At 43.8% G+C, this 430,834-nt stretch overlaps 42 protein-coding genes and 3 long non-coding RNA genes across 118 annotated transcripts in view; 26 read left to right on the top strand and 19 right to left on the bottom strand.

Annotated features, from left to right (window-relative positions):
• Positions 1 to 779: 779 nt before the first annotated feature.
• Positions 780 to 2,150, top strand: LOC117590446 (basic salivary proline-rich protein 3-like; the record flags this gene model as incomplete). Its single annotated transcript, XM_034283066.1, has 3 exons — positions 780 to 877; positions 1,012 to 1,952; positions 2,020 to 2,150. Coding segments are annotated over 3 exons (1,170 nt in total), but the record flags the coding sequence as incomplete, so codon positions are not given.
• An 868-nt stretch (positions 2,151 to 3,018) lies between these two features.
• On the top strand, positions 3,019 to 4,798 carry LOC117590248. Its single transcript, XR_004574274.1, has 3 exons — positions 3,019 to 3,839; positions 3,898 to 4,020; positions 4,667 to 4,798. It is a non-coding gene; the product is annotated as an uncharacterized LOC117590248 (long non-coding RNA).
• A 3,877-nt stretch (positions 4,799 to 8,675) lies between these two features.
• LOC117590348 (furin-like protease 2) lies at positions 8,676 to 35,938 on the top strand. Of its 5 annotated transcripts, none has more exons than XM_034282881.1 (18): positions 8,676 to 8,779; positions 10,645 to 11,590; positions 11,691 to 11,795; positions 11,867 to 11,942; positions 12,015 to 12,112; positions 13,012 to 13,146; positions 13,211 to 13,370; positions 13,441 to 14,917; positions 14,996 to 15,183; positions 15,634 to 15,790; positions 15,863 to 16,137; positions 16,206 to 16,488; positions 16,558 to 16,757; positions 16,819 to 17,112; positions 17,173 to 17,405; positions 17,467 to 17,983; positions 23,970 to 23,975; positions 35,926 to 35,938. In XM_034282881.1, the coding sequence occupies exons 2-16, from the start codon at positions 10,829 to 10,831 to the stop codon at positions 17,938 to 17,940; spliced, it is 4,917 nt and encodes a 1,638-aa protein (XP_034138772.1). In that variant the 5' UTR covers positions 8,676 to 8,779; positions 10,645 to 10,828; the 3' UTR covers positions 17,941 to 17,983; positions 23,970 to 23,975; positions 35,926 to 35,938. The 5 variants fall into 5 exon arrangements, with proteins under 5 accessions (XP_034138772.1, XP_034138771.1, XP_034138770.1 ...); XM_034282880.1 differs by having other exon boundaries at positions 12,015 to 12,121; XM_034282879.1 differs by having other exon boundaries at positions 11,867 to 12,112.
• On the bottom strand, positions 19,098 to 21,967 carry LOC117590363. Of its 2 annotated transcripts, XM_034282907.1 has the most exons (5): positions 21,611 to 21,967; positions 20,448 to 20,635; positions 19,962 to 20,223; positions 19,665 to 19,892; positions 19,098 to 19,601 (listed from the first exon to the last, which is right to left on the bottom strand). In XM_034282907.1, exons 2-5 carry the CDS (start codon positions 20,633 to 20,635, stop codon positions 19,308 to 19,310), a joined length of 972 nt encoding a protein of 323 aa, XP_034138798.1. In that variant the 5' UTR covers positions 21,611 to 21,967; the 3' UTR covers positions 19,098 to 19,307. The 2 variants fall into 2 exon arrangements, with proteins under 2 accessions (XP_034138798.1, XP_034138799.1); XM_034282908.1 differs by lacking the exon at positions 20,448 to 20,635.
• On the top strand, positions 22,887 to 25,040 carry LOC117590365 (trimeric intracellular cation channel type 1B.1). Of its 2 annotated transcripts, none has more exons than XM_034282911.1 (4): positions 22,887 to 23,034; positions 23,910 to 24,229; positions 24,295 to 24,567; positions 24,642 to 25,040. In XM_034282911.1, exons 2-4 carry the CDS (start codon positions 23,952 to 23,954, stop codon positions 24,919 to 24,921), a joined length of 831 nt encoding a protein of 276 aa, XP_034138802.1. In that variant the 5' UTR covers positions 22,887 to 23,034; positions 23,910 to 23,951; the 3' UTR covers positions 24,922 to 25,040. The 2 variants fall into 2 exon arrangements, with proteins under 2 accessions (XP_034138802.1, XP_034138803.1); XM_034282912.1 differs by having other exon boundaries at positions 22,955 to 23,038.
• On the bottom strand, positions 26,171 to 28,613 carry LOC117590357 (negative elongation factor D). The gene is made up of 5 exons (XM_034282894.1): positions 28,457 to 28,613; positions 27,596 to 28,308; positions 27,094 to 27,540; positions 26,534 to 27,015; positions 26,171 to 26,470 (listed from the first exon to the last, which is right to left on the bottom strand). Exons 1-5 carry the CDS (start codon positions 28,517 to 28,519, stop codon positions 26,439 to 26,441), a joined length of 1,737 nt encoding a protein of 578 aa, XP_034138785.1. The 5' UTR covers positions 28,520 to 28,613; the 3' UTR covers positions 26,171 to 26,438.
• LOC117590354 (probable phospholipid-transporting ATPase IF) lies at positions 29,115 to 32,710 on the bottom strand. The gene is made up of 6 exons (XM_034282889.1): positions 32,426 to 32,710; positions 32,237 to 32,362; positions 31,232 to 32,166; positions 30,589 to 31,177; positions 29,717 to 30,527; positions 29,115 to 29,651 (listed from the first exon to the last, which is right to left on the bottom strand). The coding sequence occupies exons 1-6, from the start codon at positions 32,628 to 32,630 to the stop codon at positions 29,126 to 29,128; spliced, it is 3,192 nt and encodes a 1,063-aa protein (XP_034138780.1). The 5' UTR covers positions 32,631 to 32,710; the 3' UTR covers positions 29,115 to 29,125.
• On the top strand, positions 34,949 to 44,322 carry LOC117590349 (probable phospholipid-transporting ATPase IF). Of its 3 annotated transcripts, none has more exons than XM_034282884.1 (10): positions 34,949 to 35,026; positions 39,656 to 39,863; positions 39,938 to 40,063; positions 40,122 to 40,668; positions 40,735 to 41,149; positions 41,224 to 42,062; positions 42,133 to 42,635; positions 42,697 to 43,510; positions 43,578 to 43,904; positions 43,968 to 44,322. In XM_034282884.1, exons 1-10 carry the CDS (start codon positions 35,024 to 35,026, stop codon positions 44,179 to 44,181), a joined length of 3,996 nt encoding a protein of 1,331 aa, XP_034138775.1. In that variant the 5' UTR covers positions 34,949 to 35,023; the 3' UTR covers positions 44,182 to 44,322. The 3 variants fall into 3 exon arrangements, with proteins under 3 accessions (XP_034138775.1, XP_034138774.1, XP_034138773.1); XM_034282883.1 differs by lacking the exon at positions 34,949 to 35,026 and adding an exon at positions 36,451 to 36,690; XM_034282882.1 differs by lacking the exon at positions 34,949 to 35,026 and adding an exon at positions 38,890 to 39,076.
• On the bottom strand, positions 44,269 to 44,911 carry LOC117590370. Of its 2 annotated transcripts, none has more exons than XR_004574288.1 (2): positions 44,699 to 44,911; positions 44,269 to 44,646 (listed from the first exon to the last, which is right to left on the bottom strand). It is a non-coding gene; the product is annotated as an uncharacterized LOC117590370 (long non-coding RNA). The 2 variants fall into 2 exon arrangements; XR_004574287.1 differs by having other exon boundaries at positions 44,269 to 44,643; positions 44,699 to 44,908.
• Positions 44,912 to 45,039: 128 nt separating this feature from the next.
• On the top strand, positions 45,040 to 69,864 carry LOC117590361 (TNF receptor-associated factor 3). 2 transcript variants are annotated; one of them, XM_034282902.1, is made up of 9 exons: positions 45,040 to 45,163; positions 45,460 to 45,615; positions 45,685 to 46,107; positions 46,205 to 46,353; positions 46,422 to 46,702; positions 46,761 to 46,876; positions 46,936 to 47,253; positions 62,131 to 62,135; positions 69,854 to 69,864. In XM_034282902.1, exons 1-7 carry the CDS (start codon positions 45,137 to 45,139, stop codon positions 47,242 to 47,244), a joined length of 1,461 nt encoding a protein of 486 aa, XP_034138793.1. In that variant the 5' UTR covers positions 45,040 to 45,136; the 3' UTR covers positions 47,245 to 47,253; positions 62,131 to 62,135; positions 69,854 to 69,864. The 2 variants fall into 2 exon arrangements, with proteins under 2 accessions (XP_034138793.1, XP_034138794.1); XM_034282903.1 differs by lacking the exons at positions 62,131 to 62,135; positions 69,854 to 69,864 and having other exon boundaries at positions 46,936 to 47,418.
• On the bottom strand, positions 47,465 to 52,475 carry LOC117590359 (annexin B11). 4 transcript variants are annotated; one of them, XM_034282900.1, is made up of 9 exons: positions 52,377 to 52,475; positions 50,472 to 50,530; positions 49,388 to 49,925; positions 49,302 to 49,357; positions 48,764 to 49,145; positions 48,472 to 48,701; positions 48,196 to 48,405; positions 48,063 to 48,131; positions 47,465 to 47,988 (listed from the first exon to the last, which is right to left on the bottom strand). In XM_034282900.1, exons 2-9 carry the CDS (start codon positions 50,481 to 50,483, stop codon positions 47,923 to 47,925), a joined length of 1,563 nt encoding a protein of 520 aa, XP_034138791.1. In that variant the 5' UTR covers positions 50,484 to 50,530; positions 52,377 to 52,475; the 3' UTR covers positions 47,465 to 47,922. The 4 variants fall into 4 exon arrangements, with proteins under 4 accessions (XP_034138791.1, XP_034138789.1, XP_034138792.1 ...); XM_034282898.1 differs by having other exon boundaries at positions 49,302 to 49,925; XM_034282901.1 differs by lacking the exons at positions 49,302 to 49,357; positions 49,388 to 49,925.
• LOC117590350 (sushi, von Willebrand factor type A, EGF and pentraxin domain-containing protein 1) lies at positions 52,792 to 74,987 on the top strand. 4 transcript variants are annotated; one of them, XM_034282885.1, is made up of 16 exons: positions 63,795 to 64,019; positions 64,934 to 65,296; positions 65,404 to 65,543; positions 70,296 to 70,558; positions 70,624 to 71,098; positions 71,227 to 71,379; positions 71,439 to 71,588; positions 71,671 to 71,847; positions 71,973 to 72,268; positions 72,331 to 72,739; positions 72,793 to 72,972; positions 73,042 to 73,168; positions 73,236 to 73,348; positions 73,407 to 73,760; positions 73,876 to 74,403; positions 74,468 to 74,986. In XM_034282885.1, the coding sequence occupies exons 3-16, from the start codon at positions 65,459 to 65,461 to the stop codon at positions 74,599 to 74,601; spliced, it is 3,444 nt and encodes a 1,147-aa protein (XP_034138776.1). In that variant the 5' UTR covers positions 63,795 to 64,019; positions 64,934 to 65,296; positions 65,404 to 65,458; the 3' UTR covers positions 74,602 to 74,986. The 4 variants fall into 4 exon arrangements, 2 of the variants coding, with proteins under 2 accessions (XP_034138776.1, XP_034138777.1); XM_034282886.1 differs by lacking the exon at positions 63,795 to 64,019 and having other exon boundaries at positions 65,236 to 65,296; positions 74,468 to 74,987; XR_004574286.1 differs by lacking the exons at positions 63,795 to 64,019; positions 64,934 to 65,296; positions 65,404 to 65,543; ... (10 more) ...; positions 73,876 to 74,403; positions 74,468 to 74,986 and adding exons at positions 52,794 to 53,125; positions 53,195 to 54,177; positions 54,241 to 54,434; positions 54,490 to 55,004; positions 61,060 to 61,164 and having other exon boundaries at positions 70,296 to 70,416.
• LOC117590362 lies at positions 55,784 to 58,827 on the bottom strand. 2 transcript variants are annotated; one of them, XM_034282905.1, is made up of 6 exons: positions 58,668 to 58,827; positions 56,938 to 57,695; positions 56,733 to 56,859; positions 56,474 to 56,640; positions 56,100 to 56,398; positions 55,784 to 56,041 (listed from the first exon to the last, which is right to left on the bottom strand). In XM_034282905.1, exons 2-6 carry the CDS (start codon positions 57,514 to 57,516, stop codon positions 55,873 to 55,875), a joined length of 1,341 nt encoding a protein of 446 aa, XP_034138796.1. In that variant the 5' UTR covers positions 57,517 to 57,695; positions 58,668 to 58,827; the 3' UTR covers positions 55,784 to 55,872. The 2 variants fall into 2 exon arrangements, with proteins under 2 accessions (XP_034138796.1, XP_034138797.1); XM_034282906.1 differs by having other exon boundaries at positions 56,944 to 57,695; positions 58,668 to 58,826.
• Positions 74,988 to 75,180: 193 nt separating the features above from the next.
• Positions 75,181 to 89,287, top strand: LOC117590356 (fibrous sheath CABYR-binding protein). Of its 2 annotated transcripts, XM_034282893.1 has the most exons (8): positions 75,185 to 75,405; positions 75,471 to 75,574; positions 75,634 to 75,705; positions 75,765 to 76,407; positions 76,482 to 77,067; positions 77,130 to 77,328; positions 77,392 to 77,490; positions 89,210 to 89,287. In XM_034282893.1, the coding sequence occupies exons 1-8, from the start codon at positions 75,315 to 75,317 to the stop codon at positions 89,258 to 89,260; spliced, it is 1,845 nt and encodes a 614-aa protein (XP_034138784.1). In that variant the 5' UTR covers positions 75,185 to 75,314; the 3' UTR covers positions 89,261 to 89,287. The 2 variants fall into 2 exon arrangements, with proteins under 2 accessions (XP_034138783.1, XP_034138784.1); XM_034282892.1 differs by lacking the exon at positions 89,210 to 89,287 and having other exon boundaries at positions 75,181 to 75,405; positions 77,392 to 77,848.
• LOC117590358 (serine protease gd) lies at positions 78,429 to 80,643 on the top strand. 3 transcript variants are annotated; one of them, XM_034282896.1, is made up of 5 exons: positions 78,429 to 78,900; positions 78,964 to 79,114; positions 79,168 to 79,315; positions 79,400 to 79,930; positions 79,993 to 80,643. In XM_034282896.1, exons 1-5 carry the CDS (start codon positions 78,598 to 78,600, stop codon positions 80,513 to 80,515), a joined length of 1,656 nt encoding a protein of 551 aa, XP_034138787.1. In that variant the 5' UTR covers positions 78,429 to 78,597; the 3' UTR covers positions 80,516 to 80,643. The 3 variants fall into 3 exon arrangements, with proteins under 3 accessions (XP_034138787.1, XP_034138786.1, XP_034138788.1); XM_034282895.1 differs by having other exon boundaries at positions 78,429 to 79,114; XM_034282897.1 differs by lacking the exon at positions 79,993 to 80,643 and having other exon boundaries at positions 79,168 to 79,333; positions 79,400 to 79,540.
• On the top strand, positions 80,713 to 81,670 carry LOC117590367 (protein twisted gastrulation). Its single transcript, XM_034282914.1, has one exon. It carries the CDS (start codon positions 80,876 to 80,878, stop codon positions 81,626 to 81,628), a length of 753 nt encoding a protein of 250 aa, XP_034138805.1. The 5' UTR covers positions 80,713 to 80,875; the 3' UTR covers positions 81,629 to 81,670.
• On the top strand, positions 82,592 to 138,503 carry LOC117590345 (voltage-dependent calcium channel type A subunit alpha-1). 32 transcript variants are annotated; one of them, XR_004574283.1, is made up of 37 exons: positions 82,594 to 82,702; positions 83,259 to 83,498; positions 89,648 to 89,966; positions 90,065 to 90,204; positions 92,247 to 92,347; positions 92,675 to 92,830; positions 92,923 to 93,143; positions 93,220 to 93,323; positions 95,253 to 95,368; positions 96,220 to 96,279; positions 96,368 to 96,472; positions 98,101 to 98,298; positions 98,371 to 98,884; positions 99,667 to 100,002; positions 101,204 to 101,767; positions 106,588 to 106,731; positions 106,950 to 107,151; positions 108,818 to 108,982; positions 109,374 to 109,484; positions 109,568 to 109,651; positions 111,845 to 111,850; positions 115,479 to 115,481; positions 118,133 to 118,315; positions 120,330 to 120,424; positions 122,501 to 122,782; positions 123,366 to 123,568; positions 123,648 to 123,856; positions 125,824 to 125,883; positions 128,627 to 128,847; positions 129,667 to 129,703; positions 133,155 to 133,276; positions 133,336 to 133,499; positions 134,180 to 134,380; positions 136,612 to 136,763; positions 136,832 to 137,064; positions 137,143 to 137,490; positions 137,547 to 138,503. XR_004574283.1 is itself a non-coding variant. In XM_034282854.1 (36 exons), coding segments are annotated over exons 1-36 (6,174 nt in total). In that variant the 5' UTR covers positions 82,594 to 82,700; the 3' UTR covers positions 137,294 to 138,503. The 32 variants fall into 32 exon arrangements, 30 of the variants coding, with proteins under 30 accessions (XP_034138765.1, XP_034138766.1, XP_034138745.1 ...); XM_034282854.1 differs by having other exon boundaries at positions 98,131 to 98,298; positions 137,143 to 138,503; XM_034282853.1 differs by having other exon boundaries at positions 129,667 to 129,676; positions 137,143 to 138,503.
• On the top strand, positions 133,703 to 147,571 carry LOC117590353 (PDZ domain-containing protein 8). Its single transcript, XM_034282888.1, has 9 exons — positions 133,703 to 133,746; positions 136,156 to 136,157; positions 143,423 to 143,860; positions 143,934 to 144,176; positions 144,240 to 145,759; positions 145,834 to 145,986; positions 146,037 to 146,702; positions 146,767 to 147,022; positions 147,081 to 147,571. The coding sequence occupies exons 3-9, from the start codon at positions 143,696 to 143,698 to the stop codon at positions 147,285 to 147,287; spliced, it is 3,210 nt and encodes a 1,069-aa protein (XP_034138779.1). The 5' UTR covers positions 133,703 to 133,746; positions 136,156 to 136,157; positions 143,423 to 143,695; the 3' UTR covers positions 147,288 to 147,571.
• Positions 137,590 to 140,264, top strand: LOC117590369. Its single transcript, XM_034282916.1, has 2 exons — positions 137,590 to 138,087; positions 138,121 to 140,264. The coding sequence occupies exons 1-2, from the start codon at positions 137,630 to 137,632 to the stop codon at positions 138,167 to 138,169; spliced, it is 507 nt and encodes a 168-aa protein (XP_034138807.1). The 5' UTR covers positions 137,590 to 137,629; the 3' UTR covers positions 138,170 to 140,264.
• A 1,669-nt stretch (positions 147,572 to 149,240) lies between the features above and the next one.
• LOC117590364 (leucine-rich repeat-containing protein 20-like) lies at positions 149,241 to 152,099 on the top strand. Of its 2 annotated transcripts, none has more exons than XM_034282909.1 (4): positions 149,241 to 149,940; positions 151,315 to 151,458; positions 151,534 to 151,701; positions 151,766 to 152,099. In XM_034282909.1, exons 1-4 carry the CDS (start codon positions 149,535 to 149,537, stop codon positions 151,915 to 151,917), a joined length of 870 nt encoding a protein of 289 aa, XP_034138800.1. In that variant the 5' UTR covers positions 149,241 to 149,534; the 3' UTR covers positions 151,918 to 152,099. The 2 variants fall into 2 exon arrangements, with proteins under 2 accessions (XP_034138800.1, XP_034138801.1); XM_034282910.1 differs by lacking the exon at positions 149,241 to 149,940 and adding an exon at positions 150,926 to 151,073.
• A 310-nt stretch (positions 152,100 to 152,409) lies between these two features.
• LOC117590368 (leucine-rich repeat protein soc-2-like) lies at positions 152,410 to 154,009 on the top strand. Its single transcript, XM_034282915.1, has 4 exons — positions 152,410 to 152,684; positions 153,070 to 153,219; positions 153,484 to 153,651; positions 153,720 to 154,009. Exons 1-4 carry the CDS (start codon positions 152,612 to 152,614, stop codon positions 153,869 to 153,871), a joined length of 543 nt encoding a protein of 180 aa, XP_034138806.1. The 5' UTR covers positions 152,410 to 152,611; the 3' UTR covers positions 153,872 to 154,009.
• Positions 154,010 to 154,066: 57 nt separating this feature from the next.
• Positions 154,067 to 157,542, bottom strand: LOC117590352 (importin-4-like). Its single transcript, XM_034282887.1, has 3 exons — positions 155,960 to 157,542; positions 154,802 to 155,900; positions 154,067 to 154,741 (listed from the first exon to the last, which is right to left on the bottom strand). Exons 1-3 carry the CDS (start codon positions 157,456 to 157,458, stop codon positions 154,085 to 154,087), a joined length of 3,255 nt encoding a protein of 1,084 aa, XP_034138778.1. The 5' UTR covers positions 157,459 to 157,542; the 3' UTR covers positions 154,067 to 154,084.
• A 95-nt stretch (positions 157,543 to 157,637) lies between these two features.
• Positions 157,638 to 160,209, bottom strand: LOC117590355 (protein vreteno-like). Its single transcript, XM_034282891.1, has 6 exons — positions 159,804 to 160,209; positions 159,313 to 159,741; positions 158,400 to 159,243; positions 158,142 to 158,326; positions 157,885 to 158,078; positions 157,638 to 157,806 (listed from the first exon to the last, which is right to left on the bottom strand). Exons 1-6 carry the CDS (start codon positions 160,115 to 160,117, stop codon positions 157,655 to 157,657), a joined length of 2,118 nt encoding a protein of 705 aa, XP_034138782.1. The 5' UTR covers positions 160,118 to 160,209; the 3' UTR covers positions 157,638 to 157,654.
• A 2,090-nt stretch (positions 160,210 to 162,299) lies between these two features.
• Positions 162,300 to 173,528, top strand: LOC117590231. The gene is made up of 7 exons (XM_034282700.1): positions 162,300 to 162,510; positions 168,020 to 168,276; positions 169,153 to 169,236; positions 169,317 to 169,454; positions 169,530 to 169,669; positions 169,745 to 172,007; positions 172,065 to 173,528. Exons 2-7 carry the CDS (start codon positions 168,091 to 168,093, stop codon positions 172,203 to 172,205), a joined length of 2,952 nt encoding a protein of 983 aa, XP_034138591.1. The 5' UTR covers positions 162,300 to 162,510; positions 168,020 to 168,090; the 3' UTR covers positions 172,206 to 173,528.
• Positions 173,529 to 182,383: 8,855 nt separating this feature from the next.
• Positions 182,384 to 185,726, top strand: LOC117590404. The gene is made up of 3 exons (XR_004574291.1): positions 182,384 to 185,091; positions 185,148 to 185,259; positions 185,322 to 185,726. It is a non-coding gene; the product is annotated as an uncharacterized LOC117590404 (long non-coding RNA).
• Positions 185,727 to 185,979: 253 nt separating this feature from the next.
• On the bottom strand, positions 185,980 to 208,846 carry LOC117590401 (probable cytochrome P450 28a5). Its single transcript, XM_034282999.1, has 9 exons — positions 208,837 to 208,846; positions 207,461 to 207,466; positions 194,097 to 194,105; positions 187,750 to 187,951; positions 187,447 to 187,693; positions 187,283 to 187,387; positions 186,682 to 187,228; positions 186,351 to 186,617; positions 185,980 to 186,263 (listed from the first exon to the last, which is right to left on the bottom strand). Exons 4-9 carry the CDS (start codon positions 187,935 to 187,937, stop codon positions 186,100 to 186,102), a joined length of 1,518 nt encoding a protein of 505 aa, XP_034138890.1. The 5' UTR covers positions 187,938 to 187,951; positions 194,097 to 194,105; positions 207,461 to 207,466; positions 208,837 to 208,846; the 3' UTR covers positions 185,980 to 186,099.
• On the top strand, positions 190,846 to 196,365 carry LOC117590399 (regulator of nonsense transcripts 1 homolog). Its single transcript, XM_034282994.1, has 3 exons — positions 190,846 to 191,538; positions 191,718 to 195,143; positions 195,235 to 196,365. Exons 1-3 carry the CDS (start codon positions 191,371 to 191,373, stop codon positions 195,274 to 195,276), a joined length of 3,636 nt encoding a protein of 1,211 aa, XP_034138885.1. The 5' UTR covers positions 190,846 to 191,370; the 3' UTR covers positions 195,277 to 196,365.
• LOC117590397 (poly(A) RNA polymerase gld-2 homolog B) lies at positions 197,214 to 202,941 on the bottom strand. 4 transcript variants are annotated; one of them, XM_034282991.1, is made up of 8 exons: positions 201,905 to 202,941; positions 200,410 to 201,848; positions 199,656 to 200,019; positions 199,336 to 199,597; positions 199,139 to 199,282; positions 198,762 to 199,071; positions 198,282 to 198,695; positions 197,214 to 197,661 (listed from the first exon to the last, which is right to left on the bottom strand). In XM_034282991.1, coding segments are annotated over exons 1-8 (3,768 nt in total). In that variant the 5' UTR covers positions 202,739 to 202,941; the 3' UTR covers positions 197,214 to 197,660. The 4 variants fall into 4 exon arrangements, with proteins under 4 accessions (XP_034138882.1, XP_034138881.1, XP_034138883.1 ...); XM_034282990.1 differs by lacking the exon at positions 197,214 to 197,661 and having other exon boundaries at positions 198,044 to 198,695; XM_034282992.1 differs by lacking the exon at positions 197,214 to 197,661 and having other exon boundaries at positions 198,044 to 198,695; positions 200,410 to 201,420; positions 202,347 to 202,941.
• LOC117590402 (NADH dehydrogenase (ubiquinone) complex I, assembly factor 6 homolog) lies at positions 203,725 to 205,089 on the bottom strand. The gene is made up of 4 exons (XM_034283000.1): positions 204,870 to 205,089; positions 204,696 to 204,810; positions 204,006 to 204,631; positions 203,725 to 203,948 (listed from the first exon to the last, which is right to left on the bottom strand). Exons 1-4 carry the CDS (start codon positions 205,034 to 205,036, stop codon positions 203,867 to 203,869), a joined length of 990 nt encoding a protein of 329 aa, XP_034138891.1. The 5' UTR covers positions 205,037 to 205,089; the 3' UTR covers positions 203,725 to 203,866.
• On the bottom strand, positions 205,266 to 206,098 carry LOC117590403 (glycine-rich selenoprotein). The gene is made up of 3 exons (XM_034283001.1): positions 205,955 to 206,098; positions 205,807 to 205,891; positions 205,266 to 205,742 (listed from the first exon to the last, which is right to left on the bottom strand). The coding sequence occupies exons 1-3, from the start codon at positions 205,971 to 205,973 to the stop codon at positions 205,517 to 205,519; spliced, it is 330 nt and encodes a 109-aa protein (XP_034138892.1). The 5' UTR covers positions 205,974 to 206,098; the 3' UTR covers positions 205,266 to 205,516.
• On the top strand, positions 206,175 to 215,284 carry LOC117590400 (anoctamin-6). 3 transcript variants are annotated; one of them, XM_034282997.1, is made up of 9 exons: positions 206,175 to 206,410; positions 209,456 to 209,988; positions 211,370 to 211,942; positions 212,017 to 212,072; positions 212,261 to 212,810; positions 212,873 to 213,494; positions 213,585 to 213,790; positions 213,850 to 214,131; positions 214,197 to 215,284. In XM_034282997.1, exons 2-9 carry the CDS (start codon positions 209,491 to 209,493, stop codon positions 214,443 to 214,445), a joined length of 3,036 nt encoding a protein of 1,011 aa, XP_034138888.1. In that variant the 5' UTR covers positions 206,175 to 206,410; positions 209,456 to 209,490; the 3' UTR covers positions 214,446 to 215,284. The 3 variants fall into 3 exon arrangements, with proteins under 3 accessions (XP_034138888.1, XP_034138889.1, XP_034138886.1); XM_034282998.1 differs by lacking the exon at positions 206,175 to 206,410 and adding an exon at positions 208,037 to 208,284 and having other exon boundaries at positions 209,456 to 209,901; XM_034282995.1 differs by lacking the exon at positions 206,175 to 206,410 and adding an exon at positions 208,037 to 208,284.
• Positions 215,285 to 215,869: 585 nt separating this feature from the next.
• On the bottom strand, positions 215,870 to 219,041 carry LOC117590292 (pyridoxal phosphate phosphatase). Of its 2 annotated transcripts, XM_034282781.1 has the most exons (4): positions 218,886 to 219,041; positions 218,435 to 218,818; positions 217,836 to 218,375; positions 215,870 to 215,899 (listed from the first exon to the last, which is right to left on the bottom strand). In XM_034282781.1, the coding sequence occupies exons 1-3, from the start codon at positions 218,892 to 218,894 to the stop codon at positions 217,836 to 217,838; spliced, it is 933 nt and encodes a 310-aa protein (XP_034138672.1). In that variant the 5' UTR covers positions 218,895 to 219,041; the 3' UTR covers positions 215,870 to 215,899. The 2 variants fall into 2 exon arrangements, with proteins under 2 accessions (XP_034138672.1, XP_034138671.1); XM_034282780.1 differs by lacking the exon at positions 215,870 to 215,899 and having other exon boundaries at positions 217,683 to 218,375.
• Positions 216,281 to 217,747, top strand: LOC117590293 (4-nitrophenylphosphatase). Its single transcript, XM_034282782.1, has 5 exons — positions 216,281 to 216,412; positions 216,497 to 216,578; positions 216,638 to 216,939; positions 217,000 to 217,207; positions 217,264 to 217,747. Exons 1-5 carry the CDS (start codon positions 216,404 to 216,406, stop codon positions 217,569 to 217,571), a joined length of 909 nt encoding a protein of 302 aa, XP_034138673.1. The 5' UTR covers positions 216,281 to 216,403; the 3' UTR covers positions 217,572 to 217,747.
• A 613-nt stretch (positions 219,042 to 219,654) lies between the features above and the next one.
• On the top strand, positions 219,655 to 221,093 carry LOC117590336 (BLOC-1-related complex subunit 5). The gene has a single exon (XM_034282831.1). It carries the CDS (start codon positions 219,902 to 219,904, stop codon positions 220,922 to 220,924), a length of 1,023 nt encoding a protein of 340 aa, XP_034138722.1. The 5' UTR covers positions 219,655 to 219,901; the 3' UTR covers positions 220,925 to 221,093.
• A 513-nt stretch (positions 221,094 to 221,606) lies between these two features.
• On the bottom strand, positions 221,607 to 223,706 carry LOC117590224 (AH receptor-interacting protein). Its single transcript, XM_034282694.1, has 3 exons — positions 223,474 to 223,706; positions 223,138 to 223,314; positions 221,607 to 223,039 (listed from the first exon to the last, which is right to left on the bottom strand). Exons 1-3 carry the CDS (start codon positions 223,564 to 223,566, stop codon positions 222,347 to 222,349), a joined length of 963 nt encoding a protein of 320 aa, XP_034138585.1. The 5' UTR covers positions 223,567 to 223,706; the 3' UTR covers positions 221,607 to 222,346.
• Positions 223,707 to 224,346: 640 nt separating this feature from the next.
• LOC117590223 (SH3 domain-binding protein 5-like) lies at positions 224,347 to 229,122 on the bottom strand. 3 transcript variants are annotated; one of them, XM_034282693.1, is made up of 7 exons: positions 228,782 to 229,120; positions 228,649 to 228,711; positions 228,161 to 228,579; positions 227,537 to 227,611; positions 226,687 to 227,446; positions 226,205 to 226,245; positions 224,347 to 225,077 (listed from the first exon to the last, which is right to left on the bottom strand). In XM_034282693.1, exons 1-7 carry the CDS (start codon positions 228,821 to 228,823, stop codon positions 224,852 to 224,854), a joined length of 1,626 nt encoding a protein of 541 aa, XP_034138584.1. In that variant the 5' UTR covers positions 228,824 to 229,120; the 3' UTR covers positions 224,347 to 224,851. The 3 variants fall into 3 exon arrangements, with proteins under 3 accessions (XP_034138584.1, XP_034138581.1, XP_034138582.1); XM_034282690.1 differs by having other exon boundaries at positions 226,205 to 227,446; positions 228,782 to 229,122; XM_034282691.1 differs by lacking the exon at positions 227,537 to 227,611 and having other exon boundaries at positions 226,205 to 227,446; positions 228,782 to 229,121.
• Positions 229,123 to 229,990: 868 nt separating this feature from the next.
• Positions 229,991 to 268,236, top strand: LOC117590453 (Ca(2+)/calmodulin-responsive adenylate cyclase). 12 transcript variants are annotated; one of them, XM_034283073.1, is made up of 19 exons: positions 229,991 to 230,358; positions 231,282 to 231,412; positions 256,535 to 256,812; positions 256,910 to 257,644; positions 257,841 to 257,968; positions 258,023 to 258,326; positions 258,395 to 258,682; positions 259,023 to 259,028; positions 260,114 to 260,362; positions 261,586 to 262,059; positions 262,126 to 262,307; positions 262,377 to 262,487; positions 262,585 to 262,825; positions 262,905 to 263,271; positions 263,368 to 263,542; positions 263,601 to 264,696; positions 265,551 to 266,716; positions 266,921 to 267,627; positions 267,685 to 268,236. In XM_034283073.1, exons 3-19 carry the CDS (start codon positions 256,612 to 256,614, stop codon positions 268,164 to 268,166), a joined length of 6,912 nt encoding a protein of 2,303 aa, XP_034138964.1. In that variant the 5' UTR covers positions 229,991 to 230,358; positions 231,282 to 231,412; positions 256,535 to 256,611; the 3' UTR covers positions 268,167 to 268,236. The 12 variants fall into 12 exon arrangements, with proteins under 12 accessions (XP_034138964.1, XP_034138972.1, XP_034138966.1 ...); XM_034283081.1 differs by lacking the exons at positions 229,991 to 230,358; positions 231,282 to 231,412 and having other exon boundaries at positions 256,612 to 256,812; positions 265,551 to 265,656; positions 265,702 to 265,712; positions 267,024 to 267,627; XM_034283075.1 differs by lacking the exons at positions 229,991 to 230,358; positions 231,282 to 231,412 and having other exon boundaries at positions 256,612 to 256,812; positions 266,921 to 267,127; positions 267,200 to 267,627.
• A 2,365-nt stretch (positions 268,237 to 270,601) lies between these two features.
• Positions 270,602 to 271,421, bottom strand: LOC117590455 (antigen 5 like allergen Cul n 1-like). The gene has a single exon (XM_034283089.1). The coding sequence runs from the start codon at positions 271,388 to 271,390 to the stop codon at positions 270,617 to 270,619; it is 774 nt and encodes a 257-aa protein (XP_034138980.1). The 5' UTR covers positions 271,391 to 271,421; the 3' UTR covers positions 270,602 to 270,616.
• Positions 271,422 to 272,373: 952 nt separating this feature from the next.
• LOC117590454 (antigen 5 like allergen Cul n 1-like) lies at positions 272,374 to 273,307 on the bottom strand. Its single transcript, XM_034283088.1, has 3 exons — positions 273,162 to 273,307; positions 272,688 to 273,097; positions 272,374 to 272,627 (listed from the first exon to the last, which is right to left on the bottom strand). Exons 1-3 carry the CDS (start codon positions 273,291 to 273,293, stop codon positions 272,393 to 272,395), a joined length of 777 nt encoding a protein of 258 aa, XP_034138979.1. The 5' UTR covers positions 273,294 to 273,307; the 3' UTR covers positions 272,374 to 272,392.
• A 2,372-nt stretch (positions 273,308 to 275,679) lies between these two features.
• Positions 275,680 to 276,623, top strand: LOC117590456 (antigen 5 like allergen Cul n 1-like). Its single transcript, XM_034283090.1, has 2 exons — positions 275,680 to 276,230; positions 276,292 to 276,623. Exons 1-2 carry the CDS (start codon positions 275,713 to 275,715, stop codon positions 276,536 to 276,538), a joined length of 765 nt encoding a protein of 254 aa, XP_034138981.1. The 5' UTR covers positions 275,680 to 275,712; the 3' UTR covers positions 276,539 to 276,623.
• A 10,674-nt stretch (positions 276,624 to 287,297) lies between these two features.
• LOC117590290 (solute carrier family 46 member 3) lies at positions 287,298 to 294,229 on the top strand. The gene is made up of 5 exons (XM_034282777.1): positions 287,298 to 287,577; positions 291,732 to 292,138; positions 292,200 to 292,601; positions 292,666 to 293,406; positions 293,475 to 294,229. Exons 2-5 carry the CDS (start codon positions 291,750 to 291,752, stop codon positions 293,749 to 293,751), a joined length of 1,809 nt encoding a protein of 602 aa, XP_034138668.1. The 5' UTR covers positions 287,298 to 287,577; positions 291,732 to 291,749; the 3' UTR covers positions 293,752 to 294,229.
• A 5,166-nt stretch (positions 294,230 to 299,395) lies between these two features.
• On the top strand, positions 299,396 to 363,531 carry LOC117590218 (netrin-B). Of its 2 annotated transcripts, XM_034282685.1 has the most exons (8): positions 299,396 to 299,416; positions 303,540 to 305,069; positions 361,057 to 361,245; positions 361,513 to 361,662; positions 361,733 to 361,849; positions 361,925 to 361,990; positions 362,048 to 362,279; positions 363,213 to 363,531. In XM_034282685.1, exons 2-8 carry the CDS (start codon positions 303,557 to 303,559, stop codon positions 363,352 to 363,354), a joined length of 2,409 nt encoding a protein of 802 aa, XP_034138576.1. In that variant the 5' UTR covers positions 299,396 to 299,416; positions 303,540 to 303,556; the 3' UTR covers positions 363,355 to 363,531. The 2 variants fall into 2 exon arrangements, with proteins under 2 accessions (XP_034138576.1, XP_034138575.1); XM_034282684.1 differs by lacking the exon at positions 299,396 to 299,416 and having other exon boundaries at positions 302,868 to 305,069.
• Positions 328,278 to 330,943, bottom strand: LOC117590219 (condensin complex subunit 1-like). Its single transcript, XM_034282686.1, has 2 exons — positions 330,624 to 330,943; positions 328,278 to 330,562 (listed from the first exon to the last, which is right to left on the bottom strand). The coding sequence occupies exons 1-2, from the start codon at positions 330,926 to 330,928 to the stop codon at positions 328,801 to 328,803; spliced, it is 2,067 nt and encodes a 688-aa protein (XP_034138577.1). The 5' UTR covers positions 330,929 to 330,943; the 3' UTR covers positions 328,278 to 328,800.
• A 9,540-nt stretch (positions 363,532 to 373,071) lies between the features above and the next one.
• LOC117590220 (gamma-butyrobetaine dioxygenase) lies at positions 373,072 to 375,509 on the bottom strand. Its single transcript, XM_034282687.1, has 3 exons — positions 375,495 to 375,509; positions 373,508 to 374,286; positions 373,072 to 373,445 (listed from the first exon to the last, which is right to left on the bottom strand). Exons 2-3 carry the CDS (start codon positions 374,284 to 374,286, stop codon positions 373,115 to 373,117), a joined length of 1,110 nt encoding a protein of 369 aa, XP_034138578.1. The 5' UTR covers positions 375,495 to 375,509; the 3' UTR covers positions 373,072 to 373,114.
• A 26,600-nt stretch (positions 375,510 to 402,109) lies between these two features.
• Positions 402,110 to 430,834, top strand: part of LOC117590291 (netrin-A) — a 44,718-nt gene continuing 15,993 nt past the window's right edge. For both annotated transcript variants that reach the window (XM_034282778.1, XM_034282779.1), the window contains exons 1-2: positions 402,110 to 403,700; positions 430,205 to 430,393. In XM_034282778.1, the coding sequence (XP_034138669.1) occupies positions 402,497 to 403,700; positions 430,205 to 430,393 (1,393 nt within the window). In that variant the 5' untranslated portion in view covers positions 402,110 to 402,496. The remainder of the gene's footprint in view (positions 403,701 to 430,204; positions 430,394 to 430,834) is intronic.

The raw sequence follows: 430,834 nt of genomic DNA, 5'->3' as shown, positions 1-430,834 counted from the left end.
GGATAGACTCGCTATCATACGACTAGCGCGTTACCCCGCACGAAGCACTTCCGATACAACACCGATATATAAGCCTTCGACGGAATATTCACTGGACTACTCAGGTATACCTCCCACAGTCGCAATATCTGAAGGTTTCATGGAAACCAAAGATAGCCCAGATCGTGCCTCCACTTTTAAGACAGAGCCTACGATGCAATTAACGAAACATCCTACTACCAACTCTTCGGATACAGTGTCGATCTATGAGCCTTCGATGGAATATTTATTGGACTACACAGGCATATCTCCCGCAGACCCAGACGCAATATCTGAACCGTTTGAGGATTTCACAGACAGTCCAGATCGTGCTTCCGTTTTAGAGACACAGCCTATAATAAAGATAACGGGGTACCCGGAAATAAATCCTACGTATACTCCATCTGTATATAAGCCTTGGACGGAAAATTCATTGGACTACTCAGATGTATCTCTCGCAGACTTGGACGCTGACGCAATAGCTAAACCTTTCGAGACCTTCACAAATAGTTCAGATCGTGACTTCGTTTTAGATACACAGCCTACCAGCGAGTCTTCCGAGAAACTGTCGATGTATGAGCCTTCAATGATTAATTCATTGGACTACTCTGGAAGATCTCCCGCAGACGCAGACTCGATATCTGAGATATTATTGGATTCAGCAGAAAGTCCATATCGTGAACCAATGGTGCCGTCGAAAAAATACACTGATATCATTGAAATTACAAACAGGCTATTTGTCATCGATGACTTGTTAATAGCGGACACCACACAAAGCGGATTTCTCACGACCCGTTCAAATATTTATCTCAGTACTTCTGAAGAAAAACGTACGAAACCAGTTTCTTCATTCACTACGATCGCACATCCAAAGGATGGAGAATCTGGACAACCAGATTCAGCGGACGTAGAGCCTGGACAACCACCAGAAGATGGAAAATCTGGAGAGCCATCACCAGGGTCTGAACAACCTGGGGGACAACCACCAGGGTTATTCACTTCAATCAAACCACTAGAGGATGGACAGTCTATAGAACCACTACCAGAAGATGGAATATCTGGAGAACCCCTACCAGAAGATGGACAATCTGGTGTATCTGGTGGGGCCCCACCAGAGGATGGCCAATCTGGAGGCCCACCACCAGGGTCTGGCCAATCTGGTGGACCACCACCAGGGAGTGGCAAGCCTGGAAGACAGCCACCATTAACTAAGATCGATTTTCCAGAGGATTACCAATCTGGAGAACAACCACCAGAGGAGGGACAGTCTGGAGAACCACTTCCAGGAAAAGGACAAACTGGTGGACCTGGTGGGGCACCACCAGAGGATGGACTGCCTGGGGGACAACCACCAGGGTTATTCACTTCAATCAAACAACTAGAGGATGGACAGTCTATAGAACCACTACCAGAAGATGGAATATCTGGAGAACCACTACCAGAAGATGGACAATCTGGTGTATCTGGTGGGGCACCACCAGAGGATGGCCAATCTGGAGGCCCACCACCAGGGTCTGGCCAATCTGGTGGACCACCACCAGGGAGTGGCAAGCCTGGAAGACAGCCACCATTAACTAAGATCGATTTTCCAGAGGATTACCAATCTGGAGAACAACCACCAGAGGAGGGACAGTCTGGAGAACCACTTCCAGGAAAAGGACAAACTGGTGGACCTGGTGGGGCACCACCAGAGGATGGACTGCCTGGGGGACAACCACCAGGGTTATTCACTTCAATCAAACAACTAGAGGATGGACAGTCTATAGAACCACTACCAGAAGATGGAATATCTGGAGAACCACTACCAGAAGATGGACAATCTGGTGTATCACCACCCCGTGGTGGTCTCCTACCGGTTAGACCTCCGGGTGGTGGTCCCAGACCGGTTAGACCACCTGGTGGTGGTCCCTCACCGTTCGGACCTTCTGTCGGTGGTAATTGATTCTAGCTAAAAGGTCTCCTAATGGTTAGACCTCTTGTTGGTGGTCTCCTCCCTGTCAGACCTCTTGGTGAAGGTCCTTTTCCTGTTTCTGGTGGACCTGCTGGAGCACCCCCAGAGCATGGACAGCCTGGAGGACCACCACAGGAATTATTCTCTTCGATCAAACCACCAGGGGATGGACAATCTATAGAACCACTACCAGAGGATGGACCATCTGGTTTACCTGGTGGGGCAGCACCAGAGGATGGACAGCCTGGAGGATCACCACCGGAGTCGTTGTCTACGATCGAACCACCAGAGGATGGACAATCTGGAGGGCAACCACCAGGAAATGGACAATCTGGAGGACCTGGTGGTGCAACACCAGAGGATGGACAGCCAGGAGGATCACCACCGGAGTCGTTCTCTACGATCGAACCACCAGAGGATGGACAATCTGGAGGGCAACCACCAGGAAATGGACAATCTGGTGGACCTGATGGTGCACCATCAGAGGAAGGACAATTTGTAGGACCGCCTCCAGGAAGTGGGCAACCTGGGGAACAACCACCAGGGTTATTCACCACGATCGAACCACCAGCGGATGGAAATTCTGGTGGACCGCCTCCAGGAAGTGAGCAACCTGGGGGACAACCACCAGGGTTATTCACCACGATCGAACCATCAGAGGATGGAAATTCTGGTGGACCGCCTCCAGGAAGTGGGCAACCTGGGGAACAACCACCAGGGTTATTCACCACGATCGAACGACCAGCGGATGGAAATTCGGGTGGACCGCCTCCAGGAAGTGAGCAACCTGGGGGACAACCAACAGGGTTATTCACCACGTTCGAACCACTAGAGGATGGAAATTCTGGTGGACCGCCTCCAGGGAGTGTGCAACCTGGGGGACAATCACCAGGGTTATTCACCACGATCGAACCACCAGAGGATGGAAATTCGGGTGGACCGCCTCCAGGAAGTGAGCAACCTGGGGGACAACCACCAGGGTTATTCACCACGTAGCTTGGTGGTCTCCTACCTTTTTCTGGTGGACCGCCTCCAGGAAGTGAGCAACCTGGGGGACAATCACCAGGGTTATTCACCACGATCGAACCACCAGCGGATGGAAATTCGGGTGGACCGCCTCCAGGAAGTGAGCAACCTGGGGGACAACCACCAGGGTTATTCACCACGATCGAACCACCAGAGGATGGAAATTCTGGTGGACCGCCTCCAGGAAGTGAGCAACCTGGGGGACAACCACCAGGGTTATTCACCACGATCGAACCACCAGAGGATGGAAATTCTGGTGGACCGCCTCCAGGAAGTGAGCAACCTGGGGGACAACCAACAGGGCTATTCACCACGATCGAACCACCAGTGGCTGGCCAAACAGTGGAGTTGCTCCCAGTCTCAGCCGATGCCACAGAAACAGGAATCTTTGTTTCTGATTCAATGAATTTACTCAGTACTTCTGAAGGAAAACATTCAAGGCCGGATTCTTTAGACAAATCATTAACTACGATAGTATCACCAGAGGATGGACAACCTGGATTACCTGGGGGATCCCCATCAATCGCAGTTAATCCTACGGAAAGAGGAATCCATCCGTCCGATGTATTTCAGTTACTCACTACGTCTGAAGAAAGACGTACGACAACGGATTCTTTAGAGTCATCATTCACCACCAACGAACCAACAGAGGATGGGAAAACTGGAGGACATGCACCAGGGGGCGGCCCACCAGGAGGATCACCACTGGAGAAAACAACCGCTGAAATTTCGACAATTTCGCAAATGCAAAGCACAATCAAACCACACAACAATTATGGAACAACAAATAGATATAAACTTAGACCACCACTCAGGATTTGTTATGATGTCAAATATAGACATAGTAAGTAGCTTAATAATCTCTTTGTAAACACTATATTAATGGAATCATTCCTTTTCAGAACGTACGTACATAAACAGCATTAGACTCGATTTTTGCTTAAATGATTATATAATTTCAGCGCAATGTCAAAGAAAAAACAGAAGGTTCACGGTTTCCAAACGTTGCAGTATCTTGTAAAGAAGTACGTTATACTAGTATCTATTCTTAAATGAATTTAAAGTGAAATTTTGAGTTTAAGGCCCAGTGTGCTAAATCAGTTATTATTTTTCCATGCAAACGATAAAAAATCAACATGGATTTTTCTTCGACTGAAAATGTCGCAGTTGAGTGCCATATCAACGGAAAATATACCAAGAAACCAGCCAATAAAAAACCAAAATACCGAAGCGAAAAAATAAATATATCTATCTTCTGTCGACAGAAAGAAGTAACAAGAAACAAAACTTAAATTGTTAACGGATTTCATTTTCTAAACAACACACAAAACAGTGTCACAGAGAGCACTTGGTCATACTGGGCACAGAGCGAAATGTCGCAGGAAAATTTAGATACTGGGCGTAATCATTGAAAATATGGTTTAAGGAGTTGGCATCCCATTCAAATTCTTCGTTAATGTGTAGCCATTTGTGGTAACTTGGAATATAGAAGCTATTTTTTGTTCTCTTATTGCTTAATCCTTTTTTGTATGCAATTTCATAAGGAGGAGTCCTTAATTAATCCGATAAAACTATATGCACAGTGCTGAGAGTCCAATCCCATTCCAATAAGCTGCCTCTTTTGTAGCGGACATCAAACTACACCTTGACTCATCCACTTTATGTTTTCAGGATCACATATGTCATCATCCCTCAGTCGATACCAGAAGGCAGCAACTCGCTTGGGAACTGGATGTAAAGGCGCCTCGTCCATCTTGGAATACATTTGTTCAAAAATGTCAATTGCAGCAACATGTTTTATTATAGAACTGATAAAATACTTGAACTGATAAACAATTGATAGAATTAAGTCTATTAGGTATCCCATCAACTCCAACTAACACGGCTAGACATTGATTATTGACACTTACAAGCGAATTAGATAAAAGAGATTTCATGAGAAGTGCAAAATAAGGGTCAAAAAGTGCTTTATGCAACCAAAAATGCTACAATTGGGACGCTCAAGCGAATGCTGCAAGAGAGAGTGCCCAAGAATAGGCCCAGCACTGGTCCCAATTTAGATACATGTGTATGTGTGTGCTACTTAATTTGTACATCCGTTTTAAGAGGAGCCAATCAAATGACTTTCAATCACTCTGCTGGTTTCCATCTCTTTGGAAACCTAACGACAGTACTTGGAAAGACGACTTTATTTGAGGCCACAGGCGACCGACCATTGATACTCCTGAATAGTTTGTGCAATAGAAGAAATAATATATCTGAAAAGGGTTCAAAAACATTTACCACACCATGCACTTGGACACTGCAGAGTTCTTTCGAATGGAAACAGGTGGATGGACTGGAACGTGGTTCCTGAAAGTGACAAACGATGTTCAAGTTTCAATTATGCACTCAAACGAAACATGATATAATATTATAGCATGATATAATTTTATAAATATTTCTTTGGTTTCTTTGCGCCATAATGGTATCTAGTTTAGTGGGTATCATATATCGGTGAACATTCCAATAAACCAAATATGGTATGAAAAATAAATTCAATTTAATTGCACCACACAATGCACATACTCTCTAAAAAGCATCTTACAGCAACTATATTTAAATAAATAGCATTATTAAAAATAATACAATAAATTAAACACTCTCTCGGTGAACTGATAAAGCTGCTTTTCCACCAAGGTACATATATTAAAATATACATAATATTCAATTGAAACTAAATGAGAAAGCGATTCGCGGCCTTATATACCATATTGTATTGTGTTGAAAATCAACAGTGGTGCCAAAATAATTGATATTCTATCAACGTCTTTTTATTTTGATACTAAGAAACTGTCGTTTTACCACTTTGCCTGTTGTCCAGCTTTTTTTTGTGGGTCTATTTGTCAGTTGGCGACCCGTTTGGCAGGATGACCACGAAGTAGATAGCTGTGATAAGGGGGTTTAGAGCCAATAAATTTGTTGGCACCTTGTTCCGTGTAAAAAAAGTGCAACTGTCATAATAATAACAAAAATCACTGCAGCGACCGGAACCCCTCAAAAGAAATATCCAATAATGGTGTTGTTGCCAAGATTTTAGACTACGCTGCTTACATTAGGAAAAAAGGCTTGGGAAAATAAATAGTGGGAAAAGTGCCAGCAGTCATGAAAGGCAATTAAGGCCGTTGATCCAGATCAAGAATTACCATAAAATGATACTGGGGAAAAAGCTTTCCAGCTCAGCTCTCTCTCTTCCTCTCTCTCTCTCTCTCTACATATTTCTGTTACATACACCTACATGAATACAATATACCCTTGAACTCTACGCCGAGTCTGCAAAGCCGCCTCCCCACTCTGATTATGCACATATGAATGTACATATGTATGTACATACATATCTGTTGATATGTATATGTTTGCTTAAATTAGTTCAGTATGGAAAAGTGGTATATCCAAAATACATACAGGTATGTACAATACATATGTACATACATATGTTCGAGTACTCATAGTAGACCCGGCACAAAAATAGCGCTCTTGGCGTGCTTTGAGCCACTGACCGCACAGGGTAAGCCGGCACCAGACTGCCGACTGCCGATGCATGTAATATGTATGTAATAAGATATGTGTCTGCAAACAGCACCAACAACTAGTGTTGCCCATATAAAATAAAACACGGTTCAGCGATGTGACGTAATATAGCGTAAAAAACGAGCCTGCATTCGCCAATAAAATCACCCATACAATCAATGTATGTATGTATGTACATATTTTTTTATGGATATCCCCGTACATCCGCGGATGCTGTGCTTTTTGTTTTGTGTTTGTGTGCCGCTTGCCTCTCTCCGCCCTCCACCCACCTATGGGGACAGGCGCATGCGCACGCGACCGTGACTGATTGTTGAATATCATAGCAACTGCTGAAGAGTACATGATTAAGCAGCTAGCACTGGTCATTGTGTCGCCTAGGGTGCAGGTGTAAGAACTTTTCCAGAACTAGTTGGGAAATTTCCTGCCATTTAGCCAAGCAATCAAACTTTGGCCAGCCCAGCAATTACGACATTGCTTTTAGGTGTTTCACACTTTTAAATTGTTAGTTTGGCTAATGAAAGATCTACAATATGTGAAAGCTGTGATCTCAAAGGGATAAAAATAGATTGTAGGAACTTTAGCAACTTGTCAGATGATGATATGATTAAAATGAGATGTTTTGTTAACCAGAAAAGAGAGAATTTTTAAACCCAGAATAATCAGCAATAGGACATCATTTACTATTTCATATTACTTCTTTTTGCTGCAGAACGTTTTAGTTATCTTAAGAATGATCTATTTTTGTTGTATAAAATAATCAAAACAAACTCTTCTGGACGACTGTCGATGTTTCGTGCGATTTTTCATGTCTATACATTTATTTTATTTATACAAACGCTCTTAGCTTTGCCTTCTTTCTTGTTTAGATTTTACACATACAAGAACTAATTGCTAACCATTTCTGTTATAAAATAAATAGTTGTGGCCATGACAAATTTTTGGACAAGAGTACTTTAATGGACAAAGCATTTTGGTGTACTTTTAAGGTCCATTGTTACCTTTGAGAACTCAAATGTACATATGTATGTATTCATATGTACATACATTTGTGTGTACGGTTGTGTGCATGGCTTATTCATTCTTATTAAAAGCAAACCATAACCTGTCCTAACTACGAAAGTATGCATATACATACATATGTACGTATGCATGAATGTTCATGTGATGTGAAGCAGCGCTTACCTTCGCGCTTGGAGATGCATACATACATACATATAAACCCATATAAATACCATTGGATTTACCAAAAACTAAACACAGTGGTATAATTATTTCGTGTGCATATGTATATGTACAAAAAGAAAAAAAACTTGCAAATTTAGCTCGCAAACGCTAATCTTCTCTGAAAAACAGAAAAATAACCAAAAAACCTTGCACGGTGTTGGACGCTACCGCTATCTCTTGGTTGAATGTCAGCACACATACAGTTAAACACTTAAAATACATATATGTATTTATGCATAAGTGTTGGCTAAGTATGGACCGCAAGCATACATCTTCATCTGCAAGGTATATTCGATGGAAGGTAGGTCCATCCCGACCACGAATAGTCTATTTTTTGAGCCATCTACATGTAGGTGTCGCACTCATCAAAGCATGTAAACCGCTTTCCTGGACCGTCTTACCTTCTGCTCCATATACCTTGATTAGTCGATTGCATAGGAAAACACGTCTTAAATGTGTATGTACAAATGTATGTGGTGTCTCTTCATCCCCCCCACACATACACATATACATACATTCGTACGTAATACTAATTAGTTTTGTTACAGCACGGTTGCGTGTTATGTTTTGCATTTCATTTTGTTTTGAAAGCTCCTAAAGCTGTGCTTTCGGGGAGAGACACTCATATACATACATATGTGTGTACCAGTGTGTGTGTATGTACGGGCAAGGCGGCAAAGCGAATGTACGAATGTCCATATGTAAGCCAAGACTGAGCGATTGTGTGTTTGTATGTATGTATATGCGGTTAGCACAAAATCCATCGAGAAAGAAAGAAACAACCAACCAACAACACGGGCAGAGCACAACACGGCCAAGCAGGCGTCTCGCGGCAGCGGCTCGGGCTCTGTATGTATGTATGTACATACGTATGTACGAGTATTAACTTCAAAATAAAGTTCAGTTTAAGCTGGAGCGCAGCGCAGTCGTCGTCGTTTGTTCGTAACGGTCGGGTCGGGTCCGTTCGGTTAGTTCCTATATGTACGCATGGTAAGCACGCGTTCTCTCGCAATCAGTGTATCAGCGACTCAGTCTCTCAGTTGTTTCGGATTTTGCTGTGTTGATAAAGCGTAAAGCGCTTCCTATCCGCGCCCTTAGACGTCAACGGTCAACCAGCAGTCCCGTGCCAAAAACTGGCTGTGATTTATGTATTTACCAAAAATGTGACCGAGTAATACTTATAATCCATGATTCCATCCATCCATATGACAAAACGGGCTCAGTTTTTTTTTTGTTGTTTCTGATGCATTTTGATGTATACATAAATTTGAATGTACGTGCATACATATGTATGTCTCACTGTTGTCTATGCATTACGTGCATGCATGTATGTACAAAATGCCAACTCTTACGTACTTGCTGCGACTGTGTATGTGTGTGTGCGTGTTTGAGCCGCCGCCGTCACACACTATCAAATGTACACCCATACTTACATACTTACAAAAAAAAACAAAACAAAAAAAGGTGTCATTGTTGTTGCAGCACACTTAGTGCGAAATCTGTGTGTGAAAAAAGGAAAAATCTGTGTATTATACAAATAATTGATACATACTATGTACGTTCATACATACAAGCATACATACAGAGATGGATGTACAAGCCACCACCACTCTCAAAACTAGAAGTTGAGTTGAATGTTGTATAAAACGCGAAATGGCACAGTGAAACAGAAACCGGAATCAAAGTGGGGAGGGGAGACATTGTTAAAGAGCCTCATCGTCTTCGTGGTTGTTGTCTCTCCTATCCTCTTTTCCATTGGTGCATGCGGATATGCCTGTCTGCACTTGCTACTCCTTCGGCGCCTCCTCCCACGCTCTACATGCATAAACTTTTGGTCACATAAATCTCACTGTACTGTACCACTACATATCTACGTGCCCGCGGTAGTGTACCTATCTACCAAAAATTTACGGTACCACCAATTTATCGGTAATAATTACCGTCCAACCGTCATGTGCATCAGAGGGGCACGTACATATGTACCGTATGTATCAAATCTTTCTCTTTCTGTCTCTCTCTGTGTACACTCCTAAAACAAAAACAAAAACAACAACTGCAAAACCCAAACGGGACGTGCACAATCGCTTAAGGAATGGGGAATGGAAATCAAAATGGTTATGTCAGTTCTTCTTCGTATTTTGATTCCTCGCTACTTCTCCTTTCTCATATGTATGCATCTATGCGCATACATTTGTACATACATATATAATCTACAAGTACTCTCTGTGGCAGTAGCATGCGCAAGCATTGTACCCAGGCCTTTACATGTTGCACATATTCTGAATAATCGAATAGAAGTCCCACACTCGTGCACTCGTAATTTATTCGTCTGACAGGCATAGGGATTGGGGGCTTAAGAGGGAAAGGCTTTAGGGTATAGCTAGCTCCTCTGTATAACAAATGAAAGATTTCCAGGGTAACTCCGTTTCTTTTTTTATACTATTAAATTAATGATATTCAGACATGACTTTGCTTAGTCATTGTTTATAAGACCCCCCCACAGAGTGCTGCTGTTTCTGTTCTGTTGCATCACCACAGACAGAGAGAGAATAAATATATTTACTTATGTACACACATACATATGCATATTCGAGAGCGTCACTCAATGGGAATCACCTTCGTTGTGGAAACTGATAACAAACAAACAAAAAAAAAACAAAAAAACGAAAGAACAAAAAATTGCAACTGAAACGTTTTATCATCACTCCCGGGGGTCATGAATCAGCAGAGATGGGCGCCTCCCACTCAGACAGACGCCCACGTTGCACGTTTCTTACTCTTTTTAAAGCAACAAAAAATAATAAATGGATTAAGAGTAAGGCTCACTCCTGCGTTTATTTATATTCCATCTTTAGATACACCAGATACCAGAGCCCACAAATAGTAGATACATGAGTACGGACACAAGAAAGGAACTCGGACACGGACGACACGCTGCAAAAGGACACTTCAGGAGAATAAAACTACCCTAATAAAAACTAAACAAAGAATACCCCCTCCGCTCCGCTCCGCTCCTTCAGCTGGAACAATAGTTGTATAATGCTTGATATAGGAGGCAGCACAACAACAGGAAACATCCTCCCAATCATAAAGGAGCAGGGCAGAAGACAGAGTCCTGCCAGAGAGCCCGCATATCGAAAGCACTGCAAACAAACGCTACCGAAAGCAACAGCAACAGCAAAGACTAGAAGCAGCAGTAGTGACAGTAGCAACAGCAGCAGAGCTCCTTCTCCTACGCATCCTCCACCAGCAGCAGCATATGCAAAACTCAATAGAGTCTATTTATGTACATTAAATCGAATGGCACAGAGCTGTATATATTTTTTATTAGTTTTAGTAGTCCTAAGCCGAAACACTAGTAGTGCTCATCGATATAGCGAAAGCGTAAGCGTAAACGAAACTCAACAACAGCAACAAATTAATGCCGCACGAAGAATACTCAATAGCAGCAGCAGCAGCAGCAGCAGCGAGAACGAGAGCAATGCGGCGGCTGTTAATTTGTCCACTCAAACCCAAACCACTTACCACAAGGCCAACGCCGCGAGGTTCAACACTCACCCTGACTTTGACTCTGTCTCGGACCTAGCAGAGGAGTTGCAGGTCATACGTAATACTCATTTAAATGCCAGTGAACACGAGCAGCAGCAACAGCAGCATCTCCTCAGCGAGAACGATGTTTTTGGCCCCTACAGTATTCCGGAGGAGGCAATCTACACAAATGAGTTTGCCGTGCACATTCCGGCTGGCAAACATGTGGCCGATGTCATTGCGGACAAGTATGGCTTCGTGAATCGGGGTCAGGTATGTGGACGACTCAAAGGCGCCTGCTAACAGCTATAACCCACATTTTATTATCACGCTCTCTTCCTCTCTCTCTCTCTCTCTCTCTCTCTCTCTGCAGATTGGAGCACTCGACGATTATTATGTCTTCCAGCATCATCGCGTGTCGAAGCGTTCATTGCGTTCCAGTCACAAGCATCAAAGTGATCTAAGATCGGAGAATGAGGTACTTACAAGGATATTCCCTTGCTTAAAGGCCCCAAATATTGAAACACATGTTGGACCATTTTCTTATAGGTAAAATGGCTGCAGCAGCAGCATGAGAAAGTACGACGAAAGCGCGATGGTCCCTATCAGGATCTGCCCACCTACAGTCCGTATAATGTTTTGCGTCCCTCCAGCGACTATGCATCCGACGAATCGCATCTTTCTCCATACTCCCCAGAGTCGCATCTATCCACACATTCGCCACGCTTGGAGTATCGTGATGTGAGCTCACATTCCATATTTCCGGATCCCTTGTTCAAGGAGCAGTGGTATCTGGTGAGTAAAGTATGTAAAATCCATATTCTCTCGCTTCAAAATGCATGCCATGCTTGTTGTTGTTGTTGTTGTTGTTGTTGCTACCTTTACCTTTATCCTCCCTCCGGCTATTGTCGGTACGAGTAGATTGTTCTTTAAATATATGTACATAATATTTATGCGTTCACGTTTCTCTGACCAAAACGTAGATCTATTAGAATCAGGGTTTGACTTCTGTATGCACAATGCAAGTAGCAAAAGTTTCTGGAAGCCCTTCCCCCCACTTTCTCTGAACAACTGCTGCAGCTGAAGCTTATTCCTGAAAAATATCAGCAGCAGACAGCAACAAGAAACCAAAAGCTAAACGACAGCCGCAGTTGTGACTAAAGCTTTTTCTTGTCGCCCTGTTAAGTACCCTACGTTTAAATCTGAAATAAATCTAATAATTTGCACTAAATTCACATATTTGATTTTATTTGTTGCACAAGATTAAAAATATATTTTGTAGGAGTAATAAAATAAGAAATCAGAAAAACCGAATAATGAGTAGGTTTGTTTTTGCGAACTAAAGTCACGAAATAAATAAAGAAGTGTCAACTTAAATACATCTTCAAGTATGGCCGATCAAAAATATAGTGTAATGCCATACACTTCTGTCGGCATTCACTGTTGTTATAAGGAAAACAAATAACACCGAGACTTCTGCCACTTATACGTTTCGAGTTTCTGTCTGCTGTTGCGACTGCTTTTATTTTAAGAAGATTTAAAACATTGATTAGGATAATCCCTGTTGCCATTGTTCAATTTTTCCTATGCATACGAGTATATATCCTAGAGATGTGAGATTGTTTAAACCACTAGCAACATCCACTAACGTAATTCCCGTTATATTTCTGTCTTTTGTTTCCGCTCCCTAACAGAACGGCGGTGCCAAAGATGGCCTGGATATGAATGTGGGACCTGCCTGGCAAAAGGGTTACACCGGCAAAGGTGTTGTCGTCTCCATACTAGACGATGGCATCCAAACAAATCATCCAGATCTGGCCCAGAACTATGTAAATATTCTCAAAATTATGGCATGTGAATATGTTTTAAGTACATGGCATTTGTATAATCTAGGATCCCGATGCATCATTCGATATCAATGGCAATGATTCGGATCCTACGCCGCAGGATAATGGCGACAATAAGCATGGAACACGCTGTGCCGGCGAAGTGGCTGCCGTGGCCTTTAATAATTACTGCGGCGTGGGTGTGGCCTACAATGCGAGCATTGGTGGTAAGTACATCTAGACACATATGAGATCCTTGTGGCTTATAGTGCTCTTTTGTGACGTCCCCCTCTTTAGGAGTACGCATGCTCGATGGCAAAGTCAATGATGTGGTGGAGGCCCAGGCACTGAGTTTGAATCCCTCGCACATTGATATTTACAGTGCCTCGTGGGGTCCCGAGGACGATGGCTCTACGGTGGATGGCCCCGGCCCGCTGGCCCGTCGCGCCTTCATCTATGGCGTGACCAGCGGACGGCAAGGACGTGGCTCCATATTCGTTTGGGCCTCGGGCAACGGTGGCCGCTACACTGATTCGTGCAATTGCGATGGCTACACCAATTCGATCTTCACCCTCTCCATTTCGAGTGCCACGCAGGCGGGCTTCAAACCGTGGTACTTGGAGGAATGCTCCTCAACGCTGGCCACCACCTACAGCTCTGGTACGCCTGGCCATGACAAGAGTGTGGCCACCGTCGATATGGATGGACGTTTGCGACCCGATCATATATGCACAGTGGAGCATACGGGCACTTCGGCTTCGGCCCCTCTGGCAGCTGGGATCTGTGCCCTCGCGTTGGAGGCAAATCCGGATCTCACTTGGCGGGATATGCAGTACCTGGTGGTGTATACGTCTCGACCCTCACCCCTGGAGAAGGAGGGCGGATGGACTCTGAATGGCGTGAAGCGGAAATACAGTCACAAATTTGGCTACGGACTGATGGATGCCGGTGCCATGGTCACATTGGCAGAGCAGTGGACCTCAGTCCCGCCGCAACATATATGCAAGTCGCGAGAGAATAACGAGGATCTGAGAATCGAGGGCTCCTTTGGCTTTACCCTGTCCACCCATATGGATGTGAACGGCTGTGCGGGAACGATCAATGAGGTGCGGTATCTAGAGCATGTCCAGTGTCGTATTACCCTACGCTTCTTTCCGAGAGGAAACTTACGGATTCTTTTGACATCGCCGATGGGCACAACGAGCACTTTGTTGTTTGAGCGACCTCGGGACATTGTCAAGTCGAACTTTGATGACTGGCCTTTTCTTAGCGTGCATTATTGGGGCGAAAAGGCCGAGGGACGTTGGACCCTCCAGGTGATAAATGCTGGCCGTCGAAGGGTCAACCAGCCGGGCATACTATCCAAGTGGCAGCTGATCTTCTATGGCACATCCAATCAGCCCATGCGTCTCAAGTCGGAGCTGCTGAATGGCAATCCACAGATGCGCAGCCCAATTGGGGGCGCCAATCCGTTTCTCTTTCCATCCGCCTCGAATATCGGCCAGCCGGCCAATGAGGGAGGAAACTACAATACCGACAGCTTTGCCGGATATCTCAACTATCAGAATATATTCACCAGTGCCGGATCGGATCCAGAGCCGGCCACCGCTACGCTAGATGGACAGAATGTCACGGCCGCCCAGCTGAAGGAAGCGCCAGCTGGCGATGCCAGCAAGATTGTGCTGTACTCCTGCGATGCCGAATGCGACTCCCTGGGCTGCTATGGCCGTGGACCCACACAGTGTGTGGCGTGCAGTCATTATCGATTGGACAAGTAAGCAAGCAGCAGCAGCAGTAGCAGCGAACCCTGATCGAAAGTAAATTTCATCCAATTACAATTTGTTATTTACAGCACCTGCGTGAGCCGTTGTCCGCCTAGATCTTTTCCAAACCAAGTGGGCATCTGTTGGCCCTGTCACGACTCCTGTGAGACTTGCGCTGGCGCCGGACCCGACAGCTGCCTCACCTGTGCCCCAGCCCATCTGCATGTGATCGATCTGGCTGTCTGTCTGCAAGTCTGCCCAGATGGTTATTTTGAAAGTAAGGAAAAGCCACAGATAAATCAAAAGCTAAGCAAAACAATAGAACATTTTCTAGGTTAAATTGAATTGATCAATTCATTTTGCAGGGGTCTCCCAAAAAAGCGACACTAATTGATATTTAATTCTCTGCCAGAAATCATTTAACTCAAAAGTCAAAAGTGCAATTGAGGCTGTAATTCGTTTATAATTGAATCATTCTAACAATCGAATAACCATTGAGAGAATGCTTAAGTATAGCCATCTCTTTCCTTTTCCTGCTTTAGCATGAAAATGAGTTTGGTTGTATAATCGAAATGGCTATAAATACTAATTGCCCTCTATGCACTCTTCCTGTGTGGCTTAGCAATGAAGGGAGCTCCCATTAGAGATACAAATTAACAGAAAGAATTACTTGAAAACGCTGATCTCATCCTTGTGCGTGTGTGTTCAATTTAATTTTGCCAAACAGATAGCAGAAATCGCACCTGCGCTCCTTGCGAACCAAACTGTGCCTCCTGCCAGGACCATCCAGAGTATTGCACCAGCTGTGACCATCATCTAGTGATGCATGCGAATAAATGCTACTCGGCCTGTCCCCTGGATACATACGAAACGGAAGATAACAAGTGAGTGGCGGGGCGGCAGTGCAGGCGCTCTTTTAACATAAATTTTAACCCTGCCATTTCCTATTTCCATAGATGTGCCTTTTGCCACACGACATGCGGTACATGCAATGGCCCCACGGACCAGCACTGCATCACATGTCGATCAGGTCGTTATGCCTGGCAAAACCAATGCCTTAATAGCTGTCCGGATGCATTTTATGCGGACAAGAAGCGGCTGGAGTGCATGCCCTGCCAGGAGGGCTGCAAAACCTGCACCAGCAACGGCATATGCTCCGAGTGCCTTCCAAATTGGTCGCTGAACAAGAAGGACAAATGCATTGTGGCCGGGAGTGAGGCCTGCAGTGAATGTATGTCAAATTATTTCAACCTTCCCACTCTTTCGTTTTTAATTAATATTCCTCTCGATCCTTTGCAGCCGAGTTCTTTAGTCAGATTGAGGGTCAATGCCGTCCTTGTCATGCCTCCTGCGATAGCTGTAATGGTGCTCTCGATACGAACTGCATGTCGTGCCCAGCAAATCGATTGCTAGAGCTGAGCCGATGCGTGAGCGGCTGTCAGGATGGTTTCTTCATGGAGACGGGCGTCTGTTCGCCCTGCCTGCACACCTGTAGCCAGTGCATATCGCGCACCAATTGCAGCAACTGCTCCAAGGGCCTCGAACTGCAGAATGGCGAATGCCGCACCACCTGTGCCGATGGGTAAATGTTTATCTAATGCATTCCATTTGCTAATAATCTAATATTTATTTTAACTGAAATCTGCTACAGCTACTATAGTGATCGGGGTATCTGTGCCAAGTGCTATCTCAGCTGTCACACATGCAGCGGGCCACGTCGCAACCAGTGTGTCCAGTGCCCTGCCGGCTGGCAGCTGGCAGCCGGCGAATGCCATCCAGAGTGTCCCGAGGGCTTCTACAAGTCGGATTTTGGCTGTCAGAAGTGCCATCATTATTGCAAGACATGCAATGGTATGTGGGGAAAAGTCTGTCCCCCATCAGGTTTTCATCAATTATAAATTGTTTGTTGCAGATGCCGGTCCTTTGGCCTGCTCCTCGTGCCCGCCACACTTTATGCTCGATGGAGGACTGTGCATGGAGTGCCTTAGCTCACAGTACTACGACATAACGACATCCACCTGCAAGAGTTGCCACGACTCGTGCCGCTCCTGCCTGGGACCTGGCCAGTATTCGTGCAAGAACTGCGCACCGCCGCTGCATTTGGATCAGCTGAACAGCCAGTGTGTGCCATGCTGTAAGCAGAATCAAACCAACACCAACGACACCACAATATCAGCAGCATGTTGCCATTGCGACAAGGAAACGGGTAAGAATAACCAACCAGATTACATTCTCATAATTCTAAAGCCCATTCTGTTGTCTGCAGGTGAATGCAAAGCTACCTCTACTGGCGGCAAACGGCGTACTGTCATTGGCAGTGGCAGCATGTACAAAAGTGCCGGCGATGCTGAAGCTGATGCCCAGCTTGGCGGCCGTGAGGGCAATGGCAATGAGTTCGTTGTGCGACTGGACTCTCCTTTGACGGCCATCACGGCCATTGCAGTGGCCATTTGTCTGCTGATTATCACCATATTTTCCATTATTTTTGCTGTTCTACAGGTAAGAAGAAATCTATGAATTCTTTTGAGCTTTTGTTAATGAATGTTTGTTCTTTCTGCAGCGCAACAGCAACCATGTGTCTCGGAATTCCGTAAGATACAGAAAGATAGCCAGCAAGTCCTCGGGAGGCAGTCGTCGCAATAGCAATGCCTCAGCTACAAAGACAAGCAACGAGGCCAGATTTATATTTAATGTGGGCGAGGACGATGACACCGATGAGGAGGATGATGCTGATAATACTGAGGATGATATGTTAGATGTAACGGCAGAGGTGAAGCGGATCGTTTATGACCCCAAAGGCACAAAACATGGGAACGAATTTTACATTGAGAGTACAAAAGATATTGATGCGATTGAGTTTCATTGCAAGGCAGGAGGCGGTGCCACCGCCCCAAAGAGAAGAAGTTGCAATGAATACGGGATTGGAAATGGAAATAGAAATGGAGGAAAACCTGATGATATTATATCCAAGAACACGTACAGAGATCCGGCAGCAGCAACAACTACTAGCTGTAGCAATAATATCCTTAGCTGATTGATTGATTGATTGAACACGCAATTGACAACGCGATTTTCTCCCACTCTTTCTCTCTCTCTCTCTGGACTAGTAAATTTAAAAAAAAAAAAAACAAACCTTACTTTGGAGGTAATATAGCAAAATCGAAATATTTAACATCCCGAAAAACAAAAAAAATGATAAAAATTTATATGTGATTGTGAATTGTTTTTATATATATATTTGTAAATTTAATGTTTGTATTAAATTTTTATGAAAAATGTTATGTCAAGTTGAAAAAACCAATTGTCGTGTCATTGTCCCTATTTCAGCATCTTCAGCCACCCAGCATAATTCTACTTTTTGTTTGGGATCATTCAAAGTCACGTCACCAGAAAAACCTAGACTTTCTCTTTGCCTTACCTTCGCGAATCTTGTTTGTATAGCTCGCACGCACCTAGCACCGTTTTTTTGTTAATTCGAAATAAGATCAATCGAAAAATAATTTTGGCTCTGGCTTTCAAACTGGTTTTTATTACGATTTATACTGGTCATAAAACAAGACCAAAAGTTACCCAACAAATGTTACCAGCAGTCAGTCATGGTTTTGGGATGCTTTGCATCTTCGAATAATTATTAATTGCTGCTTAAATTTGCCATACACGACAGGCCACAATGAACAGACACCAACCAGTCTTTTGCATGGCAAAGAAAAATATTGACAATGAGAGAACGATCTAAAAAGATGTTATTCAAAAATATGTTGAATTACAAATACTGTTCTGAAAATGTGGTTCGGAAAATAAATCCAGTGAGCGAGGTAATGTTTTTAAATTTAGAGATCTACTGCTCCACATAATAGGATGCATTCCAATGTTTCCTACCCCATTTCACAGAATCTACATAGGAGTCGTACCCCCCTGTATTTAATGTCCGAGTATTAGTTATTCAATAATTTAATACTACCTTCGCTTTTAGTTTGTCTGCACGTTTAAATAATAAAAGCAAAGTTCAATATTTTAGGTTGTATTTTGTAAAAAATACTTTATTTACAAAAGTGCAAAATGTAGCTTTAATGTACAAAAACGGAGATTGTTTTCTGAAACACTAACTCGTATTCGTTTATAGAGTACGGGCATTCAATTTGAATGTTGTTTTGTTGTTTGTTAATTATAATGTAACCTTTCATGTAAATCATTATAAATTCGTTAATACTTCAGTTATTTTTCTGTCTGTCGCTGTTCAATGTTTTTTGTTTGTTGTTGCTATGCTAAATGTCTGTTTTGAGGAATTATGATACTTCTAAAAGGTATCGTATCGAAAACGTACATAGTTTATACATAGGTAGTTTAGGAGAGGTATTTTACATGGATATATGTATGTATGTATATGAGCGCTCATTATATTTATGATATAGTACAGTCGCAGCACATGAGCGAATAGTATAGGCATGTGACCATCTTTTCATCCCCATCATCATTATCAATATTGGCCTTTGTTTTGTAGTCGTAAGTCTTGCCATCCAATTGATCCTTTTCGAGACTCTCAATGGCCTTTTTCGAGGCCTTTTTGCGCTTATTCTTGTGCATCAGTTCGCTGCAGTTGCGCTGCTGCACCATCTCATCGATCCACTCAAAATCAGCGGTATTCCCCTGAAAGCGGGGAAAACTGGAGATGCTCTCAATTGAATTGATATCCTCCTGTGAAGTAACACGAAAGAATGTTCATTGAGAGTAATCTGTAAGCTACTTTATGCTGCATACCTGATTGTTATTGTTATTCTTGTATTTGGCCTTTTGGGGTGAGGTTTGCTGTGAATGCGATGTTGCTGGCATTTGCTGGGGTTCCGCCTTGCGGTTTGCCTCTGGTGAGGATGTTGTTGCTATCGAAGCTGTCGTTCCTGCCGAGCTGTTAAGAGCCAATTCAGCCTCTGCTGTGGCTGCAAGATGCCCTGGCACCTTGGGCAGATCATCCGGACTCATAAAGTTGTGCTACAAACATAAAACAGATCGAAAATTACAATTAATGAGTGGCCATTCCCATCTTGAACGTTAGCTTACCAGGTTCTGCACTTCTGCTGTTGTTATAACATTGGGCGAGGTCATGGCTTTTGTGGACGGTGTCGATGGTGCCTCAGAGAGTGGACTGTGTGGCGGTGTATCTGCAGCTCCTGGCACAGCGGGCAATGTGGCAGTCTCGGAAAGTCCGACTATATCATCAATGGAATTGTGATGATCGTGTTTCACGCTTTGAACCAACGAGCAAGTGGCCACAATGCTCAGGGACGATGATGGTGTTGCAGTGAGACCCTCCGACATTGGGCTGAAAGATTACGAATACATACGATCAGAGAATCTATTATTGATGAAACAATTGCGAGTGCGTATGCCGTGTGTGCAATGATTAGAGACAATGTGTCAGGTATGGGTAGGTAAAATTGTTATTATTAGTTCAGAAATCGAAGCTGTATGGGGGGGAGGGCATGGCATGCATTTGCATTATACTTTGGATAGCTTCCTCCAAAAAAAAAACCTCCTCTTACTTACAAGTCAATCAGCTCGGTCTGTGCCTTGCTGCCTCCCAAGGACCACACCTCGCTTTTCTTTTGCGGACCCGAATACGAGACGTGCTTACTGGTGGTGCTTAGGCGGCCCTTGGGATGGTGAGATTTTCTGCCTGGTATCCACAATATGCGCATACCAGAGGATTTTTTCTTCGAAGCGTTGGACGCCATCTGAAAGTCGGTCACGAAATTCAGAAAAATGTTTTGTTTTTATTACAATTTTGAAATCTAAATCTAGCGCACTCGGACGGCAAAAATGAAAGTTGTGTGTGGCGGGAGTGGGGGGTTGAGTGGAGTTGGGGGTAGATAAAACGCATACAAATAAACACACATGAAATATGATTCAAGATATCTTTGCTTATCAGTGAATGAACCCACGAATCTGAGATCTTCTTTGGGCCTCTTTTTTTGTGGAGTTTGCATAATTTGTTGTGGTTTGAAAAACATCTTGCTAGACATTTCATGCCATGTGCGGCTCGGACTCGGTTACGGGTGGGTTTATTTGAAATATATCTCCTTACTTATGAGAGGTGCTGCTCACGCTTTTGATATGCACATACAAGTATCTGGTTTCAAAATGACTGGACTGGGGCTTGCCAATATTAGTTGGATAGAAGTTATGGCTGGACATACGATAAAATACATACAGATATGGTATTATATGTAAACAGCGTACAGTACGACGTAAGTAAATGTACATAAGCTAGGGTGGTTGGTATTATACAAAAACAAACAGTCATTTCCCAATCAGAACACGTACTTTAGCCTTGTTACGAGTTCCATTTTACATTTTCCACCAAAGTGGGTCGAAAGTGAAATTGAGATAAAACTCACAGATCTTTTTAACATTTTAACAACATTTTGGCACTTTGGGAAATTTAATATTGAGTGGTCGGCTAGCATTAGTAAGTTACTCTAATGGGAATTAAGGCCCGGACCGTATTGACCTTTAAATTATTTAAATGGCTTTTTGGTTTTTTTTTCCAAATCAAAGCCAAGATTCACGCATCACACACACACACACGCACGATGGAACACACAAAAGCTACATGCCTGTGTGTGCGTGTGCTACAAGGCAAATTGCTTTTAGAGGGGATTACAAACAAAATTAGATAAAACACACAAAACTATACTCAAATAGCATACCTTTATACCACCCAGATTTCAAACAGAATATCACTTTAGTTACAACTCAAACATGCACTAGTTTTTGTGCATGTGCCTTTCAAAATATATGAGACAGTGTCCGTGAGAGAGTGGGTCCGTGCTGCGATTTTATGGGAGATTCGGTGCCTTCGAAAAATGGCAGAGATTCGTCTTGATTACAATTTTGTCGTACTGCCGAGAATTTCTCACAATTACTGGTATTGATGGGGTGAATGAATGGAGAATATCTGTAGCACAACGTTTACATTATTCGTATTTCTTTTATGACCCGAGCGCCGATTGTGCGTGAACGAATAAACAACAAACCCGAACTCGAAAACGACACCAGTGGTGGACAATTCACGACTTACACAGTCGATAGACAATGGAGACGAGAGGAACTTTAACGATAAGTTGAAGATACTTTGAGCTCGAATTTAATGCAATTAATTAAATAGCTTAGAAGACCTAAGTCTTCAGATTATTGTTAAATTGACAGGATATATACTCATTGTCCTGGAAAATAAGATCCTTCAACCTACTTTCCCGATATCGCTTAAAATGTGTGAGTACTTTCATCGATATTTCAGCAATCGATGAGTACCCAATGTTGTACTCTTTTGCGCTTATTTTCTACAAACCTTTAAATTTATGCATCATTATCACCAATCAATCATATGCGATTGCCAATCACTGATGCTAATCAAGTAGTCCTGGTGCACGCGTTCCCATTCGGTTCCAATAGATGGTCATGTAATCGATAATTCAGCTTATCGTGTTTGTTTACGTTTATCTGCAACAAAACACACAAATATTTATGTAATTAATTGACAATCCTGCCCATCAATTTAACAACAAAAGAACATGTGAGTGGCTAGTGGTAGATGATTAAGACGGTTTCAACAAATCTCGATGTTATTTGCTATTGGTGACAAATAGTTTTCTTCTCACACGTCCCATGCATTTACATGCAACAAAAAGAGACACAAAGCATCATGCAAATGTCCGTTGCGTTTGAAATGCGCTCTCACGGGAATGAAAAGCAATGAATGCCGGAGAATGGCTTATGGGCGCTCTTTCTATATGAAACACTAAGCTCTGGGTCTCCCCAATGGATCTGGCTGGTCCCCGCCATCTGTAAGAAACATACAAACAAGTGCGCCGCTCGTACATTTCGTGTATGGGATGCATATACTTATGCACATATGTGTGTGTGTATTGATAGCAGGCATATTGCGAGAGATTGCTGCTTCTCCGAAAACTCGAAAAATTCTAAATATATAACATTTTGGCTAAGAGAGCGAGAGAGCAACAAATAGCCACCAAACAACGAGCATGTAACACACGGGACCTGGCGGCCCAGTCTCCCCGTGTTCGTGCTGCACTCTGCTATCCGTTTATCCGTTCGCTCGCGTGTGTTAGACGTAGGTACCACCAATATTTTTGTTAGTTATTTTTATTTATTTTCTTCGCATGTGCCCGGTAAAAAAATCCGTAAGATCTGCGTACGGCTGCGTATGGGTTTGGGATATTTTGATGGTAGTTTTGCTGGCTGGAATCTGGCATGGGGGCGTTAAAAGTGCGAGTACATATACTTTTTTTTTGTATACTACGTAGCCTCTCCAAGTGTACGCCGCTCGAAAATAGCCAGGAGGCACAGGCACAGGCACCATTCCCGTGTATCCGTATCCGTACATGTGCCTGATGCACACTGCCACATACGTTACGGTGCCTGTGTGTGTTCGTACGGTCTCGTATCCGACCCGGTGCGGTGCGGTTCGCCGTAGCCTCTTCTTCTAACAGCCCTCACCGATTCATTAGCGAAATTTATTTTTGGAGCTGCTGTGGCCAAACAGCGACAATTTTCAGTTTGAATTTTTGTGTTTTATGTTTTGTGTCTAAATGAACATACAATTCGACAACACTGCTACATGCCATGCCATGCCATGCCATGGCATGCCCGGCGGGCGCGTGTAGAGTGCAGTTCAAAGAGTCGTTCTGCTTGCTGTCTTCAATTGCGGGAGGAATCCGTCAACAGACTGTCCGCCTCTCTCTCTGTCTCTCTCTCATGTACTATTCTATCTGCAATCTAAAGAGGAGCTGTAAGAAAATACAATAAAGCAGCTGTTGCATGGGACAGATATAAGGGACACACATAAGCTTGTAGAAATATGACATACAAAAAAGTTTGACCCTTAGCAATTTTTGATTTTTAATCAAACATTATGTAACATATTTTGAATAATATACTGAACACAGAAATTGAAAGAAATTATCAGTCCCTCTTCGCTTTTGGCAGATTTATCATCCGTGAAGGCAGGATACAAGATCAGCCGTGATCATGGACCCGGAAGCATTTTTGGATGTGGCCAATCAGGTCATCAAGCTGAAAATGTTTCCGTTTTTCGATATTGCTCACAGTTTACTTGCCGCGCTGGCCGTGCGCGAGGACTTGGGCGCCAATGCACAGGCCTTCTCCCGTAAGCATCCATTGGCCTGTTGGCTATCGACCATGCTGGTCATCTTTGCCGGCGGCATGGTGGCCAATGGCCTGCTCGGTGAACCCATCTTGGCACCATTGAAAAATACCGGCCAACTTTTGGTGGGCACAGCCGTGTGGTAAGTATATTCCAGCAGAAAAATCAACCAAAATCGTATCTATGTATGTATGTATATTTTTGTAGGTACGTTGTGTTCTATACGCCATTCGATATTGGTTACAAGGTGGCCAAATTCCTGCCCGTTAAAATTGTGGCCAGTGCCATGAAGGAGATATATAGGGCAAAAAAGGTCTACGACGGTGTGGGACATGCGGCCAAGCTGTATCCGAACGCCTGGATAATCATGATCATCATTGGCACACTGAAGGGCAATGGCGCTGGATTTACAAAGCTGATTGAACGCCTCATTCGTGGCGCATGGACACCAACGGCCATGGAATTCATGCAGCCAAGCTTGTACGTTTGTTATTTATCAATTTGAATGATAGTGATAGTCGACAGTTGACTGTTTCCTTAAATTGTTTCTGCAGCTACACCAAAGCTTCGCTGCTGGCCTCGATCATCTTTGTGTTGGACAAAAAGACGGACTGGATCTCAGCACCGCATGCACTGGTGTACTTTGGCATTGTTATATTCTTGGTCTACTTTAAGCTCTCGTCTATTTTGCTGGGCATACATGATCCCTTCCTGCCACTGGAGAATCTGGGCTGTGCCATCTTCTTTGGCGGCATTTGGGATAGCTTGGCCAAGATCTTGGGCCGCGGCCAGGCCAAGGATGGCGACAGTAAAGATGTTAAGAAGAACAACTAAAACATTATTTTGTAGTTAGACCAAAACACGTAATCAATCATCGCTGCCAAACCAAACGCACAGACATTTTAGCATAGACCACCCCACATCCTATACATCGATCGATTTCGAGAGCCAAAGACATTTGTTTTCTTTTTTGCGTGAGGTGGAGTATCACTCTCGATGACCAGCACCCAGGGGGTGTGTGTGTGTGTGTGAGTTGCTGGCCATCGATTTGTGATTTTTTGTATGTAATGTATTACAAATTGGTAGGATTAATTATGGGACAGAACTACAGACTAACAACAGACTTACTTAGATGCCATATAATACTAATGCACACTTTATTATCAACGACTCGACGACTGACGATGCCCATGCCGCAAAACGAGGCAGAAAGGGGGTGCGCTTGAGCAACGAACGAAAAATGTGTACATAAATATATTTGCAGCAGCAGAGTGGATCAGCAGGAGAAAGTCTCCGTATTTCTTCTCGCTTCTATTTATTCTATTTTATTTATATATTTTTTTCCTTAATACATTTTAAGAGTGTTTTTTTTTAGGACCAACTTTGAACACGCATTCAAAAGCTGATTTTGAAGGCTTAATTTTTTTTTTTTGTAAGAGGTATGAATGTTTATTGGTTGCAATAAAAAAAATATGTAAACTATTTGTGTTTGTGTTTTGGTTTTCTTTTTATACCCGGTACTCGAAGAGTAAATAGCGTATATTTTATTTTTATTACAGAAGGAAACGTTTCCGACCCCATAAAGTATATATATATGCTTGATGAGCATCAATAGCCGAGTCGATTGAGCCATGTCTGTCTGTCCGTCCTGATGAGCGCCTAGTACTCAGAGACTATAAGAGCTAGAGCCACCAAATTGTGCAACCAGACTGCTGTATGCTCACATTGTTACAAGTGTATTTTGATGATAAAAGACAACTAAAAGCGCCATTCCGTAGGGAATGACCATAAACATATATCAGATAAATTTGATACAAATAAAAAATATAAAAATTGGATCCCGATTGGATCATTATTATAGTCACAATGAAGAAATTAATTAGCAGTGGGTAAACCCACCCTGTCCCGCAGCTTATATTTGTTTTTTGTAGAATTTCTAGATGACAGATGAAGAAAAAAATCTAAAATTTTACAATTAACCGCTAAGGTACACAGGTAGTACTGAGTGCCGGGTATAAAAGTTGTGACGCGTAAGAAGCGTCTAACACGTCCCTTCTCGTCGAATATATGAAGATGAATTATCTATGCGTGTTTAAAGAATTTAATTATTATTGGAAGAATTCTAAGGCTAAAAAGGCCCACTAGAGATGCTATGAGGAGAAAAACTTCACTCTATACTATATATATCTCTGATTCTTGGTTTCTTCCACTAAAGCGAGGAAGACAGAAGTCTGGACTTAAAAAATAGACCTCGCTCTCTCTGCTTCCTCTTATTGCCCCTAAATCTGTTAGTGTAATTTGTTAGTGTAATAATGTAGCTTTTAGAAAAGCTGACACACCCTGAGCAAGTGTTATACAGTGGTGTAATGCGCCTTGCAATGAACTGAAACGAAAGAAATACATGAGCAGATATTCCGACAGCAGCGATCAGAATCTCTTCACTTACCAATAAACTCGGAAACTGGATCGTTGTCACCCTCTCCGCGCATTGTACCCGTTATCTCCTCATTCTCCACCATTGGCAGAAAGAGCTGCACAAATTCTGGGGAATACGGATGCGTTATTGTCTCCAGAACTTCGGTGACAAAGTAACGGATCAGCGAGACATCTGTGTCCTCGATGGCGCAACATTGCTTCACATATCGCAGCACGGGCACCACACAGCCGCGTGTCAGCAGATTGACCATCCGATCCAAAATCATCTTTTTCATCTCAAGCTGAACGAGTATCTCAAGTTCGTCTTGCTTCGATTCGAACAGGCGTATGAGCAGGAAGAGAATTTGCTGCTGCAGTGTGGGATGCACAGCGGCCACTTCGTCCAGAACGGCCAGATGGGTGGGGCAGCTGTCGGTGGAGAGCTTAAAGAACGATGGCTCCATCACAACGTTCTCAATCCATCGTATCACGCCCACGCCAACAACTGGATACCTAAGGGACACACACACACACACAAATCATTTAATAGCTGCTCATGCATATGGCATTTGGCAGATGGTTGATACATACTTGATGCAGTTGTAAAGCGTCTGGAGTTCGGCAATTAGTTCCGAAGTACCTTGACCCACATTGCAAATCGCATGAGCCTTCTCGATAGCCTGAATTGTACTCTTCAGCTCGTCCTTGTTCAGTGTGCGTTCGGTTAGGGGTCGCTTCTTGGCCGGCTGATCTATGACGGCCGACGCATAGGCCAGCAGAAACATGTACTTGGGCTTGTGTTCGGGATTGATTTTGACGCCAGAGCGGAATAAGGCATCAACCAGTAGCTCAAGAAACTGTGGGTTACGTATGAGGTCAATTGGCGGTGGATCAGATCCCGAGTAGTTGCGAAACAGAACTGTGATGTCGGCAGGATTAAGGGTATTCCGGGTCAGCATTGATGTGAGTGCCTGACAGGCCTGTGGGTAAACCGCTGACCCATTTAGGGCCATCGTTATGGGTGTCACATTCTGATTGCTGAGCGGACACATTAAGAGAGGTGAATAAGCGGTTAATGATCGATCGGACTTACTTTTGTAAGGCATATTTAATGATTTCCTGAGAGAGTCGCTTCATATTGAAGCCGCCCTTTTGCTCCTGGCTGAGCACTTGGATCAACACCTGCGAGTAGACGTACGTGTGCTGCCCATGGCAGACCATGCGGGCGCACTCCTGTATGGCGCCATGCACATCGTCCGGGTTGTTGAGAAACTTCACAATGGAGGTCTTGAGAACGCGCGAAAACACTTCAATTTGCTGAGCAGCTGTCGATATGGAGGTGATTTCACTTTGAAATCCCGCATCCGATATCAATTTGATGGTGAAGTTCAGCATCAGGCAGTCCGGATACTCCTCGGCCAGGCGGTAGATCAGCGAACGCCACGTATAATGATCTATCATCTCGGTGAGCCAGTCTGGCGTCTCGCCCTCTTCCGTGAATATGGTGTCGGCTTTCTTTGGGTCGAACGACTTGAGAATCATCTCTTTTAAATGATTCTCGACCATGGCCTGGACATCCGTCACCTTGACGCCGGCCAGAATGAGCCACTCCGCCAGCAAGTTGGCCATTTGGGCCACCGCCTTGTAGTTCTCCGACAGCATTGAAATCACTTCCTCCGGGGAGCCGCCGGACTGGAAGTACCGCTTCAGCTGTGTGAATATCCCCGGCTCCATGATGTAGTCCGGTGTTAGGAATTTCTCCAGGCATTCTTGTATGGTCTTCTGTGGGTTGTCCTCGTGCACTTCCTACAAATTCGAAACATTTTCGTCAGCAAAATGTATATCCATATTGTTATTGCCTCTACAGCCACAGCCACTGCCACTGCCACTGCCACCTCCACTTCCAGGCGGCATCAACGCTTCTGACAAAGCAATTGGAGGAGTCTTTCCTTACTTCGGAGTTGGACTGGGCTTTGGCACGGCCTTGCCAGCCAGAGTCCTCATATTCCACTTCCATTTTCCGGAAAATCTAATGCACATTAACAAATATTCACTTTTTACTTATTTTGTTTAGCAAATGTTTTTTTTTTTTGGTGTGACCTTATATTAAATATATATATATTATTTTTTAATTTAATTGCTACAGCGAATTTGGTTGGTCGCAGACGATGAGACCGCATTGACCAGATACAAATGTTACTAAAAATTTTGAACTCAAAAAAGAGTTGTTTGCCGAACGAACACTAAAAATATATGTATATTAAATATAGTGATGTGCATTTTTCGTTATCTCAATATATCGATATATTTATATTTGCACCTTTCTACAGCGGGACAACATTTTTTCCTTGTTAAAAGGAATATCACATATCGTCATAGCTGTAAGAAAAAAGAAAGATTTATCGATCCAAAAAAACGCATCTCTAGGCAGGCTACGATGTGTGTAAACTAGAGTGATGCCACATTTCGAAAATTTTGATTTAACATTATAATTACTTGATTATTAATTGATTAGTATGGATTAATTTATAAGCTATGGCAAAACTGTTGTACTGTAAAGATTCCTAAAACAGCAGTCAAATGTAAATGCAGCACATTTTATTAATCTTTTAATAAACATTTCTTAGACATTTCCAACTTTCGGATTTCCTTCTTCATATAGTGCGCGCTTTTGGGTGTCGAGTGGAGGCGGTTGCCTGAGCATATCCTTAACGACCTTCATGGTGAAATCGGGCAGCAGACAGGCCACCGAACATATGATCGTATAAAGCCACAGGGGCAGGGAGCCCAGCAGCAGATTGTAGACCATGTAGAGCTCCGACCCTGTCAGCAGATTGTACAGATACGTTGTCAGCATAAAGGCGCCAATGGAGCCCACAATAATGGCAAAGTTTAGGTAGGTCAGGTAGTGGGCCACCAGCAGCAGCTTCAGGTTGCCCACAATCACAATGATGGTTATGAGCATGCAGCCAAAGGTCTGAAAGCCCGCAGTTTGTCCCACATTGTACACGACATTGTCGTCGTTGAGCACGGCATAGGCAAAGTAGAATATAATCAGACACTGGATGGCACCATTCAGTATCCACATGCTGAACCTGCTCCAAGACGTCTGCTTGTTGTGGGCCAGTCGCTTGTACAGTTCGGGATGTCTAAAAGAGAGAGGGGAATATTGATTCCAGCACTCCAATCTCTTATCGAGGGGATGTGGACTCACCTAAGCAGCGTCTCCTCGCTGTATGGCTTATCGGATATGGCCAAAATGGTAAAACTAAACGAGATGTAGACAATGTCAAAGAGCCAAAGGAACAGCGAGTTGTAGACATTTGTGGCCGAGTACAGATCGTAGACCTGAAACAGGGCCATGCAGCCCGTGATGATGATGTTCTTGTAGCAGTAGAACAGCACCAGAAAGGCCAAGCGCTGCGAGTTGTAGTGGCCATGGACGAGGAGGAGTCGCTGCAGCATCTCGAACTTGGCTATCGCATAGTCTGCACAGCGTGCCGCCTGTTTGCCCTCACGCCCCGTGATGCCAATGCCAATGTGTGCCTCCTGTATCATGGACACATCGTTCGCGCCATCCCCAATGGCCGCTGTGATGTGGTTCTTCTTCCGCCGCTTGATCAGTGTCACAATTTCGCTCTTCTGCAGCGGACTGAGGCGACAACACAGCACGGCACGACATTTGAGGGCCACATCGGCAAACTGTTTGGGCGCGTGTGCCAGCAGCGAGGCCACTGTGACGCCATCGATCACCAGCGCTTCCTGCGAGGAGTCCTTGCCAATGGCCGCTTCAATCTCTTTGAGTCGCAGGAGCAGCTCCGTGCGTTCCGTCACATTCACCATGTAGTGTACTGTGGCGCCCGGTGGTATGTGCTGGCAGGCGAGGCCAATGTTGAAGGCCGTCTCCACCTTGTCGCCCGTGAGCACCCAGATCTTTAGGCCAGCCGTCCGCAAGGCAACCAACGTCTCGCCCACATTATCCTGCAGGGCATCCTCCAAGGCAGTGGCACCCAGCAGATCGAGTCCTAGAGTAAACGTTAAGCATAAATGGAACCGTGGGAGGTGTGTGTGTATGAGATGTACTACCAGTTTCCACAGTTTCGTAGCACTCTGCGATTAGATTTGTTCTGTCCGTCAGCTGGGTGTTTGCATGCCTGTACTGAGCCATGAAGCTGGTGTATGCCTCCGCGGTGAGGCGGCGCCTGGCCACGGCCAGCGTGCGCAAACCCTGCCGTGCATATTCCGTGATCTGTGCATCGGTGCGACTCAGCTCCGGACTCTGGTGGCAGCGCGGGAAGATGATGCTTTCGGCACCCTTGCTATACAGCCAAATGGCGCCCTGGCCATCGCGCACTATGACACTCATGCGCTTGCGTTCCGAGCTGAATTCGAGCACATGAAGACGCTCGTAGTGCAGCGCCTCGCCAGCGGGATAGCGACGGATGCGCAGCTGATTGCTGTGGCAGCCCTCGTACACCAGGCCCAAGTTGGCACAGCCCTCCAGCAGGGCCTTCTCGTCGGGACTGGAGGCCTGGTAGCGGCCCACAACATTGCCAGTGGACATTAGGCTGCTCCTCTCCGTCAAGGCTGCCTCGGACGAGACAGCCTCGCCTGCCGCCTGCAGCTCCACCGTGTGGCAAATGGTCAAAGCCTCAAAGAACTTGCTGGCCTGCGTCTGTGAACGAAGCGAAGCGTTAGGTGCGAACAGCGATCCAATCTGGGGGCCTACCTCCAGCGTGGCCAGCTCAAGCTTCTCATCCGTGGCGGGCGAGTAGAGCTGTGCGCCCTGCAGATGGTAGTCCCTGCCATCCACGTAGCATTTGAGAAAGTTCATGAGGTTCTTGGTCAGAGTGCCGGTCTTATCCGAGAACAGAATATTGACCTGTCCCAGCTCCTCGTTCAGGTTGGAGGCATTCGCCTGGCAGGGCTGATCGGTCTCCTCGTCGTAGAGCTGCAGATCGGATTGCATGAAATGGGCACCGGCTATGCGATAGAGTTCGATGTTCATGTAGGCGGATATCGGCACCATGTAGTTGAACAGCAGCAGAAAGGAGAGGAAGTCCTCGAAGATTTGCCAGAACGAATTGAAGTCCGAGGGTGGTCCCAGGTAGGGCATGGTGGCCACCACATGGGCCTCCTTGTGCCGCTCAATCATGTAGAGCCCCACCACAACGACAATCATGCCGAGAATGAGGGCCACCATGAACCTGTTGATGTACTTCTCGCTGGAGGCGGACTTGTTGCCCGTGTAGCGGCTGTTCAGCTGCAGCTTGGTGTGCATGCCCGTGTAGATGGCACAGCCCACAATCCTTGCGGTGTCCTTGACGCGTACACCGCGCAGCAGCAGATTCTCCAGCGTCAGGGGTAGCGTGTCACCCTCCAGCTCCAGTCGCCCATTGAAGCTGTACAGATCCGGCCTGGGGGCCTCGCACACAATGCAGCCCTCCATGGCGAGTGTGTAGTTGGTGGGTGCAAAGACGGTCTTCAGATTCGACTCCCCATCCAGATTGGCGGTGGTAACGAAGCATTTGTTGTCCATGCCCGACGACTGCAGGAGCACCAGATCGCAGGGTATGTCGCCATTGCTGCTGACAACCACCAGATCGCCGGGCACAACAAACTGCGACTCGATGCACTGCTCCTGGCCATTGCGAATGACGGTGACTGCAAGCATATCCCCAGATTGGTTTCACTCCCATTACATGACCTATGTTTATACGTATGCACGCTGTACCTCTGGCTGTGTTGACAATTGTGTCACTCCTTGAACGCGCCAGATCCTCCAGGCCCTCCTTCAGGGCCGTTATGACCATCACAAACAGCAAGGGAATCAACGAAACCATCGGGGAGATGGTGTCATCTGGTGTATGGAAGTACATTTAAAATGCGTTTGGGCAAAGCCCAAAATGTCCTCAAAACTTACTCACGAAGAACGAGATAATGGTGATGATCAGAAAGTAAAAGTACACGGCCCGGCGAAACTGTTCGTACAAGTTGAGGGGCAGAAATGTCAGCCAATTGTACTTGGTGGTTGTCACACGATTGAGGGCCTGCTTCCCCCCACTGAGGCCACCACCGCCGATTTGTATACGCAGGGGATCGGCCAGCTGCTTCCTGGATGCGCCCATATCTGCGCAATTATTTATCAATATCTTCTGTGTGGAGTTGTATTGAGTTTAGCTCAATTTATAATCGTTGCACTTCTGGCGCTCTCCACCTTCTGGGGCAAGCGAAAGACTGAATTTCGTTTCTGAATTAGCGACAAAATTGCCAACGAAATTTGACAGCGTCTGATAAGGACCCCAGAATGGTACGTACTTATAATGTATACACTCGAGCATGATTACTGGAACTGTAAGTGGTCTGTCCGAAGAGCGTATCCAATCCATTTGTCTTCCTTTTTTGTTATTTCCGCTGACAACAAATAGATTAGCTGCACGCCCGTGGAGTCAAGTGTTAGCCCACTACTTGTGGAGTATCTGTTCATCTTTCGATTAGATTTGACTGGATTTGACTTCATTTGCTATGGGAATCAGAGCATTTGTTCATTTACATACATTTCTTGTACGAAAGATTCGGTTTGTATTGTAAATCCTGAACAAATCTTACACGAAACTCCCCCCCACAAACGCTATCGGCCCTTGGTAGCATTTGAAAATTGATTAGAATTATCTAGCGGCTATTTAAGATTCGCATATCAAATCCGCTTGATATCTGGCCTAATCAGTGGCAGTAGCAGCGTTATACTACCACCCCGATTACCACCCGATTACCAAATAAACGAAGGTCGTCGCTGCCACTACTAATTTATATCAACTCATTTTCTTGTCCTTTGTACAAATATTTATTATACTTTTATCATTTTGGCTCTAATGAGTACACAAATACATCTGGCATTTGGTTTAATTATTTTCTATATTTGTTGTTGTTTGTTTAACAATTTGTTGTACCACCATTTTTGTATCCACCTTAAAATATGCTACGAATTGTTCATGCACTTTGGCAACAGTAATTCTTATTTGAAATACTTCAAGAAAATGCTTTTTCCTAAATACTTTTATCCTTGGGTTTTGATCTTTGGCTGAGCAATACTTAGGTCCACTTGGTATTCATTTAGATGTCTAAAGGTCTAAAGCTTGGCATATTCTTTGGTCTATAAATTGTAGTTCCAAGCTGCACAATGTTGCTGCTCTTGCTAATAAAACCACCGAATAAACACCGAAACTTTGGGCATCACACACTGCCAGACAATGGGGTAGTTGGTCCCCAAAACTAATGTGGTAATCGCACCCACTAAATCTTGGCAGTGACTAAGCGACTAAGTTGGGAAATGTTCGCATGGATGGTGACACACCTTTTCCAGTTCGAAGTCCTATGTCCGATCTGTACATTTGTATAATAATAATGAAATGATTTCAAAGCTTTGCCCGCAATCTTGCGGCATTAGGACTACATACATACATAGATATTTAGCTCTACAATTGCGGATCTCCAAGTTTCTTAAGCGCTGATTTCAAGTGCAAAAGGATCAGCGGAACACAAATCCAAACATGGAGGGAAGACTCCAAACCAATTAATGCCTGATCGATCAAAACCCAAGTTGTGAGCATGAATCACACTGGTCATATGCATGCTCGTGGTGGCATGGTTAACATGGGTGCGTATCTCTGGCCATCCATAGATAGTTGGCTTTTTCTTCCCATTTGCCTGGAAACACTGTCACAGCTGTGTGTGTGTGTGTGTGTGTGTGTGTATGGTATTAGCCAGAGAATATTGTTTAGCCATCGACACTATCAATCGGCAGTGAGTGAGTCAAGTCTCAGGCCCCACACAGTTGCTCAAATGTCAGAGTATACGATATAGTAGTAGGAGGAGTGTGTGTGGTGTGTCTGTTTGATTCAATGCTATACACGATAAGATATTGTTATCGACTTTATCTCTCTTTGGGCTAACGGCAAATCGCGCACGAACCCAAGGCAGACTGCCGGGTTAAGAGAGCCTCCAGAGAGGCGATCGTTCCCAGGGCCGTTGCCTGCCCAATATGTATGCTGGCCGAGAGCTCTCTGTGCGATTTGTTTATGAGTGCCGCCTCATATGCAACAGCTCCCTGTCCCTCCTGTGCTCGGTATTTGCACGCATTGAACAATAACAATATCTATAAGTAGGTATAAGTCGCCTGGTCTGAGTCCGGGTCTGGGTCTGGGTCTGGGTATGCGTACGCCGTATATGTACATGCAGGGCAGGCGGGCGGGCGGGCGCACATTGCTGTATATGTATATCATTGTTAGTGGGGAATCGCAATGAACGATTCTTCGACAGTTTGCCGATAGATCAGTTTGCGCGTGGAAGGCTTCCCTTTCCATCTGGAACTTGTACATCAAAAACAACACACACACACGGCCGCCACTGCATTATTTGTGAAAAATATAATTGAATATATTTGACTTGTTGCGGAATTTGCTGATTCAGTCAGGACCTCGGAGCACACTTGAAACAGCAGCAACACACACACACAATCAAAATGGTAGGTTTACCCCAGGATCGAGCCACAGAGCAAAAAATGTTCATTAACAGTCGAAATATTCATATTTTCATACGTGAAGTGGTGGCCAAAATGTGAAATGCCCACAATAATCCTTATGGATTGTGTGTCATTTTTTGTAACTCTTAATAACCGCTCCACAATCTCAAATATATTACAAACAATATCGAGAACTAGTTATATCATGCCCTAAGATTAGATTAAGTGCAGACGATCCTTGTGTGTGTGTGTGTGTGTCTCTTGAGACATTATATCTCTTCGCATCGAACCACTTTAGAGTATTTGAAAGTTCGGCAATCGGAAAACACTCCGTCTACGCGGCATTAGAAATTTGTTTTGTTCTATGACTCAAGCAAGCATAACAATTGTGAAATCCAATGTTGTAAAACTGTGGACCCCAAGTAACCCGCCTGAAATGCCAACTGATATCGAAGCAATGTTTATGGATTGCAATATGACGACTAAAGATGTAGCAGAGGCAAAGGCAGTGCCAAAAAGTGCCTCAATCATGGTGACGAAAGGCTAGAGCTGTCACATATCACTTCAATTAAAACACCAGGCAGAAGGAGTACGAGCATATGTACTCGTATTACGAAGTACCATCCAGAGCTCGTCGCTCCGGGGCTCTTCAGTGGCGGCTACACTTTTGATAGGTTTCGCTCTTCAGCTGAGGTTAGTCAGCTGAGGTGCTGGTGCTCGGGCACTTGGGTATTATTATTATAATCTTATCAGTTGTCAGTTAACGTTGTTCTTTTTTTTGTTTTTTTTTTTTGGCAGTATGTGTTTAGATATGGGCAGGGGTCTGGCGTCAAGAGAGCGCCGCTTCAAAAGAGAAACGGCAATAGCGGATTACACTCGTATCACTCGTAGTGCCGCCAAAGTTCTCTTGCACGGATGTCTGACGGAGGAGGAATTGCGCCTCTCTCGCTGGGACAATCTAACGGCTCTCGTGATCGCTTACAGAACCTACAATCGAATTCTTTGAAGGTTCCTTTTGTGTGTGTGTGTGTGTGGATTGATATTAATCGTTTCTGTGCTTTTGAGAGCCAAAGTTTTTGGAAATGGAACTTGTGTGGCAGATAAGCAAGCTGTAACCTATAAACATAACGTCCGTGCACTTTGATGACGTCTCTCTGGCCGAAACGATTGGCATTCGAGCCTGATTCGAATACGGGAAACCGGCAAATACTCTGCCACATACAAACGAGTACCTGTTCTGTACGATTTTGTGCAACTGTTAACGTAGCACCAAAAGCAGTCTCGGCATTCGGCAGATAAGATTGGTTTATCTCTGGGCACAGAGTGTGTGAGCTTCGGTTAGTCGGCGGTGGCCAATCCTTCGCTCAAATCGACAAACCCACACCGACAGAGAGAGAGAGAGAGAGAAACCTATTGGTTTATATTCCCCCCGATAAGCAATACGACCAATTCGAGTTAGACGGGAGAGATACAGAAATCGGTCAGTAGTAGTTATGCTATTGTTTCGCGTCGGTGCCGTGCCACATTGTACCCAAAAGTGTAAATATATGAGCCCAAAGGGAACGGCAGCAGCTCGAATACTCGTACCGCCGCCGCCTACTCGTGGTTAAGTCACGGACTAAAACTCAAACATGGACAAGATGTTCGAAAAAGTTCTTCGCAAAAGGGTGAGTTACGACTGCAACACAAATTCCAATGGGTCACCGATAAAGCAAGCAAAGAACAAAAACAAAAGTAACACCAGCACCGTGCCTATTTCCGGAGTATTAGATCATACCAACATACAGCCATCAATTTTGTAATTTTTTTTTTTATCGTGCGAGTGGTTGTGCGTGTGTATTTTATCTGTCCAGTAAGCTCCAAGCAGCGACAAACTTGCGATGTGCCCAAGTGTCCTTACGGAAGATATTCAGATTACAAGAAACTGGAAGCACTTGCATTGGAATGGTAATATGTACAAACATATATGTATATGTATATGTATATGTATATGTATATGTATGTATTGGAATTGTTGTTAGTTATTGTTTAACAATGCATACGAATGTTTGTTGCTTTGTAAGACTTGCATTATTTGTGGAATCTTCTTAGAATGCACGAGAACCTCAGAAGCAAACTCTTACATGTGTATGTTTGTATTTATGTCCATTCAAACACTCTTAAACACTCACCTCGAGATTCCGAAAGCAGTTCGTGGTCGTGGTCGTGTGATGCCGATGACGATGCCGATGCCGTTAGTGCCGTGCCCCGCATCCCAAATCCACGTAGGGTGGCTCGCGTGCTCTTTTTTATGAATACTAATGGCTTCCATTCGTATCTAGAAACATTTTCTACAAAACTTTGTAGGAGAGATGATTTACAATTTTATTTTACAGTGCGGGAAAAACGACATCTTTGGTATGCAACAAAATCCAAAATTTCTGTTTACTTAGCTTTTATTTTTCAAAATATAATGATTGGCGTAAATGTTTGCTTCTGGGGATCACTCACATCCAATTGGAACATAAATCGAATATATACCTAAACTCTTGGAGTACCGCGTTGAACCAGAAGGCGCATGCCGAAGCGACTTGGTTGCGCCTGTTCAAGGAGATCTCTACTAGATCGGAGATCGAACTAAAATAAGCGAACTTTATATGTCTTGTACATTCTTAGTACATTTGTACCTCCAAAAACAAAGCAATTAACGGGTTCAATAGAACCCAAGAAGAAGCACCCAAAAAAAAGGCACCCACCGATGGGAGGAAGCTCAAGCAATAAATTTTCATGTGATTTTTGTATTTGACTGGGAACGTCATCATTGATGCACTTTGAACCCACCCCATCAACTACGTGAGAGCAATTAGTGTGTGTGTGAATGTGTGTGTGTGAATGTGTCTACTACTCATACAGACACAGCAATGCGGAGTAGATCGCAAAACTTCGTCTGACGTAGCGGCGTCAATAAGTTTCGAGCGTTTTATTGGTTCCGCCAGCTGTGTGGCTGGCTGTGTGCCCCCCGAAGCTGAGAATTTTAGCTGAGTTCGGGCTGAGGCTGTGGCTGTGGCTGTGGCTGAGACGACCTGTAGCTGCTGTGAATGGAAATGGGAATGGGAATGGAAATGCAGATCTAATTCTCAGTATGAGAACGGCTTTTAAGTGGCGCACAACACACAATCACGCGGCGGGCATCTCGCGAGTGCGCGCTATGTGTTTTACTTTACCTCTCACCTACCTCTGGTTTATTTTTGTTGTGCTGAGTGGGCATGGAAATATCCATGGATACTCTGTTGATCTGAAAGGACTATAATGTGATGCTTTCGTGCACATCTGTAAAGCATTTTAATTGCGGCATTTCCATTACGTGAAATATGTACGTGAAATCTTGTGTGCCTATGGATTTGGAGTCATGTAAACACGAAAGGCAAATATGTACCACGCACAGATCCACCACACGGTACTCTGGCACATACAGATCTAAAGCTGATATTGTACATAGTCTGTATGTAAATACGAGTACGAGAGACATGTGCTACAATGGACGTGGACGTGCATCATAGAACCTTTCAATTGAAGTGTTAAAATTATCCACTTAACATCGTTTTAAGGTTATACATTTAAATGTGTGTTTTGAGAAAAAGTCAATACAAATGGAATAACAATAACAATAACAATAACAATACGAGTGTCCGTATCCGTATCCCTCCCCCCCCCTGCCCACAAACTAAACAAAAGCAAACCAACCAACAACCAGCTGTTTGTTTGGATACACAGCACCAATAACGGCAGAAACGAAATCCCGCAAATATTCCCATTACACGAAGAGAGAGAGAGAGGGAGGGAGAGAGAAATGATCTTGCACGCGAACAGCTACCAAATGCTCGTTGCTCCCGGTGTGCAAGTTAGACAATGAATTTCTTTGGCCATGAGCAATTGAGCGGATTTCGACGCATCGATCGCATTGGCTCCTATCCACAGACGCCGGCCGGTGGTGTCTGGCCGGGAGACTTCCAGGACTCTCATCATCATCATCACTATCATCTCAAGGAGACATTCCAATGGCACAGACGGAAGGTGTGTGTGTGTGTCTGTGTGTCTGTGTGTCTCTTTCCTAAACTTAAGTACATATTGCACATAGAGCCAACCGAGTGTCTATATATTTATTAACCCCATTAACCTTTACCCAAACAAATTCATATTGATAGTTGTGAAAAAAAACAAAAAAAAAAAACGTCAGTCAGGCATTGCTTTATACAAATTGCGGAGCAGCGAGCACATGTACTACCCTTCTGGAAAAAACGTATTCCTTTAGCACATACTGGGCCGTAGATAATGAAGCTGATTCACATTGGAACAAATAGAACCGCTGAGATAATACCAATTCCATGGAAATGGCATTTGTTATCGATCTGGGTTGTGATTAAGCGATCGTTTCTTTAGCCCTATATCCACCCTGTGCGGTGACAGGACTTGAGAGTTGGTAGAACTAATTATCGGCTATACAAATCTGGCATTGTGTCTCTCTCATGCTGTAACTCTCTTAGCATCAATGTCTAGTGTCATGGCACCATAATGTCGCCTCCAAAGCGACTTGTTATCGAATTAAGATTGGTATTTTTTTATCGCCTGCTTCAACACTGTTTCTGTTTCCAGGGCTCCAGAGTTAGTACAGCAAATGATTGGCTTCAAATCCAAATTGGCGGCCCCGATTTGGGCAAAAAGAAGAAGCCAACCAATCAGAATCGCATCAAATCGACTAAATATACACTGATCACATTTCTGCCACAAAATCTATTGGAACAGTTTCGACGCATCGCCAATTTCTACTTCCTGGTGATGACAATAATATCGCTTTTAATTGGTAAATATTCAGCGCACGTAATGCATTTTCATGCAAGCATTTTCCCATTCTCAATTCTCTATTCTGTTTTGTAGATAGTCCTGTGTCCCCAATGACCTCACTGCTGCCCTTGGTGTTCGTGATTGCCGTCACTGCCGCCAAGCAGGGCTATGAAGATATTCTTCGCTTTAGAACAGACAACGTTGTGAATGCCTCACCAGGTGCGTGCTTGCTGCAAGATCTGTGCTCTGTTTAGTTTGCTAAACCATAATTATTTAGTGACTATTATCAGGGATGGTGTCGAGGCTATCATTAAATCGCAGGATGTGGCTCCCGGGGACCTGGTGGTGGTGGAGAAGGACTGTGATGTGCCCTGCGACTTGGTTCTGTTGCGCACCACAGATCCGCATGGCAAGTGCTTCATAACCACCGCCAATCTGGATGGTGAGTCGAATCTAAAGACACTGATGGTGCCCCGAGAGCTGCCCACCGTCGACCTGAAGGACATGCACAAGCTGGGCATGATCGAGTGCGAGACCCCCACCACAGATCTGTACAGCTTCAATGGCAAAATCGAGCTGAAGGGCGGCGAGGGCCGTGTGCTGCCCCTGTCCGCTGAGAATGTCCTGCTGCGCGGCTCGCGCGTCAAGAACACAGAGTGTGTCATTGGCTGTGCCGTGTACACGGGCATGATCACCAAGCTGCAGCTCAACAGTCGCCTCACGCGCAACAAGAACTCCTCCAGCGAGACGTACATCAATCGCTTTCTGATTGTCATCTTGGTCACCCTGATAGCCATAGTCACGCTGCTGTATTTCCTCAAGCGGTGAGCGTGTGTCCAAATCCATATCCTTATGCTGCTGTATCTAAATTCTTGCATATTTACTTGCAGCTACAATGAGCTCTTTGTGATACCGAAGCTCACCTATCTGGGCGATGCCACAGACAGTTACAGCGTGAAGCAGTTCCTGCAGGACTATCTGTCCTTCTTGATACTGTTCAACTACCTGATTCCCATATCGCTGTATGTCACCATCGAGCTACAGCGCGTCATTGGTGGCTTCTTCATGGAGTGGGACACGGAGCTGTACGAGAACGAAACCGATCAGCAGTGTGTCGTGAACACCTCGAACCTCAACGAGGAGCTCGGCCAGATCAACATACTCTTCTCGGACAAGACGGGCACTCTGACCAAGAACGAGATGAACTTCCAGCAATGCTCGATAGCGGGTCGAAAGTTTCACTTCAAGAAGACCCGCCTGGAGGAAGAGGACACCCACGCCCTGCTGGACATAAACAAGTTCAATGCAAGTCCCAAACAAAAACTCTCTCTCCAACACATTTCGAATGGAATTTTAATTGAATTAAGTTGCATCCCCAGGCGGACCAGCGTGTATTCTTCCAAGCTTTGACCATCTGCCACACCGTCCAGGTGGCTGCTGGCTCGCTGGAGGAGGCCGATGCCAGCAGCACCACCAAGAAAGAGCCGCCAGTGGCCACAGGCAAGAAGTCGGGACCACCGGAAATGTACTCCATATCGGACATTACCGAGGAGAGCCACAATTCTAGTCAACAGAGCGAACTGAATGTCAGCCACAACATTGAGAACTCGGTCTCGGAGCATCCGAATGGAGTGAATGGTGGTGGTGGTGGTGGCGGTGGCGGTGGTGGAGCCACCATAACCTCCTCCTCCGATGTGAATCCCCTGCTGGTCAGCAACGACAGCTACAGCGTGGAGCGACGCAAGCGGCCGCAGGTGGTCAAACGCAGTCCGAACTTTGCCCGTCCCGCCAATCGGGTGCACATCGCCCCCACACCCGGCGACACACAGATCAATCAGACTGAGCTGAATGGAGGCAACTCCTCCTCGCCCTCCACCAACGGAGCTGGGGCACTGCACTCGCCCATCCATTCGCCACATATACGTCCAATTTCATTGCAATTCCAACGCTCTACCTCAGAGAGGGACCTGCCGCAGTTCGGCGAGGCCCACAACAGTGCGGCACTCGGCCATCGCCGTGCCCATTCCTACGGGGCGCCGAATGCCTATCTCTCGAACCCCATGGGCAGCAGCAGCACACCGTCCACCAGTGCAATCTTCCGCTCTCCCAGCACCCACTCGCGCGAGTCGTATGCGGCGCCCACCTTCACGCGTCAGCCGACCATCCTGGTGCGTGCCGAATCGCAGCGCAGAAAGAACGAGATACGTGATTTTATATTGTAAGTGTTCTTACTTGGGTTCCTCATTTCACATTTCACATTTCACATTTCACATTTGTTTGCGCTGCAGCACACTCGACTACCAAGCCTCGAGTCCCGATGAGAAGGCTTTGGTGGAGGCCTGTGCCAATCTGGGGCTCGTGTACACCGGCGACGATGACGAGATACTCAGCGTACGCATTGTGCCCCCGCATTTGGACTACAAGCGACCCTTCACCATGGGCAAGCCCAAGGAGGAGAAGTTCCATCGGCTGCATGTACTGGAATTCACCTCGGACCGCAAGCGGATGAGTGTGATAGTGCGCGACGCGGAGGGCAAGAAGTGGATCTATACCAAGGGAGCCGAGAGCTATGTGTTTCCGCTGTGTGCCAACAGCTCGGGGCACTTGGTGACCAAAACGGATCATCATATCAGCGATTTTGCACGCCTGGGACTGCGCACGCTGGCCATAGCACGCCGCATGATTGGCGAGGAGGAGTACAGAGATTTTCTGCAGGAGCTGGCGCAGGCCAACAGCTCACTCGAGAACCGAAAGCAGCTGAGCGAAGAGTGCTACGCGAAGATTGAGAGCAGTGAGTGGGCATTGAATCAATCCTGAACTGAGCAGAAACATCCTCCTTTTGTGCTTTACAGATCTCGATCTGCTGGGTGCCACGGCTGTGGAGGATGCCCTGCAGGACGATGTGGCCGATACGCTGGTCTCGCTGCAAGCAGCGGGCATCAAGATCTGGGTTCTGACCGGCGACAAGGTGGAGACGGCCCTGAACATAGCCCTATCCTGTGGCCACATACCGCCCGATGCCAAAAAGTACTTCATCATCGAGTGCAAGAACCGCGAGGACATGCTGCTCCACTTGAATGCGCTGGATCGTGAGATCATATTCGGCATTGGCCAGGAGTGTGCTCTGCTCATCGATGGCAAGAGCCTGGCCGTTGCCCTGTCCGAGGTGGCCAAGGAGTTCCGGGATGTGGCCGTCAAGTGCACGGCCGTGCTCTGCTGCCGCCTGAGCCCGCTGCAGAAGAGCGAGGTGGTGGCCCTGATCAAGTCATCGAATGAGAACTACAACACGGCCTCCATTGGGGATGGGGCCAACGATGTGTCCATGATACAGGAGGCACATGTGGGCATCGGCATTATGGGACGCGAGGGCAGGCAGGCGGCACGCTGTGCGGACTTTGCCTTTGCCAAGTTTTGCATGCTGAAGCGACTCCTCCTCGTCCATGGACACTATCACAGTGTCCGCTTGTCGCTGCTGGTGCTGTACTTTTTCTACAAGAACATTGTGTTTATGGGTATTATGTTTCTGTTCCAATTCCATACGCTCTTCTCCTCGTCCTCCGTCTACGACTCCCTCTTCCTGACACTGTACAATGTGATTTACACATCGCTGCCCATCCTGTTCATTGCCATCACCGAGAAGCCCTACACCGAAGAGAAGCTAATGAGGTGAGACAACCAAAGCACAAGCAGCCAGGGCAAACATCATTCATCTTGTACCCCCCTTGTTATGCAGCACCCCGCAGTTGTACAAGAAGAACACGGACAACAAGCAGCTGCACTGGCCCTACTTCCTGATGTGGGTGCTCTTCGCCATGTACCATGCAGTGATCATCTTTTACTTTGCCTTCTGCATGTTCTCCTTCAACAACGTGATCCTGAGTGTTGGCCAGACGGCGGCCTTCTCCTGCTTTGGCACGCTGCTCATTTGGGGCGTGGTGATTGTCGTGAACCTCAAGCTCTGGCTGGAGTCGATGTACCTCTCGTATTGGTACATCTTTACGCTGGTTATCTCCATTCTAGGCTTTATGGTCACAACGGTTATCTATAATGTTATCAATCTGTAAGTGCATCTTCTGCCTGCCACACAAAGCCAGTCGCCTGCTTACTCTCTGCTCTTTTTTAGGGACTACGACACCGACATATACTGGGCGTACAACAATCTGTTGGCCTCCCTGCCAGTCTGGCTGTGGGTCCTGCTCGTTTCTGTGGCCTGCCTGGTGCCGGACTTCACCATCCGCATGCTTCAGCGCGGTCTCAACATCAAGCACTTCAGCATCTTTCCCGGCAAGCAGCGAAAGCTCAAAATGCGCGAGAAGTTCGAGTCCACCTACCTGTAATCTACCATCCTAGGCCATAGTTTTTTTTTCTACTCTTTATTTATTTATTTGCCCCCTTACGTGTACATAACTTCTTCTTTGTTTTTTTTTGCTAAGAAAACAACAACAAAAAAACACTATTGTTTTGTTGACAAATCGAAATGCTGTCTTTATCTGGCACTACGGCAGCACCGACCCTGATGGTATTCTGCTGTGCCGTGCGTATCTCTGCCAGGGCACCGCAACCAGTTCGGGGGGCGTACTGGAAGCTAATTAGCTCTCTGCTCTTAATGTAATTGCGTATCGGAATGCCGGGGCAGAGACGGTGGCGGAGGCGGAGGCGGAGATTGCGCTACAGTTTCGGGAGGCATTGCCGTTCTGTTATCCATGGACACAGAAAAGCCCTTGGATTGAGTTTGGTTCGTTTCCATAGAAGGGTACACCTTTGTGCGCAGAATTGGCAGAATTTCCTTCTCAATCATGCTGCTGAAGTGAGAATTTGTTGGCACTAACAATCTCGTTTCTCTCAGCTACTCACAAATGTATCACTTGTATTTGTTGACTTCCTTTTTGCAGCCATTATCTGTAATTGTTGTCACTTGCTGTCGAAGACTCCACAGTCCCCTGTCGCTGTCCGAGCGAAGCGCTGCCTTGCGTAGGGGCGCACCTGTCGGGTCGGCGTGGCCCCACTCCAGCGAGGAGTGTTCCGTTATGTTATCTTTTGGGTTGGCATTTCGCTGAGGCAATACCGAAACCCCTGATTGTGAAGCCATTTTCATTGATAATGATATCTCTCGCAGACTGGTACACACACACACACAGACGTTACAGGTGCGACAATGAAGATACTGAGAAATTCATGCCATATACACAATGGGGGGGCATAGCTGGCTCATTCGCCACAACATGTTGGCCGCTGGAGTACGTTGCTAAAGAGTGAGAGCGAGATCACCGATTGGTTGGTTAGCAGCGTTTTATGGAGAGCAGGCGGAGAGTTCGCTGGGTTAGTCCATGCAATGGTCAATAAATATATATATATAATTCGATTGTATTCCCAAATCAAATGTTCTCATGTGGTGCTATCAGTAGTGTTTCACGGCCTATACACACACTTGCATATATCTGTGTGTCTGTGTGTCTGTGTGTGTGTGTCATAGTCATACTTTGGGGCAAAAGAAATTCATAATCACATATTTTTTTGAACACGGAATTTAGTTTAGTTTAGGGCGGTTTCTCGTCGCACAGCGCATTAATTTATTCTTTAACATATTCGGATTTCATATTATGTCGCTGAACAAGGCATTGGCGAGGGAAGAAGACCATCTAGCGGGCAACCAGACACAGAATCAGAGCCAGAGCCAGAGCCAGAACCAACCCAAATCCACAACAATTGTCAAGTATGAGAAATCCTCGTGCCTGTTCTGCAATGAATGGTTCGATGCACAGACATTTACGGTGAGTACTTAGCATTAGCCTTGATCTCCGATCTATGGCTGACCATCCCTCGGTTTCTGTCTGTCACAGGAACATCTAATACACTGCGGTCAGGTGTTGGAGGAGTGCCCGAATAGCTGTCAGGTGTTCATACCGCGCATTCGCATGCGCTCACATTTGAAGGAGTGCCCGCGGTCCAAGAATCTGCACAACCAGCGCCTGAGCGTCAGCATGGATAGGCTGGACCAGCAGTCCGATCATCGGCTGCAGGTGCTCGAGCAGGACATCAGCACCATACGCTCGGTGCTCAATGAGGAGATACGCCAGCGCTTGCATCTGATCACCGATGTGGGCAACATACGCAAGCAGAACCAAGTGGTCGAGGACTGGACCCGTGGCACCGACGACACCCTGGGCGGTCTGCGTCGGCAGCTGGAGGAGGAGGCCTCCCAGCGGGCCTATGCCGCAGAGCAAAATCAAATTGACTTTCAATACTGCTGCAACATCACTCAGGTGGGTCGCCCTTTCTCTCTCTCTCTCTCTCGCCCATCGATCCACCATTGTCGATAGATTTTGATGTGCTAAGTGTTCTCTCTCATCGGTGGTGTAGTCTTTGAAGGACCAAGTCGAGATCAAATTGGATGAGGCGCAGAAGCTGGTGAATCAGCTGTCCATCGATGTGACCTTCCACCAGAACCAGCTGAACGACAACATCCTCAAGCTCGAAGAGCTGATCTTCGAAAACGAAAGACTGAATCGGTGAGTGCTGGCGAACCATTCACGAGAGTCTCTCAACATCAAGCTTAAGGTATCTCTATCTGCCTTAGGGACAAGTTCTTTCGCATTGAGGAGTTCCTGCAGCAAATCAATGAGGATATCAAAACCAAGCTGGGCACCAGCGACTATGCCACCAATAAGCAGGCCACCCTGGACTACGAGGTGAAGAATGTCAAGAACATTGTCTGCGAAACGGAGGAGCGTTGCGATAAGCTGCAGACTGTGGTGCAGGATCTGGATCGATCCCTGCATCAGACCATGCAGAATCTGTCCGATCTGGAGAACCAAATGGCCATGCAACAGCGCATCGCCAGCGTACAGAATATAAGAGGTAACTACAGCGCAACCAGCGGCACAAATATGTATACCGAATGTTTGCTTGCTTGCAGGTCATCTGATCTTTCGCATTAAGGACTACTCCAAGAAGCTGGACGAGGCCAAGCAGTATGATACCATACTGCACTCCGCCATGTTCTCCAATAAGGCATTTGGCTATGCCCTAAGAGTGAGTCTCATTTTTGGATACGTGAGATGTGAGATTTATTTTGCCTTTTGCACTCACAGCTGGATATCTATCTGAATGGCAAGGGCACATGGAAGGGTCGTAATCTGATTGCATGTCTCAATGTTCTATCCGGAGAATACGATCCATTGCTGGCGTGGCCCTGCCGCCTGCAGGCCGAGGTCGTCATCCGGGATCAATGCTCGAATCTGCTGGAGGCCCAGGACTATGTAAAGACAATTTTCGTGCGCAAGAAGAGCGACGACTTCATCCAGAGCAATCAGTACTTTCACATACCCCACAAGGTCATCACCAGTCGCAATTATTTGCGCAACGATTCCATGTTTATCGAGGTTCGCATCATGAAATAAAAAGTATTCGGCTTGCCAAGCGATACTGAAAGAGATTTCGATTTTGATCACTCGACACCCAACTTCATGGAGAGAGAACAACATCTGTAATAATTTATTAATTTGAGAGCCTTTGTTTGTTGTTGTAAACCATTTTCAAATACAATAAATGTACGTATGGTGGGTGTGTATTTATACAGTTTTAACGATTCAAAATGCACTTCTTTAATCTAGAATCTAGAATCTAGAATATTTCGGTGTATGTTTTCGAAAGGGTTTTAAATGCTTCAGGCATAGGCAATTGAGTTACACTTTTGAGGCACAGTTCGATAAAGTAAATCTAATCTATGTACTTCCACTGGGTAGTTTCTTGTTTGTTGATTGTACAATTTAAGGAGCAATATGTGGCTCTTGAATGTATGCATTTATGTATGCAGTGTGTTGTGAGTGGATTGGAGAACCAATAAAATATTTGTCTTCTTAAGAAAGTGTTTATAACAAATTGACAATTCAGGTAATATCTGTGAGCACTTAGAGTCTACAAAACATTGGTCTTCATCATTGTCCATCTCCCTGGGCGTGTGTGTTCGTTACGTATGAATGTGTTTATGCAAGTTATTGTAAAATACATAGGAAAAAGAGATTACATATTCGAATAAGATTGAATCCTTTTTTAATTAATTATTAATAGGAATAAGCTTAAGATGAGCGCTGCTCCCCAACCAGGGCATAAAGGGCATGCTTATAATGGCCAGAAGTGTCGCCCTGTAACATAAAAACAAAAAACAAAAAACATTTTGGGTTCCATTTAACACACAAATGACTTAATAGTCGCTTACCTTGATCCAGCTCTTCAGAGACTTGCCATACAAGCGCTCAAATGCCACTTTAATGTCTGCCATATCGATCTGAAATAAAAGGACTTCCTTTAGACAAGTTCTAAAATATGAAACACACCCATTTGCTGTCTACCTCGCAGCGCGTAATGATGACACGAATCAGCTGGGTATCGTTGGTCCCGATGCCAGCCATTGCCTTGTGCAAACGTGAGGCAAAGTACTCGGCCTTGTTGGTCACACAGCGATAGATGGCGATGAGTCCTTCCATAATGTCACCAGAGAACTCCTTCTTGATGGCCTTCTCCAGCGAGTGGCCGGTCATGCCCTCATACTCTTGGAATATCTACAAAGAATAAAACGCTATTCAATGACTATTCGGAACTATTCGAATTGCCCGGCCAGGCCTTACCATTTTCAATTGTCCGTAGTTCCTTTGGCACAGTATCATGTTGAACATGCTCTCGTCGGTGCCCACGCGCAGTTCGCCGGCTTTAAGCAGCTCCCTGGCATCATCCTTGGCCTGATTGGGATCAATGCGACCGCTCTCATCGCGTGCCGCCGTGCAGAGGGACGTAAGCAGACGCTTGAAGTTGCCCGATGTCTCCGACTTCAGTTCGGACTCCAGATGTGCGCCGTACACTGGAATGCCAAGGGAGATGTGTTTTTATATTCTATCAGTTGATTGCATGCTGCTAACTTACAGCGTAAGTACTGGTTTTTGATGGTGTATATCTCCATGTTGGATAGCGTGCAGAGGATCTCGATGAGCACCTCTTCGTCCGTGCCGATGCCAGCCATGGCATCGTTTAGCTCTGCACAGTAATAGTCGACAATTGGCCGGAGCAGGCCCACGAGAAGCTTCTCAAAGTTTCCGCTCGTCTCCGACTTGATGTCCTCGATCAGATCCTTTCCAAAATGGGTCTTATACTGGCGCTCGATCTCCTGGCGCTGTTCGTTTGTGCGCCGGCAAATGATATTGATGAGCACATTCTCATCCGTGCCAAAGCCCTTCATGGCCTTGCGCAAGTCGTGGGCATCCTTCACAGGATCAAAGCCTTGTGCAGGGAATAAAGTTGGGGTTCCCTGCAAGAGCGTTTAGAAAGGATAATCATCAAATAAACTCTTAAGCTTTATGCTCCTATGAATGAATGTGAATGGAAATGCAAGTAGAACGAGAAGAAAGGGAATGCAGTTTTTGGATGGTGCTTTGGTGGTGGATCAGCTTGATTGATGACAAACCTCTTTGTGAGCTGTGGGTGACCGATGCGCGTGCACCTGACCATGCCCATGCCCATTCGCATGCTCATGCCCATGCCCATGCCCATGCCCATGCCCCTGCCATTGACCCTGCCATTGGCCATGACCATGACCATGCCCAGCATCGTATCCGGCTGTCATGGCTGGAGTGAATCCACTGCCAGTGGGATAGGGGGAATTGGTGGCTGGTTGAGCACCTGGATACGGAGCAGCAGCAGCAGCAGCAGCCCCCCCATGCGGGTGATGAATGTTATGGGATTGGGAAGGATGCGATTGTGTCATTGGATAGGGGTTTTGGGGTGGATACGGTGAGGCTGTCGATGCTGACGGATAGGGTGCTGACATCGATGGATAGGGTGGATAGCCACCAGGCTGACTGGGTGGATAACCCTGCTGCGGCGGTGGCTGTGCATGGGGATGGTGCTGGTGCTGGTGCTGGTGCTGGTGCTGGTGGTGGTGGTGGCTTGGCTGTGGTGGGTATGGCGAGGAGGAGTATGGTGAATTCTGCTGCATCGGTGGCACCCAACCAGCTCCAAAGGGTGGCGCATTTGTTGGTGGCTCATTAGTGGTAGTAGTAGGATGCGATGAATAAGGCATTCCGGAACCCTAAAAAGGCCAAAATATTCACAATTGATAATTAACCACAGCAGCAAAACGCTCACCAAAGACATTTTCAAATTTCAAACCAGTTTCTGCAGATTTTGTACCAATCTATTTTTTGGTTTCGAGATCTTATCAATAATTTGGAATAATGAAAGTGTTTGGGTTCTCACACTCCGTGTGTGCTTTAGGCTGAGAAAACTAATTATTATAATAAATAATATTTAACGACAGTAATCAAGTCAAGGCATGCTCTAAGCGGACGTTAAACGATTTTAAAATGTCCCATAAGCGAAATGATACCTGTGTGAGTGCGAATCATCTATAAAGCATAAAGGAACTTTCTCCATATGCAAATTATATGCAAATTTAATTTATATTATATTTAGTTTGTTCGAATTACATGGGAAAAAACTTGTATTTACAATGTGCGTTTATAAAGTGTTCAAAAATGTTAGCTTGACGTGCCAAAACTTGTGTGTTACAGTAAAGCTAAGATGATAATAAAACAAAGTTTAACTTCTAATAGGTAAAAGGGATTTTGCTACTTACAAAGGGATACATTATGAGGGAGATTTCTAGATGATGTTCCTGTGTGTGAGATTCAAGTACTGGAAAAAGGTAAAATGCAAAAAGCTCTAGGGTTTATTTCAATGTGGAAAATATTTAACTAACAGAGCAAATAAGCAGAGGCAGAATTCGTTAAAGTTTTGTTCTCCTATTTGTACAGTTGTCACGGGGGGAAGCATACGCAACTGGGAGCATATATTACTGTTTACTATATACCACATACTTATGTACAGCTATCTACACATATTCGGCATCTTTACAGCTTGAAAGTATAAGAACCTTGTGGCTTCAAATGTTTTTTGTATTGTATTGTATGTATTTGATAAAGGCAGCGAAATTACTTAATTGTAAACCACAACTAAACATTGATTAGGGGCATTTGAAGTCGCGATTAAGAGTCGCAAATAATAATTTAAAAAAAAATTTACAATTTGTCTAATGCCAAAAGCAGCATAACTATTACTCTATTAATTATACTTCTGAAAGCGATACGATCGATGAATCTGCTAAATTAAATTCACTTTCAGTTTTGTTTACTCCGCAAAAACACTCTCAATTTGTTTTGTTTATGTGCAATATACATAATATAAATAATCAGCAGCTTTTTTGGGTCAGCAAGGGTCACCGATTGGCGAATGAACTTCCCGGTTTAACTTAACAGAGTGATATCGTGGTTAACCAATTAAATCCACAATTAATTGTGTTTGTTAAGCGAACAATGTGGAGAGAGCAGCCCTCATAAAATCACATTTAAATATTGTTGTATATCAAGAGCTGACGTCACTCACAGAATGAACCACATGATTAGTCATAGTTTAATCATAATTAACATTCTTCTCGTACTCCAAATCTTTTGCTCTTTGCTTTGGAAGTGACGCATGTGATTTCCCCGCTTGTTGTAAAGTTTCTGTCATTGATGCTTGCGTTTGGGTTTGGGTTTGGGTTTCACATGTGATTCCCCTCATTAGGACCAACTGCAAAGCTTTGCAAGCAAATATTCCCAAGCCATGTATAGGGGGAGCCTTATTTACGGCTCATGCGTATTGGCGACACGTAAACACCTCTCAGACACTTACAGGGGAATGCAAGCAAATGGCCAAAGTGAAAGTTTCATAGAAATGTGCACTGGACACGTGTACCTCTCCATACAGGTGGTTTTCGTGGGCATACCTTGGCATTTACCTGTAATGGCTGGAAATACTTAGCTACAATTTGCATGAGTAATCCCATTATCAAGGCAAGAATGTGTTTCATGTGTTCTATTTCGCAATAGTAAGAACGGGAGAGTGGGGAGGGAGATGTGCCCTACCACACACACACACTCAAGATGAATCATCTTACATTCTAAGCGACTTGCTCAGCACTATTTCACCCACATCTCGTGCATGGTGTACATACTCGGTAGGCAGATGTCTAGTCAGCGGTAGAGAGAGCTACTATTATCAAATGGGAATCGCATTGGTACTATCACAACATTTTAAATAGTAATTATTTCGTTGCAAGGTCGCAAATCAACAGATGGGTGGGTGTACATGTGTGCATTGGGAGGAGGCAAAGATAAAGACACAAACGAATGCCGCCCTCTTCAAGTCGTCGTACGATATGTCTTTCTTAGTACATTTGTACATATGTATGCACATATGTACATAAATATGTATGCATGGGATGGTGGCGGGGGGATTATAAGGTGTGCACGATCTTTGAGTTTGTTTAAAACATTTACAGACCACCGACTGACTGCTCTCTCTCTTTCTCTTTTTTTCTCACTCTCCCCATTCGGATACAGCACAACTTATATATTAGGGAAACCACACAACAACTGAGCTTAGCTGGCAGAAGAAAACCGTACAAAATCAGCTTTTTTAATATGCAAACCGTTTTAATTACTTTAAGTATCTGTATACCCGACGTCCGACGCGGCACGTTGCGTGTACTTAATGTGTCGAGGCGATATATATATTTTATCAGCCAACTACTTGTTGCCTCAGCAACGATTGTACTATCGGGTTGCTACTATCGATGTTTGCATTGCAGCCCGTTTGAAACAGCTGACTCAAAAAACATCGAAGTTGAATTCAAATTAATTGAGAAAAAACGAGGTTATTACTCCCAGTGGAGAGCGGATATGTATTTAGTCTGCTTATTTAAGTCTTCGTTCTTGGATTTTTTTATCTGATTTTGTTTCACATTTTGGTTCATGAGGGCAGATCGAACCTAACATCGAACCTAAAATATCGATACCAATCAGATATGACACCCTCTCTAGGTTACACACCATGCGCTTGATGGCGAAGATGGACAAACCTCCTTGTGCCCAGACACCTGGTTTTGAATTGCAAGGATAATATCATATTACACCCTGGCCGTGTTCGGTATATTATATACTCCTTGGGATATTTTGAGGTCGTAAATTGAGTTCAATGTTTACTTACGGTGCATCGGTATATCTCTTAGGGTCAGGCCGAATATTTGATCGATAAGTTCGCGGTCACTTGGAAAAGGATGCGGGATAATATTACAAGGAACTAAAACCGAATAATTGGAAATGTATATAAGCATATCAGTCGGCAGCTTCATATCTCTGATAGTAGGTATCCTGATTGCAATATATCTGTACAGGCTTCTGGAGAAGGATGGTGAGTTGTCCAGTGACACTACTTGCATTCAATATGTGACAATTCTCGCTTATACTTTCGCCCACGCAGCTCCACAAAAAGTAAACAGAAAGCCACAGAATCCAGAGTATCCTCTGCCGCCCTCCCATTCACCGCTGCACGAGTTCCCGCGGGCTGGCATCTGCACCGACAACGATGTCTGCGGCCTCATGGCCAGAAAGGCCCTGGAAGATGGCGGTAGCGTTGTGGATGCCGCACTCTCTGCTCTGCTCTGCAATGGTCTCATCGGCATGCAAAGCATGGGCCTTGGCGGTGGCATGTTGATGAAAATTTATATACACGAAGAGCGAAAATCCTACAGCATTTGTGCCCGCGAAATATCTCCAATGTCCCTACGTGCCGAGAACTTCTCCATCTTCCGGAATGAACAGGAGTTCAAGCAGTCCAGCTGGTCGATTGCGGTGCCCACCGAGCTGGCTGGCTATGCCCTGGCCCATCAGCGATTCGGCAGGCTGCCCTGGTCGGAGCTGGTGCAGCCAACGCTGGGACTGTGCCACAGCGGATATCGCCTGTACAAGCATCAATATGATGCCCTTGCCCTCAACCGAGAAATGATCAAAGGAGATCGTCTGCTGCGGCAAATGTTCATCGATTCCAAAACTGATGACTTTTGGCCCATTGGCCATTTCATTCAGCCTCCTGCCCAATTGTGCCGCACCTATGAGCGCCTAGCCGCGGAGGGGCCCTACAGCTTCTACAACGGATCACTGTCCGAGGATCTACTGGCCGACTTGAAGGACATGGGCAGTGTTATAAGCAAGGAGGACCTGAATCGCGCCGATGCTAAAATAACCGAGTCGCTGGTGATGCCTCTGGACGAGTACGATTTGCATTTGACTCCCTTGCCAGGCAGTGGACACGTCCTGGGTCTTATAATGAGCATATTGCGAAATTTTCGCAGGGATTTTGCACGCACCAACGAAATGGGGCCCCTGGAGGTGCATCGAATGATTGAGGCCATGAAATTTGGCTTTGTCAAGCGATGGCAACTAGACGAGGAGGCCGATGAGCAGGTGAGTCTCTCGCCCACTAGCTGTCTCTTTCGAATCCATTCATTCCATTCCTCTCTGTTGCAGCTACTGCAAAGCATGACCAGCTCCAAGGTGTCCGCCAACATGGCGGAAGAAATCGATGATTCGATGACGTTCAACAGCCCCCGGTCGTACGGGGCGCCGGCGGAGATACGTGTGCGAGAGGAGCACGGTACGGCCCACACATCGGTGCTGCATGACAACGATGCCGTTTCGGTTACCAGCACCATCAATTTCTAGTAAGTCTACGTGGCTTTTGGCGTACTCCTAAATAATGCATGTCCATCGATTCAGCTTCGGCAGCGGACGCACAGGACAGCGTACTGGTGTGCTTTTCAACAATGAAATGTCCGACTTCTCCATCAAGCAGCTGCGGAACTACTTTGAGCTACCCTTTGTCCCTGGCAAGAACAGGGTGACACCCTCCACCCGGCCCATGTCCTCCATGAGCCCGCTCATTGTCACGGAGCGGTCGACGGGGAAGGTGCGACTGGTTGTGGGTGCCGCCGGTGGCACGAAAATCATTTCATCTCTAGTTCCGCTTCTTGTGCGGATACTATGGCAGCAGACGAGCATTAAATATGCCATTGATGCCAGTCGCATCCACCACCAGATGCTGCCCAATGTCCTGTTGTACGAGTACGGGCTGCTGGATGGCTATGTAAAGAGCCTGGAATCAAGGGGACATGTTTGTGAACGCTATCTGAATCGTGGCTCTGTGATATGCGGCATAACCCAAAAGAATGGCACCATTATGGTAAACTCGGACTTTCGCAAACCCGGTGGAGTCACTGGATTCTAAGTTGAGGGTATGTAGTGTCCTTTTCTTATCTTCTTTTTATTTAGAATGACATTTTACATGATCTATTGGATCCATCTATTGGAGTGTTCTCTCTGTTCTATCTGTGACAAATTGTGAGCACTGACCACTGAAATTATTATGTTTATAAATCCCACAAAACACCATTGACAATCAATCATATTCTACGATTATCTGTCCGCATGCCACACACCACATGGCAATTAGGTCGTGTACTATAATCTTCCAATGCCACAGCAAAAGTATTATTATAGTAATTTCAATCGAAATGCCTGGCTTCAAAATACATTGCATGACCAGATAATTGAGCAAAAATGAAAGCCATACAATTAACTTCACGCGAATATGAAGCGAAAAGGTGTTCTAAATGTTGTAACAAAAAATTCATAGGTCAAGAAGTATGTTGCCTATGATGTAACGTTTGTGGATGAGCTTCAAAAGTTTGCCTACAAATATTCTACCCATGTCATGCACACGAAATGCATCTCGTTCTTGCAATCTTCTGGCATTCGCTATTGCAGAATCCTTATGTGGGTCTCAGGTCGCTCATTATATTACATTCATTAATTTACTTTTACAAAATTCACGACACGTTCTATGCCCTCAAGCATAGGGGAAGTTCGATATTGAAAGTTCTATAACGAAAGTGAAAGCGGGAAGTGGCCTCAAAAACCAAACACGCAGGCAGTGCATTATTCGTAATCCACGCGTATGGAAATGACTTTCTCCTACATCTGTACCTTCTCCGTTGCACGTGACGATTTGCTCTTTTGCTTTGTTTGTAAATAATTTATTTTTAATTTAAAAGCAAGAATTCAAGTAATGCAAGTAATGGACTGGAGGAACCTGGCCCTCCTTTAGACAGACGTGTAAAAGTGCTTCCTGTTGCGGTGGCAACAAATAAATAGCGTTATGTATAAGAATGTTGCAACAATGCCCAGGGCATTGAGAGCCATGGAGAAGGCCAGCAGATACTTCCATTCACCGCGAAATGCACTGCATTCCTCGAAGCTGCTGCTGCTGTTGCTGCAAAGGTGGATTCCCATACAAATCGCCATTTCCGTAGAGATCGGAGTGTACTTACTCGTTCGGGGAACTGCTGCCATCAGCGACCACATCATCGCCAGACGTCAGGCAGGTGCAATTGTGATAGCTTAAAAGAGAACTGGTGGCCGGTCCGCAGGCACCGTCCACAGCTGATGCCAGCTCAGCAAACTCAATGGCCGCACAGACCAGCGCCAGGCAGCAAAAGACCAAAGCCAAGGCGGAGAACACGTAGGATTCGGCCAGCAGAACTTTGTAGCAGCTATTGGGCGCCCTATGCCCCTGTGTCCGGTGATCCCGTCTCAGTAGTATCAGGCCCGCAATACTGGCCAGCAACAGCTAATCGAATAGGAAAATGGGCAACACCAGCTTAATGGAGAAGCCTAAAGTGATCAGTGGATTTGGAAGACTTACAGATAGGCCACTCAGATACGGATTGATCAGAATGGAAGCGTTTGGCTCCAGCAGCAGTATCCAAATGGCCAGTCCGACTATCAGCAATCCCACAGCTAATTGCATTATCAAAAGCTGCCGAGAAATATTCAGATTTCGAATGTGCTTGGAATATGCCGCCTGTAGACCTGCAGATACATAAAAAAAAGAAAAACAACAGCACGCCCACACATTGTCAAATAAAAGTATTTAAAGCCAGAGATGGTGATCGGGTACATACTGTCATGGTTCTTGTGATTCACAACTATCATGCGGCTGTGTCTCAGACTATTTCGGGTCGGCGTATGTCGTCCAGCGATCTTCATGCCTTTTATATTCTGCGGCACCGTAGTGCTCATGTAGACAGCCTGTAAAGAGACACCAGAGAGCAAATATATTAGAGACATCAGCGATCTATGAGAGAGATGGCAAAAGGGGATACTAACACTCACCTGCGACGGCTGCGGGGCATCCAAGTCACTCAGGGGTATTTGTTCATAGGTTGTGGCATAACGCAGGGATCTGTCCACCGGACTGCTGACTGACACTGGTGGCATTGCCACTGGCTCGATGATTGTAGCCGGAAGCTCATTGGGTTGTGGCTTCGGGCGCTGTGGGACGTTCTGATACTTTGGTTCCGGCTTAATGGTCGGCTGTTGTGAATGGGCTTTGACTACTGGCATTGGCATCTGTGTTGGCTGGACGGCTGACTCATATTCATCGTAGTTGTTGATGCCAAAGAATTTCGATTTGGCATCGTTGAGGGCCGCCTTAACGGCGGCTATGCTGTGGCTGGTACCGCTGCCATTCAGCTCCTCCTCGGGCTCCAGCTCCGTCTGCGGCTGCGACATGCCGTTGGACAGCAGCTGTTCACTCACACCTCTGGTGGTGGCTCTCTCCGGCTGCTTGGGACTTTCTCCAGCTCTGTGGAGCTGCTGCTGGTGCTGCTTGTTGCTTGGTGCCACATGGGCAGCGGCACCCAGATTGTCATAGGTGCTTATTGGACGGACTTGTTGCGATTGCATTGCTAGAATTAAGCTTAAGCTGGTTGGATGGACGGGGCTATAGACTCTTCCTTCTAGGCGTTCATATTCTTCGTTTTTATCTGCAGCGCGAATGCTTCAAGCGATTCGGGACGACTCCGCAGCCAGTGGCAGTGTAAGGTGTACTATGTACTAGGCCAGCCATATCTTGGCTGCATTCCCTGCAGCGATCAGAGAGATATATATATATATATATATATAGAGAGAGAGAAAGAGAGAGATAGAGAGAGAGAGTGAGTCCATGGTTAATTGTTATTCCAAGCCCTAGTCCATGAAATCGCCTCAACTGTGAACTTTTTCCCCTGCCGCCGCTTACAGAGGCCTCGACAGGGCCCAAAGCCCGTTTCTAAACTTGTTGATGCCTCACACACACACACACACACGCAAACACACAGATGCACATGCACCCATACCTATACGTGTTAGCCACAACACGGTCATGCATCTAAGCGAATACAAAAAGCAAACGTCCAAGAGAGAGAGAGAGAGAGACAAGACAATTACTATTCACAAATTCCAGAGAACGGGCCTACTGTCGGGGGGACTCTGGTGGGACTGTGGGACTTGTGATGTTTGTCAAGCTGAAAGAATTTCAAAATTATAGAGTCGGTTCTGGGCCGCTGAACATGCTTCCGTTTCTCGACCAGCGACTGATATACGATTATTACCCCTACCCTAACCCATCCCATTCGTATTTTTACAATCAAAATGTCTGTGATTGCCAAACTTTGCTTTTTGATCTATTTAAAGGTCGTTGCTGGTTTTTAGAGAAGTTTATATGCAAATTTGTATACTGTTTAAAGAAGAATTCCAGTGTAGAATTTCTTTGTAATTATAACTATTGTTTATTATTATTGTGGTCCACTTGATTACTTTATTTACTAAACAAAATACGACTGGGAGACGATTGATTACAACACGAAAAGTAAACACTTTTTATAAATATACTTTTAATCACAAACAAAAACAGAAATAGCAATTGAAGTGTTACTCTGGGGAATCCTGTAAACTTAAAGGTTCTACTCTCAGAGCAATCACCGCATAACCACCAATACACACATAAATATGTACATGCTACAATGTAATGCAAAAACAACAACAAAAATTCAAAACTTTAAAAGAGCAATTCGTACCCGATTGACAACAAACGAATGCCGAACTATCTCAGTGCGCGTTTTCTTTTAGGCCAGAAAGTAGAGGCCCAAAACGAGCAGAAGCCGAAAGAGAACACAAACAAAACAAAAATACTTGTGAATCGGCTGAATGATCGGTTGCAACTGTACGCAGCAAATGTTGAAAATAGACTAAAAATAATTCTCACTACCACGCCGTCTCGGTCCGATCGAGCGCTTAAAGAAAGAGCGAGACGAAACCCCCTCACTCCGCCCATTTAAAAAACGTTTATTCAGGGTGTATTCTCATACAGGTGTGGGCAACTTTAACATGTTTTTTCCTCTTCCTTCAATTGAATTGCAATTTTAGAATTGATTAGATCAATTTCGAGTGTTTGTTTCACTGGCTGTATTAATTTTTGCAATTCACTTTTGAGATAGAATTGGGATAGAGTTAGCGTTGAAAAATGGAGCTATCGAGTTATCTTATAAATATGAGTTTTTTTTTATTTATTAATACAGTGAGGCATTCCTGGTATTTTATCAAAAGAGGCCAAGTTTAACCGCCTTCTCCAGGAGAGACATGCCCATCTGCCTCACCTTATCTGAGTACACCTTGAATTTGCTTACCTGTACACTCACACACACATGCATGCACAAGCACGCTCAGACTCCGCTCACAGACACAGCTCCCTCCCGCTCTCTCCATTTCGCAGCAGCAGAGAGGCTGAGAGACGGTGAGTAGGTGCTGCGCATAGTTTTCATTGTTGTTTTTGTTATTTCTGCATTCGTGGACGTGGCCAACACATTATTTTCTCTGCCAAAACGACCCCACGACTGTGAGAGAGGGAGTGAGCAAGGTAGAGAGTGAGTGAGGGACCGAGGCCATTATCACTTTTCCCTGTACGAAATCTCCACTGTAAACTTTATGCTCTCGATAACATCTCTCTTGGACCAGAATCCGAGCTTTCCACAGAGAGTAGGTACATTGAGAGAGAGTAAAAGCTCTGATTAAACAAGTATGATCTTGCGCGACCATGCGCCGTTGGTAGTTGAGGATGCAGTTAGACGTAGTTCGACTTTGAGGAATTGTTTCTGGAATTCAAATTGAATTTGCAAAGAGTTTCTAAGAAAAATAGCTTTTAGCCTTAAAGTATGAGGGTCTCTGTAGAATTGAATGGTTATACAGGTGGAGCACGGCTAGCTTATAAATGATCCAAAAAGGCATTTAAAATGTAAAACAAAATCGATCGGGAAAATACGTTTTCCCAAGAACGCATACATATGTATGTAATTTGACTGCACAAATTGATTTTCGATTTGCTTGTAGTTTTTTTTTTACAAAAATATGCGTGCAAATTCACTGACGAAAACATCTGACCGAATTCAATGACATTTACGCCAAAAAAAAAAGGCACACGTTGTGTGTGTTGTGTTGCAATTGTGAAAGACAAAATAAACATACTGATACGGGTACGAGGTACACAGTGACAAAACCCACGAAAGAGGGCCAGATGGCAGGAAGATACGTTCGAGTACTATTTGACATATGGAGCTCTGCACGTACCAAATTGGGTTTCTTGGAGTAACCTGTGCTGGTGGGGTCTTTCTTGTTGTAAAAGATAAATAGTACAGCTGATTTTCAATTTATCCTCTGTTATTTTTTGATTTGATTTTTTTCCGTTTCGTGGATTACTATTTGAATGTATGAATGCTCCTTTTTGTCGTTCCTTGGATTATTATTAAATTATATTATTTAATAAATTTATGTTTTCATCATCTGTAATGTGTCCTGAAAATTAAGAGTGTTAGTCTGTGTGCGGAATATGTATTTTGGATGTGCCACGCTTATTTGTTCAGTTTGTTGTTCTACTTCATCATTATATGCATGTATACATACAGTACATATATCCTCGGATGTTACGCAATGAGGTATCAATGCAGTCCCTTGCTTGCACCGAATCCATGCAGCTATTTTTTTATATTTTCTTCATATAGATTACGAAGTCTCGTCATGCGTACCATGGTCTTACAAGGGGCTTCCTTGCATTTGAATCGATTTTATTATGCTCCTTTATGAAGGCGGGGATGGTGATGTTGGTTGTCCACGCGCTAGAGCGTCCTCCCAGAGATTTTCAGTTTTAATAGTTTGTCCACTTTTACGTAGTAATGTCGCTAACCGATCTTGCTAAGAAAAAATTAATTGATTGAGGAAAAGTGAAAGATTAGTTGGCGCCACATCAGGCGGAAGTTGACCGGCCGCTCGGCCACAAATGATCGATCTCCCGGTTGTTTGTGTTTCAAAACATCGACAAATATAATATGCAGCTTTAAATACACAATGTTTCATCGATTCCACTTGAATGTAGTTTCATCACATTACAAAGGCAACTAAAATTCTTTCTTTTGATAGTGCTGCGCCGCGTTCCTACACTACACAGAGTGTGTAGAGCAAATACGAAGTCGTAGTGTACCATGGCCCATCTACACCACATTACATGCTAGATATGTAGAACAAGTAAGTGTACCTGTACCTAACACATAGAGCTACCCGCTCAAGCAGCAGTATTTATGTACCATAAATATAAGTCTTTAAAACTAACGCTTCTATCTATCGATGATATCTATGTAACTCACTTGATATATCATCATACAAAAATGTATTTATTATTCTTATAGATCTTTCGTTTATTAAAGGGGGAAAAAAAAACATGAAAAAAAAGTAGCTCTAACCAAAAATCGGCGTTGGAGCTTTTTAGTTTATTTTGAGCGGACTCTTGCCCAAGTGGCGAAGACAGCTTAACTAAAATGTTTTTTATATGCCACATATATTTTTTAGTAGCTCTTTTCATGTTATTTTATTTTATTTTGTTTTTTTGTTTCTTTGTATTTCTGCTTCTGTGCTTCTCTTCTGTTGGCCCTCGAGTTGCAAGACCATTGGATTGCTTTTTGTTCAGCAGTTAATTCAGTTATTTCATTAGTAAAAATGTTAAATAATATTTGCCAACTGAAGCATTACAAACGTTAGTTCAAATACCCATAACTGACAACAGTTTCATGGGAAGAAGACGACGACGACGACAAAACTGGGCAACGGACGAATGCATTTTTTTTTTGCGAAATGGCAAATCGACTTCAGATTACCCGCATTTGCACAAACACATATGTAAGTATGAATTGATTGCAAAATATAATGAATGCCCAGGCCTGAGTAGTTATTCAGAAAGAATCACCAAGCGAGACCTAAAGCTATTCGATTCCATTACCATCATGGAAAAAAAAACCACCCACGGTTCTCATGAGGTCGCTGATCTTATCGGATACGATGCGATCCAATCCGACTGCTTCCCACATCCACATGGCGAAAAACTTTCATTTGAGTCGCATAATCAAACGCTCATCTGGCTTCCCTCTTCCGGTTGGTGGTGACTGAGCCACCTGAGCCCGCCACAGCCACCGGGGATGAGGCTGATCTTCATGGGGGTTTTCGTAATGCTGCTGCAGACGACGACGACGACGACGACGACGACCCCGACCATTGACGAAATCTCCGGCGTTGCGAATGGCGAACCATTACGGTATCAGGGCTCTGAGTCCACTCCAATCGTTCATTGGACCGCTGGTCCGCTCTCGTCTCTCGTTTCTGATCGCTGGACCGCCACTGGTCACTGGAATTAGGACAAGTATGGGAACATAATCAGAAAGTCTCAAGCGAGCAGTACTTGTACATAGACTATTTGCCACAGTTGACGGCTTAGGTTGCTGCCAGCCATGCTGCCAATTAATAGAATTAAAACAGAACACAGAGCACACAGCTCTTACTGTACTCCAGTTTTAGTACGGGTTTTTTGTCGTCTTATTTCCATTGCTGAATTGTGTAGTAGTACTCAGGTTTGGGTCGGGTACTCTGTTGTCTGCTGTGACCGAACTAGCCAGCAAAATTACAGCCAAAACCAACAACAACAAATTAAAGAAAGAAACAGCGAAATATATATGTATGTATGTATACAAAAACCAAGCTATTTTACGTCAACAGTTGCACCGCGAGGTTTCATCGAAGAGTTATACGGTATAACTTATACCAAAGAAACTCACTCTGCATTTGTTATGTTTTTTTTATCGTGTCAAAGATTAATTCAACACTATTGCTTGTATTTATGGATGTGTTAAATAAGTTTATTGAATACACCAATTAAGATGGTCATAAAAACAAAAAATGTGTTGCCCGAAACTCAACAATTATAAATGCTCAAATTTAACCTACAAAACAGGAAGACAAATGGAAGCGTGTGTTTTTTTTTTGCTCTTGTTACTAATTAAACTAAAAGTAGTCTTAAGAGAAACATATACTCACAAATCATTGAAGTGATAACGAACATGAATGTTTCAACATGCGTAAAGTTTATACATAAATAAATAAAAAACACAAATATCTATATTTTTAATGGTAGATAAAAGAGTAAAAAAATCATTTTAAAAAATTGCACAGTTAATTAGTTGAATTCTGGCCAAGGGATGTCACAGTTCAATGCCAAAGAAATGTTTTTTTTTTTTAGTGGTTATAAAAATAATTGTTTAGATAGAAAATGTTTGTTGTTTTTGTTAATAAATTGAATGTAGTTGCCTAAATGAAAATAAATAAAAACTTCTTAGCGCAAATATTGTTACAAATGCACATAACCGTTGAGTTTAATAACTAAATAAATCAAATTTAAATAAAAATTTAATTCCATTGTAAAGGGAAGTAAAGGGCAGTGGCAAAAACGTTTTAACCTTGTCGCGGAGTCTGGGATGTAGCCTGGCCGAACCCATGGATCCCCCCTCGCCGCCATTGTGCAAAGCTTTACGATTGCGCAGCTTGTGTTTCGCGTCGGCAACAATGCCACACAATGACAAACGTAGCCCAGCAACGACCAGCGGGCTGCAAAACCGAGCGAGAGGCTGAAAACCCGACCACCGAAGCGATCAACCAGGCAACCGACCGACCGACCAACCAATCAACCTTATGGTGACGGTGCCGAGTCGGCTCGGACTCGGACTCGGACTCGTCGGAGTCAGAGTCGGCATCGGGATCGGTGTTGCACACGCGCAGTACTCGCACTAGCAGTCTGTGTTGGGGCAAAACTTCTGCGAGCCAGGCGCCAGATGGAAACCAGTTATAAGTCAACTTTCATTCCAAGCAGACGTGTCAGGCGTACGGTTTGCGCTCGCGTCGGTTTTATTCGCTTTTCAGCGTACTCTTGGCAGGCAGGCAGCCAGTAGTGTTAACTCCGTTAATAATAACCAATATATATGTGGTACAAGCCCCGCGACCGACACACATGCACATGCAGGCCGAGCCACATAAACGAATAATAAGGTTCACGTTCATAGGTAGCCATTCATTTTTTGTATAAGTATCTTGTCTTTGTTTTTCTATGTTTTCCATGTGTTTTTTCAATGTGGAGCTAAGGTGCATTCCAAAACGGGGTTTCAGTTGCTGTTTTGTTTTTGTTTTTGTTTTTGCTTTGTTTTCCTGTGTAGAAGTGAAGTGAATATGGCCAGAGACTCCCGAAAGAAATATGCTAAAATTTCTGGCCATAAATAATAAAATAAATCGGGAACAATTCGGATTATACAAGTCTTTCGTGACGGAGATTCTGTGGTGTCTGTGGTGTCTGTGTGTTGTGTGTGTGTTTGTACTTTCTCATATGGTTCCAATTAGCACCTACGGATATCTGACAAAATTAGAGCTAAAATCTAAAGCTGAAACTGAAGCTGAAACTTTCCTAACTCTTCCAGCCAGCAGCCTGCAGCCAGCAGCCAATTTTGATAATTAGTGAGCGAAACACACTCTAATGAAAGTTTCTTGCGATAGCCAATGGATCCTCCGGGCGTAGTGAAAACAACTCCACCAACAAAAGAAATTGGCTTCTGTTAGTTAGCCAGTGATCCGTATATTCATTACTGTGTTTGTCTCAACCTTGAAAGTTATACATACACCCTCAGGGCAACAGTCTCTATTGGCTGTATTTTTGCTTGCTTATTCTTTTGAATATTCCGACCCGTAAAAGGGAAGCCATTCAAAGTTTACTTTTACTTTTCCAATCGAGTGGATCGGATCGAACGTTGGAATCGACTCGAAGCGAGGGCAAACGCAAAGAGCTGCAAAGGAAAGCTTGTGATTCGGTTTCGGTGAAAAGACATAAGACATGGGCGGTGGGGGAATGTTTGCATGGGCTTGAGTAGGTGGAGTCAATGACCCACACTTGTGATTTTGACGATTTTCATGATTATCACAAATGTAGTGTGCAGTAATATACATTATCATCATCATCGTACGGAGTAACTACCATAATTATGCGGTGGAAAATTCAATGTGAATGCAAAGTGAAAATCTAATGAACGCTGAAGTCGCTGCCCCACGGGCCTCACTCACGCTATATGTTCACATGGTATGCTGCTCCATGCATACACCTCATCTCGTATATATGCATAGATAGTGTGTGAGAGAGATACAGATACGTATCTGTATAAATATATAAATATTCGCCGAGTGTATGCATAAATTAATCGCTGACGATGCTACAGCAGCAAAGCTAATCAACGACCAACGGCAAACGGCATCCATGCATCAACCCCAAACATACTACTACTAGCCGTAACTCCAGGTAAAAACCGCCTCAGCCGCAGTAACATTTAAAAACCGCCAACAGCAGTCAATGTTTTGCTGCAACATTGTACCAGCACCACCACTAAGACCACAACTGCTATTAAGATCGTCATCGCTGTCGCTGGGTCGCTGCCTCGAGGTGGACGCTTTCAAAAGAGCCATGACTTTTTCATCGTACCCAATGTCCTCCATTATGCTGCTGCTACTTATGCTGATGATGCTATGCACAGCCGGAAATTGCCAAAGTAAGTTCTCTCATCCACCATCCACCATACACAATCCACACTCAGTTAAATATTCACAAAAGTATTCGCAGTAGTATTGACCCTAATTCATCACCACACGATCCTCCATGCGATCCTCCTTCATCGTTCTTCTCATTCATGCACTCGATTCACCAATTAGCAAGTGGTTAAAGAAATGGGGTCAATCCACCATCACTGAGAACACGATCTCTGATCTGATCAGTTCACAAAAGCGTTAGAGTTGGTTTTTCTGTATCACAGATGTTGTTTTCTTGGGGGATAAATGTTTCCGTTTAAACCGGGATGTGGGACGATTTGGTCTCGATTTGAACGTGCTATAAAGTTCTTTACAAGTCTATATTTGATTTGTTTGAGGAACATTTAACGTGTGTGTTTGTGTTTTCCCCTTAAAATGTTTTGAGTTTTTTAAGGTGTGAATTTTGGTTTATTTTTGCTGACTAAAAATGTGGATATAATTGAAAATTAATTATTTCTATTAGCCCTAATTTTAAAAGGCTGAATTGATTGAAGGCCCTCAATGCCTTCAAATAATAATCTTTTTGAATTCATTTATTTTATGGATGGTCGCGAGTTGCATGTTTTTTTTTTGTTTCTCTTGCATTCTCGTGCATTACCAGTGGTTGCGAAAACGGACACCGGTTTCATTTTGAAGAACTATCTTCATTGGTAACCGAAAAACTTCTATGGAATATTCCATGATCAAAAAGCAATTAAAGTTATTCTTCAACAGTTTGCTATAATAGTAATTTTGAAATCAATGTTTATGATCATGAAAGTACCCGGGTTTCATTTACTGAACATTTTTATCCGCTCATTCATCATTTAGCTCTGCATATGTTCAAGAAGTTTTGGGCAATCGTTCCATAAATACCAATCATGAACACAGGAACAGATGCAAGGGCGGGCTCTTCATGTCTTTCTTTCTCTGTCTCCGCAGTCATTTTTGGAAAACAAGTTTATTCTGAAGCCATAAGCAATCAAAGACTGAGAGGTACATACAAACGTTGGGAGAGGAAAGCGGGGACAGAGAACAAACTGTGGGTCTCTCCAGTGGAGCAGTGAAAGTTTTCCCCCGTTTGGTCAGCGTGTTTTGTGAGTGAGACTTCAGCTCGAACCATCTATTGGGGCACCGCAAATGGCTTGGGGCCCCAGGCCAGGCCACTTTTTGGTTGCTTTTAGCCGCTTTTGCTCTGGGGCTTGTGACATTCTTACTTCACAAGTTTCACAAGTTCATGTCTGGCGGTGGTGTATGGTGCTTGTGTGCTGGTGGGGGATCGGGCGGCTGATACGTGATTGAGTTTGAACATTTCACTGGATGTTACGGCCCTCGAGCATTGCGCCTTCCTACGTGCAGCACATCTAAAGTCCCCGCTCCGTTCGGTTATTTGCTATTGGCGGCCCGATGTTGTCATAACGGCACTCGGTCGGTCGGTCGGCCAGGCCACCTTTCTATCGCACAAATTCGATCGCTGCCTACCTGTACCTATGTACCTATCGCCCGCCTGCCCGACTGTCTGTCTGATCTGCCCTATTTACCCATATTGTACCTACACAGATTCCCCAATACCCAATCCCATCCATAATATTTGCATTCTGCGATCAGTTCGCATACAAATGTTGTGCTTTATGGGCACCTTCTCCCAATCGAGGGTGGGAGATGTGGTGGCGGTGGTGTTGGATAGATGAGTGTGTATCATAAACACCGGTAAAACCGGATGAATGCGATTTGAGGCTCATAACAATAACAGCTTTTTGGCTGTCGGTGGGGGCATAAATAACATCATCGTCGCAGCGAGCGCAGCTTTTCTTATACCCTAGTGAAGAAGTATTCTTGAATTTATCAGCCATATGTACATAAATGATTCTTTTCAGAAAACCATAAGCTGATCTCTTCTTAAAACTCTTTAATATAGATAATATTGAGGATTACATTGGTACTGGATACATCGTACATAAAGGAACCATCTGATATGTGTCCCATGATGTTTGACAAAAAAAAAAAGGGATCATAAGTAGTTTAAATGGAAAATGTTAAAGATATCTCTTCAAAATTATCTCTTCTTCACATTTTCTAAACAATCCCCTAAAGCTTTACTTAAAAAAACGAAGTACTCGCTATAGCAAGGATCGATTCCCTAGGGTCACCCAATTCTGGAAATGCTAAAATGTGGTAAAAATCGTACCTATCCGTAAGGGTATTCAAAACGCTTTGCAACAGCCAACCTCCAGGGCTTTCTTTGCTGTTGTGTTATTTGTTTGTCAGAGAGAGAAACCTGACGTCAAGCCTCAACAGCTGCAGCCAGCAAACATCGCCCAAGCCCAAACCCAAACCGCTGCCTGGTTTCAGCCTCAGACCCAAGGAACATATGCAAAATTCCAGCGCAGAGAGCGTTGGCTTCACCAGCTTTTGCAGATCGGATCATAGGCCAAAAGAAAAGGAAAAACGACAAAAGCCACAAAAGCAGTAAAGACACAAAAATACAAAAAAACGAGGCCACCAATGACAGCACACAGCCCTGGCTGTGCTCTACCTTTTAATAGTACTACGGTACTTGTACACACAATATATGTACATATGTATGTGCATACATACTTGTGTAAAAATGTATGCAAGCCCCTGTGTTGTTTCCTAGCTCTTTGGTGGCTCTCCTTGGAATCTGCCTGTCTGTCTTTTGCTCTCCTTGAAGACTGTCTCTCCCTCGCTCTCCTTTAAGTTTGTTTTTCTGTCTCTTGTTCTCATTACGATTCCTTGAATAAGTACTGTAAACTGTGTTGTCTGCCTCTTGCTCTCCTTCTCGCGTTCCCATTGAAGAATAGCGGTGCCTGCTCTCTCGGTCTCTCTTTAAATAGCGGTTGTTCCTCTCTCCTTGTAGACAGATGGCGTTACTTCCTGCCCTTTTGCTTGCTGCTTAAACGTGTTTTCACATGGGGAGTGAGTTTAACCGTTTCCCTCGTGCTTATTTTGCTTATTTATTCTTTTTTCCCCTCTACCTAATTGGCTCTTTATTCTTGTCGAAAATTTCAGCAGTTGAGAAGCTAACCATGTAGACTTTTTTCTCTACACGTCTTATGCTTACAAATATTTATGGATACAATGTACAATTGTGAGAAAGTTGTATTCTTGAAATTGTGCAAAATCTGCATAGATGGCTGGTAGGACAGGCGCGAGGCCTATTCCATATTTATGGTGGGAAAAATGCAAACAACAATTCTTAAAACGAATTCTAAATTCAAATTGTTCGTTTTGAGAATGGGAATTTCTTTTGGGGGCTGAGAAATTCGTGGTTCAAAAGGTGAAAGATAAAAAAAAAAAAATTTCAAAAATCAGACAAAAAATCAAAAGCCCACGCAGTAACCAGGTCTTGGCGTCAACGCGACTATATAAGGTAGTGCTGCTGGTCAGCCACAACAAGCACCAACCCAAGCACTGATCTGACATTTCAACTGGTTTCTCAAATTGGCCAACGTGTTCTAAATCATTTTTTGTATTTTTTTTTGTATTATATTATTATTATTATTTTTCGAGAGCGAGAGAGTACCACTTGTTTACTTACTTTAATCGCAAATCTCGAGTTTATGCATTTATTTGTACACAATGGCTTGGGTCATATAATAGCCTAGTCGTCGCTTTGCCTTCTCTGGGGTGCACACAAATTTCGACTCAGTTTACATTTGCATAATTGCCTCCAAGTACATATCAAATGAATGTTTGCTTCATTCAGAATTATTACCACTCCCCTGCCATTGTATCTACATAATTACTAGGCATTCTATTTTTATGGCATGTTTAATTATCCTGAGTTTAGTATGCCCGCAGCTGTTATTTTTTATTCACTTTCATTATGTGTTGCATTTTTGTTGTTTCTTTTGTGCATTTGTATCCCTTGCTCCTTGCTGTCCCGCTCGTTATGCCACCTTTCGTGTTCTTCTGCTTTCAATTTTTGCAATACGCTACATTCCCAGACAGGTTTTTGCTACAAGGTCATGGAGGAGAAGTTTCACTTTTTTTTGGCCAAGCGAGGGTTCGGGTTCGCGCCAGACCACATTTCACGAATATCATTCCAGCCTATGATTCATACATATGTCTAGAACCAAACATGTATCAATAATTCATTTTACTCTACTTACGTCTTCAATTTAACTGTTAGTACAGCTGCGGTTAACTAAATAGTAGCGCCAAAAACTATTTTTACGCTGAATTTGAATTGACTTTAACAATTTACAAAATTTCGACAAAATTATTGAGCAGAAAAAAATGATATTTTGTTGAAATTTTGTATGCCACAGAGGTTGTGGCACTTTTTATAAATGAAATCAAAAACCTCTGGAAAAATGGTCTTTAAAAAAAGGTGCTGTTCGAAATTCTTAAACGAAAAATGGGTAATGGGACTTAAATTTTTAATTAAATTTTTTGGAAATCCCTGGAAACAAAAATCTTCTGCACAGATATGATTTATTAAAATATTAACAAAAGCTTATTCCTGATCATTTTGCAATATTTGAAAGTAACTCTTCTGGGATTCTTAACTAAATGAATATTTATATTAAATATGGGTATATAAAATAAACAAATTTATATTCTATGGAGCGTAATTGTGCATAACTTTGGCAATATGCGAGTATGTATGTGTAAAGTAGATTGTAATTAGTCTTTGCATGGGCATGGGCGTGGAACCGCGCTCGATGGTGGCAACGATCTCAAGATTTTTGGTGTGTTTTTGTTACTTGCAGTTTGCGGTCCCCCGGCGGTGCCGCTGAATGCCAAAGTGCGAACCGTTGCCGGTGAGACCGGAATATCGGAGGCGCACTACGAATGCGATGCGGGATACGAGCTCTTTGGATCGCCATCGATTAAGTGCGATTCACGGAGTGGCTGGGACCGTGAGCTGCCGTTTTGCGGTGTGAATGTGGCATACCGCAAGCCGGTCAATCAGAGTTCCTATACCCGCAGCGGTCCCGCCAGCTATGCCAATGACGGCAAGCCAGGGAATAAGGTGAGCAGTGAACCCCTTCTTGTTTGTGCCTTGGCGGAAGCTTAATGTCTGTTCTCCGCTCTTAGAATCCCGATGGACAGGAGTGCTCGGAGACACAGAAGGAGCCGTCGCCCTGGTGGCGCGTAGATCTGCTCACGCCGCAGGCGGTGCATGTGGTGCGGATTACAACACGAGGCTGCTGTGGCCACCAGCCGTTGCAGGATCTCGAGATACGAGTGGGCAACAGCAGTGCGGATCTGCAGCGCAATCCGCTGTGCGCCTGGTACCCCGGCACCCTCGACGAGGGTGTGGTCAAGACATTCACCTGCGCTCGCCCCCTGGTGGGGCAATATGTGGCCATCCAGCTGGTGGGTGTCGAGGGCAGCCTGAGTCTCTGCGAGGTGGAGACATTCACCAATGACGAGTTCTCCGTGGATCGCTGCCTCAGTCCCAAGCTTGGGGTGGACACCGTGGTGACGACATTTTCCAAAACCTGCTACGACTTTCATATCACCAAAGGAGAAAGCTTCGATAAGGCACAAACCATTTGCCAACAGACAGGTGAGTGGTGGTCCACCAGACTGTGGGCAGCAGCAACAATGAACGCTCTACAAATAATTGCCTTTCCTCCATCTCCATCTCTATCTATATCTGTATCTGTATCTGTATCGGTGGCATGGCATTCCCAGGCGGCGATTTGGTGCACGATTTTCGGGGCGCCACCAGCTCATACATTCTGTCAGAGCTGGAACGCCGCAAGACCGAACTGAAGCCACAACTCGTCTGGATCGGGGCACAAAAGGAACCGGGCATTACCTCACGCACCTGGAAATGGGTGAATGGTATGCACCCATAGAAAAATATATTCCATCTGCATCCTCCTAAAAGTAACTTCTTCCAGGTGAGGTTGTGCTGAAACCCACTTGGGGCAAGGATCAGCCCAATAACTACAATGGCGAACAGAACTGTGTGGTTCTAGATGGAGGCCGCAATTGGCTATGGAACGATGTGGGCTGCAATCTGGACTATCTGCACTTTATCTGCCAGCATAGTAGGTTCCATCACAGAGAGAGAGCAGAGCGTCCGTACGTACGTCCACACGATATTCAACCTTCGTTGCTTGTCTTTTGCAGCACCATTGTCTTGCGGCTCGCCGGATGCTCAACAGAACACCACTGTCATGGGCAAGAAGTTCACATTGGGCGAGAAAATTCAATACGATTGCCCCAAGGGTCATTCACTGCTCGGTCAGGCGGCACGAGACTGCCAACTCGATGGCACTTGGAGTGGCTCGGCGCCAACCTGCAAATGTAAGCGATACTTGGATGTGGGACGTGTGGACTGACAGACCAAGTCTCAGGACAGCCACCCTTCATAGTTTCTGTATCTTATTGTGGCGCTGTTAAAACTCTTTTTACTCCCTGCTTCTTCACAGATGTCGATTGTGGCAGCTTGCCTGAGCTGAAATTCGGCTCCATTCACCTTTCCGAAGAGCGCACCAGCTTCGGCGTGGTGGCCACATACAGCTGCCACGAGAACTACACGCTGATTGGCAACGAGAATCGCACCTGTGCAGTGGATGGCTGGAGCGGGAAGCAGCCAGAGTGTTTGGTGGACTGGTGTCCGGATCCACAACGCATCACTGGGGGAAATGTACGCTTCAGCGATAAGCGGGCCGGTTCCACGGCCACGTATACGTGCGAGCCGGGCTATGTGCTCGTTGGCGAGGCAGTAAGTGGAAGATGCAAGTGGATTAGCCAGATGGATCAGCTGTAAATTGATGTATTTTCCAGATTATTTCCTGCGGCCTGGGCGGTGAATGGTCCAGCAAGACACCCTCATGCCGCTTCGTGGACTGTGGTGCACCCGCACGACCCGATCGGGGGATATCCATACTCCTAAACGGCACCACCACTGTCGACTCGGTGGTGAAGTACGAGTGCGACGAGGATCACTGGCTGGATGGACCCACTGAGCTCTATTGCACCCGGGATGGCAAGTGGTCGGGCGAGGCACCTGTCTGCGAGTTGGTCACCTGCGAGACGCCCCAAGTGCCCGCTGGCTCCTTTGTTATTGGTTACGATTACAATGTCCACTCAAAGATCCAATATAACTGCGATCCTGGCCACATAATGCACGGTAATCCAGTGCTAGAGTGCCTAGACAGCGGCGATTGGAGCTCCGATGCGCCCGACTGTGAATGTAAGTGAACAGAGACAACAGAAGAACTCGGCCAAAACTTGACTTCTTTTCAGACATTGATTGTGGACAGATACTGCCTATTCCGTATGGCAGTCACAAGTATGTGACTAACACTACCTATGTGGGCTCCGAGGTGGTCTTCAGCTGCTCGCAGTCACACAAGCTCAGCGGAGTGGTGAAGCGTCAGTGTCTGGAATCTGCCGTCTGGAGTGATGTCTCCCCGAAATGCGAGGGTAACACAAATATAAGCCGAAGGAATATCATCTTGCTGAAACTATAATTGAAATGTATCAATTCCTTAGAGATACGCTGCACAGAGCCAAGATTGGCCACTCATAGCCTGCTGTCTGTCACAGGAAACGATCGCATGTACGGAAGGACACTGATACGCACCGCAGACTCCACACAGAACACTGCGCAGACCTACAAGTAAATAAGAGAATTATTTATATATTTGTTAGTATTTATAAAACAATCAAAATGCGTTCTATTTTAGAATTGGAGCACTGGCCAAATATCGCTGCGAGCGTGGCTATAAAATGGTGGGCGAGGCTTTGGCAACTTGCACGGACAGCGGCCAATGGAGCGGCATCATTCCAGACTGTGTCTGTGAGTAAACGAATAACTTGCATGAAGAACATTTTAGAGCATTTATACTCCTCCTCAGATGTCGAATGCGGCGCACCCGAGAACATTACCAATGGCAAGGTTACCCTGGCCACAAATGCCACATATTATGGAGCCGCTGTGCTCTACGAATGCAATGTTAACTTCAAGCTGAACGGTGTCTCCCGGCGACTCTGCACAGAGCATGGCAACTGGAGCCACGAGGCGCCCGAGTGTGTGGAGGTTGTCTGTGATACACCGAATATCAACGAAAACCTAATTGTCGAAGCTGGCACTCGCGCGGTGGGCTCTGTGGCCACCTTTAAGTGCCTCAAGGGACGCACCATGATTGGCAATGATACGCGCGTCTGTCAAAAGAATGGCAAATGGGCGGGCAAGACTCCAACCTGCAGGCGTAAGTATTATTTTGACTCGCTCCAACGATATGAAAACAAATGCCAATACATTTAGTATTATAGAATGAATGTCTTAAAGTAATAAAATATTTATTTAATTTCCCTATTCTACAGCCGTCGACTGTGGGCGACCGCTGGCTATTGAGAACGGTCGTGTAATTGTGGTAAACGATTCCACGCTGTATGGCGGCTCGGCCGAGTATCACTGCATTCCCAACTACAATCGTATTGGACAGTATCTTCGCAAGTGCACCGAGGATGGGGCCTGGAGTGGCAAGCAGCCACACTGTGAACTGGCCGCCGTGGAGGGGCCAGAGACCTCGGAGCTGGGCACTGGCGTGGGCATAGGCGCGACCATAATTGTGGCCTTGCTGGTGGTCTTTGGTTTGATTTTTCTATACCGCAACAAGGCGCGACCCGTAAAGAATACGGAAAATGTGCAGGCAGCCGAGACGAAGGATGAGCGTAATGCGGCAGTCATGTCGTACTCAACGCTGGAGGCCAACAATCGCATGCACATGGACAACAATCCATCGGCGGCCACCTTCAACACATTCCAAGGCGGTGTCGGGCGCAATAATCCAGGTGGTGGTGGGGCCGCTGGAGCCGCAAATGGCGAAAGACTCCCCAACAATCGCTCGGGTAAGTGAATGGTGTGGGCATCATTACAAAGGTTCGATGTGACACTGATCTGATTTATCCACAGAGAACATTTATGATCAAATACCAAATGAGCAGTTCTATGATGCTCCGTACGAGATGCGCAGCAACGACGAGGTATACGAACCCGAGCCAGTGGCCAGCAATGTGATCACCATCAATGGCATCTCTGTGAGATAAGTTACCCAACGGATGGGATCAATACATCGAAGAACGATCGACGTGGACGTGGAGGACTAACCTTTAGTTTTGTGTTAATATCTGTATATAGTAATTGTTTAAGCAGAAAGGTCTTGATCGCTTTTGTATGTACTTGTATACTATCCATACCATACCATACCATATATATACATATATATTATCTATATACAAACCATATAACTGTTGAATATGAAACTTTTGTAGAGCGGCAACCCATACTTCGGATATATTATTGTATTTTTTGTGTGTTTGTTTAAATTATTTTAACTATTTTATGTTAACTATGTTAAAACAGAGTGTAAAATGTGTTTTTTTTTTTTGTTATATTTTATGTGTGTAAAAAGCGTTTAGTTTTAATGGACAAAACAAAATAATTAAAACAACATGAGCGTGTGGCTAACTAATTAATGTCGATTAGAATGGCCACGCAACACAACCCAAGCCCAGCCCCAGTCCCAGTCCCAGTGCCAACCCCAGCCCCGGAATCTGTTTCCGTTTCTGGGCAACAGTTTTGTTTGATCAATAACTCAAATTTGAATTCTCAAAAACCTCAGTTGAAAATTATACATATTCGGGCACTACGACATGGTAGCAGAATGCTCAATTTTTAGGCCTCAGTTTTATAAAACAAAATTGTACAACTCATTTGGCTAGAGGCTAGAGGCTAGCAGCTAGCGGCTAGCGGGCAGAGCATGGCAAAGAAGGGAGGAGTGCAACAGTTGCAGGCGGATCTACAGAATGATGTGGATTTTAAAAAGTTCCTCGAACGTCCCGGACTCTTGGGTAGCTATATGCTGGTCTATATGGTGAGCCCTAACCCCGTTCATTCCCCGTCTCTCTGCGAGCAGTTCTGGATGTGTACTCCGAGTGGTGTGGCCCCTGTCTGGGCATGGTGGGCGGCCTGCGTAAGATCAAACTGGAAATGGGTGGCGACAATCTTCAATTGGCCATTGTAGGTAGAGGCTGCGCTTCATTAGCGTACTTAACTAATCGTCCTGATTACCCTGGCAGTGCAAATCGGATACCATAACAGCCCTTAAGCGCTTCAACAAGAGGAGCGAGCCCACGTGGCTATTCGTGACCGTAAGTTATGGATTGGAAGACACCTAAAAAGGTTCCAATTAATCACTATTGGCTTACAGGGTGGCAGGGCAGTGAACATTATGTTTGGCACAGATGTGCCAAAGCTGATGGCCATGCTCAACAAGGAGCTGGAAAAGACCCTACAAAAGGCACCTCGGCCTGTCACCTATGCGGTCAACGAACTGCAACCCATCGAGGTGGAGCAATTGCGCGTCAAAACCGAAATCAAGGAGCGTGTGCAGCGCATAGAGCGCGAGGCCAAGCATAAGAAGCAAACGGATTATCTCACCTTTGTGACGGATGCCATTCTCGCGAATTTACCGGACATTGGGGTCACTGTCTTTGGGCCGCATGTCAATCGTGATATGTTCAAGAAGCTCCAAGAGCCCGCCGAAGCACTCAAGATGCAGTGCAAGGATCGAAAGGTCATCCAAGTGACGGCCGAACAATTTGAGAGTGTGAATTTTGCATGCAAGAATCCATTGCCGCCCGATGTCATCGAGCAGCTAGATGGCAAGGAGCTGCTGATGTGCTTCTGGAAGATCGATGAGGGTGCCGGCCCTGTGCCCAATGTCCTGACAGCCTATGCCAAAGAGCTGACCAAGGAGCGGGTGGGGCCACCAAATGAAGAGTTCAACAAGGAGCATCCCATTCCGCCCATTATAGCTCCAATGAAAATCAAGTTCGAGGTGGAGCTTGCAGGTAAACATTGGCTGCAGTCCGGGCGTGCGGGCAGAGCTAACCCCCCATACTCTCCCCGCTCTCTTTTTCCACAGAGGGCGAAGAGTGGTTCGAGGAGATCAGCTCCGAAGAGGAGGCCAAGAAGAAAAAGCAAGCAAAGATCAAGTCCATCATCAATGTCCAACAGGAGGCACCCGCAGCGGACGACAACGCCGATCTGGATGGCGAGGAGGAGGGCAGTGAAGAGGAGACTCCAGAGCAGGATGTGAGGCAATCACTGGCCAATCTTGGCATAGACCTGGATTTGGACCTGGACTTAAACGACCTGGTCGAAGAGGAGGAGCAGGTGGTCGAGGAGGTGATTGTCAAGCCAAGGTTTCGCACCAAAACAGTGAAAATGCCACCGATTTGGGTGCCCAACAACAGGCGGACACATGCCGCTCTCGTTTATATGTTCTTCCGGAGCCAAACGACTGGCTTCCTGCCTCCCGATCCCACGCCGGAACCCCCACATGTCATTATGGCCTTTGAAGCCTCCAAGCGGGAGGAGGTTATGAATGCCGTCGATCGCCAAAAGTCGGATGTGCCTTCCTATGGATACTTTACCACCGATGATCCTGCTGAGACAACACTGCTAGCCAGCTCAACAGATCGTTACAATAGAAGCGTTGAACAGTCTCCGTAAGTATTTGTTCCTCTTCCAGTCCCGTTCATTGTTCTTTCAATTTTGTGTGTGTTTTCAGGAGCGACAAGATCGTACTGAAGGTCTCCAAGGTGCAATCGAACATGATGCTCTCTCTGGTTGTGTTTGCACCCACCTATGTCAGTCCCAATGTCACTGCCGGGCGGGAGGAGGCCCTCAAGTTCTTCCCGGAGGACTACAAGCAGCAGCCGGAGGTTCCGGAAAAAGAAGAGGAGGACAAGACGAAGAAGAAAAAGAAGGTATTATTCGGGCTAAAAAATGTCGACATCATTTCCTTTTCTAAATCCCTTTCGCTTACGCAGAGCAAGAAGACTGAAAACACCAGAGAGTCGCATGATGTCCCAGAACCACCTCCAGAGAAAGTGGAGGCAGCGGCACCACCGCCACCGCCACAGCCACAGGCAGAAGCACCACCACCCGAAGCTCAAGCACCCGCAGGCGAAGCCCCAGCTCCTGCTGCAGCGCCTGCCGAAGGTGAGGCTGCAGCGCCAGCAGAAGGCGGAACTGCAGCGCCAGCAGAAGGCGGGACTGCTGCTGCTGCACCGGCGGATGGGGCAGAACCAGGTCCAGAATCAGCAGAAGGCCCAGCACCAACTGAAGCGGCAGAAGAGGCGCCACCACTTGCAGCTGAAGAGGTCCCCCAGGCGCCTACGGAAGAAACAGCACCGGCCCCAGCCACGGAGGCGGCACCAGAAGTTGCAGCAGCTGAATAACAAATGTTTATTAAACTTCTGGATTAAAATGTACTGCTAAACTTGATGGCATTTGAGTTATTAACGGCTAACACTTAACATATCTGAGTGCAGCCGATAGGCTAAGTTGCGGCTATATCGATAGTAGTGTTGGCAACTCTTCGGGTCATTAAAGAGCTAAACTACCTTTGAAAAAAGCTAGAAATAGCCAGACAATTTTGATAGAAGCTAAAAAAAAACGCTTAAGTATTAAAACGTTATTTAAACAGCATAAGTTTGCAAATTATAGCCACTTTGTTCCTGGTGTGATTCTAATTTCTAAAAAGTTATAATTTCCGGAATAAAAAACAATGCTACAAAGTACTTGAAGCCTAAAAATACCTGAATATGGCAGATGGTTTAGAAAAGCTAAAATACCGCAAAAATAACTTAGAAGATAGCTATAATGCCAACCTGGGGTTTTAAAAAATATCTCGCGTATGACAATTTAAAATTCGCTAGATCTTGTGGGAAAATAGCTAAATTGGCAACACCGACCTAGGCAGAGCCTTGTTTTCGCCTAAAAACCATAGATATATCGCCAAAATTAACAAACATCGATAGTTTTGCAGAGATACCTGCGATGATTGCACACTACATATTTGTGACACCCTGGTCGTGGGTTATGAGCTCTGAGGCGCGATTTTCGTTTTGGAGTAGCCAAAACAGTCCGAAGATATTTTTAAATGTGGCATCAAAGATTTAAGATCATTTTAAACGTTCAATCACTGCATTTCATTGTGAACAGGTCTTCTAAACGGCTACATACTAAAAGTAATGACCGCATGCATTTGCATATCTCATGTCCGTTTGCATATGTGCACGTGTGTGTGTGTGTGTGTGAGTAAAAGACTCGCGAAAATTGAAATGAAATTGCATTTCACCACAATACTGCTGATCTGCTTCGAGCACGTGTCCAAGGTGATTGCCCAGGGCATGCCCATCAGTCCCTGCCCAAAGATCTTTCAGTATCGATTCGATGGCAATGAATGGTTCGGTTTGATCGCCGTGCGAAATCCAGACATGAGGCAGCCACTCCAGCTGCGCGTCACGCTCTCCATGAGGGGAAAGCCAACAACGGTGAGGGCTAACCGGCAAACAATACACATGCAATATAATACACTAATACCTTCCATTTTGCAGAACTATCTGGGCGAAATAGAACTACTGACCCGTGGACAGTTCACAAAAAATGCGCCAGTCCTCTACAAGATACGCTTTCCAAAGCATCACTTCCCACCCAAGCTGCTGCTGATTTCGGCCAACAATCATGTAATTTGCTTTGGATCTGGCGGTCTGTATACGCGTCTGTTCACAAAGCACCCTGCTAATCCCTCGCCCTTCCAGATCACAGCATATTTATGACCCAAATCCAGCTGGAGCACACCAGAAAACTAACCTTTATACCGGACAAGAAGACTTCGCTTCTACTGGACGAAGTGGAGGCCCTGCCGAAGTCGCCGCCGCCAGTGCCGCCGCGCAGCCAGTTCAAGAAGTATGCATACGGATTGTGGTCGGTTCAAGCAAGCGCCTTCTCAATGCCATTCATTCGTTATCGTTAATGCCCGTTTCCGTATAGAAAACCCTTTCATTCGCCCAAGGAGATTTGTGGAAAGATAGACAGCAGTCTCGACTTTCGGCTGCCTCTCAGTTCGAGGCGTTCGGATGCCATCACATCGCCCGTGTTTGCCGACAACGAAGACCCTGATGATGAAGAATTTGAGCACTTGTCGGAGGAAGAGCTGCAGGAGCAGGATACTGTGGATGGCAGCGCCGTGGGCAGCAGCCTGCCATCGATTACGCGCGGCTCGTGGCCCTGGCTGGCGGCCATTTATGTGAACAATCTCACATCGTTGGATTTCCAATGCGGCGGCACACTCGTCTCGTCACGCGTGGTCATCAGCTCGGGCCACTGCTTCAGGATGTTCAACAAGCGTTACACGGCCAACGAGGTGCTGGTCTTTTTGGGGCGCCACAATCTGAAGAACTGGAACGAGGAGGGCTCTCTGGCAGCACCCGTGGATGGTATCTATATACATCCGGACTTTAACAGTCAGTTGAGCAGCTACGATGCGGACATAGCAGTCATCCTACTCAAGGACGAAGTGCGGTGAGCACAACCAAATGCAATTGAGTCCTCTTCCATATCACTGACCGCTCCATTGCCCCCAGGTTCAATACGTTCATACGTCCCGCCTGTCTGTGGTCGGGCTCCAGCAAATCGGAGTATATTGTGGGGGAGCATGGCATTGTCATTGGCTGGAGCTTCGACAGATCGAATGCGACACAGCAGCAGCAGCAGCAGCATTCCCAGCAGCATCTGGGAGAAGGCAAAAAGGCAACCGATACCAGTATACCCAAAGTGGTAAAGGCACCCATCGTTGCGAATGGAGTGTGCTTCAAGGCGAATTCACATTTTCGTAGTCTCTCCTCGAACCGCACCTTCTGCGCAGGCATACAGCTGGAGTCCAGGGAGCCACAGAGCAGCAGCAGCAGGCTTTACACAGGCATATCGGGGGCTGGATTGATGATACTGAAAAACAGTCGCTGGATGCTGCGTGGCACTGTCTCAGCGGCACTGCCACCCGCCCTAGAGTTGGGTCCTGCTGGTTCCACGAACTGTTGTAGCAATCAATATATAATATATGCAGATGTGGCAAAGTTTATTGATTGGATCACGGCCTTCATTATTTAACAGTCGACCATGTTGTGTACAGGATGAAAAATGTTCGAAAATAAATGCTGTGATAGCCGTCAGTGGCCTCTGCTCTTGCCTGTGCCCGTGCCCTCAACGGTGATCAGGGTTAACGCGTAATTATTGTATTTGTTGTGGATTTATTTTATGTCCCAGGCCTATTTTTAAGCCTTAACTTCTTTTAAATTGCCCGCGAAACCCGCCTACCTACCCCGCCGCTGACATCACCGCGGGGATTAGTGGGATTGCGGTAGCCCTCTGGCTACCTGTCACCGACTCCTGGCACCTCTGTAACACACATAAAGTCATACGAAATGATGCCTGACGCATCATTGTGCTCCCAGGCTTCGTTGTGTAAGAATGCTGCTGCTGCTGCTGCCTCTGGTTTACTCATGCCTCCTGCTTCTGTCGCCGCCTTTTGCGGCCGCCAACAACGATGATGGCTGCAATGAGGTGGTCTGCGGCTCAGTGGTGTCGAAGTGCTTGCTCACGCAGAGCTGTCAGTGCAAGCTGAACGACTGCCATTGCTGCAAGGACTGTCTGAACTGCCTGGGGGAGCTGTACACGGAATGTTGCGGCTGCCTGGACATGTGCCCCAAGCACACCGATGCCCTGCCCTCGCTGACACCGCGCTCGGAGATTGGTGATGTGGAAGGTGTTCCCGAACTGTTTGACACCCTCACCGCTGAGGACGACGACCAGTGGTCCACCATGCGGTTTCCCATGCGTGCCGGCATCAAGCACCGCCTCGAGGGCACAGACAATGTACTGGGTGACCGACCCAAGCCCGGAGCCACCCTCAACTGCACTGTGATCTATGTGAACTCTTGCATTCGGTCGAACAAGTGCAAACAGCAGTGCGAAAGCATGGGCGCTAATAGCTATCGTTGGTTCCACGACGGCTGCTGCGAGTGCGTGGGCGCCAATTGCCTCAATTACGGCATCAATGAAAGTCGCTGCACGGCCTGCCCCGAGGACCAGGATCTACTAACCTCAGATGCCATTCATGCCGAGACCGAACAGGATCTGGAGCGTATTTTTGGCGTCGAGGATGATGCATTTGCCGACGACATGTGGGACGATTATGGCGATGATGATGACCAGTTGAATTGATTCTTAATGTACACCCTAAACTAAGCATTTCCTAAAATTATAATTTGAAATCCATTTATTTATTTGATCTCAGCTATAAATCTTTAAAAAATCAGCAAAAACAAAATTATAAATTCAATTTTTGCACTTGGCCTCTAAAGCCCTGTGTAAACGGGAGAGCAGCAGCCTGGTGTGGTTGAATCGGGTGGCTGCTGCACGCAACATGCAGCATCAACAATTAAAATCCAGTTTGATCTATGACACAATATGGCTTTGTGACTATCTTGTTACTAAACACTTGGCAACAAGCTGCTGCAGACCGTTTTTAACGGAAAGATTAATAAAAACAAAAGCCAGGGATTAGGGATCGTCCCAGCTGCAGAGGTGTGTATATCGATAGTTGCAAAAAGCAAACCAGTTCATTTAATCATTGATTTTATAATTCAAACCAATACGAATAGAAACATATTTAAAAGCATAACAGATTTGTTTTTTTTTTATTATTAAGTACATATATAGATATCTTTTTTTTTGTATTTAATCGCTACAGCGAAAGTTGGTGTGACCCAATATATCGATATGCCGTTCGTATCGATACACGTGGACAAGCAGCACTGGCAAGGCGCATATTCGAGTCAATCCCGCCATAGTGCCACAGTCTGATCATAACAATAAAAAGTGGAATAATAAGTAAAATTGCCAATCAAACTGCAGCCATTTTTGGCCAATAATTGTGTTTGCATATGTTTTGTAGGAGAGTACATTGAAACGCTTGAGTATTCCACATATATATGTGCATATTTACATATTGCAAGATCCGCGTGGACAGGCAAAAATATATTTTTCTGCACAAATTCCCAACCACTTGCACGAAATTACAAAAAGGAATGTATTTATGGTAAAATGAAGCAGTTATTAAAATGTAAGGTCATACGCGCGCACTCCATATTTGAATGATTATTGAATACCATTGTTATTAACAGAAAGTAAATCAATGTGCACATGCTGTTAGCGGCTGTCTTTGAGGCCTCCTTTGGGATGTGCAACTACTATTCACCTTATCTTAGGCGCCGCCGGACGCTGTTGAAACACAATGTAAGCCGTATGAATGTGTGTGTGGGGGGCCCTGCCGCCTGCTAATTACTAACGGTAACTTGTAGTGCGCACATGCCAGGCGCTATCAAGCACGTCATCAACCACTATCAGAATCATCGGCATCGTCGGCATCTGTGTGTTTGTGTGTGTGTGTGTGTGTGTGTATGGCATTTATCTACCTTTTCTGGAACAGAATACACAGCAGGGAATCCACACAGCCCACGCGCCATCGGCCATACCCTGCCAATGGCATTTTATCAGTTTTGCCCGAGCGGTGCCAGCTGGTGCATCTTACTCACGGTTCCAGGAATATCGTAACGCGGCAACAGATGCAGATCTCGAATCTCGTATATCTATCTCTAGTGATTTGAATTCATTGCGCTCTAAACAACCAATATGATATATGTATGATTACAGCCCCGAAAGTGTGTGTGTGTGTGTGTAGTAATAGAATATAGTTTTTAACGACTACCTTGTGGGTTCTGTGATCTGTGCTTCCTGACTGGCCATATCCACTAACCACTAACCAGAGCTATTCCGTTTCCATCGTTGATAGGATGCTGGGCGGTGTGGGAGCTCGTCGCAGAAGGGGCTCTTCACCGATGGCGCGTTTGACCAACAGCCACATCAATAGCCTAGATGACAGCATAGCCATCATCGGAGATGGCGTCATCCGCAGGAGTGCACACTATGGCTCACAGGCCTCCAATAAACGGCGACGAGCCGTTCCAGGACCTGGAAATGACCAGGAGAGCTTTGCCCTTGTCCAGTCTCGTCCCAATCTAGGCGATATCATGTGAGTATACTCCAATGGTTACGGTATGGTTATGGCTTATGGTAGCTAAATCTACTTGGACTGTAATGCTTCTCTGATTAGCCTTAAATTTGAATCGGAATGGGGAAAGACTAAAAATCCAACTAGACATTTAGGCAGTCATAAGTATGTACAATGTGAAATGGTTATTGCATTTTCCAGTTGGACAACTTGATGGAAGATGTACTTACTGTTATGATTAGAATTGAAACAGAAAAAAATGTAATTGATGTATATTACCCAAGGAGGTTTCGGAGGAGACAATAGTGTTCTGGTATTCCCCACGTTTATGGGAAAGAAATTCAGGGGCTTTGGGTGTATCTAAGCTGCTTTTGCTGCTGCTTTTTCTAACGTTTCCGAGCTGGTTTTCGATAGTTAAAAATGTATTATTGAACATCTAAGCAGTGGCAACTGAAGATTTATCAGCTCAACTTGGCTATAAAAATGATCCGATTACAAGCATATGATATGCCCAAACTCTCAGTGACTTAGATGCTCGAAATGGCGGCACTCTTTGCGCTATCTTCTTTCGCTGTATCGAGATGCCTTTTTGCATGAATAAATGTGTAACCGCACTTCAATGTCTAGCTTTTTTATCGAGAGATCTAATCGCAAGTATGCATTTTTAAATGCCCGTTAATTGTGTGGGCGAACACCAGGGTTGTCTTCGAACATATCCTTGAGTGCTTCTGCGCAGCTAACAAATCGATGTACGATTATTTCTTTCCCTAATTATTACAAGCAGGGTTTCAGTATTAATAATAAATGCTGATACCTGCGGAAAAAACATATGGCGACTCAAACTGGAAGTCTGGAATCTAGATGTTTGCCTGCCAAAACAAACAAACTATAATTGAAATTGTAATTTCTATGTCTTCCCGCAGAGCATGATTGGGTGTTTATGTGGGCGGAGGAGAGTGGTGTGGGCGAAGCTTCGAAAGCTCTTGCGGAAAACAACGGCTTCCTTGCGCTCTGTGTCTGCTCTGCTGCCAGATGTGTGTATGGTCGTCTCTGTTGCTCTCACATCCAACCCGGCTAAGCTGCCGAATATCTTATGAGCGAGGGGTGTACTTTCCATGCGCCAATGCAGCTCTGGTGTCAGTCCCTCCAAGAAGAGCTTGAGCTTTTGTTTTTCGATCCAGAGCGCAGGGCTGATTCTGGGACTGGCGCTGGCTCTTCTGCGGCTGATTCCGATGGTTACCGCTTCGCTACTGCCATGTGCTCTGGTGTATGTGTGCCCCCCCGCTCCGTTCCCGTTACTCGTTACCCGTTTTGGGTCTCTGTGTCGCCTTCTCCGTGTCCATGTCTCTCTTCGTGTCAGTGTTGTAGTTGTAGTCTGTAATACAAAGTCGCCGAGTTGAAGTCTTGCGTTTGTTGAGTTTTTCGTCCAACTGGTGAGGCAATGTCGGTTGTAGCTCTCGCGCAAAGCGGTTTTTGTTTTTTATTTTTAAAGCTGCGACTTTTCTCATAATCTGGATCAAGAAAAATCCAAACCCTCCACCCCGCCCACCACTAGTGCTTCTCTATAGTGTGTGTATCGAATTAATTGCAGTTTTTGGAACACGGGCACCGCAGGCTCTGGCTTGAAAAAAATATTGAAGAAAAAATACCACATCTCAAGAGTTGTGTGTGTGTGTGTGTGTGTGTGTTCGTGCAAGTGTTTATGTGTTGGTGCGCTGGCATCCGAAATTCGGGTCGAGTGGTGAAAATAAAGCTAAAGGAAAAAATACAATTTCAGATCAAAAGAATAACGAATAGAGAGTATTGTGTATTCGGTTCGTTTTCGGCTAATAATGAAAGTTTATCCAAGGAAACTGGGCTGGGAATTATAGTGACAGGGCCTCTAGTCCAGACGGCATTTGCACCTGCACCTGCACTGTATGTGTGTGTGTGTGTATGGGACACTGTCCAGTGCAAGAGAGAGAGAGAGAGAGAGAGAGAGAGAGAGAGAATGCCACATCTACAGGGCTTTGTAAGCCGTCTTCCACATGTTTTTGTCGCGCTTCAACGTCGCTAGTAGATCCCGTTCCCCTGTGACAGTTGTAATTGTTGAACCGTTTCTTTACAGAGCTAACAAGCCCCAAAGAACAACGCTCTACATATACAATATACACGCACACACACACGCCGATATTGCTTTGCATTTGTGTGCGTGTGTTGGGATTGGGTCAGCGGGTCGGTCGGTGGTGGTGGCGGTAGCAGCACAACGGGTGGAATGTTGCGTTGGTGGGTTTACGGGGCGGTGTGGTGGTGTGTGGCCGTGTGGCAGGGTATTCCTGTCTCGGTTTCGGTTACAGCGCAGCGCGACTTGGTATCGGTGCTGTGTGACGTATTCACGCGTGTATACCGTTTGGAAGGTGAATGAATGGCTGTCGGCTACCTCGGCAGGCATTCACACACGCAAAATCACATACACCACAGCATGCGATGCGATGTGTCCCCCCTCCATGCCTTTTCTTCTCTCTCCTCTCTTTTTTCTTCACCCGATTAAAAAATATAAAATTTTAACGCACGCTAATAAGGGGGAGTAAGGGGGAGATTATGGGGTGTACGACGACGAGTGGGTATATGCCCTTCTCCACGGAAGTGAAAAAATAATTGTACAGCGCGTGTGGACTTATGAGCAACTTTTTCTTGTATTTTGTATTATGTGTACATATGTACTATGTATGTGTGTGCTTGTGCTTGTGTGTGTGACAGATGAACAAACATTTGCTGAATGTCCCCCGCGTGGGCCGTGACACCTTCAGTGTGGGTTAATATGATATTAGACCATGTGGTGGCTTTGTGGAATACGCGACCAGTTTTACCCAAGTAAAATTCAAATTCCAAAATTCCCATAGACTGTGACGGTGTCTTTGAGTGTGTGCTGTGTAGAAGTGGCTCAATTTAAACCGTACAGAAAGTAAAGTAGAAAGTGGAACAGGCTCCAGAAAGTAGGCAACCCTTTATAACAATTTCGTTAATGCGTCAAGAAGTATGTGTATGGGTAGGGAAGGCATGGCGCAGAGGGGGTGCGCACATGAATGCAGAACAGAGCCAGAGATACGACGGGAGAGAGAGAATAAGAGAACAAGTGTGTCATTGTTGCTGTTTATTTTTGGCAATTAGAAGTTCGTTGGTCCGTCTGTCGCCCTCTAGTGGCAGCAAACCGCAACTATATTTACAAGAGCGTGTGTATAGACCGTGTGTGGCGTTTGTGTGTGTGCGTGAATAATCCCGTTCCAGAGAAACGACAAAAATATGTGTATGAAAGAAAATAAAAACAACCGAAAACAAAAAGTCAGACAACATCGCATGGAATGACGTCATTACCCAAAAAGAAAGAAGAAAATATACCGCCCACTCACACTCCCACTCCCACACCCACCCACGCCGTAATACTCTTGACTGCCATTAAAGTTATTCATAAACTAAGGCGATATAACGAGGGGCTGAGAAGGGGTTTTGGGTTAACACAGGAATTCATTTACAGTAGAGGGAAAAATATCAAGTGTAAACATAATTGTTGGTAGGAACGACGTCGTCATCGATATATGCAACCCAGGCACAAGGATTGCTTCGATATAAACCAGGGAATGCTTCGATATAAACCCACATAGAGTGAGTGTGTGTGAGTGAGTGTTGGCTTACAGCCGGTTCGAGAGTGCATTTCTATGTGGGAGAGAGAGAGAGAGAGAGAGTGAGAGATAAAGAGAGAGCGAGTGTGCAAAAATATCATCGTTATCAGGAGAACCCACAAAAAACCGAAAAACATTAATCAGTGCAGTGGGGCAACAACAACTGTAAACATTTCCCATGAACGACCCCACATTTCAATGGAAGATACAAACATTTTGAGAATACGAGCAGAAGGGAAACAGTAAACACCAATTCGAATGAGATTGCTTGTGCTGCTTCGCTGGATGATTATAAGCGGAGCGAAGAGCGAGAAGACACACACGGACACGGGCACGGGCACGGGCACGTGTACTCGTCTAACATCCTTTCCAGTGTGATGATTCTCTCATCGTTTCCATATTCACCACGAAACGGCGGTACAACACGGTGGCCTCTCCGCTCCGCTCCCAGAGTGTGTATTTTCTTTGAGCTTTTTTCGGTGGGCTGATAGGGGGTGGGCTATGTTTTTCTCGTTTGCCATTGCTCTTCCTTTTTTGGTGTGTGAGTGATTCTCTTTCGGTTTTATGCTCTTCTCTTGTCACACAGCAGGTTTCATCCCCTAAATTTTTCATTCATAGCGTGTTCCAGTAATGGAATGTTATACCAATAAACGAAATGAAACCGAAACAACATACATATATGTACATACATACATAAATATGTACATATATGTATACCATGCATCCCTTTATCCATCCATCCTTCCATCCAACAAACAAACAAACCAAGAAACCATCAAACCAACCATTTATCCATAAATACTTATGTATGTGTGTACATTTAGCACACTTCTTGTGTGGGGTAAATTGAAAATGAAAACGAAAAGCCAATGCATTTTGTATGCATGATGTATGCATGATCCTTCGTTTTTTTCGAGTGCATTCGAGTAGTATCATAAAAACAGCCGCGTTCACACGTACGGGTACGACGGGTGCACGTGTACACACATGTGAGTGAGTGACTGAGAGCCAGCAACTGATTGTGTGTGTGTGTGTGTGTGTGTGTGTGTGTTCTCTCTATAGGTCATGAACTGAATTGACCCGGTGCGAGCATCATAATTATCGTGTGGCAAAAACAAGAATCTTCTCCTCCGGGCTAAACACCTACGGCCACGGGTACGGCTAAGGCTACGGCTACGGCTCCTGCTGCTGCTGCTGCTCAAAGGCGCACACAATACTGCCGCACACACCTGCCACCCACTCAAGTGCAACCGGAGTCCGGGAATAAGTATGGCACGGCATTCTGTCTAATTGTACACGGGTCATACGGGTCGTATATACATATGTAGGTGAATGTGTGTACGTGTGAATATCCTTAAATACGCAGTGCATAAATAATGTTTGTGCATGTGAATGTGTGTGTAAGCGGGGGAGGGGGGAGGGGGAAGGGTGGTATTACAAGTAAAAACGAACCGAATGCCAATCTGCATAAGTGATGGGGGCCAAGTGGTTGTGTGGGGGCGTGCAATGACAAGTGACTCGGTGGGCGATCCCAAGGCAAATTAATCCATCAATTTTAAATGCAATCTAATTGCACATTCTGGTACCCCCGTTCGCGGCATATAGTGCAAAATAGAATACAATAATACAACCCAACTGCAAAACAGAAAGGACCACAAAAAGGCAGTTCAAAAATATACAAAAAAAAATAAATCAAAAAGCATAAAACATACAAATATAAACATAAAAAACGTCACAGCCAGCTGCATAATATAACAATAACAATACAAAAAAAAAAAAACAAACAAAAAACAAGCAGAAATCAACGGAAAGCTGGAAAGGAGGAGGAGTGCCAGAGCGCGCGAGAGTTGGCGGGGCTGAGACCTTTGAGCCCGGGAGAGAGTGTTGCGCCGAGTGGTGGATCTGGATCCAGAGTAGACAGCATTATCCATTGTATATAGTTACACACAGTCTCACGGAAGTCGCAAGTCCCCCTGTACCCACTCAATCCTTTCTCCTCGATAAAAAACCCTTCCAAAACGAAAACCACGTTTGCCACCTCTGCCAAAAAATTAATCGGTGGGGCACAGCCAGCCAGCTGCTCCGTGCTCCATGCTCCCAAATGCCCCCGAGCTTCTCGCGTAATTGGCCTCTCGAGTTAAATGTCCAGTTGCTGCCGCTATCGTGCCATGCGGACGGCGTGTCACTCCCGACAAATGCGTATTGTGGTTCACCTTGTGTAAAATAATTATGGCCGAGCGGTCGTTACAAAAGTATCAGATATTGGATATAGTGACGGTATGTTCATGTCCTTGTTTCTAATATGTATTTATCTACATTTTTTTTTATTTTCTGTTTTTTAATTGTGCAACAATTAACATAAAAACAAACAAACAAATAAGTATTTCATTGCTTGTCTGCGGAAATAAAATTTAAATTAATTATTTTTACCATACAATTAGTCAAATTTGTTGGCATCTATTATCTCTATTATTTTATTACCCAATCATCATATATATTCCATGTGTACAGGTTGGAAGCGGCTCAGGAAGCAGTGCTAGCAGGGCATCAACAGGACTCCTTAGGCGGGGGGCACTTGGGTCGAAAGGGAGCCCATCGCTTAGCTGATAGAATGGGTGGCCCGAAAAAAGAGGAAAACCCACCAGGTGGTGGTCCGACGTCATTGTTTATCCTAACCGAGGATAACCCAATTAGAAAGTACACACGATTCATCATTGAATGGCCGCCCTTTGAATACGCTGTGTTATTGACAATCATAGCCAACTGTGTTGTGTTGGCGCTGGAGGAGCACTTGCCGGGTGGCGACAAGACAGTATTGGCTCAAAAATTGGTAAGACTAATACCAAGACCCCCTCCCTCCCTCATCCATCATCCCTGATCCATCATCTCATTTATAAATAATAATCTGCTGTCTCTTTTATAAATTAGGAAAAAACGGAGGCCTATTTTTTATGCATTTTCTGTGTAGAAGCATCGCTCAAGATCCTCGCCCTAGGGCTTGTTCTGCATAAACACTCCTATCTCAGGAATATTTGGAACATCATGGATTTTTTCGTTGTAGTGACGGGGTAAATAAATATCCAGAACAGGATTAACCTTTATCAAAATACACCCGAACACACATACCAACGTTTTGTTTTTAATGGAAAATAAGTATTTTAGACACCCGCAATGAAAGCTTTTATTTCGCTTTTATTATATACTATATTCTTAAGAAGATTCAATCCGTGAAGAACGAAATTTAAATTTCTTACGGAATCATTAGGATTAAAGATCTATTGTAATTTCTAAGAATCGTTCGTTTTTATAGTTTTAAGAAACTGTTAAACATATAAAAGCAAATGAGGAAGTCTCTTCATACATTAGTTACATGTAAATATGTGTTTATAAGCAACAAATTTTAATATTATTAATAACTTCCCGCCCCTTGCGATCGTAAACCGAACGTAAACAGAGCCATGACGATATTTGCTGAGGCCAATATAGATGTTGACCTGCGTATGTTGAGGTCTTTTCGTGTCTTACGACCGCTGAAGCTCGTATCCCGAATTCCAAGTAAGACTCCGAGCCAACGAAAACAACATTAGATATAGAAACTATCTTAGGCCAGAGAGAGATAATACATTTAATATCCTATTCAATATTTATCTTGGCTAGCTAGCCTCATTTCATAAATTGTAATTGAACATCCGAAATTGCATTATAGAACAAGCTATAGCTACGATGTGTGTGTCGTCTTAGTGAGTGATCAAGTAGATATTATAATGGGTTTCAAATTTGATGGGCTAGTCAAAAGGGAATGGCCATAGGCAGCATCGATAGGATGCCGCCCATAAATCAGATTCAAACTAGATCGGATATAGTTATTTTAATTTCATATAATACATATGTACATATCGAGCTCTTTTTTGCTTTCGTATATTAATGGATAGTTTATTAAAGACTGAGCAACGATGTTGCCATTAAAAAGTTTCTAAAGAAGAGTTCGATATTTACTTGAGATAATAGATTATCTTTAGATTATATGTATGTGAAACTGTTTATTATATATTTTATTCGGACCACATATCGTAACAAAACATTTAATATTAGTTCATAATCCATTATTAATTAGTTTAGAAATTAATATTCCATTCAGTCAACGTGGGATTTGGATGCCAAACCATGGATCTATGTAAAAGCAATAGCAATCACAAACTTTAGAGGTTTTACTACTCTTAAATACGATGCAGTGGCGATTTTAGATCGTTTGTGCATAGCGCCAAACCCAAAAGATCATATAATACATATAATTTAGATTTAAGATTGTGATTGGCTCATGGAATATACATTTTATGTTTATATCATGAATTAATGTATTAGTACTAAAATGTACAACATTCGAATATATTCAATACCAGGCAGGTGGCGACTAGGACAATTTATTTTAGATTTAGCTTTATATTTGGCTCATAGAAGATACATTTTATAGCTAACAACTTAATGATTTACTGGTAAATGCTATATCTAACCAAAAGAGAGTTACAAATAACATAAATTGTAGTATTTTGTTATGCCCTTAGGCATTTTATAAGATATATATTAATCCTTCTTAACACGTATTTTATTTTGCTTTTTCTCTCAAATGATATCTTAGTTCTTTTTCTTTGAAACTATATATGCTAGATATTTTCTTAATGGAACATTTTTATACACATATGTATACTAAAAGTAGCTTGGATTTGCTCTCCAGATGAATGTGTGCATCCCCCCAGAGGGGATCAGCGAGGATTAGAGCAGATACAAACTATTGAAAGTTTTCGCTTGGGTCTCCCATTGTGTGTGCGAAATATATGAACTAGCCGCCGCGCGTTAAACGTTAATGTATCATTTAATGTATATTTTTTAATTCGACATTATTTGAAACCCTTTCGTTGCTATTTGATTTTATTTCGATTTAAGGTTCGATTTAAGATGCACCCTTTTTGGAATCATTTTTCTTTACGTACATACATACATACCTATATATTGATTTTGTATTCATATTTGGAACTGTTTTTGGATATTCATTGAGTATCGCTAATCAACTAATTTCAACTACTCGTTTCGATCGCTTAACGTCTGCAAACAGATTCATGACACAGTACCCACAAATAGGGCCCGAGGTAGACCTAAGAACACTTAGAGCCATTCGTGTGCTACGGCCCTTAAAATTAGTGTCTGGAATTCCTAGTGAGTAGTTTCTCGTGTTTCAAGTTATTAATCTCTTCTACTCTTTCCATTACTTTCTGTATTTTTCATTTGAGTATCTTTGGGTACTCTATCCTTAGAATTTGAATGTAGTTACTATTTGGTGGTCATTCCATCAATTAGTTTTGTCTGTACTAGAGCTTGTGGTAGGGGCTCCGTGAGCCCATTGTAAATATGAATGTACATCTACCAACAGCTACATTGCAAATCTTTACTAATACAAACCATTCATTCCATCTCTTCAATTGACACACAACCTGCCGTGGAAACTGAAACTGGATGGGATCTACACCTGCATCGTCTATATAGGTTTACAAGTAGTTTTAAAATCTATAATCAAGGCGATGGCACCTTTACTGCAAATCGGTCTCTTGGTGTTGTTTGCAATCGTAATATTTGCAATCATTGGACTCGAGTTTTATTCGGGCGCACTGCATAAGACTTGTTATAGCTTAGAAGATCCAAGTAAACTAAATTCTATAGCACAATGAGCACATAGAACTGCTTCGAACTCACACTCTCTTCTCTCTTTCCTTCCGCCTCTGGATGTATCACAGATAAACTAGTGAAGGAGGGCGAATCAGAGACACCCTGCAACACGGACAACAGCACAGAGAAGGCAGGCGGCTCCTTTGTATGCAACAACACCACAAGCATGTGTCTGGAAAAATGGGATGGACCAAATTCAGGCATAACGAGTTTCGATAATATTGGATTCGCCATGTTGACCGTATTCCAATGCATCACAATGGAGGGCTGGACGTCAATACTCTATTGGGTATACCCTTTGCATAACATTACACATTAAGTAAATCGTGTAATACTTATTTATTTTGTTTTTTGTTTATCCATAGACCAACGACGCATTAGGTTCAACATTTAATTGGATATATTTCGTGCCTCTTATAGTTATAGGCTCATTTTTTATGCTCAACTTAGTTCTTGGTGTCTTGAGTGGGTAAGTTGATTCTCTCTCTCTCTCTCTCTCTCTCTCTCTGTCTCTGTCTCTCTTGCTGATCGGATGCTCTCACAATCTATCCGATCTTTTATACACCGTAACACAATCTACTGTTTCTACCGCTATATTATATTGATTATTGGTTTTGAATTGATCTGATTTGGGTGGGAGAGCTTGAATTCGCAACAAGATTATTTGGGGGGAATTTGCAAATTGAATACTCCCCAGATTATACATATGTTTCGTGTGTGTATATATGCATAGATGCTTCGCAAACAGACACCCATTTGATGTAAAGTATTGCAAAATTGTACAACTAATTTGTGCTGGGTTTAATTCGTGAGGGTTGGGTTGTCGTGATGTTCAGACTGCTCCTGTTTATACATATGTACATATGAGTTTGAAAATATGATTTCTTTTTCTAATTTCTGTTCAACTTTGTTTTTTTGGGTCTTTATGTTCAATGAATTAAATGAAACGTATTCCTCGAATATTCAGAGAGTTTTCAAACGAACGTAACCGCGTCGAGCGTCGCATGGAGTTTCAAAAATGCCGCTTTCGTGCCATGTTTCAGACAGCAATGGTCTCGTACCTTGACTGGATCACACAAGCAGGTTTATACAAATAGTTCTAAGCCCCACCCCCCGTTCCAGTACCCCATCCTCGAATGCAACCAAAAAGTAAACCAGCCATTGACTATTTAGAGCTTCCAAGCAATTCGAAACAGAGCTATACAATATAGTATGTACCCAAGGAAAAACCCTTTTAGTACTATGAATATCTCAGCAGACATCCATCTATAAAACAAACCAAAAACAGAACCAAAAGTACTTCCAAACAACATACTATAATCGTTATACGGAAATTATTTGAATTTGACTGCTAGTTATGTACGTACTACTAATCCCAATATGCTAACTACTTAGAACGCAAGAAATTCCAAATAATAATCCAACATAAACCACAGCCACAAAGAGTTGCTAAATAATATTTACTACTCTCCAAAATCAATTGATTAGCCAACAAAGTACCATGTGAAATGCTGTTCGTTCACCCCTCAAAAAAAACCAATCCACACTTCACCTTAATCGTTCTGTTTTCGCCCCCACCCCGAACAGTACGTATTCTATGCATTTTGCTATACTTATACCTAACTTTAGTTGAATTTAAACTAACATAGAGACAACGTTTTCCCTCTTACCCAGAAACTAAACTAAATAGCTAGTTCAATTATCTAGCCAAAAATATATAGTACAAGTTCTATTACTTGCGGAAATGAAAGCGATGCCAGTTCCTGATCAGCCTACCAGTGGAGTAGGAATCAGGAATCAGTTATATATCTACTATATACTATCTACACACCACTGACCATACACAAGTGCACCCCGAATAAAAAATAAAACGCATAAAAACCCACATCCCATGCCACATTACCGATGATGCCATCAGCACATCATGGGTACGAGGAGTACTCCACGCTGGCTCTTGCCCTATAAATCATCCTGCATACTGCCCATACATATACTCGTATGTATGTGTACTCTAGGCATATAATATTCATTCAAAAATGGTTCCCTTGACTGCTGACCTGATTCCAAGGGTCTGGTCCCGCTGGGGAGCAAACCGATGCCAAGAAATATATAATCAAAATGTGTTATTATTATCGTTTTAGTTGCCACTAAATATTTTCCACTATCTCTATCTCTGTCTGAATTTTTGATTTTATTTGAATTTCCATTTGGAACGAATTATGACTTAAATTTCCTTCTTAGTTTTATTTGTGGAACACTATTCTCCTACAAAGATGTGAAGTGATTTTGCTGTTGTATTGCTAATGCTGCATACATATTTACATCTGATTAAACAAATCGAAATCGAATCAAATCCTATTTTTGGTTTATCACATTCTATTTTGATTATTTTTTGTAGTGAATTCGCAAAAGAACGAGAAAAAGTAGAAAATAGACAAGAGTTTCTTAAACTTAGAAGGCAGCAGCAACTAGAAAGAGAGTTAAACGGCTATGTTGAATGGATTTGTAAAGCTGGTATAGTATTTAACCCCTATTTCTTGTTTGTAAAATCTATCTACAATATACTCCCATAATACACTCCACACCACACCTAATACTACATCCCAAACAACACAAATACTCCAAGAAATACTTTTCAATACACATTACAGACCAAACAAAATGCACAAAAAACTTTGCCCGCAAACATATCTATGAAATGTTATATAATTGTTCATGAATTTTCAACAAGTATTTCTCAATATATACCAACAAAACTCAAGCACAACTCTCACTTGTCAAGATCTTCATCCAAAGAACATCAAACAAATCCGAGACTCCAATGGTTCTTTATCATTCCTAAGAATTAATTGATTGTTACACAAGTTTGTGCATGCGTTAATGGGCCGGATTTCACCAAGGATTTTACTTCGCTAGAAATCCCTAAAAGAGTTGTGTAATCAAGTCAATTTGAGATCATCTCTCTATCTATCTAAAGTTTGAGGTTCCAATCATATTAATCATCTCGTTTGGCACAAACCAACCACATTATATACATCTAAATATACATATATATATTTACCAGTTGTACTCAGATAAGTTATATATAGCCAGCACCTGTGGCACATTCGTAGCGTACCTACTCCTTATAGAACCAGAAACAAATAAAAGCTCCTATGCATTGCCAAGTGTAAAGTAAAAATCCCAACACAAAGGTGGACATATCGTATAAATATATATGTATAGACCAATCATGATTCCCCATTATACAAAAGACATATCCCCACATATACTATACTCCTTTTGTGCTAAATTTTGTTGATCAAATCGATATTCTTTATGTGATATCAAATACCAATTAATGCATTGCAATGATGTTATTTCAGAGGAAGTGATACTAGCCGAAGAGCGAACAACAGAGGAGGAGAAAATGCACATAATGGAGGGTGATTGTCATATAAATACCAAATCTGCTATCATATATTTATTCTGATATTAATCACGGATCTTTTGTTTTTTTTTTTTTAATTATAGCACGAAGACGTAACGCAGCCAAGCGGAAAAAGCTGAAAAGTTTGGGCAAATCTAAATCTACAGACACTGAAGAGGAGGAGGCCGAGGAGGACTATGGCGATGATGGTAAGAAAGATATTTAAAAACTAAATTGAAGACACACAATTTTGGATGTTAGACATGATGAAAAAGGTTCGGAAGAAACAGCTCAAGTGTAATAGTGTCAAGTTAGGTCATAGCTAACATCGTCTATGAAGAGTGTCCTTCATTCGTTGGGAAGAGGGAAAAGCATGGACCTTTGTACTATATTGCAAATTCTTTACACAAAAAAACACACGAAATGCTAAAACTTTTGAATTGCGTTGAGTTGCATTTGAATGCCTAGATTTTCTTGTTCTTCGAATGTCTTTAATACAAACAAATACTTATAAATAATACAAGTTTTGTCTTAGCCTAAACAAAAATTGAAAACCGAAATGCAATTAATTTTGATATTTCGTTTCTTCATTTGAACCTTACAATATTCTCAAACAACAAAACGAATTTGTAAATCTATTACATTGAATATCGTTTCGAAATGTGTAAGTAAATTATAATTTACTTTATTCACGGCACACACACACACACACACACACACACACACACACAAATCGGCGAAGCAATTATCCAAAATAAACACTGTACACACAAAAACATATATTGTACAAGTCATGAATCGTAAAGCATTTCTGCATCTTTCTTGTACTTACTCGTACTTGTATGTAAAAATCAGCGTTTTGAATAAAGAAAAAGTAGCCCATATACATATGTACTTAGTTGTACTGCCTGAAAACATTCTACCGGGCTAGTTCTAGATTGCATCACAAATAGGTCTTTGAGTAAATTGCACCAATTGTATACAGAAATGTTACAGATGTATGATCTGATTTGTATGTAAAATAATGTTTCATGTAGTGATGCTTTATGCTTGCTTGCGCAATCGAGTGGGCATTATGGGAATCGGTTAATGGATTTTAGAATCAGTTAGAATCTTTTTTTCCAACAAGATACAAAATATAAATAAACGTCCAACACGAACTTATAAGATAATACTAGGTATCTAAAAATACCATCTAAGTAGATTATCTAAGTAGATTTTCAGCTCAAAAACAAATTGGAAAATCCAATCGAATGATAATCAGAGTAAATATAATTTAAAATCGGACTTCAATTCCTTCCACGAAGTACAGCTTAGACAGGAAAGCAAAGAAGAAGTTTTAATTAAACCTAAAAAATTAATTTAAATTAATATTAAAAAAAGAAAACATGCGTTTTAAGTAGAACATGATATTTAAACAGATATCTGATAAGCATGAATGCAGATGTCCAAGCTCGGCACACAAAAGAAATCTCTGTCTAGTGCTAGTCCAGTGGATGCATCACACCTGTGTAACGTACATCTCGTAATCATATCAATTAGATCTGTCTGTCTAAACGTATTCAGTGCTAACAATTATAATTATAGAGTAACCAAGTCAACAACCACTGTGTCTAATTATTACAAGTCTCTCTGTCACATTGTATTTGAGTAAATTAATATAAGATAGCAGTGGGATTTAGAGCTATAAGAACTGACAGACTGTTAAACGTTTAGTTCTGAAACGCACTGTAGTAATTGGGTTTGCGCTATAGGTGGAGATTATATAACTGTTCACACACGCTGCCGCCATCTATTGAATCCTACTAACAATGCGTGTTCGCTCTCCATCCCGTAGGTTATCTGAAAACTCGCTCGAAACCTCAAGGCAGTTGTACGGGATTCTGGAGAGCGGAGAAAAGATTTCGCTTCTGGATTCGTCACACAGTGAAGACGCAGTGGTTCTACTGGTTCGTGATCGTACTCGTCTTTCTGAACACAGTGTGCGTGGCCGTTGAGCACTATGGCCAGCCCTCGTTCCTCACAGAATTTCTGTGTAAGTATATGTACATAGATCAGATCTGTAGATCAACGATCAATTAATTCTTTGTTTGATTGGGACTTTCAGACTATGCGGAATTCATATTCCTTGGACTCTTCATGTCGGAGATGTTCATCAAGATGTACGCGCTGGGGCCCCGCATTTACTTTGAGTCGTCGTTCAACCGTTTTGATTGTGTTGTCATTAGTGGTTCGATATTCGAGGTGATCTGGTCCGAGGTCAAGGGCGGCTCGTTCGGTCTGTCCGTGCTGCGTGCATTGCGACTTCTGCGCATCTTCAAAGTAACCAAATACTGGTCATCGCTGCGCAATTTAGTCATCTCACTGCTGAACTCAATGAGATCGATTATCTCGCTGCTGTTCCTGCTCTTCTTGTTCATACTGATATTTGCACTGCTTGGCATGCAACTATTTGGCGGCCAGTTCAATCTGCCCGGAGGCACGCCCGAGACCAATTTTAATACATTCCCGATAGCCCTGTTGACCGTATTCCAAATTCTCACTGGCGAGGATTGGAACGAAGTCATGTACCAGGGCATCATATCGCAAGGTGGTGCACAGAAAGGAATGATTTACTCTATGTAAGTTTTTTCGGTTTAATCTTGTTCACTCTCTCACTGTCTCTCTATCTCTATTGATCATATGCATTGTACGCTATTTGCATTCAATATTTTGGAATTCAATATGTACCGAGCTAACTAAAATCAGAAAATCCCCAACTCCCATATCCCGTCCGGGATCTCCTAGCTAATTCTAGAAAATATTCCTCACTCATTTAAATGTATATCGATCGTACTTGTACGTTAGCTTAGTATTTCGTATTCGTATTTATGTGTCCTGTAACTTCCTAAAATCTAAAGAGGAGTCCTAGTCATTGAACGTCGAACCATTAATCTGTGCAATCGAGCACAAAAAAAAAACCAGAGAGACTTTGGAGCTTGAAGAATTTAATTGAAATTCTGCAAGCCCAAGTCCCACAAGTTCCACGTTTCATCAGCAAGAGCCAACCTGCGCCACCCCCTATAACAGCGGTCACCAAATTCGTAAGTGTAGACATGATTGATATTTGAAAGTTTGAACGTATGCTAATGCCTCACCTTCTCCATTGCCATGTCTATTTGCAGCTTTTCCACGACTTGTGTTGGCCCTGACTCTGTGTGACACTGTAGTAGTAACCGTAGTACTCCTAGTTCCTTCCACTCCCCCTACTACCAACTCCAAGATCTTGGTTGGAATACTTGATTGATTGCCTGCTCTTACATACATATATACATACACCTCTCATAGAACTTAAATTAAGAAACACTTTGGTATAATCTTATGTTAATTGTCATTGTGTTCTTGATATTATCCCCTAAAACAGATACTTTATCGTTTTGGTACTCTTCGGTAATTACACGCTCTTAAATGTTTTCTTGGCTATCGCCGTTGATAATTTGGCGAATGCACAAGAGTTAACAGCAGCCGAAGAGGAACAAGTCGAAGAGGATAAAGAGAAACAACTGCAAGAACTTGAAAAGGAAATGGAGGCCCTTCAGGGCGATGGTGTCCACGTAGAGAACGGCGATGGCACAGTGGCCGTAACGAAAGGAAAGAGCAAAAAGAAGGAGGAGGAGAAAAAGGAGGAGGAGGAAGTGACGGAGGGACCGAAGCCAATGTTGCCATACTCATCGATGTTTATACTCTCACCAACAAATCCGTAAATATTCTTCCATCCACTCAATCATTCTTCCAATCTATCCGTCATAAGGCTCTCTTTCCGTTTTTCTGTGAGAGCTTCGTGCTGGGGGTTTTCTCATTCTACTTGTAGACGTAAGATAATCCAGATCTCTTCCAGGAACTACTCATATATGTATATCTCATAAGAACGCATCGTCCGGTCGATACCAAGTCGGCCAACCTAAAACTGGGGGAAAGACAGATGCCTGACTTACCGCGAATAATTTAAGATAAAAAAACTCGCCTCGTAGATTCCATTTTCACTTAGTCTTTGGTGCCGATCCAAGGCTTTTTTTCCAGGTATTATACCGGGCATTGCTTAGATATCGTTAATTGTTGCTCTATATATATTTTACTGCATATATATTTAATCGTTACATCAAATAGCCCTATCAATGACATTATTCTAATCTAATTATGATATAATCAACGACAGCAAACTGAGTATAACAAAATAACTAACTATTTTCAATATTTTTTTTCTTTTTACCTTTTACCTTTTTGGATTCGTTACATTTTTTTGTTGCACACAACCAACAAAAACCAAAAATAATAAACAATCAATCGATTGATTGTATGAATCGACATTATATTTTGAAATATATTCAATAATATCTGAATACAATCACCAATCACCATCAAAAAAATCACAAAAATCACCATAAAAACAAACACCGCCACTATAAACGGCAATCATCATCTATCTACTCATCATCTATCTACTCAACTACAAACACCTTCAACAACAACAACAACATCTCCAACAAATTCAACCACAACGAACAACGACGAACGAATTTCAAAATTAAATCAACCACAAAAACAAATACTCAAATTAAAAAAAATCCATTTGAAACGACCACAAAAATATGCAAAATCTATCAACCAAAAAATATGAAAACCAAATAAACGGGTGACGAAATAAAAAAATCGCAATCGGAAAATGAACAAAAAAAACATCACAAATATATGATAAATTTTTACAAAAATCAAAACCAAACTCTAAACCGAATTTGATGCCATTCCAAATGAAAAACAAAAAAATATGATCATGACGATTACATATAAAAAACTTCATCTAAATATGATTACCGATTACCGATACCACCCATAAAAAACAACCCACATTCGATGTCTGATATATATTCGATAAACGATAAACGAACGACTTTTATATACAGCATACGACGCGGCGCCCATTGGGTTGTTAATTTGCCATATTTTGATTTCTTCATTATGGTCGTCATCTCAATGTCATCAATAGCATTAGCAGCCGAAGATCCCGTTCGTGAGAACTCGAGGCGAAACAAGATATTGAATTACTTTGATTATGCATTTACCGGCGTATTCACGATAGAAATGTTGCTGAAAATTGTAGACTTGGGTGTGATACTGCACCCTGGCAGCTATTTAAGAGAATTCTGGAATATTATGGATGCTGTGGTCGTTATATGCGCTGCTGTTAGTTTCGGTTTCGATATGAGCGGTAGCAGCGCTGGACAAAATTTATCGACTATTAAATCGCTACGTGTATTGCGTGTACTCCGGCCATTGAAGACCATTAAGCGTGTACCAAAATTGAAAGCCGTCTTCGATTGCGTCGTGAACTCATTGAAAAATGTTGTTAACATTCTAATCGTGTACATATTGTTTCAATTTATATTTTCTGTTATTGGAGTACAATTGTTCAATGGAAAATTTTTTTATTGTACGGACGAAAGTAAACATACTTCCGCAGAGTGCCAGTAAGTAAAATTTTTACTCAAGTTTCAAATTTGTTCCGTTTGGTTTGTTCGCTATATTTTTTGACTCTTCTGTTTCAGTTTTACTTTCTTATTATCTTCCTCATTCCGTACCCTATTTTTTGTTTTAAATTACATTTAATAATATATTACGCAAGCCTCATTATTTGATTCTTGATTAAATGTATGTATATGTGTGTTTCGTATCGTTTTTGGATCATTTTGTGTGCCATAGGACTCTTGACCATAATGATACGTTTGTTCGATCCTTCTGTAGTACTTATCTCAATGTTTTAGGTTTGATCATTTAAATATCCTCCATATAATGGCGCTATAGCTGTCTAGCTCTCCCACTCTCCAACACACAAACACACGATCTCTACGACTGTAACTCTCTCTCCTCTCGCTATATATCTATCTGTCTGTTACTCTGTTGCTAACTCTCTGTCTTTCTGTTGTATGTTTCTCTGTCGAAGATCCAAGTAACCAAGTAGTCAGTACTCTGTATCCATACAAAATAGAACTCTGAATACTTAGACACACAACTCGAACGAACATTGCGTAGCTGCTAGAGCTAGAAAGAACAACAACAAAGTCATTCCACTCACTCGTACGGAGAGGTCTAATATTAGGCTACAAAAACTTACATTGTACATACATATCTACAAACAACAAATACAATAGAATCATTAGGGGACATGCCTCCGCCATCTTATAATCCTCTACCCCACACATTGATGTCTAGCTGTATAGTATTGGTTTTTAGCTATATGTATATCTCAATATATATATCCGACATTTAAATATATATACATATATGTATGTATGTATGTATGTCTGTACAAACATACACGCCTATGTCTGATCTGTGTTCCTATCCACTCGTACATATGTATGTACATATAAATGTTTCGTAAGTTTAAAGCATCCAGAGAGAGAATATAGTCTGTGGATCTGTTACCCTTGATCCGATTATGGGGATTTCGTATACTGGAATCAGTAATACTACCAAAAAGTGACCAGAAGAGAAATGGGATCCCGTTCCTTGTATATAAATCTATATCTGTATATAGTGTGGTTCGATTGGGAAGCATTTCAAGACATTAGTTTTCCCCCGTCCCGTCCCGCCCTGGCCCTCTTTTGTATGTGTGTTGTATGATCGTTTTGTTCAACTTTTAACATGTCTTAACAAATATTATGTTTGTTTCCTTTCGTTACGTTTATCATCTTTCGTTATCGAGTAAACAAAAAAGGTGCACTGATTTAACAGAATGTAAGAGTAGCATTTTAAAGTTTCTTGCCCAGTTTTTCTTGCCTGACTTGTCTAATCAACACGTCATGCTCGTAAACGGGCCAAAAACCGAAAAAAAAAACTAAAAAAAAAAACCATATATCCGACATTTAAATATATATACATATATGTATGTATGTATGTATGTCTGTACAAACATACACGCCTATGTCTGATCTGTGTTCCTATCCACTCGTACATATGTATGTACATATAAATGTTTCGTAAGTTTAAAGCATCCAGAGAGAGAATATAGTCTGTGGATCTGTTACCCTTGATCCGATTATGGGGATTTCGTATACTGGAATCAGTAATACTACCAAAAAGTGACCAGAAGAGAAATGGGATCCCGTTCCTTGTATATAAATCTATATCTGTATATAGTGTGGTTCGATTGGGAAGCATTTCAAGACATTAGTTTTCCCCCGTCCCGTCCCGCCCTGGCCCTCTTTTGTATGTGTGTTGTATGATCGTTTTGTTCAACTTTTAACATGTCTTAACAAATATTATGTTTGTTTCCTTTCGTTACGTTTATCATCTTTCGTTATCGAGTAAACAAAAAAGGTGCACTGATTTAACAGAATGTAAGAGTAGCATTTTAAAGTTTCTTGCCCAGTTTTTCTTGCCTGACTTGTCTAATCAACACGTCATGCTCGTAAACGGGCCAAAAACCGAAAAAAAAAACTAAAAAAAAAAACCATATATCCGACATTTAAATATATATACATATATGTATGTATGTATGTATGTCTGTACAAACATACACGCCTATGTCTGATCTGTGTTCCTATCCACTCGTACATATGTATGTACATATAAATGTTTCGTAAGTTTAAAGCATCCAGAGAGAGAATATAGTCTGTGGATCTGTTACCCTTGATCCGATTATGGGGATTTCGTATACTGGAATCAGTAATACTACCAAAAAGTGACCAGAAGAGAAATGGGATCCCGTTCCTTGTATATAAATCTATATCTGTATATAGTGTGGTTCGATTGGGAAGCATTTCAAGACATTAGTTTTCCCCCGTCCCGTCCCGCCCTGGCCCTCTTTTGTATGTGTGTTGTATGATCGTTTTGTTCAACTTTTAACATGTCTTAACAAATATTATGTTTGTTTCCTTTCGTTACGTTTATCATCTTTCGTTATCGAGTAAACAAAAAAGGTGCACTGATTTAACAGAATGTAAGAGTAGCATTTTAAAGTTTCTTGCCCAGTTTTTCTTGCCTGACTTGTCTAATCAACACGTCATGCTCGTAAACGGGCCAAAAACCGAAAAAAAAAACTAAAAAAAAAAACCATATATCCGACATTTAAATATATATACATATATGTATGTATGTATGTATGTCTGTACAAACATACACGCCTATGTCTGATCTGTGTTCCTATCCACTCGTACATATGTATGTACATATAAATGTTTCGTAAGTTTAAAGCATCCAGAGAGAGAATATAGTCTGTGGATCTGTTACCCTTGATCCGATTATGGGGATTTCGTATACTGGAATCAGTAATACTACCAAAAAGTGACCAGAAGAGAAATGGGATCCCGTTCCTTGTATATAAATCTATATCTGTATATAGTGTGGTTCGATTGGGAAGCATTTCAAGACATTAGTTTTCCCCCGTCCCGTCCCGCCCTGGCCCTCTTTTGTATGTGTGTTGTATGATCGTTTTGTTCAACTTTTAACATGTCTTAACAAATATTATGTTTGTTTCCTTTCGTTACGTTTATCATCTTTCGTTATCGAGTAAACAAAAAAGGTGCACTGATTTAACAGAATGTAAGAGTAGCATTTTAAAGTTTCTTGCCCAGTTTTTCTTGCCTGACTTGTCTAATCAACACGTCATGCTCGTANGCCCCCCCCCCCCCCCCCCCCGTTCTAAAGCATTGTCTCATCCCTAAACCAAAATTTGTACTTATCGAGGTCGAAATATGTGTGAGTTTCTGTATAGAAAAGAAGCGATACTGCCTTTGATTTGGATTGCCTATAAACTTGTTTAAAGACTAGTGTATGAATAGATCTGATCTGCCGTAATTGTAGGAATCGCAAACACCATTCTCGTAGACACCATAGACACCAAACCAACTAGATGACGAGCTCTTTCCCCATATTTATGTGTGTGCATTAGAGTTTCATTATGTATTATATATTATTACCACAAATTATCCCACAAATTGAATTGAAACTGTCGTCACTCCGCCAAACTACTCACACAACGTGCACTCGCGAGACGTGGGTCGAGTCGAGTGTAACGACCTTACACTCGCCGCCCCGTCGCAGTTGAGAAGTGAAAAACAAAAGCAGATACTTATGCCACCAATGAAATAATGAGAGTATCGGTTTGTTTTATCTGTTTGGCTTCGTATGCAATAACTGGGGGCCCCAGCCAACCTATCCAATTGATCAATCAAAACAAATCAAAATCAAGTTTACACAAAAAAAAAAAACAAAAATTAAAACCAAAAACAAGTTACATATGTACACGTACATACTTCGTACCTAAGCATACTCGTACATGCATTGAAAAACCATTCAAGCCCAAAAAATAACAAGAACAACAACAACGACATCTGAGAAGACACAAATCGCCACTCGCTACTCGCTACCCCCTCGCTACACACGCTATTCGGTAGAGTAGAGTAGAGTGAAAATATTCGCTTGAGAGCGCTGCTTTTTGTTACACATCACCGAACAAACAACTGGCCGAACCACGCACGAAGCCGATGACTGCGAGACAACGATAAAATAACGAGAGAAAAGGACTCGCTCGCTCACTCGCTCTTTCGTTTATTTTTTTTGGGTGTTTGAGGGACAAAGTATACATATTTCGTTGATTTTCGAGCATTTCTTTATTTGTACGCCTTTCTCTTCAGACTGTTACGAGTGTTGATTTGACTATTAGTTAGTTTCAAATTTTCATACTCGTACAATGTCAATATGCAGTAGGACAACCAGTAACGAACCGCTTTATACTCATACTCCTCTCATCAATAACAACAACACCGCCCGACACACATGATCAAACAGACATCATGCAGAACTTGCAATACAAATGTGCTTTGGTCGAATCTATTTCGAGTCTCAATAGATCTATATCTTAAAACTGTAAATTCTCTTCAATTAGATTTCGATTTCTGCATTTTTTTCATACTTCTCCACCCATCGTCGAAAAAAGCTAAACAAAAACATAAAGGAAACCTGAAATGAAGTCATTAAGATTCGATTTTTTTAACCGTTCAGTTGTAGATATATTTTGCAATATTTTAGTTTCCGATCCATTGCGTTTTTCTGTTACCCACCATAGTGAGTTCTGTTGTGCCTAAATATTGTATAATTTTGTAACGTTCTCTCCACTGAGCCTGAAATGAAAATTACTAATTAAAACCACTACCAATAATTGCCATTGCCAAATGGCTTAAATCACGACCAACCAAACAACAACCACAACAACGCCCAAAAAAACATCATAAATTAAATACATGAAAACCCTAAACCAAAAACCATGTAAAAACGCAATCTGAAGGGGTTCGTACTTTAAGTACGAGGAGGATGAATTGCTGCCTAGACAGGAGCTGAGGGTCTGGAAGCCACGGGCCTTCCACTACGACAACGTTGCGGCCGCGATGCTGACACTATTCGCTGTCCAGACCGGCGAGGGATGGCCACAGTAAGCCCCCACCCCCTAATTGTTGTTGTAAACCACTTTATTTGCTATCTACGTATATCTATCTCTTGACCTGTCTTTATCACTATCTATCTCTTAATTGAATATTTGCATAATGAATACCGAATAATAACTGAATGATATCTTGTATTCGTTTCTCTTCATCCATCCATATACAACCCATACGTCCATCGTTCCATCGAATTCAACTACGACTATAGGGTCTTGCAACACTCAATGGCTGCCACTTATGAAGATAGGGGTCCAATCCAAAATTTCCGGATCGAAATGTCCATATTTTATATTGTCTATTTTATTGTATTTCCATTCTTCTTCGTCAACATATTCGTGGCCTTGATTATTATCACATTTCAAGAGCAAGGCGAAGCTGAGTTACAAGATGGTGAAATTGACAAGAACCAGGTGAGCCAGACCCAAACCAAATCCGAAAATCCTTACCATGCGAGACCTCCCCTGCCACCACCTCAAACTCTATCTGTCTATCTGTCTCTCTATCTCTCTGTCAATAAATCTGCTTATATATGTGTTTCGTGTAATGTACCGCTAGTTGTAAACATTAAAAAAAAAAACAAAAATCTAACCAAACCAAAGATAATAAAAAAATTAATACATTAACTAAATTGATTAATATGCACGTACATGTCACTAACTCGTAAATACTTGCTACCCAAAAAATAAAACATATACACATTGTGCTCTGCTCCGGGGCTCATTTAACATGTACACACTGTACCAGACACACACAGATACCAGATACCAGAAACCCGATGCTCGTGCATTGCAATTATATGTATAAATGTATACCCTAGAGATAGCTACAAAGAAATGTGTGTGCCTTGCCTTGCCTTTTCGCCTTTCGTTTTTTAGTGGGTGCTCACTGCGTGTCGTCCCCCAGCCATACCAGCCATACCATCCACACAAAAGCACACTCTCTAAACTCTATAGTAACGCTCCATCTATATATATTTCTGTATAGTCAATGTGCCATCCATTCTAGAGTGAGCAGATCCCTACTCCTAAACTACTTAGTTTAGTACTCACCAAAATAAAACCAAAAATAAAAACTAAAGACTCATGCCATAGAATATACATAGGATCCTGCAATTGTGCTACATCTTAGCATTAGCCATTTCCCTTTTTTTGATATATAAATAGTGAACATTTACCGGAAAGTAGAGATATCTTATTGTACTCACGATGGTCATTAAATATTCCGAATTTGTACGAGAATATTTAACGATCGATATCGTTCAGTAGTCGCCAGTCGAAAGAGTTTGCCAATCAAAAATACGCCATAACCCCAAACAACCAACCAACAACCTCCCACGAAACAGGGACTGTAAGATTGTAAGTATACATCCAAATGCTGCAGAGAACAACTCTTCGCAAATATAGAAATACTAACTGTTTCTGTATTCACTGTAAGACCACATATGTATACATTAATTCTTTGTTTTAGATATGGGAAATGAAACGAAAATACCTGTTGAATTTCTTCATTTTGGGCTTAGGCTGGAAAGAAAGAAGTCTCTTGTTGTATGAGCAAATATTTAGATCAGTAAATCAGTAAATCCAAATCCCAAGTACAAGTCTAAGACACATCCTATTATATAGAGAAGATAAACAAACTCCATCCAAACAAAATTATGTGTTGAGACCATTGTGGTAGACAAGCGCTTTTACTTACCCTCTGTACATATACGTAAATTGACAAAAATCAATCCCCCTTTTTATGTTTGCTTTCATTAAGCATCGGAATATATAGACTGCAGTCCAAACAACATGTAGTAGCCCTACCCTGTCCCCCATTTATGTGTATAAACATATGTACATATATACAATTAGACGCCCAATTAGCATTACCAAAATTGTATTAATGTGTATTATGTGAATGAAATGTTTGTATCGTAATTGATGTTGAAAACACCTTTAGTTGTACTCGTATTTTGACAAAAATTGTATTAAGTGTTGTGAATGAATAACTTCGTCCCGCCTACGAAATGCCACATATGTTCGTTACAAAGGACATCAAAATATTTCTACATAATCGCTCTTCTCTTCACTCCAGAAATCCTGCATTGATTTTACAATCGGGGCACGACCACTCGAGCGTTATATGCCCAAAAATCGGAACACATTCAAGTACAAAGTGTGGCGCATAGTTGTCTCAACGCCATTTGAGTACTTTATAATGATGCTGATCGTGTTCAATACGCTCCTGCTGATGATGAAGGTAATTTAAGCGATTTTAATACATTTAGTTTGCAACCTACAGCGGGGTCTCTACATCATCCGAACCGCTCTCCCAACGCTCTGCTCTGAATATCTTTTTCCATGTATCCTATTATTTTTGTTTACGAAGGGATTTCAACTGATCTTTAATATCTTTCCACTATGTAAATAATTTAATTTGCGAATGGAATAATACTTCCTGAGTTTTCCTTTCATATAATAATATTTATGGAGAATATATTGTGCTCCCTCTTTGCGGGAGGAAGAATGCTTAATCCAACTACTGCTAAATGCAAGCTTTCTTTACCCCAAAAACGGATTGATGTCGACGCTGAACTCTATATATTTGTTAAATAAACATAAACTAAATTGAAAATTGTAAATCTCAACAGTATCATAATCAGGGTGAAATGTATGAAAAGTCACTCAAGTACATCAACATGGGATTCACTGGCATGTTTAGCGTTGAAACTGTGCTCAAGATCATTGGATTCGGTGTCAAGGTAAGTTTTAAAAATTGATCCAACATACATGGATGCTGAATATAGAGAGGTGAATAATATTTTATTTGTATCGCTTTTTGTAGAACTTTTTCAAGGATCCGTGGAACATCTTCGATCTGATTACCGTGCTGGGCAGCATTGTGGATGCTTTGTGGATGGAATTTGGGGTAATTATCAGTTGCTTGCCACAAAAACCGACTCAGAGCATACATATTATTGTTGTGTTCGATTTCTGTAGGCCGTTTTTATGCAAGACAAGAAAACAATGTAATTCATAACTAAATAACAAATGTATCTAGCTTCATTATTTTGCCAAGATACAAAAACACAAACACACACACATAGAACACACATCCACAAAACATTCACACAGCAAAAAGAAACCCAGAGAACACCAAGAACCCAGAAAATATATTATAAGTATTTACTATATAACTATCCACACACAACAGACCTGATGGCGTATCTCTCTAAACGCCTCACATTTAAGTACAATATATATATATGTTCGTTCTATATGTTATCATAAATGCAATTTTTCTAGATGAGGATAGAGGATTAAGGTTTTTTACTGCAAATTTGTGAGGAGGGATTTGTCCGACTTATAGTCAATTCATGTATGGAATAGGGATACGGAACTTCAATGGAGTTCCTTCTAAAGTAAAGTGTATTATTTTTCAACAAGAGATAGATATAGAGTTTTAAATCGATATATAATGGATTAAAGTTGAATGATGCTAAGCTTTTGATAGTTCGTGTTTAAGTTAGCAGATATATTGAATCTTTTTTTTTAGTACGATTTTCTTCTACTGAGTGATAGTTACAGAAGTTACAGTATTTTAGGTTTTAATAAAATGATAGTTTGTATAGCGTAGCTATAAACTGTACATTAAAGTGTACATCGATAAAAGATTGCAAGATACAGGGCTTTAGGAATTTAGGTATTGAGGATTTGGCACTTTTGCACAGATCGCAAGTCGAAAAAAAATACAGCTACACCCGATATTCAAACATTTTTTTATTCTTCATATTATTTTTGACATACATACATACAAACATGTCTATCTATATATATTTATCTTGATTTCCGATAGCATATATATAAATTTCTTATATACACACATACAGAACAAAAAAAAAAAAAACTCAAAATGCAAAAACATACAAAGTCCCACGAAATACAGAAATTAATAATCATATTTCTTTTTTAATTTCCTTTTCCATATTTATTTGTGTACGAAAAAACAAAAAAAAAAACCAAAATGTGGTATCAAAATCGGGAAAACCCAATCCGAAATCAACCCAAAAAAATATCGATGAATGCAAAAAAAAATATATATAAAATACATAAAATATATAACAAACACTCACGCAATGATATATATATATACCTACACGACAAAAACAAAACAACTACAAAAACAATCCACGCACACATCTAAAAAAATGTTTAATATGTCTGCAAATCTACATATTTATATATATGTATATATGCAACGCTACATCCTATATATATCCCAACAATTGGCCCCCGAACATCATCGATCGGGAATCGATGCCACAACACTCTCCAACAAAATCAACTCTAACTCTAACAACAAACAAACACAAACAATTCAACAACAAATACAATCTCTACAATGATATACATATAACATCTGTGTAATTCTCGAATACCAATACCAAAAAAATACCCAAAAATGCAATGAATGTGCAATGATACAACTCGCTCCATATATACGTATATTTCTCTTGCTCCACCACCGCCACCAAAAACCACAACCACCACCACCTAAACCACAACTCCACAACCACTGCCACCGAATCACCAAAAACCACAATTGTTGTATCCCAAAAACAATATATATATATATATAAATTCACTGAATCAATCGAAAAACAAAAATACTTTTACCATACCAAAATGTTAAATCGAATTAACCAATATCAATGAAATCGAAATCAAATCAAAACAAATACCGAAATCTCAATTCAAAACAATAACCAACCAAACCCACCAATCGATTCATCGATTTATCGATCAATTAATCAACAAATGAAACAAATTCTAAAACGCAAAACCATTCCAACAACCTGTCCATTCAACAATCGAACAAAATCAAATCCTATGCATGTGTATGTCCTGCAAACACACACATGTACACATGCATACGCATACGCATCCAAAAAAAAATATACATACATACATACATGTATTTCCACGACAAACAAAAAATCAAAACAAATCTTGTATCCCACATGTATGTGTATATATATATCCCCTCCAAATCAATCAATCATCTCAACAACTATATACATCGACTTCTACTACATGTACAACAACCGACACAACCAAGCAGCACGATGTAAGTACGAAACACGATCTACACTGATTTTGCATTTATCCAAAGAATTCCAATTCCAAACATTTTTCGATGTGTACCAATTCAATGAAACCTTAGACTTCCGCTTAAAACTTAAAGCTAATTAATTGCCTACCACTAAATAAGCTTATTAATTCCGAATCCTCTTTACAAAATCATTTAGCTTGATTTTCTTTACGAAAGATCAAAATAAATCACATGATTAGTCATTTGTTTTCACATACCAAATACTTATTATGTTTCTGTCTTAGTTGAACTCATTTTCTAAGTTTTAATTTCGATTTCGATTTCCATTTCCATGTATTTTCATGTATATTTCGTATTCAGTATTATTCAGTTTTCTGTTGCCTAGCACACAACATTGCGATTTGTAATTAATTACTGTGTCTCTAAATCTCTTTCTATATATATCTATCTGTATCTGTGACTATCTCTCACTGCCTATATCTGTCTGTCTCTGTCTCTTGTATTAAAGTTGCGTGCATATAAGCTTTTGTAGTCAAGAAATGTTAGAACTTGCAGCGAGAGGGTGGCAATATATAACGATTAAAAATAAAGAAAGTTCTTTATAAAGTAGCATTCGTTGTGATATCGGTTGCGCCACAATATCATCAGTGGCTCTCTGTGTATAACGATCATATACCTAAACTCTCATCAAGTTATAAATACATATATATTTTTGTGTCTGTCTAATCTTTAAAAGATTATCGAATTTTGATATTAAAAAGATCAAGTGCTTTTCGTGTCCTAAATGAGTATGGTTTTTACTCATAATCCCTTTCGTTTGTCGCTATATTGATGCCACGTTTCATGACGTGCAGATATCTTGAATCATTTTAAGATGATCGATTCATGCATCCGTGGAATCATCGCTCTTTCGGAGCCCCTGCAACTGCAATGCGAGTTGTTTTCCAGTTAATTGTTTCTCTTGGTTTTACTTTGCGCATGGATTGCTTTGGTTTGATCGGTCTCGCAAATTTGACTGTTTGATGGTAACCCAATCGAACATCCCACCAACACACACACACACACACACACACACATGCCTATCCCCTGACATTATTTTCCGATTCATCATCATTCACTGCGGTTGATATACAGAACAGACATTGGCATCCATGCAGACACAGACACCATAAATATATGAATACGCGTACACCAAATAAATACTTACTTACGAGTACACCAAAGAGCAATCAATATATATTCACGAAAGACAAGACCCCAAATATATCTGAATACTGTCACAATGTGTACACACACGAATAACTATGATCAATCGATAACGAGAAAGCAAGGTGAAAGCATCATGGCATCATTATCGAAACGAATCAAAACGAATCGAATTGTACATCGGATGAGAGGTATTCAAAGTGCTGCCCCAAGAGCTGTCGAATGTAAGTAGTCCTTCCCGGCATACGATCTCTGCCCAACTGCCCAACGTCATCAGTGAAGTGAGAGGTACATACAAAACTCGTTGGATCCAGATGCTGGATGACTTTCTATATAAACATAACTCTAACGATATCTGTTGAGCTTTAAACAAAGTATACAAAAACAAAAAAATCTTCAAAAGCATGACTTCAAAATATTGTCTGGTCTTTCTTTCGAGAACCCACAACAAAAAAGAACCCCAACCCACTCCGATCCGCTCTCCCGCTAACTTTTCTCTCTCTCTCTTTGTCTGGGTTGTCTCATGTTTTTTTTGGCAGTCTCTGCTTTAGTACGATAGTTTCTCTCTATCCTAGGTCACCTGGATGACTTTTGAGCTTTGTTAACAACCACTACACCCTTCACCCAACCACCCAACCACCCCCTGCCCCCTGACACTCAGTTTTTTGCGATGCTCACACCATCTTTCACTCAACTACCACCCATTATTGTACGCAACTAAGTAGTGTGCCCCAGCTAATGATCTGGGCTTGGATTGGCTTTCGTTTCTCAGCTACAGCTGCTGCATGTCACACACACTCCCAACCACACATTGACACACAACCGAACACACACAATCACAAAAACTACTTACATACATCTGAATACCTACACACACTCACTTTAAATGCGAGTATGTGCGTTGAATGCACTTGGATATAAATATATAATTTTGATTCAGTTCAGTTCGGCTTTGTACATGCACAAACACACTCACCAAATGTTTTGAACCGTTTTGTACTGTGAGAACTGTTTTGTTGCTTGAGAACAATTAAACAAAAAATGCTGCAAGTGCTGTGCAATCTATATCCATAACCAATCAATACCCCAAAATACCATTAAGAGTATCAGTGGAGCATCGATCTACAGATCCCTCCGAAAACTGGTTGTTTCTTTCCCATTGGTGGTGTGTCGTATAGGTAAGATTCTCTCCGTAACAATCTCTCGACTCTCGAATTGGATCCTGTGTATCGCGGTCAATCGTTCGGTAATCTTCGATCTTTACTTCGTCTTTTATTTCGTCAAACAATGCTTTATTATCAGAGTTATGTTTTGAGTTGAAAAATTTTTGAGTTTTGTAAAAATACATTTCCCAATAATACTACTACTATTTGTATAGTCCAGCCAACCAATGTACAACCTGCATAGTATTCCACATTTATAGCCAAGAGCCAAAGTTGAACTGCGCGAATAATTGCATAGAAACCAACAATAACCCGATTAGAGCCAGAACCCTGTTGTAAACACATCGAAGATCTCCTAAAAAGCATAACAGCCATTAGATACAATTACAGATGCATACATAGATACTACAACAACACATACATCCACATAGTACACTAAACACATTCCAACAACATATAGAGAACCAAAATGTAACTGAAAAACTCTGCTTACTGATATTTGTGATCTTGATCTACTACTATCTTTGTATACCACCCTTTGATAGAGCTGCTGCAGTCTCGTGCAGTTGCAATTGCAATACTACTAATCTTCAACTCTACTTTACCTATTTCTATTTATTTTTTTCTAAAACAAAATATCTCTCTCTCTCTCTGAATCTCTGAATACGAAATAATACGAAACATATGAATAACCAACCACAAAAAATCAACAACGATATCGCCGCCCTACGAACTCTATCGAATTATCTATCGTTTGACTAAAAACCGATACCGATACCGATAACGAAACCGAAACCGACCTGTGATCGATTGTTAAAACATGCATCGTCTGTACATGCTATGCATATGATATGATATGATATGATATATTTGAAAATCTCAATCAATAAATGAACATCTAAATCAAATCGAAAAAACTAATCAAATGAATACAATCATCAATCAAAAACTACATTTCATTATATGTTTGTTATATTCCGTCTCGTAAATTGTGACGATTTTGAACTGAATCTGAATCTGAATATGAATCTGAAAACTGCTGAAAAAAAAAACACCAATCACTACCACCAACTACTACAACTACCAACAACAACAACTTTAACTAATACCAACAATTGAAAAAACAAAAACAAAAACAATTGTGTGTGTCAATCATCAATCAATGTAATCAATGAAAAACAATATTAAAAATCAAATCAAAATCATTGATTTGTCTCAAAAACAAATCCACAAATTCAAATTTCAATTGAAAATGGTTTCTGACTATCCAACAGGATGTAAGTAAACAAAATCTATCCTAACAAGTTTTCTACTTTCAAAAAACAACAACAACAAAACAACAACTACTACAGCCAACAACAAAAAGAACTACAATTACAACAACCACACGCTCTACAAATACAAAAACTAAACTTACAAAAACCAAATTTTTTGACTAATTAGCCTTTTTAGCTAAACGTTTTACTACTTACCTACCATACAACATAACAAAAAAAATATCCTTTAAAATGTTTCTCCTACTATATTCAAATCCGTATTCAGATCACATCGATTGATCTCGTTTTGTGTACGTACATCATCTGTAGAAACAGTTTTCTCCTTTGATATCTCGCTCTCGCTCGCTCTCTCTCTCTCTCTCTCTCTCTCTCTCTCTCGCTAGTCCCCCACTTTCTCTTGAGTACTGGTAGTTAGATCTCCTAGATCTGATCTGATCTGGGACTGTATCCCCGATAACATCATGTGTATATCTTCTCATATATATTGTTGGGCTTTAGAATTGTCAACCAGCGACCCACCCAAAACTCCCCTTCGAGATCTACTCTATGAAACAAAAATATAGCGACTACAGCGTGGGATCATGCTCCATTATTCCCATCCTTCCACACACATATTCCCTGCATAACCCATAGAATCCACCATACATAATATACAAGTATATGCATACGTGTAGAGCTACGCCCCGAATAGAGATAGCCGCCACACTCAGACTCTCTAGCTCGTAACTTCATTTCCTGTGTACATATTGTATTTTCCGATGATCGACAAGAATCTGTACAGCTACTCTGTACACCATGTGAGGAGTAATACGATTCGGTTCGATTCAATGTGTGTTTCAGTGTACTGCTGCGAGTACTGTGTATGTTTTCTTTTCAGTTACAGTCCACAAAAAAAGCACTGGGCCACACACAGCAAATTTTGTCTCACACCTCTCGAACAAATGTTTTTTGATATCCGTTGCTTCACCTCTAACAAAATACATACATACATATATGTAATATTGTACCATAATATGTAACCAACCAAAACCATCTGCTACCATCTACTATCTGCTCTAGTCTCTGTAGTCCATACACAAAAACATAACTTTAAGTGCTACATACTACTATACTACTATAAAATATTCAATAGTTGTTAACTCCAACGATATACATATGTATATACGATTTTGCACAGTGTATAAATGAAGCAATTAAACGAAGCCCGCGGCGAGGCGGTAAACGTCTTCAAGTCAGCAGTTGCCAGAGGCACATCATTCAGAGCACAACACCCGTACGTGTGGGTGCATGCAAAATTTGAACAAACAAATTGTATGTATGCGCCCTCATGTATGAAAAGTGTTTATACTGTTGCAACAGCTGATGGGTAAAATATTTTGGCCAAATCGGTGACGATTACAAATACGGTTAACAGAGCCCCACTCCCCACTCCCTCCACCCAAAACACCAACTCTGACGATACTCTCTGCTCTCTTGTTCCCACGACTTGCCACTTGCACCATGATGCAAAACTGTACATAGCAAATTTAACCATACAACTGTTCTACTGGCATACTGTTATACATTGATTAAACGTTTTCTTTCGCTTACAAAAACCACCCAACAAATACACCAAATTAGAACCAATAAAAAATAAGTCACACGATTAGTTTTGCTTAGTAAGAACCAACAAAAAAAAAACCACCACACACGCCTTCAGTGCGCTTTTCCAAAGAAACATTTTAGCAAATTTGATATACCAGTTCCTATTACTAAGCGAATATCTTTATTCGATTACGTACTAATTTTTTAATTTCAATAAATTGTTGTTATAAATTATGTGTAGTTGAAAATTCGGAAGACGCACAAAAATTAATCTGAATCAAGGAAAAAAAAACTAGAAACATCACACAAACACACAGAAACAACAGAAACGCTTCCACCAAATAACAAAATAGTTTTTTTTTATTCCAAAACGAAAATCAAGTAAAAACTCTGTAAATTTGCATTTCATTCAATGGTAAAAAATGTGTTTAAGAAATCCAAATTTTTGTTTAGCATTTTGTTCCATCTATACATAATACTATTATGTATTGTATATGCCCCATATACATATACATATATACTATATCAATGAGTACAATTTTATTTGGAACGATATTAATTTGACAATTATTTGGTTGGAAAATAGTTTTATTAGCTAATGATATTTAATGATTTTCAATCGAAAACCTACCTTAACTACCACCAAGTACTATGTATGTAACTACTCTACCTAATACTAACTAATAACTGCGCCTAACTACCTACTACTACTACTACTACTACTGCACTGCTACCAACTACTACCTAGTACTAACGGAACGATCTACTACTAACCGATAGTTTAGATTGGAATGCATATCGAGAATGCATCATCCATCAAGTATGATGATGATGATGATACGAACACACGCATTCGAGGAGTTCGAACGAGTTCCCCTTCAAAAAGGGATTCGGACGAATTCACGAACTATACCAAAAAAAAATAAAAAATAAAATAACAGGACAAACCACTCTAATACCAATCTCCTTTTCCGTTCTGTTTTCTCTCTTCTTTTTGTTTGTTTCTTCGAATCTGCTCTACCAAAACAAAACAACAAAAAAACCTTTTGGCCAATAATATTTTACAGTCGAACTCAATCAACGTCGGCTTCCTGCGTTTGTTTCGTGCGGCGCGTCTTATCAAACTACTCCGTCAAGGATACACAATACGAATTCTCCTGTGGACATTTGTACAATCATTTAAAGCTCTTCCATATGTCTGTTTGCTTATAGCCATGCTATTCTTTATATACGCCATTATTGGCATGCAGGTAAGTTTTCAAAAGTTCCTCCACTACCATAAAACCCGAAAACCAACGCGCCAAAAAAAAAAGAGGAAAGAAAAAGAAAAAAAATTAATGTATATCTCGTATGATAAGTGGATAAAAACTGTTGGTTGCTGATTTCTGCTAGGTCGTTTTTGGTAACGCTTAACTTCCGCTGGGTGTGGGAGCTTATAATTCATTTAAGATGGGGCAGCAGTAAAATGTTCGCAGCAGTAGAGCCAGAAACATAATTTTCTTTTTACATTTGTTACTTTTAATTATAGCTCTTAAATCTGTGGGTTAGTGATCATCATATAACTCGTACTTATTAAATAGTTAAAATAGATTATAGACTATGTCTTGACATGGAATTAAAAAAAAAAATCAGTTTGATAGATTCATAAAAATGTTGGTCGAAATTTAATGCCTACTATTCAAACAAATTATAATGTTTATACATCAAACCAAAAGGTTTTCGGCAACATAAAGTATGATCCGGACACGCAACTGAATCGCCACAATAACTTCCAATCGTTCTCCGGTGGAATCATGCTGCTCTTTCGGTAAACGAGAAACATAATCCTAGTTTAAACCATAGTAAAACTCCATAGCGATTACCCAAAAAGATGGCACTAAAAAACAGTCATGCATATACAAAATACATTACAATGTAGATTCGCTATATTCGCAGTTTTTAACAAAATTTTGACACAAGAGTGAGCTTATGGGGCTTATAGTACGCCTTGTAAGCCAACTCTACATCATCGACGATAGATCCATCTACCGTTGTTGATTGATCTCCTCGCCCCCTTGCAATTTGGAAACATATTTCGATCATCAAGTATCCATAGTTCGTTCGTTGAATCTTATGTATAATCGCATCCCAAAAAAACCAAAGAAAACAAACAAAAATATATAAATGGAATCAATGTATGCGTTTGACAGTTGCCAGTTGTTGAATTTGAAAAATTGTAATTAAATGTATTTGTTTAACATTAGGATCGTGTATTTGTTTGTGGTATATTCCTCGTTTTGGTTCACTAAATGTTTCAATGGTTGCACACAACCACCGATCATATCAGATCACATCAGATTATAAGCCTTTCTGTTTTGAACGCTGTACATACATAGATGCCTTTTTTCATTTTGATGTTCCTTTTTGGGATATGTCGGTTATCATAGAACTATTAAGGGTACTTATTTACTACTTACCACACTCTCTATATAGTGCGTTTCAAGATATTTGAATATTGAAATTGATATGATTCCTTTTTACCGCTCCTAAAAATTGAACTATCTTTTTGTTGCTGATTTGATTAGGATGAAACGCACTGCATTAGCACTCCCCTGTAACTGAATGAGTTTTCAAATTGGCTAAATATCATAGAGTATATTTTATATATTTTCTGTATATTTTTTGTATCAATGGTAACCGATGAGAATACATTTTATCGTTTTGTTTCGTTACGCTTGCTTTTATTTTTTTTTCCCCAACCTCCCATTTTTTGATACCGAGAGCTGTTCCTAAATGTTAAGAAACAAGTTTTTTGAGAGTGCTTTAGCTCGGATGTTGACATGTCATTGAGTTGAAGCATTGCAATAGTCGTACACCAATCCACCTACACTGCCACTGCATATATCGACATGTGTGTAAATCGAGAGAACTCCTCACCACATTTAATCCATCCATTCTACCCATTCTGCCCCTGTTCAGACTGTTCTGACAGCTAACAAATCAGATGATTATGTGTATGAAATTCCTGCTCGCCCTGGCCCACTCAAACATATGGATTTGCCGTGTCGAAAAAGGGGCCGCGTCGGGTTCAATAGGGTCGCGGCTCTAGTATATTGTGAAAAAATGCCAGCCAGCGTTGAGGATTGTTGTAAGGAAGAGGAATCTCGAGTGTGTGTGATGTGCCGTATGATTTAAGTCTTTCAATATAACAAAACAACAACAACAACAAAAAACCATAAATCAATAATCCATTGAATTCTTTACCGATATTTGAATCGTGCCTAGGTGTTCGGAAATATCAAACTAGGTACAGTGGAAAATTCCATTACTAGGCACAACAACTTCCAATCATTTATTCAAGGCGTCATGTTGCTCTTCAGGTATGTAATCCCAAACTAGATCCTAGATCTCCAAGCCCCTAAAATACTACTTATTACTACTACTATACCCACAAAAAAAAAACAAAAAAAAAGTTCTCGATTCTCAGTAATTAAGTTACTAACTAGCTATAGATAATATAAAATATCAAATACAAGTTAGCAATAATTTTAATCTAGTATACAACTAGACTCGTCTCTCTCTCTCTCTCTCTCTCTATCTCTCATACGCGTCGCTCCTCCCAATACTACTACTACTATATGTATCATAAATATACTACTACTACTACTATTCGTACTATAACTAGTCTAGGGGTGGATAGCACCTTGAAACAGAAGAAGGGAGGATGGTTATTTATAGATTAGCCTTAGAGCCGCCAAAATGGCTTAGCATTTCATTTTGGGATGTTTTGGGGTGGGCTTCTAGGATAGTTTTAAGTTCCAACAACAACCTAGATTTCATTTTTTACCCAAAAACTCTAGAGTCCTAGACTTAGACTATAGTACAACATATATGTATAATCTGTGTATTGGTTTCTCTAGTCACATGAAAGAAAATGAGCACTTCGTTCGGATATATGTGGCAGGCAGCCCTACAGTAGAGAACGGTGGTAAATCCATAAACAAAATCAAAATAATAATCAGCTCAGTTCTCTCGCTCTCGTCTCGCTCTCTCTCTCTTTCTCTCTCACTCTCTCTCTCTCTCTCACTGTCTCTCTCCTGATTCCAAAATCCAATTCCAAACAAATCAGATTCAAGCATTACCTTACATACATTCGTTTTGCTTAAACAATTACAATTTTTTGATTGATACCTGTGTATGTAGCTTGGTTTCTAGAGTTATGTATACCACAAAAAAACAAAAAAAAAACAACAGCAACAATATATATCCGTATATCAATCAATCAAACTAAAACTAACAAACAACAAAAACTACAACTAAAACTAAAAAACAAAAAACTAATAGCTCAAAATCGACATTTGCGACATATGTATGCCACGTACGTATGCCGCATAGTGCGATATAGTATATTTATGTATGTATTACCTATGTATGTACAAAAAACAAAAACAAAAGAACAAAAACCAAAAACCTGTAGAACTAACTATTAAATATTTTGAAAGCGGAGCTTGATTTTGCCAAAGTTTTGCACTTTTCGTTGTTGCAGTGTTTTAAACCGTTGAGAATTTAAATGAGAGTTGAAATCATTTTTGCAGTATTATTACTGGTAATTTATGCTCTAGTTATATACTACATAAACAAATATATAGCTGTTATACATATACGACCCCCTCGAACAACTTACCACCTATATTTCTCTCTCTCTCTCTATATATATATACTATATGCTACATTATATACTATATCTAATGATAATTAAGTTAATAGAACTGCCAGTTGATGTATGTCTGTATGTAATTCCACTCTGTGATCGATCATCACTACTGCCATTAATCAGTCCATTCACCAGCCCATTCAAACTATATACTCAAAGTACATACATATTATCTCTCATATTAATAAATCGAAAATTCAATCAAAAGTACCTACTAATATGTATGCCGTCATAGTCGTATATCCAATTGGCTTTAGTCTCTCTCGCTCTCTATATACCTTTGTCGTGTCTGTCCGAAAAGTAACTGCCCTAAGTATTTGCCAAGCTGTAGTAGTTTTAGTGTGTATGTAATTCTATATACATTAAAGGAGTTACTTTGACTATAAATCATTCATATGTATGTAAATCCTGCCGCCTACTGCAATCTCCTTATATGTATATACACTTATGTACACACGTCGTATTTACATATATACTAGAATATATATCTGCGTATCAAATTGATTTCCTAAACGAGTGCTACTATATGTAAATACACACACACACACACACACACACACCCCCAAGACACATAGCATACCCTACCCACGCCCCAAATCGAACCGATCGTATTTAAAATTAGTTAATTAAAATATATAATATCTTACAAATAGTTTGTTTCTTTTTTGAGTGCGGGTAACTGCCCGCCCTCACAAAAACCAATTTCGTATTAATTTTTGGTGTATTATTCCCGGATATTCAGATGTGCAACGGGCGAGGCATGGCCAAACATAATGCTGGCCTGCCTCAAGGGCAAAGCCTGTGACGAGGACGCCGAGAAGGCCCCGGGCGAGTACTGCGGATCAACGCTGGCCTATGCCTACTTCGTATCGTTTATATTCTTTTGTTCGTTTCTAATGTTGAATCTGTTCGTCGCCGTCATCATGGATAATTTTGATTATCTCACAAGGGACTCCAGTATATTGGGTGCTCATCACTTAGACGAATTTGTGCGCATATGGGCGGAATATGATCCAAATGCGACGTAATTATCTGTTTAATATATACAACAAAAGACATACACACGAAACACATATGCACATATCCACAACCACCACACACTTTACTCTCAAAATTCACAATTTATTTTGTTCTTACCACAAAGTTGTAGTTAAAATATTTTGGCTTTAAGTTATTCCTGACCATTTCCAGTTTATTTTCCTGCCATTCGATCAAGCGTGCACTTTTATATTAAACGATTGTTATTTGGTCGTATTTGATTCATATATCAAATGTTCGAGACACGGACTCTACTCTTTAAGGCTCTCCCAAGTAGGAGCCGACTGTGTGCACAAGTTGAGCTTGAACCCTTCCTTGAACACCCCACCTTTGAGTTTATCTATTTTCAGTTTTAAGTTTCTTTACCATGCATATGGAGAGTCCGATCGATGACAAGTACACACTACGATTGTGTAGATATATGCATGTCTTCGGCTTGAACCGAAGATCCACACACTGTTTTGTGTTTTATTTTTGGATTGAGAGTTTACACGCAGCAGCAGAAGCACAGAGCAGCACCAGAACTAATTATCCTCCATCTCCTACTCGTTGTTGTTCGTATGAATTAGTGGTAAAATACACTACACGGAAATGTACGACATGCTTAAGAATATGGATCCACCGCTGGGATTTGGTAACAAGTGTCCCAATCGGCTGGCCTACAAGAAACTGATCAGAATGAATATGCCGCTGGACGATGAGCTGAGAGTCCAGTTTACCACAACGTTGTTCGCTTTGATTCGGGAGAATCTAAGCATTAAAATGCGAGCGCGTATGTTGATTGATTCGATTGATTTTTCATGTTGCTTGTCATATAACACCCATAAATTTCCTGTACCACCTTCGTTTAGCTGAGGAAATGGACCAGGCGGACATGGAACTCAGGGAAACCATTACGAACATTTGGCCACTGCAGGCGAAGAAGATGCTGAATCTGCTGGTGCCACCGCTCGATCAGCTGAATAAGGGGAAGCTTTCAGTTGGTAAAATCTACGCTGGGTTCCTCATACTGGAGTCCTGGCGTAACACGAGGTTCGGCCAGATTGATTCGGGCATGCCGGTAAGTCAACTTTAGCACATAATTCTACAATCGGCCCTACTCTCCCCCCTCCCACCACCCCAACGTCCACACACAAAATGTTCAACTCCAGTCGAAATTAAATGGAATGAATAGGAAGTCCTAACCTATCCACCACCCCCTAGCTCTGGTCAGAGAACCGCATAATCCTCAAGAATACTCATATGTTAAGTGCCAAAACAAAACAAAAAAAAAACAAAGAAAAATCAAAGTGTCGTTAGGAGCTGCTCTGGAGTACGTATCCAGGGGTCCATCAACAATCACCCAGTTAGGAATAAACTCAGGAAAATTTTGGATATGATTTTGTTTAATTTTTAGTTGTTCGATTCGTTGTTTTGGTTCAAATGCACCACCGAAGAACGAAAGTGGTTAATACTACTATATATTGATGCTATTATTCATGTAATGATATAAGTCTATCATAAGTCTAAGTCCTAGACATTGTGCTGTCCCGCCACAGTCACAGATTGTACATAAGCAAACCATCTATCTATGAACTATTTAGCTGTCGATCTAACTACCAGATACTCTAACTATCTTCAAAGCACAAACTAACTACTACTAAACAAAAAAAAAAAGACGTAGCCAGAACAGAATTTGCATTGGCGGGGAGGATTGGAAAACGTTCCAATTCCCTAATATCAACACAACACACCGATACATACTACTGAAACAAATGGAAGTTAAACAAAAGAACACACAACAAAACTTTTTAATGAAAATGTATATGACTTGGAATAAATATGTAATATTATGATTTCTCTTCTCATACGATTGACAATGAACCTCTCTAACTCTCATTGAAAAAACCGTAAAACAAAAACCTGCAACAAAAAAAATACCTATGAAAAAAAAAACCGAAACGAAACAAAAAATACACGCAGAACTGGAAGGAGGTATATAATTAATTTTATATGCAACCTCATGTTTTATCACATTTGTATATACAATGCTACCTACCATATATTCTGTATGTTGCACACATACCTTGTATGTGAAAACTAGTGAAAACTCCAAAGAATAAATAGTCAATACACCAAATACTACATATATCCACAAGAAGCTGCCTATAATTGTGCCACCTATCCGTTCAGATCACCAGATCACCAGATCAAACACTCAAATTCCAAATTCCGTGTTTACAATTACTATTATTATGGGCAGACATGGGCTGCATAGTTTTCTTCGTTCGAAATCAAAAATAAAATACGCATTTAATACACAACAAATCGGAAAAATTGACACAGAAAATGTTGCAACCCATTTGGGATGAAAAGAAGTAAACTCGTATTTCAGTAACTCCTACAGAACGTTATATGTTGAAAGCAATGAGTACTGTAATCGTAGAAAGTCGATCTATCCTTAAGTATCAAATGCATACATAACTAAAACATAATCTATATACTCGTATTCGGTAGAAATTGAAGAGTTTACGTAATTTACTTTACTACTACTCGAGTGTTTGCGATTGTATTGTTCGTTCGTTAGTATCAGAATTTAATACCATATTTCGTACAAACAAGTTTTTAGATCTGTAAGTAAACTTTCCTATTGATATTCCTAGATATATTTCTAGAGGTTTGCCATTTGATTAAAACAAACACAAAGTCATCCACTCGAATCTGGCGATAATTAAAAGGTTTCTAGTTTTTAGAGGCGGGTTCTCCGCTGTATATAGGCGGAGGGCACATCCAAAAACACACCCACTAAACACATAAACATATGATCACACACACACGTGTCGAAATAATTAATGAAATTGTGTTTTATCTGTTATCCTGTTATCCTGTGCACAAAACAAACACAAACTAAAACGAAATCTGAATCTGAAACAATCTGAATCTGAAATCATGAATCTCTCAATTTTAACATTGTAATTGGACCCCACAAAAATCCATTTGCAAATACAAATGGCAATACAATATTCTAATGGCAAATGGCAATGATAGCGGAAGAAGCCGGAAGACGACGACGAGCGTAAATATAGCCCAACGGCCGTCCAGGAGCCGGTATATACTCTATATATTTTCATAGATATATGCCTATGCCTATGCAATAATTCGCTTGTTTTTGTTTTCGCCTTTTTTGAAGCTCCTCCCACTCCACTTAAACTACTCTCTTGTACTGCTCTTACCACCAACCAACCACTCTCTCTCTCTCTCTCTCAATCAAACTGACTTATCGGCTAGAGGCATGTGAACATACATACTCGCCTAGGAATGTGCATACATATAACTAGGAAAACCAGCATATAAGCCTGCCCCACAATGTATACTACAAGTCCTTATACAACATAAACTTTATAATATATCAAACTGTAGAGCAACACCCAACTGCAATGCTATGGTCCTGTTTCGCTTTACACACCAAACTAAATCCTACACTCTAGACCCGATCCCTGTCTCCTTTCGGGGACTGTGCCGTCCATAGTGAAAGGAATATGCGCCCCTATAAACGATGCTTGCTTCTGGATCCCCTCCGGCACATCTTAGATGCTGCTTGCCCGCCCATTGATACTCCCGCAAACTCAAGACACCCATCGCCATTCAAGCGATCGAAGCCATCTCCAAAAAGATTTTCCCCTCTTTCGATTGCGAATTTGTGTATTCTTGTGAGAGTAAAATATTGCAGAGACCTAAAACATATCTAAAAATGTATATGTATAAATAGCTTAAGACAAATTGAGCTCAAAGAGAAGTAGGTACATGAATGCCTTTGCAAACGCTATTAAGTCGTTGATACTCTTTCACCCTTGGAAAGGTGTTGATTTAGAGTAGTTTGTCTACTAAATGAATATCCACAAATGTCTAATAGATTAAACGAATATTTAATGATTTCGATTGAGGCTTCCCCAGATGTAATCCTTTTCAAAAGGAATTACAAAGTTTTAAACATAAAAGTAGGGTTTTTTGTATTACCCCCACGCGATTCTGAAAGACTACACATGTGTTTGCTGCTGCATTTGCGCCTGAAAAAAATAAAACAAATACGGATGAGTTGTTGTCTTTGATTTAAAATAGTTCCACACACTTTTGTTCATCATGTATCGAAACTAGTGCACCTATTTTCAAAGTTTGAATCGACTCTTGCACTTAAAAACAAAATAAACCACACACATAACTTGCATACCTATAGAGAACAGAGGTCACAACGGGTACACTCTATCAATGCAATACAATAACTAGTCCCCAGTAGTCACAAACCGATTTAGAGCTCAAAAATACCTTAAACAACACGAATTTGACTTTAGATAATGATATCCATGCCGATTGTTATTGTAATAAAAATCGTAAAAAAATGAATGGGACCAATTGAATCAAAGTATAACCTGTATGTAAAAGTTTAACAAAAAGATGAATCTGAAAAAGAGAAAACAAGTAAATGGAAATAGAAACAAAGAGAAATCTGTAGAATGCGTTGACCAGAACAATGTCCTATATTTAATATGTTTTGTTCAGTTGTCGATCTGCCTTTGAGTTTTCTTGTAGCATTTTGGCGCTCATTTTGGAATGCTTACATTAAGGCAATCCAATAAATCAAACAATCATCAAACTAAAGGCTGAAACTAAATCAAAAATCGAAAGCATGCAAAAAACAAACATCAAACTCAAAATATGAGTTATTTAAAATGACGCTGAATCTCCATTGAATACTTAGAAACGCTAGTACTACTTATAAAGAACTCAAAACGATGTTTTTTTTTGCTATTTTTTTTACAATCGATTTTCTTTTATTTATCAAACGGAACAGATTCAGTTCGAGTTTCACCTGTTCCGTGGGTCCACCATTCTCTATAAATTGGCACACATAAAACAGTTTACGATCAATTATCAATCTAAAAAATTACAATAATAACAATTCTCATAATAATAGTGGTACTACTTAGATTTTCTTCAAATCCTAGTGAGTTGTACAAAAGTTTGCGCATGTTTTAAATGTAACCAGCAAGTCTCTCTCTTTTAAGATACTTAACTTACTTAAATAAACATTTAATGCGAAAGCATCCAAGCATACACTACCACAATAATTACAAACCTTAACTTTTAACCTTAAAACAACAAAAACATTTCTCTACTCTACATCCTATCGACACATTTCGCATAGAGCTTGACACATCTCGAAATGCTATGCCATATACATATATACCACAAACCAAAACAACCAAAACCCTATATATAATTTACCAATATAAAGGAATCCAATATATTCAGCAAAAGCTCTATTTGCCCTTATATATTATATTATATGCGTGCATATGTATATAACTATATACTATACATATGTATATGAAAAGTTACCATCTAATTCTTTTCCGATTATGATTTATGTTTAATGATATTTTTTGTTCTGTACTAAAACCAAAACTCTTACTTACATCTTTACAATTATTCTATAATAATTCTTACATTCCATTTTTAATGCTTATGAAAATACAAAAAAAAAAAACAAATACAAAAACAAAAACAAAAACCAATCCTAATGCGTTGCAATGTTACCATAAATATCAATATCAAAAAATACTATCACCACTCACCCAACTTCAACAACAAAAATACTACAACTGTTTCTACAAAATAACTTCTACCGATAAACCATTGCAACCAATGAAACAATCAATCAAATTTGAAATCTGCAACAAATCCTAAAAATAAAAAAAAACCACACTGAACGAACCAAACGAAACACAACGAAACGGAAACGAAAACATTTACGAATGGCAATTTGAATATCGATATCGAAAAAAAAACATAGAAACAATCATTCTTTAACTGCCTGCTCGATATGGCCGCCCTCGACAAAGGAGGATCGCGTCAGAATTCCATAAGCTTCGAGGCGAATGGGGAAGGAGCCGCCAACTCACAGACACATTTGTTAGCGAGCACGCACCATCACCACCACGCAAACGGTGATGCCGAACACAACAGTTTGGCAACACTAGCACGGCGGAGTACGATCAGAAAGCGGTCAGTTAGGTAATTTACAAACAAGCTTCAAATCTTAACTATAATCCGTAAAAGTGCCAAACGCCATCATCCATCAAACATCATCTGTCAGCCAATCATCATCATTAATCATCAAAAATCATCCATCAAAAAATCCACCTAGAAATCCACCTTCAAACTCAAATGTAGGATCCACATTTACATGTGTGCATTTAAACTGATATGAAATCCTTTCACATATTGTGCATTTCATTTAGATAAAAACGCTAAGTTGTAATTCGAAGACTCTAAAATTAAGTGCTTGTTTAAGCATTAACTAATACTGCTCTTGCACTTCTCAGACGTAATATGCTTTCCCATTCCATCCTAAAGAGTCCCAGCAATCCTATAGGATGAGGATCCAAGTCCATACTTCAAATACAGCACAGTATTTTTGAAATATTTTGTCTTCAAATCAATGATAATATATCTTTAAATGATTTAAATAATACATTCAACTTGCATAGCAAGAGAGTATTTGCTTCAATTCCATGGAGCATTTATCATTATGAGAGAGCAAATCGCTGCGGAATTTGATCATATCAGAAACCATGCGCATAAATGCATAAACACAACATTCTAGACATACTTATGTAAATGTGTATGGGTATTTAAGGATTTGACAAAGAAACATTAAAAATACGCTTCACAACACTACAAATACTACTAACACTACTACCAACACTACCATCAAGCAACCAACCAAAACCAAACAAAACTAACCACAAGAACTACCTTTCTTTGTGATTTTTGTACATTCCTACATTGACATAAGTAAATTGTTTTTCTTCTAATTTTTAAATATTTCAGAAACAAAAAGGTGAATAAGTTTGATAAACTCCAAGCGGTAAACCAATCTATGAACATTTATCGAACATTTTACTAAAACAAAAACCCAGACTAATAACTAATTGTGTATATTAATATGAACATATATATGTGAATACTTTTTGTGTCCATAATCCGTTTCCGAATATAAATGTTGTTCACAAAACCAAATTAAGTCGAAAAGTAAAACACTAGTACTTACAAAAACCACTTACTACTACTACTACTACTACTACCTTTTAATACAAACACGCACACGCACTCCACTCTCCACTCACAGGTACCAGTCGTATCCTACTACGATGTAAGGAGACCATGTACGTATCATGGCATCGTATAATATCCTGCGGTGCATGCATTATCAGGCGGGCTCCGGTTTTCACTATCTCTAAAAATGTACTTTTAATTCACTTTTCAAAGCGGCCAGCGACCCAATCTTTTAATTGTATCTGAAAAAAGTGTTGCAGGGCAAGAACATTTTCCGTTTTTGGGCTAAATGCTGTCGCTCCCTGTCTCTGTTACTTACAACAGAGGCCATTTGTAACGTGTACGCTTAACTTAACATTACTAAATTATGCTCTTAGCAGGACATGAGAAAATAAACCATATCGTTCAGAACCATAGCGCCTGAAAAAGTAAAACGCAAAAGGATGTGAAAACCGGAACCGGGCTGCATGTATACTGGGTGTGAGTTTGAGTGTAAGTGTGTGTGTGAGTGTCGTGTGTACCCCCAAACTTACTATACAAATAAGTCTTCAATTTGCGTTTACTAAAATAGTACTGCATACTACTACAAAAAATACTAATCGTACATACATAAATGTTGCATAGCAATTATTTGAAAACCGTTAGAAACGCAATCTTCGCTTAGTACTCGTACTCAATGTTGTAATTTTTGGTCGTTGATCTCGTATTGTATAACCAAATACTTTCGTACTCATACTCGTACATGTACAATGTACTCGTAAGCGTACTCGTTCGTTCGTTCTCGTTCCTTGGGCAAAACGTGTTGAAGAAAAAAAAAACTGTGGACCGAACCGAGGGCTCCACTCAACGATAGCCCACTCCCCACCCTCCCAACCGTTCCAACCCTCATCCTGCTAGTCGTATGATATATTTATAAACCACTTCCCATGGTTACAAAATTATTATCTCTCATCGAGTCGTTGAGTGGGTTTGGTTGAAAATTAATGAATAGCTGGACTACTAGTCGACTAGCGGACTTGTAACCGTATAGATACTATTTTCCTAACGAGTGTGCGACCACCTTTTCACCGATTTACAGACTAGTTGACAAGCAATATCCTACTCACTTGAAGCAAAAATAGTGGTAATAATAGCCTTATATGTATAAGAACTTTCGGTTTTCATGTACAATACACACCTGTCTGCAACACAAGATGTCTGTAAGAATTGATTCACCAAAAATCCCCCTCATTCATTTCACAAACAAAATCGAATATCGGTCAAATAGTACTTTTTTTGAGTCTTTCCTCAAACTCAATCTCAAGCGACATAATATCATCGGTAAAAGTTGGCGGTTCTAACTCTTCTTGTCTCATCATTCCGACAACAATCATCCGACTTCCAACAGACAAAAAATCAATCAATCCAATTGCTATATAGACTATTCTACGTACACATAAAGCCAAGAGTATTTACTCGTGAATTGGTATTGAAAATACTACTTTGAGATACTATGCTGAGAATGCTATTGCCAGGAAAAAAGGATATGCCAGGCCCAAGGGAACCAAACCCCATGTTCATTTTCTTTGATAAAACAATGTATTCCTTTTATAGTTGGTATATAAAAAGTTGCTAGTACTTCTTACTAAATTAAATAGCTTAATAATAGCTAAAACTATGATTTGTATTTTTGCTAGAGGTTCAGCGAACCACAGATAATTCAGTTCGATTCAGATACAGATATAGAGTTTCTGGCCATAATATTATCCTAGATTAATACATATGGCGATGGTGGCTTTATGTGTACATAGTATTTGTTTTTTTTTTTTTTTTCGATTTGAGCTTAATATTATGTACACTTTGACACTATCGAAAGTCACACGAACTCACACGAGTGGGTACCCCCTCCGAACAATCCTCGATTGTTGTGGTAAGTAAAGCTCGAATATTGGAAAAGGATACAGGACTTGACCTATACTAACTCACACGAACACATCTTTATAGAATCGGAATATACATACATAAATCCTATGAATTCACACACTTTTAGTCTGCATGCTTTTATATAATATACCCACTATGTAGTGTAAAATATGGCTTAGATTTTTGTATTTGTTCGGTCTTGGCTTTGCTTCAAATGGCTTGCGCCGCTTTCGCACTGCTTAAACACCATAAGATACGGAATGCAAACGACAGTCACTCCACCTCCACCATCACGGCCATGTAGATAGCCTCTCTTTAGAGTGTAGATAGCGGTATCCACCAATCGATTTATGTTTAGTTTGGATTTATATTGAGTTATCAATTTATTTGTATGAGACCATATTATAAATATAGGACAAACTATTCCAAATGATGTAGATCAATCTGGGTAACAAAACAAACAATCAAATTGGCAAATTAAGTGAAACGAAACGAAACTCAACTCAACGAGAACGAGATAGTGTCCAGATCATCTGGCTAACGAAACAAAACGATTTAACAAATAACTACGATTAGCAACATTACTATGATAAACCCTAAAGAAATGAATCGAAATGTGTTCCAGTATATATATGTATGTATATGTATACTCTCCGCCCTTCCCAAAGTAGTGTATGGAATTGTTTAAATGTTACACACGCCCTATAAATAGGTTAATCCAAATCTCTACATAATAAATACTTAAACCGTAATTATAATTATCCTGCATTTGAGAACCTTTTGAATACTTCAATGTAGTACAATTAAAACCGCATTTGGATATGTATTTTTGTTGCAGTGAAAGTATTTAATATTTGCTTAATATTTGTTTTGATTATACTACTACCCACCCATATATACGTATCCCCCCTTATACTCTACCAATATAGTACTCAGCAAAGTAAGCATACATGTGTCAATGTATATTTATTTTGTAGCTTTTTTATCCAAAGCATATCTACAAATACAATATATACTTATTTATAGTATATATATATATTGAATTCCTATAAGCTCCTATAAGGAGCACAGGAGAAGAATCCGTAGTTCTTAATGTATACTCCAGATATATACACAGATATACTCCTCTGTATGCTGGCAACCCGACCAATGAATGACATCCACGAGAAATCGGTCAACAATAGGAATTTCAAAACAAAATTCGTATTAAAATTGTTCGTATTCCCCGTAGACTCCCTGATCTCAAAAGGAACTCGAAAACACAAAAAGAAGAAATTAAATAAATAGACTGATTTCAAGTGGTCATTCATGGTTTTTGCAACTGATTTATCACATTGCCTCTGTAAAATTCTTTCGAACAGATGCTGGAGCTACAAGATGCGTCTAGACGTCCATCGCAGGAGTCGCTTACCGGTGCCGATGCTGGCCATTTACATCCTGGACATTCGTACATGAACGGCCATAGGCGATCTCCTAGTTTGAGGTAAGTAATTCTATGCTTATCACTAGATTGTTTTATAATTTATTTGTATCCTTTTGCAGGCACAATGGCTCACCTCTTGCCAGATCTCCAAGTCCTCGACGACGTGGCCATCAATATATACATCATGATATCGGGTTCTCCGATACCGTATCTAATGTTGTAGAGATGGTCAAGGAGACTCGTCATCCTAGGCATGGCAACAGCCACCCGCGGTATCCAAGAGGTATTTATTGTTTTGAAATGAACTGCATCTATTATATAAAGCTAAATGATACCGTATGTGTGCTTGTTGTAAGCGCAGCGCATAAATAAATAAAAAAAAATTAAATCAAAACGAAAATATATAGTACTTGGAAAACTATACAGAAAATTCATAATTGTCTGTCCGTATTTGATGTTTTTGGCCTAACCTATTTTAATTCGAGAACTACACACTTCAGTTATTCGTGCTTACAATGGGTACACACAGAGTGACCAAGCAATGACTCGGCATTTGCCGGGGCATCTTTTTTATCTATTTTGTAGTATCTTAGTTATATGCAGATATATATGTCTACAATTCCAATAGCCTTAAACGAAAATCTTTTTGAAACCAAATACAACATATATATTCCAAATAAATAAATATTTACCTTCCGTTTTGGTTCTGTCCTCAGTTTGTTCGATTATTAATCGATATCGTTTTCATTTTCCTATTTCAAACAAAAACTAATCGGAGAAAGAGAAAACAAAAATGATACAAACATTACTATACAAATTAATGCAATTTCTTGAACAAAAAACCTAACAAAAATACAAAAAAAAACCAAAAAAATTAAACAAAAATACGTAATCTGTTGTGCCCCGACATCCTTAATTATTACGTTCTTTTTCTTTATTATTGTTGTTATATGTACAATATAGGTTCATGGTCAGCATCGACAAGTCCGGCCCGTTCGCCTTCGCCTTCTCGTTATGGTGGTCATTTGTCTCGCAGTAAACGCACTCAACTGCCTTATCCCACATATGGGACAACAAGTCTATGTCAAAGGTCACGATCGCCGAGTCCCGCTCGACTTCAGGAGATGCGTGAACGAGACAGACTTGGTTATGGGATTGATATGGGTACATCTTTAGCACTTGTTATCTAAAGTCCAAAAAAAAATCAAATCAAAAATCAAGCTACAAATCAAATCGAAATCAAATCAAAAATCAAAAATTTGTTTCTATATATGCTAGTACTACTTTCTCCTACACAAATTTCTTCAATCATATTTCTACTTTTAACAAAAACATCAAATCAGATCTCAGACATGCTTACTCGTAACTAACTAATTCGTATTCGTACATAGTTGCCAAATACATGCTTAACATGTACATGTAATTGTCATGCCAAGACGTTCAATTAATCAATCAGTCAAACAATCAGTCAATCAATCAGTCAATCAATCATAAGCTTTAAACAACAGAATAGTTTGTTTAACACATAAACCACACCACAACAGACTCTCGCTCTCAGAGCTGAGAGCTTAGAGAGTTTACCATCTCGAACAAACAACAACCAAAAACCCATCAATCAATCAATCAATCAATCAAATATGTACTCAACAATTCGTACTCGTACTCTTGTTACTACTCCTAGCGTTACGCAGCAGTTCATCGTTTTCCATTTCATTTTCTCTCTAGATGACCATATACTACCACCCAACCACCTACTACTCTTATACTTATTATACTCTACTCGTAAACTCACAACTCGTACTATGTATGGTTCTACTCGTGCCATGTACATACAGACCTACCTCATCCATCGCCATACTCATACTCAAAATGAACTCAAACCACACACAGAATATCTCTGGCAAATAACGTGTTTTTTATTTATTTATTAATTTTTTATTTAATTTTATTAACGCGTTGTAAGATATTTGAAATGTGTTAGATTACCAACAAGTCTGGTTAGATACGACTGCAATTGTTCTACTTATTCCTTCCGTATTCCACGGAGACAGACGCTCGACTAACTTAGGGAAGGACATTGTGGGGGATTGGGATTTAACGTAAAGCCTTGTCTTATACAACACCAGTATCTTTGGTCCGCAAGAAACGTTTCCATTGCCGGAGAAATGACCTTCGTTAGTAGTAGTTACAAGCGTATCCCAGGGCCGTATCCTCCTACTGACCAAGAATCTCTATTTTAGCTTGCTTCTTGTTTCTTTGCCCTACTACTACTCGTACTACACACCCGTAAAAGTGTCAGGGCTTCATTCTCGAGCATTTCTCTACTATAAACAAATATAATGTATATTCATAAAATATTTGGGTGGTCAAAAGACTGTCATTAGCCTTTATACTAAGTACAACTAGAGAAATACTTAATTTGGGATGCAGTTTTCTTTCTGTGTTTTTTTTTTTTTGGGTGTTTTCAGTATCTAGACTTGTGTGTGTATATCTATCTCTATCTTGACTATCTGTGAATGTTTGTCCTTAGCATTTTGCACTCGTACTATTCCGTTGATATCTTGAATCTCTGATTTTCATCTGTTTTCGTCGCTCTCTCTCTCTCTCTCTCTCTTACTCTTACTCGTTCGTACCCACCACAGTCATGCATGTTTACTAGCTATCGATCGACCACCACAGCCCTGAATCATCCAAAAAAAAACTGATGTACCATATATATTATACATATATTCTAATCTCTAGCACACTTGTTACTGTTATTGTTCGCCTATATCGCATATATTCAAGGTCGTCTGTCTGGCGCTGAAAACGATTTCAAGATAGTTCCAGCAAAAAAATCACTTCCTCGACAAACATTTTGCATAACATATGATATAGTGAATACATTCATTTAATTCCTTTTCAAAACTGCTTAGCGTTCTTACATTTAAATATGTTAGGCGTAAAACAAGTTTGTTGAAACATGAAGGGGCTTTAAAGACCTGGGAGCATGTTCGGTTTTTGGAAAATTCTCAAAACTAAATGGAATTTAAGTTATAAATGAATACGTTTGTCCGTCTGTGAACTTTTTTCGTTTTGTGTACACGTTACTGCCACAAAGATCATACAAAATCCGAATATGCTCCAATCGAATCAGTTCGAAATTTGTTTGTTTTCTATTGTATATACTCGTGTTTTATTTCCTTGTTTTATGAGTCTGCCCCATGTTGATAGCGCAATAAAGAACAATGTAGGCACTCACCGTTCAATGTCATTTCTATACTATATATACATAATATTACTAGTAACTTATTTGCATCGATTTATGCTACACATACATTGCGTTTGGTTAATCGAAGCGACAGTTGAACGGAAAAGTAATCTAATCGTTTGTCTGAATTGTGTTACCCTGACAGGTGGCACGCATGTGCAGCATAGCTACCCAACGCTAGCCTCCCGTCGTGCTGGAATTGGACGACGCCTACCACCGACTCCAAGCAAACCGTCAACACTGCAGCTCAAGCCAACCAACATTAACTTCCCCAAGCTGAATGCGAGTCCAACTCACGTAAGTGCAATCTCTGAAATAATTCCATACCAAATGGAGCCCAGCTAATGATTTGCTTCCTTCTTCAGACGCACCACTCAACGCCCCACAGTGTTCACTCTCTGCCGCATCATCGTGACCTGCTGCGGGACCCTCGAGATATGTATTATAGTAGTAGAGACCGCGAGCGTGATCGCGAACGCCTTAGGGATCGGAATCGGGATCGCCTGCACGAGTATGACCTGCGCTTCGAGTACAGAGATCGGGAGCGTGAGTTGTATGAGCGGGAGCGTGATCGCGAAAGGGAGGTGGAAAGAGAAAGGTAAATTGAGTGCTCATAACTGGCATGTTGTGACCTAAACCAAAATTCTAAAACTAAATATTATATATTTTGTTGTAGACTGGAATATATAGCACCGCTGTCGTTTGAGCAGGCGTTGGCTATGGGCCGAACAGGTCGTGTACTGCCATCTCCAGTTCTAAATGGTTTTAAGCCAAAGAGCGGACTTAATACACGACATTCCGATTCCGACGAGGAGGACTGGTGCTAGCAAAGGCTTTGATTGCGATCGCGTAATCGAAAGGATCAGATCTGGGTATAACATCAGGCCATATGCTCATCGTATTCAGCACCAAATTTAGATCACAATTTTGATACGATACGACGCATAAATCAACAACACCAAAACCAACACTTACACCAACACTTGAACCAACAACTACTCCGACAAACACCAATCAATCATCGGTATGTAGATGTACCAAGATCCACTTTAACACTAACCCACACCACACTAACACCAGATGTCAAGAAATTGGCTGAAGACGTAGAAAGCTTACACAAAGAATCAACAAACCCAAATCGACAACCGCAATCGCAACGAGCAATGGATGAACAGAAAATGCAACAACTATTAGTATCACAACAACAACCACAACAACAACAACATCAGCAACATGAATGGCTACCATGCTGCCACAAGCCGTACGAATCCTCACTGATGGCAATCTCATTGCCGGAAACAAGAACAACCTCGCCCCACTTTGAGTATGAAGAATTCATAGGAAATATACCAAGGACTAGGCCTAGAACAACAACAGCAATCGACAACACTGCAACAACAACGCCAAGAACAACAAGGCAACATGAAAATGAAGCAATGATATTAAGTGTACCAATTATAATAACAACACCAGTAGCTATTAAAAAGATCTATTCGGATAATGACATTAATTATAATGCTATATTCGATGTACATGATGATTGGATAGAAACAGCAGGAGCAGCATCTGCTGTCCATCATTATCACACGCCAGAAGAACAGCCACAGCAATCACAGCAGCAGCAGCAGCAGCCGCAGCAGTCGCATTCGCATTCGCAGCAACATCACCCGCACCATCCGCTGTATTCGTATCACACGCTATAAGGAAAAGGGGTTGTTGATGATGATGATGATGATGATGATGAACAGGAGCCAGAACCAGAAACCGCTGAAAGTGTAACTTTAATTGTAACTGAAACTGAAATGAGATGTAAAAAGTACGAGAGATCAAGGAATATGAAAATAGGAGATCGCTAAGAGGAGTAAGAGGAGGTTAGGGAAGATGAATAAGAGTATATAAATAGGTATAGGAATAGCAAAAAACTCAATGTCAGATATGAATGATAATGATATGATGATATGATATGATAGAGTGTATTTTATTGTACTAAATTGCCTAAGAGAAAAACAACCAGCAAAAGGGAACTATATTTCAAAAGCAGCAGAACATACTTAGATTGTAGGTCTACAACATACATACATAGGTAGTAAATATTGTAGGATACTCGTCGCATACATTATACATTGTAGGTTTATCTAGGACTTAGCTCGATGAATCTGTAATCTGCAAGCGTTTTTGTCTTGTTTGTATTTAAAGTTAGTAATTCAATTATGTACATTTATGCAGAATGCAAAAATTATATATTTATTCTCCCTGTACATACAAGTAAAATGTAGATATCCAATTTTTTTGTATGTAATGTATTTACCTACGACTACGATTATACAACACACACACACATACTTACAAACTTTTGACCGAGACGGACACAGGAAACGTAAACGAAAGCCCAGAAAAGAAAACCAAATACTTCAACTTTAATAGCAAACAACTACAAATGAATGCGCATTTTGAATACCTAAGGATTTTCTCATTCATTCGTGTATATTCTCTCTCTATCCCTCTTTTGATTAATCGAACATAAACCTTAAAACTAAAAAGCTAAAATAATAACGAGTACTAATAGTAATGCAAGATCAAAACCCAATACAATACCAATATACAATATAGACAGCCTCTCAATCATACGACCAGCTGCATGCATACGTATCTATGTAAATTATAGTCTGTGTCTGTACAGACTTTGAGGACGGTAGCGGAACTATTAAAACACCTGAAACAACAATCAACATCATTTTCATTTTCATTTGCATTCAGAAAACTTACTTTAAATTAAGGAAGCTTTAAACTGTTTCCGATTCGTTCTAAGAACAAAGTCTGTACATGATGATGCGAGGTGTAAGCTATAGTGTAAATGATGAATCATACCTGATAGATATTCTCATTTAAATATACATACGATATCGCCTATCTAATCTTGCCTTTTATGAGCAAAAAGCCTTAATACATTGCCATTTTATTATTCGAAAAATATGAATCTGCTTTCAATTTGTTTCGGATTATATCAGGAGCGACATTAACGTTCATATGTAGATACCAGTATCCGTATACCTCTCCAGCTCTCATGCAAAAATGAAATGTGAATCTCATGCACACACACAAACACTTCATCACTCCCTTCTTACTCACTCGGAATCGAAATCGAAATCGAAATCGGAATCACATGAACGCAGACACAGCAGATCGTTTATCAAGGCATAAGACATCAAATGATTGACTAATAAGATCCTAAATCAAAAAAAAAACCAGTTAGTGTTTAGATAGACGACGAATCATGGGGTTATATTAGGAACATGACGACGGGATATCGAAGAGCGCACAAATATTGTAATTAATAAAAACAAAAGTGAATCCATAACTTAAGTAAATAATTATAACCGCTGAGCAGTTATGCGAATTTACACAGCAAAATGTACTTACGATAACGAATACGAATACGATTATGATGTATGATTATGATTATGATTATGATTATGATTACGATTAATGGAGAGTAGTAGGGTTTTAGGAGAGCGGCATACAGAGCAGCGCAGAGGGTGACATTAAAGACGAGACAACCAAGCAAGAAGCAAACACCAAACCGAAACCAACTTAGCCATGTTCACTACAGCAATGTACTATAAAATAATTATACATATTTACGAGTAATAAAACTTAGCAATACGGAAAATACCGACAAAACCAAACAAAAAACTGGAAAACCGAATACAGCAAAACTGACAAATAGAAGTGCATACATTTTTAATAATTATATTATCTTACGGATACATACAACAACAACAACAACAACAACAAAACGTACATACCAAGCGCGATTTATATATACACACACTCACAAGCATACATACATGAATAATTATACAATTTACAATACAATAGTCTATAAACTAGTGTCAAATGAAAAAACAAAAAACAAAAAACAAAACCAAAAACCAAAAGAAACCATAGCTAAAACAATGGGGAAAAATGAAACAAAAACAAAAACAAAAATAATATCTGATAGAAACTTCGTTCGCTCGCCAATTTTGCTTGCCTTGCATATAACACAGTACAGTACAGTACAGTACACGAATATATGTATGTACTTGTATTTTTCCAAGGTGCCACCCTTAGACTACTTCCACAGGAACAACAACAACAACAATAATAGAATTCCTTTTAATTATTCTGTTGTTCATTCATTCAGTTAATATGTGTATTTAACACGAATATATTTCTTTTCGAATCCTTTATCGTAAGCTAAGATCGTAAACACATACGCACTGCTTGCTTAGGCCATCCATTCGAAAATCCTCATGGGTATGTAGTGAAGGGCAGCGTAGAGTTCACGGAGTGTCAGCTATTGGCTTCCTTTCGCTTTCAATGCCAACCAAAAAATACAACAAAGAGAAAAATAAAAAGAAAAATACTGATAGACTACAAAATGGAACATCAAAAAGTGGAAATGAGTACAAAATGTGAGAGTTAGATTAATAATAAGAGATTATGTTGATATCGTACATGTGTACATACACATACATGTATCCAATCCATTATGCCTCTAGAGGAACCATTTAGTTTTAGCAAATGATTGGCATCTAGTTCAATTTGGCCTAAGCCCCTAAGCCCTAAGCAAAAACTTCGCTTCTCCCATTTGGGCCCATAGCTGGCCGACTGCGAACTCTACCCAAGTGCTCTCAACCTCACACAGCCACACTCGCCACAGATGCTTAGCCACAAAAGTAATTACCACATATAACCACAAATATGTTTATTGATTAGGAGCCATGTGCAGGCAGGGATTAGATCATTATTAGATCATGAACAGGAGAGATCGGATGATAGACGATATTTCGGGGAAGAACAATTAGGGGGCCAGCAGGCAAAACCACGTCCCTCCATCTACCAAACTAGATGCCAAACAAAAACTGAAGAAGTATCCTATAAATATAATTAAATATATTTATATATACTACTAACATGCGCTGCCCAGCGTTGCGAGTTCGAATTGTTCTTCCAGGTTCTTGAATTGATGGATTTTCTTCATACATAGAACTACTGTACAGATATTGCCGAAAACTCCACTGCGATCCCGATATCCGATGCCCCGTTCCATTCGACTTTCAACCCGTTTGAGAGATATAGCTGAAGGAGATGTGGTGGAATACTGGAAGTACTATACTTGTGTGTATGTATGAGTAGCCCATGGCCCAATGAGCACCGGGTACGGCATGCGGTGGCTGCTGTCGTGCCAGGTCCTATGTCCCAGGTCCAACCCCAAAACGGTCCACCACATCGCACTGTGCTCACTGTGCTCATGCCCAGTGCCGGTATGCTTCTTATTTTCTTTACCTTAACCGCAACCTTAACTTTGACGTTGACGTTGACGTTGACGTTTAACCTTAACTTGAACTTGAAACTTGAGCCCTAACTTAACGATTCGCGATATTCGGTATATTTTTGTTAATTGTTTACTGTCTGTCTGGTTTGAAAAGGTCACATGAGAAATCTTAAAAGTAAAAGTAGCTCGGAGTTTTATACAAAGCAAAACGAGAAGGAAAACAAGAAATCGCATATGATATGATGATGATATAGTGGTAGTTGGGGGATAGTATGTGGTCTCTCTGGGGAGTAGACGGACGGGAAGAGCGACGTAATACCAGTTTATATATATATATATACTATATATATATATATTAATTTAAATTAGAACAATTTAATGGTAAAGGCTACAATGTAATGATAATTGCGCATATACATTATACATATATATTGTATATACATATATACACAAACACATATGTATACATATACATATATGTATGTATATACTTATACATATATTGAATAACTGAATACACTAAGTAAATGAAGACGCAGTTTAACTAATGGATAAGACGACGCTAGAGATAATTGAACTATATTTAATAATACGTTTAATTATGTATAATTATAAAAAAAGATGACTTGTAATTATACACAAGATATACATACATAAAACATATAATAATAACATAAATACCTGCCTTCAACAAATTTGTTAATAAAAAACTATTAATACTTTCTTATTTTACATAAAGTAAAGGAATTACATAATAATACAAAAAAAAAAAAAAACAAAAAACAAAACCAAAAAAAAAACTAAAACAAAAAACAATAAAACCAAATGAATGCCAGAAAAAATGACAAACCCAAGTGACTTGAAGTTTTTTTCTAGTTAGCTATTTAAAATTGAATTAAAAATTAAGACGTTTATTATTTATATTATTATTATAGATAAATATTATTTATTATAATGAGGTTTTTAGAGGCTTACTCTATTAGCCATGTCAATTTATTATTTATTCTATTTATATTATTATGTTACTCCTTCGAAATTTACGGAGGTTTCATCTGTGGATGGATAACTACGTGGGTCTGCCATCCTGCTCACATTCATGTCTTTCGCGGTGCATTTCCTGCAACAGTTAAATTAGTTTGAGTTCCATTCCCGTATAATGAACAACATTCTACGATGAATCATAATCAATGTTTTGGTGTAGATACATGTACATAGGTCCTTCAAGTGGTTCAACCCCTTGTCTGGGCCTGCAGTTTTTCTCAAGTGTTTGTCGTCGTGCAACCCCCTGTGGCTACTGTGGCTACTGTGACTACACTCCCACCATTTTATGGGGTTGCATGATTCCTGTGAGCCACAGCTGGATGCATGGAGTGTGAAGAGGCAGCCCAACAGCTGGGCACAGCTCTGCATATACACTGGGCAAAATCCAACCAACCCCCTAGGAAGCCAAGTCAGCTGGTCCAGGGGGCATGCGCAGGGAAGGCCAAAAGCAAACTAAGGCGCAGTCACAACTACGAATGGGTACATATTGATTTTGGGCCACAGCGCATACAGTAGTTACAACAAATTGGAAGCAGTTAGCAGCGGTGCCGCACCGAGAGAATCCACCTTAGACAGAGGAAAGCCACCTCCACAGAGCACTAGAGCACATAGAATCCAATGGATGGAGTTATTAGCTAGCACTGCAAGACAGACAAACAGACAGACATATTGCTAGCTGGCAATGCAAACAATACAAACAATGTGCAATGGGCGAGACATCTAGAAATTAATTGAGAAGACTGAAATTCGGATTTGTGTGGCATGCAAGAAGTTTCGGGCCCGTGAGCAGAGGCCCTTCGCATATCCTACTAGAGTCAACTAGAAATTCCCAACCCTGTAAGACCCCCCCGGCACCACCAACCACAACATGGAGATACCCATTTCGAATATACTGCTGCTGTGCCTGATCTTTTTGCTGATTGGCGGTGTCATCATGATACTGTTACAGTATCTGATATTTATAAAGTTCTCCAATCTGCCTGACGAGAGCGAGGAGCAAAAGCGAATGAATGCCAAGTATACCCTTCCTGTGGTAAGTCCTTCACACAAGTATGTCCCTGCTTGCCATCCATCTATCCCATTAATTTTTAATAAACTATTGACAGAACATCAAACAGACAGCAAGGAATCTCAAGGCCCCGCCCAATCCCATCAACAGCTGCGAGAACCATCAGGAGAGTCTCCAGGGTGCCTCAGCTTTGATTTCCCTCAACTTTGTGATGCAGTTTTTATTCCATGAGTTCAAAAACTCGAATCGAGTGCGTAAGTGGTTCTATCGGAAGCTCTCCATAGAACTGGACGAGTTGATAACGAAGACAACCACCGGCAAGCTACTGGACAAGCTAACGGTAAGTGCTTCACCTCAGAGAACTTCTTGCACAAGGTACTACTGTTGCCGGGACCAATTTCAGATCAAAGAACTGGAGCTGGGAGATCAGTTTCCGGACATCAAATCTCTCTCCGTGCACAATGTGGAGCTGGATGAGCGTGAGCAGCGCATCGAGAATCTGGATCTGCTGCTGGACATCAACTATGTGGGCAACTTCTCAACGTCCATCGATGCGGACATGGTGCTGGGCAAGAAGGGTTCCATCACGCTGAAGGTCAAGCAACTGTCGGGCATGGCGCGTCTGCAGTTCACGCGAAAGCCGTATACCCACTGGTCCCTGAGCTTCCTGGGCGATCCGGAGCTGATTCTTGATATCGAATCAAAGTACCAGGGTCGTCAGATGCAATCGAACATCACCAATCTCATCTCCAATCAGATACGCAAGGCGGTGAGGCGGAAACACACCCTGCCCAACTACAAGCTGCGCTACAAGCCCTTCTTCCACTGGACGGCCGAGGAGGAGGTCGTCGACTGTGACATTCAGCCGAATGGTCTACTCAGTGTGAAGGTGGCCGAGCTGTCCCGCCTGATGCCCTGGACATCGCCGGGCAATGGCGATACCTACTGCACCATTACCCTGGCGCCGGTGCCCTTCATCGAAGCGCATCAGAAGGACCACCGGCATGTGCTCATCTCCCTGGACGTGTTCATCCACAAGGCGAAGAACCAGCAGATTGGCATCGTCTTCAAGCAGAGCACCAGCCAGCTGGTGCGGATTGAGTCCGTGCTGCCGAATACACCGGCATGCAAGTCCAATCTCATTGCCGGCGATGCACTGGTGGCCATTGAGGGCAAGCAGGTGACGACCATCCAGCAGATAGCCAAGGTCGTGAAGACCCTTCAGGCGACCGTCTTTTGTCTGCGCATCGAGCGTGTCATTCCCGGCATCATACGCAACGATGCCATCCTGGAGGATCTGGAGAAGTACGATGAACTTTGCGACATGCCCTCCGCTTCCGTCTCCAAGGCAGACCCCGAGGCAACGGAGTCCACCACCACGGAGACGGTAACCAAGCATCTGGCGGTAAAGCCCAGCCTTAGCCTTAGCCGCCAAACGGCAGAGTCTGGTCTCACGGGCCAGACGCCCACCAACTCCCCCAAGAAGTCGAATCTGATTGCCAAGGCCATAAAGAAGACCATGAGCCGTGAGAGCAGTGACAAGGATAAGGATAAAGATAAAGAAAAGGAGAAGGAGAAGGAGAAGGAAAAAGACAAGGACAAGGATAAGGATAAGGACAAAAATAAACCAGATGACACTTCCATGGAGCGAGGCACCGATGAGCCGGTCAACTACTTCTATCAGCACGCGACGATCGATTGCCCCTTCAGTCCCCTTATACACATGGACGATGTGTGCAGCTTCCAGCTGGATGCGAACAGTCGCTTCCTCAATGTCTGTGTGTTTGGCAAGTGTGCCGGAGAGAGTGTCCTGCTGGGCTACAACAATGTCCAGATTGGCCAGATACTCGTCGAGTGCTCGGAGACGAGTCTGAATCAGTGCCTGCGGCAGATAGCACTCAATCCGGCCTCCCTGCAGGCAGGGTAAGCATTGCAGTCACCCTAACCATTGCTTCTACAGGAAGGAGTAATTGAAATCTGCCCTTTTGTATCCACAGAAAGATGCACGACCTCGCTAATCAGTCTGGCTTCAATCCCAATCTCTGCTTTGGCGACATTCTTTTCGGCTTCTCCTGGATGGGCAATCCGAATGTTAGCCTAGGCGATCCACCCACCACCAAGAGCGGCTCCAAGTCGCATTCCCCAGCCAGGTAAGCACTGAGCATTGCTTGCAATTTTGAATAACAACTCCTCTCTGCAGAACCCAATTCGAACGTGGTGGACAGGACGAGCCCTCATCCGAAACAGTCTCCTCGAAGTCATCAAGCACATTCGCGGACAGTGCCATTTCCAGTGGTGGCTCCTCCAGTGCGTCTCCCCCGCGTGCCCACAGCTTTGTGCGCACGCACTTCCATCGGGCCACACAGTGCGATTTCTGTGGCAAGAAGATCTGGCTGAAGGACGCCATGCAGTGCCAGGAGTGTTCCATGTGCTGTCACAAGAAGTGCATTGCCAAGTGCCAGAATGCCACTGTCTGTGGGCCCGTAGACTGTTCGGGCTCGGTGCCGCCGCAGCCACCAACTGCCGCAGCCTCCACTCCCTCGGGTGTGACCAGACCGGAGTTCACCATCACGCAGGCGGAGAACCTTGAGCTGTTTGAGCCTAAATTGGGCTCTGCGCCACTGGAGGAGGCAGCCGCGATGGCAGGCGAACAGGGACAGGCACAGGCACAGCCACAGGCACAGGTGCAAGTGCAGGCTGCTGGCCTGGATGTGCACAGGTCCAGTCTGACGGGCATGCTGGCGCAGGGGATCAAGCGTCAGGCAAGCAACCTGGACATACCTGGCATTGTCTCGTCGCTGACTGGCAGCGGGCAGCAAATGAACTCGAAGAGCCTACCGCCGAGCCCTCAGCACACGCCCTCGCGGTGAGTCCACCCTGAAGGGTCCATCACAGTCTCTTTTCTGAACATCTCTTTTTGCTGGCCCCAGCAAATCATCAATTGTGGAGGAGGTGCCGGTGCCGGCAACAATGGGGCACCAGAATCCCTTCGAGCGTGTCACCCAGCACCTTGAGGCACTGCCTGCGGAGTGCACAGTCCTCAGTTTCGAGCAGGTTATCGTCATCACCGAGCCAATCATACGTCACACCCGCAACGAGGATCTGATGAACCTGGCCAAGAGCTCCAGCAAGCATTTGTACTCCAGTGCGCCGCCAGACGAGCGAGTGGCCAAAATCAATGAGCTGGTAATTCCCGAAACATTACACACCATACGCTCTGATATCGAAATTGTACTTTTTGCAGCTAACAAAGCTAAAGATAGCCTTGGATGCGGAGACAGAGGGCTATACTATGATGAACGATGCCGAAAAAGCCACAGAATCATCGGCCTGGAAATCATCAACGATCAGTGTGGAGAACAGATCCGACGAGCGGGTGCAGGCCCTCAGTATTATCATGCTCTATTTGTGCACGGGCCTACAGCATGCCCAGGGCGTCGTTCTGCAGTAGAATATAATTCATAGTCCCTACCCTACCCACATACAATACCCAGCTATACACATACTTACCCGTATGTACTCGTAGTCGATTCGTATACTTAATTTTAAAGATCGTAGACTGGAAATGTGTTAGTGAAGAAACCTATGGGGCATTTTTAATCCGTGTTGTGGCATACTCTTACCTAAAAAGTATTTCATTTTTAGCCCGATTATTCCAATCAAATGTTCCGTTGACCTTTATGCTTTACTTGTTTATTGGTTCGGTATTAAGATTTATCAGATTTGTATATAATATTTAAACGTTGGATGCATCAAAATTCAATATCAAATGAATATCTCTAGTGTTTCAGTTTTGTTTTATGATGAATAAAAGTTTTAAACCTAAAATGCAAGTTATTCTATTCTGCTTATCCAAAGGCTAATTCCCAAGAGAATGCTGATATTAATTTAATTTAAATATTACTTGTTCCCATTTAGGTTTATTTTCATATTTGGTTTTACTTATAAACACCCATATTATTGTGGATAACTTTGAAGCTTGTAAATTATCTTTATGTGGTGTTGGTCCGAGCTGCGGCGGCAGCGATCGGGTTTCCGTGGCCCGCTCTTGTAGCGGTGGACGGTGGTTGCCGTGAGCCAACTAGGTCTTCTACCGAAGAGTATGTTGAGAGGGTAACTGCCCTCTATTTCGTTGGCCCTTAAGCCTCAACAATATAATTATACGAATAAAGGTTTTACGACTCGTGTCGGAGTTAATATGAACGCTCCGTCCAATCTTAAACTGAAGCTTACTTCTAAACCTAACCGAAACTTAGCCGCGCACAAAAGATATAAGAGCCGCCCGCGCACAAAACAGTAAAGTGTGTGTAGGTACCTTGTGGACGAGGAGCTTTTGAGAACAAGCTTTTAGGGCTTTTGCGTCTTCTTTGGTACCGTACCTATCGAATGTAAAAATTCACTTTAGATTCATGATAAATCAAGCAAGACAATGACTGGAATGGCCTTACGTATACATGTCCTTGTCAGACATTTCTTTGTCGAGTTGATAACACGCAACAACGCCATTAATTAGTGAACAATTATATATATATATATATATATGATTGTATGTTAATATATGCGCTAGATGGAAATGTCTTGGCTCTTGTCAATTTGTTTTGACTCGCAAGTGTGCGGAAAATTTCGTCTATATGTGCAGTTCCGGTACATCTCAGCAGAGAAGATGCGTAAAAGTCGGTTCTATAAGTATACCATACCCCCAACCCCTCACTCGGCTGCCCACATGCACACATATACGACTCGGTACAAGTGTTCTAAGCGTTTCGCACTGATAATGTGCTCTCTCACTCTCAAGCTGCGCTCTCTTTTTGCATTGAACTTTTACTCTTTTCTGTTGGGCAGAACAAGAGACATTGGGCCAAGAGAAAGAATACTGTTTATATCAGAGGCTATTGCTCTTACGATGACAAGACATTTTCGTTCGATGCAACGCTACTCTAATCGATGGAGTCTTATGGGTCTTTGGACCGTATTGCCAATCACATTTTCATATTAACTATCAAGATACTATTATTACATTACTAAATATAATTGTTTGAAAATTAACGAAATACTCCTCCATTTTATGCCTTATCTATTAAAGATCCCATTGTGATTGCTTCTCTTATGGATTATCCTAGAGATATTATTCCTTCTGCCGGAGAGCTTAGAAGAGATAGAAGTTACGCCAATTTATCTTATCAAAAAAGCTCCTAATGTAAGAATCTTCCATATCTCCACTTATTTACATATGTATATGAATCAGTAAGAGTATCCTGTGTTCGAATAGCCATAAGAAAATGCCAATTTGTGTGTTATTATTTGCCTTTTCCTGGCATTTTATTTTGTTCATGTGTTTTTGTTGTGCGCAGTTTTCTTTCTTCTTCCGTGCTATAAAAACCGAAAGTAAAAAGCATTTTCAATATTTCAATGCGCAAGAGACACACGTTCAGTTCGCACCGGATCAGTAGGACGTTCGAAATAAGTCAAATTGTAAAAGCGAGACTTTATACCTTTTGTTAGATCCGATCCCATGCTCATTCAGTAAATTCAACTCGAAAAGGCAACACAAAAATCCGGCTGTGAAATAAATACCATTTTTTTTCGAGTGAAGTTCACAGTGAAGCTTTCAACAAGCGACTTCTGTATATTAATAAAAGCAGGGGATAAGAATTAAAAAAATAGATACGAAACAGATAACGAATATAACGATATTAAGATGCGGCCTTTTGGTAACGATATTACAAACTTTGCGTCCAATAACAGTGGCGGCGGCAATGGTGGTGCCAACGGTGGCAATCGCGGAGGACATGGACCCAACGGCGGCAACAACGGTCGTGGAGGCAACGGAGCAAACAATACGCCCAATAATGCGACCAACAACGGAACCAACACTGACGGCACAGCTGATGGCACCTCCAGTGACGGTGAGGATCTTAATGCTGGCGATGAGAACACACCCGTGGACAGTTTGAACGACAGTTCCACCGAGCAAACAGACGATCCCAGACTGCCAGCACACATCGCCCGCATAGGTGGCATTGCAACATTCTCTCCAATTGCTGGGCGTGGGGTCATCCGGGTGGTGAATCGCTGTGACGATGCGAAGGATAATAAACATTTGGGTAAGTGTACACCCCATCTGCTCGGGGTGCGAGGGGTTCCGACAGTCCAACGCACAACGCAGTTTGTTCCCATTGCAGATATATTTACATATACATTGTAGTTTTCTGTATGCTCCAGGGTCCCCTTATCCAAGGTCTGATAGGGAGACCTTACATACATATACATATGGACATATAAATGAATATATTTGTTTGTTCCGTCTTTTCGATATGTTTCTTTCATATGTAAGTCGTAATACCCATATGGAATTCTCTCAAAACAAAACAGAAATTGGCCAAGAGCCAATTTCAGTTATTGCGCACTGACTTCCCTATACGCGAGTGAGTGCAACAAAATTGTTTATAATTGAGTGTGCCTCTACAAATCCAATCCATATCCCCCATCCTTACCGACAGACGGTGAACACGCAAAGTGCGTCGCTATCACATTTGATGGTGCAGGTGGATGTGTGCACATATGTACATAAGTACAGAGGCAAATACATATGTATAAAGTTATCAAAGAAAGGTAATTTGTCGCCCCATCAATTCAATGATAAGTGGCAACACACACAAAACACAAATTGTTTATCTTTCTTTTTTCAAGATTAGTGATCGAGTCAAGTTGATTTGATTTGAAACGTTCAGAAATGACGCATCGATACACTTGCTACCTACATACATACACATGTACATATATGTATGTATAAAGTCTTACCGCATTGTTGTTGCATGCAAAGCAAAAGTATGCCTCTGGACAGCTGACTGTAGAAGACTATCCAACTGTTACACTTTTACCAAATTCAGCTCGTCACTCTTATACCCGCACGTTTCCAACTTTTTCGATCGCTGAAAGAGAGAGAAAGAGAGAGAGCGAGAGCTAATGCTTATGCTGATGCTCCCTGCGTGTGGTAGCGGGAAAGCCGCATTTATATTTTTAGTTGTCCGCCCCCCACGAGTGCTGATCAGTGTTGGCCAACATTCGCGTCGCGTTGGTAGTTGGGTTTTTATCGAGGGGCCCAAACAGAGAGCTAAACAGAACAGAACCCGCTGATAAGACGTACAAACCGATCAGCTGTGAGAATATAGGATGGCGCACCTGGTGGTGAAGGTGATTCAACAGTGCGAGACGGCAGAAGAAAGTGCACACCTGGGTAAAAAATCGCGTAGATCGTAAACACATATTCATACATACATGTATGAACACATAAATACATACATATCCACTGAAGCTTTTTCAAACTTTTTTGTTACAAAAGCGCCATCCATTGTTCGCTTTTGGCGTATGCTTTTGCTCTGAATTTCTTATACTGGTATTAATATCACGTCTCGACTCTTATACCTCGGCCACAATGCATAATTTAACATAATTGCAATCAACATTTTCATTTGCAGATCTTTCCGAATGTCAACTGATGACATTGCCGGACGCTGTGTACCATTTGATGCGTAACACAGTGCTGCAGAGTTGTAATCTGAGTGGCAATGATCTCAAATCAATCACACCTAAATTTACGCAGAAATTCAGCGCCATAACAGGTAAGCCCTTGCATATATCCATTTGGCGCTGCATTCTAAGAATTCTAACAATCTATGACCTATCGACAACTGCAGATCTCAATCTCTCGTCAAACAATCTGTCGAGACTGCCCGACGAACTTGCCAATATGACGGGCCTGGCAAAGCTGAACATATCCAAAAATTCGTTTATCGTTTTACCTCAAGTTATCTTTATGTTGGAGAGTCTGACACACTTGGATGCTCAGGACAACAAGATTTTTGGTAAGTAAAATCTAGAGCTGCCAAGGTACAGCCTCTAAAGCGATTGTCGTCAATGCATTTGCAGAAATTGATACCGATGAGGCTATAGTGAGCAAATCGCTCGTCCTTGTTGACCTGCGAAACAATCCGCTGGGCCGCCTGTGCCGTCGCAAGCTCCGGGATTTGGAGACTCCTTTCCGCCTAGAGATTAGCCAGGACGATGAGGATGACTGGTAGATACTCGCCAGACTACACACACAGTCATGTACACACCCACGCACTCGCGTACGCCCAAAGAACACATCTCGCTTCATCTCGGGAAGGATACGGTGCCTCACTCAATCTGAGCTCCACTTCCACGTATTTATTCTTTTTATAGTTGTAAATTTAACACTCAAAGAAAAACACACACACACACACACACACACACAAAAGAAAACATCTAAATCAATTATTATAAAATTATGAATTAACGTTGGTAAGCCCAACCATTTGGCTATTAAAGAAATGCATACACAATGCAGACAATAAACCATCCACTGTTTCATTCTCCCAAGAAACAATTAAGGTTGTGAATTTACGACGTCAGAAGCTTCAACCGATTGACCGACTACGGCAATATTGTTATCGACTACATTCTAATTATTAATGAATGTCAGTCAATAACAGTCAAGTCTTCAAATTCTCAAAAAAAATATTATTTTTCGTTTGAAATTGCATATCAAACAATAATTAGAGTCAATTTTACGATTACCCTTCGATAAAAATACTATTGCTTTGAGCGATTAAAATACTTATTCAAATAAGATAGCCAGCACGAAATTCTATCGATGACAACTCTTTTACTGTTGGCAACGCTTGAATAACAAGCGGCACAATTGCAAAACGACCGTACCTACTGCTAACAATATTATTGAAATAAAGTTTAATTATGGATCAAAATCAACAAGAATTGCATCCGCTGTACCCGAAGTGCGAGGAGGCTAGATCCACTGGAATTTTAGGTAAGATTTTGCAACAGCCACACACATTCAGACACACTTTTTTTTTTGTGACAAAACTTATATTTTCTTCGAATTCTCTTCGTTTAGTAGTGCAATTTATGGGAACAAGCTGTTCCTGCTCACTTAAAAAGTGGGTCTTCCCCAATCCACATTCAGTTTCGTTCAATGCAGGGATTTGAATCCTATGCAAGTCCATCGCGCTGCCTTTTTCAACGTGTGCGCACACATTTTTACCGACTGTCCGTCCTGGGTGTCAGGCAGCGTCCCTTCTACGTCCCTGCTTATCCCCCAAAGCATTTCATGTGTAACTCAGAGAACTTAGTCTCCCAGATACATACATATGTACACATAAATAATTAACTCTATTGCAATTTTTTTCCTTCAGATCTAAAAATGAAAGAACTAACTGCAATTCCCCAGGCTGTATTCAGATTTATGGCTTGTGCTGAGGCTGACGTCAAGGAGTGCGACATCAGCGACAATAAATTGATATGCTTACAGCCACAATTGCCCCTAACATTCCATAATCTTACATGTAAGAATCAATCCAGGTTACCTTAGAGCAGGGCTCGGCACCCATACAATTAACGAGCCGTTTTTGCGTTGGCAACATTTAACTATATTGGTATTGGTACGAATCACTGTAATACGCGTGTACGTGAGCGGCAGCGCAGCAGCAGCGCCTTGTCCTAAACCCTTTGAAAAGGGCCGTGCCGAGCCCTGCCTTAGAGATATGTATACACATACATACGTACACACATACATATTTACATACATACTAATTATCCAATCATATCAGTTCTCAACTTGGCTCACAATTGGTTGTCGTCACTACCAGCTGAGATTGGCGATCTGAGAGCCCTAGAAGTCCTCGACTTTTCACACAACCTATTTTATACAATGCCCGGTATAGTTTACCAGTTGCCGCATTTGACAGTTTTGTATGCTCATTGCAACTGCATTAGTGGTAAGTTTATTGCAGAGCAGCTCCCGAGCCAAGCACTGATTCACATGGTCATTCCCCGTTTCTTGCAGAATTTGATTTAACAAAGCCAATAGCGACCGACCGCTTGGATTTGGTAGACTTGCGTAACAATCGTCTCAGTCACTCATTTATTCGTAAGCTATTGAAGACTAAAAGAACTTTCCGTTTGGAATTGGACGACGACGAAAGTGATTCGAATTAACTAGCGCTAAAACAGTACCCTTCCAAAGACGTTTGCCAAGAACAATGAGTAAAATGTATAATTTCATTTCATTTCTTGTGCGAATGGTATGGCACAAGGTAAACATATATGCTTGAGAACAAACCTTTAAGAGGACAATTACAATTTTACACTTTTATTGTATGTTTTTATCAAAATAAATACAATATACACATTCGCAAAATTTGTATCTGCTTAGCTGAAAACACTCTGAACGAATTCCAAGAAATTCGCGCTCGTACACGAGTTGACCACATTGTTGAATTGGTCGGGATATTCACTTTGAATTTCTATCATGAAGGTGAGGGCACTGACATGGGACTCGCAATCGTCAAACTGCCCATTGAACAGCACATGTAGAGTGATGGAAACCATTTGGCAAATGAAATCGACAACACTGGGACGCGCATTCACGTAGAGCACACGGAAGGCCTTGAGCACCATAGCATTCTCTACTATGTCAGTGCGAATGGGCAGAACGGAGACGAACACAGGCAGTACATTAGCCAGAGGCACCAGATTGAAATTGGTTATAATCAGGCGCGCCAGGGCACCACAGATATTGTCCAGTACTGAGGCATCCGTCTCGCTGGCGATCGCATTGGAGAGGGCTTGCAGAATCACAGAAAACGAGCCAAAGGACTTGTATTCAGCATTATATACCAGTTCGCCCAGACCGAAGAAGCAACACAGGCGCGCCTCTGGTTTGCTGTCGTTGGTGCCATCAAGGAACACGGGACAGAGGGCATCGAAATAGGTGATGACACGGATTCCCAGTGGTTGAATGCATTCGGACAAGACGCCGTAGACAAGGAAACGACGATCTGGATTATCGTTTCGCTTAGCGTTTCCCTGAAAAAACGATGGAAGGGTATTTGCAACTGCGAAGTCTCATCAAATTGATATACATACCAGTTTCGCCAATAATAAATGGTACAGTCGGCCAAAGCACATCGAGAATGTGTCCCGATCGAGAGCTTGTCCAATTGTGGCCACCAAATTGCAAGCACTCTCAACGAGCACCTCATTGCACTCGCTTTCCTCATTGTCCACCTCACCAGCGTCAACATCGCCACTGTGCACACTGTACTGACAGGCCGTATTATTCTGTAGCACACCTGCAATAGCACCAACAACAATCTCTACATCTTCAGGAGTAGGAAAAGCCGCAGACTTAACGGCTCGGATGAGATCATCAAGCTCATTAAGTAAATTACGAACCACAGACGGTTCTTTGTCAGTCTTAATGAGTTTGGAAAACTTTGGCATGAGAATGGCACAGGCTCGCAAAACGCCTTCTGTGTCCAGCACATTATCGAGGGCAATCACAAAGGCGCAGAGCGCATCGACGGATGCCTTGCGAATGACCTCCTGACCATGATCAATGTTCTTGTAGACTGCTTCGAGTGAACTTGTGAGGTAGGGCGAGAAGGATTTATACGAATTGACAGCGAATTCCTTCAAGGTTAATATGGCCTCTGCCTTCTCAAAGAGATAGTCATTTTGAACCTGCAGCTCATCATCGTCAGAGTCATCTTTATCATCATCCTCAACATCATCATCCTGTTCGTTTTTAGTCCTGCAGTCATTCTCTGTGGTGGCCACCGTCTGTAGAATCCGTTCCATGATCTTCGGAAGCACGGTGGCCATATTCTCAGTCACCACAATAGCTAGCCCTCCAATCAGACTATAGATGGCACGCCTCATATCCGGATCATCGGGACCCTGCTCCAGCATGGTCAGCGTAAACTGCGTTGTATCTTGGGCGAGATGCATGAAATTCTCCTTGCCCACCGTGCGGGAGATCGAGGACAGTGTATCGATGGCCTGAATGCGTAGCGGATTCAGCGACTCTGAGCACTCATACACCAGACACTGCTTCAGGGCGTCCATAATCGTAGGAAAGTACGGTAAGAAATGCTCTTTGGATGCGATGGCCACCGCAGAGATGCTGGACAGGGCCAGCTGTCGAATTTGTACGATCTTCCGTTGCTCCATGCAACCTAACAGACTGAGAATATAATCGGGGATTACTCTAAGAACAGATTAGACAATGTAAATTATAGTTACCGCTCCATCAGCACTGGCAAGTATGGCACAATTTTGTCTTCGAGGTTCTCGCAGAACACCTCCAGAGCATAGAACATTCGACGATACGTCATGTAGCAGGGCCCCTCCGATTGGTCCAGCGCCTTCTCCAGCACCAGAGTATGCAGGAAATCTAAGAGCACGGGCAGAATGTGTATTGCAAATGCAGATACCTGGGGCTGCATATACTCCGAGAACTGACCCAGGGCATAGTAGGCTACGCTACGTACGCCAGGATCTTTATCGACAACGCCTCTCTTAATAATAATGCTCAAGATTGTTTCCAGATTATTGCGCTTGATGGCCTCCGAGCACCCCTCCAAGATGAGGGCCAGGCAGATGTAGCCGCCGCGACGGTACAGTGGATCCCCACTCCGCATAACCGGATCGATAATGGGCAGTAGTGTGTTAAGAAGCTTCTCAGACGATATGTGAACAGACATTATTTCGAGGGCTTGTGTGGCCGAAGCACCAGGAGTGTTGCCTGCACCCGAGAAGTAGTTATCCAGTGCATCCGCTTCATCGCTTTCAGATTCAGATTCAGTGCAAATCATCTCCACGACAACGACCAGTATGGGTTCCAGAAGTTTATGTTTGACGATCACCCGCTTCTCCACGCAGGCAATGCATCCTACGAAGCTCACTACCTGCACACGAATGGCATCAGCGAGCAGCTTGCTGGCCATCGTCTCCAGGCAGAAATGCACGACGCTCTTTATATGCGGAGTCAGTAATTTTGGTGCATGCTCGGCCATGGCATCGAGGATGTCAAAGCCGGAGGACAATTCGGACTCAGCACCAATTCGGGCAAATGTCTGCAGGGCCGAGAGCATCAGGGGTACAACGTTGGCCAGCGTCTGCTCTGCAGCTGTGTGGCCGCCAACTAATGGAATAAGCGCGGTGATACCCTCCATCATATTGGTAACAGTGGGTGTGGCCATATTGCCATAGGACTGGGCTGACATCAGCACAAACGAGAAGAGTTCAAAAGACTCCGTCATTTGGTTGTTAAACTGACCGGGTGCGGCGTCGGCCAGCGTGGAAAATAGAAGTGCTCCGAGCACACTCTCCTTTGGATCGGCCATTCTGCAACGTTGATTTACATATGCCAGCAAGTCGGCCAACCACAGGTCGTTCTTGGCCGCCTCGTGACGCACCAAAGTCCCAATGAGCTGGCCAATCGCATTCCTCACCGTCTTGTGCTGCTCCCCAATAAATGCCTGCAGCATGCCGCTCTTGATGGCTGCCTGGTGTTCGGGCGGCAACAACTGCCAGTGGTGCAGCTTCTTGAGTCGCTGATTTATCAGTGTTGCCGCCAACTGGCGCACTTGAGGCTCGCGAGGTGACACCAGTATCTGGCAGAGCCTTGACAGTGTTAGCGGATTTTCAAACGCCAGTTCCAATGCGGCGGTGCACTCGCGAATGCGACTGCTATCAGTGCACATAATCCCGCTGATTATTTCGTCCAGTTGCTCATCCATGCTTAACTAAAATTTTCTTGTTAATTGTTAGCCAAATCGACTTATATACTTTCGTGATTTAATCTACTCGCTAAGTTTGTGTATTTTGTGTATTAAGACTTATATACTTTCTTGATTGAATCTACTCGCCAACTTTGTGTATTTTGTGTATTAAGTCTAACGAAAAAAAGTTAACTCAAATGATAGAGTTATACTTTTATCGCAGAACAAGTTGTTGGATATCTTTAAAAAGTAGCGAGTATTTGTTGTTCTCGTCCTTCACGATTTCATCGCAGGTGACAATGGCGCCCAGGGCCAGACGTCTCTCGAGACGTTCCACCTGCACATCGCTGAGGTTCTCAGGCAAGCCTAAGCACGAGAGGATGAAGAGAAATTATAAAATTAGATATGGCTTTGCAATGCATTGAAGCATTCCGCTCAAGTTACCCATCAAAACATATTCGGTAGTCAATACAGGATATGTGAACTGTGGCGGGTATGCACGGATATCAGTCACATGGACTGGTACGATATTTCCATAGTCCAGAAACAAGATGCTGGGATAGCCATCGCCCACAAGCTCCATGGAAACGCCGCGACTCCATTTCCCCATATACTTGGCAATGCACAATTGCCCTTTCCTGTACATAGAATTTATTTTGATTAATGAATTCTATTTCTCTATCTCTTAGTTGTGCACTTACGGAGCGGCATAGGCGTCAGCTTTGGCAATATTCTCCCCATAGTCTTGGAATGCCCGTTGCATTTTCGTGATCTCTACTGCCAATATTGTCGGTGTGCAATAGATAATGCCGTACTTTAGAAACGAATTGTCAGTGATAATCAAATCAGTGTTCTTCCCCGTTGGCGCAGCCACATGCGGCAGAATCTGTTTTGTGAGACAATCAAATCAAACCCATCATATTAATAACAAAATTCTGATGGAACAACATTTTACTTACATCTTCAGTGAGTCCGGGATCACTCAAATCGGGCTCGATGGGTGTTATCACATGCTTGAGCAGACTGTTTATCGTTCTATTGTTCTCCAGAAAGATGAGCACTGCCCTCTGCATGTGGTTGTCATTGTCGTACTCACGTGTGTGGTACCTTAGCTGAAAAGTCATCGAACAGCCTTGCATTCCGTACATAACTTCCCGCAGATTAGGTGTTACGGCGCGCCTGGGCACACCGCGAAGCTTCACAGGTGTAGCGTAGCGCGGCAAATCGCTCACATAGGAGCTGCACTGATACAGGTTACCCGGATCGGTGTATTCAACGCTTCCGTAATCAATGGAGACCACGCATATATCCCTCGGATTGTCCACATTCAGCACCATGGCCCGCACAACGTGTTCCCCGAACTTGTAGATTACAATCTGGCCACAAACGGGCAGCTGGTCAAGCTTGGCAACAGTTTGGCCATGCTTCCAGACCTCAGCGAGCACATGGTTGTAGGCCACATCAGAAAGGGTATCAGCCGGGCGCACATATACGACGTTCGATTGCTCGAAGGCTGTAATCTTCACCAGGGTACGTTTTGGCGGCAAACCACACTTGGGTACCAATTTTTCAAAACTTTCATCATTTATATCCACTTCCTGACCCGTGCCACATTTCTTATCGTGCTGCATGGATACAATGCTCCAGCAGAATGCATCGCAAAAGGGCATTTCGCAAATTTTGCACACAGTGGATGTGTAACCGTTGCAGACTGCGCATTTCTTGTATCCAGACATATCCAGCTCCTCGCTGTCATCGTCCGCCACATTCACATCCCTTTGCACATCATCCAAGTCCGAACTCCTGCAAAATGGAATATTCATATAATCGTACGGGGCATCGGCCGACTTTCAGTTTTTTATTTTTACTTACCTGATGTATAATTTTCTGCCGCATCGTAGCTGCATCGTCAGCGGCTTCGTTGACGATTCATCTTCATATTCTCTTTCAAGTACATAGGCACCGTAGCGCTCCAAATTATACTCGAACTTCACACTCAGAAAGCGCTTCTCAGCATCTCGAATTGCCAGATGAGAGCTGCCTTTATAGGACGTTGCGTCCACGATTGGCACAACCAGGAACTCCGGATGCCTATTTCCGCTGGTCGATACATGTATTGTGCGCGAGCTCAAATCAATATTTCCACGAGCAGTTGGCACCAGTGCTGGAAGTTTAACTGGATCGGCTGAATCGCTTACCTTGGACTTGGGCTTGGGCTTCTCCTCACCGCCAAATTGTCTTCGATGCAACTGCATTAGTTGTGGAAATGCTTCCAGTTGGGAGTGTGCAGCCTCCAAGGAACTGCAACGAGAGAGAGATGCTCTTTTAGCAAAGGTGCAAAGACGCAAGTCCGTCCTACTTACCCCAAGTCATTGAAGAACACTTTGAATATGTCCGATTTGGCCTGCATATCGATGCTGCGCACATGGCTTTGGTCAAAGAAATTTAGTACCGCACATTTGGTGACGAAACTAACTTTTTTCTTTAGAACCAAGAACGGATATTCCGCGTCTGCTTTGGCCGCCTCTTTCTGAAGCATGTCGCTCGGCTTCAAGGGCACTCGTGCCTTCTCAACCACATTATGGCCACACTCCTCTGCGTAATTATTAAGGTGCTCGTTGTTAAAATCCAAGACCATGGGATTCCACTGTGACCAATCCTCCAGAAGTTTGTCCATGTTTCGCGGAAATTGCTCACAATTAAAAAAAAAAGTAAACAGCGTGCACTGACGCGCTAAATTCGAAACCGCTTGATTCGAACATTTACCGTTTTTGACATTCACATTTGATTACGCCATTCTTGTGTTGGCGATATTTTTCACGATATGCACATACTAGCCGAGTGGATAACAAAAGCAAAATGGACTAATAGGAAGACTTATAGACAACGTCACAATAAATCCAATATCTACAAAAATATATTCTTACACCCGTCGCGACGAAATCGACCAAACATAAAGGCGCCTACCCATCAAGCCCAGTACTCAGATGCACAACATTTTCTTGCGACAGAATCAGAGACGATTTTTCCATACAAACGATAGAAAATCAACCTTTTTTTTTGTTCGACAGAAAGTTTTGACGCAAGACGTTTGCAGCTGAGTACTCAGATCAGCAGATTAAATACTTCCATCTCAGGCACTTTGGGCATACTGGGCACATAGCGAAATATGCATATGACACTTTCTGTCGCAAGTAAATTGCGCGTCTGAGTCTGGGCTTTATTTAGCCATTCACATTTGTGCTGGCTATACGAGATGGTCACACTGTAACCACCCGGGAAATTCAAAAAAGATCGGCACCGACTCTGCCGCCTCGAGCATGTCCATCAGCACAATTTGTGGGTAGGTTGGCTGGCGTCCATCAAGTAATTGATGTGTACATTATGCCCGAACGTCGTCACTGATATTTGCTAAATTAACACCAAATACTGCTAAAAATATATAAAATACTTCAAAATCAGAAAAATATAAAAAGGCATAAATGCGACGAATTTGGACTTTCATTTAATTTTCCACAAAATTTTCCGTAATTTTTCAGGAAGCGTTTTAAGAAGGCTTGGGCTTGTGCGACTTTAGACGCGCCTAACAACGTTTCTCCTTAATGTATTTGCAATTTTATGCACTGTTTTTAAGATAAGTTTTAATTGCAACATTTCATATGGCATGTCCAGTTCTTAAAAACTTGGCTTAATTTTTCTTGAAATTCAATCAAGATTACCTTATAAATATAACTACTAATAACCTTATAGTTTCAGATCTAATTATATGGACAATGCCAATGGAGTTTACCAATTAGCGAGCATTGGAGACACTAGAAATTGCGTTTAATTTGTTTTACACATTTCTCAGAAAAACTTCTGAATCTTCTTGACTTGTGTTACAACCCTCTAAGTTCATCCTTTTTTAGCCAGCTAGAAATGTAAGAAATTAAAAAAAAGAACCAAGGGGATACATTTATTTCGACTTTTCCTGAGTTTTTAAAGTGAAAATTGCATAAAAAATAAGCTTAATATTTCGCAGACGTCAAGCTAAGGCCACAGAGAGTTTTTCAGAAGCTTTTCAGAATCCCAAAGACCTTTACAACCTTAACCTTTATAATAGTAATACAAAAAATAATAATAATAGTTTAAAAAAAAAGAATTGAAGAATGCTTAAAAAAAAAGAACAAGTAAATCTATCAGAAAAAGTCGGTTTGATTCCTTGGGGGAAGATAAGTTTGATATTGTCGGGTAGTGTTATTAGTCAAGGGACTAATAGTCCTCCGTAAAAATAAATCACAAACAAAATAAAACAAGCTGAAGACTAGATAACTCTTGTGATTTATTGGTTCAAAATGTTTGCTCTTTAGAAGTCTCACTGTATGGCAAATAATTCGCGATTTAAAACGAGAGACGGACGGACGGCTTTCTGTGCATCGATTGTTTGTTTCTCGTTGCTTGAAGAGTGTTTGGACTACGTGGCGCTCTCCCACCTGAGAAGAGAGAGGAGACATAAAGAGAGTAAAAGGGGGGACTTAGGCAAACTCTCAGTTTTTCTAATGGACAACAAACAACAGAGAGAAAATGGGAAGTAACGAACGTAACAGGTTTGGCAACACACGACGAGAGATACTTTGGGCCAGAGCTAGAGATACCGATCGTGGTGAGCTCTCCGAGCTGGGCTTTCGTTTGTCGAGGTTTCGTGGGTAGAGGGCCAGCCTCAGCTCCAACTGACGGCGGTGTATCCGATGCGCATCGTTGGGCTTTCAAAGAGAGAGAGAGAGAGACATCGACTCTGGTAATGTTGGCTGAGAGAGATTGATGAATGCACAGAATCAGCCGCAGCTGTGGAGCCACCGTACGGAATGGAATGACAGTCGAGCCAGTCAGTCGCTAGCAGGTAATCCACTAGAGCGCGTTCGGGCTTCGGACAAGTGTTACCAACAAGACACGGCACAGACCCGCAGCAGTAAAGCGACATTAGTAGTTCGCACAGAATCGGCATTGAATAATCCCATACACAACGAGGCATCGAGGCCCAGAGCGCGGCTAGAGCTAAAGCGTCAGAGCGCGACCCGAAACAAACAAAAAGTAAAGAAAAAAAAAAACCCAAGTTTTCTGTGTATATTTTTTGTTGTTGTTCGAAATTTTATTTTTTTTTTTGGTACAGCAAAACCAAGTCCCGTAATACCGTTGCGAAATCTCTCTGTATCTCTCTCGCTTTTGAAGAATAACCAAAAAAAGCAAACAAAAAAAGTTGAACAAAAAATACCAACAAAAGTGCAGTGTTCATGTTAGTAGTTTACTGGTAAAATGCTACATTTGTTGCCATTGTTTCCTTTTTCTTTTGCTTTTGCTTTACCTTTCTTTTCTTCTCTTTTTGGCTTACAAATTATTAAAACAAACAATTAGAGTGCAGCCCTCGCACTCGCATGTCCAACGAAGTAACCTTCGAAAACCAAAGGAAATATGTACATCCCATAACCATATATTTAAGACTTTTGTTTTAAGCTATTTGTACAGCTTTATTGTCTTTAGCTGCGCCTATGGCTTGAAACAACAAATGCAGCGCACTATGCACACGAACATGAAGAAAAAACAGTCTCCGTCTAATTAGTATTGGACGCCACACAGCCTATCGATTGGCACAAACTTCTGGGAATTGGATATACATCATCATCGGCCGGGGTCCGCATACGAGATCAGCGATTGAACGATCGCCAGGAATTTGTATTACTCATACGCCTCTCTGTCCGCCTTTTCCCACAATTGTTTGATAGTTGACAATGCCAGTAGTCCCCAATACCCAATACCCAATACCCAATCCCCATTCCACAATCCGCACAATAGAACAGAGAATAGAATAGAATAGACTCGATCGGGAGCCTGCTTTCCCCCAAACAGAACAAAACAAAAAAAGTACAGTAATCCCCCGACGAAACAAATTGCCACTGATCCGAGAGAATGCCACACAATTGTGTCCGAGTATCGAGTGGTGTGGTGTGGAGTGGAGTGGAGTTGGAGTTGGAGTAGACTCGAGAATGGGAGAGAAGCAGCAACAGTTCTCCTCATCCTCATGGCATCGCAGTTGATGTGTTCATTAAATTCTATTGTTCCGCCGCATCACTTTAAAATCATTTCCGATGGCGTCTGCCTTCGGTGTACAATCATTTCTGATGCTACCGATTCTGGCGCTGCACTTCACCAAGTTCTTACGCTCCACTCGAATTAATTATGTTCGGGGAGAGGGGGCATAGCGAGGAACCGAGGGTTCTTTGAGTACTACGCTTACTAACTCGCATTTGTATGTGGCAGATTTTTGGTTGAACAATGCGAGTATTCTCGTAGATGTGTACCTTCCTTTGAGTGTATCTACCTTTTTGCCATTGGACGCAAATTGAAAGCGCATAGACATAACTTTACTTAGTTTTGTTTTGACTAAATGATAGTGAAAACTGTGGGACTTTGAACGAAACAAAAAAATGCAGCTGTTTATAAATTTCCAATTTAATCAGGCTCTATATACAGTCAGCTGTTTCTTTGGCTTTCACGCAAACGAATTCAATGAAATATATGATATGAATCAGTTAAGACTGATTAAAAATGAACAAACAACAATTTATTCAAAGAAAAATTTGATTTCAATTAAAAGCGTTAAAAAAATAGAGTTATGATATGTGTTACGTTTTTAAGAAACTTTCAATTCCAACGCATAGAGATTAGTTCTTAGTGGTTAGTGATGGTTATGCTCAGCGTTGTGATCCCTTCTAGTCAGAACTGTAGCTTCTGCCCTCGTTCATAATCCCATCCAGCTTATACACACAAACCTCAGCTCAATTCAGCTCTGTGCCATGGGTGTACTTGTGGTTAATGCGTGGGCATCGGCACTGTTGGAATGTTGCCCAAAACGCCGCCATACTAAGAAGCCACCACCGCTCCGCACCGCTTGCGCTGTTAATGGTAAAGCTGCTGCTGCTGCTGTTGCTTCTGATGGTGGTGCCTGAGCTTAGTACCCACTGTAACTTGGGCTTACGCATGAGGCTTACTCCCTCCGCCGATTAGGCAAACGGCTTTTGGGAGAGGGTAAAGCGAGAGAGAGAGAAAGAGAGAGAGAAAAAGAGAGTGAGTGAGAGACTGGGCGCATGCGCAGCGTTACATACTTGACGCTGTACTCCAGCACTCAGGGCGCCTTTCCGTCAACTTTGGAGCAGCAGCAACAGCAGCAACAGCAGCGACCGCGTCGCGTAATCATTAAACCAGAGCTCACATCGTGGGTAGGGGGGAGGGTGCCAGTGGGCAGTGGAATGGGGCAAGGCAGCAGCAACAAGTTAAAAAAATACCAGTTTTGTTCGTTATTCGACGGAGCGACAAAGCAAAACCTATGTACCGATGTATGGGTGTACACCTCTGTGTATCTTTTATACCTACAAAATTACCTGTACATACATATGAATGTGCATCATTCTTGGGCATCGTGTTTATGTGTGTGTAACCGAAATTTCCATACACCTGAAATAACTCTAATCCCCTAATTAAATGCCAACTCTCTGGAACTCTTAGGCTAATTCTGCGTGACTTGAGATAATTGAAGGATACAAAAATCATACATACATTCATGTGGTACTTATCTCTCTTTGTATGTATGTGATTTTATGCCTTTCTATAAAGTTTAACGCATGATCGCATCTGCACAGAATTGCATAATGTCTGTTGTGAGCTTAAGCAACAGAAAAAACTATAGTTAGGAACAGAGTTAGACATGCACAAAAAACCATTAACTGAAATACCAGATAAATGACACAAGATTTCGATGGGGTGATGATAGTGTATGACAGGCGACACGATCGGTAGCCCATAATGTCTCAAGGTGTCACGTATTTCTGAAACTACATACTCGTATGCGAAATGTTACACAGAATCACTCAATATAAAGGAGAATGAACATATGATTGATGTTTCCTCCTATAAGGAAGTAACTATCTTTGTATTATATATTGATTGTAGAACCCCTTGCCCCTTGCTAGTAAATCACTATTTTGTTTCTTTCAAGAAGTGATGACATATTGACTCATGTCCCACGAGTGTTTCTACCTTTCTCTGTCTGCGAGTGTTGTCATCCAATTTTGTGACATGACTCATAGTTGCCTGTCACGTCAGTCTTTCGAGTGCTCTTTTAATCAAAGTTCATAATTCTATTTTCTTATAGCTGCACACACATCCCAGGCAGGGATTCGCCAAACCACTTTCTTATTATCATAAACGATACCATATGCCATTTGCCTTTCAGAATGTCATACTCCAAATGAATTGTCCAATCGTTTCGCTGATCATTTTGCTGATCAAAACAAGTTCTTCTAATATGAAGCCAGGCTTCTGTGAGATACCTTTATGGCCATGACTCATTGGCAAATGATAACGAAAATATGTACATATGTTTTTGGCCTGGCTTGGCCTGGACTGGACTGGACTGGCCTGGCCTGGCCTGGTGGATACGTGACAACAACCTTGACAAATCTTAGGTATTTCTCTCTCATACTCTCTGTCTCTGGCTCTGTCTCATAGTCTCTGCCATATCTTTGTGGCAGTTGCACTTTCTGCAGTCGCAGCCAGAGAAGGAGGCACTGTCATTAGCCCCACTCTTTGGTTACCCACCTGGCTGGCCCTGTTGGTCGTCTTACCTTTTTGCTGGGGCTGGCTGTCTAAATTGCTCTCCTACGTACATTCAAAGATTCGCCCCGTATATCTGTGTCCCTGTGTGTGTGTGCGGGTTTGTGCTTATGTGTGCATCTGTGTGTTGGCTGAAAAACTTGTTTGGCGAAAAATGGTTAACTCAAATCAAGTAGAATTTAAGCCACAAAGCAAAGAGCCATGTCTGCGCTGCTGGCTTTGCTTTACTTTTTGCTGCTGTCTTTGCTTTTTGCCTCGACTCGACTCGATTCGACTTGGCTTTTGTGCGAGAGTGAGTATCGTGTCTTGTGGCAAATGCAGTCAAACGGACAGCGGACCGAGGAGGGGTAGGTGGAGATCCGCTTCAAGGCAACTCTACCTGACAAATATGGCAAAATTGTCGTAGGTGTTGTCTCGCTTTATTGGTCTGCGAGCAACGACATCGACAACGACAACGACTTCGACATCGATATGTATATCTATCCGTCTGTCTGCCTCGTTTCGCCAAGTCTTTCGTATTGCGTATGACAAAGATTGCTCTGCCTTTATGCAATACTTACTTACGTTCAGCACCATAACCAGCATCCAATGATCCATCGATCCGTCGCCTGTGTAAGTGGATGCCCCACTCCATCCCATACATATCTGTATAAATTTGCGACAGCCTCCGCTCGAAGAGCTACAGTCGTCAGTCTTCAATCTTTGGTCTTCTGCTTGGGCGACCTATCAATCTCTTGACATTGACATTGGAACATCTGTTGTTGGTTCGCCTCTTCATCGAACGGAGCCCCCAAGTCTTGAGCTTCAACTTCAGCTCCAAGCTATCGACACTCCTCGGAGAGAAAGCTCTCTGAACCAAATTCAAAGGGAAAATTGGTTCTAACCTACACACATGTACATATCTGTGTATCTTTGTATCTTCTGTATCTCATTGTTGTTGTTGCTGTTTAAACGCAAAAATATTTGGCACGAAGGTCGTTGACAGAAGGCCGCTGCTCTGGGCGAGGCAGGCCGCGGCCGCTGACGGAGAGATGCTCGCAGATACGACCTAACGGCATACCTGTGCTCATAGATACTCTCACACACACACACACACACACACACACACATGCATATGTTTTTACATGCATACATCATTGTATACCCCACATCCGCTAGGAAATTGCAACTTTTCTGGTTGATCTAAATTCGGGGGCCAGCCAAAAAGACAGCAGCTGCGTGCGGGCCATTTGCCAGCAGATAAATCAAACATCGACGACCAGAGACCCCATTTTTGGCCATTATTCAGTGGGTTCAATTCGGCCTGCAACCGAACCACAATTGTGCACAGCTGCACCACACACAGCTGCAGCTGCAACTGCAACTGCAACTGCGGCCTACTCTGCTGTCTCCATCTGCGTCACGATCGCCTAGCCCTATCCATAGCTCAAAACAAACTACAGTGAACACTATGGAGAGGTGGACCGTAACCGGACAGCAAATATTTCAAGCTTCTGAGGGCGGGAAACACTGATATTTCTGAGCTTTTTAATGAAACGAGTCGAACCGAGTGAAGGAGTCAAAAGATTGAACAATTATTTGCCTCAACTAAAGGCAGAAAAACAGGGAAACTATTTTATGTCACCAGGGTTTAACAATTATTTACCTGATTTCACTTGGTACCCAAAGCATTCCATATAATTAGAATAAGAATTTCTCATTGTTATCATCTTTAGAGCCATTCAAATGTTTGTACCACCTTCCACCACACTGAGAGAACAAAATATGCAAAGTATTTCCATTAAATATATTTCAATAAAATTCTCTAGGAATGCACTCTCGTTTTTACAAAATATATAGTGTATTTATATTGTATGTCCAGTCTGTTGCGATTTCCATTGCTTCTTGCTAATTGTTTATGCATTTTCTTTGTTTGTGGTCTCTTCTGTTGCAGTTGCAGTGTCCAGTCTCCAGTCTCCAGTCTCTGGTTCTCTCTGTTAGCCACGCGGATACCACGTTACCAAAATGAACTCGGACCTGGGGCCATTGTGGGCCAGCAGCAGCAGCAGCAATCGTTGCTGCTTAATGGCGGCTCTGCTGCTGCTTATCTGCAGCGGACAGGCTGCGGCCCAATCCAATTACGTGCAACACGGCGATAGCGGCAACTACACCACAAACGGTCTGCCCGAGGAGGCGACATTGGACGGCAAGGTAAGCCTAAGCCTCAGTCTAAGCCAGTCTAAGACCCCATAAATGAATAGGGTTAATCTATACGTAAGAAGCCCTTGTCGGCTAATCGGAGGCTAAGCAGCTTCCTAGCTCCAAGAAAGTCAAACCAAAAGAAAGAGTTATCTTAGGGGAGGCTTCATTAAAGTGTCTTTGTGTGCAACATGAGTCTAGATTCAAAGAAGTCAAAGACTTAATGGTAGCTTCAATGGGGGGTATTGAGAGCTCTCTGTAAGAATTTATCTTGGTGTGCGTTTTGGTTTCTGTTCATAATTAAACCTAAGAGCTCTTTTAATTGTAAACTGTTTAAAATATCTCAGGGAAGCATACCCAATTGCACCTCCTCGAGTATTCTGACAACCTACTGTAGGGCTCCACAATGTATGCACATACTCGTATTTAGGTGTGTAGGTCCATCTACATACGTGGTTGTTGTGTGGCCTGCTGTCACGCTCTCTTGTGCCACATTGGCCCCAAAAACAAAACAAAAAAACAAACAAAACAATGGAGAGTCTCGAGGCCCTGGGAGTTTCCCCTGAAGCAGCCACAGATTCAGATTCGAGACAAACATCCCATCCCATCCCATCCCATCCCATCCGTATAAGGTATTATAATGGCGTGCAAAAATAGGAAGCGCAGTCATGGGGAGTACGACTAGCTTACATAATATGCTAATCAGTGAATGTGGAGTGTGTGTGTGTGTGGGTGTGGGTGTGGGTGTGGGTGGGAGAGCATCGCTTGACACTCTCTTCCCACGCTTTTACACATTGCGAATCCTGGGGTGCTGGGTGCTGGGTCATGGCACCATCCAAAATGATTAATTTGTCTTGCGGCTTCTCTGTCTTTGTCCGTTTTGTGTAGGTAACCAAACTGGACGACATCAGCCCATTGATATTTCTGAACCGCACCAAAGCAGCGCTTAATTGCGCCGCTGGCTCCATGCAGGTAAGTCCCGACCTAACCCAAGCCCTCCGACTCTGGCACTGACACTGACACTGACACTGATATGGCATTTTGTATTGCAGGTTGATCTCAAGTTTAACGATCCATTCCATGGCATCATTCAGGCTGATTATGATCGCAGCAGTGCGTGCCGCGTCAGTGGCAAGGGGGCGCTTAGCTATCGCCTCGAGCTGCCCCTCAAGGGCTGTGGCACTATACAGGTAAGCCTCATCCCTCCCTCCCCTCTCCATAAAGGAGGAATGTTCCCGAATGAAGGTGTCTTTTGCCGCCCACAGAATCCCACACGTGTGTTTACCAACAACATCATTGTGCGCTTCCATGCAAATCTGGAGATGGATGGGGACGAGATCATCACAATTGTCTGCCGCTATCCACCGCCAGTGCCCTCGCTGCCACCCGCACTGCCAGCACCAATGTGAGTAGCCCTTAAACAGCGCATCCTTGGAGCTTTCGTGACCCTTAATGTGTCTCCTCCTTCGTCCTTTGGCAGCCTCAATCCCATTGCCACCAGCTCTGTGCTGCAGCCGCCGCTGAAGAGCATCCAAATACTGATGATCATCTGTGCCATTATGTTCCTGACACTCCTCCTGCTGGGGCTGGCCGTCTCCTACTACTGCCTGCGCAGCCGACCCATACCGGTGGTGCGACGCCTGCCCATGAGCATGGGCAGTGGCTCCGAGATCACGAAACTGAGTGGCAGCAGCGTGGGCAACATCAGCGTCTTCGAGGGCGTCAAGATACCGCGTGCCCATGCCGCCCTGCAGGCCGTCTACTCATCATCGGGCAGCGAGGGTGCGCTCATACCCTCGGACTATCCCAGCGAGTCGCACTCGGAGATCGAGGAGATTGACACGAGGTCGCTGCCGTTCAGCTCGGCGGGCAGCTTCGAGAACCGTGCCTTTGTCCAGGAGACCTCCAGCATCTACAGCGATCATTATGCGCCGGCCCAGGAGATGCCCGTGGCCAATGCTGTGGTCACAACGGCGGCCATCACCACCCGGCATGCCATACCCCTGCAGGAGGGCTCTCCCAAGTTCGATGTTCAGGTGCGGGTGAAGAAGTCACCGCCGCCAGTACCCTCGCCCGTGACTTCGGACACGGAGAGCGTGGCCACGCTGCGACCCGATCGGAACAATCTCTCGACCATTATGGAGGCCTACGAGGATCGGGAGAGCATCATGACCATGGACTCGCTGCCGCCGCAGGTGGAGACAATGCAGTCGCAGTTCACGTATGTGCCCGAGCTGCACCCGGCCCCACAGCAGCCGCCGCCGGCAGAGCCCAAGTTCTCCGTGTACACGCGCACCCATCACGAGGTGGTGGACGGACGCCCGGAGACCTGGTCCGACTACACCGACGGCACACGGGCGCCCAGCGAGATCACCGATCTGTCCTCGGAGGCGCCCGACAGGACCGTGGACTCGATGCACTACTACGAGGATGAGTATGTGCCCATTGAGCCGCTGCCGCACTCGATGGCAGTGGCCGCTGTGCCAGTGCCACCCAAGCCCCAGCCCCAGGCCCAGCCCCAGCCCCAGCCCCTGCCGCATGTCACCTCGCACACGGTGGACGATGTCTATCTGCGCACCGTCACCGAGAAGAAGACCATCGAGGACATTGAGAGCCACAAGCGCAGGGTCACCGAGTACAAGAGCAAGCCGAAGGCCCCACTGCCACCGGTGGCACCGCCAGCACCGCCCGTGGATCCCAAGTTCGATGTGAAGGTCCGCAACTATCCCAGCGAGCGGGAGCAGCAGTTGTGGGAGAATTTCTCGGACATCTCCAGCGCCTCGGGCCTGACACTTACGCCCAAAATGGAGCGCAGTGAGCTGTCGCTGCCGCCCGCGGAGCCCCCATCGCAGATCCACGACAACAAGCTGAAGCTGACCAGCCCCGAGCTGGTGGGCAACATGAAGCCCATTGAGGTGCCGCCCCAGGACATGGATGTGCCCAACTGGGATGTGCTCATACGCATACTCGAGGAGCCCGAAATGTCCGAGATGTCGGCCGGCGGCGATGACACCAGCTCTGTGCACAACAACAACTACAACATCAGCTACGACGACAGGGCCAAGTGGAAGGAGATCATCACCACACAGTCGACGCTGCGCTCAATGCTCACGGAGGCTGTGGTGCGCGAGGACTTCGAGCGCATTCGCCAGGATACGCGCTACGAGCGCATGTTCGAGCCGCAGACATGGGACGTCATCATTCGCATCCTGGCCCCACCCAGCGACGATGACACCGATGTGGAGATGCGCCTGCCCAGGCGCGGCGGCAAGAAGGCTCCACCACAGCCCTGGGACACACGCTCCCGTCGCAGCTCCCTGCCGACGCTCTACGAATACGACAGCGATGGTGGCTCCAGTGTGCGCACCATACGCAACGACCCCGGCCTGCCGTTACAGGCGCACTCCGGCCAGCCGGTGGGACCCTTCAATATGCAGCGATCGCGGCGCAGTTCGCGCACCTCCTACCAGACGGACCACAACGATTTCCGTTCCATGTCGGAGGTGACGGTGGACTTTGGCCGTCCACAGGCGGACCAGCTGGACAATGTGAGCGATGCGAGCAGCTACTACCGCATGCAGTACTATGACGACGAGGACCGACGGTCCTTCCATCGTTCGCTCAGTCATCCCTCGCTGGCACGATCCGCCAGCGAGTTCACCGAGCACTGGACCGCTCCCGATGACCTCGAGATTGAGATCTCCTCGCCAGAGGGCACACCACATGCTCGTCGAGCACGTCAGGTTGGATCCACTCTACTCCCTTGATTACCCTTAGCTAATTCTGTGATTATCTTGCAGCCCCTAGCCATAGCCTCGGCACGTGCAGCCGGCGAGCAGCGAGTTGTGGCCCAGACCCAATCCCAGAGGGAATATGTGGAGACCCATCGCAGTGTCTATCATGCCGAGAAGGAGCTGCCCATGCCGCCGCGCAAGTGGTAGACCACTGACGAGCAGAGCCTTCCTTCGAGTAGTCACTTCTATTAACAACACCAGCGTACCGGTTAGACGGTAGGGTAAAGCCCCTGCGCGGGAGCTTCAGCAGGAAGGCGTAGGACGCGTCCACATCACACTGGGTGGGGGGTGTCTGGGCCCTTCTGCTCGAGCTCCGCTGCAAGCCAATCCATGGTTCACACATTCCATAGGTCGTAGACGACTTTATTCTTACACTAATTAACAAACAAACAAACAAACAAACAAAACGTGCCAATTACAATTGCCTGACATTCAAAATAAATAGCTCGCAACACAGAGACCCCCACAAAATGTCAGTTCAAAGCGGAACAGGATCGAGACTCGAGACTCTAGGATAGAGCTTCAATTAATTGATTTCTAAGCCGTGGAAATGCTTTAATTGAAAACACTGCGAAAATCAAACGAAACTTTTGTGTTCTGAAACACCCAGCTCCAGCGACGAAAGAGAGTCAGAGAGTGAGAGAGAGAGAGAGAGAGAGAGAGAGAGAGAGAGAGCATGGGGTAAATTTCCAATTTAGATAATAGTTCGTATAAGATCTGAAATACTTTGTCACAATGCGAATAGAGAGAGACAGAGGAGTAGGAGGAGGAAGTATGTTGCTGCCTTTTTTTTTATATTTGTATTAGAATATTATGTCCTGCCCCCTGTGGAGTACTCTAGTACTTTCTAGTTACTAATGTATATATACAAAATGTGGTGTATATACAGAGTCCAGAAATCCAGCAACTGCCACATGCACAAAAGAGAAAAGAAATGATCTACGTACACTTTTGATACTATGACATAAGTATATGACAGCCCATAGAGTAGGGTTTTCACAGGTTTGAAATAAAAGTATTACTACAGAATAGAGCTAGAAGATGCAGACATGTGTGGGGCACTTGCAACTGCAACACTTTCCTAATTGAACACACAAGACGACAGCGGCAGAAGGTCAGAAGAATCACAGCAAATATGATATGCGGGCTTCCAATGGTCAACCCTTCAGAGGGGGTACCAATTAATACTTTTCACGATTATCCTCCCTATCCTTAATCATATACATATACATATACATATGTATATATATTATATTATTATTCTAATTTTTTTTTGCTCCTAACGAAATACTAATCCGTCCAAGACACACTCACCGGAAATGTACTTAATCCTTAGCGTAGGCAATCCAGTAATAAAAATATAAAACAAAACGTAGAAGTCTCTCAATCACAATCCACAAGATACAAGATACTTATTATCAAATAAGCTTATTGCGTGTAATCGAAATTAAACGATAAATAAATCAAATACAAATAAATATATCTACTAACAAAGTTTAGCGTGTTTTATTTTTATTTGACACTATAACTGAAGCGAACGAGGTCCAAGGAATTTCAAGAAGTTAAACAAATAATCGCACCATTCAATGGAAAATTCTGCGAAACGATTTGTATTTTCCATTGGTGTGGGGTTACCGTCTCCATTACTCGTAAACATCCGCTGATACTCGCAAAAGGGGAAACTGTTGCCTACTTGCAACCTGATATTCATGTCTATACCCCCGGTACTCAGAAACCCAATCTATCGTAGAAAGCAGCAGATAAAGGATTAAGGAATATTCGCTGGCTTATCTATAGAGTATTGATGGGAAACTATTGAACTTGGCCAGGACAGATTGAGTAATCTCAATATCAATAGAGCAATCAACAGCGCATAACTTTACAGAGAAACGTAATATTTATGAGATTAAAATTAAGTTTGCAGACATTATCATCTTACTTTATTATTAAGAATCCCTTAACTAAGTTTAGTATTCAAACAGTTAGATTGATTCTTCCTTACCACATCATGTTATACTGCTGAGCCAAGTGTTTCCCTCTCAAAAATACATACGAATATTCATATCTCAGGCACTGCCATGCATCAGCCATTGCTGACACACTGTTCGTGTGTCCCATGCAGTTGATTTCTTTGTACCAGCATCGCCTGGTCTTTGACTAGACTCTACTACAGCGTGACTAGACAGGAGACAGCACCGGAGCTGGTATTGAATCCTCAAGTTTACCGAGTATCTTTCAGGGTCAACCTATCAGCAAATGAGCTACTCAGATAGATTCTTACATGTATTATCTGTAGCACAGTTTGAAGTGAGTTGCAAAGAGCACTACGTGACATACATTAGGCCATTTGCATATTTTGTTGTAATCGAAGATCTAAGCAGCTCAAACCTCAAACCAAACCAAAACCAAACCAGTCAGTAAAGAAAAGCAAGCACAGAAAACTGAACTTATTATTGAAATATTATTTTGGAATATAATAAATTACACACACACGGAGCTAAAAGAAAAAAAGAGAGTAAACGTTTACATTAGAAGTAAGATATAGCGACGATCTGCGAAGTCGAGTCAACAGATTCTTTGATTTGATTGGAACACGAAATATTAAAGGAAAAGTCTTTCCATATTACTACTCATCATGTCGACCAATGACAACGATGTAAGTGTGCAAAAACTTTGAGCCTCCAATGATAATCCATTTATGATCCATCAAAAACAGAAAGATGCCCAGAAGCAGGCACAGCCAGAGTATGAGGTGGTGGCTCTAGAATCTGGGGAGGAAAAGTCAGAGAAAGTTATGCCAGAACGTAAACTGACTCTCAGCGAGCGTATTCAGAAAGCCGAAGAAGAAGCTTCTCAGCAGAAAAGGCGGCGGGAGGATATGTTAATTGCCGTGGCCGAGTACAAACGTACGTTTGAAGACATACGCGCCAGAATAAAGGCTGCCAGAGAACTAAGGAAGTAAAAGAAAGTTCTTGCAGCTACACATACACACAAAGACAATAAAAGTAAGTACACAGATGCAGATACACAAACACAATACACTGACACACTGTCAATTCCAACAGAAATGTCAATTGATTAATCAAATCATTAATTAAATTTATCCTGCAGCAATGTCTTCCTATTTGGATGTCAACGGAATCTCCTTACACATTTAATATTTCAACTGATTAGCGGACTTTCAGTCTCATGTAACTATATTTTTTCCCGGTACCCATTTGATACCGAATCTTTAGAAGAAAGCTGCCGATGAAGCCTTAGGAGGGAAGTTTTTTCTGATTTGTAGTCTGGCGTCATGGCTCCGATTCACACACTTGGTTTTCCGCTGAATGGTACCAGACCCCTGAATAGCACCACCATTCGTTTCTCAATTGAAGTTGTTTATTCTCAAGTGAGTTTGTTTATTTGGAGTCGTACTTGACTCCCCTCAAACATAGCAGGAAGGGAAAGCTTCGGATCACCATAAATCACGAAATACGAGCAAATCCGCAAGTGCATTCCCCGAAATGATTCATGACTGATTCATCAGTGTGGTGAGGTCAATCATCAGCATCAATCCTCAACCGTGGCCCCTAGATACATTTTGAGTGTCAATAGATGCACCTCCATTGTCAATTGTGATATTGAGCGAAGCTTCTCCAGGCTGCGGAGTTCTTTACTCTGCACAGGAATGTTTTGGAACCCATAAAGATACCCACGGCCAGCAGGAACAGACACCTGTAGATAAAGAAACATCGATCACACATACCCTATGCGAATGCCCCTGCACGTTAAAGAAAACTATCTCTACTTGTGTTATCACGTCATTAAATTCAATATAAATTTGCTTGCCAAACAGAGTTTAATTCTGAAAAACAATTTTGATTATTCATTGGGATGGGGTCTTTTTTCGGTTACCGAATCTATAAACATCCGATGATGGAAGTCTCGAAAGGGGGCATTTTTGCTGACTTGTAGTCTGATGCTCAAGTATTTTTTTTCCTGGTACCCATTTGGAAACCGAATCTTTTGTGGAAAGCAACCGATAAACAGAGGCAGTAAGCCTTAGGGAGATACACTTTCGCTGACTTTTATTCTGGCGCCATGGCACTCAGTTTGCACTGCGGATACATTAACGAAGAAATGCAGACACACATAAATATATACAGAGATACTCGAGGATGGGGTTGTACAACAAATAATCTCACAATTGTATATTTTTACAGACATCATGCCAGTTATTTCCTTCCCTCTATACAATTCCCTTTTGTATTTTCTAGAACATCAAATGTATATTCACATAATCTTGATGAATAAGTCATTAAGTCATGTAAATGTATATGTTTAATACTGTGATCCTGAAAGAACCAAAGAACCAATCTAAGTAGCTCAGATCCTCCTTATGGGAAGTTCCCCTTATGCTGCGATGGGAAAAATCAGTCGAAAAGCTCAATTTTTCATATGTCAGCAATTTATATTATAGGAATACTATTGGGAAGAGTTCGACAAATCATTTGTGCGTTAAAAAAATAAAGAACCATGCGAAGTTTGTGCGAAGTTACATTGATGTATTTATGTACATATGTTCTGATAGATTTCGGGCCTTCATTTTTGTTATAGTTTTTTCTTTAGACAAAACCTATTTTAAATAATTTTTAAAGGTTTATTTTTAAAGTTTTTTCACATAGCTTAAATATATTAGATGTGCTTTTAAAGAACTTTGTTTGTCTGAAAAGCCGATTGATCCAGCTAAAAAGTGGACCCAAGCACTTTGTGGTTTGAGCTTCCTGTCTGGGAAATATTAAGCTTTGAAACACAAAAATGAGGATTTTGAAGAACTCAGGAAAAGTCGGAAAATTATATTTATGTAGCTTAAAATATGTTATATGCCCATTTTCCTAATGGCAGTGGGCATGAAAGCTATAAAGATTCTAAGGGTACATATAAAAATATGTATGTACGTTTTTCTGTACATTCCCTCTTGTGTATAACACATTTGGATCAGCGTATAACACTTCCACAAAGGTCTGACCAATCAGAGGGTCATTGAAACGATGCTCTCTCGGAGTATCCCAAGAGCCCATACACAGACATGTATGTACACACCAATACCAATGTAAATGCCTATGCAGATCGATCTCCCACGCCCATTCCCGCATACAATCATAGAGATTCGCCTGAGCACCTGTTCGCCCTCACATATGCAATCACAGAGAGCCTTAGCGCCCAGGGCGGGACTTACACATATGTCACATATGTGCAAATGTACATAAGAAGAAGCGCACACATGCCTCGACACTTGGATACCTGGTACTCAGTTTCTATTAATTCACTGAAGAATCTCTATAGAGTCGGAGCAGGCTTATTCAAAGAGCTATGGTAGGAAGGAGTGGTGTCATGTTTACTACTTAGCTACTCTGTGAGAGAAGGTAAAAGAGATCTCGCAAAACCAGGACTCCAGGCTAACAATGTCTTAATGATTTGATGTACATCTGGCTATAAGCTATCGAGTAGTGCTGCCCAAAAATACGCTAACATACACTTTATTAGATCGAACATGCCTAATTTCCACGAATCTAACACACCCCAGTACTTGTGAGTACAGGGTATAATCATAGAGATATCGTCTGAGCGCTCAGTGAGAGAGAGAGAGAGTTTTGGAGTTATACATAAGACCGTACGCAACGCGTCATCACATTAGCGCCTCTTTTTGCTCTTCAATTCTTTTGCCCAAGGATACTTAATAACACAACTTAAAAGATATGAAAAACTACTACAAATTTATATTTTCATTCATTTTTTAGAACTTTGAATCAAAAAACGATTAAAACTTCTCTTTATACTTTTCATCATTATAGTCCTCAAATATCAAAAGTGTTAAAGGGCAGCGCTATTTTGATGGCGCACACTGTATAGTCTCTGTAGAACTCTTTTCACATAGGCCGCTGCTTGGCCAAAGCCGAGGTTTCAACTATGCAAAAGGCTACGAATAAATTCAATTCAGTTCCGAGCTTCAACCAAAGTTAAACTTCCTTGACTGTGAAAATATCGTGTTTAATAATAGAAAAGTGAAACATAAATGATGAATAAAATACTTGAAAAAATCCAAAAATATCCTTCAAACATATTTCAAAAAAATATATTCAAACAGCAAAATTCAACTCTAAAAAAAAATTAAACAGAGAAAAATTCCAAAAATATTTTAATTTACCAAGAAACTAGTTTTGAAAATTCAGTGACCAAATGATCAAAAGGATCAAAAGGATCAAAAGGATCATGGTCATAAGGAGCATAAATAAATAAAATCAGAACATTAAATATAAAATGTTGTGCTATAAATAAAAATAATTAAACCAGATCCAACTACGGATAAAAAATTCGAAATCGATACAAGCAAATGGCTGATTACGATTACTTAAATCCTTTTTGTTTTTTTTTTGATTATTTTATTATCCATCATTCGGAGTTCAGAATAAAGAGATTTTATTTAAGTGACTTCATTGCTTAAAGTTAAACCAATGAATTTATTAACTCCTTAATATTCATAAGCTTAAACAATAAAATGTGGTTTCTATTCAATTTGAAATTATATAAACTAAACCCAATCTTTTCTCATAACATTGAAATAATTAAAATTTTGTTAATTAAAAACTCCATCAAACAACTGTGATCGGAATAAGTTGAAAAACTCAAATTTAAACTACTTAAATCTTAGTTTAATTATGATTAATTTTTATACATTTATTTCCCTTCTTTTCTTTCAAAGCCCAAACCACAATCCCTACGAAAAATTGTATATTCCAAACGCGTTACGCGGCACAATTATAACACATTCAAGAAGTGCAGCGCCAGCTTTTTGGGCACACCCCGCACCCAGTGCCCCCTGCTCCCCGAACTCTGTACCGAGCGCGAAATTTGATTCTGTTATTAGGCGTTTGCGTTAGATGCGTCGACGTCGTCGTCGTATACATACACACATATGGACACACACATTTGTATGAATATGGAGAATCAGAATCACCATACATATAGAAAAGAGTAATACTGTAATACTCTCTGTGCGGGCGAAGGCCCCAGGGCCAGCCTTCATTCAGATGCAGAGTCTCGAGGAAAGCAGAGCTTTTCACCTCTTTTTCGCCGTGAACAACGAACAATTTTAACGGTTACCGAAACTTGAAACGAAGCTTTTATCTGTGCGGCGGAAATGTAAAATCTCACCATAATGGCCAATGAAGTTCCATTAATGTAATATTCAAAGTAAAGCTCTTGCATAACAAACAACACGTGGTTTCAGAAAGATTGCAGTCCCAAAAATGCATCACGCAATAAATCCCCAATGAAAAATAGATGAAATCAAGTGAATTCGATCAAAAAATTAAAAAAGGACACATTTCAACAACTGTCCAAGCGTAGTGCGTATGAGGTGCAATTAAACTTTTTTAAATGCGAATGTGCAACAAGTGAACAAATGAAGAACAAAAGTCAGAGTTCTGCCGAAGCGAAAATTCTTCACCAGTGAGTGTCCGTCCTGTGCAAATGAATGTAGACCCGATCACATTTAAAAAAATTCAAGACAATACATACGAAATTTTAAAATATTCCGACAAAATTTCCAACGATGGAAGTTTTCGTTCACGAGCCCTACTCGGTATATGTAAATTCCTATGAGCACACCAAGAAATCAAAACGTAAGTATTATTCGTCTAGTCCTATGTACATATGTACAAATGTTAATGTACCTGTCACCAAAGACTGACGTAAAATACTTACAGACCACATATTTGATCCCATGTTAACAAAACATTTCAAATGGAAACTCTACAAGTTGTGCATTAAAAAAATAAAAAAGTGAGTGTCACAATATAATAAAATATGTATACATTAATTAGCTTAAGACAATTTTGCAGACTATTTTAGGAAGCTAAAAGTTTCCCCCAATCCACATTCAAACCCACATCACCACTTATCACCCAATTCTCAGCTACTGAAACCACAATCCGAAATTACAGACAACAGCAGCAGTAGAAACAGAAACGCCAAACAGCAAAAGGGGTGAGGGGAAGGTAGGGGGGTCCTCCCACATGCTGCAAAATTGCGGAGCATTGGATGACCCCCCGGTATGTGTCGACGTGGGATTTGTGTCCATAGATACTGCAAGTACACAGTGCACGCGGGCCTAAACGCATTATGAAATTCAATTTATTCAAAATTTAAGTCATATTAATCTAGGGTGCATACGCGTGTATAAATGTAAATTTGACATATTTTAAGGATTTCATAGAAATTATTACATCTTTATACTATGTGTAATCATAGGGATTTTGGCTATATTTCCACATATTTCTTGCAAGAGCTCTGGTGAATGTTGATACTAGTTGATACAAGCACTATAAAATTCGCATATTTGTAAGCCAACAGGTGCCATAGTGTATAGTCTATTATTTCTACTATAGTTAAGTAATATTACATTTTTTTTGTAAGTATTCGATAATTGTTAATTTTGTGTTCAATTTGAACCAGCCTGTTCGTGTATACTCAAGCATTTAAGCCATCAAATATGAATACCTGAGCTTTCATGGCGTTCGGATGGTTTGTGCTATTATATTATAGGTGCTCGTATTTTTAAATTCTCTTTAGGTCAGTTTCCTCCTTCTCAATCAACACTACACCAGCACTACAAAATCGCACATACATACATGCATATATATCCGCACGGTACACTTTTTTGTTTGATTTTTTTCCTTCAAATATTTTTTTGTAAATAAAGTATTTAACATCCTGTTACTTCATAATCATTTAATAACTTCAAGCATTTTTCTTCATGTTCTTTAAGCAAAAGCATTTCTACATTTTTGGCTTACAGCCTCAATAGTTTATAATTCCATTTAATCAACAATTTAGCTATAATTCTTTCTTTTGCACATTTTGCACTTAATATTAATACCATAATTAAGAAGCATTTGCATACATATGTATGTACAGATATCCATATACATATATACTACCCGACACGATTTTTCCTCAAGGAACCAAACCAACATCTGAAATGATTTTTTTTTTTCTTTAGGCAGATCTGTTTTAATTTTAGATGTAGCAAATGTTTTTCACACAATTTAAGTCTCTTGCATCTGGTTTTAATGAACTTTACCATTCAGAAAAGTTGTAAGTTATGTGAAAAAAGGAACCGCTACCTCTGAAAAAAGTATTAATAAAAGTAACCCTTTTTTCAAATTCTTAAAACAGAAGTTCTGCCATAGAAAAAAAGTATCATTAAAAATAGTTAATGCTTTGGTTCCTTTAAGAAAAAAAGAGCTAGGTTTTGTCGAGTAGTGTTGTATATGTAAATATATATTTTATTATATACATATAAAGTCTACACAGCACATTTCAATTTTTTCACAAGATATTTACATTAATACATATTTTTTATTTAATTATAAGCATTTCTTTTAATACTATATATATTTTATAAATTACTTAAGTGCACAAAAAGTATCAAACTAACATATTTATACAATAATTATATACAAAAAAATCTTGCTCTAAGAAAACACGATTAAATGGGTATACTTATACTTATTCCACATATATGCAATGTATGTACATGTTTATCTAATTTAACGAGCATCGAAACTATAAAGTCTACACTGCACATTTCAATTTTTGCACAATATATTTACATTAATACATTTTTTTAAATTTAATTATAAGCATTTCTTTTAATACTATATATATTTTATAAATTACTTAAGTGCACAAAAAGTATCATAGTAACATATTTATACAAAAAATCTTGCTCTAAGAAAACACAATTAAATGTGTATGAGAATAAGTACTACATATATGCAATGTATGTACATATTTATCTAATTTAACGAGCATCTAAACTAGTCCGTTCTAGAAACGTACTCAACAATTTGCACACTTGAATTACTATTCCATAGCACATATGTACATACATACAAATGTATGTGCATGAAAAGGGTGAATTTTACGCTTAACATTTTAAATATGTATGTAGATACGAACGACTCTCATATTACACATTTCACATTTGAGAACCACATTCCATCACACACATTTTCTTTAAAACCCAATACTCTATACTTTGAAATTTCTGCAAATTTTAAAGCACAGAATATCTTCTCTATTCCTTTTTTAATCTTATTCTGCAAAGAGCAATATCCGGAATACTCTTTATTCCCTCTAAGCCGCATTCCACAACACAAACTAAAAGTTATGTATATTTGGCTTAATTTGAGTTTCAATAACTGCATTACATTTTTCTTTATTACATTTCTGCCCTTTCAAAATAGTTCAAAATTTAAATTCTTCGACACAATTTTGTGGACAATTTTTGTCACTAATATACATCGAGAATTTCTGATAAATAGATGGCCAAAAATGTTTCGGATTTTAGTTTACAATAAAACGATTGGGGTCCAGTTGCCTAAGGTGTGATGACAGAACTATTGGTCGGTTATCATGGTCCTCGATAAGATCGAATGGTCCAAGCACAGCGATGACCGCAAAAGCGAGGGAACAATAAGATTTTATTCCAATCTTTATGCGATGCAAAATGCGCTCCACCATGTAGTGGGAGGCTCCTATGTACAAAATTCGCAATGCAGAGCGAGTTAGCTGGAGAGCCATTTTTGTGTGCTTGAGGGGCCTGTCTATAGTTTCTTCTTGTGTGGTTCCTTCTTGGCTTCCGTGTCCTTCAATTTCCTTCTTTGTCTCTCCTTCGTCTTCGAAGTAGAAGAAAATTTTGTGCACGAGTATTTCAGAAATACAATAACTACATATGCCCCGAAAATGATTAATAGTTAACTGGGTTTGACATTAAATTCCAGAGCTTCTTTTCAATATTTGAACTTTTAAGATACGTAATTCATTTTGGGAATAGCTGGTTTCCAAACTTTTTTTTTAAATACTCTACAAAATTGTACAGACTTTCATTTGGATTACAGGTCTTGAGGCAGTTGGATTCTGAGGGACAATGACAGTTAGTGTTCTGGTTTGAGATGGAGTGTAGAATAGCAGCGTTCAACTAAAGTAGAGCTTTCGTTGACTGCTGTCATTATACTCAAAGATGGAGCTCTGACTTGAACCTGTCAGTGTGGCCCAGTGTTCAACTGCCTGCAGGACCTGTGATCTTTACATATATAACAATGGTTGACAAAATGTTCTTCTGATTTTTTTCTGCCATCAAACCAAACTCTTCCTAACAAGATTTTTTGATTAATTCTGTTTTTCATCTTGAAAAATTCAAGACAAAAAAACTGTATTTTTTTAATGTTTATTTTTCGTTTTCCCATATGACTTGGGTATACTACACCTTGTGTTGCAGCACTTTGAAGTTCTGAAAAGCTTATGAATGCAGCTATCGATTGGTTTCTAAAAACTGTATAGCTGATGCTTACCGTCTTTGAAATATGAAGATTTCAAATGGAGACAGCAGGCTTCATCTATAAAGTTTTTAAAGCCCATTGATAGCTGCGTTTCTTGGCTTTTCAGAACTACAAGGCGCTTCAAAACAAGGTGTATTACTCTCAAGTAATATGGGAAAATGCAAGCTTATCTCTGATAAATTCAATTGGTTTTCAATTCTTCAAAAGAGTAACTTTAACTTTAAATGGAATGGCATTTTATTTCCTCAACGATTGTATTGTATCAGCTGTGGGAATATGTTAGCATAAAGTCTTAGGAGCATTTACAGTTGGTGTTGGAGTAAAAGATGGAGAGAAAAATCTCAGCACGCACCCAAAGACAATGCTTTGGTTTTCAGTTGGAGTTTTACTCTCTACAGCTAACAGCAACACTGACTGTCAGTGCTCTACTGCTTCTATGCGTTTCCAAGACCGGTACTCCATCCCCATTTATGGGTAGTCATTCTACTCGATGGCTGTAACCTTAACAATATGAGTATTGGTGTTGGCTCAAGTAATGGAAACTCTTGGGGTGGAGTCGATGGTATTTGAACAGTAAGTGTTGGCGTCGGAGTTGGAGAGAAGAATCGCACTGAGTAATTAAAACGAAAACGTTTTCCATTGCTTGGGGCCATTTTACTCTCCACCTTTGACTGCACCGCTAACTGTTCATCTACCATAAACTCCCACTTCCTTCTCTGGACTTGAGTCCTTCATGCATACAAGCGCACTCCTATATTGAGTTGGTAGCACAGGCCTTGGGGCAGTCAAGATTCTAGGTACCACCGATAGATAGTGTTTGAGTTTGAGGTGGAGAGAGGAGTTTCACCATGCAACAGAAGCGCGTGCACGCTTTGGTTGCTTGATGAAGCTCATCTATCCATCTTTGACTTGAACACTAGCTATCCGTGTTGCTCAGAATCTTGACTCCTCTAAGGACTTATGTATGCTTCCAATCAATGTCAGACGTTTTGGTTCATTTGTATTGGTTCGGTCATAAGTCGATGCCTATATTTTCATAATTGACTACGAGTATTTATCAGACTCTATAGTCCTTAGTCCAACCAATACCACCCCACCACCATTTTCGAATCCGCTGGATAAGGTTCAAGAGGGCACCAAAGAGACCACAGACAGACCTCTCTGCGCAAGGGCTCGTTGCTCGGGCGCTCAGCTGCCACGAAAAAATGCCAAGGAGAAGGGCGTAATGCAGCAAAACTCGTCAAAGTCAAATTGAATAAACCAGTATACAAACTCCTCTATTCTGTTCGATTCTATTCTTTACTTCATATATTTTATTTTTGATAATAAAAGTGTCCAAAATTAAGTCTCCGCACTGTTGGCTACAACGTTTTTCTTAAGATTTATTTAAATATATAAAATAGAGCTTACAAAAGATGTAATATCTAAGGTATATATTAAGTTTAGAAATAATGAAATGATCCTGCAAATAGCCACAGCAAATATGCAGAGAGCGAGAGAGGGAGAGAGAGAGAGAGACAGAGAGAGAGTAAGTAATAAGTTATTTACGGGCAGTACGGATACCATTCTGGATAATATCTATACAGAGAAATGCCCAAAGCACTCAAATCTTTAAGCAGAAAAGTCATCACACAGCTACAGAAGTAAGTAAATAAGCTTTTAGCCTAAGCCATTTGTTTTTTATGCAATTTTTTGTAAGGTAGTGGTGCTGCATGAGAAGATGGGTTGATGTCTGTGGTGCAACTCGCTTGGGAATAGAGAACAACAGAATGGTATGCCAAAAGGATGCACTTGCGATGTAACTTATATTGGTAAATATGAAATGTTTCAAATGATTCCGACATTTAATCTTGCACTTTCTTCACGATTACAGCTCTCTTTGACAGTTCTCTTCGCTACCGATGATATTTAGCTCACCAATCACGGCTCTGAATACTATTAAATGCTTCTATTGGATCGACCATGCCCACTGTAACAGATAAAGCTCAATTACATTTATGCTGTAAAGTTTATGTTATATGCAGAAGAACCATATATTTATGTATATATTACATTACTATGTAGAGTATACCGGTTTACCAGTTCCTTATTGGGGGCTGATCGATCCTTTTGAAAGTCCTTTTCGACCAACATTCATTGATCAGCCCCATAGACCTATAACTTATATAGCTATAAACTTAATGTGAAAATTTGATTGTGAATGAATACCATAGGGTAATGGTGAAAAGAAAAAACTATATTTACCTACAAGTATATTAAATGTTTTATGTGGAAACTGAATAAATCTGTTTGTAATCTTTCAAAGTCACAATCTTACTTATCAAGTCTCTTCAATGCCTAATCTTTAGTTGATTATTTGAACATATTCGGATGTCAGATGTTGTGTCGGTACGACACGAGGTACGAGGAATACACATACAAATGAATGCACTATTAATGGCTGGCAAATCTACATAAAATAAATCAACAGCAACACCAATTACTCGCATAAACGTTTGCCCCTCTCATTAAATTGTATCAGCACTCAGCAATTTCCCTAATTGACACTCATTATATTTATTCAAACAAAAATACGCACACAAATATATTAATAGATACAGAGCGAAAAGCGGTTGACCATCGGTGGTTTGGGTGGGTGGGGCTTGCGACATTCAAAGCGCCTCGAGGTCTAACCAGATGCCACCTTGCAAGCTAGTAATAAAGCTCACGGGATCATAGAGGTTGTCTTTGCGAGTCTTCGGGTTCACCTTGACATTGTACTTTGTTATTAGCTCAACGGCAGCCGCCTTGATCTGAGCCATGGCAAAGCGCATTCCTATATACAGATGCACGTACATTTTAGGGAATAATATGCATTAGGTATTCATTTTATTCCTCAAGTGATCCTCTGAGCTTTACTCACCAATACAGACGCGTGGACCATCACCGAATCCCATGAAGGTGCCACTTTCGCGGAACTTCTTGGCCGCATCGGGCTCCATAAAACGATCGGGCTGGAAGGACTGCGCTTCGGGGAAATAGTCCTCGTCTAGCATGAAGCAGTAGTGGGGTACCACAACGCTGGTGCCCACATCCACAGTGAAATTGGGGCCATCCTTGTTGGGCAGCTCAATGGCCTCGGTGCAGAGTTTGATGGACATGAAGGCGGGTGGGAAGATGCGAATCGTTTCTGGAGATGGGAAGTACAAGAAATTCACACGCATATAAAACCATAGGGCAGAAGGTGCTCTCACCTTGCACACAAGCATCGAGGAAGGGCAATTCATTTAGCTTCTCGAAAGTGACAATGCCATCCTTGACATGAGCACGGATCTCCTCTCGCAAGCGCTGCTGCGCTTCAGGATTGCGTCCCAGCAGCAACAGCATGTGGGCGAGCACTGAGGCCGTCGTCTCAAACCCATCCAGCAGGAAGGTCATGGTGTGCGTCAACAGCTGGCGTGTGTTCAGGTGCCGCTTCTCGGCCAGCTGCAGCATATAGTCGAGGAAGTCCGTGCGCTCAAATTGCTTCCCACCAGCCAATTGGGCACGCCGTGTCTGCACAGCGTTCTCCATGAGCCCGACAAAGAACTGTTCCACCTTGGGCGGCACAAAGCGCAGCTTGATCAGGCGGCTCAGGCAGGGGAAAGTGCTGACGGCCACAAAATATAGGAGGAAGGTCCACGGCTGGTTGAACAGATCCTTGATGTGGCCCATAATGGGTGTGGGATTATCCGAGAAGCTCTCGGCACTGAGCCCCAGCACACAGTCGGTGACCATCTCAGAGGTGAAGCAGAGACTCATCTGCAGATGGACATAAACTTAATGGTACTGTGAATTGGGTGCGGGAGTACTTACATCCTTGGCATTGATGCCCTCGGGTGCACCCAGGCGTATCTGCTTGTCCACCCACTGACTCAGCTTCTGGCACACCTTGTTCGTCACTGGATAGACCGTTTTAATCTAACATTGGAATATGTTGAGAGTACTGGCAGGAGGCGGACTATGCTGATTCAACTCACTCGACTCATGGTCAGACCTGGGGTTACATCGGCGCGACGCTGCTTCCAATTCTCGCCGGTCAGCGAGAATGGATTATTGGCAAAGATGAAGTCGGTCTTCTCGTCGATCATTTTGGACACCTCGTTGTCGTGGAAGTGCTTAAAGTCCGAGACAAACACACGACGTCCCAGTTCCGGATTAACCACCAGCAGCTGTGGCACACGTCCACCGAATACACCCACAGCATCGTATTTGTTCTTGTACTTCCTGCAGGACCATAGAGCGGTAACCATAGATACAAATGGGTAGGATCTGCCACTTACACATAGATGTCATTGATGTCGTAGATTGCATTTCGCTTCATGGTGTACATGTTGGGATAATTGCCAGTTGGAACCTTTGGCTTGGGTCCCGGCACCCTACGCTTGCGCCAGTGGTCAAAGTTCCAGGTCATCAGCAAGTACAGCAGACCGACCGTCGCCAGCCCCAGGGCCAAAGTAATCAGAATCATTATTAATATACCTTCTGTTGTAAATGGTGTCCGCGCGCACTGAAGTCTACAAAGCGTTTGTGCGGCTCCCCCGTTTATTGAGCGCTACTTGTAGCCTACCCGTGAAATATCCACTTCCCGGGAGAGCTGGTCTAGTGTGTGAGAGCGCCACTCAGCAACAAACAAACAATAAGAGTACCCGTAGAGCACCAGTGGCAGCGATGGCAGCGGTGGCAGCAGTGCCCGTTCCGCCCCAATGGACGGGCAGTGCATGATAGCGTTCTTATCGCAAATCGCAGGCGGCAGATATCCGATTCAATCGATTTATTTACAATCCTTTTCCACAATACTCGTAAAATGTTTGCTGTTGCAAAGCCTAAAGAAATGTTGAAATAGTTAAATCAACCCACCTAAAACCGAACCATGGATTACTTTTCGTTGTTTTTAGTATACTTACTTACATATAGTGGGGAGCGAGAGTGAGAGAATAAAGCTTAATTGATGCCTCAAAAAACAAACTGCGCAGATCGTGTGGGCAGGCCAGAAGATAATCATGAGTGGCTGTGGGGGGGGACCGATTTGTGATTACTTTGGCTAATTTCAATATCAGGTTTTTGTGCATGGAGAGACTCTCAAGTGTTCTCATTCGAAGCTGGCACACCCATGCCAAACGTTTGGATACAATTTCACAATTAAGTAAAAAATGTACCGCATAATTAGCGTATCGTTCAATAATGTTTATCTACTAAAACACGCACATCTCTTTGATAAACAGTATACCATAAAAACTATATAGAATATACAATTATCAATTTCAGTACCCCAACTGGACAATATGCGTTCAAGCATGAGGTTTGTCATATACGAACAAAAATATTTATAAAGATACAAATTTGTATATTTCGCTGGTCCCGGCTGTCCCGCATTTCGCGCTCGATTCGCTGCAGAGCTGCCAGACGATCATAAACAATTAGGTATAGTATATATAAGTATCGATATTTTTCTTGAAGCCACCCTGAGCACCGATGAACGTGCAAGTAGAATCAAAGGTGCAGGTGATTCTGATGTAACGATGAGAAATAACCAATAAAATAACTGTGTTTATCATTTTTCGTTTTTCCACCAGTCCGCAAAAGTATCCCCAAGAAATATGCAGCCAATCTTGTGAAAGATTGTTTCTACAACCGGAATTTCAGGGCTGAGAGTCTTCGCGTGCCAGTAAATAAGTTAACAACTAAAATCAATATCGAGGAACATAATTTCCGATCAACAAACAAGAACAGTTTTACACAACCGTTTAGAGCCGTTTAGGGAAAAACCTATGGTGATATAATTTTGTTAACTGAAAGCACGCAGATTAGATACATTTTTGTCTAACAAGTCAGGGATGCTATTCGTATTCATTGATTCGATTCATTAATTAATTAATTATTTTATACTCGTTACTCGTTATATTAATTTATAAGCGGATAAAAACATGTTGATTGCATCTTCACACCGCTGGATCGGATATATCCGTTTTAAGCCCAGTACAGACGCGCAAAATTTCTTGGGACAGAAACTGCCTGTACATGTATTTCGCTCTGTACCTAGTATGATCCAGGGGCATGCTGAATTACACTTTTTGTATGAAAGCAAGAGGAGTGTGTTATTTTAGTTTGGATATTGAGCTTGGAGGACATCAATCCATGGAGTATGCACCACATTATGTGATAAATCCGGGATAAGTGGGCCTTAAGTTCGTTTTTCCTCGGTATTTTTGTGGTATATTTAGTCAATTCTTCGGTATATTCGGTATATTTTTGAGGGTCAGGTTATATATTTGATCGATAAACCCGCTGTCACACTGTTTCATTCTGAAATGGCCTTATTTTGCCCGCATCAAATGCTTTCGCGAGAGCGAATACTTTCTGAAGAGACTTGAATAAAAATCAACTTAAAAAAGAGATTTACGAACAATAGTGGTTGAGAACATTTCGAGCCCGAAACAAATTATTATTCCTTATCCAAAGGAAATTAAAGGGGATGACGGTAGCGAATAGGGTGAATATGAAGGGAATAAGGTCTACATAGAAAGGAAAGAAATGATCCCTTTAACTTAAGTGACATGTCTGCTGTTCTCAATAGGGGCAGAAACACTGCGGGAGGAATAGATAGAATTACATATGACATGATAAGAGCCCTCAGGAGCCAAGCACTGAATAATCTTTTACAAGAATACAACAGGTTATTTACAGAATGTCGAGTCCCTGATCAATGGCATACAATCAGAGTCATTCGCATCCCAAAGAGGGGTAAGGATACCCATATCTATCAAAACTATCGACCTATCTCCCTCATCTCGGTATTGGCTAAAACTCTCAATCTTATGATCGAGAGTCGCCTAGATATGTTCTTAGAAAAAAGAAACACCATGCCCAGACGATCTTATGCCTACCAAAAGGGTAAATCAGCTGCCATGTGCATAAATGAAAAGGAGCGAAATCCGTTAGTAAAGAAATCAATGAATTAGAGAATTGGCCGAATTTGTTCGGACCGAACATAAAAACATTCACTGGATTTTATTTAGGTCGGGTTAACTCGGTGCCAACGGAAGTCACCTTGAGGAGCAACCTTCTGTTGTTCCTACTTTCTTAGGCAACCTTCTGTTGCAATACACATCTACACCTAACATACACATCAATCCATTTCACTACTATATGTTTTTTTAAACTCTTACACACGACCACACTTTAAACTAAGCAGCATATTGTATAAATTATAAGAATATACCAATGCAACACCAGAATGGTCTCACTAACAACCATCGATAGTCAAGAAAATATCGACAGCCCCATCATCGAACTGAAGTACCTGGTCAATGCGGACTCATCGTCGTGCGACCATCCAATTTCGCGGCAGCGATTAAATACTAAAAAAAAAAAAAACATTTATTTCATTTTTAACAGGGCATGCAACTGGGAAATAGTTTCTTTTTATTTTCATTACGTACGTCAGATCGCTTTCGTTTCGGAAACAAAAAGTTCAGAGATTGTTGTGCATTGATATACTTGTTTGGCCCTTGAGAGGCGCTGGCGTGTTGCATGCTGAACGCGCCGCGAGTAGAGCATTATTTCACGCGCAAAATCCTTGTCCATCACCTTAAAATCTTTCCGCGCTATTCCTTATTTTTTTTGTTTGTTTTATTTTTGGTTGTGCCTCAGCGCGTGGGCAGCACAGAAGCAAAAAGAAAACTGCCAACAAAACAAAAACCCCACACTCCACGCCGAAGCACCGCGCAAGCCCTACCGAGTGGCCCCGTCGTCGTCGGTGCGTGCGAGGGTAAGAAGAACAAGCAGCAGCAGAAGAAGAAGCGTAAGCAGTAAGCAGCAGCAGCAAAAACACGACAATAACACCGTGTCCGCCGCCACAATTACAAATTTGGCAGAGCAGCAGCAGCCACTGTGACCGCGTCATGAGCGTGGACACGTATGCGCCCAGCTCGGCGCTGTCGTTCCTGGACATGGACGACAACGAGCTGATGCCCGGTGCTGACACTCAGCCGACCCAGTACGACTACCGTGACTTCACCATGCCCTCGAACTCCCAGAGTCAGACGCAGGGCGAGCTGATGGAAATAAGTGTGAGTATCTGCGTGTGTGTGGCTGTGCGTGTGTGCATGGTTGTATTGCGCGTGTTACAGTGTGTGCTCGGCAGCAGCAGCAGCTGTCAGCCACAATGCTGGCTTTGACATTTGCCTAACACTTGAATTAAGTAAACTTACCATAAATATATTTAACACAAACACAAATATATTTACAGCGTCGTCGCTCGGTGGGTGAAATGCATCCACGTTTGGCCAGCATCACAAACGATCTCGGAGACTTGCAGTTCGAGGAGGAGGACGATGAGCATGGCGGTTCGTATGTGAAGGAGCTGCCGCCGCATGCCTGCAAGTACTGTGGCATCCATGATCCGTCCACTGTGGTCATGTGCAACAACTGCAAGAAATGGTTCTGCAATGGTCGTGGCAGCACCTCTGGGTCCCACATCATCAATCATCTGGTGCGCGCCAAGCATCGCGAGGTGACGCTACATGCCGACGGTCCCCTCGGCGAGACCGTGCTCGAGTGCTACTCGTGCGGCGTACGCAACGTCTTCGTGCTAGGTTTTATACCAGCCAAGGCCGATTCCGTGGTGGTGCTGCTCTGCCGCCAGCCATGTGCGGCCCAGAACTCGCTGAAGGACATGAACTGGGATCAGGACCAGTGGAAGCCACTGATAGCCGATCGCTGCTTTCTGCCCTGGCTGGTGAAGCAGCCCAGCGAGCAGGGCCAGCTGCGTGCACGCCAAATCTCGGCGGCGCAGATCAACAAGCTGGAGGAGCTCTGGAAGGACAACATCGATGCCACGTTCCAGGATCTGGAGAAGCCAGGCATCGACTCGGAGCCCTCTCAGGTGCTGCTGCGCTACGAGGATGGCTATCAGTACGAGAAGACATTCGGCCCCTTGGTGCGCCTCGAGGCTGACTACGACAAGAAGCTGAAGGAGTCGGCCACCCAGGAGAACATCGAGGTGCGCTGGGATGTGGGCCTCAACAAGAAGACCATCGCCTACTTCACCCTGGCCAAGACCGACTCTGACATGAAGCTGATGCACGGCGACGAGCTGCGTTTGCGCTACGTGGGCGAGATGTACAGTCCGTGGAACGAGATCGGACATGTGATTAAAGTGCCTGACAATTTTGGGGACGACATCGGCCTGGAGCTGAAGTCCTCCACCAATGCCCCGGTCAAGTGTTCCAGCAACTTTTCGGTGGACTTCATCTGGAAGTGCACCTCCTTTGACCGCATGACACGCGCCCTACTCATCTTTGCCATGGATCGCACTTCGGTGTCGAATTTCATTTACTCGCGTCTGCTGGGCCACGGCCGACCCGATGCGAATGATGATGTGCTCTTCCGCGGCGTCCAGCCCAAGCTGTTCAGTGCCCCCAACTTGCCGGACCTCAATCGCAGTCAGGTCTACGCCGTCAAGCATGCCCTGCAGCGCCCTCTGAGCCTTATCCAGGGCCCCCCGGGCACTGGCAAGACCGTGACCTCTGCCACCATTGTGTACCAGCTGGTGAAGCAGCACGGGGGCACTGTGCTGGTGTGTGCCCCCAGTAACACGGCCGTCGATCAGCTCACAGAGAAGATCCATCGCACCAACCTGAAGGTTGTGCGCGTCTGCGCCAAGAGCCGCGAGGCCATTGACAGTCCGGTCAGCTTTCTGGCTCTGCACAATCAGATCCGCAGCATGGAGACCAACACGGAGCTAAAGAAGCTGCAGCAGCTCAAGGACGAAACTGGAGAGCTCAGCTCGGCGGATGAGAAGCGCTACCGCAATCTGAAGCGCGGCACCGAGAACCAACTGCTGGAGGCTGCCGATGTCATTTGCTGCACCTGCGTGGGCGCCGGCGATGGCCGTTTGTCGCGCATCAAATTCACTTCCATTTTGATTGACGAATCCATGCAGTCCACAGAGCCCGAGTGCATGGTGCCCGTGGTGCTGGGAGCAAAGCAACTGATTCTCGTCGGCGATCACTGCCAACTGGGACCAGTGGTCATGTGCAAGAAGGCCGCTCGCGCGGGCCTCTCGCAGAGTCTGTTCGAACGTCTGGTGGTGCTGGGCATACGCCCCTTCCGCCTCGAAGTGCAGTATCGCATGCACCCAGAGCTGTCGCAGTTTCCCTCAAACTTCTTCTACGAGGGATCACTTCAGAATGGCGTCTGTGCGGAGGATCGACGCCTCAAGCTGGACTTTCCCTGGCCACAGCCAGAGAGGCCAATGTTCTTCCTTGTCACTCAGGGCCAGGAGGAGATTGCCGGCTCGGGCACATCGTTCCTCAATCGCACTGAGGCTGCGAATGTGGAGAAGATAACAACGCGCTTCCTAAAGGCGGGCATCAAGCCCGAACAGATTGGCATAATCACCCCCTACGAGGGACAGCGGGCGTATCTTGTGCAGTATATGCAGTATCAGGGCAGCCTGCACTCGCGCCTCTACCAGGAGATTGAGATTGCCAGCGTGGATGCGTTCCAGGGCCGCGAGAAGGACATCATCATTATGTCGTGTGTGCGCTCCAATGAGCGCCAGGGCATTGGCTTCCTCAACGATCCGCGACGCCTGAATGTGGCCTTGACCCGTGCCAAATATGGCATTATTATTGTCGGCAATCCCAAGGTCCTGGCCAAGCAGCAGCTCTGGAATCATCTGCTCAACTTTTACAAGGATCGCAAGGTGCTCGTGGAGGGCTCACTGAACAATCTCAAGGAGTCGCTGATCCACTTCCAGAAGCCCAAGAAGCTCATCAACACCATGAACATGGGCGCCCATTTCATGTCCACCATGATGGCCGACGCCAAGGAGGTGATGGTTCCGGGCTCTATCTACGACCGCAGCGGCGCCTACAATCAGAACCGTCCCATTGCCAGCTCCAATCAGATGCATCAGCAGAACGGCGGCAACTTTGGGAGTCCCTATCATAGCTCGCCTCTGGGCTATGGGGCACCCTGCGGCAACAGTGCCGGCGCCATGCTCAATGCTGCCCCAGGCGGTGGAGGAGGCAATGGCAATGGCGGTGCAGGTGGAAATGGCAACAACAACTACGGCAACAGCGGCACTTCGGGTGGCAATGGAGGCGGCTCCGGAGGAGGCAGTTGGGCCACTGCACAGCAGCCACTCATGCAGCACGATTCGATCAGCTACATATCGAACGAGCATGGTGCGGCGGCCCTCAGCAATATGCCAGTGCCAGTTGGGATGTTCATGAATATGAGTAACCTGCCACCGCGGTTCTACAATCAGCATCAGCAGGCCATTTCGGCGGCCAAGCAGAACCGTGGCCTGCCGCCGCCATCGACCTCGTCATCGTCGTCGACGGGTGGCAATTATAACATCGCTGTGGGTCCAGGCAATGGACCAAATCCTGGGCCAAATGTTGGCAATGGTTCAGCCAACAGCAGCAGCAACAACCACTTGGTGAGTGGCGGGGTCAGCAAGAAGAAGTTCGCAAAGAATCGTGGAGGTGGGGAACAGACCGGCAGTGGCATTGGGACACCCTTTAGTCAGCAGCCGGCCACGATGTCCCTGCAGATGACCCAACCGGGTGGATATACGCTGTCCCAACAGCCAGAAATGTCTCAGGATTATGGACAGATCTCGCAAATGGATGGACTGCTCTCCCAAGATGTGTCCCTCAGTGTGGTGAGTAGATTGATTGACTCTGTTGGTCCTGTTCTGTTTATTGATGTTCCCTTTTGTTTTTGCTTTTGCTTTGGCTGGTTCTTCGTTGCAGTCGGGCGAACGCAGTTTGAATCAGTTCTCACAGCCTTATTGAGAATCCGGCAAGAGGAGCAACAAGATCCACTGACGAATGAATACCAGAAATTACCAGCGAAACAAATACGAAACAACCAACAGAAATAACAAAAAACAGCTTTTTGGAAGACAACAAACAAATGGAAAGGCAGGAGGCAGCAGCTGCAGGCAGCAGAAAGCGGAAAGCAGGAGAATCAGATGAATGGAATATGATAACCGGATACTTAGAACACCATTTTTGGGAACACGCTTGATTCAGAGTGGGAAGCCAAGAGGCCAGCGACCACACACACGCGATTGGGGGAAAGAAAGCAGCGCAGACACAGCGGCCGCCGCAGCTACTCAATATTTATTGGAGTGAAATGCAACGGAGACGGACCTGAAACTGCGGCGACGTTTCCAGCTATAAACGCGCCAAAAACTTGCAGTTGGGGGCAGGCCACAAACACACATAAAAGTGGGCCACAAAGGACCTTGCCAACCCCCCCACCACCCGTACAGTTTGCGTACACAAAACGATGAAGGATGTCGACGATGATGCCCTGTCGACAATGATAGGTTTTTTTTCAACACTGCTCCACGGGCGGACTGTTTTGCATGGAACAACCAAACCACCCCCCAACCCGCCTTAAGGACACGAATTGCAACACGAATTATTTGTTGCGGCTCACCTTCAGTACAATTCTTCAGCTCCTTCTGATCCTAAACTGTGGGATTTATTTACACACCCAACAGAAACACACCACACAAACACAACCAAATTCATGCCTTTCTGTTGTACTTTGTAGATCTTAAAATTCTGAATTAATTTCTGTATGCATTCGTTGCCACAAAACAAAACAACAAAACAACAAAAACACACACACTCACACATACACAACACACACAAAAAACGAAATGAAGAAAAAAAGAAAAAACCAACCATAAAGAAACGTTTTTATACAATAGAAAAGCATAGAGGAAAAAGAAAGAAATAATTTCAAACGAAAAGCAATAACAAATCAGGAAAAACACCTAGATAGTCGATGGTTAAGCAAACAACAATTTTCAATCACATGGGAACGCTGGCGGCCCCAAAAAAAAACAAAATCAAAGGCTGCCAAAAAAACAAACAAGGAAAAACACCATTGTCAGACGGTACAGAAACGGAGATGATGATGAATGTTTTACACTATAGACATCCTATAGACTCTATAGGATAAGCGTGTGTGATCTTCAACCCTCCTTCCCCCCCAAAAAAAAAAAAAGAAACCCCCGAACCGAATCAACCCACACAATCACCGCATAAGGATGGTTAGGAATAGAACAGACAGAACGGACCGACGACCACATCGGATCTGTATGGATGACAATTAAAGTTTTGCAAAAAATTAAAATGAAAATATGCAAAATGCCTGTTGCGATTGTTTTTAAAACGATATAAATGAAAATGGTATATTTTTTCTACTACGCAAAGAAGACGGTGGAGAGTTGATTCGTTCCCCCCAAGAGACAAAAAGAAAACAACAATTATGTAACGCACCCAGAAGAAAGCACACAATAAAATGGTTATTTTTCTTAATACATTTTATTCTGTTGTTTTCTACGGGGAAAACATTTTAATAAATAATTACAATTTTTATTTGCGACAAAACCACAACGAAATGTTCTAATTTACATTGGATTTGGCTGGGTTGGTGACTATTTTATGAGGTCTGAAGAGAAGAAATACACAACAAACACTTGAAAAGCATTAACATATTTTTCTTTGGTTCAAGCCACGCTCACAATGGAACCTGTAAAAACTAAAATAATAATAGGACTAGGCTTTAAAACGATCGAAAACCCCCAATCATAAAAGCGAGCTGCTATGATTACATCATTCGTTGGTGTGGGCTTATCTGTGCACCTTTCTCATCAGGCATCCCATCCCTGTGGGCTGGGGGCCAATAATCAAGACTCGTGCAAAAGTTTACATTTGTTTGGGAGTTGGGTGTTGTGTATATTTGGATTGGAACAGTTTGGATAGTTTTGGATGACATTCTTGAATAAAAAGTAGAGAGAGAGAGACATGCCCGCGGAGCGCGGGTTTCTGGCTCCGCGTGGATTGTTTACAATAATTGGAGTTTGAATTATTTTGTATAAATAATGAAAGAAAGGAAGGAAAAAAAGGAAGAGGAATGGTAAATAACATTTAACGAAATATGAGCGATTAAAATTCAAAGAACACTCAGGGCCCACACAGAGGCATAATTCTTTCAGATCGCTTTGCGTTGCTTGCGGGGTCTCGGTAATCTTTGAATATTAATTTACAAAATTGTTTTAAATACATTTTTTTTTGTTTTTTGATTGTTTTTTTTTTGTTTGTTGTTTTTGTTTTCCAAGCACGGAGAGTTCTTTAAGTGTTTAGATTCGTTTGTTTTATCTGCAAAAAAGATGAGGTTTATGTGTTTAAAAAATGTAATGTAATCTAGTCACACGTCGAGACAATAAAAACAAAGCAAAACATAAAACTAGATGCTCAGTCATCAGTCGTGTCTTTGCTGGATAAATATGTATATTATTTGCTTGGCTAATTTTAATTTTGCTAATTTGTCTTTCCTTTTTGTTGCAAGTTTGTATGGGTTATAGACTCGAGATCTCGAGACAGTGTGAATCTTTTTGCAACTAAAATATAAATTAAATATAGTTGCCTCACTATTATGTAGGTTTAAAGTACTTAGAGCATTCTTTCAAAGGGTTCCCTGAATTCAATTTCTAAAAAAAAGCTCTAGTAATACCTATAAATAGAAACCATATTGCATTAATTCGCATTTACACGTACTAGTATCATCCAAGTATATATAATTGTAAAGTCGTTTGATTTGCTCAGTTCCACCCACGATATCTCAACTCCTCAACTCTGCTATAAAATATCTCCCTCCTCCCAATTCGTTCTATAGAATCATTAACTATTGAACGGTTGTTCTAACTTGATTGCAAATCCCAAACTGCACAACATGGCAAACAAACACTGGACGTATCACACTATGATTAAGAGCCCACCAAGATGCCGGCGACATGTTCTTGTTTTTGTTGCTGGCAGCAACAGTGGCAGCAAAGGTGGATCCGACGCGTGACTGGCCGTGGTAGTTGTTCTGGCTGTGGCTGTGGCTGTGGCCGTTGACGCTGCCATGCTGTTGCTGATTTCTAAATACGTTTACCCCAAAAATGGGACTAAACACTGAGCTGATATCCAGCGAATGCTCCAACGCACGGGCAGAGGCCACAAAGGTGGTCTTAATGCGCTCAAAAGTTGCACCGTCGTAAACGGAGCGTGCCGTGTTGGATAGATCGAATGGCTCCTCAATATTAAGCTCCTTCCACTGGTAGGCATCATTTTTATAGCTCTTGGCCAGGCGACAGGCAGCCACTGGCAGTACACCACCGGTGCGCACCGAAATGGCAAGGTTACGAAAACTAAAAGAAAGACAACGATAAATATACGTATAATAGTATATAACGCAATGAAGATGCAGTACTCACTCAAAGTTGCTGTAATATTTGAAGAATCCAAGGAAGAGCTCACCGAGTGCCTGTTGATTTTGTGTGGGATATGGGTCGATGGTTTCTATCAGATTCAAATCGAAGCAATCCTGCTGCCCGAGCTGAAACTTTTCTGGGTAAAGGGTGTGCAGGCATGGTAGGATATGCGGTGTGCAGCCATGCTGTAGATAGTGCAAGACCATCAAGACCAGCGAATAGCTGGAAATGGTCATGCGTTTGGCATCATTTATATCATGGTATTGGGCCCATAGCTTCACTACAACCACCAAGGGACGTGTGCGCCAATCAACTAAAGGATCAGAGAGGCGTGTCAGAGGTGTACCAATTCAAGGCAGAATATTTTGTATATGACTTACGCTGTGCATAAAGTTGAAGCAAGTAGGTGTTCATGATTCCCACACAATTGTTAAAATTCAAATCAACTTCAATCGAATTGATGATGTCCTCGAATCGTAATATTGGAACACGCGCCTCAATCAAATTGAAATCACGAAAGATACCTGCAACAGAGGATAACAGAGAGACTTAAATTGCCCTTTACCTTCCTTCTCACCTGTCTCCTTGAGCACTGACTGAAATAAAGTCAAAATCATCAATGCCTCGGAACGCTTCTCACTCTGCATGTTGTGTGAATGTTGATAGGGCTGTGGATGCAGTTGCTGCACCGGATGATGGTTGTGTTGATAATGATGCAGGTGATGTGCAAGCAAATGTGGTGGCCCGCCCACGAGGCACATATCAATATCGGATGAGTCAGTGCCAAAGCCAGTGATGGTCGAGCCCACCAACCAAATACGATACTTGGAGAACATGGGCTACAAAATGATACGAGACTCTTTACGATCTGTACTTTCGCGTGTGCTGTGTACTCACATTCATCCAGATCAACAGAAAGCGCCACAGACGCATCTTTAACTTGAATTTCTTTGTGGTCTGCTGGGCTCCACGGAAGCGGTTCCACATCTGCAACGACAACTTGTCGTATTTGGACATGCAAATCAATTTCTCTGGCTGCACGGTCAGCTCCATGTTGCGCGCTTGGGTCAGGTAACGATCTGGCGGTAGTATAACATCATACCAGGGCACACTATTGGCTATGGGCGATGCTCCACGATGCGGTAGTGGCCCATAAGCTGCGGCTGCGGCTGCAGCCAAGCCGTGTGGATGTCCGTGCATATGTGTATGGTGTACGCCTGCTCCTCCACCGTTCAACGGTGATCGAGCGGGACCTGCCAATCTAAACATTTAACGCAATTTAAATCTATGCCACGGACTCGAAATTTTACTAGTATATGTATGTATTTCGTTTTACAATATTTGTAATATAACTTTCCCTTCTCTAGACTAGCGCACTGTTCAACGAATACGGAGAAACTGAGAAAATGATTTGTTGTGTCTGACGAATTTTAGTCTTGGCTTCGTCTAAGCCTACTCTACTCTCAAGGATATTTCAATTTTTCGTCTGTCAGTGGCTGGCTGGTGGCTTGCTCTGATCGGATAGGGTTTTGTTTTGTGTCGGTTCGTAATAGCTTATAAATATTTTAAAGGCGAAAAGTGATAGTTCACACTAATTATATTTCCTTTTTGCTACCAGGAATAGAGCGTTTAAGACCCCCTGCAGACTCACCGACTGTTGTTGCTGTTGCCACTCCAGTGGGACTCACTGCCGTGAGAGGAAGAGTTCGAGGACAGGGCGGGCGAAATAGAGCGATGTCCAGGCACGCTGTGGGGCGATACCGTTGTTGGATAGCAGGGAGAGCTTGGATGTGGCCAAACGCCAGCCGGTGGTGGCGGCTGAGGTGCCGGTTGGGCATACGCCTCGCCAAAGTGAAAGAAAAGCTGCTGCTGTGGCTGCTGTGGTCCCTTGAGACTGTGGGGCGGCTGCTGCTGCTGCTGCTGGATGAGGAATGGCACACCTGAAGGAAAATTGTTGGGGCTGTTGCTTGGCGCCTGCCGCTGCTGCTGCTCGCCAGTGTCCGCTGTTCCGCTGGCCGCCGCCGCTGTGATTGCCTCGTCCAGTTGCGCGCAGCTGATCATATTTGCGGGCGTTGTGCCAGGGGAATGACTGTGGCCACTGCTGGCCACCGGCGAGAGCAGGGCCAGAGGCAGTGGTGGTGGTGGCACAAACATATTACCAGCCACAGGAATAGCCACAGGAATAGCCACTGGTGCGCTGGTGCCCAACGCAGGCGACGACGTGGCCGTTGTTAGGGTGATGCTGGGCTTTGCCAGCAGCGACAGTTTCCCAACGGCCGGTGAGCCAACAGGTGTTGTGGTGGTTGCTGTTAATGCTGCTTTGCTTCCAGCTGCTTCGGTCACTCCTTCGCTGCAGGCATCCGCATCCACATTGACGTAGGTGAGATTATACAGATTCTGATGCTCTGAACTGGTCGGCGTGGCTGCTGCCCCACCACCCTCGATCACCGCATGGTAATGATGCTGATAGTAGCCACTCTTTCCGCCATTTCCACCCTGTGCGCGTCGATGCATTGAATTAAAATTGCTGATGGGCAATATCTCAATGGACTTTTGTGGCCCAATGATGCCTTCGGGGCTGTAGTGCATCTTCTTGCTGTTACTGTTCCCATGATTGTCGCTGTGCTTACGCCGAAAGTGCTGCTGCTGCTGCTGCTGCTGTGGCGTCTGTTGCTGCTGCTGGGCATGCTGCTGTTGGTAATGCTGATAGACACATTGAGCATTCCTATAGCGCTGCTGTTGGTAGCCACCGCTGGCTGCTGCCCCTGTTGTTTGATGCCTGCCAAAGCTATTGCTGTTGCTGCTGGTTTTCTCGCTGCTGTTGCTGTTGCTGCTGCTGATGTGGGCCTCTGGCAGTAGTTCCTTTTGCAGAAACGATGCTATTGTCAGCTGCTTGGGCTGTGGATAATAATATTGATAATAATTTTGCTGATGCTGCTGATAGGTAGCCCCAGAGTTGCGCCTCTGCTCGTAGGACAGTGCTTGTAGCTGATGCTGCTGCTGCTGTTGCTGCTGTTGTTGTTGCTGATTTTGTTGTTGCTGCTCCACAGCCAATGCCTCCTTCTGGCTGGCCACAGTCATTCCCACTTGCTATATGTGAAAATGTAATTAATATAAACAAAATCAAAACTTGGTGTTTAGCTCACATTCTTCATTTGATTGGTGGGCTGCTGTGGATAGTTGGTCTTCCAGAAGCTCAATGGCTGCTGTCGCGGTGGTCTCGCCGCCTTCAGGCTCTCCCCAGCTCCTGCTGCTGCCGGCTGCTGCTTTACTCTCGCCGTTTCTTCGATCTCTGCATTCTCAGTGGGACTGTTGCTGGAGCTATTGCTGCACACACTGGTGGCTGCTGCTGTGCTTGAGGTATCCGTTGAGGAATCGGGACTGCTCCGATAATACGATGATGTGGACTCTATGGATGTGGAGGGTGAACTGCGTTTCTTGCTGCTGCTCAGCCATTTGCTTGATGTTTTCTGGCTATTATTAACGTTATTATTATTGCCATCACTTAGCTTGCAGTCGGACATTTGTTGCTGCATTATATTTTGATTTTTCATTAACAAATTGTTGTTGTTAAGATAGGAGGATTGATGCTGCTGCTGTAGATTGCTATTACTCCCAAAGTATTTCTTTCTGGCCAATGAATGACTGTGATTCGTATAGAGCATCTGTGGCTGCTGCTGCTGTTGTTGGCTCTTAGTGTTGTTGGCGGCCTCGTTGAGGCCATTGATGCTGGTGATGCTGCTGTGGTAGCTCGGCACCTGCCTCAGCATATTCGACGTCTTGCTGCTGTATTTGCCGTTGTACTTCAGATTGCTGCCAGGCGATGATACGGCCGTTACTTTGGACCTGAATTCCCGCTGCTGCTGCATGGGCAGCACTCCAGAGGTTGTGGTAGCTCCCCCTCCCGTGCTCGTGGCAGAGTCGGCGGCAACTTCTGCGGCTACAAAGATCTTCATGTCGTCTCTTTGGATGGCATACATTAGGGGATTCCCTTGTGTTTCGTGGGGGACTGGATGCAGTTGTTTTCTTTTCGTTTCGTGGTTTTTTGTTGGGTATAATAATAAGATACCAGCCGAACTGCTTTTATTTTCTTTGTGTTGGCTTAAGACTATGTTTTTTTTAAGTTAAGTGTAAAATAGTTTGGTTTTTTTTCTTGTTTTTGTTTTAAATAAATATATTAATATTTTTTCCGTTCTTTTTTGTGATTTTTTTAAGTGGTGTCTATTGAATATTTTTTGGTTTTTATTTTTTTAGTTTTTTTTTTGTTTGTTTTACAATTGCTTTTTTATTATAATTAATTTCATTTCAGATTTGTTTGATTTCTTGGAGGAAAACTTAACTTTTACTTTCTATTGACCGTCACTTTATAAGCCCGCCAGTGTACCGAGTACCGTTAGATTTCAAGTGCACTGCAAAAGGCAAATGGCAAATGGCACATACACACATACACACGCACTGTTTTCGTTTTTGTCTGTCCTCCTCTCCGTCTTCTTCTATCCTTCTATCACATTCGAAGATCTGTTTTGTGTGCAAAGACGCGACACCACAAAGTGCCGTTACATACAAAGCGAGGAAGCCGCTAAGAGGTAATTCAGCAGTGAAGCAAGGCGAATGAGCAAACACAAGAGCGCGGGGGCTGGGGCGAACGGGCTCCTTTTTCTTTTTTTCCCAAAAAATATGTATTTTATAAATTAGAATTTACACGGGGCGGGCCTGGCCAAAACGGTGCTATTTCTTGTTGTGCGTCGTCCTCTGGTTCACACTGCTCCGTTTTTTTAATTTTAATGGGACTGGGATACTTCTAATACACAAATCAAACATTTATAAAATCTAAAATTTTTCGCACCGACCGCTTTAAAAAGCGGTAAAGCAACTAGTTATCGAATATCTATGCGAACCCTAGTCGATATTGTTATCGTCTCATCATTTGGCCGTGCTGGCGCCCCCACAGCAAAATTCAATTTCGTTTATTAAAATATTATTTATTAGTACTTTAAGTACCTTCTCCTTGCAAATTGAATTAGTTTCCATTTTAATAGTTTAACAATATGGCTTTAGGCTTATCTGGAACTATAACTAACTCCTGCCACGAGGCTGAGGGATGCTCCTCAGTACCGATTGAGCAGAGACTTCCAGAAGAGGCGGGCCGGCAGCATGGTGTCACGTCCCACGCAGCTTTTGTGAGTGAGCCTGGAAAGGAATGTGAGCTGGGGACGGTACAAATGGTACAGGCTGGACTGAACTTACAGGAAGTCGGCGCGTCGTAGTCGCTCCAGGTAACCTTCTGTGGCCACGGCGGACAGAAAGATCTTGCGCACCGGACGCGGTACTTGATCGTGCAGCTGTTGGGCCAGTTTAAGATGTGTGTTGGCCGCACTGGCCACCTCAAAGATACACTCCTCGACGCCCTTGTCATCGCTCTTGCTGCGCAATATGCGCTCCTGACTGACCCCGTGCCGCACCAGCACTTCGAGGGGCACACAGACCGCTTGCTGGCGTCCCGCATGTGGTATGGCCCTCAACAGTGTGGCTATGCCCTGAGCCTTGCCCAGATGAGAGGCTGCGTGGTCCACTTGCAGGTCCTTGGCGCCGCTCACCTCCACCAGCAGATGCAGCAGCGAGGAGAAAGTCTGCTCGGCGTATTCCTCGAGTTCACGCAGTGACTCGAACCCCTGATTGGGAGGACGCTCGCGCGCTGTGACCAGGCGACGCAGATAGATTTTGTTTAGCTTGCGGGTTCCCACGGCGTACTTCAATTCCCGCAGAACTGGCTGATCCTTCACATACGACTGCTGGGACTCCCGCTCGAAGCATTTGTCTATGGAGTCGTACCAGAACTTGAGGCGGAGCTTCGCAATTTGCGGCTCTACTTGCTGTGGGGAGATATGTAGGTTAAGAACCCTTTCCTTTACCCACGAAATGGCAATCGCAACTCACGTGTCCGCTGACTGACCGGGATACCTCCACGTTGAAGGCACGTAGCGCAAAGGCGGCTCGTCGCAGCTCCCGCGGCAGCAGCAGCGTGCTCAAATAGTTTTCATAGTCATACTTCCTAAGGAATGTATAGTTTAAGCATAATAATACTCGGGTGGCCTCGTAACTCCAACTTACTCTACCAGGCCCATGCAGTACTTGGAGCCGAATCCATTGTTATCTGGGTCAACGGCCTCTGCCTTAGCCGGCTGGCCACTTGCGCCTCTGCTGGCGAGACATTGTCCTTTTCCAGTAGTTGCATTAAGTAACAATTGGTTATTCCAATTTCGTACCAGGCGCCTCATCTGTTACCGCTCTTCTTCTTCGATGAAACAGCTGATTTCAGGTTTACATTGAGGCTGTTCGCAGTGAGCTGCACAGTTCCAGGCAGAAAATACCAATAAACTCAAGAAAATACCGATTGCGGCATTATATTATTTAGAATGATTGTTAAGTTTAATATTGCAAAACCTGTAATATTAGTTTCTTGAGTACATTTCATAGAGCCAGAACCAAAAACTACCTTTCTTGGTATTCGATTAGTATAGAAAATTTAATGGATAAAATCGAGCTAGTTTATAATGGTCAAACTTCACAGCGACCCCGATATCAGATGTTCAATCGCATCCGCAGCAATCCTCTCAAGTTTGAGTTGAAGAATGCTGCCTCATAAGCGCCACCTTGGGCGAGATATGAACCTGGTATCGGAGTCTTGTAAGGTGCTGCTTCATCCGACTCATCTAGGGATATGCGCGACATCCGTCCGTTGGATGCCGCTACTATCCTCATCCGCCGCCACCAGCAGGTGTATTGCAGGACATGGAGTTTTGAATCCGGCCAATTCGTCGGTTCGGCCTTAATCCTCCTCCTCCTCCTCCTCCGCCGCCACCACTGCTGCCACCTCCTCCGCCACCACCACCGCCTCCTCCACCACCTCCCCAACCATTGCCACCGCCCCGTCGATTATCGTTGTTGGTGCCTCCGTTGAAGGGGGCTAGGAACGTCTGGAATCTGCAAGGAACTCCGCTTAGTACTGGGACCATGGGACAGCCACAAACACACACACTGTACTTACAATTGCTTAATGATGAACCAGATCCCCACAAATATTTCCACTATTCGCTGCCAGTCCCAAGGACGCTTCTCGCAGACGCGACCATCTGCAAGCATAAATAAGGACAGAACTCTAGGGAACAAAGGGCGAGACAGTTAATTGCACTCACTGCGGTCGATGTACACCATGCTGCGGCCCTGCGAACATGCAGGATGCTCTTAATTCCACTGAATATTTCACAATTTAGACACGAAAATCATAACAAAAAACGACGTGGTGTCAATTGGTTAGAGACGATAATAATTTCGATAAGTTTATGTTAGCCCTGTATCTTTACGGTATATTTTGGTATATTATTGGGGGTCTGACGGTATATCTTATCGTTAATTCCGCGGTCACACGGGACTCGTGCAAATGAACAAAAAACAAAACAAAAACTGGTGCCCGAGATCTAACAGATATTTGCACCTTTATTATTAGTGAGTGTGAAAGTGCGGGGGTGGGAAACAGCAGCAGCAACAGTAGCAGCAGGTGGAAATGGGCCCTGGCTGGTAGAGGCTGAAAATCGTAAATACTAAGACGCGTTGTAACTGCACACAACCAGAAATCGGCCAAGCTGACCAAGGTGAGTACCCTAGGCAGATGACTGCTAGTAAAATCCACATGCCTGCTAACGTACTAATATCGCATTGTTTCTAACCAAGTTGCAGTCCTCGTCCTCCTCCCCCACAAGCCCACACACCAGAGACCATTTCTGTATGCAATCTGCTAAATATAGAGACACGCTCATGCCCAAAAGAAGATGTAGTTGCCGCCAGTGGTGGCGGTGGTGCATCATCATCACTCGAGCGTACCCATTCCCCAGCAAGCAGTGTAGCTTCCAATGTGTTGAATGGCTCTCAAATTAAGAATTCCTTCTTGAATGTCTTTTGACGGCCACCGCCTCTATTTCCACGCACAAAATTTGCGTGTTTTGGACTATTTTCCGGCTTTACATCTGCTCGACTCTCTCTCTCTCTCTCTCTGTGTGTGTTTGTGTCTGTCTGTCGGCCTGTCTGGCAGCGAGTGTGAAACAGGTTTCAAATTGTTAGACAAGCTAGAGATAAACACGAAAATTATTTTTGTACTTTGCTTTTGTCAACAATATGCGCTTCAACTTGACCTTTGCCGTTCCCCAGTCTTCCATGCTAATTTTTCACCCCAACAACTCGTTCTGGTTCATGCGGCCGGCCTCTACATTCGTCTGGGGAGCGTTGCACAGAATCACATTTTGGAGTCACTCATCGTCCCAGTATTCCCACCGAATTTTGGATGTTCTGTCAAGGTCAATGATTTCTCTACACACTCTCTATGTGGCGTTTACCCTATCACGAGGGACTGTATTAGCTGAACGCCCATACATACTGCTCTCGTGGCTATCTATGAACTCGAATTGTGTGAGGAAATGGCCGAAGATAATTTATGGATTTTCTATTGAAAGAACGAGAGAATCTGTAATAATCAATGTAACACCACAGTCGAAACTTATAGGAATCCACATTAAGAACCGAATGAGTGATCATTAACATTCAACAAGAGTACCTCCGGTAAAGGATTACTGGAGGGAACAAAATCCTTAATTTTTGGATAAGCATTCCCTGCTGGACTCCCTGCCAGATTTGAAGGATTTATGTATCCGTATCTCCCAGTTTATAAATTAAGAATAACTCTCAATTTAGCGATTTTGTTTGAAACCCATTTGCCGTATCATTCCCCGAGCACTGTGCAACGTCACATCTGGCTGCACGCCTGCCTGCCTGCCTCTATTTGGGCAATCAGTTGATTGTTCTTGTTGTTTTATGTATGTCTCTTGCCTGTGTGTGTGTGTTTGGTTTTATATTATTTTTTTTTGGTGCTGTTTCTAGTTCGAGTTCTGGGGCGCTGCTGGGTCTGGCTGGCTACTGAGTTTGGTTAACCCCCTCGCAGCAGAGCAAAATGTTTCTGCTACGAGCGTGTATTTTGTTTCGAATTTGGTTTTTTTCAGTAATCGGCAAACAACGCGAGTGAGCGTACGCATATTATTGGGGGCCTTCTAATATTTTCCGTAACCCCCCGTCTGACATCATTCCTTCTGTTTTTTTTTTGCGGCGGCTTTCGTGTGCGTGCGATATTTTGTTGTTGCTGTTTCTGGTTTTTGTTTAAGTGTTCACATTTCTTCTGCGTCACCTGTGTGTGGTCTCTCTTTTTACCCGCCTGCGCTACTCTCTCTCAGTCGTCGTCGTAGTCGTGTAATACCGTTATGCCCGGGCCTAGGCGTGTCTGCGCAGCCGCCACCCGTTCGTATGTGGAAACGACGTGGATCGCCAGGAATCGATAACCAGAGAGAGGAGAGGAAGGACGAAGCCCGAAGCCCTGCACACAAAAGGATCTAACGATCATCGAAACAAACAAGAAAATAAAACTGCCATTCTCCACGCTATTCTCTCTCTACCTCTCTGCCATTCACCATGTATTCGGCGGGTAAATAAATTTAATACAAAAAAATATAAAAAATTCTCAAACAAATTCCATCATTTGATCATTGCGCCTGAGCCCCAACCCACCCTCACCCCAACCGCTCTAAGTACATATGTATGTATTTTGCATCTTTTTTATTGAGTTTGTATTGTAATTGTGTTTGGATCGTATGCTTTTTGTTGAACGAACACACCTTTTTGTATTGGGGTTCGATTTTGGTTCTCATTCTGTGTATAAACTGTGCGCCGGAAACGGATCATCAAACCCACATCACCCCCGAACCAAACATTCAAACACCATCCATCGAAGCTCTTACATCACTCGTGTGTGTGGGCAGCCATATCGTAAACGGGGGCATCAATTATATAATTGACCGCATTTAAATGACCCCGTCTACCGTGTTGGTATCAGCAAAACAGCAGCAGCAGCTGGGGCTATGACTGTGGCTGTGGCTGTGGCTTTGGCTCTCTGATAAGTTTTGCCACCAAATTAGCAGCAGGCGGCAAAATGGGATCGTATGCCATCATCCTCCTCTTTCCTACACATTATCTGCACTCCATGTCTGGGCACTATCGAAGCACCAAGCGAAGCTTATCAGTAATTAATATGTGGAAAGACTTGATTATTTATACCAATAAAATGGGGGCCCTCGTTAATTTGAATATAGAATTTATTTATTTGTACCGGTAATCAAAGTGGAAAATGGAATATTTGTGGGTGTACACTTTTACATCCCTTTTTTTTTTAACAAATTCCCTACAAGCTCCAAAATGTAGACTTACAATTTAGCTGAAGTCAGATATCCATTAGAACAGCAACGTAGATATTTGCTTTGTAGAATGAAACCCTAAATCAATGGATAAGAAACAATTTTGTACAGGACTTTATGAACAGGGACCAGATGGACATATTATTAGGATGTTAATATAAAGCGACACCAAGGAAAGCATATTAAAGTCAGAGTCCAGTCATAAACCGATGGGCGCTGCTGACAGACGCGTGATCTCTGCAATAGGTATTCCGAAAATATATTCAGGTGTAATAAGGGGTTAATTTCAGTTTTCATAATGTCATCTCATCATCCACTTCCTCGTAATACACGTACTAAAAAACTTACCTTATTGCCTAGTCCAGACATTCCCGATTAATCCCTCAAATGCCCAACTCGTTGCAGTCCGCACCCACGACTACGACTATCCCGAATCGGAGATGGACGAGCGCGAGAGCCTGTACTTTGACACCATTTCGCTGGCGGATTCGGAGGCGGCTGCGGCGGCGGCCGCCCACCGCAAATCGATATCCCAGTCGCGCAACACCATCTACCATTCGGCCGTGGATCTAGCCAACGATGAGACGCGCAATAGCCTGCGCCTAGGTAGTGGCGCCGCCGCCGAGCATGCGGCTCTGGCGTGGCAGCCCGGCTATCGGCAGTCGACGGCACTGGAGCACCTGAACGGTGGAGGTGGCGGTGGCGATCAAACGGATGCAGTGATTGCCGCACAAATGCTGGCCCTGCACAACGGACGCAATCATTTGCCCACGGGGATTGGTGTTGGCGGCCATACAGGAACTCAAGGAGGAGCTCTAGGAGGAGCAGGAGCAGGAGGTGGTGACGATGAGGTCTCTAGACGTCTGTTAAGAAATAGTAGCACAGTTTCTAATAAAGATAAGAAATTGCCAATTACATACTCCCAGTGGAAATTGAGGGTAAACAACAACAATAACAAATACGATCCAACAAAAAAAAAAACAAATTACGAACCACAACGAATTTCCGCACGAAACGCTTAAAAAAAAAACAACCGCCTCGCTCTGCCGCTCTGCTCGTCGCCTCTTTTTTTTAGTCCTTCGCACTCACTCACTCTCGCTCGCTCTCATCAAATTTACCTGACCAATCAACCAAATCAAACCACCCACACACCTGCCTGCTCGCTCTCGCTCTCCCTGTCTCGATCTCTTAGTCTCACCGTTTGTTGCGGCAGTTGTTGTTGTTTCCGTCTCATCCACATTTGCATATTCCGTACCGTACCATCAATCTCCCATCACCATTATCTTAGAGCGTGCTCTCTCGCAAGCTTTCGCACTCTATAAACGTTCTCTTTTGCTACACACGCACACTCACAGCCACACACACACATGCATTCTAGACGCCTCTTCTTTCACACACTTCATGGTTTATTTGCTTCTGAGTGCTGATACCCTTTTGCAGAAAGAGTAAATAAATATAATTAAATGTTTTCTTATGCATTAGGCATCCGTTTGTCTGCATTTAATAGGCATCTCTAGCCAAATACGTTTCCAGTAAAAATACCAAATGAGCAATCGGTAGAATTTTAGATATACAGATATTCCACCTACCGATTTGTCATAAGATAATTTCTTTGATTGAAACCCCGTTTCAATTGCAATCTAAATTGATTAACAATCTACATAAATCAATGAATATTTCAAAGAAAAATAGAAATATCTATACATATCCAGCTAACAATCTGCAAAGGGTATCCAATACTTCGGTACACCGAAAGCTTTCATAATTTCCGCACAAGTTTGCTTTACGGAACTTTTGTTTTTGGGTAAATGAAAAACCGTTTTAAATATTTTGTGTATTTTATTGTAATTAAATACATATAGTCTGTACGTTACTGCTACGCAGCTGTTGCACGGAGAAAAGTGTCTGTATATATGTGAATTTTAATAAATATATAAAGAAACATCTCCAATCTGTGCCGGCGCCTCTCGCCTCGTAAAGAGAGTGTGAGAAAGAGAAGTGGCGACATCAAATCCATTTTGCTTTTCGGACGCAACGGTCGGGTGTTCTTTCGTTCCGTCTCTTCAAAAATGCCCGCCTGCTGTGGCTTTCTGGCCTGGCTGGGCAACCAGGAGCCCCAGGAGGAGTCTCGCACGGTGATGGGGTGGGGTCCGGGGAAGTGTAGGCATTCGCACCCACACGCTTTGTTGTGTTCAACCTTATAGATAACCAACCAGATGTATTTTTAAGATCTGTCGTCTTTACGTCTCAGCGTGATTCATATACGGATTTTCTAAAGCTCTTTCGTTGTTTCTCTCTTTTATTTTTTGGTTTCTACAGACCTATAGACGCTTTGATGATGGAAAACGTAGTGTGGACTTTGTGCTGGCCTACAATGGCGAGGATCAGGTGGAGGATCATCGACACAAGCGAGAGATCTTCGAGGCGAATCTGCAGCGTGAGGGCCTGCAGCTGGAGCACAACAAAGTGCAGCGCGTGCACTTTATCAAGATTCATGCCCCCTTCGAGGTGCTCTATCGCTATGCAGAGATACTGAAGATCAAGGTGCCACTGAAGCCGATACCCGGCCAGGATCAGATTTTCGATGAGGCGGCGCCCGCCTTCAAGTCCTGCTTCACCCGCATGTGCCGCAGTCTCTTCAGTTCCGTGCAGCTAAACACGGAGCTCTTTCCCGAACGCGAACCGCGCATCCACCTGGAGTTCTCGCGCAACTATCTGGAGCTGTACGACACAGAGCATCCGAACTACTTCGATGACAGCACTCGGTACTCCATCATTAACTTTATATTGCAGCGGCAGCATTTTCTCGAGGGCGAGGAAACAGCCGACAATCTAGGCATCGAGAAGCTCGTCCAAGATGGCATCTATACATGCGCCTACACCCTGCATGATGTGAGTTTTGCATCACATACATATTTCCCATGCGTATATACTTATTTTGTTTTTGTGTTTCTTTTTTATTGCAGAAAGCGGACAGGGATCGTCTCCTCAAGGAGTGGGCCAACATAACCAAGTGGAAGAAGTAAGAGTGGGAGGCCTGGGGAAATGATTCATGTGTGTTAAGATGGGAAAAGTTTGAGTTTGAGTTTACGTTTGCTGTACATAGAGATTTTTTAAATGTTGAAATTAGTTGCCAAAATTGACACTAGACTGTACTTTCCCATATAAATATAAGTACTGGTATTAATCCTTTGTATCTATTCTGTACAGCCTCCAGCCACTGGACCAAATCAAAGACTACTTCGGTGCCAAGGTGGCATTGTACTTTGCCTGGCTGGGATTCTACACACAAATGCTGATACCCATTAGCATATTTGGTTTGCTCTGCTTCCTCTACGGCTTTGTGACGTGGAGCAGTGATCCGATCAGTCGCGATATCTGCGAGGACAGTGGGACCATCATGTGTCCGCAGTGCGATCGCAGCTGCGACTATTGGCGTCTGAACGAGACGTGCACGTCTTCCAAGTTTAATTATCTAATAGACAACAATATGACGGTGGTATTCGCCCTGGCCATGGCAATTTGGTCGGTGACCTATTTGGAGTTCTGGAAACGCTATTCGGCGGGGCTGGTGCATCGCTGGGGACTGACGGGATTCACGCATCATGTGGAGCATCCGCGTCCACAGTATCTGGCCAAGATATCGCACTCGCGGAAGCTGGCTGGCAAGACGCAGGGCACCACTCTGGATCCGGACGTGCCCTTTTGGAGCATCAAGTTCTTGCCCAATTTTACCAGTTACAGCATCATGGTGTTGTTTGTGAGTACATCAGAGATTTTTTCGTTTGTTCGCCTAGTCCTTTATCCTGTTTCATTTGACAGATTTGCATATCAGTGATTGCCATTGCGGGCATCATCATCTATCGAATGGCACAGCGTGCCTCACACAGCATCCTCGGCAGCGAGAACTCCATGACCTTCAAGGTGATGATACTGCCCATGACGGCGGGCATCATAGATCTGATTGTCATCTCGCTGTTGGACCTGGTCTACTCCAATTTGGCCATACGTCTGACCAACTACGAGTACTGTCGCACCCAGACGGAGTACGACGAGAGTCTAACCATCAAGAACTATGTGTTCCAGTTTGTCAACTACTATTCCTCGCTCTTCTACATTGCCTTTCTCAAGGGCAAGTTTGTTGGCTATCCGGCCAAATATAATCGCGTGCTGGGCTTCCGTCAGGAGGAGTGCAATCCGGGCGGCTGTCTCATGGAGCTCTGCATGCAGCTGGTGATTATAATGGCCGGCAAGCAGGCAGTGAATGCCATTGTCGAGATGCTCATACCTTATTTGATGCGCACTGTCAAGGAGATGATCTACCGCCATGGCTGGTACAAGAGCCACAAGGAGCAGCGACTGGTGCCCTACAATCAGTTTACCGAGGACTACAATCTACTGCCCGCCGAGAATAATTCACTTTACGTGGAGTACCTGGAAATGGGTAGGTCTCGGGTTGTTGTCCCAAAGCACCCATCTTAACCCATCTCTCAAATCTTTCTTCCATCTCCCTCTTTATGGCGCTGCTGTGCAGTTGTGCAATTCGGTTTTATCACATTATTCAGCCTGGCCTTTCCGCTGGCACCGCTGCTGGCGCTGCTCAATAATGTAATCGAAGTTCGTTTGGATGCCATCAAAATGTTGCGCTTCCTGCGACGCCCCGTGGGCATGCGAGCCCGGGATATTGGCGTGTGGCACAACATCATGACTGTGGTCACACGCATAGCTGTGGCCTCCAGCGTGAGTCTGATGCAAAACAGAAATCAATGTAGAAATCTCTCTAAGCTGTCAATTTGTAGGCCATGATAATTGCATTTAGCACCAACCTCATACCGAAAATCGTGTACGCAGCCTCAACGGACGACCGGGAGCTCAATGGTTATCTGAACTTTACTCTGGCGTACTTCAACACGAAGGACTTTCAGGTTCAGCCACTGCTGGGCGGCAGTCAGTATGTTAACGAGACAGAGTGTCGCTACACAGAGTTCCGGAATCCGCCCACAGATGATCATCCATACAAGCGGCCCATGATCTACTGGAAAATACTTACGGGTCGCCTCGCCTTCATAGTCATCTATCAGGTATGTCCATTCTCATGGAGGAACATAACTGAATTCAGCTAATATTTTGTTGTGGCTTCCCTCAGAACATCATCAATATGCTGCAGGGTGTGCTGCGCTGGGCCGTGCCCGATGTCTCTGGCCGTCTGCTGAAGCGCATCAAGCGCGAGAATTTCCTGCTGCGCGAACACATCATTGAGTATGAGAAGCAGCATGCCATGCTGCAGGCCCAGACCGCAGTGCAGAACCAGTTGCACCAGACCAAGAGCCAGGAGTCGTCGGTGCTGCGCCAGCGACATGGAGGAGGCAATGAGGATGCAACCTCATTTGTTTGAAAGCCTGAAACGCCTGCCTGCCTGCCTGCCTGCCTATATATACATACATATATATATTTATGTATATAAGTTCATTCCTTGATTTTTCGTTGAATTCTTTGTATTTACACGCGGACACACGTCCAGCAGTTGTTGTGCTTTGTACTTAAGATGATTTTTGATAATGTGTGTGAGTGTGTTTTTTGCATCGAAAATGCTCAAGAAAGTGCATTTTGATATACTTAGGGTATACCGCAACACTTTATAAACATTATTGTTGGAATGAGATTACAGTTGGAATCAGATGTAGTTAATTTATGTAAAGAATCATCTTTACTTTGGCCAGCGCCAGCACACATCAACCATACACAGATTAAACATAATGGATAGATAGATAGAAAGATATATATAGTTATATTTGTACTTTGTAGAGAAGGGGTATTCAATGTCCAATGTCCAAAATGTGTGCACTATTTGTTTATTTTGTATTGTATTATTTATTGTTTTGCCCTGCAAAGGAATGTATAGGAGGATCATGAAAGAACAAACAAACAAAACGAATTATACACCATAGTACATACATATTTACGTACATATGTACATGCATGTGTGCTATGTATCTACTGAAACACTAAGAAACAATCCAATGTACCTTACCATACATACATATACTTGCTCTACCTACAACAAAACGAACACAAACATATGACACAAATATGTATCGGTCCGCTATCCCACACACTCCCTTCCCCGCATTGTTTATTGATTGTTGAATCCGTTGCGGAGTAAGCTAGGAGGTATCTTTTGTATGTACAATCTCTAAAAGATGATCCCCCAAAATATATATAGTATAAAGTGAATTGTTGTTTTGATAAACATATTTATGCATACGATTGCAACGATTGCGTTTGCTATTTACAGCAACAAAAATAATAACAATAATGTTAACAAATTACGAATACGACTATGAAAGGGATATAAACAAAACAAAACGCCCCGAATAAAGAATGATTCAAACAGCAGTCAACAAATCAAAAGAGAATAATAGCTTTAATTGTTATTTATTTATAGATCTTTAAAGATTGAGCACATTTTTTTAAACATTCATTCATTCCACTCGAAACCAAAAAAAAACGACATGGAAAATGTTTTCAAATTTAAAGAAAAATATTTCTTTCAGCATTTCAGTTCCTTTAAGGGTGTTGATAAATAGGGAAGGGATAATACATATCTCAGCAAAGCTCAATACCACCTTAATTTTTACATTTATGTAAACTTTTTAGACATGTTTTCGATCGTAAATGCTGTTCTCAGTCAGAAAAGAGTCTTGATGCCCAGAGACTTTATTCCACATAAATGGAATTTAAGTCAAAAAATAGTTACATATATGATATGCTCCACGTTCCAGCGCATATCCAAAGCAGATAAGAAACAAATTTGTATACAGAGAGAGAGAGAGAGAGAGCGAGAGAGTGTATCATTTGAGCGCTTAATTAAGACAAAAACAGAACCGGATAGCATTATAAAACGAATCGAGAGGCGATGAAAGCAAATCAATTGTAACGGAGTGGCTTAGCACGACAGCATTCAATTGAAAGTGACACCCAGCAGTGACAAGCCAGCGAGGAGGCCTCAATTGAGGCGTATCCAAGTGACACACTTGCAGCCACCCACCCAAGCCAGAGGCAGATGCCGATGCAGCGAGCCATGGAAAAAAACAAAAAAGCAGCAGCATGGGGCGACTAATGCAATTTGTAAAAACTATCATAATGCAACCGGTTCTTGGGAGGGGAGAGCATTCTAGAGCCGGCATTCTAAATTATCTTTTGAAGGTGTCTTCCAGCGCTGGGTTGTTGAGCCGCTGAGCTTAGTCACAAATCTGTTGCGACTGGTAACGCTTGAATGGGATTCTGAGCTCTCTCTCTCTCGCTCTCTCCTCCATTTGGGATCTGTTATCTGGATTTGTGTCAGCTTTCGTAATGAGTTTGGTGGGTGCGAACCCCAGAGACTAGAGGGCACCACCACAGTGTGTTGGGTTCCAGCTAATCCCTCATTATTTCTGTTTCCGGCAGTCGAAGCATCTCAAGGAGCTGCATGGAGCAGAGCGTCAGCAATTTTTGGACTCCTTTGATCTGGTCTTTTGCGATTGTGATGGTGAGAAATTAACTCCCACAAGAACCCTTCAGCTTTCCTTTTACTCTGCGTCGTTCCAGGTGTGGTCTGGTATCCGCTTCGCGACTTCATACCCGGCTCCGCACGGGCTCTGGCCCATCTGCAGCAACTGGGCAAGCGGCTGACATTTGTGACCAACAACAGCATCAGTTCTCCGGAGGAGCACATCGAGAAGTTTGCCCGTCAGGGCAACCTGAAGATAGAGAAGGAGCAAATCGTGCATCCGGCCCAGACCATTTGCGATCATCTAAAGTCTATAGCGTTCCAGGGACTCATCTACTGTCTGGCTACGGCACCCTTCAAGCAGCTGCTCCGCGATGCAGGCTTCCACTTGGCCCAAGAGGTGAGTCGATAGCCGGAGCAATGCCGGAACCTTGGTGACCTGTTTGTGGTCCACCCTTAGACCGGACCGACTGTCATCACGAGCCTGAAGGATCTTCATGAGGCCATTTTTGACGGCGAGCCTGTACAGGCCGTTGTCATCGATGTGGACTTCAATATGTCGGCGGCCAAGCTGATGCGTGCACAGGTCGAGCTGCAGAATCCTCAGTGCCTGTTCCTGGCTGGTGCCTCGGATGCGCTCATACCCTTTGGCCAGGGCGAGATTATAGGTAAGTGCATACCCATGACTCCTGCTTCTACGCTTTAGTCTCTCTTTAATGTTCAGGTCCTGGAGCCTTTGTCAACGTAGTGACCGAATCGGTGGGCCGCCAGCCCTTGGTGCTGGGCAAGCCGGGCGATGCTTTGCGCCAGCTACTGCTGCAACGCCATCCGGACATACCGCCGCAACGTGTCCTCTTTGTGGGCGACAGTCTGGCCAGCGATATTGGGTTTGCCCGCGCCAATGGCTACCAGACGCTGCTCGTTCTCACTGGCGGCACCAAGGCCTCGGATGTGACACGCCTGCCAGCGAGTCATCCACAGCTGCCCGACTTTGTTGCCGATTGCCTAGGGGATCTGGTCGATATCGATTGACGCTTGAGCTTCAGCCTTTACCTAAAGGTAAAAGAACATTTAAAGGGTATCTAGTGGTCGTATCACAGCGCAGCGCGTCCCATTCCATGTGTAGCCATAGCCGTCATAGTGTATTGTTTGAAGTGCCAACTGTATTTCAGATAACGATTAAAATATGATGTTGTGCTGATTAGCAATCACCCATTAGTAATTACCCATTACCCCCGACTGGAAAAACAACTTTGTTAAACTAGGAAAAACAAGTAAAAAGATATAGAAAGAGTGCTAGACATGAGACTTTGGTTCCTCGCCCAGCAGCTGAGCCACATCGGCCACAGTATCCGCATAGTAGTCAGGCACCAGGTCGGGCGAGGTCTCCGCCTGGAGCTGTTCCAGCGAACAGCCACCGCTGAGGACGAGCAGCGTCTGGAAGCCACACTGTCGTCCAAAGCGTATGTCTTGGGCCAGCATATCGCCCACCATGAGCACACGGTGCGGTTCGCTGATCTTCAGGCGCTTGATCAGCAGTTCGCCCAATTCGCGTCCGGGTTTGCCCAGCGTGAGAGCCTGCTGGCCGCTGGCCTCAACCAGGATGGAGGCAAAGGGCCCCGGACCGATGATGTTGACACCCTTTGCCACGGGCAACAGGCGGTCGGTGGCGCCGCCAATGAGCAGGCACTCCGGGTGCCGCAAATACATGTGAGCGCGCAGCAGCTTCGGCGATGTCAGATTGAAGTCCACATCGATTATGACGGCGCGCACGGGCTGGCGATCAAAGATGGTCTTGGCCAGGCTGTCGTAGCTCTCCTCGATGAACTCGTTGGGCTGTCAAGGATATACATATATAGAGGATAAGGAATATCGATTGATGGAGGATTACTCACGCCATCGAGAAGCTGGTAGCCCGCCTCCCGCAGCACAGCCTTGAACGGCGCACTGGCAATGACGTAGATCAGACCCTCGAACTGAATGTCGCGCAAATAGAGGACAATCGACTGGGCAGGATGCCAAACCTGTTGGGGGGCCACATGGAGGCCCAGCTTCTCGAAACGCCTGACGCACTGGTCGACGGTGCGCACACTGTTGTTGGTCACAAAGACTACGTCCTTGCCGGCACGCTGCAGTGCCGCATAGCCGTCCACGGCCCGCGGCACACTGGACTCCACGTTCCATACAACGCCATCGATGTCGCTCAGCACCCGATCAAAGGAGTCCACGAAACGGCGTCTCTGCTCCTCGCTCAGCTGCAGAATATGCTGGGGCTTGCCCTGCGAAATAAGTGTATGGAGATCTTAGACTGTTTTTCCAGACTACAAATCGCGAGTCGGGACTCACTCTCTCCATGATGTGTGTGGTTTGCCGGCGGGTTCGTCTCTGGTTCTGACATCACGGAAATCGACACCAGTAAGCAAACCCCAACGAATTAGCACCTCAAAAGCACAGCGTCCCCCCGATACCCCTGACAGCAAACGCGATAAAAATGCTGGAAATCCTAATTTAGCAAAGACAAAGAACGAATGCCCTTTGTTGTTTAGCCCTACGCCGGACCCTGCCAAAGATCTCAACAAATTCGTAGTACTCTGTGTGCTCAGAGTGTGTCACCCACAGAGAGAGAGAGAGAGAGAGAGCGAGAGGAAAGCTAGAATCAAAACATAAGAAAGATAGGCACGAATACAAACACTGGAGAGAGAACGAAGAACACTTCCTACATGGCTTATCTCTCGCGCTCTCAGCCACGCTGCTACTGATCTTATGAATGCAGCGGAGCATTAAAATGCACGAACTGCTATTTCTCTCCCTTTCTCTCTCCTGCAAAACCAGAAAGTGAGGCTCCCGTGCAGCTCTTCCATGGACGCGTAAGCATTTGTAAATTACTTGGAACCGTATGACATGTACTTACTACAAATAATTTCTATACAATCTCCTATAGCGGAGAGTGTTGTAATCAAGTTTCGTGGAAATTAATAGCAATAAATATATAATATAAATAAATGTTTTTTAAAACCGTTATAAAAACAGTTTAAAAAGAGTATATTCTGGTATTTCCAAGGCTTCGACTACTGCCATTTATCGGTATTTTCGATATGTTGGTGTTCTGCCCAATCAGAAGGACGCGCTAGTGCATTTCTGTGAACGCGTATCGCAGAATCCGAGTTTCCATTGTTATTTTGTTTGGCTATTTTCACAGTGTTTGCAAGAGCGTAGATTGTACTGGAATGATGCAACAAGTAAACAAACTAATGCACGGATCACTACCTGCAGCAGAGTAAAACAGCCGCGGGCCGGGCTCAATCGGTTCAAACAGGAGACTGGGAGTGCCTCAAGAGCCCTAACCACTAATCAATCGATAAATGGGGGCCGAGCACTCCCAGCAGCGGGCCGAGGCCGACGGCCACGAGATCTTCGAAGGCAAACATATGCCCGGTGGCGATGGCCTACCCGATGGCAGCTCCATGGCCCTGGCAGCGGCAGCCGGAACGGCGGCGGCCAACAAGCGGCGCGGCGCTGGTCTGAACAGACAACATACGGTGCCGGGCACTGGACCGGCCAGCATTGTGATAGCCAGCAAGCAGATTATAGCGGATGCCTCATCGCCGGCTAGCTCGGAGCTGAGTCGGCCGCCATCGCCGCCGCTGAGTGTATGCTCCGACTTGCCATATGTCTCCTACACAGACCGACCCATCGGGGACTCACCCAAGATTCGTTCCAAGCCCGCCCACCTGCTGCAGCAGAGCAGCGCGAGTCGGGCGGCCAACAGGAAGTCGCACCCGGGCGGCTTCACAACCACCAGCAAGCCGAAGCGGCCCCAGTCGACGGTGTCCAGCCACAGCATTGTGATTGTGAAGCCCGGTGCAAGGGACACCAACGATGACATCGATCCGGATCTGGCCAGGCTTCGCAGCATTCCACAATTCCTGCCCGTTCTGCGGGAGTCCATCAGCTCGGCCACATACACGCGAGATGCTGAGATCCTGGAGCGTCTGCACTCGCAGCATCTCATCAACATTTGCACGCGCATGCAGACGCATCTCAATCTGTGTGCCTGCTATGTGTCCAGCGAGCAGAACCACCTGGTAGAGCGCACAAAGGTCGTCAGCAACTCCATCACCACACTCTTTGCCAGCTTCGTGGACATGCAGAAGACCTATGCCTCGTATGCCGAACAGTTTGCCAAGATCCGGAGCGTCTCCCATCAGTTGAGTCGCTGCAACTCGCTGCTGCACGAGAATATTGCCAGTCTGGAGGCCATTAACAATTTTCTGGACGATGAGGACCGCCTGGAGCCGTTCGTGTGGCGCACCGATGACAACAAGCTGCGCGGCGAGGCAGAGGGGGCCACCGGTGGCAACAGCAGTCGTCTGTGGCGACTGTAGAGGGTCACCTGTGGAGTCTCTCTCTGTGCAGGACCAAACCAATCGCCCCCCAAAGATTTTCTTAGTACGTAATTAACGTGTATTTACTGTGTATATTAATCGTTAACTAATGCCACACTTAATCGTGATTTTAAATTAGTAAATGCAAATCAAAATGATTTATCCAAAAGTCAACTGTTCTTCTCCTTTCACACACCCCTTGCGCACACCTTTGGAATCTATTTTTAAATCTAGGTCATCCTCCAGGCTCTCTCTCTCTCTCTCGTTGCAGCCTCTACTCAGGTGTGTCCCTGGAAAGTGGGCCACCAAATGGCGAAAATCTGTATTTAGCCTGATTTCAGTTTTCTTTATTTTTTCGGTTATCTCCTACGTCATTTGCTGTTGCAGGCAAAGGATCTATAAATATTTGGACGGGGAACAAGAGAGGGTCTAATATCACCTCAAATATAATCTGACAAATAAATAAATTTTGCTACATGGGAAGTATTATTTATATGCATTTTTCTATGCTTAATTTTGCCCAGAAAATGCAACAAATGATGTCCAAAAGACTTCCCATCTTAAACAATCTGTAAATAGTTGCAGTTTACCTTTCAAATGTTGTTAAATATTACGAATAATAATCCAAAATCCTGTGCCGTTTTCAAGACGATTTTTAATATTTTTTCACAATCAAAATTTCATACAACAATTACAAACAAATTACAGCCAATACATGTATGGAATACACATGCTTACACATATACATATAGTATTTCTAGTCTTAGGATAGTTACATAGTTTCTAGATCGATGTACAAATCGAATACATAGGGATTACAACATTGGACATTGGGGGAAACTTTTCTGGTTGTGTTTTTTGTTTTGTTTTCATCTCGGTAAACGCTACGAAGAGCAACAACTTATAAACTATTCGTAATATACACAGACACATATAATAATATATTATAATATACAGAGTATAACTTGTTGCTTAATATTGGATGTAAGTATAGGGAGAAGGATTGAAATTTAGCCCTCTTGGGGATTAAAACATTCTTGTAGTTACTTTAAAGTCCAGAGATGAATGACTGGCTTGCTTCATGTGGTGCATTGTGCTGTGCTGTGGAAACCGAAATTCCGATTTTGCCGAAATGCAATGCTCACAGAATGATACGACAGATAGATAGATCACACCAAGCACCCTCCACACTGGGCCTTTTGGCCCTCACCAAATCGCCCGTATGCGTCTCTGCCTCATCGTCCGCATTAACTTGTAAAGAGCCCAGCAGGTGAGCAACAGGTTGGCCAGCGAGAATAAAGGTATAAAGCGTCTGCTTCCTAGAATGCTGAAAATGGAGGGTTCGGCTAACTGTTAGCAGCAGGTCTCATAGTTACTCCAATAGACCAGGAGCATTAGCAGGAGGTTCGCAACACTTATATTCTAGAAGAGCTTCTGCATGTGTATTCGGTCCTGAACGTTGCGAGCCTGCTGCTGCTCCTCAATCGATTTCAGCTCCTTGGCCACAGTCGACTTGAGGCTGCTATCCAGAGCCAGAGCATCAATGAAATCACGACGTGCCTGCATCGGATTCCAAGCACCAGCATGTGCCTTGGCCCGCCTGAACAGAGCCTTTACATTTCCTGGATCCAGATTCAGCACCTCGTTGCAGTGCTCGATGACGGCATAAAAGTCCCCGGCAATGAGACGACACTGGGCATAGTTCAGCAGCAATGGTGTCTTGATCGCAGCCAGCTCCATCCATTCACCATCGTGTGGCTTCTCCTTGAGCATGAGCTGCTCAACAATGCCCACGGCCTCGCGATAGCAGGTCTCAGCATCGGTATATCGATTCGATTTGTAGAACCCATTTCCCCGCTCCCTCAGTGTGTTGGTGGCCAGCATTTTCTCGTCGTCGGACATTTGCCAGCGCTCCTTTTCGTACTGCTCAGGCAGCTCAATCGAGGTCAGCTCTATGATGAATTCCAGGTCCACAGGATGCTGCAACAGAGCATCCAAATCTGGATAGCCAATGCCCTCGTTTTGTAGTGTCATTCCACAGCAGCGGCGTCGTTCCTCGGGCTTCTTTCCAATGTCCCTCAATGTCTTTGATATGAAAGGATACTGGGGACATAGCTGCCCGGGCGAATATAATGGAAATTGGGTCAGTGAGATCGTGTTGCAGACCTCGCTCTCTCTCTCTCTCTCTGACATACTCTCCGGTGTATACATACCGATTTGTGCACCGTGAATTTGGCCACCTCGTTGAGGGACATCTGCTGCACAATCACCTCCCAGACCTCCAGTTTGAATTTCTTGCCCAGGACCAGTTCCATGGGTTTGCCCATCTTCCTGCTGTCATCCACAGTGCGTCCGTCATGGGCTGTGCGCGTCAGGAAGTGGAACTTCACCTGTAAACAGGAGCAACAAGGGGAGGGAGGGGTTATTGCATGAACTTTCCAGGGCCTTGGCCTAATTTCACTTGTTACTATGGGGGTGGGCAGCAGGGGCAGCTGTTGCTGCTTGTTTGATTTTTTTTGTATTTCGTGCTTCTTGGATTTAAATCCTACCCGTGTGCCTGGCGTAAGCTCAATGTAAGCGTTTCCCGGATTGATAATCTCCTTGCGAATGGGCTTGTTCTCGACATTCTTCTTCTGCTCCATGGCGATGTGGTTTCCAGCGAATGTGGTTTCTGATTAAGTAGCACAAGTGTCCGCACTCCGAACTGCTCTTTGTCTGCACTGAACGGGTCCGTAAACAACGTCCTATTGTTGTCCAGCTTGGAAATAAATGCAAATCTTTTCTAGAACTGACCAAAACAAGAAGCGTTGCCAGCTGACTAGGGCTGGGAGAAAAATCGATAGTGGCATCGATACTATCGATGGTTGGAAAATAAGCCGACATCGCTGGTAAAACGATGGTTAGGCGCACTGCAGGCCCATCACTATACGCACAGTTTTGTTAGAAAGTAATTTATTTGAGATGCATTTGTAAATACCCTGTACATTTCTAAATTTTCCCTAACCAAAATATAAAACAAATTTCGTTAAAGAATACTATATCATATGTATTTGTAATTTGTATGCAGGTATCAATCACTGTTATTTTTAAAGGTAATTTCAAATAACCGTCACCAATTTGAATGAAACACACCGATCTTTCGAATACTATTCATATAATTGTAATGCAGGTATCAATAAATGTATCTATGTATGTAACATTCAGTGGCGTAGGCAGAAAATGAATGGAATAGATATTAGAAGCAGATACTAGAATATACATAGCAAACATACATACATTATGAATGTTATTTCTAACATTTAATGTTTCTATAAAAGAAAATTCGAATGTATAGTCGCTACCAGTTCGCTTCCTGCGTACGCCACAAATAGCATTATTTTGTACAATTATTAGTTGTAAGTATTACTGGGTTTCTCTGTTCTTATGCTTCTGCTGAATGTATAGCTAATACACACTAAAAACATTGTAACTGATTTCGTTTTTGTTTTGTTTTGACTAGCGTTTTAGTTATTTGCTTATTGTAAACAGCATAAAATGTAACCATCTTATTTTTCGTATGCCTCTAAGTAAACACAAAAATTATTGCACATTTGTTTTGTTAGGATTAGAACATAGTTTGTGTCTGTGTGAGTGTGTGTATACTATGAGTGTAAAAAGGTACCTGCATGGGGTTTGGTTGGTTCCTCTACACACTATATTTGGTTTTGGGATTGATGATATGTACTACTTTTTGACTAATTGTTTTTTCGTTTCTTTTCAGGTCGATGCAATGCCCACCAAAATACTCATAGAGTAAAAATTTTGCCATAATTTTATAAATGTTTGTGTTCGTGGGTTTGTGTGTGTGTTTGTGTGTGTGTGTGTGTGAGTGTGTGTTTTAGTAACGGTATCTCGTTGTCTGCGAGACTCACTAACTTCATTTCATTTTTAGAACAACAAAGCTCCCACCACATTTAGCGATTGATGATGTTGTTTCTGCTGTTGTTGTTGTTGTTGCTGTTGTTGGTGTGTGTGATGCATGCTTGTTGTAGTAGTTGTAGTTGTTGGCGATTTAAGTTCTTCCACTATTATAGCACCGTGCTCGTCCACCGTATGATTTAATAGTAAATTCTCAACCTGCTCATCGGATAGTAACTCTTTAGGCTCTGACGATCTGCAAAGTTAGGGTATTAAGTTTTCATTGCTGTGTACGACAAAATATTTCGAGAAAAACAGCTACACAACAACCAAGGAAGAATAGAGTCTGAGGCGAGCGAGAGAGAGAGTGAGAACGATAGAGTGTTGTGTAATGAAGAGTAATGTGGGTGAGAGAACGCCATAGAGCGAACATGAAGAGCGAGTGTGAAAGCAGGATAACAGGTAAATACAGAGAGGTAGAGTGTAGTTCCAAGCTTAAGCACTTCCTAAACGAGTACAAGTCAATCTAATGAGAATTGTTTGCATGGTTTAGGGAGTACTTTAAACAGCAGGCATAGTGGTGACAGCGATTACATTTACAGCAAACAAACTTAGGATCAAGACAATGAGAGAGAGTAAGTGAGAGCAAGTAAAGCCTTTTCCAAGTACTTCCTAAACTAGAAATGCCTACATGCCGTTAGGAGTGCCTGCCCCTGCCTGCCTAGTTTAGTCAGTACTTACAAACGGGCGGGTGATGTGATGACGGTGAGAGGTGAAACTGAACAATAACGGGGCAAAACACAACACATACAAATAATTTGTCTCTCTTTTACGTTTATGAGTACATACAGAACATTATTACTTTTGCTTTTGCTGTTGTTGCTGCTGTTGCAATTGTTGTTGGGAGGATTTTTTATATATTTATTTAAGCGTGTGTGCGTTCGTGCTGTTGTTGTAGTTGTACTTTATTGTTGGTAGTTGCGGTTAATTTTGTTCTTGGGAGAATGTGTTTTTTGTTGTTGTTGTTCAAATTTAGCAAAAAGCAGAGAGCGTGAGAGAGAGAGAGAGATCAAAGCAGCCAATTTATCGTTTCATTAATTAATTTTGTTGTTGCTAATTGCTGTACTTTTGTTGTTGTTGGTTGGTTTACTGTTGTTACTGTTTTTTTTTTGTAACTTGTTTTTCGGTGGATAAGATGGGTGCATAAAAATCATCGATGGATTATTTCATGGATCATCTCGGATTTGTTCTGATTATTTGAGATTAATATTTCAAATGAGCTTCGTCAGGCGGCTCTGCAGCGAGTTTAGCAGGCCACGTCCAGCACCGCCAACGCCACTCCCACTGGCACTGCCGCCCGACGTCCCTCCACCATCTACTGACCTGCTAAAGAGGAAAAAGTCACCGGCTCCACCGCCTCCTCCACTAGTGATGCCGCTGCCGCCTCCCGCACTGCCCAGGGATGACATTGCCGTCGCCGTCGTTGTTGTACCCAGCAGTGCCTCAGCTTCGGCCCCGCCGGCTTCGCTGGCGGCCATCTCCGATTCGCTGTTGCGTCTCTCCAGACTGCGGCCCACCTTCTGAAAACCGTAGCTAAACACATCCTTCACCTTGTCCCCCGCATCGATCAACAGATCCAGGCTCTGCCTCCGACCACTGCTCTTGAAGCTGTTCGAGCGGGACAGCCATTGGCTGAGGCTCTGCTTGCGGCTCATCTGCTGGCCGCCGCTGGCGGAGTGGCTGCTGTCGTCCTGGAATATCGTGGTGCAGGTCACCTTTCGCTTTGGCTCGTCCGAGGACGAACCCGAGTGCTGCGACAGGACATCCGGATCGAAGCCGCCGCCACGGCCCAGACCAAATCCTAGGCCGCCGCCACCTCCACCGCCGCAGCCACTGGAACCCTCAAGTCCGTGCTGATCCAGCAGTGATTGATTCGAGTAGCTGGAACTGGTGCTGTCCGAGTGGGACAACCGGATCTCCGTCCACTGCTCAATGTCGTTGTCGCCCGGTGCTCCCGAGACCGATGCTGAGGCCGATGCCGACGCCGAACCGCCCAGCGAACCGCTGCCTGACTCCGAGCGCTGCTTCACCTCGTAGGGGGCATGGAGTCCCTGGGCCTGCACCGAGAACAGATTGGTGTCTCCGTCCGTGGCGCTGGTGCTGGCGGATTTGTGCATACCGCCCGCGAGCTTCTGGGGGAACGTTAGCACCGCCTCAAAGTCTGTCAGCAGATGGGGACAGTCGTGCGGGTCGCTCAGACACTGACGCGGTGGACTGCCCGCACTGCCCAGGCGATCGGGCATACGCAGGTAGTCCTCCTCCTCCAGATCCACCTCATCCGCTTCATCGTTATCGCCATCGTCCCTGTCTCTGCCTCTGGCATTCTGCACTCCACCGCCAGAGAGAGCATCCACTGCGTCCACCTGCCGCAGCATGGCCTCGTAGTTGCGGAGATTATTGCGCTGCTGTCGTTGTCGGTGGATGTCCTCGGAGATCTGTTCGAGATTCTTCAGGGCCTCGTTGTAGGTGAGCTTGGCGGCGCTGACCTTTGCCTCCAGCTCGTTGACCCGCAGCTTCTGCGCCTTCAGCAGTCCGTTGTAGTTTGCACGCGTCTCGTAATAGGGCCTGCGGGATGCGGGAGGAACAAGAACGAGTAGCGTTTGGGGAGGGGGCGTGCCCCGCATTAGTGCTTGTGGGCGGGTGAGGCATACTCACGAACACAAGGTACAGTGCAGAGCGTGCATAATGCTAAAGTATCTCAACAAAAGTAAATTGCGCTTGAGCTGCAATCTAAAAGGAAACGGAAAAACGTATAGGAAAAGCATAGGAGAAATCCAAAAAAATTAAAAACAGAAAACGAAAAGGAAACATAAAGTCATAGAGTACCAAACAAATAAGGTTACATTCAAATAGCCAAAAGGGAAATCAAGAAAAACCAAATAGGAAACCCTTAAAAGATTAAGATTAGTTTCAATAGATCTAGAGATCCATTTCCATACAAATTACACCTACATTTCCATGTATTTGTCTTTAGTCGACCATTATCGAACACTAACTCTTTCCCAATCACACTTATATTTGTAAAAATTAATTGTTATATGGCTCTCTTATCACTTAAAACAGACCACAGACAAGGAGGAACGCTCTCAGTACCCAATAAGTCCATATTATGCTCGTAAAACTAAGAAAACTCAAGGTTTCCCATACAAAATCTTTGGAATATACTCGTGTAAAAATCATTAAAAATATTAACCAATCAAATAAAGCTCGAAAAATTCGTATAGTGGCATCCCATGGATTCCTGTGTATCCTGCACCATATATAAAGCCAGAAATGTACCTGGATGCTCGTAGCGCCTGCTTGAGTTGTCCCTGCAGCTTGTTCACCCGATTGTTGGCCACCTCCAGCTTCAGCTGGCACATTTTCAAGGCATTGCGTGTGTCGGTGACCTCCAGCTGGGACTGATTCACTTTGCTGGCCGCATGGCTGAGCATCTCCTGGCAGGCTGTGTCCAGCGTGGACTTCTCGCCGAGTCCCTGCTCGGCCAAGTACACCATTTCCTTGGCGGCGGCATGAATGGACTTGGCCTTCTCGTGATTAACCGCCGACTGTTGCGTCTCCTTGGCCAGCTGTGCGGCATAGATGCGCGACTCGTAGTACGGTTTGGCGGCATCGATGGAGTTTCCCAGCTTGTGGGCGGCCGCCTTGATGCGCACCACGCTCTCCGCAAGCAGACGCTTGAACTCGCACTTGGACTCCTTTCGCGGGACATCAGAAAAATGGAGTGAATGGGTGAAAAATCAATAGGCCAAAAAAAAAACACTCACATCGAGCTCCACTTCGAATCGATTGATGTTGTCCGTTGCAGAATTCAATTTCTCCAGCTCAATCTGTGGACAAAGGGGAGGGTTTTCGCCTCGTAAGTGCTTTTGGAACAGTGCTCCCATCCCAGCCACATACCTGGACACGCGGATCCACGGGCGTATTGCTTTCTGTTGACATTGCACGGGCTGTGTCTTTTCTGCTTTGCGATTTTCACGCTGCTTTTCCGGAACGTTTTCACTTTTGAGAGCTCTACCTCGCTCTCTCTCTCCGTCACTATTTAACACTATATGTCACTGGCAGCGCTGTGGCATGACGGAGACAGTGCAGCGGTTGGGTGCAGCTGCGTTTCCACTTAAGTTGTGTGTCAATAGCTGCCGCAAATTCGTTTCATTTCCACATAAAAAAAAAACAATCAAAAATTAAGAGCAAATACACATAACGTTAAGAGGGGAGGAAAACGGCAGGCGGAAAAGCTTTCCTCTCCCAAGACAGCTGACAGTGTTGCACAAGAACAGTACAGTGGAATTTCGAAATAGTTAAATATGTATATCTTACACTCCGCAAAAACAGCTATATTTGAGAAAGGAAATGGCGATCCCATCGAGAAATTCAGCATCTCTTCACATAGACGCCTCGTAAATATCTTTTTGGCAGACAAGACCAGAATAAAGCTCTGTGTTTGAAATTACAACTTTTTGCCTCTCTCCCATATAGTGTTGCGAAGAAACAAAAAGCCTGCAGCCGATAGTTTTGATACTTAATTCCTATCTGAATCTGATTCATAAATCAAAAGTTTTGCCCATGCCAATTTAATTTTTACATTATTTGTGGTTTCACAAAATAATCTTTAGATGATTTTTCGTCTCTAATATTGTTATATAAAAACCGATGAGTTTGTAATGCTTATCGCACAAAAATATCGACGTTTTGGGTAACATCACTAGTTTTTTGGTTTTGTTTGCGAGCGCTGACGGAATGTTTTGTGACGTATTTGCCTGTTGTCGACACCTTATTTTTTGATACAAATTTCGCACCATGAAAGCTCTTTTGCTTGACAATATAAGGGTTTTAGTAATTATTTATATATTTAATTATATAAGTTAATTTTTATTTAATTATTTAATTAATTCCACAATATTTGCACATTAATTTGTTGAATTTAAGACATAATTAAGGAAAGAAAACTATTTGAAAATTGATCAAGGGTATTTCTGTTTGTAAGGTGGCTTATTTCGCGCACCTTTTATGCGCACGTTCACAATAAGGCAATATTCCCCATTCACGATATGACAACAAAACCAAGCCAGTATGGTTTCTACCGCCACATTGAATCCATTGAATAAAATTAATAACTTTTTGAACCGAGCGTGAATGAAAATGTCGACCGCGTCGGACACACCAGAAAAATAGTCAAGAATTTGTGGTCGTTATTGGTCGTTAAGAACAAAAAACTCTCGAATATTGCTGAAAGCACCAAGAGTGGATAGAAGCAAAGCCTCTTACTTTTATTGAAGATATATTCGTCAACGCGACTTACTCGAAACTCACGACTCTTGCATTATTTTTTTTCGGTGTTTTCCCCCTTGCATTTGCCAAGAAAAGTGTGTGTGGAAACGGTTTTATTTGACTGTTTAAGGAAACAAAAAAAATTGCGCGCGCGCCTTTGAGGAAGGCAAATCAGCAACAACAGAAAGAGCAGCTCTAAGTAAAAAGTAATTAAACCCAAAAAAAAAAAGCCATCCAAATATGTTGGGCATGAAAATGCAGTCGGATAGGAAAATGTTGGCTGCGGCGTTTATCTGCTGCTTGCTGCTGGACGCATTGTCTTTGAATTGTCTGCGTCTTAACTCGTTTTTTTTGCTTTTGGCTTTTGGTTTTACTTTTGTCGTTTTTGGTTCTTCTTGTGCTCTTCGTCTCTGTCTCTCTTGTGTGTGCCGCATGTCGTCTGCGTTTGTGATTGTGCATGTGTGTGTGTGTGTGTTTGTTGTCTATGGGATGCGCTTAGCCGTTGCGTTGACTCTTGCCACACGCCTTTTTTTGGGCTTACGACAGCAGAAGCAGGAAGAGAGGGAGAAGAAGCAGAAACACCAAAAGAAGGTAGCGAGACAGAAGAAGCAGACTATCAGGAATAGGGCGAGAAGAGGAGCGAGAAGGAAGATTCAGAAACAGAAGCAGCAGCAGTAGGAAGATAAGAAGAATAAGGAGACGCAGAAGCCGGATGAGAAGGAGAAGCAGCAGCAAATAAATTAGAGGCAACAAAGGAACCACCAGAAGAAGCATTAGAACGCACACGCACACATGCAAAAACGGGAATTAAAAGCGAAACAAAAACAGAAGCCGCAAAAAAAACACACAAAAAAAATCAATAACGTTATTGGCAGGGCAGGCAGAAACCAGCCGTTGAGTGGCAACACCGTTGTGCTTCCGCTTCCTCGCATTCACCATCTCTCTCATTCGGCCGCTAGCAGAAAAATTGTCAACCGGCAGCCTTTTTGGGGCCCGGCCCAAAGGGTTAGATAACCAAACTTGAGGGAAATCCAAAGAAAAGCCTGCAACTACCGACCCTGCATTTCGGTTTTATTTTGTACTCATCTTTTTTGCTTTCTTTTTCTTCCCCGCGCCGCCACTGTTGCAGCAGCATCATCAGGAAGCAGCCAAAAGGGAAGGAAAAACCCAAAAAAGGAAAAGGAAATTCCGGAAACGCCGAAACTTTCATTGCAGCATTTTCGGTAGCACATTTGTTGCTCGTCTTTTGCCGTTGCACGGGTAAGTTTTTCCATTTCATGAGGAAATATTTCCCCCCACAGCTTCCCAAACTTTGGGAGCGAATGGGTGAAATAAAAATGAATTTTTAGTTCTTGCAATATTCCAGAGGGGAGGGTGGGACAGGAAGCCACATGTGTTCCTGCTTTTTTTTTTAACTAACAAAAAAGCTCTTATACCGATGAATATTATTAGTTGCTTATCAAATTAAGGAAATATAAGGGTAAACTTAAGACTACTGGGTATATACTACAAACAAATACCCTGGAAATACTTAAGTTTAAGCCTAAAGTAAATTTATTGTTACATTTTTTATTTTTAATAGGTTAATCTTTGTAGCTGAAGTATTAATATTTAAGGAAGAAACGAATGAAACCTGCTACAATTCTTTGAGAAAGACTAACTTTTTAGTTGTAAAGAAACTATCAAAGAAATAATATCTGTTGCAGGAACATTGCTAAAAATTGTAGCCCTCCGAATTGCTGCTGTGTGCCCCTTCTTCTGTGTCTGTCTGACTTCATGTCTCTGTACCCTCTGCCTGTACTTATTCTCTGTTCCCCAAGGGCTGCCCTCTGTCCTTGACGGCTGCTTGGGAAGCTTTTTGCCGTCTCGACTGCGATTCGAATTGAATCGAACAACATTATGCGGGCCCTGTTTTTTTGCAATTACTAGAATTGTTTTGAATGGGGGAAGAGAAACGCACTGTCTGTGCCGCAGGTTCTCTTGTTTTGATGCTTCTTTCTCTCTGTCTCTCCCTGTGTTTGACAGCTGCCACTGAATTGTGGCACAAATTTAGGTGTACGAAAATACTGAGGATCGGGCATCCCATTGCCCGAAATACTTAAAATCTATGAGCTAACTTTTGGACCTAAAGAGAGGACGGTGTCCTTTCGTTTAGGGGAATTTGTGGATCGCACTCATTCTCTATTGCCATTTTTTGTTCTCCTTGTATCGTACGGATCCCTGAGTATAAATATGTAAGTAGATAATCCTCCCCTCCAAAAAAAACAAATAGTATCTTGAGGTTGGTGCATTGGCCTTCTGCCTACTCTTTGGCCTTCTTTTTCACACTCGAAACAATGTGCTTGCCTCCCCCCTCCTACTGCTGCTGCATCTTTCCACTTGGTTTCTGAAGCATGTGGCATTGCCTCTTCTCGGTTGCATTTTCTCTCTGTTTCTCTCTGGTGCTTTCATGCTTTTATGGCTATTATATTAGTATTATTGCTGTTGTTGTTGTGTGGCTCTTAAGTGCATAAATATTTCATTTATTCCATTTTATTGTTTACACTAAAAACGTCGCCCCCGAGAGCGTTTTCACTCTTGTCGAGTTCAAGGATATTCATAGGGGGCCATCACGTGATGTGAGTGGCACACATAGCGAGAGTGCCACATGCAACGAGTGTGGTATATGCATAATGAGTGGTATGAACATAACATAGGTAGCACCTATAAAAGAAAGGAGAACGAGTGTAACGAGTCGGCGTACAAGTAACGATCAGTATGTAAGGAATTGGTACGTAATGAGAGGGGTACAAGTGGCATGTAACGAGTGAGTGACATGTGAACGCAACGAGCTGACATGTGAAGAGTGGACGATCAAAAATCTTCTTACTGCCGAACATATGTTCATATTTGTCGTGCTAAATTTGGTTTTTTCTTACATTTGTATTTAAATGTAATCTATTTTCTTCAAAGTACAACTTTTTTGAAGACTTTTCTACACTCTCTGTGAGAGAGAAAGATCTATAAAACATGAACAAAATATGATATTTGCTCTCCCTCTTTGCGGAGAGGGAGCACAAATGCAGCATTGTGTTAATTTGCGATGTGCGTGCAACATCATGAGGAGGAAAGGCAGTGAAGGAGGAGCAGCACATGAGCGAACAGAATGAGAATTGTGTGGTTCACAGTTCATTGAACTTTCATTAGAATGCACTTTGCCACCTCATCCTCCTCCTTCTCGCAGTTCCAACGCAATGATGCAACGCGATGATGATGAAGATGCAGCAGATGATACGAATGGATGGATGGATGGGATGCTCTTGGGTTCAGAGACGACACTCTAGAGCATGTCAACAACGGCACCGGCACCACCGCAGCAGCATCGGGAGAGCAGCATCAGCAGAGGCATCCCACCGCCCCAAGGCACAATGTCTCGCTTTGTAAGCAGGAAGGGTGGTCACTGCCACAGTCTGTAGTCTATTACAATGATATTTAAGGAATGATATGGAATGGTATTTTAGCTGGGGAAAACTGTAGCTAAATTGTAGGAGAAAACTTTGCTTAAAAGACCACCTACATTTGGTAGTGGAAGTGTCCTAAAACTTGATTGAAACCTGTGCTTAAACGTCCCAGATTGTCAGCAGATGATCCATTAATTTCATGAATTCATGAATGTATTTGCATAATTCCATGGTATTTATAAATAATTGCTATTGCTTTGGAAAAAACCAAGCGATTGTCCTCTTTGTGGCCGAAACTCAAGGGAAAATTGAATCCGCTTAAGCTATTCTGTGTTGTTTTATTCGCAGAATTTCATTCACAATTTTGAAAAAAGTATCGCTATCGGTTGCAAAGCACAAGGTGCGAACGGGGTGTTGGGCATGTGCATAATGCATTTGCATGCATGTCACGTACGTTACTTCTGCTGCGGCTGCAGCAGAAACGCGTCACATGTATTTTTATGTCACCCTTCAGCCCCAAACGCATATTTAATCGCTCGCAACAAAAGAATTTGTTCATTTGTTAAAAATAATACAAATAACACCACACAAGGTGTAAAATAACATAAACGGAAAAGGTAATGGGAAAGACGAACGGTAGTTACTCTACCCCGTTTATGGAATAATATGAAGCGCTTTAATCTCTTTTGGAGGTGTAAAAGAGTTGGCAGAATATTCACCTCTACTCCTGTGCAAATTTTTTATATCACACTGCCCTATCCCACTGCTCTGTCTAGTACTTACGTTTGCTCTTTTTAATTGTGTTTCTCCTCTTTTCTCCTAGCCACTAATTAAGGGTCAACTATTAAGCAAAGTTTTTAACGCTCTTCCAATAGTTTTTCCATCCATTTGCATAGCTTTCAATTACCATTTATTTATGTGCATGCATGTGGAATTTGACATACAAATGTGGTAGGGTAAACGCCTAAACCTCTTTACACAGTCGTTGAAAACTTGTAAATTTGCTTTTTAAACGAACTTCGACGATCTTTAAATGATGAATTGAATGATGTTTCTCACACCCAAGTGGCAGTTTTCTCTCTACAAACGAATGAGCCATATATAGGGGAAGATTTGAAGCTACTCTTAGCCATATGTCTAGGGTTCCTCTATTTCTCTATTCCTCTCGAAAATCTTCCAGCATTTATCTAGATCTTTATATCGTTTTGCTGCCGCTTGCCGCTGGCTAGTTAGCTGAGTTGTGTGCCACATTTGGCGGCAAACAAATTCATTGTAGCGCCTACATGCCACTAATTGGCGCTTGAAAGAACCATATGGGGGCGTGTGCGATTCCTCATTCGATTGACGGATATGTGGGACAAGCGTTTAATAATCCAAAAGCTGAAAAACTGATGGAAAAATGATACTCGATTTTGAGGCACCCCCACCAGTCTATGCTCGATAATCAGGGCAACCCCGAGGAGAAGGAGGGTGCCACCACGAACCACCCACAGCAGAAAAAAAGGCCAACAGAGAAGAAAAAGACGTTAACGCAAATGTCACTCTTGACCCACAAATGGCTAACGAGAGATACGAGGCATGAGCCATGCAAATAGAAACAACACACAAAAGGTGACACAGATCTTGGGAGGGGCATGCCAGGGGACACCACACGTGTGAGAATATTTGCACATGCAAAATGTTTTTTAATTTTAATTAGAAATCAATTCTCCCTGAGAGAATTGCCATTTGCGACCCAAATAAACACGTCGATGTATCTGCCACCGACTGCAACGTCTGTGTGTGCACTGCGGCAGGTAAACTGCGGCTAGATAACCAGTTCTGCGATGCTCAAACATACAAAATGTGGCAGCAAAACACTTGAGAAAATTCTTGAATTGGATCTCGGAATGCAGAACCAAATGCAGGGTTTATTTTGGACGGGTTAACAGAGGGAGAATCGTTGTAAAATGCCTTGGAGAATCCGTGTGCTTTTTTAGGATACTGTTTTGAGATTACAATTAGTCGATACCGATCTAGAAGAGATGAGACACTCACTCGCTGTTTCCCTTGGAGCGGGGATTAGGCCTTGGATCCTGCGTCTCCCACTCCTCCTACTGCCCCTTAGTTTTGCTTTTACCGGTATTTGTCCAACTGAAAAGCCTTCGGATGGGGTGGGGTTTAACGTGCGCGTCAAGGCAACGTTCAGAAGCTGCGCCCAGGAAGCAAGAGTAGAAGCATTAATCCAGTGTAGAACGTGCAGTTCTCAACTAGGAGTGTTCTCTGTAGATATTTATTTATATGTAGTTGTTGTGTACCGATTTGTGTGCAGTGTGCGTAATGGTCTGTGCATTCTCAGGTTGACCCGAAGCTTCTGGGAAGCCATTGTTTTTAAATTTCTTATGCATGTCAATTTAGAAATTTGTATACATGAATGTGCATACTTAATCCTTTGAGATTGCCCTGGATAAGCCATATCCCACACATAGTAACAATCAAAGAAAAGTTGATTGAACTTTTCAGTCAAAAGAGTTTTGAGGTGGGCCCTCCTTTTATGGGATTTTGAGGAGTATTTAACTAGTAGAGTTTTGCAGTCAATCAAATCTATTGCCAGGAATTTCAATTCTAACAACCCCCCCCCCGCAATGATTGCAGCCAAGCTCCTTTTACATGAAGTTGCAGCCTCTGTGGTGGTGCCACTGCTGTGACTCGCTCGTAATCGTACTTCTATCTGTGTATCCGTCTGTCTGTTTGTCTGTTTGTTTGCCTCTGTGTCGCGTCTCGTCCGTCGGACTACTGTGGAATGTGTGCTGCTGCTGCTGCCGCTGCTTGCAATTAAAATGAACTCACGCTGGCAACCCTGACAAAAACGTGCCGGCCGCCCCGCCAGACGGGGCGAATGGGACAGACAGAAAGACGGACAAATGGACAGCAACAACTGTGTAAATGGCTCAAACAGCAGCTTGACGCCGTTGAAACTAAAAGTGAGATACTCCGTTGATACAACATAGATCGTATTCGAAGCTCCAACAAATAGCAACAAACTAAAATAAAGCTACTTACACCAAAAGCGCGCGCATTGATTTAATTTAAAATGTTTCTGTGAGTTTCAGAGAGGGGGAGACGGTGAGAAGTAGACCAGCTTGGTGAGGAGAGTAGTGGCACTCCCAGAAGAGTAGAAGAGTGCGTGTAGAGAGGGGGATTGGGTAAAGCAGTGTATGCATGTTTGCAGAGCAACGCAGTGTCTGGGCAACCAGAGGAGTGGGAGAGTCGATAGATGAAAACTAGAGTCCCGTGGTACAGTCAATCACATAAGATAACACGAACAGGAGAGGACAGGGGCTAAGTTTAAAGAGGATAGAGAATAGAGCTGGGGACAGCGCCGAAGCATAACAAAAGCTGAGCAGCAACAGCAGACGACGCTGCGCACGCGTCTCAAATTTGTTCGAAATTCGAAGCCAAATCGTTGCGACGCCTCCATTTCGTGTGTGTTGTGTGATGGTTTGCTTTGGAGCTAAAAAATGTCTCAACATGTTGAACATTTACAAAGAAAAAATGTATGGGCAAACATTGAACCATTGATGCTCTATCGAGCTAAGAGAACTAAAGAGATGGAAGCATAGGAGCAATAGAAAATAATTAAGAAAGGATACAAAGGAAAGTATGAAATATCAAGATATTTTTCTACTGAGTGATGTTTCGTTTAGGAATGTAAGAAATTAACTTTTTAAATCAATGAAATATCCCATCTTTTTTCAATGGAAAAGCAGCAGAAAATTATAACGTGGATGCCAAGAAGAAACTTTAAAATAAAGTTAACTCACAAATTGTCAATTTGTACATCAAATAGATTAGTAAATGGATATAAATTATACCATCATCGGTTAGGGTACCCAAAAAACATTGTTTACTTGTGTGTTTACCCCTCGCTCTTGTTGTTAAACAATTTAATTATAACTTTTATTTGCAATTTGATTTCATAACAAAGTCATAAAGCGGTCGGGTAGCTAGAGCGTTATAGGCTCTGGATCTGTCTCTGTATTTATTCATTGTTTCGAATGTTTTTCTAATTGCTAATTTGATCGACATGCCAATGATCAGGCTTTGCTTTGCGCCATTCAGCAGCAGCAGCAGCAGCATCGATCAATCAATGCCATCAATCATGCATGCAACGAACGATAGAGAGATGTGGAGAGCACATCACACACACACACACACGCAGAGAGAGAGATGGAGGAGTGACAGGCAGCAGGCTTTTGACAGTAGAATAGACACACAAACACTTTATTCAATGAGTTTGAGGAGACCTGCAATTAGTTGGCTCAAAGTGTGGCAAAGTGTCTTCATCCGCCTCTTTATTCACATTTGATGGACAGACTGAGGACTGACCAAACAATTATCACACACTTTTTTACCCCATGAATGAATGGAATCGTAGTGCCTCTCCACTCCCCACTCCCGACTGCCCCGCCACCACTTGAGTGAGGCCTGCCCTCCGCTGCTCACGCTCTTCAACTCTTTTGCCTCTAGCCTGTTCATTGGCCATTCTGCCCCTTGGGGCAACACTCGAACCTGTCAGCCATTCCCCTTGAGTTCTGCTTCTGCCTCCTGTTGGCGTCTCCTTCAGTGTTTGGCCAACACTTTGGGGGGGGGGGGCATAAATGAAATTAGTTTTGCCAAATGTCAGCAGTGGATATAAGGCTTCTGGTGTTACTCCAACAAAATTTTAATTGACTTAACTGGCAGTTAAACCCATTGGAATAAGAACAACTGACTTTTATACAGTTCCAATAAATGGGTGAGCGAAAGGCCAAAGCGAAAGGAATTACAAAAGGAAAAGTGGATATCACATTTTAACCATTTAAAACCAAGAAGAAAATACCACTAAATATAAGAGATATGCTCGTACCATGTTTGGTATAATTTTCAAATAATTTACATAATTTAAAATGTTCTAATTTCCTATAATACCCCCCACACTTTTCAAGCGATGACTCATCCATTCCAAAGTCTGTTTATAGCTATCATCCCCAGCCATTTCCTCCCTCAATGCCCCTCCCTGTGCCACAACCCATAATCCAATTTGATTTAAAAATTTGTTGATATCTCTTTTTTCTGCAAAGATAACGAATATTCCAAACAAAAATAATTCAAGTGAAGCAAGCCAGAACAAAACGTGCGGTGGAGGGAGAAAGAATTGTATGGAGGGGGCAGAAAAGGAGGCGGCAAAGTAGGTGGGAAGATCATATGATAATCCCCCGGGCTTTATATAGAGCCATTTAACGATCCATCCAAAACGATTCGTTTATGGGAAGCAATTAAGTGGAAGAATCATTGCGCGTTGACGGACAAGACAACATTTGACGACACATACAAATTGATTGATTAACAAATACGTTTTGATTCCTGAGATTCGATTCGATTCGATTCGATTCGATTCCACCGGTTCCAATCCCTCGATCCACAAGGGGCGCACGTTCCATCGTTCCACACAAAAAGCAAACAATATTTTTCCATAGCACGCAGATCTATTAATAGTAGGTACATATATTTTCATTATTTTTCTTGAGGCCTTTTTGGTGGGGTCTCGTAAGTACCGGGGGTCTCTTTATTCGATTCCCCCTTTTTTTTTTATTTTCTTGTATTGTTTTCGTATTGCTCTCATTATTAGTGTGACAGACAAGCGTGAAAGTCGGGCCCGTGCGGTGTCCTCAGATGTTGCACACATGTGCTGTTTGGGTATCCAAAGAGATGAAAGATGAAAGACGCGATGAATTTTGTGTTCTGTAATCGAAAACAAATTGAGTTTTGTTAGCTTGTTAAATGATGATTAAGTTATGATACATACATGTACATATGTAGATACATGCTGCTAAGGAAGCTCCCTTAAGAATCATAGTGTTTGCTTTTCTTTTGACATTTTCATGCCTAAAACTATAATTAATATTTTGCTGCACTCGTTCACTATGTGCTTCTTCTCCACCATAATAATAATTCGTTTAATAAATTTCATCAAAAAGGGTAAACAATCGGAACGAGTATTTTTCTACACTTCAACGAAAAAAAAGATAACTTAATTCCGAACTTAATTTCTTTCGATTGTGTGTGGCGCCCCCCTCGCCCAACCCTCGCACACGAAATGATAATTGACTTCCACTTGAAAATAAGCTAAAAGATAATTTATTTATTGTTTACTCTTCGAATCAGATTTGTTTATGCGTTTATGAATGGTTTAAAACCCAACGGTTTGCAAGTAAAGTAAAATCCAATATTCGGGAAATAAAGGATTGAAAACAATTCTGTCCTCTCGGGGTATGCAACTTTTATGAGAAATAGTGAGCGTTGGGGAGAGGCCTCCTCTGCAGAGGTCTCGGACTTCTGTCTGGTGCAATTTCTTTGATCGATTGGGTGCTGAGGTCAGTGAACTCTTTGACCCCTTGGAACCGCTAAAGAAATTTCCATGTGCCCCTTGGAACCTACAGGAACTGCAATTTGACCCCTGGAATGGGCACTCCCTTTTGCTTGTTGGAACACCCTCTGGTACCTTTCCTTTTGACCGTTTGGAACAGGAACTGCGACGGAAATTATAATGTCTCTACCTACCTTCCGATGTGGCATGAAAATGTCTAGCCGCAGGATGAGCAGAAGGCACCTCCGTCAATGACAGTGGACCCTAAGGAATGCATCGAATGCATCGAAAAAAATGGCATATCCCCTCACAGTTTTCGCTGAAAAGCGAATCAAAATCACTGCATTTTCTATTGACTTATATTCGAGTGGTGGTTGGTTGTGTGGACACTCGCGGGGTGCCCAAGGGGCGCATGTGGGGTACACTTTATAATCAGCTTTCGAGTGGGGCCGCTGCTGATAAAACAAGAAAATATAAACAAAATCTGAAGTGATGAGGCCCGAACAGCAGAGAATTCACATGCAATCGTTTTATAGCAGTATAGAGATATAGGCAATAGCTATAGCTACAGCGTTCCATAAATGGGTCTATATAGGTTATATACTTATTCTCTATAAGTGTCCCGCTTAGTTCAAGATAGAGAGAGAGAGAACAGTTTGCAAAGGGCATGTTTAAATCGTATGCCATTTGGTGACGGTTGAATGAAATGATTATTGTGGTGTGACGTTTTACAGATTTCGATTCAATTAAACTAGGATGTCTCCACAATCTAAAACTCACAATTATAGGGTATAGAAACAGAAGATAGACCAACCAAATTCGAACTAATACAAAATAAATGCCAGGAAACACAAAATAACCACTCTAAAAATATCAAACAATTACCAGAGAATTCTAACAAAAAGTAAAAGATACAAAAATATACAACAATGTAGGAACTTACAAAGAACTTACACCTGTCTTCCCTGTCTAGACATCAATCGATTACTTACCGAGCATCTTCCTTTCGTGGAACTCCTTAATAAAGGATCTTTTTCCCCTTCTTATAATAGTGTGTCTCATCCGCTAGTGATAGCAGGAAACCTTTTCCTATAGAGATTCCCGATTGCAGGGCCCTAAAATTTATAATTGTACAATTTTTGTGTTCTTATTTGTGTTTGTTGTTGTTTTTTTTTGCGGGGGGTCAGGAAACTCTTCTCGCTCTACTACACTGAATCGCTTAGAGATAAGACGAGAGACGTAGAAAGTACATAGATAAGGAGCGGAATCAGCAAGAGGTGCTGCAGCAGAGCTGGGTGTATACGGAGGGGGACGGGTTGTGACCGAGTCTTGTCGTTGTTTGATCTGATAATGAAGGGAAACGCGGAAAACAGGGGGCTCAACTTATTATAATTATCATTGATGTCTCTCTTCCGCGACGGCCTGTCGTTTGTCGACTGCCGATTTTCGTCTATCGTCTGTCATCTGTCGTCTGCTGTTTTTTTGAAGAGGAAACCTTTTATCGATTTCGCCATAATATTCGTGGGGAGTGATGTCATGACAGGGGGAGAATAAGTAGACACTAGAGGCAGCAATGAAAGGGAAGGGGGGAAGAAGCGGAATATCTCGATGGGGAAGCAGCCCACTCTCTGGATGTGGGAAGGCGGAGCCGTCAAGGTCAAGTGGAAATTGCGTGCCGCATGATGCAACGCTAAAGGCAAAACCCATAAAAGCCCCCCAAAAGCCCAAAGCCAAAGAGTTCTCGCGCGTTAAGCCCCGTCAAAGGCCAGGGGTTGGTTTGGCATTCGGTGATTGGTTCTCGGGGGTGGTAGTGGGTGAGGGGTAGCGGCAACATCACACTTTAATATGTATCTAGAGCAGAGTGCTTCTATTTATGGATACGTCTGTGTACTTCGTACTCGTACATTTTAAAAAGGCTGAATATTTGAGTAGAAAAACAGAAGAACTATTTCGCGATAAGGCGAGGTACTTCTTTAAATAATTGTAGAACAACCAAAAACCTTAAAGTTCTACTAAAAACGATAATAACAGTAAATACCAGAAGAAATTAGAAATGTACTGGGAAAATAAAAAATGGATTTGCAAATTGTATGATGGGTAAAGTTTCCCATCAGCTTCGAATGGTCCCACCCATTGTTCTGTGGCATAAATTACTTTATTGACAGGATTTTCAGATATTCATTTGATGAACTTTTCATTGGTTTGCAAAATGTGGAGCCACAAATCCCTCAGAGGGAGCAAAGAAGGCGTCAATAAAACAACTTCTTTCGCAATCTGAAATGAAATTGTGTCCTGGCTTACAGGGCTTTCTATGTCCTACCGTAAGCAAGGACTGCAAAGCCGCCACGAAAGGGTCATCAGCACCGCTTATAAAGTGCTTCAAGTGGTGTGCTCCTCCTCTGTGTGGCAGGTGGGGCACGTGTCCGTGTTTGTCCGTGCTGTTTAGAATGTTTCCAAGAGGAAAGGACACTTTGCCGCATAACTGGCGGCTGTTTCCTGCTGCTGCTGCCGCTGCGGGTCGCTGCACTCCCAGAGACAACTGCAATTCATGTGGCATGTGGCAAAGACTCGGCTTAAACTGGTTCAACAACCCATAACAGTTTGCTCTGTATGTGTTGGCTGTGGCATAGAGCATGTGGCGGCTTTTGAGTGGCCCTTTTCAGATAAGAACCATTCCGGAGTATTCCAAATTGGTGGCAGGACATTCCGTTTGGGCTGGACTATTGCGGCATGTCCCTGGACACTCTCTGTCACTCTGCGGCTTCCCTTTTCTCTGCCGGAATCCTGCGGAGGAGCCCTGTAATTCTCAAGTTCAAGGACCACAACCTGAAAACAGTCTAAATGTCAACAGTGGAGAAACTTGTTCACTGCAAACACCCCCGCATTCCTACTTTCCTTCCAAAACGAAAGAAACCTTAACTTTGGCTCCTCTTAACACCCAGTACTCAAAGACTTTAGGGCATTATTAGTTTTGTGGTCCGCTTCAGACTCCATAGAGTATAAGTATCAATGATCAGCATCAACAGCCAAGTCGATATGCCTGTATAAGATCCAAACAACTTATAAAAATTACCATATGTATATAATTACCATACCATTCCATCGTAATAATAAAATACAAAAATAAAAGAATATAATAAAATATCAGAACAATTTCCTAAGCATTAAATAGATTCTATAAATATCATTGTAAGAACATACAATTTGTGACGAATTTCAGAGCATCTCACAACGTTCCCCCTCGTTTTTACAATTTTTGGTTTTCTCTTTGGTTTTGTTTTCTTTTTGTTCCTCTGTTTATTTTTATTATTTCTGTCTTCCCTTTTATTTGCATTCTCTTGTGTTCATATTTGTCTTTTGTTTTTGCTGAAAAATGTGTGAACAGAAGGGGGAAACAGAAGTCCACAGATGGGTGTCCTCTGGACACAAGATGTTCCATGAAAAGCTCTCGAATGAGATGGATGGGGCTCTGGCGACAGTTCTCGAAGAGACAGTCCGTCCCTACATTGCGGGAACTCAATCTGCTGATGATGGAAACGGATGTCCAATCAATCGACTGTCCGCTTGTATCATTTTGCTGAACCATGACGCGAATTCTGATGAATCGCTTAATTATTTTCCAAGAACGTCTCTTTTAAATTGTCTTTGCTTTGATTTTGTGGGCTTTGGCTCTAATTTGTTACTTTTGTTGTCAAGCCAGCGTCTTAATAACGGTCATGTTTGCTTATTAATGGAATGGTTCTTAGTTGCTTGCTTACTTTACTTGATTTTGAAACCACATATTTTATTTTGAGTAATGGATAGAAATGAAAGAATAGAAGGTACACCAGTCGAGGCGGGGATGGAAATATATTTGAAAATTATCTTTAATAGGGTATATTTTCTCTGCTTGCATCTCGATATTTAATGGTTATATTCCATGGAATTTGTTGTGTATAAAATTCCATTGAATTAGCGTTTGTTTCTGGTTTGGGTTTTTTTTCAGGTTTGTTTTAAGTTTTGTTTTCTGTTTTCGTTTTTTCAGTGGAAATAGCAAATATTTAAAAATCATAATGGGCCCTCCACTGACCCCCACAGAGAGTGTGGGCAGCAAGACCTACACTTTGCATCAGGTATCCAGATGGTGGTGGAATGGGCAGGGCTTCGGTTTTCCAGTCTTTTGTTTGCGTGCCCTGTATTGCAGAGGGGAACAGAGGAAGGGTAGCTACAGAGAGGCAAACAGATGGTAGCAAAGATGAACAGTGCATTTGGATCCATAATCCTACTCGTAAGAATATGCATCCAATGTGCCCTCTCCTGCTCTAATTTCTCCTCCACTGATTTTTTGTATACAACACCACAAATACACCTTACAAATGGCAGAAAAATATTTAAAAACGACAGAAGATATGTGTAAAAACAAAAAGGATAAGAGAAATAAAATAATTTGACTTATTTCGAAGTTTCTTAGATATGGAAACACTGAAAGTTCATCCCGTCAGTGTTACGACTCACGACTTACGACTTACGACTCTGTCTCTTGTGTCCAATACATCGGCACGTTTAAGTTTTATCTAATAAGTATCATGGATTACTACTAATACTAATTACTAATAATAACTGTTTGCCCATTTTTTAATGCGATGCCACATGGCGTCGTACATTTTAATGGGATGCCACATCGCTCACATCTGACTCTCGCTCGGCACTCGCTCGGGGGGTTATGACATCGTTTAGGCAAAGAGTAGGAGGGGAAGAGTAGGGACACGGGTACGAAGGGTACGACTACTCCGTGTTGTCGTCAGCAGAAAAATACACGTCTTTAAGAGACTCACAAATTACAGTTGTTTGCAATTGTCGTTGCGATTATCGTTTAGCAGACAGCAGACAGCACTCCAATGATTATAGGGAACACACGATACGAGAGTGCGCGAGTGCCATTAGGTTTTCAAAGTGGTTTTCTTGATATTACCGCATCGATGATAGATCGTGCAACTTCCGTTTATAATATTATCTACATATGAATGTGCATTTACATATATTGTGGAATAATGATAGGAAACAATTCAGATTAAACGATCTTTAAATTGAGGCTAAAGTTCTTTCTGTTAAAGGTCTTTATAACGATCTTTGAAACCATTTAAGCACGTTTAAAGGTCTTTTGGTAGAAAAATCTTGTTTTTCCCTTCAAATTCGTAGTTTGTGATGGTTTTATACACTTTTATGGAAATATTTAAATGCACCATTGCAACTAGTTAGAAATAAAATATATATTTTGAGGGTAATAACCTGTTGAAAGCAGTAAGTGCAGTTGAAATAAATTCTCGGGTGTTAACTATTAAATTTTATTGATGGAAAAAATGTTCTTTTATGTTCCTTAATGACGAATTGTTAACCCCAATGATCTCTATCGATTGTGCATCATATATTTCAAGATTAAATCGTATTTTTAGAGAGAAAAAACCCACACAATCTGGTATTTATTTCCACAAATGAATATTATAAATGTTTGTATGGCGTCGTGGCCTTTAGTTGATAATTCCTTAAGACAACGAAGGTGTTTCAACCGATCTAAAGATCCGAGGGAGTGATCATGCATGCATTCCCGGGCTCCCCCACTTATAGTGGAGGCGTTGTGCGGGACAGAAGGACAGACAGACATTTAGTTCCTCTCTACCCCCTCAACCAGCATGCATCGAATGAGAGTGCCTGTCCAAACTGTCATTTACAAGGCGTGGCGATTGCCTTGAGAATCATTGGCTGTCATGCGTGTCTCGTGTAAATCGCCGAGACTATATCTCAGATATTCTCAATGTATAAATGCATTCATACATATGTACATACATAGATGTGTATAAGATAAATCAGACATATAGAGACAAGGAAAATAATTCAATCGCTTGTATTTTAATAAGAGGAATTTAAGGAATTGAGAGCTCAAGATTGACATACAGACACAGTTACTATGCCCTTTAGCTCCCTCGTTTCATTTCATCCATTTCTACATCAATCTATACAGGACCCTAACTTAAGGTACCACAGTCCGACACTCTCTATTTCTGTGCAAATGATGATCCATTTGATGATCTACTGCTAGAACTGGAACTAGAGGGCAATATTAACCTTGTTTCGGCCATGTACATTGCCTTGCTGACTGCCTGAAGAAATATTTAGCAGCCAGCAGATCAGATCAGCTCCAAAAGCAGATATCCAATGTATTCTCCGTCTGTCGATCTCTTCTGCTCTTCGCTTCCGCTTCTCTATGGGTGTAGCGGAGGGGAACGAGAGTGCATCCTCTTTGCCATCTGCCTGCTATATGAGAGAACCAGCAACACTTTTGCATCAACATATGTCCATGCAATCCACTCTCCAAAGAAGATTACTCCATCGCATTTTATTTCTACAATTTTTTTGTTCCGAAAAAAAAGATGTTTCTGAATATCAACGTTTAATTTTCAAGCATTCAGTCCTCCTGTAGTCTGGTGAGTTTCAGCAGCGTCTCCTGGGGCTGGAAGAACCCGTAGATCAGCTCCCCCAGCCGATCGTAAAGGGACCGGGCGTGTATCAGGTTCGAGACGACCTTCAGAAAGGAGAAGAGCCTCAAGGGCGCGGGCGCCAGCTGGAAGATATCTTCCACGAAGTGGCCGTTGTCCACCGTCTGGGGGTAGATGTCGACGAGCTCGCGGAACAGGACGCAGGGTATTGTGACGTGTGCCATGAAGTCGCGACGGTCCTCGAGGACATAGCAGAGGACGAAGTAGCGGCGATGCTTTGGCTGGTGCCACAGGTACATGTGGAACTGCAGAACGGCGGCGAACCAGAAGAACACTCGCAGATCCTCCATCCGCGGGATGGCTCTACTGTTAATCCGATCCACCAGTTCCCCAAAATGGTAGAACGCCTCCCTCGCTCTCACCCCCTTCAGATTCTGCTCCAGTTGGGCGCGAGCGGCCATCGAGAACTCGGGCGGTATCGGCAGGGGGCCCATTAAGCGGGCGAGAGTCGTCGAGGATTTCTGGTGCATGTTCCTTGCTTCCTCCTCCTCCTCTTCGAGTATCCTTTGATGACGGATAATTTCCTCCTCGTCGAGCTTCTCGCGGATTCGGCGTCGGACCTCCATCATGGTGGCATTCAGCAGGGATCTGGTCCCGTCCTCTGCCTTCCTCCGATGTTGACTACACGCTCGTGTGGCTGCGTGCCCTGCCTTGATCTTCAGCTCCTCGCTCCTCCCGCGCCGTATATTATGTGTAGTGCGGAGTAGGGTGTGGGGGGAGCGCGACTCTCGCACCAGCTGCAAGCATCCCGGGGAACTGTCGCGGGGGCACTTGGGACTCACTATCTCCAGATTGTTCAGAGAGGAGTCTGATTTTGTTAAAGAAGACATTCTTTTAAATTCAATTACTGTGAATCGACTAAAATGGTTTTAATATTTTGACATAAAATACTTTTCGAGGCCTGAAAGATAATACAGTAGTTGTGGATTGCTGTTTAAAGGGTTCGTACCTAAGATGATACAAAATAATACAAAATTCGAAGGAGAAGCATTTGCAAATTTATTTTCACGCGATCTTTTTTACGACTGGATTATTATTTTAATGCATTTTCCCATTTAACCACTTTTTGCATCACATTACGAAGGCATCTGAAAATGCAGCCCGTGGAAGAGATTTTCTTTCTAAGGAGAGAACTCTCTCAATTTCACGCCATCGATCGTTGTTTTCTGTATTTTTATGCCCTCCAGAAAAGGAAAATCATTCACGCACGATTAACAAATTGATGGGCCACCAACCCATCATTTTGGGGCATTAGCGTACAGAGGAGGAATGTGTTAAAAATAAAATTTGTATTGATTTTATTTTGTGTGTGTGTGCGATGGCCTTTCGGGGTAATTTGCATGCCCCATGGCCCTTGCCTTCAGCTGCTTTCGGTGCCCCTCAATCGCATCGCGTTCAATCAGCAGCCGAAGACCCTCAAAACCCTCTTCCTCCATTCCATATGCGCCCCGTTCCATCCATGCCCCCATGCCCTCATAGTTCCCCCATTCAGTCATTCATTGATTGCGGATGCAGAGCCACACGTTCGTATTCGTTTCATTCGATAGGCGATACGCGCCACTTGTCCTACGATTTTTACATATTCCCAATGCGTTTTGCATTGGATACGGATTTGGACTTTTCGCAGTACTGTGTTGAGTATTTTTGTGCGTTTAATTAGCCACGAAAAAAATGCCATAAAAATAGCAAATCGCAAAAACACAAAACTGGAAAAATCGGTCTTTCCACCATTAGGAATTTCCATACACAACCACTATCGGCCGACCTCCTTCTGGGCTTTAGAATTGTATGGAACGATCAGTGGATCATCGCTCAATGGCTATGAGGTACTTGGACACTGAACGAAAATTATGTGTTTGGATGAAAAAAGATAAGAGCTTGAAGATAAGATTGAAACTTAGAAAAATGGGTCTCCAAAAACCCACATACAATTAATTTTTCTTTCGTATTCTTAAACCGAATTGATATTTTATTGTTAATCATTAATTACGTACTTATTTCTATTTAATGACTTAAATATGTCAAATCAATCATTTTTTGGTAAACAAACGCGAAACAAACATTAGACTAAATAATTTTAAGAATCATCCTGTGATTATATTGTTTTTTGGTCTCCAAAGAGTCGTTTTTGTTTTTGTTTTTAGTAAGACAATGTGAAATTAAAAAATAAAAGGTCTCAACATTCAACAAACTCTTTTCTTCTCAACTTTCGGTTTTTAATCAGTAGTTTTCTGTGAGTGTAAATGGAAATCAAGCGGTTTATGAGAGGAAGTCAGGGAGTGCAGAGGGAGTGTAAGAGTGCAAAAGCATGTGGAGTGGAATGGTGTGCATTGTGTATATATACTTATTGTATCAGGTGTGCAGGTGCATTGCACTGGAAAAGAAATTGTAGAGGCACAAGCAAAAGTCTGAGACACAGTCATAGCCCCGGTGGCCGTGTAATAGAAGCCTGGAACCTACCTGCAATTCGCTGGCAGCTGGAGATAACGCGACGACGCTGCAGACACTTGCAACACCACCATCCCCGCTATAGACATCCCGTCTCCCAAAGAAAAAGAAGCTCCTAAAGTATTTTCATTGTCTGATAACAGCGGTAAAATAGCGATGGAGGGGTGGGGAGTGAGTGAGAGAGAATAAAACAAAGACAGAGATTATGGAATAATAACCTGGAGATAGTCGTATATTCCACACCTATATGAAATCAGTAAAGAAAGAAGCTTAAGGTTTATGTTGGGGATCTTATTCACACGGAAGATAAATCCATTCGACGCCTATTTACCTGCCATATGTCTGTTTGTTGTTTCTTTAGTATTTATTCGTAAATATAGAGAAAGTCCGTTTCCTCCCATCTGCACTTGCACCTCCACTTCTCCAGGTGAGCAATGAAATGCGAGAGCCGAGCCACTGACTGACATCATGGTCCCACCTGCACCCAGCAACCTGCATGTACCCTGCTTATACTGTAGAAAGCTGGGCGGATAAATGATAAAAGGTTACGGGTAGAAACTGCATGGACGGTATAGGTTTAAGGTTTAAAACTTAAGAATGTGGATATTGTATTTTTAAGGAAATTTATGAAATTAAGTCAACTGATTATCTTAGCTTATTGCTTTTAATTGTTATACCCGGTTCTCGAATAGTAAAAGGTAAAAGTGCATGTGCATATGTAACGTACAGAAGGATATATTTTTGATCAGTACCAATAGCCGAGTCGAAATGTATAACTACGTCTGTCTGTCCGTCCCTATGAGACTATCAATAGACGAGCCTATGTCTGTCTGTTCGTCTGTCCGTCCGTATTGATAAGCGCCTGGATATCAAAAAGGGCCATCAAAAAGGGCGAAAATCTGATGAAGATAAGAGAAAATGCAATATGCAATTCCGTAGAGACTGACTATATTAATCAGATCACCGAATTGGGATTAGACTGGGTTATAATTGTAGCCAAAATAAAGAAGTTCATATCCAGTGGCTACCCCCTCCCCGTCCAGCAGCTTTGCTCATGCTTGCTTATTGTTGTCATTCTTTCTCGCTCTCGCAATCTGCCTTATGCAGTGTGCGTCACTGGGGGAGTGTGGTGAGCTATAAGGGCGTGTTGGCGGGAGAAGTGATGTAGATGTACATAGTTGAAAGATGTAGAAAGAATTTAAAAAGTCAAAGGTAAAGCTTGAATAAAAAAAACAGGTACAGAGGTACAAAGTTACGTTACTACTGAGTACCAGGTATACAAGTTGAGACGCGTAAGAAGCGTCTCACACGTTCCTCCTCGTTTTGGTGGTGTTTTTTGTGTGTACATACATACATACATATGGTACATATGTATATAACGATTTTTTGAATGTACATTTATTGTTTTATTAGTATTTGATTTGTTATGTATTAATTTTGACTCGTTTTTTGAAACTATTTTATTTTAACTTTATTTATTTATGTACATACATATGTACATCTTTGTTATATTTTACCATACTTTTTTGTTTAATTTTTAATGGTTTAATTTCTTGTTTTATAGAGATAAATAAATCTTATTTTGAGATTTACTACTGATAGTAAACAAAAGAAATATCAAGCGTACGGAAGAGAATTTTTTGGTCAGATTCAGGATGGCTATAGTCGAGGCACCCATTACCATTGACACTGCCGTCCTTAAAATGGCACAGATATTAGAAATGTTGGAAGTCAAGCTTCCGGCTGCGCAGACTGTTGAGGCCATAGAAGCACTCGTTGAAGAAGCGAATGAATTAAACTTGGAGTTTGAGCAGATAATGGCCATTCTGTTGGCTCAATTTGAAAGTGAAGAGCTCCAATAAGTAGATACATGACACAGTCATCACAAAAAAATATCATCGCGATGCAAATGTCACACGAACGCAAAGAAAAAAAGAGATGTCATTCATTTAAATGTAAACGAAGAAAAAATAAATGAAAATTTGCTTTGCGGGGATGGAGTACCTATAAAGGCTGCGTATTTCGTGTGGGCTTTCCGGGCATTTTCCTCTATATTGATATCTTTATGGTAGACATGCTTTGTAGATTTCTTCTATATTCTCTATCTGTACTGCTTAAAGCTGGGGCATTCTATTAGATTCTACCTCCTTCTAGATATAAATATCTTGTAGATCTTTGTAGCTTAGATCCCTTTGTAGTATATATTCCTGTATCTAGATATTCCTACAAATATATCCATCCTATGTTCATCCCTTTCCTTTGCCTTTTGTCCTTCCACTTTCCCTCAAAAAACATTCACCATATTAACATACCATTCATAAACAATCTACATACACATTTAATAAGCCAAAAACCCTAAATCCAATTTCCATCCACATACGATCACTCTCAATCCACACATACACATGTAATCAACATCTTTCGGAAATCCTTTTGCAACCATCCCAGTTTATGCTGTAAACTCCGCACCCGCAATGTATTAGTTAATATATCAATACAGTACAAATAAAAAATTCTACAGTAAGTATTCGACAGGGCAATTGGCACGTTCATGCCACCCGCCTGCACATCCATCCATATTCCCACATTGGAGCTTTATTTTCACACACACATGCTAATAAACATGCCACCCCCACCGAAAGCCCCAACAAATAATGGTAAGGGGGGTGGAATGAGAATGGGCGGCTACAGGGAGAGAGAGCTGTCCCTCACACATGTGAGAATTCCTTTGTCGCGACAAAACATTTTATGTGGCGCCAGTCTCCAAAAGCCTCTCATCAAGCCTCCATTTTCGAGGGTCAATTTTGTTGCAGGACACAATATTCTGTGATAACGAAATTGATGTCCTACATTAAATGGCTATAAAAATGGGTCGGAAAAAGGGGAAAATCCCAAAGGGAAAATGAGGAAAACATTTTCGAAGACTGAGCGAGATACTCGGTAATCAAATTATTTGTAGACTCTTTTTGAAGTGGATGGCAAAATATCAGCAACGGACCCGCTAATTGATTTTGTCTTTCCCCCACCTCTCCCCATCGCTGACACAAAAAGGGGCAAATTGTGGGCGATTGCTGTCTGCTCTGGTATATATGAAGACACATACATATGTACATAGATGGATGGCTGTGGATACATGTGTATATCATGTACAGATACAAAATATAATTAGTTTTTGGACCGCTGCACAGAATATTCTGTTGGCTTCTGAAGCTTCCGATGGACAGAGATTGAAAAAAAAAAAAAATGTAATAATGTAGAAAGGAAAGGAATACGCTGTTGCGGAAACTACATTTTCCTCTTAATAGAATTTTCGTGCAGAGAAAATTTGGTTAACGGCCGCGAAACGAAATGTGCACGAGAATTTTGACTGTACAAATACTCGCAGGTTTTTCGGACTGCTGCTGTGAATTTGTATGATTGATCGAAGAAGTGGGTGGATGAGAATGATCAATGGATTGGAGAGTGGAATCCATTAAGGAATATTTTAAATAGCTTGAGCGAATTTTGTAATTATGTATTTAATATATATACCTCGTAGCCTTTATTTATATTTCGACCTGGCTTTATTCTTTAGACAATTATTTTGTTTTCATTTCAGGTAATTTTTTGCATTTTCTTGCGAGAAAGATTGTATTTCGTCTCACTTCGTATAAGAGAATCTAAATGCCTTATTGTGAAGGCCTTCTTAGAACCTCAGCATTCCACAGCTTATACCACTGGCTGCAAGGACTTGATTTTGTTTTGTAAATTGTTGCTGTTTGGATAACGATAGTAACAGATCAGAACACAGAGCACGTAGTAAGAACCCTACTGATTGAAATGCATCAAAAAAATTGGATCAGTTAATCGTATTTTTCAATTTGCGAGATACGTAAAACAGTAATAAAATTGGTAATTTTTTTTAACACAAGTGGCCAAGGTGATGGTCAATTTGTTTTCAAATGCAGAATGCTAAAAACCGCGTTTTTGTTTTAATTTTTATAAAATAGGTTTTTGGCAACAAAAGCTGTCGTTGGGACCGTAGTGCGATGTCAAGACTCCTCTTGAAAAAACTAAGATATTAGCCACCGTTCTAACGTAAATATGTACATACATAGATGTACATACATACATCCATATTCATTCATGCATTTAATAATCTTCGATCAATCTTTAGTTTTGCAGAGCTAATAGTTTGTAAAATACTTTATATGGCTTCATTTGAAGAAACACTTATATAGAATGGATTTCCCACATTTCTTCATTTAAGAACCTTGGTCATGAATGAAGTTAATTTACTTTTTGTAAACACCTCCATAAAAATAGCAATTTCCCAAAAGGTTTTTTTTTCTCAAACTTTGTGCTACTTAGAACAACTTGAAATGAAGCCCCAAATCCCGTCGCAATCCCGCCATTCATTTAGCGGGGGCCCATAAAAACCTTTTCAAATGGTTGTCGTTTCTATACATACTAATACATAATAATGTACATACATATGTACATATGTTTACCCATTTTTCTGCTCCTTTTTTTTGCTAAATATTTTCTGTTTGCGTCATTTTCCACAACTGTTTTGTTGCTTCTACTTTTTGCATTAGTTTTTCTATGGCTTTTCCCTAATTTGTTTGTCGGCGCCAGACGAACGACGACGAAAGCGAAAATTGGAAATGGAAAATTTGATTGATTATATGGGAAGATGATGATGAATGAGCCAGAAGAGTATGATGCTCTGTCAATGATGATCATGATGTTGATGATGATGAGGCTCTGATGATCATGATGATGATGATGATTAAATGCAAAATCCATCAGAAGTGTTGCAAACTTAATTGCCGCCAATTGATGGAGAGAATCGATGGAAAATTGAGAATTTATGAAAAAATCATTTAACGAGCAAACATTCTATAACGAGAAATCACTGAAAATTCGACTTGTAAATGCAGTTTATATTTTGGTTACCCTGCATTTGTAGGTTTAAGGGGTATTATGTAGCCAAAGGAAAAGGGAAGGGAACTTACCGAAAGGTGGAAAATAATTCAAAGACCACGCATGAAAAGAAAAACAGAGAAATAGATACCAGAGGGAAAATAAAGGTAAATAAATTAACGATAGAAAAGTGAAATATAGTTAAATGATTAAATACAGAAAAGGTGATAAATATAGACAGGTCATTAATTGAAAGCAAATCAATAAAAGAAAGACTAATGATGGAAAATATAGACACGCTCCCAAAGAATTGCACTGAAATCTGCTCAGTGGGCATCCACTGGTCGAAAGACGATGCTGTTGGAGCTCTTTTCAGTTCCCATTGATTGACACTGAACTTAACCGCTGCCCCGCCCTTTTGGTGAGAGGGCGCTGTCTCGTATATTTGGCAGTGAACATCTTTGGACTCTGAACTCTTTCAAGTGGACCTGTCGTCGTTTTCTAAGAGGAGAATGCGGTGAATGATTCGGTGACTGTCCATCTGGCGGATAAAATCAAGCGGAAAACACAAGACAAATGTCATGTTTTTGCACCCAAAAAGAACATTTTGACAGAGACGCTGTGGGTGATGATCCCCAAGATGATGAACACAAGACAGCCAAGAGGCGGTGGATTGTGTGCTCCTCCTACGACTGCAATATCTTCATTTGATTCAATCATCAATCATTTCGCATGCATACAAAGTGCTTGTTCTGCGAAACAGCAGTAAATATTCACTCTAACAATTTATTGAGGTAAAAGAAAATTTCGCAATTGGGTTTTCCTGCTTGCATAACTCACTGAAAAACTGTGTGTGCCGCAAATAGAATTGGTTTTTTCTATTTTTTGTTTGTTTTGGAACAAACATATATGAACATACACACAAAACATTGGAGCCATGGACTCTCGACAATATTTTTGAAAATATTCACGTCTCATTATATTTGTAATTGTCTCTGCGAGAAATGCAAATTCGATAATTTCGCACACATCAGAGACACCAGCATTGAACAAATATTAAATGATTCGCCTCCAAAAACAAACAAGCGGCTCCCCCAAACAAATACACAACGAAAATAATCCAACGATTCTCCGGACATTTGACACTCACATGGAGGAGTGACTGAGTGAATGACTGACTGACTGACTGACTGACTGACTGAATGAAAGAATGAAAGATCAGAAAATTAAAACAAAAGATCTACAACCATCCATATACATATGTTGACATCTAATTGTCGGGCCTGGATCTTCGGCAACTGTTCAAATACCCATGTTTCCACATATTTCGAACACATTTATTGTATTCATGCTCGTGTTATTCGTATGATCGTTGAGTACTCAAGTGTTGGGTGAGTTTTTGGGGAAGCAAACACAAGCCACAAATGAATGCGCGGGGATCAATAATCCTCTGAAGACAGTTCGTTGTACCTATGAGATCATCTGTTGACATTCAGTAGATCATCTAAAGATAATGAGCAGCACAAAGATCACTGGGAGATTCATGTGTCAGTAAATCTTCATTAGATCTCCAATAGATCATGTATACGCCATGTTGTTTTTGTTTGGACTATAATTATAAATATTTTTGCTGTGTATTTATTTGTTTGGGGAGCCGCTTGTTTGTTTTTTTAGAGGCGAGTCACTTAATACTTTTTCAATGCTGGCTGGTGTCTCTGATGTGTGTGCATTTTTCGTATGTCCAATATTCGCTTGTGCGTCTTCCTGGAGTAGTAACTTGTAAATACAAAAGGAAATCGTAAAAGAATCAAACATAAGAAGTGTTTCCGTTTTGGTCATTCATTCTGCGAGCCGTGGTAAAGGAAGCAATCGGAAAGAATTGGAAAGGAATTGCAAGTGGGTTAAATAATATGTGTGAAAAGGATGAATGCACGAAAGAACTTTAGTAGCGACTGGAATTAAGGAAACGGGATAAAGGGCTTTCATGGAAAAACACATCATGGCACCTTTTATCGGTCTACACCTAATTCCACATCCATCCCACACCATACCACGCCATACCACACCCAATGCTAGAGTCACTGCCGCTGCTGCCGTTTCAGACGAATGTCTATAAATGTTTTCATGCCTAATTGATTTAACGTCTCTCGCTCTCGGACATCGAACGTTGGACATCGGACATTGCGTCCGAATATAGACATCGATCCATACTGTTGCTGCTGCAGCAGCAGCACTCGTTAAAGCTCGACTAATTACGGATTTCTAATTTCGAAATGAATTTGTGCATAATATTTTAATGATTTCAACGGATTGCCGGCATATAAATCGTCATTAATCTTCCATTGAAAATGAAAGAAAGACGCGCGCGAATACTATTCTCAGATTCTCGGACACCGAAGTGCGTTGGTTGGGCTGTTGGGTTTTTTGTTCCTCTTCTTTCGGGGTTCTTTGGTGCTCTGAACATTGATTGATTTCACACGCCTCAGCTTTTCTCTGATTATTTTTAGCATGTATTTTCAGCGTGTGAAATGTGGAAGGGAAATTGTTATTTTTAAGGCGCGGGGAGGACGACGAAGCGCCACGACACGACACGACACGACACATTTTCCTCTCCAATGAACAATACACTTTCAAGGTCACTCATGGACTCTCTTCCTCTCTTTTGCAGATCAATCTTGTGCCCGAAGGGTGGAGGAGGAGGAGCTGTGCAGGCTGCCGCATTAGCGGCGGCGGCAGCGGTGCCGCATGGACCATGCCGTGAAGGCAACGCGTGGCCGCCCGCTCAACACGCTCCGCTTCGAGAACGATGAGCTCGAGTGCCTCTACCAGCGGTACACGCTCAAGCTGCAGCGCTTCTCGGTGCTCGGCGTCGTTGCACTCGTTGTGGTGCTATGCGGAGTGATGGCGGCCCTCTCGCTGGCCTTCAACAATGCGGCCACCTTTCATGTAAATACTGACAAACAAAACTGATTTCGAATATACATAGTTTCCATCATGCATTAAACGGTTTAAACTATTCCCTGAAATCCCATGTCACACACAGAACATCTTCAATTCGATCGTTTGCTTGCTATTCGCCGTGGTGCTGATCCTTTTGCAATGTTCGGTGATCAAGGATCACCATTTGCCGACACTGTGCTACGGGATTCTACTCTTTACGGCCAGCATTTGTGTGGTGTCCATGCCGACGCTGGGCAGCGTCTTCCCGGTGGACACCAAGGAGGTTATGGCCGAGGGCGTCTGGCAGATTGTATTCGTCGTATTTTTGGCCTACGCCATGATGCCGCTGCAGATCTGGGAGGCTGTAGCCTTCGGCATCACCCTGCCCTCGGTGCACATCAGCCTCACAGTCTATAAAATTTTCACGGATGCCCTGCGATATCTGGAGTACAACCAGCTGATTGCGAATATTGTCATATTCATTGGCGTAAATGTGGCAGGGCTTGTGGTCAACATTATGATGGAGCGTGCCCAGCGAAGGACCTTCCTGGACACGCGCAACTGCATCGCATCTCGTCTGGAGATCCAGGACGAGAATGAGAAGCTCGAGCGGCTATTGCTTTCTGTCCTGCCCCAGCATGTGGCCATGCAGATGAAGAACGACATCCTCTCGCCGGTGGCCGGACAATTCCATCGCATCTACATCCAGAAGCATGAGAATGTCAGCATTCTCTTTGCGGATATTGTGGGCTTCACAGTACTCTCGTCGCAGTGCAGTGCCCAGGAGCTGGTGCGGCTGCTCAATGAGCTATTTGGGCGATTCGACCAGTTGGCACATGTAAGTAGATGTCTGCCCGCACTCACACGTTAACTTAAAGAGAGCATAAATCAATCACAAGTATCAGTTATTCCATTGGGTAACGAGTGCCGAATAATTTGTATGCAATTAGTAATGGGAGATTTATAGAATTAAAACTTACCCTTCCTCTATTGTTTCTAATCTTTTTGTATGTATATTCGCTGGCCCACCTTAGGATAATCATTGTCTGCGCATTAAGATCTTGGGCGATTGCTATTATTGTGTATCGGGTTTGCCAGAGCCCCGGAAGGATCATGCAAAATGTGCAGTGGAAATGGGACTCGATATGATCGATGCCATTGCGTATGTACTTTTCGAATAAGCTTATAAGATTGTGGGATAACCCTTTCCTTCCAGCACTGTGGTTGAGGCAACCGATGTTATACTCAATATGCGCGTGGGCATCCACACGGGCCGGGTGCTATGCGGCGTCTTGGGTCTCCGTAAGTGGCAGTTCGATGTGTGGTCGAACGATGTGACCCTGGCAAATCATATGGAATCGGGCGGTGAACCGGGACGAGTGCATGTCACACGCGCCACCCTGGATTCGCTTTCGGGCGAGTACGAAGTGGAGGCCGGACATGGCGATGAGCGATCCTCGTATCTGCGCGATCATGGAGTGGATACGTTTTTTATAGTGCCACCACCGCATCGTCGCAAGGTAGTTGGAGTGTCTTTTCTTTCCCTTAAGTATGGATATCACTCCTCGTTTTTGTCTGACTTTTGCAGCCCCTCATGCTCAACACTCTGGGTGTGCGCTCGGCGATTGGCAGCAGGCGCAAGCTGTCCTTCCGGAATGTCTCGAATGTGGTCATGCAACTGCTGCACACGATTAAGTTCTCGGAGCCAGTGCCGTTCTCGAATATTGCAACCGGATCGTTTCCGTCGGCGGCCAATGCTTTGGTTGGCGGTGCCGGTGTGGGTCTGGGCGTTGGTCTGAGCGTGGCACGTGGCAGCACCTGTGAGGCAAGCAGCGGAGGCAGTGTGCAGGCCGTCTCGGAGAAGGGTTCACGCAAGGTAGGTTTCACCTTCTTTCGGATGGAGTGGATTGAATCGTTGAGAAGTTCCAGTAGATCGATTTTATGTTTCGGTTGAATTTCTGTTTCTGTTGCCGTAGCTCCTGCATGTCCGTGGGTCGTGGGATCGTGGGATCGTGGGGTTGGGGTCTTATGATTTTCCTGTGGCTTGATGTACAATTTTTCATTTCTGTACCGAGTGTCCTGTTGTTCCTCCTTCTCCCCCCGAAAAGAGTTGTCGATTCAAGTCGATGGGTAGTGTCCGAAGGTCGCTTGCTGTGTAAAACTGCGATTCCTTTTGATTTTCGTTCTTTGATTTCTTTCCTTTCGTTTACTTTCAGGATGCGGTAAGTTTTGCCTTTCGCCCAAAACAAAAGAAAATATAGTTTAAAGTAGTATTCGCCCTCTCTGTAAGGATCTCCTCGCCCGTTGAACCCTCCATTGATTTCCTTCTCCTTCCTTATTTCTCCGAGTAACTTTTCCGTTTGTTCCGTTTGTGTGTGGGCTCTTTTTTGTTTGTTTTGGTTTCTCGTAGTGGCATTATATTATCCATTCAATTGTATATCTGATGTAAATCTATCGTATATCGTATAACAAAACAATTAGATAAATAATTAATAGTGATGTGGATGCTGGTGTCTACTACTAACAACAATTGTGTGGCATACATATGAAGTGTATATTTTGTATTGTACTTATATTTGAGCAAAACGATTCGTTGCTTCGATGTTGTGTGTAGTTTTGATTGTAGAATATTAAATATAACATGTACATTTGTGGGACATCAAAATTGGTTAGATATTTCTTCATTGAATACACACACAAATACAGACACACACACTACACGCACTACTCCGGAGCTGAAATCAGAAAAGAGATCTCCACCCGAGGGGATCTTCAGGGAATTATTATTTCTTTTAGTTTTTCAGATCCTTCAAGAGTTTTCTAAGCTTTGTGCTATCAAAGATTATAGTAAATAGAGGTAGAAAAACACCTTACTCCCTCGTTGTCTTCGTTAGATTTAGTTGATGCGACAATTCCAATTTGTCCATAATTTCTTTTATAATCTTTGTGGAAAATCATACATCATACGTTTAGCTCTGAGTTTTCTATAATCTTTGATACTATACTGTATTCTATGCTCACTCTACATCTTACTGCTAATTAATCTATCATCAGCGTTTCTTATGTTTCGTTAAGATAATGTTTTCCTTATACTTTGCGCCTCTTCCCCTTTCGTACTCTTTTTCCACCTATTTATCATTCTCTTAATCTATTAATCTGTATTTCTGGCTATAATTTATGCTTAAAAACTACTCCTATGATAAGCAATATTATCTATCTTTTTGTATCAATTATATACATAAATATTTTAGATGTATTACGAATCTATTTTGAATATTCCTGTGTACTTCTCTGATCTCTGATTTAGGTAATCCGTCTGCAGAAAATCTTGCATGCCACCCCGCCACCGCACGCTCATGGCATGTCACCCATGGGTTATGGTAGCGTTGTCGGCAGTGGTGGTGTCGGTATTGACGGTGGCAGTGTCGGCTGTGGCAATGGCAATGGCAGTGGCTGCGGTGGGGGTGGCAGTGTCCAAGTGACCGTAGGCACAGATCCCAACTCAACAGCGAGTACGATTAGTCGCATTCATAGGCACAATCACAAGAACAATAAAGTGAGCAGAGCAGCAGCCAAAAACAAAACAATCTATAATTTTTGTTCATTCGTTCAGTCGTTCGTTCAACCGTTCAATCGTTCAATCGTTCAATCGTTCGTTCAACATTCCGATTCATGTTTCGTTCAGTTGTGCTGTTCCACGTTTCGTTCATTCTACGTCTACGTCTTCGTTCCTTCGAATATGTGTGTCGTTTCATGTTGCAACCACTCATTTCAGTACAGTTGTGGTCCGAATTCTCAAAGTTATGTGTATGTTATCGATGTGCATGACAATTAATACTAAAAGTTAACAGAAATAAAATATTTAAAAAAGAATAAAAAACAGTTGGGTTTTTAAAATGTTCTTAAAAGCAAAACTACTCAAAAAAATTCAAAAACTCATAAAAACCACTCTTCGTTAAGTTATTTTTGAATCCAAAAATTGTTTAATACTTTTAAAATTTTTAAAAACGAATTATTCTTCAAAAATACTAAAAAAATGCTCTTTGTTAAGTTTTTGATATTTAGAAATACTTAGGAAATTGAAATGTTATTAAAAACTCTACAACTCTGGCCACAACTGTATGCAAGTGTCGTTTGTGCATTCGTTAAGTTATTGCTTTTGCGTTCGTTAAGTTGTGTGCATCTGCGCGGGCGGGGCGTGGGGCCTTCATGCAACGCTTGTTTCGTTCAGCATCGCTCAGTTTCGTTTCGTCAAGCCTCTGATCATTCGACATTCAGCGTGCATGTTATTAGCTATTTTTCTTGACGTTCATTCAGTCTCGTAAAGCTCTCTGCCTCTCACTCTCACTCACACTCATACTCTATGTCTCTGTCATACATGGAGCATGCTTACTACAATCGTTCGTGTCGTGTGGTTCCCAGTAGCCTGACCAGTAATCCAGTATCAAAAATCGGCTCGCAGTAAACCTCCTACCCGGAACCGCATGCCGTAGCATCTCTAGCATCTAGCATTTAGCATTTAGCATTTAGCATTTAGCCGCCCCATTTCGTAGCATTTAGCATAGTACATAAGTAGAACAAAAATCTATTTATCTCTCTAAAAATTCAGCCAGCAATCAGCAGTCAGCCAGCGACCAGAAAACGAAAACCCATCCGGGAACAGTAACTACAACTAACCGAAATACCATTTTCTTCCTTCCTTCTTCCCATTTGCTCCTGCCTGTTGCATACAAAAAACAAAACAAAAAAAACAAAAAACCAATTTACAAACACACACAGTCACAGTCCAAGGTGGCCGACAAGTTCAAGCGACCTTTCCGCAAACGGCATTCCGTGGCAGCCCATCATCAGCCCACGAATCGAGTGAATCGCTTCCTCTCGCAGGCGATCAACGCCAGGTCCGTGGACTGCGACAAGTCGGAGCATGTGGATCGATTGACGTTGCGATTCCGCCAGAGCGACATGGAGCGCGAGTATCACAAGGATTTCGATTTGGGTTTTACCACCGCCATGGGATGTTCCCTGCTGTTGCTGATACTCGGTGCGGCGCTACAGGTGACAGCCCTGCCACGGACACTCATACTGCTGCTGCTCTTTCTCACGGCCTTCATTTGGGTGAGTGCCATTCTGATGTTGCTGCTGGCAGTGCGCCTCAAGTGGATCATATGGGATATTTCGGAGAGCTTCAGTCTGCGTATGGCCATTACCATATTTACAATCATTTTGATTTATTCGGTTGGACAAGTGAATGTGGTAAGTATTTGAAATACTACTTTTATCGCTGAAATGTACTTAAAATGTATGTTGTTTTTTTTATAGTTCACTTGCGTCACGGATCATCCCTGCTCGGGCAATACCACGGCCAATGCCTGGTCGTCGAGTCGCCAATTGGATCCGCATTTTTTCTCATATCCCAGCGATGCCCATCGCAAGTGCTCGCTGCCACAGTACGTGTCATTGTCAGCGGCATTTGCCTTCCTCTCAGTCTCAGTGTTCCTCAGGTAAGAGGCAAAATGGAGGCACCAAAGGCGAGCACCTAAATGTTGACACACTTCTCTATTGCCACACAGATTGCCCATCATATTCAAGTCGCTGCTGGTACTGGGTATGGGCACCATTTATGGTTTGTTCATTGAACTGTCGCACCAGAACATCTTCGAGTGCTACGACCATCGGGTGAAGTAGGTCACTTTATTTTTGGTCACTAATCGAATTGATCCACACACACATACACACACACACACACACACACATAACACACACGCTCTGTGCTTGCAGCGCCTCGATTCCGCTTCATTTGATCTCATTGGCGCGCATTGTCATCTTTATGATTGCCATTTTGGTGCATGGCCGCCTGGTTGAGGGCACCGCCCGTCTGGATTTTCTCTGGCAACTGCAGGCCTCACAGGAAAAGAAGGAAATGGATGTGCTGCAGGAGTCGAACAAGCGCATTCTGCACAATTTGCTGCCCGCTCATGTGGCTGCACATTTTCTCGATGCACAATTTCGAAACAATATGGTAAGCGTTGCCCACCTATTGACCCACTCGTTGAAGCACTCTCTTTTAACCACTGTTTATGTCACATTTTCTTCCGCAGGAGCTTTACCATCAGAGCTACGCCAAGGTGGGCGTCATATTTGCCAGTGTTCCGAACTTTAACGAATTCTACACCGAAATGGACGGCTCCGATCAGGGGCTAGAGTGTCTGCGTTTGCTCAACGAAATCATTGCCGACTTTGATGAGCTGCTGAAGGAGGATCGCTTCCGTGGCATCGATAAGATCAAGACCGTTGGCAGCACCTACATGGCCGTGGTGGGTCTTATACCAGAGTACAAGATTCAGCCCAACGACCCCAATTCGGTGCGTCGCCACATGACCGCCTTGACGGAATACGTGAAGGCCATGCGGCTGTCGCTACAGGAGATCAACAGTCACTCGTACAATAATTTCATGCTTCGAGTGGGTGAGTAGTCATGGCTACAGAGAGAGAGAGAGACCTCTTTTAACGAATTATAATTATCCAATCTCTTTTCTCTTTTCTGACTTTCTTCCTTGATAGGCATCAATATAGGGCCCGTGGTGGCGGGTGTAATTGGTGCCCGAAAGCCGCAATATGACATCTGGGGCAATACGGTGAATGTGGCCAGCCGCATGGACTCCACGGGTGTCCCCGGTTATTCCCAGGTCACCCAGGAGGTGGTCGACAGTCTGGTGGGATCACACTTTGAGTTTCGGTAAGAGAATTGAGATAAAACCAAGTGCAGCCTCTTCCTAATCTCTCGTTCAACCTAGATGTCGTGGGACCATTAAAGTGAAGGGCAAGGGCGACATGGTCACATATTTTCTATGCGACAACAGTAGTAAATCTCTGAATGGTGAGGTACGCAATGCCATGTCCCTGCCGCAGAGCATGCACGGTCCCGACTACTACATGAAGGCCTCACAATTCCCGGATAATCGCGTCAATACGGACACCTACAGCAAAAAGGAGAACGGCCATTTATACACTGCGGTGGGCGGCGGCGAGGAGCAGCAACTGCTGTTGCAGCATCAGCACAAGCAGCTGGATCCAGTGCCGCTGCCAATGCCAATGCCAATGCCACTGGCCCTGCCCGCTCCACCACCGCCGCACCATCTGCACCAGCAGCAGCAGCAGCGTCTCAACAGTAAGCTGCAAAAGCAGCCAAACTTTATGGCCAATGGGGGACTGCCGAATATTCGCGAGAACGGCCACAATGGGGAGCACCAACATTACATGGTGGGGGCCTCAACGACGGCGACGACTACGACAACAACACCGTCATCTGCTGCTGTCCCTCTACCCCTGGCTGTGGCAGCCCAGAACCAGAACCAGAACCAGCACCAGATCCTACTCCAGCACCAGATCCATCACCAGCACCAGCTACAGCTCCAGCACCAGCCCATTCCTTCGGTAATGTTGCGCGAATTTAATATCATTGAGAATCCGAATCCCGGTGGCAGGCATCCGCATCCCCAGCATCAGCAGCAGCTGATGGAGCAGCTACCGCCGCAGCTGCTTGCCCAGCGGCCACAGCATCATGGCAGCCTGACCATGGATGTGGCTGGAGTGCTCGGTGGTGGCGGTGGCGGTGGCGGTGGCGGTGGCGGCGACTGCTTCATGATGCCGCGGCGTGATCGTGATCGTGAACGAGATCGTGATCAGCTTCAGCTACGCACATATGCGCCGCCGCCCAGCATGGCGTTGCCCTTTAACCAGCATGGCCATCATCCAATGCATCATCTCCATTCGAATCCGCATCAGAATCAGAATCAGCATCAGCCATCGTCAGCCACCAGCCTGGGGTATGGCCACTGCCGTGAAAGCGAGCCGCTATTGCATGCCAGCAGCATCGCGCCGGTAGCCAAGGTGAGTGATGAAGATGAAGACGATGACGATGATGACGTTGACGTTCACATCGATGTTGTTGAAATGGAGAGGCTCTGGGGCAAGGAGATTTTGCTATGAATAAACCAGAGCTAACCTCCAGTGTAGACTAAAGATGTAGCCTCCAAGTACCTGCCCATCCCCATACCCATACCCATCCTCCATTTGTAACTAACTTTTAAACGGAACAAATTTGTATATGCATATGGGACAAAAACTAAATGTCGTAGAGCAATTCTGTGAAAGATTCAGTTGAGATTTCAATATGTAGCTTTAAGGTTTAAGCTTCAGCTTATAGGCCCTTTGATACCTTGCTTTGATAATTGCAAGGAAATCAAAGCAAAGAAGATTAGTTTGTATTTTGTTAAAGCAATTGTAGATAAAATATCCCTTCTTATGTTTTAATGCACACAATTCTTTCAATTGTCGAGCACTTATGCTTTTTTTATTTTGCTTAAGGGGCACAGAAGGAAATAATTCAGAGAAGTATAAAAACGTACTATAGTCCATGGGTAATCCCATTTGTGGTACCTTTATCCGATCAATATCTATCTATATACCTGTGGTTTGCTGGTGATACTTGTATCTCCTGTGCACCTCCCCCTTACTCCCTCCATTGCACTCAATTCTAATGCTCTCAATGTGATATCTGATGAATCTCTCTCTCTCTCTCCAAATGTGTGTCTAACTCTCTTTCTCTCTGTGTTCCACTCTTCGCATGCCACACACACACACACACATACACACGCACATCTCTGTCTCGCTCGCTCATCTCTCCGCTTGCCACATTCACCACAAAAACACACACACACACACATACCGACTAATCCCATTAGATCATGCCCATGCAGCATGCGCCAAAGTACGAGCCACCACGTTACACTTCTCCCAACACCGTGTTGTCACAGCATCCGCATCAGCAACAGCAGCAGCAGCAGCAGTCGCTTCCTGCGCCCCAGCAGCAGCAGTTGTACGGACACCAAATGATGCAACAGCAGCAGCAGTATGCCATGTACTCGCAACAGTTGCCCATGGCGGTGCCAGTGCCGCTGCCACCGAAGCCAACGCTGCGGACATACATGAAGCCGCTGCCCAAGCTGCCGCCAGAGTTGGATGAAAGCCGTGACATGTCCTCAACGGATGACCTAAGCTCTCGGCCGCACTCCCCGTCTATGAGCAGCTCCGATGAGAGCTACTCGAAAACAACGGAGGGCGAAGGCGAGGGCGATGAGGACTCGCCCAGGATCAATGGCAGCCATCACCATCAACAGCTGAATCGGAACGGCCATCCCGTGGGCTACAATCTGCCAGGCGGAGGAGTGGGAGGAGGACTCGTGAATCCTCTACAGTGGCTGTACCCATGCGAAATTCAAGTGGATCCCACCTCGCCGGTCGTGGACATGACCCAGCTGCAGGACTTTGAGCTTAGCTCCACCACCGAGAGCCAGGGCCAGCACACGACCAGCAATGCGACGAGCAATACCCAGAACAAGGGCGACAGTTGCAACAGTTTCGATTACCAAAAAGCAGGAGGATCCACCCAGGTGGGGCACACTACAGCAGCAGCTGCAGCAGCCACAACCAAATCCCCCTTCGAAAGAGAGCTGCAGCGATTGCTCAATGAATCCTCAAGGGCACGCTGCCTGGCAGCAGCCAACGCAACAGAGCTGTCCACCAATGGAAAGCAAATTAGCTATTCCGTGAGCAACAGCAAGCTGGCTGGAACGCAGGGAGGAGCGGGAGCGGGAGCGTTAGCCGGCACAGCAGGCAATGGCAGCAGCGGTGGCAGTGGCAGCAGCAATGGTAATCTCAGCGGTGGCAGCAACTCGAATGGCAGCGGCAACAACAATCATCAGAACAATCGCGATCGCGAGCAGCAGGAGCACGAACTGATGGGCAGACTGCCGGCCAGCAGCAGCTTCATGATCGCCAAGCATCCGGTGGGCCTGGAGGCCATCAAGGAGATAACGCGCAACAAGAATCCCTCGGAATCGAGTCAAATGTGAGTGTTCCATAACCCCACCACCACCACCACCACCACCACCACCACCACCCAAAACACTCATTTCCATGTCCATAAGAGAGGTATGCGGTGTGCGGTAAAATACTTTCATTTGGTTGCTGGTTTATTTGTCTGTTTTATTCATTCGATTTACTTCAGTTTGAGAATTGTTTAAATTTATTTATTTGCCAATCATTTGTGCAGGCAAACTTCGGACACGGAATCCTGCGAGATTCTACACGAGAATCGCAATCAATTGCATGCCCTGTCGCATCCCAATCAGATGATGGAGCAGCAGCAGTCGCAACAGCAGCAGCGGGCACATCGCCAACGGCCACGCTCCAAGGAGCTGCAATACAGCCACGAGAGTCTGGATGGTCTGCAGGAGCAACAGCAGCAGCAGCAGCAGAGGCACCCGCGCTACCACCACCATCACCATCATCACCACCATCATCATCATCAGCAGAGACAGCAACTCCAGCAGCAGCAGCAGCGGTACAACCATGTGCAGGAGCAGGAGGAGCGTGACGATACAGAGGATAACCTGGCCGACGAGGAGTTCGAAGACGATGAAGTGGGTCGGGATGTGCGACAAAAGCGCCTGCTCCAAGCCCCAGGAGAGAAGCAAAAGCAAACAAATGGGGATAGCGACGACGATGATGATGATGACGATGAGGATCGTGAGGATCATGAGCATGAGCATGAGCAGAAGGAGCAAAACAATATGCCACCGATGACAAATGGCGGTGGTGGCTGTTCTGGTGGCCTGCGCACCGGCGGCCTGGAGTCGAATGTGATAAACGATGAGCTGAAATATGGGGCAGCACATCTCAACCATCAGTCGATGGACTCCAATCCATTGGAGAGCCAATCGGAATGGTCCGACGATGATTGCCGCGAAGAGGCCACAGGTAAACAGGTTTTTCCATAGGTTTTTAAATATGTCTAAGATCTTATTTCTGTTGTAGGTGGTGCCGAGTCCACTGGCTATATTACGGATGAGCCTGGACTGGAGAACATCTCGCTGTTGAATGAGGCCGGTCTCACCGACGCAGAGGGAGCACTCTCGGATGTCAATTCGCTGTACAATGCCCCCGATGTGGATGACACCTCAGTGTCGAGTCGCGCCAGCTCAAGGTTGCTCAGCCTGGATTCGCTGAGTGGCCTGTACGATTGTGATCTAGACTCGAAGCATGAGCTGGCCATAGTAAATGCCTCGCACAAGATAACCAGCAAATTTGGACCTCCACCATCACCGGCACAACACCAACAGTCGCAGCAGCAGCAGAATCAGCAATTGCAGTCTCAGTCTCAGTCTCAGTCTCAGTCTTTGGTTACGGCTTCGTCTTTGGTTTCGGTTCAGGTTCCAACTACTCAGGCGCAGGCACAGGCACAGGCACAAGCCCATTCAAAATCGCAATCGCAATCAGCGGAAGAGCTAAGGGAATAGAATGGAATGAAGGAGGAACAGCACTCAGAACGTTGTTATTGCTATAAAATGCAAAAAGGTGTCTATTAAAACTTAAACAATAAGCGACAGAAAACACCCAAAACTAAAGATAAACATAAACCTATATGTAGAACTAGAGGACACAAAAGAACAGATAAAGTTAAAGATATATATTTATGTACGGTAGAAGACGGAGGAGAACGAGAGGAGTCAATTCTCTACCCTTTTGGCACACAAGCACCCACACCCAAACTAGATATTATATATAGTATATACAGGAAATATCTATATTACAATTATTATTCGACAATTAAGATGCATATAGTCATGCGGCCCCAGTTAAAAAAGAGTTCCAGTTACTATGCTCCTTCGAAACAAAAATGAACTTGAAAAAACAAAACTTGATATTCACTTGGAATCAAAAAATTATATAAATACACATACATATATACTCTGATATATACCATGATATGATATGCATTCATTTAGTGCGCTTAGAAAACACAATCCCTATCCCCCTGCCACCCCATTTGTTATTTATGTAAGCAGATAAGCATACTATTTATGTATTTGTATTACCCCCGAGAAAAATTGCATGCATGACACACATACATCCGCGTAAATGTTGTATATAAAAGAAGAACGCAAGAAATGATATATGTTATATATAGTATATATATATAAATATAAATTTTAAATGATATTAAGAGGGCTACAATGTCTATAGACTGCGGCACACCACACATTGAACTGAATGAAAAATTGAATTAAGTCGAAGAAATTAAATTTAATAATATCTAAAACCCATATTATATGCAATATGTATATTGAAAGGAAGCTTATGTATGTCTCCCTAAACTCTTCGAGAACAGGGCATACAAAAATCATACGTAAAAAAGTGCTTTGATTTGATTTGATTTGATTTTGAATTAATTGACTTTGGTCTTCTCCCCTACCATCCGTCGCAAAGCGTAGGGTCCTGTGCCATCATCTCTATTGTGTATATGTTCTACCCGTTGCTTAATGATCCTTAGTTTGTAAGTGCTGGAAAGTGGAGGCGACTAAAAGTCGGTTTTCCCCCCATTCCACCCTGCACAATTGTCAGAATTTCATTTGCTACAAAAAATAACATATAAAATAAAAACTACATGCGTTAATCGTCTTAGGATCTGATCTGTATATAGTATATGATGAAATATATATTCAATTAAAATTATTACTAGAACTCTAAGAGAACAAAATGTAGGTACTTGAAAATAAAATCTCGTACAACTGTGCAAACGATAAATACGAAGAAAAACAAAACAAAACAAAACAAAACAACAAATATTAAAGCAAATAAATCAATATTTTGTGTGTGAAATTTATAGAGTGCTATCTTTAGGAGCGCCAACAAAACAAATTATAGACAGAGAAGGAAAACAATAGCCACAGCAAAAGCGAAAACAAGAAATAAAAACAGAACTTTGAAGAACAATTGCAAACAGCCCACAGAGAAATAATTTGTCTTACGCAAATATTAAACACATAAAACATAAAGTCAAAAATGGAAAACTCAAATGAATATCTATATATATATATATACACACATATGTATGTGCCCCCAGAGAGAGAGAGAGAGATCCACATGCAAGGAAGAGCTGAAGGATATGCAAGTACTATATTTATTTTTGTGTACCAAAATAAAATGAATGAGGACGGACATTCTACATTCGAAATAAAACAAATACTATATCTACACAAAATAGAGAAGAGAGAGATCTGCAAATGGTAACCGTATGTAATACTATATGGGGCTGACACATAGACAACCTAACTTTTAAGGAGAACACAAACAGAGAACAAACAGCAACAGAATGAACCCTACTAACAAATAAATAAAAATGGCAGCATATCAAATATGTCAACAACAAAATATATATATTATACAAAAACAATAAGTGCAGAAAAAGAAACGTTTTACTGGGAATATTCAGAGGGTTCCAAATAAATATTTTCCAGGCCATAACTTAAAGGTACTTACCTGCTTATCATCATCGTATTTTTTCTAGAATTCCTACAGCTAATGGAAAAATTCTTGAACTGGAATTGTATTTGCCAGGCCTAGAGCAGTAAAAGGCTAAGTTTCAATCAGCCAGACAATTTGGATAATTTATTTAATGAGTAAAGGCATCAGCTCTGAATAACTAAGGCCTAACATTAGTACATTTTTGGGTTCCAGTACCCTAGTGACACACCTTTCAACTGTGTGGAACAGAGCGCAATTATTATTTAACCATCAAGTAAAACCAACAAAATGCCAACTAAAAAAGCAAGATAATATTATGTATTTAGAGAGGCTGATAGGCTGATACGGAGATAATTATCAGCATCAGAAAGATTTAAATTCCAAGAATTCCAAGATTATTCCATTTTATTTTTGTATATCCAATTTTGTGTGCTGATTTCTTTTAGTAAAAAAGATTATTCACATCGTAGACCTCATTGGCGCTGCACAGGTTCTTGTATTGGGGATTGGTGCCAGTGGTACATTTGGAGGCAGGTGCGTTGGGGCACGAACTGTACATCTTGATGCCGATTACATTGGTGGCCGCATAGTTGCAGGCCATGAGGAAGGCCTTGTACGACTCTCCCTCCACAGCGTAGGTGGACACGGCACATCCCACCTCCGTATTGCGATCGGCCACAAGGACGGTGAAGTGACCAATGGCCGGTCCCTGGTAGTTCGTGGGATAGGCATTGATGTAGGCCTGCTTCGTGTTCACAGCCTCACCGTACCACATGTCCACGCCCCACTCCACATAGTGCTTGATGTCCAGCGGCTCGTACCAGCCCATCCAGGCGAGGTTCTGGCCGGACCAGTCGAAGGCATCGGTATTGTGGCAGCCATCGTGCTTCATCTGGCAGCTCTTGACGTTGAGGGAGGCCAGGTAGGCCAGTTCGTCGTTCCACTTGATGGTAGCCATCCGACAGGCGGCGCTTAGATTGGCATTCAAACCCCCAGCAATGTCGTTGCGGTACGTATTCGTCCTGGCCACAATGGCGGCCTTCTGGTCATCGGTGAGGGTCAACAGGGTGGCGTCCTTGGGGCAACTAGAGTCCCAGGCCCCATTATTGTCGCAGCCAAGATTCTTTGTGCCGCCGCAGCTTTTCTTGCAGTAGTCCGTGGCCGAGGCAATGTCCAGGGCCAGGGCCAAAAACACAATGATCAGGATGTTGCGCATTTCTATTCCCACACTTGAGTGCTGGAGTTTCTGAGCGGGTTCCGGGCTTTTATGGGGAAACTGTTTAGTGCCAAGTTTTGTTATCAACATTTGACTAAATATTTACCAGCAGAGGATACTCGTAAAAGTACGTATACGTATCACTCAGCACCCACAATGTTGGTGACAAAATACATCGAGATAAAAAAAAAACCCACAGAGAAAACAAAGTATAAACATTGACAAGAGACGCGCTCTCCAGTTCTTCAAATGTGATTGCTTTCGATTGGAAATTATGTGGAAAACTCCTTCAATAATTCCATGGAACAATGGAATTATCGTTCACAAAGGTATATTATCTGTTCATATTGGTTAATGACAAGAAACATTAAATATTATTGCATCATCTGAAGCTGTTTGCTGCTTCCTTTCTATGGAAATAATTGCTTTAATCTGTTAAAAATTCTATTACACATATTAATCATATGGTAGGTCCATGGATTTCTCCACGTAAGTATATGGCTCTGAGGTGGTATATGTGCAGTAAATATAATTATTACACTCATAAAAATATCGATAGAACAACGTGTTTCTGGCCAAACAAAAGAAGAATCACCAGGTGCACCGATGACACCTGTTTGTCTAGCTCAAATGATTGTCCAACTTACAGACAAATGTTTAGAATTGAAACCATTACTATTACAATAATTAATAGTCTAAGTATTACTAGTTTTGCATTAAAACCATACTCTCCTGCGAATATTGTATCGAGCAACAAAAGCACAGACAGAGAAATCAATATTTGTACAGCTGTCGGCTGATGGTAATCACTCCGACTTTCGAGAGCACTACTAAAATCTAAAACTTCTTGAAGAACTAACATTTTATAAGATATCGGATATAAGTCCTAAGATTTATTACTTCAAGCATACAAGAACTTTTAACATCTTAGACTTTTGAGAAACCTCTCAAGACTATTTTAGCATCAAAGGAAATAAATATAATATGTAAACAGAAAATATTTTACACATCATATACCTCTGCTACCCTACACAAGCCTGGATAGTTGGGATTTGTGCCCGTTTTGCAGCCGGAGCCCTTGACACCACGCTGATAGACGGGACTGCCTACCCAATTGGTGGTGGCATAATTGCAGGCCATTAGGAAATTGTTCATGCCATTCTCCGTATAAAAGGCAGCCGCACAGCCGCAATGTGTGTTCTTCTCCTGGGCCATGGCAGTGAAGTGTCCAATTTGCCTAAAAGAAAAGCAAATCTAAGCAAGAGTCCAAGCTAAGTGGCTTAAATGAACCACTTACGGCCCACTCCAATCGCTTGGGTACTTGTTGATGATCGCCATTGAGGCATCCTTCTGCTCGCCCCACCACATATTCACGGAGGCGGTGATCAGCTGCGGTATGGTCATGCCCGATCGGGGTCCCGAGTAGCCATACATGGCCAGATTCTGGCCACTGGCCTTGAACGTCTGCGTGTTGTGGCAGGCATCGTGATTCATTTTGCACTGCTTGACATTTAGGGCCGCCAATTTGGCCAGCTCTGGGTTCCATCGCATGGTGGCCATTCGTTTGGCTGGCTTGTATTTTGCCATCAGTCCGCTGGCGATTCTATTTCGCCTGACGTTGTGCATCTTTAGGATTTGCTTTCGCTGGACCAGATCAAAAGTCACAGCAGATGGGGCGGGACTTGTGGGACAGGTCGAGGCCCAGGCCTGGAAAGTGTTTGTTGCAAAATCCAATCAGATCCTTTGCAGATTTATTGAGCTATCCACTTACACCATTATTGTTGCAGGCAATGTGCGTGGAGCTGCCACACAGCGCGGGGTCACAGTAGTTCGGTGTCTGTGCCTCGGCCAGAGCCAAAAGCACACCGATGATCGAAAACAGAGCCACAACCGGTCGCAACATCTCCACAAAGGTATATCAGATGTTCATCCGCCAGCTGGATATTCTTATATAGTGAGCCCCCAAAAGAGACACCATTGTTCGTGTTGTGGAGCGTGTCTCGATGTTTAATTTTACTTATTGTTCAGCTAATTTCAATATTTGTCTGCAAAGGCCCCGCAACTGTATTTGCATGGGAGATATCTGCAGTGTGTACAAGTGCCAATCCAGGGAGTGGAACCCGGCCACCAATCTCTGCCCAGGCATTTACGAAACGCAGAGAAAAATACCTCTAAGGATGTGATTGACATCTGGAAGGGTGTCTTGTTACATATTCCCAAAAACAGACTTAAATACCATTAAGGAAAGGCTAACATTTATCCATGGATCGTAATTTTTTTGTCTTTCAGAACATCCAAAATGTAGTTTTCTTTTCCACCCTGTTTAGGGTATTTGCCACATCGTTGGAGGGGAGTCACAACAATCTTAATATTGTTTTCATTCTTAAACACAACAAACCTAATTAAACAGTATTTAAAAGAAAATAAAAATAAATGAGTAAAACATTTCTGAAACAGTCCTATACAGTTCTGGTATTTGGCTTTAGAGCTATTCTTAGATGTTTCATCCGCTTCCGTTTGATCTTTCAATATAACTTGAATAAATAGAGGAAACATATGAGTACCAAAAGTGTTCATAACATTTTTTAAACGGCAGTAATTTTAATGATTCATTGGGAAAATATTCATTATAAAAGAATGCAGTAATATCAATAACAATAACACGACAAAATCAAATTTTTCCTCAAGGAACGAAACCGAAATATTCTGATCGATTTGCCTTTTGCTAATCAGGTTACCAATGATTCTTTTTTCACATATCTTAAGTATCTTACATCTGGTTGTAAAGAACTTTGCCATTCTGAAAAGGTAATTGATGCAGCTAGAAATTTGACCCAAGCACTTTGTGGTATGACCTGTTTAAATAATAATTCAGACGTAAACAAAACTCAGTAGTTCTCGGAATAATAATTTTTCAAATGTTTATAGATCGATTATTCCTTATGTTTTGACGAATAGATATGAAGGTATCAGCTGTTTTATTTTGGGTACAAAACCTTTAAACAGCAATCCCCAATAACTGTATTATCTTTCAGGAATCCTCGACGACTCTCGCCTGCTTAATGGGCCCCCTGCCGATACCGCCCGAGTTCTCGATGGCCGCTCGCGCCCAACTGGAGCAGAATCTGAAGGGGGTGAGAGCGAGGGAGGCGTTCTACCATTTTGGGGAACTGGTGGATCGGACTAACAGTAGAGCCATCCCGCGGATGGAGGATCTGCGAGTGTTCTTCTGGTTCGCCGCCGTTCTGCAGTTCCACATGTAATCTTCTTTGGAGAATGGCGTGCACGTGTAGCGGAAAGCATGGACAAAATTAGAATATAGAATATTGGAATATAGACATATGCCTGTTTGATTGTTAATCTTTCATCGATTAATAATAATATAGGTTTGGGAATTGTTTTTAAAACTGTTGGTCGAAGATCTCTGAAGTATCCCATAAGTTGATCCTCAAGCTGCCACGATTGGGGTTCCCCGGTCGTGGCTGCTAAATGTTTCAGCAGACAGAAAAGCAGTGCAGTTAATCGACCCCAAATTCGGTATTTCCCACTCGTTCTAGCTCCACCAGTAGATAAAATCAGAGAGAGAAGAGCTCTTTCCACATTGCTGACGGTAGGAATTAGGTAACATAATTTCACGGAGAGTAACATAGTCTGTAGAGTCAGGGAGAGAGAGTGAGCAACAGAGAGAAAGAGATTAGCAGCGACCGTCAATTCTAACAGAGAGAGGAGAGAACCAAACCACAACGATAAACGCCAAACATTCGGAGCAAAATTCTCACTCAGGTCACACGCATTTTCGGAGTGCAATTATTTGTACCTAATTACGCTACATAAAACTTTGTACACAAGCCACAGCTAAGATTTGTGATCAAAATAGTACAATAAACAAAAGGTAATCCTGGAGTACAAGTCTTGACTCATTTGTATGAGTATTTCACGTGTTTCTTGTTTATTTTTTGTATGGGAATTGTTATGCCTAAACTCTTGCTCAGAGAACTCTGAATAGAGGAAGTATCCCATAAATTGATCCTCAATCTGCCACGATAAGGGAATCGGTCTGCTACTGTGTCTGCGTTTGGCGAGGCGATGCTCTCTCTCTCTCCCTGTCTATCTGTGTATTTCGAATAAGAATTTTGAATTGGTAATCGTAAATTGATTGATTAGATTAGACGAATGTGCGGACGGAGAGCTCCACTAAATGGTTGCCATGATTTATGGCTCGGCTGCAACTGCACTTTGGCGATAGGTCTTTTATAATTCCATATATAAGCAGAATGCTCCGACAACCGACTTCATAGTACCTTTCTGTACTTCAAATCGCCATGAAGTTCGCTCTGTTCGCTCTCCTCGCATTAGCAGTGGGTCTGGCCCAGGGCACGGACTACTGCTCGTGGGACATCTGCAATGGGGGATCGCACATCGCGTGCGGTCACAGCAACTGGTGGGATGGTCGGTGTCCCGGGGATGCGGAGATGATTGATATTAACGACGACTACAAGTGGGTCTTTGTCCACTCGCACAACGACAAGAGGAACTACATTGCTGGCGGATATGATCCCAATCACAATGCTGCCTGCCGCATGGCCACCATGGAGTGGGACGACGAGCTGGCCTACCTGGCCTCCCTGAATGTCCGCCAGTGTGAGATGAGCCACGATGGCTGCCACAACACCGACAACTTCAAGTACTCCGGACAGAACCTCGCCTGGCAGGCCTACTCCGGCGATCTGCCCGACATGGGCTACATCCTCGATAACAGCGTCCAGATGTGGTTCGATGAGGTGCACAATTCCAACAGAGGCATCATCGATGGCGGTTATCCCAACGGCTACTCCGGACCGTAAGTCTTCAATGGACCCTCCTCTGGATAGTCATCCACCTAATCAACCTTTCCCTTGCAGGGCCATTGGCCACTTCACGGTGATGATGTCGGAGAGGAATACTCGTGTGGGTTGCGCCGCCTCCAGGTACCATCGCGATGGCTGGAACCAGGTCCTAGTGGCCTGCAACTATGCCACCACCAACATGATCGGACGACAGATCTACTCCAGCTGCGACTGGGGCGCACAAGGCTGCGGTTCCGGCACCAATGGAGAATTCGGTAACCTGTGCTCCCCCTCTGAGTGGTACGATGTGAATAGCTGGTAAAAAAAATCAAAAGCCAAGCACCTGTGAAACCTTTTAATTTCTTCAAATCGGAGAATAATTAAAGGGCCATTCAGCATTTTCGATATATGCATAGATGTTGGTTTTACTTATCTAATGGAAGTTTAGGAATGAATCGAACATTTAACTTTATTTTAGCCAGATTAATTGTTAAGAAATATTCAGACCATCTGGAAGATAGACATAGTTTTGTATCTTGTATTTTGGTATGAAGTGCGATCATGTTGAAACCAATACAAGAGGCAGCATGTGGCACTCCACGATTTGGCTGTGTGGCTCCATGGCTGTTATCTTCTTGTTGAAGTAACGATTGTAATTGTTTTATGAATATAGTGTTTATATTGTAGATGGAGCACACACTACTTTCATTGAGTACTCTTTTGATTTATTATTCTACAGGTTTGGTGGAAAAGTACTTTGAATGTTTCAATTAAATTCAAGCAATAAATAAATAACATTTTGTAGATCTATAATGCACAGTCTGTTGCTAGAATATTTAAGCAGGCTTTTAGTGATTGAACTTAATCTCTTTCTGGGACACACTTTAATTCAGTCTCTAGAAATCGAGTCCCTGGGCAAATCCTCCATCCTTGGCTGGGCTCAACAGTTGTCGCATTTGAATTGTGCCTCCTCCAATCGGTTTTTGGATGGATGGAGCAACTGTTTTGCTTACAGAGATTTTCGGCTTCTATTGTGCCATTGCCATTGCCATTGACAGTGCCACATCTCTATATATTGCTTCCGGCGACTGTTGTCTATGGGCTCCTACGATAAGCATTCTCGGGAATGCGGGGGATTCCATGGGGGCTGTTGTGCCGTGTCATTGTTGTTACATCTCGAACTTGTCGTGAAATGTCTTTGGTAATCAATTTATATGTTCCGTTCGTCGGCATCGTCGAGCTTCTCGTTTAGTTTTTTTGGTGGTTTAAGCGCCGCGAAATGGGGCAGCAATCGACAGATGCTACAGCCAGGCCGCAAGCCGCAAGTCGCAAGGTTTTACCTGCAAAAATTCTCAATAGTAACACGTTGTCTCGTCTGTCCGCCTGTCAGTCTGTCTATCCGTCTCGTACTCATTTCTGGCATCCGCCATATACCTTGAGGCCATCAACTTTCTGTCTCTCTGTCTGGCTGTCTATTCCACTGTCAGTGGCTGTGGCTGTGCCTGGGCTGGTGCTGGTGCTGGTGCTGGAGCTGTCTGTCTATCAGGCTGGGAACACTGGGAGCCCGTGTCTCTTCCTGTGGGTCCTGTTGCTGCGTTGGCGTACGTGAAAATGAAGCATTTTCCATTTGATGATAACAAAACATGTTTGGCATATTGATGAATGCCTCCAGAGAATTGTTGTCCTTTCTCTCTCTGTGTCTCTCTGTGCGTGTATGCCGCCGCCGGGTGCTACTACCACTGCCACTCCCACTCCCACTCCCACTCCTGCCCAACGTCACATTTCAGCACATCTTGAGGCAAGGATTCGAATTAGGCAGCAGCCGGGACTGCTCAGTGCTCGATTTTAATGATGTGACTGATGGACGAGACCAACGAAAAATGTTGTATGTACTTTCGCCAGCCGCTTCAGTGTTTCTTTGGTTGTGGTTTTTCCCTTTGGCTTTTCCTTACATTTCCCCATAATTCTCCACCTTCTGCTGCTCCCCTGCTCTACTGCTTATTCACTGCCTGTTTATTTATGCGTGCTTCGGCGTTTGTTTGCTTTTGTGAATACGTGATTCGCTCGCCCCACGCGTTGCTGTAGAGCCGGGGTGTGGGCAGGGTGGACTGCTTGCCATTCCAATTGGTTATGGCTGGCATCCGTAATAAAAATATAAATAATAATAATAATAATTTCTCACTTCATTTGTTGCACAAATCGAAAATAAGCCATCAGTCTGGCGCAGGTTCGTTTCGTTACTCGGAACGGCAGTGGCAGTGCCAGTGCCAGTGGCAGTGGAGAATGTTAATGCGGTCCATGCGTCGTATGCGTAATTTGCAGAGTTTCAGTGGCTCGAAAGGAGTGGGTGAGTGATTGAATGAATACCCATAACTGCTCGCAAGAATGGACCTTTAAAGGTACGAATGATGCAAGTTTGGCTCATTCTGTAATCAAATAAATGGCTCCATTTTGGGTCCTGATAACATGTGCATGTGCTGACCGAATTTTTGTTCCTTTTTCATGGGTTTTCTATATATACATATGTGCTTAGATCTATCAGAATTAATCCACAATTGAGCTGAATTTTGCTCAGAGCATCCTCGAGCATTTCCAATTCCTTTTTCACTCCTAACACCTTAATCATTTCTTATTTGAGCAAAGCCCTACATTCAGTTGATTCCCCTCCCATAATGGGACATACTCGTATAAATAATAAAATAAAAGTGATTGCCACATGGGAGAACGACTACGTCTCTGCTGCAAAAAAAAATCATTTAAATTCAATTACAGCAAATTATGGTGCAGCCAGCCATGAATCGGAATCGCAAGCCGAATCAGGCGCAATTTAAATTACCAACAAGGTGTGGATATACATATGTATACGGATTTACCATGTGCTATGTGTGTGTGTGTGTGTGTGTGTGTTTGTGAGATATATATCTTGTATCTATTTAAGCGCAGCACACAGGAAGCCATAAAAATTGTTGCTGCCAGGAAGCCAAGCGGCGGGCGGCGCCATCTTTTCCACACGATACAAATTTCGTTGAGCTTTTGGCGTTCGAAGAGTGTGGATGATAGGATGGCAGGATTGGTGGCTACTTTGGGGATGAGTGGTTGAATCCGGCTCTGCCCATGGCTGGTGGCTGGTGGCTGGTGAAAAACCGTTTAAAGTTGGCCGATGTGCTCGTATTAGCATTTCACTTGAGCAAAGTTTATCGAAAGGCAATCATAAACCAATTTATTAAAACGGACATGCAAAAAGTTTTCTGCCCCACAAGTTTTACCTAATGGCAGAAGTGGGATAAGTCCACCCGCCTGCTGGGGCAGTGCAGTCAGCAAATTGATATGAAATTACTTTGAAGGGATTGAAGGGAGGAAAAGCGATAGAAATTCTAGTATGGAAATTTGAATATTTAATTTTTTACCATTATATTAATCAAATTTCAAGAAATGGATGGGAAATTCGATTTAAATGCAAGCCAACAGAAATTTAATAGATCTGCAAGCGATGGTTGATGGATGGAGGATAGTTTTTGATTGGATAGAGAGATGTTGGAGGTTATAGTAGGAGGTAAAATAATGTAGTTTGGGGCAAGCAGTTCTTGTGCGTCCTAACAGAAAGGATTTAATATTATTATAAATATAATGAGAAATAATTTCGTTTTCCCCGAGTTGTGAGGCATTTAAAATGTAAAGGCCAAAAGTATGCAACTAAAATGCAACTTCCTGCTCTTGTGATTTCATACTTTATGGCATTTTTATTTGCTCAAACTTTTGGCATCTTTTAGAATTTAATTAAATCAAAGACAAGCCGAACTCTAGCAACTAATGCTCAAATTAAATAAGCTCTCTAAACACCTGCTCATGGCATCATGCGTTTTGTTTCTTCGCTAAGAGTTCCCTGCAGCGCAATGTCTAATAATTTCGTTTCCGTATTCATAATTCTTTGTTGTTTTTATTGTCGAGTGGCACAACTTCCGGGATTCTGTAAGGATTATGCTGCTTTTGAATGGCAACACAAAAAAGGAAATCCTGTTACTGCAGAAAGGAACTTGAAATTTGTTTTGTGCTCGCTGCTCTGCACCCCCGTGTGCAGCCTGTTTATGCCTCTCCGGATAAACATTTTCCTGAAATGTGTTCTTGAATGCTTATGCTCGTGTCTGTGACAATTATAAGTATAAAACACACACATGTGGGGTCCGTGTCGGAGTCGGGTTTCTTCTTCTCGGAGGGAAAATATTAAATTAGCTGCCAAGTTGTGAGCCAATTTCAATTTGTGCTTCGCGTGGCAAACAATTTTTAAGCCATGTCGGGACTGGGACTGGGACTGGGACTGAGGCTCAGGACTCACTCGCGACTTTTCTCTTTTTCTCGTGTCGTTGACATGTCGAGTGACTGTGCATGTGTGTGTGAGTGTGTGAGTGTGTATGTGTGCATGCGGGGTGCTTTTTTTGTTGTAACTATGAGTGTGCGAGGGCATGCCATAGCATACTTTAGAGCGTTGCCATTCATTAATCAAGTTCAGGGCACTTTAAAGTGCTGCCCAGAAAGTGGGTGGCAGTGTAAGGAGTGGCAGGAACTACAGCCCACAAATGTGTGTACATGCAGGCATATGTGTGGAAGAAGTAAGAGTTCCCCTATATCTCGAAAATGAATTGCCATGCGAATGTAAGTTACCTCCTAAAACGGGTAAGCTCTACGAAAACGTTCTTTTCAAAGGCAAAAGTTGACTGCAAAACCAATAAAGTTAAGCAATCAGTATTTGTTCTGCAGAACTTATAGTTTCCCCGAGACTGGTGATTATAAAGACAGATTGAAATGCCTTTCAAAAGGATTCCATCTGCCACGCACGCTCATCTTCAAGACTACGAGGGGTACACAAAAAAAATATATAAAGGAAATGTTATAATGATGAAATAATAAAGCCGCACAGCACAAGCTAAACAAATCCTCAGGGGAGACCCCAACTCCAACTCCAACTCCAACCCCACACACACACCCACTTGCCACATCCTGGCCGCCATAAACGTTGATAGTCATAATAAAAAAATGCCAAAAGAATGAATGCCGCAATCCCATGGCCAGGGAACCACTGTACAGCCTCCTCCTGTCACTTACCCACATAGAGCCTCCTGCCACCATTCTGGACAGCCTCCTGCCGCCAATCTGGGCAGCATCTTGGCGGATGCCAAAGACAAACAAAGGGGAGACACCATAGCAACAACAGCAGCTTCTTATCGCCACCACCCACCAGTATGGTCTGTGTGGGTGTGGGGATATGTATGTATGTACAACCCCTTAGGGACGGCTCTGCCCTACCAGCTGTCCGGCCATTTGAGCTTTGTTAAATTGACCGCTCACATGCAACTTGGGGCCATATAGAACAATAAATATTTATATGTAAATGCCTGTGCCATATTGCGAGCGACCTAAGCTGCACTGCCGCACCCAGGGGTACAGTTCACACCGGGATTAGTGGGCCCGAAGGTAGCACCAAAGTAAGCCATAAACTGTTCCAGTTGATATCGCTTACCCACGGCATGAGCGGCTAAAGCAATGTGAAATATCGGGCACTGGCGAAGATTAAAGAGCCAACCAACAAATCGATTAGCAAATGGAAAAGTAACTCCGTTGGAGAACATTCTCACCAGATATTCCTGGGACATCTATTCGTACAGATGCAACAATAATGGAGAGCTTGCATCGCATGTGAGACCCTATCCTACCCTCCAAGGGTCTCCAGCCGAGTGGGTTGACTGGGATGGGTTTGTGACAATCGCATTCAAATGGGGTTTTCGATTGCAGAGACAGGAGCAGAAGCCATCGGCGCGTCAGGGGGTCCGGGGCAGCTCTCTGTTGCATGCCATGCCATCCCAGGCCCTGAATTTGGCTCCCGTCTCGACTTTGAGCTTCAATTTCCTCTGACGATGCAGCGCAATCCATCAATCGAACTGCAGGAAGTATTTGTGGCAGCTGGAGCGAAAGAGAGATGCTGTGGTGGAAAGCTGCAGTGATTTTGCAGTACTTTTGCAGCTACTTTATTATAATTTATCTGCCCATCGCTTGACGGACATTAAATGCTTGATTACGAGGCTTATATATACTCGTACATACATATGTGTTCACGTGTATTCTCCCGCTGCAGCTCGTTTTCCCTGGTATATTGTTGTTTGTTCTCATCCTGTTTCTGCTTGGAACTTTGTAGTTGCAAATTGTGTGCGGTTTTGCTAGCAAATTAATGAACTGCAAACACAGCAGGCTTCAGCTTCTGCCATTGCTGGAATTGCTGCAACGAACGAGCAATAAGGTAACCCACTGGGCGCACGGACACTGCAAACAGAAATTCATCTTGTTGCTTGTACTTGTGGCACTTTATCTATAGTCTCATTCATATACTCACAATAAAAATACAAGCAGCTCTGATTTCTGCCACCAGCACTTCATTATGTACATGTAAATTCCTACCAGTTAGCTCCCTAAAATCGCACAAAATCGATGCAGAGACAGTTCAATAGAATGAGGAATAATTGTAAGTACATTTGAATGGCAAGATGTGTGAGCAAGACTTCTTCGTACAACGAAAAGAGAGAGCGTGCAAAACTGGCGATCTTAGATGAAATTTATGAAATATCTTCTTATTCGAAAAGCCGGTTCCTACCATCTGAGCTGTCTTTGATTGCACTTCTTCTAGGTATTGGTTAAGATTTGGTGATAAATATAAAATAACTGAAGAAATATTTAATTGTTACAGTTCTGAGCAAGGCCCACAGGCCCGTGGGGCAAGCATCAGGGGCAGGCTGTCGTGCGGCCTACAACAGACAATGACGGAGTGTCAGAGAGCAGAGTCGACTTAACTACAGCTGCCGCTGCCGATACCATATTAATGAGTATACTATATGTACAGAGGTATGTAATATAACTAAATTGCATACTCATAGCTTATAATTTGTTTATCCAACAAATTTCTGCCACAACAATCGTCTGTCATGGGCGCTGCCATTCTGATTGTTGTCGTGAGCGTCCGAACGTTCAGGCTGTGATTTTGCTTAACGTATTTGCTTGTTGTCTTCATTGTTGTTGCTAATTGTACCCTGCACTCGAAGAGTTAAGGGAAATATTAGTTTTGTTGTAGTCAGACACCGGAGTCAACGTTATCAGAATGCTTACATAATGGTCAAAAGGGAAGTTCATTCATTTTTGTACCCGCTACTCGAAGAGCAAAGGGGCAAAAAGTGATGTAAATTAAGAGTCAGGATGGGGCGAGGAAAAGTTTATAAGTTAACTTAAATCATAAATACAGTTCTGAGGTATTTTGAAGTCGAAACAACCATTCGTTTTGCCACTTTTTCTTTGGCCAAGTCACCCACAGACCGACCCAGCGGAGGAGAAGGCGAAACAAATTGCCATCAAAACTCGAACAGAATTAGATACAACTTGTTATTTCTTGTTATGTCCATTGTCATGGATGCCTCGGACCATGGACCACGTACCACGGACGTCATTGCTGCTGTCCTCGGACCATCTTCCGTTGCGCTGGACAAACTTTTGACACCTGCCCCGTGGCAGCTAGTTCGCCAGTTTAGCCAAAAGTTAACAAAAAAAAACCAGATATAACATGTATACTTTTATGGATGTATACATAATGGAAATTGGCGATGTCGCGGGCTGCTGCGGAGCTGCTTAGCTCATTTGGTGGCACGTGATTTGTCCCATTGCTCTGACGAAAGAGAGAGTTGTATGATAATTTGATCCAAAATAATAAGTCTTAATACATATTGGGACCCTAATAGATAAAGCAACTTTACTTTAGAACTGCTTGTAATGCGTCTTGAACTTGTTTCTATCAATATTTCAAACTCCCAAATAATCTACAGCTGTGCCATGGCCAAATATTGATTTATTTTTATTTGAAAATATATTGATACAGCCAAGTTCATACATTTGTGCTTGCATTGAATTATATTATCAAACGTGTTTCAAATTATGTGTAGTGCCTTCTATCAACATCCCATGCCATTTGAATACTGACTTCACAGGTTCTGATTGTGATGCGATGAGATGCTCTAATTGCCACAAGAGCTCTAGAAAGACAGTCGCCGCTACAATCGTTGGGGATCAATGCCTCTTAAGCAGACGAGTAAGCATTTAAAGATTGCATTTCGTTCAGAGATAACCCAACAAACGACGAGAAAGTACAATTCAATCTAATGTAATGCAAAGATGACACACATTATGGAGCTTCTTACTTATTGTTGTTTTCCAAAAGAAAGGAAGGCTAACAGTGGCGTTCTTGGAAGATATATTTCTAAATAGATCTTGAAAAGTCGTTTGGGTGCATCATTAGGAGCTGCAAATAAGATCTGCTTGTTGACTTTTTAAATGACATTAGAACTAATTACTAAACCTGCTCATATTCATGGTATTTGCATATGGCAGCACAAGCAGCGAGAAATGATCAAACTGTTTAAACAAAAGTGTGTTTATTTTGCTGTAATGCACGATATTCCGTGGATCATTCAGGTTTCAAGCAGGTTTGTACGGAAAGCAGTAGGTGAGGGTATTTGAAACATTTGAAACTCTTTTATCGTTTCTTTTGAATTTTGTTTGGTGGAGCTGTTGCTTCTGTGTGGCTTGTTTGCCTTTCGCTTTGCTGTTTCTGCTGTTTATTTTGCGATCTAACGAGCGCCACGAAAAAGAATTGATAACCAACAATCAGCAAAAAATTATGCAAAATCCAATCAATCCAATGTCATGATATTTTGTTAATTAACCAAATAACAACAATTAATCAACAGTCGTCGATCGAGTGAAAGTGTCGCCGCAATGGCAGTTTGATGTCTGTACTTAATGCTCAATCGGTGAATTGGTTGAAAATTATTTATCTATATATCATTCATTGCTGATGATGTCACCAAAAAATACATATCCTATGCAACGCATCTTCATACATACATACATGCATATGTATCTTCCTAAAAGATCTTCTTGCGTTTGCAAACAGGTTTCCAATAGTTAAGTATGTCATAGATATATAGTGTTTCAGGTAAGTCGAGTCGCTGCTCAGGGCCTGCTCGAAAGACACTTCGGGTAGACCGACCAGACACAGAGAGGGCTCAGAGATCAGCATATTCGATTGTTGTGCCAAGTCGTTGCTTGATTTATCGATCGATACACCGAGAAGCGGTAATTGCAACACAATCCACTCCACCTGCCGTTGGCCGTTGGCCGCTTGCCGCTTGCCGCTTAATTCCCTGACAGTTGTCGCTGGCGTTGCAGCATTGGGTTGCATTGTCTGTTTTCGATCTAAGGTTTCCATTAATTATGCTAAAACAAAACTGCAAGTTCACAAAGAAACAATTAGCATACAACAAAAGAGACACAGAAACAGTTGCCAATGGAAGAAGCTGTGCACTGGCGGAAAAATACTGAGACTATGGTACGATAAGTAACAGGCAGGAATACTTAGTGGTCTTCCATTGAGAGGTTTCAAATGTTTATATGATAGCTCTGTCAGTTCTGTCTCTATGTCATCTCTGTTGCTTCATAGATCATTTGACTATTTTCTCTCAGTGGGCCATCTAATTGTAAATCTATTAGCAAACTCCCTAGCAGCAGCAAAGACATAAACTCAGTAGCTATTAAGCGTGGCAAGTGGCAGCTGCATAAGCCCAGTAGTTGCCATCAGTGGCAGTACGAGGCGCAGCAGTGTAACCGGGGCTTTTCATTCCCCCAGAACAATGAGCACATTTATTTATTATCGTGCATTAATTTACCAAATAACTAAATATTATTGCATTATTATAGATACTCGTCGCTGGAGAGGACTGGGGGGACTGACTGGGTGATGACAGCCACTATGCTGCACCGCTAATCGGCCTCTCGTTACACTCCAGCAATAACGCGGGACGGAGAGACCAGAGCCGAGATCCACCTCTCCCTGCCTCTCCCCATCTAACAGTCGATGGGCAAGTCTCCGGTTTGCGGTCTCTACGGTCTCTCATTTGCGGCGTTGTAAGTCAGGGCCCTTTGGAGGCGTTCAACTCAAATCCATGCCATGCCATGCCATGCCATGCAACAAGCAAAACCAGCATCGACCTCACTGGCTGTGATTATGTTTGTGCTTTGAATTTCGAATTGAATTAAGAACTTCATACCGATGGTCTCTTCAATTACGAAATCACAACTGAATTATGAATCTCTAAATTACTGGGGATATACATAAGTGGGTGGATAAGCAATCTGTACAAACTTCCATTGAAACAGGATGGAGTCCTGATTCACTGATGATGGGCAAAGTGTCAGTCGATTTCCTTGCACGTTTTGGGATATCGAGAGACCATTGTGTATGGTGCTCGATTCCATTAATTGCTTATCGCATTACCTATGCAGTTCCGAGTAGTTTTATAATGGGAACTCCATCTCCGATGCCAAACAGGATCTTCCATGACTTTTGGGCATGATGTGGGATGGGCACACAATTATCCATTTCCATTCAATTATTTTACATTTCGTTTGAACATTTGTCTTAATTATATTCGCTAATGATAGTGGAGAGAGCTTTAATTTTGTTGGCTAATTGAGGCTTTCGCGACACATCACACACCAACACACAGAAGCGTAGATACATCTACACAAGAAACAGATACAATGGAAACCTTTTTTGTGCCCTATTGTCAACAAATGGATTGATCGAGTAGCGGCTGTATGAATGTACTCGTACGTGGAGTTACATTTGTGCCAATCTGCTAGTGGTGATGAAGGTGTACGCAAATGGATAAAAATGTTTCAAAATCTAAATTAGATCTGTGGCTGCAGCTTGGGGCCTTTTTGCCATAGATTCCTGCATGTGTATCTTTTATTTTGTTTTGTTTTTATTTTACTGTTTTGTTGCTGTTGTTCACAGCTGCTTCCAGCGCTTATCGCTGGCGGCGCACCGATCGTGGCACACAGATACACGAAAACGACGACACCTCTGTGGAAGCAATGCTCACAGAGTCAGTAGTAGTCGCTGCGGCAGAGGCAGAGGCAGAGGCAGAGGCAGTGGAAGAGGCAGCAGAGTATTTACCGTGCTGTGGGCTGTGTGGCACTCATCAAATCCAATGCGAGTGCGAGCATTTTTAGTCGCCGAGTTCAGCTCAACGCCGCTGGTTTAGACACTTCCCAAAGCTCAGCAACGCTCGAAACAGAGGCTGGAACTACAAACTACAAACTACAAACTACAAACCCTCGGCCCCACAAGCACAACCCATAGATATCGGTGGTGATATCCCTGATATCCACAGCCAGCAGTCATGCTGAACTAGAAGGAAACCAAACAAGTACACAAAAAGTTCACTCAGGAAAGCCTTTAGCAGGATATTCCAGAAAATAGAGTCACAGGTAAAACTAAACGAGGATTAATCCCAGTAAAAAGTGCAGAGTATCTCCAGTGACTGTGCGTGTGCGTGTGTGTGTGGTCTCTTTTTTTTTTGCTGCTAATTTTATTAACGACATGTAAATTAAATGAAAATCGCACGAATCGCAGCGTCTGGTCCCCGTTTGGTCGGTCCCACACTCTCTCTCTCTCTCTCTCTCTCTCTCTCTCTCTCTTTCGCTGTACTCGTTTATGAGTGGATTTTTGTGGGATACAAAATTCCGAAATTCCAAGCCATTTGTCAAGCCGAATTAATTATAATTATTATTTAAATCAATTTAGTTTACTATTTTGATTGTCTTTTGCGTGTTGCTTTGGCTTGTTAGATTCAGCTCTCACTTTTTTGTTTTGTTTTGCTGTTTTAGCAGTTAATTTTACCATTGAATTGTGCATAAGTAAATCCCCGAAAAAAAAAGAAAATAAGAGAGAAAGATAAAAGTTACGCCAGGCTAATTGTATTTAATTATTCTCAATTTAGTCAGGGAATAAGGCAAAACTTTTGGCTCGATGTCACACACGTGTATCTATGTATCTTTGCATCTTTGTATCTCTGTGTATGTACACACTCTTATATCTTTTTGTATCTGCCATAGACATGCAATTAATAACGTAAATGGGTAATTTGGAGCGCCGTCGTTGGTTCGATTCGTTTTTGTGTGTGAAAAGTTTTGTACTGCGACCGCAGCCGGAAATGAAACGATTCCGAATTGTCTAAAACAAAAAACCAAATAAAAAAAACGCAACCAAATTAGTTAATTAAATAATATTGCAAAATGCCACTACAGTAGGGAAATCATGGGGAGTGGGATGGAGTGGAGTGGAGTGAGATGGTGTGAGCTTCCCAATTGTTTTTGACATGAAATATTTGTATGCCTTCTGCTGGTGCTGCCAAATGCGATGGAAATTTGATTATATATAAATGCTTCCTGGAGTTGTATGTATACTCGTTCTCGAACTATCAATAAAATTATATCCGTTTTCAGCGGTAAAGTTAGTTAATATGCCAAACAGATAGAGGAGAGACCGCAAACCACCGATCACCGAATCGGGTGGGTGGCTGTTTGAGTGAGTGACGTGACCGTTTGTTGTGTTGTGGCTTTGGGGGGAGGGCGCTTGAACGACCTCAATAGCTCTTCTTCCCCATACCCATGCCCATATCCATATTGTGCATTGTTTGCGGTACGCTTTTGAGTTCAACGCACGTCTGCCGCATGCTCGTGTGGCATTGACGGCCAAGCCGCCGTTCTGCATTCAGCTGCAAGTGCAAGCAGAATCGCGAGACAAGCTCAAGATCTGCGCGATCTTCGCATAGATATCAATGTCAAGAGTACCCCACAATCTCAAGACTGATGATTCAGTGTTAACAAGAGTCTGCCTCAAGTTGCACTTCAGATTAGACGTCAGCCACAAATTAAGAGGCCTGCCATCGATGCTACACTGAAATTGTTATCCAAGGTACACATTTTTACATTAATGATTTGATTTGATTTCGAAATTCAACAAATGGGCTTAATTGTTTGGAAATTCATTTCAGTTTTTTTCCGCAAATTGTTTGCTTTAATTTTATACGATTGGTTTGTTTTATGTATGCTCTACCGTTTGCAATTTAAACTAATCTATTATCATCAAAGGTATAATTGTAGATGTGTTTCAGATAGATTTTTCAAAGATTGAACTTTGTAAAATGAGTTAATAAATTAATGTACGAACAGGGAGACAGTGACATGAAATTTGTCTTACAATTACAAATATTAAACAGATATTACGGATTCTTTCAATGCTGACTAACCTCTGGCCACGATAACAGTATTCGCAATGCCCAGTGAAAATTAAAACTCTAATACAATCCCTCTGCACTAAATGCCGCTTCAGCGCTGGCAATTTTATTTAGCAATTTGGGCACTGCTTTTTTATTATTGTCTTGATTCTAAAAAGCATATCATTTAGTTTGAAACACTGGTGGTGTCTTAAATGTTTTCGCCGGCAGCAATTAAAGGCAATTGAAGCCAAAAGCAAAGGCAAACGAGATTTGCCAGTTGTGTTGACCTGAACAATGCCCTGAGATAATGAAAAATGTATCTTTATATGCACATATGAACGGAATACAGTGACGACAAACTCTAGAGATCTTTGAAAGTTCGTAGTTGTCTCTGTGTCCGTTCTTTAGGGGGTACTACTGTAGATCAAACTACCAAATGCAAAGACTGCGTCATCGCTAGACGGAAGTTGAAGATTAAAACGGTCAGTGATGCACTTTATGGGTCGCCCGACCTATGTATCTCTATAGAGTGGCATAGACAGACAGAGGTGTGTGTGTGTGTGTGTGTGAGCATACATTTGTCAAGGTCAATTAGCTTTTTCCTAATTTTTGGGTAATTTTCAGAGCACGAGTACTGATTAAATTAAAGCCATTGTCAATGGCATTTACATTTTGCATAAAAAAAGAGAGAGACGCCATTCAAAATTAGCAACCAAATTCAGGTGGAGGAGCTCGTCATCTGAGTCATACGTATAACTGAGATAAAATCGCATACAAAACATTCAGAGGATTGTAATGGACCAGAAGGAGTCGTAAGGCAAAGCGTTCAGCACTGAGTTTACGCTGAATAATACAAATTGTAATTGGTTGACAATTTGATCAACTGTTCAATGAAATAACTGAAATATAAAAAATCGAGGTACCTTTTTCTAGTGCACTAGAAAGCGCACAAAATTCCTTTTGTTTGGCAAAATCGGTGCCTAATAGATGCGATTAGCCAAAGCAAAAGCAAAAGTATTTCTAGGTCTGAAAAATCCATTCCAAAAAGTCACCTTAATGCACACAAAGTAAGCGTCCCAAGCTGAAATAATTCGTCTAACAATTAACATTCAAAATCATCTTTTAAACTCAACCAACAAACAACTGAGCCATGGTAAAGGGTTAATGCGCTGTTTACACGTGATTGACTGAGTTGTAATGGGTTTTTGTACAGCAGAAAACGGAGGAGGGTATACGAAGGAGGAGGGAGCCAAAGCTGCCTGCCGCAACAATTGTGCAAACACTTTCGTCGAATGGCAGCCAATGCACTTGACAAAACAATTAAATGCGATATCGAAACAAAAACAAAAACAAAAACACAGCAATACAAAATGGGAATGGGAATGGGAATGGGAAAAATGGAATTTCCAAAGTCCCAGTCAGTCCCTAAAGAACTCGGAGAGAATCGACAGATATCTCTCTGAGAATAAACATCGAGTGAGAGAGAATGAGAGAGAGAGACTTTCACTAATTACATTTCAAAATTTAAGCTATCAAGACACACGCGAGACACAGCGGGGCCCCAGCAGCGTCTGATCAGTAGTTTTCCACTACATGTCGTACAATTATATTCTAGTGATATTCTTCTACATATCAGTAATGAAGGTGCAGAGGTAACAAGCATCATTAGCGAGTGTCAAAGCGGATGCTGGGAGCAGTACGGAGTGGGAGAACCCCACAGGGGAACGCGGACGAGGCGCGCTACAAATGATAACAAGTAAAAGAGAGAGTGATTAGTGCGATATCAACCGTTACCCATGCGTATCATACCCCCTACATACGAGTACGTACATATATGTACATAGTTTACCCGAGGTTGAGGTCGCACTTTGATTGCTCTCCGAATCGGTGGGGGAATGGTTGCGGGAGAGGTAACAACAAAGTACACAACAAACAGTAACCAAATAAAGGTGAATGAAAACGAAATGATGATACAGTACTCATAGTCATACCATTTGGCTGATCACGACAAAACGATCCAATTAAAGCCCCACAAATGCTACACCACATTTTGGTTTGGTGCCGAAGTAGCGAGTACCCTATTAAAGAAGGGAAAAGAGTTCTACAAGCCACAAGCAGAAAACATTGTAAAACCCTAAGACTTTACTCTCAAGAAACATGAAGAAACCAAAGCGTATGCACAGAGTCTGGAGTATGCTTTTGCAGGGCAGAATATTTCGTTTTATTTTAATGTTTTCTGTAAAGGTATATAAATATACGGCAAAGGTTCAAAGACCAGTGAAAGGTTATTCTAGTCTATTTAAAGATGCGAACAAAGGGTCTTCCAATTGTAGTACACCTCTCCCGTTTGTGTCCCCTTAGAGATCATCAGCCAGAGTCATGTCCCCCAAAGACGGTAGCTTGGACGATGCCACATATGCCAAATACACTGTCAATCATTCGCCACCTTCCTCGCCAGCGGCTGGAACGCGACCAACACCGCCGCAACAGGCCTCTTCCGATGCGGGTCAGGAAAAGATGACACTGAAATCGACTGCAGCGACAACGACGAGCACTGCGGCTGTGAAGCGAACATGGCGCGAAAAGTTTCGCCTGATATCGAACAATATTACCGTGGAGCCCATTCTGGCGGCGTACATTATGCCCAGCGTGCTGTCAAATTTGGCCACACAGAATCTCAATCTGGAGAAGGCCTGCCGCGTGAACATGGCCTACGGGGATGTGGTGTGCGATGCTCTAACTCGCCGCCAGACAGCCAATTATACCATGTAAGCACAGGGCTGGGTTTGCTCCTATGGACAGGCATCTAATAGGCCTCTCTACTTTCAGGGAAGAGGAAACGGTGCAGCAGATGGTGGCTCGCATGGCTGCCTGGAAGACAGTGATCCAATCGCTTTTCCCCTGCCTGTTGATCCTCTTCTGGGGCTCGTGGAGCGATCGCCATCGACGTCGCAAGCCCTGCATGCTCATCCCAGTGGTGGGGGAGTTTCTCGGTGTAGTGGGTCTCATGCTGTGCGTTTACTTTGAGGACACACCCATGGAGGTGGCCGCCCTGACGGAGGCCATCTTTCCATCCCTCAGTGGGGGATGGTTCACCATGCTGATGGGCGTCTTCAGTTACATTGCGGACATCACCACCGAGGAGGAGCGCACTCTAAGGATTGGCATACTCAACGTTTGCTTCTCTGTGGGTGTGCCCATTGGCATGGCCTTCAGTGGGGTGCTACTCAAGTGAGTGACGAAATAAGGGTCTCGATTCCTTCGATTGCCATTTAATTGATCTGTAACTTCTCAGGCAAATCGGTTTCTATGGCGTCTTCTCCATCTCGGCCTTCTTCTATGTGGTGGCATTTGTGTATGGCTTCTTTTTCCTGGAGGAGCCGGTGGCCAGGCCCGAGAAGAGTCCTACGCAAAAAGGCCTGCTGGCCGACTTCTTTGACAAGGAGCACGTGGTGCAGACCTTCCGAGTGGCCTTCAAAAAGGGCGAGAATCAGCGCCGCAAACGCGTCATTCTGCTCATGATTGTCGTGATGGTGATCATTGGTCCTCTGCACGGAGAGATGGCGGTGACGTATCTATTCACGAGGTTCCGCTTTAACTGGTCGGAGGTGGAGTTCAGTTTCTTCTCCACCTATGCCATGTTCACGGGTCTCATCGGTGTCATCTTCTGCGTGGGCATTCTGTCGCACAAGCTGGGCATTGACGATGCCCTGGTGGGTGTCCTCTCGAGCACCTCGAAGATCCTGTCCGGCTTTGTCTATGCCTTTGCCACGGTGCCGTGGCACATGTACCTGGGCGGGCTGGTGGAGATCTTCAACGGCACGGCCTTCATTGCCATGCGCTCGATAGCCACCAAGCTCGTGTCCAAGGACGAACTGGGCAAAGTGAACTCTCTGTTTGGTGTGGCAGAGGCACTTATGCCCATGGTCTTTGCACCGATGTACACGACGCTCTATGCGGCCACACTGCGGGTGCTGCCGGGCGCCTTCTTTCTGCTTGGCGGTGGCCTAACCATGTTCTCTGTTGTCATCTTTCTGTAAGTGTAATCAGCTCTCCTACGTTAGCCAGTAATCCTTACCAAGCTTTCTTTATTCTCCTGTCCAGCTGGATGTACCGCTTCCAGGTGAAACAACGTCGCCTTCTGGTGCGCACCGATGCGGAGCGCGCTTCGATCAAGGATCCTAATGGCAACATCAACACCATCGAAGCACTGGCCCTGGCCAGCGAGGCCAAGGGTCAAATGAATGGCATCATTTCCAATGTGATACACGAATCGCTCGAATCATCGCATGCGGGGGAAACACCACCACCTCCGCCTGTCGTCGGCATTGAGAATCGGTCCTATGTGCCGGAGGACGAGGGCAAGGCCAAGGAGGCCTGAAGCGTGTGATGCATGGGAATTTGTCTGTGTAACATACATATGCGTATTATCCTTTTTTCCTATTGTACATACACATATTCTGCTGCGGGGAAAGACAAGCATGTAGGGAATGTGGAGACGTTTTTAAAAAGGGTTTGCGGTTGGTTCTCCCCTTAGATCTATCGATTGAGATACGTTTCAAGAACTTCTAGTGAATCTTATATCCTTATCGAAGTTGATTCCAAAGCTGATATTCTTTATGCAAGACGAAAGATCCTTTTGATCGTTTTGGCATCCGATAAAAGTTCCTTTCAAGCGCATTTTTACCTGCACTCTCCTGCTTCCCCCAGCTATATCCGTACTTTATTATTGTCTTTAATTAGTCTTAAGCTTTTGAAGTATTCACATATGTATTTTTGTTTCCATTGTAACTATAATTTTCCACTTTGCTATTATTTTACACATACTTTTTTTTTGATTAGCTCTAAGGACCGTGTAGAAGTATTGAATAAATTTAACAATGTCCCAAAAATAGCCAACACTAAGGGAAGAATGGAGCAATGGGTGCATGGTTAGTGGGGTATAGCCAGGGGGCGTGACCCGGACATGATGCCGTGAATTTCGACTATTATTGAACACCGTAATCAGTGTAGACTGGCAAACAATTACACACACAAATGAACCCGCTCTGGAGTGGACTCTGCACTGGAGTGGCGGTGTGGAGTGTGTAGATGTGCGGTCAATGGAGCCCGGGTCCTGGCTCCAGGCCTATCGCTCTCTTCCTGCACGGACACACACAGGCACAGGATAACCATGTCGCCATGGACAATGGAAAATGGAGTGCCCCTGGACAAGGGGGAACTGAACAATTGGTTTGCTCATGTCGCTGATAATTGTCGTTTGGGTTGCACAAAACGGATGCGTTCTGTTGTCGTTATTGTTGTTCTTTTTGGTTGCTGCCAGAGCGTGAGACAGAGATAGAGAGGGAGAGTGTATCCACTCTCTGATAAGGTCAGTGGCATCACATGTGGTTCAGGCTAATGTGCGGTACATCCGTGACCGAAATTGAGGTGGTCCATCCATGGGGAAAGAGCTTTTCAATGGAGAATGTAGTGGGGACAGGAACTTAGATCTGTTAAACATTGATTATAAATATATGTATATTATTTATTACTCAAATAATGAAAAATTCAACAGATTTTTCATGTTCATTTGGTAAGGGCATCTCTCTGTTCGTTGCATTGTCGAAGCAGTGACCAGACCCTTCATTTGCCATTTTCTTGTTGCAGGTTTGCCTTTTTCAGTGACCGCATGTGGCACGTATTGCACTTGACAGCCAAGTGCTGGGCGATATCGACTGAGCGCCCACCTGAGGGACACGCCCTGCCCCAGGCCCTACCCAACCGAAACCGAAAAGCAAAAGAGGTATTGCCCCAGCGCCCACTCGATCGCCAAAACCAATTCCTTTGGCCCGCGCCATGTCTCGCCCTCGCGACCACAACAACCTGCTGGCAACATGTGGCGAGAGAAACTCACCATTCGGCTGCCTGGCAACATGCTGCGATGCGAATAAACCCGTTTTGCTTGGCCTTAAATTGGTTTAGGAATAAAATGAATAAAAATAAAAAAAGGATGCCTTGATACATACAATATATCATTGAATTAACGATTATACCAAGGAACGAACCATGCTTTTGGGCATTTTTGTTGTTTAGAAATTTACGATGTTAATTGAAATTTGTTCGATAGTTATCATCGAGTTGCATTCGAGGAGGAGCAGTCATTGATTGCTCTTCTTGGACTTGTTGTTGTTTCAATAATTATGCCATCAAATAAATCCTTAATAAAAGACCTTAGCATATTGCTATGTGACTAACTGCAAAAACAGAGATATGTATCCTTATTGGAGAAGCAGGGAGTGCGCTTGGCTTTCCAGCTGAGCTGGAAGCTCAATATACATAATTAATTTCAATAGTAGAGGTCTTCGTCTTGGAGCTCTTAAGATTTGGCTCACTTCCGGTTTAGGCAATTTGAAGCATCAGTTGAAAAATAAAAGGACTTTGTTTCTAAAATTGGTATTTAATGGCCTTTGATACTACTTTTTATAGTTATTTAATCTTTGGATCTATAATACCAATCAGCCACAACATGTGGCAAGTGAAACTCACCATTGTAGTACAGCCTAGAAACATGAAGCAGTGCCACATGCTGCGGGGGCAACATGAAGGCAACACTGAAATTTGATAGCCTGCCCTTCTTTACTTCTTCTTGTCGCATTTTTGACCCATAAATAATTGGAGTCAACAATGGGAGCGAAACGAATTCGTATTTGAATCAGGGGGGATCAGTGGAGTGGACCTTTCTGGCAGAATGTGTGGGGAGCGGAAACATTGGGGCAAGGGCTGACATGGTGGCTAGTGGCAGCGGGCAAATAAATCAACAATTAAATGCATTTAATCTTGCTTAAACACGCATTTTCTTGACAATTTCACAGTAAACCATTCGCTTGACCCATGTTCCAGAGGGGAAAATCACAAAAATTTTAAAATTTTCAGGGGAAAATTAATGGAGCACCATGCCGACGGATTGTATTACCACCGCCACCTCTCTTGGATTTGAGCCAGCTTTCGAGACGCCTCATCATTCAGAGTCGAAACCCTGCTGCCAAATAAAAGGCTTATAATCGCAATCCTATGTATGTACAAATGTATGTATGTATCCTACGGTGTACATATGCATGTGTGAATGAGAGCGAGGTAAATCAATTCCGACTGGAGAAGAACGACACTGCCACACAAAAACTTAAATGAACGTATTTCCTATTATAATTCAAATTAAAAATAGTTAAAAATAATCAAATGAGAGAAATATGCAACGTTGAACAGGAAACAACTGAACAATTTCAGCTTACGCGCTGAAGTGACACAACGGAAAAGCAAATCTTATCGATACCATTAAAGACGAATAATTCTGATTTCTTTAAAGCTATAAAACTGTTCATTTGAGCTAAAAATATATGTAATACATACTTATATGTACATATATGTATTTATTTATGCGTGGAAATGTCAAATATATCCGCACTAGTAAAAAGAAAGCCCCATGAGCTGAAGAAAGCCCCCAAAAGAGCCTCAAGGAATTTGCTCTTTAGACAGGAAAAAGTCAAGCGATTTGACCGTTAAATTCCCGCAAAAGGGACTACATGGAAATAGGAAGGAGGAGGCTAAGTGGGCTAACAGAGAGACAGACAAAACAGACAGAGAGACAGAAAGACTGAGACACACATGTCAGTAAGCCTATTTTGTGTCTTGACCTCATTCCCCGGTCTGGGCTTTCGCTTTTTGCCATTTTCATTTTTCCTTCTGCTTTTGCTTTCCGTTTGTGCTTCTGTTGCTTTTCCTTTTGCTTTCCCTTTGTTTCCGCTACCGTTTCCGTCACCGCCGTCGCCTTCGCCTTCGCCTTTTGGGCATCAACTTCAACTCTGGGAGTCCAGACTCCGTCTGAGTCTCTGAGTTCCACTTTTGCCAGCAGAAGTTGGATGGCGGCAAATGCTAAGTAGTTTCGCTTTTAGTGCAAAACACTTGCCACCTTCCATGTGGCCCCTGACCGGAGAGGAGTTGTTGCCCCACTTCTGCCACACACACTTCACATTTGTTTGACTTTGATATTTGCCACACTCGACGACGACGACGACGAGGACGAGGACGACGGGGCATGCCTCAGGGTCTTTTTGCACTGTGCTGGCAATTTCCCCCCAAGAGGATTATTGCTCCATCCTCGTACCAAATCGCCATGCTGCCAGCCATAATCAATGGAACTGTTGTGGCCCTTTGACCGGGGATCAGTCCATCATTGCCCAACCGAAATCAGCTGTTAAGGCCAGCGGGACCTGCGGGTGGTCCTCAAAGAAATGCTCTCCGGTGCGTGTACACGGGCAACACACTGGGCACCGTGCCGCATCGTGTGGAATGCAGAGTTCTTCCCGTCCCCCCGTTCTCACTTTGTTTGCAGTTTCAGTGCGCTGGCAATTAAGTCAAACAATTGCAGCAGGAAGTCATTGTCTACTCCAGCGACTTCTCGACTCCTCGACTCCTTCACGCTTCCTTTGTTGCCACACCAGCAGCAGTAGCAGTGGCAATAGCAGCGGCAGCTCTCCTCACTTGTCAAGTCAATTGGTTTGCCACGAAGAACATTAAGGTGGGAAACCACCTCCATCCACCATCAGACTGAGCAAACTGAGCAGACTCCCTCCCATTCCGGCTGGGGCTTAAGTAAATATTTGGCCTACGTGCCCATTACGTGATTTCCCGATAGTCTTCGTCTCCCATCGATGACGATGCCGCCAGCGACGACGACGTCGATGAGGATGATGATGAGGCTGATGCACTTGAGATATGACCATACAACGCCTGGGTCTCTCTCTGCCTGCCACTTGAGCAGACGTTGCAGGCCCTGCGGCACAGTAGAGGAACGTTGCAGCTCCGAAGAAAATTTTAGGAGCGCTGCAGTTGCAAAGGAAAGGAAAGATATGCCTCAATGCCGAACCAAAATGTGAACAGAAATGCTAGTTTCGATTCGAAATCCTATGTTGAAATTTCCCTCTTCTTTTTGGTTCATTTGATTTGGTAATCCCGCCAGCAATTGGTTTTGGATTGGATCGATGGGAACTGCAAAGAAAGAAAGATCTCCACACATGGGAAAGCCACAAAAGAAAGCATCAGAGGAGAGTTGTGTATGTGCTGAGTAGACAAAGAAACAAACCAATCCATCCAACAGACACTGAAGACAGTTACAAACCTATTACATATGGACATATGTGTGTACATATTTGCAAAGCTATTCAGCTGGACCGTGATAAAGGATAATGGCCGGCACTGTTCTGCAGTTTTTGTCAATGAATCTCAGTCAAATTATGAATTAAAAGTCAGTGGCAAAACATCAAAATAGAAATATTCATTGTTTCTATAATTAAATGTAACTACCAGGCTAAGGCTAAAGCAACTGTTTATACCACACGATTATGTTGTTAAAAAGCTGCAAAATATTTATATGAGACCGCTTTATTTTATGAAATTAATTGAGCGTTCATGTCTTATGTTTTAAGGCACTTAATACCCAGCTTAAAAAGTGATTTTCGTTTAGTATTTGTATACATTTTGTGAGATTGTTCGATTTGATGGACAAGCCTCATGGGATACAAACAAGGATACAACACAAAGTCTTTGCTTTTTCAGCAAATAACAAAATCGGAAAGGAAGCGAAAGCCCTAACAAAATACACAATGTATTCTTACTGCCTTCCTTCCCACGTTCAATTCCATTAGGCATTGACTCTCTTTTCGCTCCTCTCTTCTTCCACCATTCTGTATTGTAATTTTCTAATTTGTTGATTTAATATTTCCTGCAAACGAAAATGCCTATTTAATATCCTGTCAGGAGCTGAAATAAATACACGTACGAGTATGTGTATATTTGGGGGAGAGTCAAACAGCAATGTACAGTGAGGACTATCCTTGGAGGAAGTGGGGGAGTTGCTTATTTACCCTATACAATAGTATAGTGAGGCTTCGGAGCTCATGGGGTCCTTTAAGTGCAGTTTTTACTGTATACCACATCTGCATGCCACGTTTTTGCGTTCATTAACTGATTGTAGGATAAAACAAAAATAGAGAGAGAGAGAGAGAGAGAGAGAGCTACGGAGTGAATGAGAAGCAAACAGCATCCGAGTCAAGAGCTACAACAATGAGGATATGTTTTGTGTCTGTCCATTGCCATGTCCTTCCGTTCCAGAACCGTCACCGCTCTCTGCCACTCTGCCCCTTTATATATGGGAAACCGTATGCTTCGTTAAAAATGATGTTCAAATCAAATGCCAGAAGCAATTTCCCCCGCATACAAAAACAAGAACAGAACCAAACTCTGACCAGAAACATTGCGCCGCTGGCCCCCAAGATATGGGAAGGGCATGAAAACTCCTGCAAAAGCTAATGGGTAATGGCACGGGCATGCCAGCTCCTACAAAAGTCAGAGATTGTTTTCATGCGTCTGCATTGCATGCCGAAAGCTTTGCGAATGAGCAAAAATAAATAAATCATTTAAATGAAACAAATTGCACACACACATGAGAGGCAGGGGTCCAGTCCGGGACCGGGAGTCGTCTCCAGTCACCCGTAAGGCTCATTAGAAATACATAGAAGCCGCAAGAACAACTCCCCCGGAACTGTGAGCCAGCCAAAAAACATTGGGGGGTGATGGCGGAAATAACAAATATTCTAGCAAACATTTTGCAAAGCAGTAAAGCGAGAAATTTTTCCGGAAAATGAATTGAAAATTTAATACAAATGCAAATAAATAAATACGAGTATGCCATGGGACAGAGAACCAAATGGCAACCAGTGGGAAGCCAGAGGGGAGTTATGTGGTCTACATCGGTTTTATGTCTGTGTATGACCGAAAAACTATATGCCATGGATACACGGCATAAATAACTTTGCTTCAACGGAGTAGAAGAGAAATGGGGGAAAACTCTGATTGGGTTGCCATGTTGAGAAGGTGACGCAAAGCGGAGATGCTTCATCTTGCGGCATCAGAGGTTGATGCTAAGCCACACTAGGAGAGAGAGAGCGAGTAATCATATTTTTTAGCATACAATTTTAGAGCAATATTTCACCATTAAACTCATGTTGACATGTGCATTTAATACTAACCTTAAATGACCATTTCAAGTTTTTCCCAAAGGTACTTTTGTTTGATAATATGTTCAAAAATCAATGGGAAAACAGTGCGCCACCCTACTACTGTGCATCCTGGCCTTGTGTTGCATCAGAACCTCAAAGAGACCCACCAGAGAGTGAAGTGAAAATAGTTTGATTTGTGTTTTGTTGGTCATTTGCCTGGCCTGTCTGCCATTTTATGATTTTGGAATTTGTACAAGAAAAGCCATTTCCCAGCGCACACTGCCCACTGCTAATGCTTGGAAGCTCTTGCTACCCAGCCCGGCTGGATATGACTGTGTGTACCATAATTATTCTTAGCAATTTATGGCATCGAATTGAAGATTCAGAAAGCGTTGATAAGCTTGATTTAAGTGAAAATGGTTCAAAAATGGCATTGAAGCGAATCATTTAATGCATTTTAAAAGAATTTCAATTCATTTCAGTGAGGAATGATCAAAGATTCGTGGAAAAGAGTTTCCGCAGAGGGAAAACATTGCAGGAATAAACGTGTTAGTGTAAGAGCGTTTCTCTTACTCTTTTCTTTTTGATCTTTCGGAACCATCAACGCGTTTTTGGGGTTACTCCTTCAATGCCACAGCTCCATCAGCGTCATGAGATGCTGCTGCAGCTGCTGCTGCCGGTAGAGGCCCCATCATAATGATCATAATGATCAGGTGGTGGTCATGGCCATTTAGCAGCACTCCACCAAGTGGCCCCGGCGTCATAATTACACCTTTCCGCTCCACTGAACACCACGAACCCCGGAGCCATTCCATCCTCCAACGGAGGAGTAGAGGAGTCAATCGCTGAAAATATTCGGATCTGGAACTGAAGCTCCAGCTCTGGAGTTGAGTGGAGTGCTGCGCTTTGGGGCTGATTTCACTCGAAAAGAAAAAGAAATCGCCTGGCACTTTCCTAGGAGCTGCGGAATGTAAGCAAATAAAATTAAAATTCCATTACGGAAAGCACGAAATATTGTATCCAAAATGGACCCAAATCAAAATAACAAAAAATAAGCAAAGTCAACAGAAGGTTGAAAAAGTAAGCAAAAAAGGAATCATAAAGGGAGAACCATCATCCATCTCTCCTTCGCCCTGCTCTCCTCTGTCTTTGTCTCTTTCCCACTTACCCATAAATATTTATAAACAATGGACGACGAAAGGCCCAAATCCGTTATAAATAAAACATAACGACGGGGATTTCATTTCGTTGTGGTAGCGGGATGGAGGGAACCACTTGAAGAGCAGCGTCGACTGCGGCTGCGACTTCGAATTGGACTCGAAAGCCGAAGAAATGTCACAAGCAATAAATCAAAGAGAAATACACACATAAGTAACAGCGGTCTGGTGATCGAATCATTAAGTACCCTTTATTATTAAGGTATCAACAAATCGAATTTTAAGAATGTTAAGACTTGGATAATGGTTTAGAAATTTATAATTATAATACACATGCAAATATGTACAATATAAAGAGACATTCCATTCAAGTCCACATATACTTAAAATAGGTCTATGATCATTAGAGCTCACTGCGTGGGTCAGTATTCAATCGTGATAAAGTACTGTCTGTCCGAGTTCCCTTCAATTAACTACGTTCTAAATATTTCCGCAACTTCCATGCACGCATTACTGTATGTACAAAGGGTATCAGAATCAACAAAGCAGTGTCAGAGCAGAGGCAGAGCAGTTTCTGTGAGTGTGTGTGTGAGAGGGGGGCGAAGAAAACAACAAAGGTATCACGGAAGCTCAGCGAAGATCTCCCACGGCACGTTCCCCTTCGTGGCACTGCGTGAGCATGAGGGAGAGAGAGCGAGTGTGCGGGTGTGTGGGTCACAGGTAATGCGCTCTTTACAAATTGCTAAGCACTGCAGGGGGTGTGGGCGGTGGTGTGATGTGGAGGGGGGAAGCATGTCGTGGGTTAAACTCTGAGCATTAAAATCCATTTGCAGGAAGCTCTGCTTAAGTGGGAGAGGGAGCGACAAACGAAACACATGCTGAGAACGTTGCGCAGGCGTCGCTCTGTCTATGCTGCTCGCTCTCAATCTTTCTCTGTCTGCTGTTCTTTGTGGACGACGGATGCTGCGAGCTTTTGCTTTCATTCTGCCTGCGGGATTTTCAATTGAAAAAGTGTTAATGATTTTTCTTGCCAAAAAAATATATTTGCAGATCTAAGAAAGACTATTCCCATAAATATGGTCTAGATCTCTTTTACATATGCATGAATACAAAGAACCAGCAGCAGTTGTTGCTAAACATTATACAAACACAAGCGAGTTTCAACACGCCAGCAACAAATGTTGCTCAGCAACACCTCGAACACTGGCAGCATCATCGTTTGGCAACACTCCAGCATCAGCATCATGTTCTCTCGCCCTGCATTCATGCGTTCATTCATTTATTCATTCATTCAAAACCGTTAGCCAGGTGAACAACGTGAAGCGGCGCAAGCGAGAGAGACACACAAAGCGAAGCGAACCGAAGTGAAGCATTAGCCGAATCGTAAAGCCGAAACGTAACCTCCGTCGGGTCCAACGCATTTTTGTTGTTATCTTTTTTTTCGTGTGCGAGTTCGTCGTGTTAGTGTTTGTGTGTGTATGTATGTCTGTGCAGCCTCCGCAACATGCGTCCGGCCCCCAGCCGCCCCCTGTGGTGAGTTTTTCCACGCAGCGCAGCAGCAGAGCAGCAGCAGAACAGCAGCAGCAGCAGGATACTGCCGCCAAGGAAGCGACAGCAGAGAACAGAGCAGCGCCGAAGGTTGACCGAGTTGGAAGAGAGCCCCGGCTGTTGTACAAAAAACTGAACGAAAGAGAGCGAGGAGCGTAAGTGGTGCTGGCTGGCTGGTGGCTGCCCCAATAAGAGACATTTCGTAGAGCGCGCGGGCAGCTGTTGCATGTTGCATGCAGCCGCCGCTGCTGCCAGACTCAGTGACGCCTGCCGATCCAAACCGATCAATCGCGTGTGCCGCGCTATAACTGTTGTATTTTTTTTTCTGTTTGTGTGTGTGTACTGATCCTCGCGAGTGACGAAGAGAAACACAACTGAACGAAGAGCCTTTGAGCCGTAGCAAGAGAGATTAAGCGTGAGAGAGAGATAGTGAAACGAACACGAAATGGAGCTTTTGGTGCTCTTCCTGGCCTTGGCGCCCCTCTGCATCTCCGGCGGGATTGCCCCTAACGATCCGTGCTACTTCGAGGGGAAACCCCGCAAGTGTCTGCCAAGCTTCGTGAATGCCGCCTACGGAAATCCCGTTCAGGCCTCCAGCATCTGCGGCGGCCAGCGGCCGGAGCGCTACTGCGAACTTCAGCGTGATGGTTCGCTGGGGGAATGCCGGGTGTGCGACAGGCATACCGCAGGTATTGGCGCCTCCGCTCTGACGGACTTGAACAACCCCAGCAACGTGACCTGCTGGCGTTCGGCGGGCGTCAATGTGCCCCACGATCCGGACACAGCGCCACCGGACAATGTGACCTTGACCCTGTCGCTGGGCAAGAAATACGAGCTCACGTACATCTCCCTGTCATTCTGCCCCCGTGCGGCACGACCAGACTCACTGGCGATCTTTAAGAGCTCCGACTTCGGCCAGACCTGGCAGCCCTTCCAGTTCTACAGCTCCCAGTGCCAGAAGTTCTACGGGCGACCGGATCGCGCCAAAATCTCCAAGTTCAACGAACAGGAGGCACGTTGCATCAACTCGCAGCATGACATTGGTGGCGCCGCCCAGAGGTTCGCCTTCAATACGCTAGAGGGCAGGCCGTCGGCCAACGACTTGGACTCGTCCCTGGTACTGCAGGATTGGGTGACGGCCACCGACATTCGCGTGGTGTTCCACCGCCTAGAACTGCCGCCGCAGCTGCTGCTGCAGAAGGAGCGAAATGCGAATAGCTTCAGCGACGAGATGAGCGCCAGCCAGGAGGCCGAACTAGAGCTGGATGAGCACGAGGACGACTACGACTATAATCTGCAGGACAACGACAGCGCCGGCTATGATGAGGAGTACGAGGAGCCCAAGAAACATCTCGAGTTGGACGATGATCTGCATTTGGACTATGCTGCTGACAGTGGCAGCGATGGCCCAAGCGGCAAGCGGCACTCGAAGCAGCACAAGGGAGGCAGCAGCGCCTACGAGAAGCATTACCAAACGAAACTTGCCACAGCGGCGGCCGCCGCGTCTGCTACAACCCCCAGTCCCCAGGTGAAGGCTGCTGCCGCAGCCTCAGCGACTGGCACAGCGCCACCGCCAGCGGAACTGCCACTGCCACCCATCACGCAGCACTATGCTGTGTCGGACTTTGCCGTCGGTGGTCGTTGCAAGTGCAACGGTCATGCCTCCGAGTGTGTGGCAACCATTGGTTCTTCGGTCTCCACCGCCGATACGGATGATGGCCAGGACGATGATGCCCCATCGGCAGGAGCATCAGCAGGAGGTGCACTCTCCCACGGACACTTTGGACGCACTGCCTCCGGACTGCAGCTGCAATTGCAGGGGCACATGAGCTCCAAGCTGACGATGACATGCGCCTGTAAGCACAACACCGCCGGCGATGAGTGCGAGCGTTGCAAGCCCTTCTACTTTGATCGCCCCTGGGGCCGTGCCACCGACAATGATGCCAACGAATGTAAAAGTGAGTACAACACTTTCTTCGACTTATTCTTCGACTGCCCCCGCACCTATAATATCCATCTCATTGAAGACACCAAAATCTCTGATTAAAAAGACCCATTAAGGAGGAATCCAATAGATTTATTACGTTTTGCTTTCCTCGTTTTTACTTCAATTAAAGGAGATCTTCCATCCATAGTTGATGGAGCGCATTTACCCTCTGATATCCTAAATATAATGACCAAAAACTCCCATGAAATTCCATAGATAAAGATGAGGTTAAAAAAAAAAAAAAAATCAGAATCTCTCAATGCATTCTACAACTTGAGCTGTGGGGATGAAAAACAAACTCAAGCTGTAATTCTATGTACATGTTTTATCTCCGCTCTGTTCTTATCGGTGTCTCAAAAAATAAAATATTCACGAATCTTATCTGTTGATGCGGTGTAGTGGCTGTTGAAAGAAGGTTCATTCTTTACAGATTCATTTACAGATTCATTCATTAAATCTCTTATTTGTGTCACCGCTTTCATCCCTCTTGCCTCATGCCACTTATTCCTCTTGGCTCTTGCAACCCTCGTTTGCAGCCTCAAGTTCAAAGTTCTTTTCATGGTTATTCGCATTATATTGGACACTGCTGCAAATCAAGTGCATCATCGCTGGGGCATCATCGAGTGCCGTTTTCAATTGCAGCCATTGTGTATCTGCCCCTCACGATTGGGGGCACTATCCTACACGGCCCCAAGGTCCCTCTGGTCTGGCAATTGTGCGTCGATTCCAAAATTGCCATCAACATTCTTTCCCTCTTTTGGGATTTTTTAGTGTTTTATTTGAACACTTGGCATGGCAATGGCACTGCCCTGTGGCAGTGGCTTATACTTCTGGCACTGCTTTACGCCTCTGCTTATGTCTATATCCCATACTCGACCTTCGTTTCCATGTGGCAGATGTTGAAGAAGATTGGAGACTGAAGATCGGCATTAGGTTTTCGTTATTTATTTTCCGTATTAAGGATTCTTCTGTGAGCTGTAAACTCTACAAATTCATTTCCCTGCAATATCTTTGTTTTGGTGTTCCCAATTGTCATGGAACTTTTCCGTCAGTGCAGAACAGTGCCTTACTTTTTTGATTGCCACGCCCCCTATACCGCCCTAAGCCGCCTCTAGAGAGCCATAAATTACAAGCGATTAACTTTTTGTAGGCCATCGATGTCGTCTTTGTCGTCGCTGTCGCTGTCGCTGGCGTTGTCCTCCATCCAAATATTAATCAAAAAGTCAGGACTCAGTGTTGGTGGTGTGGGTGTGTTGAAGGTGGATCTGTGGGTGGGTGTGGGAGTGTCATTCAGGCGGTGGTTGGAAGGTCAGCGGCTTAAAGACTCAACCGGTGAAACGTCAGTGAAAGAGCTAATTTATGGCTCTCAGGCGACATCCCATGACAATTGCAAGGGACAGTCTAAAGAGAGAGAGAGAGAGAAAAAAGAGGGAAAAGAAAGAGAGAGAAGTGCGATTACAAGATTAACTCTACTAATTACAGGAAAAGCTCTCTCTTGGACGAACACTCCCTTAGAAAAGGCAGAGAGAGAGAGAGATATTTCCCAGCAATATCTCTTTTATGTTTTCTTAAGGAAGAGCAAGAAGAAAACTTAAAGAAAACGAGAGAGTCGAGGGGGTATTAATATTTTAATAATTGCTGGGAAGACTAATTTTATGGGAAAATATAGAGAGTTATTTCATTGGTATTCTTAACTGGAATATTCTGGAATATTCTTATGGAACTCTGACCTTGAACCGGAAAGTAGTCCCCCAGAAATCTTGTTTGCGCTTGTCCCTTCTTTTTCCCTTGGCTTTCCATCATCGTCCTACCCCCGTATCCTTTCCGGAAGGCGAGAGGTGGGTGGGTGTTGTATCCGGGAAAATATTAATTTTCTATGGCTTAAATTTGCATTAGTCTACGGCGGAGCACACCAGGATAGTCCACAGGACTTCATTACAAATGCAACGAAACAGGAAGTAAGCCCAGGATAAAAGCGAAACTGAGACAAAAAAAGAGAGAGAGAGAAATGGGGATGGCAAGTGATAAAAAATATTTATGTCTAAAGCGAAAGAAATTTCCAGCCGATTGTCCGTCCACTGGCTGTTTTCGCTGGTGTCCGTTTTGTGTCCCATTTCCATATTTTATCTTCTCCTCTGTCTCTCTTGTGGCATGCAGCAGGCAGGCAGCCTCCCGTCCAAAGAGTAAATATTGAAAAAGGAACGCGAAACAAAACTGAGTTTCGCTACCTGCCGCCTGCTGCCGCATCGCATGGCTTATCTCGTGGGGCACCTCCAGGCTCTGCTTTGCGCTCTCTGTCTCTCTTGTAGCGTTCGCCTCCCCCTCCTTGTGGCAGCTCGTTTCCGACTCATTGAGTCGCACATTAATATTTAGATTTGCTTTATTCGTTGACGATTTGTTTCGATTTCGTTTGCTTTGTTGCTCGTCGAGTAAATTGCTCCGATGTCCGATGGATGTCCATGTCCCCTCGCACCCGCACCCGCACCCGCACCCTACAGTGGCACAAAAGTGATTAAAAGTGAATTGAATTTGAGCATTTTTAAAATCTTCACTTATGTGTGTATGTACATATTTCCCTCAGGCAACATATTTTAGTTGTATTTTATTGGAATACTTTTTTGAGACATTTAACCAAATCTATGGTCGGATTTCAGCAGCAAAACAAATATTCTCTGGTATATAATATTAAAAATATCGACTGAATATTACAACAAAAATATTTGTTGCTTAAAATAATCTTCGAATAAAATAATCATATATCTTTACATACATATTTATGTGCACATATAAAATTATGGCGAATAAAAACATAAATTTTATTTTGAGATTCGGATTTTCATTCCGTTTTTTACGAATAAGTTGTCTTTTTCCATTCAGAACAGAAATCATTCATACCCAGTATTTTGATTGCTTTATATTTGTATTATTTTCACACTCGATAATTAGCCTGCTCGTGCCACAGTGCTGTGGCATGGCTCACCGCTCGCTGGTCCGCTCGCGGGTCTCTGGGGTCGAGTGAGGCGCATCTAATGCGAGACATCTGTTAAATTTTTGGCTGCAATCGCTACGAGTGTGGGGGAGTGGGTTTTCAGGAGTGGTAAATGTGGGAAATGGAAATGGAAACCGAGAAGCCAAAGGGCATTGTTATACGAGAGAGTCTGCTGCCCATTCGACTGGACTCTCATTGAGATGCTGCCTGCCTGCCTGCCTGCCTGCCGTCTGCCTGCCGTCTGCCTGCCTGTCTGCCATTTCTATAAAACATTTATTTTTGTGTGTGATTTTCATATGTTTCCTCCACCCCCCCCCTGCCTCTTTCCACACTGGTGTATGCGAGGGTGTGTCCTGTTCTGCTCTCCGAACTGTGTTCCATGTGGCAAGGGCTGCAAGGGCAAGGGCCAGAGTCGCCTGCTCTCGGGGGGCTCGCGCGACTAATTCGCTGCGTTTACATTTGCAAATTCCGCCCGGTAATCCCGGCAGCTGTGCGCATTTAACACACTGGTGGTGGAAGGGAAAGAGAGGAGTGCCATAGAGCCATAAATATACAGATAGATCCACAAACACTGACTTGCAACAAATTGCAGAAGCTTAAGTATGGCTTTCCGCGGCCAAGAACGCAGCAGGAACTGTGGCAGGCAAACATGTGGCTGGAGGAAGAAAGTGATAGAACTTGTGGGTGGAAGAGTAAACTTTGGAGTGAGTTTCGAAAAAGAAACTCTTGCAGATATACAGAAAGAAACAGTTCTAAGAAACACCACTTGGCTAAGCGTTTCTAGAAACAATAAGTACTCCAAGAAGGACAGCTGGAGCAATCGAATAATCAGTGTTTTGTAGGAACAGAGAGTAACAGAGCTGAGTGTAAAGAAAAGCTTTAATAATAGCTCGAGCAATTGAAGGCCTCGTTTTGGTCGGAACATATGGCGCGTGGCACTTAGAGGAGTACCAGTTGCAGGTGCAGCAGCAGCAGCAACACCACCAGTGAGAGTTATCTAGTGGTTGTGGCACAGTCAAGCTTGTTACAAACACACACAAGCAACAAGAAGGATTCTTCGGGGGCAGTGCAGGGCAGGGCAGGGAAGACAGTGCCATTGCCAGTCTGTGGCAATGTATGCAAGCCGAAAGCAAAATGCAACATTTTATTGCATAACCGCAACACTGTGGTTCCAGTGGCAAGAGGGGCAAGAGGCTGTGAGAGGCAGCAGAGGCAGGAAGAGGAGGCGTGTCAATGTGATAAAATGTGCTGGCAGAGGCTGCCTCCACTTGGTTCCGTTTCGGTTTTGTTTGCATTTCGCCTGATTCCGCTTTTGCCTGCTTCTGTGCTTCTAATGGAGGTGCAAGAGTATTCCTTTTTCGAATGAGCTGTTATGCGAAAGAATGAGAGCGCTCTTCGACTGTGGGATATCTATGGAATTGCAATTGCTATAGTTATGGGTATATTCCAGTTATGGAGTGAATCGAATAAATATTTAAAAATGAACTGAAAGACCTCCTAAGTGATGCGATCTCTGGAGTAATGGGTATCCTTGAGCGGGCATCCTTTTTGGTTGGAGCATAAACTACAGAGTTTTTGTATAGTCTCCGTTTTGGCTGGCAACGCGACTGGCACAAAAAAATGTTGGTTATTTAAAATAATGCATGGGAAAAAAAGAAACTCCTGGCAAAGGCACAGGCAGAGAGAAAAGGGAGAAAGCAGAAGAAAAAGTGGATTGTGGAGATGGTTGGTGGGCGGCAAGCGGAGCGCGGAAGTGCATAATGAGTGTCCTTTGTGCACTGGCAGGACTCGAGACTGTACTTAATTTGCATGCAACCGGGCATCGAGGCAGTTTAAAGTCGACAGTCGGCAGGCAGCCAGTAGCCGTGCCAACGGGTTATGTGATGTGATTTTGCTGCCCCACAGAGAATCTCACGCAGAGCCTGGTATAGAATCACAGAGAAATGCAAGCGGAATTCACTGGCGAATAGCGCAAGAAATGCGCAATGGGAATCTTAATAAGGTTGAATTACACTTTCCGTATCCCGAGCGGGGCTGTACTTATATACAGTGCCACTGTGTGGAATGTGTGCTGTGAGAGCGAGAGAAGGCCAGCTCAAAAAAAAGCAAATAATCAGTGGGAGTCCTTCTAGTACTCTTACTGGAATGCACACAAACGGATTCATTTAAGCCTTCGCCTCAAAAGCATTCCACAGAGTCGTTCTCTGTGCAACGAACAACTAAAATTAAAAGGCTGCACGTGGCATGTGGCAGGACGCTTGCAATTGAATAATTTGATAATCAGAAAACCGCACATTGCGATAGAAAATCAGTGGAATGTCAGACATTCAGAATGAGATAGAGCGATGTACACATATATTTTGGAGAGGAGAATAACAATATTTCCATGCTATTCCAATTTGCACTAAAATGTGCAGAACTGGCAGAGGATCAAACAATTGTACATGGAAAAATGATCGCAAAGTATGCTGACTGTACTTTATTGGAAGTGCAAGCCAAGAAAAGTGTTTAACAGGGTTTAAAAATGGTTATGGAAACTATTCAAATGTTTCTAATGCCTTATGACTGCTTTCAATGAACTCCTGCTGATCGTGTGGACTGAGCTTCAAATGCAATGCAAATGCGTAGAAATGGTTGAGGCAACCTTTAAACGAGTTTAGCTATACAAATAAATCAAAAAGGTAATTATTGGCACACTCAAGGCATTTCTCGACTCTAAGTTGTGCTCTGCAGCAACTGCACTTCATTTGCCTGCTGGGAAAACAAATACCCTGGCAGCAGATTCGTGGACCAGGAGACAATGCAATTGTTCCGACTAATGGCACCTCCAGTAGAAGCAGCAACAGAGCTGTGCTCTTGCCTCTCGTGCGTCACTTTTTGATTCATCACTTTCGACTTCTATTTAATTGCTCCCCAGAGCAAATGCGTTTCTTGGCCATCAGTTTTTTTTAGTTGTTCCACACCTCCCCGTACCCCAATTCCATGCAACACTTGGAAAAACATTGGCAGATTGCTTTTGCCAGAGCCACAGATCCACAGATCCACAGACGGGGGCAACCCCCGAACTCTACCACATGGACAGACGGTCCATGGCCTTGCCGTTGCGCGTTCCATTGTTCGTTCGATGGAGGGAGCCTGGAGACGGGAGCCGGGCACCGAAAAACAACGATAAGTTGATGACTTGTTGGCTTCTAGCTGGCAACTTGAAACCTTTCAACTCGCAGCAAACGAAACATTCCGCAGACTTCTGTGCTGCAGCCTCCTGCCTCCTGCCTCCTGCTGTTTGTTGCATATTTTCTGTTTCTGACTTTTTCTCAAGCAATTACTTTTTAATTTGCGCAAGCATTTTGCGCCACAGCAACAACGACACCATCCGTGTGGCAGCATTCAGCAACAGCAACTGCAACAGCAACGCATCACGACGGTACGGTAGTCATCGTTCACGCCCCCTTAAGAGGCATGGCTACTTGTCTTACGTTCAACTTTTAGCGGATTTGCAGTACCCTGTACCCTGTTATTATACGATTTCAATGGGGCATATAACCTCCAGATTAATGGCAAAGTTCAAAAGAGGAATTACATCAACAAATGGCTGTCTGGGTATCTCACTTTTGGTCTGTCGATAGAAGGAAGGATTTTAAGAGTTTGGAAGAGTTTAAAGAAAAGACTTTAAACAAATTAGAACTGAGTTTCTTATATTTATTTCACACCCGCATCGAAACCCTGACTACCAGAAGGTATTGCTAGGGTCGTTATATCGACCCTCCATATCGTTTTTATTTTGGGAGGTAGGTAGCCACTTTTGGCTATTCTATTTGGAGCGATTTTTCGTGATTTTTTGTGTTGATTTTTTCGGATGTCGGGCAGAAGGGTGGGGGTCGACCGCAAGCTGCTTAAGCCAACAAAAGCCTCTCCGCCCACACGGTGCCCCAACGGAATGGAACGGAATGGTTGCGCGAGCACAAGTATCGTTTCTTCGTTTCGGCGTTGGTTCTCTTCTCTTCTCTTTTCTGTTTTTTTTTTTGTGTGTGCTTTAGCCCATATGGAAGTGGTTGACCGCCGCCCCTCCTGGTCGCATCAGCATCAGCTTTTTTATGACTCTTTTGGCTGACTCTGTTTTTGGCCAGGTCCACATCCACATCCAGCAGCAGCAGCTGTTGGAGCTCTCTGTGGCTAGAAGCACTTCAAAGAGCTGCTGTTGCTGTTGCTGTTGCTGATGTCGTCATCGTCGTCGTCTTTTTTGTTGTTGATGTTGCTCCAATTAGTTTTCGTTATAAAATTTAAATTGTAATTTATGATTTCGAAACAACTGACCAAAAAATGTAGCCACTGAAAACACTCGTCCCTGGCTCTGCCGTTGCCGTTGCCGTTGCCTCTCCTTTTGGACTGCCAAATGGTTGATGGCTTCTTCTGTTGGCTCTTTCGAGGCTTATTTATTACTTAACCCGACAGCATTTCACAGATTTACATACTATGTATGGATCGGTCGTTCGGGGACTCGCGGGACTCGCTGCGAAAGAAACATATTTCAATTAATTTGTTTGCTTTTCATTCGCCAACAATAGAAGAGAAATTTCCTTGGCTTTCATTTCGCCGGGAATGGAATCCTTGCTCCGCTTGCGTTCTTGTTTCCTTTCAATGTTTTCAGTATTTTCAGTGGAATCTTGAACTGCGAATCGTTTGATTTTGGTATGTTTTACTGAATGGGTTCAGAGTGTACTTATGCTGTAACTTTTTCCATATTTGTACACTGTATGTAGATGAGTTTATTCAAGGTTTGTTCAGCTCGAGAAAAATCCATTCGTATGTACATATGCGTGCATTTTGTTCTGGCTTTCCACTTTGTTGCCAATGAAAATGCACTTTCCAGCAACTAAATTTCCCCACTGCTTGTTGACCTTCTTCTTCATTTGTTTATTGCGGCTTTTCATTCACTGGCGGCACTCGGGAAAACCTGTGGCCACCTGTCTGTCCAGCGGTATTTTAATTGCCAAATGCTTTTGTTCCAAGCCGCACAAACAACTGTGGAAAACCAACCAACAAACAACTGCGATTACATTCGGTACAAAAAAGAGCAGAACGGAACGGAACGGAAATAATGTGTGGGGCCAGTGGGCAGGGCAGGGCAGAGGTTTTCCTGAGTTTAATTTGGCCCAGAAGCCGCCCCCACTGCCGACGCCGCACAGAACTTCATTTAAAAGCAATTTTCATTGCAATCTAAATGCTTTTTCTAGATGGGGCAGATGGAGGGGAAATCGAATGGCGTTTTGTCTCCATGGCCTCCACATCCATTTTCCACTTCCACTTCTACTTCCCATTTACCCATCTACATTTTCCACCTCAACTCCTCGTTAGCTGACTTGAAAATTCACATAAATTAAAGGCACGGAAAAACTATTAAAGCATTTTGTCGTGCCCATAGGTTGCTGTGTGTGTTCATGAGGGTTTGTTGTTTCGGGGTGTATCTCTGTGGTTTCTGTCTCTGGGTTAATGAAGAAAATTAGACGTTTGGAGCAGCCAGCGACACGGTGCAAAATGCCTGCTTACAGTAGCCAGAAGAAGAGCAGCAAACAAATTTTTCTTCCCAGCATTTAAATGGTTCTCTTAGGGATGAAACTTAGGAACAGAAAAAGGTGTACATACACGTCTGTGCGATACGTGAGGGCTTTGTCGTGAGAGTTTCGATGGAAGTTGTGCTGTGAAATAGTTGAGGTTGAGGTTCGCGGCTATGTATTTATTTGGAATTTTTTTTTGGTAATCTAAGCTACATTAATGGTACTTTTTCCTAGCATAATATCACTGTTCAATTGCTGGTTATTGTGTATATGTTCTGGATTGAAATCAAATGTAAACGAAAAGTATTTCTGGAAGCTGCCACAAAAGCAAAAAGTTGTCCATCGCTCACGGCTCTCTAATGGCCTCTAGTGCTGTGCCCCCACATAACCCATCTCTAGAGCCATGATTCGATCAAAGTGCGGGGGTTAAGGGACGCGTGTGTGTGTGTGTGTGTGTTCAACACAACGGGGAGTCCCCCCTGCACGCACACAAATTAATTTTCAAGCAGCATTTTGGATGGCCTTTTCCTCTCCTCTCGCCTGGAAAATGTGTGGCAATGGGAGGAGGGGATAGTAGTCGGTCGTCGGTCGTCGGTCGTCGGTCGTCGATGGGGGAGTTGTTAATAAGTTGCAGCGATTTGTTGCCTGTCTGTGGATACTGCCCCTCCTCTTCTCTGACACCCTTGCAGCATGCCATTGGGCCGCCCCTTTTGAGGGGCACCTCATTCAAGTGTTAATTACTTCCAATTCGAATTTGTTTTTGTGTATATAATTTGGGTTCCCCTTCTGTGTGTTTTGGGTATGTTTTGTTGTTGTTTTGAGGGGAAATATTAATGTAGACTTTTAACACAAAACACTTAAGGCTGTAGCAGGCGTTCGTCGCATGCACCATGGGGCAGAAGTAGGCGTCGCTTTTTATGGCAACTTCTGTTTGGAGTTCCATTTGCAGTCTCTTCGTTTTTGGCTCTATGGATCTGTGACTGCCAGCAGAGGAGGGTCACTCCCAGAGAGCGAGAGAGTTGCAGCGTGGCAGAGTGGTAAAAGGCAGTTAAAAACTGCGGCACGTAGTCGCCGCAGTTGCATGTTGAAAGCGCGTTCACTGCGTTCACTGAAAAGCCAGTCCAAAGGCAAATAAAAGCCGGCCAAAGGGTCTTCCACTGATGATGTGAAACGGCATGGTGGGGCATGTGCGGCAGAGGGATTCGATTACACACTGACCCACGCGTGCAACAGAGACAGAGACAGAGTGACCGAGAGGGGGAGCAGCGGGGAGTCATTCACAGTGCAACCGCAGAATCAAGCGGCTTCGGCCTTCGGTTTGAAATCGTTTTCTCTCCTTTTTGCAAAAAGCATTCACAGATTCCCATTTCTTTCCCCATGCAAAAAACCCCCTCATTCCACCCCCACACGTTCTCCCCCTGTTGCCTTTGCCTTTGACTTGCCTCTAAAAGGGGGCATGCAGGAGGTTGCAGCGGGGATGGCTGGGTTAGTTGAGTGCGTCTCGTTGCACTTCATTGAGCCGTGCAAGTGTTAAAAGTGTAGCAAATTGCGTGGTTTTTATCCCACCTCCCCCATCCCCTCTCTCGCATTTCCCTTGAACCCTTGGCCCACAGAAAGAGAGAGTGAGAGAGAGAGATAGCAGTGCATGGATGTGGCATGCCTCGTATAGGTAAATGCCCCATGAAGTGAGTGTCATAATGATGCACACATGGGCCTGGGATTGGGATCAACTGTGAGATTTTGTGAGATTTTGCCAACCTAGATTATGTACGGATCTTCTATATTTACATACATCAAAAAGTGAGATTTATCTTCAAGCAAGAAGTTTTTCAGTGCCACACTGAACACAGACGGCTGCAGGCCTGAATGGATTCATGGATGCGTTTATGATTCCATTTTGGTAATGAATTTCTGCTTCATAAATCAGTGTAGCCGATAAACTATTTATTAGGCTATTCTGTAGAAATTGTAGCACTTGTTCTGCCATTTTCTGGTATTACTTATTCACACACTATTTTGTGTTGTATTTCATCATCCTATAAGAGAGACTATAAGAGATGGTCACAAAAATCATTGAGGATCTCTTTTTTGTGCTGATAGTCCACCATTTTTATTTCCATTTATATTAATTGCACAATTAAAATACTTGTGTTTCCATACGTACACTTGTTCATCTTTATCTCTGAATTTCTATTAGTTCTTTCCCAAAAAAACACTCGAGGCAGCAATCAATTTCGTCTACAAAAACGTTGCAACGAAAACAAACTCAAAGGTTAATTTCTGGCGACTAACGGGTCTCGTGTGGATCTGGACATGATTTAAATTCCTTTTGCCCCATGCCCCATCTGCGGCTGCTGCGTCTGGCTGCATGGGTGGGAGGGCATATTAATATTGAATTATTTGTCATTTTGCCCGGCGGCTGCTCAAACAATGGAAAATTAATTGACGAGTTCATTAACTTTCAAATGAATATGCTAACAAGAGAGAAAAGCAGCAACATCAGCGACAGCAACAACAACAACAACAACAACATGCATAGATTTAAACATTAACAACAAAAAAAGTGAATATATAAAAACATTCAAGAGGAAATTTAATTTTAAACTGTCGCTAATAACTTTTTTTCCAACCAACCAGTTGCCGAATGAATGGCCGATAAACTAATGAATGCCTTAAATGATGTATTGTTTGCGGCATGCCACCGGTCCATGCCACTGCCACTGCCACTGCCACTGCCGCTGCAGCCGCCACTGGCTAATGAGTTGGAAGTTGCGGAAGAGGGCAGGGCCTGCCCTGCAGGGGGCAATAAAATGCAGGCTAATTAAAAACCAAAAATAAAATATAAAATAAAAATGGAAATGTGTGTTGAGTGCTTTTTACATTATATTTTAATAATCCGCCTGTTCGTCGAAAAGCTGATGGAGCATTAAGTCGCCCAGCATTAACTGGCAAACAATTTTGCAGACAGTTTAAATAGGTGTTAAAATTGTGAGTATTTTACTGATTACACTACCGTTTGTGTTTTTTGTTGCAAAGAGATACAACTTTAAGAGAATACTTTAATCACTAAATGAAATAACTTTAATTCGGCAAATAATAACTTCGATAACAAACAACAGCTAATAAAAAGTCATAGAAATAATAACAGAAACATTATAGAAATCATTAATAAGCTTTTTTGGATAATTCTTGATCCATTTCTTGGCATCATCAACCTTCATTGACAGCACCTTTTATTCTAGGGTATCGGCCGCTGCTGCTGCTGCTGCTGGTTCGCAAAAAGCAAGCGAGCTGCTTAACAATGTGATTTAGTTTCCACTCCACTCCACTGCACTGTATTCCCTGTTTTCACGTGTTCATTACGCATTATTTATGGCCGCAAAAGGCAGAGGAAACAAGAGCGAGAAAAAACAATCCATCGACAGACCCATCCATCCATTCTCGCACCAACCCACGCACATCGTTGATAAACAATAAAATACACTAATAAAATCTCACATATTTTTGACTTCATTAAAATGTTGCATGCATCATTTTTTTTTGTTGCTGCTGTGTCAGCGCTCACATAAAGTTATTCTTGGCATAACTGAGGAGAGCCAGAGCCATCTCCATGGAATTTATCTTTTATTCAATCATTCAAACAGAAAAGTTCTCTTGCGGAAAATGCCATTTAGATCTCATTTGGTCAATGCGGCGCGGCGTATGCTTTATATTTGAAAGGCATTAATTGTCCAATGATTTTCCCAGCACACAAGCGGTGAGCAACAGAGTTGGGGAAAAATCGAAAAGCCACAATGCCAAAAACGTGTCTATGCATCAAACTTTTCGTAATTTTATTTTGTGGTAATTTTCGGAACGAAAAAACGTGCAGCGGAATGAGGCCTTAAATTTAGATTGAAGAAAATAATTAAGCTATGAAAATTTGAAATGCTTGACATTTTGAGTTTGGAAAGCAAAACTCCCCATATTAGCTTCATTTCACCTGCAATTTCCGTACATTTTCCCCTCGTCTTGCGCGCTTCCCCAGTAAATACTCGTAGAGACGTTCATTGTTGGAACAATCCTCAGTGGGAGCATTAAATTCGTTGAACAATCACTTAATACTCGTACGAATTTACTCGTATTCGGATTCGTATATGCGAGCATTTTCGTACACTCGTTGGATGTGCTTGCCACAAAAAGCCGCACAATTAACTGCAGCATCGCATCGCGTGGACTCTGCTGCTGCTGCTGCTGATGCTGATGCTGATTGGATTGGATTTCAGAGAGTAGTTGTGCTGCGGCAGGGGGCAGAGCTCGTGCCTGAAATTTATACGCGATAATTAAATCGAATGCATTTTTAAGCTTCGCACAAATGAGTGCAATCAATTTTCGGTTGGTTTAACCAGCAGTTAACGATACGTCTCGTACCAGCACGTCTGTGTATGTTTTGTGGCACACCTGGCGTATGAGTGATGTTCACGGAATCGCCCTTAAATCACCGCTGACTGAAGCATTCCTAAAGTAGTTGTGCCAGGGGTCTCTTGATTGATTTCTCATTTGTTTTGCTTTCTTTTGTTTGGGATGAATCAGTTGTTGCCTTAGAAGTGTGTCTGTTTTTGGATGGAATGCAATAATTAAATGCAGTAAAGAAGTAATTGGAGTTGTGGCTCACACAATTATCAAATCCATTGTTGTTTATCCTTCAAATGGCAATCATTAATTGAATTATCCTCTCATGTCACAACGCAGTCAGGGGAATTTTGCATTGAATGCCATTAATGTATTTATACAACAAATGCCAAGTATTCGTCACATGGAATAGGAAATCATAATCAATCGACTCTAAAACGATTTGTTGCTATTAAGCAATTAAATGTGCCATCAAATGGATAATGTCGTTTGCATTTTTCCATGATTATATTAAAGGAATTTCGTGGATAAGGCATATTCCTGAAACTCTAAAACAATGTGTCCACCCAGCCAAAGAAAAATATTCTTTACATAAACTCAAATTTTCATATTGCCAATTGATGCAAAAATTCGTTTACATTTGCCGCTCAGTGCACAGCCAACCAACCTCTCAAGCAGATGATGATGACAGCGATGAGAATGGAATAGGGATGATGGTGCCGAGGCGATGACATCAATAGCTGGGCTTTGATTACAGTTCAGTTTCAATTTGCCTCCCTTACCACTTGTTTTTTGGGGGAGCTTTCCTCAGGCAAAACAAAGAAAATGAAAATGAATTTGCGGTTTACAAAAAAAGAGGAAGAGCAGCACCAAACAACGGAAAAACGAACAACGAACAACGAACCAAGAAAAATCATCAACAGGAAGGCCCTCGATAGAGACGGCCAGAGGAGTGGTATGGGCACGGTAAAAACCGGAAGAAGAGAGAAGGGAGAGTTCTCGCTTTTCGCCGGAAATGAATAAATTATTTTTTTAAATTAAATATTTGAAATGGCAAAGTTATACATAAAAAAAAGCCGAAGCGAAACGAATTATGCGAGTGAACAAACCAAAAAATAAGACGAAATAATAAGAAGAAAAAAATTAAACGAAAATATGGAGAGACAGAAAGAGACAGTGGTATGTGTGATGCCCCAAACGGCAGCTCCCAGCGGCGGATGTGGCCGGCCGTTAAAACACTCGAAATGAACTGTCGGAAACACATCCCCAGAAAACGCAGAAGAAGTAAAATAAGTCGAAGAAAAAGATGAGGCCATGAAGGCTGGAGATTTCTTTGTGTGTGGAGTCGTCGGCCACCGCCATATTAATTTTATGCAAAGTGTGGAGCATTCAAATGATTGTCCGTCGTACGTCTGTCCCCTTCGTCAAGTCAGTCGTCTGGACATAATGCGATACCTTCTCTCGCGCAAAGAGAGACTAGAGAGACGCGTAGGTCAAGCAGCAGTTGTGTTACCCATTAAGAGGTAGCAAATGAGGGTATATACATATGCATGTATGCAACAGGCAGAAAAAGGAAATTGTCCAGCCAATACCTACCTGTCTAGTCTATAGTTTATGGCACTAGTTTGTTTTCGATTTGAGGATTATTATTGTGGGGTAAGAATAGAGAAAAAATATCTTTCACCATAGGAATCTACCTGTATTGGCAAGAAGGAGCTTCCTTGCAATGGGTATTCCTCAGTCGATTGTGTGTGGCAGCACGACATGGGCTTGGTTTTTCAGTTGAATATGAAAAGTGGAAGTTGGAAGATGAGTTGCTGACAAGCTGTCTAGGCCTTGGCATAGACACGAAGCCCAAAGGGCAATCGTGGCTGCAACCAGCAAATGAAACACAGCGGCAGGAACTTCATGTCGAGTCTTTTGGCCACTGGCAGAAGCAGCAGGGAGTAGCCCAGCAAGATCCCAAGGCCTCCATGCTGAAGAGGTACCAAGGTACCAAGCGTTTGGGGGAGTGAGTGTGTGGGGAGCTTTGGGGCACGACTCGAGTGACAAGTACGTGCAAATGATACTACAGCGTACGATGTACTTGACTTTGCCCCGACTTTGTTGCTGTTGTTTTGACTTCAATGTTGCCACTGCATGTTGCATGTTGCTGCGGTGCGTTGTATTTATTACACTTTTAATGACAGCGACGGCGACAGCGACCGACGACAACGACGGCCGTTCGGGCCGTAACTTCAGGGCCGGAATAACCTTGTACTAATCTGTGACATCTATTACTTAGCTCCGCTCCTGAGAAAGCGAAGGAGATGGCTGTATGCAATAAGAGAAAGATTGAGAGAGACAGAGAGAGAGAGAGAGAGAGAGAGGCTTATAGCGAAAGATAAAGAAATGTTTTATACCCTTTCGTAAGAGCAGTTCTTGAATGATATGCCTTTGCTTTTGTGTACTGCAATATTTACATAGCTAGCTTGTATCTATACAAAATTAGTACTGAAGTTTCAGTCAAAATCGAAACACTAAAACACACTTAGTGGACATACATAAGTAACATCAAAGAAAAACTCTAAAAGCGGTTCCTCTTAAAGGGTATTTTCCTCTGCGACTTCCTTTATAAGTATTTGGCGAGGCGCCTCTCTGTATTTACCTTTGACTGCGTTTTTGGGCCAAACACAACACTGAGTGAAAGGTGGTTTCCACAGGCGAATGAGGGATGTAGGGGAGGCAAAGGCCAAGGCAGTGCCTCTTGTTGGGGCACGCGCGTTGTATTCGATGTTGTTGTAGCTGTTGTTGTTGTCTGCGCATTTCCGGCTATGACTGGCGTCGTAGTCGCTACGAGTGGGGGATTGTCTCCTGCTCCCTTTTCTTTTCTTTTCTTTTTTTTTGTTTTATACCAGCTTTTGCTGTATCGGCATGCAGATAGAGTGAGAAAGATACCCCACAATCACAAGAATACGAGAAAATACTCGTACTCTCGCAGTCACAGTCATTGTTGGAGCAGTGTGGAGGGCAGGGGGCACATTTTTATGCGCTTTAATGAAAATCCTCTTATGCTCCCGTCGACTGCCGCCTGCCGCCTGCCGACTGCCGACTGCCGCCAGGGAGAGGCCGAATTCTCGCAGTGAAGTCACGAGCCGACACTGTGATTGTTATTATAACGTGATTTGTGAAAGCAAATCGGCTTAAAAGTAGGCGAATATTCTCTTATTTTTCGGTATTCACGAATGCAGAGAGCAGAGGGCCCGGATGTGACTATGTGAAAAGAGTGACAAGACATGGCATATGGACATATGGATGTCCACGTGGATGTCACTGCTTTATGTAGTGCTTAAAGCGGACTAAAGTCACTGCACTAAGTCACTAGTTTTCTTCATACGATGGTTTTGATGGTTAATTAATTTTGTTTGTAGAATGTTGACTGAAAATTCACAGAAATGCCGCAATCTAGCAGATTCAAATGCGATTCGATGCCCCAGAGTCACATTTGAGCTGCTCATCTCTGTGCAACAAATAGCTTGCAACAAATAATACCAACAACCAAGGCAGGGAGCTGCAGCAGAAGGCAGCAGCAGCAAACAGCAAACAGCAAGCAGCAGCTTTGTGCCAAGTTTTGTTTAAAGTTTACTTGGGTTTTTTGCATGACGACGATGACGATGTGGCATCCACATCCACATCCACATCCACTTCCACGACCGCATCCAGACAGCAGAGAGGAAAGTTGCAGCAACAACAAGGACAACAACAACAATCTGAAGAGTTGTCGACGCTTGACGATGTCGTTGCGGCTGTTTGGATGCTGCAACATCAGACGCTGACGTTGTCTATTTACCTTTGAGTTAGTTAAACCCGCTGCCAATGCCCCAAACGTTGCTGCCCCTCTTCCGTTGATGCCACCTGTCACCCCTGTCCCACTGTCGCTGTCGCTGTCGCTGCGTGTATATTTTACTAATTTAGATTAACCTGCAGCGAGAGCAGAAAAAAAACTCAAAAAGAATATAAAGACTGGAGGCTTCTGGAAAAGCGAAGTAACATATACCCTGCATTAAAGGGGTCAATTTGTATCCCCATAGAGGCTTCGATTTCCTTGAAATTTCACTCTAAAATATATATATATATATATTTAATGGATTACAAATTGTAATCCTGCACCTCTTGTAATAAAAAAGATCATTTATAACGCAGCTCCTGCAACAGACACCTCGAGACTGTGGAAAGAGATCTCAGGATCGTCGATGCATTCCTCTGCGCAAATGCCACTCTGCATGCAGGGTACAAGGAATTATGAGAAGGAAAAAATTGAATTCTATCGCATTGCACACATGAGCACATATGTACGTGGCTGGGTTCCAAACCAACCAACCAACCAACCAGCCAACCAGCCAACCAGCCAACCATCGCAGCCCAAACAACTAGCCCAACCTCACCGAAACCCTCATCGAGCCTGCGACTGGGGTCTGGGTCTGGGCCTCTCGCAAATTAAGATTATGAACCACAACGCAGACAACGGGCTACATTGCGACAGCGGCAGAAAGATAGGGAGAAATTACATAAGCGAAGAGAAGGAGAGCGGAGTGTAAGAGTGGAAGAGTGGAAGAGCCAGTGTAGGCCTAGAGGCATGGTCTAGGCCTTGGCATATGCTTTGGCTATGGCTTTGGCGCATGGCCAAGAGCTGGAACAGGTGCAGGTTTTTTTTTCTCCATCTCTCCAGCTCCGTTGTCGCCTGGGAGGTCTCTGGTGGTATGTGGGTCTGGGTCTCTGCTGCTCCCGATTGCCTTGCCAGCAAATTGTAATTGTGGGAATTAGCAGTCCCCACACACACACACACACACACACACACACACACTCTTACACACATACTACACTCCCCTCGTTGGAGGCACGCCTTCGTGCGGGTCTGCCCCAGCCACTTCATTGCATATTGTAATTGAAAAGTTTAATCAAATTATAAGCTGAAATTTCATGTAATTGCAATTGAGTTGAGCATTTTGCTGAAGCAACACCCACCGTTACGTGCCTTGCTAAATTGAAGGCGGCATGCATGGGTGGCATTCATTGGTGGTGCGCGGCTCGCACAGGTGTAGTGGTGCAGGTGCTTGCTGCCTTTGGGGCAACGTGTGCCAAGGCATGTGGGTGGTCGGTCAATGAATATGCATGCCACAGCATTCTGATGACGAGAGGGTGATGATGATGCAAACGGTTTGATCGCGAGAGAGCGCCGAAGAAAATGGGGTTTTGGGGTGGACGTTTTTTGACATTTACCGATCAAAAGTGATGGATGTGTTCATGGTAATGCATTCTCTGGCATTCAATTAAACTTCACTGCCTATATTCCAAGCGGTTTTGTTGCATTTTTCTATAAAGAATTGATATATTCTTGATAAGTACACTTGATCAGCGTTTTAGAGGCACATATTTATGGATCAGATTTTGAGAAATGGCTGATCCAATCGCCACAAAGGAAAGATTTAATTAAAATCAAAACCTGTACACACCGGCTTCCTCCACACCAAACGCACACCTCCCGCCTCGCTCCATCCGACACCAACCTGCACTCCCTGCACATCACCAGGTGGGATGTTCTCTGCAAAACTGAATGCAGAGCTTCAACAAAACTGACAGATGACTGAATGCTAGATTGCAGTTTGACATTTGCTCTGTGACCCCGACTAACCCCCACACCTTATACGCCCTTAACCACCACCTGCCACGCGCCCTCCCCGAACTGCTTGACTTGCCTCCCCACCACCGTGGTATCAGCTAGTACATGCCCGTAGACAACTTCTATCTGCCGTGCTCTCGTCATCCCGTCAGCTCGTCAGAGTTCTGTGTAATGAAACATTAAACACTTTGGATGTGAAGTGATGTATCCCAAAGTTTTGGTTGCTTGCTTCGTTGGCTTGTCTGCACAGTAGTAGTGGCAAGGGGTTGTGACAGGGGCAGTGGGCATGCGGCATGCGGCAGGCGGTTTCAAAACATTAACAGACATTAATTTTGCTTTTGCATGTGTCGGCGGAGATTCCGTCGCTCAGTTTTCGCTTCTGGGGCGCATTGTTATCGCTGGCACACATCGGATCGGTGGCCACAGACCAGCGAGCGCGACAGAGCCAGAGACCCAGACGGCGCGGTACAAATTCAAGCATAGACCAGAGACTGCAGACTGCAGACTGCAGACTGTATACCAAAGCACCCAAACAGTAGCATCGAAGAGCAGTCGGAGGCTGCAACACGCACACAAAATGTTTGCCGACATCTAAGATTGCCAAAACGTAGCCCCCGGGTTGCACAGGCAACGCTCAAAAACGATGATGATGATGAAGTGGGGGCACACACTGGCTCTAGCGGTGGCCTGGTGGCCCTGTGGCTGTGCTGCTGTGCTGCTGGAGTTGGGGCACGTAGCACGGGCCAACTGACAAACGTTGTTAATTGTTATCTCTGTAACTGCCGCTGTTGTCCTTCGTTTTTGTTTCAACGCCCACACAACAGCCTCCAACGTTCTATGGCATCACAAGAGCAGCGGTCGGGGGTATGAGGTTCAGGTTTTGGGGCCACAGTCGCAGAAGAATACAGCGAAAGGTAGGAGCTGGAGGCTTACCATAGTTTAGTCGGTATATGTGTGCTTGTTTTAATTCATTTTGATAATTGATAGTATAAGATGGGTTGTCATCCCATGTATCTGTTGCCTCGAAAGTGTACAATTGAGTGCTTGCCCAAAAACTATTTGCAATAGCCTCAATGACAGAACCGGAATTTCCGCTGTCCCCAAATTTACAATGACAATTGAACCCTGGCGTGGAGATGGTGCCTGGCATGGGACCATTAGCCTCGTCCCAAATGGGCACTAGAATGCTCCATTTTTGCTACATCTACTTTCCGGGATCTGTTTTACCGCTTACCTCCGCTTACCTCTGAGTCCCCTCTTTCTCGGTCACTTTATGTTTCTTCAGGTTTCCAGGGAATATCATCCCTGATTCGCTTCAGCCTTTAATTTATTAATTGTATTAGAAATAGTCGAACTTTATCGATAGGTATTCATTTTCGTGCACTGTTGTCCTCCCCACTTTCGCTGGCTGCAAGAATTCTTCTTACCACCAGTGGCAATTGTCGCCACTGTGGCACCATCCTTTTATGGCCAACCCATGCCGATTATGCCCACCTCTCTGCCATTCCTCACGCGCTCTCCCTCTCTCTTTCCTGCAAATCAGAGTCAACAGAGGGAACGCTGCGCTGCCACTGTCGCCGCCCAGGCCGTGTCCCATGGCAATGGCTATGACGATGAGAGGATAAAGATGAAGATGAGAATGAGAATGAGAATGGCCTGGCCTATGCCCTGGCTCTGTGCCAGTGTCTACCACTCCGCACTCCTCAGGCCCATCAATGTGGCCATCGTCGCCATCGCCATCGCAGGGAACGTCTGCTCGGTGTGTGTGTGTGTGGGTGTGTTGTGCGCCTTTTGAGTTAATTGCGTTTTGCTCAATTTAATATTGAATTTAATTAGGGGCGCATTTTCGCTGAGGTAAGGAAGAGGCAGGGCAGTGGGGTGTGGCGAAATTCCGCCGAATGCTGACAGTAGGGACGCAGGGCCACCCAAGACACATTAAGGAGCTTTTAGGGCAAATGAGCAAATTAAATTTGATATGCGATGCGACCGCCCTCCTGCCTGTGGCGCAGGAGCAAGTACCCAGTATCCGTGGCCAAGGCAGGACCAAATGGAGGACACAGAACGTGCCCCATCGCTTCCATCTACTACTGGCATAATCCCATAAAATTAATGCGTTTAATTGAAAGTGTTAAGCATTTCTTCTGCCCTCGGGCCATTCGACAGCGCGAGACAGAAACAGAGACAGGGACAGGGACAGGGACAGGGAAAGCGAGACAGCAAAGCATTTGTTTAATTGCGGCAGGCAGCACTCACATTTTTCGCTTGCCGATGCTGCCGCTCCTGCTGCTGCTGCCCCGCGGGAAAAGTGGTGGAGCCAGGAAAAGTGTTGCCAACACAATTGACAAACTAATTGACAAATTGTCGCTGGAAAGTAGGCATTGCCTGGGGTGTGTGGGGGTGGTGGCGTGGAGTCCTTGGCAATCAATTGCTCATTAAAATGCTGCAGATCCTGCGAATGGTGTGGGCAAAAAGGACACGCAAAACATCAACGGATAGGAAGTCCAGACATGGGAACACTGGAAAACGGGAACACGGAGTTCTGGGCAACGCATTTGCAACTCGTTTCGCCATGTTGCATGCCACAAAATCATCAACACGTTAATTGAATTGTTGACTGACACACACATAGACGGTTCAGGGAGGCCGAGAGAGAGAGCGAGAGACAGAGAGCTGGGGCCACTGTCGGACAGGCTTCGTGCGAATGCGGTTCACCGCTTTTGCCTTTCGAAGAGTGAGAGGCAGAGAGGCAAAGAGGCGTGTGCCCCTTGTTGCAGGGGAATGCGTTTGCTTTCATGGTTCGCTTCGCTGGTGGCATGCAGCAGCAGCAGCACAGGCACCCTGGGTCCGTCCTGGGAGTCACGTCAGCGCCATTTTCAAAAGCCTCCCAACTATAAAATGGCTGCAAGTGGCAGCAGGCAGCGGAGGCAACATCAGAGCCATGTCTGCCACGTCTGCCACTGTCTATGGAGTGTGTGCCTCTGTGTTGCCTGTGTGTTGCCCGTGAGTGACTGGTAATTAATGAAATTGCAACGCATTTGAATTTTAATTAAAACAAAGCGCGCAAATTACGACAGTTGCAAAAGTGATAGAGAAAAGGGATAATGGAGAAAGGGAGCGGCAAACGAAGTCTTAGAGAAATAGCAGAAGACAAGGAGCAGGTGGAAAAGAGAGTAAGCGAAAGAGCAAAGTCATTGAAACATTACACGAACGATACACGAGCAAGCGATTTAGAACCACTTAAGTAGTAACTCGAAGGACACTGAACCAAATTCAATAGACACTAGAGATGTGATGGCATGAACATTATTAATTAAGCAGCAGTTGCAGATCCACGTCTAAATCTAGATCTATCATCTACATATGTATGTATATAATCGAAATTCAATCAGAAATGACATCAATGGGATTTTTGCAAGGGTAAATCACTCCGCTTTAAAATATACAAGAGGCAAATCCTTGCCCATCCTTACGGTTAAGTGATTTTTCAATCGCTGCTCGATAGACTCCCAGCAGCGGTGGTCTCTGGCTCCCCATCTTGCTAGCTCCCAGCTCCCCGATCGACGCTCCCAACTCTCAGCGGTGCCATTGCCAATTCCTTGGCCTCGGCCTTTTTAGCAGCTAAATTGCTTGCTTCCGTTAACTTGCCCAGAGGGCAGGGCCCACACACAACCAACCACCTACGAGTATAAAAAAAAAAGTAGAAATAAAACAAAACAAAACAAAAAAAAGAACAAACAAACTTCTTCAGCTACCTGAATACCTGGTTGAGCGGTGGAGCGGTGGAGCAGTGGAGCAGTGGAGCGTTTGAGCGGTTGAGGTTCAGAGACAAAAGCTCGAGTCAGTCCAAGTGCCTGCCTATTATGCTAGTAAGTGTGTGTCTCTCTATCTCCCTCTCTCCCTCTCCCTTCCTCTGTGAAGGATGCACTGAAAGAAAAAACCTGCTTATTAGTGGGGAATATTTGGAGTCAGGAGTGTCTGTATTGACTGCTTCTAACGTTACCCAAACACGAAGCAACCGAGTTGCCCTACCTGCTGCATAACGAGCGACACGAAGCCTCAGGGAACTCTACAGAATTAGTTGATTAAAAGTGAACAGAGAATGGAAAATAAAGTAATATTTTGGCAGAATATATCTGAAAGTAAATTTTCTTTAAAGATTGAACGTGCCAGAAAGATGAAAGATTAAACGACTTTAAACGACTCTTATAAGTATTTGCTTCGGCATAAGCTAAAAGATTATTTCGCGATACTTTATTAATTGAATCAATTACAATTATTTGAAAGAATGTCCTCTCTTCTCTCAGTGCATGAGTCGTCTATTGAATGCTCCACGATGTCCAATAAACCCTTGGGGAACGAAGGAGCAGCGGGGAGTACAGTCTGGCCTCGCCCGACGGGCAATTGCTTTTGTTTCGTTAGAACCCCCCGCCACCTCCGCCACCGCCTACGCCTCAGAAATATGCACGTATAGAGAGACCCGTAGTCCTCCTCCAATGTCCCCCGTAGTCCGAGTGAGAGAGTCCGTGTAATTGCGTTTGTGATATTAGCCTGAAGTCCACTTTGCTGCTGCGGATTTTTTGTTTGTGTTGTTTCCCTGCTGCTGTTGCGGCTGCTGATTTTTTTCTGCCACCGCTCCATTTGAAGTTGCTGCCCCTGTTGCAGTTTTCAATGGGGCATATGGCCCCAACCAACCATCCATCCATTCATCCATCCATCCACTGCCATCCGATCCATTGGTCCTCCCTTTAGACCATGTTTAATTTGAATTGTTTTCATTTACAGTTGCCATTTATTCATTGACCAAACGACAACGGACGTGGAGGTTGGGGCAGCAGTGCCACTTGATTGGCAAAACTCAAACAAAAAAAATACGAGAAAGAGTTTTCCAGTGGCAGAGGGGTGTTGGCTACATGTTTTGGCTTTGCTTCTTGGCTTTAGCTTTTTATATAAATTGATTTTCATATGTGTATGCATTGCACCACACTGTCGAAATACTCGCATGGGCTGTGATGTTTGCCTGGTCTTGGTTGGTCATTTTGTTAACTGAGATGCACCCGATGCCACAGAAGGTGGTAACGGGAGAAGTGTTTTGTAGTTAAGGGGAGTATTATATTGTGAAGTTTCGTGTGGAGGGCAGCTTAGAAGAAGCATTCAAGCTGTAAGTAAGAAGGGATGCCCTGAGGCGCTTCTTGAACTCGGCGATGGTGGCGTTCATCTCAGGTGTTGCCTGTCGTTGGGAGTTGCGGATGATCTGGAAGAACTGCTGGTAGATGTCCTCCTGCTGCAGGTTTACGTGGTAGAGATGCATTTTTTCCATCAAGTTTGTGAGCAAAGACACGTTGTAGTTGATATGGCTGAGGCTGAGGGCAATGTCGCTACACTGGCGCCCGTCGAAGGAATCGCCTAAGCTGCAGATGAGCTTATTCAATAGCTTCTCGATATTGCCATCCCTCGGGATGAGCCCCATTAGGAACGATATAACTTCAATTCGGTTGTAAAGCATCTTAGTCTCGCGCAGAGAGCTTTCGCCCAGCTGCATGATAATGCCTGGCAGAAATTTGTAAAAGAGGTTCAAGTTCTTGTTGGCGAACATCTGGAAGAATTGCTTGGCGGTTTCCTGTATCTCCTCTTCTGAGGCCATTATGCAGCGTGCTAAGCCCGATAAATGTTCCTTCACGGGTATCATATCGTTGACCATGAGGTGCGACATTATCTTAGCTGCCGTGAGGCGCAGCTCCGCATTCGTCGACCTCACCTGCCAGTACAGGTGACAGGACCACATTTCAATTACGTTCGGGAAGCGCATGGTAAGATCCGGGCCGCACTTGATCTTCATTTTGCTGGTCAATTGGAGGAGGTCCATGAGAAAGGGTATTTTGAGTGGGCAAAAGCTCGACGAGATGCACATCAGGCGCCCCAATGTGGTGACTACCGCCCGCTGCAGCAACGGATCTCGGCTTACGCTCGGCTTCATGCTAATAGCGTGGATAATGGCCTTCAGACGGTGGACTAGGCCTACCGGATTGAGCTTCAGCATATCCTCGCAGAGAACGTTCATTTGATCGGCGGTGATAATCGTGCCATCCTCGTACGGCTCCTGCATCGCCACGCCATTAATTAAGAGTCTCGCCAGTTTGGGGGGCTTCGGCTGGTCCGTCTGCTCATCGCTTGGGCACTGCTCGTTAGTATCGAAATCTATTTCGAGACGTATCGACTTCTGGATGATCATGTAACCAATGCAAAACAAAAATCGGGTCACCATAAAGGGGAGAATCTCACTGGGCCCCGTGCTTTCACGTAGGTATTTGTTGTTGTCGAATAGCTCAAGGAGCTCCTTGAGTAGTGAGCGGGCCACCACCTTGGGGAAAAGGTACATGCGCTCGATGTAGTCGAACACGCACATGGCTATGCCATCAAAATTCGTGAGCTTCTGGTGATAGAAGCAGTCGAAGAAAAGGCGCCTCGGATCCTTCCGGGACTGGCCAATGACGCCATTACGCGTGAAGCGACGGACACCGTCTTTAGCGAAGCTCGAGAACTTGGCGAGGAAGGCGGAGAAGGGCTCGGACACTGTCGTGAGCGTGTCCTCGGCCTTCAGCTTCATTTCCTCCACAATTATTTTCAGCAGAGTGTAGAAGATTGAGATGACTCCGTGGATGTCGTGCATCGTCAGGATGCCTCTGGCCACCGAACTGGCGGCGTGTGTGGTGTCCCGTAGAATCTGCAGTATGCGCTCCTTGAAGACATTGTCATGGTTGAAGCGTTTAATGCAGATGCCCAAAATCATGAAGACAAGATCAAACATAGTTTGGTTCCCGTCGTCCATCGGTGTGCGAATTATTGTATCGTAGCATATATTGCATATCAGACTGTAAGGGCAGAAAGTAGGTGAAACAATGGATCGTAGTTTCTCAGTTGGTCCATGCTCACGCTATAAAGTCATCACCCACCACGGGCGGATTCCACAGGCGCTGCAATGGCAGCAGCAGAATTTTGAAGAGCTGCAAGAGGAATTTGAAGCGCTGCTCTTCCCACTCAGGGTACTCTGCCCACGGATGTTGGGCCATGCCGTCGATCTGCTTTACCATAGTCACCTGCAGATAGAGCGTCATCTGGGTGACATTCAAATAGGCGAGGCGCATCTGATCTGTGAGCGGCTCAATCTGGTCGAGTACTTTGGTCAGCCGCTGGACCAGATACTCAACACTCGAAAACATCATGTTGAAGGCTTGCATCGTGATCCGAATGGAGACGCCATCCCTTTCGTTCCACTCGATCAGTGAGTAGAACGTTTTGAAGGTCTCGTACACGTGGAAGACAGAACGAGTCTGGCTTAACTTCGCCTTGCACTCTGCAGCACATGGGCGCAGGGGAAGAAAAAACAATTTATCCCATGTGACTTCATTTTGCGGCGGCCGACTTACCCTCCAGTTTCTTTGGCAACTCCTGGTAACGGAAAATTCTGCGAACGTTATACTGATTTGGGCCCGGGGTGAGCAAAATGCTATGCTTTCGTGGCAAAACAAACATTACCCGGTAAGCCATTTCGCAAAGACTTTTGGGGGAAACTTTTAAGCACACTTTTTCACTGCAAAACTAAATGCCAGGGCTGCTTCGTTTTTATTTGTCGATAGAACAAGCCGACTATCGATATCGCTCGCCTACTTCACACTGAATCACGAGCACAACCTTAAATATTTGTTGAATATATCGAATAATATTGCTTGCGATATTTTTTTTTTTTTTTCTCTCTCTCTTTATATTTACAATCTGTTTTTAAACAATAAGTAAATTGTATAATTAATATTCAATTAACAGAAATAGCAGTTTTCCAATGAGCCCTGCTATTAATATAACATCTTTTTAGTTTGTTAAATTTATCTATCAGGGATATCGAGAATGTGGTATCTTTTCAGTCTTCTTACTGTTAGGCTATTGTCTAATAGACTTAAGGCTAAATTATTTTCGTGGTTGTGGAGTCTGTCGATGTATTTCTTACTAGTTTTTTTTATTTCTTCTTTAATGGTTGGAATATTCAGATCTTTGTGGATGTTTGCATTAGATACGTAAAACGGAGCATTGACAATTTGTCGCAAAGTTTTTGATTGGTAACGCGATATTTTGAAAGGGGTATCTATGGATATTCTGCAGCTGATGGCTTCAGCTGAAGCTGCATTTTCTACGAAAGTCCCATAATAAGTAAGGTAAGGTGGTAAGAGAATAATGAGCCTAATGGCTGCGTTTCAAGCAGCCAAAGGGTTATTCCCAAAACTGAATTCAGAAGAAAGTCCATCGTTCATGATTCGTGAGTCACGTGGCAGTTTCGTCGCGATATTCGTATTTGCACTGCGCAAGCGACACGTTGACCTAGTTTTGGTGCATACCACTCCCCCCCTGGCTGTCTACCCGCTGCTTTGCTAAAAGGGGTTGGGGGGCATATAAATTATAATTTCTCTTTGTTGATGACGTAAATGTAAACGACAAATTCGTTGTTAAGCGTATTTTTGGCTAATTAAAAAAGAGCGACAGGCGAATAAAGCAGAAACGACGACAACGCCAACTTAGACGACGACGAAGACGAAAATGGGGAGAAACCGAAGAAGAATGCAAATTAAATGAAGAAAAATGCGTCCAACGGATGAGGTGAAGATGGAGATGGGAGATGGGAGATGGGAGATGTGGAGAAGCAACAAAACACAAGCAAAGCTAAATTGAAAAGAAAAGTAAAATAAAAAAGGTTTACAAAATTATATAAAAATGATATGAAAATGGAAAAGCGGCACGAGATGGAATGGGATGGGATGGGATGGGATGGGATGGCAGGCAGCAAACAAGAACAAAGCAACGTCAAACAAATTTCATGCTGACAAATTATGATTTATTCTACAGCCGAATGCTGCCTCCCCTGCCTCCCCTGCCTCCTCTGCCTGCCACCGCCAGCCAGGCTGCCGTTCGTGGTTGTTTTTTGTTCGGTGCTTGTCGTGCGGTTGACACTGCCTTTGACGTGGGCGCCGATGGGCGATGCGATGGGGTAAACGCAGCTGCAAAACCAACTTGTGGCTGTCCAAAAATGTTCCGATGAAACAAAGGCCCAGCATGATTTGAATGCGTGATTCACGCGTGACACGTTGACACAGCATGCTGTGTCCCGAAAGCTGAAGGGTCCTCTGCAGTGTAAGAAGTATATTTTGACAGAAATACTATGCTTTTGAGTTTGAGAGTTTTAGGAGCAGAAGTTTCGTTTCCCTTCAATTGCAGAGAGGGAAAAAAGGAAAGTGCCTGCATAAAGTTATAAACATGAGACTCATTACAAAGTGAATACGTATTTGATTCCTTGAATGGTTTCATTAACAAGACACATGCGAAAAACATAAAAGAAGAGAATTGAATCGAGTGCGTGCTCCCCTTGTTAGAGCTCTCTGCCTTCGGAGAATGCTCAAACATCGATGAATGATTGCTCGTGGTACAATATACTTGAACGAGTACTCGTAAATGCATTTGCCAGCTGTTTTACTTGGACATTCCGGCAGGCCAGAACACATCCATGCCCCTGGGGCATATGGTAAAAGGCTTGACGCTTCAATTATACACAGACACACACCAAAGGAGAGGGAGAAAGATATGGGGTGTGGGAGAAGAGAGATGGAGCTCCGATGCCCATCGGCGATCGTTAAACTCCAGAAAGCAGAAAAACCCGAATGTCTGGACTTTTGGTACTACAGATACTACTCCTCGGGCGCTACTCCTGCGACGACTGCCACAACTACTTTGTACAACTACGCTTGCAGCTGCCACAAACTACTGCCTGCCACACAGCTACATACATACATCTGTACGGAGCTGCTACTGCTGTTGGTGCTCTTTCAACTTGTGCCTTCTGTTTCTGCCGCCTGTTGAGAGTTGACAACTGTGCACTTTCATGGCCTATGGCTATGGCTATGGCTATGGCTAGAGCCATGAAATATCTTTGCAACGATTGCATGCCTCATGCCGCATGCCTCCTGCAGGTTGTCATGGAAATCAGCAGTTGCAGGAAGTAAGGGGGGATTGGGGATGGGGCCGCCCAGACGGAGTGCTGGCATGCGATTTGGCCAAACATTTCTCAGTTGCTCCTCCAGGCAGGAGGCATTTACATTTACTCGACCATTTCTCATGCTCATCGACAGAACGGACAGTGGCATGGGACTGCAGCAGTGGCAATGGAAGTAGCAGAAGCAGTGGTCCAGCCAGGAGGAGTTGGAGGGGCAGTGTTTAGGGCAGTGCGTTAGTGACAGTAGCATTATATGGAAGCAGTATGGGTAACAGTTTGAACAGTGATTGGAGTTGGAATTTGTAATGAAAAAGGTAACTGTGATTGAAGTATAAATAGGAATGGCACCAGCACTTGTTGTGGCAGCGGATTGTCATCAAATTGGGTGGAACAAAAACTGAAAGAGGAAAACCACTGCAAAATTGTTTCAAAGGGAAATAACTATTTACATTACATCTAATTGGCATTAGAAGCAAAATGCTTTATATTAGCCGTCAGAGTACCAATGGTGATGCTAAGCCACACTGGGAGAGAGAGAGAAGAGCACAAAAAGCCGTAACAGTAATTTTTAGCAGAAGCGGCGACCGCGATAGATAAACGGATGTGCTCCCTGTGTGCGTATGTCAGACAAAAAAAAAACACATTTAACTGCTAAGCCACACTGGAAGAGGCAAAACAGTGACAGTAACAGTTGCAGTCACAGTAGCAGTCACCGTGTGCCATGATATCGCTCAGCTCTGTCGACCACTCAATGCGATGGCCTCTCGTTTTGTTCGGTATCATCTCTCCTTCAGGTCCTCCTTCCTTTTTACCTCCTCTGGGGACGATGCCGTTTAACTCGAAATTCAAACACACTTTTCGGTCTAGCGCTGATTGTGAAATCTTGTTTGTTTGTTGCCCCATCCATGCTGCATGCACCACTGCCACTGGTTAAGCCACTGCTCCCTCTCTCTCTCTCTCTCTCCCTCTATATCTGGCAGTGCCACCCACTCAATCATCGAACATTGGCCATTGTCCAGTTTTCGAGTGGAAGTTCCTTTTGGGCATCAGGCATCGGGCATCCTCTTTTGAACTCTCCTGCGGAGAACAAGTTTATAGACGAAGGAGAAGGCACAGCCCACAGCCCACAGCACACATTTCCATTGGCAAATTGAGTCATGGAGCACAAAAATTGAAATTCAATCAGCGTTCAAGCGTTCGGTGGCTTCCGTGATACAAGGTGTCGCTAGACAACGCACACACATCCACAAGCGATCTCCAATCTGATCCAGAGGCGATGCGATCAATTTCACAGAGAGAAACAGGGAGAGAGAGAGAGAGAGTAGGGGGATCGCGTGTCGACCTTAAAGAATGTTGTGGAAACAAAGAGGGGGGGAAAAGTATCGCGTCAAAACTAATTAAATAACTCGTTCCTTACGACCAAGCGGTGCGGTGCCCCCACAGATGTTAACGAAGCTGCAGATGAAGGAGGTGGAAGCTGAAATCTGAAGATGAAGTTGAAGTTGAAGTTGAAGCTCTCCCCGGCTCATGTTCAGCTGTCGAAAGCAATTAATTTTCAATTATCTCTTGGAAATTACACAAAAAGCCCAGAAACGGACTCCGATAGAAGTTGGAAGCTGAAGTTGGACGTTGGACGTTGGACGTTGGAAGAACGGAGAATGGGTGTCAAAGCAAACAAATAGCAGGCGGGAACGTATTTTCATAAAAGTCGGCCAGGCAAATTGGCCAATTAAAGGGCCACAAAAGTGTTTGATCAAATCAAAACTCTTGAGAGAAAAAAAAAGGGAAAACGCTGGCCACCATAAACCATAATTATTATAATTCCATGTTTGGTTTCTGGAAGTTTTTCCCAAGTTTCCCCATTGTCCCATGAGAATAATAGGGAGGTGGAAATGTAGTTCTCGGGGAGTTGGTAATGTTTGATTTACAAATAAAAATACTTGGGAGTCTGTTAAGACAAAAAACAAACAAGAGATGTCTGATCATAAAAAAAGAGTTAACCTCACCCCTTGCTGCTAAGCCACGCTGTAAAAGAGTTTGAGTAAAAACAGTACCCATTTTAGAGAACTGCTTAAAGATAATACAAAATCAAGAGAAAACCTAGAATATTATCAGAGCTTGAGATTTGAAGTGTCAGTGTCCCCGAATCAACATCAGTGTCCATTACAATAATTATTAACTCTCTTTCTTTTGCCACTTCTCCTTGCAGGTAAGTTGAAGATCCGTTTTAATCTGTAATCGTAAAGCATGCAATTGGGCTTTTCACGGGTAAGCCAGCGTAAGTTTACTGACAAAAAATTAGTATAAATATCCATTTAAGTAACGATTTATCTGCTGCGTTTGTTGTGAAAAATCAAAAGAGAATATCAACCTGCAGAATAACCAAGTACATACACCCAAAACATTTTTGTTTTCGAATAGTTTTTACCATCCATAAGACAAAATGTGGAAATGGTAATGGCTTTTAGCTGAGATTCGAGCGAATGTCTACAGAATGCAATTCAATTAAATTCAAATGGAAATGCAAATGCAATTTCAATTGGAGATGCAACCAAAGATGGAAGCCGACACTCAGCGCCTCATTTTGACCGCAGCTTTTTGGCCAGACTGCGGCTGTGGCTGTGACTCTCTCTCCTCTCTCTCTCTCTATCTCTGGTTATGGCCGTGGCCCATAGGTGGATCTACTGGAAACAGCCTTTCTGCTGCTTGTGCTTCTGGCCCCCCTGCGGAAGCGTCTTGTGTCTGCGCCGTTTTGTCTGCATCTGCAACTGCATCTGTTTTATCCCTGCCCCAGAGACAGAGACAGAGGCAGAGACAGAGGCGAAGGCAGAGACAGAGGCCAGAGTGAACAGAGCCCTGCCCCTGCGGCCTGTCCCGTGCCTCTCGATTTTGTCGTCATTTAAAAATAGTTTTGCGTGTGGCTTCAGAAACGGCAGGAGGGTCGCCGCGAGCAGGTTGAGCTAAAAATATGACAGCAGCGGCCAGCCGCTTTTGTACACTGAGAGGAAAGTTAAATATGAAAAGGAATCCTGTTAATTTCCCCTAGAGTTCGATGAAGATGTAAGAATATCTCGGTTCATTTTCTTTAGCCTATTTAAAGGTTTTAGAGCCAGTCAAGGTCGCAACTCTTACCTTTGTCGGATTTCCATCCACTATCTTTCCCATTTGCTGTCGAACAGATATCGTAAGTTTTTGTAGTAACATAAAACTGTCTCCATTTCGAAGAGGGTCATCAATTTGAGGCTTCCATAAATTGATTCTTGTGTCTGCCAAAGTACTGCGTACACACAGAGATATTCTCTACTTTTATCTGTTGTTATCCGGTTTCTGACCACCATTCCGCCAGTGCTGTCCGTTTGGGGTCATGCACCTTCATCACCGTCGCCCCTTTTGGTGAATCCACAATGTCCATTGTCACATTGGCAGAGCGATTAACTTATTTGAGTAGGAGACAGCTCTACAGACTCCTCTCGTACACCTCTCCCGATGCCTGATGTCAATCCTGTCCCGGCATCATCGTCATCATCATCATCATCATCATCATCATCATCATTATCATCATCTGGTGGCTGCTTCTCTGGGTGTTTGGGATGTCCCTCCGTTGCGTTTCTGTGCTGGCTGTTTGCGTTGCGTCTTTTGCTTAAAGTGTAAATATTATTTCAAGATACTTAACCATGTTGTTGGCATCGTTCTTTTGGATACCCAGAAGTTCCAGCAGTCCCAGAAGTGCCAGCAGAGTGCCATGGCATGGCATGGGGAGGGGATTAGCTTATTCCGCTGGAGAAACGTCCTTGTCCCTAATACGGCTCCTGTTCCTGTTACAGTGTTTGCTGTTTGCTGTTTGAGTTGTCATCGCGTGAATGAATGATGGATTGACTGACTGACTGACTGTTAGCTTGTTTGATTGTTTGCTTGTTTGCTTGTTTGCCTGTTGAACGATGCTCCACTTGTTTGTGTGCACCACTGACAGGCAAACGGATATAAAAGTCAGAAAACGTCTGGCAGTCTGGCCAATTAATAAGCCGCACTAATGGCATTGCCCGCTGACGGATATGATGCAGCGTCGACTTCCAAAGAAGACGCCACGCCGCGTTTGCTCATTTGATGGGGCATGCCCCTGCCACTCTCATGTGCTCTCTTTGACTACGTATTTAGGCAACATCATCATCAGAAGCGGCAGCGGCAGCAGCAGCAGCAGCCTCCGACGAATATGTATATCGCATCGTATTGTGTATATACATATATTCTTATATCTGGTATCTGGAGGTAGGAGGGAGCGACAAACGCGTTGCATAGACGGAAACTCATTAGCGAAACTGTGTCTTGCCGATGCCGCCGTACCGTACCCTTTATCAACCGTACTGCCGGTTCCTGCCTCACAGGCCGAGACCGTGCCACATTTCGTTCCCTTTTTGCATGGCAGTCACCTGGCAACATCGTTATGACGCGCCCGGAATTTCTTTTTCGCACAGGTTCTGCCAGCACCACATACGTACGTACGTACAAAATATCCTAGAAAAAACCAAAAGGAACATCGGCTATTGCTTGGAATTTGTCACCCGATTGGGTGGGCAACGGAGATCCATCCACAATTTGTTGACATCTTTGATAAATGTTCAACACACATTTCTGTGGTTTCAACGCTGAGAGATTCGTGTGTCTTCTTTTTTTTGTTGATATTTATAGCCCATCTGAGAAATTAAATATAGAGGATGGCAGCAGAAGAGTGGCATATTTATGAGGTGTGTCTGTGATTTGTGGTATTTTAATGATTTACAAATAATATTAAATCTATTTACTTTATTTGATTAGTTTTAAGCAAGAGATTAGTTGTGGCAAGGGTACAGGTGGATCGATTCTCAACCGATCTATTAAGGAATTTGTCAAATCTGTTTGAATCAGAAAAAAACCCATTTAAAGGACGTTTTTTAATGGTTTCAAAAAGCTTACCCCATGATAAGGGTATGCCCCAAGTGCTGTCATTCTGGCACTGCTACCATTTGATGTTCTCGTGGTCTTCTTCCTGCATTTCGCCCTGCCCCACGACCCCCGCTCTCCTGTACACACATAGCTTTAGTGGCGACACATTATTCTGCTTATTTTTTTTTACCCGCGTTTTGTTCGCGTTTGTGAGCGTGTGTATACAAAATTTTTATGACGACAGGTTGGTTGGTTGCTTGCTTGTGGTACTGGAATGGGGTGGGGGGATGTGGCATGTGGATGCCTCGCCGACTGGCAGCCCTGGCAAAGCGATTTCACGCTTCATGTTGCACTGTGCACCCAGTGGCGCCAGCTATCGGGGGTATAGCCGGCCGATGGGGCAGCCTCTTCTGTTGCCTCTCGCTGCTCTGCTCTGCTCTGCTCTGCTCCGCCGATGAATGGCTGGAAAACGAGCAGTCAACAGCCAGAGAAGGCCTTGGCGCGCGTTTCGAGGTGCCACTCGGAGATGGAGATGGAGATGGAGCTGGAGAGCACGAAATCCGGGCAGGAGATTCAGTTGAAACTCCGGGCTGGAGATGGTGATAGAGCCCGAGCCACTGCCACTGCCACTGCCACTGCCCCTCTGCTCTGGAGGTGGCTCGCTGCAGCCGAGTGAGATGAGTGGTTGACATGTAGCCGCCATTAGCGGTAAGATGACAAGCGTTGAAAGCGCGCCCCGGGAATTAAAACGCGCAAAAAATGGAAATGAAAGAAGGAAAAAAGAGAACCGGGAAAAATAGCAAAAATACCCCAAGAGAGGGGGGGAAAAAGGTACAAAAAGTGAGAGAGAGACAGAATTGGATGCGATAGTTTTTTCCTTTTCCTCATTTTATGACAGCAACCGCAGGCGGAAGAAGGGATGGTGGGGAACGGTGAGCGGTGAGCGGTGAGCGAGAGGGGGCATGTGGCATAAAAAAGAGGTGCAAAAATCATCAGCATGCTGTCAGTGGCAGACAGCAGCATCCTCTCCTCCAGAACCCTTCCTCTGCCGCCAGACAGAGATCTCTTTCTATGGTGGCAGCCGCCTGTCACATTAAAGTATCATTTACAGTCACTTCGTGCCACCCCCTTCAGCCCCTCTGCACCACAAACCCTGCCACGTACCACTTACCGATTAAAGTCAATGGGGTTCAGAGGCACTATATACATACATATATCCCCCCTGCATTCAACCACCAGTCGTCGTATATTGATTTCAGACATAATTTATGGCCTCGCGATTTGTGTGCGTTTTCCATGCGATTTGCGCGCGATTTGGCACTGCGTTTTTTGCCGCCCTCTTGAGTACCACACACACACACACACACACACACAGGCAGACAAGTGGGCGTCTGGCAGAGAGTTGGGGGTGTAACAACGGAAGCGATTCGTAATGAATAACATTAAAATTCATAATTACCCAATGGTCCAATGACTTTTTGGCTTTGAATTGCAATTTTGGCAGATTTGGTAACTGTCCAACAGCCAACGGGTTGTGTGTGGATGAGGCGAGAGCGTGGAGGCGTGTTGTAACTTAAGAGGCTACGCCATGGAATGACACTCTGAATGAATAATGCATATCGTCGGAGACCGTGGTACATTATGCCAACTCGAAATGATAAGTGAAAGGCGATTTTGGGATTAACCGATTCAGAGAAGATTTCTGGTTAATTTACAAAACCCTTCTTACCGTTCAGAGTCTCACCGTTTTATAGTATTTTCCATACATTATTGAATATAAATTAATTGCCATAAGGCAGTTCGGAACCGTTTATTGAACATTCTTAGCACCATTCATGGTCCCTCAACATTACCAATTATCTGACGATTTATAACCGATCCGCTATGTTTTTATAGCCCCATCCGGTAATGCCTCGAAGTTGCACTAAAGCGGAAGCCATAACTAGTTTGCGAGACACAGGCCATATATCAATTCGATTTATAGTTGCAGAAATTCCAGAACTACGCGAAATACGAGACGACGGAAAAAGTTTAAGGCCCGATTGCCAGAGGCTTTTGTTTGGGGAGGCGGCACACAGGCACAGAAAAAGTCAGAAATTATGTGGCAACAGGATGCGCTGACATTTGTCACCTGCATGGATGATGATGGCCGCATAGTTTGTGTCAGGTCTCCCTACCACATGAACTTCCCTTTGCCCTTGGCACTTAACCCGCATTCGTGTGGGGCATTTAAAGGCAACGTTTTTTCAAAGTGCAAAAGTGGCAGATACATTTCGTAGCCACTATTTGTAGGAGACACAGAGCATACCCTCTTAAATTATCTGATGTATAATTCAGTGTCAGTTCATCTGGATTTTATCCACAGTTATGCCGAGTCTCATCCGTATCGGTTACACTTTTCATTGAGCATGATGATGGACAGCATGGGACGGGAGTTTCCAGCCGATTAACGGATATCCCCATAGCCGATATTTCATCATCATCCATGGGGTTCTGGTTCTGGTTCTGTTGCTGGTTCTGCCTTCTGCTGATTATAGAGAGAACAGCAACCAGGAACCAGCAGGAGCAGCACCCGTTGCAGAGGCAGGGGAACATTAGCATTAGCATAAATTTCGAGAGCTAGAGCTCGACACAACATCGGCATGAATATATAATACTTATGTGCCGTGCCGGGTTTGTGCGTTCGTTATTTATGAGTGACTGTGTGCGGTGTATGCGGTGTGTGTGTTCCACAGAACTTAGGGGCAACTTTTCGACTGGAAACATGGCTGGAATGGCTAGGAGGGGGGCGACGGACAGGAACTGTGTGGCAGGATAATCGCTGCTTAATGCAGTCGCGCATATAACGCGACCCATCCGTTGTTCCTGCAGCCATTTGTCTTCCAATCCTACTCTGCCATTGATAGCATCCCCCAGAATCGGCTCCTCCTGCTCTTGCTTCTGCCCCTTTGGGGAGCATTGCAGAGCATTCAAATTTAATTTGCATGCAGGCACAGAGCAAACGAAGCAAACTTTTGTTTGCTTTTGCGGTAGCGAAATCAAATTTGAATCCCCGCTGTCGAGCACCCGCACCCTTATGTCATGTGCCACAACGCGGAACGCCACCCCGCAGAATAATTATATCAAAGGGATCGCTTATCAAAGTCGACGCTGGATTTTTGTAGAGCGTGCGACTAACTAGACCAGCGCTGCCGCGTCTAAGCCCGAAAATCGGTTAAGTTTTTTGACCAAAGCCAGCATGGCTTCTCCCACTTTCCACACACACACACTGCCCCACACCGCTCACACACAGGTGGCACAGGCGGCAGGCATAAACTGTTTGAAGTTCTCCATCAGAGAGCCAAGGGTTCGGCTTGGGGGATGGGTTTTTCGGGCTTGGATGTAAACGATGCCAAATTATTTGTATTTATTCGTGCGTTCAAAGAGATTAGCGCTCTCTCGTTTTTCGGTTAATATGCAAAAGGTTCCCCCTCTCCGCAGCCCTTAGGATTTCTTTGAGACGAAATATACCTGCAGAAAGATTTAAAGAAAAAGGTGGAGAAGATCTTAAGAATGCACTGCGATAAAAAGAGAGTAATTTAGCGAGTGAAATACACTTGGGAAATTGAGAAATATCAAAAATAGGTAAGCAGCTAAAGTAGATGGGGAAGATCGAAGAAGAGAGCTCTAATCATGCTAATCATATTTGCATCCACCAATCATTCAACCATCAAGAGTATCCCTTACGCCATGGAGGAAGAGATTTTCTCGCTGTGCACTTTGGAAAGCCTCTTAAGGGGTTAAGAGGTCGTACGCATTCAGGGTGGCACTCCGATAATCTTAAATTCCATCGATTACACGATTACTGCTATTAAGGCAGTGGCAGTGCCTGCCACCTCTTTGTTGGAATTTATGCTCCTATTGCCAGTATTTCTTATACTTTCGCTGTGCAACACACATATTTTATTGATGTTTGGATGGCTGGCTGCCGCTCTAGATGCCCTTTCCATTCGGCTGTTTGCTGTTGCTGCTGCTGCTGCTGCTGCTGTTGGCAAGCTCTTTGGCAGCTCATAAAACCAGCAAAATGCGGCAATTGGCGGCACCGAGGCCACCATTGAGCCGCCCATTAACCTCAACGTGTTACCTGGCACATGAATAAATCAAAGTGTGATTCACAACCAGCCCCGACAATCCTCCACTCGCTGTGCTCCACGGCATCCCGCGTCGCATCCACCGTTGAATCGGCAGCAGCAGCCCACTCGTTCAACTGCCAGATGATAAATGTGCCTCCCTCGGCTTCGTTGGCTTTTGGCTTCGTATACATACGTATTCGTATTTGTATTCGCATTCGTTTTTGGGCTTTCGTCTTCGATTTGCTTAACAAATTTGTAAGATTCTTAACACATTTGCATATTGCGTTAGCGGAATGAAACCTGCCACTGGCACTGGCACTGGCGCTGGCTTCAGAGCCCCACAAGCAATTGCATGGCTTGGGTGTCAAGTGTGGAGAATGTTGAGCATTCCTTGCGTAGTCTATTCTATTTATTTTTCTGTATTTTTTTATGCGTTGAAAGGAGAATATTATCATCCTTGCCCTCTTTCGAGGGATAACCAATGGGGACACCCCCATATGTGAGAGTGGAAAAGGTGCTGCTCTCGGCGAAGCCCTTCCTTTTATTTGCAATCCCTCCACTTATTTAATCCAGGGTATCCAGTGTTTCGATCAGTAATTTCTTCAAGGCTGCTGCTGTTGCTTCTGGCCCTCGTACTCGGGTGTACGAGTACTCTCTGCCCAATAAGTTTCACAGTACTCGTAATGACGACATTTCCTTCCGACATCCGAAAGACGGTTGACATGGCGGGGGGGGGGGACCTACACAGAGGGCTGTCGCTGTCATTTGCGCTTTTTATTGTCGTTGTTCTCCCAGTGAGAGATCCCATTTAAAAAAAGTACTGGAGTTTATTTAGCTTCTTCACACGGAATACACGGAATCGAAGACAAGTATTGAGCTCTGTAGCTGGCGAGGGTTTTGTAGCGACAGGGCAGGGCAGGGCAGCCTAGGGCAGGGCAGGGGACATCGCTCAATCGAAGTTCTTCAATAAAAAATGTGCTGGAATGTGCCTTGACATTTTCGCCAACATTGACGCCATTCACCCCCGCCATACCCCCGTTCCGGATGTCAGCCATTCCTTCGACTCCTACCCCACTCCTATTCCTGCCATTTTCCAATGACTGTCGACAGTTTTTTGTTTTTGTTTTGCTATTTGCTGTTGTCGTAAAACGTTTGGAATTTCGTGCGATTTTCATCGCTACTCCTCTGTCTCCCCATCTCTCTGGCTCTACCGTTTTGTCCCTGTGGTGGATTGACCTGCATTTGAGGAATGCCAGCAGAAGGTACGAGTATTCTTCCACAATCATTTGCATGAAGTAAACGGTTAAAAGAACTGGTCTATGGTCAGGGGTCAAGGGACCTGCACTAGCGAGTGCTTGATCCTACGCTGCTACGCCTACGCTTCATTAGGCGTCAGGTTCATTCATTCTTTATTGGTTGAATCCTGGATGGAAACGCGAAGGAAAGTGCGGACAGTAATTGAGCGCTTTTAGGGAAAGAGAGAGAATACCAGGACTTAATTTTGAAAGATCTATTTCTTGTTTATATTTTGAAATGATTCCTGACCAGATATTTAATGTAGCATCTCGGAGAGGTACTATGTTTTGGCCTGCACCTAAAAATATGTTCTTCTATTTTCAATCATGTGGTTTTTCACAATCTTATCACGTTTTTCTAGTAGCAGCTTTCATTCCTTGAGCTGTGTCTCTCTCGTACAGTGTCGTTGAGCAGTAAGGAATGAGCTTTATTTTGGGACTTCCTCAAATATTCCTGCAGTTCATAAAAAAATTCCATTAAAACCCTTCAAGGAAATGGCCTTTCGGAGGTTTATCCTCGCAGGAGCTCGTTCTCTTCTGCATTTTTGTAGCCAAAAAAAAAAAATGTAAATTCAAATTCGACTTTTATATCTTTTTTCTATTCCCCTCCCAGAGGGAGAACCGATGGGTAAACAAGCCTATTAAGTCCACTCCGCCACCTTCTCCCCTCACATGGCCCACAAGCAACTGAGATATACAGGACATTTCCTAACCCCACAGGACACCTCATAAATTGCAGAAAGAAAAAGGAGAAAAACAAATTATTTTTTTGCTGCTTTGGCTAAAAGTTTTTTCTCTCTCTCTGGCAGGCGACCTTCGACCTTGCTTGTGAAACGGGCGGGCGGGCGGCCACTGACCAACTGTGGGGGAGGAGAGAGAGAGAGAGAGAAACTTTTCACAAGGGGAAATCCTTTTCTCTCCCTCTCTCGCTGTCTCTGGGTTTTCTTAGCTTTTCTCTGCCTTTCCCTCTCGCTTGGGAGGATGGGGCACATAAAATTTAATTAAGTGCAACATCGGGCCACCCTGGCAGGAGAAGCAACAGCAACAGCAACAGAAACAGCAACGGCAGCGACAGTGGCAGCAACGTTTATAAAATTCCCATAATAACAATAAATTGTAGAATGCGTCTGCCACACCAGAAACCGCCCCACCAAGCCTCTCCCTGAGTCCCCTGTCCTCGAGTCCTGCTCTAGGTATTAAAATTTATCGCCAGTCTTGTGTAGCACGCGCGTAAAACGCGTGGAAATTTGCGTAACACTGTGGCAGGCAGTTTGTTGCAAGCAGAGAGGAGCAGGCGGCAAAAGTGTTGCAGGAAGCAGCAGCAGAGCTTAGTGTCCCCCGGAGGCATCAGTTGAGCTTCCGCTCTTCTGCTCTCTGAATATATATCTGTATAGACTTATGCACCTATATATGTTTATTCCCGATCAGCTTTAAGAAGCTGCATGGATGGGCAGTCACATATGCTGCCTGCCTGTCAGTCTGCCCCCCCCCCCTTGTGAATCATTTGTCTATTCGTTTGCTCATTCATTTGACTCGCATTAATTACATGACACGCACACGAAGCAGAGTCTTGCCTTTTCCCGCGCGGGGGCGAATAATTTATGAAAAAAGACCAAAAGGAAAACTCCTCTCTCTTCCTTTGGGAGCACACATCACTCCAGGCGTCGCATATTCCATTCTACATCCTCCATCCTCCATCCTCCATCCTCAATCTTCCATCCTTCCATCTCCATTCGCATCATCATCTGCTTGGGGTTTTTAGGTCCTTCTCGTCAACCCAAATGACTGTCTCATGTTATCTGCTAAGCCGCCTTAGGATTTTGGGGGTCGGGCGCTCCTTCCTGCTCCAGCTCCATCTCTAGGGTACAACACCAGTGCTCCATAAGTCCAACGCTCTACTGGCTCTGGTAGATGCCTCATTCTATGATTCCGGTTGCTTCCTCCTTTCCGGAGCTTATTTCTCGTATGATTTCGGAAGCTTTCTCCCTCTATGATTTTGAGGGTTTCAGCATCAGTGCTCTTCCTTTGATTCGAAGGGGGTTCCAGCTTTAACATCTCCAACGATTTTCGGGGTCCCAACACTGTCTTGACGTTCGGGACTGCCATTCCCCGGTCCCTGTCTTGATTTTCGGTGACTGCCATCCACCATCTCTGCTTTCGACTTTGGGCCCCAGGTCCCAATCTGCAGCCTCCATTCAAGTCCCAGCTGTATGCCTCCTCCCGTTTTTGTTACTTATTTAATTTGTTGCTTATTTGTGCTCGTGGAGCAACAAGCAACAGCAGCAGCAGCAGCAGCAGTCGACAAACAACAACAGCATCAGCAGTAGCATCAGCAGCGTCAGTTAGAGACGGAGATGGAGACGCCACCAGGTCCAAGTCCAAGTCAAAGTCTCTCCCAATCCGAGACGACAAATGTCGGGCTCCATTCACTTGTTTGCATATGTTTAACATGGATTCTCTGGCTCTGGCACTCCTGCCGCATGCTTCAAGCCTCCTACCTCATCCCTCTTGCCATCTGCCTTCTGCCCCCTGCCTTCTGGTTCATTGTTTGTTTGTTTCCGACTGTTTGCCCTGTTTTCGGAGGGTGGGGAGCATCTGCCAAGAGAGTGCTGGTATGGGTATTGTGTCCCGAACTTCGGCCCCCGTTTTACTTGTGTGTTTGCTAATGATTTTGCCAGGGTGCTAATCAAATTGGCCTGCCCTGTAGCAGGGAGTAATGTCATTACCAAAAGGTGACGACCAGACAGACAACGACGACATCGACAGATACAAATGTAGATACAAATGAAGAGCGATCCATAGCGATACAGTAGGTAGGAGTTACAGATACCCAGGGAGTTAGAGGCAGAGCTACAGACGGACAGCTATTAGTATGAGCACAAAGCCAGAGGAAGGGGAAAATACTTACAGCCTAGACATTAAGCTTCACGAAGATAAAATGAAACTTGTTTTGCACGATATACAAATCTGTATAAAATGCATTCATAAATAAGTAGTTGCTTAGCTCTATCCTCACCTCTCACACTCTCTTCCACTCACTCTGGCCAGCTTTAAGCTTTTCTTTTATCAGAAACAATTCCTATGAAAACGTTTTCGTACCATTACCCACAATTTTTAGCAGTCAACGTTTGGCTCAACGTTTTGTTAAACGTTTTACAAAACATCTAAATGTTTTATAAGCATTTTTATGATACCATTCTGTGACATGTAACCCTTTGAGAACCCTTTTAAATAGCTATAACACGCACACATGAGCGACTTTAAGTGCTGGTATAAATTCACAAGTGATTGAAAAGCATTTAGCAAACGATTGACAAGGAAATTCCAGCTGAAAAACTTAGTACTCAATGGAAATATCTCTCGCCTGCAATCCTATTCCATCATTTATTTTATTTAATCGATGGATGCAAGTAAATGCAGTGATTTTATTTGAAATCTTAAACTCTATACAGTGACGCCAAATTGATTGTTTTTCCAGCGAAGCCAGGGTCTTGCCTATCCTTCCTCTTTCTCGGCTCGGAAATTTGAATCAAGTTTCTCTCTCCTGCCACTCCGAGCCGTTTCACTTGAGGGCTGTCTGCGCGTGTCGCCACCCTACCATCACACCCCGAAGGAACTTTGCAGCTGCAGTAGGTCTTGTGGCAAGTTGCTGCAAGGAGCAGGAGGCAGGAGGCAGGATCCTCTGCTGGGGCTTCCTTTTGGGTCGCTTGCCTGGTTATTGCTTTGGCGCATTTTTCGATTAAAATTTATTTGCACAACTTATGAAAACTTAAATGCCCATAAAGGCTGCGTCCCAGAGAAGGACGCAGGGTGGCCGGACCCAGAGCGAAAGGACTTTCCTTGCCGTCTGCTTGGCCCGCTTTTATGTGCTGGCCAAATGGCGCCCTGGCGCCTGCCGCATTTACTTGGCTAAAAAGTTTCAAATATTTCATAATTTGCAACATATTTTATGGGCTGGAGGCATATTGCACTTTTCCTGCCACGCCCACACACACACACACACACACACAGCGATGAAACAAGAAGTCTGCAGGCTGCTCTTCCTTTCTTTTCTTTTGTGGCAATTTCTGGACAATTTCTTTTGGTGGATTCTGCCCCTCCCACAACATTACTCATACGCCGCATGTTCTCGCTTTGGCTCATGGAGTGAAGGAAAATTAGATTCTTCCTTGTGGCATGACCTCGTTTCGGCTTCTCATTTCTCTGCTAAATAATTCAAATGACTTCCGACTCAGACGTTGACATTTTCGGGCTGGCGCTTTGCCTTCATTGGCAAAGCAAATGAAGCGCAGCGTTTGCCTGTCCGCGCCACCCGCCCCATCCCTCCACAGGTACGCAGCGCACTTAAAAAGTAATTTTATTATACAGCTACTTAGAGGCAGCAGAAAGAGACAGTCTTAGAGACCCCAGAAAGTGGCAGAGAACCGTCAGAAAGGAAGAAGCTGGAAAAAGGAAACTCTCAAAGACATCACCTCAAGAAAGGGGGGCGAAACGGAAGAGAGATTTCCAGCTCTGATGGTCGGACAAATGAATACCTTTGAAAAGTGTCGCTTTTTCCCCATACACCGACAGCTCGCAGACCCAAATTTATCAAGAGTTTTAACATAGAAACGCACACAGTAAGAAAGTCGGTCTTGCTCTTTTAAAAGTGTATTTAAAAGTGTATTTTAAGTTGTTCTTGCTGCCAAGCCTTCACCAGTGGCAGGACTCCCTTTGAACGCTAAATTGTCACACTATTGCCAGAAGTTTTATTTAACCTTGCCGCCGCGACGACATCTTGCCCCTTGCTGGCAAATGTCGTCTGCCGCTTTTGTTGCCTGCTGATTGTTTTTGTACTGTATTTTTTCATCTTTTTCCATCAGGGCTTACAAATTTTTCTCATTACACTTTTACCTTCAGTTCCTCTTTGGCTCCTCATGACTTTACGCTGCAGCTTCAGAGGAAAGAAGAGCAGAAGAGCTTGGAACTTTTCCACTACTTTCTGGCAAGGTTTTCCATGGCTTTCTTTCAATTTTTTCCTGCCCTCAAAGTTGAGGGCTGCAGTCCCCCCAAAGTCTCACTCCTGCCTCCATCATCCTTTTGGCCTATTTGGCTTCTCTTGGAAGGTAATTTAATGACTCGACGACTCCTGGTGGCTCCTTCGACCCGGGCATCTCTTGCTGGGTAGAGTGCGTGGCTCCATAATGAGCATCCAATGGGGTTTGACAACACAAAGAGAACTCTCTCTAATTTGGCCCCAAACCCAAGAGGAAACTTTCAGCAAAAAGGACAGTCAGTTGGGGCTTTTTTTGTGGAAGATCTTATCAATAAACAGTGCCAACAATGAAGGAATCATTAGTCCAGATTTGATTTTAGTTTTCTCTGTCGGTCTCACAGATGGAAATTTACTAGAAAAAGTTCATAAATTGATTCTTTGTTTAGAGGTTAGACTTTGCTTCTACATGCCCCATTTGTATCCTCTGCAATAACAGCTCGATGTCCGTTCTACAAGAACTTCTAGATCCAAATTGCGTTTTATGAGTTCTTCAAAGATTTAGGTGGAGGTTGAGGCTACATTTTAAATCATTTGCAGAACTAGTTTTTACACATCTTTTCACCTTCACAATACATTTGAATTATGTTAGGGCTCTTGGCTTAGAGCTCTTGCCTTTTCCCTATTCACTTTAGTGTGTGACCGGCTATGTATCTACATATCCGCATAACCCCAAACCTTGCCTGCTGCTGTTTCTGTTGCTGGCATTTCATTTAATTACTTTTGACATCAGGTAGAAATTTTCGCTGCCTTTCGCCTTTTCAACCCTTTTTTTGCCATTTCCCCCAACCCCAGCCGCCAGCCACTGCCTTGAAGAGGGTTGAGCTTGTGATGGTTTTGAGGATGGGTCTTTTTTGGGTGGAGAGGGGAGAAAAGTGTGCCAAATATTTGTTTAGGCCAATATTTGCCAATGGCCAATGGTGTTCTCATATCCTGGAAGCTCTTTGCAGCCTCCGCACATCCGCAGTCTCCTGCCATACGCATCCTTCATATTGTAAAATTTTCATATTTGCATTTTGCTTTTTCACCTCTTGCTTTCATGTGTGCATGTGTATCTATGTTTGTCTGTGTGAGTGCTCTTCCCTTTTGGCATTTATTTTGATGTATTTCCGTTTTTGCCACGCAAATAACAAGAGGGAAAATGGAGGGAATGTGAAACGAGGACTTTTCCCTCTTGTGAGAGTTTTCATTAGCTGATAGTTTTAGGGTTTTTGTGGCGTGGAGGGTCCAAGCAAATATGCGTTGCTCTTCTACAAGTTTTTCCTTTTGTCTTCTTCTCTCATTGGACGCTCTGGGGCGAATGAATTATCTTTGGCACTGGAAATACTAGAGCAACTTTTGCGCTCTGCTGCACTATCCTCTTAATCAGTTAATCAGATAATCTCCATATGTGGAATATTAATGAATTTTCCCCCAAAAAGTACACACCAGGGACGTGCCACCAGGTTGCAGCAACGCCAAAAGCAACATTCCCTTTATCCAGTTTCCCCTTTCGTTGGTTTTTCCTGCCACTCCATTTCGCACTTTGTTTTCTTTTGTTTTTTGTTTTTTGTGTGTTTTACGGCAACGAAAAGTTTTTTTTGTTTATTTTTTGTTTGAGTTTTGGTTTCGCTTCGTTTTTCCTCTTTTCTCTGGCCATTCTCTTTGTTTTTCCTGCCTTTCTCTTTGGTTTTGCCTCAGTGTTTGCTCTGCTACTTTTAAAAGCTTTTTTAAGTAACTCGAACTAAATTAAGTTAAATACATTTCACGTTCTGCATAAAGATGAACCAACGACAAAGTTCTGGTTGCATGCCACACACACGCACGCACGTACACGGAGAGACACGATACACACACGGGTCGTATGCGTAACGTGACACAAAATAAAAATATAAGAAGGGATCCTGCATATGGGGTTTCTTCTTTCTAATGGATTTCCTTGTTGCTGCCATCTGGAGGATGGAGTGGAGGATCAATTCAATTAACTCTGACACACATACAAATCCTTGAACTCTGACCCCAAGTAACAACAAGTGTCTCTGTGTCTCGCTCTCTACCTCCACCACTGCTTCTCTCGCTCTCGCTCTCGCTCTCGCTTTCTCTCTCTCTGGGGAACCACTTTGTGTGTCATATATAATGAGCATTCAATAAGGAGCCCTCTGCTGCCACATGCCACATGGCACTCTCTCTCCCTCTCTCTTTCTCTCTCTCTCTCTTGCGCTCTTCCTGTGAAAAGCTTTTAGCTGCTCAGAATGCGTGGATACGTGGATACGTGGGGGAATTTCCTCGTATGCACTTTGCAATCGAGTTGGCAGCCCCATAAGCAGCATACGCCACTCTCTCCTTTCTCTTTTCCTTCTCCTTCTCCTTCTCCTGGCGCTTTTGCTCCTTTGAGCTCTCGATATTTATGTGTTTCTGGGTTAAAAAACTGCAGTGTGACAATTTAAAGACCCCACAGCAGCAACAAAGGGTTTAAGGATGATGCATTCTAAGCGAGAAGAGAAATGGGTGGTGCATGTGTGGTGTGTGGCGTGTGGCGTGTGGGTGGTGGTGCTTTCTGCTGCTTTCTTTTGTATTTTCCTGCTTATTTTGCACAATTTTTCTGCTTTGTCAATACGCAGATGCTGCTCCTCAGATCTCCAGCCGCACAGAGAGAAAACAGCAAAGAGAAAACCTGTTACGTTTAATTAATGTCAATCGTTTTTGACTCGCTCTTAAATCATCCAGCAAATCCAGCATCAAAAATGATCAAGCATCGAACTGAGTCTTTTGTTAAGAGTTACCCTAAAATAATCCAGTCGTGAATCGACTAAGCAATCTTTCCAGTCTAACGTTTTTCCTCAGTGCATTTGAATGTTCCTTATGGCCGTATGTGGTTGTCGTTTCTCTCAGTGTCTGCTGCTCTGCTAACCTCTGGCGTTGCTGCTGTTGCAGCTCTGCAGCTGCACTTTGTTTCGCAAAAGGATTTTCTATGTTTTCCAACAGCTTTTGTTTGCCGCTTAGCAAACACACACACACACACACACACGAGCACGCAATGAGAGCAAAGGAGATGCCTGGTGAGTGCGGGAGAGAGAGGGCGAACATTGAGAGAGCTTTTAGTTTTGCATTTTAAGCATTTTGGCTTTGCATTTTTCCCCGTTTTCCACCCGTTATCCACCTTCGTTCAACAATACGCAAAAATCATTCGACAAAAAATACAAATACGAAAAATTCTCATGCATATTTGCTATCTGCATGAGAATGTGGATGCATTGGTGTGTGTCTGTGTGTAAATATAGAGGGAAAAATGGTGAAGCTTTTCCCCGGCCAGATTAGAAAACTATGCAAACAGCTGCGGGTGTGTGTAGGGGGGAGGGCTCTTCCCTGAAAGCCACTACAAAAGTTCCATTGAGTGGCAATCAAAGTTGTAAGCCCTTCAATTAGGTGCAAAATGTTAAAAGGGAAACTGGGGAATTTCCCCCATCTGCAACAACGAGAGGCCATGGATTAACAGACTTCACATGCCACAACTCCCAATGGCTGGAGAGTGGAGAGGCTAAACCTGGCTTAGGCCGTGCTCTAAATTGGCCAACATTATGGGTACCAAGACACCTCTTGGATGCCACTTATTGTGTTCGTTTACCAAACGAAAGTTTACTCTCAGATTTTTATATTTCATTTCTGCTCTTTAAAGTGGTACAAAGATTCTTTTACAGAATTGTAAGACATTACAAACGAGAAATTAGCTAGTTTGTTTGCCATTTTTCAAGACATTTAATGACCCCCAACTCTTAAATGCAATGCAATAAATCCTCTGCCATATTTCACACATTTTTCACTTTGGTGTTTTCTGTATTTTATGTTTTTCTTAATCCTTTACCATTATTTATTGGCTTTTCTCGAAGGCAGCTGCTTCAACAATTTCAAGGAGTATATTGCTTCTCTCAACAGTCATGCAATATAATTGTTTTGGGGCAACGTCTAACAAGGGATAGATGACGACATGAGTGGCAAAAGGAAAGCCAGAGACAGAGAGCAGAGGACACAGAGTCTTTTAAGAGCCAAGATAGTTATGGAAACGCCATAGAGTATTCCCGATTCGTGAGTCTCATCTGGCTTGGTTCTAACCGGCTTTCGACGATGATGGGGCCAACTCGTTTGACACTTGCAGCTAGATGTGGCACGATATCCATCGATTGGCAATAGAGCGCCAGAGCGCCAGAGACAATTTAACAATTTACCCGCTGTGTCAGTGGCCGATCGTCTGCTTTTAATTGCAATTTGATTTCAGACCAAGACCCGAGATTCCGACAAGAGACACACCGTCCTATGTGCGGTTCGATGATATCGAAATCGAATGGCAAGACCGGCTTTTGGTGCCACAATCGTAATCGAGGCTTCGATTCAATTCGAGTGCAGCGAAGTGGAGTGGAGAGCAGCCTCATAAATCGTTCCATCATCGCATTGGCACATTGACAACGGCCAAATGGTCGTATGTCATCTGCTGGAAACCAGTCTGCTTCTCTCTTCTCGCTGCACTTCGCCTCCATTTCTCTCAATGCATTTTCTTTTTATTGCATTTCGTTTTGTTTTTTTTGTTTGGGTGCGCGCCTAAGTTGGGAAATTAATGCAATTTACTTACAAAATGTCCCATTAAAAGCGCTTAACCAGGCACTGTAGAGGGGATCTGGAGATGGGGCGGAGACACATAAAGCAATATGAGCTTGTCGCAGAGTCACAGAGTCACAGAGTCGCCTTGTCTGGCTCTCCTCTGGGCCTTCTCCAGCCTCCATCCCCCCGCCCTGTCTGTCTGTCTATCTGTCTGTCCGTCTGTCCGTCTGCCAGTTTGTCCGACAGTTTCCTTGTCTGCCAGCGTCGGCTGTGGCTCTGGCTCTGGCTGTGGCTGTGGCCACGGCTCCATCTCCTTCGTCTTCGGCTGGGTTGTAGCCCATGTGAGAGCGTAATTTAATGCTGCTGCAGTTTTTCTTTTTCTTTCTTTTCTCTTTGCATAGCAGCAGCCAGCAGTTTGTCTGTCCTTCGTGTACGAGTACGAGTACGAGTACGACCCTGGGTATGCCACAAATTACCCAGCCATGGGTCCGTAGAGCGCATTTAGCTAAATCGCAAAATTTATGTCTTATGAAAATGCTCGCGTCTCGAAACAGAAACAGAAACACAAACTGAAACCAAAACCAAAACCAAAGACCAAAGACTCTGGGCAGCAGCCAGAGGCTAAAGCTGGAGGCCAAAGCCAAAGGCAATGCTAATGTACGAGCTCAGAAAAACCCGGGGACCAACACAAGTTTTGCCTGAGGAAAACGATATGGTACGAGTTTACTTATATACCCTAAAGAAGGGTCTTAACATTTAGCTTAACGTTTGTCTTGGGAGAAAGCAATTTGGGGACAGGTTAGTGGGGATACGAGATGATATTGGGAATAATTTCTCGTAGGAGAAATCTCTCTCTCTCAAACAGTGGCTGACCAGTTAAGGGTTGAGTTGTAGTGTCTGGCATATAATCAAGGAGAGCGTTTCCAATGAGGCAAATTTAATCATTCTTCATGCATTTGCTGCTGCATTTCGCTTCCTTTGTTTCTTTATTTGCAGTTGCATTTTCCTTTTGATTTTATCTCTCTCCTCCTTCCTTCATTTGGTTGCTGCATTTTGCTCAATTTCCATGTTCCATTTACCATTTACCATTAACCATTTACCCATTATCCGCCGCCTTCGCAGCATGTGCCACTCTATCCTTCCTTCGGAAATGCAGACCTAAAAGTAGCACCGAGTCCCGGCAAATTATGGCCGTCTCAATGGATTTACCACTGATTGTGCGCTATTCCCATCGAAATAAGTGCGAGGCGCACACAAAACTTTTCAATTCAATTATCAAACGCCCAGGCAATTTTTATCCAATGAAAGAGAGTGGGATATGGTGGGGCTAGATAGAGAGTGCCTCGATTTGGCTCTGATTTGGGTCTGCAGTTTTGTGTGTGTGTCCCAATGCACAATTTTTGGCATAATTTGTTTGCCAAATTCGCGTGTTGGCGTCATCATCATCGTCAGCAACATCATTATCATCGTTGTCGTAGTTGTCACTCCATCGGTGGTTGCCAGTTTTGTGTGGTTGTGTGGGGGTGTCGATGGCACCACATTAATGCAGTTCTCCACCCACCCACAGGGCCATAAATAATTTTTGGATGCCCAAAAGCCAATTTCGCGATTCGAAATTTTTGGTGGGAGAATCTCATTTCTCTGAGCATTGCGAAGGCGTTGAAAGTACATTCATTCGAAAGGAAATTAATGAGGGAAAATAAACCTAAGAGTTGAAACTTGCAACATCCCATGTGCAGACTGTTAAGTGATCCATGTTTTCGAAGGAATAATAATAGTGCCCGAATGTACAGCAAACACAGAGTCCATACTGTATCTCTCTCTCTCTCTCTCTCTCTGTATTTACTCCACTGAGAATGAGAATGAGAATGAAGACAAATGCACTCGATGTCTAAATATACGAATCGGTTGTCAGTCGAGCGACAAATATTTTGGCAAAAACCAAATTTCTGAAATAGATCCAAAAATATGCATTAGTCTGTAGGAGGCAGAAAGAGAGAAACGGAGTTTCTGTGTCAACAGGATTTGAGTGGAGTGGAAAAGTAACAGTAAGAGTTGGAGGCTGGTTCATGGATATCATAACAGACTTAGACCATAAGCATGCAAAGTGCTTAAGGATGTAGACAACTCACTGAACACCCAGCCCAAAGAGCCAAAGAGACAGAATTGAGGGGGGGGAAAAAAAAGGAAAAACATAAAAGTAAGAGGCTGAAAAATTGAAAAATAAATAAAATTATGCGTGGCAGCACATTTGAAATCATACAGAAGCTTCTTCATAGAAAGAAATATCAACAGATGGAAGGAGACAGTCACTAGAGAGAGAGCGGAATTCCATTTGGGGAAAAGATTGGTTAATGGTAAATATATGAGAGGCGTAGACAAGAGTCTCTGCCTGCGCCTATCTCTCCATCTTTATCTGTGTCTGGCTCTGTTTTCGTTCATGCATCACTTGATTTCCCCTCACAATTTCCAATGAACAAATTTTCCCCCATTTTTGGCATCCACTCGTGGGAAAGGGAGTCCCCCGAAAGAGGTGGGAGCAGCCCTCAGAGAAATGGCCATCTCATTGAGAATTCAAATCACACCAAAATTCTAAAACACACAAACCACCGAAATCGCCGTTGAGACGTCGAATAAAAATGCGAGTACATAAAAATAATAATAAAAATAAAATCACACACACAAAAGGGACACAAAAAGCCGACCAAGAAGGCACTGAAAAAGCGGGCAAAAGGGACAGAAATAGCAAGCAAAAGGGAAGGAAAGTGAGACAGAAATAGAGTGAGAAAATTGCAAAAATGAAAGCGAAAATGAACCAAATGCGAGAAATGAGGGAAACTTTCTTGTGAACGGGCGCGAAAATTTCACACACACACGCAAAAAAAAACAACGAAACAAAAACTCCACCCACCAAAAAAGAAAAGCTGAAAAATATTCGAGGTCCTTGGAGTGGTTCACGGGTCCATGGACAAGGACACGGGACTCGAACAACATTTTCTGCAGGCAAAGCAAATTTCAGCTCTGATGAGGCAAATTTACGAGTACATATTTGTATGTGTGTTTGTCAGAGGAGCGTCCATGTGGCATGTGTGGCAGACACGTAAATTATACGCCACACAGAAAGTTATGAAAACGAAAGAGCAATTGCCGCTTCATTTCTTGGCTCTAAATCATTAGCCAAAAGCCATTTTATTGAAATAAAACAAGCAGAAAAGGTTAGGTGGCCTGTGGAAGCTGTGATAGGGGTGAAGCGAATTAAAAGGCAAGGAAGCATCGTATAAATAAAATAACTAAATAATGAAATTAAAACAAGAATTATTTCCAATTAAAATATTTCCAAAACTGTTCAAGAAATAACTCTTTTGGGCCTCAGGGAATATATGTACAACTACAGATGCACCCAAGACACAGACCGTCAAATCCGAACTTGAATGTGAATTTATCATTTTAGAGCTATATTCTTGGCCATATCCATGGGAATACTAGACCGTATTTGACCTCTCCATTGCAGTACACTTCCTGGCACACAGCAAATGCCTTGTACATGTAATTTATAGGAACTCTTCTTGTGGCTCATTTCCATTTGCTAACATTGTGCCACTCATTCTCTCGCGAGACAAGGCGAGGCGCCTCTTCCTCGCCTCGAATACGTATACGAAGACTTGTACTCATACTCAAGATCATATCATATCGGATTGAGGTCCCAGACGCTCCCCAAAAAACAAAAAAAGAAAAAAAAAACAAAACACTGGCCGGCCAGAGTCTTTCTTTTTTATTTTTCTTTCAAAAATTTTGTTGCAGTTCCTCCCACTTTTCTCTTTCCTTTTCTTTTGCAGGCAGAAATTTAGACATTTTGTAGCCAGTTTATATGGATGGGGGGGGGGCTGTCAGGCGGCTCCACCGTCCCAGCCTCTAAGGCCCCTCCCTCTGGCTCCCCTCTCCATGTGTTCACAATTTCCGAGGCCTGTTTGGTTTTCGCCCATAATTTCTGTGCCGTTTTACAACAAACGGGCACATAACTCCCAGAGAGACTCGTCGACCGAAGAACCTCCTCTCTGGGGTCCAGTCCCGTCTGATTGTCGGCCCGTTGCCCGGCTTATCTGTCGGCGCCAAATGCCCCATTGCCCCCATCCTCCTGCGGCCTGTGGCCTGGGCATGGTGCAAAATGATTTTCACATGTTTTCCTTTATTTCTGTGTTGGTGTTTTTTTCGCACTTTTCGTTGGCTTTTTGCATGTGTTTTCACCCGTCGTCGATTCCCATTCTTTCATTGGCATTTCCATTCCCCAAAAAAGCAACAAAAATACAAAACAAGAAGAAGCGGAGAGAAGCTTCGTTCCTACGAAGTGTTTGGCTTTTAATTAAAATTGCAGCTAAATTATGAACTTTTCTTTTCTCGACCGCCTGCAAATTTTCTTTCGCTGTGGGTCTGGGTCTCGGGCCATCGTCTGGGCTCCGATCTCTGGTCATATATCAAATGAGCATTCTCTTGCCATGCGATGTGCAAATTGGGGTTTCGAGTGAGAGAAACATTGGGGGGCTAATGTTAATGCTAACGTACGAGTATGTGTGTTTTCCACAAATCAAATGAACTGTAAAGAAAATTCGCGTAAAAATGCGTTTTATTGCTTCCCCCCAAATTATGTTGATTGAGTGCAACCTCCTCTTCCCCTTCCGCGAATACCGGTCCGCTCCGTTCTATTCTACAACATTTCGACATGCCTCAGTAGGTCCCTCACTATATATGGGGGGGATTATACATGCTGGCTCCATAGACACACCGGAGATTTCCAGCGATTTCACTAAAAACCAAATGTGTATGTTCCACTTTTGTGGCTAATTTTGTGGCTGGCTTTTTGTTCTGTTCGAGGTTTTTGAGGCTCTTTTCTAATTGTCTGCCAATGGAATTTATGTGCGGGGGCCCATCCATCCATTCATTTCGATGGGGCGTGCGACTCATTTACAAAGCGTGTCAATGGCAACAATGGGAAGAGACAGACAACGGGCCCCCAGGGTCACACAGTGCGAGAACGAGAGAGTGGCGATTGGCGATCTGGAGGGGGTAGATGGGAGATGGGAGAGCAGCATCTTATTATTATTATCATTATTGTTATCATTAAAAGTGATATGAGCAAACAGCGAGAGGACAGCACAACAGGACAACAGGCAGCACTCTGCCGCTTGACAAAAGGTTCTCTTCATAAGACTCATATTGATGCGAACGGACAATGGCAATGACAATGGGATTGCAGATGAGAGCTGAGAGCTGAGCGTTGAGAGATGCGAAATGCGAAATGCGAAATGGAGATGAGGATGAGGATAATAATGCCACTGCCAATGCGAATAAGATGGAATTCTTGAGTGAAGCACAAGCAGAAACAGTAAAAGAACGAACTGAAAATACTCTAAGAAAGTAATGATTGGGAGAGATTGAACCATTTAGCGAAGCTCAAAGTGAGTGGAAGAACATAAATGTGATGAGCGAATGTTGACTCCAACTATCGAAAACAAGATTCAACAACTCCCTAGCCTCAGTCACTTCTGCCTTGCAATATTCTATAAAATATATTACCACATGATCGTTTATGAAAACCACTTTGCTTCAGCCCCATAATTCCATTTGGCCAATTCCAATGCCAATGCCAATGCCAATGCCAGACCTAAAAGTCGTTATGCTCGAAGGTTTTCCTGGTCTGCCTGTCTGCACTCCACCTCCTCTCATCCATGTCCATTGCTTGCTGGCTGGAGGGACTCCAGAAGAAGTCGAGTGTCAAGTAAAAATAAAATTCATTTTAATTTGTGCAACGACCACAACGAGAGAGCAACGACGATGAGGATGAGGATGACAACGATGATGACAATATGTATAGGTCTCTCTGTGTGTGTGTGCGTTTGTTTGTGTGTGCGGGGGTAGCACATGTTGTGCGCCTGCTGCAAGGATAAGGTTCGTCGATAAGTATTCCAGGGATCGTCCGGGTCTGTGTCCTGGTCCTGGTCCTGGTCCTGGCTCTAGCTCCTGTCTCAGTATCTGCTCTTGGTGTCCATTGTTGCTGCTACTGTGCTGCTGCTGTTATTATTTGCCAAATAAACGGACAAACGGACGACCATTCGCGTTGTCATAGCCGGGAAGTTGCCTGTTCCCTGTTCGCCCCTCTCCCAGACATCTCCTTTGTTGTCAGACTCTGGTACGTCGTCGTCGTCGTCGTCGTCGTCGATGATGCAGACATAAGATATGAAAAATATGAGGCAACAGCAATCACAATAGTAGCACCAGTCCACCAGCCACCAGGGCGCTCCCCAAGGGCTCCACACAGAATACAGAACACAGCACAGGCGCTCATGCGTGCGCCCTGCGTGGGCATCGATGGACAATCCCCCAATGCCATGCCAATGTGTGGGTGTGTGTCTGTGTGTGTGTTGGTTTGGTATAAATCACGCTTAATGCCTTCTGCCAGTGGATAGAAGGAGGAGAAGAATGCGAAAGGAAACTCCAGGGAGGACCATAAATTGCAGTCAAGTGCTGCCAATTAGTTGCTAAAATTATTTTATGATATTGTCCAACTAATTAAATGGACATTAAAGGCACATTCGAGGGCCCGTTGTGGAAATTCTTGCCAAAAATCAATACCAAAAACAAAAGCAACAACAACCCATAAATAAACATCAAACGAAAGGTAGCCCCATCGGTCACCATCCATCGCATCATTTCTGCTTTTGCATTAAGAAATCCCCCCTGCTTCCTGATGGCTCAGGCCAACATTTTTCATCAATCAAGGGCACAGAAACAGCCACAATAATCAATCATAGCCACCCCCACACCTGTCCAGAAAATAGAACACGTAACAATTTCCTATAATTATTAATTATTAATGACAAAACGAAGTAAGGATAAGTGGGGAGGACGTGGACTGCCATTAAATGATTAGGTTTCTTCAGCTTTACTGACCAGACTCCGAACGCCATGCCACAGAGGCAGCTCGCTGCTTCTGATGGGGTTATCCTTATGGATGGCATCTCTCCTGCTGCTCTAATGGCAGTTGGGACTTAAGCTCGTTAGCCAATAACTATAATTTGGGAAAAGCGATGGAGACTATCACAGCGTGATGGCACACTTAATTGAGCCCAGTTGTGCTCGAAAATAGGTCAGCTCTGGAGGGAAAATGTATATAGTAATTAAAAAATGTAACAAGAAAACTATAAACAATCTTCGTGTAACATTTGAAAACCTAACAAGGGCCTTGTGTTGCTTGAAGCTCCAATTAATGTAACTTAACCTTTATTTATGCCATTTCGCATATGCACTTATGCGTTTATATAATACAATTTCTATTCATATTCTAACCGATTGTTTTCCCCCACTTTTCTTTGCTTTCTTTCTTGTGTGGCGCTTGTGTCTTCGTTAGTGTGTCAGTGCAATGGACACGCCCGTCGCTGTCGCTTCAATCTGGAGCTCTACAAGCTGTCCGGTCGGGTGTCCGGAGGCGTGTGCTACAACTGTCAACATGATACGACAGGACGGTATTGTCACTATTGCCGCGAGGGTTACTATCGGGATGCCACCAAGCCGCCAAATCATCGCAAAGTCTGCAAGCGTAAGTCCTTCCATCACCCCATCCCCATTTCATATAAACAGATTGAATTAGACAGCTGAGACATCGAAGTGGGCGGCACTCCTGTTGTGTGGAATTTTAGTATTCCTTGATATTGATAATAAGCTGTCATCAATCAGTGGTCTGTCAGATGGCAGATGGCAGATGGCAGATGCCGCCTGGCAGATGGATACTCATCTATGTATACACGAGGTGGCAAGGCAAAGACTCTACGCTAATGAGGATGTTTTCAATGTCGTTGGTGTTTAGGTTGCGACTGCCATCCGGTGGGATCCACGGGCAAGACCTGCAATCATCTGAGTGGACAGTGCCCCTGCAAGGAGGGTGTCACCGGTCTGACCTGCAACCGCTGTGCACGCGGCTACCAACAGACGCGCTCCCATGTGGCGCCCTGCATCAGTGAGTACCACCAGATCCTCCCAGATCCTTCCTTTTCAACTCATGTTTTCTTCTTTTGTGCAATTAACAGAAGTGCCCACCAACGCGAACATGATTCAGGCCGAGAGTGCTGGCGGAGGCGGTGGCGGTGCTGGCAATGGCGAGTACAAGGAGGGCGGCGGCTCCCAGGCCGAGGAAATGAAGAAGTGTGAGTACACTCTAAGAAAAACGCCTCGATTATCCACAGAAAATATCCCCCACTATCCCCATATCTAATCCACAGACTGTGGCAAGTGCAAGGCCAGTCCCAAGAAGCTCAATCTAAACAAGTTTTGTATGGAAGATTATGGTAAGCGGCGCCCTCGTTTTCTCTTTCTTTCTATTCATTGTTTTGCGTTCCTTGCAGCCATTTTGGCCAAGGTCATTGGCCACGATCGCGCATCGCAGGACATTAGCACTGAAAAGTTCTCGATCGAGCGACAGAATGAAATCTACAAATACGAAATCAATATACAGACGATCTTCAAGCGGAATCCCATGTCTGGCACGACCAGCTCCCTGCTCGGTCGTGGCAATATGATGCTGCTGGTGCCGCGCAAGAGCATCGAGTGCCAGTGTCCCAAAATCAAACTGAATAAGTAAGTACATACTAGTGTGGGCATCTATGCATTTCTTTTCTAAGAGAAATGTGAAAGGTATTCGCACATGAGAGGGTGATAAGTGCCAAGGTAAGAGATGAACCCGATCTGCCCAGTGCCCAGTGGTGGAAACTTATAAAGAGTTGAGGGGAGAAGGCAGAAACTCAGCGCTGTTCCCATTTATATGTACAGCAGATGTTCCTCTGTTAACTGTTAATTCCGTTGTTAATCCATTTGCCCTTGTAGCGATCCTCTCTTCTGTTTCTTACTCTCTCTCTCTCTCTCTCTGCTTGTGCTGCTCTCTTGCAAAGTATTGCTGCGCTGTTCCCATTTATATGTACAGCAGATGCTCCTCTGTTAACTGTTAATTCCGTTGTTAATCCATTTGCCCTTGTAGCGATCCTCTCTTCTGTTTCTTACTCTCTCTCTCTCTCTCTGCCTGTGCTGCTCTCTTGCAAAGTATTTGCTGAACGAGGCTGTGCAGGGGAGCTTAACCATACGCTGCTGCGGTGCAGCTGCTGCTTCGTTTAGCCGGTGCTTTGATTGCGCTCACACTTTGCGCTCTCATTTAGTCGCTCTCGCATGCTCTTGCAAATCTAACTGTTCTTTCTCACATATCGACAATGCTAAGAAAATAAAATTGCTTCGCAGGGTAAGGCAGATCTCCGAGTTGATAAGCTTGGCGGTTCGTTCTCTCTAGACCTGCCTTGTTTCTAGCTCATAGCTCATGCACGTAGCCCTTTTCATATACTAACCTCTGGTCCCAAGCTAGTTTCTCTATGAGAAATTATTCATAATTTTTAGAAATCTTGGTTGCAACTATTTCCCCTTCCTTTTGGGCATATTGTGTGGAATTTGAATCTTCTTTTATGGTTTTATAATTATGTATTATTATTATAAACTGTCTACCATCTGCTCTATTTGTATTTGCAGATCATATCTTATACTTGGACGTGACTCGGAGGCAGCGCCTGGATATCTGGCCATCGGTCCCAGCTCTGTGGTCTTGGAGTGGAAGGACGAGTGGTCGCTGCGCATGAAGCGCTTCCAGCGGCGGGCCCGCAAATGCAGTTGAATCGAACCGGAAACGGAATATGTCAGAGCGGATTTCAATTTCATACACTTGGCTAGGTATCGGTTTTTGTATAAATTGTACAGTTTACTAAAGTTTCTGACCTTCTTCGGCATCATGCTATAAATTAATCAAAACTCAAAACTTAAAACTCAAACTCAAATCTGCCCCCAAGAAATACACATAAATACACACAGAGAGAAAAGCTCCTAAAACATCCTCAATAGAATCTTTGGGGATCAGCCAATGATTAATAATCTCAACATAATCTTCCTTTCTGGGGGCATTCTCTAGTCTATAAAATGATTTTACAAAACATAAACTAATACCCCCTCTTAATCCAACAAAATACCAAAATGCTAATTACAGTTACGTGACATCGAAAGTGGTGGATTGGGGCAAGTGTCCATAACAGTGGCCTGGCATGGTGGAATGCAGGCCATAAAAAACAGTTATAAATTGAGAGAGAAAACAAAAACAAACAAGTGCGAAAAACGCTGAACGTCGCGTGTCGCGAGGCCACCATCAGAGCAGACTTACAAACATACGGACACCGGACATCCAATGGACAACTGGGGAACGGACGGGACTGTGGGCACTGTTGGGGGATAGACAAACAGACCATAGTCAACACATAAGTGCAGTCGTAAACCAACAACATGAGCCTTGACCAGCGTTACCAGATGGCGGCAGGCTTTCACGTACACGCGAACACACATCACACAGAGTATATTAGGGGCACTCGACCGAATGGGGCCCAATGGGGACACGGAGCGAAGCGAGACAAAAGTTGGTCAAGGAAATGTAGGGAATTTATGCGAATGTACTAACTGCGGGGACTGTTACCATCGTGGGGTGCGAGATATGTATGATAGTGATTGGAATACGAATTGGAGTGGAACACTTTACAAAGAGATCTTAATCTTCTGCTAATGATGCTAAATAAAATGGAACACTTAAAGCAGATCTCAAGCTCGTTTGATGATCTGTTTAAGGCTTGAAATAAAATATTGCGTAAACAACAGCTCAAACATCAATGCGAATGGGAGAACTGAAGCAAAACGCAAAACGCAAAAAACAAAACAATCAATATCCATGTTAATTATTTTGAACTTCAATCGAAAACATTTCCACAGCAAATTGAATAGTCATCGTAAAACTTTGATCCATTAAGATTATCCCCAATGTTTCAATGTCATGGAGCGGACTAACCCTAACCCTCTTCATTTTCCCCTCAGTTTTTTATTTGGCATATGCCGTTCAGTCTCTAAACCAAACATTGATTCCAACATTTTTCGTTATTTGCCAAATTGTTTTTTACTATTTAAAATTTGTTGCTGGCCCCCCTCCACGACATTGCTCTTCTTTTTGTTTGTTTGGAACGTTTTAACGTTATCAATTCCGGTTATGCCATTATTTGGTTGGCTGATTGAAAAACGCCTTTCAAGAATTTATGCAAACATAGTTTTCGCTGTTAATTATGCACATGTTTATTGACAATTTACTAGTTGATTTTTCACGCGCCTTTGCATAACAATTTGTTTGATGAATGCATCAATAAAATGTCAGTTCAAACGCCGTTTCACAATCAAACACCATAGAAAAAAGCTCATTTAAAATGCATTTATTTTAATTTAATATTCAATTTGAATTATGCATGCAAATTGCCTCGCTCTGTCCCTTTCTCTCTCTCTCTCAAGCTCATTCGACCTGAGTGTGTATTTTTCTAAAATTAAAGACTGAGAACGAGTGGCTGAGAGGGGAAAGATTGATCGTTGTAAAGGGATTGGGAGGAGAGGGAATATCAACTTTGTAACTTGTTTTCCAGCATGTGTGTAGGCCATGGAGCACTTGAAGCGTCCGAAAACTCATTTGTGTGGGGAACCTATTCATACAGTGTTACCTCATTATATTTTCGATTGACTCGGTTTCATCATGCAACATCGGAGTGCTACAGGCGCAGATTAAGGTAAGGGTTTTGCCCTCTATTCACCAAGAGCTCCGGCATTCCCTCTTTGCTGGTTCCCACTGTGGCGCAGCGATATGCATCAACGAAACAACAACAGACAACATGGTTCCACACGTTACACAAATTAAGAAAAAAGCAAAAGCAAAAGCAAACAGAGAGCTGAGCGTGATATGGGGAATGAACTTCGTGGGCTGAGGCCTGAGCGAGCCCCAGCTACCCTCGAACGATTGCAGTTACATTTTTTCCCCTGGCTGGCACGCGGATTAAACATGTTTCGAACTCAAAATGTAACATGATATATGACAGCCAAGTGTCGAACTTGATAAATGTTTTAATGAATTTATTTTCATGTTTATGTTCTGCCTGCCTGTCCGATGTCCGCTCTCCAGTGTCCACTGTCCGCTGTCCGCTGTGTCCGCCATTCCCTGTCCAGTGTGACTGAATCGAGATCTTTGGGACACACCGTCAGAGGTGCGAGACACCTACTCTGGGCAGCCGATGGCTGGTTGGGGCCTTTTGTTGCCATTGCCAGTATGATGTGTCTGATGGCTGTCGCCTCATTCCCATTCCCGTATGCTCCCCTCTAGAGCCATTTACCATTCACAAGTTATTCAGGTCCGACCATGACCATGATGTATGATAAATCAAAATGGGGCCAACATATGCAGGGACTGTCGGACAGTGGGTACATTCCGGCCAGTGGGACAGTTAACATGCTGCGGCATTTAAGCCGAGATTTGTGTGTTGGCATTCTCTCTCCGCCCAGGGACGCATAATTAGCCCTGGCTCTGCCCCTGGCTTTTGGCCTGTTCTCTGGTAATGGCATCTGCATCTGCATCTGGACCTGTAACTGGCTCTCCGCTGACCAACATGGCGTATGAGTCATAAACACACGTGTGTCCACCACAGACACGGACGTAAACACAGATGGGGACATGGACATGAACACACGTACCCTGACATGGGAAACTCTTTCGGGGAGGGAGCGTGTGTCCTCGAGCAAGATAAATGCAAAATTGTCAACTGCAAACTGTATAAATTTAAACAACAACATTTTTATGTGCGTTAACCCCATAACCATAAGAAACGGGGAACGGTTTGCAAGCGTTCTATGGAGAAGAAAGAGTGAATTAAGCGTTCTGCCATCCACTCCAGCAGATCTACTTGCTATATTTTTTCGTATGCAACTAATTGGTTCGAAAAGTTGAGACTTTAAAAATCTAAAAATCTCTTAACTTTCCACTTTCAACTCATGCAACATTCTGATATTTTTCCGAATCCAGAACACACACCCCAACAGAGCAGCAAACGTCAATTTGTTGCCTTCATTAATAGATCTTGTCACATCTGGCCGGGAATAACTCGTAAACCCTTTTACCTGGACAGAACGAGGCATTAAATAAAAAGTTGCAAAAAGTGCCATTCAGTGGGAAATCAACGCCAAAAAAAGAAAGGAAGCGGATAAATGATAAAATGGGAAAATGGGGGAAATTCAATTGCGGGTTCCATCACGTGGCGCCGCCGACTGTGGCCGGCTGTGGCTGCTGCCTGCCGCCTGCCGCCTGCTGCCTTCATGCATATTTAAATGAGATTTTGTGTTAACTGAATTTTGTCAACGTACGGGAGGCAGGTAGGGGGGCGTGGCCAGTCGGATATGAGTGTGTGTGTGTGTGTGGGCGTGTGGCCATGAAAAAGCATATTAATTTATGTATCTATGTACACGTATGAGGATACACGCGCGTAAAACATTTATACATATATATATATATATTTCAATAAATTGGGGATTCTTCTGGACTTTTTTTCCATTATTTTATTTCGCTGTTCATTAAACGAGCGATGGCTGGGAGGGGGATGGCACGGGACAACGGTAGGCGTGGCAAATAGGCGTGTTGTCGCATATGTATTTTAAATAGGGATGCCAGAGCTCCATTAGCATATAAATTGACGCGACGATGATGGCAGTTCACCCACCATTCTCTTCTCTTAACCGCATTGCATGGGGATATGGTGGACAGGGCGCCCGCCCTGTATTTTCATACTGGTGGTGGTTGGGGTGTATTACGTAACTGTATAACTAGCATTCTGGTAACAAAAGATTTTCAATATGCCCACCAAAAGAACCTAAGAAAAAAACAATAAAAGAAACAGTATATAGAACCCAAAAATCGACTGCAAGAACAACAACAGCCCCAAGCTGACAAATTGACTTCCGTTTCCGCAACAACAAAAAAAAAATGATAAAAAAAATGAAAAAAAAATAAATACTCTTTGAGAGCAAGAAAGAGCGAAAGAAGGAGAGAAAGTACTTAAAAAATACTAAAAAAAAAACACAAGAAAACAAAACACGTAAAGAGAGTGGCAGGTGGAGACGCAAAAACATAACCAAATTAGTCATTAGTCGATATGTCAAGCAGTTTATTTATTTAAACCACATTTTTTTCCTAATCTTAATGATAAATGAATATATAAAAGATAAACGTAAACGGATAAAGGATATATGAAAAAAAGGATATATACACTGTATTTATATATATGTTACGGAAAGAGAAGATCGGAGATCGGAGATCGAAGTTTCGGTAGTGCATTCTTAGAGAACATTTCCCCCCATTCGTTTCCCCCTTAGTGTATGCCTTAAGCATACTCTGTACTAATCACACATATCCTCTAGCACACACAAGCTAATTATAACAGAACGTTTTTTTTTTTGATCGTCTAACTAATACGAATATGCCGTGTGTGTGTTTGTCCAGCAGAATTCATTTGATAAGCTATACATATACATATGTATATGTATCTATAGAGTGCATACTTACGCCGATACATACATACATATAATCAAGAAACAAAACAAAAACACACAAACACACGAAAAGAGAAAGCCTTTTTTCTTAGATTTTTTGTAAATACTCAAAAACAGACGAAGGAAGCAGTTGAAAGGGAGAAAAAAGGTATTTCAGAAATGATATCCATTTTCCTTATTGCTAAATATTTTGTTGAGCCACGAAACGCAAAGAAAATACTTACTGCAAAAGAAAAGCGAAATGAAAAGGAAGAATTCACATTGTCTGATATTAAAGTATTGTAGTTGGTACTTATATAATATATAAAAATCTATATATATATATATACATATACATTAATATATGATTAATCATAATTATACACACCCACACACACACACACACACATCACAGTAAAAACATATGTATGCAATTTTTGTGTGTCAAGCGGAAAACAAGAACTACATAAATATATCAAAGACAAGCAGTTGGAGCCAACGACTCCAAGTTATATATACAAAAACAAAAGAAAAAATATATATATATCATTTATGTGTACTTGAAAAAGTAAAAAACCGAAAAACAAGCAAAACCAAGCATGAAAGTTTAATCGAATTAAGTGGACAAATTGCTAATAATAATACAATAATAATAAAAATAATAACAAAATCAAATCCGAACGAATATTTTTATTGGTGGGATTTGACACACTCGTAAGTCTGTCGCTGAAAGGGTAAGTATTGAATAATAATTGTATTCCATTGTATTACAATTAAATGGAAAGAGAAGGAATTGGAAACGGTTTTTAGTTGTTCAAAATATGCTCTGAGAAGTACCAAAACGCATTTATTTGTGTACATTTTTCGGTTTCAGAAATAAGTAGCACGCTTTTCGGCTGCACGATGAAATTAATGTTTATTGAGCTGCACGAACGGACAGGCAGGGCCATCCAGGAATAGACTGGAAATTAAGCTCAGCTGTTCTATCAGCTTCATTGCTATCTGCAAATGAATTCCCAATTACAATTATGCAGCGTTCAACAAAACTGCTTCGACCACGAGCCTTCCTGCTGGGAGTCACACGATACGGGCCATGGTGTCCTTTCGGTTCTATCAGGGCGAGTAGAGGCGCATCATCATCATCATCAACTCTTCTTATTGATTTTGCATTTGCATAAGCAGTTTATTGTGCCAGACACCAACCCAACTCGGTCTGCCTCTCTGTCTGTCGTCTGCACTTCGCCCAAGTCCAAGCTCTAGTCGTGGTCCTGGTCCTAAGTGTAGTCCTGCAGTAGTGCTGCATAATCGCACTTTTGGGGGTTCGGGAATCTCGGCACGGTACTCGACACCACTCATCGCGTAGAATGGCCTCGCCAGAGTTGTGGCGCTCGTCCTTGGCCCGGAGAAAATTAATTTAAAGCGCAATTTAAGTAAAATTTCCGCCCGGGGGCCGTTTTTTAGTTTGGCTCTCATCTCTTGCCCATCCGTGGGTCTTGCGAGCCGGCAACTGAAACTAATATGTACGCATATTTATCAAATTTCATCGCCCCGGGCATTGGGACTGGGCTGAGACTAGGGAGTGACTGCTGTTGCTGCTGCTGTTGCATCCGTGCCGGGGTCCAAGTCCAAGTCCGGGTGTGGGTCTGGGTCTGGGTCTGGGTCTGGGTCTCTGCCAAAATGTACATTCATTGTAGTTGCCCAAAAAATGCCTTGCAGCGTTCGAGTTTTGGCTGGCGGGGGGGTGGAATGGAAAATGGGACTCAGAATGGAAATGGGCATGAGGAGGGAGAGGATGGTGTTGCGAAGAGTCGGAAGTCGACCGCAATGCAAAGCTGCGGACCAAGTTTTTGGTCTGGCAAACTTAACAAAGAAATAAAAACGATGAGAAGTAAGTGCCAGAGCACGTCACTGAATGGATGATAGGCAGGCAAATACCCTGCCAAATGGAATCCTCTTGAAATTCGGAACAATTAAATCTGATTGCCATGAAAATCAGCGGGAAAATAGCGTAGAAACACGCCAGGAAAATTCTGTGATCTCTGATGATCTGGCATCTACTTTCAAAGATGTTTCTATGTCCACAGGGTATCTGCCTTCACGAAAAAATCATTCAAGCTTCGCGGGGTGGTGGCTCATAGGCCAAGGACCGGAACCCTGTCTCGTCGTCGCCCTGGCAATGCGCATGGGAAGGGACAGAGCAGCAAAACGCGACGCGTCCCGTCTGTCAGCGGCAGACAGTGGTACAACAAAATCCCCCTTTTTGCCATGCCACGACCGCCTGTACGCTTCATAAGCGCAACGAATGAATTTTAATTTGATTAAAGTGAAAAATTGAAAAATGCTTCCCCTGGCTTTCCCAAAGCTTTCACTCTCACTTTCCGCCAGGACTTTATTAAACGCGCTGTGTGGTGTGTGGAGTGTGGTGTGTGGGCGAGGAGACCCTGTGCAAAGATATGACGGGATTAGTTGGCCAATCAGCGAAGGCAGGCAACTGGGATTTTGTGGCCTGCTGCACAACCTCATCAGCGCTTTGAGTTTGGGCTTGGGTTTGCGTTGCCATGGCTAGCAATGCCAAATGCCAAATGCCGATTGACGACCAACCCATACAGCACCACTGCCACCACCACCACCACCAACAGGAAGAGATATCCTTCCGAGGGCAGAAGACTCACTCACACAGAAAGAGGAAGTCGGAGATGGAGATGGAGATGGAGACGGAGAGCTTAGGCCGCATTAAACCTTTTTCCTCAATAATGTTGTTTTTGTCCTCTCCCCACCCGCCTTTTCCCCTATCCCCCTGACAACATCGCCATGCTCTACGCTCAAAGGCTCTTTTATTTTGGTGAGTCGTGGGCTGGGTCGGTTTCCCCCTAGGAGAGATGCTTAGCCTCGGCTAAGAAGCATTCTCGTTCTGGTCGTCTGCTGGAATTACGCCGCTTGGATTTCAAGTGCTGCCTGCCACTTGTTGTTGCAGCAAATGTTACACAAAAGTTACAGCAGCAGCCAGTCGGAGGTCTCCCCTCGTTGGATCCCAGGCACCAAAGATCCAGAACAGAACTGCGGTTCCATAGTTGCAAGTTGCCTGAGGCCGAGAGCCGTAGACGCCAGTCGAGTATAACAGAATTTTTGCACTGAACCCTAAACGAGGGGTGGTTCGGGGTGCCAGGTGGGGGGTGTGGGCTGCGCGAATCCACATCGGGTGGGGGGGGGCGAGCATTGTGAAGTGCAAAAAGGCGCATTTTACAAGATTTTTATTACATATAAATGCGAAAAGTATTAAAAAAGTAAACTTTTTATAGACTTTACATTTTCTCTCGCTTTTCCAAGCGTCAGCGGTGGGTGTGGCTAGGGGAAGGGGGTTGGGATTGGGGTTGGGGTTTGGGTTTTGCCGAGTGCGGAACGAAAAAGAAGTTGTACGCTTTTCGTCTGGGCGTCATGATGCGTGTTAAGGGAATACACACACTCCACTTCGCCCTCAAACATTTGCACAGTGAACGGAACGGCTCCATGTGGCATAGGCCACAACATCGGTACATATCAGCCCCCCACCAGCCCCTAGTCCTCGCTGTTCGTAGCACTTTCCCATGGAAATGTCTTTGCTGAGGCCACAAGCAGCACATATGTAGAATGTACATAGATGGCATGCGCTGCGCTACCTACATTCAGCGAGGAAGATCAATTGAATTATCCGAGAGATCCTCAGCCCAGAAGTAGTCAGCACTTTTCACCGTTTTCATAGCCTACTTTTGGGCTGAGGCAATTACTTGGTGCACCCAAAACTGGAATATTTAAAGTTCTGCCTTAATCCTATTTACAGTGAGATCTCCTCTGAGAAGTGCAGATCCTATTGTCGAATGCAGATGGACCCTCCAGTTTGGCTACTCGAATTACCACTGTACCACAGCTGTTGTCCGACGGCAAGGCGGAACCGCAATTACAGCGACTTCCAGGGCCGCTCCAGCCGAATGGCAGCCGCAAAGAATCTTTTCTACAACTCCTCCGCCCTTGGGGCTTTCCTTTTTTTTTTCTCGCCTTTTCCCCTCACTTCTTTAGGGTTTTTTTCCCCATTTCTCCGCTCGTTGCTGCTGCTGCTGCTGTTATTGTTGCCAGCGGCTGAGCGGGGATTGGGTATGTGAGGACGTAGCTGAAGCCGCTGCTGTAGCCATGTCGAAGTCGAGCTGCTCTGGCTGTTGTAACTGTTGTTCAAAATGTTTTCCAGTTGTGCAGGCAGCAGAGTCGCTGCTGTCGCTTTTTGTTACCACAGACTTTTCATATTTTTCTTAACAATTTTCCTTCCTCACTTCAGCAAACACTTTTGAAATTTTATTTTATTACTATAACAAGACATAAGTAGGCATAATGGAGCCCCATAAAATATTCAAAAGGAAATTGGCATAGAAAGTTTTCGCTTCTTTTTTTGTTCGCAGCCTAAGGCAGATTTCGGGGTTTTGCCCAAGGACCCAGCCAAGCGCCCCAAGGAGCTGGAGCGCGTGTTAAGCGATTAACGGTGCTTCAGAGCAGCCACCCCACCGCTCCCCTGCCCACCAGAGGGTTAATGCACTCAACAACAAAAACTCCGATTACCAGGTGAGTGGATAGAGGTGTTGGCATTTGTCTGGAATGCTCACCCCTACCCTATCCTCTCGTCCCGCAGGGGCCAATTTTGTCAGCCCACCCACACCCCACAACCCACTACCCACTACCCACTCCCCATTGCCCCGCTGGCTGTCAATCATTTTCACAAACGATTTGTCAGGCAATGCCGCGATGCAAATAAGCAACGACTTCCCCAGCCCAGTGCCATCCCATGATTTTTTACAACTTTTCATTTTTGCACTTGAGCGGCTTTAACTGCCGAAAATCTCAGCGCCTTAAGCCAAACCCGGATTAGGGGCTGACGCCGCAGCATATGTGGCGGGGAGCACGGTTTAAATCGGAGCAAAGCTCGCCCATTAAATTGCTTGGAAAATATGTTTCTTTCTCGTATCAGGCAGGGGTAGGCCTTTTCCCCACTAGCTTTTATTGGCCGGCGGAGGGGCGTGCTTCTTGAGCACCCGCAGACGCGAGTAGATGATGTCCCAGTCGAGATAGGCGCCCACAATGTAGCGTGAGTTCTGCTCAGTGTCGTCGTAGCCAGTGCGTCCGTGAAGCAGGCGAATGTTGTTGAAGGTCAGCACATCGCCGGGTCGCGTCTTGAAGGCGTGGGCATCGTCGCGTGCGAGGCGCACAAAGCGGGCGTAGGACTCGTACCAGGGCTCCACCTCCTCGAGGGGCACACTAAAGTGGCTGTCCCGCTGCGGCACGCTGTGATTGATGCGCGCGTACTTGCCCTCGGCGTCCAGGCTGCAAGAGCGAAAAGTTAGCCGCGATCGGAAAGGATTTGGAAAGGAGTGTGTGTCGCTCACCAGATGACGGGGGCACGCCAAATATTGTGGAACTCCCGACCATCCTCGCTGCCAATGTCGTTCCAGTCCACGGGTATGCGGCAGAGTCGCTCGAAGTCCTCGGGATGCTGGCTGCGCAGGCGATCGGCAATGTGGAAGGCATCCACCAAGAGGTTGCTGCCGCCGCGAGACTTCGTCTGGACGACGCAGTGAAGGATATTGACGCTGGGCTTGTACTCGTAGTAGGGCAGGTCCGTGTGCAGGGGCAGCGGCAACGAGAGGTAGGCAAAGTTCTGGGCCCCCGGCTTGGCCTGCACTATGAACTCCTCCCCGTAGGTGGTGCGCCGTATGAAGCCCACGCGCTCCGCCAGACGCCGCACCACGCCCTCGTCCAGCGGTGCACCGCGCAGCAGCGCCACCCCGTAGACGGCCAGCGCCTGGAGCCACTGCTTCAGGGAAGCATCCTCTGCCATTACCTGCTCGTAGTCAAAGTGCTGGGCAATCTGCTCGAACTCGGCGCCCGCCCAGTGCCGCGTGCTTGGGCGGTAAAAGTCCTCGAGGTATGACCGCTGCCGCTGCGTATCGAAGCTACGCTGCCGCAGCCAGGCCAGCGTGTAGCTGCTCTCGTGGGCATCGCTCCAGCTGACGTGCACCTGCCCGGCGGCCTTGTCCGAGCGAACGCTGAGTGGCCGCACCCGCGTGTCGAAGGCGTCCCAGTCCAGCCGTCGCGACTTTGAGCTGCCATGGAAGCACACCGCGCAGCGACAGTTGTCCCGCAGCCACACGCCCGGAAAGGTCATCGTCGCGGCGGATTCACCATCTTCTGGCTGCACCTCGATGCTCGTTCCCTTGACAATCTTCGCGCTGAGGTGTCGCCTGCCCTGCCCCAGGCTGCGGCCTACTCTTTGAAGCCACATTTAAGCAAAAGCCACAACCAATATCTACAGATTCACAAATCCACACAGCTGCTTGTCCGTTGCGTTCGACTCGCGGACAGTCTCTGACTGCGGCAATCGGAGAGTGAGAGCAGCCATCCGAGCTGTGAGCTGTGAGCTGTGAGATGCGAGAAAGTGAAATCAGAAATCAGAAATCAGAAATCCGCTTTTTTTGTAATCAGCAGATGGATTGGGGCTTTGGACTTTGCCTGCCAGCTCATCGAAAGCATTGAGGCGGGGGTAACAAGTTCCCATGGAATGCAAATGGCTCCCCAGCAGATGTGACACTTAATCGGTCGATGGTTGCGACAAGTTGCTCCGATTGTGATTGACCTGCGACCTCAATCATACGATTGTCTCAGCTGATGTTCCAGCAGCACCTTTTGTTCTCTGATATACCTAGTATCTAAATCTGTAGTGAGTGGGATTTGGATTTCATATTTGTACAATTTGTAAAAATCTTAACAGTTTTTGAATGGTTTGTGGACTGTAGAGTTTATCTGTGTCTCGATTTTCATGAGCTTGTTGTCGCCCAACTCCAGCATCGTGCTCCAGCACGGAGATGCGATTGGCAACCAGAAACCGCTTCGCCAGACGCACCAGCCTCTCCGCATTCGTGAAGATTTAAGCTCACATCGAGAACCTGCAGATTTGTGAGCGCTTCGGGTTCTCGATTGTCGCAATCTGGTTGTCGTACAGCTAGAGCTCCACCAGGGTCTTCAGACCTACAGGCTGTCCAGTTTTATTTCAGTTTGTTTGGAACATAGTCCCAAGCCTGCTGGGGCACAGTTTTCTCATAGTTTAATAGCCTCTTCCGAGGTCTGGGGTGGTATGGACTTGGCATTCGCACGTGGAACGAGATTTGCTTGACGTCACTTTTCGCAGTCCCCAAATGCTGATAAGAGCTCGAGCCCGAGGAGATGTAACCTTATTCGTTGTATGCTGTTGTAGCAAAGCTTCTTTAGCAAAGCGGTCAATCAATCAATCAATCAATCAATTGAATCATCTTCGTACAGGCTGCGGGCTCTGCGCGCACTGTGGGCTCTGCGCTGTGGCATTTCAGCCCTTTAAAGGGCTTCTCCCTCCGCCTCCGAATTGGTTCTCGTGAAAGCAATAAAAATTGCAGCGCCTTCTTCAATGTGAACCTGACCTGTTGCACAATTGAATATGGAGCGGGGGCAGCCACAGCGGCAGCAGTGGGAGGCAGGTACGAGTACCCTGTTGCAGCTGAATCGAGTGGCAGGCAGTGGCAGCCAGTGGCCAGTGGCCAGTCGAATGCCCAAATGTCTGCCTGCTCTGACCATTTACAGAGCGGACAATAAATTCTTCATGCAAGGCTGCCACTGCCACTCTGTCCCTGTGCCCCTTTCCCGTTTCTCCTATTGCTGTTGCTGTTTCTGTTTCTGTTTCTTTTTCTGTTTTGCTGCCGCTGGAGGCTTTTGGAAATGTTGCAGAAATTCCCAAGCCGGCGGCCATAAAAATGCGGCTCACATGTGACAACGATTTGTACTTTAGCCCCTTTTATGGCACTCGACTGTTGTTGTTGCTGCTGTTGTTGCCACTGCCGCTTCCTCGTCCTTCCTCCGTCTTCTGTTGCATTTTCAACAACTCGAAAAGAAGTGGCAAAGTATCAAGACACAAGGAATACCTCCACAATAAACTGATTTCCGTTGTGGAAACACTAATAGAAAAGTGAGGGTAATGCTTTCAGAGATTTATACTCGATGCACGTTTAGTTTTCACTGTGTTTTGGTAAGGATTTTTGGCTAACCAGAAGCTCACAGATCTTTCCACCACAATTTAGATAGAAAATAAATATTTTTCTTCACATCTTATACCCAATATACCCCACACTTAGTTCTGCCATTTGCGAGGTATTCAAAAATCCACTCAGGTCCACTGCCTCCTTCTCCTCCTCCTGTGTGTATGTGCCGCATCCTCCGCCGCCCGATTCCGATTCCGATTCCGTTTGCGATGGTTCGCTTTACAAATCTCAAAATCGCATCAGATTATACGAAGTTATGCGAGGGGGCAAGGAGCGAAGGCAGGAGCAGGAGCAGGAGAGGCTACCATTATTGGTCATATGCCGTTTTGTGTTTTTTGTAGGTCAACGCCTCCTCCACCGTTGGAGCGACAGCAGGCTGCATCCTGAAATCCTCACACCCCAACACCATAGCATAAGCATAACCATAGCCCACCTCCCACTCGTCACAATTGGGTCAATTAACACTGACGACCCTTGAGGTTGATATCGCCTATCGCCAGAGAGTGTGGCTGTGGCTATGAGTTCCGCAGTGTCCTTCAGTTTTATGAACCGCTTTGATATGGTGAGTGATTCGTGAGAGACCCATTCCCATTCGCCTCGTTCCGATGATTATCATGTCACATGCCATCCAAACAATGGGGTGACCACTTAAGAGAGTGCCTCAGAGAGCGCCAAACCCACACCCAAGCCTCCCCTTGTTTCACGTCCGGAATGTTAACAGTTTTCGTTTCATGTAATTAAGTGCTGCGCTGATCCACTAGTTTTTATCTTTAAGACCGCTCTGAAAACGACGCGAAAGGAAAGGAAAGGAACCGGACCGGACCGGACCGGGCAGGATGAAAGGATGCCCGAAGACAGAGGGGGAGACAGGACAGTGAAAGCTTTTCGGCTTCCCTTCTCATCATTCTCCATGCGAAGGCGAAACAATAGGAGGGGCTGCAACTGAGATTGGGATTGGGTGGGGTTGGGTTGGGCTGGGTTGGGTTGGGGAACTTGTGTTTGCAAACTGTCTGGGCGAGACAACGTTGTACGTGCCGATGATGTCCGTTGTCCCAGTCCCCGCCCCTGTCCCCAAAATTTCCTCATCTGCGTCGAGCGTCCGAGCGAGCAAGCGCTGAGCTTCGCTTCCTTCTGCTGATTGCACTTCAGCGGGGTCGGTCTTTGGCTATCCAAAAAATGTGTTAAGAGTCTAAACACGAACGTGCCGCTCAAAGGCCACTCGTTAACAGGCGCCGGGCAAGAGTTGAGAGGCGACAGCCAAGAGCCGAGAGCCGCCAGCCGACAGCCAAGAGCCGAGAGGTTCGATCCGTGTGGGAGGACAGGACAGGGCTGTACTAGGACGCCTCCAAAGTCGAGTCAGCACACAGTCCACAGCTCTACATACATCGGTATGGACAGCATCTATTGGTAAATATTTTTACTATTTGCGACAGGCCAAAAGATGAAGAAAAAGATGCAGCCAACCCCATCCAACAGAGTCCTTGGGGGTCTCCTTGAGGGAACCGAGAGCCAACCGAGCGCAACTAGCTTCATATATCCTTTAATACCCGGTTATTGGGCAAAAAACGGGCATATTATCTACGTGAAAAAACATTTTGTAAAGAGAGGAAAGAGCTTGCTGCAATACTCGCAGCAGCTGGCTGGCATATTGTCAGAAATCGTAAAACTAATTTAAACGCTGACATTTTTCAGTCGAAACAGGGATATCTTTACCTGCAAAGTATCCCTGCAAAAAGTATCACTAAATAGTGGATATCTCTTAGTTGAAAGGTTTGCCCAAACTCTCACTTATTGTAATTTTTTTTCCTTCTTTTTTCTTGGGGGTTTTGAGCCTTTTTGCAGGTGGCAGTGCCGCTGCAACATCCTTGAAGGCGACACCCCGACATATCCAAGATGGCAATGTCTGCAGCCATTTCATTTCGTTGCTTACTTTATTGCCTGGTCCTGGTCCTGGTCCTGGTCCTGGTCCTGGCTACCGGGAACCCAACGCCCCAGACAACGACAGACAGTTGGCAAACAAACAAACAAACAAACAAACAGGGACAGCAGCCAAGGACTACAACGGTGACTGGGTTAGGCCATATCCTCCGCTTAGACATGTCTATATATATGTACATACCTACTCGTATATGTATTTTATATATCTGTTCCTTTTTTTGGGGGTCTTCATTACGAATGCGGCAGAAAAAAAACAGCGAAATGCAATTCATTGCACAAGACATTCTCTCCCGCTCCCGCTCTTCTTTCTGTCTCTCTGGTTGCAGCAGGACTACTATGTTTCGGCGATGTGTTGCTAGGACGGTGGGGGATCCACTTCTTCTGGGTTCTAGGAGCTGCTGCAGGTGTTGCTGAGGCACGGCATTCCTTGGCAGGAGCTCATGTCAAGGGCGCACCTGGATCTTGGTGCTGCGTTAGCAGTTTCCTTAAAGAGGTGACAGATTAGAGCACAAACCAGAGAAATAAATGCACAGGATACATATTTAAGGAATGTTCGAAAAAACGTGCAAAAATAGCTGAGAATAATTGTAAATTTGGACACAGGAGATAAGTGAGCTTGTGTATTTCACACCATAACCTTATTCTTGTTATATCCACACAATTTAACCGAATCTGAATCAGAATGCAGCCATCAACTTAGCCACTTTAATGGGCTTCTCTCTCTCTCTCTCTCTCTCTCTGGCACTATCTCCCGTTCTGTTTGATTGACTTCTATTCCCCGTTTGCAGCGCGAGATGAAGTCTGTGCCCGGGATCTGTGCATATATTTATGTGTATAGCCAGCATAGTTTACACATTGTCTGCCATCAGGCAGCAGGCAGCAGGCAGCAGCAGCTATCCCTCCAGACGCTGTCTCTGTTTACCCCTCCCCAGAAGGACTAACCGTACCTACAATATGCACTATGCGAGTGTGAATATATCCCATCCCTCCCCCCGAGCACCACTTTTGGGTGGTAGTGTCTGCTGCATGTTATCCTTGTTTTCCTTGGCTGAGCTTTCGGTAAGCCGCGTCTAAATATCCTCTTTCTTTTCTGCCATTTTTACAGCTCATTCCGGGCGACACTCCTTGAGGAGTTGTTTGCGCATTGTTTACAGCTTTGTCTTTCTCTAAAAAGACAAGGGGCTGCGGTGCCTGAGGGGTAGACGGGGCGGGGGCTATTGCAAGTCCTGAGCTTAATGCAGTCTGCAGTCTATTCTTCAGTTCACTCGGTCTCCCGGCTGCTGCTGCTGCTGCTCCTCTGTTTACAGTTGGCCTGGCAAGTGGCAGGAATACAAATCAAATTAACCTCTTAATTTTCCCTCTCTTTCTCTTTCTATGCCACACTTTCTGTCTGTCTGTCTGTCTGTCTCTATTTCTCTCTCTCTCTCTCTCTCTATTTCCGATTCTCACTTAATTAGTGGGCAACGAGGCGTGGCAGCTTGAGCATTTGCCAAAGTTTTTGGGACAATGCAATTCCAATTCTACTTCTCCCATCGAAGCAAAGTGCTCGCAGCGGATGTCAAAGTGCGGATATGGCGGATAAACCACTGATTGGGTGGCACACACACACACACACACACACACACACACACCCCCATCCTTCTTCCAATTAAACTGCTAATGACGTGTGTGCGTTTCTGTGTGATTTTTCAATGGAAACTATTTCCAACTTTGCTTTGGCTTTGGCTCCAAAATCAACAAACACTCGCGCTCCACTCCTTTTTTTTCACCCTCTTTCTCACTCTCTGGGAAGCTGCTGGAAGCGTGTTTCGGCATATATTAATTTTTATTTTCAAACCGCCTGCCTGCCTGGCCACACATTAACGTGCAATGCTGGGGCTCTGCTTCTGCTTTTGCTTTTGCTTTTGCTTATTCTGTTCTGCCGCTCTGATTCTCTGATTTTCCGTTGAGCCCTGTTGCTACTGCTACTGCACTGCTTTTGTTTGTTTAGCCACTGAATGATGGATCACACTCACACACACACGCATTCTAAACAATCGCACTGAAATGCATCTTACTCTTTCGAAACATCCGACATACACTCGCTTGAAAGAGTTTCAAAAACAACTTTCCAGGGATTTCAATGGCATTTTTCTCCGCGAAACAATCACTTTATACCCTTCAGATAGGGTATTCCAAATGTAATTAGGTTTTGGTATTGGAATCCAAAAGTTAATCGTGTGGTAGGTGCAGACAATATAAAAAGAGATTTGGTTATATTTTCATTTCCATTTAATTGACTTTGTTCCCTACCTCTTTCTGGTGCACTGCATGTTCTTACTGTACTAGTTTGATTTAATTGATACATAATTTATTAGGTTACTTATTCAAGTTATTAGCCATACAATTTATATAATCTTCTAGTACAAATACATTGATTTTTGATTGATGCACACATTGATGCACATATTTAATGTTCATATTTTTATTGAATTTAATTTTATTTGATTAATTTAAATTTGTAATTAAACAGATTTACTAGATAGTATTTTGGTTTTCTATTTATTTATTTATTTTGGATTGGCTTACATTCTTATCTCATATCTAAAGCTGGACCAAAATTGAACGTTCTCTTCAGAGTATCTATAGAGTCGATCCCATGGATGGTCTTACTTTTGATTTTTTCTTCTTGTGTTCTTTTTTTTGTCTAACAGTTTTGTTTGTATTTCGAGAGTATCTCTCCCCGCCCCTCCCTGCAGCATCCACCCCTGGGGCCTTTGTGTTCAGCATGCCTGCCTCATTATTTTCACACGTTGCCTGGCACGCTCTGGTGGTTCTCGAATCGTATTGTTTATGTTTTAAGGTAATTTTCTGGACCGCCACCGCCTCATTACTTGCGACTGTTGCGTCCAATGAACCTACATACATATGTACATATGTAAGCCGTACAGCAGCACGTATACCCCGTGCTAAGGGACCCCCGAAACCCCCAACTACTGCTGGCCATAAAAGGTCAATGATACTTACAGTTTGAACAGCTACAGGGACAGAATATAAAAGGGGAAAAGAGAGAAAACTGCGATGAGGGCGAACACCCTGGAACGAAGTGTTCAAGTGTCTTGAGGAAATTGAGAAAGTAGAAGAAGGATGATTATGCACTGCAAAAAAAAAAGGAGTGGCAAAATAATTGAATACATCTAGGAGCCAGATAGGAACTTTCGCTGTTTATTTTAAAGGTTTAATTGGATGAAATCCCTTTTTATACTCAGGAAAGAACATAAGCAATAAGATTCGCTGTCCCAATTATAGTTTAGGGATTTTCCCTCAGTGCCTGAGGCGAAAGAAGTAAAAACTTGGCAAACCTCAAGGGTTGAGCGGGGTTGTAGTCCTTGTGGGTCGAAGGAGGATGCTGATAGCTGGCGGAGGGCCCAAACGGCGAATGTGGTCAAGCTGCATGAAATTGAAATGGTCAAAACCATAAACTTGGCCATTTGTACTCTCTGGTGCGGTTATGAGCAGAGAGAGTAACACAAAAAACAATAAAAAAAAAGAAAGAGGAAAAGGAAAAGGCAAAGGCAAAGGCAAAGGAAAAGGAATATGAAATGAAGAAGAAGCCCAGGAAATGGACAAATGGAATAGAAAATTGCCGCAAAAGTATAAAATATGAAATACGCGCAGAGCCTTGAAAGTAACCAAAAGGATATGGCTCCTTATGTGTGCGAGTATGTGTGTCAGGGGGAGAAAGTGTGACTGACTGAATGAGCACTTAAGTGGACAAACTACAAGTGGGGTCACTCCTGGCGTCGTGGAAGCTGATGGGATGCGAGTGATCCCGGCTACCCCATAAATGCTGAGTGAATTGAGGTAACAAAGTGTTTCTCCCTCTCCACTCTGTTATATAATATTTCGAATATAAAATGTTCACAGAGCACCAGTTACCAGTCGTTTGTGGGGGCGGGGGCCGTGCTCGATTATGGCAGCTCCTGCAACTGTGCAGATAGTGGACAAATATGGAAGACCATCCTCAATTGAGTTGTGCAAAATACACACCGGTTGCAAGGGGAAATTTAAACCTTTAAGACACAGAACCCCCACCCGCCCTATTAACAATGCCTTAAATAATGAAATAACCCGATTATGATAATAATTCCAGCACAATTAATGATGGGTAGCAGCCCGAAAAAGTTTCACCAATAATTGCCTACAATTAAAATTGATTTATGTAAAGAGAGGGCGGGAAATTCGGAATGGAATTCAATTAAAAAAGGGAGTAGGAGCTGGGACAGGAGGAAAGGACCAACAATTGTGCAATGGCCAATCAATTAATAAGAAAATGTCGCTGGACTGAGGGCTCAACGCACTGATGTATTGGCCAATAAAAGGGATGAGCCGCCCACTAAAGGACACTCCGTGAAGGAGTGGAGTGGAGCTTCGATCCGTGGATCGTTATGCAATTACGCGTCTCTACGGCTACGTCCATCGGTCGACTCTTGTCCCCTCCTAACATGAAAGCCCACCCAAAGGATAATTAACGGACGCACACGCATACGACGGACGCTGGACGCTGGATAAATGCGTTTATTTAACAAATTAATTGGCGCAAAGCGAGGAGAAGAGGGACAGAGCCAGGCAGAGGAGAGGAGGCCAAGTGGCAGTGTGTGTGTGTGAGTGAAAGAGATGGACACATCTTGAATTGTCTCTCGCTCTCTGAGGTGAGAGCCGCTCGTCTCTCTGTCCTCCATGGCTGACAATTACTTACACATTGTTGAACCTCTTGCAAAACAATTTTTTGCCACTGCCAGTGCCAGTGTCAGTGCCAGTGCCAGTGCCAGTGCTTTTGGCTACTGTGCGATTTCCGGGTGCCCCAGAATGTAATTAATAAACGTATTAAAAACGCATGCAAGTGAGCAACCGTATGGAACGTGGACGTGGACAGGACAGGAGAGGACATTGGAAATGCCTGTGGTCTACGGGCTGCTGCCGAACGTGACTTTGCCAGTACGTAATCGCCATTCGCCATTCGCCATTCCCCATTCAGTGGCATGAAAACCAATTAATCAGCTGCTGGCTCACCGTTCCCTACCCTGCTCAATGGTCTATGAAATGGTGGCAAAGCCAGGAGGAGATGCTGCTCAAAACCAACCCCCCGGAACAACAGCCAACCCCCTGCCGAGCTGTACCAATATTTGTTGTACTAAGCGCCCCAACCCCTCAAAGCAGAACAATAAAAAGCTGCACGAATGAAATGGATGAGTAGATGGGCGCGAAGAAGAATGCCAGATAATAGACAATTTTTATATTACAGATTTTGATGGTAGCGACAAATTATGAACCGTTATTTATCAGCCAAGGGGGCCCACCCACCTTCCCACCTCCCCGACTACTCAACTTCAAGATTTAGCAACTCCAAACTGGGGCATAATGAACTGATGATGAAGTTGGCCACAGAAGAAAACATAAATTTGAAGGAATTCTCCGAAGTGGAAATGAAATTTTATTGTGTTTAAGGTACGAGTACGAGTATAGGAACGAGGAGAAACTTAACATCCAATTGGGCAGATTTCAGATATGTTTAAATTATCTTTTAAGAAAGTGTATCTCAGAACCATCTCTTGGGAGGTACGTTAGTCTGCATCAGATACATCTTGGCTGCCAGTGTGCGAATTGTTCCTAAATGGCTGGCTTTTCCCTGACTTTTCAGATACTCCAAGGGCATCAAAGCTTCGTTGAGTCTCCATCGTAGATGGAATTCCTTTACAGATCAACAAACCTGGCAAACAAAAAAAAAACAGCCCACATCCATTAGGGTACGGGATGTCTACTTCGAGTGTATCTGTATCTGTTTCTGTATCTGTTTCTGTTTCTACTTGCTAACCTTTGGAACTGACTTTGCCTACTTTGTCTTCAGAAGTGCAGATGCTTATTTACGGGGGCTAGACGAGTGAGTGGGAGGATGACAAATCACTGCTGCCAGGACTGTTTTGCTTGGTGACTCTCTGGGATTTGTGGTATAAGGGCGATGGGTGCCTCTGCAGGCAATGTAATCACATTTATTCGCGACACTCGAGACACTCGAGAGCATTGCTCGGGGAGCTACAGGACACGAGCCTCGTGCCACAATAATTGTCTTGTAACGCACACGCCCCTCGCAGCCCACAAAAAATGGGAATCGGTATGAGAATGAAACATTTTCCTCCTGCATCACCCCACCACCCCGCAAGAGAACACTTTATACAAATCCCTACCACAGAATCCGCAGAAATCTGTCTGCCTTGCAGACGCTGTAGGAGAGAGTCCTGAAGTCCCTGAGTGATGGCATTTTTGTCTTATCATTTTTACGTTTTTGTGATAATTCATGTTTATAAATTGTTTATGTATTTCATTTGCCATTACATTGCAGAAAGTTTCGGCTGAGAGACAGGCACACCCCCGTACGGTGTACGGAACATAATGCCGACTGATGAAAAATTCATACCGTGAGCAGAAAAAGAAAACTGAATTTGCGAATTGGATTACACAGTCCGGACAGGAGCAAGGAGCACCAACAAAGGAAAGAATCTAATAAAATCAAAAATCATTGTCAAGTCATCTAAGTGAGTCGTAATCTGGAAAACAACTTTGAAATCACCAAGCGACTTAAATAAACCCATTGGGGGATGTTTCGAAACTCAATTTTCCTCATGATTTACAGGAGATACCGAAACATTCCATTTTGTTTGTTCGATGTTCCCCGTTGAACGTTGCCCGTTGCCCGTTTGAACAACATCAGTTTTCAATCAAACTTTGCATATCCCATCCATCAGCACGGAATCACACATCAAAGCCGCATGCATGTCAAAAAAAGAAGTGATGCTGATGCTGATGCTGGCAAAGAGCAAAAGAACTGCCATGCGAGACATGGCCAGACCCCAGACTCCACTTCCTCCCAAATCCCACTCCAAGCAATCACCCAATCACCCCATTCCAGGCATAGGGAATGGCTCTGTGGAGGCGCAACAAATTAGGCTAAACACCGACAAGCACTCCTGATACTCTCCTCTACCTTCTACACTCCACTCCACTCCATGCATCGAGATAAATCCATCCATTGTTGGGGGCCCTCTCGAAGGCGATGGCGATGGCGATGCTGCGATGCGAGACTTCTAGTGGTAAATAGCAATAGAAACAGGAACGGAACCCAAATGTGAGTCAACGCTGACAGTGCTCAGCTACTCCCTGGAGAACACTGCAAGAAAATCTATATGAAACTTTCCAATTTAAGTCTGCAGAAAATTCATTTCATTTGAGGAAGAGCCTTTATAGAAAATATCCACAGATGAATGCTTGTGATCATCACTGACAGCTGAGTTTGCAGTCACTTAACCATTGGACATCTTTTCTCTCAGTGCACCTCAAACAAAAGGCAATGGAGCGAGCCCCAAAGAGAGAGCACAGCCATAGACATAAATCATACATAAGTCTAAGTAATTGTGTGCCCACAGCGACTGCCACTGCGAGTGCCAGTGGCTGGCCATTGAATGCCCCAACGCCATGCCATGCACAAATCTCTACACCTTTGTGTACGTACATACCTCTTGCCACACATTTGACACCTTGCCCCGTTCCTTCAGTCCATTCAAATGCTGACGCAGCGGCGTCTGTCGAAGTTCGCAAACACACTGACTGCGCATATCCGCAGCAAATTAAAATTTCATTAAGAGCAACAAAAGCGGATGCATGATTGGTGGGCGGATGGGGCTCCATGCTCCATGCTCCATGCTCCATGCTCTGCTCTACTCTACTCCAATTTTTTCGGGTCTGAGCTCCGAGTCGAAGCTGCGAACATAATCGCCGGGCCACAATGAAGGACTGGGAGCAGCAGCTGTCACAAAGCCACGGCTAGTTTTACACTTTGTGCAACAACCCATCGCATAAACGGAATGGTGGCAGAATGGTGCCGGTGGCTGGGGCACACAGTTTTTGAGGGGCGCCCAAGATTCTGCCCTCCTGCGGCAATTGAGCTTCAAGCCAGCGGTAGCTTTGGCCAAAAGGAAAGAGCTGAAGCTATCTAAACACTCGTATTCACATTCACACTCACACAGTCCTGGGCCATGGCTCGTGGCACATTAAGCCGCTTAAACAGGTTACTATGATTAAGTAATAGCTGTGGCCCCTTGCTTAACACTTGCTCTGGATTTTGTGGAGCAGCAGCAACTACATGAAGACAAAAGCCACGAAACAGCAGAGGCAGCAAATACAATGGGGGTGATGTGAATCACCGCACACTACAGTGAGTATTGGCGACAGGAAGAACAGACTCCTCGGTGGACATTTTTTTGGTTCCACATAGCGAGTACCACCTGTTTGGGTGCCCCATCTCTCTCTCTCTCTCTCTCTCTCTCTGTGTGTGTGTGTGCATACATCCTCAAGCGAGAGCCCCACCATTAAGAGGACACTAACAAAGTCTTTTGTGCCGTTTTGAAGACTTTACTTGTAGTTGAATACGTATACGCCCCATATACTTGCACACAAACAAACACATGCTAATGTTCCATGCTAATGCGTGTTCGTGCCACAGAGCCTGCGTATGTATGTGTAGAGGCCAGAGAAGAGCGCTTTGTTGTACAAACATACCTAATTAGTGTCAACTATTAACATAAAGAGTGCACTTCACATAAGAACTTGAGACGACAACGACAAACGACAGCATCAGCATCAGCAACAGCAACAGCAACACCGCAGCAACAGCAGTGAGGCATGCAACAACCAACCAACTGGCGAGACAGGGATGAGCTGCTGCTGCTGCTGCTGCTGCTGCTGCTGGCCATAAACTAACTCTCGACTTGGAGTTGACTAAGCTGCCACAACAATGCCACTGGAGCAGCACCGGAGCCGGCTCGTAGTCGGATGGCGTGTGTCCTTAATGCTGTACACTAAAAACACAACAAAGTTGCGGCTGTTGCTGCCACTGCGGCGGGAGGCGGGAGGCGGAGGTGGCAGCAACATAATATGCGTGCATTATCAGCGCTCTTCAAGTGGCAAATGGAGTGCGAGCATGCAACCGAGGGTAGCCGGCTTCAAGTATCATTGCGGCAGTCATGAGATGCTGCAACACTTTGTTTTACAATGAAAGTAACAGCTGAGGCAGCCTGCAGCCAGTAGTGGCCAGTGTCGTCACCACCCACGTGCTTATGCCACATCCTTGGACACATCCTGCAACAGGAAATCAGCAACATGCTGGACACGCACGGAGGCCACAGGACAAACGACAAACGACAAACGACAAACGCAGGACCTGAACCTTGCTGCTCCAACAATAAAGCTTGAAACAATATTTAAATAGTTGCCCCACACAGAGGCGCCCTTCAGCACGGACACTGACGAGGCGAGTTGCCCTTCCACCTCCCCCCTAATGTGTTGCTGCTGGGACGGGCACATCAGCAACAGCAACAGCAACAGGAACTGCAGCAGCATCAAATGATTTTTGGAGATGAAACTTTTGCCACTCATGAGCCAGCCCTTGCATCTCCCCTCTGGCCCCGTACTCTTTGCTTTTCTCCCTCTTTGCCACGTTTTCTTTTACCCCTCTTTGAGGTTAGTTTTTATGCAGAAATTTGAAGTATTTTTCAGAGATCTTTCAGCAAAAGTTGAACGATTGTTCTGCCCTTGGCCCACCCCCCCACTGCACTCAGAGATGAGGAAACTTAGGATCCTTCGGATGAAGAGGGTTCTCTGAGCAGAGAGCGAGCGCGAGAGTGGGATTCCGAGCAAAGTTTAGGTGGTCGACAGCTTGGGCGACGAAAACTATGCAAAAATTATGTGAGGCAGCAAAAAAAGGAACGAACCAAAAGGGGGCAGGAGACAAACGCAGTGTAGACTCTTTAATACAGTCATAAATTTGGCGCCTGCCAAGAGAGGCTGTCAAAACGGGGAGCCAGGGGAGAGAGGCTGCTCTTTGGTTCTGGGTGTTGGATGGTGTCAGGGGGGATGGTTGGTGATGTCCAACGTGGAGTTGGTACAACTTCTGGCCTGCAACTATTTAAAAGCCATAAAAGCCGAAAGCTGTTGCCAAACGGATGTGCCAGCCGGATGCATTTGATAGGCATGAGTTACACACACACACACACACACAGACTCACACAAACAAGCAAAGCCAGCGACAGGACACTACAGGATATATCGGACAGCATGCCCCACAGAGCGTGTTAGAAAGAGAGTTTGAGCCAGCTCCCAAAGGCCGAAACACTTTCCGGCACATTTGGGCCACACAAAAGCTCACCGCAAACAACAGGCTGGGGCAGGGCGGGGGTTGCCCAAAAAGTGTCGCCAAAGCTACAAGGGACTTTGGCTGCAGAGAGCGCACTAATTGCAACTCATGTAAATCGACAAGGACAACCCACTCAGGGACACACGGGCACACGGGGGCATACGAGTGTGTGGCAGAGACTCTCCTAAGTATTGGGGACACGCACACAAAGTCGTAATGACACAACGGCAAGGACAGGCTGCAAACGATGCCGACAAACGACCAAACTGGTTGTTGCCAAATGCTTAAGACTCGAATACGATTGCAGGGATACCCTTGCCAGAGATTCTGGCATCTGGAAATAAGAGAATCAGGAGTTCCCTTTTAAGATTTGTTTCCATTGATACTCGCATCCGAGAAGGTAAGTCTCTGAGCATCTGTTTCTGTCTTCAATCGATTCCCCCTTCATAGCTGAAATACCCTCCGGATAGCGAAGAGAATTCGTCTGACTGTCTCTGTCAGAGGAGGAAAGTCACTCTGTCAGATGCCTGGGAGGGACTGAGGGCTAGGAGTTGGGGGGAGCGAGGAACGAGGGCGAGTACATGCATATATCCTGTGTAAAACTTCAAGTAGTGCTTAATAGTTAGTTAAGTCGAGTTGAATGCGTTTTTCGACTAGTGGCAAGACGCAAGAGCCAGAGCCGGGACGGAGCCAGAGACAGAGACATAGACATAGACAACGAGAGAGAGCTGCATTCTCTGGGCTGCTTTTGAATATTGAGTGAAATATTGCTAAGCTCTCGCTAAGGGTAGAACACAGAGAGAATAAGAGAGAGAGAGAGGGGAAGCGGGCTGCACAGAGGAAGGAAGGAGGAGCCACTGCTGGTGATGAGCTGCTGCTGTTGCTGCTGGTGCTGCAAGTGTCGGCTGTAATTTATTTACATTGCAATTAGTTCTCAGCTCCGTAAAAGATTATAAACTTTCGCCATCATCTACCCATACCATCCACCCATCCACCATCCACCCTCTAGCCTGTCTCCGTCTCCATCTCTCTGTGTGTGTGTGTGCTTCATGTGGCAAAGTGAGGCAGAGTTGCAGTGAGGGAACTTGCATCAAAATGCAAGAACAAAAAGCAAGCAAGCAACCCAAAGGAACGAAACTGAAACTTATGCGCTTAACAAATTGACAAATGCATAAAGTCCTCCCAGCCGAAACTTTTGCTCTCCCCTTTAAGTGCATTTGCCTGACAAAGGGTGGCCCTGAATGGCAAATGCAGGGCAGTAGTCGGGAAAGAGAGTGGTGGAAAAACCCCAATTGAGAAAGGAAATTATGATGTCATTCGTTGATAGGGAATGATGAGGCCACATTCTGCTCGATTGATCGATTACTCCACAAGACTTCATTTGAACAAAACAGATAGATAGATGTGGGCAGGGGCAGAGGGATACTTGTGGCTATCTTCTTTGGCGTTTATGACTTAGCGGAGTGCTGCCTGTGTGAGGCATCATGTTGGCTTCATTTTGTGGACAGAACTTTAGTGGAGCCATTAAGGCTACACCTTTATTTCTTTTTAATAATTCTTTAACATTGAAAACTGTTTGGAAATTGTGTTTCTTGGGGTAGCGACAGTCTTGAGCATAATTTTAGATTTTTCTTTAGTTTATTTCCTCTGCCAAGTTTCTTGCATTCTCTTTACTGCAGGAATCCTTAGGTAAATTCTTTCACATTTCCAGCGATATTCCCTGAAAAATAAGTACATATTTCCAGCTTCACGCCAAGTAGTTTGTTGTTGAAGTCTGGCGACCCCACTCGAAGTTTTAAATTGAAAATTGAAAATTGAAATTGAATTTGTTCTGCCCAAAGAGCCCAAAAATCATCAGAATCCATTGGAAAATCCCATGTACTACCACAAAAGCTTCCTTGTTTAATCCTTAAAGCGTGGCTTTCTTTTCCCCACTCCCCTCTCTACCCCTCTCTATCTCTCTCTCTCCCTGTTTCCTTTTTGGCCATAACTTTGCTAATCTCTTGGCTAGTTCCGGGGGTCTAAGCGGCGAAATCGCTTTTCACCAAAAGCCCAGCCCCGTGGCACGCCCTACGTTGCAGTATCGAACACTGTCAGCCGTTTGCAACTCTGTGTGGCACCTTTCTCGCTGTCCGTCTGTGTGTGTGTGGCACATTTTACGCTGCTTGCAACTTGCACAATGGGAATATAAATAAATAAATAGAAACCACTTTTCGCACCCCGCTCGGAAATCGCAAACAAAAAGGAATGGCCAGAGAAGGGGACGGTGGAAGGAGCCATGAAGCAGCAGCAGCAGAAACAGCCATTGAGGCAAGACACAAAAGACGAAGCGTAAGCGAAATCAGAGAAACGAAACACTTAAAAAAAAGAGCACCGAAACAGAGAGCGACAGAGAGAGAGAGAGAGGAGAGAATCCGTTTGGCGCAATGTTCATTTTTCTTTTCCGTCCGCATCCCTTTCCGGCCCTCTGCTCCTGCTGCCGAAGCGGAAACGGAAGTGCCACGTCTTGAGATGGCGTCTGCCTCGGACCGACTGCCTGACTGACTGATTGAGTGATTGACTGGGCCCCGGCACTCCGGCATTCAGTTACTTGCGCTGGCAACTGCAGTTCCAGTTTCTCTCTCTTAAAACTTAAACTCCCATCCCACCCACTCAACCACTCTCCCTCTCTCTCTCTCCTTCTGCCTCTTTTAGCCACCAGTGCACTGGTGTCTCTGCTCTGTCTTGGCCATCACTTAATGAAGTCGTTAAGCGGTTTTCCTCTCTCCACCTCTCTGTGTCTTTCTGTCGCCGCTGGCCAGAAGGCCAGTGCCCAGTGTCAGTGCCCATGGCCCTCAGCGGGGGCGTTCAGCGAGAGTCGCCTTTTGGGCTTTTAATAGCTTTTGGCTCAACTTTTTATTCCTCGCAGCTTTCTCCTCCGTTTCTGCTTATCGGCTTTGGCTTACAGCGTGGACTGTCTGTCCAAAAAGCGCGGAGACTTATTACTTAATGACGCCCCATTTGATGATGATGATGCGGCCAAAACAGCGTCGTTGCCGCTTCATTAGACGCGCCCCTCGCGAATGCCACAGCATCAGCAGCTGGAGCTGGCAGAGTGGCGGCGTGGCGGCGTGGCGTTCACGGCCCATTGCGAATGACTTTTAATTGTGAAACGATAAAATGTTTTTCTTTGTTCGGCGGAGAAAAATTCGCGCCCACCGAACCGTTGGAGTGTATTGGCAAGCGATTGGAAACTCCACACCGGAACCAAGGAGCCACAACACAGCGAATAAATCACTCAAAATGCGAATCAAATCAGGGCAAAGGGCGAGGAAATCCTAGGAATAAGCACAATAAGGGAATACTTTAATAGACTCGAATCACATCAGAGTGGGGAGGCTTGCACTGGGAAGGGGAAGAGAACATACAAGACTATAAAAATCCCAGCTTTAAATCATTCAATTGGAATACCAATACCAATCCATCCATTTATCCAGTGCGAGATCCTTACGTAGTTCACTTTCATACAAAACACTCTGAAAATGGTGAAAACTCTTGCCACTGAATGCCATTCGTTAAAGCAGATTATTCACATTCAAAACTGATGCAATTATCCATCAGAAACTATCATACTTTTTGTTCATATTGAAAGCCGAAACCACTCATCGATTAGCCTTCACCTGATGTTTCATTAATAAGCGAAGCACTTCCCATTGGAATACATATTCAGAATTTAAACATAAATTATTTTGAGCCCCAACCCAGCATTATGCAGCCAACTATGCCGGAAAACCCTGCTTAATCGGCTCTACCATGGAGCAAATGCACTTCAAGCTCCGTAATTAATGGTGGGCTGCAGTGGGGGGGCCTTAAAGTTATTCCAGTTATCATATTGTTTTTGCTATTCTGGTGCTATCCATGACGCCAATGCAAACAGCGCGCCACAGCGCCAGAGAGCGTCGACGTCTACATAAGGTCTGCATAATCTCCATCAACGTCAATTACCCAAACCAGAGAGCCACAGAGCAACCAGAGAACCAGAGAACCAGGGAACCAGAGTTGCCCACCAAAGCAACACGCAGAATTGGCATTGGAGAGCGTTTCAACTTATGGGCAGACCCCATTTTTGAGAGGCATGAAGCGTTGGTAAGCGGCTTAAATCAGTTTTGCCGCAGCGCAAAAGTCAAAAAGTACAACAGCAAAAAAAGAAAACACAAGTGGGAAATGGGCATAAATAATGATTTCGGAGGCAGAGTTACCCTTTACAGATTTAAGAGCACATTGAAGGTGCTTTTTGCTGAACAGAAGGACACTTGCTGTAGGAATCGCTGCTTTAAATTGTGAATAATAAAAACCAAAAGCTATTTTGTTGCAATAGAAACCGGCATTGAAACTGTTGATCGGAACCAAGTAAATATTCGTAAATATTCTGCGGGTCTAACTGAACATATACCCTTTGGAATTCACGTTTAAAAGGTATATAAATACACATAAAGAAATGAATGGCCACAACGGCAAAGGGAGAGCAACAAATGGCAATTGAATGAAGAGACACCAAAGAGACACACTCGTAGGGGGGAGAGAGGGCGGCCCATATGTGTTGCTGTTGTTGTTGTTACTCTCGTATGTCCCTAACGAGTTGAGAAATCGGCGCCTAGACAGAGTTTTCTAGACAAAAGCCAGCTGCTGAACGTCACCATCATCAGCCTCCACATAAGTGGGGGGGAGGGAGTCTACTCTTCTGCCACCCCTTCATCAGTGTGGAGTCATCATCATCATCATCATCATCATGATGATGTAGAGGTACCTGGACCAGTCGCAATGAACAATTTAAAATGTGAAACACGTCTAATCCTTTGAGAGCTGTCACAGTAAATGTGAATGCTTCTGCCTTCTGCCATGGAAAATCCCGTACCGTCGTGTCCTGTCCGGCGTCGCCGTCTATGGCCAATGGTCAGACATTTATGAAAAATGATTATAAATGCACAAAGCATGCGACCCAGACAAGAAATGGCAGAGTCGGTGCAGACCCATTGAGTCCGGGGCGGGGCACTCCTCTCCTGCGGGACAACCATTTCAATGGTGGACTCCCTTCCGCCCCCTGTGCTACGGAAAATGGCAAATAATTAAACAATCAACGATGGATGGTGGCGGAGATGGCAACGGAAAGGGAGCAAAGTGCCAAAAGGCAAGGCTTAAGCCAGAAATGTAACAAAAATCATAAATAAAATAAATAAAACACAATGCGTTACGAAATCATAAAGCAGAACTAAGCGGAAGACATTAAAAGTGTCAGAATGTGGAAAATGTTGAAAGTAATTGTTATTTGTAAGAGCTGCAAGAAGGGTCCCTGCCACTACCCGATCGAAAATATGTCATCAATTTGTAAAAGATGCTAGAAACAATTGGATGACTAACTTATAACCCAGAGAAGAGATTAGCCACAACTTTTACTTAAAACTTTTACACAGTTGCATTGCAATCGGCGGCTTGAATAATCTCTGTAATCACAGACTATTTGAACACCTGGTCACCTGGTGCACCAGCACAGAGCACGCCTAATGTCCTGCACCGCACTGTACCTGTGATTCACAGCCAGCGCCAGCAACAGCTCTCTGAACCGTTCCTGCCAAAAAAAGAGGCAGGAAAAAAGGTGATGAAGCGTGCGGCCGGGTGGGAGATGATTGCATGAGTGGTGCAGAGTGGAACAGGAGTTGGACAGGAGACCAGCAGAACGAGGGGTAAGTGGATAAGGTCAGACATTGGCCGCAGACCGCAAACTGCAAGCGCTGCTAATGAGTGGCCACCAGGGTGGCAGGCAGGATGGCAGGATGGATCCACCTGCCCTGCACCGCCCCAGCACCGGAATCACTAATTGAAACAATGCCGGACACCTAAGCAGAAAGCACAGAGAGAGACAGAGAGAGAGAGAGAGACAGAGAGAGAGAGAGAGACAGTGGCAGTCGCAAGAGATAGCCAAAAGCCAACAAAAGCAGACGCAAAGTGGCCATCGGCTGCTGGGAGTCGACTCGGGTGTCCGGGAGTCGTCATTTGATGAGCTCCCGACTTGGCCCAGGCCCCCCGCTCACCGCTCTCATGTCCAATGTCCATTCAAATGAATGCAGCGGCAGCAGCTGGCGGCAAGTGTTTGCCAAAGCCATTGAAATGGCCAACAGACGGTAAGGAGTGGGGCAGGATAAAGCGACAGAGAGAGATAGAGAGAGAGAGAGTGAGGGTGAGATGAGGCAGTCGATGCAGGGAAATGACTTTAAGTGCATCAGCAGAAGGAGCATCAGGAGCATCAGGAGCATCAGGACCATCTGAAGCAGCAGCAGCTGATTATGCTCAAGGACTGTCTCTCTTTCTCTTACTCTTTCTCCGGCTGCGAACAGCAGCAGGTAAATGGATTTTCAGCAGCAAGCCACTCCAGCGAAGGGGGTGTAGGAGTTGAAGGGGCAGTTGGAGAGAGCATCTTAAATCAATTAGCTGATGGTTGGCCTTAGCTGCCAGCCAAATCCGTTGCCAGCGGCGTAGGAGGAGTAAGCATTAACCAATGATGTGATGAAAGGATGCTACTTGGCGGTGGTTTGGGTTTTGGTTTCTGTTTTTGGGACCGTAGCAGCTTAAGACAAGGCACCGAATTGAAAAACACTTTGCGGCTGTGAGAAAACTAACTCAAATGGTGAGGGAATAATTTCTCCAGTATCGATTCCTTTTCCCTCATCGACATAATATCAACCCTAGCCCAAAGTCCCTGCAATTTAGATTAATTCCCTTTATTGGTCACATCGTGTAATCATTTTTAAGCATTTTCCTTCCTATTTAAAGATGAAAGTTCTACAGTTTTCATTCTGACTGCTCCTTTACCTTGTGGCCCTGTCGCTGCTCCACTGGGCTGGTATAATCTGTTTATACAAGCAACGACTCCAATTCACTGTGATTCCCCATTGATTCCCTTTGATTCCATTACCAAGCGCCAAGTTCTGCTTTCTCCCACCCATTGCATTCCTGTGGGCTTACACAAACACACACACAGAAAGAGAAGGGGAGATGAGAGATGGTGGAGAGATGAGAAATATGAAATCCAGAACTTGCTCAGATTGAATAAAAGTAAAAATGATTTGTATGAATGAATGATTCGTGTTGGCTGAGCGGTTCAGGGGATTAGCCTGTTGACAAGTTATTTCGAGCTGGCCCTGAACCCACACTCCCACCACAACTCTCCTGCGGACTTTTCCCGACTTTCCCAACTCTGCTCTGCTGTTGGCCAAGTTCGGATTGTAATTTGTGCTTAGCCGGATTATGCGGTCGCTGCGGTTGGGCCTTGTTGTTTCTGGCTGTTGTTTCGGGGCTTCCCTGACTCTGACTCTGACTCTGACTCTGTATCTGGTTCTGGCTTTAACATCAATAATTTATCATGCACAAATTAGCGTTGAGGCTTTGTTCCTGACAGACACACACACACACACGCACGCACACATACCGACTCGACTCCTTCATATGTGTATGATGAGTGATGGCTGACACATTAGTTCTGGCCACCATGTCCACCCCCTCATACCCTTCAGCCCCGTTGGGTCTCCCTCGACATTGACAAAGTTTTTTGTTTACTTTCGATGTACGTTTTTCCCCTGCATTTTTTGTGGCACTCTTTAAGAGGGTAAAACGAATTGCAGCCGATGTCTGAGACGCTCCAAGGGAAGAGTCTTTTTTTGGACTTAAATGGAATATTCATAAATATTCTGTGTCATCTTTTAGAGATATTATATCGATATGGAACTTATTTGCATCTTTTTAAAACTCTCTATCTGCCAGATACTTGGCGTAGACTTCGAATTTTTACTGTATCGGTACTCTTGAGTGGAGATGGAAACATAGATACAAAAATCAGGTATTTGTGAGAAATCTATACTAGATCCACCTTGAAACGCTTAAACATATGTACATGTAGTGTCAAATCCATCGAAAATCAAGTAAACCATTCAGACAGTTGAATTTATTCTATTATTTATCCACTTCTTTATTCATTTATTATGTAAATTGTATTACTCTGCCAAAAATGCTGCCAAAAGTCAAATAATTTACTACTTTGGGGGCCAAACTCTTTTGTTTCTAAAGATACAACAAACAAAATAACTTCCAATTCCATTCTACACAATTTATTAGCGTAAATATTCGATTATTCTCTTAGATTTATGTTTATCTTAGAGCATCCAATGCTTCGGCTTCTGGAGCTTTCAGGTTCCCTGGGTTTTTTCATGAATGCAAAATAATTTTGGTCAACCGCAACAATTTTTGGGGCATGAACGTGACAGAAAAAAGGCCCAGTGCTGGAGCAACAGCAGCAGCAAAAAAAAGGATAAATTATGAACCAGTAACCAGGACAACATCAGAGTGGGGAGAGCGAAAGGAGTCTCGCCCAAGTTGGCCGCAACTTTCCCGGGCATGACAACAACAGCGGTGGCAACAACGTGTGGTGCTGGTTGGGGGGGAGAAAATGCTTGAAATTCTCCCGACTCCCATGGCTGGCGGGAGAGAGCACGCTTCAATCCTTCCCAGCATCCTAGTTCAGCTGCTGGTCTTGCTGCTCCTGCTCCTGCTCCTGCTCCTGTTTGGCCTGCACTTCTAATGTAATCAACATCTTGTAGTTTTAATTGCATTTAGCGTTGCGAGCGGCGCCTAATTCGATTGTAACGGTCAGCCAACGGCACGGTCCGGTAGCCCTTTCGGGAGGCAGCACCACACCAACCAAACCCCACCCCACCCGTGCACCCGTGCACCCGTGGAAGCAAACCGCCATGGAACAGTACCACCCACTGGATGGGGCGGTAGGGGGGAGGCCATCGCTTGTAGCACTTAATGAGTCTTGAAGGTAATTGGCTGGTTTTAATGGCCCACGAGTTGACTTCGCTTCGACATTGAATTCTTTTGCCAGCCACCGAAGCATCCTTCCTGCTTCCTGCCACCAACCGCTGGGGGGGCAGCTGTAGCGCTTCCTGTGGCAGTCCACCCATCCGCTGGCGGCGACCCACTGAGCGTGGGGCAAAGCTAATTACAAAATCAATGTAAGTAGGTGCATGTTCTGGCCGTATGTAGGCGAGCGCCCAGTGCTGCTGCGCCATCAACTGAAGGAATAGGACTGGGAGTGGGTGCCCCGAGTGCAATCAGCAGGAGGAGGAGCTGCAGCATCAGTCGATGAAGCAATGGGTGGCGTGGTGGCGCAGCAGCCGTGCCCAAGACACGACGCATATTGCACAAGACATGAGACAAAGCGCGCAAACAAACAGACAGGCCAGACACACGCAGACAGAGAGACCCAAAGAGAACGATAGACATAGAGAGACAGAGAGAGAACGAGAGAGAGAGAGACAGGCGGGAACAGACTAGGAGACACTAAGAAAATGAGACTGGGATGAACAAGTGGGAGAGGGAGACCCGGTAGAGTTGAAAAGACACAGGCAATGGCAATAGATACTCGAAAAAAACTTTTTCAATATGAGCAAAACCCCGGGAAAAGCGCAACGACAGCAGCAGCAGCAGAGCAGTGGAGCAGCAGCTGATGGGAATGCCGCCGGGGCAGGCAAACTTACTTTGGGACACAGTGGAAAGAATAACTAAACTTGGGCTACATCAACTTAGTTGCTATTTCAAAGCATTAAGACAGGAATGTTGACTACATAAATTATTATAGTCTGTTCAGCCTGATGCTTGATGGATAGTGCTTCAATGTGGAGGTAATTGAAACATTCAAGTACTTGTGAATCAAATTTTGGCGCTTATAATCCATTCCAAAACTGACCTTTACATCTCCCGCAAAAGTAATTTGTAATTCCATCAATGACTTTTCCCAACTTGAAATCCATTTAACGTGCAAGTAAAAGTTGTCAAAGACACATCTCCGGACATATACCTTATATTGTGTCCACTTTTCCGCCTTTTTTGTCCCACTGTTAGGCTCTCCTGTAACTGCGGCGTTTCCAGCCTCCCGCTATTAGTCCTCACAGTCGCCTCCGCTCCGCTGCTCTGTGACAACAGGGAGACACATATTTATTTTCTTGTTCCATTTAAAAACTTTATTTATTGACGCTGATAGGAATCTAGTCATCTATCTGTGCGTTTTAGTTGCACCACCGCCACACTCCAATCCCAATCCCAATCCCCATTTCGCTCCTACTACGGATTTCCAGGTCGTGGTCTGGGAGCCGATGGTGGCGTGTGGCGTGTGGCGATGCCCGATGCTCCTTTTTATTACGAGTATTGCTCTGCTCTGTTGCTCTTTCTGTTTCTGTTTCTGTTTCTGTTGCATGTTTGCAGCTCTGGCAATAAAATCAAGATACAACTACAAAAACAGCAACGGCAAAGAGCCAGAAAGAGCCGAAGAGCCACAGACGAACGCTTTGTAAAAGACAAACAAACCCGTTAAGATAAATATTGGCCAAAAAAGTGACCACAAAATGGAGGAAGGAGGAGTGTGGCACACCACCACCTGAATGGTGGGCTGCACTGGCAGGCGTGTGAATCTACAAATCCTCGATGGGCGTTCACATTCACTGATGTCGCCAATAAAGTGAAAGAGAGGCTCCCCGCCCAACTGCTACCAAAAACAAATACATGCCAACAAATGCTGCAAACACTGAGAGAATGTTGGGTGTACGAAAATGCGAACACTGGATGGTGTATTTACTTGCATTTGAAGTGCTCTTGGCTTTACCTTGGGAACACTTACATATGCATATCTACAGAGAATGAGCTCTACTTCAACTAAAATGGTAAATCTTAAATCTTGGACACAAAACAGACATAATATTGGTACAAAAAAAAGTTAAGTAAGCAGCAGCTTTATCTACTTCCAAAATATCTCTTGACTAATCTAAAAACAATCTCTAAATTCATTTGAAATATCCACAAATATTAATGCAACAAATTTCTTTGAATGTACACACTTCTAGCAGTGTGTGGACTACAATTGAAGTGTAGTGTTGGGAGGGGGTACGTGACATCCAATGGCTGTGGGGAGGGGATTGCAGAGCCGTCATAATCTAAAAATCTTGCCGCCGGGCGGGCAAACAAACAAACAAACCAACAGAAAAGCCCGTTTGGACTTCGACACACAGATAGAGAGAGATGAAGGGAGGGAAAATGACAAAAGGCTGGACCCAAAAGCAGGCCTCAGACCATATGAGGGATCCGCTCCACCTCCACCTCAGCCTCAGCCTCTCTCTCTCTCAATACTCCGCACAAAAACCCGATCCCCCGATGTCCCCGGAACCACTCACTGAAAACGACAATGCAATTTTCATTACGCACTTGCCAATATTAAGCCAAAGTTTGGCACTGTCTGGCACACAAGCAAACACAAACACCACACCGCACACACACACACACACACACACACAGATACAGATACTAGCAGGATGGATACTTGCTCACAGATACTCCTCAGTCCTCACAAATACACTAACCATCCATGTTGCGGTCGTGGGCTTTGCGGCTGTTGCAGCTGCCACGCCTACTGCCAAGGTAATAAAGCAAAAGTTCTGATCCGGCCCAGGGCCCGGGGCCATGAAGCCAGCCCGCTGTGTTCCTTCTTCCCTCGATAAGCCGTGGGTGCAGAGGCGGCGGCAAGGCAAGGCAAGGCAGGCTTTGAGTCCTGCCCCCAGGAAGTGGCATCCGCCTCCCAACAAAGGAAGCGGAAATGAGCCGGCCAGCTGTCTTTCCTTGAGAGTGTGGTGAGGATGGGCGAGATATGTACATAGGTGTGTGGGAGGGAGGATGTATCCTACCAGTATTCTCCCATGGAAATGGAGTGGCTCAAAGGTGAGCAGACATCTAATCTCTGGCCACAATTAAAGTTGATTGGCTCGATAGAAGCATTGCGTGTGTGGGAGTGTGAGTGTTTGGATATATAGATTAAAGACAAACAACAGCTGGCAGATCGGCAAAGTGATAAGGTAAATAAATTAAGCAACATTAATTAAGACAGAGAAAAGTAAAGGTTAAATCTGAGTGCAAAGCAGCAACAAAAAAGGCACTAATGGGAGTAAGAGGTTTTAAGCATTGCAGGAAATGTATTTTACGATTGGAAATGACTCAAGGAAACTATACCTATCTGAGATGGCAATTCAGTTGTTGAAGCTTTCAATGGATTGCACAATGCAACACCTTAAGCCATTCAAGCCATTATAAAGATATTGATTTACCTTTCTTTTCTCGTATTGTTTCCTCCTCCCTGGTCAAGCGAAAGCTTTTCCCTACCGATGGCAATTCCATTTACTGATTGAAGTGGAAGTGGAAACCCTCCCGCCTAAGCCCTGCATAACGAATAATAATTAACACCGATTTTGATTCGGTTTCGGCCACGGACACTGCAACTGCCACGCCCCCACACCCACACACATGCCCCCACATGCTGGCCCCACCATCACCACCACCATCAGCCGAGCTAATTATATGCGCCTTCAAAACAAAAACAAACAAAAGCGCGTGGAAGCCAATTATGATACCAGGGGCATGGGGCGGGCATCAAGAGAGTGTCTGCCTGTGTGGCAGAGAGAACAGAAAGTGAAACGGTCTTATCAGCAAGGTGCAGGCAACAGAATGCAGCAAATATTGTAGGAGGCGCCGCATGTGAAACACACCAAGTGGAGAGGGGGATGACAGACTTTAATGAAGCCATCGTCAAGTGGGAACGCCAGCGCCATTCGACTTGGCAGTAATTACGCGCCCCTCTTCGAAAATTGATGATTTTCATTAACGACAACTTAATAACTTGGCCAAAGACAGGGCTCTGGGCTGGGCCTGGGATTGGGCCTGGGCCTCCAGACCAGACCAGATCGAAACCGAAAACAAAACCGAGCGCCCAGCGCCGAGAGCCGAGACCCGTCCGTCGCATTCATTATCGATAGCCATCGGAAGAGCAAACAAGCAGCGCCAAGCAGACCTCAGCCTCAGTCACAGCCAAAGCCAAAGCCAAAGCAATAGAAAAGATCAAAGAGAGAGAGAGAGAGAGAGAGAGAAGCTCAAGACGAAAGCGAAATTGAAGAAAGAAAAAAGAGATAAAGTAAGTGCATTGGAAGAGGTGTGGAAAATGTTGATTATGGTTTGCAGTTGCTAAGATTATCTGCAATATGTGGGTTGGCTTTGGATAAATGTACATGAATGTGTAAATATGTGTGTGCATTTTGGCAGAGAAAAATATCAAGGAATAGATCCAAATATGCACATAGAACAGATTGTGGAAAAAGGATGGATGGGCATAGAAAAATAAATATTGAATACATACAATTACATTTGTACTCGTCTGTCTGCCGTTTAAATTATCATCATATCTGTTTATCCAAATTATATTAAATACAGCTATAAATTATTTCGGTTTTACCCATTTAGCCTAAAAACTTTGAGGCATTCTAAGGAACGGTGGCAGCCGCGATTTATTCGTGCCTGTCTGCATATAGCACTTTGCTTGGGCTCAAAATGCTGCCACCATCTGTGGATGCAACAAATCGAAAAGGCCATAAAACTCATTGCCAAAGCAACATACTGCCAGCCACATGCTGCCAGCAGCAACTTGATGCTCAGCAGCATCAATTGCTCGTCAACATGTTGGCCGGGCCCAGCAACAAATGTATCCAACACAGTGCGCAGCACGCAAAAGCCGCTGCTGCACGGCTAGTGCGAGCGAGAGAGCGAGTTGACTTTGGTGAATTGCTGGTTTGGCAGCATGCTAGCAGCATGTTGAGATGAGATGATGCTGCGGCAGCATTTCGTGCTGTCGGCACTAAACGAAGACGCCAGCGACGACGACGACGTTCAAAACCACCGAAGCTCTGCCCGACGACAACGACGACGCCGAAGAGTCGCACGCGATTTAAAACGCCCCCGAAGGCGCGAGTGAGTGCCCACAGTGAAAAAACGCCTGCGCATACGGCTCTGAATAGGCTCTGAATATCCCGAAGCGAATCTTAACCCGTAGCCAATATCCATCCGTGTACCGGACACTACTCTCCTCCTGTACTAGTACTAGTATATATTTTGTTTGGTGATGCAATTTTTTTGTTAAAAGTGAAGCAACCATCGAACCAAGCAGTGCAAAGAAAAACTCGTATTACGTATAACGTATCTCGAATCCCATATTGGCAAAAGAAAAGAACATTCGCTGCCCCGCAAAAATGTGTCACTGGAGCTGCTGGCAGGTGCTACTCCTGGCCACCGTGTGGACCGGGTGGATGGCTGTGGAGGCCATACCCAATGACGTTTACTTGAAGATGTTCCCCATGCGGGAGACGCCGGTGGTGGAGGATCCCTGCTACGACACAGCGCGCCAGCCGCGCATCTGCATCCCCGATTTTGTGAACGCCGCCTACGATGCCCCCGTGACAGCCAGCAGCACCTGCGGGGCCGAGCAGCCGCAGCGCTACTGCGAGCACGGCTCGGACACCAGGGAGATGCAGTGCCACACGTGCGATGCCGCTAACTCGCAACGCAGCTTCCCGCCGCGCGCCCTCACCGATCTGAACAACTCCAACAATGTGACCTGCTGGCGATCGGCTCCTGTGCTGCCCGGAGGGGGCGGCAGTGGCTCTGGCTCTGGCTCCGGCTCTGGTGGCGGCGACAATGTGACCTTGACCCTGTCGCTGGGCAAGCGGTACGAGCTGACCTACGTGAGCCTGCAGTTCTGCCCGCGTGCGCCACGCCCTGACTCCCTGGTGATTTACAAGAGCTCCGACTATGGCCGCAGCTGGAAGCCGTTCCAGTATTACAGCTCTCAGTGCCGGCGCTTCTTCGGGCGCCCCAGCCGCATGGCCGTGAGCAAGCACAATGAGCAGGAGGTGCGCTGCAGCGATCCCCATCGCCTGGGGCAGGGGCAGGGCCGCAACGAGGGTCTCGCCTCGCGGATCGCCTTCAGCACGCTGGAGGGTCGCCCCTCTGCCCGCGACCTCGACTCGTCGACGGTGCTGCAGGACTGGGTGACGGCCACCGACATACGCATCGTGTTCCACCGCCTGCAGCAGCCCGATCCCCAGGCCCTCATCTCCATCGACTCCCCCCCGCCGGATCTGCGCAGCGCCAAGTACAGCGTGCAACTCAACAGTCCAGCGGGCAACAACATTGACTCCCCGCCCGCCACCGTTGCCGTGTCGGGATCAGCCGCAGCCGTTGCCACGGGCCTCCACTATGCCGTCTCCGACTTCTCCGTGGGCGGGCGTTGCAAGTGCAACGGTCATGCCTCCAAATGCTCGCCGGATGACGCCGGGCAACTGAGCTGCGAGTGCAGCCACAATACCGCAGGCAGGGACTGTGAGCACTGCAAACCCTTCTACTACGACCGCCCCTGGGGCAGGGCCACGGCACGCGATCCCAACGAATGCAAAAGTAAGTCAACCCCGAACTATTATGCAAATAAAAATTAAGCTTCATAGTTCTCAAGCATAGTTCTCAGATAACATAAAGATCCGAATCATACCCTTAAATATTCCTTTTGTCTATCAGATCTTCAATTTGCAAAAGAAATATGCTCAGAAAACGCAAAGATTTCAATAGGAAATTCTTGCAATATTTATCTAAAAAAATCCTAATCTTATCTTAAAAAACTCCCTGCACATCTGTCAGGATTAGCATGGGCTTAGCAATTATGGTAACAGTCTTTCCATTACCTGAAGCATTGTGGATGACTTTACCTGAATTTGAAGACAGTTTTTCTGGCTAGGGATTCCCCAAAGAAACTGGTAATTTTGGGAGTGAGAAAACCGCCCCCAAGGCGCATCGATGGCCCAGTCTCAGTACCAATGCCAATCCGTTGTGCAAACATATCGCCAGGCACAGAGTTAAAATAAAGAAATTCCAAAAGAGTGGAAGTGGGAGGACCAGGGGCAAGCGACAACTCAATCTGGATTCAATTTCCAGGGCGACTTGCGCGTTTGTTTAGTTTTCATCTTAAATGGGCCGCCACTCGCCAGGACACACGGGGCACACAGGACTCCCGACTCCCGGGCGAGGGTTGCATCAGGCCCAAAGGCGGAGGCAGAGGCGGAGGCGGACTTTCTGGCTTTGCTCTTTTTTTGGTCGTTTCCTTAACGAAAGGCAGAAACTGTTTGTGCTGCGGATTTGGGCTTAGCCATAATTGAACAACTCGATGGACACGTGTAGAGCATCAGCGGAGGCATGTGCCATGTGGCAGGGGGCAGTGGCAGTGACAGTGGCAGGAGTAGGTAAACGCAACCGTTTCACAATCAATTTGCAAGTCTTGAGCCAACCCTCGGAGCTCTCGCGAGGGTACTCCCGCCTGACCTTTCGAGTTGGAGATGAAAACTGAAATCGAAACCGAAGGTAAAGTCTTTCGAACGGGATGGGACGCAACGGGACGGGGGCTAAAAAAAGCAAACAAACATTCAATCACTAAACAATGGCAACCCTGCCCAGGGAGTATGGAGTAGTGGGAGGGGGAAGAGTATCCAGAGAGGATAAACCCTCGCAATTAACCCTCTAAAAACCCGCTGAGCCCGAACAATAAGCGCGAATTTAAGCGAAATTAATTTGATAAGCATTTTCAACAGCCACGAAAATAATTCCAGAATCGGAACGAAATGCGAAACGAGTGCAGGGATCAGGGAAGGTTTCTACAAAAAACATACAAATATGTATTTGTCAATAGAACATGCCATAATAAATGTGAGGGTTCTCCAGCGGCAGGAGAGAAAAACACAAATACATACATATATGAGGAGGAGGGATAAGTCGCCCTTTTCTATACCCTTGAAGCAGGGAATTTGACGAAAGGTAAACGAATACAGTTGTTTGTCAAATATGTAATAATAAATATTTTGCCAATGCCAGCATATCTTAGCTAACATTCGAATCACTAGAAGTCCAAGCCTGTCTCTCTCTTACTCTGCTAAAAATTGTCTTTAAATGTTTGACTTCATATTTCTTAAGATATAATGTTACACCTCTTGTGATCTTGAAAGCATTTAACCGAAATGAACTGCCAGAGCATCTGAGATCCTGTATTTATTATATTTATCAATAAAGGCATTACAATTATGGGGGTTCTCTGTGTGCGCAGATGATAAGAAATGCCAGATACGAACGAGGATGTTCATCGCTGTAAAGGGACTCCAGAATGTAGCTCTGCTTGGCGGAGCATCTATTATTCATCTGTGGATCAAACATCAGTCAATGTTTTGGTGTATGTATGTGTTTGCAAGGCACTTGATGAAAGTGTCCTTCGTGGTCATCATGGGCCATAACATTGCATTTTTTGTGTGCTGTAGATACAGCGGCAGGGGGAGGCGGACATGCAGGCAGGCGGTGGCGGCGGCAGAGATCCTTTAGTATTGTTTAGTGCATAAATCACAGTCACACCAGAAGGACGAACACACCGACACACGGGCACAGACACAGACACGCAGGAGAGGCACGAGTGGCACAGACGGGTAGGGAAAATAACGGAAAAGAGTGGGCTGCTATCAGGGGCAGGCAAGGGCACGGGCACGGGCACGTGTGCGCCTGGACCAAACGCCTCGCCGCGCTTTATTAGGGTTGCAAAATGCATTCCTGGATCGACCCTTGTCCGCGCGCTCACAACCCTCCCCTCACGCCTTCTCTCGCCAGTGGGCCTGGCCCTCGCTATGTCCCTGCCACACATATGTTGCATGTTTATGGGCAAACGAAATTAACGTTGCCATTGCCGCTTTGACGTTCAATGTGACCTCAACAACAGCAACAAAAACGACAGGGACAGGGACAGGGACAACGGGCGGGCAATTACAACCGAGAACGAAATCGAGAACAAAACAATGAACGGGGTTGGCGGGGAAAGGGAAACAGGGAAACAGGAAAATGTCCAGGCTGGAAAATATTTCCGATGAGGCGGCGGCGCGAATGACAAAACCGCAGCAAAATATTGGGAAAAACGAGCATATGCAGCAGGAGCAGGGGAAAAACTCGAACCAAAATTGCCGATTGCAATGGAATCAAATGAAATGGAAATGAAACTGAGAATCGAATGAAATCGAATGCCATTCGAGGTCGAATCACCACTGAATCCCAAATATCTCGCATTTTCGGGCACTAATGAGAGGCCAACATTTGCATAAGAAAATTAGGGCTATCCGAGTATTACACACCATACAGGGATCAAGGTGAATGGGCAAAAGGAGCTCCTAATAACAGGCACATGTGAGTTTTCCCAAAGCGGGAAAGTATAAGTTGGCAATGGACATTTTCACAGATTTATGGGGTGTACTACTAGGCAATTAACTACAAATATTTGGTTGATTTCTATAGGAAATACATACATAGACATCTGCCCAAAAACGATGAAGAAATGCCCCTAATAAATTTGTATAAACTATGAGCATGCACAGCTCTATTATTCTTGCCAAAGCCGCAGCGCACCAATTTCCAAATATGCAAACATAAATTCCATTAGATTTATAAGAAAACATCAACCAGGGCCACCTCTGACCGCCATGCAGGTATGCATGCATTCTGTTTGCCTAAGCATCCACCCCCAAAAGAAATCCATCCATCCTTCACGAATGTCTAAGATCTGGAATCAGATCCAAATATGTGCTACATAGGTGCTGCAAGCAGTACAATATATACCGGCAATAAAAGATCTGAAATTAATGGAAACGAAAACAAACAAACAAACAACCGATTCGAGGAGAGGTGGCTAAATTTAACGCCAAGCGTCGAGCGTTGAGCGTCGGGCGGCACACAATAAATACATTTTAAATCCGTTAAAACGTTTGGCGAATCAAGACATTACTCATACGCCGCATTGCCTGTGTGTGCTGCCAAAAATAGTTTCTATGCAGACGCAGAGGCAGACGACGACAGCGACAGCGACGACGACGACGCATCTGATGGACGGGTCGAAAAAATGCTGCTTAAGCATCATGATAAATGTGCCGGGGGCTTAGGCAAATGCCGAGCAAATTAGCCAAACAATTTGTCCAAACGAAATCGAATGGAATGGCAGAAAGGGGCTCCTAATGCCGCTGTATCTGGGGATGATGATAATGATGATGACTATGTGTCATCGGGTTGGAAGAATCACTGAGTATATCACAAGGTTAACCCAACAAACACCACTCAGTGTTGGCTTTCAGCAGGGGGTCTTGAGATTTAAGACATTTTTCCTGCAATTATTTGAAACCTTAGCATTCATTAGTTAACGAATTGATTTAAGTATTTAAGACCTTGTCCCTTCCATTGGTAAATGTTTCCTGTGTGTTTTAACTCTGCCAAATATTTCCTCTAGTTGTTTTTTTCTAGAACTTCCTTTAATTGGAATGATGTTTTTGATTCTTCAAATGCCTTTCTGCAATCCCAAACGAATCTCAGTTTTTGTAGAAAACCCCCAGCCCTCCAGAATAGTGTCCATCTGTGACGAGAACATGCCCCGTGGATGCGTTTTTCCATCAGTTCAGTTCAGTTCAGCTTTCCTTTTTAGTTTGTTTTCTCTCAGTTTGTCTTCCGGGTCCCAGTTGGTCCTGGAACCTGGAACATTGATTCGAAATTGCATTGGCATGTCCTCAAGTTATTTGCCTCTGCAGAGTGCCGGATGAGAATGGCATTGTGTGGCAGTGATTTCGCTGCTTTTGTGTGTGAATGTCCTGTGGCTATAATTTAGGACAGCAGACCCTGCACCGTGCACCGTGCACCGTGCCGCGTGCCTGATGTCAGTTTTCATCAGTTACATTCGAGGCATCACTCCTTTTTTTTTTCGACAGAAGAGACAGGAGAAGAAAGCACGAGACCCTGCAGATATCCTTTCGCCTTTCCATCTCCTCCGTTGTCATTTTAATTGTTGTTTACTGGGCTTGTCAAATGCGCACTTGAAAAAAGACACAGCAGAGGGAGAGGGAAAAAAAAGAGAAAAGCGAAAAGCGACAACGGGAAAAATAGAAACCCCCTCAGGTGCTGGGGATTTCGGTGGGGATTGCAGCTGGGGTTAGAGTTGGGCTAGCGGATGCCGAGACCATTCGTTATGATGGGCCGGCTGTCTGTGACGAGGCTGTCATTGCCATACGCTCTCTGATTTACTGGCCAGCACATACACATACCAATCTCCAGCCACGGACATCCACTGACATCCCCCCTTTCACGTGCGACACCCGAACGACCACCTCACCTGCCTTAACATTTGCCTTTCAGCATTTATGAATTTTAAACACTCGCCAATTCATCACTTGCCACGCTAGTGGAGTCCCTCCCGTTCATTAAATTCAATTAACAATACTCCTACTCGCAGCTTGTATTTTGTAATAAGCCCCGGAAAACGTGGCACAAACCAGAAATGGGAAAAGCGAAAATCACTTGCCCGATCCATGATTTTTGTGCAGAAATTTATGTTTTATTTATTTTTCCAAAGAGCCAAAGTGCTCAAAACGCTTCCAGCCAAAAAGGAGAATCCTTTACTTTGCTGTTGAGCTGCGGATTTTGGCTTTCTGTTTCGGTTCGGTTTTGTGATTGGGTTTTGGGCTCTGGGCTCTGGGCTCTGGGCTCTGGGTTCTGGTTCGGGGTTTTTGGCTTGGCTTTCAAGTGATTATGATTATTTTTTATGCACATAACGTTACACATGCAACCCCAAAAGCCAAGGACCGAACGACTGGCTCATCAGGCAGACGCACGTCAAAAGCAAAAGGCAATAGCAGCCCAGGACACACAGAAAGAGAGAGAGAGAGTGAGAGAGGGGGACGGGGAAGGAGTGCGGGAGCTGCAAAACAAAACAAAACGGAAATGTTAAGTCAGCAGCTTTGAGGCAGATCAGCACGGTGCAGCAGTTGACAGCCACAAAACGAATGGTAAATACTCTTTTATACCTCTACAGGCGCAACTCTCTACAGACTTTCCTTAATTTAGCGCTTTACATATTTGGAAGCTTGTTATTTATTGTTGTTGTTGTCTATTGGAATGGGCTATATCTGTCCATAAATTTTCGTGTTGTTTCTTATTGTTTCCCACAACTTCAGACAGACGCTTCAAACAATCTGCAGAAGTCCAATAAAATCTACTGCCTCCAGATGGATCTTGCTTATTATGTGTACATATGTAGCTCTTATTTTTCTGAAGATCTTTGATGCACGCTTCGGAAATGAAATATCAATAGATCAAATGTTGCACTACAATGCGTATATTTCACGTTAAAGCAAAAGTTTTCGTGTCAAGACAGAGCAAATTACAAATAATGGTTCGTGAAGCTTTTACAGCATCTGCCACACAAATGATTCAGGCGGTTTCTTGGTTAAGTTTCTTACCTTGAATATATGTAGATACATATTTAAATTTCCAACTTGTCAGTAAAACAAAATATCCACAAAAAGATGCCTCACAAGAGTCAGAAACGATTCACATTGTTCTTCTGCCGCGTGCTGTGCTTTCCCTCTTTCAAAATGTGTCCAAGTCCACAAAAAAGTTGATGTTCTTCCCCCGGGGTGTGTGGTGGGGAAACGGCATCTATGCCACAGCATCAAAAGGTAAAAAGCTGGGCAAAAAACCCGGGAGATGAGATGAGCCTTTGCCGCTGTCCTTTCTCTTTCTCTTTCACTTCACTTCAATTCTGTTCTCTGGAGTGTGTGTGTGTGTGTGTGTGTCTGCTGGAGAATAGCCAAGGGCCAGCGTTCAGGAGGACGTCAGGACGAATGCTGTGCGTTGATTTTTACTGTTATTACTAGGGGATAGAATGGGGTTTGTGCCACAGGAAGATGTGCCCACACATACATTTGTACGTACATATGTCCATGAATGCCTGTGTCCAGCCAGAGTAGACCATCGTCATCTCCATCTCCATCTCCGTCTCGTATTTGTCTGGCCATTTGAGTTTTGTGTAAGCAGTTAATTGGATCAGGGGCTTGGTTGCTCCTCCATCCACCCTAGGCTGCGTCCAATCCTTGCCTCATGCCTCTCTGGCTGTGCTTGCAATCCTCTGGTACTGGTTTCCCCAATCCTTTCTGGCTAACCCTCTCCCCTCTTCCGTGCCAAGCCCCGTTCCAAGTGCCAAAAGAAACGGCATAAGAGATTGTTGCATACTTCATGGCACCGGAACATACATTTTTAATAAGCTGTGAATGCCATCCATGCCCCTTGGAAAATGTCAAACCAAAATAAAGCAACTAAAAAAAATCACAAGAGGAATGCCTTGAGAAGGGAGGGAGTGGCTCGGGGCACGGGGCACGGGCGAGGTTGTTTCTCTGTGCCTGTGTATGTTCGTGGAATCTATTAAATCAGTTTCTGTTGCAAATACATTTGTACATAAAAATATAGCCAGCACATGTGCCACTCCCCCTTGTGGCATATGCCTGACTGCCTGCCTGCCTGCCTGCCTGCCTGCCTGCCTGCCTGCCTGCTGCACTTGCGCCTTTTGCCCCACGACAGTGAATTCCTTTGAATTTGAATGTTCGAATAAGTAGCATTCCCTTTGGAGCTGTCAATATGGGAAATGGGGGAATGGCAATTGTTACTTGGGGCAGCCAGCTGCTGCTCATGCGCAACAACAGCATCAACACACGTTACCCATAACCATACGAGTATGTACATACTTTCTGCAACAATAGACCTAGGTGTAGGTTGCATGGAAGGGTGCTGCATGGGTCGATACACGAGTTCTCGATGGGCAGGAGAAACATTGCACAGATAGTTTTGCAGATGGTTTAGCATGAGGATAAGACTTTCAAGTCGCAAGAAAGTTTACAGCCAACCCTCGTCTGTCCTGGCTTATGGCTAATGATATGTATGGCATATCGGACAAAGAAAAAACTAGCAAAAGCAAAAGCAACAGCAGCCGCAGCAGCAGCAGCAGCATTGCCGACATAAATCAAAATGTGTGCTGTGGTAGGATTGCGCCGTGCCTCATCTTGTGTGCCACCGCCACTCTGCCGCTAAAGAGGCTGCCCCCAAAGAGGTGCTGCTGGGCGCATAAGTTGCTTGGTTGGTGGCTGCTTGTTTTTTTTCGGGGGAGCCGCCGAGCCGCCACAGCCAAGTGCCGCTAAACGTAATGTAAATAAGCATTTAACAGCAACATCCACATCCACATCCACATCCACACAGGAATAGCCACAACTACTCGGACAAGCAGGCAACATGCCACTGCCACATCCACATCCACATCCACATCGAGAGGCAATAAATGGCATTACAAACAACGGGCAAATAAATCGCATTGAAGCGCAAATGCGCCAAAGATGCAGCTCAGATGAAATACGTCGACGCCGCCAAACGTTGCTGCCGCGCTTAACATTTACAACATGCAACAGATTTATGCATGCAGCATCAGCAGCAACAACAGCAACATGGTGTTGCTGTAGACATGTTGACTTATGCCGCAGCAGCAGCAGCAGCAGCAACAGCAGCAGCAGCTTCTTCCCAGACCTCCTCTCCGGTCTCCCTCCTACCCTGTGCACGCTTCAAAACACTTGGACATGCGATTCGAGATTCGCCAAGTGACGGCAACAACTAAAACTGCAACTGCAACTGCAACAACAGGCCACAACTGCCATGGCCACGGCGGCTTCATCTCTCGCTTTTTATTATTGCCGCTACCGCTGCTGCCACCGCTGCACCTTGCCACCTTACCACCTTGCCACCTTACCCGTTGCAGCAACAGAAGCTGCCGAGCAGAAGTTGCAATTGTGGGCGCCATAAAATGACCAGAAATGAACACACACACAACCAACACAACCAAAGCGGTGGACAGGCAGCGAGGGGGGGTCTTGAGCCCCTGATGAAGTCGGGGATCTGCACTTAACAAATTGTCGGCTCTATGGTTGACAGTAACTGGAAGGGCGACAAGCAAAAGCCATGTCCTGACTCTGGGACTCTGGGACTCTGGGAAGGGGGCGAATTTCATTTCATTTGCATATGGGATATGGGTTATGGGATATGGAATGTGTGGGATACGTCTGCCACATTGGATTCAGTCTTTAATCAACTGCGAGTATGAGCTTAAAATATTTTCTACTTTCACTTGGATTAAGATTCAATCAAGGCAGGCAAATTATAGCTTTAATTACTACTTAAATCTGATCATTTACCCAACGTAAAACTATTTGATTTGTGTGAGACATCATTAAATATGTCTTTTATTGCCACTTTCATTATGACATACGATCCCAAATTGCATTTGAATCATTGTATATGGATATTGTATTGTATATGTCGCTAAATCTAGCTTTAACCATCAGATTTTGCTCTTAGCCCCACTTTGAAATTGGTATTTGTTTCCTACTTCGAGTTAGATCACGATATTACTATCCAAATTGCAAACTTTAATGCTTAGATTCAACTTCTAAGCCAACAAAATAGTCCTAAAATTATAATCAAATATGGAATAAGTCCACGAAACTGTCTCGTTAGTAGCTCTCTCTTTCCTCTTGTATATTTTGGGAAAGCCTTTTTCTGCTCCTCCATTCCATTCCATTCGTTTGGTCTTTAAATCTCCTGCACTTTACTGCAAACTACAATTTTTTCGGATGGATCCCCCAACCATCCATTGGCCGCCTGCCGCCTGCGCCTGCCGCCTGCGCCTGCCGCCTGCTCATCAGAGATAAACGAAGTTGCCATAAAATTTGCTCCCAATACACGTAATTATCGGCTAAAGTACACCACTCACCTGCTCTCTGCTCTACTCCTCTTCTCACCTTTTTGCCTGTCAGCGAGCAAATTTATCCGAAAATCCCAGAATGAGTGGAAAAAATACGAGTGCGATGTTGGTATCGTAGAGAGAGAGAGAGAGAGAGAGAACGATTTAGAGAGGCTGGGAGAGGTGCCTGCTTCGGCGAAGAGTAGATGTTGCGCAACGACAACGCTGACGCCTCTCGGTCGGGGCAGTGCTTTGGGGCATAGGTGTGAAGTGCAATCAAAATGCACAAGAAGGTGCCACAAAGGGGGGAGAGTGCAAAGCGGAGGTAGGAGCGGTAGCATGGGGGCTCCGGGGCAGGTGCCAAAGTTGTTTAATCACAAGACTTTAACACACAATTTGTGTTGTTCGGAATTGAGGGGAATCGAGGCTACATTTGGGTTGGGCCCTCGCAGCCCATCCAGCTCTACCTCCCGAGTGCCCCACCCACTACACAGCCCCTCCAGCACATTTTACATATTCTCTCAAAGAGAAAAACAGAGTTTTTTTGTTGTGTTTTAGTCAAATAAAAAGCTCATTAGGCGAGTTGACCAAATTGCAACGTGTTTTTTAGAGTCTCTTGACTCTTTTTTTGCTTTTGTTGTTGTTTTTCTTTGTTTGGGTGCAGAGCCTCGGTACAAGTACAAATCCAAATATTAACCCCTCAAACAAGCAGGGGGTGAGGAAAAATAAGATAAAATAAATGAAAAGCAAATTTCAGGTTGGGCAAAAGCCCCGAAACCCCGAAAGCCCGAAAGCCCGAAAAGACCTCCCCAAAAATCAGACGAGAAACGTTAAAAGCAATTAAAATTGAAACTGTCGAATGGATGGCTGCTGCTCCACTGATACTGATACTGATGATGATACTGATGCGGATGATACAATGATGTTGCACGAGTGGGTGGGAGTGGCCGGCCTCTTCTGCCTCTGGGTCAGACAAATAATTAACTCGAGGCTGAGCTGCAAAAGTTACCGCAAAAGTGGACCTCATAGGTCCAAGGTATTTTTTGGCTGAACTTTCAAACGCAAAGATCGATCGATCACTAATAAAACGATCGTTTTTGATGGGGGGAACTTTTTCGAGGGTTGTTCTGTCTGCCACATAAATGTATCTCCTCTTTGCAGCTCTTTTAATATTCGTTAAAGCTCGTTCTCCATCCACCTGTCCATCCACATCCCCCCAGTCATTCAACTTAGTTTCCATTTAGTTTGTTTATTGCTTTGAGCAGCCCTCCAGCCATCTATCCATCCATCCATCCCAACCATCCATCGATGTTATTTTGGGTATTTTTACTTTAATTAAATTTTACACAAATATTTTGCTGTGTAAAAGTATTTTCCCAAATTGAAGTTCTATGCCGTTCATTCCGGCAATGTCCTATCCATCCAACCCTCTTCCAGCCGAATGCCGCTCGAGGGGGATGTTCGGGCGTTCTCTGACAAATGGTCACCTGTTTGAAAGGTAAAGCCCTTCTCTCCTCTCCATGCCTAAAAGGGTTTCCATCAGCCCCAGGGCAGGGCAGGGCAGGGCTCAAAGGGGAGGACTATCTTGTCGGGATTTCTCGACAGGCGCCAAAAGACGACGAGATTAAGTCATCGAAGCGGCAACACGGGCCAAAGGAAAATGTGGAAAGAGCAAGGGAAAACCAACAACAATAATCTAGCTTTCATTGTGTTCCACTGATTGGGGGGGAGATGCAGTCGATGTGGGCTGTGGGTGGCACTCATCGTTTTCCTTTTTCCCAAACATTTTCATTTGACAAATTTTGAAGATTTTTTTAAAATTGTATTTATATTTTGTTCGGTTTGCTGTATTTTGGTGGTTGGTTGCCCGCTTGATACCCAGCATTTGAAGGGTACTCCAGGGGTATTTCTTTGTGTCACGAGTACAATTTCTTAGAGACACCTAAAGCAGGAAAAATCATAGTCTAACACAGTCTTTTTTATGGAGATAATACTGAACATTGGTTTGTGTAGCTTGAGTGTTTATATCATTGCTATGCGATGATTGAATTGTATTTCACTCAAGGATATCCCTTATTCGTTATGGAACCCTCAGTGTCTTGTCTGTTCCGGAAAGTGGAGTATTTTATTTTGCTGTTTATTTGCCCAGGGGCCCATTGCTTCCTCCCCTTTATCCAAGGGCAGGGCTCACTTTAATTTGGTTTCTTCTTTTTTATTTGCGGATTGTATGTTGTGATGCTCGAGCACGTAATTATCCTTTTTTGGAATGCTTATCCCACTCCCTTCACTTTTCTGGGCTTTTGCATTCGCTTATTTACTTATTCATTTACTTTCGGCTTTACTTTCTTCCTGCACAGCCTTTTGGCCATTTCCCCGTTTTATGACATCTTGTTATTTTTATTGTTATTGAGTTGGCCTTTTGTTGACGACAGACGGCGGGCCACAGACGGTGTGTTCCAAGTCGTAGACTTTTCCCCCATTGTTGAATCGAGGTTATTAATTTTTGTTTATTTTTTTGGAGCTTATTAGGCGGCATGTTACGATACGCTTGCCCCTGCCCCAACCCTACCCCAACCATTCCAAGAACATTGACAACTTCATTTCTGAGGGGGGAAAGGGAAATCTCTCACCGTCTCGAAACGAATAAAAAACGGATCAAGTATCATAAGACCCGTGTCAAAGGAAATGTCCGCCAGTCCGTCTCTCACACCGGTAATCTTCGGTTCTACAAGATCCAATGGCTTTGATTAGAAATCAAAGCCTTTTGCCGGAACCAACAATTTTCGCTGTAATCAAATGCAAATTATCAACAGCAACAACACGTTTGGGAGGCAAGGGGCGTGTCCCACCGCCAGCAGGAACAACAACAACCACAACATCATCATCATCATAGTCATCATGCACAAAAGAAAAAGTTTCGATTTGGTTTATTTGTATTTGTGTTTTATTTTTGTTCATTTTCCTCTTTTCTTGACCACAAAATTTATGTAGATTTTGCCGTGGGTTGTTGTTCTTGTTGTTGTTGCTGTTGCTGTTGCTGTTGGGTCTCATCTCAGATCGAGATTGAGACATTTCCAAGTGCGACTTCTTGGCCATCGTCAATTAAAACGAATCGGAATTGGATACGAGACATAGAGAGAAACATAGAGAGAAGCGTGTGAGAGCTGTTCCAAAGATGAATGGGCTTATGCGTGTCTCGAATAGGGGATATCCCCTACAGCGTGTGGTAATTGATTTATCTAGAACATATTTTGGGATGACAGAAATATTGCGAACCCATTACTTTGCTTTACCATTTAGAGGTTGATTGAGACTTGGGATTGTCTTCCCAATATTCACAAATATCTTGTCAGCAGTAGGAAAAAAGCAGTCTCCTGTCTCCTTCAAACTTGCAACGTATACACCTGCTTTTGATAGGGTATCCAATGTACAGCCGCTGGCCAGAAGAGCGGCACGCCTATCGATTTCCACCGATCCACAGATCAAACACGCCAAAGCGCAATCAAAAAGCGTTTTTAATAATGCGCTAAGTGATTGTTAAGCGCGAGAGTTGAGAGCGGAGAGACCCGTGATGGCTTGCCCAATCCAACAGATAGGCCAAGACTTGAAGGCTTTAATGAGTTTGCCGGTCCGACAACTTGCAGCCTACGCGACCTTCATGCGACACCCGCACCCACACCCGCGCCCGCATCCGCGTCATGGAGGTGCTGGGGCGCACTCTGCGATGCCTATTAAAACTCAATTACATTTAATTAATCAAACCAGACGAGGGGGCGGCCAGGCAGCAGAGAGATGCGAAGATTGTCGGAGGCTCCAGCTCCCTTCAGAGGCAACGGACACCTCCGATGACGTTGCACAATCCGAAAAGGCGCCGTTGCACGACCGGAATGCCAACGATGGAGCTGTTACTGGCTGCCACTAGATGATGGAACCCAATTGACATTGGCTTCATTAGCGATAGAAACACAGAGACAGAGAGGGAGAGAGACAAAGATCAAATTATCAGCTCAAACAAATTGAAGTGGCTCGACTGTATGCATAAACAAATCGGTCAAGTTCCGCCACAGCACAACACTCCACTCCACAGATTCGAGGCGACAAATATTTCGAAATTGATTTCGGGGCATTGGCATTCCACAGCGCCCACAGAGAGGATGATGATGCTGCTGCTGGTGCTGCTGCCTGCTGCCTGCTGGCCCCTTGAGGAAGTGAAAGGTGAAAAGATGACAGTCAGCAAGATGGGAAAACGATGAGTCGAACGAGTGTTCAGTCGGATTGACTGACTGGCTAACTGATGAATGAGTTTGAGTTTTACTTTGAGTTCTCGAGTGCATGAATGAATGAATGTCCAGCGAGTTGTCATGGAACAATGGGCACTGGTCGTGGCTCTTGCACTTTGATATGCAGGCAACGTGAAAGATTTTACAAAAGGATTCAGTCACCTTTCGATGGCTCTCCGGACACTTTGACCTTCACTCAGCGCTCAGCAGTGGAGAAGGCACCTATTATGTGTCGACTCTCTAAGTTCATTCATTTTATTCCCCCTGACAAACAAGGCAGGCAAAAGTCAAACGCCAAAGCAGGCACCACCTGCCCTCCTGTAATAATATTTGGACACCTACTCCCACTACACAAGGGGGCAAAAATTACTTCATTAAAAGTTCAAAATAAATAAGAAGTGTCTCCCCAAAAAGGTTGCAAGTACACAGAAAGATGAAGAGAGCAAGGGAGATGGAGAGCGAGAATGAATGAATAGAGGTAAGGTGTCCAGCTGCTGTCCCGATAAGAAACTCATAATTGGTGTCATTAAAAAAGCCATTTCGGAAGTTGTTAATCTTCCGCCGCGTCGCATCGGACCCGGGGATGGAACACTGGCGCTGGGACTAGATGGGCGATGGGTCTTCAGATGGTGGGGCACAACAATTATGCCAACTAGCGGGAGACAACGGGAGACAGCAAAAAAGAAACACCAAGCCAAGCTAAAGATACATAAATATGTAATTTATTAAGAGGAGAGGCAGCACAAAAGAAACAGCAACAGAAACAGTGGAGAAACCGTTTACAACAATGCCATGACTTTTCTTTATTGTTATCATTATTTAGCCAACTGATAAGACGACAGCACAGCACAGCAGCCACATGGAGTTGTAGGAGTCGGCGGGTTAGGGGGCTATTCATGGAAAGGGCAATCGGACTTCCACTGCCACAGCAGCTTGAATCTGGGATTGGGTTCCATTCCCCATAGCTTCGCTTCGCGTTATTCATATATTCTCGCGTCGCCTTTTATTTTGTATTTTTGTATTACTATCTTTGTCGTATTTTTTGTCCTCTTTTAATTATAAAGTGCGATAAATGTGACAACAACACAAATTGTGAAAGATAGTCAACAGGAGCAGCGAGAGAGCAGAGAAAACTAGGCAGAAAATAACAAAATGCAACAAATCGAAGATGGAACACACTAAGAAAACTAAACAGAGATGGAGTTTTATTTCTACTCTTTTGCTAAACATATCCATCAAAATCTTCTTATCGATCTTTGTATTTGTTTGCCAATATTTCGGAGAGCATTGGGTCCTCAGTTTCTTACTAGTATGAGACATATTTAATAAACATAATGCCAAAGAAAGGTGTCAAGAGTGCTCTGAATGATGTGCCAACTCACACAGGAAATGCAAAGAAACTTTGCACTTTATTTAGTTTTAGTTGAATTTGGAAATAAAGTTTCCACAAATCCATATTCATCGATTTTTAAGTCAAGCTAAAACTTCTGCCAAGTGGCATAAAACACACTAGATATCCACTATCTTCTGCTGTTTTACTGCCAAACGCAGTCCAAAATGTTATAAAAACTTAGATCTTCCAGCGAATTTCCATCTAGCATTACATTTAAAAGAATTTCCAGGTGGAGCAACTACATTTTTAAATTAAAAATCTATTCCCTAACCACTTAATATTCTTTCCATTTTTAACTTATAAAATGGCATTAATTCCCCTTCTGGGTTGTCCAAACGATAGGTAGAACCCGCCCAGGGGCAGGGTATTAACCAAACAGAAGCAAAACAAAAGTCGTTAAGGGCCAGTGAGGGAGTTTTTTCATCTGGTTCTTACTTTTTGCTTTGTTTGCTGTGTGTGTTTCTTGTTTTGTTTTTTTTTAAGGCCGCCTGCTGACTGCTTTTTGTGAGGAGTTGGCATTTAATAAACACTCTAAACAGAAGAGGAAGAGATAGGGACAGGACACCCAGGATGGCAGCAAAGAAGAAGGACTGGGAGTGGGACTGGCGAGGGCTGGACTATCCTTTCACAGGCCATATCCAAACCTCTAGGCCTCTGCTTTATGAAATTGCAAAAGTGTCCCATAAAGTAAAATGGCACTAGATAGTAGGAGCGGAGAGGAGTACGAGTGACCACAAAACGAGCCAAGAGCCGTAAAGGGAGACAGATACCAGATACTACAGCCACTCGGAGGGATCCTTCCTCCAGTGGTCTGTACGAGAGTGTGTACGTATGGTACATGGGCCATCTTGTGTTGCGGCTTTGTCTTGGCCATAAATATTATCTACACTTGTTGGCCCATAACTTTCTGGCCTCCCTTCCAGCGGTGGCTCGTTGCTCTTTTTCTCTCTCTCTCTCTCGGACTCCGATTCCGATTCGGACTTGGATTCGTCTTTTGCTTTTACGACTACCCAAGTGTCGGGGTCTGTGGTGTTAATTTTTGCCTTTTGCAATTAAGTTTTCCTTCCGTTTTTGTGCTGCCGCTGCTGCTGTTAGGGCAACCCTTGCCAATCGTTTTGGACCACAAAGAAAAGCTTAAGATACACACACACAAAAGTGTATAGTACGTTTTTGTCCACTGGCATTGTCTTAATATGCAAATTGCATTGTCTCCAAGAGTTTCATTCCCATTCCCCAATTGCCATTCCAAGACGCAGACCAAAGGTTCAATTGGAGAGCAGATTGTGGATTCGATTGTGGTGCAGCTTCCGTTTATCTCTTTGACCTCGAGCGTTTCCAGCAAAATCCCCACAAATATTGTTTATATATATATAAATATTAATAAAGATTCCATTGGCGGGGCTGGGGGCGGGGAATCATGACCAGATCGGAGATCAGAGCGAGGGAAAAGTCTTTACTTGTTATCATTGTTTGGTTGCTCATTGTGTGATTTGCTTCTCGTTGGCCTCGTTCATGTTACTTTCACGATTTGTCGTCTCGCGCGGGTATCGCTGCATCTGTATCTGCATCTGAGTCTGCTGCTCCCCCATCTTCTAGCCCTCCATTGACAATATACTTTATGCCACATTCAAGTGAATGGCAATGCCAAATGGAAGCTATCAGGTAACTGGATTTGTCCAAGTACTTGGCTTCGCGGCCTCGACTTGACTCTTGGCCCGAACTGAAGCAAAACAGCCTAGGAAGTTAGGCATCCCGTATCCCGGCATCTCCATCTCCATCTCCATCCAGGCACACACAGATTACAATGGGAAATGGCAAAGGCATCGCCAAAGAGCAGCGCGATCAAGCATCGTGTGAGAAACTAATAATCCATAGCCACTCAGGGATTAGGAGTCTGAGAATGGGAGTCACAGTCCACAGTTCGAATTGAAACATTTATCATCTGCAGAGTGCAGTTTCTTGAGTGCCGCCTTTTACAGCATGAAAGAGTAAACCCATGACTGGCCACGCTGATTCAGTTGAATGTTCATTAAGCAAATAAACGAGAAATGGCACCAGAGATTCGGCTTAAAGATGTGACTAGAGATGTAGCCAAAAGAGATTTGTGACAGATACAGATCATAAATGAGCAGAGGTGCTCAAAAAATAATTATTATTTTCCAGACCATCGATGGAAATAGTTTTATAGTAATTCCAACCCAAAACTCTCAATCCTTATCCCCTGTTCAATCCCATGCTTTGCATCTACTTCCTGTTCCTGTCCTCTTTGGCAGGACACAAATTTATGTCGTTTTTGCACTTTTATAGGCAAATCCCTTCCCCTTTGCTCAATGGGAAATCGATTTATGTTGTCACTAATTGATTAGCTGCACCTCACACACACACACACACACACATCTGCTCCGTCGGACACTGCCACTCCCCGGCTGTCTGAGTTGCACACTGGAAATCATAATAGAACATTTCCATTTGTGCAACCGTTTGCACACCTGTTAGGTGCCTCTTTTGGGTTTGGGTTTGGGTTTTGGGTTTTGTGTTTTTGGGCATGTTGAAAACCCAGCGAAAAGAAAAGGCTTGAAAACTGCACTTCATTGGGCATCTGAATTCGAAAATGAATGTGAATGTGAATTCGAATGCATGGACAGAACCGTCTGTCCAGGGTCCCAGGGACTCTCAGGGACCAGGTCCCTTGTTCCGTCTCGCTCTTTGCCTGGAACAAATGTTAATAAATGCACAGAGGAGGCTGCACGAGGGCCATGGCCAGGGCCGTTCTCATACATAGTTTTGCATGCATTTTACGTTCCTCTCCATTGAATGGGCAGAAATGCGAAGCATTGGCAGAGAGCCACAGAGCCAGGGGCAGAGCAGGGCCTGAGCAGCTGCCGCTCGGAAAACTCATTGAACAATTGACCAAATCGAAGCCTCAAAATCCCGAAAAACAGACAATAAGTGCACAATGCACGGACCTTCTCTCACTCTCTCACTATCCAGAGCCGGATTCGATTCCCTCTCAGATCTTTATGCTGAAATTTAGCGAAAAACTCACAGAAAAAAGGAAAAAAAAGATTAAAATCCATGAAAACGAAACTGAGGCGACCGAGGAGGAGCAGCAGGCAGACACGCCCATTCTGGGATAGTTTATCTCATCATGACCAATACCGGGTACCATTTCCCATACCCATACAAACAGGACATAGCCATAACCCAACGTAAACCATTGTCATAAGTGTATTCAGTTCTCATTGTCCAGTTGTCGGGCCTCTGGTGGCATCTCTTATTAATTTGCTTAAGTGCCATAAATGGCAACAAAACGGGCAACTGGGAATGGAGAGAGAGAAAGAGGAAGCCGACACTAAAAGTACAAAAGGATTTGAATTTCTGTATTTCCCAGCTGGAGATTTTACACGTACACAGATCCGAACCGAACCGATCCCCTGAGCACACCCTGACCATGACGAATTGCCAAAAACTACAATAAAAAACGAAACGCAACCAAAAGAAACTATTTAAAAAGTGAATTGTGCAATAGTAGTATTCTGTGGAATACTCTTACAAAATGTTACACAATAAGTGGCTCGTCCTGAAAGCCGCAAGGAATGACATTTGACTTTGACAGGTTACAGGATATTTTCTCGGATCTCTGAAGATGATCTTCGAAATTCAACAAAACATAATTAATCTTTTGTTAGGCAGAAAAATAGTTTACCAAATGTCATGGATAGAAGTTGAGTTCTTGGAGAATATTTCAAAGATGGGAATTATGGCGATCGACTGCAATAATTTATAGATAAAAAACATAAATAAAATATGGAATATAATCTAAAATATGTTAACTAAATCATGGTCCACGATCCTTAGTCGCAGTTACCTCTGCGCCCAGTGAGAGTATCTCTTTGTCTCTCTTTTTCAGTTACAAGAGCTCTCTGCGAACTGCAACAAGTTGCAGCAATCAGAGGAGAGGAGCAGCAAAGGGGGGAGAAAAACGTATAAAAAAAGAACTGAAAGATCTGCAAATAACTGCATGTGACATTGAAAATGCCGCCAGAGTTTGAATCGGAATGAAATCCTCTCTCTGTCTGCCCCTCCCCGGTGGCGCGACTGATTTATGCTTGTGCCGCTGTGGCAGTGGCAGCCCAGCAGCATCTTTTGACCTTTCGGCCGCATCGCATCGCATCGCATCGCATTTCAGGTCCCGATCCCGATCCCGATCCCAGTCTCAGGCCCAGCCCCAGGTCCCGGGTCTGGCATTCGATTCTAGGGAATCTGTTTGACCATAAAAAGATAGACAATCTTTGGGATACACTGCGATTGCGATACGATTTTTAATTGACATTCACACGCGTCGGAGCAACAGGCGGGGCGAAGTTGTCTTTCTGCTTAATTAAATGCAATCATCTACAACTCTATTGAGGGGACAAATCAGTAGCTGCATATTTTTGCGCATTTAAAAATCATTTATATGAATTAGCCCCTTGGCGGATGGTAATTAAGGCGTGGCCCTGGGGCACAGAGTCCACCACACGAACACACCGAGAGAGAGAGAGAGAGATTGAATCCACTCGAAAGATACGCCACGAGTAAACAAACAAAATGCAAATGAAACAGACAACAGACAACAGAAGAACGCAACAAATGAAACAGCAACTACAACCACAACTACAACTGGATGGGGAAAATGCTAAAACAAAACATATTGCCGCACTCGGTAGGCCATGTGCGCGCAAGTGCTGCTGCTGGGTTGCTGGGCTGCTGACATTTCAACACCACACGAACCAGCAGCTCTATCAGATAGGCACCACATCCACGCCTGCCCCACACATCCGCAGCAACAGCCAGGTCCGACTCCGACTACGACTACGACTACGACTCTGACTCTGAGCTAAGCGCAAGCGAATGATCGAGCACCCAAAAAATAAATCGAAAATGCATCCAAATTCCCAATCAAAACAAGAAGAAACGTCAACCATGGCGTTGCTGAATCTGTTGATACCCTTGAGGCAATTATCCCTAGAATTTGGTATGCAACGATTTCATATAAATTATAATCTGAATTCTGCCAAAGAAATCTTCAAAATTTAGGTATTTTCTGGCACTCACACACTGCTAATGTGGATCAAAAATATACGTAATATATTCTCCCTGGAACAAACAATCTGTTCATAATGCCCTTTGCCAAAAAAAAAGGGTATAACAGAGATCAAAAACCCATCCATGGAACCGAGGTTGCCCCGAAGGTCGGACACTTGAGTTGTTGTTGGTCGGATCAGCGGGCGGGCGGCTACCGCAGCAGCCGACCTTTCACATCACCTGCAACCGTTGTTGATCTAGCTGCTGCTGGATTGTTTATCTTATAGATACGCCACCCACACACACACACACACACACACACACACAAGATACACTCGAGCGCATGCACACGGGCGATATTTTCCACACCAATCAGGCCAGGCCAGACCGGGCCAGGCCACACACTCAATTGAGTTTTCTTTGTTTTCCACGCAAGGTGAAGCTGTATCAACTAATTGATGGGCCCAGTAGGCAGGAAGGGCGTGAAGGCGAGACAATTTAGTACAGAGTAATGTAATTTTGTATCCAGTGAAACTGGCGCTAAATGTCGTAGGAAAAAGGTTCACAAAAAGAGCTAATTGCATTGATTCATGTAGTTTTAAGAATAGATGGACATGCCCCATACCTCTCTGGGATATTCCGCAGATATTTACACTTAACTTTAGCCAAAAGTGTGAGACACCATAAAGATCCAAGCTTATTGGCTCTGGAAAGAGACCAGCCTAAGAGTGTTCATAAATTTGCTGAGATTCCCCGTATCGAAAGTGTATTGCATTTTTATATGTAGGATTCCTCCCCCCTCCGAGTTTTCTTCGATGTATTTTCATTTTGGGACCAATTTTCTCTCTCTGCCCCTGGCACTCTATCGGTTCTGTTTGTGCGTGTGTTTTCCATGCGACTTAATTAGGAAACTTTTGGTGCGTTTTATTTATGTGTCTTAACGAGTCGTTTATTCAACGCACCCTCTCAGGGAAGGGCAGGGGCAGGGGCAGGGGCAGGGGCAGGGGCAGACGCTGAACCAACACCAAATCGAAGGCTGAGCACACAAACATTTTTGAAAATTTGTTTATTGTTTTTCTTCGGGGTCCTCCGCGCACTAATTTGGGAAAATGCAAGAAAAACGAAGAACTGAATATCAAAGTTCGGTGTTTGGTATTCGAAAATGAAAAACAAAAAAAAACCGTAGAAGAAAAAGAGAATTGAAATAATTGTGTGCCTTGATTTAAATAAAATAACAAACAGAAAGAGGAAAACATTTTCTGAGAAAACTAAACATAAATTCCACTCCATCGGGAGACGGTATGTGTGGGCCCAAAGTGAAGCCATGAAAATGGGTTCTTTATTAGCGACAGGATATCAATGGAACATCTAAGAATCGTACATAGATACAGTATACATTTATTTCTTTGTATATGTTAATACGCTTCTACGTTAATTGGAGAACAAGTTGGAGTATTCTTCGACTCCTCCTCCCTGATCTAAAAAACTTATTTTTAAGCAGACATTTTTGTTGTTGTTCGCTGTGCTTTTTTGTCGGTATTTCTTGTCGCTTTATTTTTTATTGTATTTATTTTTTGTGCCGCTGGCAGCAAACAATTTGTAATCGCGTTGTTGTTGCCGCCGCCCGTTGACAAGGAAAATGTTGCAGCTGCGGCACGCGGCACGCGGCAGAGAGACACGCAAAAAAAAGCAAACGCAGCATTGCAGTCGCCTTAATTGCAGTCCAAAAGGAAGCGCCAAAAGAAAAATGTTTCTCAGTTTTCCCAAAAAATAAAAAATACCCCCCCGAGGTCTGTGTCTGTGTCTGTGTCTTCTGAATGGGGCATGCAACAGAACGAATAGTTTGGACTGGGACAATCTGAGAATCTGGGGTACGCGTGGGCTGTTAAACACACCATACTTTAATCCATTACTTGTGTTCAACGTTTGCTATTAAAAACAAAAACATTCACGGGGTATGCCCAAACAGTTTAAGAGTGTATTGTTGAGGTCATCATATATCTTTAGCATAGAAAATCTCGCTCTCATATATGTTGTTGGTTGGCTGTTAAGGGGAGTCCATGGCCAATAATGCAGAGAGAGAGAATCATTACAATCCATATGAGATAATATGACTACTCGTTCCTCTCATTTTCATAGCTGTTTTTTCCTCTAGCACTCTGGCACACATTAGAACCTTACTGAAAATGAAACAATTGTCACTCCATTAAAATGGGGCGGATGCCCCTCAGTTCTTTCTTAATGATTTCATAATCGCGTATGCCAAATGCTCAATTATCATCGGAGTAGGTGACAGACAGACGATGCGCCTCGGGGTGCAAAAACTTTACATCTTAATTGCTCCGTCAGGCCGAAAGAGCTTATTATAGTACGGAATGGTATGGTGTGGTAGACACAGAGGGAGGTGTTGCCCAGGGGCTGATCTGATGGCTGCTTGGATGTTAGATGTTTGATGCTTAGGATTGTTAAATGTTTGGCTCTATGCTGTATGGGCTGGGAGGGCTTCTTGTGGATGGATGATGATGATTATTTCTGGGTATTGTGAGCGCTTCCAGCGAAGAAAGTGCGAACAATTTATGAAAGTTGGCGGCTATTTACGACTGTTTCTTGTGCGGGGCATTTACGATGAAAATGTTTATAAACACTAACCGATTCGGAGAGCAACAGTTCAAAGAGTGTGGCAGGTTCCTCCATCATTCCGAGAAAAGTAGAGCACTCAAGAGATCAGAAAAAGACACTGACGATATAATGATTCGAGTGTGAATCAGCACACAGTGCTTGAGCTTTGTTCTCATTTGAAGGAATTCAAAATTATTAATTACCACGAAATGCACGTAAACAGCGTTGCAATTTTTCCCAACCACTTTTGATAAATCACAGAGCCACAGACAGGATGCACGCCGACACATGCCAGAGCGCCAGAACATTGCCACAAACACCAAAACAATTTTGCGATGAAATTGTCAAATTGCAAGAGCCCAGGCCAGCTCCACTCCGCTCCTCTCCTCTCCGCCCCACCGCAACCGCAACCGTACCACCGACAAAAGCAACAGCAACAGCAATTGAAAACCCCTCAATGGGTTCATTCCTCTCTCCCATATCCCACTCGTACGTACGTGCACTAGTCGTATGGACAGCACGAATTCAATTCACAATTTTCGGGTAACTGAAAATCACTGGGAGGCAAACGCAATCAATCATAAAACGGTGAAATGTCGACCGACCAGTCAGCAGTCACAGGAGAGAGCAGCGGAGCAAAATTGAAAACGCTCTGGCAGGACATGGGCAAGGAAAAGCCCAAACACAAAAAGCACCCAGTACCCAGTACCCAGTACCCAGTACCAAAACCTCAAACCCCAACACCACGACAAAGCAGTGGAAAAAACATACAAGAAGTAAATGCAACACACAAAGGCCGATGATGGAAATACCCTAAAATCATAGATATATTCGTAATGAATTCTGATAATTTAATAAACAAAACTCTACTTTCCCTTTTCTGTCTACTCGCAATACCCTACATTGGGAAAGAGTATAGTCGAAACACATCAATGGCGAAGAGCAAAGTCAACGTAGAATTGGCTTTTGGTTGGGCTCGTTCTCTCCGTTTCGCTTTTTGTTTTGTGTTTGTTTTTCGGTGTTCCTTTTTTTGTGTGTTTGGTTTTTATTTTTTTGGCCATGGCCAGAGCGAACCGAACGAACACTTTTCGACAATTTATCAATGGCTCTGACTGCTGTTGGGTGTTCCTGCTCCCTTTGAAGCTGCAACTGAAGCTGAAGCCGAGAGCGGATGCTGGGAGCTTAGCCGAATCTGCTCCTGACCAAGCGGCAAATCCCCCCATCAACGCAACAAAAAATGTTCCACAACTCTCTGTGGCTCTACCTCTCTCTCTCTCTCTCTCGCTCTCTTTATGTGGCAGTTAATTAGAGATGCCAAACTGAGAAAATCCGCTCCGTTGTGCGTTGCAGAGATACCAAAGAGTTTCCATTTCCATTCATAACTTGCAACAGTTTCACTGTGTCAACACAGCCGGAAACATGCGTCTGCCATACGACCACAAGATACTCGCAAGGAAGGCCAAGGGTTCTGTGTATCTAGGCGAAAACATACATCGAAAGGTCAGAAATCATTGAGGATTGGATTGAAGATGCTTCTTACCGTAATGCAGCAGTGAAATGCCACAACACGAGAGTAGTTTTGTACTTAGCACGAGCTTTTTATTCTTTTCGATCCTTTTACATTTCGTCATTGTCTCCACTTGCATTCCTTTCAGCAGATAACCTCACACATATTTCCGAAATCAAAAGACTTTAAGACTTTTTATCAACAAAACGTTATCTGTTCTCAAGGACACAACAATTTCCTGCGTTTTGGTAACTTTCCCTTGGGTGCCAAGTCTTTGTTCGAATGAACCACAAAAACAATTTAGGCGGCTCCACAAATGTCGTTTTTATGGGAAAGTCTCCCTGACCAAGAGATGCAGCGCCATGAGACGAAGATACTGAGACGATTTCATTGTCTTTCTCCCCCATACCAAAAAGTCAATCTTTGAGTGTTGGAGTATTCGTGGGGAGGCTGTGTGTGTGTGTGTGTGAGTGAGTTTTTATCAAATTTGAACTTAATTACTGGACTCACCTTTCTCGGATAACACACTGCTGCGGCTGGAACGGCGGCAACGGCAGCTTGGGGTCTGGCTAATGAACAGTTTTATGCATCGCTTTAAGTCGCATTTGATTGAGCTCTCGATGGGCATTTTGTAATCGACGAAGTGAAATTTACATGGCCCCAAAAACGTCGAGGCGAACGACAAATCTACCCATAAATCAAGTTGCATTCGCAGGTCGTAAGTGTGTCATTAAAATTAATTATCTAGCATTTTTAACACCGAACCAGAGTCAGAGCCGTACCCTTTTTGGTTAGGATGGGATAGGGTGGGATGAGATGGGAAGATCTTGAATGAAAGATGGGCGGGCAATTAGCCACACGCCGTGCTTTCGGAGCTCTGCTTTTTCTAAATATTTGCTTAGCTTTTGTTGACGATTCTGCATATACAATGTGGAGACGACGGACTCGACTCGACTCCGATTGCAACTGCGACAGTCCCTGACTTTGTTCAAATATTTGCGCTGACATAACTTTGTCTGCGGCTGGCATGCGCCATCTGTGGAGAGGGTAGGAATGGGGAGCGGGAAGAGGGTACAACAAGCAGTTAGGGCCTTCAAAAAGGGACTGTGGAGAGTCGCTTTGTCTGGCGATTGCCCCCCGGAGCAATGTGTGAAAGATAATTATAACATGTGTGCTCAGCATTGGGACTCTACTGGTTCTACTCACTGACTCCGAGCACTGAGTTCTGTTTGGTTGACACAACTGTCGAATGCAGGGAGACAGACCAACAGCCAGACAGACACACGGACGTTCTCGTTGGTTCAAGTTTTTGTCTAGCCGCAAGCTGCAGCAGTCATCGTGGCCTTTGCCATTGACAGCTCTGCTGTGTCTCTCTGTCTGCTGGGGTCCAGGCACCATCCGAAAGATGCCAGCTCAGCAGCTGTAGTGGTAGCTCCACAACCGTCTACCATCTTGTGCAGCAGTAGCCATAGCCCCACCATCAAATGTAGGAGCTGCTCCGAACGAGCAGCCAGTAACCGCAGCAGTCGCCATCGAATGTCAATAGCAAAACTGTTTGCCAAAAGCATAACAAGCAGCAGGCAACAAAGAATAAGCAAAGAATTTCAAACAGAGTAGCTGATCGATGGGAAAGTGCCCTGGATGAACACGAACCCAAGACCAGAGGACTTCCAGCTAAACAGTTTAGCATACCTTCAGCCACTGCCTTCTTGGGGGGTATCAAAGGCTGTAAGAGAATGAAAAGCGTAGAGTCATCGATTGTGGCATACCCTAGAGGTTGGCCCCACTCAAAGACGAAGTGAAAAATGCAAAAGCAATAAGAGAAAGAAGCGAAAAACAAGCCAAACAAAGAAAGAAGTGAAAGCCTTCAGCGAAGTGAATGAAGAATGAGCAAAAGATTGAAGAGCAACTGAAAGGGAAAGATGGTACATGGTAGATGGTAGAAGTAAACTTTAATGCAGAAAAAACATAAGAAATTTCAGACTTACTCGTAACACCCGTGCATACCCCTTATCACAAACCAGGGTACAGCTCTGGGCCGAGCCAAGCCAAGCCCCTACTTGTGTTCCAGTCGCTGATTCCCTAAGTAAGTAATTCAAAACAAATCGTCGCATAAATTATCCAACTTAAGCCAATGTCCCGCTAGACAAATGATGCTCCCCATCGCCCATCGAACACTCCCCCCCCCCAGTCAACGAATTCTATTCTGCGACCCAACTCCAATCAGTCTTCCCCTGCCCTGTCCGTTTTGCGTGCCATTTATTTCCATTTATCGCATTGGACCACGGCCATATCAAAGTCGCTGATAAAGACATTGAAAATAGACAGTTTACGGTGTAGCATTCATATCTGAATAGTCCCCCTGGATGTATGTATCTTGTTAACTAAAGTGGCCTTTTCTTTCCTTTGTCCTTTCCTTTACAGTGTGCAACTGCAACAACCATGCGCGACAGTGCCGCTTCAATATGGAAATCTTTCGCGCCTCTCAGGGCGTCTCTGGAGGCGTCTGTCAGAACTGTCGACACTCGACCATGGGACGCAATTGCCACCTGTGCAAAGAGGGCTATTACAGAGACCCCACCAAGTCGCTACATCATCGCAAGGTGTGCAAAGGTAAGTGTTTTCGTTGTGCGCCACACGAATATTTGTGGATAAAACAACAATCTTCTCTTTCGTAATTCCTCTCCCCAACACCAAGAACTGATTGCCTAATCTCTGGCATTCCTCTGGTCCCGAGATTAATGCACAATTTACAATAATTAGCTACCGGAAAACAAAGTCCGAATGGAGAGCTCTGGGGGCAACCCTTTGCCGTCCCCAGGCGACCTTCCAGTGTGTGTAGGGATTGTAATTTATGACCACGATAAATTCACGCGTTCCAATCGAAAACCAAAAACAACGCAAAATGAAGCAGCCACGGGGTGGCAGAAGAGCATGAAAAGAAGCGGCGATAAATCAAAGCTATGGAGATACCCTGCAACACTCTTCGAAAATAACACGAGAAGTAGCTAGATGTAGAAATATCTTTTTTTTTTTTTTTTTTTTTTTTTTTTT

Source organism: Drosophila guanche, unplaced genomic scaffold (genome assembly GCF_900245975.1).
Source record: "Drosophila guanche unplaced genomic scaffold, DGUA_6, whole genome shotgun sequence".
Taxonomy (NCBI): Eukaryota; Metazoa; Arthropoda; class Insecta; order Diptera; family Drosophilidae; genus Drosophila; species Drosophila guanche.
Note: the sequence above shows the minus strand (reverse complement) of the source record. Positions and strands in the feature narration are given on the sequence as shown.

Coding starts and splice junctions, on each gene's coding strand:
- LOC117590399 (XM_034282994.1), top strand. CDS start 191,371: ATGAGCGTGGACACGTATGCGCCCAGCTCGGCGCTGTCGTTCCTGGAC. Junction 191,539..191,717: donor GCGAGCTGATGGAAATAAGT/GTGAGTATCTGC, acceptor ATATATTTACAG/CGTCGTCGCTCGGTGGGTGA. Junction 195,144..195,234: donor AAGATGTGTCCCTCAGTGTG/GTGAGTAGATTG, acceptor TCTTCGTTGCAG/TCGGGCGAACGCAGTTTGAA.
- LOC117590231 (XM_034282700.1), top strand. CDS start 168,091: ATGAACTCGGACCTGGGGCCATTGTGGGCCAGCAGCAGCAGCAGCAAT. Junction 169,455..169,529: donor AGGGCTGTGGCACTATACAG/GTAAGCCTCATC, acceptor TGCCGCCCACAG/AATCCCACACGTGTGTTTAC. Junction 169,670..169,744: donor CCCGCACTGCCAGCACCAAT/GTGAGTAGCCCT, acceptor GTCCTTTGGCAG/CCTCAATCCCATTGCCACCA.
- LOC117590402 (XM_034283000.1), bottom strand. CDS start 205,036: ATGAGGCGCCTGGTACGAAATTGGAATAACCAATTGTTACTTAATGCA. Junction 204,632..204,695: donor CCCGGTCAGTCAGCGGACAC/GTGAGTTGCGAT, acceptor ATCTCCCCACAG/CAAGTAGAGCCGCAAATTGC. Junction 203,949..204,005: donor CTACGACGCGCCGACTTCCT/GTAAGTTCAGTC, acceptor ATTCCTTTCCAG/GCTCACTCACAAAAGCTGCG.
- LOC117590367 (XM_034282914.1), top strand. CDS start 80,876: ATGCTGCTGCTGCTGCTGCCTCTGGTTTACTCATGCCTCCTGCTTCTG.
- LOC117590290 (XM_034282777.1), top strand. CDS start 291,750: ATGTCCCCCAAAGACGGTAGCTTGGACGATGCCACATATGCCAAATAC. Junction 292,602..292,665: donor TTCAGTGGGGTGCTACTCAA/GTGAGTGACGAA, acceptor GTAACTTCTCAG/GCAAATCGGTTTCTATGGCG. Junction 293,407..293,474: donor TTCTCTGTTGTCATCTTTCT/GTAAGTGTAATC, acceptor TCTCCTGTCCAG/CTGGATGTACCGCTTCCAGG.
- LOC117590403 (XM_034283001.1), bottom strand. Junction 205,743..205,806: donor TGGTTCATCATTAAGCAATT/GTAAGTACAGTG, acceptor AGTTCCTTGCAG/ATTCCAGACGTTCCTAGCCC.
- LOC117590349 (XM_034282882.1), top strand. CDS start 38,912: ATGAATTTCTTTGGCCATGAGCAATTGAGCGGATTTCGACGCATCGAT. Junction 39,077..39,655: donor TCCAATGGCACAGACGGAAG/GTGTGTGTGTGT, acceptor TTCTGTTTCCAG/GGCTCCAGAGTTAGTACAGC. Junction 43,905..43,967: donor ATCTATAATGTTATCAATCT/GTAAGTGCATCT, acceptor GCTCTTTTTTAG/GGACTACGACACCGACATAT.
- LOC117590356 (XM_034282892.1), top strand. CDS start 75,315: ATGGCAAAGAAGGGAGGAGTGCAACAGTTGCAGGCGGATCTACAGAAT. Junction 75,706..75,764: donor CCACGTGGCTATTCGTGACC/GTAAGTTATGGA, acceptor ATTGGCTTACAG/GGTGGCAGGGCAGTGAACAT. Junction 77,068..77,129: donor AGAAGCGTTGAACAGTCTCC/GTAAGTATTTGT, acceptor GTGTGTTTTCAG/GAGCGACAAGATCGTACTGA.
- LOC117590345 (XM_034282844.1), top strand. Junction 108,983..109,373: donor CGCTCCTGCTGATGATGAAG/GTAATTTAAGCG, acceptor AAATCTCAACAG/TATCATAATCAGGGTGAAAT. Junction 120,425..122,500: donor GGCGTCATGTTGCTCTTCAG/GTATGTAATCCC, acceptor CCGGATATTCAG/ATGTGCAACGGGCGAGGCAT.
- LOC117590350 (XM_034282886.1), top strand. CDS start 65,459: ATGACTTTTTCATCGTACCCAATGTCCTCCATTATGCTGCTGCTACTT. Junction 70,559..70,623: donor ACGGCAAGCCAGGGAATAAG/GTGAGCAGTGAA, acceptor CTCCGCTCTTAG/AATCCCGATGGACAGGAGTG. Junction 71,848..71,972: donor CTCGGCGCCAACCTGCAAAT/GTAAGCGATACT, acceptor GCTTCTTCACAG/ATGTCGATTGTGGCAGCTTG.
- LOC117590453 (XM_034283073.1), top strand. CDS start 256,612: ATGGACCATGCCGTGAAGGCAACGCGTGGCCGCCCGCTCAACACGCTC. Junction 256,813..256,909: donor ACAATGCGGCCACCTTTCAT/GTAAATACTGAC, acceptor TGTCACACACAG/AACATCTTCAATTCGATCGT. Junction 263,272..263,367: donor TAATTTCATGCTTCGAGTGG/GTGAGTAGTCAT, acceptor CTTCCTTGATAG/GCATCAATATAGGGCCCGTG.
- LOC117590364 (XM_034282909.1), top strand. CDS start 149,535: ATGCGGCCTTTTGGTAACGATATTACAAACTTTGCGTCCAATAACAGT. Junction 149,941..151,314: donor GAAGGATAATAAACATTTGG/GTAAGTGTACAC, acceptor TTTCATTTGCAG/ATCTTTCCGAATGTCAACTG. Junction 151,459..151,533: donor GAAATTCAGCGCCATAACAG/GTAAGCCCTTGC, acceptor CGACAACTGCAG/ATCTCAATCTCTCGTCAAAC.
- LOC117590219 (XM_034282686.1), bottom strand. CDS start 330,928: ATGCAAGCCTTCAACATGATGTTTTCGAGTGTTGAGTATCTGGTCCAG. Junction 330,563..330,623: donor GTGGGTGATGACTTTATAGC/GTGAGCATGGAC, acceptor CTGCCCTTACAG/TCTGATATGCAATATATGCT.
- LOC117590361 (XM_034282902.1), top strand. CDS start 45,137: ATGGAGAGCAGGCGGAGAGTTCGCTGG. Junction 46,108..46,204: donor ACTGCTGCAACATCACTCAG/GTGGGTCGCCCT, acceptor TCGGTGGTGTAG/TCTTTGAAGGACCAAGTCGA. Junction 46,354..46,421: donor GAAAACGAAAGACTGAATCG/GTGAGTGCTGGC, acceptor TATCTGCCTTAG/GGACAAGTTCTTTCGCATTG.
- LOC117590354 (XM_034282889.1), bottom strand. CDS start 32,630: ATGGGCGCATCCAGGAAGCAGCTGGCCGATCCCCTGCGTATACAAATC. Junction 32,363..32,425: donor CATTATCTCGTTCTTCGTGA/GTAAGTTTTGAG, acceptor TCCATACACCAG/ATGACACCATCTCCCCGATG. Junction 29,652..29,716: donor AGCGAGGAGACGCTGCTTAG/GTGAGTCCACAT, acceptor TCTCTCTTTTAG/ACATCCCGAACTGTACAAGC.
- LOC117590220 (XM_034282687.1), bottom strand. CDS start 374,286: ATGACCTTTCCGGGCGTGTGGCTGCGGGACAACTGTCGCTGCGCGGTG. Junction 373,446..373,507: donor TGGCGTGCCCCCGTCATCTG/GTGAGCGACACA, acceptor TCGCTCTTGCAG/CCTGGACGCCGAGGGCAAGT.
- LOC117590401 (XM_034282999.1), bottom strand. CDS start 187,937: ATGATTCTGATTACTTTGGCCCTGGGGCTGGCGACGGTCGGTCTGCTG. Junction 187,694..187,749: donor GACATCAATGACATCTATGT/GTAAGTGGCAGA, acceptor ATGGTCCTGCAG/GAAGTACAAGAACAAATACG. Junction 187,388..187,446: donor CAGGTCTGACCATGAGTCGA/GTGAGTTGAATC, acceptor TTCCAATGTTAG/ATTAAAACGGTCTATCCAGT.
- LOC117590365 (XM_034282911.1), top strand. CDS start 23,952: ATGGACCCGGAAGCATTTTTGGATGTGGCCAATCAGGTCATCAAGCTG. Junction 24,230..24,294: donor TTGGTGGGCACAGCCGTGTG/GTAAGTATATTC, acceptor ATATTTTTGTAG/GTACGTTGTGTTCTATACGC. Junction 24,568..24,641: donor GAATTCATGCAGCCAAGCTT/GTACGTTTGTTA, acceptor TTGTTTCTGCAG/CTACACCAAAGCTTCGCTGC.
- LOC117590352 (XM_034282887.1), bottom strand. CDS start 157,458: ATGGATGAGCAACTGGACGAAATAATCAGCGGGATTATGTGCACTGAT. Junction 155,901..155,959: donor TTGCCAGTGCTGATGGAGCG/GTAACTATAATT, acceptor TTATATTCTCAG/TCTGTTAGGTTGCATGGAGC. Junction 154,742..154,801: donor ATTTATTATTGGCGAAACTG/GTATGTATATCA, acceptor TCGTTTTTTCAG/GGAAACGCTAAGCGAAACGA.
- LOC117590454 (XM_034283088.1), bottom strand. CDS start 273,293: ATGTTGCGACCGGTTGTGGCTCTGTTTTCGATCATCGGTGTGCTTTTG. Junction 273,098..273,161: donor TTGCCTGCAACAATAATGGT/GTAAGTGGATAG, acceptor AACACTTTCCAG/GCCTGGGCCTCGACCTGTCC. Junction 272,628..272,687: donor CCAAGCGATTGGAGTGGGCC/GTAAGTGGTTCA, acceptor CTTTTCTTTTAG/GCAAATTGGACACTTCACTG.
- LOC117590218 (XM_034282685.1), top strand. CDS start 303,557: ATGGAGCTTTTGGTGCTCTTCCTGGCCTTGGCGCCCCTCTGCATCTCC. Junction 361,246..361,512: donor TCATCGCAAAGTCTGCAAGC/GTAAGTCCTTCC, acceptor GTTGGTGTTTAG/GTTGCGACTGCCATCCGGTG. Junction 361,991..362,047: donor GTTTTGTATGGAAGATTATG/GTAAGCGGCGCC, acceptor CGTTCCTTGCAG/CCATTTTGGCCAAGGTCATT.
- LOC117590362 (XM_034282905.1), bottom strand. CDS start 57,516: ATGCAATCGCAACAAGTCCGTCCAATAAGCACCTATGACAATCTGGGT. Junction 56,860..56,937: donor CGCAGCCGTCGCAGGTGAGT/GTTAGTATCCCC, acceptor GTCTCTTTACAG/GCTGTCTACATGAGCACTAC. Junction 56,641..56,732: donor GAATCACAAGAACCATGACA/GTATGTACCCGA, acceptor ATGTATCTGCAG/GTCTACAGGCGGCATATTCC.
- LOC117590363 (XM_034282907.1), bottom strand. CDS start 20,635: ATGGCGTCCAACGCTTCGAAGAAAAAATCCTCTGGTATGCGCATATTG. Junction 19,893..19,961: donor CAGCAGAAGTGCAGAACCTG/GTAAGCTAACGT, acceptor TTATGTTTGTAG/CACAACTTTATGAGTCCGGA. Junction 19,602..19,664: donor AGAATAACAATAACAATCAG/GTATGCAGCATA, acceptor GTTACTTCACAG/GAGGATATCAATTCAATTGA.
- LOC117590293 (XM_034282782.1), top strand. Junction 216,579..216,637: donor GGTCTTTTGCGATTGTGATG/GTGAGAAATTAA, acceptor GCGTCGTTCCAG/GTGTGGTCTGGTATCCGCTT. Junction 217,208..217,263: donor TGGCCAGGGCGAGATTATAG/GTAAGTGCATAC, acceptor TTTAATGTTCAG/GTCCTGGAGCCTTTGTCAAC.
- LOC117590355 (XM_034282891.1), bottom strand. CDS start 160,117: ATGGACAAACTTCTGGAGGATTGGTCACAGTGGAATCCCATGGTCTTG. Junction 159,742..159,803: donor GTGTTCTTCAATGACTTGGG/GTAAGTAGGACG, acceptor CTCTCGTTGCAG/TTCCTTGGAGGCTGCACACT. Junction 158,327..158,399: donor ATCCCGGACTCACTGAAGAT/GTAAGTAAAATG, acceptor CTCACAAAACAG/ATTCTGCCGCATGTGGCTGC.
- LOC117590455 (XM_034283089.1), bottom strand. CDS start 271,390: ATGCGCAACATCCTGATCATTGTGTTTTTGGCCCTGGCCCTGGACATT.
- LOC117590348 (XM_034282876.1), top strand. CDS start 10,829: ATGCTTGATATAGGAGGCAGCACAACAACAGGAAACATCCTCCCAATC. Junction 16,489..16,557: donor CGCACCACCTGTGCCGATGG/GTAAATGTTTAT, acceptor AATCTGCTACAG/CTACTATAGTGATCGGGGTA. Junction 17,113..17,172: donor CCATTGCGACAAGGAAACGG/GTAAGAATAACC, acceptor TGTTGTCTGCAG/GTGAATGCAAAGCTACCTCT.
- LOC117590369 (XM_034282916.1), top strand. CDS start 137,630: ATGGATGAACAGAAAATGCAACAACTATTAGTATCACAACAACAACCA. Junction 138,088..138,120: donor CCACAGCAATCACAGCAGCA/GCAGCAGCAGCC, acceptor GCATTCGCATTC/GCAGCAACATCACCCGCACC.
- LOC117590358 (XM_034282895.1), top strand. CDS start 78,598: ATGACCGCATGCATTTGCATATCTCATGTCCGTTTGCATATGTGCACG. Junction 79,316..79,399: donor CCGCGCAGCCAGTTCAAGAA/GTATGCATACGG, acceptor GTTTCCGTATAG/AAAACCCTTTCATTCGCCCA. Junction 79,931..79,992: donor CTACTCAAGGACGAAGTGCG/GTGAGCACAACC, acceptor CATTGCCCCCAG/GTTCAATACGTTCATACGTC.
- LOC117590368 (XM_034282915.1), top strand. CDS start 152,612: ATGGATCAAAATCAACAAGAATTGCATCCGCTGTACCCGAAGTGCGAG. Junction 152,685..153,069: donor TAGATCCACTGGAATTTTAG/GTAAGATTTTGC, acceptor TTTTTCCTTCAG/ATCTAAAAATGAAAGAACTA. Junction 153,652..153,719: donor TCATTGCAACTGCATTAGTG/GTAAGTTTATTG, acceptor CGTTTCTTGCAG/AATTTGATTTAACAAAGCCA.
- LOC117590359 (XM_034282898.1), bottom strand. Junction 49,146..49,301: donor CACCCACAGCTCACAAAGAG/GTTTGTCATCAA, acceptor ACGCTCTTGCAG/GGAACCCCAACTTTATTCCC. Junction 48,406..48,471: donor ACTACGGACAATTGAAAATG/GTAAGGCCTGGC, acceptor TATTCTTTGTAG/ATATTCCAAGAGTATGAGGG.
- LOC117590456 (XM_034283090.1), top strand. CDS start 275,713: ATGAAGTTCGCTCTGTTCGCTCTCCTCGCATTAGCAGTGGGTCTGGCC. Junction 276,231..276,291: donor CCCAACGGCTACTCCGGACC/GTAAGTCTTCAA, acceptor TTTCCCTTGCAG/GGCCATTGGCCACTTCACGG.
- LOC117590336 (XM_034282831.1), top strand. CDS start 219,902: ATGGGGGCCGAGCACTCCCAGCAGCGGGCCGAGGCCGACGGCCACGAG.
- LOC117590353 (XM_034282888.1), top strand. CDS start 143,696: ATGGAGATACCCATTTCGAATATACTGCTGCTGTGCCTGATCTTTTTG. Junction 146,703..146,766: donor CCTCAGCACACGCCCTCGCG/GTGAGTCCACCC, acceptor TGCTGGCCCCAG/CAAATCATCAATTGTGGAGG. Junction 147,023..147,080: donor TGGCCAAAATCAATGAGCTG/GTAATTCCCGAA, acceptor TACTTTTTGCAG/CTAACAAAGCTAAAGATAGC.
- LOC117590357 (XM_034282894.1), bottom strand. CDS start 28,519: ATGGAAGTGGAATATGAGGACTCTGGCTGGCAAGGCCGTGCCAAAGCC. Junction 27,541..27,595: donor ATTAAATATGCCTTACAAAA/GTAAGTCCGATC, acceptor GTGTCCGCTCAG/CAATCAGAATGTGACACCCA. Junction 26,471..26,533: donor TCCAGTTTCCGAGTTTATTG/GTAAGTGAAGAG, acceptor CTTTCGTTTCAG/TTCATTGCAAGGCGCATTAC.
- LOC117590224 (XM_034282694.1), bottom strand. CDS start 223,566: ATGGAGCAGAAGAAGAATGTCGAGAACAAGCCCATTCGCAAGGAGATT. Junction 223,315..223,473: donor AGCTTACGCCAGGCACACGG/GTAGGATTTAAA, acceptor TCCTGTTTACAG/GTGAAGTTCCACTTCCTGAC. Junction 223,040..223,137: donor AATTCACGGTGCACAAATCG/GTATGTATACAC, acceptor TCGCCCGGGCAG/CTATGTCCCCAGTATCCTTT.
- LOC117590223 (XM_034282690.1), bottom strand. CDS start 228,823: ATGTCAACAGAAAGCAATACGCCCGTGGATCCGCGTGTCCAG. Junction 227,612..228,160: donor CAGGCGCTACGAGCATCCAG/GTACATTTCTGG, acceptor GTTTCCTTTTAG/ATTGCAGCTCAAGCGCAATT. Junction 225,078..226,204: donor GACTTTTTCCTCTTTAGCAG/GTCAGTAGATGG, acceptor CTAACTTTGCAG/ATCGTCAGAGCCTAAAGAGT.
- LOC117590397 (XM_034282990.1), bottom strand. CDS start 202,738: ATGTATGCCATCCAAAGAGACGACATGAAGATCTTTGTAGCCGCAGAA. Junction 199,283..199,335: donor GTCAGTGCTCAAGGAGACAG/GTGAGAAGGAAG, acceptor CCTCTGTTGCAG/GTATCTTTCGTGATTTCAAT. Junction 199,072..199,138: donor GCTTCAACTTTATGCACAGC/GTAAGTCATATA, acceptor CTGATCCTTTAG/TTGATTGGCGCACACGTCCC.
- LOC117590400 (XM_034282995.1), top strand. Junction 213,495..213,584: donor CGTGGAGTACCTGGAAATGG/GTAGGTCTCGGG, acceptor GCTGCTGTGCAG/TTGTGCAATTCGGTTTTATC. Junction 213,791..213,849: donor GCATAGCTGTGGCCTCCAGC/GTGAGTCTGATG, acceptor GTCAATTTGTAG/GCCATGATAATTGCATTTAG.
- LOC117590292 (XM_034282781.1), bottom strand. Junction 218,376..218,434: donor GCTACCAGCTTCTCGATGGC/GTGAGTAATCCT, acceptor TATCCTTGACAG/CCCAACGAGTTCATCGAGGA.